Raw genomic sequence first — 408,909 nt, forward strand, 5'->3', positions numbered from 1 at the left:
GGAAATGCCGTTTACCTTCCCGCTGGAGCGGTACCTATTTATCTACTTGCACTTTGACATGCTTTTGAACTGCTAGGTTGGCAGGAGCAGGGACCGAGCAACGGGAGCTCATCCCATCGCAGTGATTCGAACCGCCAACCTTCTGACCGGCAAGTCCTAGGCTCTGTGGTTTAACCCACAGCACCACCGCGTCCCTATCACCAGCCTGCCTTACTTACAACCAATCTAGAGGGCAGCCTTTGCTGTCAACTTCCTTCTCCCCATTCTCAGTGTTGAACTCTGCAAGGAGGAAGGTCAAGGCAAATCTAGATTTAATTGGTTGTGCCTGTCATTGACTCTGGCTCCACCTACTGTTTGGGCTCCCTGACTTCCACCCTACAGGCCCCAGTGAGCACCAAGCACCTCTGGAGGTGAGGAGGGTGGGAGAGAAGCCAAGGATTTGTCCTTAGTTTAATCTGAGCTTGGATGCGGATGTTAGAGTTTGCATAGCTTTTAGAGCACCTGAGACACATCTCTGAACCTGTAGGCTTCTGTACCAAATGATGCTGCGGGGAAGTTAGTTTGCTTTGGATACAGGCATGATGGGAAAGTGTCTGGCAGCCGCCTCTTCTCCTTTCCATATTTTCTTAAGATAGAACTTTCCTTCATTGGGCCAAAACCCAAAAGAAGACTCATGAGACAGCATTAGTATACAGTTATATTTATTAAAGTGTAACAACTTGGAGAAACTGCAAACCAACATTATCCCAATTAACCATAATCAAAGGATTACTGGCAGGTAAGAATTTAGCTAATTCTGGCAGAGAAGCATTCCTCTAGTCCCCTGGGCATTTGATGCAGCTGCAGGCTGTGGTTTCCAAGCTAAGGAAATAACTCCCTCATTGCGAAGAGAGCCTTGGGTATGAAGCCAGCAAGCAAAACAAAGCGTTCACCTAAAATGTGCTTGCTATACCTAACGGGATCTCTTCCAAATCCCCACCAAACATAAAGCAGCAGCAGATCCCTGAAGCCACCAGCAGATCTCTTAATCCTGATTCAACCTTTTTAAGTCCACGGCTCCCTTGGACCAACAACATTCTTTCCGTGGGGCTCAGGAGCCCAGTTACATCACCCCTTGCCTGCAGAGCTGGCAGCCCCTCACCCTCTTTCGAACACCCTTCCTTGTGGAGTGTTCTCTTAGCCTCCTCTCCCCTCTCCTTGGGAGTCCTCTGGGCAGCTGCTGCTGCCGCCCCTGGTCTCTGAGCTTTCCGCCCTGCCTCCTCACACTGCCCCACAGGGGCCTGGGACGACAGCAAAGTCAATGGACTGGCTAGCTGGGCTTCCTCACCCGCTTGCTGGCTTACTCTGAGGCCACCTCAGCTCCTGGCAACCAGCACCCCCTGACCAGCCCCAGAGACACAATTCACTTGCAGAGTTTGTAGTCAGGGCTGCTGCAACAAAGAGCTGTGCTCTTTAGTCTATTCCTTTTGAACAGGTTATACCCCTCAATTCCTACATTCCAGTTATGAATCTCATCCCACCAGATTTCAGTAATACCTACCAGATTGTATTTATCATCCTGTATTAAGAGCTCCAGTTTATCTTCTTTGTTTCCCATACTCTGTGCATTTGTGTAGTAGTAGTAGTAGTATTAATAATAATAATAATAATAATAATAATAATAAATTTTATTATTTCTATCCTACCCATCTGGCTGAGTTTCCCCAGACACTCTGAGTGGCTTACAACGTATTTAAAAACATCGAACATTTAAAAAACAGAATGTATTATACAGACTATAAATAAGCCAATAAATCAATAGAAGCTAATAATACTAATATTAATAATAACACTTTGCTGTTATACCCAAATTAAAATAGCCGCCAACCCCAACTAAACATTTAACCAACACCAACCCAACAAAAATAAAACAGAGGAACCAAAATTAAAACTGTTTAAAACATTTTAGCCAGATGCCCCAATCCAAGAGTAGTTCCAGCAATGTCCCTCCAGCCTCCCACGAGCCTCTTTTACCTGTTCAAGGTGAGTGTGGGCCCCACCCCCAAGGCCAGGTGGAAATGGACCTTTGCAAACCAGCTTCTCAATGGCATCTTCACTCAGTCAAGGCATGGCATTTTCAGAGAAAGAAAGTACATAGATGAGATTTGTTACAAAAAGACCTGGTCTCAGAACAAGCAGCAGCAGCACCTGGGCAAGAAGGGATGAAGTGGGAGGATATTCTCCTCATCTTTTGACTCCGCCAAGATTGATGTTTTGTTCTCCTGCTGCATGTTCTCATTCTGTTTCCTTGACTCACACCGAATTCCAAGGACATGTTATTTTTGTGGGTGATGCTTTCTTTTTCCTGAAGCAGTTTGTGTTTTGATTGTTTGCTGGCAATGACTCAAGGGATCAAGGGGCCAGAATCTTCCCTAATTACTAGACGTTCTTGCTGCACTGTTTTGGCATTCAGAATTGTTATTATTTCATTGTCACCAGAATGCTCTTTGTCCATACTTCTAATATTCAGCATTTATGTACAGCTCAGGAGGTGGAGAACCTCAAATGCAGCCCTCCAGGCTTCTCTACTGGCCCTCAGGCAGGCTCCAACCCCTCTTGAGACCACACCCCATAACCAAACTGCTTTCTACTCACAATTGCGTGTTTCTGCCTGGCTGGAATGGGACCTTGAACTTAGATAGTGCTTGCCGCTTGCCCAGTGTGGGAATGTTCAGGGATGCAGGAGAGGATATATTGACTGCTTATATCCTAATCCAACTTGTGCTAACAAGTTCCCAATATCAGCAGAGTAAAACATTCCCCTTTATTTTAAGTTTGCAACGGCAGCGTGTGCTCAGGCTTGCTTAAGCCTCTATAATAATCACTCTGGTAATTTCCCCTTATTCCCCCTTAAAACAGAAGACACGACACAGTACTTTACAAAAGTATAAAAAGAGTTTACTCACATTCTGTTCACATCAGATCCCAGAAGGCAGACTTAAGGCTTAATAAAGTAATATACATTTGGTATCTATCTCTTAAGAAGATAGTCCCTTTCTCCTCTCTTGGCTGGGAGCCAAGAGGGCATCTTTAGCTTAGTAGATGTTGCTTGTTCAATGGAAGAGAGGCAAGAGAGGTAAGAGAGAGATGGCTGCCCCTGCCCTGTGCTTTTATCATTACCTGCACAGGTGAGGCCACACCCACCTCTAGTCACATGCGGAGGAAGTCTGTCCCAGCCCAGAGGGAAAACAGGAAGTTTACCTGCTGGCTGGACAAACATCCCTCCCCATGTCTAAACATGTACACTCTAGGAATGTTGTAACTGACTGCTCCTGTGTTTCACATCCCACACCTAGATGCAGAACAGAGAGGACTGGGTGAGTGTTTATGTGTAAAAACTAGCCTACTGGGTAGAGGAAGAATTTGCATTTATTGTTTCACCCACTTTCAGCTCCAGACCCACCCACGAATGACATGTAGCCCATGGAAGTTTTCCTAGACATGCTGTTGGGGTGGAAGCGTGATTCCTGCCCCTGGCATAGAGCATCAGACAGACAGCAGTCCTCCCTAGATACCTCATCCCAAATATCCTATTGCATAGGGGAAGATCAAAATTGTAAGAATGGCGAATTGAGAAAGTTTATTTCATCTATTGCTTTATGAGCCAAGCGTGTAGCATTTTATCATGGTGTGGAATTAGTTTTATATCATGAAGAGAGATAACTTGGGTTCACAGTGTTTGAGATTAAACTTGATGATTTCTTGTCCATTATTGATTTGGCGCTCTAAATTTCAGAGAAAGCTGAGCTTTATATTTTACTTAAGGGGGTTTAAGCACACTGGAGTGTGATCTTCACTGACTTCCTCAGATAAATTAGTCAACTCGTACAGACAGAGAATCAGAAAATGGAGGGTTCTGGGAAATGTGGACTGCATCAAACAGCACAAAAGCACCACTACTGAAAACATCTTGTATCATGTCTATGTGAAACATACCTAAATCTTCTGCTACTTCTGGTATCCCTTAAAATTTCCTTTTGTGGTCAAGCCTCCCTGTTGAATTCAACTTGCATCTCAGGAAACCTTTTTTAATTTTAATTTTTGGTAGCAGATCCATTCATGTGTTCTATTTCGGGGAGGGGTGGAATTAATGCAGTGGATGGACTCAGACAAGTCATGACATCTCAGCCTAACTTGCCTCAGGGAAATCACTGTGGTGCTGCCATGGGGTTCTGACTCAAAACAGGGCCTTCTCAGTAGTAGCCCTACACTTATGGAATGTCATTCCTGGACTGGTGGAAGTTGGAGTCTGTCCAGCAACATCCAAAGGGCCACAGGTTCAAATCCCTCTATTCCGGTTATGTGAAGCTCTCTGAGTAACTTTCAGATACTTGCTCTTTCCCAGCCTAACTCACCTCAAGGGATTGTTGCAAGGATTAAAAAATGTAATACACAACAAACCCTAACCCACCTCTGCTAGTTTTAGAAACCTCTATTGACCGCTGTTCTTTTCTTGCTTGCTTTCTGAAATTAAGCTACAAGATTCCCCGCACCTGCTGATTAAAATGGAGTTAAAGCAAAAGAAATTCCAGTAGAGTGTGTGTGTGTGTGTGTGTGTGTGTGTGTGTGGATTTTGTTTTATTATATTGGCATCACAGAAGGAGTAAATAGCAGCCCCCACATGCGAGACAGATGCATTGTTTCATAAATAATCAGGAGTGTTAGGCGAGATAAATGTTAAAATTATATAAAAAGCAATTGCCCCAGGCATTCTCTTCCCTCCTTTTCTTCCCCCATCCCTTCTTTTGTGCTAATTTGGGGTTTTGTTGTTCTGTTTAGCTCTCTTGCTCAATGAACTGGTTCAGATTTCATGGGTCACTAAACCGTGACTACAGGAGAAATGACAGACCGTGTGTTTTCTCATTTGGGCAGCAAAACAAAAAGGGAGGGAAGAGGCAATGGATTCTCTGAGAGTCTTGATAGCTCACAGCTTGATGTTTACAGTGGTGATAGAGAGCAGGTGCCACTCAGTTACCTTCAGAGCCTTGTGCTTTCCTCTTTCCTCTCTATTTCCAGGAACCTCTGACCGGTGGTGTCCTCTGGGAAGAAGATTCCTATCTAAAATTAGGAGAGTGTGGCTATTCACATTGATCATATCTGTGTTTTTAGGACAGCAGTTGGGAACGTCAGGGCTCCCTCCAGGTCGAACCTTTCACCACCCCTGCTTCACGTCCTCATTGAGTGTTTTTGACCGGCTGGGAAACGTCCTTCAATTCTGTTATTGTCCTTTGTCTGGATAGAGAGTGGAATGTAGAAACTAGCCCGCTGGACAAAGGTAAATTTGTATTCATTGCTTTGTTCCCTCTTGCCTTACCCATCACTGGCTTGTGACTCCGAGAAGGGACTGTGGCCCTTGAGCTGAGAAGAGGAAGAACTTGGATGTTGTGGCAAATGGCTCAGGTACAGTGTTCTGTGCCAAATTTGGGACTCTTTTTTTAAATGAAGCAATGGGAGGGGGCAGTACATTTTTTCTGGGGGTACACAGGGGTACGCATACCCCTAAACATTTTGTGAATCTAAGTTTGGCCTCATTGAGGGGCAGTATTTCAATATGAGTAGGAAAATGAGAGTACTCCTAAACATTTTTTTTAGAAAAAAAAAAAGAACTGGGAAGGGGTTTCCCAAAATCATTGAATCCTCTTCAGAAAGCTGTGATCATTCAGAACTCCAAAATCTGAGATTATTGGAAGTATCAGTGGTCAACAGAGAAATTGGCAGATCACACTTCTTTGATCACTTCCCAATATACATACAGTGGTACCTCTGGTTACGAACTTAATTTGTTCCAGAGGTCCGTTCTTAAGCTGAAACCGTCCTTATCCTGAGGAGCACTTTCGCTAATGGGGCCTCCTGCTGCACATGCGCCTCTGGCACACGATTTCCATTTGCATCCTGGGGCAAAGTTCACAACCAGGAGCAGCTGCTTCCAGGTTAGCGGAGTTTGTAACCTGAAGCGTTCATAAACAGAGGTACCACTGTACAGGGCTGGCTGCAGGTTGGAAGGGTCCCTGAGCAAAGTTATTGATATTTAGTATTTACATATCCTAGTCTTTTGCAGTAAGTACCTAGAACAACATACAAAAAAGAATCACTAGAAATGTAGATATATAAAGTCATGGCCATGACCAAGAAATGGGTTTTAGCTGTTTTAACCAAGCAGAACATTTAACACATTCTTGTAATGTCATTTCCAAATCTCAGTTTATCACTGCAGTTTAGAGATTGGGTCATAGCCAACATTAGTCCTGCTCTGAGTAGACCCATTAAAATCAATGCACCTAAGTTAGTCATGCCCATGAATTTAAATGAGTCTACTCTGAGTAGTGCTAACTTGGGATACACAATTCATTGCATTTGCTCTAAAATTCACATATAGTTCACAAATATCCCACTTTGACCGCTTAAATCCTTCGCCAAGTCTTCATTGGCAGAGGCATCATGGTTGGCTACAATATGTTGCTAGTCCAGGAGTGCAATATCAGCTCACTCACTTTCATCTCTCATGGCAGCCTATGGCAGGTGTCTCCATTGCTCACCCAAATCAAGATGTTAAGCTAATTTCCTGCTTAGATGGAAAGGTGAGGCTTTGACTCATAGAAACACCATTTTCTCCACAGGAAGGACATGATGGGGATGCTCATGAACCCACCACTTATCTGTGTTGCTCTGGGTGTGTAGCACTCCCTATGGGACTCCTGTCTCTATCAGTGGTAGGTATGGGAGAACTAGCCAGTTTTAGTTTCTCTCAGTGTCTCATTTCTTCAGTTCTCCATATGGGAGCCAGTGTGGTCTAGTGGTTAAGAGCGGTAGTCTCGTAATCTGGGGAACCGGGTTCGCATCTCCGCTCCTCCACATGCAGCTGCTGGGTGACCTTGGGCCAGTCACACTTCTCTGAAGTCTCTCAGCCCCACTCACCTCACAGAGTGTTTGTTGTGGGGGAGGAAGGGAAAGGAGAATGTCAGCCGCTTTGAGACTCCTTTGAGTAGTGATAAAGTGGGATATCAAATCCAAACTCTTCTTCTTCTTCTCCATATTACCACATGTGATTTTTTTAAAGTCCTCATGAAAATTTACCAACATTTTAGTGTGAATGTCTCCTAATACACACATTGATGTGAATTTTTGCCTAATATCCCTCCCTCCCTTTACTGTGCTGGTTTTTGCTTGTTTGATACTAGCTGCTGGTTCATAGTTGTTATGTGTTGTGGTCTGCTGAATGTTTTAAGCCTGGTGACTGTAAGGTGAAGAGTGGGCTGGAGTTGCATTTAAAACAAAAACACACATTTATATCTCTCTTTCCAAGGAGCTCAGTGTGGGGCTGATGGTTCTCCCCCTCTCCATCCTTTCCTTAAAATCCTGTGAGGTAGGTTAGGCTGAGAGACTGTGATTGGCCCAAGGTCACCAAGTGAGCTTCATGACTGAGTGAAGTGGTTTGAACCCTGCTCTCCAAGCTCCTATTCTGACATTCTAACCATTACACTGCACTGACTTTTTAAAAGAAATACATTGGGTGGGGAGACCCTGTCTGGTTTTCCATCCATATCCCACCCTGCGTTTAAACAGCCAAGCACTAGAGCTTAATGCCAACCCAGCAGGTTTTTAGTTGGCTGCCACCTTCTATTCTATTCCAAAACCAAATTAATCTGCACTTATAAAACACTGTGTTAAGCGATCTATTGGAGATAAGATAAAGTTGGCCATCAAAATTAATGTGCTATATAGAAGGGCAGAGGGATTGACTCCAGGAAGCAGAGAGTGAGTTTTGTGAAATGTTCAATAGCATCTGGTCCCAAGATAGTGTTTATTGAAGAATTTTGTCAGTGTGCTTTAATGTTAGTCATTGACGCAACGGCTCCAGTAGAGTTATATATGGACTATATATAGTAGAATATAAGCATTAATTCATGCTTTGCTTCTGTTTCCTGCTGTGTCATTGCTAATTAGCAATATCTTGTCATATTTTGAGGGTTAGCACATTCATTCATTCCAGTTTATATCCAACCATTATCTATCTCTACTGCTCCTTGTTTAGAAGCCTACTTCTGTTCTTACTGCTAATGCTGCTGCGTGACTTTAAAGAACCCTGGCCAAGCTGGTGACCTCCAGATGTTTTGGACTACAACTCCTAACAGTCCCAGCTAGCCTGGTCAACAGTCGGGAGGATAGGAACTGTTGTTGAGGGAGGATGGCTTAAATCCTGCTCTTACCGGTACAGTTGGGGAACTGACCAACAAGTCAGGGAACACGTTTTCAGGAAAGTGACAGATATCTGTGTTAGAAAAGGTGTTGCATCAACAACAGCCAGGAAGCAATAGTGACACTTTTTTATAGTTGGCACTGTAGACTTTCCCTCTCTTGGGTCATAGTATCTAGAGAAAATCAGGTTATGGATGGCTCCTCCAGACAATGGTGGGTGGTCCCCATTGCAACTGGTAAGTTGGAAGGTAGGAAGGCCCATGGCAGGAAGAGCCGGAGGCAATAAAAGGCAGAGGAAACTAATTCTAGTTTTGCCTAAAACTGAGGAGGCAGAAGCTGCCAGGTAGTGCCACCCTAGAGACTGATTGTAAGAAGACAAGAAGATGGGCAGCCTGGTGCTGGTGTGGCACTGCCTCATCATCCTACTAGAACTGGACCACTGGCTCTAGGGGAGAGGATGTTCACAATCTGTCTCATGCAGTTGAGGAACCATTTCTCTCCATCCTCTAGGATGCCTCTTCTGATGGGTATCAGGGAACCTTGGTCATGATAAAGGTAAAGTAAAGGGACCCCTGACCGTTAGGTCCAGTGGCGGATGACTCTGGGGTTGTGGCACTCATCTCACTTTACTGGCTGAGGAAGCTGGCGTACAGCTTCTGGGTCATGTAAGCCGCTCCTGGCGCAAGGGAACACTGACACCAGAGCAGCGCATGGAAATGCCGTTTACCTTCCCGCCGGAGCACTACCTATTAATCTACTTGCACTTTGACGTGCTTTCGAACTGCTAGGTTGGCAGGAGCAGGGACTGAGCAATGGGAGCTCATCCTGTCGCGGGGATTCGAACTGCCGACCTTCCGATCGGCAAGCCCTAGGCTCTGTGGTTTAACCCACAGTGCCACCCATGTCCCTGTTGGGAGAGTACTGTTTGCTAAAATTTTGAATATCCGCCTGTAAGAGGGGAAAAATGAATTAGTTCATATAATTAATGACAGGAAACTGAAGCACATGCATAACTTAATTGGTATACAAATTACACAGGATTGTTTTGCTTTTTTTTTATTTAAAAACGTCCATTTCATTATCTTAATTTAAAGCTTTCTTTCTGTGCTGTTCCAGAATGTTACACATATGAGTTTCTCCCTTGATTACCAATAATAAGGGATGGTGGGAATGTAGCTTTTATGTGAGGTAACAGCGCAGATTTTATCCAATGTAAAATTGAAAGCAATGTCAGCAGTAAGCCTGCAGGAAAGGTTTTGTGTTAGATTCCAATGACCTGCAGAACATCTAGGGCTGAGGAACCTGTGGCCCTCCAGATGTTGTGGGGCTCCAACTCCCATTCAGTCCTAGCCAACTAGACCAATGGTCAGGGATGAAGGGAGTTGGAATCCAGCAACACCTGGAGGTTCTCCATCCCTGATCTAATAAGTTTGCAGCCAAATCCTATACTGAATCATACTGAAAAGCAAGGCCCATTGAGTTCAGTGGTGCCAAATCCCAGGAAATTGGATATACAACTGGTGCAGCGGGGGACACTGCCTGGCAGCTTCTTCCCCTTTAGTCTCCTTGATGCCTTTGTAGAACTCATCAGGGAAGAGGCTGGGGACAACCCTATAATTAGTTGGTTTTGCCTGTTGTTCGGTCTGGCTCCACCTACCCTTTGGCTTCCCTGTTTTCCACCCAACCAGTCCCAATGGACTCCAGACACTAATGGTGGTCTGCAGTGTTATGTACTGAAGTTCTCACCCTGGGCCAGCAGGGGGATATTGTAGATAGTTATGCAAATTATTAAATAAGGGATCAAAAGTGACGTTCAGTGATTGGATAGTTTTAGAAAGTTGTTACAGTAACATGGTACTGGAGCTCTATATAAGCAGGCTGACTGAACTCTTCAGTTCAGTTCTGTTCTGGCCTCTGAATAAACAAGAGCTGTTTGAAGAATCGCTGTGTCGTCTGATGTGTTCACCCACAACATAATATGCAGTTTGCTGCTAAGCAGGAGGGCACATGAATTCTTGGAGAGGAGATCATAGACACTGTCAGGGGACTGCCATCAGAACGGGGGAGGGAGGCAGGGGGACATTTGGGATACAGAGAGCAGTTCCTCTTCCAGTGAGAGGAAAAGCCACACCTCTGATGAAGAGAGGGAAGGGGCCAGCCAAGGTGGGAAAGGGCTCGAGGATGCTGCTGAGAGCCCCAGCGCCTCACCTAGCTGGACTGGCCAGGAGGGACGCACGCCACTTCTGTCACCCAGCTTGCGCAGAGGGGTGAAACCCAAGGAGGGGAGGCAGGGGCTTGGGGTGTCTAAGTTCTTATGTTGGGGGAGAAGCCGGAAGGGTCCACTCCCAGATTCTGCAAGTGACTAAGACAAACATGAACTTTGTGTATCTGCACTGTAAATAGTTTGCACAATAAAACCTGTAAAAGACAGGTCGGAGTTCTGCCTGGTTACTCATGAGCAACCACCACACAGCATCTGAAAGACACTTTGCACTTCCTCCCATTCTGCTGCTGCTGTGCAGCTGTGAACTAATCTATGGCTTGATTTGCTGTGTTGTCTGAACCTGGGTTTATGGTTTCTTTTGTTCTAGACAAACCATAAGCTGTAACCAAGATAACCATGAGTTGTAACCCTTGCATCGCACATGAGTGAGAAACGGAACCCAGGCGAGGTGAGGCAGACCAGGACAAGCTTCTCAATGACTATATGATACAAAACACTCCCCTAGTGGCAAAGCTTTTTTCAGCAGCTCTTTGTAGGGAATTATGTGTGGCTGTGGCCACCCACCCACCTTTTAACCTCCTGGTGCACCTTGTAACTGCTGTGTGCACTTTAGAGAATTCTGGATTATATCTCTCATGATTCTCACTCTACATTCTCACTTACAAGAGGTGGCAAAGTTCTGAGATGGTAGAACAGGTCACTCTTGCCAGAGGTATGAGCCGATCTTTTGCAGGTGGCTTTTAGAAGCTTCTAACGGACCTCAGTTTTTCTGCCCATACTTATCTCCCCATTGGGGGACCCCTGAAAAACTTTGAGAAATGCTAGCATTGCAGGACTCCCCAAACTCAAACCTGGCAGCAGCATCCAGCATCTTCAATTGGTTGCTGGGGCTATAACACCGTAGCAGGACTGCTGTTCCTGGTCTGCAGGCTTACAGTGGTGGTAGTTGTGACTCAGGGGCATTGCAGGGAAACTGAGATTATGGGTGGTTTCTTGAGCCCAGCCAATGCTGCCAGCCAGGTCCTGATGGGGACATGCAGGCAGCTGGGTGAATGATAGATTTATTTGAATTGTGGAAGTTTATTTTAATGATTTGATGGCATTGTTTGGTTGTGGGATTTAAGTCGGTGTTATTGTATTATGCAAGTGCTTTTATACTTGCAAACTACTTATAAGACAATAATGTGGTATATAAATTTAATAACAACCACAAAAGTTGGGGCCATTGGTGGGGAAGGCCCACCCCAGGGCACTGGCTCAGGTTTCCTCTCTAATGTTTTTGCTGTAACCAGGCCTTTGGCTGATCAACATTCTACGGCCTTTTAAATGTGTTTATGGCAGGGGGGGGGTTATTGGTTCATTTTTGTTCTTGTTTTATTATGCAATTTGTGCAGATGAAGAGTGATATACAAAATTTAATAATAATAGCAATAGCAACAACCCAGAACTGCTGGAAACACTTTTAGCAATCCACTGAGGCATGGCAGAAACTCAGTACAATGTTTCCAGGGTAAAATAGGCTGTCTCTCGTATGCATTTTCAAGCTTAAGGGATCCAGCAATTAGCATAAGCCATTTGATACACACTGCAGTGTCTTTGAATACAGTAGAGGCACCGTTTGCTTGCTTGCTTGCTTATTTATTTATTTTTGAAAGCGTCGCTACTCTGAATATTTGATTCCCCCTTCATCTCCTGTATGCATTATAGAATTCCGTTAGGTCTGAGCTCTGTCTGTGAAGCTGTGCGGAGACAGGTGTGTTTATTGTGCATGGCCCCAGCACGTACCAACCGCACAATGACATTACTATGCTGCGAGTGTGTGTGCCCGTGTATAATCCCTGTGCTTATGGCATTTTGATGCAAGCCTGGAATAGGACTTGTGGCATGGCATTGCGGTTCTACGGTGTTCAACAGAAGAACCTCAAGAAATCAAAGCCGCATTTCACAGTGCATTACGTTACACGAGGCAGTAAAAAATAATAATACCCCTGATTTCTAGGTTTTCAGCATTCTTAAAGTGGGACCATTTTAACTACTTAAAAGTGCCAAGTCTATTCAAGTCCATTCGGACACAAGCCTTGCTGAGTCCAGTGAGTTCACTGGTATGAATAGATGGCTCTGTCAATTTTGGATTTCTCCATTTCTCATTTTCCCAAGCTTTCATTTCTGCAGCAATTTGTGATTTAAAAAAATAAGCCTAAAATATAATTCACCAGGAATTCCATATGAATTTCTCCTAACAAACTTATTTTCTGTGCAGTTTGCCCTAATATACAGTTTTGAAAACCATTGTTCCCCAATACATTTTTGTATGTCATTTTCACAAATATATACATTTTATGCACTCTTTGCCTTAGCATATGAATTTCTGAACATATCACTTGGCTGGAGTACTGCGTTGCAAAATTTAGAATGTGCACATTTCAAGGGATGGCTGTGTTTTTGTTTGTCTATTGTTTTGAAAAATGTGGATTCATCTTTAATGCAGACTCAGTCACATCCCAGCCCCCAATTTCCCCTCCCAGATAACTGTGTATAGGATTGCAGCATACATAATTAGCCATTCCAAAAAAAACCCAACCTCATAAGTTTGTTCCTCAGAAAGGAGAGCAAAACACAATTTTAATTGAAGGGCATTAGGTGTCTTTTGATCTTGATAATTTCAAAGCTTCACACTTAAAATGGGAGGGGGGCTAAAATATGGATTTTTAATTGCTTACAAAGCATTCTGAAATCACACCAAATGATTCCCCACCTGTCTTGAAAATCCATAAACGAGTCCTTCAGAAAGGGACCAGGAGAGAGTGGGAAATTGTTCGGATGTTCAATTCCTTGCTTTAGTTGAACTAAATCCAATTCTGATGCGCCCAAACCAGTTTAGGAAGCTGACGTACACAAAATCAGATCACTGTTGGTCCATCTAGTTCAATATGGTCTACACGAGGGCTGGGGAAACAATTTAAGCCTCAGGGTTACTTTCCGTGAGCAACCTTTCAAGAGCCACAAAACAGTGACAAGTGGGACTGGATGCAAGAGTTGCTAGGTTGGTAGGAGCAGGGACCGAGCAACGGGAGCTCACCTGGTCGCGGGGATTCGAACCGCTGACCTTCTGATCAGCAAGCCCTAGACTCTGTAGTTTAAACCACAGTGCCACCCGCGTCCTTAAAGGTAAAGGTACCCCTGCCCGTACGGGCCAGTCTTGCCAGACTCTAGGGTTGTGCGCCCATCTCACTCAAGAGGCCGTGGGCCAGCGCTGTCCGAAGACACTTCCGGGTCACGTGGCCAGCGTGACATCGCTGCTCTGGCGAACCAGAGCCGCACACGGAAACGCCGTTTACCTTCCCGCTGGTAAGCGGTCCCTATTTATCTACTTGCACCCGGAGGTGCTTTCGAACTGCTAGGTTGGCAGGTGCTGGGACCGAACGACGGGAGCGCACCCCGCCGCAGGGATTCGAACCGCCGACCTTTCGATCGGCAAGCCCTAGGCGCTGAGGCTTTTACCCACAGCGCCACCTGCGTCCCAGGCAAGCAAGAGGCATAATCAGTATTTAAGGACACATTTCCTATCAAGGAAAAACCACTGAAGGTGGTTCCCTCTCCCCTGTTGCTGTTTCCAGCAAATGGGATTCAAAAACATTTTAGCCTCTAACAGTGGAGGTAGAGCATAGCCATCATCAGTGTTATTCTTCTAGAAAAAGAGGTGCTGGATCTCACCATGAACTTCTCCCTACTTCTCTTAGAATGGCAATGGTGCCCACCTGAGAGGTGCCAGAGATGAGCTCCTGTGAGCTCTGGCTAAAAAAAGCCCTGGCCTTCATGACTATTAGCCACTGAAACTTTTATCCTCTATAATTTCCCAGGTTGCTAGTCTCCCATCCAGACCCAGATCCAGCCTAGACCTGCTTAACTTCAGGAAGGTGGGTGCAACGTGTACCTTCAAACGACACCTGGAGATTTTGAAATCATGATATTGCAAACCTTCCAAAATGAAAACAAAAACCAGAATAGCTCTTTTCCCCCACCCCAGGGTTTTTATTATTGTATGTACATTTTCCCTGTAAGAAGACAGATCTCTATTTTCCAGTGAAAGAGATGTACGAAAGAAAGAAAGAAAGAAAGAAAGAAAGAAAGAAAGAAAGAAAGAGGATTAGGGAACAATATCAAGCAGCTACAAAACAAACCCTTTTAACACAGAAAGTAAGGCTGTCACCCGACCGAAAGAAGTTTTAGTCGATTAATCGTTTGAGTTTTAATGAATTAATAAGCGAATAATCAATTAGTCCTGTATAAATTTGCAGTTGAGTAGCTGTATTATCATCATGGTTGTTGATTTCAGATGGCGCTTGTGTATGTCATAACTTAGGAGATGCGCTCCATGGGTGAGAAAAGGGGGTTGCCCTTTCAAAATTGGCACCCATCAGCAATGTTTTCTCTAAGTACTTGTATTTAAAAATGTTACATTTTTTCTCCAGAATAATAATAATAATAATAATAATAATAATAATAATAATAATCTGCTGCCCAGTTTATTGGGGGCACTTTTTCACTGTCATCTTGTACAAGGTTTTTATTCGATTTATCGACTAAACATTGCAGCCCTAACAATGCAGTACACTTTGGTACATCTATGGGTTGGGGAGGGAATCCTGTCAAATGAAAATATGTAAATAGTTCATAAAATCAGGAAAGCTTTATAAACAATACAGCTGAACAAATTAACCACAAGGATGAATATTTGTTTTTTAAAAAACAAAAGCCTAGGAGGATATATCTGTCTGTATTTTGTATAAACAGATTACATTAGGTCAATTCATTCTGATCCTTTGAAAGGACCCTAGATTCCAGCTGAAAGCGAGGAATGTCTACTGTGCTTTTACAAAGAATATTTTCTAGAAAAATCATCAACCCACCCACCCACAAAATGGTTCCTTTTCCATAGTAACGGCTCATCGTAACATGGCACACTAACCCATCTTCTCTGAGTCTAGGTGCAATTCGATCAGCATTAGCTAGTATCAGATGATATATGAAAAATAGCTGGTTGTGCGCAATACCTCCAAGATTTGTAGGTAGCTGTTTAGGGGCTCACATCCCCTTGTACCAGATGGAACAGGGTATAACAAGCCAGCTTTTTCCTGCAGCTGATCAAAACACTGCAAAGTTAGTATTTCTGGACCTCCAAACATTTTGGAGAGCCTTCTTCTATTGCTGGCTGGGTTTGAGTGCTCCATCATCCATAAAACAGAAGGCATAAAGGTGAATACAAAGATAAAGTTTTTTAGAGAGAGAGATAATAATTATTTTTTACATATTGTCTTGCAGCCTTTCCATATAGTCTCTAAGTTCCTGGGAATCCCCTAAGTTCATATCTTGGCATACCCATTTGATATTATCGTCACTGTCAAAGAGGATGGAGTTGGTGTACGGGCCACCATCCTCTGGCAAGATGGTGGTATAGGATGTGAATTTGACTCTTTTCCGTTTGGGCCCAGGAGGGTTGATAGGTTCGTTTGTGATATCGTTCTCACAACCATAGTCAGCAGACCGAAGGATCTGGCTGTGGAGGCTCTTCTGAGAGCTCCCGTTGAGGAGGAAGTTGCTCTCCTCAAACTGCATCCCTCTGTCTATCATGGTTGTGCACTCCTCGGACGGGAGTGAAATGTCCACTGGGTTCTCCAAGAGCTCCACCTCATTCCCGAGCCACACCCAGTCATGGGAATGTGGAATGTTGCCTTGCTCACTGACGGCAAACCTTTTGTGCCTGTACTTCCAAGCAAATGCCACACAGTTAATTAAGAAGACCAATATGGCTAAACAGAAAACACACAGAAGGGCATACATGCCAATCTCAAGGTCCGTTAGGCCTCTGGAAGCCAAAGTGAGGTCACTGGGACTGTTCTGCAATGGAATGTCAACTTGTATGGGGAAGCTTGTAAAGGAGGTTGGGCCATTTTGGAGCTGACCCTGAGCAGTTTTTGGGTGAACAGGAGTCTTGGAAGTTGTGCTTTGGTTAGTAGCCTCTTCATGGTTAATGGAAGCCCCATGTTTGGGCCAATCTTGCCCTGACCTCTCCTGCTCCAATGACTTCTCTATAGAATTACTCCCATGGCTTTTAAAATCAGCCTCAACGTCTTCAATGTCATTGGTGTCCCCTTTGTGGTCCAAATCCTTCTGGCCAAACTTGACTTTGATGCTTCCTTTCCCAACAGCCAAGCTACTCTTCCTCTTGGACTTCTGACAAGGCTCGCTGATCACCATTTCTAGTTTAATGAGTGGCCCTTGACCTTCACCTTCCGCCACCACCACCGGCTGGTCTTCCTCTTGGCTTTGATGGATGGACACCACCATTTCATCCAGGGATGTGATGGCGAGAGAGAAATCTTTCGTGTCGTAGATGTCTAAGGGTGTTACGGTGCCATCGCTGAACAGAATCCAAGCACTGACCACAGCTTCCTACAACATAGAAAAATGTATCATTTTTTAAAAGAAGCCATAACTTTTTTAAGAAGCGAAATTAATGAAGCTAAGTTAGTCATTCATTTCAGTGGGTCTGTTCTGAATAGCATTGGAAACCAACCAGTAGGTGTACGCTGGGTATAACTTAGCTGAATGTGTCAGCGCTATGAGCTTTCAAAATTCAAGCTGGGAAATAATGCATCTGAAATGAGTGAACTTTTTAAAAAATGAAAGCTTAGTTTTAACAATCTCTTCCTAGCAGAATGTCTCAGAATCAATTTCACATATAACCAGTCAGATCATTTGTTTTCAGACTGCATCATGAAATCAATCTGAACTCTGGGCCTTAAATTAGCCATCAAAATATTGTTTCCTAAACTCATGCGGCTGATTTAGTGAAATCGCATGAGTTGGGCTCCTCCCCCAACCTGTTTTTGTGAAGCCTGGAAATAATTACATGAAAATGAGTAACATTTCCCTCCCTCCCCCCTTGTTCTTTAGGCTTAATGTGTCAGTAAACATGATCCAATCATTTCACTCACCCATTTTTCATATTCATATTTATGTATTTCACCTTTCCTCTATGATCTTTAGAGAGAGAGGGCCCATAACTTAGTACGGGGTGGGGAACCTTTACCGGCCTCAAGGACCATATTCCCTGGGGGAAATCTGTTGAGGGCCACATAGAAGTGTGGCCAGGGCCAGAACTGAAAGTGAGTAGGAGGCAATATCAAAGGAGGATGTCAGTGCAACAGCACTCTCACAACACAACCACCCCATTCTTCTCTAGCTTAGTTTAATTTCTCCTACTACTCATTGGATCACATCATCTATCATGGTTACAAAAGCATACGAAGAGGCCTGCTGGATTAGGCCAGAGGCCCATCTAATCCACTGGCCTTCAGTCAGTGAGTTGAGACTCATTAGTGGGCCACAGCCCATACCCTCCAACACTTCTCTGATGAAAATAGGGACGTGCAATTCTATAATGATAACTTTACTATTTATACCCCACTGGGTATAAACCCCTCTGGGTTGCCCCAGCCACTCTGGGCAGCTTCCAACATATATAAAAACTCAATAAAACTTTAAACATTTTTTTAAAAAACCTTCCCTATACAGGATTGCCTTCAGACAGCTCAAGGGTCAGATAACTCCATACCCTCCAACATTTCACCAATGAAAATAGGGACATCCAAAGGAAAAGTGGGACAGTCAAGGATCAAATCAGAAACCAGAACAGCTTCTTTAAATCAGGGATGTCCCGGGAAAGTAGGGACACTTGGAGGGTCTGACAGCCTGATCCAAGGTGGGTAACCACAAGACCACTAACACCATGCAACAATATAGCAAAAGATTAAGAAATGGGTCCCCCAAATGCGTGTTTAGATTAAGTTATGTTTAGTCCTTAGTTTGTCCTTTAGGTTACCCTCCATTTAATCTCATCTGGTTTATCTAGGTCTCCTGTTTGCTGATGAAACGATGCAAATCTGTGATGTTCATTAATTTTGTCATCACTGCATCTCCCACCTGCTTTGGTGAATGAAGAATGTCAGAAGCTGATGCCGTAGAAACAATCACCCTCTTGTTTCCTTTGCTTGTCTGGAGCGAGAGGGACAAGCCTGCCACGAGCTGAACACCGAGGTCTGTGATGGTCACCCGGTCTTCCAGAACAATCACAGTCTTCTCAGCCAAAATGGAATCCGAAAGAGGCGAGAGGACCTTTAAGGGAAACAAAAGGAAAGGAAAGATGATGACAACCCACATTAAACTATCCTGGAGTTTTTCCATCATGAGTGCCCAGGGACTGGTTGCCATACAGTGGTACCTCGTTTTGAGTCTGCCTCGTTGAGTGTTCATTTTGTCGAACGTCCGCAGCAAACCCGGAAGTACTGGCAAACTGCTCCGAGTGTGTGCGGAGAGCAGTGCTTTGTCATGTGTCCTTTTCGTCTAGCGTCCGGGGCTCCGGAATGGATCCCAGTCGCAAAACAAGGTACGACTGTATTTCAAAATGAAGACCCCTCTTAGCCACTTTTGCCTGCTTGGGTTCCAATTCTAGCCACACATAACTGGGAATAAGCCCAACTGAACTTAATAGGGGTTACGTTTGAGTATTATTATTAGTAGAAGTATTTTTAAAATTTCTATACTGCCCTTCAGCTGAGGATCACAGGGCAGTTTGCAATATAAAAAGACATAGACATGCATAGGATTGCTCTGTTAGCCAAATACAGTGGATTCCTGTGAAAGCAGCCAAGCGGTTGAAGGGGGCATAGTTATTTATTTCATTTTAAGCCTACCCTTCACTGAGCAAGTGATCTCAAGGAAGGGTACATCAAATATGTGTTTAACTCTTAATACTATTAGAGCACAGCTACACATGCACCGAGTGCCAAGGCGCAGTCTCCAGCACCCCCCATCTGAAAGGCAACTGGATAACAGAGTTGGAAAAGAAGTTGGGGAACTCATACTAACAGAACCCAATGATCACTTGATTCACTGTAAAGCAGTGTAAAGCACTGTAAAAAGCACTGTAGGCACTGTAAAAAGAACTGTAAAACTGTAAATTCACTGTATAGCTTCATACATTTGAAAAAAAAAATGGTTTAGGATAGGCATCCCCAACCTGTGGCCTTCCATATGTTTTGGCCTACAACTCCCATGATCCCTAGCTAAAAGGACCAGTGGTCAGGGATGATGGGAATTGTAGTCCAAAACATCTGGAGGGCCGAAGGTTGGGGATGCCTGGTTTAGAACAAGCATATGCACATTTTAAAAATGTTAAAAATGGGCCCATTGTGGTGCCTTCTGAATGTTCAACTCCCATCAGCCCCAGACAGCATGGTCCAAGGTTAGTGATGATATGGGGGGCTGCCTCTTTATAAAATCCAACAACTTCAACTCTCTGCAAATATGTGAGACTGAGGCCCTCGTTGTGGGGACTGGTGCATGAAAACACCACTATATCATAGGGCATGAGAATTAACTTGCTGAAATAGAATCAAGATCCCACCTCACCTGTCTTCCACTTTCCAACAGTAGGCAACCAACTATGACCATGGCTTTTGCTAGACCAATTTGGTCTATGCTCAATATTAAGTACCATTATGCCTAGACTGATCCTCTGCTTTGGTGTCTCCTCAAGATAAAGCAGCTTTCTTATTAATCATAGAATTTTATGGGTTGGAAGGGACCCTGAGGGTCATTTGGTCCAACCACTTGCAATGCTAGAATTTCAAGGATAGCACTCATGATAGATGGTCACCCAACCTCTGCTTAAAACTTCCAACAAAGGAGAGTCCACACCTCCCGAGGAAGTCCGTTCCAGTGTCAAACAGTTCCTACTGTCAGAAAGTTATTCCAGATGTTTAGCCGGAATCTCCTTCCTTGTAACCTGAAACCATTGGTTCAGGTTACAGCCTCTGGAGTAGGAAAAAACAAGCTTGTTCCATCTTCCATGTGATGGCTCTTTAGATGTTTGAAGAGACTATCATATATCATCTCAGTCTTCTGTTACCCAAAATAAACATATGCAACTCCTTCAGCCTTTCCTCATAAGGCTTGGTTTCCAGATCCTTGATCATCTTGGTTGCCCTCCTCTGCACATCTTCTAGCCTATCAACACCTTTCTTAAAATTTGGCATTCAGAAGTGGACACAGTGTGGTCTGACCAAGGCAGAATAGGGCAGTACTACTGCGTCCCTTGATCTGGACACTATACTTCTGTTGATGCCGCCTATAATAGCATTAGCTGCTTTTGCTACCACATCACACTGTTGACTCAAGTTAAGCTTGTGGTCTACTAAAACCCTGCCTAAGTGTAGAATTTGACATTTGTCCCTATTGAGATTCATTTTGTTAGTTTGGACCCAGTTCTCCAGTCTCTTAAGGTCACCTTGAACCCCATTTCTGTCTTCTGTGGCATTAGCCATCCCTCCCAGTTTGGTGTCATCTGCAAATTGGTTGAGCATCCCCTCAATTCCTTCATCCAAGTCATCTATAAAGAAATTGAACAACAATGGGCCCAGGACAGAACCCTGCGGCAACCCTCTTGTCACTTTTTTCCCTCCAGGATGATGAGGATCCATTAGTGAGTACTCTTTGGGTTCTGTCTACCTACCAGTAACCTTGTGCAGCCCACATTAATGTTTCCCTTGACACTCAGCCTTACTTTGTACCTGAACTGTTGTGATTCCTTGCTCACGACCAATCAGAACCCGGCCATCTTGTAACTTGGCTACTTTGGATTCTTCCACCTTCATGAAGTCAGCCACAAGGTCCGTAATGTCAAACTGCCATTCGGAGCCAAGCATGTAGGTCAGCTGGCCTCCCAAATCGGATGATTCTGTCACAAACTGGGTGAGGACTCGTACCATGGCATGCTGGTACTGCAGGGTGCAGCCTCTGCCTTTCTTCTCGTCATCTTCATCCTCATCGCTGTCACGTGTGGGCCTGTAGGACACACACAGAAACACACACAAGAAGGTACTAAGTTGCAGTTGTTCTTGCAATACAACTGTACTCTGTTCATTTTGAATATTGCAAATTCTAAAGGCTGTAACCAGGGTAGACCCATTGAAATGAATGGGAGTGCCTAATGTAGGTTCACTAACTTCAGTGCACTTTCTCCGGGTATAACTTAGATAGATACAACCCTGATTTTTCCATCTGAGGCTTTAATTTGTCCGTGTTGGGTTTTATCTGTGCAGGATTTCATCTTCTGCTGGGTTGGTTTTACTGATTCGTTAAGGTTCCACCGAGTTCCTGCACCGTTTATTTAAATCACTTTGTTGTACTGTGCACTTTGTCTAAAGAATAGTTCTTATTAGAAAACTCAGCAACTGAATAAAATAAATAAACAAAATTTATGAAATGCCTATATTATCAGCATTGGGCATCATTTGGCCCCTCTAACACATAGACCTCACAGGGTTCACCCGAGTTAGTCTCCTCTCGTCCTTGTTTATTATTTATTCTCACTTTGCAGCTGATATAAAAAAATTCCTTCCAGTAGCACCTTAAAGACCAACTAAGTTAGTTCTTGGTATGAGCTTTCGTGTGCATGCACACTTCTTCAGATACACATCTGAAGAAGTGTGCATGCACACGAAAGCTCATACCAAGAACTAACTTAGTTGGTCTTTAAGGTGCTACTGGAAGGAATTTTTTTATTTTGACTATGGCAGACCAACACGGCTACCTATCTGTATTTGCAGCTGATGTACATCTCCACTTGCCCCTTTCTCCCTGACTGGCAGGTATCATTTTGTGGTTCTCCACAGGTGTCACCTCAGGTGCCAAAATGTCTTGAGCTGGCTCTGGATCTGTGGGTACATAGCCTTACACTAATGTAAGATACCCCAGGCGTGTGAACTTAATGTGGGCCCCCTACACCTATCTTTTGGGGGTTTGGCACTTTCTCAGGCCATGCCTCCTCTCTAAGCCTTACTCTTCACTGGACCTGCTCTTCCTTCTCCTCAAGTGTTCTTCTCTACTGTACACAGTAAGAGATCCATTACTGGCTTTGCTCATTGTTCTCTGAGGGCCTGCCCACTTTTTTGCCTCTCACCTGGCCCACCAATGATGTGTGGTCCCATAAGGTTTCCCAGGAAGGAGTTAGGTCCTGATGCTGAAAGAGGTTTTCCACCCCTTCCTCACACTGCAATTGTGTAGAATTTGCACCAATTGGACTCAGACAATGTATTTACAAAGGCTCTGCCTCTGTGAGTAAACCTTTCTGTGTCTCTAAGCCTGGGACTAGGGTGTTTTTAGGCCTCTTGGGGGAAAGACTACAATGCGGGAACTGATTAATAAGTGACAAGGGTGCTAGGCTCCAGGCCAGAGGACAACCATGTTAAAATTCACCATCCATTGGGAAGTAGGCAGCACAAGAAATCAAACCCCTCCACTGAGTTCCATATCTTGTTGGAGCAAGTTGTTTTCTTAGAGCTACCTAAGGTCCTGTGGCTCCAGCCCATGCCTGCCTTCTGCATGACTTAGCCACCCTCGGGGATTTATTTTGCTCCACAGAGCATGGTCCTCATGGTCAGGAGAGGACATGGTTAGAAATTCTTCTCAGCCCATGTTATCCCTCATTTTTGGAGCCCTTCCACCACCAATTGCCCCACCCTCATTTTCAACATCCACTGACTCATTCTGTCTTTGAGTGGCTGCAGAATGTTTGCAGGCATTCCATTATGTTTCAGCAGTTCAGTTGATGGTTAGGAGGGCTTGCAGGTGACAAGAGAAAGGCGTACAGGCATTCTTTAGCCCTGTTACATACAAGAGATCCAAAGGGCATCATTTCAACATACGTCAATAGACTCACTAAGCGGCCCTTAGAAGAAATGAACAAAAATCACTTCCTCCCACCCAACGCTCTACCCGCAGAGGTAATGCATGAACTTCAACAAGGGGATAATTATTTTCCAGCTGCATAATGAATCAAAATAAATGTTCTTGTTAAGAACATCGGTCTCTGCCTGCCTGGACTTTCCTCCCCTTCTCCCCACTCTTATTTGACTTTAATTTATATTTATTCCTTTCATTTGCTGTGATTGTGGGCTTTTCGACTGCTCATTTCAGAAGCCGGTTTTTCTATTAACCGAGTGCCGCTCAAGGGTTCCATGCAGTACATTAGTCATGAGAGCACACCTATCTGGAGAGCAGATTTCCATCTGGAAGAGTGGGCCGCTCATATTGATAGTGGCACATACCCAGATTAAATTATGATTCTCCCATCTACTGCAAATAAGGATAAAAGTCTCTCTCCCCCTTCCTGCTGCCCATCTATCTATGGATCAGTATGATGAGCCATATTTCTCCAGATGGGTTTTTATTATCTCCCCAGATATATTCACAAGGGATCCAGATCCTCACTTCCTTATTACATTTTTATTAATTTCCCATTCAAGGAAGCAGCGGGCGGACCAATCAATGGGTGCTATCAATGGCACAGTGCTCAAGAATCTCAATGCTGCTTCCTGAGAGAGAACCTGGTTGGAGGCCCATTCCAACGAACACAGGAATCTGCCCTATCATACTGTTCATCCATCTAGCTCAGTGTTGTCTAAAAGAACATGGTACATTTCGCTGATGGGAATTGTAGCATAAAATATCTAGAGGGCAGCCGGTTGGAGGGGCCTGGTGTACACTGACTGCAGTTTCCCAAAGTCTTAAGCAGGGTGTTTTTTCCCCTGGAGGCGCCAGAGACTGAACCAGGGGCCTTGTACATCACAGGTAGGGAACCTCAGGACCAAGGGTCAAATGATGTCCCATAAACCTCTCTATCCAGTCCTCAGAATGGTCTCCAAGAGACCCCTTGCAATATCGGCCCTGACGTGCCCTTCCTGACACTTCACTTGGGTGGAATGTGCCCTTCAGCTGTGAGAATTAAGGCTGTGCCCCAATGCATTCTCTGTGGTGAACACACTTGCAAAGCAGACCCCTAGAGCCTTCCCACCTGACTCATCACCCCCTGAAAGCCCTGGATCTCTCAGTGGCCCTGCCCAACCTGGGGTGACTTGGGACTGTCTCCAAACAACTCAGCTCAAGCCTGGATCCACATGAATCAGCTGAATTCAGTTCAGGATTTAAACAGAGGATGGTTGGTCATCTGTCCCTGATTCTCTTCCTGTGATTCCTACAGGGGGTGGACTAGATTGTCCTTTTGGCCCCTTCCATCTCTACAGCTCGGTGCTTCTAAGGACCCAGAGACTGAGGAGGAGAGAGCCTATAGGCAGCGCCACTGCCTGGATTGATTGCAAATAAGAAGGCAGGCAGGGCATTCAGAGGTTGGTGAGGATGTGTCCCATTTGCCCTAATAAACCGGCCTCCACTGCATTCTTGCCACAAGAAGAAATGGCCGCCCCCATTCAAGTCACCCATGCGATTAAGTTGCTTAAAAACAAACTTTCGCCAGCTCTATTGGAAGCATGAGCTGTCGCACGCACTCATCCAAAAACAATGGCTGGCAGGCCATGGTGCAGGCAACCGGCTGCAAATTTTCACAGCAAACAGCTTTGCCATTCCACCCCCTTCCTAAAAAAAAGAAGAAGAAATGAATTGCTAAATAGGTGCCCAGTGGCTCTGCGGTAATCTGAATAGCTGCTGGCGAGAACGGCTTGCCAGCTTGCAAACAGCGAAGCTACTTGGGCCGTTCAATTCACTTCAGCTGGCCCAATAAATATGAACTAGACACCTGGGGGGTTAAATTTTTAGCACGCAGCATAATGAGCTGACAGGCAAAATGTTCGCACTGGGCTAATGGCTGCTGAAGGCGTGACCTGCCGCGTCTGCGATGGCAGGTTTATCCCTCAAATGGATCTATCGCCATGAACGATTCAGCAGACATTTGCGCAAGCAAACTCCCAACAATATGGTGAACAGGGAGGCAACCGGATGAGGCATTTAACTCAGCAGAAGAATGGGCTTGTTCTTTCTTTTTTTGCCAATGCCAATGATAACCATTAAAAATACTCTCAAGTTCCTGTCGCGTTTGGAACATGTTCTGTTGGTTCACTCTTTTGGCCAGCATCTCATGGAGGAGAAATCGTGGCTCGGTAGCAGAGCACACGCTTCGCATGCAGGTTCAAGCCTCAGCATCACCGGTTAAAAGAAAAGGATCAGCAGCTGGTGATGGGGAAGACTCATTCCTGTGATACTGGAGAATTATTGCAATTGGAATAGACAAGGATGCGGAACCGGTAACCCTAAAGATGTGGCTGGAATGGACCATGGGCTCCTCATCCCTGCAGGAGACAATAGTGGGCCAGATGGACAAAGATGCTCCTTGCCTGTTTTAATCTCAACACACATTTTAGGGGTGCTTCTGAAACTCCTCACATTTTTCATCTAAGATTCAAAAATGGAACTAATGCTTTAAACATCCTCCCTTGTTATCTCTTACGTTGGAAAGGGACCTGTGTACTGACTGTTCACTGCCTTTTCCAGTTCCTTCAGATCATTTGTGAGTTTCACACGCCCTGTCATTACCAATCTGCATGTCCCATTTGTGTGAACTGGTTTTTTATTTATTTATTTATTTATTTTTTAAAAGCCCTCTCTGCAATCAAGCAAGCTGGATGAGATTGCATGTTTGGTTGCATTATTTGTGTGGTGTTTTGCCACTGCAGAGTACATGTGCACAAGAGTAAAACACCACCCAAAAAGCATTGTGCTGTAATTGTAGGTTCAATGGCATCAATATTGCCTTGTTATTTTATCAGCACATACAGTTGTAGTGCTAAACAAACATGGGGCAGGGATTTTTCCTTTAAAATCTGCATGGAAACGGAATGGGACAGATTAGTTCATCCCCATGTAGAAGTGGGATGAAACAGACTATAATGAAACCATCCATCCCTACCTAGGGAGAGTCTTGAGTGCCAGACAGAGATGCCTAGAGGGTCGCATTTGTCCAGCTTACCAGTGGTCAGCCACTCCTGTCCTGGCATGCAATCCCCATTTACTTGAATGGGGATGCTGAACTACATGGCTTGTCTGTGTTGCTCTCAAGAGCCATTTTTAAGGCATGATGCTGGTACCTTTTGTTGGAGGTGACAGGGATCCTCCAGCCTTTGATCTGACTCAGTTCTGTGTCGGAGATCTCTATTTGAAGAGGAAGTCGTGGAACCCAGACGGTGACTTCTAGCTGGGTGGTAAAATGCTGGTACGTGAAGTTCACAATGGTGTCCACTTTGCTTTTCATTTCCTTCCCATTAACAAAGATGGCATCACAGTTGTCTGAAACCTTCAGAAACATCAAACAAGCAAAGTCCATTAATTACTACAAAAGGAAATAGAGCTGGCTCTGGGTTTCTAAAGACCCTTCTGCAAGATACAGCTGTGGGCTTCAACTAAGCAAGTAACCTAACATTTCCCCAACAAGGTGTACTAGCTTTTATCCTCAGTGCTTACATCATTTCCATAGTTGTTAATCTACTGTCCTTGCTAGTCTCCCCGTTACCAGGAGAGTTAACATCTAGGGCTTGGTTTGGTGGGTATATTAAAGCAGGTAGCTACTCAACTTTGCGAACTAATCTATGAAAATGGTTTCCAAACTGTGATCCAAGGAACTATGGTTTTTTTCATATCAGGGATCCTTGATGAGGCACTCGCTGATTGCAAAGAACCTCTTTGATAGGCCCCTTGTCTACCATTGATGAACTTTACCTCCAATGTGCAGCCACAGGAAAGTATAAGATAAGAGATGAGGAAGCCTATGGCTCTCCAGATGTTGTTGTAGATTCCAGTTACCATCAGCCCCAGCCAGTATGGCCAACAGTCAGGGATGATGGAAGTTACAGTCTGACAACATCTGGAGAACCACAGGTTTCCCATTCTTGGTCTAGGCCATATAATCTCCTAGGGCTGCAAACTACAGATGAAGATACTGTAAGGCTGGAGTAGCCAGTCTGGTGCCCTCCAGATGTTGTTGAATTAAAACCCGTTGTCAGTATCCCTGACCATAGGCCATGCTGGCCGAGGCTTCTGGGAGTTGCTGTCCACAAAATCTGGAGGAGACCAGATTGGCCCTGTGGAGTGTACTCCAGATTACACTCTACCCTCACGTGGGACAATGATGAGGTCCAATGGGCCTGCAGTGACTATGCACCTAAAAGTATGCCTCCAAATCATCTACATTGTGCTGGAGTCCTCTGGCAGATGGATCAATGTGGAATGAGTATCCCAGAGCTAGAACATGTTCACGTCCCTTCTATCATATCAGCACCACGATGGTGCTCAAAGTAAATTTATTGAATTTATTGCCACAAGATGTGGGGATGATCCACTACTTTAGAAGATAGTGCCCCTCCAATGTTGTTGGACCCCATTTTCCATCAGCCAACCTGGCTAATGGTCAGGGATGATGAGATCTATAGTTTCACACCACCTGGAAGGCACCATGTTGGCTACCCGTGGCCTATGCGGCTATATGAAGTTATAAATTCATGGACTTCATCTTCCATAAATACATGTAGGATGGCTACAAATCGAGCTGACTTTGTGCAGCCTCCATTTTGAGCGGTACCAAATACCAGCTGCTGATTAATTACAGAATAGGGATATTGTGCTCATGCCCTGTTTGTAGGCTTCTTAGAAGCACCTGGTGGATCACTGTGGAAAGCAGAATGCCAGACTAGATAGACTTTTGGTCTGATCCAGCAGGGCTATTCTTATGTTTTTATGCTTATTTTGAAAACCATGGCTATTGTGCAGCTTGGATCAGGGGTTCCCAATGGAGTGCCTTCCAGATGTTTTGGACTACAACTCCAGCTAGTATAGCCATCAGTAATGGTGGGGATTGTGATCCACAACATCTATAAGGACCTTGTTGGTGACCCCTGGTTTGAATTATCTTCTTAACCTAGGGGCAGTTCTGCTTTTCTCCATAGAAAATGACCAGAAAAACAGCAATCTCTTAGTGGTGTTAGGCAATCACACTGCCAGCCTTTCTAACAGAAACACAGCAATCTATAAGAATTCAAAGTTGACAAGGATCAAGTGTTGTATTTACAGCTTACTTAAAGGAAGAGACATATGCTGGAGGGGAGGAAGAAGAGCATTCTGAGAATCATAAAACAGAACCATGCATCTCTCCTTTTAAAAATGTAATGACAGTAAAAAACGTGGTGCCAGACAACGGTCCTTTAATGAGTCATAATGCATTCTCTAAACTTGGGAGTGTAAAGCGTAATTGTCTGGAATCACCAAACCATAACTCCATTCATATACGTCTAAGGAGGAAAGTAGAGCCTCCAGACCTGGTGTGTGTTTCCTTGAATTGTATTAATTAAAAGCTGGATTTGTTGTGAACCTGTTTGTTTCTTTATGCATTTCCTTATGTATTTTTATTTAATTGAAATATTTTTAACCCATCCATCATTTTATACAGATGTACAAAAGGCATGAAATAAAATTAATTGCACCAAAACAATAATAATGTGTTTTCTGTTAGGCATAACATGGTGTTTGCTTTGTATTTACAATTTTTCACTTTACGTACTAGAAAATGAATGATCAGAATCTCTTTTTGTTCTTTTAAAAATCCTCTCATTTAGCACAGGTTGGGTATAAGCAACCCTAACAGAACCCAAAAGAAAGTAAGAGGAAATACACTTTGTGGTTTCCCACTAAACATCAATGCTTTCCCCTTCCTCATGTTCATTCTCTCTCTCTTCTCCCTCTTTCTTGCATGAGGATGCCGTGAAAGTTGCTCCAGTCATATAGTGAAGAATCAAAAGCTGCCATTGTGCATATGAAGCAACCGGAAATAAAGTACCTTTTTTACTTTACCAATGGGACGCAGCTGTGTTTTATTTTTACTTTTTAAGCAATGCGAGTGATGTGCAAACGAGACAGAATGAGTGGTGCAACTGGATAACTCCAGACAGCTCCAGCTTCCAAGATGTTTAACTGATACATATACAAACTATAAGCCAATCACATTTATATATCTCTCTCTCTGTAAGTACAGAGGTAGAAAACCTCTGGACCACAGACCTGATCTCCCCACCCAATACTTGTTAGTACTGCCTGTCCAGGCTCAAGATTTTTGATAGTGGCAGCAACAAATATACAAACAACATTGGGAATTTCCATAGCAGCTTTTAGGTCCTCAGCACAAGAGATGAAGCACCGCTGCTGATACGTGGTCCACACTGGGTTGGTCAACAGGAATTATGGTCCATGAGCTAAAAAGGGGTTGGCTACCCTGATCTAGTAGTTGTCCACTCAGCAAAAGGTTTCCCATTAGCTTACTTTTGCCATTTAAAATTATGGCAGTGGCGATGGCAAAGTGCAGTTGCTTTGCTCTGAAGTAGCTAATTATCCCTTTTGCTAAGGCCACAATTAAGCAATGAAAATCTCACACAACAGCAAGTCCTAGAAGGCATTCAGAGTCCTTCTCAATGGGATGGTGTCTGACTTGATGCCTGCAGGCCAGGCAGTTAAACCTCTAGAATTATTTACAAGTTTAAGAACGGACGGGGAAATGACTTATTTGTTCTATTTTTCTGTCCACATCATCACAATGATGTGGTAATGTTGCAATGCAGAATGCAATCATTAAAATGTATGAGCCTGTTGAATTGGGCAAATGGCCCATTCTGGACCAGCAACCAGTACTCTCAGTGGCTGATCAAATTCGTATGGGAAGCCCACAAAAGGACCTGAGAGCGACAGCACTATCCCCAATTGTGATTCCCAACACCTGGGATTCTGAGGCATGAGGCCTCTGGCAACAGGTATAGAACACAGGTATTGTGGTGAGTAACCATTGCTCAGGTTCAATGTTCTAACCAGCCAGAGATGCTACTTTCTTTATACTTCATTTCACCACCTCAGTTTTCTATCTCCCTCCACCATCACCAACCCAACACTCAATGTTCTGTGGCCACACAGCATGCTCAGTCCTCAGTAGACCTGTGTGCATGCAAATCTTCAATGCATTCACCAAGAAAATGTGCATCTTGAGCACTTCTTTTGCAGTTACATAAAATGCATATTTCTATGTGCACCCTTTTTTGCATTGGAAAGCCATGGGGAAATCCAGAGAAATGTACAATTCAGCTGGGAGTTGCAGTCCAACCCAAACATCGAGTTTGGGGAACATCAGATTGGGTTGGTTCACTGTAAAATGAGGACCAAATTAATTTCTCCCCATCCTGTAGTGATATGTTCTTTAAGGTGTGAGATGAAAGAAAAGGTACTCATTCAAATATCCACTGTGGAAACTGGCAGTGTACAGAAGAGGGCAGAGACAGGCAAGAAGGTTGAATGAGGAGAGGCATTGGGGAGGGGAAAGGGGAGATTTTTGCACGGTCCATTGATGGGGGAGAGATGTGGGTTGGAACTTCCCAGCTGCAGGCTGCTAATATGCTGCAATGTTTCATTGCTTGCATGAATCATTGCCTTGTTGACCCATTGTTGTAATGGAAATGCAAGATAAGTCAGCCATGAGTTATGTTTTACGGAACCTAAGCAAAGCTACTGACAGCTTTTGAGATTTTCAGAGCTCTGAAAAATGCCTTTCCCTTTCCCAGTAATTTCTCTCCTAGCCCTGCAAAACCACTTGTGTAAATATTCATTTCTTCATTTACATTGCCTTCATTTATTCTCAGCCACGTCATCACAGAACCCATGGTGATTGACTAGGTATCTTTGTGACACCACACCATTCAGTACAGGATCCCTGATTGACAGCGATCACATAGGTGATGAACCCAGAAAGAAGAAAGACGAGGAAATAATGAGAAAGCTATAATGCTGAATAGGATCACCAAAACGAGAATATTCACACACATTTTCCCCCCACTAAAAGAATTTGCTCGCTTTTGTTTGGAAAATTTAAACTGATAATTATTCCACACAGCTCCAGCCTTTTACTGGGCTCTTAAGCTAGCGTGGCAGCAGCAGCATTAATGTTGACTGGATTTTTAATTATTTTAATTAACTGGATGTAATCATCAAAAACCTCTACAACAATCTGCACAGAATGTAAAACATTCTTTAAAGAAATACTGACAAAACCAAACATTAAAAACAAGCTAACCTAAGATTTACCACAATTTAAGTAAAATCAGCTGTTTTAAAAATATACATAATAAAAGAAAAGTACATGTCTGGGAAGGCTTATCTGAACACAAATGCTTTTAGGAGGCACAAAAAACAATACAGTGAAGATGTCTGCCTAATATCAATGAGCAGGGAGTTCCAGAGAGTAGGTGCTGCTCAATGAAGGATTGATGTAATCCTTACAAGTAGGGATGTAAGGATCTGTCAATGTTGGTTCCCTCATTTTCTCTTTCTTTCCTGTCTTAAATTCCCACATTCGTGCAGCAGTTTGCAGCAGTTTGTGTGTGTGTATATTTAAAATCTTCATGAAAGTTCTTCAGCTCCTTCGTGTATTTTTCTCCTAATAAACACATTTTTGTAAGCACTTTATTGCAATATACAGTGGTAAGGTAAAGGTAAAGGTAAAGATCAGGTCTCGACACTTATCTAGGGTTCTGCGCCCATCTCACTCAAGAGGCCGGGGGCCAGGGCTGTCTGGAGACACTTCCGGGTCACGTGGCCAGCGTGACATCGCTGCTCTGGCGAGCCAGAGCCACACACGGAACGCCGTTTACCTTCCCGCTAGTAAGCGGTCCCTATTTATCTACTTGCATCCGGGGGTGCTTTCGAACTGCTAGGTTGGCAGGCGCTGGGACCGAACAACGGGAGCGCACCCCGCCGCGGGGATTCGAACCGCTGACCTTTCGATCAGCAAGCCCTAGGCGCTGAGGCTTTTACCCACAGCGCCACCCGCGTCCAATATACAGTGGTAACTCGGGTTAAGTACTTAATTCATTCCGGAGGTCCGTACTTAACCTGAAGCTGTTCTTAACCTGAAGCACCACTTTAGCTAATGAGGCCTCCTGCTGCCGCCGCGCCGCTGGAGCACGATTTCTGTTCTCATCCTGAAGCAAAGTTCTTAACCCAAGGTATTATTTCTGGGTTAGCGGAGTCTGTAACCTGAAGCGTATGTAACCCGAGGTACCACTGTATTGCACTTTTGTATGTTATTTTCACTAATATGTTCATTTTTACACACATTTTCCACTTCTGTTAACATTGGTTAGAAAACTGCATTGCTAAAGTTGAAGAACTGCAAATTTTTAAGAATGGTTTCGGAAAACACAAATTTGACAGGTTTGATATTAAATGCAAATTGCAGTGCTTTTTTTCTTTAAAAGATGTTTAGGGATACTCTCATTTTCCTACTCATTCTGCCCCTCAATGAGGCCAAACTTAGATTCACAAAATGTTTAGGGGGGTGTGTACTCCTGCGTCCCCACAGAAAAAAGCACTGGCAAATTGAATCTAATTTCTCTCCTCATCTCATACTTATAAGCATGGAACAAATGTTAGATGGCAGTGGATGGGACTCCCCTTTTGAAACTTCTGGCTAAAAGTGATCCTGATTAACTTAAGGACTAACATGGAAACAGATACTAATGTAGAGCTTAGACCTGTTTGATATCAGCCCATCCTAGAATATCCATTTCCCTCCTTGTTGAATGGTTACTTAAGCCCTCAGATCAGGTCTCGACACTTATCTCTCCCAGTTTGAGCTTTCTTAATTATCTCAGACTCATCTGAATTTGAACAGAGCTCCCTCGGTGCAGGCTTTATGATCTGCCATATCAGCCACTCATCCTATTTATGGCCTTCATTAAGGCGATTAAAGATTCCCCAAAATGTTCGTGACACGGTACAAGCAGAAAGGGACACGGGGTTTGCTGAATCCAATCTCATTTGCAAATGTGCAACATTGGCACAGTCCGTCGTTCAGCTCCCTTCTCAAATACCCATTGCTGGAGATCATGGGAAGGGAGATGGCTCTTGTGATCAAATCCTGCTTGTGGCCTTCCCACAGCCATTGGGTTGGCCACTGTAGGAACAGGATGCTGGACTAGATGAACCATTGGCCTAATCCAACAGGCTCTTCTAATGTTCTAATAATAATAATAATAATAATAATAATAATAATAATAATAATATTTGTACCCCGCCCATCTGGCTGGGTTTCCCCAGCCACTCTGGGTGGCTTCCATAGAAACCAAAAATACACTAAAATATCATACATTAAAAACTTCCCTGAACTTAAGATGTCTTCTGAATGTCAGGTAGTTATTTATCGCTTTGACATCTGATGGGAGGGCGTTCCACAGGGCAGGTGCCACTACCGAGAAGGCCCTCTGCCTGGTTCCCTGTAACTTGGCTTCTCGCAGCGAGGGAACCACCAGAAGGCCCTCGGAGCTGGATCTCAGTGTCCGGGCAGAACGATGGAGGTGGAGATGCTCCCTCAGATATACTGGACCAAGGCCATTTAGGGCTTTAAAGGTCAGCCCCAACACTTTGAATTGTGCTCAGAAACATACTGGGAGCCAATGTAGGTCTTTCAAGACCGGTGTTATGTGTGGGAAAATGATTGCTTGTACATGAGAGCATGAGCAAAGTTCTTATTGTTGCAGGGTGATCTCATAGCTAGAAGCATCCTTGGAGCATGAATAGCGCGTGAACAGCTCGTGCTGTCCCATATGATTGGTTAACGTAGCATGGCCTGATCGCTCGCATGGTCTAGTACCAAGGTCTTTATCTGCTGGCTAGAACAAATTGCTTGACTTGTATTTTTTGTATCTTTCTATTTCACACAATAAAAGCTGTGCTGCATTAGCCCTAGAGCAGCCATATATTTCGGAACCTATCATGGTGTGAGACTGATTTTTCTTTGGATGCCGAGCTGCAACTCGACAATTGGTGCCCCGTGTGACTGCCTTCGGACTTCACGTTGTTTTTCATTATTCAGCACTCACCTACACGTCGTTCATCCACGTAGTGGATCCCTGGTGAGTGCTCCCGTGTGACTGCCTGTTTTTCATTATTCAGCACTCACCAACACGTCGTTCATCCACGTAGTGGATCCCTGGTGAGTGCTCCCGTGTGTACAACGTTCAGCTCTCACCTCGCCCCGCAAGGGCTGCAGACGCGTCGTTCATCCACGTAGTGGATCCCCGGTGAGAGCTCCCGTGTGAATGTGATTCTGGACTACGTTACGGACTTATCAGCACTTATCTCCGCCCGGACAGGGCAAAAGGCGCCTCTCTCTCATCCTCCTACGGATCCCTCCGGTAAGTGCTCCCTGCTCTTTTTGCAACTCTTGCAATCATGGGAAAGTCTCTCTCTGCACCACAGAAAAAAATTTTTAAAGACCTTAAATTCCTTTTGGCCAGTAACAACCTTGCTGTTCGGAAAGCTGACCTTAAGTCCCTTATAAAAGCCCTGAACACTCACTGCCCGTGGTTCCCCCAGGACGGAAATTGGGGGTTAGACGATTGGAAAAAAATTGGACACTTCTTTCAAAATCATCCGCAGATTGATGTAAAGGTTTTGCATGCCTGGGGTAACGTCTACAAAGCTATGTCGTGCTTAACTCCTTCAAACATTCTTCTGGCTGCTGCAACAGCTTCTTCAAACGCCCCCCCGGTTCCCGCTTTGCCTGCCTCAAACCTACCTCCTAAACCGCCGGACATTCTCTCTTCGGCTCATCCTGTCACTCCCCTGCATTCTTCAAATTCTGCAGCACCCCCTGCTCTTCCACCTCCTCCGCCCAAGGCATTTGGCACCGCTTCTACTACTCCTCTCCAAGAAGAGACTCTTTGTACCACTGCTCCGTTGTTGCCTTTTGATTCTGATACTCCAAATCTCTTTCCTGTGATTGCTCCTGCACCCCCAGCCCCCGTCATGCTGACCCAAACCGATGTTCTCGATGGGCTGACGGGAGGAGGCAATTTTCTTCCTATTGCCCAACAGTTGGCCCTTGATCCTATGTATCGGGCAGCCACCACAGCCTCAGCCCAAGAGACTCTGGCCTCTGTCCCTGATGACAAGACTGAGCACAATGGCCTATTGGGGAGCGTTAGACAGGGTCCTGCAAAGCCCTATGGACAATTTGTTGATCGCTTGTATAATACCTTCAAGCGGCAAGTTCAGGACCTGGCAGCACAAGAACTGATTGTACGCCAGCTTGCGTTTGATCATGAGGACTGTAAGCAAGTGCTGCGCCCTTTGATGGCAACATCAAATATAGCCATTGCTGATATGCTTAAAGCCTGCCAGTCAGTGGGCACTGCTAGCCACGGCCTGCTAGCCACGGCCTTGTCCTCCGCCGTGTCCCAAAATCCTGCAAAGGCTACAACCTGTTGGATTGACAGTGGCTAAAGAAAATCCAGCGGACCTTACCTATTACGTGCCTGGGACACAAGCTGACAGCATCTGCAGCCATTCCAGTCACGCCTCAACTACAGTTTCCTGATTTTAAACTGGTGGATTTACAACAAATTCTTGGACAGCTGAATTGGATAAAGAGTTATTTGGACCTGCCTACCTCCACTTTGTCTCCACTATTTTCTGCCCTTAAAGGACATAAGGATCCAGCGGACAAGATCACAATCACCTCTGCAATGGAAGAGGCTCTTCCACAGCTGTTCCAGTGTTTCCTGGCACGCTGAAAGGCCATCTTCATCCCTACTGCATTGGCCGCCCTTTTCCCTGGGAAGCCACTTCGACCACCAAACATCATTACAGTTTTGCTGCCTCCCAATAGCGACCATCCCATCTGTGTCATCACGCTTCATTGGGCTTGGACTTTTGACTCAGCAGTACAAGGAGCAATACATCAGACTTATTTACAGCAAATGGGCTCCTGTATCTGCAGAAATAGTTGTGTGACTTCTTCTGGATTGTGGTTTTTACATGCCAATAATCGAGCCATGAAATATCACACAGGTTGCTTGGAAGTGGCCATTGGACTAATTTACCATTCTCATCCTTATTGGCATCGCTTGGATTTTACCCCCCAGATCTCTTCCTTTTTTTCTCCTCCCTCAGGAGTCCTGCCTTATGATGTGTTCCCCTGAGCATGTACAGAGGGCTGTCTTGAAACTATTGTGGACTCTTGGCAAGGGAGGGGGTGAGGGATTTCAGTGTGTTCCATTTGTTTCATTTTTGTGCTTTGGCATGGTTCCCGGACAGAAAGCAACTTGCAATATGGTTCTTTAGCAAGCCCTGCGGAGACAATGGGCTCTGTTCTCGACCTTGTTGCAATCTTTTTTAGTTACAGCAAGCGGAATATGCTTGAAGCGGACTATGCTTCGCTAGTGCCTTTAAGCTGCTGAGAAAAATGATTTTAAAAAGCTTTTCAAAGCTTTGAGCTTTTTTTGGTGGTAGTATTCTAGCATTCCAGTAAATGCTTCATTTAAGATTAGCAATAATATGAAGGACAATCGTATAAGTTTATCACCTGTGTTTTGTTGCTTGCAGTAATCCCATCTGCCTTTTCTGGAACCTACACTCTAGGAATAGTGATACCCCTGATATACAAAATAGATAAGCTCCCAGAGGTCCGTTTGCGTAACAGAAGGGAAGTACAATCACCTATTTCTCAATATACAGGGACAGCCATTTCTAGGTCCCTTCTGCCTTCTTTAGGTGCAGCCATGAATTACCGTGATTTGCATAAATTGGCAAATTGGACAGAAAATTTATTTAATTCCACCATTTTGGCTTTAAAAATGATTAATAAAGAAATATCAGAAATAAGAAATGTAGTTCTTCAACATCATTATGCTTTAGATGTGATCCTTGCTTCTAAAGGTGGAATTTGTGCCTTAATTCATTCTCATTGCTGCATGTATATAACTGATCAATCGACCAATATCTCTGCTACTATTGATCATATGGAACAAATGATAGCCCATAATCCTTTGAATCCACCTGAAAGTTTTGATCCATGGGAGTGGTTGTCTTCTTGGTTACCTAATGGATTATGGTTAAGAAAAATATTATTGATTGTAATTGCATGTATTGCTGGCTTCATCATGGTGTGTTGTTGCATTCAATGCATACCCTCTTTGATTTCCCAATGCACTGCATGGTGGTACCGACCACGGCCCACCACAGGGGTTACAAGAGGAATTTATGTTGCAAAGTGTAGACGCTTAGGCAATGAAGTGTACTAATGGTCCCTCTTTTTTCCTCTAACAATATAAACAAGAAAAGAGGACATGTGGGAAAATGATTGCTTGTACATGAGAGCATGAGCAAAGTTCTTATTGTTGCAGGGTGATCTCATAGCTAGAAGCATCCTTGGAGCATGAATAGCGCGTGAACAGCTCGTGCTGTCCCATATGATTGGTTAACGTAGCATGGCCTGATCGCTCGCATGGTCTAGTACCAAGGTCTTTATCTGCTGGCTAGAACAAATTGCTTGACTTGTATTTTTTGTATCTTTCTATTTCACACAATAAAAGCTGTGCTGCATTAGCCCTAGAGCAGCCATATATTTCGGAACCTATCATGGTGTGAGACTGATTTTTCTTTGGATGCCGAGCTGCAACTCGACAGTTATGTGGTCTCGGCGGCCGCCCCCAGTCACCACTCTAGCTGCCGCATTCTGGATTAGTTGTAGTTTCCTGCTGGGCCTGAGGGTTAACACGAGCAACGCAGTCCAGGTCCGGTCCCAAATCCAAGGATTCCGCGAGGAGTCAGTCCGACAGGGTCAAGGCAGGTCACAAGGCAGGAAACCAGGCTAGGTTAAGCGCAGGATCTCAGGCAGGTTCTAGCAAACAGCAATGTTGCTCCCGCAACCTGGGGCGGGGTCCGACAGCCTTTTATCTTTGTTGGGGTAACGGCCGGTCCTGATCCCCCGGTGACTCACCTCCCTGTTTCACCCGAAGGCAAGCACTCCTCCTGCGAGTACTCAGGTCTCTCCTTCTCTCAGACCTTAATCTCTGCAGCTTGGGAGACGTCGGTGGGTTACTAGACCCAGGGGCCGCCTCAGCCTCCCCTGACCCAACTGGTAGTGGAGCAGCTGTAAGTGATTGCCCAGTTGAAGGCAATGAGCTCATCCTCCCATCTGGAGCCAGGGCAGGCTCAGGCCCCTGACTCGGCCCAGCTGGTACTTGTTGCAGGGGAACCTGTGCAGACTGGGGCACTTCAGAATCAGGCCCCACACTTGGTCCAGATGCCGCCAGAGGCAAAGGATCTGGTGCGGACTGAGACTCCTCTGGAGTCCCAGGCCATCACACACAGACACCAGGGCCAATAGTCAGGAATGGGGCCCAAGGATGGAGGTAGAGAGGGCCTTGAGATCCAGAAGGGCTTGGCCAAAGCTGCAGCCCTATTAGCATGGGGTGTGTCTGTTAAGGCTAAATTGTAGATCATGCTTGGAAATATTTATGAAAACTTACATACTTGTACCTATGTACCCATTGTTCAGTTCAGTCTTCATTCAGGCACAATGCCTCTCATGTACTAAGCAGAACTGTGTTCTTGAAAATAAAAAAAGTGCAATTTTAAGAATATATAAAGAGACCTGCTAGATCAGGCTAAAGCAGGCTTCCTCAAACTCGGCCTTCCAGATGTTATTGGCCTACAACTCCCATGATCTCTAGCTAGCAGGACCAGTGGTCAGGGATGCTGGGAATTGTAGTCTCAAAACATCTGGAGGGCCGAGGTTGAGGAAGCCTGGGCTAAAGTCTCAACTAGCCCAGCATCCTGTTCTCACATTGGCCAGCCAGATGAGACTTTTAAAAAAAATAACTAGTTCAATTCAGGAAAAACTGAACTAGTTCATTTCAGTGATTGCATAATTTGTCCCTTAGCTCTACATCTTAACTTAGAAATTCCCCATTAGTATGGTGTAAATTTATAAGTTGGGGCAGGGAGTGAATCTGGCAGCTTTGGTTTCTCTCACTTTCTCATTTGTCCAGACTTGAATTTAGTAGGCCGTATTTTGACATAAGTTTGCATTTTTTTTACAAAAACTAAGAAAATTTATCAACATTTTAGTTAAAATATACACAATTGAATGCAATTTTGCCTTAAATACACATTTTTGGCAAAGCAGTTTAAATTAATATAAGGTGCTTTTGCTAATATGAGTTATATTCACTAATATATACATTTTAATAGACACTGAAGCCCAGTATATGAATTTTTGTAAGCATTACTGGGCTGGAGAACTGCTATTGCAAAATCCAGAGAAATTTGAATTTCAAAGGATGGCTGCATTTCTGTCCATGTTTCAGAAAGTGTGAATTGGGTAAGCTTGCCTTTAAATGTGAATTTAATTGAATCCCCCCATCCCCATTTATGAATATTTAGAGTGCTCAGACATTCAAAGTCCAGCCCAAAATCTTTTTTAAAGAAGAAGAAGAAGAAAAAGAAGAAGAAGAAGAAGAAGAAGAAGAAGAAGAAGAAGAAGAAGAAGAAGAAGAAGTTGTTCAGTGTTATCAATTTGTGAATGTTCACAGTTTCAAAGAATGGGCGTTACTAATGCTGGGTCCCAAGAAATGAGTCACTAACTTCTTCCTACTTTTTTACCAGCTTTCAGGATAAAGCCTCAGAAGTCTATATTAATAGATTATGCAGTTCAAAGGAACACAGGGGTTGATCTCTTCCACCACCTGCGACCCCCAGCTGCGCCATTCCTGGTTCAACTGTACAAAAGTTGACAGGCATTCTATAGATGTAATAACCGTAATTATAAAGGTGAACAGAATGATTTTTTTTCATTGTTCCAATATTTTTAAGAAGTACTATAAAAAGGGTGGGGGAGCAATGAATAAGTTTAAGGTGACCTTGAACATTTCAATAGTGAATTCACAGCATTTTGAGAATAGATGTTGAACTGTGTTTTGTCTGTGTTTGGGAACCACAAGTCAGTATCATTACTGTTGTAATTAAGAAGGGCACTCGTTTTTATTAAGAAGAGCACTCAATCTTACTACGTCAACAGCAATCTCCTTCTGAGTTTTGGGATGTATGTTACCTACACACACCATATAATACAAGGTTTTGTGTTTAGGGGGTTATGGTTATAGACAGGGAGATGACCAACATTCAAAACGGGGCAGCTTTAATGGCAAACTTTGCCACAAACTCATTATGAACAGAGATCAAGCTCAACCAGCTCTTCCCAATGCCAGTGACCATTGGCTAGGGCTCAGGGATGGTCCAATAGATTTTGGCACCTGAAGCAAACCACAAAATGGTGTGCCCCACTCTCCACCAGGGAAGAAGGGATTATCAGGAATGAGCGGGGGATAAAGATCTCCATTGGGATGTGCTGCCACTGTGGATCCTGCTGCCTGAAGCAGTTGCCTCACCTTGCCTCATTGGTGAGCCGGCCCTATTGGGGATGATGGGAATTGGAGTCCAACAGTGTTTTGGAGGGTGCTGCGAGGCCTCAATTCTTCCCTGGCATCGGGACTGCTGAAATAGCAGAATCTCAAGGGTTGTGCCCAACTAAGTCCTATGCAGAGTGGACCCACTGAAATTAATACACACAAGTTAGCTATCTCCATTAATTTCAATGGGTCTACTTTAAGTAGAGGGACGCGGGTGGAGCTGTGGTCTAAACCACAGAGCCTAGGGCTTGCCGATCTGAAGGTAGGTGGTTTGAATCCCCGTGACGGGGTGAGCTCCCGTTGCTCGGTCCCTGCTCCTGCCAACCCAGCAGTTCGAAAGCATGTCAAGTACAAGTAGATAAATAGGTACCACTCCGGCGGGAAGGTAAATGGTATTTGTGTGCACTGCTCTGGTTTGCAAGAAGTGGCTTAGTCATGCTGGCTACATTACCTGCCAGGGTGGTACCTATTTATCTACTTGCACTTTGACGTGTTTTCAAACTGCTAGGTTGGCAGGAGCTGGGACCGAGCAACGGGAGCTCACCCCGTCGTGGGGATTCAAACCGCCGACCTTCTGATTGGCAAGTCCTAGGCTCTGTGGTTTAACCCACAGTGCCACCCGCATCCCTAGTGAGCTGGTAGAACCCAAAAAAACCAAGAACTAATGGTGAGCAAAATCATGGGGGGGGCGTGTTTCCAGCTACCCCACCCCCTGCCCTTGGAAGCTTTGCAAGTGGCTGCATGAGAGAGACTGTAAATAGCATCACCGGATGGCTGTTTCTCTTCTGCTTTGGTGATCACTCATAGCCGAGTAAGATTGTCTTCCATAAACACAGTTTTAACAATGAGTCCGTAAGTGACTGTGAAAGTCAATTCTGGATCCACACGTCCTTCCACAGTGGGGACATTGGTGGGAGTTGATAACTGTGTGGATGTGCCAATTGTGCCTTCCTCTTAGCATGTTTCTCCTTTGTGTCCTGAGTTCGAGTGTCTTCAAAGCCCATGACACCTTTGGGTCTTTCTAGGAGGGAGGTGAAAAAGTGAAGCTGCCTTGTTCTTTTTGCAATTGGATGCTGCATGGTCTTATATTCATAGTATCAGAATGTGGTTTTTTGAGGTATTATATTTGCTATTGTTTTGCTATGTTATGAAATTGTTGCTATGCTATTGTTTTGATATGCTATTACAAATTTTTTAAGTGTTTGTTAGAAATGCATCCCTGTTTCTTTATTGTAATCCACTTTGAGCATAATTTTTGTATGCGTGGAAAAGCAGCATACAAATGAATTGAGTGAATGAATGAAAGTAGTACAGTTATTAATACCTGTTTTGTAGCTGTATCTAGAAAGCTCCCTGGAGATTGAACCTGGAACTATTTGAATGCAAAAGGTGTGAGCCTTTCCCCTGGTCTGGCTCAATGTGGCGGCTTTGAAATGCCAAAGAAAAATTATGCATGAGAATGTTATCGACTAAAAGACATATAATTGATTTCCATGCTATTTTATATTTTCTGTTTTAATCTGCACAGTTTATTTTACTTGTAGTTTGGCACTGCCTAGAGCATAAATGTAAGTTCTGAACTGCTTTTTGATCCAGATTCTCTTTCTCAGAACAGCTCACAATAATATTTAAATGCACACCCACCCACCTGCTAAAACACACAAAGGAAGAATAATAATATTTTTAAAAACATTGTGACAATACTGTGACAATACTGTTAAAAATGGCAGATCCATTCCCGGAGCTCTTAAAGATAACTACAACATGGGTCACCAACGCAGTGCCCACAGACATCAGTGAGCCCACCTGCATCTCCTCTGGTTCCTATGAAAGGTCTCCATGAATATCTCCTGAGGACCCACAATGCACAATTGCTCTTCCTGCTCAGTCCCTGGCTCAGCCTCACCTCCACAGCAGCCATTTTGTGTTGTGTCATACCACAGTTATGTGTTATGCCACATTTCTTAGACTGTGAAAGGAACATTTTAAAAATAAACAAATATCTAAATAACAGGAAGCCTCCAGCATGACAAGCAATTCCTCACTGTGAAACATGTCATAAACCAGTGATGGAAACAGCCTGCCCAAATTCACCTTGAGTTTTGGAAGTCTTGTTTCATTTTAGCCCTATGAATTGTTGTCAATTAAACTTTGGCTGAAAGCCTAAAGATATACTCACCTGGAAACAAATCCCACTGAACCCAGAGGGTCATACACTAAGACAGGGGTGGGAAGACTGTGGGCCTCCAGATGCTGTGAGAGTCATCTCCCAGCTCCAGCTGCCATGGCCAAGAGCCAAGCATGACGGGAGCTGGAGTTCAGCAACGACTGATCCCTGCCACAGCCCCACCACTGCCCTGAGACTGCTGCAACACATATATCAATGAGGTACATATGGACTTGTGTTTCCCCTGCAGCACGGGTGTCAAACACAAGGCCCGCGGGCTGAATCCGGCCCGCCAGACCTCGTCATGTGGCCCATGTAGCCGCCAGCCCGGCCTGCCCGCTTCCCCCTGCAAGGCGGCGCTCTGTGGGCAGGGATGGGGGGCTGGAAGGCGGGCAGTGGAGAAAGCGAAGGCGCTCCCTTCCCGCGCCGTTACTCGGCCGGCCTGAGAGAAAATTTCTGAGGCGGCGGCGGCCTTCATCCAGGCTCGGGGGGCTATGGCAGGACTTTGCCCTCCTGGCGGCCTGGAGCATCTGGAGCTGGGGCGGCTGCGGGACCCGCCAGGCAGCAGCAGCAGCGGCGGCGGAGTCGTCATCGGCGCTTCTTCTCCTTCTCCTTCTCCTCCTCCTTCGTCTTGCTCGCCGCCGCTGCTCTCGTCTTGCTCAAGGCAGGCCTGGAGCCAGGACAACCCGGGCTTCGAGCCCAAGGAGGAGGCGGGCGAAGCGGCCAGGGCGGCTGGCGGGAGCGCGGCGGCGGGGCCCGTGCTGCAGATGGGCGTGCTGGAGTGGGGCCAAGGAGGGGCGCCTTCGCCCTTGGAGCCTGATGCCCGACGCCCGGGAGGGCCCGCCGAGAGCGGGAGGCAGCGGAGGTGCAGGCGGTGCGGTGAAAAGGAGGAAGGTGGAGGGGAAGGCGAAGGCCAGCGGCCTTGCTCCGCCGGAGGCGCCCTGACGCCGCATTTCCCTCACGAGGAGACGGGCGAGGAGGTCGCCGAGCAGCCGCCGCCGCCTCGCCGCCTCGCCTGCGCCAAAGGGATGGCGCACCGCCTGCGAGGTGAATCACCGCCCGGCCAGGCCCTTCCGTCGCCCTTCCCGGCTCGCATCTCTCCTATTTCACCTTATTACTTTTATGTTACTCGCTAGTCTTCTGCTCTGAAGACAGGTGCAAATAATCTGTTCAGCTCCTCTGCAATCTCCTTTCCCACCTTTAGCACACCTTTGATTCCCTTGTTGGCCAAAGGCTCTACCACAGACATGTCCAAAGTCTGTTTCGGGGGCCTAATCCAGCCCCTTCGGCAGTTTATGGGGTAAAATCCTCAAAAAAAACCCTCAACAACTTCAACCCTAAAAAAAAAAAAGCTCAACAATTTCAATCCTAAAAAAGGCACAACAACTTTGGTTGGCCCTCACGGCCCTTCACTTCATCAAATCTGGCCCTCCTTGAAAAAAGTTTGGGCACCACTGCCCTGCAGGAATATTATCAACTCCCTAAACAGTGGTGTTTAATCTTAACAAAAAGTGAGTGACATTGATGGCAAAGAGCAATGCTTTCCAGCCTTCTACAATGTGCTTTTCCGCTCCGCCCCCCTCCCAAGTTCTTGTTACCTTTCAACCTTGCGTTTAAAAGCACTGAACTAAAGGGAAGAACAGCATGGAAGGCATTAACATTTTGGTTTTTAACAATAAAAGACAATTGCAGAAGCTTTAAGGAGGAGGCAATGATCCATGAACGCACAAACGAGAATGTGAAAACCTGCCACTTGGAATGAAGGGAGCCCAGCTCAGAGAATCATTAAACATTGCGCCGGCTGTGGGGGGATTTCAATTTCACATGCAAGGCCTATTGTGCAGGGATGGTTCTGCCGGGAGGAAGCATGGTAGCTGTGGCAGTAGAGCCCTGATGGGAGAGGAGGGTCTGCCCTGACTTGAGGACATAGGAAGCTGCCAGGTCAGACCACTGGCCCACCTAGCTAAGTGCTATCTCCAGGATTTCAGATGAAGGGACATTCCCAGCCATACATGGAGATGGTAGGGATTGAACCTGGGACCACCTGCATGCCAGTGGTCTGGGATGAAGGGAATTGTAGTCCAAAATATCCGGAAGGCTCCCATAGTGTGTCATTTGAAGGCATTCGCTACACAACATTTCTCAACAAGCAGTGAACAACTGCTGAGAGGAAGAGAGAGAAAGCACTTGATGGCTGTTTTGGTAACTGTTGAAAATTAATTGCAAAGACCAGTTTCAACCCTAACCCAACTGAGAACTAAAGAGGATCAAGGGTATTTGCATCCCATTTAGAGTCCACTGTTTATACCAGACTAAGCATTTGATCCTTAAACTTTTTGCAGATTAAGCCTTACTGACAATCGTTAGCTTAAGCAAATATCCGTATGCCTCTTATTTAATGGCTGGCGTCCCAACTGGGATTAAGCATTGTTTATCCAGTGAATCCTCATCAGATGGTGCTGGCTCATTTCTCATTGGTCTTAATTGCAAATCCTGAACCTGTTCCAGGGAATCAGTATTTCATTAGGTGAAACTGGCACATATGTCGGGTCTCATACTACATTTTCAATCCCCTCAATCTTATTCCCCACCACCACCACCACATACAATAGCAATGCCACTGGGAATTAAAGATTCACAGGAGGATTCTAGGAGGGCTATCAATGGATCCAAGGATGTTTAGGTCAAGGGGGGGACCTGCGGCCCTCCAGATGTTCTTTGATTACAAGTCCCATCACCACTGCTCTTGGCCATTCTAGCCAGGGCTGATGGGGGCTGGGGTGCAAAAACATCTGGAGGACCATAGGCAGGGCCATCTTTACCCTTGATTGAAGGGGTGTGGGGCACCCTGGCACTGAATTCTGAGGGGTGCCAGATGGCTGGTGGGCATGCAGCTTCCCTCCCAAGCCTCTGCAGGAAATGCTCTCCTCCCGCAGCAGCTTGGGAGAGAGTTGAGCACCCGCCACCCATATGGCTGGAGGGCGCACAACTTCCCTCCCAAGCCTCTGTGGGGATCACCCTGAGCTGCCCCCCTAAAAAAAGCTCAACAACTTCTTTGGCCTGCGATGGGTGGCTTTTTGCACCCTGGCTCCACTATGCTAAAGACGGCACTGACCATAGGTTCCCCATTGCTGATTTAGATGACTCCCCATCAATCATGCCAATTGATTACTTCTTCATTAAACTATTACATATAAACCTAGGTGCATATGACAAAAGCACTGATGTCAGTTTTTCTTTAAGTTATTGAACAGATGATGAGAAGTTAATCAATGGCTGTCAGTCATGATGGCTGCACAGCAGCTCCAGATTCAGAGAAATGTGAAACTGGATAGTGGAATTATCTCCTGCTGTTTTTTTCTTTTACCCATTACCCATCACCTGAGAAAAGAATAAAGATGTGAGGGACCTAAAGAAACTGGTGTGGCTGCATAAGGAGCTTACAGATGAGCTGAGATGTAAGACGGAAATGGATAAGAAATTGAAGAAAGGAGAAATCATGAAGGAAGGGTATACATGGATAGCCAACAGATGCAGGGAGGTGGTCAGGCGGGCCGAAGCTAAGAATGAGCTCAGGCTTGCAAGAGAGCTTTAAAATAATTTTTAAAGGTTTCTTCAGCTATGTTCAAAGCCAGAGGAAGAGCAAGCCTAGAGAAGATGGAGAAATGCTATTGGTGATAGAGAGAAGGCAGAACTGCTCAACATCTACTTTGCCTCTGTCTTCACCCAAAAGGAAAGCAGTGCCCAACCTGGTGAAAGTGAGAGCTGTTCGGAAGTGGAACTGAGAGGTGATGGACTCACCTTCCTTAGAGGGTTTTAAGCAGAGGTCAGAAGCTAAAGTTGAGGTTCCTGCATTGGAGGGCATTGGACTAGATGTCCCTTGGGGTCATTTCCAACTCTACAATTCTATGATTCAATGAAACTATTCAAACACTATTGAAGGAAAGGAGTTCTGTTGTGCTTGCCTTATTTTCAATGGTGTTTGTGAAGGTCCTTTCTTGCACTCTGTAAATCATCAGTTTGATGGCCTGCATTCTGTAGCCTTCCCAGGTGCCACACCTCCTGACAACCCCATGATGTCCCATGTACAGCTTTCCTGCAAGAGCAGCAAGGCAAGGATGCTCTCTACCAATGCCTAGCAGCTGGTCATTGTTATTTTTTCAAAGCAAAAGCTGTGAAAGAAATGAGTGCATTTTTTTTAAGGAAAAAGAAAACAGCCACACTTAAAAATGTAACCAGTGACCACAATTAGTAGTCCTAGCTTCCCACGCTTCAGTTAAAAACCAGGAGGAGATATCATGAGATAACAGCCAGGGAGGCTGCAGAGTGCTGAAGAAGTGTTTAATGGAAAGCAGAACACACACTCCATGCGCAGCCACTTCACAACAATAAAGACAGCTCAACTTCAGAGGGCTGAGTGGCAGAACATCTGCTTTTCATGAAGTCCCAGATGCAATCCCCTGTAGGGCTGGGAATAGGTTCCCTGCATGCACCACTGCCGGTCAGCATAGACAATGCTAAGCTAGATGAACTGTTAGTCTGATTCCACACAAGGCAGGTTCCTGTGTTCCTCAATCCTACACCCAGGGCTTTTCTTCAGCCAGAGCTCAGCTCCAGCAGCTCTCAAGTGGGCACCATTGCCATTATAAGAGAACAAATGAAAAGTTCATGGTGAAAAATAGCACTGCCTACACCCAACAAAATTCTGAAAAGCGTCCTGTGAATGAGGCAGGGGAATGGAAACTTATTTTGCTGTAGAAAAAGACCTTCCAGAAATGGGAGGATGGTTTGGGCACAACACTACTGAGCACCAGCTGTTGGGGATCAACAGCAGGAGAGAGCTGCTGCCCTGAAGTCCTGCAGGTGGGCTTCCCAGAGGCATCTTGCTGGCTACCATGGGAAACAAGATGCTGCCATAGGTAGGCTTTTGGTCTGATCCAGCAGCCAGGATGTTCTTATGCTTCTAGCTCACTGCCAGGAGACATGGTGGCAGTCAGTGGCTTAGATGCTCTTAAAAAAGATTAAACATATTCGCAGAGGAGAAGTCTAAAAGCCACAATAAGTGATGTGATTATCTCCATGATCAGGAGTAAAATTGCTAGGGAGGAAGAGCAGAAGAGAGCTGTTGCCTTCATGTTCTAATCGAGAGCTTCCCAGAGGTATTTGGTTGGTGTTTGTAGAGATAAGGACACCAGGCTCTTCTTATTTCCTTGCTTGGAATTAAATAAATAAAATAAAATAAAATAAAATAAAATAAAATAAAATAAAATAAAATAAAATAATAAATAAATAAATAAATAAATAAATAAACAAACAAACAAACCAAAGCTAGCTCCTATTCTTCACAGCAGAGACCACATTTCATTGTTTCCTTTTTGCTCCTCTTTGTTCTGTATTATGATTAGGGAAGGCCTGGGAATTCTTATTGAGCTATAGTACCATTAACCTCTCTGCCAAATGGTTTATTATTATTTTCACCAGGTCCAGGTGAACCTTCCACAACCAGATCCCCTCCAGATGTCTTGGACTACAATTCCCATCACCCAGTGTCAAAGGTCAGGGATGATGGGAGTTGTAATCCAAAATATCTGGCGGACACCAGGTGAAGGAGGTGGATTTAGAACACAGGAGCATAGCAAGATGTGTTGGACTAAGGCCATTGCCACCCCCAACTCCAGTTCAGTGGCTGCTGACTGGCAAGGGATCTCCGGAGCTTCAGACAGGGACCTTTCCTCAATGTACTTGGAGGTGCTGGGAATTGAATCTAGCATTTTATGCATGGGAAACATGCTGTCAATTTCTCGAGTTGCACAATCATCTATTGCCTACATGGTGGTTGGCACCCATCTGTCTCGAGAGACAACGGAGTGCACCTCCGGGAGTGAAGCCCAACTGCTGGAAAATTACAGCACCTGCTGTGGCTGCAGAAACAGGTAACTAGCAACTGTTGGCTCCTGTGTTGTTTTGCTGTGTTAGCAGCACCGCCGTGACCTCTCTGGGGCACACGCCTGGGCAGTGTGCCTGGAGGTCCTGGGCTGCCCAGACAACAAGACCCCCCTCTCGGCCTCACTGATGTGGTCCAAAGGAAAGGAGAGCAATATGTTGGGCACCAGCTAGACTGTAGAAGGCGCTGGAAGGAGGCGTACAAGGCACAGTCCAACTGTTTTAGGGACTCCAGATTTGGGTAGGGTTTACTCCTCAGCTTTTTCTTCTCCTGAAGATGTCCTGCAAGGCAAGAGGTTCAGATTTCCCCCTCTACAGCACATGTCTTCTTGACTCAGTATCTATCTTGGCTTCTCAATCCACTGGGGCCTGTCTTCACATACAGGGAACGTCCCTAACTCACAGATGGTTTGAGACCCATTGGCTTCCCTCACCCAGTTTAGCTGGCCAGTCAAAGCTGTTCCCAGGGTGTGGCCGCCGTCACAGGCTGGCAGCTTCTCGGAGCCTGTGAGGTGAGACCTGAGTGCAAGGTGGGGACCAAAGGTGGACAAACTCCCCCAGAAGGAGCACAATGTGTCCCCACCAGAGGTACTAGCCCTCCCATAACACACACACCCCTAACACACACACACACTACATTGCCTCCATAGCATTGTGCTATGTCCAGGTAGATAGCTCAGTTTGTTAGAACATGCTGCTGATAACACCATGGTCACAGGTTTGATCCCTGTACTGCACAGCTGCATATCCCTGCCTTGCTGAGGACTTGAGGACTGGACTAGATAACCCTCAGGGTCCCTTCCAACTCTACAACTCTATGCATAGAAAAGACCCTATAATGCATAATGTATTATCTCACTTACTGTGTGATCCCTGACTGGGTAGGATTGCCCATGTGATCAAGCTAGGAAGCACTACTTACAGGTTCTGGCTTGGGTGGCAGGGACCTCTTTGTAGAAGTGCCAAGGGATAGCTCTAGGTTTCTTTTTAAATACAGTAGATCCATTCCGTTTGACTCCTGAAATGTTCAAAAACCAAGCCGTTGCTTCCAATTGGTGCAGGTACCCCAGCAACAATAGCTGACAGCCGCATTGGAGGCTCAGCTTCCGAAAAATGTTCGAAAACTGGAACACTTACTTCCAGGTTTTCGGTGTTTGGGAGCCGATTTGTTCATCAACTAAGCCATTCGAGAACCAGCGTTCCACTGAATAGAATTGGAAATTGAAATTGGAAATTGAAACCTTGGGGATAGAGCACAATATAAGTGTGTGTGTGTGTGTGTGTGTGTGTGTGTAAATGACTCTAAAATATGGATAGGGAACCAGTGGCCCTCTAAAAGTGGCTGGATTTCATCTCCCATCAGCCCCAGCCGGCATGAACAACTGGAGGGAACTAAGTTGTCTACCCATGCTCTAGAGCTTTAGCTATGAATCCACCCTCTCTTTTTCAGTCTAAAGGTTGCATAGACCATCCAATGAAGTATAGAACATACAGTAATTGAACTACAACTCCCAGAAGCCCCAGCCAGCTTGCCCAACAGTCACAGACAATGGGAGCTGTAGCCCAAAATATCTGGAGGGCACCAAACTGGGAGAGATATTTCCCTTCGGCTGCTACCTGATCCTTCTAACTGGAGATGCATAGGATTGAACCTGGGGCCTTCTGCATGCAAAGCATGCACACTACCACTGATCTATGGCTCTTCTGGCATATACATGTGCATTAATTCTATCTGAGTGGAAACATAACTTTGCATAAATGTTGGCATTTTTTCTCTCTCTTTTTTGCATCTTGGTGAAAATAGAAGCCACTTGGTTCAGCTATGGAAGATGGATGACACATTGCAGGGTGCTGCAGTGTGTGGCTGCGGAGGGGGAGATTCTTCCTATCCTACCCCATCCCTGCCTTTTGCAGATTTATTATGTTTTTTAATGTTATCCTCATTACATCAGTCTGAGTCTACTACATAATATGGAAAAATGAGGAGATCAATCACACCTTTTAGGAGGGTTGGGAGCTTAACTCAATTTTTAATTGCTTTTTAACTACCACAGCGGTTTATTTCGCCCCGAGGTGGTAAACCTGTGTCTTGGCTGCGCCACTTACTGTATAACTCCATCAATGGCCTGTAGTTAGGACTGCTCTATGGGGCGACCATGTTCAGAAGCAATAAGCCTCTGAATACCAATGACGGAGCAGCAACAGCAGGAGAGGTCAGTGCTTGTGGGCTTCCTGGATGCATCTGACTGGTCAGAAGCAGGATATAGACACTTGGTCCGATGCAATGAGGATCCTATAATTTCAGCAGAGGGAGAGGGCTACTACATTCATGCCCCACTTGCATGCTTCCCATTGGGGTATCTGAAAGGTCACTGTGGGAAACAGGAACCTGGGTTAGATGGCTCTTATGTTCCCCCTTCAAACTGTAAATGGCAGCTCACATAATTCAGTGCTTCTCCATATGGGAGTGGGAACCATGTACAAAAAGAAGAGGAGGAGGAGGAGGAGGAGGAGGAGGAGGAGGAGGAGGAGGAGGAGGAGGAGTTTGGATTTGATATCCTGCTTTATCACTACCCGAAGGAGTCTCAAAGCAGCTAACATTCTCCTTTCCCTTCCTCCCCCACAACAAACACTCTGTGAGGTGAGTGAGGCTAAGAGACTTCAGAGAAGTGTGACTAGCCCAAGGTCACCCAGCAGCTGCATGCGGAGGAGCGGAGAGGCAAACCCGGTTCACCAGATTACGAGTCCACTGCTCTTAACCACTACACCACACTGGGGTGTTAGGGTTGGAGGTGCAGGGGAGCTTCACTGGGCTCAGAAATTAGTTCCAGGAGCTCAACAAAGAGGCCTGTGAATTATTCTTATTGTAATGGATTATAATAATTTATTATTTATACCCCGCCCATCTGGCTGGGTTTCCCCAGCCACTCTGGGCAGCTTCCAGCAAAATATTAAAATACAATAGTCCTTCAGATATTAAAAGCTTCCTGTCATGGATTAAAATCCAACCTGGAGACATCTCCCTGCTAAATTGCTGATCTTAGAAAAACTGGGGCTGGAGGGGATTGGCAAAAGTGTACATTCACAGGGCACACTCTTAGCCCAAGAGTAGCTCATGGGAGAATTGTTCCCCTACCCTAAGAGTCTTCCTAGGAGCACTTCTTCAAAAAAAAGACTTAAGAGAGATTTCTCTCTGGTTTTACTGGGGGGATCTTTTGCAGAGTTCCCTTTGGGAAAATGTGGAGGAGACTAAAACCCAATCCCGGCAGGGGGCAGTTGGATTAAGAGTACCTCCCATGAGGAAAAGGCATTTGACTCAAACTCTCAGTTTTCCCAGCGGCAGCCCCCAAAAAGGAGAATCTTTACAGTAGTTTGCACTTGATAAGCTACCTGGATTTGGTTCAGCAGTGGCTCAAGCTATTACTGACATGGGGGCGAATGGCTCAGCCCCTTTCCAGTCTGATCCAAGGGTAGTTGTAGGATAATCTCTTCCAGAAAGCTAGCTTTCTAAGTGCAGGGATTTATTTAACATGGTTTTTTGGGTTGGGGGTTTTTTGGGTTTTTTTAGAGAGAGATGCATTCAATTGCAATCCTCCCTAAACTGTGCTCGGAGGTGGTACAGTAGAGTGCCGGTGTGTGGAGTGCCGCAGGGTGCGATACTCTCCCCAATGCCTTTCAACATCTTTATGCACCCCCTCGCCCAGCTTGCCCAGAGTTTTGGTTTGGGCTGCCATCAGTATGCTGATGACACCCAACTCTATCTGTTGATGGACGGCCATCCTGACTCGGCCCCAGACACACTGATCAGATGTTTGTGAGCCGGTTGAAGTTAAATCCTTCGAAGACAAAGGTCCTTTGGCTGGGCCGGGACAATATGGGATTGGGGGGCCAACTCCCATCTCTTGCGGCGGCACAGTTAGTGCCAGCACCGTCCGTTAAGAGTTTGCATGTAATCTTGGACACCTCCCTTTCTATGGAGGTGCAGGTTGCAGCTATAACAAAGGCAGCATTTTTTCATCTTCGCCAAGCTAAGCAGTTGGCTCCTTACCTCTCTCGCCCTGACCTAGCCACTGTGATCCACGCGACGGTCACCTCCAGGCTTGATTATTGTAACTCACTCTACATGGGGCTGCCCTTGAGACTGACCCAGAAACTCCAGCAGGTGCAGAATGCCGCAGCGAGGCTCCTTACGGGGTCCTAACCGCAGGATCACATTCACCCAGTGCTATACCAGCTGCTCTGCCTCCCGGTGGAGTACAGGATCAGGTTTAAGGTGCTGGTTTTAAAGCCCTATACGGCCTAGGACCGTCTCTCCTGGTATGTCCCACGGAGGACCTTACGGTCTTCAAATGAAAACATCTTGGAGATCCCGGGCCACAGGGAAGTTAGGCTGGCCTCGATGAGAGCCAGGGCTTTTTCGGCCGTGGCCCCAATCTGGTGGAACGCTCTGTCACAAGAGACTAGGGCCCTGTGGGACTTGACATCTTTCTGCAGGGCCTGCAAGACAGAGCTGTTCCACCAGGCCTTTGGCCAAGACACAGTCTGACTCCCTCTCTCCTTCTGTAATCCTCACAGAACTCTAGCCCAATGTTTGCCATTAATTTGATTCTGAATTGATTTTAGAATGTATTTCAATTAATTGACTGTGTGATTTTATGTACACTGTGCTTTTTTTACTGTTGTTAGCCGCTCTGAGCCTGGCTTTGGCCGGGGAGGGTGGGATATAAATAAATTATTATTATTATTATTATTATTATTATTATTATTATTATTATTACCGTATTTTTCGCCCCATAAGACGCACTTTTTCCTCTCCAAAAATGAAGAGGAAATCGGGGGTGCGTCTTATGGGGCGAATGCCTGCAAGCCTCGCGCCCTCGGCAGGAGGTCCCACCAGGTGCGCGAGGCTTGGGGCGGCAGCCTGTCGCTCGAAGCACGGGGAGCCCTCGGGAGGGCTCCCCCTGCTTCGGGCGAGTGTCTGCAAGCCTCGCGCACCCGGCAGGAGGTCCCACCGGGTGCGCGAGGCTTGGGGCGGCAGCGGACTTCTAGCTTCTAGGTGAGCGCAAGCAGTCCGCTGCCGCCCCAAGCCTGGCGCACCCGGCAGGAGGTCCCACCGGGTGCGCGAGGCTTGGGGCGGCAGCGGACTGCTTGCGCGCACCTAGAAGCTAGCAGTCCGCTGCCGCCCCAAGCCTGGCGCACCCGGCAGGAGGTCCCACCGGGTGCGCGAGGCTTGGGGCGGCAGCGGACTGCTAGCTTCTAGGTGCGCGCAAGCAGTCCGCTGCCGCCCCAAGCCTGGCGCACCCGGCAGGAGGTCCCACCGGGTGCGCGAGGCTTGGGGCGGCAGCGGACTGCTAGCTTCTAGGTGCGCGCAAGCAGTCCGCTGCCGCCCCAAGCCTGGCGCACCCGGCAGGGGGTGCGCGAGGCTTGGGGCGGCAGCGGACTGCTTGCGCGCACCTAGAAGCTAGCAGTCCGCTGCCGCCCCAAGCCTGGCGCACCCGGCAGGAGGTCCCACCGGGTGCGCCAGGCTTGGGGCGGCAGCGGACTGCTAGCTTCTAGGTGCGCGCAAGCAGTCCGCTGCCGCCCCAAGCCTGGCGCACCCAGCAGGGGGTGCGCGAGGCTTGGGGCGGCAGCGGACTGCTTGCGCGCACCTAGAAGCTAGCAGTCCGCTGCCGCCCCAAGCCTGGCGCACCCGCAGGAGGTCCCACCGGGTGCGCCAGGCTTGGGGCGGCAGCGGACTGCTTGCGCGCACCAAGAAGCTAGCAGTCCGCTGCCGCCCCAAGCCTGGCGCACCCGGCAGGAGGTCCCACCGGGTGCGCCAGGCTTGGGGCGGCAGCAGACTGCTAGCTTCTAGGTGCGCGCAAGCAGTCCGCTGCCGCCCCAAGCCTCGCGCACCCGGTGGGACCTCCTGCCGGGTGCGCGAGGCTTGGGGCGGCAGCGGACTGCTTGCGCGCACCTAGAAGCTTGGGGCGCACTGAGCTCAGCACGCCCCAAGCTCCTGGTATAGCGCAGCGATCCGCTAGCCCTGGGAGAGCCCCGCGGCTCTCCCAGGGCTAGCGGACTGCTTGCCGGCACGCAGAAGCTTGGGGCGCGCTGACCTCAGCTTGCCCCAAGCTTCTGGATTAGCGCAGGAGTCCGCTAGCCCTGGGAGAGGCGCCCTGCTCTCCCACGCTAGCGGAGACCTTGCCTGCACGTAGAAGCTTGGGGCGCGCTGAGCTCTGCACGCCCCAAGCTCCTGGTGTAGCGCAGCGCACCTGGGGGGGAAATAAATTTTTTTCCCTTTATTTCCCCCCCAAAAATCTAGGTGCGTCTTATGGGCCGGTGCGTCTTATGGGGCGAAAAATACGGTATTATTATTATTATTATTATCATCATCATCATCATCATCATTACCACCTGGGCATAACTTCACCACCTCACTGAGAACTAGGTCATAGTGTGAATGCTCTTGCCTCAAAGGAAGCTTGTGCTTACGTCCTTTCTCATCTGGAATGCTGGCTTTCCAAGTGCAGGGATTTATTTACTTTTTCTTGTATGGAAAACCTTCAGTTAGGACCCTCAAGTTTGTATGGAGAAGGATTTGATTACAACCCCGCCCCCGGCAACACAAACATATCCACACACACATAGTGCTCAGAGGTGGTACAGCCCAGCCATAATTTCCCACATCACTGAGAACTGGGTCATAGCATGAACACTCTCGTCCCAAAGGCAGATTGTACTTACACCCTTCATTGGCCTGTTGGCCACAACAGCTCTATTAAATCCTCATGTTTTATGCAAGCTGCAGACATGGTCCCATCGACTAGATTTGAAAGAGGACTAAGATGCTTGGCCTGTTACAATTTGCCACTTTCCTCCACCCAGTGCTGTTGTTTAACACCCCCGAACCGTGACGGCAATATGGATTGGGTCTTAGGTCACCAATTTTTCAATCAGATGGCATTCGATTCCCAGCACGCCTACAGCTCTATCGATTGACCGTGAAGCCTCGTATCCTTTTGGCACCAAATGCATCTTCAAAAAGAGTGATTCCCCTTGGCCTCGCTTTGATACACTTTGCTCTCACCCACAAAGCAGGTGCGGGAGGGTGATCAAATTCCTTTATCCCAGAAGAGTAAGAAACCAGATCTGCCATTAATTCCTTTTCACTGAGTGACTGAGTTTGTGTCTCCTTTTTAACAGACTGGTTGGAAGGGCAGACGGTGGCCAAATGACACCAATAGCTTCATTTAATTTCCAACAGGTATCAATTGTCATGCAAGAGTGCCATATCATTACAAACTGTCCAGACAGCTACATGGGCTTCTTGTTTGTCTTCCTGTTTTTCCAGTAGGAACAATCATAGCATTGTAGACTCAAGGGACCCCAAGGGTCATCTAGTCCAACCCCCTGCGATGCAGGAATCTAAACTATAGCATCCAGGACAAATGGCCATCCAACCTCTGCTTCAAAACTTCCAAGGAATGAGAGACTGCAAACTCCTGAGGCAGTCTGTTCCATTGTCGAACAGCAGAAAGTTCTTCCTGATGTTTAGGTGCAATCTCCTTTCTCGTAACTTGAATCCATTGGCTTGGGTTCCAGTCCCCAGAGCTTGTTCCATATTTGTTCTCTTATCTCCTCTTGGTCTCTTCATAACTAAGCTGAACATACTTAGTTTCCTCAACGGTTCCTCATAAGGCTTGATTTCTAGACCCTTGATCATCTTGGTCACCCTTCCTCTACACACGTTCCAGCTTGTTAATATGCTTCTTAAACTGTGGCAACCAGAAGTGTGGTCTGACCAAGGCAGAATAGAGTGGTATGATTACTTCCCTTAAGGAGGCGGTTTCTGCATGTGCTGTACAGAGGGAAGTGAAGGGCCAATGGGGCTCATCAACTGGGAAGGTAGCCAGTCTAGGAGAAGGAAAGCTCCGATCCTAAACTTCTGCTGCCTTGTGGGATGTCTTGTGGGATGTCTTTGGGAAGTATACTAATCCAGAGTGGATTAGTCTAAGACTGTTGGATGGTGCCTTGCATGCCTCTTTCCAGCAACTCCTGCAGCCAAGCTGGTACCAAACATATTGCTCTGTTTTCCTTTCAACCACATCAGTGAGGCTGAGAGAGGGGTCTTGTTATCCAGGCAGCCCAGGACCTCCATGCACAGACCCTCCAAATGTCCCTATTTTCCAGGGACGTCCCTGATTTAGAGAAGCCGTCCCGGTTTCTGATTTGATCCTGGGATGTCCCACTTTTCCTTAGGATGTCCTTATTTTCATTGGAGAAATGTTGGAGCCTGGTTTTCTGAACCAGGAAGGGTGGGGTATAAATAAAATTTATTATTAGTAGTAGTAGTATTAGTATTATTATTTCTAATAGCATCTGTAAGTCATGTTTAGTTTCATTTTTAAGAGACAAATAAATTGTTGTAAAATTACCACTATGAAATCAAGGAAAAACCCAACACCCTCCCATCCCTTTTCAAAGTGAAAGTGCTCTCTTGAGAACTTTTGATTCAGGCTGTGTACACACTGTACCTTTAACACACTTTTGAAACACATTATTTCCCTCAGATGATTAATAATAATTTATTATATTATAATAATTTATTTATACCCCCACCCATCTGGCTGGGTTTCACCATCCACTCTGGGCAGCTTCCAACAAAATATTAAAAATACAAAAACACAAGATAATTCTGGGCACTGTAGTATACGCCTCACAGAGTTGCAATTCCCAGCAGCTCTTAACAAACTAAAGTGTCCAGAGTTCTTTGAGGGAAAGAATGTCCTTTGGAACTCCCTGCCTAATGATATCAGGCAGGCACCTCCACTGCATTACATTTTAGCACCTGCTGAAAACATTTTTACTCATACATTGTAGGAGTTTTAGTTTGTTTTAGTCTATTTTATTGCAGGTTTAACCTTCTGTATATTTGAAATTACGATTGTAAATTTTTTTAGTGATAATTTTATTGTTTTGTCACATTTGTAAACCACTTTTGAGGCTTTTTTCAACAATCAAGCAGTATATGAATTTTATGAAATGAATAAATAAACCCTACCTAACAGGTTTTGTGCGTACTTAGCCCCTGCACTCATTTTTAGCCTGACTTGAGCTGTGTTCTCTATGGGCCTGCCTGACTGCTGGGTTTTAAGGTACTCTTTGCAGTCCTACACCTCCATACACACACCCAGAAACACACATAGCATATAGAGTGGTGCCCCGCAAGACGAATGCCTCGCAAGACGGAAAACTCGCTAGACGAAAGAGGTTTCCGTTTTGGAGGTGCTTCGCAAAACGAATCTCCTATGGGCTTGCTTTGCAAGACGACAATGTCTTGCGAGTTCCTGCTGGTTTTTTTTTCCCTTTCCCCCCCTTTTTCTAAGCCGCTAAGCCGCTTATCAGCTGATCCGATCAGCATCTAAGCCGCTAAAAGCCTCTAAAAGCCTCTAATAGCGCTAATAGCGCTAATAGCTCTAATCTGCTAATCCTTCAATGGGCTTGCTTCGCAAGACAAAAAAAACCGCTAGACGAAGAGAATCACAGAACGGATTCTTTTCGTCTTGCGAGGCACCACTGTACAAAGGAATGTACACTGCATTCTCCTATGGGCCTCTCAGCCTTGAAGAACTTGGATCCCGGCTTGTGGGGCAGATATGGCTCGTTAAGTTTCTAAGGATTTTTTTTTGACAGCTTTGTTGAAAGTCTTTTGGATAGAACTGGGAAGTTGTCTGACATAAGCCCATCGGAAATGAATGATGTACATCAGTGGGGCTTCTGCGGAAGAATTTCCAGAGACGTTCTCCGAAGAGAACTTCAATGAAGCTGTCAGAAAACTCGTGCTGCTTTGACAAAGAGCCCCTAGATTCCTTTCAGAGCATGCAAAGGTGGAAGGCTCCTTCTTGCATAAACTCGGGAGAATTTTGCTGAAATTGGCATGACTTTCCTGTATATAAAAAAAGCCAGCATCAATTGAGAAGCTTAGCTATAATCTAAGATAGAGGCTGGGAACGAGACCCATCCTCCACAATCCTTTAGGAGAAGTGGGCAGATGCAACTGGGAACTGCATTTGGTGGGACAATTCCTTCAAGCCAACATCAAAACCAATAACTAACCAAACAACCCCCTGTGTTGCAAAGAGAATGTCAGCAATGTCCAGGCAACACGATGACCATGTACATACACAATAAACAATATTTTATAGAATTCCTTCAAACCATAACAAGTCCAAAATGAAATCTTTAGTCTCAAAGTCTCTGAAAATCTTTAAATGAAGCAAGGTACCAGACTTTGTACGATGAAAGACAAGATGTGAAGCTTTGTGTATTCAGCAATTGTGATGTCCAACATCATTTTTGGGGGGCCTCCAAGAGAGTGGGGCCCTAAGCTATAGCTTGTTTATATGTAAATCTGGCACTGCTTTTGGGGGAAGAATCGTCCCTTGCACAGCATCAGCGAATACCCTTCTTCCTTCTGCTCAGACTGGAAGTGATGTGGGGATTCATGTGGGGCTGATGGGAGCTAGTTCAAAATATCTGGAGGAAAGCCAGTGTAGGAGATCCAATAAAGGACTACCCACATCCCCAAAAGACTTGGGCCTCAAATATCTGAAAGACTGACTCTTTCCCTACAGACTCTCTTTGGTGTTACTACTCTTAGTAGTAATGCCACTCTCAGAAGCTCATCTGTGGATGTGTGACCAGGGGCGAAGGAAGGCTAACCGGCACCCAGTGCGGGGTGTCGGGGGGTGGGGCAAACTACCGGTGGCGCATGCTCGTGTGCCGTACATACAGCACATGTGCAGCACTGCTACATGCCGTGCATGCGCTGACAGGCGGTTTGCCAACGCGGTGCCGTACGGATGGTGGTGGGATCCCCCGCTCATGGCTGCAGCTGTGAGAGCGCTGGAGCTGCAAAGCCATGCGCAGCCAATGTCTAGCGGGTAGGCTTGCCTTGCACATCGCTTTGCAGCTCCCCCCTTTCCCCGGGTTGCTGTAGGCTTGGGAGTCGCGGGCAGGCGGGGGGCGGAATGTCACCCCCATCAGGATGGCACCTGGAGAGCGCCACACCCGCCTTGTTTTGCCTCTGTGTGTGACCCAGGAGAGGGCATTATCTGTGGGAGCCCTTAAGCTGTGGGACTTCCTACATCTGGCATTTCCACAGTTTTCAATGATAGCTGGACACACCTCTTTACCCTGACCTTTGACCCCTGAGCTGTACAGATTTAGGATGCACCCTGCTTTGTGATTGTGGTTTGTTTTAAACTGTTTTTAATTTTGTATGTTGCATCCTGGGACCTTAGGATGAAGGGAAGGTAAATAATATTATTACTAATGCTCATCATCATCCCATCTAGTTAAGTCCTGTGACTGGTGAAGGACAAACAAGACTTAAAATCTTGAAAATTGAAAACACTGACACAAACCCATTCATTTTATCAGCAACAGCTGGATAGTTCGGCCCACCCAGATGCACTCTCGAAAATACTTGGCAGACCCTGTTTTGGCTTCACTATTTTCACACCTTGCCAAAGTTTTAGAGTGTGCCTGTCTGCTTGCTTTCCAATTTACATGCTACAAATGTGCTACAGTCCTCAGAAGTAGAAGACCAAATCCACACGTTTGAACAAACAGCTTCCCAATCTGGGAAGGGAAAAATAATAATAATCATATTTCAAATGCTCAGCAAGATGAATCATTGTCTGGGGTGGGGGGGACTGAGAAGGAGAGGTGCTTTAAGATCAGAAGCTTCAGAATGGCTGAGGGGAAGAAAAACCTGGTGCTCATGCTTTGTCAGAGGAGATGAGTGAATTAAGGGTGTGTAGGGAGGAAAGGAGAACCTGCATTCTTCCCTGAAGTGTAAAAGAAATGTAAATATGGGCTTTGTCTCTTTTCTTTAGGTACTCAGTTTACAGTCTTTCAAGCAAGCAAGCAAACAAATAAATGAAAATCAATACAATGGAAACACTAGGGAAGACAGTGGAGCAGACTTGTGGCTGGAAATATTCCTTCGATTTAATCAGGAGCGAGAGGATAAAGACAGAAGAAGAACCTGTTGCATCAGGCGCACAGTCCAGCCAGTTCAGCACCCTGTTGCGTGGCGAGGCCCCGGGCCCCGCAGTTCCCTCAGAAATAAACACACAGACATGAATATATTGGGTTAATTGAGATAAATTAGGCCACAACTTTATTGGTTGCAGATGCAAGCGGTTTGGTGTATTTGGATGAAGCCAGACTATATCCTGACTCCTGCCCGTCTGCAGGAAGTCTCTGAAGGGTCAACCACCCTATGATATACATCAATTAAGAGCACCCCCAGGGTCACCGATGGGGTTGTGGCATAGCCCTAGCCCATGCCCAGGCTTCAGACAGGATCCACACACACACCCGGATCCTTTTAACGGGATACCCTCAATGAGGAGGGGCAGGTGGAGGCAACAACCTCCCCTCCCATAAACAAGGCTTAAAGGTAAAGGGACCCCTGACCATTCGGTCCACTCATGGCCGACTCTGGGGTTGCGGCGCTCATCTCACTTTATTGGCAGAGGGAGCCGGTGTACAGCTTCAGGGTCATGAGTAAGCCACTTCTGGTGAACCAGAGCAGTGCACAGAAATGCCATTTACCTTCCCGCCATTTATCTACTTGCACTTTGACGTGCTTTCGAACTGCTAGGTTGGCAGGAGCTGGGACCGAGCAACAGGAGCTCACCCCGTTGCAGGGATTCGAACGACCGACCTTCTGATCGGCAAGTCCTAGGCTCTGTGGTTTAACCCACAGCGCCACCCGCGTCCCTATAAACAAGGCTTACCCAACGCCTAACTTTACAAAGTTGTGATGATTGCTACAAGGTTGGCAAAAACCAAATGGCTGGTGCCAATTTGCCAAGTGGAAAAATTCCTACCTGGCACCCAACAACCAGGTGATTGACATTAGTCCATAGCAAGGCTAAAGTCAAGCAATGCATAAAAAGATGGAGGGTGGGCTGGCAGATCTGACAAGAAGGCGAATGGAGGTCACCCCCAGCCACAATGCAGTTTAAACAGCCCCCCGGCTAACCCAATTGGTCAGCCAGGGCATGACATGGCTGAGAGTCCTAATGACGTGGGCAGCATCCCTCCGCCCACTGCCGGGTCACTGGGAGGTCCCAGATGCACGCCAGCAATGCTGCCCCCCAGGGAAGGGGATTGGTCTTCCCACAGTGACCAGTCAGATGTCCACATGCAGAACATAAGCCCATTAGCCCTCTCCCCACCCATGCCTTAGGGGCCAATTTGCAAGCGGAGAAGAACACACTCCCAGCTCACGTGCACTTATAGAAGACCCTTATAAAACTGAGCCGAGGCAGCACATAATAGATTGTAAGGCTCCGGAGTTACAAGCAGCCCTCCACTGCCATCAAACATGCCAGCAGGTTGTCTTGGTGAGAGTGCTGGACTAGTCCCAATCCCCACCCACCCACAAAACTTACAAGGTAATCCTGGGCCAGTCACTGCCTCTCAGCCTGACCTCCCTCACAGGGTTGTTGTGAGGATAAAATATGAGGCGGGCAGTCAAGAATGCTGCCTTGAGCTTTTGGAGAAAAGGTGAGCTATAAATCTTCTGCTGCTCCTAATAATATGAACAACAACAGTGACAAGCCTGAGAAGAAGGGGATGTGTTTTGTTTTGTTTATTTTATTATGTCAAAATTCAGCTGGGATTCCCAAGCTCAGTGGAGAGGGTATGCAAATCTCTTTGGATTCCAGCTGAAATAAATGGTCTCTGCACAGGACTCAACCTGCCTGCTGGTGCCATTCAAACAAATAGATCAATGGAACTCAAGGAAGTGAGCTTCCCCACTTCATTACAGCAGCTCATCCATTCTAGAAGCCTTGTTTCAAAACTTGAAACAGCTCTTGTATCTCTGCTCATTATCTTCCCATTCACAGGAATGATTCCGTTCTCTTTGGAGTCATTAGGGAGTGTGGATAGTTATATGTTTTTTGTCTCCTGATCATGGCTGTGTCCCCCCCTGCCTCCCCTCTCTCAAACACTCATCAGGATGTAGCAGGCCTGCAAAGCTGGGATTATACCAGGAGGAAAGAAGCAGAGCTATACATGATTGCCAGGAGCATCACCCATATTTCAGCTTCTTTGTTGGAGACTGGTGCCCATAGGCACAACTGAAGGCAGCCCTGTTTAGGGAAGCTTTTAATCTTTAATAGGTTATTGTATTTTAGTGTTCTGCTGGAAGCCGCCCAGAGTGGCTGGGGAAACCCAGCCAGATGGGCGGGGTATAAATTATTATTATTATTATTATTATTATTATTATTATTATTATTATTTAAGGCAGGGAGGCCAACAGTAGGCAAAGCTGACTGATTGGTCAGTTAGTTAAGTATTTTGATTGCTTTACTTGATGGGGGGCAGGTGCCCCCCACCCCCTTGGCTACACCCATGGGTGGAGTCAATGCATTCTGGTTTGTCCTCATCCTCATCCCTGCTGAATTCTACAAAGGCAACAAAGAAACTCAGGAAGATGAGGCCAATAGCCAGTGTCACTCGCTAGAGTGGTTGTAACCAAAGGAAGCAGGCAGATTGGGGGTGGGGGGCTGCCTGAGGGCGGACTGTGCTTGATATTACCCTAATGAACCAGCTTCCACTGAGCTCTGAAAAGTCTACTCATTTTCTACTGTTAGCAGTCTATAGGTTAACAAACCTAGACAGCATCTTAAAAAGTAGAGACATCACCTTGCCAACAAAGGTCCGTATAGTAAAAGCTATGGTTTTCCCAATAGTGATGTATGGAAGTGAGAGCTGGACCATAAAGAAGGTTGATCGCCAAAGAATTGATGCTTTTGAATTATGGTGCTGGAGGAGACTCTTGAGAGTCCCATGGACTGCAAGAAGATCAAACCTATCCATTCTTAAGGAAATCAGCCCTGAGTGCTCACTGGAAGGACAGATCATGAAGCTGAGGCTCCAATACTTTGGCCACCTCATGAGAAGAGAAGACTCCCTGGAAAAGACCCTGATGTTGGGAAAGATTGAGGGCACAAGGAGAAGGGGACGACAGAGGATGAGATGGTTGGATAGTGTCTTCGAAGCTACCAGCATAAGTTTGACCAAACTGCGGGAGGCAGTGGAAGACAGAAGTGCTTGGCATGCTCTGGTCCATGGGGTCACAAAGAGTCGGACACGACTAAACGACTAAACAACATCATACAGTTATGGACCTATCAGTCATTTTTCCAGGATGGAATGCATTCACAAACACCCTTCACCCAATATGTATGTATGAATTTATTGTTATTTTTTGCTGCTATTATTAATCATTGCATTTATGTCCCACCTTTTTCTCCAAGGAGCAAAAAGTGGTGTACATGGTTCTCCCCCTTTTAATTTAATCTGTGGGCCAATACAACAATACCCTCTGTACCTGCTTCTTGGCAGTGGCACAGTGGGGGGGGGATCACAAGGGCAGTTGCCCCAGGAGCAAAATGGTTAGGGGCGAAAAATGTCAACACCTAGTGCTGCCTCAATACAGGTGCGCACTTCCGTCTCTGGGCTCCATTGAAAATGGCTTTTCCATACAAACCAGGAAGTAACCTCTCCAGACAATGGAAGGACTCTTTTTTTCTTATCTCTGTGGCTGTGATCCCACCCCCCATGATGCAGAGACCATTAGGCAGTCAAATGTGCAGGCATACTCCATCCATTTCCCTCCCTCCCACCCCCTCCATGTGTCCCCAGGTGCTGGCAACCCACGCTATGCCACTGCTTCTTGGTGACCCTGCAGCCAGGGGAAAATACTCAAGGAGGACATGTAGCAGGGCCAGTAATGAATGTGATGTGGATATTTTCACCCCTCGCATTGCAAGAATCTCCTAACAATGTTCTCAGAGAGGAGGGGGCAGAAACTGCTCTTTGCTTCTGCCTGACTCTGTGGGAGTCTCTGTGTTATCTCTATAGTGATTAGATGGCTGAGTGAGAACTGTAATACACATGCAGTCCAGTAGTCTCTTTTAGTTTTTAGTTTGCAGTAAAAAGGTAAAGGGACCCCTGACCATTAGGTCCAGTCGTGGCCGACTCTGGAGTTGCAGCGCTCATCTCGCTTTATTGGCCGAGGAAGCTGGTGTACAGCTTCTGGGTCATGTGGCTAGCATGACTAAGCCACTTCTGGCGAACCAGAGCAGCGCACAGAAACACCGTTTACCTTCCCGCTGGAGTGGTACCTATTTATCTACTTGCACTTTGAGGTGCTTTCGAACTGCTAGGTTGGCAGGAGCTGGGACCGAGCAACAGGAGCTCACCCCGTCGCAGGGATTCGAACTGCTGACCTTCTAATCGGCAAGCCCTAGGCTCTGTGGTTTAACCCACAGCACCACCCGCGTCCCTTTAGTTTGCAGTAGCTGTTAGGAAATAAAGAAGTTATGCCTCACAGCAGTCTTCCGTGTTGTTCATACTCTGCTGAGTTTGGTGCTCACAATGGACAGTTGTGGGTCCAGTGCACTTAGACCTGCTTTCCAGGAGTGGAAGGTCTCTGGAAGTGCTCCCCAGTCGCCTAGCCCAGTCGGGGCAGAAGAGGTTGTTGAGCCCAGTCGCTGACATCGGCTCAAAGGCGTACTGACATGTGGCTGGGTAAGGAGTGTGACCTGGGAAGAGCTCTAAAGGGCAGACAGAAAGGCCTAAGGTCCTCAGGTTTGAAGGTATTCCCACCCTGGTCTACAGTGCAAGGCAGCAGCTCCCCAGTGTTTGGAAAGGGGTCTTTCAAGCTCCACTGGAGATGCTACAGACTGAACCAGTGACCTTCACATGCAGAGCATCTACTGCATTTTTCGCTCCATAAGGCGCACCAGACCATAAGGCGCACCTAGTTTTTTTTTGGGGGGGGGGAATCAAGGAAAAAAATCTTATACCCCCCCCAGCCCCAAAGAGCAAAGAAGCCAAGACAGTAAGCGGGATCCATCCCGCTGGCTGTGTTGGCTTCCTCTTTAGCAGCGCACAACCTCTCCAGCCGGCAGAAGCCAAGACAGTGAGCGGGATGGATCCCGCTCGCTGTCTTGGCTTCTTTTTTAGCTGCGCACAACCTCTCCCGGCTGGAGAGGTTGTGCGCAGCTTTGGCAGAAGCCAAGACAGCGAGCGGAATGGATCCCGCTCGCTGTCTTGGCTTCGTTTTTAGCCATGGGGCTGGGGCGGGGGAAGCCCGAGCCTCCCCCGACCCCAGCCCCCAGAACAGGTCCAGGAGCAGTGGAAAGGTTGTGAAGCCTTTGGAGCACAGTGCAAGTTCCCGCTGCACTCCAAAGGCTTCAGGGATAGCCTCCTGAAGCCTTTGGAGCGCAGCGGGACCTCGCACTGCGCTCCAAAGTCTTCGGGTTCCTTTCGCTGAAGGCAGGAGAGTCTTGCTCTCCCAGCTTCAGCAAAAGGAACCCGAAGCCTTTGGAGCGCAGCACGAGGTCCCGCTGCACTCCGAAGGCTTCAGGAGGCTACCCCTGAAGCCTGGACAGCGAGAGGGGTCGGTGCGTACCGACCCCTCTTGCTCTCCAGGCTTCAGCGAAAGCAATGTGTAGCCTCCGGAGCGCGGAGGGAGCGCTCCCTCTGCACTTTGGAGGCTTCGCGTTGATATCGCTGAAGCCAAAGAGCCTGCATTCGCTCCATAGGACGCACACACATTTCCCCTTAATTTTTGGAAGGGAAAAAGTGCATCCTATAGAGTGAAAAATACGGTATTTCTTTCTTAGGCCATCTATAGCTTCTGGTGTAAATAACATGTCACTCAGGACAGCTTCAACATATGAAGCTCAGAGGCAGGAAAGCTTTTGACTCCAAGAGGCGTTTCCCCCAATTGTGGCTACATTCCATTTTCCAGCTGGAAATTTAAAATAAAATGAAGCTAATAATAAGTTAAAGTATCCCCCACAACCCTTCCACTTGAGGGGGAAAGGAGCTGGGACCTGTCAACGGCGAGAGCCTTTTATGTCACCTAAATTAACTGCAGGTACTTCAGAACGAGGGTGGCGTGTCAGACTCATCATCTCTGTCTTCAGTGTCAATTATACGTCCCCGGGGAGTGACTCTTTGAACACGTTGCCAGAAGGCAGGTGCAGGTAAATTAAACCACAAACACATTCGCTCAAGCAATGTTTAGAGAAATCTGATTAAAGCTCACAGAGCAGAGGGAGCGCAAGGTTGATTGCAGATCTCAAGAAGAGCAAAGTAAATAATATTTGGCTGCCTCTTCCGATGACGACCAGTTTGAAGGTCTGGGGGCCAGAGTGGAAAATGCACCAGAATGATGGGGTTACTGTTTGCAAATGGCAGTTGAGGCTCAATTGACTGGATGCTTTTAGAATGAGATAAAACAAATTCCTGGAATATAAGGCTATTGGGGGCGACTAACCATCATGGCTCTGCTCTGCCTCCAATGTCAGAGGCAATATGTCTCTGAATACCAGTTTCTGGGAATTGCAAGCAGGGAGAGTCCTGTTGCACTCAGATGCTGTTTCCCATAAGCAGCGGAATTCCTATAAGCAGTGCTATTTTTCTAGAAAAAAGAGGTGCTGGAAGTCACCATGAACGCCTCCCTTGTTCCCTTATAATGCCAATGGCACCCACCTGAGAGGTGCTGGAACTGAGTCCCTGTGAGTTCAGGCTGGGGGAAAAAGACCTGTCCATAAGGCATCTCGTTCACCACAGTTCCAGCTTTGTAGCTCGACTGCCATCTCCTGAGTTGTCTCAACAGCCACCCAAGGTCCATTGTCCAGAGATGCACTGCAGTTAGTGGCGAAACTGCATGCTCCGGTTCTGGGTGTGGAAAGCAGGCGGGGCATGGATGGCATGTGCCCCGGTGTGTGTGGTGTGTGGCGCATGCCCCGGAAGCATGGCATGCCACACACAGGGCGCGGCATGCGTCCAGGGGGCATGGCACCACCTGCAGGGGCATGGCGCCTGGCACAATGGGAGGGTGCACAGCGCATGTCCAGGGTGGCGGCTGCGGTGGTACCCCCCTCCCCAATGGTGCTGGGGGTGGTGCGCTCCCCCTGCCCCTCCCTTCCTTGGCCAGTGACTGCAGTTCCAAATGTCCTCATGATATTTGACTACGCACAGCCCTCCCATATAATGGCAGACATTTTGCTAGCTTTTATTTTTCCTGCTTGGCAGGGGGTTGGACTCGATGGCCCTTGTGGTCTCTTCCAACTCTATGATTTGATTTGATTTGATTTGATTTGATTTGATTTATTTTAAACTTCTATACAGTGGTACCTTGGGTTAAGTTTCGTTCCGGAGGTCCGTTCTTAACCTGAAACTGTTCTTAACCTGAAGAACCACTTTAGCTGATGGGGCCTCCCGCTGCTGCCACATCGCTGGAGCACGATTTCTGTTCTCATCCTGAAGCAAAGTTCTTAACCCGAGGTACTATTTCTGGGTTAGCGGAGTCTGTAACCTGAAGCGTATGTAGCCTGAAGCGTCTGTAACCCGAGGAACCACTGTACTGCCCTTCATCTGAAGATCACAGGGTGGTAACAATATAATAAATGTGAGTGGCTGAATTTTGGTGCAATTGTGCTGGACACAGATAGCAGGGCTCTTCCTCAAAAGGGTGACAAAGTAGGAGAGTGGATTGTGCCAGAGTTTCCAGTCAGGGAGGCACAGCACTCCAGTTCTTTCCCAGAAAGGCCAAAGTTTGGGGAGCGGGGAGATGAACTCATGGCCCACCCAGTCAGCCCCGTCTTGCTCAATCTTCTTAATCAAAATCAACTAAGCAAAGCACCAAAGGTTAAGAATGCCATGTCGTATGCCACGGCCAATGGGACACGACACATTTCATCAATTAGAAAAGAACAACAAGGGACAGAATTAATGGGGTAAAGAAGCACAAAATTAGGCAATTACATGCACGCTGCCTGGTGAGGCTTACAACAGTGTCTCACTTGCAAAGGGCAGAAAGGGAAGGAAAGGGTGTGTGGTTTTCTCAGGATTCATATGCAAAAGACCGGAACAACTTGTACTATCAGTTAGCTCCAGATTATTTTGGCTCACGTGGCGCTGTGGGTTAAACCACAGAGCCTAGGACCTGCCGATCAGAAGGTCGGCGGTTCGAATCCCTGCAACGGGGTGAGCTCCCGTTGCTCGGTCCCTGCTCCTGCCAACCTAGCAGTTCGAAAGCACGTCAAAGAGCAGGTAGATAAATAGGTACCACTCTGGCGGGAAGGTAAATGGCGTTTCCGTGCGCTGCTCTGGTTCGCCAGAAGCGGCTTAGTCATGCTGGCCACATGACCTGGAAGCTGTATGCTGGCTCTCTCGGCCAATAAAGCGAGATGAGCGCCGCAACCCCAGAGTCAGCTACTGGATCTAATGGTCAGGGGTCCCTTTACCTTTTTTAGGTAATTGTGAAACATTATTACTTTGTTGTGACTGGACTCTTCACTCTGGACAGAATTACAGTGTCTTTGGCTGTTTGTGTAAGGCTAGCTACCAGATTTTTTTCAAAGAATCCGGGAACATTTTATTTTATTTTTTTGAAAAGAAAAAAAAAGTTATTAAAAAAGTTATTTTTTAAAAAATAAGAAATCATATCTTCTCTTCTGTGGTCTCCTCTGCCGTGCGGCCTTCTTTCTGCTCATCACTTTTCTAGTGCTGCTGGGATCAGCAGGATCCCAGGTGTGCAGCCGAAGAAGTGAGGAAATGGGACTAAAAAGGATAGAGATGGGACTGAGAAGCAGTGTCACAAGAGAAGCAATGTCTGCTGCTGCTTCTACTCCTTCAGAGGATTTGCATGTACAGTGGTACCTCTGGTTAAGTACTTAATTCATTCCGGAGGTCCATTCTTAACCTGAAACTGTTCTTATTCTGAAGCACCACTTTAGCTAATGGGGCCTCCTGCTGCTGCCGCACCACCATAGCACAATTTCTGTTCTCACCCTGAAGCAAAATTCTTAACCCGAAGCACTATTTCTGGGTTAGCGGAGTCTGTAACCTGAAGCGTATGTAACCCTGAAGCGTATGTAACTCGAGGTACCTATTATTATTATTATTATTATTATTATTATTATTAGTTAGTTATTTACGGCTATTAGCCCATAAAATATGTACAAACATAAAAGGACAGAGGCATAGAGACCGATATATTCGACACCAGAAGGTGAACACCACGATGCAAGAGTGGGTCATTGAGCAGAGCCAAATAACAGCTTGGGGCCCGGAGAGCTCCAAGGGACAGATCACAGAAAAAGGAAAACTGAAGACGAGATCCGACATGCACTCTCATCATAACTGTCCGATTAGTTTTTGATGTTGTTGTTGTTTTTTAGTGGTTTTTGTGTGTGAGATAACCGCGTTCAGGATTCTCGCCACCTGCAGAGTTACAGAAGGATCTGTATCCTGCAAAAGTAGTGCGGCGTGTGACTCAACAGGCCTGCCAACCAAGCGCAATAAAGCAGGACCCAGGAATTTAGTCCTGGCTATGCTGTGTAGGGGACAGTTGAACATTATAAGTGGAAGAGATTCAACAGTTTTCCCGTCACACACGCATAGCGGAGACACCAAACCCCTGGAAAATCTGTGAACTCGAGGTACCACTGTATCATTCAACTCTTGGTTGGGGGTATTGTTTTGGGGGGTTTTGGGGGGTGTTGTTGCTGTTATGTTATGTTTTGTTAGGTTTGTAATTATGTATTTTTTATGTGTTGTAAGCCGCATTGAGCATGGTTATAACTTTGGAAGGCAGAATTCAAATAAGATGATTGATTGATTGATTGATTGATTCATTCATTCATTCATTCATTCATTGATCCCCAAAAGAGTTCTGTGTTCTTGCTAGCTTACAAATCCAACTGGCCCAATATGAGATCTCACCTTAGCTACTTTGTGTTGTGGGATGTATCTTTTAATGGGAGAGTTTTGAAATGCAGCCCCTCCCACACACTACAGAGATATTAATGTTCCCGGGCACCTAATCCTTTTTAATGACATTTCCCCAGTCAGTGTTACTTGGTGCTCCGTAACACCTAAATACCTCAGCAAAAAAAATGTTGGAAACTCAATTAACACCAAGATAAGTCTACAAATGCTATCTTAACACATCTCTGTGTGGCGTAATGAAGTGAAGAGGGGAGGGGGAGGAAATAAGAGACGGCAAGGAACAAACGGGTGATTTATAACTTCGAGGGTTTACAAGAGTTACAATTTACCGTGGAGTGATAAATAAGAAAGTCCCTCATCAGATAAGAACTGCAGCAGAGTTATGTGGCCATGAAAAGGGAAGTTTTGGCTGTCACTCAAGTTTAAAGGAATCTTAGTCAGATTGTGGGAGTTTGAATCAGCTAATCCTCTAATCAGTCAATTAATTGATTACATCTGCACAAATTTCCATTATCAAGGAAAATAACAGTTCTAAAGTGGGGGGAAGGAAGTAGATTTTCTTTGTTTTTAGATGTCTGTGTGTGTCACAGCAGGCATCATCTTAGAACAGACATTTCTTCCTGAGAGAGAGGAGGAGAGACTGAGTCAATAGCTTCAGGTTAGGGTGCCTAAACGCAGTGTGTTTCTGAATACCAGGAGAGAGCATGGTTGCACTCAGGTCCTGCTTGTTCACATGGGCATCCGGTTGGCCACTGTGAGAGCAGGATGGACTAGATGGGTCACTGGGCCTGGTCTTGCAAGCTAGAGGCATTCTTATTTTCTTATGAGAGCAAAGTTAGTGAGAGAGGGGATGAGAAAGAGTCATCAGACTTAAAAAAAGAAGAAGCACATGGCTATATTTTTTCATGGCTCATTAGAACAGTGGTACCTCGGGTTACGTACACTTCAGGTTACAGACGCTTCAGGTTACAGACTCCGCTAACCCAGAAATAGTACCTCAAGTTAAGAACTTTGCTTCAGGATGAAAACAGAAATCATGTGGGGCGGCGCAGGAGCAGCAGCAGCGGGAGGCCCCATTAGCTAAAGTGGTACTTCAGGTTAAGAACAGTTTCAGGTTAAGAACGGATCTCCAGAACTACGTAATGAAGTACTTAACCCAAGGTACCACTGTACCTGCCAAAATTACTATTTCCTGATTAAAGCATGGAGGTGTTGGTCTGCCGTAGCTGAAACAAAATTAAAAAATTCCTTCCTGTAGCACCTTAGAGACCAACTACGTTTGTTATTGGTATGAGCTTTCGTGTGCATGCACACTTCTTCAGATACACAAAAGCTCATACCAATAACAAACTTAGTTGGTCTCTAAGGTGCTACTGGAAGGATTTTTTTTATTCTGATTAAAACAGTAAAACAAGAAATTGAGGGGATGCACTGGTGCCAACTCCAGGGGGCCCTGGGAGCCCGGGCACCCACAAAGTTTTTGCTGTGGCTGTTGGGCCTCTGACCCTGCCGCCTGCCATTTTATTTCTGGCGCTCCAGCACTGCGGCTGTGACTGGACCGGGGCTGGCGCCTCCACCGTGGGGCCTCTGTTGAGGCCTGCTGCAGCTGCAGACATGCTTCCAGGGTGCAGCCACAGCCACAGGCCTCAAGAGAGGCTCCACAGTGGAAGCACACGTCCCGGCCCAGTTGCCATCGCAGTGCCGGAGGACATGTACATACTGTGCCAACATCATGACGTGTGGAGAGGTGTGGCACATGCACACTGGGCACCCATGGTAGGGGTCCCAAGTTGGCTCACCTGAGAGGATGTAAGTATCCTGCATTTTTATACGACTTGTCCTCATTTTAGGAATGGTGTTCCCTTAACATCAAAGCCTAAGGAAATATCCAGCCGTTGAAGAAGACTTTGTCAAAACGCATTTGGCCAAATGGATATTAGGGACCACACATTTCTACATGTTCCTATGGGGATTTTGCCCTTTAAAGGTTATAAGAGTGCTGTTTTAATATTTCTGCTCTTACATTTTACGAGTGGGATGAAATGATTTCTTTATTCTTCAAGTCCACTGAAACCATCTGAACTGATTAATCTAGTTTGCTCATCAATTAAACAATGCAACTGTAGCTTTTAGGATGTTTAATGTCTAGGAAGTCATGAGAGTCACAAGAAAAGTGAGGTGTTTTTGTGCAAGCCAGAGGAGATACAAGAGTGAAGGGAAATTCCTTATGTCAAGTCAAGCAACTGGTTTGCTGAGCTCACTCTTCCTTGCGCCAGGGGTGGCTAACATTTTACCCACCAGATGTTACTGGGCTCCCAACTCCCATCTTCCCTGGCCACTGGCAGGAAGCAGAGCAACAAGGGTTATCCTCTCTTTTCATCTTTCAGTGGCAGTGATCTTACAATATTTCTTTACTCTATCTCTTCTGATCCAGGGTATTCTCAAAATCAATAACAGGGATCAGAAGCACTAGCTGACCTTTTCAATGCTCTTTGGGAAGGCAGGGCAAACGCATCACTTAATCACACCTTTATCCTGACTGTGTATACAGAAATGATGGTTTAACTGTCTCAGGAATGCACAGTCTACAGAAGGTTGGCACGCAAACACCTCCTTATGATGGGGTAGAACAGAAGAAGCTGCCATAGATATACTGAGTCAGGCTACTGGTCCATCTAGCTCAATAATATCTACTCCATAGCTCATCATCAACCAGTTGGCACCCACAGGTGGGTCGCAAGGCCATCCCAGGTGGGTCACAGGCAAAACTGTGGCCATGATGTGGGTCTCTAGCTAAGGTTCACCAGACCCTGTCTGGACTAGAACACGTTTTCTGATGAAACACCCATTTTATCCATTAGTGCTGCAATGTGGCATGGGCCTACTTCAATGAGATACCGTAGATTCTGGCGTATTAGGCGACTGGGTGTATAAGACGACCCCCCAAATTGGTAGCTGCCAATTTGGGGGGGTCGACATATGCCCAGTCTTATATGCGGCAGCTTCGCTGGGCAACGGGCTCTGCACCAGGAGGAAGCTGCCTGGTGAAGCTGCCAAGTGAGCCCACCGCCCACTGCTACTGCCCAGCGAACCCATACTCAGCGTATAAGACGACCCCCAACTTTTTAGAGGATTTTCCGGAGTTCAAAAGTCGTCTTATACGCTGGAATCTACTGTACGTTTTCTGATCAATCATTTGTCCCACTTTCCTGTAGTGAGGGAGCTCTATATGGAGTCTATTTCTATGGCTTCCTAAACTTCTCCTGGCATGGAATTTTGCTGAGGACTAGCATGTAGAAGTGTCAGTTGCAGTGGGGTAGCTTGGTTGCCATCAGAGAAGCAGTGACGGTAGGAGTCATTCATAATTTAGCACAGGTGGCATGCAAGCAGAGTTAACCCCTTGAACAGCTTGGGAGACATCTCCTAATGCCAGCAGGTGGAAACAGGTAAGGATTCTCAAGGAATTAAGCCCTTGCCAATTCCAGTACAAAGCAGAGATGAGTCAAAATTTCCAGGAAGGGACCCACCCACCCCTGCAAAATAAGTCTGATATTGTTGGACTACAACTTCAATTATCCCTGATCATTGGCCATGCTTGCTGGGATGGTGGGAGGTGAAGTTCTGCAATATCTGGAGGGCCACTGGTTCCTCTGTCTCTGCCTTAGAAGCTACAATAAGAAGAGAGGGAGACTCTCCCCCCATTTTTTGCAACAAATTTTTATTTGTTTTTAAACAAATACAAGAACCATTAAACACTTATCCAGCAGTACATCTAATTATGTTTCTTTTATCCATTGACTCTAGACATAAACTTACACATTCAACATGCTAACATATTACTTAATGCAATTTCCCCACTGTGAAGTATTGAGTGGTTGGTATAACAAGGTTTTGATTTGGGCCATTAACATTCATTATGCCTTTAATGCAATGGTAAGAAGCTTGGACATTGCTGTATCCCATATACTATATTCCCGTATTTTACTCAATAAAAGTTTAGGTCACATTCCTTAGCTGCCAAATTCAAAGCTGCAAAATGACTTGGAGAATTTGCTGAACTTTCTTCCCTCCCCCATTGTTTCATTCTACTTGAACTCATTCAAAGTCTTTAAAAGTAAGGTGAGAAGGTGAGTTTCGGGGTCTGGTATAAAAACCAGAGCTGTCTATTTGAGAATGAATAATAGGCCAGCCCTAATATTTCCCAGGCCACTTAAGATCCCCAATTAATGATTCTCTGACAAAGCCTCTGCTACCTTTGAAGCCATCACCAGTCATATGTCAACTCAAAATAAAAGGTTAGACTGATGAGCATAAAATACAAAGAGGCAAGACTTGGACTGGAGGTTCAAACAGAAATCCACAGGGGACATATATGCCAGCTTGCAAATCATTAGCAGCATGAAATCCAGAAGGAAATGTCTGCTTCCAGAAGCTGCAAGAGTATTTGAAATAATTCTAGAGGAAAGTTGGGGAACCTGTGGCCCTCCAGATGTTGCTGGACTCCAACTCCCATAATCTCTTACCATTGGCCTTGCTAGCTGAGGCTGATGGGAGTTCTGTGACATCTGGAGGGCCACAGGTTCCCCATCCATGCTCTGCAGCCCTGACTAGTTTTTCCGCACACGGTCCTGGTCTGCACATGCAAGTGAATGTGCTGTGGGTGTGATAGCAGAGTCTTGAAAATATTTCAGGTGGATGCTCACATTTTGAATGTTCTCCTGCAAGAAAAATCCCCCTGCAATTAGAAAATGAACACAGGAGGAAGAGGCTAGGTTGCAAACTTTACCTTTGATGTGCTAGCTTTTCGCACACACATCTTTTACATGATGGTGCTTTCCAAAAGCTGAATACCAGAGTCTGCATCACTACTTTCATTTTCCAATTTTCTTTTCCAACTGACAATGAACACTAAATGAAGACAGAGCATGCTCAGTCCCTGGGCTTGTAGAAAGGTCATACTTCTGCAAACATCAGGGTATGTTGATACTACCCTCTTGTTTCTCAGAGGTCCCACTGCTGTTGGCACTCACCACTTGAGTTCATTGTTAGGAGTGATGATGAACAGGTAAATTCATGGAGTAAAATACCATCAATGAATAAAGGACCTCTATTTTCAGAGGCAGTGTTATCTCTCTGAATATAAAGGAAGGTCACCTGGGTCAGGCTCTTCTTGTGACCATCTCAAAGGCATCTGTTTAGAACTGGGGTGGACTTCCTTACCTTTATGACGTCTTCATCAGCTGATCTGCATTCGGTGGAACCAGACACATCTCTCACCGATCCATCTTCTTCAACGGCAACCACCTTTACTGGGACAGACACCGGCTTCCCCGTCAGGATGGCTGTGTTCAGGACTTCCGTGTCCTGCAGACGCACACAGCACATAAAGATAGCACCGTTAAAATCAACCTGACAACTTCACCCTGCTGAAGAGTTATTGTCAGAAATTTGTCCCTAGCCTCCAGAAAGAGAAGACTTGTCTCCATCATGATCTGAGCAAGTGCCAGCAGCTCAGCACCACTCCTTTAACTCATAGTGGGAGTTGCTGCTCAGTAGGCAGATGGGACGCAGGTGGCGCTGTGGGTTAAACCACAGAGCCTAGGACTTGCCAATCAGAAGGTCGCGGTTCGAATCCCCGCGACGGGATGAGCTCCCATTGCTCGGTCCCTGCTCCTGCCCACCTAGCAGTTCGAAGGAACGTCAAAGTGCAAGTAGATAAATAGGTACCACTCCGGCGGGAAGGTAAACGGCGTTTCCGTGCACTGCTCTGGTTCACCAGAAGCGGCTTAGTCATGCTGGCCACATGACCCGGAAGCTGTACACCGGTTCCCTCGGCCAATAAAGTGAGATGAGCGCCGCAACCTCAGAGTCAGTCACAACTGGACCTAACGGTCAGGGGTCCCTTTACCTTTACCTAGAATGGTGGGATATTCAGCACAGACAAAAAGGAGGACTTTTTCACATATCCTATTCTCTGTATCAATGGTCTGACTCAGCATAAGGCAGGGTTCAATATTCTTGTGATGGAGTTCCTCAGCTGTTCCCTGTTATGCTGCAGCACCACCACTACAGGTGGCCAGTAGCGGTACTGCAGCTACCAACTCAGCAGAGATCTTGTGTCACAAGGGGGTGATATAAAAGGGTGCATTGAGCCCTATAAAACAATGATTTCATCCTGGAGCATCAGCATGAGCAAACTCACAATTGGCCTCAGACTAAAAAATAATGCTCAGGCTGCCACTCCCGCCTGCTTGCTTTTATCCAACCCTCCAGCTCTGTCATGTTAATGCAGCTTCTACCTTGATGCCTTCAAGCTATCATCCTCTTTGATTTCCAAATTTGCCTAAGCAGATAGGACTATAAAGCAATTCTCTTCTCCACAGGCATAATGGCCTAGTAAGCAAAGCCTTCATTTTCCTTGTCGGATTGCTGTGGCACCAACAGCACTGAAATGGAAAATGCTAATTTTAGCAAATATCCACACACACCCAAACCCCACCTGGAGATATCCTAGAGGCCACTGAGCCGTATACATCTCCTCTTCTTTCTCAGATGTAGAGCACTAATGAGTCCATTAATGCAAAGTTCGCCAACGAGTCACCATGGATGCTGTTTGATTAATTACTTTAGCCATGCCACAACTGCGCTGACTGAGGCTTGCAAAGTAGCAGCACAAATCGAAGGGAGAGACTCTCCAAAGGCGCTTCAAATAAGCCATGTGCCCCCAGAAAAGCAAAATTTGCAAATAAGACTGGATATTTTGACGATGCCACTGTTGGCAACTAATCTTGTGGGCCTCCCTTCTCTCATACTGTTGAGCTTCAAACATCCCCCCTCTTCAGCTAGTTACAGATAGGTAGCCGTGTTGGTCTGCCATAGTCAAAATAAAAAAATTCCTTCCAGTAGCACCTTAAAGACCAACTAAGTTAGTTCTTGATATGAGCTTTCGTGTGCATGCACACTTCTTCAGATACACACACATGTATCTGAAGAAGTGTGCATGCACACGAAAGCTCATACCAAGAACTAACTTAGTTGGTCTTTAAGGTGCTACTGGAAGGAATTTTTTTATTTCAGCTAGTTAGTTAGTCCTCACTTGCATACCTCAATACTATATTTTTTGGGGGGAAATTGGGGTGGGTAGGTTGGAGTGAGCAGGAGCATCAGCCCCTATTACTTACATAAGAACCTAAGAAGGGCCCTGCTGGTTTAAGCCAGTGGCCCATCTAGTCCAGCATTCTATTCTTGCAGTGCCCAAGCAGATGCCCAACGGAAGCCCTGAATGCAACAGCACTCTGCCCTCTTGCCATTTCCACTAACTGGTATTCAGAAGCATTCTGCTTCCAACATTATGTATGTATGTATGTATGTATGTATGTATGTGGGTTAAACCACAGAGCCTAGGACTTGCTGATCAGAAGGTCGGCGGTTCGAATCCCCACGACAGGGTGAGCTCCTGTTGCTCAGTCCCTGCTCCTGCCAACCTAACAGTTCGAAAGCACCTCAGAGTGCAAGTAGATAAATAGGTACCACTTCGGCGGGAAGGTAAATGGTGTTTCCGTGCGCTGCTCTGGTTTGCCAGAAGCGGCTTAGTCATGCTGGCCACACGACCCAGAAGCTATACACCGGCTCCCTCAGCCAATAAAGCAAGATGAGCGCCGCAACCCCTGAGTCGGCCACGACTGGACCTAATGGTCAGGGGTCCCTTTACCTTTACGTATGTATGTATGTATATATGTATGTATGTATGTATGTATGTATGTATTTGTAATCATTTTTATCCATCCTTCTCTTCAGGCAAATCATAATAATAAAGGCTCAATGTGGTGCCTTCCATGGTTCCAGTTACAGATAGGTAGCCGTGTTGGTCTGCCATAGTCAAAATAAAAAAATTCCTTCCAGTAGCACCTTAAAGACCAACTAAGTTAGTTCTTGGTATGAGCTTTCGTGTGCATGCACACTTCTTCAGATACACATCTGTATGGTGTATCTGAAGAAGTGTGCATGCACACGAAAGGTGTATCTGAAGAAGTGTGCATGCACACGAAAGCTCATACCAAGAACTAACTTAGTTGGTCTTTAAGGTGCTACTGGAAGGAATTTTTTTATTTTAATAATAATAAAGGCTCTCAGTATGACTAATATCAGGGAGAAGACCATTTTTGCTCTCAGGTTAACCATCTAGGAGACACAACACAAAAGGAAAAGAGGGAGGAGGCAAGCTCAGGTCTTAACTACAGAGAACCTGCAGTGGAAAAAGAATGGGGGGAAACTGGAGAGGAGCCAACAGGTCTTTTGGCAAAGCGCAAGGAGGCGGCTTGCAGGACACCCTTTTCTTTCACACACACAGCCTGATGTAATGGGTGCTGCAGGGTTAAGTAAGCAGTTAAGTTAGCAGTTAAGTTAGCAGTTAAGTAAGCAGCCTCACGCAGCTGGTCTTTAAGAGATTTATATCCTGCCTTTGGATTGAATGATCCTCAAATCAGATTGCAACAGATTGTAACAATCTCTGTCCACCCCCTTCTCTCTCTCTCTCTCTCTCTCTCTCTCTCTCTCTCTCTCTCTCACACACACACACACACACTGTTGTAGTGTGATGGAGACTCTTGCTTGCCTAGATGAAGAATGGAGATATGACTGCTGTTTGTAGAAACATCTGGCTTTGGTGGAACTCGAATGTAGCACTGGAAAGGAGTCACATGCCCTACTATAAGTTAGTCCAGGCATGGCCAAACTTGGCCCACCAGCTGTTTTGGGACTACAACTCCCATCATCCCTCGCTAACAGGACCAGTGGTCAGGGATGATGGGAATTGTAGTCCCAAAACAGCTGGAGATGCCTGAGTTAGTCTATTCATTGTTAAAACTCCATCTGCATGGGGGGGGGATTTCCTCTGGCTCCACCCACCAATGGCATGCAGCCCTCTGAAGGCTTGCTTGTTTATTTCATAAACTATATGCACCACTTGATCATAACAAAAACCCCTCAAAGCAGTTTGCAGGAAACCCTGGTGGCTTCCCATAAAGGAATGCAGCCCGCAGCCTGAAAAGGGTTCCCTGCCCTGTCTCCAACAGGAAACCCATGGCAGCCTACTAACAACCAGCAGAAATGTTGTAAGTTCCTCATAGCCCACAGTATAGAGTGTGAGAGAAACCGATCCATCAAACAAACAATTAAACGAGCTGAGGCACTGCTGCCATCCTCGCAGCATCAGTATCCCAAATATTTTTATGACATTGAGAAAGTAGAACGTCACATGCTTTCAAATGCCTTCAGCTTGTGGGGAAGAAAAAGAGATTGTTCTTCATTGAAAAACGAAACAAAAAACCAGCTGCCTCTCTAAGGCGTGTGGGAGGCAGAAATTCAACAGCTTTTCTCAACAAGGAGACGCAGTGATGGGCACCAATTTGCCTACCCTGTGTGCAGTTTCTTCCTGATGTGCAACTATTAAAGGCTCTGCTGGAAAGAGGGAAAGAGAGAGAGATGCTACCCAGGCTGGATCAGGAAGAGGCTATAGCGCAGCTGCAGAAAAGGCCCCAGGATCTGGACCTCTGGCTGAAACCTTGAAGGCCCACTGCCAATCAGCCTAAATGAATGGGGACGTCAGACCCAGACCAACACAGAGGACTTGGCATTTGTCCACCAAAGAGGTGCCCTCACCCCAGAAGGGCAATGTGGTTTGTGAAAGAATGGGCTATGGATTTAAGGATCTGGAAATTTCAGGGAAAGGCGTGGAGTCAAATATTTCAGGAATGAAGAACTGGAAGAGAACTTGCTGGATCATAGAATTGTAGAACTGTAGAGTTGGAAAGGGCCACGAGAGTCATCTAGTCCAACTTCCTGCAATGCAGAAATCTTTTGTCCAACGTCAGACTCAAACCCATCGCCAACCCTGACATTAAGAGTGTAATGCTTTCCCAACTGAGCTATTAAGGACCATCAAAGGCCAGCTTCCTATTCTCACAGTGGCTGACCAGATGCCAATTGGAATCCTGCAAGCCGGGCACAAGGGAAGTAGTGCTTTCCCCACTTGTGATTCTCAGAGATTGGCATCCAAAGGCACACTGCTCAGGCAGTGGAGATAGAACATAGTGATCCTGTGTCTGTGCCCAGAGGCAGTTGGAGGATGGATGGCGGCTAATGGATTGAGGCTGAATCCTGACAAGACAGAAGTACTGTTCTTGGGGGACAGGAGGCGGGCTAGTGTGGAGGACTCCCTGGTCCTGAATGCAGTAAATGTGCCCTTGAAGGGCCAGGTGCGCAGCCTGGGAGTCATTTTGGACTTGCAGCTGTCCATGGAGGCACAGGTCATTTCTGTGACCAGGGCAGCTGTCTACCAGCTCTATCTGGTACGCAGGCTGAGACCCTATCTGCCTGCAGACTGTCTTGCCAGAGTGGTGCATGCTCTAGTTATCTCCCGCTTGGACTAGTGCAATGTGCTCTACATAGGCCTGCCTTTGAAGGTGACTCAAAAACTGCAATTAGTCCAGAATGCGGCAGGTGGACTGGTGACTGGGAGCAGCCACCGAGACCACATAACACCAGTCTTGAAAGACCTACATTGGCTCCCAGTACGTTTCCGAGCACAATTCAAAGTGTTGGTGTTGACCGTTAAAGCCCTAAGGCCTCGGTCCAGTATACCTGAAGGAGCGTCTCCACCCCCATCATTCTGCCCGGACACTGAGGTCCAGCCCTGAGGGCCTTCTGGTGGTTCCCTCATTGCAAGAAGCAAAGCTACAGGGAAACAGGTAGAGGGCCTTCTCAGTAGTGGCGCCCACCCTGTGGAACGCCCTCCCACCAGATGTCAAAGAGACAAACAACTACCTAACATTTAGAATAAAAAAAATTCTTCCAGTAGCACCTTTAAGACCAACTAAGTTAGTTATTGGTATGAGCTTTCGTGTGCAAGCACACTTCTTCAGATACACTGAAACAGAAGTTGCCAGATCCTTCTATATAGTGAGAAGGTGGGGAGGGGTATTACTCAGAAGGGTGGTGGGAATGGGAGATTGGCAGATAGCTGAGATGAGCCTGTTGACGACTCTTAACGACTGTAATAGGTCTTACAGGAAAAGGCAAGGGGTGAGAAGGTGAGAAATGGCTTAGTTATGTATAATGGGATAAGAATCCAATGTCTTTGTTCAAACCAGGTCTCTCCATGGTTTTAAGTTTGGTAATGAGTTGCAATTCAGCAGCTTCTCTTTCCAGTCTATTTCTGAAATTCCTTTGTAGTAAAACAGCTACTTTGAGATCTTGTATAGAATGTCCTGGGAGATTGAAGTGTTCTCCTACTGGTTTCTCTGTTTTGTGATTCTTGATGTCAGATTTATGTCCGTTTATTCTAAATGTTTATTAACATTTAGAAGACATCTGAAGGCAGGCCTGTTCAGGGAAGTTTTTAAGGAGGGACGTTTTAATGTATTTTTAATCTTTGTTGGAAGACGCCCAGAGTAGCTGGGGAAACCCAGCCAGATGGGCAGGGTACAAATAAATTATTATTATTATTATTATTATTATTGTTGTTGTTGTTGTTGTTGTTGTTGTTGTTGTTGTTGTTGTCATGGCCAAAGCTGGCTCCCAGGCCACACCCCTCACCAGTCTTCCTTTGCATTCTCCTTGAGTTCTCCTTCTCCTTCTCCTTCTCCTTCTCCTTCTCCTTCTTCTTCTTCTTTGGTATAGCAAGTCCAAGCAAAGGCCCTACCACATCCACCTACTGGCCACAGTCTGAAGACATTTCAATTACAGCCTTTCCTGGATCCTCATAGTCTTCACAGACTGTCACAGACAGCCCACGCCAAACCCCAGAGAGTCTATTCCTGGAGTCTTATCCAGTGTGACTTGGGATGTGTCTCTGAACTCCAAACATGCATTTTGCTTGCCTGGATGCAGGTCAGCAAGGGGTGGATGAGACTGTAGCAACCACCCGCCTACACGGAGGTGAAAACTCACATTAGTTGCTCTGCCTGCTTCTGCCTCTGGCCCGGTCTGCTCCTGCTGCATATGGCCCCCGGAAGGTTGCTCAGAAGAGAATGTGGCCCTTGAAGAATGTTCCCCATCCCCCAAAAGCAGACAATACTGGCATGGATGGACAGAGTCTGTCCAGTAGTGTCCTACATTCCTGCGTCTCATGTGTCCTGTGCACCCTTTCACATATGATCCATAGCAGCTAAGTGGTTTAAGGAGCACCCCCTGTGTTCCAATTACTATTAGATTATCATGCCTAGAAGCGCTTAAAACCATGCACTCAATTCCTTTCCTTTCTCCCCCTCCCCTAAGCAGAGCCATGCGCCCTCACCCTTCTACAGAGACATGTGGCTTAGCTTTCGGTTTCCAAGGTATTTAAACATCTGGCTAAGAGCTGACAGTAAACAGGGGACAAATAAAAAGCTACAGGATGGCAACGTGTCTATATTTTACTTTATTTTTACCCTGCACTCCAGATGACATAAACCAGATGCTTTATGTCCCCCCCCCCCCAATCTGCTTTATGTTCATTGATGATTATGGGGTTTATTTCTACCCAGCTGTCATCCAGTGCAGAGGGACAGGACAAGATTGACTAAAACAGAAAATTAAAAGACGAGGAAACACAGAATGCAAAATAGGAAACACGGCTATTTATTTATTAAGGTCATGGCTCGTGGCTGACTTGAAGGATTAATCACCACAAGACAGGTGGTTTTGCATTTTCATAAAGTATTTAATACACTCCATAGAGATTCTCATTACCCACAGGGGGACATGGTATTTGTCCACCTGAGAGGTGATGAGAAGGGAAAGGAAGACTCACCCACCTAATCTGCAAAAGTCCGGGGGGCGGGTTGTGGCATTTGAACATTACGGAGGAAGGTTGGGGTGAAATCTTTTGGGCATTAAGATCAGAAAAAGAGCTTGCTGGACTGAGCAAAGGACTATCAGAGCCCAGCATCCTGTTGTGAGTGGAGAACCTGCCAACCGCTTGAGGATAAGAAAGACACAAGGACGCAGTATATTAGGTTAATGGGCTAAAAAAGGCCACAACTTTATTGATTACAGCATGTGAGTGGTATTGGCTTAGGCACTGGATAAAACAACAGAGCATGACTCCACCCCCTCAGGAAGGGGTGAGTCTAACCAGGGTTAACTACCAGTGGGAGGAGCCTGTCGATGCAAATACAACTGTAAGCTCCCCCTGATGTCACTGGGGGTCGTGCCATGGCCCTAGCCACCAGCAAGGGCGTCGGGCAGGATCCACGACCACCAGATTCCTTTAACGGAATACCCATAAAGTTGAGGGGTAGGTGATGGCCACACCCTGCCCCCCAATACACAAACATATGCCAATGCCTAACCGCCAATACCTGAAAAGTTGTGATGATTTGCTACGAGGTAGGCGAAAAACCAACTGGCCGGTGCCAATTTACCAGTTGGATAAAAATTCCTACCAGGCCCCTTGGGCAACCAAGGCAACCAACCACAGGTCCATAGCAAGGTCAAAAACAAGGGTGGGTGGGTGATCCGATGAAACCCAGCAGTGCAGTGAGGAGGAAGCTCTGCATTTGAGCAGCTAAACTCCGCCCCCTAGCCTCCGCCCGATTGGTTGGCTGCCAGGGGGCACGGCGCGGCAGCCGGGACAGCTGAGCAGGGGCCGGAACGCCCCCTGCAAACGCGGGAAACGGCTCCCGCTCACAACTCCTCCCCTCTGGAAGGAGGAGAGGCTTTCTCACAGTGGCCAACCAAATGCCCATGGGAAACCCACATGGAAGACCTGAGAACAAAAGCCCTCTCTCCTCCTGTGGTTTCAAGCAGCTGGCAATCAGAGGCACACTGACTGTGTAGAGGGATCACAGCCATCATGGCTCATAGCCATAAATAGCCTTCTCCTCCACGAATTTCTCTAACTAACCCTCCTTTAAAACCATCCAAACTGATGACAATCACTATAACTTGTGGGAGGAAATTCCGTAGCATTAACTGTCTGCTGTGTTTCAACAGTATTTTCTTTCGTCTGCCATAAGAACAGAATTCAAAACGTCTGTTGAAGGAAAGCACGGCACCAAGGTGAATCCAGAGGAGGGGGGAAGTGACAAGCAGCTCATTCTGCCTAGAGATTTGGGAGAAAATTTGCCTGGGCCACTTTTATCTTTGATTTCCGTAACGAATTGCTTTCCATGAAATTTGTTGAAGTGATTACCAATAAAAAGTATCATAAAAAATCCATAAAAAAACATTAGGAATGAAAACACATATAAAAACAAGATCAAATCCAATGCTGATGCAGATTGGGATAATGATTCCTGCTAAAATGGCTTGTTGAAAATGGAAGGTCCTTAATAGGTGCTGAAAAAACAGATGGTGCCCTGTCTGCTATACAACAGGAGAGATCAGGCATCCCCAACCTGTGGCCCTCCATATGTTTTGGGCTACAACTCCCATGATGATGGGAATTGTAGTCCAAAACATCTGGAGGGCCGAAGGTTGGGGATGCCTGGGTTAGATGCTGCCACACCAAAGGCCTGATTCTGCATTGTATGGAACAGCCCCCCCCCCTTCTGCCCCCAATGAGGTGGTGTCTGTAAGGATCTTTCTCCTGCAGAGCACAACAAACCACTGGCTATATAAGGGATGAGACAATCGTGGACCAACTTACCGTATTTTTTGCACCATAACACTCACTTTTTTCCTCCTAGAAAGTAAGGGTAAATGTCTGTGCGTATTATGGAGCGAATACCTGCGGGTGGCGGGGGGATCTGCTGCAGTCGTGAGCAGAGGATCCATGGTTCCCCTTCCTTCTCTCCTCCGTGGTTACAAAGCATGGATCCACATGGATCCTCAGGATTTTTGCATTGGGCTACTCCAAACTCACTGTCAGATCACATGTCTGTGGCCACAGCATGAACCACAAAAATCATATATCCACCATTTCGTTTAGAATATTTTTTTCTTGTTTTCCTCCTCTAAAAACTACGTGCGTGTTATGGTCTGGTGCGCGTTATAGAGCGAAAAATACGGTATACCATCAGTTCGCTCCAGACCAGTGCTGAAGTAACACTCAGATCCCTGCCTCTCTGAGAGCCTAGCCTCTTCTTGAATCTAGGCTCACAGTGAGCTATCCACGGTCCTGATCTTTGGGGTATTTCAATGTCAACCTGCCTCATTAGCACACCTTGAAGACAGCTATCCTTTGAAATGTGCACTTCTAGAAATTCTGCAATAGTTCCCCAACACCCAAACCGAAACAAAATGCATACAAAAATGGGAATATGTATTTACTTGCTGATGTTGACAAGAGCATATAAAAAGAGCCTTCTAGAATTAGGCCAGTGGCCTATCTAGTCCGGCATCCTGGACAACCAGATGTCTTTGGGAAGCCCATATAATCTAATAATCCTCTAAATACCAAAGTATATGACAGGCTTAAAAAGAAAGCAAAAATTACAAGCAATAAAATAATAATAAAGTTTTTTTAAAAAAACAACAACATCTAATCTGCACATACCAGCAGCACTGCTGTTCCCTGAAGGTTTGTCACGAACATTTGTAACATGTGTCATGAAGCGCAGATTGTTGACACATGTCACACATCCACAGTGAGTGTGTGTTCTATAACACTGGTGCCACTACAACAAACGTGTTCTTCTGAGTATGTACAGGAACATGTGGAACCACCAGGAGGACCTCTTCAGATGATCTCAAATGACCAGAAAGGTTGATTAGAGGAAAGTGTGGGCCAAAATGCATGGTGTTAGGTGAAACTGCTTTTAAAAAATGTATAATTAGGTCAAATTCTGTTTAAAAATGTGGGTTTTATTGGAAGAAATGTGCATACAAATTGTCCTGCGAGTTCTAAGGAAGAATGTCAGGTATGGGAATTACTGAGGGAGTGTTGGTGGTGGGTAGAAATGTTACGACTGTGGTGGGCCAAGTGTTCGCAATCTTTCCCTTCCCTTTTTCACAATGGGAGAAATTTGGATAGAATGTCTTTTATATGCTAGATTCTTGTGTCCTGTCACCTCAATAGGCTGTAGATTGCCTTTTTTTAAGAAATGGAAGAGAGCTTCTCAACCACCACCACAAAAAAAGGGGAGGCACTACATGAAAATGCTGTGATGCTGAAATTCAGCCAATGTAATAATAATAATAATAATAATAATAATAATAATAATAATAATAATAATAATAATATCTTTATTGTCATTGCCCCCTCTCGGGGACAACGAAATTACTTGGCTGCTCCATCCACCCAGGTAGGGCACTCCACACAAAATCAAATCAACTATAAAAACACTAATTAAAACAATACAGTATAAAACAGCAAGGAAGATTAGATGACTTTCAAAGTCCAGGCTTCCCATTCAGGGCCGAGATCACTCTGGAGAAGAAGCTGTTCTTAAGACGGCTCGTTCTTGTCTTCATCGTCCTGTATCTCCGTCCCGACGGCAGGAGCTCAAAGAGACAGTGACCAGGATGCGATGGATCTTTTACTATGTCCAGTGCCTTCCTATGGCACCTTGTGGCATAAATCTGCTCTAAGGTGGAGAGTGGGCAGCCAACAATGCTCTCTGCTGCCTTAACAACTCTGCACAACCCCAACCTGTCCCGGGTAGTACAGCTTCCGTACCACACACATAAGCCATAAGTGTGAAGACTTTACACAAAGTTGTTCTAGACAGATTATATTCAATAGACTGATCTGCACTAGAATCAATAGGGCATTCTGGAGGGTCTTGATTTGCATCTCTGCTCTTAGGAAAAATTAACAGATGAGTGAGCAGTTGTGTCCCTGTGCAAGCTTGCCATACTTGGTGGTCAAACATAAAACGACTAGAGGAGACAAAAAGTAGGGATATGCCTCCATGTATTTTGAAGTGGGGAATGATATCCTGTTCCAACATACATGGAGGAGTATGGGGCTGCAAGGATCAGGAATGGAAAACAAAGCTGGTCTGGCTCAGATACTTCAGGACCTGAGGGAGTTCCCCAAAACAGGAGTCATTGAAGCTCAAAATGGGACCCAATGACTATCGGAATTTAAACATTCCAGTGCAGGTGTAAGAGGTTTAATGGGGTGGCTTTCTCATATAGATTTGAGCACTGTGGCACCATTAAATGTTCATGAGATTGTCCCTTTTGTATTCTCCAGCAGAAAATTGCTAAAGAGAAAAAATTCTTTTGTGGCTGATCTCATCTCCTGAAAAGTCTGAGTTGGCACTTTCAGGTTGGAACTCTGATATCTCTTTTACCACTAACTCTAAGTAGTGTACAGGCGTCCAAAACCCCATGAAAAGCACCCTCTGCTCTTATTAAATGAAATTATGGGTGCAGACAAGCAGATTCTGTTCAGCTTATCCAGGATGAGAAGAAAAGACTCTGCATGTATGGAATATTCAGGAAACACTGTATGTATGGAACTCCACCCATACTTTCAGAGTGACTTCATCTTGACCCTGTAGGTTCCAGGTCCCAGAGGTGAGCCAGAAAGCAAAGTAATCTTGTTTCAACCCTCAGAAGCCATGACAATTTAAGTACAAAGTGCACTTTGAACATGAAATTCTCTCCAGTCAAGTGGGAGAAGGCAACTCAAGTTGTAGCCGCCATTCCAGAATAATAATTATCTTTGTGTTTATTCCTAATTCCTCCTCTGAACTCGACTGCATTAGCACTTCAGCTGGGCTCTTCTTAATTACAACTGTAACCTGCTAATAGTGTTTCTTTGTTGTCTGAGGGAATCTACTTCTTATTCAGCCTTGGCTAAATTAAAATTTAATACAACATCAGGTCGCAACAGAACTAGGAAGCAAATGACAGCTGTTTAATTAAAACCTAAAGCTGATTAGATGGCACCACCGAGAGGAATACTCCAGAGGAAGAGTTGAAGGCTACAGAAACTCGCGGCAGGGGATAATGGCTCTATTTAAGTCCCCATGTATGGCCAGAGACAAAACTATTATCAAATGGCTGAGATGGTCAATTGGGGGCAGAAGGTCTACCAAAAGCTTGTTGGGAATCCAGTTCAAATTGTGATTGCCTCTCCCATTCTCCATTAACAAGCTGGAAGCCTCAGCCAAGAGTTGGGATTATCGGCAACAACTAAATGGGACATTAATGAAGCTACTTTATTAAATCAGTGAGTGTGGCAGGAAGCCCAAGTAATTAGGGTTTATAGAGTGTTACCAAATGAGGTGGACTGAGCCACACTGACAAAGAGGCAGGGAGAAATAGCTCCTTCTCAAAGCAAACTTTGCCTGACACATAATATCCTAGATTGTGGAGCAGGGCCATGGCTCGGTGACAGACCACACAAGGATGGTCTCAATCCTCAGCCTCTCTAGGTAGGGCTACAAAAGGTTCCTGCCTGAAATTGTGAAGAGTGGCTGCCAGTCAGGGCACAGAGGACACAGGTTCCCCATGCCTGCTGAAGACATTACTAAGCCAAAATGACCAATGTTCTGGCTCCACAGAAGCTTGTTGTTATTTAATTCAGAACTTTTCTCAGAACCATGAGGATTAGAACCTTGCTTAATTTGGGGGAAACAGCCACAGCGGGCTCTACTTATAAGGATGTCCTCTCTGTCTGGCCCTTGGGACACTCTACAGCCCTTGTCCCTCCTGGCTGGCAATGTGTCATTGAACTGTGATTATGCCTCTTCCTTCCCCAGGTGGAGAGTGTGTGTGTAGATTGGAAACCTCTGGATTTTGCACGGCTTGAATATAACTTACTGTACAAAGGTAAGATTCACATCAGTTGCTACATGCAATTTTGTCTCTGGCCTTTCTCACCATTGGCATGCAGTCCCTGGAGGCTATGCAGCCCTCAGTTCACCACCCCTGGAGCAAGGCAGTAGAGGATGCTACAATATCTTGGTCACTCTTATTACTGGTTGTGTGCCAGCAAGGAGGACTAAGGATGACCCTGTAGGTCCCGGGGGTTAACAATCGGCCCCCTAAAGGGGTGTTGACTTTCGCTGTTGCCCAGTTAAGCCTATTTCTGACACAAGCCCCAGATACTGAACAAGGAAATCAGCAAATTGTTATCTTCACACTACCTGTCTCTGTTTCTAGTATACTTGGCTACCCCATGGACCAAATGTACTCTTGGCTTGGCCATTCATTAGTTGTTCCATCTACCAGCACATCAAAGTCTTCTGATGCAAGCACTGCTTCTGCCTGCTGAGATGGATGTCCAAGACAGGGTTTTTTACATTCCATGTTAAGAGGTTAATGCAAACACACTGTGGTCCAGTCAACCCAGCAGAAAACAATCTGCCATAAATTAGGAAGAAAAGTGAGAGGCCACCTTACGCAGCTGACAAATGCTACAGCTAAATGCCTTTTGGCATTTACTTGGAACAACTGTCTTTGCCAAAGAAGGCACTGAGCCAATCCATTTGTCTGCAGAAGAGAGTCCCTTTATTGTTATTCCTCTGCCTCACTCCTGCCCTGATGGCCCACCTTTTGAAAATAATTCTGTAAAAACAGTGATGGGGCAACCTTTAGCCTTCTAGATGTTGGTGGGCTCTGACTTCCATCAGCCCCAGCCAGCATGGTCAATAGCCAGAGGTGATGCAATGTGAAGTCCAGCTTCACCTGGAGGGCCACAGGCCACCGCTGGTGCTCACTGAGAGGCCAACCATAGGTGGAGCCTGAGCCAGTGACAGCCAAAGCCACCTAATTCTAGTTTTGTCCACACCCTCCTTCCTGCTGAGTTCTGCAATGGGCAACAACACTGAGACTAAGGAGGAAGAGAAGCTGAGAGTCAGGGCCACCTTTTAGACTCGTAAGTAAGAAGGCTGACACATGGGAGTTGGTTGAGCACAGACTAGGGTTGATGGGGCAGTACCCAACTTGCCCTAACAGGCAATCCTCCAGTGGCCACTGGTTCTGCAGTCCTGGTCTAACAGTGGGTGGGAAGGGACACTCCCAGAAGTCACAGGCCAGCCTTTCTAAAGGCAAGTCCTTAAAATGAAATTATAGTGGAAGATTGTGTTCATCCCTTCTTTTTCTGTATCAATTATTCACTGCTTTGTTCCCACCCCCACCCTGCTCTGATCAAAGGGCAAGGCAGTATACATCTGATAAGTGAGCTTAATATCTAAATTAGATGCTTTGCTACAATGATTACAAGCCCCCATAATTTCTCTAACACACTTTCTCTTCCTGCTTGGATGGACTGGTATTTCCAGGATTTCAAATACATATTAATGAATGGCAATCGCAAGGAAAGCTATGTTTATTTTCTGCCACGCAGGCCATGGTGACTCAGATGGAATTTTTCTTTTAAGGGGGTGGGGGAAACTTGCCATTTTGGCCTCTGTGCTCAAGACAATTTACTCTGGAGGGCCGCCAAGGAACAGTTTAAAGGTTGCAACTTCCATCGCCAACAACCGCGGAAATGTTTAAGTGAGATGAGGCATTTATAAAGCGTGAAGCAATGCTTCCGAAACAGCGGTGAGAGGCGGAATCATCGACTTAATTGCCGTACATTCACACTTGACATTGTCTATGGAGGGGGCGAGAAATCAACCGGGGAGGGGGCATGAGTCAGTCAATGGCAGCACATCAGTACCAAACATTAACATAAGAGCCCTGCTGGGTCAGGCCAGAGACCCACCTACTCCAACATCCTGTTCTCACTGTAGTCTACCAGATGATGATGGCAGGCCTGCAGGCAAGGTCTGAGTGCAGTTCTCCCCATTTGTGATTCCCAGCAACAGGGGTTCCGCCTGCTTCCAAAGATGGAGGTTGAACATAGGCTTCATGGGTAGTAGCCACTGAGAGCCCTATCCTCCATTCATACGTCTAATCCTCTTTTAAAGGCACCCATCTGGAAATCTAGCATTTTGGTGACGCAGTTGTCTTTACAGCACCCTGAGCTCCCTTCTAGTTGCTGTGCCATGCCAGCTCTTAAAGTACCTCCAGTCTGTTCATGGCTTACAGGTGGTAGATTATCTCTTCTTCTTCTGCACCATGTGTTTGACCAGGAGGAAGGATATGAAATCCTATTTTATCTTGGGGTCTATATTTCGCAGCATATGTTAATTGCTAATATGCCACAGCTAAATCATCTTCATTATCCAAACTTAGGCTTCCCCCTGGAATAATATTAAATGTGGCTCACAAGTTCTACTGAGGCGGAAAACTGAAGGTAGCACAATTATACCCTCTCTCTCTCTCTCTCTCTCTCTCTCTCTCTCTCTCAGTGTGTGATTTAATATTAATTTTCTCTCACAGGATAAATCCGCCCCTACCTGATATTCCCTGGGGAATCCTAATGGGAAGTAAAGCTGTTACGCAGGTAGATGCAAGGTGGGGGAAGGACTGACCTTTAACTTTGAAATGATAGCCTGCAGGATCTGGACTGTCCCATCTGTCAAAATGGATCACTGTTAATAATGAGGTACAACTCAGAACAGTTAATATGCAAAGAAACCAGCTGGAGAGGAGAAAAATAAAAGTTAGGGGGCAGAAGGGAAGGGAACTACTTTTATTTTCTTCCCAGAAATTGTGATTTCTTCCAGAAATGATCTCTTCTTTTACAGTGCACCTTACTGAATAAGCATTAATTCAAGCAATTTTTCTGGTGGCCAGATATACCCATAATCCAGCTCTCTTTGGATAAATGTCATATGGAACACAGAGGTGGTTGGACCACTTGTGTGTATATACTGGGTGTGGGGGACCTTTTGCCCCCATCAGCCCCAGCAAACATCACCAGGGATGATGGGAGCTGTAGTCCAGCAACATCTGGAGGGCCAAAGATTCCCCACAACTGGTACATACCATAATTCAGTGCAATATCAGGCAGAGAAACCAGTTTTCCTAAGAATCTCAAATCAAGCAAGCTTCTGGTCCTTATTGACATAAGCAAGTTGCACGTGAGCAACGCATGCTGAAATCTCAGCAGCCACAAGATTCCCTGTGACTGAGAGTGTTGGTTTAGTATCCTGCATTTCTCCACATCATCATTATAAGTAGTAGATGTCTAAAGGCTTTCCCATATTATGAAAACTGTGTCTCCTCTTGGTTGGAGGATGTGTAGGGAAAGTGGTTCATTCACTCATGTGTGGTAGGAATGTAAGGAAAGCCAAGAATTCTGTGCCCTCAACCCTAGATGTAAACAATGCTTATTAAAATGGACCATGCAAATTCTCTTTGTATCACACTAGTATTATTTATTAAATTTGCTGATGACTTTATCTTGCCCAAAGCAGCCCAAAGCAACTTACAAACAAGCAAGCTGCTTGTCTCAGTACAGAGCCTGTGTTCATCCACTGAAGAATTTTAATTGTGTTTTCCCCACCTTCCAAATGCAGAGTCCACATCTGGACCATCATTTTCAGTTTCCTTCTCATGACAAATTCTTCCTTCAACCATGACTTGTTTGTTTTCCCATAGAGCCTGAAGACTTTTTCCAAAACACACATGCTGAAGAGCTCTTTGCTTGTTCAGTCCTGTCTCTTCTCCTTCCCAACTTTTTTTTATATTAAGAATGACCTCAATCTTGCTTGAGTTCAAAATGAAGTCCCACTATTTTATTATTATTATTATTATATCTCCCTGCCTGTAATTCTCAGGAAAGACTTCATCTGTTTCTTTTGGAAGAGCCTCATTTTGACATCCTACTTCAGAGGACGTGCCTGTTGCTTTTGTTACCTGAGGCTATTATTTGAGCATTGATGGGATTTTGCAGCCAGGTGTTCCCTTAAATTAAAGCCACTTGCAAAATAGTGCAATCCTATGCCAATATCTGCTGGGATGAGCAGTTTAGGATGCAGACCATCTCTGGCTCAGCCGGCCATTAAGTCTCCAACCCCAGCTCAGCCAAAGATACACCGGCTTAACTTGCTTAGCCACGGCCCTGTTGGCTGAGCAGAGGCCTCTGTAAGTTCCCAAAGAGGGCATTCTGGGGCATGGTGTGGTGGGACCAGAAAGGGGGGAACTAAGGCTGGACCCTAAGTTGGTTCAGCTTGGTCATATGGCCAGGCAACCTGGCTTAAAACACTCTTTTATAGGCTTGTTACTCTCTGCCAAGTTTAGGCACAGCACCATCAGCAACCCCACTGCTGAACAGAGTTTGGATGTGGTATAACCTTAGGCTGATGTAACTTACCCCAGCTTGCTTTACATCAGCTTCTCATGCACAGGATTGAGTTTACAGGAACAGGCCTTTTGAGTTTACAGGAACAGGCCTTTTCAGTGGTGGCTCTCTGTTTCTTGAAAGCTTCACCAGGGAAGCACGCCTAGCCCCATCTTTGATATTAAGTGATAGGTAGAAACATTTTTCCTACTCAGAAATAAGTCCCATTTATTTCAGTGGGGCTTACTCCCAATAAATAGGGACAGGACTGTAACCTTGGGATCAGCATGAATACAACAGAAGTTACAGAGAAGGCGCTAGTAAGTCTTTCTTTCCTTGGGCCTCATCTGCCATGTCTCTTAAGTGGAAGATGTTAACGGGCGTTTACTTTGGTAGCACTACAGATGGCTGAATGCACCCAGGAGGAACTCCCAGAAGCCTTTACTAAATGTAACTCATGTACAAAGCTGTATTTTGAAGCGTCTTCTGATGTCATCTCAAAGGACGCATGAAATATCCAAGCTGATGAGAAGACAATGGAAAACAAGGTGGCGGCAGCTGGTTTACCTAAGACATTTAAATAGGATCCGGCTGCATCCCAGATTAAGAGCCAGAAGTGGCATTTGGCAAGGAACGGTAAAGAATCGGCCCTCTCTAACTGCCCCCATTCATTTATGAGAGGAAGAAATGGGGGAGAAATTTGATTCAGCTTGCACTTAAAGGCAAATTATCATATTCACACTTTATGAAACAATATGAGAATCAAACACAGCCATTCTTCACACCTATTCGAATTTTACAATGCAGCTCTCTAACTAAACAATGTTCACCAAAATGCATACATTAGATGTACACCCTCAATTAAAAATGTGTTTCGATTATTTTGCTCAGCAATAAAAACTCTACTATCTTTTCCCACAAACAACCTTATGAAGTTGCTTTTTGGAGTGAGCGGAGACCTATGCTCACTTAGTGGGAGTAGGAGAAATTTTCAAGGGGGCACATTTAAAAGTGAGCCTACCTAATATGCGCATCCCAAAATACTATGTGAACTGCAAAAAAGCCACCCTCTGAAATGTGAATTTCTCCTTTGCAATGCAGCTCTCCAGGCAAGAAAGACATACACGAAGTCACAGGTAACGAAATGGCAAATGCAAGCCAGTGTAAACCTGCAAAAAGTGATGCACATCAGGGAAAGGCAAGAAAGAAAGTTCTTCTTCATGCAAAACAGGGTTACACTATGGAACTCACGCCCACTGGAGACAGGGTCCCAGGGTCCCCCATACACACCATCCTTAGCTTAACTTCTCACGCATGTCTACTTGCATTGCTAAAGTCAGAAAATGGACTGGGTGAGAGAAAGAGGGAGTCAGAGTTCTTCCTTTCAATATGTCCCCACAGTGCACAAATGTATTTGACCTCAGAGACCAGGCACTTGAGAATAAAAAATCACTCTCGCTGAATTGCTTCGCCTGGAATGGCTCTTTGCAAGACGCCGCTCTCTGAGGTCATTTGCTTCTCTCTGAAGTCTTCAGTTGGTCATTGTTAAAACTGTTTTCTTTATGGGGAGCGTAAGGTGCTTTTGTTGGATAATGAAAACAAGAGCAGAGAGGCCAGGAAACTGGCCAGGAAACTGACCTCAAGAAAGATGGTTGTCCAGTGGAATGTTCTTCTTCTTCTTCTTAAACTAATATGTAAGCTCAGTAATGTCAACACAAAGAGTGTGGAACATCTGTCATTCTGAGGGCCACATTTCCTTTTGAATAACCTTCTGGAGGCCACTTGCCAGGGGTGAGCAAGGCCAGGGGCAAAAAGTGGGGCGATGAATATAAATTTATCTATTGTGCAGTACAATTCAGCTCAACAACCTGAGAAGGTAGCTCATCTAGGAGAAGGAAAACTCTGATCCTGAACATCCACTTGCCTTCTTTGGGAGAAGAAAAAGTTAAGGAGTAAATCCTACACAAATCCAGAGTGGAGTTCCTAAGATGGTTGGACAGCGCCTTGTATGCCTCCTTCCGGCCACTCCTGCAGCCAAGCTGGTGCCAAACGTTTTGCTCTGCTCTCCTTCAGACCACTTCAGAAGGGCTGAGAGGTGGGCCTTGTCATCTGGGCAGCCCAGATCATCACCTGAGGCCCATCTTTGTGTGATTCCTCCCCAGGAAATCCAGAGTGTGGCAACTCGAGAACGGGCCTTTTCTGCAGTGCCTCCCTGTTTGTGGAATGCTCTCCCCAGGGACGCTCGCCTGGCACCTTCATTACATAAGTTCAGTTACCAGGTGAAAACATTAACCTGTAACCAGGTCTTTTGCTGATCCAGTGTTTCCCAACCACTGTTCCACGGCACACTAGTGTGCCGCGAGATGTTGCCTGGTGTGCCGCGGGAAAAATTAAAAAATCCGAAAGATTTTTTTAAAAAAGTCAAATTTTCGATTGGGGCGCCGTCACTAGATGACCCCTGGGGTTCCCTCCCTCCCTCCCGCTCTGCGCCTCCCTCCTCCTCCTCCGGGGAGGCCCTTCCTGGCTCTCGGCCAAGGCTTGGCGGCTGCCACTCACTCACTCGCTCGCCCACCCGTCCCTCCATCCCTGCACCTGGCCTCTCCCCCTCCGTCCCCGGCGCGGGGGCTGCCGGGATCCGTAGTCCCCTCGCCCTTGGGCTCCGCGCCCGTGCGGGGTGCGCGAACTACGTTTCCCAGTGTGGCCTGGCGGGCCGGGCGTTTTGTTTGAAGCGCTCTTCTCCCGGCCATGGAATGAGCACAGCGGCGGCGGCCGGGCGGGCAGGGGCTCTTCCGCGCAGACCCCGCGCAGCCTGCCTGCGCCCCCGCGGAGATCGGGCGGCAGGATGGAGCCCGGGGATCCCCGCGGAGGCGGAGCGGCGGAGGCTACCCCCCCAGGTAGGGCTGCGTCGGGGGTTTTTTATTTTTGCAATGCTGCATCCGCGCCGGAGGGGACGCATCGGACCGCGGGGAGACCCCTTGGCGGGCGTGCAAGGCAATGCATGCGTGCAGGCGTTGCATGGAGTGCAGTGCAATGCAATGGCAACGCGGCGCCCTGCATGCATGCATGCAACTTCCACCGGCGCTCCGGACTTGGCAGGTGAGGGGGGTCCCCAGTGGGCGGCAGAGAGAGCCGGGAGGGCGAAGGGGAGCCGGGGGGGAGCAGTGCTGCTCCCCGAGCCGAGCCCGGGGGGAAACTTCGGCGTCGTTGCGCCGGGTGTTGGAAGCGGAGGCTGGCGGGGGCCCCTCACCTGCAAAACCTGGTCGCCTCTCATATATTTTGTGCATTGCATTCATCGCCCGCTTTCTCCTCCAAGGAGCTCCCGGGGGCGCGCGTGGTTCTCCCCGTGTTATCCTCGCAACAACAGCCCTGCGAGGTGGGTCAGGCGAGTGGCCCAAGGGAGCACCCAGGGATTGTCCTGGCCAGGTGGGGTGATTTGAACCCTGCTCTCTGCCCGGTCTTCGTCCTCATTTAGCCCCCACATGTGCATGACTGTGCATGACTGAGTTTTTCCCCCCTCGTCTTGGCTATGGTGTGAGTCTGTGCTGTTAATTAATGGGGTTCTGCCTTCGGAGAAGATGAGCCAGCCCTCAAGGAGGTGATTATGTAATTTGCTAGCAATTCATGTCCCTCCCGGCGTGACGCTGCGCGCTGACGTCACGGGGCTGTAATGGTGGTGTGCCTCGAGATTTTTTTCATGAAACAAGTGTGCCTTTGCCCAAAAAAGGTTGGGAAACACTGGATTAGACAATCTATGACCTTTTAAACTGGGGGTGTGGAGTATTGCTTTGTTTGTTATTATGTTAGGTATTTTTGAGTTTTTATATTGCAAACCTCCCTGTGATTCTCGGATGGAGGGCAGTATAGAAATTCATTTAATAAAAATCACTCCCACTGCAAGATCTGGAGAGCTACACAGGTTCTCCAGCTCAGCCACAGGCTTTTGAAAACACCCCTGTTATCTCTTGACTGGAGTCTCCTGTTTCAGCTGCTCTGTCTGTTTATTTGAGATGCTTTATTGTGCATTTTAATTATGGATGTTCATATTTTAATATTTGCTTAATTGGTTTTTTTTATTCTTTCTAAACCAATTAGCAGCCTCTGTTGACATTAAAAGGCATAGACAGGTGACTCTCAACTTACTCCGGGGTTACACATCTGGGAACAGTGGGTGAAGCCAAAACTGTGTACAGTGAAAGCACATTGGGTTCAGTGATGGTGTCAGGGACTGGACTGTGGAGGAACGGTGGAGACCGCCCCCCCCCCCTGAAACTTCCACAGAAGAGGAAGACAGTACAGTGGTACCTCAGGATGCAAACAGGATCCGTTCTGGAGCCCTGTTCGCATCCTGAACAGAACGTAAGACGTGACAGTGCGGCTGCGCGTGTGCAGGTCGTGTTTTGCCACTTCTGCACATGCGCGTGACGTCATTTTAAGCATCTCATCTGCGCATGCGTGAGTGGTGAAACCTAGAAGTAACGTGCTCCATTACTTCCGGGTTGCCGCGGAGCACAACCCGAAAGTGCTCAACCTGAAGCACATTCAACCTGAGGTAGTTTGCAGAAGATCACAGCTCTGAGACAGAAGAGGGACAATGCTGGGAGATAATGGGAGAAGAGGAGAGGGGAGGAGCTGAGCTGGAGAAGCTGGCTGACATGTTATCACTAGAAAGCATTCCAGGCCCCCCTTCTCCCAGAACCCGGCGAACAGTGAAAGTAGGAGAGCAGAGAGCTAAGAGGCAAATGACCTTAAGCAGCCACCGTAAGGGTAGTGGTGCTGTTGATGACTGTGAAGGGAATGGGGGGGGATTACTCAGAGCAACGCCATTAATCCGAGAGGCTATATTTCTAAGCTTCTCTCTGTGAACATCGAATAAAAGACCTTGATAGGAGCTTCTTGTCTATCTTTTACTAGTAGCTTGCCATGAGGGGGAGGGATCAGATACCCTGAAGCCTGACAGATGAGTGGGGTTGCCAAAGCCCTTTTTTCCTGGACATCCTCCCACTTTCCAATCACTTTTTTAAAAAAAATGCATATGTTTGCCAAGCGCATAAGTTGAAAGCATGCAAGTTAAGTGCACTTAAGTTTCGAGTTACCTGTGTAAGTTATTATTATTGTTCCTAGCCTTTCCTCATAGGATTTGGTCTTCAAGTTGTTTACACTCCAAAATCAAAGTGTTTTTCAATGAAAAAATTGAAGTGTGGCAGGAGCATATTTTATAGCAGGGATTCTGTAACCCCCATAGGATCATGAACTGTCACTTATTGCTCTTTTCAATTCTTATATGTTGTACCTTATTGCATTCAGATTGTAATATGGCAAAATGCAATACATTACAAATAAAAGGAGTGATTGAAACTACAGTTAAAAATCAATGTGAATATATAATGTAATGGATGTGGCATCTCTTGTCTTCAATGACAAATTCATGGACAGGGCATGGACCATCGGTGGTCCATAGACCACAGTTTGGGAGCTGTCACTTTAGGGGACTTGCAAAATCATATATAAAGTAAGACTGGACCTGAAAAATGGCAGAACCGGTAAAAGTGGGAAAACAACACAAAACAGCAAGACTCCTCTTTGCTTGCCCAAAGTAGCAATTTTGTTCAGCTACAAGGCAGAGGGCACACTGCCTGCCAGAGAAACAATGGACTGAGGGGAGGTAATCTGCTTCCAAAAATCTATTTTTAGCATCAATTTTATCTGCTAGCAATTTACCCTCACAGCTTCTCTCTCTCGGCACCTGTTTACTTCTATTTTAGAGGCCATTTTTATTGTGCCCAAATCTTTGCGATGAAAAATTCAATCCCAAATTTTTTATTTGTGCTAGGTTACCCCCCCCCCAAAAAAAACGTGTTATGTTGACTGGTTGTGCTGCTGCAGCAAAAAATGCTAATGCTATTCTAGGCTGCTTCCACAAAAGTATAGTGTCCCAATCAAGGGAAGTAATAGCACCACTCTATTCTGCCTTGGTCAGACCACACCTGGAATACTGTGTCCAGCTCTGGGCACCACCATTTAAGAAGTGACAAGTTGGGGCATGTGCAGAGGAGGGCAATTAAAAAGAGGTTGGGTGGTCCTATGTCATGTATGATTTAGCTGAGATACCTGCATCACAAGGGGTTGAACTAATGACCCGTGAAGTCCCTTCCAAGCCTACAATTTTATGATTCTATGATTCTCCTCTCTCCCACAGTATAACACCTAATCCCACAGTAATATCTAACATGTCAAATGTACCTGGGTTTCACCACCTGCTTCGAGCAGCAGTCAATGAAATCTCTCCACACAGTGACATCACATCGCAAGTTTCCTGGTTTGAGGTGTTACCGGAAGAGAGAGGAGCCAAAGGAGAACAAGGGCTGTGGCTCAGCAGTAGAGCATCTGCTTTGCACTCACAAGGTCCAAGGTTTGAACCCTGGCAGCATCTTCAAGCAGGGTTGGGAGAGACTTCCTGCATCAAAGCCTGGAAAGCCACTGCTGCCAGTCAGTGTAGACAACACTGAGCTACAGGACATCTTTTCTAGAAAAAGAGGTGCTGGAACTTGTTGAAGGGAGCACCCAGTTAATGCACCACTCGCCATGCCAGCCACAGCCTCCGTCACAAAACAAAGATTGTTGTGCCACACGCGGCCTCTGGCGCACAGAGTTCAGGCTGGGGGGAAAGCCCTGCTCAGCTAAATGGACAGTGGTCTGACTCAGAGTAGGGCAACTTCCTATATATGTTGCTATGATTGTTCTTTCTGTGGCTCCTGCAATGCAAAGATTCCTCACTTACTTTATGAGAAAAAGCTGGTCGACACATTACACTTAACAGAGCTACAAGCTGCCTCTAGGCATGTAAATGTGGAAGGGTGTACACTTCTTGATTTGTACAGCTCAGCTTCCATGTACACAAGTAAACATACTAGACAGTTGTTGAACATTACATGTGAATAACTGTATGAGCATAAAGTTCAATTATTTCATATACATAGGCACATAGACTGTACACCTGTTTATGGTCTGTTTATGACATTTATATCCCAGCTTTCCTCCAAGGAGCTTGAGGTAGTATATGAGGCTCTTCTCCGCTCCACTTTATCCTCATAACAACCCTGTGAGGTAGGGGTAGGTTAGACTGGGGGAGAGAGACTGGTTCCAGGTCACCCAGTGAGCTCCATGGCTGAGTGGGATTTGAACTGTGGCCACTCCAGGTCCTAGTTTGATACTCCAGTTTGATACTCCAGCCATTGGCACATGTGAACACCCCAAATTCATAGCATTCCTGTGCAGCACTGTGAGCAACCTTAGGGCGGTATTCAACTAAGATATACTCTGAATCAATCGGTTTAAATGAATGGGCCTAGCTTAGTCAAGATCATGTATTTCAATGGAAGGGGATTTCGAACAGACCCGCTGAAACGCATGAACAGGACTAAGTTAGGTCCACTCATTTCAAGTAGGGCTTAGTTTAATGCTATTCACAGTGTCTTACTTGCAGGACAAATTCAATACAGTGGTACCTCAGGTTACAGATGCTTCAGGTTACAGACTCCGCTAACCCAGAAATAGTACCTCGAGTTAAGAACTTTGCTTCAGGATGAGAACAGAAATCGCACGGCAGCAGTGCAGCAACAGCGGGAGGCCCCATTAGCTAAAGTGGTACCTCAGGTTAAGAATGGTTTCAGGTTAAGAACGGACCTCCAGAACGAATTAAGTTCTTAACCCGAGGTACCACTGTAAATATATCACTCTTTTCCCCCATAGGAAGACCAATATGGAGAAGAGAAAGAGGCTGAGAAGTCAGTGGGATGGTTGGGAAGACTGCACAGGCCAAATCTGGCCCAAGGGCTGCCGTGTGGTTCTGGTGGCATCTAATCCTATCTCCAGAGAAGCTTCTATGTGAGAACCGGACATAACGGTGGAGGGTATTCCTTCCAGATTTCACAGAGTCATAGAATTGTAGAGTTGGGACAGACCCCAATGCTCATCTAGTCCACCCCCCTGCAATGCAGGAATCTCAACTAAAGCATCCCTGACAGATGGCCATCCAACCTCTGCTTGAAAACCCCCAAGGAAGAAAAGTCCACCACCTCTCGTGGGAGCCTGTTCCACTGCCAAACAGCTCTTGCTGTTGGAAAGTTCATCCTGATTTTGAATCAGAATCTCCTTTCTTGCAACTTGAAGCCACTGGTTCAGCCCTTACCCTCCAGAGCAGCTTGCCCCATCTTCCATGAGACAGCCCTTTAGATATTTGAAGATGGCTATCATATTTCCTCTCAGCCTCCTCTTTTCCAAGCTAAACATACCCAACTCCCTCAACTGTTCCTCATAAGGATGGGTTTCCAGACCCTTAATTTTTTTTTTTAAAGAAGAAAAAAGTTTATTGCAAATAATGATGTTCACATCAGTCTGAAAATGAGTAGTGCCCGTGCCTTTGAACTAATTGTCCAAAGAAAATCTACAGTCCATATTTCTCTATCATCTCATTTGCTTTAGAAATGTAAGCCTTCATGGCATCTTCTTTTGACATACCTTTCTTCTGGTTCCATGCTTCCCATTTTGCTTTGCCTTTCAAATCCAGCATCCCAGGACACTCAATATTAATATTTCCCATGGTCGACTGCTTGTAGAGTCCATACAGTTCTTTTAGTTCATCGTCAGTTGGTTTGGTCTTTAGTTTTTTTACTTTTTCTGCCACGGTGTTGAAGTCGGCTTCCAGAGTCATGGTGCACAACCTGCTACGGCTCCTGCACTCTCAGCAAAGCCCCGCCCCCGTCCGGAATGAAGCCCTTCCAGACCCTTAATTGTCTTGGTCATTATTCTCTGCACTCATTCAAACTTATCAATATATTTCTTAAATTGTGGCGCCCAGAACTGAAAAGTATTCTAGGTGCAGGCTGACCAAGGCAGAATAGAGTGGTACTATTACTTCCCTTGAGATCCCAATTATTTGTCATTTGGAGCAATTACATAATTTCTGTCATACGCTTGGTTAATTGCATCACCATTTTGTACCAAAGCAGATGACAGGGTCAGTGTTTACCCCCAAAAAGAGAGGAAAACTCAAAAGGTGATAAATGAATAAGTAATCAGGGACATTAACCTTGGGCAGCTGTTTCAACATTCTGGATCGGAGATTGTCTGCTGGGCCAATATGTTGAAACAGCTGCTGTTATATTTTAAGATAATTTTATTCGGTGACTTGGAAGGTGACTGTTGTAGGAATTTAGCTGAAAACATTTCAAGTCTAAAACTGAGACCTTAACCTATTTCTTATCCCAAACGACACAGCAATACAGATGGGATATATTTGTGGACACACACCCCACGCCTGCCCCAATTACACTTTAATAATGCACCCTGAAGTTCAAATCTCACTGAAAGTTTGTTTCCATGGTGGTAGTCAACTAAGTTTAACTCAGAGTACATCTATTCACAGAATTAAAGAATTGTAGAGTTAGAAGGTATACCAAGAGTCATTTGGTCTAACCAGATGTGATGGAGGAATCACAGCTGAAGAATCCCTGACAGACAGCCATCCCATCTCTGCTTAAAAATGTCCGCCACCTTCCAAGGCAGTCTGTTCCAGTGTCAAACAGCTCTTAGAGTAAAAAAAGTTCTTTCTAATGTTTAGTTGGCATCTCCTTTCTTTTGATCTGAATCCATTGGTTTGTGTCTTACCCTCTAGCCCAACTTAGTAATGTTCATTAATTATAATGGGTCTACTTTGAGTAAAACTTAACAGAACACTACTCCTTGTGCTTATTATGTTTTTATACATGTTGAAAGCCACTCAGAGTGGTTGGGGCAACCAGATTTTTTGGGGTGGGGTGGTATTAAGAACCCCACCACCACCACCAAAGAGTTGGGGGACTTATTTTTATTTACCTTCATTAATTAAACTACTTATCATTAAGAGGCCATTCAGGCATTGTTATTTATTATTTATTTATGACTGTACATTTCTATATCAACTTTTCTTCCAAGGAGCTGAAGGTGGGGCGCATGGTTCTCCTTCTCCCCATTTCATCGTCACAACAACCCTATGAGGTAGGTAAGGCTGAGAGGCAGTGACTGGCCCAAGGTCACCCCGTGAGCTTCATGGCTGAGCGGAGATTCGAACCCTGCTCTCCCAGGTTACAGTCTGACACTCTAGCCACTGTATACGCTGGCTCGCTTGGTGTCCTCCAGATGTTGTTGGACTACAACTCCTATCATGCACTGGCTGGCTGCCTTGAACCACCCCCTACCTGCCCAACTTCTCACCCAGAGCCAGTCAGGGAGTGCCTCCGCCTGTGATTGGTTCCCTTCTTGGGCAACTTTCTCAGGACTTTGTAACAATGCTGGGAAGAGCCAGAGGCCAAGGTGAGCAGACCAAGAGGTAGTACAACTCTTACTATGATTCCATATGATGCATTCCATCCACAGAAGCCTGAATTTTCTACGCACGCATCTCTCCAGCCAGGTAAGAAAGAGGCTTTATCAGGGTTCAATGACACATTCCAGCAAAACAAAGAGCAACCAATGGGCTGAAAGGGGTGTGGCCTGGGAGACAAAGCAGCCTGGCAAGAATCCAGGCCTGAGATTACCCACTCATGCCGCCAATGACAACACACCCTGAAGGGCAACCCCAAAATCAACAGAAGCAGAAGTCAGGGTGAGCAACAGCATCTTACCACCCCACATTTGAGGCTGCCTTGCCAGTTTCCTGCACCCGCCATCTGCTCATTCTTTTGATGTGAAAATATTCCGCTTTCCAGAGAGGCAATTTGGAGGCATCTGACTTGGTGCTGCTAACCCCCTCCCCATTTGCTGTGCCACCCTTCAACAGGTATTCCAATGACAAATTTATTACAGCCCATTATTCCGTGCTTTGCACACAACCCGGTCCTGCTGCCGAAATTTATTACAGCATTTATGGTATTAATTATACAAGTTTCAGCACCACCTGTCAGAGGGCATTCTGAGTCTCCTAAAAAATAATAATAACAAAAAAAACAAACAAGAAGCATGCCTTTTGTTTACGTGCAGCCATGGTGAAAAGTGGCACGCATCGCAATTATTTATCTACCAGCGCACAACCCATCAAGTTTGACAAGTGGCAGGAAGGAGGGTGGAATTTTGCCAAGCATGCTTCTTTCCCAAATGCGTTGCCTCGGTTTGCAGACCTGCTCCTGCTCCTTGTTCTCCTAAACTAAGGCTGAGGGACTTATTTCAGTCCGAGGGCCGCATTTCATTCCAGACAACCTTCCGAGGGCCACATGCCTATGGTGGGTGAGGCCAGAAGGAAAGGTGAGCAGAGAAACAAGTGCAGGTTTTATCGTGGTACAGAAGGATAAAAGTAAAGGTAAAGGTACCCCTGACCATTAGGTCCAGTCATGGCAGACTCTGGGGTTGCGGCGCTCATCTCACTTTATTGGCCAAGGGAGCCGGCGTACAGCTTCTGGGTCATGTGGCCAGCATGACTAAGCTGCTTCTGGAGAACCAGAGCAGCGCACGGAAACGCCGTTTACCTTCCCGCCGGAGCAATACCTATTTATCTACTTGCACTTTAATGTGCTTTCGAACTGCTAGGTTGACAGGAGCAGGGACTGAGCAATGAGAGCTCACCCTGTCGTGGGGATTCGAACTGCCGACCTTCTGATTGGCAAATCCTAGGCTCTGTGGTTTAGACCACAGCACCACCCGCGTCCCATAAGGATAGTTTCCACCAATAATAACACATGCCTCTCTATCCAAGAGTTAAAATCATAGAATCATAGGGAACCCAAGAGTCATCTAATCCACCCCCTGCAATGCAGGAATCTCAACTACATCATCAGATGGCCATCCAACCTCTGCTTAGGAACCTCCAAGGAAGGAGAGTCCACCACCTCTTGTGGGAGTGTGTTAAACTGTCAAACGGCTCTTACTGTCAGAAAGATCATCTTGATGTTTAGTCAGAATCTCATTTCTTGCAACTTGAAAGCCAAGGTGGTTCTGCTTCCCTTTGGACCACATCAGCGAGGCCAAGATGGAGGTCCTGTCATCTGGGCACCCAGGACCTCCACACACACTGCCCAGGCTTGTGGTCTGGAGTGGTCCTTTTGGTGCTGCCAACACAGCAAAAGCAACATGAGAGGGATCAGGGAAAAAATTTGATTTGGTTCGCATTTAAAGGCGAGCCTCCCTAATTTGCACATTCTGGAACAATACAATAGCTGGAACACATCCATCCTTGGAAATTGGCACTTCTACGAATTTTGCATTGGGGTTCTCCAGCCATATAAGCCAAGTAACAAACACATATCCAAAAGTACTTTATGCATGAAGGGAAATTGTATTGCATTAGGGAAGTTTGCTTTGCAAGGATGTTTTTGTTCAGTGGGGGAAACTGCATGCAATAATTTGTATATTGGGATAAATCACACTATTTTAATTTTATTTTTGAACTACTTTCCATAAGGTATCCCAAAGCAATTAATAATATAGATGTTGAGGGTGGCCTATGTCATTCTCTGTACACACTCAGGTTATCCCCACAACAACCCTTTGAGGTAGGTTAGGCTGAGACACAATGAGTATCCTGAGGTTTCCCAGTGAATTGCACACCTGAGTGTAGAACATGAGTCCAGTAATCTTAACCATGAAGTGGTACTGGCTTAAAAGAAAGACATTAAATTTAACAAATGAATTCAATAACTAAATCATCAGTATTGAACTGCCATCCCTTGCCTACCCCACAGATAGGTTGCCCCAATGGGAGTCAAGGGCATCTGACTCGCTTCAGTCCTCCAGGCCCAGTTCTGGGCTGAGAGACTGGGCAATTCACGCACATGCAAGTCTGCACCTGAGCAGGATTTTATGCCGAAGTGCTTCCACTTGCTATCTCTCTTCCAAACCTGGGGTTGACAATTAACTCACACTAATGAGGCTTACACACTGCAGCTCCTGGAAGAATGGCAAAAAGGGCAAGATTGTCATTAAAAAAAAAGAACACTCTCGTCTCCGTTACATTCCTGACAGATTTAATTAACAAAAATGTTGCGATAGCTGAAATTTCTTCCCTGTTTTACAAATAATGCCCTTTTGATGAGGGCTTCAGTTCGAATTACTGCCCTCTCAAGCGGCGCCACACAACCAGAATGCTAAGCTGATTGGCAATAAAACTACAGTAAGTGGTCCAAAGGGAGGGAAGAGAAATATTGTAAACACAATGGAAGCCAATTGTTGGCTAATCGTTAAGAAGGACAAGTTTATGCGTCATTCCATGAGTTTTCTCCTTAGGGTGGGCCTTGCCATTCAGGGATTTGGCTAGAACTCTCATTTTTAAAGAAGATATTCAGAATGCAAGTGGGGGGGGGGTGGCGTGCCGAAATGCTCTGCCACAACAAGAAGTCCCCACACCCAAAAATCTAGCAAATGAGGGAGAAGGCTTCTTCCCTAGCTGCCCAGACATAAAATGTATGCAAGCAACGGCATTTGCAGATATTTTCCAGATTGTTTATTAAAGCCTGAAACTTAAATGTATTTATTTATTACATTTATTGTTAGGTTTCCAAGGGGTTGCTTGAGAGCAAGCAGGCAAATACTTCCCTGCTCGGCTGTGAAGCCTTGCTTTTGATGCAAAATAAACTTTATCTGTCCAGAGCGCCACTCTCCCGTGGTTGGCTCATTCACTGGCAGAGTCCGTGAGTGGGCGGGGCTTAAACTTTCCCCAGCAAAGTAATTTCTTGACGCCCAGTCTGCGCCTCCCCTCTCAGCGCGAAACCCTACTGCACAAAGAGGGTGTGGGTAACAGTGGACCTCTCCCCTCCCTGCTTTGCCCAGGCAAGGTGTCCTGGCAACGCCTCGCCTCCTCCGAACCCTGCAGCTCCTCTCCACTGTAGGTGGGGTTACTCTCCCCTGCCGAGGAGGAGCTGCTTTCCACGATCTTTGGGGGCTCTCCCTCCTGAACCGATGGCAGTTCCCTGACATTTATATATCACCTTTTTCTCCAAGTATCTCAAGGTGGTGTACATGGTTCTCCCTGTCCTCATTTAAATCCCCACAACAACCCTGCGAGGTGGGTTAGGCAGAGAGACAGTGACTTGTCCAAGATCACTCTGTGTGATTCATGGGCAAGCTTGGAAGTTGAAACTACTCCACACGTACTATTACGTTGTCGTTTTTATGAGGATATACGTTTGACTTTTATTACACCTGTTTTGCAAAAGTCCAGGAAAGTATTGGAACTCCTTCGTTTAAAACTACTGCTAGAGGACAAGAATCCCAAGACTACATTAAATGTAGCCAAATTCTGTGTGTCAGCAATCAATCGCAGGAAGCAAGTGGTATCCCATAATGACCAAACCCCTAAATGTTAACTACAGGGAGCACGCTAATAATTAATTTTAATTTTATATTTAAATCCTTGTTATATTCATATTGTCCTTTGTATTTCTGATATTTTTTTTTAAATGATCTGCGATATTGTGTGTGTTGCGGCTGGTCTGTGACCGTATTAATAAATTCATTCATTCATGGGCAAGCGGGGATCTGAAGTCGAGTCTCCCAGGTCCTAGTCTGACACACTCTAACCACCTCACCACACTGAGTTATGCTGGTACAGTGGGAAACTGTGGCAACCCATCCGTTCCCCAATTTTGCGTCACTTTTATTTCCCCTGATCCTGTTCACTGGGTTTGTTTCCCTTGGGAAATGATGCATCGATGCAATTCCTGGCTTCTTTCTCTGGCCTCAGGTATATGCACAGGTGATTCCAGCCAATCAGGAATCACCAGTTGAACTTTATGGCATCGTGCTGCTATGCAGCCAATCAGGAAATCAGTGATGATATGAGGAACTGATCTATCTGCATGGGTAGGCAAACTAAGGCCTGGGGGCCGGATCCGGCCAATCGCCTTCTAAATCCGGCCCGCGGACAGTCCGGGAATCAGCGTGTTTTTACATGAGTAGAACGTGTCCTTTTTATATAAAATGCATCTCTGGGTTATTTGTGGGGCATAGGAATTCATTCATTTTTTTTTTCAGGCAGCCCTGTTCAGGGAAGTTTTTAATGTGTGATATTTTAGTGTATTTTTGGTTTCTATGGAAGCCGCCCAGAGTGGCTGGGGAAATCCAGCCAGATGGGCGCGGTACAAATAATAAATTATTATTATTATTATTATTATTATTATTATTATTATTATTATTATTATTAGTCTAGCCCACCACAAGGTCTGAGGGACAGTGGACCAGCCCCCTGCTGAAAAAGTTTGCTGACCCCTGATCTAGAGAGACAGATATGCAGTTTTACTTTGCAAGTCAGAACTCACTACAGCAAATCACCCAGAGATTCACAAGTAGATGTGAATCTACCCCCCCCACACACACACACATTACACAGCACCAGGTATTCTAATGGTACTGTAATAAGTAATAAGTAACAACAGTAACATGTCTTTGCCGTTTCATTTGTGGTGGCTTGTTCCCCCATTTGTGTTGCCACTTAACGCTGCCATCCTGGAGACTGACCTGCACATGTGCAGTGGAGGATGAACCACTAGGGCCAAGGGGACACGGCCCCACCAACCTCAGCCCCCTCACCACCAACATGCCTTCATACAATCAGTTTCCTTCTCCTTAGCCTCAGTGTTGCCCTTAGCAGGGAGGAGGATGGAAACAAAACAAGAATTGCTTGACTCTGGCTATCATTGGCTCAACCTCTACCTGCTGTTAAGTCTCCCTGACCTTTGACCCACTGGTTCCAGAGGGCACCAGTCACTACTGCAATACTCAGATGCACACCTAGAGAATACTTGGCTTGACAGTAGTACTTGTGAAATGCATCTAGTGAGCTTAGTAGACCACAAGTTAAGCATGAGTCAACAGTATGATGCAGCAGCAGAAAAAAGGCTAACACAGAAGTATAGTGTCCAGATCACTCTATTCTACACCTGGAGTCCTGTGTCCAATTCTGGGCACCACAATTTAAGAAGGGTGTGGACAAGCTGGAATGTATGCAGAGGAGGGCAACCAGGATGATAAAGGGTCTGGAAACTAAGCCTTACGAGGAACGGTTGAAGGAGCTGGGTATGCTTAGCTAGCCTGGAAAAAAGGAGACTGAGAAGAGATAGGATAGACTGAGAGGAGATATATTAAGGCCTGTCACATGGAAGAGGAAGCATGCTTGTTTTCTCCTGTTCTGGAGGGTAAGACTTGAGGCAATGGCTTCAAGTTACAAGAAAGGAGATTCCAACTAAACAGTAAGAGTTGTTTGGCAGTGGAACAGACTCCCAAGAGAGGTGGTGGACTCTCCTTCCTTGGAGGTTTTAAAGCAGAGGTTAAATGGTCATGTCATTGATGCTTTAGCTGAGATTCCTGCATCGCAGGGGGTTGGACTAGATGACCCTTGGGACCCCTTCCAACTCTAAGATTCTATTCTTCTATGACCAAGATGATCAAGGGTCTGGAAACCGAGCCTTATGAGGAATGGCTGAGGGAGCTAGGTATGTTTAGCTTGAAAAGGAGGAGACTGGGAGATGCAACAATAGGGCAGGAACCTTTCTACATATGTGGTGGGAATGCAAAGAGATAGTGGGATTCTGGGAAAATATGTATAATGAACTGGAAAAGATGTTTAGATTTTCATTTGGGGGAAAACCAGAATCCTTTCTCCTAGGTATCATGTCACAGGAAATAAAAAGAATGGTCAGACCAATATTTATGTATGCAACTACGGTGGCAAGGTTATTGATTGCCAAAAATTGGAAAAGCAGCAGCGTCCCAACTAAAACAGACTGGTTATCTAAAATGATGGAATACTTCCATCTTGCCAAACTAACAGGGAGGATAAGAGGAGATATGGTACAAAAAGTGAATAAGGATGGGCTATCTTTAAGGAATACATCAAAATTTATGTGGGAAAAGTAGAATTTCTGACAGATATTGAGTGACTCCAGAAAATGATAAGAGTGAAAGGGGAGTAAAGTTAAGACAGAAGAAGAGATTAAAGAAATAATGAAATGCGTTTAAGCTAGTTGAAAAAATAAAGTAGCGTAACAAGAACGGCTGGAAGCCAAGTCACTTGGTGGGTGTCTGTGTGGGGTAGGTGTGTAGGTATGTTGATATGTATAGTATAGGTAGATATTATATAGAGTAATGTAGGTATGTTTTACGTTATGGAAATAAAGTAGTGTGTTGTGTACGTGTATTGTGTAAATGTCTATGTATGTGTTTTATATGTTAATAAATTAAAATTAAAATTAAAAAAGAAAAAAAAAAGAAAAAGAGGAGACTGGGTGGAAATATGATAGCTCTCTGAAGGGCTATCACATGGAAAAGAGAACAAGCTAGTTCTTTTGCTGTTCCAGAAGGTAGGACCTGAACCAATGGATTGAAATGACAAGAAAGCAGATTCTGGCTAAACATTAGGAACAGCTTTCTGATGGTAAGGTCTGTTTGAGAGTGGAATGGGCTATCTTGGAAGCTGGTGGGTTGTCCTTTGTTAGAGGCTTCTAAACAGAGGTTGGGTGGTCATCTGCAATTGATTCCTTAGCTGTGATTCCTGCATTGCAGGAGATTGGACTAGATGACTCTTGGGTTAACTCTTCCAACTGCACAATGATACATGTGTGAACCCAACTTTCAGGTGCACTTCTGTCCAAGACACTCCTTCTCCTGCCTTGTAAACAAGTCGCCTGAGCTCCCTGCTCCCATCAAGAGCCAAAAAAGAAAAGCTGTACATTTGGAATGAGGAGTGTGACAGCAGAGTGCCAGCTTTGCGGAGACAAAGATGCCACGGGGCTCCATCGCTCCAGCATCCCATTGCCCTCCCTGCTAATTTCTCTCTAAAGACATGGGAAGCATGGATGGAAGGGCGTCATTAGCCTGCTTGGTGATGAGTAACAGCTTTTTACTTGGGAGATCTTCTTGCTGTGAAATTAGTGTCACAGATAAGTGGTTGCTCTGCGGCAGAGATGGAAACGTCTGCATTTCTGATCTTCATACACAACATGCCCCCCACACACATCCCAGCACTTTGGCTAGGAAATTTACACAGATAGCACAGCCAGATGTCATGGGCTCACAAAGGCACTGTGAAATACAACCTGCCCAGCAGTACAGCTATTATAAGTGCCAATTTTTATTGCACTTTATGGAAACCTTGGCTTACTTCCTTCCATTTTTCTGTGTTCAGTTTGCACATGGCTCCAAAGTCGTGCATTTCTATCCTGACACACTATACCAAGTGTGGTCCAGACACCAAATATGGCCAGGCCTCTCTATATGGCCCCCAGGACTGCCCTAGGGCAAAACCGGCTACTCAGACACATCCCGTCTCCCCAGTCTGAAATCCTTACCAGCCCTATTCTGCATCCCTCTTTGTGTGTGTTTTGATTGGCCAGGATGTTTCCTTGAATGTTGATAATCCCTCTTGCTGGCCTGGGTGTAGGGTGGAGAGGGGTGTGTGAGAGTTTGTAACTGTCGTGGCTCCCACCCTAAAACCCTCACACAAAGGCTCTCTTTTGCAAGTTAGAAACAGACCTTTATGCAGGCTCAGTAGAGGCTCAGCAGCACAAACCATGCTCAGGAGTCATGACTCAGGAGTTTAGGAGCAGAGAAAGGAGTTCAGAGCTGGACAAAAGCAACTGAGATGTCCCAAGGAGTTTCCATACCCCACCCACCAAGCTTTTAAAGGTGAGGTGTGGCATTCCCACTCGTAAGACTCTCTCGCCTTGTGAAAATTTTGGGACTTTGAACATGCACTCCTTGGGGGAGCGGTCTGTTCCCATCTTAAAAAGTGGCACCTGGTTCTAGGCAACAAGGCTGCACCCTGCTGTTCAGGCCCCTGTTCAGTCACTTCTGCCTCTGGTTCTCCCTCCAAACTCAGTTCCAAACTCTCCAAAGCTTTTACTGAGGGTATCCACTTGGCAGGAAAGGAGGGTGGGGTGGGGAGAGAACAGACATCCCTGCTCCTTCTCCCCAAGAGATGGAAGTCAAGGTGGAAAGCAAAGGTTCCTCCCACTCCACCAACTCTGGTTCCCACCATTCAGGTGGGAAAAATGCATTGTTTCACCCACTTTTGCATTTGGCCCCACACACAGCCAGGGACCCTGAAATATACTCGAGTGTTTATTTCATGCTCTTTATTTCAGCTCATGGTAAACAGTGAGTGAGCACTTTCCCCCAAAACCTCTGGCTATATATACATTATTTACACAATGGATCCCTTGTGATTGGCTGATTCAACTCCCCTCCTGGAGCCTGATTGGATTGTTCCTGCAGGCCAATCAGCTTGCTGATTCACTTCCTTCTGGAGCCTGATTGGGCTGCTCCTGCACTTTCTCCTGGAGCTGCTGATTCACCCCCTCCTGGAGCCGGATTGGGCGGTTCCTGCAAACCAATCAGGTTGCTGTCTTCTAGAATCCTACCTGCCTATTGTTCTAGGATCCAAGCTCAGTACATAACAGACCCTCTTTCAGCTGTCATCCACAGAAGACATTCCACTAGGGTGAGGGTGGGTGGGAGAGAGAGAGAGAGAGAGAGAGAGAGAGAGATAAGAAAGAGATGGGGTAGAAGGGCCTCTCCATGAGCACAGAGGAAAGACCTTTGTCTCCTCTCCAAATTTTCCATCCCTAACTTTCACTAGTTTCTCTGTAAATAGGAATCAGGGCCCAAGCTTGCATTTTCCTCCTTCCTCCCAAACCCTTTTCCTTTTGTGTTGTATCTTTTAAATTGTGAGCCTGAGGACAGAGACTGTCTTCTCCCTAATACCTGTAATCCTGTTTGGGAGGGGTTTGCTTCCAATTGAAAAGTGGAATAAAAATGCTGAACCACCACCACCACAACAGCTACTACTACTTCATGGCAAAGGTGGCATTCAAACTGGGTAATTGCTGATTCACAGCCTGGTCTTGTTGAGATGGTGTTGAGAGAATATTGGCTTGGAACTCCAGCAAGCATGTTGCCAGCCCAATTGTTTGCTGACAGTAGAAAACACACCCACACCCCCTTTCACACATTACAAAACTGCTGGGGGGGGGGCAGGGGCACTGAGTGAGATGACAGGATGAGTGACCCAAGCCGGCCCAAAAATGGCACAGAAAATCCATCCTTTGTTGATCAGGCAACACAGTACAGTTCTGCCAAAACAAGCCCTGATGGATGCGCGCTGGCTGATTTCTCAAGCACTTTATAAATATTAATGGCAATGATAGAGCCTCTCAAAATTTGTCATGTCACATCGCTCTTAGAAAAACGCTCCGTGTGCAACTTCGATCAGGTGGTGGTTGTTTTTCCCACCAAACAACTGCAAACTCTACTTTGTAAGGTTATCCTCGCCCAAGATTCTCCCCACCCACCCACCCTCACCACCCCAAAAGAAAAGAAATGCAAGGTATGGGGTGGTCATAGGCTAGCTTTTCATAAATGTAAAGGTGCTGTAATAGAACCACTGGGGCTGGCTCTACCATGAGGTTTGCTGAGCCATTGACTCAGGTGGCAGATCAGGAAGGGCAGCAGACAGAGGCCTGAGACCAGAGGAGGCTGGTCACTAGGGCAAGGTGGGTACCCTGACTTGGTTGGCTGGTTGGAGGATAGAGAGGGGCCATAGAAACTAACCCATATTACAAAGGTAACATTTACATTTGTTTTTCAGGTGCCCACCAAATGTATAAAGGCCCTCAAGCTGGAAAAGGTGCCCCACCCTGATTTAACAGAATGCCAGTATTGCCAATCAACAAAAGTTCAAAAGGTGCCATACTACAGTGGCTTACAAATATAAACTTCTTCTTGTGCTACAGAATTTGCCAAGACAAATACACATGGGTTGAGAAATATGAACTTCAAGGGCTCATAATGGTTGCTTCAAATAGAAGGTGAGCATTATAAACTCTGCTTTAAATGCCTAGGAAACTGGCAAGTTGCTTCTTTCCCAGCTGGTGGATGGATGGTCCTCCCATCTGGAAAGGGGAGGTTGCACAGAGCAGGGATGGAGATCCTGTTGTCCTCCAGATGTTGCTGGACTGCAACTTGAATCATCCCTGACCCTATGCCATGCGGGCCGAAACTGATGATAGCTGGAGTCCGATTAAGATCTGGAGGGCCACAGGTTCCCAGCTTCTGCATCTATCCGTCTGATGGGAGTGGTATCTACCCCCAGCTGTCAATCATCTGCCATCACAATGGCATCAGGTGAAAGGTGCTTTGAAGTCCCAAAGTCAGGACTGCAAAGCACCTTGAAAGGCATCACTAAAATGAAGGGTTTTCCTTCACTTTAGCAGACAATCTCAGTGAGCGCATACACTAATCGTGAATCAGGAATGGGTTTCCATCAAAAGCCCTGCTCAGACAGTGGGGTCGGGGGACTTTGCCTTAGCAGGAAATATCAAAGCAACCCACACCCTAAATCCTGAACTGAGGGAAATGGTTTCATGGGCCAACTTGGATCCCCTTGGCAGGGCAGGTTCCCCACCCCTGATGCAGCTCTATAGTTCAAAACATCTCTGGCATGTCTTGCAGGAGTAGGCTTCAGGATTCTTGAACTGTGGGCACGGAACAAGGCTCACATTCCTATAGGAGTTGCCCCTGCTTCTAAAACTGAGGCTTGCATTCTGATTCCCCAATATGCCTCGAGTTGGCAGTACCTGAAAGTGCTTTGTCCAATCCTGTCCAAATATGCTTAAAGTGATGCGCTCAGCAATTTCCTCCTCTCAAGCTTGAGTTAAAGGACTCAGTGCTTTTTAAAGGCCATTTTTCCTGGGTGTTCCTTGTCAGCATTTCAGCCATCAGGCAACTGGGGACGCCATTATTCAATCCCCCATTTAAAAGAAACCTTATTGGAATACACACACACCTGTGGTTCTAAGTGATTCACAACATTAGTCAACTGTTAATCAATGGAAATGTTGTTCTCTTAGGGTGAAAGCATGGTTTTTAAAGGCAGAGATTAAATGTGGCCACATATACAAAAAGAAAGAAAAAATAGCACATGAACACACATCAATCTCAGGGGCTGACTAGGTTGGTGAGATACTGATGGATAGCTTTTGAGAAACACTTTAAAGATGATGACAGACTGAAAATTACAGTCCTATTGTCATACAAGGAAGAATTGTGGAGAGGAAGGGATGGAATCCCACCATGCGCTGCAATTTAAGAACAAAGTGCTTTCAATTCTCCTGATAAAGCAAAGGTGGGAAATCTGTGGCCCTTCAAATGCTGCTAGACTCCAACTCCCACCATCCCTGATCACTGCCATCTGGGCAGCTGGGAGTTGGAGTCCAACATCACCTGGAGGGCCACAGGTTCTACACTCCAAGAAAGAAGGTGATCCGCTGGACCATGGGATGGATTGGTTCCCCTAGGGGATTTTTCTCGTAAGATAAAGGTGGGAAACTGGTGGCCATCCAGATGTTTGCTGGATTGCAACTGCCATCACCCCTGACAATTGCCTCTGTTGGCTGGGGCTGATGGGATTCAGAGTCCAGCATCACATTGAGGACCACAGCTTCCACTTCCCTGAGAAAGGGGATGGCCAGCTGGAACATAAACCAATGGTAATTAGAGTCCAGCAACACCAAGCTCCCCCTGCCGCCACCACATTCCCCCCATCTCGCCACGGAGTGCCCTTACCTGCTGCCCACCACCACACACACGTCTTTGTGCATGCACATACACAAACATACACCCCACACACAAACATGTTCTTCCCAAAGTGATGCCAGAGGAACAGGAGAGGGCAGCATCTTTTGGTTCCACATTATTTTGGTTCCCAGGCAAGTGCGGCGCTAGCTTCCGGAAGTACATTGGCAGCCGTGGCAGAGGCAGCAGAGGCAGTAGAAGGCAGCAGTGAAGGCAGAGGAGATGGACGCGGAGGCAGATGGAGCCGAAATGGGACACCCGTGATTGGCATCAGAAGCCTGGGTGGCTTCTGTAAATCTTTGAGGGTGTCCCACTCAAAGCAGGGCAGTTGCGTGATATGGTGTATGTTGTCATCTGTCTGTCTCAGGAGACAATAGAGGAGTGTACCTTGGCTAGTGAAGTCAAACGGTTGGAAGGTTACAGTACCTGCTGTGACTGTAGAGACCAATATGGAAGAGACATGTTTTGTTGCAGCTGGGGCAGATGAAGGTGTCTGGCTGTGCTGCGGCAGGTGCCAAGGAAGGTGGTGGCCTCTCCTTCATTTGAATTTTTTAAACAGAAACCTGATGGCCAACCTATTAGGGATGCCAAAGCAGCAGATTCCCTATATTGGCTTGGGATTGGACCAGATGCCCTTTGAGGTCCCATCCAAACCTATGGTTCTAGTTCGGCTACATTTCCACCAAGTTCAGCTAGCCTTCCCAATCCCCACCACGGCCACCTTACCCCTGAAGTTAAAAAAAAGGAAGAAGATTTTCCACCTTTAGCATTCCGCACTTGAAAACGCTCCATGTGTGCTGGAAACTCTGACAACTCACTAATCTGTCCTGAACACATCTTGTTTGGCAATTATATGGTAATGAACCCTTTCTCCTCGGTTCTTTCCATTCCTGAATGATTCATGCTCCGCTTTTCGGTTCTAAAAGCGCCGTTTTGAAGCTTTCCCCCAAATTCCACAATAATGTATCTGTTAAGCCAGAAAAAAAACTCATGAAGATTTGCAGCTTTTTGAGTTCACCTAACTCCCCCACCCCAACACAGCAGTTCCCTGTGTGAGTTGTTTGGGATCGATTTAACAACTTCAAAACAAAAAAAGGTACACAGAGAGTGACTACTAGCATAGGAGACAGATTATCATTGTAGTCAATGGGATAATTGCTAGGCCACAAAATTAGGATTCCCATTGGAATTGATCACACACAAGGCCACACACTAAAGAATATACAGGAAGCACTTCATGCATGAAATGATGGGTGATTGTGTGCATTCCGTAGCTGGCAGCTAACATGCTGTTGTTAACACTTCGGTGGCTAACTTTATTGTTATGGTTGTTCCGTTGAGTTCCTTGTTAGGACTCAAAGTTACAAAAGGCCTTGAATCAAGGGATAGTGTTATGCCAAGAACTCCTCCCACATTTATTTATTTATCCTCTTACCATTCTCCATTAATTACTAGGGGGTGGGGTGGAACTGAATTCTAGGGAGAGAGAATTTTAGAGAAATTTCCCAGGATCAGGTGCAGGGTTTTGTTGTGGTGTTTTGCTTCTTTTCAAGCTGGCAAAGTTTCTTCCCTTTCATTCCACAAATTATCGCTGATGGACTGTACTCTGCACACCTCTCTCGGCCTGCACTTTCTGAAAACCTCCTGACATCCTCTCCTGGGCTTACATGCAAACGCAGAATTAACTAATTTAGGAGCAGCAAAATAAGCAGGGCCTAGAATCTCTCCGACCTCTTCATAGATCACTGCCTTGTTGTGGCGAAGGGGCTTGAATAAGGAGCTATGAGCTATGCCATGCAGGGCCACCCAAGACAGACAGGTCACAGCCGAGAATTTAGACTAAATGTGATCCACCTGGAGAAATACGACTAAGACGACTAAACAACAAACAGAATCTTTCTGAAGCAAGGTCAAGAAGCAAACACAAGGGTGTTCACTGACCAGCCAGGTAGGCAGGGATTCAAAAATCAGGGAGCTGGTGCAAAAGAATCAGTCTGCATTCTGTGCCTGGAAATAAAGGCTTTGAAACCTGAGACCCACCTAGAGGACTGTTACCTACAGAGCTGATCCAGAATGCAGCAGTCTGATTGGTCCACAGGAGCCACCCAATCCAGCTCCAGGTGGAAGTGAATCAGCGACCTAATTGGCCTGATTGGGGGGGCTCAGTTAAGCCCCCACCCCGCTTAATCGATTACATGACACAGTGCTTGCACACCACCTGATTGGCATCAATGCCCATCAACTTTGGGGGCCCCCAACCCCCTCAAATATTTTATTGGGAGGATGAAGCCCCCTCAGCCCCCAGAAGTTGGCTCCTATGCCTTGGGGAGCTCCAGATGGTTTTCTGAAGAGGATTCCTCCTGTGGGGCATGGCACCGGGTATGCAACCTGCTTTCCTGCAAGCTGTTGGTTTTCTTGAAAGCCCTTCTGAAGCTGTGCCTGACTGTTACGAGCACGTTGGTTGTGCTCATTTAGACAGCAAGGGCCATTGGGTGCCAACTGTTTAGGGGACAATTTCCTGGCACAACATCCCAAGCGCCAGATGAAAATGTCAGTTGCCACACGCCCAGGGAACTTTTTTTTCCTTGGCAGCAAAATGTCTCTCATAATTGATTCTTTTCAACATCTGGTGTGCAGATCAACATGGGCGGCTAACAGTCCAAGAATGGAAGGGCGATTCATTTTCATTGCAACTTAATAAAACAAGCAAGTGAGGCGGGGGACGCGGGGTGTCAGAAACACTTTAAAAAATAGTTATTCCTCCACTCATCTTAATGGGAAAGGGAGCAGTTGGGTGCAGTATGGATTATTACTTAGCCAAAGGACTTGTCTTTCAGCATCACAGGGAAGATAATTAAATGTGTAGATAATAAGCCCAATTTCCAGTCCTAGGAACTCATAAAGGATGCCAGGTTCTCTCTCTCCCATTGATATCCGTGCTCAGAATGTGTCGTCCTATTGCTCGTTTTGTGAATAGAAACCCAGCGGAACAAATGTCTCATTGCATGGGTCAGTGGACCTGCAGGACACCAACACAGCACTGTTCATAAGGCACTGTTGCACATGCTTTCCCTTTTAACAATCTTGGCACAAACTTCATTCTGCAGTGCATTCTGGGAAACTAAAGACCCATGCGTCTTGGTGGCTGTCCAACGAGACGCATTTTCCATAATGTGCTCCTTCTGGGGTAGTTTGTCCTCCTTTGGTCCTCACCCTTCACTCAGCTCCTGGCGCTCCTAGAAGTTGTCAGCATGTGACAGTGGCCACACCCTGGGAATGGCTTCGGCTGGGCAACTAAAGCAGGAGAGGGCAGCCGATGGATCTCAAACCCTCAGTGAGTTAAGGGACTTCCCTTGCATGTGAAGACAGGCTTCAATGGGTTGAGAAGAAGAGACCAAGAGTGGGTCCAATGGTCAAAAAGACGGTTTCTGTATGTGCTGCAGAGAAAGTGAGGGGCAAATGGAGCTCGTTCACCTGGAAGGTAGTCCATCTCAGAGAAGGAAAACTCTGATCCTTAACCTTCACTGCTTTATGAGATACCTTTGGGAGAAGAAAGGGCTCCGGAGTAAACAATACACTAATCTGGAGTGGAGTCCCAAGGCAGTTGGATGGCGTCTTGTACACCTCCTTCCAGCAACTCCTGCAGCCAAGCTGGTGACAAACATATTGCTCTGCTTTCCTTTGGACCTCATCAGTGTGGCCGAGAGGGGAGTCTTGACATCTGGGCAGCCCAGACACATTGCCCAGGCTTGCGCCCTGGAGAGGTCAATTCCATGCTTCTAATGCAGCAGTTTGACTTCATCCCCAGATGCTCACTCCATTGTCTCTCAAGACAGATGGATACCAACAATTAATTCAGTGGAAGCTGGTCCATAAGGACAAAGCAGGCTCTTCCCCACCAAACTCTGCTGCCTTCTTACTTATGACTAACCGGGGGTTTAGCTTTGTCTGTACCTGGCTTTGGCTCCACCTGCTTTTGGCTCTGACTCTACCTACTGTTGGCCTCCCTGCCTTCCTCCTCACCAGTCCCAATGGACACTGGTATCCACTGTATAGGAGCCTGCAAGCTTGCCTTTAAGGCAGAGGCAGAAAACCCAAGGCCCTCCTTGCCCCACACTCAAAAACTTCTGTTATTATTTATTTAAACTCTTTGTGGCGCCTCAAAAAAATTGCAGATGTTGCCACTGAAGGAGAATGTGGCAATCCCATTCTAAGTTTGCTTGATGCAAAAGCCAGGGTCCAATGAGAGATGCAGTTCATCCCTCTGCTAAGGCACTTACCAAAGACACTTACCAAAACCACTTGCCATTCTTACCAAATCCATTTTGTCTTCCCTCGGAATTCCTCAGGTGTTCTGCCTGAGGGTGAATAGCAAGAGTCACTTTGAATTTTGCTTGAGGCAAAAGCAGAGCAGTAGACAATTGGCAGTAGACCAGGTTACCAGTCCTTCTTGTTTAACAATAGGGACAACAAAAGCTTTTTCTTCACACCTCCACCCACCCTGGCCTCCAAATTGCAGGCCCAATACAAGCATATAAAGCCCTAAACAGCTTGGGGTCTCCCAAGTAACTAAATGAGTGCCTTTCCCAGCATCCACCATCTCAAACTCTGATCAGCTGGTGAGGCCTTCTTGGTGGTGTCACTGCTGGAAGCTCCCTGGTTTGCATTGATCCATGACAAGGTCTTTTCAGTGGCAGTTCCCCATTTGTGGAATACCCTTGCTGGTGAGGTGTGTCTGCCTCCATCATTATGAACTTTCAGGAGGAATTCGGAAACATTCCTGTTTGCCCAGGCATCTGATAGTTGAAAGACACTGTTTCTGGCAACCCTGAGATCAATGAATGAGAGAATGTTTTAAACTGTTTTTAGAAGGGTTTGTTTAAAGGAAAAAAAGGTTTTATTATGGATATATTCGCTGCCCTGAGCTCCTTTGGGAGAAAGAGTGGAATCTAAAAATTGAAAGAGGAGGAGGATGGAAAAGAAGAAGAGGGAGGGAGAGAGGGATGGAGACATTAGTTATCTACAGTAACTGTGCATTTATATATGAAGGCTATTCCAGAGTATGGTTCACAGGATGCAACAGGTAAATGGTTCCACCCTCCAAAACATCTGGTTCTACCACCACTCAGCCACTATTTTGCATCTGTTACAATCATCTCCTTCCCTGATTTCCCTTTAGATGCTGTACAGAAGAAGGGCTGAGTTTGCAGCTTATGTGTTGAAGCCCAGAGGCTAAACGTTGCTTGCAAAGGATTAGTGGCCTAAGATGTATGTCTTTCAAATGTTGCGATGGAAAGATCCCACGGGCTTGTAGGCGAGTTTGGTTCCTCAATGCTAGTTGGGGGTGGGGCGGAATTGGTGAAGCAAAGGAGAGTCCTCTTGTAACGGGGGAAAGAGGACAGCAATCTCACCAAGGACAGATGAACAGTCTGAACATTTAAAAGCGATTTAAGGTTCGTCTTGGCCTGTGTGATGGGTGGCTATCGGGGTTCCAATAAATAAACAAAAATAGACCCAAGAAGTCTGTTCACAACTGCTCTACATCACACATGTTTAGCAACACAACTGTGTCATATTCACACTTTACATTTCTAGGTGTCCACACTCTTCTGAAAAGACTCCAGTTTGCAGTCCAGGCTTCTTCTTTAAGTTTATGTTATGTAAGACGCAGCGTCCCCCCGGCAATAGCAGCAACAGAATAGAACCGGCTGAAACAATCTTACCCATATTCACCATGAGAATGAAACCCTCGGTGACCCAGATTGTATCCAAGCAACCAGGAACTTTGCCAGTATGATGAACATTTCCCCCTTATTCTTTTTGGGAGGACTGTTTTCATAAGAAGGCTAACGCACAGGGGAAACCATTATTGAAAAGAAGAATGTTTATCTTTCTGCTGCTGTTGTCTAGAGTTGGAACGGACAACTTTTGGAAGAAACACAATCATAATCCTTCTCCTCATTTGACCCTTAACCTTTTACTTCTCAACTTACCCATATTGAACCTTTATATATAGTATAGAAAATTTATTGACCACTGTCATTGCCCTATGCCTGTGAGAGCAAGTTTCATAGCTTAACTATATGCTGCACAATGAAGGACTTTCTTCTTTCTCTCCTGAATCTCCTAACATTCAGATTCAGCAGGTTGTGAGAGGCTGGAACAGACCAATATCATGCTAATCTGACTCACCAGAAGACACACACTTATTTAATTCAGCTCTTTATTCAGAACCATGAGGACTAGAATTTACTTCATCTTTGGGAGAAGGTTCATAACACAGGGATGGAGTACATGCTTTGCATGTAAAAGGCCCCAGGCTGAATTTCTGGCATCTCCACTAAACACCAAAGCAAAATAGGTAATTTGCTGCATGTGTGGGATGAAGTGGGAGTCGGAATTCAGGCAACATGCAGGACTTGCACATCTCTAGACTGAATGCACTGAACTATGGAATTCTGGGAGGGTACCTGCCAAATCTTTTCTGAGAAAGGATTTCACAGCATGGATCTGCTGGCACCAAATCAGGCATCCCCAAACGCAGACCTCCAGCTGTTTTGGGACTACAACTCCCATCATCCCTAGCTAACAGGACCAGTGGTCAGGGATGATGGGAATTGTAGTCCCAAAACAGTTGGAGGGATGAGTTTGGGGATGCCTGTACTAAATGCTCACCTTCTAGTTGAAGGTAGTCTTCTGAAATGCAGAGGACCGGGGGGGGGGGGGGACAACTAGCAGCACTCCTCCAGATGATCCCAGTGACTGAGCTGGGATTTAAGGGCTCAGGTGGTCCTGAAGGTATCCGGACTCCAAGTTGTTTAGGACTTTGTATAGTAATACAAGAACCTTGAACCTAGCTCAGTAGTAGACGGGCAACCCGTGTAGGAATAAGGCTGCTAGACATTTTCTAGAGCTTTCAGGGTCTATGAAAGATTACAGAGCCACCCAGAGCTTATCGTGCAAGAGAAGAAGATGTGATGTTCTCCCAATTGCTTTTCTCTCACCCTTCCTCTTGTCCCTTTTGCTGGAGATAAGCTACACTCCACAGAACATGACGTGATTTACAGCTACAAACAAAACTATCCTCATTGTCACCATCTGATATAAGGGGCCAATTTCGAACTCAGTTAATGTGAGCATTTGGCAGACTGCCAATGGGGGGAGGATCTTGGATTGAAACCAAAATTAGCCCTACTCAGAGTAGACACATTGAAAATAATGGACATGATGAACTCAGGCCCATTAATTTTAATGGGTTTACTGTAGTCTACCTTAGACCACATTCACACCATACATTTAAAGCATTAAGATACCACTTTAAACAGCCACGGTTTCCCCCAGAGGATTCTGGGAACTGTAGTTTGCTTAGGGTGCTGAGAGTTGTTAGGAGATCTCTATAGCCTTCACTGAGCTACAGTTCCCAAATTGGTTTAACAATCAATCCTTCCTCTCAGGGAACTCTGAAAATTGTATCTCTGTGAAGGTAGTAATAATAATAATAATAATAATAATAACAAGAAGAAGAAGAAGAAGAAGAAGAAGAAGAAGAAGAAGAAGCAGCAGCAGCAGCAGCAACAACAACAACAACAACATTTTGAACTGAGCTTAGAAACATAATAGGAGCCAATGTAGGTCTTTCAGGACCGGTGTTATGTGGTCCTGGTAGCCACTCCCAGTCACCAGTCTAGCTGCCACATTCTGGATTAATTGTAGTTTCTGAGTCGCCTTCAAAGATAGCCCCACATAGAGCACATTGCAGTAGTCCAAGCAAGAGATAAACAGCACATGTACCACTCTGGTGAGACAGTGCCCAGGCAGGTAAGGTCTCAGCCTGCGTACCAGATGGAGCTGGTAGACAGCTGCCCTGGACACAGAATTCACCTGTGACTCCATGGACAGCTGTGAGTCCAAAATGACTCCCAGGCTGCGCACCTGGTCCTTCAGGGGCACAGTTGCCCCATTCAGGACCGGGCGTCCCCCATACCTGCCCACCCTCTGTCCCCCCAAAACAGTACTTCTGCCTTGTCAGGATTCAGTCTCAATTCATTAGCCGCCATCCATCCTCCAACCACCTCCAGACCCTCTCACGGGACATTCACCACTGTCACTGGTTCTGATTTAGATGAGAGGTAGAGTTGGGGACATCTCTTAACAACTCCCAGCATCTTCAACAAACTACAGCTCCCAGCGTGGTCATCTGCCTCTGAATGCAAGTTGCTGAGAATCACAATTGGGAAGAGTGCTGGTGCACTCAGGTCCTAATTGCAGGCTTCCAACAGGCACCTGGCTGGCCAGGGTCGGAGAACAGAGTTCTGGACTGGGGGGCATTTGGTCTGATCCAGCAGGGCTCTTATGTTCTCATGGTGCAGTGATATTCTCTTCCTGCTCTGGTGGGCTGCAGCCCAGGCTCCATGCCTGCTATGCTAACGAACACTCCAGGTTGGCAAACATGAGGAAAGCTATGCAAACACAAGATGTTGCTCCTCTCCAGGGCTGTCTCGCTCAACTTCTCATGGCCTAAGGCTACCGACTCAAGCAGGCTTGTGAGCAGAAGGAACTGAGCCATATCTAGGATGCAGCAATTTGTCAAGAAACACTAGAACTAATTGAGAAGTGAAGCCTTATTCAGGTGTAGCAAATTTCAGGCTTGGGGGCCAGTGGCAGCCCCCAGAGTGAATGGGGGCACTGCACAGCCAACCTTGGCCTGTTCTCAGCCAGTCTCCATCTGCCAGTCTTCTTGCCTAGCAACTGGTCCAGAGGGTAGCACTGGCTGTCTTCTTCCTTAGACCCAAAGTTGTCTTCATCAAACTCAACAGGAAGGAGGATAGAGATAAAATTAGTTGACTGTCTGGCATTGGCTTTTGCTCCACCTACTGTTGGCCTCCTGGCCTTCTTCCTTACCATTGCCAATGGGCACTGGTCACCACTGCTGGAGGCTGGATGCGGCCCTCCAAGCCCCTAGTTCTTGAGACCTGCTCCAGCTACACACCCTCTCCCCAGTCCATCCACCCCCCAACTGCATCAGCCTTGCTTTGCACCATCTTTGACTCTATTTGCTTAGCTGGGATGTTTCCTTGAACTTAGATAATGCCTCTCATTTGCCTGAATGGGAACTTTCAGCCTAAACTACCTCTCAAGGTTGTTGTGAGAATGTTAGGGAGAGAGGGAGAGTCATGTATGCCACCTTGAGCTCCTTCAGGAAAAGGAGGGATACTTTTGATAATGATAGTGAATTAATTAGCTGATGTGGCAAATGAATCCTGTGTGTTATCATCCCTCCCCAAGGACGTGCTCTATGGGGAGCTGGCTTCAGGCACCACACCCATTGGCAGACCAACTCTGCGTTACAAAGATGACTGCAAACATGACATGAAGGCTGGCGACATGAAGGCTGGCGACACCAACCCTGCTATGTGGGATGACCACAGTGCCTGGAGACAGGCAGTCAGGTTGTGCATCCATAACAGTGATCAGAGGAGGAATGAATGCTGGGCCTGGGAGGAGCACAGAGAGAAGAAACGCCCGGGTGCATCTGCAGCAGCACAACTAGATGCCTTCATCTGCCCCAGCTGCAACAAAACATGTCTTTCCTGCGTCGGTGTCTACAGCCACGGCGGGCGCTGCAACCTTCCAGCAGTTTGAATTCACTCCCAGAAGTGCACTCATCTCCATTGTCTCCCAAGACAGATGGATGCCAACAGCAGCAGCAAAATCATTCTTCTTCCTCCCAATGGTTTCATTGAATTCTGGGGCTGTCTGACTTTTAAAAGAGATGATCCCAGCTCAAAGATCCTTAACAAAGCTATCGCCATCAGAGGGGTCCATCACAGCATCAGGGCTTACTGGGACTTACTCTGAATTGTAACTGAGCCCAACACCGACAATGACGCAAGTTCCCTAGCTGTGTCGAGAGGACCAGAGACATTTTAAAAGGAACACTGAAAAATAGCTGTAGATTTTCTGGTTTGGGAGCCCAGAAACTTTGAGCAAAAGCCAACGTCAAAGAGAGAAGCCAGGCTCTCCCATATCATATATTGGCTTGAGATAAGAATGTCTGTGAACATGTGCATTTTGCCCCCTCTTGGCACAAAGAAAATACAAAGCCAGACATTAGCTCTGGCTCCACCTCCTTTTTGGGCTCCCTGCCTTCTACCTTACCAGTCCCAATGGGCATCATAGAATCATAGGGTTGGAAGGGACCATAAGGATCATCTAGTCCACCCCCTGCAACGCAGGATCTTTTGCCCAACATGGGGCTCGGACCCATGACCCTGAGATTAGAAGGTCCCATGCCCTACTGACTGAGCTATGACTCATATTAGTGGGTGAACAATCCAAAACTGGGTGAATTCTGCTTCACAGCATCAGTCACCACAACTTGAGTCCGGCCCCCATGAAGAACTGAGATGGGTCTGTCCATCCTTAAAAATAGGGTAAAGGACCCCTGACAGTTAAGTCCAGTCACGAACAACTCTGGTTGCGGTGCTCATCTTGCTTTACAGCCCGAGGGAGCCAGCGTTTGTCCGCAGACAGTTTTTCCAGGTCGTGTGGCCAGCATGACTAAGTCGCTTCTGGCAAAACCAGAGCAGCACATGGAAACGCCGTTTACCTTCCCGCCGGAGTGATACCTATTTATCTACTTGCACTTTGACATGCTTTCAAACTGCTAGGTTGGCAGGAGCTGGGACTGAGCAACGGGAGCTCACTCCGTCAAGAGGATTCGAACCGCTGACCTTCAGATCGGCAAGTCCTAGGCTCAGTGGTTTAGACCACAGCGCCACCTGTGTCCCTCTGCCCATCCTTGCTTCAGAGTAATAAATACCTGGGGAACAAACTGCAGGCACCCTGCTTATGGAAGCATCCAGCTGACTATTCTGGATAACAGGATGTTGGTCTGATCCCATGGCCTCTTTTTTACATGTACATATGGGACAGGGGCTAAAATGGAAGTCCACTTTGGGTCCACCAAGACCTTTGAAATTACTTCTTTTATTAAAAACACCACAAGACTGTGATGGAAGACTAGCAAATGCAAAGGTCTGGGAAGTGGAGAGAATTCAGGCCTTCCCCACTATTGGTTCACTTCGTTTGGTTTAGATATAAAGTTTCCAGCATGAGCCAGCTAATTAATTTAAATGAAAATGCCACAGCTAATTGTAGCCTATCACCAATGTGTGGATGCATGGAGATTCCAGTGACACAGTGGAAGGCAACAGCTCCAGAGGCGCGATTATCATGTACTGGGCCCATAATCCCCCCCCCCAAAAAAGGGGGGGGTGGAATCACACAATAGACTCTAATGGTTTCCAAGGAGCTGTTACTAAACATCAGGTAAATAAAAAATCTTATTGAAACGTAGTTTATGCATTGAGACCTTTCTACTGCAGATGCAAATTAGCAGATCCAGTTGCCTTGAACAAACATTAAGGATTCATAAGGCTGAACCCAAAGACTGCTGCTTTTCAGAAGCATTTTTGGTTTTGTCTGTCAAAACCCCCGCAATCTTTTCAACCAACTATAGGAACACCTCCAAAAATGTCACCTATTCACACCATTTTCTCTTCCCCTTTCTCTCAGATGGGCTTGGGTTCCTCACTTGGCTAAATCTGATTGCCTATGTATCATTGTGATGTCATCCCATTCAGCTGTGCGATTGCTGATTGGCTGGGATCATCCATGAAAGAAGGAGATGCAAATACCAGGAGGCAAAGAATGATGCCAAATAAAAAATAGATGACAATAAATGGGACTGGGAAAGGTGAGCATTCTAACAATCAAAGCATTTTTCAGGAAATATTTCTCTCCTTCCCCAATTCCCACATCTACAGAAACAGAATGAAACATGAAACAGAATAATTTAACAAAGGAGGAGGTAGATTCTTACCATCGCAAGTGGAACAATTCCTGCAAAAGTCGCTTGGCTGACAAAGATCTCGGAGACCACCAGCTCGCTCACAGACTCATCTCGGGGGTATTCCACCTGCCAGGTGATTTGCTGGGCCCCCACCAGGCCACTACTGTTGTCTATCTCAAAATCCATCTGAAAGATCTCGTAAGAAGAGACATTTGCCCTGAAAAATTAAAAGGTGGTGTTACTTGGAATTTGAAATTGGATCATTTTTTTAACATATTACATAAACGTTTCATATTTGGACAGAAAAAGAAAAGACAGAGATTTCTTAAATTTCCACAGTAGGAAAACAGTGGAAGCTCCTTGCAGCCACCAGTGCTGGCCATCATCCCCACCCCAACCAAGCTTTCTCCGTGCAACATTACACAATGATGCAACACAGTCTCCCTAAAAACCCCATCTTCCCTGACAATTGCCCAGAGAGAGGCTGCGGCTGATAGGAGCTGGAAATCCAACATATGTTCCCTGTCAGGGTCCAAGGCCAATAAACTTGCCATATTACGCCCAGTGAAAATGCCCAGGGTAGAATTCTGAGCACCAGAATCCCTAGGAAACACAGTTTTCCAGAGCTCCTGAGGCTTTGGAAGGTATGATATGATAGCATAACTAAAAAACAGTACTGGGTGATCAATACCTCCATATCATAACCTTGGGGTCCTAGATTTCAGTGGTGCCCCTGCGGTGTCTCTGAGGCTCTGGGCCCAATTGTACAGAGGATGTTGAGAGCTTCAGACCCATAACACCTAAAGAGCCACAGGCTGTGCTCCAGTAGTTCAACCTATACACCCTGGAGTAATCTTTGCAAGAGTTGGCATCCATATGCATCCTTATAGACCTACACTGGCTCCCAGTACGTTTCCGAGCACAATTCAAAGTGTTGGTGCTGACCTTTAAAGCCCTAAACAGCCTAGGTCCAGTATACCTGAAGGAGCATCTCCACCCCCATCATTCTGCCCAGACACTGAGGTCCAGCACCAAGGGCCTTCTGGCAGTTCCCTCGCTGCGAGAAGCCAAGTTACAGTGAACCAGGCAGAGGGTCTTCTTGGTAGTGGCACCCGCCCTGTGGAACGTCCTCCCACCAGATGTCAAAGAGTAAAACAACTATCAGACTTTTAGAATACATCTGAAGGCAGCCCTGTTTAGGGAAACTTTTTATATTTAATCAATCATTGTATTTTAATATTCTGCTGGAAGCCACCCAGAGTGGCTGGAGAAACCCAGACAGATGGTTGGGGTATAAATATATTAGTAGTAGTAGTAGTAGTAGTAGTAGTAATATTGCACTTATGGGGGATGCCTAGCTGTGCCAGTGTTATGTATCTTTCTCCAAACTGGATTCCCTCCAAATGTTCTTAGAGTTCACCAGGGATGATGGGAGTTGGGGGGGGGCACCACAATGGGAAAGGCGTGGAATAGCTAGGGTGTGTAATAGGCAGGAAACTGTGGTCCTCGAAGTGCTGTCGGACCACAACTCCCATCATCCCCAGCCAGCGTAGCCAATGGTCAAGGATGATGGGAATTGGGGTCCAGCAAAATCTGGAGGGTGCCACCTTATCTTTCCCTACCATAGGATACTAAAGGGAGCGGGACGTGACAATGTTTTAGAAGGAAAGCTTTTCGTATAATCCTCATGCTGGGGGCAGGTCTGACTCTGGTTGAGTAAAAGGGTGAAGGTTGCAAAATTCCAATGACGGCAGCTTTAAAGTTAAGGACTGGTGATGCCCTTCTTTCCTTTCACCTGCAGACAATTTGCATACACCAAGCAGGGCAGGCATTTGCAAAAAATAAAATGAAACCAACAGAAGGTGCTTGTGTTGTCTTAATCTCCTTTTTTAGTGGCACTGCAGAAACAGCTGTACTCACCTGTCAGAGCAGTTCTGTTCTAATTAGGTTTCATGTCTCAGACTGTCATTCATATATATATATATATATATATATATATATATATATATATATATATATGCTTTCGTAGATTTTCACGGGTACAGGAATGCAGGTTTTGGTGTCTTCGGGTGTCTTCCCGTGTAAGAGTTGGGATGTCTAGGCGACGTTTCGACGAGGTCTCACTCGTCATCTTCAGGCACACAGAACGCCATCACCAATCAACCACACCAGACCCAAACCCAGACCCTCTCCACAGATAAATTACAGACACCATCCAGTAGCCAAACCATAGTGGCACCTCCGGATGCTGCACCCCCCTGCAATCCCTACACAGATCTGGCTGGCACAGGGCACAAAACCACAGCTCGCCCCTATACACGAAGCCAAGCCAGAGCACAACTAAGTGCAGTACAGCCATCTTCTCAGAAAAACTCTTCACAAGCTCAAGAGGTCAAGACACGAAAGCTTTAGCAACTAATCCACACTTAATGACCCTCCTAAGTGGTACTCAGAATATCACTCAAGAAATCACTCAAGATATCCCTCAAGTAATTAAGGAACAAAAGAAGAAAAGGCACACTAACCTGGGAACTTCCTCTCTGCCCAGAACGTTGGAGGCTATACACCACACCCCCTCAACAGTATTTATAGGAACTCAAACACTGAGATCCTGCTCTGTTCCAGTAACAAGAAGCCGAAAGCACCAGCCTGAAGATGACGAGTGAGACCTCGTCGAAACGTCGCCTAGACACCCCAACTCTTACACGGGAAGACACCCGAAGACACCAAAACCTGCATATATATATATAATATATATATAATATATATATATATATATCCCCCAGAGGAAACTTCTTACAAAGTGAGCTTACCAGCCACTGAAAATGCTTTACACGTTGGCAGGCATTGAGCCCTCTGAAAAGATTGTGACACTTCTGCCACTCCTTGAACGTTTGATTTTTATCCCTCCATCTCACAGTCAGATCATTTGGCCCAAGCCTGGCAGTATCTGGGACACAGAATCCCCCACGGAGAAGACTGCAATCAACCTGTGGCCCTTGTTCTGTGCCTTTTCCCAGGTCGTAGTTATAATGAGCCACAGCACGAAAACTTTCCAAAGTGGATTTATTTTATTTTATTTCACCTCTCGCAGCCCTTTTGCCGTCCCGGGGGTCTTTGTTCTAAGACTCACCCCATTGACCCCGAGCCTTTCCTAGAGTATGAAGACTGATCGGTACTTCGTTCCCTGGCTCGAAAGGTTATTAACTGTCAGTTCCAAGTTGTGTCTGTCATCAGCACATTCAGGAACTCAGCAAAATCCACAAGTTTGCAAGGGACCTTCAGAAAAGGCTGGGGGAACTTGTCCAAATCACAGAGTATTAGAACTGTAGAGTTGGAAGAGACCCCAATGGCCATCCAGTCCAACCCCCTGCAATGCAGGAATCTCAACACATGGTTCCCCCATCCAATTTGAAACCAGACCAGGCCCTCCTTAGCTTTGCAAATGGGTGAGCAGTTCTATTGCAGCTCCCTTCAGCTTAGTTCCACTCTTCAGGGCAGACAAGTAATGGCACAGAAACCAGCAGGGTCCCAGTACAGCGCATGCAATGCAGAAAGTGAACATGAGTGCCCAACCTGGAAGGTGTGGGGAAGCAGGAGCCTGATACAGGGATAGGGAGAGATTCAGTTCACTTGGCAGTTGAACGCAAACCTTCCTGATTTGCACTTCTCAAAATGTAAACACACCATCACCATCACCATCATCATCTTATTTGTATGCTGCCTTTCCATAGTGGGGGGTGGGGGGACATGTTCAAGGCAGCTTACAACATGAAAAAAAAGGTAAAGGTAAAGGACCCCTGACAATTAAGTCCAGTCACAGACGACTCTGGGGTTGTGGAGCTCATTTCGCTTTACAGGACGAGGGAGCCGGCGTTTATCCGCAGACAGTTTCCGGGTCATGTGGCCAGCATGACTAAGCCGCTTCTGGCACAACAGAACACCAAAACCAGAGCAGAGCATGGAAACACCATTTACCTTCCCACCAGAGTGGTACCTATTTATCTACTTCCACTTTTGGGGGCATGCTTTCTAACTGCTAGGTTGGCAGGAGCTGGGACAGAGCAACAGGAGCTCACCCCGTCGTGGGGATTCGAACAGCCAACCTTGTGATCAACAAGACCAAGAGGCTCAGTGGTTTAGACCACAGCGCCACCCGTGTCCCCTACAACATGAAAAGATTTACATAATTATGAACATAACCAAAGTAGCCATAAACAATAAATAATACACATCAACAGGTGTACAACCAAACTGAACAGTCTTCCCATAACTCATAATATCTAAAAGTAAAGATAAAAAATAATAATATCAATAGCAGCAACAAAAAACCCAAGAGAAACCTCTAAACAATACCCCAACCCAAGAGTCTGTTGAGCAGCCTCAGCTTTCGTAGCTGGAGTCAGTCAGTCAGAGCCCCTCCCTCCCAGGCCAGGTGGGGAAAAGTCCAGCAAGGCAAGGACCACGTCTTCCAGCAATCACAGCCAAGGTGGTCTCTGGTCTCTTCAGCAGCCTCAGCTTTTGTAGTTGGAGTCAATCAGGTCCTTGCCCTGCCAGGTCAGGTGCAAAGGCAAGCAAGGCAGGGAGCGAGTCTTATGTGGGTATCTGTCCATTCCTTTTGGGGGGCGGTGCAGCCACTGGATGCAGACCTGGAACATGCTCTGACCCAGAGCCTCCATTCCCCTTTAGTACCTCAATCTCCATAACTAAAGAGAAGTCACGAATATACAGCCACGATAAGAGAATAAGATGAGTCTGCTAGATCTGGCCAGCAGCAAGTCTAGTCCTTTTCCCCCAGTGGCAAATCAGAGGGCTGCAGGGCTGCAGCTGATCCCTGGCCTGAATTTACCATTTCAAACAGTGGCTTTAATTATGTTATTTCAAGATTCAGTGAAGGAATTGCCAAAGAATGGCCTATAAATATTCTTAATAAACCAACAGAAAGGAAAGGCATTGGCTCTCCTCGACAAGAAGAACTCCAAAGGCTTCCTCTTCAGGCTGGAACTTGACTACAGATTAGCTGTCATAAGAAATGATAAGAACATGACAGTCCTCAATCCTGTTAGATTCTGCACCTCACACCACATTCCTTCTGAAGGAAGACGAAACTTCAAACTTGCATAAACTCCTCCTCTCTTTCTGGTACTTCCTTCTTCCACCATTTTATTTTCAATTTGCCCAATAACAGAGATAATCCCTACCTTCTGCAAACTTAGCAAAATTCAAGTTTCAATGGAATTTTGAAAGAAGGAGAGAAAATATTTGATTTGGTTTAAAAAAAAAAAAGAAAAAAACAACCACACAGTTATTTCCTGCAAGCAGAAGGAAAAGACCTTATAATTTTAGGCAGCTGGCAAGCTTGCTAATAAGTCCATTTCTATGGAAATGAGTTCGTAACTATTAATTTTGCCTGCTCCTGATCTATTCTTGATGTGCTTTTCAAATTTAGAAAAGCAATTCATGATTCTCTCAATTTGGTAATTACTGACTCCCTTTGATGAATCCAGCCCAGTGTTTCAGACATGAGACATTCATTAGACATATTTCTTTCTGGTGAAGGGGGTGGGGGGCAGAAATAATAAAAAGCACCACTTAGTTTTATTGCTTCCCTGCAGTCTTAAGTGAGTAGGTCCACTGAACAAAGCCTAGTCATGGAATCCTATTTTTTGCTGTAATGGCACTTTCTTTTTTTGGGGGGGGGGGGGATTTCTGCAGAGTTTTTTAGCCTTTGACATGACTCTGAACTGTGTCACAAATTTAAATTACTCCAGTGTCATCAAAGATGGATGTGGAAACTACTCGGGTGGCCTTTAATTCCCATGGGAGTTTTTCTGTCGTAATGTTTCCATTTCAATGGGGGCTCTGGCTTTGGGCCCCGTGGCCCAATTATTTGCAATTTTTGCTTACACCACCATAGGAGAGTAAGTTGCAGGGATGTTGCCAAGCAAGGAATGGAGGGTTTGAGAAGAAGATCTGCAGGCTCAGAGCATGGCAGGAGACAGGGCATTTCCGTTTGACACAGGGTGTCATTTCCAATCAAACTTTGTGTACACCATCACCATAGTAGCCAGGAGAGCAATTTGTAGAGAAGGTGCTCACCAAGAAGCAGAGGGTTGAGAAGAAGACTTCCAGGTTCATACCATAATGGGAGATTTGGCACAAGGCACCATTTACAGACGGGTGTCATCATTGCACCCTTTCTGGCACCAGGTTGAGACTCCTGTTTGCCTATGCCAGATGTCACTAACCCACTGGGGCCAATTGGCACCCTTGGAATTTTGAGAGTGCCATGTGGATGCCAGTCACATCTTGGCTGTGAATCCTGGAAGTCCTGCTCCCTGCCTTGCAGGCCTGGGAGGGTGAAGCCCAGACTGACTCCAGCTACAAAAGCTGAGGCTGCTGAACAGACTCTTGGGCTGGGATGTTGTTTAGGAGATTTTGTTTGGTAAGGGGTTGTTGGAGTTTTTGATATTAATTTGCAGCTTTATTTTTAGATATTATAATTTATGTGGAGATTGTTCAATTTGGATGTGTATTTTTTGATGTTTTATTTATTGTTTATGAGTACCTTTGTTAGGTCTGTAATTACGTTAAACAATTTAAGTTGTAAACTACCTTGAGCATGCAAGGGCCAAACTAGGCTTTTTTCACCCAAGTCAAAACTCAGTTTGGCACACACACCCTACACACATTTTTGCACACACACACACACACACACACACACAGAGGATGGGAGCCTCAATGGTTCAAACCGCAACTGAACCGAAAGAGCAAACTTTTTTTTTATTCATTTCAGATTTTTGAAGGGACCCTTCACAAGCACCATATGAGATACTGACAAGCTGATCGGTTGCATCACATTGGTGACCCCAGGTCTAGGCATTTAAAATTGTTGGGCTGATTTAGTTCTACTCTGTCAATTGTTTTGGATTTTTGACAGTTTTGGTTTGCTGTGCTTGTTATGGAGGTTGCTTTTTATTGTACATACTTGGGGTTCCGCTCCTGCTTGCATTGCTCACCAGCTCTGCTTATCTCTCTTAGACCTCACCAGCACCCACCTCCCTCCCCTTAACAGCTCACCCCAAACCCACCCAGACAAACCATTCTCTGAAGCACCATCCCGCCCCATAACATTGCTTTGTGGTGTCTTAAGAAGGTGTTCATTGCCTCAGAAAGAAGTTGGGCTTTCCAAGTTCTCTGCCTCACCACTGTCTTACCATTCTTGGCTCCACACTTTGCCACTCTCTCACTGGCCACTGTGGTCTGTGCAAGCCAGTCCTTTGCAAGCTTCTGCCACCTGCTCTCTCACTGGCCTCTGCCATCTAGCCACCCACTTGTTTTCTCACTGGCCTCCTGATAAATTTGTCCTCACACTAGTTTGCAGTACCACCTATTGGCAGCCATGCAAACTGTAGTGTGACAACATACTTACAATATTATATATTATCTATTAGATACGGTGTATGAACAATGTTATTCATGCTTATTTGTACACTCCCCTGGTATCCTTAGAAATATTTTCAAATAAAAAGGCTGAAAGTCCTCATGGAAAGAGTACTGCCAGACTGGAGAACATATAGCCCTGGAGATGTTGCTGGACTATAACAACTGCCCTCCTCCTGGACCTTTGTGTCTGCATATGAGAGTTGCCTGGAGGGCTGCATATTCCCCACCACAGCAACACTGGATAGAGTAGAATAGTTCAGGACCGTGAACAGCTCACTATAGTGTTTGCTGCAAGGTAAAATCTAGATCAGTGTTTCCCAAGGGTGGGGTATTCCAAGTGGGGCACAAGTGAAAAATGTGTAAATGAGGGGGCACAGCAAGAGGCTTGGGGGGCACAGAGGGAAGTGAGAAGTAAAGAAAAAAATCATTCTTTAAAATAATAAAAATCCTGATTGGCTGGCTATAGGCCGAGGGAGCCAACGTTTGTCCGCAGACTGTTTTTCTGGGTCATGTGGCCAGCTGACTAAGCCGCTTCTGGTGAACCAGAGCAGTGCACGGAAACGCCATTTACCTTCCCGCCGGAGCGGTACCTGTTTATCTACTTGCACTTTGACGTGCTTTCAAACTGCTAGGTGGGCAGAATCTGGGACCAGTAGAGCCCGCAATTCAGAACCCTCAGAAGAAAGCTGCACTGAGTTCAATGGGCCTTACTCCAAGGTAAGGATGTGTGGGGCTATAGGTTATCTAGGCAGCCAGGGCTCCTCCGGATGACAAGAGCTTTTTGCACCAGGTGAGTAAGGACCATGTGCTTTTAAAATTCTCCCATATATACAGTACTCCCTGTTCGCCTTTTGGACTGTATCTGCAGGTTTCCCCCTCTATGTCAAATAACTGGGGTCAAATAAGTGTTGTTTACTTTTTATAATACATGGATCTCCCCCAGGAGGTTGTGGTCTCTCCTTCCTTGGGAGTTTTCTAAGCAAAGGTTGGATGGCCATCTGTCATGGATGATTTAGCTGAGTTTCCTACATTGCAGGGGGTTGTACTAGAAACATGACCCTTGGGGAAGCGTCCCTTCCAACTCCATGATTCTATGTTTTTCTGCTTCAACAATATTTCATTATGTTCCTATCATTTTATGTAATGGTATTTTGTATAAATTATAATAATTATGAATAAAGTATGTTCTATTTACAAAAAAAACAACAACATTTAAATACCTACCTTTCTACCAGTGGGACTGGGGGGGCACGGGCTTTTGTTAGGGGTCAGAACCTCAAATTTGTAATAATTTGTATTGATTTTTACTTATTGGAGGGCAGCTGCCTCCCTTGTCCCCCTTGGCTATGCCCATAGGGGAGCCACAGGAAGGAAGCAAAGTCGAAAGGGGGTCACAGTCAAAAAAAGGTTGGGAAACACTGATCTAGATGAGAGGCAAATCCACATGCAGAGAGCTTGGGATGTTGCTCCAGCAATGATCTGAAGGCCACTGCAAGGTCATGCAGTCCAAAGGCAAAGTGGGTGTCTGAAACTCTGCATCCTCAGAGGAAAACTACTTGTTCCCCTTGGCTTTAAAAGAGGTTGAAGATCTTTTCGGGACTAGGTGAATGCCTGAGACAAAAACAGTAGCCCTTCCTTCAGAATTAAGAACTGGGAAGAGAGGGTAGAAAGGGGTAGCCAACTTGGTGGTCTCCAGATATGATTGGGCTACAACCCCCATCATCCCTGACTAATGGCTGGAGCTAATAGTATTGCTCCAATATCCCCTGCTGGGCACTGTCCTCTTTTGTGGGGCAGATGCTTTTCAAATGCTCTAGGGTGAACAAAGAGTAGAGCTTGAAACTTCCAGAGGAGACTAAAACAGGAGCAGAGAAGTCGAAGATGTGAGATTGCTTTTTAAAAAAACACAAAAACCAATAATTTGCTCAGAGAAAATTAAGACAAACTATAAGAAACTAGCACTTCAGGAAAAGGTTGAGCTGGATAGTGACAATACCTTTCTCCCCTTAAATTCTGGTTGTCTAAGCTATGGGAGTTTTTAAATGGAAGAGCATTCATATATGCAACCCTCTGTAGCGGTTCAGTCCCATCAGAACTGCACCCCTTGCATGTTTATTCCGAGTGTAGGACTCTGCTTTTAATTTGACCAGCCTCTAATTTACCCACAATAATCTTGCACAGTTCTAAGGCACTGAAGGGGAAAAACAACTATCAGGTATCACTGCACCATGTATGTCAGCAAGCTACTTTTGTTTCAGAGGCAATATTGGTTTTAAATTGTTATGATGATTAACACCAAAGGAGTGTTATTTTACAAGCATTATGCTGAACGTGAGCAAGACCTGCCTCGTTAATATTTACCTTTAATAAACAAAAGAAGTGAGAGGCATGGAGAGGTATCTGACAAAGACGTCAATTGCAAATCTGCCAAACAGCAGTTGGCAGTTTATGAAAAGAACAGCAAATCTACAAGGCTGTATATTCAAGAGCTGAAGGTCACAAAGGCTCTGAAACACCAGCAAAAGAAATGAATATGTTACAGGGAGCTGGAGGCATTCAAGGTTTCTGATTGTGCTAGTTGCTAGTACTGCATTCTCAAAGGAGAACCTCTGACCAAATCCAGGAAAGGTCCAAAGCACACCAATTTTCCTCTGTCCAGTTTCAGGGTGCAGAACTCAGCTGGGGGCAAAATGCAGTTTCACCGTCAATATGCCCAACAATGTGCTCATCTCAGTGCCTGGAGGCTGCCACTTCCTCCCCAAATAATGATCTGATGCAGGCTTTTGGCGGGGGGGGGGGAATCAGCCACCAACCAACATGCAAAGGGCACCCTGTCAGCAGCTGGTGATCCACTGGATCGTTACTTATAGTTTTATGAAAAGAATAGGCAGCATTCATAAGCACTTGAGGCTCCTAGGGGAAAACACAAAGTATAGTGGTACCTTGGAAATCGAACAGAATCCATTCCAGAAGTCCATTCAACTTCCAAGGATTTGCTGAACCAACAAACTGAACTGGAATACAAAGAAGGGAAGTATGGGGAGGTCGGAGGAAATAAGGATATGTAAGTTATGTTACTGAAAATTAATGTGTGTTTTTAACTGTTTATTATTTTGTATGTTTATTTTTCATTTTTTCTTATATTCAAAAAATTTTTCAATAAATATCTTTTAAAAAAACAAAACAGAAGTCCATTCGACTTCCAAAACGTTCAGAAACCAAGGCACAGCTTCCGATTGGCTGTAGGAAGCTCCTGCAGTCATTCGGAAGCTGCAGAAGCCACGTCAGATGTTCGAGCTCCAAAGAACATTCACAAACCGGAATACTCACTTCCAGGTTTGCTGCGTTCAGGAGCCAAAACATTTGAGTCACAAGGTGTTCAAGAACCAAGATACAACTGTAGTGTTCAGAAAAGAATAGGACCTTAAAAACAGCACCAAGAAGGCCTCGCTGGCTTCTTTGCAGGAAGGTATTGTCTCAGTAGGGACGCGGGTAGCGCTGTGGTCTAAACCACAGAGCTTAGGGCTTGCCGATCAGAAGGTTGGCAGTTTGAATCCCCCTGACAAGGTGAGCTCCCGTTGCTCGGTCCCTGCTCCTGCCAACCTAGCAGTTCAAAAGCACGTCAAAGTGCAAGTAGATAAATAGGTACCACTCTGGCGGGAAGGTAAATGGCGTTTCCGTGCGCTGCTCTGGTTTGCCAAATGCTGGCCACATGACCCGGAAGCTGTCTGCAGACAAATGCCAGCTCCCTCGGCCTATAGAGCGAGATGAGCACGCAACCCTAGAGTCATCTGCAACTGGACCAAACAGTCAGGGGTACCTTTACCTTTACCTTTATTGTCTCAGTAGGGAGCAAGAGACATCTGAAACCTTGGAGTGTGGTAGACTCCACCCCCTTGTAGAAACTGGGAAGGTGGCTAAGTGGCCCTCCCCTTATTTTTCAGCCTTTGACTTCTGTGCAGTTATGGAGATGTTAAGTTATGGAGTTAAGGGGATGGATGCTCTGAGTCCGAGCATGTGCCGGCAATGCGTCTACTGGCTGAGGGCCCCTCACAAAAGGTAATGACAGATAATCACAAGGAATCAGCCTGGACTTTCAAACTACCACCACACACTGCAAGGTTCCTTAGTTGTGGGTCATGACAGATGGAAGGAACAGAGGTTACCAACAGGGAGTTTTTGAAGGGTTTTTGAAAATACATGGATGGTTCGTACTTTTATCTTCTTCATCATGTTATGTCCCTTCCATGGCACTTCCAGTGCTGAGTGCTCAACGTTGTTTATGCGGCAGCATAATCCACCACAGCTAAGAGGCAAAGTGACGCCACAATTCCCAGCTGTACCACAGCAAAAACACACACTAAAATTGGTATTTTTGTTCCAAACTAAACATCCCCCAGACCAGGCATTATTCACCTTATTTTTGCTTAGCCAACTTTTTTCCCCCCTTCCTCTGCTCCTGAAAACAATAAATCCGGATAATGAGAAAACATCTTAAGCGCCTGGGTTGGTTTGCTCTGCCAATTCACAACTGTTTCTCCTGCTAACAACTCACAATAACTTCCCGTTTATTTGATTTTATCCACATCATTGTGACAACCCGGGAGACAACTAAGACAATTGCTTCAATTATTTTTATTTCCTTCTTCCAGCACAGGGAAGTCTGTTCCTGGTGCCAAAGAGGCCTTGGATACTGTTTGAGCAAGCGTTTCTCTTAAGAAGGATACACAGGGACCAGAGTCATCCTGGGGTAGCTCCCGGGGCTGTGATTGATGATGCTTGGGAGGGAGAACATTTGTCGCTGATGATGGGAGGTGGGGAAACCCATGTTGCCAAATATTTCCTATGCGTTGTATCCAATGCTAGACCTATTCAGAGTAGAGAAGAATAACGTAGGTCTATTGATTTCTGTGGGTCTACTCTGACTAGAATTTATCTGGATGAAATCCCTTCTTTTGACCCTGCTGGGTGTCCTTTCATTATCCTTCATTTCAATAGTACATTCTTCCATCTTCACGCTCACTGCCTTCAGCCCTATCCTTTTAAAAATTGCATATGTACCCACTTATTTTTCCAAGGAGCTCTGGATTGGCATACGTGGTTCTCCCCATCTTCGTTTAATCCCCACAAGTCATGTGGGGTAGGTTAGGCTGGGAGGCAGTGACTGGTCCAAGGTCACCCACTGAGCTTCACCAAACCACACTGGCTCTTGATTTGCCCACGTAGCTCATTTTAGCCCAATTGGCTGTGGTGAGCCATATGATCACGACTGACCATCGCAAGATTCTGTCACATATAGTGCAGTGACGCCATGGACAAATGTCATGTAGGGAGCCGCAGCCAATAGGATTACAAGACAGGGTGGGGAAAGAGAGCCAAGGACTACAAAGGTGAAGGAGTTGGTGGGTGTCAAAAACAGCCACCCAATTATGCAAATGTGTTCAGGAATGCCAAAAATAGTGCCAAACGAGAGACACTTAATGCCATTGGTGGGGAACATGTTATTGGACTCCAACTTGCATCAGCCCCAGGCAGCCCGAGCAATAACCAGGAATTATGGGAGTTGTAGTCCAACTACATCTGGAGGATCACAGGCTCCCTACCTTGCTTTACACAACCTCAAAAATATAGTCTGATAGCCAACAAACTGTGTCTACTCAGAAGGCAATCCCACTGAATTCAGTGGAGGTTACTTCCAGGAAGAGGGGTAAGGACTGCAGTCTTAGTCATTTTTGGGTTAGACCCATGAACTCGAGTTATTTAACACTATTGAACTCAAAGTGTCTAACTATGAATATTACTAACATTGTATATGCTTGGGTGGAACATCAGATATCACCCACAAAATGTGGCAAGTGGTTTCTGCTCAGCGATAATAAATGGATTAATTTGTTCCTATTAACAAAAGACTTTTCACAGTAGAATTTTTTGGAATCCAAATCTCCCTCCCCCACCCACCCCACCCCCGGTCTACTTTTACACAGAAATGCTGCTTCTAAGAACATTTAAATGAAAGCAGGCTTTTCTGTTTCCTTGCTACAATTTAGGACTTTTTTTTAAGAGAGAGAAAGTCCTGAATAGGAGCTTGCTTGGGAAATCTAATAAATGATCCAATTAGAAAGAAAGCATGAGGTCAGGGACAGCCAACAGTGAGAGAGAAATCATATCAATGGCTTTCTTTTACTAAAAGGAAGTTTAAAAAAAAAAGAGTTTGGCATTAAAAATTGTGGCCGAATTTTAAATGGTTAATAAAGTTTAAGGTTTTTTTAACAGTACTAGCAACTCACAATGTTAAGTATATCTTGTTAGCAGATACAGTACAGTAGGTGTCGTGCTGGAGCAGAAAGCTTAAGTGAGGAACTCCTCAGATAACAAAAAAGAAGAAGAATATAAACAACAATAGGCAACTGTATAGCATTTCTGAACATCCTAAGAGCCTCAAGGGTCCCCCTAGCTCCACATTACATACACTGGCTGGCAGCTACTCCTGAGGTTTGAGACAGGAGCTTTTCCCAGCCCTACACAGAGATGCCAAGGATTGAACCTCAGACATTCTGCATGCAAAGCAGATCCTTTGCCATCAGCTACAGCTCCTCCCCAAATAAATACCCAAGTTAAAATATAATAAATAGGAGCACTGGAAGGTACTTATAAGGAATCAGACAATTGCTCCATCTAATGCAGTATTATCCTTCCCAGCCCTATCTAGAGATGCCTGGGATCAAAGCTGGACTCCTCTGCATTTAAAGTAGGTGCTCAACCATTGAGTTATCATGCTTTTCCTTAATAAAAGATTAGAGTAGGGCTAGGGAACCTCAGGCCTAGGAGGCAAAACAGAGCACTCCAGATATCTCTATCTGGCCTTGCTATTTTATTGCTGTACTGATGCTTTGAGACCTACATGGCCTCGCCCACCACTGGCATGTGACCCCACAAGGCTCCCCCACAGGGGAATGGGGCTCTCAGGCGGAAAGAAAGCTCCTCTGGAGTAGAGCGGCTGATTTGCCCCTGCTCTAGGTACACGTGATGACATGTACAGCAGAGAAGAGGGAGTAGATTGGAGCTGCCTCAGTGGTGTAAGGAAGAAAATGCCTATTGCCTATAGATGTTGTCTGACTGCCCCCAGCGTTTCTCAGACTTGGGTCCCTGGCTGTTGTTGGACTACAACTCCCACCATCCCTAGCTAGCAGGACCAGTGGTCAGGGATGGTGGGAGTTGTAGTCCAACAACAGCAGGGGACCTAATTTTGAGAAACACTGTGTCTAACCAAACCCATTTAACCCCACCCTTTTTAGCCCCACAAACCAAGTCCTAGAATCATAGAATCATAGAATCATAGAGTTGGAATAGACCACAAGGGCCATCGAGTCCAACCCCCTGCCAAGCAGGAAACACCATCAGAGCACTCCTGACATATGGTTGTCAAGCCTCTCCTTAAAGACCTCCAAAGAAGGAGGTCCTTTTTGTTGTTGTTTAGTTGTTTAGTCGTGTCCGACTCTTCGTGACCCCATGGGTGGGAGAGCTATTTCTCATTCATACCACTTCAGGCTGAGATGGAACAAAAAACCCTTGTGTGTAGAAGCTGAGCATGAACATGAACAAGGCTAGGCTAGACTATGGTTACCAGACATCCCCGTTTCCCAGGGACAGTCCCCGGATTTACAAACCTGTCCCTGTACAAAATCTGTCCCCGGAATGTCCCCGGATTTAGTTTTTAAGTGTTGTAGATTTATTTAGTAGGGAATGAATGTTGCGTGATTGGTTCAACGGCACAAGACACATCATATGGGGACTTCCAGTGAGGCAAAATGGCAGGCGCCACAGCAGCAAGCAGCTCCTGAAACCAGCCAGAGCCAACTGCGCTATCAAGCTGGCTCTGGGCTGTTGAGACTGCTGCTGCTGCTGCCGCCGCCACTGCTAAGGGGGAAACGGGGACGCCCAGCATGTCAACTGGGGGAACCGGTGACACACACCCTGCGAGCCAAATCGAGCAGGGAGTGAGAGCGCCCAGCCACCCAGCCAGCTGCCCAGCAGCACTCCAGGGCCAGAAAACCCCGTAGCTGATGCAGGGAAAAGGAGGAGAGGAGAAGGAAGAAATAGAAAGAGGAAGGAGAAAAAAGAGGGGAGCCCCAACCTTGCCACGCCACTACCGCCACCACTGTGAAGGAGAGGTAGGAGAGCACCGGGAAGGCAAGGACACATGGCCGAGCCCAGGCCCGACCTGAGCCTACTCCACGGCGGCTAGTGCTCCAAGCGAGCAGGCCAGGGCCCAGAGGAAGGCCACATGACAGAGGAGACCACAGAAGTGAAGATACAGTGGTGCCTCGCAAGACGAAAAGAATCCGTTCTGTGATTCTCTTCGTCTAGCGGGTTTTTTTGTCTTGCGAAGCAAGCCCATTGAAGGATTAGAGGATTAGCGCTATAAGTGGCTTTTAGAGGCTTTTAGAGGCTTTTAGCAGCTTATCTGCTGATCGGATCAGCTGATAAGCGGCTTAGCGCTATTAGCGGCTTTTAGCTGCTTTTAGCGGCTTATCTGCTGATTGGATCAGCTGATATGCGGCTTAGCAGCTTAGAAAAAAGGGGGGAAGGAAAAAAAAACCAGCAGGAACTCGCAAGACATTGTCGTCTTGCGAAGCAAGCCCATAGGAGATTCGTTTTGCGAAGCACCTCCAAAACGGAAAACTCTTTCATCTAGCGAGTTTTCCGTCTTGCGAGGCATTCATCTTGCAGGGCACCACTGTATTATTTCTTATTTTTTAAAAAAATATAACTTTTTTAAATAACTTTTTTTCTCTTTTCAAAAAAAAAGCGTCCCCGGATTCTTTGAAAATAAATCTGGTAGCCTTAGGCTAGACCCTTCCCCCAGGCCCCTAGTTTTCTATGTGTGTGCATTTTTTCACAAGTTTGTTTTGTACAGAGGAGCCAACTGAAGCAGGCCAGGGCAGCCTTGCCACCACACCTGCTCTTTGGACCAAGCAAGCCCCCAAACTCAGCCCAAACACAGACTCCAAAGACAAGCACAGGAAGCTGCCTCATGCTGAGACCCTTGGGTCCATCTAGCTCAGTATGGTCTCCTCTGATTGGCAATGACTCCAGAGGGTTTCAGATAGGAGACATTCCCAGACCTTCCTGGAGGTGCCAGGATTGAACCTGGGGACCACCCCCCCCCCTGTAAGCAGATCCTCTACCACTGATCTGCAGCTCTTCCACATTAATGGAAGCACAGCGATTTAGTTGGTAGCAGAGAAATCCTGCAATGTCAGCAGCAGGCATGGATTTAGAATGCCTTATTGTCAGGAGCTGGAGTCAGAAGCAGGTCAGCAATAAAACACCTGGTGTCAGTGAAGTTAAACCTTTATTCAAAGAAACCAAAGCAGCTCAGGCCTAGTGACCACGGCAACCCTTGAACTAATGAGGCAGTTACGAGGACTGAAGATCTCCACCTTTCCACCGCTCTATAAGACTCCTCTCCTGGGTCCTTCCTGAGCAGCCTAAGGCTCCTTCATCTTGTCTCTCTTTGCTCCGCCCTCTTCACTTTGCTGCGTGTTCTAGGAGACCAGGGGGCGGTGAACTGGTCACAGCAGGAGGGGAAGACACCCTGGCTTCTTCAGCGGCCTGCTTCCCATCCTCTCCAGAGGCTCCTCCTCTCAGTCTGCTCCCTCTTCTCCCTCTGCCCAGGCATCGTCATCCCAGCACACACACCTCTGGCTCTGAGCCTTCTTCCCCTGGGGGTCCCATTGGGGGTTTCTCAGCTGGTGCCTCTGTGGCGTTTGCCCTCCTAGGTGTGTGACATCATACTGGGTTCATAAGGAAAGGGTTAACTAATTGTAAAATGACTAACCGATAGGAACCCAAGGGGAGGAGTTATGAGTTGTTAAGAAATCAGTCTAGAGTTAGAGAAGAGAGAGAGAGGATAAGTCTGTGGGTTGGGCTAGTCTGATGTGAGAGAATCTGTTAAGAGAAGTCAGGCAAACAGTTGATATAATCAGTCAGAAGGTATTAGGAAAGTATAGGCTGATAAAGAAACTAAAGTTAAGAAACTGACACGAATACAGTGGTATCTCAGGTTAAGTACTTAATTCGTTCTGGAGGTCCGTACTTAACCTGAAACTGTTCTTAACCTGAAGCACCATTTTAGCTAATGGGGCCTCCCACTGCTGCTGTGCCACTGGTGCACGATTTCTGTTCTCATCCTGAAGCAAAGTTCTTAACCTGAAGCACTATTTCTGGATTAGCAGAGTCTGTAACCTGAAGCGTTTGTAACCCGAGGTACCACTGTATTATCTGAGAAACCACAAACTTGTTAACGCTTATAAAATAAACTTGTTTATTTGGTTCAATTTTAATAACTGTCTGGACTCAGTGTGTACCCGAGAGTAACGGGTTGGTGGCAGCGGGGAAGTGAGCACAGTGGTGGCACAGGGTTCAATAGACCCTCAAACGTCCGGGGACCCTGTGTGATCACCACAGCCTCCCACCACTCTTCTGCATCAAGCAAGTCCATGACCCTTATACAAAACCAGAGGTCTTTCCTAGTTTCTATTGCAGGTGATACCAGGGATTGAACCAGCGACCCCTAGAATGCAAAGCAGGTTCTCTGCCACTGAGCCATGGCTCCTCCCACCCAGCCGGTCCTTTCTGCCAGCCATGAAGAGTCCTGCCCTTCCGATGTGCACTCCTGCCCTCTGTTTAACCAAACTCAGCCCATGCCCTCCCCAACCCAGCCCTGCTGTCCGAAGTCCCCACAGGAAGGTCAGCAATTTCATTGTGCTAACAGGCATTGTGGAGAGTTCCCCTTCCTATTTAAATTCTTTGTGTGCAGGGTTCGGTCCCCCCCCCTTCCTTTTTCTAAGGGCTGAAAAACCACCACCACAGCATGATAAGACAATAGCTAAATGTACCCTGATTGCAGTAATTGCATCCATCCCTGTGTCGGAAAGTCTTGTATTGTATTTCTAATACGCACTGATAAGTGCATTCACAACATGATTAACGGCCTCGAGACAAGAATGGCTATTATGTTTAACAGAGTGATTAACGAGTGACAGAGCCGCAAACTGTATGCCGGGGTAAATTGGCTCCTTTTAAAATTACATGCAGCCCTTTTTTCCCTCCCCTTTAATATATTGTTCTGTTGGGGGGGGGGGAGAAAGACAGACATGTAATCATTTGCTATGCATATGCATTGCAGAGCTTGGTTGATGAGGAACATGGTGTTTTCTGTCTTTTTAATCGCCTAATCGCAATTAAGCCAGCACTCATTTTCCTCTTAATTACGCTGGAATCGGTACAAGAGACCATCCTGATTCTTTCTTTTTTTTTCCCAATTGCTAAGAAGTAACCCTTAACATAGTGTTCCCCTACATTTGATATCCGCCCCCTTCATGAAATTAGAGACAATGTCCCACCCCGACTGTGAAAATAAGGACTATATATTTTCAGGTGGGGCAACCCTGTAAGTATGGCTCCTGGACGCTCTGTCCTCCCCTTTGGCCAGTTAGGTAAGGCTCAGAGATGGGAGCATGATTTCTAGGGGATGGTGAAAAGAGCATAAGAAGAGCCATGTTGGATTTGTTTATTTATTTTATATATCACCCGTCATCTGAAGATCACAGAACGATTCACAGCAGGCCTCTTTTTTCTCACTTCTGGCCCCTTCAGTGGGCACCAATGCCATTCTAAGAGATGTTCATGGTAAGTTCCAGCAGAAGAGCAGCATCTTGCAGCACAGGTGGTGCTAACAATTAGGCTGCACCTGCTGCTGTTGCTGCTATTACTATGTAAGAACTTGGTTTCCGCTTTTTCCTTGCCAGAGCAATTTCAGAGCTCTGTGTTCCACAGAGCATAGCCCAGATGTCAGCAACCTGTCTTTCTCCCATGAGGGTTGCTTAACAGGCCCATGAGCCACCCCTGAACCGAGCAGCCTGTTAGGTGAGTCCCTGCGCATAGCGCTAAACTGGTACGGCACAGCGACTCTTTTCCACAGTTCCGTAAATCGCTACTGAGCATGCCCAGATGCTGGAAATCGCTTCTGGGCAGGTGTGATTTTCAGCATCTGGGTATGCGCAGTAGCGATTTCCAGTGCCGCAGACATGCGCAGATGCAATATCCGGCGTCGCGCTGAACCGGTCCGGCCCATGGAGGATCTCCATGGGAGTGATCTGGCCCATGCCCTGTAAGCCTTCCTGACCTTTGGCATAGCCTGGCCCCTGTCCTCCACCCATCCTAAGCCTTTCCTTGTCTTTTACCCTGGTTGGGCCCAGCCTTGCTGCACAAAAATATTGCTTCCTTAGTGAGGGACCGATGCTCTCCAAAGTGGTGGGAGCAACAAGTTGCGATGAAGATCATGGACTCATTGTCTATATCAGGTCTGAGATTGTGTTTCTTAAGACGATTAAGAGAGATCAAGATTAATTATGCAACTGCTTTTCTCTTCCACAATGGAAGGGGAGAGTAATGAGATGGAATGATGAGAAGAATGTCTTCCAGGAAGGTTGCATTAAAAATGTCCCAGAATCTGGGCACATAGTGTATATTGATAAAGTGATGGAAAGACCTACGGTACTTGTTTCTCCTAATACAGGTCCAGATGTGTTAGTATACACACACTCACATATACACTATATTTCACACCTTCTACCATTGCATAGATGAAAACAGGGAAACTGGGTTGTATCCAATGTAATGCTATGTTAAAGGCACTTAGTAGTATATTTGTTCTGGTGGCAAAATGTTTTGCACCAACGGAACATTGTCAGATGAGAGAATGCACAAGCAAGTTGCTGGCAACTTCCTTGCACAACAGACTGTGGATTCTGTTGCACAATGAGTTTCAGCTAGTGCAACTGTTGTGTTGGATTCCTCTGTTGTGCAACGTTAAAACTCACCCATTACTAGCACGAGGCAGAAAATGCTCACTACTACTCACTGAGCAGCCGAATAACGGAGCTTGCTCACTACTCACCCCAAGCCATGAGATGTTAAATGTGAGAGCTCATCACAGCTGTTTACCCCTGAATCAGAGCAAACATCAATTGGGTTTTCTCTGACTTAGCGCTAAAAAGCAGTGGTTTGGGGGGGGGGGCAAAGGCAAAACTGCTTTGATCCATGCCCAGGAAGAATGGGACAGGCAGAAAACTGCTCAGACCCCTGCTTTCTAGGCAAGTGGGACAAGTGGAAGTGGGAAAAGACAAATAGAAAGAAGAGTGAACTGGTGTACCTGAGCCTAGTTACCCAGGGGAAGGCATGACTGGTTAGCTGAAGCCCTGACCAGGAGCCACTTTTATGCCTATTCCTAACCTAAGGTTTGCTGCTTGCAATACCTTTGCAAGAGAATTATTTACACCTGCCATCCCCTGCATTCATTTCTTCTACAATAACAAAGTCCTGTACTAGCTTCTGAAGCAAGATAACAAACCTTATCCAAGGATGGAAGAGAATTTTGATTGGCCCGTGTTGCAAATTGAACCAACTTAACACACAGCTCCCAGAGTGACGTACAGATCAGAATACTGTTAACAGATTGCCTGCTTCTCTGAATTTTGCCATCTGTACAAACATTGGATGATTGACAGGTGGGTCACCCCGCCCACCTGCCAAAGTTTCCATTGAAACCACAGCTAGAGCAATGGTCTAAATGCAAACGGTTTTCTGATCCTGGAGCAAAAGGGTGTTCCTTTTAAGCTCCTGATTGTTCCTTTGTAGTTGTGTGGGTGACTACACGCCTGGCATCTCATATGGTGTGAGGTGTGAGTGTGGTTTCTAAGAAATGCCCCCCCCAGGCCTAAGTGGGAGCCTTGCTGGCCAAATTTGGCCCACGGGCTAGCAGTTCCCAACCCCTGAGCTAACAGAAACAGCAGCACACAGAACAAAAAGGGGGGGAGAGACCTCTAATTGCAGAGGGAAAATACTCACAGACGTAAACAAATTGCATAATCTACGAAGCAAGTAAGTAAGAACAGTAATTCCCTAATATTCCCTTCAAATTTAAACTAAGCTTTTACGAGCCCATTTGCTGATGACAATTTCCAAGGCAGGCGCCGCTGCGCAAATTCCCTGCATGCCAGTTTGCATACAAATTGATTATTATTAGCAATAACAATTAATCCAAATGTATACAGAATGTAGCATTCAAATTGGCACCCTGGCTTTATAATAACATTCACCGTACTGAAAACCACACTCTGGGGGTGAGGGAGGGATTTAAAAGTCTACATCAGCATTACATGATTGCCTCGGCTGTATCATTTGTTTTTGCTTTGTTTCGTTTTCGTCGTGTTAGTTTATACATCTCATTTGCAATGCCGTTGCCCATTCATTGTGCGCTTACCTCTCCTTCCCCACACAGCTCCATGCGGCCAGATTTAGGTGCAGCTGAGATGACGCACTCAACGTCAGCATTCAATCTGGCTCTCAGAGCTGAACTGGGGGACAAGAGGCAGCGTTGGCCACCAGCGTGGATGGCTTCACAAGATTATTGGACAAAACCATGAAGGATAAAGGCCTATCAGTAGCTACTAGACCTGAGGGCTATGTTCTGGGGCCAGAGGCTGCATGCATCTCAGTACCATTTCCTGGAAACCACAGGAAGGGAGAGTGCTGTTGGTTTCCCATGGGCATCTGGTTACAGTGGTACCTCGGGTTAAGTACTTAATTCGTTCCGGAGGTCCGTAATTAACCTGAAACTGTTCTTAACCTGAAGCACCACTTTAGCTAATGGGGCCTCCCGCTGCCGCCGCGCTGCCGGAGCACGATTTCTGTTTTCATCCTGAAGCAAAGTTCTTAACCTGAAGCACTATTTCTGGGTTAGCAGAGTCTGTAACCTGAAGCGTATGTAACCTGAAGTGTATGTAACCTGAAGCTTTTGTAACCTGAGGTACCACTGTATTATAATTGTTATTTAACAATTATAATTAGCAAGGAGCTCAGGGTGGTAAGTAAAAATGTAGAATAAACACAGACAACTGGGAAACACTGGGCTGCAAGTGCTCCACTTGGAGAACAGCCTTTACCAAAGGTGCCATGGGCTTTGAAGATGCTCGAACTCAGGACAAAAGGGAGAAATGTGCTAAGAGGAAGGCACACTTGGCAAATGCTCACTGTGATCAACCCCCACCTGGAAACCTATGTCCCCATTGTGTGGCAAGGTCCCCAATCCCCCCCCCCCCGGGAAGTGGAATAAAGACACATGAAACAGTATTTTAGGTAAATGGGCAAAAATGGCCACAGATTTATTGGTTACAGAATGTGAGTGGTATTGGCATTGGAAACCACATGACTATACAGTGGTACTTCGGGTTACATACACTTCAGGTTACATACGCTTCAGGTTACAGACTCCGCTAACCCAGAAATAGTACCTTGGGTTAAGAACTTTGCTTCAGGATGAGAACAGAAATTGTGCTCAGGCGGCGCTGTGGCAGCGGGAGGCCCCATTAGCTAAAGTGGTGCTTCAGGTTAAGAACAGTTTCAGGTTAAGAACAGACCTCTGGAACAAATTAAGTACGTAACCAGAGGTACCACTGTATCTGACTCCTGCCTGTCTGTAGGAAGTCTTGGAAGGGTTAACCACCAGTAGGGGGGGTCCTGCTGATGCACATCAACTAGGAACTCCCCCAGGGTCGCCGCTAGGGGTCATGCCATGGCTCTAGCCCCCCCCCCCTGCCTGGGGCTTCAGACAGAGACCACACCCTCCGGGTTCCTTTAAAGGAATACCCTTGAATTAGGAAGGGCAGGTGATGGCTTCTATCTCCCCTCACCTCCAACCAAATACTCCCAATGTCTAACCACCAAACCTTACAAAGTTGGGACGATTTGCTACGAGGTAGGCGAAAAACCAAATAGCCAGTGCCAATTTGCCAAGTGGGAAAAAAATCCTACCAGGCCCCTTCAACAGGCGACCAACTGAGGTCCATAGTAAGGTCAAGAGATAAAGAGCCTAACCCTAAGGGAGGAGGGCAGGAGAACTGACCGAGCAGGGAGGAGAAGGGAGGAGTCCTCAGCTGCGGGCAGTTTAAACAGCCCACACCATGCCCCTGGACTGTCCAGATTGGGCGGCCTAGGGATGATGTGGCCGAGGACCCTCCAATGGCGCTGGGGCTACGCCCCATGCACATGGGGAGGGCTTGCTCCCAACCCACAACGTCATTTCCCCAGGAACGGGAAATGGCTCTGTGGAAGAACATGTGGATCCAGAATTGGCCTCCACAGTCACTTACGGACTCACTGTTAAAGCCATGTTTATGGAAGACAATCTTACTCGGCTATAAGTGATCACCAAAGAAAAAGAAAAGAAGAAAGAAGAAGAAGGTATGCATAGACCATTTTGTCCTCACAAGGCAGAATTGTTGTTGGCAATGGGAGACAAAGAGACAATGGAGTTCGCCTCTGAGGTGAAGTCAAACCACTGGAGAATCACAGTGCCTTCTGTGGCTGCAGAGACCAGTAATCCATAACTGCTGCCTCCTATGTTGTTTTTGCTGTGTTAGCAGCACCGAAGTGCCTGGGCAGTGTGTCCTGGGCTACCCAGACGACAGGAACCCCATCTCTGACTCACTGAGGTGGTCCAAAGGAAAGCAGAGCAATACATTTGGCACGAGCTTGGCTGCAGGAGTTGCCAGAAGGAGGCATAACAAGGCATGATCCAACTGTCTTAGAAACTCCACTCTGGATTTGTGTAGGGTTTACAAAGCAGAATAGAGAAGTACTATTACTTCCACCTAGAATTGCATTAGCTTTTTTGTTTTTTTGTTTTGTTCTGTTTTGTTTTTGCTGCTGCTGTTGCTACATCTCACTGCTAAGTTTAGCTCACAGAAATGCTATTAGAAAAGTTTGCTTCTTTACTTACAAGTAAATGCACGCATCAGTGGATTTGGGTGGGAGCCAGGGCAGATAGGGGTTGGATTCCAACAAGATATGGAGGGCTACTGGCGTCTCACCCCTGATATAAATTCATTCTCAGAGTGTGCATTCTTATGTAACCAATATGACAGCATGCGCACACAAGAAGGATGTATTGGCAGACATGGAGGAAATCCAAATTTTGCAGACATATATAACCCTAAAGGGGAGGGAAACAGATCGACGAGGGTTGAGCATTGTCAGTAGTTACAGGATGTTGGCTGACTGCTGCAGAGGTGCAGCACAAAAGAGGGAAAGTTATATAATGTCCCGAAAGAGGAAATGGCCGGCTGGCTGGCTGGCTGGCACCCTGAGCAGCAGCACTCACGCTGCAACATTTTGTTGCAGGTGTCACTTGTGATTGATGACTCAATCTCTCCCTGAGAAAGGATTAAAGCTGCCAACCCTCCTCCGGATTTTCTCCACTGGCCCCGAACAGGAAAGCACAAAGTGACTGCAGTTGTACAGTTTATGATCGTGTTGGGGCGGAAAGAGGGAAGGAGGCCAGCTTTATGCTCTCGCCTAGCAAAGGCAGGCTCTGGAGGAAGTAGCAGAGAGGGCTTCAGACAGAGCAACAGCTGCCCCCTTGCTTGAGGTAGTGTGGTGTAGTGGTTAAGAGCGGTAGACTCGTAAATCTGGTGAACCGGGTTCGCTTACCCGCTCCTCCACATACAGCTGCTGGGTGACCTTGGGTTGTCACACTTCTCTGAAGTCTCTCAGCCCCACTCACCTCACAGAGTGTTTGTTGTGGGGGAGGAAGGGAAAGGAGATTGTTAGCAGCTTTGAGACTCCTTCGGGTAGTGATAAAGCAGAATATCAAATCCAAACTCCTCCTCCTCTTCTTCTTCTTCTTCTTCTTCTTCTTCTTCTTCTTCTTCTTCTTCTTCTTCTCAGGATTTCCGGGGTCTCAGCAGAGGAAGGTTTCTCCTATTGCCTGCTACTGCATCCTTTTAACTGGAGATGACAGAGACCAGGGGAGCCAACTTGAATAAAACATTGTGGGGAGCGCAGATAAGACACGGTGCACAAGACACAACACGCTAACACAACCATTTGAATAGCAATGACCATCAACTGGGGGGGACAGCCCCCTCAAATATTTTATGGGGAGGAGAGAAAGGCGCTCAACCCCAGAAGTGAACTCAGAGCCATCAGTAAGAAAAGCAGGCACTTCACCGCTAGGGCAGCAGTGAGGAACTTCTGCCTAAATAGACCCATCAGGGATCCTAATTTGGGTTGTGGGGCCATTGTTCCCAAACCACGCCCAGTGGCCCAACAGCTGAGGCCATATGTGGGGCAGGTAAAATGGTGGCTGGGATCACCTGCGCCAGGTAGTTCCCCATTGGGGTTGAGAGGAGCTGCTTTGAAGTCATCGCCTGATGCCATGATGACATCAAGTAATTGACAGGTGGGCAGCCGTACCCACCTGTCAAAGTTGGTTCAGTGGGGAAGGAAAGGATCCGGCCCTTGCATTCAGCTGTGGTCCCTCTGCCTTTTGGTACCAGCCAGGCCTGCTCAGAAAGGGGCTGTTCAGAAGGGGAGAAGCAAACAGGAACAGAAGCTTTGAAGGGATGCCAAAATGCTGAGGCCAAAAATAGACACACCAACTTCTCTCCATAGCAGTCGCTAACTCAGGAGGGAGTTGACAAGTAGGCTCTCTTCCCACGCTTCTTAACGAACTGCCCTGAGCTTTGATGCCTTTTGTTTCTCAAACACAGAGGCAGTGTGGCATGGGATGCTGGAGAGCTTTAGACTTGACTTGGGGGCGCTTGCATTTGAAAGGCCTGCTTAGAACATGAAGCCCGTTGAGTGACTTTGGAGACCTCCTTCTCAGCCTAAGCTGCCCCATAAGAGCAGAAGAACAAAGGAAGACACCTGCAGGATCAGGCCAAAGGCCCATCTACTCCAGCATCCTGTTCTCACACCGGCCAGGCAAATGCCTCTGGCAAGCCCCAAAGGAGGACCCAGGTACCACAGTTATCCCTTCTTGCAACCTTCCTGGTATCTAAGATCAGAACTGGAGGCCTTCCAAGGTGAGGTAAGTGGCCACCATCACACAGGATACCAAGTGCTTCTGAGAGGTTCCAACTCCCTGCCTCCTAGGAAGAACATCACAGTGGGGTGGGGTTTGTGTATGTGCATATGAACTAGTATGTCCCATTCAACAGCTACAGAAGTAACAGCTTCAGGGAGCTTCTTTCTTACTCCCCGGGCAGACTTCTCACTTCTAAATATCAATTGCTGAGACTCCAAAGCAGAAAAGAAGCACACTTTGGCTGTCATGAACTGTGTGATGGCCTGGGAGTCTGATTCAGAAGCTGAACCTGAGGAGTCCCAGCCTGCACAGGAGTCCCTGCCTCCAGGGCCGGCTGAGCCGGGGCAGGGGCTTGAATCTGAAGGGCCTGCACCTGTGCCGGATCCTCAGGAGCAGACACCAGATGTATCCACTCTGGTTCCGGAGGTGATTGAGGACCCATCGCCATCAGGTGCGCCTCTCCCAGCCCTGTCAGGGGAAGGTGAAGCTGCTCCTGGGCCCAGTAACCCTCCAGCCTCTCCTGAGCTGCAGAGGCTCAGGGCAGAGAGGCGGAGGGAACTGGTTTCTCCCAGGAGGAGTGCTCACCTTAAGGCCAGGAGAGGCAGGTCACCTGTGGGCCAGGACCGCCCCTGGCCTCAGAGGAGATAAAGGCCAGTCAGCCCAGTCCAAGGTTGCAGGAGCAATGACGTTGGAAACCTGTTTCTGCCAGCACCCAGACCTGTTCTTCTGGAGTTCCCAACCACGCCCGGCTTCTTGCTTTGGACCCCGCTTCCCCCTTGGTGGACAGTCTCCAGACCCTCAACCCAGGACCGGACTCTGACCATGCCTCACGATAACCTCCCCCCGGGACCAGCACAGACTATCTGAATCAGATACAGAGGATTGGTGGGAGGTACCAGCTGGGGACGCTCCAAGGGAAGAAGACTCAGAGCCAGGGGATTGGGGGTGGGACAACAATGAGCGGTCACAGGGAGAAGAGGGAAAAGGCTGGGAAGAGGAGGTGTCGAAAGAGGCAACAGGGTTTAATGAGCCGGGTGAATTTGAAGCAGAGAGAAGTCCAGAAGCAGAAGCAGGAGAGGAGGAAGGCCAAGGGGCAGAAAGAGGCTGCTGAAGAAGCCAGGGTGTCTCCCCCTCCTGCTGCACAAGCTCCTCTCCTCCGTGGTCTCCCAGGACCAAGAGAGGTATGAAGTGGGAGGAGCAAAGGGAGGCACATCAGTGTAGTCTCAGAGTACTTGGGAAGAACCCGGGAGAGAAGGAGACTTAGACAGCTGTGGGAAAGTGGGGGTCTTCAGTCTCCACAACTGCCTCATAGGGGCAATACCTACCGAAAAAGAGTTGCTGTGCCCATTAGGCCTCTCCCTCAGAGAATTCTGGGCACTGTCGTTTCCCCTTCACAGAGCTAAAATTCCCAGCAAACTACAGTGCCCAGAATCCTTTGAGTGAAAGAATGTGCCCCAAATCTGCCTTGACAACACAGTGTGCACACAGCCTAAGCTGCCTTGAGTTCTGTATTGATAGGCAAGCCGAAACAAGTGAATAATTGAAGCCCAAGCATTGGAGCTGGCATTATACCAGAAGAGGTGTGAGGATCTTAATAGCATTTCCATGCGGTTGCAATTCCCTGAGCACCAGTCCTTATGTAGCCAAAACAGTAACACCCACCCACGAGGGAGCTATCAGCAGATTCAGGGGGAAACTCGAAGTTTTGCAGAAATGCAATCTGTCTTTAGGAGGGGGAAACCTCGACTAGTGAGGACAGAGCAGGTTAACTGGCTTTGAGGAAACAGAATGGAGTATCCCTGGTTAAGGCTGGCATGTTGACGTGGCACTGCAACACTTGGTCTGATTTAATTTTATTCTCTTGGGCCGCATTTTCATGAGACATATTTTCATACATGCCACATCCACATGCATGAACCACCGACCTTATGACCTTATGATCAGCAAGCCCTAGGCTCTGTGGTTTAACCCACAGCGCCACCCACGTCCCTGCTATTATTATTACAATGGCCTCAACTGCATAAAGACAATTCTATGCAATAAAAACCACAAAAACTGATTATTTAAAAACGGCAGATACATCTAAGGCAAAACTAAAACCCTACAGAACGGGTGCTTGTGGCAAGAACCCATTTATCCAGCTGGGGAAACTTGTCTGAACAAAAACGTCTTCAATTGTTTCCAGAAAGTGCTGACTGTGGGCACCTGTCACCTCTCAAAAGAAATGTTATTCCATAACTCTTGATGTCGAATCCACTGCTAATATAAACCGATGAGAGTTGACTCTTTTTCAATATAAAAATAATACAGCAATTCACCAGTCAGCTTGAATGTGTGTTTTTCTTTCTTCCCTATTTTTATTATGATCTTTTCCTCCTCCCCACCCCCTTCTCCCAGCTCAGCCAATCTGCCGGATGCCCTGGAGGAACATTCAGCAAAGAAATTCCCACTAGCAGAAACGCAACACACACAAACAAAATGAAAACGAAATGTAAACAAAAGAAAAACAAATGTGAGGCACACATTCTCTTTGTTGATGTAAACAGCATTTAAATTGTCGTGTTCTTGACACAATATGTATCCAAGGTACTGAATGTTCAATCTCCAGTCTTTCCTGTTGTATTTAAAGTGGCTAAATCAGCTTTCACCAACCTAGTATTATCCAGATCTTTTGGACCACAATTCCCATCAGTCCCATGAAGACAATACTGAGATAGATGGACTGGTGCTTGGATTAGATATAGGGCAGCTTCCTGGCATCCTGGGTCTAAAGACCATAGCCCTGTGGTACAGCATTTGCTTTTTATGCAGAAGGTCCCAGGGTCAATTCTCAGCGCCTTCAAATAGGGCTGGAAATGTCCTTTCTCTGAAATCTTGAAAAGGCATTGCCAGTCAGTGCAGACAATACTAAGCTAAGTCGATGGATGCCCTGATTCAGTATAAGGCAGCTTCTCAGGTTCTGAGTAATTTACTAACCATTCATCCAAAAAGAACTTTCTGAGACAGTGGCCACCTCATTCTGTCTAACAGTAGGGCTGGTCCCTGGCCTCAGTTAGCAAAATGTCTTGGACTGGCCCTGAATAAGTGTTAAGCTCTGTTCCATGGAGGGTGGATTATATCAGCTATGACTCCTTGGTCACTTCACATTTTTTACAAACTGTTCCTACCGTTACAGGTCCTTCTGCTGCTAACCAATTGCCATCCATTAAAGCCAAGGTGAGCTTTGTTTCTCCAAACGAGTACAAACGATGGCATTTCAAACTCCTTGACAAAAATGCCCAGTGCCCAGGAGGCATCAGAATTGCCGCAGGCACAAATCTCTCCTCTGTGTGATGGAGTGGGAGGGGAGGCACTTATTTCAGGTTCCTGTTTCAAGCTGATACTTCACACATAGTCTGAGCAAAGGGGGAAATGTACAGTCTTCCATCAAGAATAGAATGCGCTTTGCAAGACTTCTGAGGCAGAAACAATGCAATCATCCCACAGCAGATGTCCATTCAGTTTCCTGAAAAGACCTTCTCTGACACCCTCCCAAAAAAGGGGGCGAATTTTCATGCAATGTCAACAGCATCCAAGGTATTGAGGACACTCAAATGTGCCATGGCATGCACACCTGAGGGGAAGGTGTTCAATGCTAGGCCTACTCAGAGTAGACTTACTGAAATCATAAACATGACTACCTTAACTCTGAGCAGGACTAGCTGAATACAACCCACAGTTGCCAATCATAGCAAAATGTGGCTGTAGAAACCTGAGTAGGGATAAGCAAATTTGTCATTTTTTGTTTCTCTCTGTTTCTCATCCCCCTCCCCCCAAGCTTAAGGTCAATCCTCAATATTTCTGCATCACTTTTGATTTTTATATTAAAAAATACTCTTCAAAATTCATCGGATAATTTATCCTAATATAAACATTTTATACACGTTAAACCACAGAGCCTAGGACTTGCTGATCAGAAGGTTGGCAGTTCGAATCCCCGCAACGGGGTGAGCTCCTGTTGCTCGGTCCCAGCTCCTGCCCACCTAGCAGTTCGAAAGAACGTCAAAGTGCAAGTAGATAAATAGGCGGGAAGGTAAGCGGCGTTTCCGTGTGCTGCTCTGGTTCGCCAGAGGTGGCTCAGTCATGCTGGCCACATGACCCGGAAGCTGTACACCGGCTCCCTCGGCCAATAAAGTGAGATGAGCACCACAACCCCAGAGTCGGTGACAACTGGACCTAATGGTCAGGGGTCCCTTTACCTTTACCTTTACCTTTACTTTCCCCCTAATATAATGCATTTTAATGTTGCTTTCACCAATATATGCATTTTAGAGAAAGTAGGAATTCAATTCACTAGTTGTGAACAGGTTCTACTGAAAAGGATTGCCATTAGAATAATTCAAAGAAATATCGAAGATCCATCTATGGCAGAGTAGGGATGGGTGAACCTGTCAATTCCAGCTTCTCATTTCCAGTCTTAAGTTCAGTTCTCCACATTTCCACATCAATTTGCAATTTATGTACTTTGAAAGTTCTCATGAAAATTCATCAGTCTGTTTCTCCTAATATATACATGCTTGTATACAGTTTTTACTAATGTAACACATTTTAATGCACACACACACACACACACACACATGCCATTCTGTACACATGACCTGGCTGGAGAATTGCAATGCAAAATTCTGAGAAGTGTGGTTTTTGAAGGATGGCTGTGTTTTGATTTGTGTATTGTTTGGGGCAGTGTAAAATAGATAACTTTGCATTAAGTGCAAACTGAACTGAATTTCCGTCCCACTCCTATAGAGGGTGACGTCTAAACCTCCAGATGTTGTTGACTCCAGCTCCCATCAGCTGTGCAACTAACACAAAAATGAGCACGAAACTTGTAATATATTCTGCTATATTTCTGGAAGCAGCGCATATGCCATGCAAAAGCTCAAATATAATGTGGAAATTAACCGGGAAACATTGGGAAAACAGAATAAACTGCAGTGTGAATGCAGCCCAAGGGTGGATCTAGACACAGGAAAAAACACTATAAAACGTCAGAAATCAGATCGTTATAACAAAAGAAAAGAATCTCTATGGAAAAGCGCATTTAAAAAATTCCTGCTCTCTGGCGCCATCTGGTGTTGCATGTTTATAGCACATACAGATTGCTGTTTCTTTTCTAATGCAACTGAATCCCAAGTCACTGAATGAGGAGGAGGTTTGCTTGTGTGCCAGCCTGATTGAACTGTATTCATCCTAGTAGACCTACTGAAATTAATGAACCTAAGTCAGTCATGTCCATTAACTTCAGTGGGTCTACTCTGAGTAGCGCTTAGCTGAATAATGCCCATTGATTTTATCAGAGCTCAACTCCAGCTACGAAGACTTCAGATTGCCTCCAAACACATCCATAAAGATTGACATTTTTACCCATGACTGCTTCTCTTCCATGTTGTGAGCTGCTTGAAGCCCTCTTACAGTTAGTAACAGAATATAGAAGAAATATTAACTCTCCCAGGTGGAAGGTCTTATATGCCGAGTTTTAATCTAGAGCGAAATTTTACAGCCACTTTTACAAAGAGGGTTTATAGTGGAAACGTTGACGGAAACTTAATTAATAACACAAACAACAAGATTAGATTCTCGCCAAATGTAACCCTAGGCAGTTGTTATGTATACTGGGTGAAGCACAGTAAAGGATATATATCCAGAATCTTTGCTGCTCATCTCCCAAGCATAATGGTTACTACAGCAAGAATAAAGGTTACTAGCTAAGCTGCCATAAGCCATCACGCGTGGTAGGCACATATACCAGTGTTTCCCAAACTTGGCTCTCCAGCTGTTTTTGGACTACAACTCCTATCATCCCTAGCTATCAAAAACAGTGGTCAGGGGTGATGGGATAAAGGGTCTGGAAACCAAGCCTTATGAGGAACAGTTGAAGGAGCTGGGCTACCTTTGAAGGTTACCCGAAAACTTCAACTAATCCAGAATGCAGCAGCTAGACTGGTGACTGGGAGACCATATAACCCCAGTCTTGAAAGACCTACACTGGCTCCCAGTACGTTTCCGAGCACAATTCAAAGTGCTGGTGTTGACCTTTAAAGCCCTAAACAGCCTCGGTCCAGTATACCTGAAGGAGTGTCTCCACCTCTATTGTTCTGCCCAGACACTGAGGTCCAGCACCGAGGGCCTTCTGGTGGTTCCCTCGCTGCGAGAAGCCAAGTTACAGGCAACCAGGCAGAGGGCCTTCTCAGTAGTGGCACCCGCCCTGTGGAACACCCTCCCATCAGAAGTCAAAGAGAAAAATAACTACCAAACTTTTAGAAGACATTTGAAGTCAACCCTGTTTAGGGAAGCTTTTAATGTTTAATAGGTTATTGTCGTTTAGTGTTTTGTTGGAAGCCGCCCAGAGTGGCTAGGGAAACCCAGCCAGATGGGCAGGGTATAAATAATAAATTATTATTATTATATGTATAGTATGGAGAAGACAAGACAGAAGGGTGGTAAGATAGCCGTCTCCAAGTATCTGAAGGCCTGTCACTTGGAAGATGGAGCAAGCGTGTTTTCTGCCGCTCCGAAGGGTAAGATCCAAACCCATGGATTCAAATGACAAGAAAGAAAACACCTAAACTAGGCTAAACTAGGGTTGCCATATTTCAAAAAGTGGAAATACGGACACAAAATATGTTGAGCTTTATTATTAGCTTTGTCCAAAGTTGCTGAGCTTTTCTTTCACCAAAATCTACACTTCCGACATCTGTTTTCCCAAATATTTCAGCTATTTCTGCCCGGACACTGCTTCTGTCTGCTGTATTCCAGCTAGGAAGAACTTTCTGACTGTAAGAGCTGTTTGGCAGTGACAAACAGACTCTCTCAGGAGGTGGTGGACTCTCCTTCTTTCAAGGTTTCTAAACAGTGGCTGGGTGGCCATCTCTCAGAGATTCTTGACTGTGATTGAAGCAGCTTGGAGTAGACGACCCTTGGGGTCGATTCAGTGATCTTAGGACTCTCTTTTTCACAGCCTCCTTCTCTCTCATGCCTCTCTCTGCTTCCTGCCTGATGCCCTGGAAGGCTATGGACCCTCGACCTGACCTAGAGCAATCCTGGGCAGTCTCATCCCAAAGCAAATGAGTCCTGGATCCTTCAGAATAGGCTGGGGTTTTTTCCTGAGATTTGGGCCGTAGTCAAATATTCATTATTTAGTTATTCGCTATTTAGTTATTTCATAAATAAATAAATAAAAACCCGAAAGCTGTTTACAAAAAGATAAAACAAGGAAATCAAGGGAAAAAATTACAACAGCACATACAAAAGTTAAAATACTATAACAGATTAAAATGATCTCAATTTCCTAAGCATCTGGGTAAAGGTAAAGGTAAAGGTAAAGGGACCTCTGACTGATAAGTCCAGTCATGAACGACTCTGGGGTTGCAGTGCTCATCTCGGTTTACTGGCCGAGGGAGCCAGCGTACAGCTTCCAAGTCATGTGGCCAGCATGACTAAGCCGCTTCTGGCGAACCAGAGCAGTGCACTGAAATGCCATTTACCTTCCCGCCAGAGCGGTACCTATTTATTTACTTGCACTCTGACATGCTTTCAAACTGCTAGGTTGGCAGGAGCTGGGACTGAGCAACAGGAGGTCACCCCATTGTGGGGATTTGAACTGCCACTCTTCTGATCAGCAAGCCCTAGGCTCTGTGGTTTAGACCACAGCGCCACCCGCGTCCCTTAAGCATCTGGGTAGGCTTGTCTAAATATGGAATTTTTTAGCATGCAGTGAAAAGCATACAGTGAAGGCGTCTCTTTGATTTCAATAGGCAGGGAGTTCCAAAAACGTTGGTGCTGCCACACTAAATGGTCAAGTTCTTACAAATACAGAACAGGCACCTGTAGCAGTGCCAGTCCCTCCAGTCAAAGCAGTTCAGTGAGCACATGTGGGGTAAGGTTGCCCTGTAGGTAAACTGGCCCCAAGTTGTTAAGGCTTTATATATTAATAGTAACACCTTGAACCTGGCCCAGTAGCAAACTGCCAACCAGTGCAGATCTCTGAGCACAGGTGTCACTCCTGTCAGCAATTGTGCTGCAGCACTCGGCACTATCTGCAGCTTCCGGATCAAGCATAGAGCGCATTGCTGTAATCCAGTCTTGAAGCGACCAGGGCATGGACTGCTGTGGCCAGGCTCTCATAGAATCATAGAATCATAGAGTTGGAAGAGACCACAAGGGCCATCGAGTCCAACCCCCTGCCAAGCAGGAAACACCATCAGAGCACTCCTGACATATGGTTGTCAAGCCTCTGCTTAAAGACCTCCAAAGTAGGAGACTCCACCACACTCCTTGGCAGCAAATTCCACTGTCGAACAGCTCTTACTGTCAGGAAGTTCTTCCTAATGTTTAGGTGGAATCTTCTTTCTTGTAGTTTGGATCCATTGCTCCATGTCCGCTTCTCTGGAGCAGCAGAAAACAACCTTTCTCCCTCCTCTATGTGACATCCTTTTATATATTTGAACATGGCTATCATATCACCCCTTAACCTCCTCTTCTCCAGGCTAAACATGCCCAGCTCCCTTAGCCGTTCCTCATAAGGCATCGTTTCCAGGCCTTTGACCATTTTGGTTGCCCTCCTCTGAACACGTTCCAGTTTGTCAGTGTCCTTCTTGAACTGTGGTGCCCAGAACTGGACACAGTACTCCAGGTGAGGTCTGACCAGAGCAGAATACAGTGGCACTATTACTTCCCTTGATCTAGATGCTATACTCCTATTGATGCAGCCCAGAATTGCATTGGCTTTTTTAGCTGCCGCGTCACACTGTTGGCTCATGTCAAGTTTGTGGTCAACCAAGACTCCTAGATCCTTTTCACATGTACTGCTCTCAAGCCAGGTGTCACCCATCTTGTATTTGTGCCTCTCATTTTTTTTGCCCAAGTGCAATACTTTACATTTCTCCCTGTTAAAATTCATCTTGTTTGTTTTTGCCCAGTCTCCCGGTCCAGGAATGGCCCCAGCTGAAAACTAGTCACAGTTGGTACAAGGCACTTCTATCCACAGAGGCTACCTGAGCCTTCTGTGACAGCGCTGGGTCCAGAGGCAGCCCAAACTGTGAACCTGCTCCTTCAGGGCCAGCACAACCCCATCCAGGTCAGGCAACGGGCCAATTTCTTGGCCATGGGAGCTGTTCTATATGCCTCTGTCTTGCCAGGATCCAAGCTCAGTTTATTCTCCCTCATCCATCTCACCACTGCGTCTGGGGAACATTTGAGAGCTACAGTTCTGCTCCATCAACATGCTGGAGATGGAATATAACCTCGTGCACCAGATAACGACAAGAATTTCTTCCTAGATATTATATCGAAACTATTAATTGTCTGGGAAGCATCAGCCCATCTTTTTAAAAAACAGAGAGCCAAGGTCACAACAGGGAAAGCAGATAACAACCCTGAGCCTCCGCCTCTGCTATTTCATTTCCCTTAAGAAGATCCCCGTGAAAGCAAACTCACCGAGCCAAGACCATTTCAAAGTTCTAATAGCTTCGAGAGACCTGAACGCCCAAACCTATTTGCCACTTGCAAATAAATCAGTACATTTAGATGAAGCTCCTATTTACCAGTAATATGACCCTTTGTCTCCTAAATTTGCACTTCTCCCCAGCCGCTCATTTCTTAAGCGACACAAACTCACAACCTCTTTATTTATCGCCTGGCTCCCCTTCCCTCCCCGCCCTGCGCCTTGCTCTCCCATCTAAAATAAGGGCTTTAAAAGAAGCTATTGAGATATAAGCTCATAAAGAATCCCTGGCTACCAGCTCATGTCAAGAAAGTGTTGTCAGTGACACAAAGAAAGATTACACTTGGGTTCCATTTATATAATCTGCAACGCATGCTTCCTGCGCGCCAGTGTATGTCCCTGGGCATTACTGAGAAAATAGGATTCCTGACCTGGATATACATTTTGAAAACAGTGATTGAAAGCTAAAATAAATGGAATGTCAATGTTTAGGAACCAAGAAACTGTTCCAATTGCTGCAGTGAACAACGGTGGGAGATGGGGTGGGAGCAGGGAATGGATTAGATTTTGTGCTTTTTCTCTCTGCAATAACTCATAACTACTACTCGGCTGAAAACTGTTCACCTTGGGGGGTTTTTTTGTTCCAAACCACTTCTGGTCGCTATAATTTCAACACGTGCTGCTACTGTACACTGATCAATAGTGATGGATGTGACCCACCGCCCTGACTAAAACCATATAACTAGCTTGATTCCCAACCCCCCAACCCCCCAAAAAAGCGTATAACAAGCCTATAAGGTAGACCGGCACACTTCTGTCCAGAAATTCTTGTCATTAGCTGGGCACAAGGTTATATTCCATCTCCAGCACCTTTAACCAGTTCTGTCAAGGGTGCCCACCCTCCACATCCATGTGGTGTATGGTTAGCCTTCAGCACGAAGCACCAGGGGCAGGGATTTCTCAGAAAAAGCCAAGTTTTTCCAAAAGAGCTCAAGCAAACCAAGCCCTGGGGTTGCACTCAGGTACCAGCTCTCCATCCCCACTTTACAAGGTTAAGACCTCTGGGGACATAAGGGGCCTTACAAGTCCCATATTTAACCAGTGTCTCCCACTGGGGTGCATGGGAGTTGCAGTTTCCTATGCTTTCCCGGGATGCGGGTGGTGCTTTGGGTTAAACCACAGAGCCTAGGACTTGCCGATCAGAAGGTCAGCGGTTTGAATCCCCACGACGGGGTGAGCTCCCATTGCTCCTGCCAACCTAGCAGTTCGAGAGCACATCAAAGTGCAAGTACAGTGGTGCCCCGCAAGACGAATGCCTCGCAAGACGGAAAACCCGCTAGACGAAAGGGTTTTTCCGTTTTGGAGCTGCTTCGCAAGACGATTTCCCCTATGGGCTTGCTTTGCAAGATGAAAACGTCTTGCAAGTGTTCTGATTTTTTTTCGCTCCCCCCCCCTTTTTCTAAGCCGCTAAGCCGCTAATAGCCTTTTAGCTGCTAATCCGCTAATCCTTTAATAGCCGCTAAGCCTTTAATAGCCACTAAACCGCTAATAGCGCTAATCCGCTAAGCCGAAAAAACCGCTAGACGAAGAGACTCGCGGAACGGATTAATTTCGTCTTGCGAGGCACCACTGTAGATAAATCCAGCAGGAAGGTAAATGGCCTTTCCGTGCGCTGCTCTGGTTTGCCAGAAGTGGCTTAGTCCTGCTGGCCACATGACCCGGAAGCTGTACACCGGCTCCCTCAGCCAATAAAGCGAGATGAGCGCCACAACCCCAGAGTCGGCCATGACTGGACCTAATGGTCAGGGGTCCCTTTACCTTTACCTATGCTTTCCAGCTGAATGAATTGGACTGGGAAGCTTGAGAAGTGACAGATTTGCCTAGGAAAGTTGCCCGTGAGGATGCGAGGCAAGGACTGGCAGGGAGAGAGGTTTTGATGGTAACAGCAGTAAACCTGTTATGATCTGGGCCTGAACTTTAGAGAGGTTTAGTTCATGAGATGTGGGATTCCGAACTGGAGAAGTTCATCTTCTGACAATCATTCCCAAAGTTGGTATCAACTGTGTTCAGGGCTATGAACATGGGAAGGAGGAATAGTGGTCTATGGTTCAAGGAGTAAACAAAGGAACAGAAGACCCTGGATTCCTCTTCCATTTCATTTATCCAGCTTCACACTCCAGCTGTCTTGAATGCTACTTTATGGCTCCATTTGCTGTACCTGCTGCAAAGGAATGCTTTCCCCACTGCCCACAAGACCCAGAAGAGGTATAGCATCCAGCCCTATTCCTCTGCTATTGCCTCTGTTTTGTGGAGATTGCAGCCATGGCTGGGTCTCAAACTCAATAATAATAATAACAACAACAACAACAACAACAACAATAATAATAATTTATTATTTATACCCCGCGCATCTGGCTGGGTTTCCCCAGCCACTCTGGGCGGCTTCCATAGAAACCAAAAATACACTAAAATATCACACATTAAAAACTTCCCTAAACAGGGCTGCCTTAAGATGTCTTCTGAATGTCAGGTAGTTATTTATCGCTTTGACATCTGATGGGAGGGCGTTCCACAGGGTGGGCGCCACTACCGAGAAGGCCCTCTGCCTGGTTCCCTGTAGCTTTGCTTCTCGCAATGAGGGAACCGCCAGAAGGCCCTCGGAGCTGGACCTCAGCGTCCGGGCAGAACGATAGGGGTGGAGACGCTCCTTCAGGTATACTGGGCTGAGGCCGTTTAGGGCTTTAAAGGTCAACACCAGCACTTTGAATTGTGCTCGGAAACGTACTCTATCTCTCGTCTCCCTGTTTTGCTAAGTGGTAGAACTGGTTGGTGGGTTCACAACCATCCTTTTCTCACCTTAGTGGCCGCTGTTCATTGGCCTCACTTTCCCTTTCCCACTTTGCACAGTGATTGGCTGCAGAGACTCATGTGATTTGGCCAGCCGTGTGATAATGTTACATAGGGCATGATGTCACAGATGAACCAGACAGAGGGCCTTCTCGGTAGTGGCACCCACCCTGTGGAACACCCTCCCTTCAGATGTGAAGGAGATAAGCAGCTATCCTATCTTTAAAAGACATTTGAAGGCAGCCCTGTTTAGGGAAGTTTTTAATATTTAACGCTGTACTGTTTTTAACACTTGATTGGGAGCCGCCCAGAGTGGCTGGGGAGACTTAGCCAGATGGGCGGGGTATAAATAATAAATTGTTGTTGTTGTTGTTGTTGTTGTTGTTGTTGTTATTTATCACCTAGTGGTTCAACAATAAAACAGCTGGCGCATTTGCAATGCTAAGTATGTTGAGATTCCTGCTGCATTGCATGGGGTTGGACTAGATGGCCCTTGGGGTCCTTTTCAATTCTATGATTCTACCACAACCAACCAGATTTAGTAGCAGTGGGGAAACCTGCAGCAAGGGAAATCAGAGAGGTTCACAACCATGCAAAAGTTCAGCCACAACTATATATATTTTATCAGGATGCTTAGAGGGTTGGAGCAGGGTATTGGGAGAGCAGGGTTCAAAACCCCACTAAATATTGAAACTCACTGGGTGACCTTGAAACTCTCAGTCTAACCTACCTCACTGAGGATAACACGTGGAGGGCTAGAAGTAGGCATACCACCTTGATTTCCTTGGACAAAATGTGGGATATAAACGAAATAAATATATACTACTAATTTGGCCACGTCAGATTTGCCCATTTCAAAGCAAATATTTTAAAAAATATCCAGTTCAGCCATGGACACACACACACACACACAATGCTGGAAATTAGGGACAGATGAATGTTGGAATATTCAGGACTGACAAAAGAAAGTACGTACTTCTTTTGCATACAGTGCATAGTGAAACTATGGGGTTTGCTTCTGCAAGAAGCAGTGACGAACCCCAATTAGGATAGCCTTAAAAATGGATTCTTACTTTCTTATGTCCATAGTTCTGAGCATTGTTCATCACTTGGCTAAAAGTAAAAGAAGACTTAGCTGGGGCAACAAAGGTGGTGTCCCGACTATGTGGTAATGCAGATTACATTGGATTTATTTTCTTTTGCTTAGGCTAAACAAAACAATCACCTGTTCCCCATTAGGCAGAAAGTGGAAAATCGGCCCCCCAAATTGGATAGGCAGGGCCTCGCGACACGCAACGCAAGCCGGCTGTGTTTTCTGGCGATCTAAATTAAGCTGCGGTGAAATTGGGCCACGGCTCCCGTGGCGCCCTGAGCTCCATGATGCTGGTTTTTATTTATTGCCAAAGACACATCAAGTGCAGAGCGTAAGGGGGGGAAGAGAAAAGAAAATAAACTACACAGCAGTTTACTTAAGCAAAGCCGCGAGTTTATCAAGGAGCCCTTCAGAGCTAAATGTGGAAAGAAATGGTTGAGTAAACCAAATGAATGAGAGGAAGGAGTGGTGAAGAATGTATAAATGTCACAAGGGAATGGGGAGGGAGCAGGCAAATTACCCTACTTTTACAAATTGAAGCATCTTATCTACAGAATTTCACGGGGCTGACAGGGAAGCGCTTCTGAAAGTGTGTGTGCCGGGGCAAACTCATGTTCCAGGAGGGGAACTGAAATGTTTTTGTTTTTGTTCCCCCCCTTAAATCAAGCCACCAATCTAGAAACACCTACATTGCTATGGTCCCGAGGGTATGGTCCAAAGGCACACGACAGAGCATTTTTGCTGGACCTAGGAATATCTGTTGCCTTTGTCCATGGAGTATCTGTGGTGCTGGAGAAGAATTCTGAGACTCTTGAGAGTCCCATGGACTGCAAGAAGATCAAACCTCTCCATTCTTAAGGAAATCAGCCCTGAGTGCTCACTGGAAGGACAGATCCTGAAGCTGAGGCTCCAATACTTTGGCCACCTCATGAGAAGACTCACTGGAAAAGACCCTGATGTTGGGAAAGATGGAGGGTACAAGGAGAAGAGGATGTGATGGTTGGACAGTGTTCTCGAAGCTACTAACATGAGTTTGACCAAACTGCGAGAGGCAGTGGAAGACAGGAGTGCCTGGCATGCTCTGGTCCATGGGGTCATGAAGAGTCAGACACGACTAAACGACTAAACAGCAACAACAAGAATATATGACTGGGGCGGAGGACCTTTTTTCCTGTTGAGAGGCACATTCCCCTTGGCACAATCTGTCAGGAGGCACATCCAGGTGAGGGGCAGTGCCAGAGCAAAAAAAAAGTGATTCCGTCCCTGCCATGACTTTCTTTCTCTTTCTCTCTCTGCTACCCTCCTCTCTGCAGCAGCAGCAACAGCAACAGCAACAGCAACAGCACCGCCTCTCTCTGCCACCACTCTCCATCTCTTCTTTCTTTCTTTCTTTCTTTCTTTCTTTCTTTCTTTCTTTCTTTCTTTCTTTCTTTCTTCTCTCTCTCTCCTGGACACCCCCTTTCCCTCTTTGCCACCTGAATGAAATGAGGCCAAGGGCATTGTCAGGGAACTGCCATCAGCTCAGAGGCGAGAGATAGAAGAGCAGTTGCGTTACAGGGAGCCTCTGAAAATTTTGCAAAGCAGTTCCTCTTCCGGTGAGGATGAAAGAGGTGTAAGGACCAGAGGAGGCTAATAAGAGCTGTAACACTGCTCCTGAGCAAGCCGGGTGGAGGGAAGCACTCCCTTGCCATCGCCCATCCTGCGCAGTAGTCTGAGGCGCAGGGAGGGGCAGAAACGGCTGGAGGTAACAAAACATTTATGTTGGGGGAGGTACAAAAACAGACCACTCTCGGATTCTGCTAGCGATTGAGCCAGACGTGAACTTATGAAGCTCTTCACTGTAAATAGTTTGCCCCAAAATAAAGCCTGTAAAAGACAGGTCGGACTCTTGAGCAACCGCAACAACCATCTGACAGGCATCGTGAAATTACACTGGTGGCTGCTTTGTCTACCTCACTCAACACTGACCACTTCCGTAGGTAGCAGACTATCAGGGTCTCCGACAGAGGACCTTTTAACTAGTCTTGTCATGCCAGGGATAACACCTGGGACCTTAGTCAAAATAAAAAAAAATCCTTCCAGTAGCACCTTAAAGACCAACTAAGTTAGTTCTTGGTATGAGCTTTCGTGTGCATGCACACTACTTCAGATACACTGAAACAGAAGTTGCCAGATCCTTCTATATAGTGAGAAGGTGGGGAGGGGTGTTACTCAGAAGGGTGGTGGGAATGGGAGATTGGCAGATAGCTGAGATGAGCCTGTTGACGACTCTTAACGACTGTAATAGGTCTTACAGGAAAAGGCAAGGGGTGAGAAATGGCTTAGTCATGTATAATGAGATAAGAATCCAATGTCTTTGTTCAGACCAGGTCTCTCCATGGTTTTAAGTTTGGTAATGAGTTGCAATTCAGCAACTGGAACCTGGGACCTTAAAAACACAAAAAGGGCCCTGCTGGATCAGGCCAAGAGCCCATATTCTCCAGTATGCTTTTCTCACAAACATGCCTTATGGGAAACCGTCAAGCAGAACCTGAGAACAGGAGCACTCTCTGTCCCCTTAGTTTCCAGCAATACCAGGATACCACCTTCATCCGAGGATCACAGGGCGGTTTACAATATAAAAACACAAAACTACATTCTTTAAAAAACCAGAAGCATTTTTACTTGGTATTATAGGCCAAGACATTAATAGACCAGATGTCAAACTGTTCTTATGCGCAACAACAGTGGCAAGAGTATTGTTAGCCCAGAAATGGAAGCAAGAAGAAATTCTGATGAAAGAAGAATGGCAGACGAAATTAATGGACTATGCAGAATTGGACAAAATGACAGGAACGATTTGAAACCTGCAGGACCAGCGATTTACAGAAGATTGGAAGAAGTAAGGAGAAATATATGACGTGTTACAAAGTAGTAAAAGATAGAGATATTGGTTATGAGTTTGAAATGTAATAGGGAAAATAAGAAATGCATACTAAGAGATTAGATTGGAAAATTTTCAGACAGGACTGATGGAAGTCAAAAAAACTGAATAAGTTTACTGTTGAAAATAATATGTAAAAAAACTAATTAAAAATTATATTTAAAAAACCTACATAGCATCGTAACAAACAATAACAATAACCTCTCCATTCACACTTTGAAAAGCCATCAGTTGTTTAATTAGCCAAAGGCCTAGATGAATGTTTTCATCTGGCATCTACAGATATGTCATGAAGACACCAAGCAAGCCTCCTTGGGGAGGGCATTCTACAAGTGGGGAGCCCTCTGTGCTGAGTCCTCCAGTGAGAACCTTGAGATGAAGGAGAAAGAAGCCGACAGGATGCAAGTAGAAGAAGAAGAAGAAGAGTTTGGATTTGATATCCCGCCTTTCACTCCCCTTCAGGAGTCTCAAAGCGGCGAGCATTCTCCTTTCCCTTCCTCCCCCACAACAAACACTCTGTGAGGTGAGTGGGGCTGAGAGACTTCAGAGAAGTGTGACTGGCCCAAGGTCACCCAGCAGCTGCATGTGGAGGAGCAGGGAAGCGAACCCAGTTCACCAGATTACAAGACTACCGCTCTTAACCACTGCACCACACTGGTAAAAAAAAGAAGGAAAGTGAGGGTTGGCTCAGGGCAGGTTGAGGCCTGATTATTTCCATCTTGCAGTTGGAAAGACTGAGGCTGACAGAACGGCAACTAATTTGAGGCCACCAAGCGAGCAGTAGTGGCTGAAATGCAGCTTGAGTCAGGGATGTTGTGGCTCACAGCTCATGCTCTTGACTCCCCCCGCACACACGTGCACAAACACATTAGCAGGTGGACAGACATAAACATGTCACCTCAAACGACATTGAGCTAGCAGACTTCAGATACAGTTTGATTTTTAAAAGACCAGGCATCCTGCAGCGGTCCACCATATTTTCCTGGACTTCATAAATAATGAATTCAGACTGCGGGAATAACAGCGGCGTTAAATTTTATCATGTTCCAAAAGGGCACAAACAATGCCTTCAGCCTTGTCATTATTTCTCTACCATTAACTTGAACTAAATGCTCCATAAAACTTTATGGCAAGGGTTGAATTCTGGGTTTTAAAAAGCAACATATATGCCACTGTTCGTTTATAGAGTTCTTACCTCGCTTTCATTTCTTTCCTTTTAATTTATTATTTATTATTATTAAGATTCAGCAACATCATTTGCTCTTGTTTGAAGAACTCAAGTACTGGTGCAAACGGCCATACCATGGACACACAAAAATCTGCAGCTGGTGCCCAGCATCATCATCATCATCATCATCATCATTTCATAATTTATTATTTATACCCCGCCCATCTGGCTGGGTTTCCCCAGGCACTCTGGGCGGCTTCCAACAAAAGATTAAAAATACATTAAAACATATTTAAAATACATTAAAACATCTATTTTTTTCTTTCTTTTTTTAACTTTTATTGATAAATGCAATACTTACAAACACAAACCAGAACACTAAACAAACTTATTATACATAGATGCATACACCTCTCAACTTAGATTACAAAAAAGAAAACAAACATACAATCATGCAGACATAAATTTTGACTTCCCTCCACCTATATGTGACTTCCTTTGTTTCTTTTATTCTTTTTGCTGTGTTATCAATATTATTTTTGACTATCTCATCTTATACCCATACCAGCGCTGAGGGCCTTCTGGCGGTTCCCTAGCTGCAAGACAAGAAGTGAGGTTACAGGTAGTGGTGCCTGCCCTGTGGAACGCCCTCCCATCAGATGTCAAGTACAGTGGTACCCCACAAGACGAACGCCTCGCGAGACGAAAAACTCGCAAAACGAAAGGTTTTTTCGTTTTCGAGTTGCCTCGCAAGACGAATTTCCCTTTGGGCTTGCTTCGCAAAACGAAGCTTGCCCCGGGGACAGCGGGTCTTCTCTTTTGAAGCAAGGGGCGGCGGGGAGAAGCGATCTTCTCCCCGCAGCCCCAGGTCCGGGGGCAGCGGGAAGCGCAGCGCTTCTTCCCCGCTGCCCCCGGACCTCTTTTGAAGCAAGGGGCTGCGGGGAGATCGCTTCTCCCGGTGCTCCGAAGCCGGGCGGGGGGGAGGGAACACCTTCTGAAGGCAGGCGGGGGGCGAAAGTCTTTGCTCCCCCCTGCCTGCCTGTCCCGGAGGGCTTTTGAAGGCAGGCGGGGGGGGGAGCAAAGACTTTCGCCCCCCGCCCGCCTTCAGAAGAGGTCCAGGACCTCTTCTGAAGGCTGGCGGGGGGCAAAAGTCTTTGTCCCCCCTGCCTGCCTTCCCAGGGGCTTTTAAATCGCCCCGGACAGCGGAGAAGTCCTCCGCTGTCCCGGGGCGATTTTAAAATGCCGCCCGCCAGCATTTTAAGATCACCCGGACAGCGGAGAAGTCCTCCGCTGTCCCGGGGTTTTTTAAAATGCTGGGGGTGGGAAGAAAAGCCCTTGTCCCCCCCCCCCCAGCCTTCAGAAGAGGTCCGGGGACAGACTGTCCCCGGACCTGGTCTGAAGGCGGTTTCTCTAGGAACGCATTAATTGATTTTCAATGCATTCCTATGGGAAACCATGCATCGCAAGACGAAAAAACCGCAAGACGAAGAGACTTGCGGAACGAATTAATTTCGTCTTGCGAGGCACCACTGTAGATAAACAACTACCTGACTTTTAGAAGGCATCTGAAGGCAGCCCTTTTTAGGGAAATTTTTAATGCTTGAAGCTTTATTGTATTTTTAATATTCTGTTGGGAGCCACCCAGAGTGGCTGGGGAAATGGGAAGTGCCAGATGGGCAGGGTATAAATAATAAGTTGTTGTTGTTGTTAAACCATGCTGGGAAGCGTAGCTCCTGGAGGGGAACAGGAGTCTCCTAACAACTCTCAGCACTCTTACCAAACTACAACTCCCAGGATTCTCTGAGGGAAGCCAGGACAGTTCAGAGCAGTGTGATAATGGGTTTAAATGCATTATCTGAATGTGGCCAATGTGAGCAGCAGCAGAGAGTCAGGGGGCAGAGACAAGTTTTGTGTCCCACCCTCTAAAATTCAATCCCATCCCCCAAAATGCAATGGAGGGGATGCAACAGTCCTCTTCTCTTCTGCAAGAGAACACCCTATTAAAAAAAAACAAACAGGGCAAACTTTGGGGATTCCAAACACTGGCTGAATTTTAAACATTTGATTGTCCCTGCCTCCTTGCAGTCTGATCCTGCGCCGGCTTCCTCAGAAGTAGCTCCCATGTCACCACGTTCAATAGGATTTCTCCCAAGTTAAGAGGATTTCAGCCTCGAAGGTTCCCATAAGCACCAAGGCACACTCATTCCCTTAAGTGAGCCCTCATTCCTAGTGCAATAAAGTAACACAGATGTTTACTCTAAATTAAAACTATATCTATCAAATCTGATACTTATGATAATAAAAAGCTTATTCCGCAACTTTAATTATTATGAAGAAGGGGCCCCCTGTGGCTTGTTCATTTCACAGAAATGGGGGAGGGGGGCTTGGAGAGAGAGAAGAAAGGAAACATTATCTGCTTTCTAATTATATCAGTTTTTCTAAAGCAAAGGGAGGGGGAGCACATTTATTATACTCTGTCTAGGGAAGCTATGAATCATTTTGCTGTTCACTTAATGCATTTAATTTACATATCAGAACTACAAATAAGGGCAACGTGATTAGATCGCATTGCCTTTGGTTTTTTCCTAACTGGGGAAAATAGGCCATTTTGTTTAGCCATGGCAATTAAATTAATTTATTTTGCTATGACAGGGCTTTTGATAAGGTCATTTATCAACAAAGTGACTGTAGGAAACCTAATGGGACGTCTGCTTCCATCGGGAAACATGAAAACAAAACAAGACAGATAATTTCATTTCCATCAAATTCTTGGTTTTGTTGTCCATGTGCCTACTCTAGTGAAGAGAGTGCTGTCTTGGATATGAACCCATTTTTGAAAGTTGTGTTTTGGAAGGAAGGAAGGAAGGAAGGAAGGAAGGAAGGAAGGAAGGAAGGAAGGGCAACTATTTTAATATAAATTGTACATACACAATGCAGGCCTTTCCCTGTAGTCATGAGATCTAGAAACCTGACTCTTTAAAATAAATTGCAGCAGGTTTCAGAACTGTCTGGATTCCAGAACTGCCTGGCACATCCTCCAAGTGCCCCTATTTTCCAGGGACATTCCTGGATTTACAGAAGCTATCCCGGTTTCTGATTCAATTCCAGAATGTCCCACTTTCAATTAGGGTGTCCCTATTTTCATCAGGAGGGGCGCGGGTGGTGCTGTGGTGTAAATCACTGAGCCTTGGGCTTGCCAATCGGAAGGTCAGCGGTTTGAATCCCCACAACGGGGTGAGCTCCCGTTGTTTGGTCCTAGCTCCTGCCAACCTAGCAGTTCAAAAGTATGCCAAAAAGTGCAAGTAGATAAATAGGTACCACTCCGGTGGGAAGGTAAAGGGCGTTTCCATGTGCTGCTCTGGTTTCACCAGAAGCAACTTAGTCATGCTGGCCATATGACCTGGGAAAACTGTATGTGGACAAATGTTGGCTCCCTCGGCCAGTAAAGCGAGATGAGCACCGCAACCCAAGTCGTTCACAACTGGACTTACCGTATTTTTCGCCCTATAGGACGCACTTTTCCCCCTCCAAAAATGAAGGGGAAATGTGTGTGCATCCTATGGGGCGAATGCAGGCTTTCGCTGAAGCCTGGAGAGCAACCGCTCTCCAGGCTTCAGGAAGCTATCCGCAAGTCTTGCAAGCCCGGCAGGATGTCCCGCGGGCTCACAAGGCTTGCGGGCAGCAGCCTGCAGCCCAAAAGCTCGGGGGACAGCGGGGAGGTGCAGCGCCGCCACCCCGCTATTCCCCAACCTGATCTGGAGGCTGGCTCCCTCTTCTAGCTTGGGGATGGCTGTGCAAACCTAGAGGGGAAATAAAAAAATTTCCCTTGATTTCCCCCCCAAAAAACTAGGTGCATCCTATGGGCTGGTGCGTCCTATAGGGCGAAAAATACGGTAACTATCAGGGGTCCTTTACCTTCACCTTATTTTCATCAGAGAAATATTGCAAGATATGGAATAGGACATCTCCAGGGCTTTTTTTCAGCCAAAACTCACTAGAACTCAGTTCCAGCACCACTCAGGTGGGCACCATTGCTTGAACAAGAGAGGTGTTCATGGTGAGTTCTAGCAACTTTTTCCAGAAAAGCAGAATTGTGCCTATTTTCATCAGAGAACTATTGTAGGGCATGGCCTGGTTCCAGATTCAGCACACACAGAGGCACGTCACACAACTTTGCCCATAACCTTTGTTACTGAGCTGTACACCCTAACTTACCATATTTTTCCATGTATAAGACTATAATTTTCCCCTATTTTTTCAAGTTTAAAATTGGGGGTTGTCTTATACACGGATAGTGCATATAGGAGATTTATTTGGAGCCCCCCAAAATAGGGGTCGTGTTATACACGGGGGCATGTTATACACAGAAAAATATGGTAACTCAGGGCCATCTTACCCATAGGCACTAGGAGTGTGGGGTACCCGGGCACCGGGCTCTCAGGGGTGACAGGCCAAGAGTCCGGGGCCTGAGAGTTGAGTCCGGGGAAGAGCCCGTCCGCCCGTCAGAGCACCACGGTGGGCTCTTCTGCTGCGGGCAGCTCTGATCCACGAGTTCGGGGGCGACCGAGCCAGCGAGAGGCTGAGGCAGCCGGCTGGCTCTGCCCTCCTACGCGCCTGGGACTGGGCAACCTGGGGGGGGGCGCCAGGTGGATCTTTGCACCTTGGCGCTGTATATGCTTAAGACAGCCCTGCGGTAACTCATATGGCTGTTGTAAGGGAAAGGCAGTTACTCAACCCTGACAACTTCAGAGACATATACAGTTTTCAGGTTACGCTCCGCGGTGACCCAGAAGCAACGGAAAGCGTTACTTCCGGGTTTCACCGCTCACGCATGCGCAGATGCTCAAAATGACATCACGTGCATGCACAGAAACGGCGAATCACGACCTGTGCAGACGCACAGAAGCGGGTTGCGTTCACTTCAGGATGCAAACAGGGCTCTGGAACAGATCCTGTTCGCATCCAAAGGTGCCACTTTACTGGGTTGTATACAGTGCTGGTCAAAGTAGACCCCACTGACATCAATGACCATGGCTAACTTAGGTCCCTTGATTTCAATGGATCTATTCTGGGTAGGCCTTAGTTAGATACAACCCATCTGAATAAGAAAAGCACTTCTGAATCAGGCCAAAGGCAGATCTTATCCAACATCCAACATGAGCTTTCGTGTGCATGCACACTTCTTATGTTTCAGTGTATTTGAAGAAGTGTGCATGCACACGAAAGCTCATACCAATAACAAACTTAAGTTGGTCTCGAAGGATTTTTTAAAATTTTGTTTAGTCTACAGAATGGTTTAACAATCCTGGAGAACGGTAGCTCTGCGAGGGGAATATGGGTCGCTTATCAACTCTCAGCATCCTTTAAAAACTACAGCTCCTAGAATTCTTTGGGGGGAATCGATGCCTGTTTAAAGCGGTATGATACTGCTTTAAATGTGTGGCATGAATGTGGCCTGTAGGTGAGCCAGGCAAGTATAAAGAAGAGCTCTGCAAATGGTAGGAGAGGGTGAAGTTCACAGTGTCCACAGGTCTTCCACTCTCTCTGCAACTTGCGTCATCAATAAAGCCACAGCATGTCCCAACAAATGAGTCCGTCTTCCTTTGACCACGTGCTGGCCTCAGTCTATGTGTCAGCTCTTCCACAAATACAAGCTGTCAAACACGGCAAGCTGCCATCTGTCTAGAGATAGGCCCTCAAGATTTTTCTATTCCCTGGCAATTAATGCCAGTATAGCAGTCAGCAAGCGCTGAAGCAGCTCTTTAGATTTAAGAACCCCATTTTTCTCCACAAACAGGCCCCAAAGGGCTTATTGGGGGGTCCTTCCCAGAGCCTGATTAGTAATGGCCTCTATTTCATTCATATATATATATATATATATATATATATATATAAAGCCCCCCCACTTTGCCACTTTGCCACTTTGCTTTTTCCTGTGCCCTATATATGTTCATCTGTTGCCACCACCAGCTAAGAAACGATCGCAACATAGGGAAAATAGGCTGAATCAGCCTTCAAGACCAGACAAGCTGAAACAGCCCTGTCTGGCTTGTTATAGTACATTTTCACTATTTAATGCCTTGTTGATTTGCATCTTTTAGAGAAAAAAGGCAGAGGCTGGAGAGAGAGAAGGCTTCATGTAGACTTTCCCAACTGTTTCAGCCATGCTGTTTCATGTTCGACGTCCTTGGTGCCCCAGCAAATTCCGAAAAGATGATTTAAAAACAAAAGGCGCATTAGCTAATATTGTAAAAGTGAGTGTTTGCAAAGGCTCATTAAAAGCTAGGCGCTGACGCTAACATCGTAGCAGCAATTCTATTTCATTGCTAAACTACAGTAATTAAACCATAGCCACTCTGTGTTATTTAGCAAAGTAAATAATTACACTGTGCCCTAGAGGTTTATTCTTATATTTGCAGCGTCAATGAGAGCCCTGCTGCCGTCATGTCTACAAACCACCTTTTGTGAGTTGTTCACACCTCTTCAAATTTTTAACTGTTTAATTTTTTTTATTAATGTTTTTATTATTGTAATATCACAATCCAAAGGTGCAGTACAGTGGTGCCCCGCAAGACGAATGCCTCGCGAGACGAAAAAATCCCAAAACGAAAGGTTTTTTCGTTTTCAAGTTGCCTCGCAAGACGAATTTCCCTATGGGCTTGCTTCGCAAAACGAAGCTTGCCCCGCAAGCTCCGGGGACAGCGGGAAGAACAGCGCGTCTTCCCCGCTGTCCCCGGACCTCTTTTGAAGCAAGGGGCGGCGGGGAGAAGCGATCTTCTCCCCGCAGCAGCCCCTTGCGTCAAAAGAGGGGACAGAGCGGCGCTTCCCCTCTGTCCCCGGACGGTCTCCATAGGAACGCATTGATTGATTTTCAATGCATTCCTATGGGAAACCGTGCTTCGCAAGACGAAAAACTCGCAAGAAGAAAAAACTTGCAGAACGAATTAATTTCGTCTTGCGAGGCACCACTGTAGTAGGGTATGGCACGGAAAGCCAGTGTAGTGGTTAGGGAGCCAGACTAGGACCTGGGAGACGAGGGTTCAAATTCCCATTCAGCCATGAAACTCACTGGGTGACCTTGGGCCAGTGACTCACTCTCTGCCTAACCTACCTCTCAGGGTTGCTGTGAGGATAAAATATGTCAGCCACCTTGAGCTCCTTGGAGCAAAGGTGGGATATAAATAAATATAAATAAAGACATTCCACATCATGCCATATACAAAACAAAGAATACCAAAATGGCACAAAATACATAATAAAATAAAGAACAAAGTCTAAAGCATAAGAAGTAAAATCCCACATGACATAAAAGCAAACAATTTATTTGTGTTAATCTTTCCTGCAGTAGCCAAAGTCCGTAAGTTCTTACACGACAAAGACAAGTGTAGATTGCTCAAGCTTTTGTGGCAATTAGAGACCTCCAACGAATCTTGCAACAAAGAGTTGCCCCATTGTATCATTGGATGTTAATCCACTGAGTCCGTCTGTCTGTCCAGCAAAGACAATAAACGTTCCTTTGTTCTTCTCATGCAACAGTGTGGTATTTTCCTTTCAGCCTGCTAATTTGCAACAGTTTCAGCAACTTTTAATAAGTACAGTGGTACCTCAGGTTAAGTACTTAATTCGTTCCGGAGGTCCGTTCTTAACCTGAAACTGTTCTTAACCTGAAGCACCACTTTAGCTAATGGAGCCTCCTGCTGCCGCCGCACCACCAGAGCATGATTTCTGTTCTTATCCTGAAGCAAAATTCTTAACCTGAAGCACTATTTCTGGGTTAGCGGAGTCTGTAACCTGAAGCGTATGTAACCCGAGGTACCACTGTACAGGGAATTATCTTATACCCACCAAGTTAGACCATTGAAAAAGCTCAGTATGGTCAATACAGTTTGGCGGCAGCTGTCCAGGGTTTCAGACAGGAGACATTCCCAGCCCTCCCTGGAGATTCTGGGACCTTCTACATGCCAATCAGCTGCTCTGCTACTGAGCTACAGCCCTTCCCAAGCAGCCCACTCTTCTTGGGACGGAAACCAGAGCAGCTTCCACGGCATCCATTAAAGTCAAACGACAACAATCAAATCAAATGACAGAACGTGATAAAAACAGAAGAGCAGCATTTAAACAGCAGGCATTTAAAAGAAGTACCATAAAAAAAACAAGACAGCTGCAAATCACAACAGGGGAAAGAGGCACCCAAGCACAAAAACAGGAGAGGAGAAAGAAAGAAAATGTTAAGCACACCTTGGCCCTGTCAAAAACACCCTCGAAAAGGCCAGGCCTGGACTTTGCATCTAAGAGCATGCAGCTCTTCACCCTCCCATACCAAATACACATCCATATAAAAAGGTTACTCTGAATCTCAGGACTTCCCCCCATCCCCTCCATAGGTCCTGCACATTATTTCGTAATCTATATTTTATATCTATCCATATTGTCCATTCTGAAGGAAATCAGCTCTGAGTGCTCACTGGAAGGACAGATCGTGAAGCTGAGGCTCACTCCAATACTTTAGCCACCTCATGAGAAGAGAAGACTCCCTGGAAAAGACCCTGATGTTGGAAAAGATGGAGGGCACAAGGAGAAGAGGAAGAGATGGTTGGACAGTGTTCTTGAAGCTACTAACATGAGTTTGACCAAACTGCGGGAGGCAGTGGAAGAAAAGAGTGCCTGGCGTTCTCTGGTCCATGGGGTCACAAAGAGTCGGACACAACTAAATGACTAAACAACAACATATTGTCCACAGTATTTGTTACATTACAAGTGAGATTAAAATCCTGTTAACGTTTTCATCTGCTTACAGCGGTTGAATGCACATTTTTCTCATTGATGATGGAGAGGGCTGAAGTTGGGGGCTTGTCTCCTTTCCTGCTCTTCTAGATGTGGCAGCCTTTATGTCAAAACCCACAGTAGCCATTTTGTATTATGCCACACCCACACGGCAGCCATCTTCTGAAACACTTTCTCAACACCTCAAATACGCCTGATCCAAAAAGGTTGGCCACCCCTGATCTAGAACTTCACCTCAGGCAGCAAAACGTCTTGGAATGACCAAGCTCCTTCAGAGTAGACTTCCACATATCACTTTTCACCGCCTGTGTTCTTTTTCGCTCCTTACTTCCCTCCCTCCCTCCCTCCCCACGGGCATTTAATTTACTCCAGCACAGCAGATGATTAGGTTATGCTTTATAGTGTGATGGCCATTGCAGAATGTCCACCACTGGGCTCTTTCGCAAGAGGCATTTAATTTTCCTGCCGTAAATCGCTGTAGATGAAAAGAAACGAAAAAGGGAGGGAGGGCGAATCTTTCTTCAGTGCTATTGTGAGCGGAGAAGTAAATATTGTCACTCTTTCGACATGGCTAATTAGTTACTTCCCAAATCATTTGACTGCTTGCGACACTTTAAATTGCTTTTTGGACCTCCTGCATCTATATATAATAGACACAATGGCTTGGAGCGCTGGAGCCACATTGGAAAATTGACAACGTTGCAACTTGATAAATCAGGCAACTGAAAGGGGGAAGAAAAAAGAGCAACCCTTAGTTTAGTTAATGGGAAAGTGTGGGGCGGCCAGCTCTTTTGGTACCAACCACCTTATTTATTCAAGTGGAAATATTTCAGCCAGGATGAACAATTCATTCTTCCCATCCCTCGCGGCTAATTTATTTAGTGCAGTGGTGGAGAACCTCCAGCCCACAGGTCTAATTTGACCTGCAATACCATTTCCCATAAGCAATGCCAATGCCAGGGCTCACGGTCCGCTGAGGGGCCCACGGCTGACCCCTGGAGCCTCCCAGCCCTGCTCTCCCTCCCTCCTTGCTGTTTCGGCCTGTTCACCTGCCCAGACTGAACAGGCAAGCAGTGACAAGAGCGAGGGAGTAGATAATCACCCTCAACTTGCCTTGTATGCTGGATTGGGGCCAGAGACGGAGAAAGGAGGGGCACGTAAATGAGCAGTGGGAATGGAAGTAGGGAGATGGCAGGTCCACTCAGGGATGGGACCCACAAAAGGCATCTTGCGCAGGAGTTTTCCAAAGTGTGGAGCCAGGACTAGTTGTTCCTTTGTGTGCCTTAAGCAGGTGCCAAGGCCTGACCACACACACTCTCCTGGATGAGCCCCAGTCTGTGACATTCCCTGCTTAAAACTCTGGAATATTTTAAAAGTAGCAAACAATGAGTTTGCACTCTTAGCCAGCCAGGCCAGTGTTGGAGGGAGGTGCGAGTAGCTGTTCCAATCCTGCCAGCCCTAATAATAAAGAAATGTTCCCTAGCCAGTACCTGCTACCCAGGAAATACAGACTTCTCCTTTGTTTCTGCACCCAGGTCCCTGTGCAAGACGGCTGTGCAAATCCATTACATTGATGGCACTGTGGATCACCGTAACAGCAGGAGTCAGGCCAGTCCCGTAATGAGAATAGGCTTCCATCGATTGGCCTGGGGCTCCCTCTTAGACAATGTCATTTCAGCAGGTGCGTCTTTTAAATCTTGTGGCTTTTCTAGCAACGCTGTTCTGCTGGCAGCTAACCAGACCAAAACCTAGGATAGTTCTTATTTTATTTTTAAGACTAAAAGGTGATGAAATGTGACGATGGTGCCAACACGGGGTGTGGGGATAGGCACCGCTGTGCCCTCTAGATATTGTCAAACTGCAGCACCCACAAATCTGTTAGCCATCCCGGCTGCCATAGTCCCACGATATCTAGAGGGTACCACATTGGCTAGCTCTGAGTTAAGGGTATTGCCTTAGGTCTGTGGAGACCCAGGTTCAAATTCAGAAGGCTAGTGTCAATAGAGTACGATCTGATCCAGCAGGGCTCTTCTTCTTTACCCTCCCCATCCCATCATTTTATTCTGTTGGCCTCAGTGTTCTATTGTACAGTGGTGCCTTGGTTTACAGGGACGCGGGTGGAGCCTAGGGCTTGCCGATCAGAAGGTCAGTGGTTCGAATCCCAATGGGGAGCTCCCATTGCTCGGTTCCAGCTCCTGCCCACCTAGCAGTTCGAAAGCACGTCAAGTGCAAGTAGATAAATAGGTACCGCTCCGGCAGGAAGCGTTTCCATGCGCTGCTCTGGTTCACCAGAAGCAGCTTAGTCATGCTGGCCACATGACCTGGAAGCTGTCTGCGGACAAACGGCGGCTCCCTCGGCCTGTAAAGCGAGATGAGCGCCGCAACCCCAGAGTCGTCCGCGAATAGACCTAATGGTCAGGGGTACCTTTACCTTTACCTTTACCTCGGTTTACAAACCGAGTCCGTACTTACACCAAAGCATTCTTAAACCAAGGCGTGCTTTCCCATAGCAGTGGGGGACTCAATTTACAAATGGAACACACCCAACAGGAAGCACAACATGTTCTGCTTCCAATTCAAAGTTCACAAACCAAAACACCTACTTCCGGATTTGCAGCGTTCTTCATCCAAGTTGTTCATAAACTAAGCTGTTCTTAAACCAAGGTACCACTGTACTAGCATAGAACATTATTGCAGAAATGTAGAGTTAGAAGGGACCCCCCAAAGTCATCTAGTCCAACCCCTTGCACTGCTGGAATCTCAACTAGATCATCCCTGACAAATGGCCATCCAACCTCTGCTTAAAAACCTCAAAAGTAAGGAGAGTCCTCCACCTTCCAAGGGAGTCTATCAAACTGTCAAACAGCTCTTACTGCTGGAAAGTTCTTCCTGATGTTTAGCTGGAATCTCCCTTCTTGATGCATGTGTAATATCTGAAAGATTGCCCCCTTCTCTACAGATGCTCTCAGATGTTAAGCTCAGCAGAGGAGGCCTTCTTGGTAGTTCCTCCAGCCCTCAGAATTTTTTTTTTGGGGGGGGGGTTGGCCCAGGGGAGGGCATTCTCTGTGGCAGCTCCTAGATGATGGATGTAGTGGTTGGGAGTTACTCGTGCGTAATCCTGCTCCGTTTGAGCATCGGATTGCCTGGTTAAACCCTCCGGACTGCACAGCCCATCTCAGCGTGGCTGCCCTTAGTCACTCGTAGAATCTGTCTGTGGGCGTTTCTTAAAGCGCTGCCAACATAAGAGTTGTTTGACGCCCAATCGTCTCCGCCTCTCACTGTGCGGGAGTCTCCTGCGCAGGGTGGGCATGGGCAGCGGGGTGCCTGGGCTCTCCTCACTAACTTCCAACGAAGAGTCCTGGAGCCCCTGCACCTCCCTGTCCCGTTGCTCTCCTGGATCCCTGGTGTTACACTTATTCCCTTCCCCTTCTTCCCAGCTGAGTCTCCCCCTAGCGCTGGGACCTTCTCCTGCAGAATCAGAGACCCTCTCCTTCTCCCGTGCCTCTGATGTCAGTTCCCTGACAATGGACTTCCCTTCCCACAGAGGAGTGTCCAACACAGTTTCCATCACAGAATAAAGACGAACACCTCTTTACAGTGGTCTTTGGCACCTGAGATATATGCTTTCAGGACCCAACCTGTTCTTGTGACTGAAATTTGTTTTAAACTGTTTTTAATACTGAATTTCAGATGGTTGTAACCCACCCTGGGATCTGATGGCAAAGGGCAAATAATGAACTGAAATAACAGTAACAATATCAATGATGGTGATGATGATCAATCTTCAATGGGCCCAATTCAGAAGACACCTGCAAGCACAAGGCAGCTTCTCCCCCTTCCCCACATCTCCCCAAAATCTGCTCTGGAAGGTAAGGAGAAGCCCCCTCCCCAAAAAGCACACAGGAAAGGGAGAGGGGAAATTGTTTTGTCTGAAAGGCAAAATGTCTTGCACCTACAAAATAACTGAATTAGTGTGATGTTGTAATTCCACCCAATATCACCATGGTCAGGCTTTGGAATAGTAAGGACCATAAGCCCTGAGCACAAGGCAAGACATGAACCTGGAACAAAAGAGTAAGGCTGTCCAACTTGAGAGTCCAGAAGAGAAATTATGTTTCTGGCTGACCCTCAAGACAGCAAGAATGGGCAACCTCTGACCCTTTAGGAGTTGGCCTCCTTCTCCTGTCAGCCCCAAGCCAAACCAGCATGGCTGGTGGTCAGGAATGATGGGAGTTGTAGTCCAATGACATCTGGAAGGCCACAGAGCCTTCCATCCCTGGGGCAGAGCCAATATGGAGCAAATTAAGCCACTATTCCTGACCCTTAAAGGGCCTTGGCAATTATCAGCCACTGATATACACCAGCATTCCCGGAAAGCCAACCTTTTTTTTTAATGAACAGAAATAAAAAGCTCTCATTAAGAAGAATCTGGCAGGGTTTTCAGCTAAGCACTGTAGAAGACCAGAGAGTTGAGTCAGCTGTGCCAACAAGGCAAGTAAAGGTGCTTTGCTCACCTGCTGGAGTTCTTTGATAAAGGTTAACCAACCTGTAAGACTGAGGTGGAGCATACATTTTCATAACCCTTTTTAGTATCATCACCATTTCCCACGGCAGAGCAAAGGGGTGACGACTGGGTCAGCAATGCAGCAATTTGAAAGGGTGGCAGTGGAAACGGCAATGAAAATGAAAGCTTCCTTTGCCTTCTTAACTTGACCTTCCAGTTTTCCCGGGAACAATTTGCCAGCTGGTAGTTAAGAGAAGTACAGTCATCATAGATGATCTCTCTCCTTATAAAATATCAGATAGTATATAGATATGAAGATTCACAATATATGTGCTGGAATCCAGAACAACCTAGGAAGGGACCCTCCACCAGGTCAGATTTTCCTCCAAGATACATGCATGGCCGTCCACATGTGAAGGTTTCCACATTTCAAACATCTGGATAGCAGGGGCAAGATGGGAGGAGCTGAGCATCATTGGGGGCTGGTCCAATGACAACAGCCCCATGGCCATTTCATGAACACTTTGCCCCTTCTTGCAAGTAACTCGCAAAAGGAGCTTAAGAAGCACTGCTGTTGAGCAGGGATGGGAACCTGTGGCCCTCCAGATGTGGTTGAACTACCAGATGTGGTCCTCTTCATTGGCTATTCTGACTGGGGCTGATGGGAGTTGGAGTCCAGTGACATTTGGGGGCCACAGGTTTCCCCATCTTTGCTGGAGAGTTACTAGGAGATCTAAAATTATCACCCAGGCAAGTGTTGGCAGGGACAATGTCATGGGCCAGGAGTCAGCTTCACCTGCTGAGCAGCAGCCTGAAAGAGCAGAAGGCGCAGAGACTCCACCGGCTGCTGACCAGCCTTCTTGCTCCTGATGAGAACCAGCTGGCTCCAGCTTTCTTAAGCAGGGTTTCCAGTCTCGGTCAGTTGCTGGAAACAACATTTGTCCTTCTTGACCAGACCTTGCTGCTTCTTGAGCCCTTGGACCCTCGGCTTTCTTGACCCCTGATTTGTCTGACTGTGTGAACTGAGATACTCCTGACCTTGGGACTGGACTGGACCTTGTATACAGACTAGTTTTCAAATGTTTGTAAAAGATTCTGACTCAAAGGGAAGGTTTTCCCACACTCCGGATCTTTTGAAAAGCAGCAGCTTCCCAGCCCTGCAAATTTGTCCCCTCCTCCCTCTCCTGCAATGTGTCATCTTCATTTGCATCTGTCACATTATTCACTAGGACACACTTGTTTACCACCTAAGTGATGGAATCGAAGGAGTCGGTACAGCCAGGTGTGCTGAAAACAAAAATCAACATAATCAGGAGGCTTGGAAAATTGCTTTTAATTGTGTGTTTACACAGGCAATTCTCCAAAATTATTTGGGCCGGGAGGCTACAGATTCCATACTGTCAGATAACCCATATAAAAACCCTCATTTACCCAGAGATGGGGAATGGGTGAATATTTAACCACACTTTAAACCTAAATGTAATATTGTACTGGATAGCTTATTTAGGTAGGGAATGGATCCAGCTGGAAATTAAACATTTAGAACACCTCTAGAGGCATAGCTCTTGCAGCACCTGGAAGACCTAACAGAATAAATTTATGAGTCTGCAAGTTGCCACAAGACCCCTTGTTGTTGCAACATCTCAACTGTCTTGTAGGGCTGTGTACAGTCCCCTATCCCCCGAACTGACATGTGCCAACCCAAGGAAAATGTCCCAGCCCTGACCCAGCCCCAAAGCTACTTGGAGGCAGGGCTAATGTGTAATTAGGTTTTCCTCAACCTGACTCTGTCCCAGCCAGGATCTGCCATATAGGCTTGATTCAGCTCAGTTATTCAGGCTTTGCCCAAATCCAGGGCACTGACCTATGTCTCCACCTGCATGTCTTCTTCCATGACTCGACAGCAAGGAGAAGGTGGAGTTTTTCAACCTGAAAGCCACATTCCCTCTGGGCACATGCCAGGGGTGGATGAGGCCGGGAGCGCAGCAGTGAATGTAAATTATACCTTTGTAAAAGGCTGGTTGCTACATACACTCTTCCCTGTCTTTCACCCAAACAGGCAAGGATCATCACCGGAGGGCAGGGATGCATTCCAGTGGCATAATGGGTGTGAAACAAGACAGGTAAGGGGTGTGGCCTGTGTAGAGGAGGTGTGGCTTGGGGGGGCAAGGGCCAGACATAAAGTCCTGGAGGTCCACATTTGGCACCCGGGCCTGAGGTTCCCCATTGCTGCATTATAGTTCAGGGTCATCCAGTCAGCAGAGAATTTCAGTACAAACGAAGAAGAAGAAGAAGAAGAAGAAGAAGAAGAAGAAGAAGAAGAAGAAGAAGAAGAAGAAGAAGAAGAATTTATTATTTATACCCCGCCCATCTGGCTGAGTTTCCCCAGCCACTCTGGGTGGCTCCCAATCGAGTGTTAAAAACAATGCAGCATTAAATATTAAAAACTTCCCTAAACAGGTCTGCCTTCAGATGTCTTTTAAAAATAGGATAGCTGTTTAATTCCTTGACATCTAGTGGGAGGGCATTCCACAGGGCGGGCGCCACTACCGAGAAGGCCCTCTGCCTGGTTCCCTGTAACCTGGCTTCTCGCAATGAGGGAACCGCCAGAAGGCCCTCGTTCTGCTTCATGAAGGATTTGTAGGATTTGCTGCCACAAGATGCAGTGACAGCTGCTAGCTTAGAAGGGTTTAGAATGGTATTTGACAAAAGCTGTTTATGGTTGCTAGTCCTCATGGCTACAGATAATCTCCAGGCTCACTCAGCAGTAGCTTCTGGGAGCAACATCAGAAGTTGGCAATTACCTTCCTGCACTGCTTGTGGGCTTCACAGAGACATCTGCCTGACCATCATTGGGATATACCCTTCTCTCCCCCTTCCTCTTCTGTTTTGGAAGTCTCCCTCTCTGTGTGCCTGCCCTCAACCTGTTATGCTGCAGTCCTATACAGAAGTAAGCTCCATTGGGTTCAATGGGCTTTGCTCCCAGGTAGGCAATCATAGCTGCCTTCTCTAACATGGTGCCTTCAAAATGCTTTGGACTAACAGCTCCCATCAACCCCAGCCAGCATGGCCTCTGGTCAGGAATGATGGGAGTTGCAGCCCCACAACTAGAGGACATCAGGTTGGGAGAAGGCTGGAGTATACAATTGCAGCATTAATCACTTTCCCCTTACCTACCCATGGCCAACTGAAGGCCTTTGATGAAAAAAGAATTGCTAATAAGAAATTTCATTTAATGGTCATCAGCCAAGAGCCAGCAGAGGTCTTGGGTCAGCATGAGACTCATTATGAGCAGAGTGAGATTCTGTATCCTGTGTGGAATGAGTTATTGATTTTATCCAACCCATAAAGGGCATCTCATTCAGGAATACATATCACCACGCCTGGCATCCTATAGCCGAAAACCACAACCAGGCCTTGCATTGCTGAATCCTTGTTCTCCACCCAACCCCCAGCTTCTAGATATAATTTGCTAAAATTTTAAACTTGTCCCAGCACACATTTTGTCACGCTTGAATGGCATAAATATGAAATGATGGTGCAGGAACAGTAGTCAGCCTGGTCATCTGTGTCCAAGAAATGCTGTTTCCAATGGCCAAGAATGGAGCTTTCCCAAGGAGATATTCCCACACATCCTGGAAGACTACTGACATCATCCAGCCTCACTTGGGGTCTGTTACTGGTGACTATGGCTGATTTTAAAGAGATGCACCCAGAGGCAGAGCAGAAGAAATGGTCTAATTTGCAACAAGTCCACAAAACTCTTAACTGCAATTCTAATGGGTCAGTCATAATCAGCAAGGAATCCATGAGTTGTGAGTTCAATCTTAGTCCTTCTCAGTGTAGACCCACTGAAATTTATGGAGATGACCAGCTTAGCTCTATCCATTTCAGTGGGTCTACTCTGAGCATAACTAGTTGGACAAAAAAGACCCACATGTCTTGACCTCTAGGCAGAGCTAGAGGCAAAAGCTGGCAGAGCAATGAATTTGACCTTTGTATAGCAATCTAAGTTTCAGTGCACACATGCACCCCTCCAGGGAAACAAGAAGCGTGACTAGGGTGCAAGGACCTATTTCAAACAGGCAAAATTAACTGAAAGGGGGTGTAAATTGGGGTGGGTGAAGGGTGTGGCCTAGGAAAGGGATGCAGTCCAAGGAAAGTCCCAAGGGCTAAACAGAAAGGGCCAGAGGGCTAAGTGTGAGCTCTGGGCCTGTGGTTCCCTGTGCCTTCTTTAAGAATTCATGCTTCACATCTGGAAGGGTAAGACAGTCTCCAACTTGGTTGTGGCAAGCTGGGCACTTGTAGCTATCCAAGGTTCTGAGCTGTGCTTTGTGGCTTCATGCTGAGGACAGATCACAAGAGGCTTGATGTTCTGGTTTTCACAACGCAGCATGCTGCTTTGCACACACACACACTCTTGCTCTCTCTCATACATACACACACTGCTTGGGCTACTTTAAAGTGTGGTTGCAGAGCTTTCCAAATTGTGTGTCGCGACACATTCATGTGTCGGCTGCAGTGTGTAGGTGTGTCACGTGAACGCTCCCCTTGCTCTTCCCAGGGTTGGAAAGGGGTTAGTTTGATCTCTGGCTTGCTAGTAAAACAGAATTACTGTGTCGCGAAATTATGCATGTCTAAAAAGTGTGTCCCCAACGTGAAAAGTTTGGAACGTTCTAAGTGGCTGAGAGGAGAAACCACATACATTGCCCTGAGCTCCTGGGACCAAAGTGTGGGATAAGAGCATCGTAGAATCGTAGCGTTGGAAGGGACCCCAAGAGTCATCTAGTCCACTCCCAGCAATGCAGGAATCGTAAATAATAAAATCTTGTAAAACAAGGAAGGGGAGCCTATGGCCCTCTGAGCAAGAACCCTGCTAGATTAGGTCAGTAGCCAATCTAGTTACTGTATTTTTTGCTCCATAAAACACACTTTTTTCCTCCTAAAAAGTAAGGGGAAATGTCTGTGCGTCTTATGGAGTGAATGTGTGGTCAATCAATGGCTCCCTTTCCGGCCTCGGCCCCTTGCCCAGGCCTCCATTGTTCAATGTTCTGCAGACGGAGGCTGATTGTTTCCCCAGCGACATGTGACTGGCTGATTAAATTATCTGTCTGGAAACTGTAGAAACGGCTCCCTTTCCTTTCCTAAAGAAGCTACAGAACTGTGAGTTGAACCACAAAAAACAGGATTTTTTCCCTTTGCAAAGTAAGCTCAACAACTTTGAGCTGATCCTCAAAAAAGGGGGCTTTTCCCCTTTCCTAAAGAAGCTGCAGAACTGTGAGCTGATCCCCCCAAAAACGGGGCTTTCCCCCTTTCCTCCTCTAAAAACTAGGTGTGTCTTATGGAGCGAAAAATACGGTAAGTATCCTGTGCTCACAGAATCCAACCAAATGCCTACAGAAGCACCCAAGCAGGACCTGAGCTTCACAACCCCCCTCCCCTCCTGTGGCCTTCAGCAACTGCCATTTAGAACCACACTGCCTCCAACAAAGGAAGCAGACCATAGCCTTCAGGGTGAGCCTCCATAAACGTGCCTAATCCTCTTTTACAACCATGCAAATTGGTGGCCGTTACTGCCTGTTTTGGGTGCTAATTTCATACCTCAACTAAGGGTTGTGTGAAGAAGTCCCTTCCTTTGTCTGTCCCCAATATTCAGCATCACTGGATGTCTCTGATCTCTAATGTTGTGGGGGAGACAAACTTTTCTCCATACTACATACACTGGCCATTGCCCTAGGGGTGATTGGGTCGGAATCCAGCAATGTCTGTAGAAGGGCCACAGATTCTCCACCTGTGCTCTAAACCATGAAACCCCTCAAATTTCCCATGGCTCAGAGAAAGCCACAAACCAGTTGATTAAATTGGTCTGTGATATTTATGCTCTCTTCCCCCCTCCCCATACTGCTTGCACCTTAACTTCATTCAGAACAGGAAATCTCCTATTAATAATAATAATAATAATAATAATAATAATAATAATAATTTATTATTTATACCCCGCCCATCTGGCTGGGTGTCCCCAGCCACTCTGGGCGGCTTCCATAAAAACCAAAAATACAGTAAAATATCACACGTTAAAAACTTCCCTGAACAGGGCTGCCTTAAGATGTATTCTGAATGTCAGGTAGTTGTTTATCGTTTTGACATCTGCTGGAAGGGCGTTCCACAGGGCGGGCGCCACTACCGAGAAGGCCCTCTGCCTGGTTCCCTGTAGCTTTGCTTCTCGCAATGAGGGAACCGCCAGAACGCCCTCGGCGCTGGACCTCAGCGTCCGGGCAGAATGATGGGGGTGGAGACGCTCCTTCAGGTATACTGGACCGAGGCCGTTTAGGGCTTTAAAGGTCAGCACCAACACTTTGAATTGTGCTCGGAAACGTACTGGGAGCCAATGTAGGTCTTTCAAGACCGGTGTTATATGGTCTCGGCGGCCGCCCCCAGTCACCAGTCTAGTTGCCGCATTCTGGATTAGTTGTAGTTTCCGAGTCACCTTCAAAGGCAGCCCCACGTAGAGTGCATTGCAGTAGTCCAAGCGGGAGATAACCAGAGCATGCACCACTCTGGCGAGACAGTCCGCAGGCAGATAGGGTCTCAGCCTACGTACCAGATGGAGCTGGTAAACAGCTGCCCTGGATACAGATTTAACCTGTGCCTCCATGGACAGCTGTGAGTCCAAAATGACTCCCAGGCTGCGCACCTGGTCCTTCAGGGGCACAGTTACCCCATTCAGGACCAGGGAATCCTCCACACCTGCCCGCCTCCTGTCCCCCAAAAACAGTACTTCTGTCTTGTCAGGATTCAACCTCAATCTGTTAGCCGCCATCCATCTTCCAACCGCCTCCAGACACTCACGCAGGACCTTCACCGCCTTCACTGGTTCTGATTTAAAAGAGAGGTAGAGCTGGGTATCATCCGCATACTGATGAACACCCAGCCCAAATCCCCTGATGATCTCTCCCAGCGGCTGCATGTAAATGTTGAAAAGCATGGGGGAGAGGACAGAACCCTGAGGCACCCCACAAGTGAGAGCCCAGGGGTCTGAACACTCATCCCCCACCACCACTTTCTGAACACGGCCCAGGAGGAAGGAGCGGAACCACTGTATAACAGTGCCCCCAGCTCCCAGCCCCTCAAGACGGTCCAGAAGGATGCTATGGTCGATGGTATCAAACGCCGCTGAGAGATCCAGCAGAACTAGGAAACAGCTCTCACCTTTGTCCCTAGCCCGCCGGAGATCATCAACCAGTGCGACCAAGGCAGTTTCAGTCCCATGATGAGGCCTGAATCCCGACTGGAAGGGATCCAAATGGTCCGCTTCTTCCAGGCGTGCCTGGAGTTGTTCGGCAACCGCTCGCTCAATCACCTTGCCCAGGAATGGAAGATTTGAGACTGGGCGATAGTTGGCCATCGTGGCCGCATCTAAAGATGGTTTTTTAAGAAGCGGTTTAATAACCGCCTCTTTCAGCGGGTCTGGGAAGGCTCCCTCACGGAGGGAAGCATTCACCACCCCACGAAGCCCATCGCCCAGTCCTTCCCGGCTAGCTTTTATAAGCCAGGATGGGCAAGGATCCAGGAGACAGGTGGTTGGTTTCACTCGTCCAAGCAGCCTGTCCACATTATTTGAATAATTTATATCCCTGAGGAAGAAGGGGGGGATTTGAAATTTTATTCTAGCTGTGGCTACCAGGTTCACAGAGGGGTGAAGTAAAAGCAGTGTGCGCGCGCACACACACACGCACACACACACAACATTTATTGTACTGGAAGCCTCTACTGTTCACATTGGCTTGGCTCCCAGTTCTGAGTGATTAGAATAAACCATAGAAATATTAATTAACGGTGCCAGGATTGCAGGGCTAATAGTGTTTGTGTTAATGGGGTGTTAACAAATTGAAAGCTGCGGCATCACACTCAGCTCGGGAGAAGCAGCCTCTCCACAGTACCTTGGATTGATGGAGGAAATCAAACATATGCTTTTACAGGGCGGGGAGAATAGGGCTGTTTTGGAAGAGGGCTAAAGCAAGCCAAACAAAACTACAAAGAAGCAACTTCCTGGCTCTCAAAGTATACAAAGGGCCTGCAGTTGCTCTTTCAAGAGCTTCCCTGTCAAAACATTTGCCTGCTATTTCCATTTTGTGAGGATTCAGATGAAACTATTCACCATTTGAGGGTGCCAACCTAGCAGTTCGAAAGAACGAAGTGCATGTAGTTAAATAGGTAGAGAAATACTTCTCTGGCGGGAAGGCAAACAGCATTTCCGTGTGCTGCTCTGGTTCACCAGAAGCGGCTTAGTCATGCTGGCCACAGGACCCGGAAGCTGTATGCTGGCTCCCTCGAACAATAAAGCAAGATGAGCACTGCAACCCCAGAGTCGGTCACGACTGGACCTAATGGTCAGGGGTCCCTTTACCTTTACCGTTTGCATCAGCACTGCAGAAAGAAAACCTTCCCTTTCTCAGCAATTGTTTTGGCACTGCTTGCAAAAATCACCAGTTTGTCCACATTGACCTCTTTCTCTCTAGATTACTTCTTTATTCAGCCTTCATCCTGACTTGCTCACATGGTGGTTATAGACTGCGAGCCCCTCCATATGGGTGTTTTTTTGGGGGGGATATTCTGTAACATGTCATTGATGCAATAATAATGATGCATTTATTCTGAACCATTTGCAAAACAAGCTAAGCAAATCCATATTCTGACCATCGCTACTTGGAACAGCCTAGTATGCCTTTGCAGCTGGAATCTTACTATGGGGAGAGATGCGCTTGACCGGTGGGGGATGTTATAGAATATTGAGTCCTGGTTCCTGTAATTCTTAGAATTCGACTCAGCGGTTTTGGTCTACCATACCAGAGTCAGGAGCAGTTCAGACCAAGGACACAAGGTCTCTCTCTACACAAGGTAGGCATGGTCAGGCAGCCATGAAAAGATTTTGCTAAGCCTTACTCCAAGTCACAAGTGGAGAACCAGTGCCCCTCCAGATGTTGCTGGACTCCAGCTCCAATCAGAATTGGCCAGGATGACAAATTGTTCAGGTATCATAGGAGAGCTGCAATCTAGCAGTATCTGGAGGTCTGTTTTCGCATTGCTGTTATAAGTACTTGTTGACACTAGAGTAAAAGGTAAAGGGACCCCTGACCATTAGGCCCAGTTGTGGCCGACTGTGGGGTTGCTGTGCTCATCTCGCTTTATTGGCCGAGGGAGCCGGCGTACAGCTTCTGGGTCATGTGGCCAGCATGACTAAGCCACTTCTGATGAACCAGAGCAGCGCACGGAAACGGTGTTTACCTTCCCGCCGGAGTGGTACCTATTTATCTACTTGCACTTTGATGTGCTTTTGAACTGCTAGGTTGGCAGGAGCAGGGACCGAGCAATGGAAGCTCACCCCGTCACGGGGATTCGAACCGCCGACCTTCTGATTAGCAAGTCTTAGGTTCTATGGTTTAACCCACAGCGCCACCCACGTCCCTCCATACTCTGCACCTTCAACTACATGAATAATCCTGCAGTTCCTCATTGAAAGAGTCTGATCCTTCAGCCTCGGGGCAGAGTCAGTGGCTAACCTTCTCCAGATGGCAGCCTGCAGAATCTTCTTCCTGTGACCAGATCCCGTGCCGGCTTCAGGATCCCTAAGGCACTGAGCAGCAACCTTAGAGACCACCCCCTCCCTCTTGTCCTGGAATCCCTTTCCATGGAGTCTAAGGGTCCAACGCATGGCACCGGCTTAGCTTTCTGCTTCCTGTTTGCCCCTCCATTCTGATGGTACTCCAGAAGAGATATGCCCACATCCTGGCCTCAGCTACCTGCCCATTCCTCCAAGGTCGGAAACAGCCTGAAGCCCTGGAACCTGAGCTGGTGCAATTAAGATTTGCTGAGCCCTGCAAGTCGAAGCAGGTAGTTGAGAAGAGAGAAAGTGCACACGGGAGAAGGCGAGAAACTGACTGAATACAGGCAGCAGCATGAGCAGCAGAAAAAGAGCCGTTTTCTTTCATTTGGTCCAAAAGATATGTGGAGAAAGTGGCTCATGCTGACATTGAGAAATGAAAGACGTGCGCTAAAAATACACTTGCGGTGCCGTCGCTTTCTTGCAAGGAGAGCCAATTGGATCCTTCTTTCAATGCAGGCTATTTTTTATTTTCTTTATTCACCTTTTCCTTTCTTTCCTTAACCTGAAGCCTCCAAGGGTGTGACTACACTTAGAAACAATTAGCGGACAAAGGAGATGGAAATGCACAAAGTGGCTCCTCTATGGCAAAAAATTAAAGACGGGGTGAGGGACCAGTGGCCCTCAACATATTCTTGGTCTCCAACTCCCATCATTCCTGGACAGACTGTCAGGAACAGAGAGTGGAATTTGTGTTTTTATTATGCACTGGAATAATAAAGTACAAGATAATGCTGAAACATATACTTTAGTAAGAACTTTGTGGTGATTTAGAAAAGCATGGTGATGAGTCTTGATTCCCAGTCATAATATATTTATTTACTCTTTGGTAAAGTTGGTTGTGTAGAATTTCTTTTCCTAGTAAGTAACAGATAGTATTATAATTATGATATCTTGTTTTCTGTGTTTATATATCCATGGTTATCTATCAAGTTACGGTATATTTCTGCTTGAGACTTATGTACTCACGTCTATGTTAATAAAATACATTTTTTTAAAATAAATCGGAGGTTTCAAAATTTAGCAAATAATCCTGAGGCAAGAAATCCCTGTATAAATGATAACTGAGTCTGCTAAGTGGCTACAAAATGAAGACTGGGTTATTTATGGGGGGGAGTGGAATGGGGTACTTGGACCCCTGAACACTGTAACTCTTTGATGCAGCTCACATTTCTTCCTTCAGACTGTCTGTCCCAGGGTGGTTATGCCTGTCTCTGGGAGTTTTTGCGAGTGCCCAAAGGCAGTGTGTTCTGTTTCCATTGAGAAGTTAAACAGAGGAAAGAAATAACACTGTTAAGTTGCTTGGGCAAGGGGGAGAATGTCTCTAACGCAGACGATCCAAGCCCCACCAGAATCTAATCAACCACTCTCAGCAGGAAGAAAGAAGTACCACTTAAATGATATGACAGGCTGACGTATAATCATGGCTGAAGGAGAATTACAGTTCAGTGCTGCCACATAAGGCTGGTTCATCGCTGCTGGAGTTTCCAGCAGAAGGGGGGGAAAGAAGAATAACCACGTAGCCAAAACACAAGAGTCAAATGATTTAAGTAGCTAAACCAGGGGTCAGCAACCTTTTTCAGCAGGGGGGCGGTCCACTGTCCCTCAGACCTTGTGGGGGGGGCCAGACTGTATGAGGGAGGGATGAACGATTTTCTCCCGCCTGCAAAGAGGTCTGAAGATGCTTTGCTTTACCTGTCCCAGTTGTCGTCCCAATAGCTGCAGTTGGGCTTCTCCAGCCAGCCAGGTGCCATGGTGGGGTAGGAGACTGCATTGGCCAGTGAAGACAGAAGCAGCAGCCCCGGTGGAGGAGCCACGGATGGAGGCAGGTGAACTGGGGCGTCGCCAGAGCTTTTGTCCACCACCTGCTGCTGCTTCCCAAGAAGCACCACGAAGAAGAAGACAGACCCGCCCACCAACCCACAAGCAGTAGCCGCGGGCACCACAATGACCCTCCTGAATGCCGTGGGAGGAACAAAGGAGGGAGGAAGGCAGGCAACGCAAAGAAAGCGCGAGAGGAAGTGGCACGGAAAAGAGGCGCAGAGAAGGAAGGAAGGGCAGACTGAGGGAGAGGGAGGAGGAGCAGGAGGAAAACGCAGCAACAGCCGGCAGCCAGCGTCACACGTGCCGCCCTGCTGAGGCAGGCAGGCAGCTGAGCCAACTCCCACCATCGACGGCACCCAGCATGGGACAAGATTGCTCTGTCCCTGAGGAGAAAAGCGCCGCCATGTGAGGGAGAGGGAAAGAACGCACGCTCTGGTGATCCATGCGCTGGCGATCCACATAGCGATTCCCAGACTGTCCACAGGCCGGATCTAGAAGGCAATTGGGCCTGATCCGGCCTGCGGACCTTAGTTTGCCGACCCATGAGTTAAACCTTTGGTGGGTGTGTATGGGCTGTGCAATGGGTTCAGCCAAGACCCAAGCCAGATGGGGCCTATTCAGAGGCACCAGTCAACTCGGGTTGAGACTCCAATTGCTACTGGTTAAGTTTGATGGTGTAGAGTCATCTGGACTGTCAAGGAGATGGGCATCAGGCAGGATAACCTATGAAAAGGCCAAGGCCTCCCTAACCAGTGGCTGAATTTTCCCAGGAGCAGGTAGGAGCCCAACACTGCCTGACTCTCTTTCCTGCAGAGAGGCCACTTTCAAAGGAGCACCCTGCAGAATTGAACCCCCTGCTGTCAGTTGGTGGGCAGGGCTAAGGGACGCAGCGCCTGATTAAACATTGGCCACTACACCTGAGCTAAATTTAAGGCTGGATCTGAGGCACTGTGGCAGTTCCCAAGCTGGCCCAGGGTGGATCAGCCTGGCTGAGCTATTAGGCTGGAATCATGAGGCAGATTGGGGGATAGATAGAGAGATGATAGAGCTGGACCTTTAATTCTATACACGTAGAGTTAGATTAAATTTCAAGAAATTACTATGGTGGTTGTTATTTTAATTTACTACCTGCCCTTCATTGTAAGGTCCCAGGGTAGCTTACAACAATTTAAAATAAAACTTTTAAAAAAAACAGCTTGAGACAAATCGCAATTGCAAGAATGGGGTGTCTTCTAAAATATATATCTCTTTGGTGTCAAAGGCAGGTGCATCTTCAACATACTATGGCAGCAACATAAGGAAGATACCCCATGACTCAAAGATTCCACGACTCAAAGAAATATTTAGAATAAAAATAAATATTTTAAACCTCTTATAAGAACTGTATAAATAGAATAGAAAATTAATATTAATCATTTATTATCTCAGCAGCAAAAAATCAAATTGACCTTTTTTTTTTCTTTTTTTTTTTTGCTTCGTATAACTGACAAAGGGGAAGTGTGTCTTTTCAAACTGCTCTTTTCCATCTCTTAATTTCGCTAACTCTGGACGTTCAGTCTCCACAACAAACTACACACTGTGCCGAACTGTTCTCTTTCAGTTGCCCCTCTTTTTTGGCAGGAATAGAAGGAAATGAGTTGGTTTTTTTTTTTTAATAAAACAAAACGAAAACGAAAACTAATCTGAAACAATTTAGAACCTTGGAATCAACCAGAAACATATCCTGCAATTTCAGCTCCTGTTAACCTGCTCCTCCTGCAGCTTCTCTGAGACAAGTGCATGTGTGCGCCTGGCCTCAGGGCAGCAAAACAACGCAAAAGAGTAATTAAGAATGAAAACTGCTGGTAATTGTGCATCAGCCACACAGAGCAGGAACATGCAAACATAAAAACATGTAGTGTTGTTTACAAGGGCTCCAAATGACAACGATCTACACCACTCACGCAAGGCTTCACAATCAAGCTGTGCCGACATACAGTGAAATTTTGGAACAAGAAGGAGACAAACTGAGATTGCAGAGTTTTGAAAAATTAAAAAACAAAGTGGGAGATTGGCTTCATTATTATCAGATAATGGAGACATATAATTTGGATAAGAAAATTGGCTTCCAGGTGGAAAAGTCAAAATTAGAAACGGAACTGTTAGAACCCAAAACTAAGAACTTGTCAAGAATGTATAATTTGCTGTTGAAATGGAATACTCAGGATGAAACGGTGAAATCTGTTATGATTAAATGGGCACAGGATGTTGGACATAATATTATGTTTGCTGACTGGGAACAGTTATGGACCACAGGTATGAAGTTTACGGCATGTAATGCCTTAAGAGAGAATATTATGAAAATGATATACAGGTGGTACATGCCCCCAGTCAAGCTTCCAAAAATCTATCATTTGCCCGATAATAAATGTTGGAAATGTAAAGAAACTGAAGGTACATTTTTTCACCTTTGGTGGACGTGCCCAAGGATTAAGGCTTTCTGGGAAATGATATATAATGAATTGAAAAAGGTATTTAAATATACCTTCTTGAAGAAACCAGAGGCCTTTCTCCTGGGCATTGTCGGCCAATTGGTGCCAAAGAAGGATAGAACTTTTTTTATGTATGCAACAACAGCAGCAAGAATACTCATTGCAAAGTACTGGAAGACACAAGAACTACCCACCCTGGAAGAATGGCAGATGAAGGTGATTGACTACATGGAATTGGCAGAAATGACTGGCAGAATCCGAGATCAGGGAGAAGAGTCGGTGAAAGAAGACTGGAAGAAATTTAAAGGCTATTTACAGAAATATTGTAAAATTAATGAATGTTAGAAGGATGTTGGTAAGAAACTAAGCGGTTTCCAGCTGTAATGCTTTAAGAGTTATGGGGGGGAAAGGGGGGTTTTACAAATGGGTAAAGTTTAATGGTAAGGATTTGCTGAACTAACAAATTGAACTGGAATACAAAGAAGGGAGGTATGAGGAGGTCCGGGGAAATAAGTGTAAGGAAGTTATGTTATGGAAAATTAATGTGATTTTAACTATTTTTATTTTGTATGTTTCTTTTTATTTTTCACTTTTTTTGTTATACCTTAAAAACTCTTAATAAATATCTTCTTTAAAAAAAACACACAATCAAGCTGTGATCAGGAGGGGCTTTATTTTCCCCCAGGCCTTTCATTTACCTCCAGAAAAGAGGCATTGCAAAACAGAGCCCCTGCCTCCCCGGGGAACAACTCCCACAGCCAGAGACACCCTGGCCTTGATCTAGCCCAGGTTTGTCATGAGTAAACCGTAATGAAAAACCATGAAACAGTTATAGACACGGCTGGCCGAGCTCCCATGACTTCCAATGGGGTCTTTGATCAAAACTAAACCTGATAAATGTGCTCAGAGTCTGCACCTCGAAATGGGGCTCACTCCCTAACTGTACACATGGGACCAGCGGCAAAATGTGGCAGTGCATCTTAATTTCCCTGCAGGAGTGTTCCTGTCCAGGGTTATAGCCGGCCAGCTGCCCATACCCTCCTCTAGGATACTGTTACTGGTAAGGAGTTCACGTGAAGCATTCCACTCTCCTGGCTCTCAGTTTTCTTTCTTTTTTTTCCCATCTGTCAATCTACAGTCTGTGACTCCTGAAAATGCTCAGTCTCTATTGACATATTGAAGAGGATGCCCTTGCTCCCTTACACTTTTAAGCAATTGCACCTCTGCAAACCCCAGGACTCTCCCAACCTTGCTGACACTGTCCTCTTCTTTCTCAGAGGCCAAGTTTTGATTTCATTGCCACTTGCACTCACTGCTTGAATTTGCTATTAGAGGGAATGGGTTTCCCATGTTATCAATTCTGAATATACCACTTAATCAGAAGGGGAAGAAGTGGAGGCAGTGAGATATTTTACTTTCTTGGGCTCCATGATCATTGCAGATGGTGATAGCAGTCACAAAATTCTAAGACACCTGCTTCTTGGGAGAAAAGCAATGACAAACCTAGACAGCATCTTAAAAAGCAGAGACATCACCTTGCCAACAAAGGTCCGTATAGTTAAAGCTATGGTTTTCCCAGTAGTAATGTATGGAAGTGAGAGCTGGACCATCAAGAAGGCTGATCGCCGAAGAATTGATGCTTTTGAATTCTGGTGCTGGAGGAGACTCTTGAGAGTCCCATGGACTGGAAGAAGATAAAACCTCTCCATTCTTGAGGAAATCAGCCCCGAGTGCTCACTGGAAGGACAGATCCTGAAGCTGAAGCTCCAATACTTTGGCCACCTCATGGGAAGAGAAGACTCCCTGGAAAAGACCCTGATGTTGGGAAAGATGGAGGGCACAAGGAGAAGGGGATGACAGACGAGATGGTGGGACAGTGTTCTTGAAGCTACCAGCATGAGTTTGATCAAACTGCGGGAGGCAGTGGAAGACAGGAGTGCCTGGTGTGCTCTGGTCCATGGGGTCACGAAGAGTCGGACACGACTAAACAACAACAAAATTTATACAAAAATATTTTAAAAAATTGTTGCAAAGCCATAAAAACAATATATAAAATTCAGCTTGCAAATATATAAAAATCATTAAACATATCAAAACACCACAAGCACACAATGCTTTCAGAATACGTAGGAAAGTTTATGCTGTGGAAGATACTTACAGGCATAATACGATGTTTGTTTTTAACCTGACTTAAGTGGGATTGAAGTCCATGTGCAGGAAATAATACAGTCAAAATTCTAACTATATCATCGGGATGATCAGCAAAACAGAACCGAGAAAGAAATTGTGCATTTCATGAAAATTGTGCAAAACTGCTCAATTTGCATGATTTATACAGGTTGCAAAATTCAGCTCCTCTTGGTCCAGAATTTGGACTCCCTTGGTGCCAAGTGAACAACTGTGATTCTCTTAAAAATGCAGGATATAAATGGCCAGTGTCTCCATGTTCTCCTAATAGCCAAAGCTTAAGGGTGACAGACAGACAAACAATCAGCTAATATGCAGACCTTTAAAAACCTCCAATGTTTTACAACTATTATCTCCTACTCAAAAACTTTTACCTGCTCTGGACAGCAACAGGTTTTTATTTAAATATTTTTTTAAAGAGAGGGATTGCAGGGAAGAGTGCACCATCTCTGTCACCCTTCATGGGGCAGTGGGGGGCTCCTGAACTCCTGGAGGCTCCCCACACAATGCAGAGCACCTTGAATGAATGCCTTCTCCACCAGTACCAACCAGCCCATGTTGCATGCATCCAACCCACCAGATGTTCCCAGTGAATACAGCCAGGGTGGGTACTACACAAAGAAGAGCCTTCTCAGTGGTGGCATCCCACCACCGAAACCCCCTCCCTGTTTAGATCAGACTGCCCTTCACATTACTTTCATCCAGGCGACACCATCAGACTTGACCCGTTTCTTCCAACAGGCCTTTGAAACATAGAAGAGTTTGGATTTGATATCCCGCCTTTCACTCCCCTTCAGGAGTCTCAAAGCAGCTAACATTCTCCTTTCCCTTCCTCCCCCACAACAAACACTCTGTGAGGTGAGTGGGGCTGAGAGACTTCAAAGAAGTGTGACTGGCCCAAACATAGCAGGAAAGGCACCATATGTATTATTATTATTATTATTATTATTATTATTATTATTATTATTACCCAACCCATCTGACTGAGTTTCCCCAGCCACTCTGGGTGGCTCCCAATTGAGTGTTAAAAACAATGCAGAATTAAATATTTAAAACTTCCCTAAACAGGGCTGCCTTCAGATGTCTTTTAAAAATAGGATAGCTGCTTATTTCCTTGACATCTGGTGGGAGGGCGTTCCACAGGGCGGGCGCCACTACCAAGAAGGCCCTCTGTCTGGTTCCTTGTAACCACACTTCTCACAATGAGGGAACCGCCGGAAGGCCCTCGGCGCTGGATCTCCGTGTCCGGGCTGAATAATTGGGGTGGAGACGCTCCTTCAGGTATACAGGACCGAGGCCGTTTAGGGCTTTCAAGGTCAGCACCAACACTTTGAATTGCGCTCGGAAACGTACTGGGAGCCAATGCAGCTCTCTCAGGACCGGTGTTATATGGTCCCGGCGGCCACTCCCAGTCACCAGTCTAGCTGCCGCATTCTGGATTAATCGCAGTTCCCGGGTCACCTTCAAAGGTAGCCGCTTTGTGCCACACACATACACACACACACACAATCCAAGTTGGTATCCATATTGGATTCAAATTTATTTTTAAAATATGTTTAAATTGTGTGTGAGTGCAAAGCCCCCTAAAACGAGACAGGGACAGTTGAGGGGAAAGGAATTGGGGAGGGCAGTCCTCCAAACATATCTCAGCACCCTTAACAAACTACAACTCCCAGGATTCTTTGGGGGAAACCGTGTCTGTTTAAAGTGGTAAGATCCTGCTTAAAATGTGCAGAGCAGAAATCATTTTCATTGGGTGCAATGGGGCTTGCTCCCAAGTAAGTCTCTACAGGATTGCAGCCAAAGGCAAAATGGAATTGCACTGCAAATGAAGTTGCTTTTGTTGACAGGAACAAAGCCTCATTTTATCCATCAACAGCTAATTTTGATTATCCATTTCTTTTATTTATTTTTTGCAGTTAATGAGCACTTTCATGATCGCTTTCAAATCAAACCTTTAAAACTAAGACATAAGGGGTATTGTCAGGACAATGCCAAAAGGCCAACATTAATTTAGGCAGAGTTAATGCTGAGCTGTTTTAGAAAAATATTTGGCATCAAGGGAACCCAAATAAATCAAAGCAACAGCTTTTAAATGCCTGCCAATCTTGATGGCAGCATCTTGCGACAATCAAGTGGGTTTTAATTCTGGCTAAAGGCCTAATAAACTGGCTGTTAGCTTTTATACATTAATGCATTGATTGTTAAGTAAGCATATCAACATATCCATAATGGAAGTCAAAACGGGAGTCAACTGCTTCCAACTGGCTGGATTACAAAATTATAAATCAATAAACAAAGCATCAGAGCTGCCATAGAACTCTGACTCCACCATTTTTAATCTCATAGTAATTGAGAAACTCCCACTCCATTTTCAAGACCAGAATTAATAAATATAGAAGAAAGGGGCATAATTTAGACTGTAAGCTGCTTGGGGCAGGAGTCTGCCTTTTCCGTTCCTGTTACCTTGTAATACTGAGATTGGAAAACTGGGCCAAAATGAACAAAATGAATTTCAATAGGAGCAAATATAAGATTCTACACTTAGAGAGGACTAATCAGATGCACAAATACTGTATGGAGGGCATCTGGCTTGACAGCAGTACATGTGAAAAAGATCTGGGGATTTTAGCTCATAGGGTAATGTGGCCCTTGAACAGAAAGACGTTCACCATTCTTGGAGTCAGGGGCGATCCTACTCTCTGCCAGAGTCCCAGACGGAATGGGGTGGTTGGCAAGTCTAATACCACTTCAGAAGAATTGTGTCCAAATTCAAGCAGGATTTGTCTGCCAGGAACATTTCAAGGTGATCCTTCACCCAAGAACCTGCCACATCCATCTCATGATCACAATTGCAACATTTATGCCAAGGGAGGAAATACTAAACCCCCCTCATTTTCATTTTGTCTCATTTCTTGAGTCAGAACACCTGTTATTAAGAACTCCTTCTGCAGTAATTTCAGCACTCACTTATTACTCGGAATAGATTACTCATTTGCAAGATATCAATTAAACCCAACTGAAGTGTGCAGCCCTATCACGGCACCAGCTAACAGAGTGGAGCATTTGCATTCCCCCCCCCTCTCTGTGTGTGTGTGTGTGTCTTTCAGAAGTGACTCCTCTTTCAGTGGTACTGATGCAAAATCTCATTGCAAGTGATCAAAATAAAAAAATTCCTTCCAGTAGCACCTTAAAGACCAACTAAGTTAGTTCTTGGTATGAGCTTTCGTGTGCATGCACACTTCTTTAAGGTGCTACTGGAAGGAATTTTTTTATTTTGACTATGGCAGACCAACACGGCTACCTGCAACTGTAACTGCAAGTGATCAGTTCAGACTTCTGCCAAGGGCAACCTCTCTCTTACCCCAGCAGGGGAATGCCAAAGAAGAGGAAGATGGAAAGAGAGAAGGAGGTGTCAGAAAGAGAGAGAAAAGAAAGGAGGCCTCACTCACTTTGGGGTCTGGCCTCACCCACTGCTGGCTTTCCACACACTGTGATTACCCCTAAGGGAATGTAGTAATTGACAGAAGAAAGGTTAACCACACATGCAGTTGTGGTTAGTGCATCAGACTAAGACTATGGAAATCCGGCAGGATCAAATCCCTGTTCCACCATGAATCTTGCAGGGTGAATTGAGGCAAGCTGGTACCAGGCACAGGATATTTGTAGCCCAGCACAACAGACCTGGTAGCTGTTCCCCTTAGGCCACCCTGTGGCATTAGCTTTGAACTATAGCAACAGCTGAAAGATGCTCTCCCTTCCGCAAAATTATGTTGCTGAAAAAGAAAGCTTGGGGGGAAATCAGGAGTGGGTCATGGTGTGGAAGGCTTGAACCTGGTACTGATCACCATCCCCTGGGCTGAGCATGTGCTCAGCAGCATCTCATTCCTTAACTCTTAGTCCTTGGTGCCAAGCCATTAATTTGCACCTGAGCATTGTTCCTGGATCAAAAGTGGGCTCCCCATTTGATGTTTGCTCACATCTGGTGCACAAGGCTCTCCCTCCACCTTACCCTCAGAACACCTCTGTCCCTTCCCCCACCTCCCACAAAAGCCAGCAAGAGCCACGCTCCCTTTCACAAGCCACATAGTCACTGATGGGCTGCCCTTCTCCCTCCTTGGGGGAAAAGCCCCCAAGCGCCGCACACATGCTCCACGCGGTTCGTGAAAGGGAGCGCTGAGCAGAGCCTGGGATGCATACAGCCTCTGCTAAGCACTCCCTTTAAAGAATTTTTTTTCTCTTGCATTCCCCCTCTAAAAACTAGGTGCGTCTTATGGTCAGGTACGTCTTATGGAGCGAAAAATACGGTATGTTAGGCTGAGAAAGCAAGACTGGCTTGAAGTTAACTGGTGAGCTTCTTGGCAGAGAGGAGAACCTGAGACTCCCTGCTCCTTGCCAGGCACTCTAACCTAAGAGTAGCCAACACAACGCCTCCAGAGGTTAATGGATTCCCACTCCCATCATCCCTAGCCAACAGAGCCAAAAGTCAAGGGTGATAGGAATTGTAGTCAAGCAACTCATGGAAAGCACCATATTAGTTACCCTTGCTCAAACCCAGATTTTCCCAACTTGGTGCCCTCCAGAGGTTTTGGGCTACAACTCCCAGGTGCTGACCGTGGCAGATGGGAGTTGCAGCCTGGTTGGGAAGGCTGCTCAAACCACTATGCCAAGCTCTGTAGAGATGGATCAGGGCTGTGAGTCAGCTCCATGCGCCTATTACACATGAAAAAAATCCCCCTCGCATTCTGCAACTCTGGTAAAGCAACAACTCACAAAAAGCAAATCTCTTTAAACCAAGATATAAAAGAACTGTTGAGTTCCCTGCGGAGACGTGTAGTTAGTGACACATTAATGTTCCGGTGGAATGTTTCAAATTATTTCCCACCTCCATCTTCCCTGCCGAGTTTGTGTGTGTGTGTGTGTGTGTGTGTGTGTGAATGTGAGTGTGCATAATACACACAAACACACATACATACATATATGCACACATACATATTTTTAAAAGGCCTTAATTACACAAACTATCCTACCTTGAAATTAAGAAGCCTTGCTGCTGTTACACCAGCGCTGCTATTTGCATATGAAACTTCCAGCAGCCCCTCTTCTCAAACCTTCGCCCTTCCAACCCCATGTTGCATGGAGCTAATTAAAAAGTCAAATGGTAAACGCAAATCTTTTAGCAAATAATTAGGCCCCACACTTCCAAAACAAAACAGCAAAAAGAAAGCCCCCATTCGCAGCCCAATTCGAGCCTGGTGGAATGCAACTGGGGGTTGTTCCCAATGATATGTTTTTTTATTGTTATTTTCAAAAGGAGAGGAGGGGGAATTTGGTATAATGGATATCTATCACGTCCAGTACTCAGCTGCAAATTTCCCCCTGATTGTAGGAAGGACTTTTCTTAAGAAGAGTAGGGGTGGCTCAGAAACCTAAAAACAGGGAGAAGGTTTTGTCCAAACAGTTTCCCATGCAACCACAGTCCAAGTTAATCTGCTTTACTTGAACCCCTCCAACCTGGAGCAAGGCCACATCTGGACCTCACATTTAAAGCATTATCATGCCACTTTAAACAGTCACAGTTTCCCCCCAAAGAATCCTGGGTACTATAGTTTCTTAAGGGTGCTGAGAGTTTTTAGGAAACCCCTACTCTACTCCCAGAGCTACAGTTCCCAAGGTGGTTTAACAGTCTATCCCTCTTCCCAGAGAACTCTGGGAACTGTAGCCATGGGAGGGGTCTCCTAGCACTCAGTACCCTTAACCAACTGCAATTCCAGGATCCTTTGGGCATGTTGTCTGGTTGTGACACATGCTGTGGGCACTTCAGCAGTGTGGTTTCGCCAAGGATGTCTAGTGCTCCTATCTGCCATAACTGCAGGTAAAGTGGAGACTTGATTACTGAACAAACTTCATGTGGGACTGCCCTTGTATCTGGTCTGGGAGCTGAAACTATTGCAGAATTCAGTGGCCAGAATGCTCACAGGATCAGGCTACTGACAACATCTCACTCCTCTGCTGAGAGAGTTGCACTGGTTGACCATTTCCTTCCAGGCCAGGTTTAAGGTTCTTGGGTTAATTCACAAAACCTTAAGCAACTTGAGTTCCACATACCCAGCAGCTTTCTGTTCTCACAGTGGTCAATCAGAGGCTTCTGTGAGGCCTACAAGCAGAACATGAGCTCAAGCGCACTTGCCCACACGAGAAGCCCTCTTCCCATAGACTGAAGGGGTCACCAGGCTCAGTGTGTGGTTTCCCACACTGGCTATCTGGACGCTTCTACAAAACCCACAAGTGGAGCACAGAGGCTAACAAACGGCAACAGATTCTGGCGTTTGATGACACTATCGCACCAGTTTCAACTAGCATTTCCACTGGAATCATTTAGCTTTCCGATTGACAAGTGTGCTGTAATATGTTTTGCTTCACGCAAGCACTGCAGAAAGCCTTTGGGGGAACTGTGTGCCTGAAGACAAGGAATCAAGCGCTCTCATCCAAATTTCCAAGCAGGCTGTTGAGTACCCTTGACTTTCTAAGCATCTTTCTCCTCTCCTTATGCACGTAACCACTATTATCTCTTCTGGATTTGCCAACCATAAAAGCTGTATTATACCCCGAAGTCAAGCAAACAACAGTATTAGGTGGTAGCCCATTAATAAATCCAGTCTCCTAGCGCTGGCACCAGATGCCTTTAGCTGCACAACTGGCAGGAGCACCATCCTAGGTTTTGACTCCAGTGAGAGGATGGGTGCCATTTTGCCACCATTTTGCATGCCCAGAATGATGATACATCCAAGGTGTTCTGTGGGTGGGGAGGGATGGAATTGTGGGGAGGGGGTGTTGCCAAGGGGCACTGAATTGGGGGGGGCATGCTCCGTTCAACTCTTGTTAGGACAAAGCTACATGGAAAGAAATCACCACAGGACTGGTGAAGGGTGTGGCCTAGGAAGCGAAGGGCTGTGGCTGAGGGGGGATGGAGTCTGTGGAGAGTCCTGAGGGCTAGATGGAGAAGGCTGGAGGACTGCATTTGGCCCCCAGGCCTGAGATTCCCTACCCTTCCCTTGGAGTGCCCAAACATTTTTCAAAGAGGGCCAGATTTGATTAGGTGAACATCAAAGGTGTTGAACTTTTGGGGGGATTTTACCCCAGGACATATACTGCCACGGGGGACGGATTAAATCGACTCGGTTAGGCCCCCAAGATGGACTTTGGACATGCCTGAACATGATGGCAAAGTAAGGTCTTACATTCAGTCCTACAGAGGAAGAAGTGCCCTCTGTAGGCAGATGAAGGTGATGGACTACATGGAATTGGCAGAAATGACTGGCAGAATCTGAGATCAGGGAGAAGAGGTGGTGGAAGAAGACTGGAAGAAATTTAAAGACTACTTGCAGAAATACTGTAAAATTAATGAATGTTAAAGGGATGTTGGATTGAAAATAAGCGGTATTGGTAAAAAGATTAATAAGAATATGTAAATACGGATTGACAATGATTGGAAATATATAGTTATAATAGGTTAAGATATTAAGTAAAGATAAATGATAGAGGGTAAGGATTTGCTGAACTAACTATGTGAACTGGAATACAAAAAGGGGGGTGTGAGGAGGTCAGGAAACAAGTAAATGAAATATAAGACATGAAAATATTGATTTCTTTTTAACTTTTTTATTTTTTATGTATTTTGTCTTTGTATTTTTGTATTTCCTTTTTTTATTATTGCTACTCTTTTCTTATTTCCTATTTTTAATTTTGTAACTTTTTATTGTTTGTAAAATCTCAATAAATATCATTTTAAAAAAAAGAAGAAGAAGAAGTGCCCTCTGTATAGCCAAGAGGAGAAGCAAAAGCTCACTTCCACCACGTCAAGCAACAGCAGAGCAGCACATCATCAGCCTTTACCCAAATGAGCTGGAGGGATTCCTCTCATCTCCTTCTGCCCCTGCAACCAACCAACACGCTCTTGCAACCTTAATTTTACAGACTATCCTACCCTGAAATTAAACTGTGTCCACCAGCAAAACCGACATTGCACCTGTCAAATCACAACAGATTGAAACAGTGTGCAGACTGCCAGCTCTGCCCACCCAGGACTTCACAGAGACATTTAACTCTCTCCTTGTCTACCTGCAAACTCTTTTAAGGAGTCAAGCATCATTCCAGTATTATTGCAGTAATCCAAGTCAACAAACCACATTTTGACAGCAATCTATCAGATGCAGAACACTCCTTACCATGGCTAAGGGCAGATGAATCTATCTGTTTTAGTTTCCCTCACTTCCTCATTTTTCCAATCTTAAGTTTCTGCATCAGTTTTCAAATTTCTTTTTTAAAAATGTCCTCCCAAAGATTTTCAATACACATTTCTCCCAATAGACACATCTTTGTATGGTGCTTTGTCTAATGTAATGCACCCTTGAATGTTATTTTCACTAATATACGCATCTGCCTGCAAACATTCTCCTAAAATATGTAATTTTGTGCACTTCCTTGGGTGGGAGACTGCATCACAAAATTCAGAGGAATGCAGATTTTGAAAGCGAGCTACAACCCAGTTTGCTTCTTGTTTCAGGAAGTGTGAATTACGTAGGCTCGCATCAAAATGCAATCAAACCAAATTTCTCCCACCTCTTTCCATGGCCTGAACCCATGATAGCCATCTTCAAATCTCTCAAGGGCTGTCAAATGGAAGACGTAGGAAACTTGTTTTCTCCTGCTCTGGAGGGTAAGACTCGAAGCAATGGCTTTAAGTTACAAGAAAGGAGATTCTGACTAAACATCAGGAAGAACTTTCTGACAGTTCAGAGCTGTTGGACAGTGGAATGGTCTTCCTCGGGAGCTTGTGGACTCTCCTTCGTTGGAGGTTTTTAAACAGAGGTTGGATGGCCATCTGTCATGGATGCTTTAGCTGAGATTCCTGCATTGCAAGGCACTGGGTTAAATTATTCTTGGGGTTCCGTTCCAACTCTACAATTCTATAATCCCAACAGTAAGAAATAGTAAGAGAACAGGTCCTGGTGCCAGTTGTGAATCCACTTCCTGACCATGTGACTAGTCCCTCTTTCCAGTGGAATATCCTGCTGTCCTCCATGTTTTACTAATGACATCTGACTGTATAATAATAATTTATTCTTTATACACCGCCCATCTGGCATCCCCAGCCACTCTGGGCGGCTTCCAACACAATATTAAAATACAGTAATACATCAAGCATTAAAAGCTTCCCTTAACAGGGCCACCTTCAGATGTCATCTAAAAGTCTGGTAGTTGTTGTTCTCTTTGACATCTGGTGGGACCATGTTCCACAGGGCAGGCGCCACTACCGAGAAGGCCCTCTGCCTGGTTCCCTGTAACTCCTCTTCTCACAGTGAGGGAACTGCCAGAAGGCCCTCAGCGCGGGACCTCAGTGTCTGGGTAGAATGATGGGGGTGGAGATGCTCCTTCAGGTATACTGGACCGAGGCCATTTAGGGCTTTAAAGGTCAGGACCAACGCTTTGAATTGTGCTTGGAAACGTACTGGGAGCCAATGTAGGTCTTTCAAGACCGGTGTTATGTGGTCTCGGTGGCCACTCCTGGATTAGTTGTAGTTTCTGGGTCACCTTCAATGGTAACTCCACATAAAGCACATTGCACTAGTCCAAGGGGGGGGGTAACCAAAGCATACACCACTCGGGCAAGGCAGTCTGTTAAGTTGTTAAGCTAAGGGATTCAGCTCTGCTCAGAGGGTGGCTGCATCTGGCTGTGCTCTGTTGTCCATCCATCCCATCCTCGTCGCCAGTGTTAAGTTGTGGGTGAACATATCAGACGATACAGCGATTCTTCAGCAGCTCTTGTTTATTCATAGGCCAGGACAGAACTGAACTGAAGGGTTCAGTCAGCCTGCTTATATAGAGCTCCAGTACAACGTTACTGTAACAACTTTCTAAAACTATCCAATCACTGAACATCACTTTCGATCCTTTATTTGCATAACTATCTACAGTATCCCCCTGCTGGCCCTGGGTGAGAACATAACACAGTCCGTGTATGTCTTTATCTGTCCACTCATGAACATTATCTGGGTGCGCATTTCAGTTTGGGCGCACCAGGGAACACCAGTGTGTCTCTGTGTGTGCGAGCTTTGCATTGCTTGAGAGTGGCAAGTCCTCCGTTTCCAGTCACAAAGGCTTCATTACTTCTTCCAAGCACTCCTTCTCATTGTAACACAACAGCTGTGCAGGAGCAAAGCTAAACAAAAACGTTATAAACCTCCATGGGGGAGGAGGGGAATGGTACTGACTCAACTTGGAGTGTGTGTTTGCACAAGGAGCAGGTTGGTCTTATGGAAGTCGAGCTGCCTTGTAATTATTCAGACACCACCACTCAATAATCACAATGACCTGTCTCCACTGGAGATTTTATTGAATCGGCAGTCAGTCTGCTGAAATAGGAGCACAGAAAGGGGAAGGTCTATGAGCTTGCTGGTCAGTAGAAGCTTCCTGTGGTTACCTGTCTATGAGATTCCCAGCAGGAGACAGCCATATAATTTCATTGTTCCTAACCCAGAATGAATACGATTCTCAAGGCTGTTGAGATCTCGTCACCCTTCAGCTCCAAAACTCTATTTCTCAGCCTTCAACACTTCACAGGCAAAAGCAGGGCTCCTTCTGACACCCCGTCCTCAAACCATAGGCCCCTTCAGGGCCAGCCTCAGGTGAGGTGCATCTTCATCACTCTCCCTTGTTAGTTCGGCCCTTAAAATGCCTTGTTTCAACAGTGCAGCCCATTCCAAACACAGACAAATAATTTGCAGGTGTCATGAGCCCTGTGGAGACTTCTTTGCAGGAGAGAAATAGGATGAGAGTCTGGAGACCAATTCGGGAGAGGAGCCTTGTGGTTTGGGAGGTGCTGATTTAGATGCCAGAGCGGGGTTAGAGAAAAGCTCCGTGTCATAGAATCAATGAATCATAGGGTTGGAAGGGACCCCAAGGGTCATCTAGCTCAACCTCCTGCAATGCAGGAATTTCAGCTAAAGAATCCCTTGCAAATGGCCACCCAACCCCACTTTAAAAACCTTCAGTGCAAGGGAGTCCACAACCCAATGGGCACACCATGTGTTGAACGACCACTGACGTTGTGCCTTTTGCCATGAATACCAAAATGTGTCAGTGTTGCCTGGTTTGATCTGCGGCACTGGCACTTTTACAAGTGCCACGTAATTTGCTCCACACATGCAAGGAATTGATCCTTTAGTGTGGCAGCACCTCTGCAAGCCCCTGTGCATTGATAATGGATAGAGGCCTTCGCGGTGCTGTTTTCGGTGCCTATTAAAAAGCTTTACAGTGGTACCTCAGGTTAAGTACTTAATTCGTTCCGTAGGTCCGTACTTAACCTGAAACTGTTCTTAACCTGAAGCACCACTTTAGCTAATGGGGCCTCCTGCTGCTGCCACGCTGCCAGAGCACAATTTCTGTTCTCATCCTGAAGCAAAGTTCTTAACCTGAAGCAATATTTCTGGGTTAGCGGAGTCTGTAACCTGAAGCGTATGTAACCTGAAACGTATGTAACCTGATGTACCACTGTACTTAGGCAAGCCAACTCAGACATACAATTGACTGCGTGGATTTGCCTTTAAAACTGCAGATTTTATCTATCTTTTGATAAATTTCATGTCTACTTGTGTTGGGGTTTTTTCAAAGTTAGATTTTATCAGTACTTTTTCTTATGTATATCTTAATGTTTTGTGTAAATGACAGGTTTTTGCTGATTAAGCAGTCTATACATCTTGCTAATTAGTTAAGAAACATAATCCAACTCCTTTAACCTTACCTCAAAGACTTGGGTTCCCAGGTTCTTTCACCCTCCTCTAAGACAAGTTCCCGCTTCTCAAAGTTTTTTTTATTTGCTTACATGCCAAAATGCTTTCGAAGCAGTTTATGGCTACAAAATCAATTATAAAAAAGCCACACATAATTAAAACACACAATTCCATCGAAACATTAAAAACAACCATAATCAAAATATACAATAAAACAAGCTTGTTTAAAAGCATAACCATTAAAGCAGTTAAAAGAGCAATTAAACTGATTAGAGCAGGAAGTTCATATGTATCTTCAAGAGCCAGTAGGATGCCAATACTGATGGGGTCTCTCATATTATTTCTTTTTTTAAAAAAATAATTTTTATTGAATTATTTTATGTTACAAAAAACATTACAACCTGCAGAGTTTTGAAAAACTAAAAAACAAAGTGTGAGATTGACTTCATTATTATCAGATAAGGAGGCATATAATTTGGACAAGAAAATTGGCTTCCAGGTGGAAAAATCAAAATTGGAAACAGAACTGTTAGAACCCAAAAATAAGATTTTGTCAAAGATGTATAACTTGCTGTTGAAATGGAATACTCAGGATGAAACGGTGAAATGTGCTATGATTAAATGGGCACAAGATGTTGGACATAACATAATGATGGCTGACTGGGAACAGTTATGGACCACAGGTATGAAGTTTACGGCATGTAATGCCTTAAGAGAGAATATTATGAAAATGATTTACAGGTGATACATGACACCAGTCAAGCTTGCAAAAATCTATCATTTGCCCGATAATAAATGTTGGAAATGCAAAGAAAATGAAGGTACATTCTTTCACCTTTGGTGGACGTGCCCAAGGATTAAGGCTTTCTGGGAGATGATTTATAATGAAATGAAAAAGGTATTTAAATATACCTTCCTGAAGAAACCAGAGGCCTTTCTCCTGGGCATGGTTGGCCAATTGGTACTAAAGAAGGATAGAACTTTCTTTATGTATGCTACAACAGCAGCAAGAATACTTATTGCAAAGTATTGGAAGACACAAGATTTACCCACTCTGGAAGAATGGCAGATGAAGGTGATGGACTATATGGAACTGGCGGAAATGACCAGCAGAATCTGAGACCAGGGAGAAGAGTCGGTGGAAGAAGATTGGAAGAAATTTAAAGACTATTTACAGAAACACTGCTAAATTAATGAATGTTAGAATGATGTTGGACTGAAGTTAAGTGGTTTTAAGCAGCAATGTTAAAAGGAATATGTAAAAATGGATTGTTAACAGGTGAAAATTTAAAGTTATTATATTTTAAGATAAGAGATTAAGATAAAATTAAAGAGGGAAAGGATTTGCTGAACTAACTAATTTGAACTGGAATACAAAAAGGGAGGTGTGAGGAGGTCGGGGAAACAAGCAAATGAAAGATAAGACATGGAAAGACCAATCTGTTTTTTAAATTGTTTTTTATCTTGTATTTATCTTTTTTCTTTTATTTTTTTTCTTTAATTCTTTTTTCGTTGTTTTGTTTGCATATTTTGTAATATGTTGAAACCTTAATAAATATCTTATTAAAAAAAAAAACATTACAACCATACTACCACAAAATATAATTGAGAAATAAAAATTACATACATCAATATTTTGTTTGTTATTTACCGTCTTATTTCGTCCCAAACATTCCATACAAAACACACACCTGCACAAACACACAAATAATAATAATAATAATAATAATAATAATAATAATAATAATAATAATGAAAATAATGAAAATAAATATTTTTCCCCTTTTATCTTACAAAATCTTTTCTTCAATTTTGACTTTGCATATGTTTTATCTTACAATTGAATGGTCACAAAACAATAAACCTTTCTATATAGATTTTCCAATACATTCAGAAAACATAATAAATCCTTAATTGTTGTCCACCTCCTTTTACTTCCATTATCACTCGAACGCTAGCACTGAGTCAAAACTATTATTGTATTTTTGAACATATCTTCTATAACCATCCCATTTTTCTGCAAATTTTTGCTTTGAGTTTCCTCTGAGTTTGCTAGTCAATTGAGCCATCTCCACAAATTCCTGTAATTTAATTTGCCAATCTATTATTTTGGGAGGGGGTCTCTCGTATTATTTCAGTGGCGTGGGCATTCCACAGCACTGGAAACCTTCTTAATAATGTACTGCCTGTAACTGGACTCTAACCATTACACCACACAGCTCATGATGTCTCTTGCTTGCTTTCTCTCTCACACACACTGCAAGGCTGTCAATTTCCATGAACCTTCAACACAGCCCCCCAAAAAACATTATTACATTTTAAAAATTAATAATGAAGGAAGTTTTCCTGCGATTGGGACAGCTTTCATAGAGAGAATTACGTGGAATGAATGCCAACCTGAACCAGGTTCGCTTCTCTTAAGCAACCTGCTCCCCTCTCAGTCTGAAAAAGACCTCGGCAACCTGCATGCAGCAGACATACAGATTCAAACAAGCACTTGGGAGATGTGGGGTTTGCCCAGAGCTGCCAGACACAGCAATTTATTTCCCCTTCAAAATATCAGAGGCTTTTATGAGTCAAGAGAGCCTACGTCTGACGTCTCCAAGCAGGAGGAAGGCCACAAAACTTCCCCACACAAATCCTTCACTGAAGAGGGAACTTCTGTGATTCAAATCCCCTCTCCTCCTTCCAGCCGCATTGCTAGAAACGCAGACGTGTCGTTTTCATAGATGAGACACTTTTAATGCCAGATGTATAAACTGAACCCATAAATTCAGCCAATCCTTACAAAAACTTTCAGCTTGAAATTGAGAGGAGGGGGGCAGCCTGAAGAAGCTGAAAGCGTGATAATTTCAGAGAGGCGTTAAATCATTTGAAGGTTTCTAGGAGGGGCTTGGTGGGGCTGTGATGGCAGAAGTGCGAGGGTGGGCAACTGGATCCAGCTGGTGGGGAATATCCTCATCCCACCCCTACAGGGCAGCTTTGATGGGTGGGAGGGGCTGCCCACCTGTCGATCACCTGATGTCACCATGACCATAGCTGAACTGTTTCCTTTGCCTGCAGGCCAAATTTGACATGCAGGCAAAAGCACAGTGCTTTGCGGGCACCAACCATCAGCTGATGGTAAGGGCTTGCAAAGCACCAATGGTTCCTCTGGAGCTGTCCTTACTTGCCATGTGGCATCAGGCATGGGGCAGTTGAGGACAGTATGAGGAAACTGGCCACATGGGCCAGAAGTTCCCCACTCCGGCCATAGCTGTTGGCATCCATCTGTCTCAGGAGACAATGGAAGAGTCAAACTCTTGGGGCTTTTGAGTTGATTTTAATAGCAACAAGGGTGATTAATTGCTTTCCCACCCTTGTGGGATTGGCTGGGTGGGCTGTTGCTGCTGGTATAGAGACATAAACAGGTATGTTCATGTCATAGGCTTTTTGCTCAAAAAGCACAAGAGCTGGGAGTGGCAGCCACTAACTAGGATTAGACCAGGAGTAGGGAATCTGGAAGGACAGATCGTGAAGCTGAGGCTCCAATACTTTGGTCACCTCATGAGAAGAGAAGACTCCCTGGAAAAGACCCTGATGTTGGGAAAGATGGAGGGCACAAGGAGAAGGGGACGACAGAGGACGAGATGGTTGGACAGTGTTCTTGAAGCGGCAAACATGAGTCTGACCAAGCTGTGGGAGGCAGTGGGAGACAGGAGGGCCTGGCGTGCTCTGGTCCAGGGGGTCACGAAGAGTCGGACACGACTAAACGACTAAACAACAAAGGCAATCTGCAACTCTCCAGATGTCCAGGGGTTCCAAATCTCATTATATCTGCCCTTGTTTCCTGGGGCTGTTGGCATTGGAGGGCAACAGCATCTGAGAGAGCCACCGCTGGTCCATCACTGAATTAGATAAAGAGATGGAGGGCAGGTGTACCAATGCCTGCTAGCCATAATAGCCACATGGTGCCTCCATACATAGGGGCAGTATACATCCAATAAGCAGGTGCTGAGGGGAAGCAAGAGGAGAAGGCCATGACCTCCATGACTTGTTTGTCAGTTTCCAGAATGTCTTGCTGTCCTCTGTTGGAAACAGAATACTGAGTTGGACGAGCCCTCAAATGATTATATTGATAACATTCTTACGATTCCAGCATCATGCCTCTTCTAGGCACCCACTGGTCCTCTCTACACTGGCCAGACTCCCTTTCTAAGAACACACAAAGTCTTAAACCACAGTGGATCGAAGTGACTTAACTATTTGATTTGATTTTCAAAATTCAACAAAGAGGACTCTGATATAATCTCCTTATGCTCAGCACTGTGTTTTCGAGAACAGGCCTCGATGTTTCTCTTGCATTTTCATCCTGAAAATTGCCTCTCTCTCTTGCTTCTCCTTAAGTGGCCCCCAGGAACAAAAGGTTTCCATTCTGCTACTATAGCAATCTTTTATGTACTTTAAGTTGCTGGGCAACAGAGGCTGTGCCACCCACAGGTACTTGCCTTCAGATGGTCTCAGAAACAAAACAGGGACAAAGAAACGAGGAGGAAACAATAGCAGAATTTGCAATGGCTCCCTGTGACGCTATTAATGCAAGCAGGCTTCCAGCTAGCTACACATTCCAGTCCCAGATGCCACTTATCTAGAGTCTCACCTGTTCATCTGCACTTATTTAAATTTGTTTTGCACCTAATCCTTGGGATCCCAGTCCTGAATAATTCAGAGTGGGGTCTGCATTAGGGGGGCGACTGTCAGGAGCCACAGTGTGGAAGGGAGGTACCCCATAGAATCACAAAATTTCAAAAAGGATGTGCTTTCCCAAACCCACATTCCCAGACTGTTTGCACTCCTGTCTCAGCGATGTCTATGCTGACTTGGTCATGCCCACAGAATGAAAGGTGGCAGGATGCCCAAGGGCATACTTTACGGGGCACTGGCTTTGGGCACCACATCCATTGACAGACCATCTCTGCATTGATGCCTACAGCCCTGACCCCACTGTGTCGGGATCTCTTGCAGTGCCTGAAGATAAGCAGTCAGGTCGTGCATCATAGCAGTGACCAGAGGAGGAATGACACTTGGAGGAGCACAGAGAGAAGAAACGCCATGGAGCCAACAGTGTGACGCGGCAGCTAAAAAAGCCAATGCAATTCTGGGCCTCATCAATAGGAGTATAGCATCTAGATCAAGGGAAGTAATAGTGCCACTGTATTCTGCTCTGGTCAGACCTCACCTGGAGTACTGTGTCCAGTTCTGGGCACCACAGTTCAAGAAGGACACTGACAAACTGGAACGTGTCCAGAGGAGGGCAACCAAAATGGTCAAAGGCCTGGAAACGATGCCTTATGAGGAACGGCTAAGGGAGCTGGGCATGTTTAGCCTGGAGAAGAGGAGGTTAAGGGGTGATATGATAGCCATGTTCAAATATATAAAAGGATGTCACATAGAGGAGGGAGAAAGGTTGTTTTCTGCTGCTCCAGAGAAGCGGACACGGAGCAATGGAGCCAAACTACAAGAAAGAAGATTCCACCTAAACATTAGGAAGAACTTCCTGACAGTAAGAGCTGTTCGACAGTGGAATTTGCTGCCAAGGAGTGTGGTGGAGTCTCCTACTTTGGAGGTCTTTAAGCAGAGGCTTGACAACCATATGTCAGGAGTGCTCTGATGGTGTTTCCTGCTTGGCAGGGGGTTGGACTCGATGGCCCTTGTGGTCTCTTCCAACTCTATGATTCTATGATTCTATCTACAGCAGCACAACCAGATGCCTTCATCCGCCCCGGCTGCAACAATACATGTCTCTCCCATGTCGGTCTCTACAGCCACAGCAGGGACTGCAACCTTACAACAGTTTGAATTCACTCCCAAAGGTGCACTCATCTCCATTGTCACCCGAGACAGATGGATGGCGGCAACAGCAGCAGCAAAATCATCTGAGTTTCCACTAGTGCTTTTGCCAGACACATTTAGCTTTGCAACAGACAAGTGCGCCATAATAAGTTTTGCTTCAATCAAGCACTTTGGAGGAACTGTGTGCATGAAGACAGGGAATCAAGCGCTCTCATCCAGATCTCCAAGTTGACTGTGGAGTACCCTTAACTTCCTAAGCACCTTTCTCCTCTCCTTATGATCGTAACCACAGATACTTTCTTTGGTTCTTGCTGGCCATAAAAGTCACAATATACTGTACCCCAAAGTCAGGCGAACAACAGTGCGCAATGGGAGTGAGTTAATAAATCCAGTCTCTGTCTCTGCTCTGCTCTTGCTATCTTTTTCAAACCGCTTTCAAATATGCTTACTTTTCTAATCTTTCCCCTCCTCTCATCCACAGTATTATCCCTTATCACCGGGTTTTCATCTCAAGTTCTCCAATTTGCTCACGCAAATTGAGTGCTCATTAAGATATTTTAAATTAAGACCTTTCATGCAAAGCGTGTCACATATTTCTCTCCCCCCATTTTTTAAAAAAAACTGAATTCCTTATCACAATGTCTCAGGCGGTTTACATTATATTCTATTAGAAATCCATTTTGTCCAAGGTTGTTGCAATTCATAGATTAAAGCCTTTTCCTGGCTTTTTGTATTGTTCAGAATACGTTTATGAATTCACCTCTTTAGTAGTCAGACACATACTACATATGCTGGTATCCCAGTCTTTGATAATGTTGGTCGGCACAGTGTGCTTTTCCTTTCAAATGTGCATATAATTTCAAGGCTCCCTTGATAAGTGTGTGTTGTGGTTTGCAAACAGGGACGATTTAGGGTTCTGAAATCCCCATTGCAAGGTCAAAACTGAGAAAGCAAGAGCACATTCAGAGCCATAGTAGCCGTTCTTTGACTAGGGGAAGAGCTGTAGATCAGTGGCAGAACATATGCTTTGCATACATAAGGTTCCAAGTTCAATCCCCAACATCTCCAGGTCAGGCTGGGAGTGTTCCCTGTCTGAAACCCTGGAAAGCTGCTTGCAGTCAGTTGGACCAGGGATCTGACTCAGTACAAAGCAGCTTCCTGTCTTCCTATTGCATTTGATTCAGCCTGGCACTATATAAGGAGGCAGCAATTTCTGTCCCATTCTATGCACATTGCAGCCAGCCGTGTTTCTGTTCCACTGCAGTTCAGCTCGCACTAAAACTGACATTATCCATCTTACTATGTGCTGTGGCCAGAACTAATGGAATTAAATATGTCCTCAATTACGACATTAACGTCAGGGCATAGCAGAGGAAACACCTAAGACAACATGGGAAAACAATGCAATTATTTATGAATGTTCACAGACTAAGAAAACATCGACTTGCAATATTCACATACATGATCATCATTTCTGACCTCAGGCAGACATGCAAATTGCAGCAAATTGCTCTCATTTCCATTCCTGGTGAAATTCTCTGAAATCCCTAGGTGGTAAAGAAGGAGAGGGGAAGTGGGCAGGGAGACTCTTCCAGCCACCACCCTCTTTGGCATGACTTGCCCTCAGATATAGCTCCATGCCCATCTCAGCTGTAACCTGAGGGTTGGGGGTTAGGCTTAGGAGTTAGGGGTTAGGAGGTTAGTGTTAGGGGCTTAGGGTTTCGGGTTAGTTTGGGTTTGGGGGTTAGGGGTGCCCCAGTCACTCTGGGTGGCTCTGAACAAAATATTTAAAACACAGTAAAAACAACATCAGACATTAAAAACTTCTGTATAGAGGGCTGCCTTCAGGTGTCTTCTAAAAGTTGTAGAGTTGTTTATCTCCTTGATATCTGATGGGAGGGCGTTCCACAGGGCAGGTGCCACTACCAAGAAGGCCCTCTGCCTGGTTCACTGTAACTTCACTCCTTGCAGTGAGGGAACCACCAGAAGACCCTCAGAACTGGACCTCAGTGTCCAGGCTGAACGATTAGGGTGGAGACGCTCCTTCAGGTATACAGGACCAAGGCTGTTTAGGGCTTTAAAGGTCAGCAACAACACCTTGAATTGTGCTTGGAAACGTACCGGGAGTCAATGTAGATGATCCCGGCAGCCGCGCCCGATCACCAGTCTAGCTGCCACATTCTGGATTAGTTGTAGTTCCCAAGTCACCTTCAAAGGCAGCCCCACAAAAAGTGCATTGCAATAGTCCAAGCGGGAGATAACCAGAACATACACCACTCTGGTGAGACGGTGCACAGGCAGGTAAGGTGTCAGCCATCACACCTATTGGAGCTCATAGACAGCCTTGGACACAGAACTAACCTGCGCTTCCATGGATAGCTGTGAGTCCAAAATGGCTCCATTTTGGTAAATAAATAAGATTATAGTATAACAATAAATTATAAAATAAAAAATGTGTTTGTGCAGACCAGGGCCTGCCCTAAACTCTCCGAAGGAATGGTCACAGCCTGCTTACAAATATAGGCTTCTCTCTCATACACACACACACACACACACACACACACTCCCCGCCCCAGGAGGCAATCCATCTCTGTCACATTGTCTCTTCTTCCAAGCCAATTAGTTATCCTGACATGCTCAGAGGCTTACCAGAAGTAGGGTGCTGGTACCTGGCTTTTTCAGCAGTAATTTTAGAAAGCTATGGGGTCAAGAACTTAAAAGCAGGTTCTTACATTGCAAAGAGGAGTAGCAGATTCACAGACTATACTGACCTACTATGAAGGCTTTGAGGAGATGGGAGAATACCTTTCATTTTGTTATGGGGTAACTAAATCTTATGAACCAGGGGTGGGCAACCTTTTTCCAGCCACATTCCCTTCCGGGCAACCCTCTGTCACCAGTCTGGGCAGTAACAGCCATTATCCAAGTTCAAGGGTGCATTGCAGTCAAGGAAGGTGTGAAGCAGGGTTGGTGAGGGCTGTGCCCTGGGGGGGGGGGGCTAGCGAGATTCCCAAAGGCCGGGCAGAGAAGCCTGGAAGGCTACATATGGCCCTAGACTTGTGGTTTCCCATCGCAGTACTAAACTAACAGCAAGGAAAGGTGGAACACCAAATGAAAAGGAAGATCAAAATTAAATATTTACTTGTAGAGCAACAATATTTGCAAATCTGGAATGGATCTTCTGGAGTTTTCTATTTGCATACTTTAATTAATCTAAAAAAAATATTAAAACTAATCTCACAAAGGAAAGGGTCAGGGTATTAATTAACTTGAGATTCATTGCTTTTGTATAATTTAGAAGTTCGACATGGAGCAGAAAATGGTGTTAATAAAAACTAAGTTACTGTGACAGGTATAATTTCACGGATTAGCCCAAACTTCCAACATTCTCACCAAGTTTAAGGCTAACCTCTCTGTTTTACACAGCCCTGCTTCAATTAAAATACTTTTTTTTTCTCCTCCAGATGAAAATTACATTTCATTCTCCCTTTAACCTCAATATTTCTCTATTAATGTGATTTTTCTACCATGCAGTTCTTAAACGGAATGCAAGTCACAACCACAGTAATGGGGAAATCTAAACCTGTCGCTTAATGTTGAGTAATCCTTCTGACTGTCCAGCTCAGGGACAAATTAACAACTCTTTTTGGACAGGCTTTCCCCGTCTTCCATGTGACAGCCCTTCAGATATTTGAATAGGGCTGTCCTATCACTGCTCAGTCTTCTCCATTTAGCCTCAACCGTTCCTCACAAGGCTTGCTTTCCATAGGGCTGCTGTTTTTAAAACATTATTCCATCCCATAGCTGTGGTTGGCAAATGACAAAGCAGAGGGGCAGAAGAATGATTTGAGAGGGATCAGAAATGGTGCCTTATATAGGTTTCCAGTCAAAGTCCATACTTCAGGCAAGGGACAGCTAAATTTTGCCTTCCAGATGGTGTTGGATGCCAACTCCATCATCCCCAGAGTTGCAGCCCTCCAGCATCAGGGAGGAAGGGTTGGGGAAGATATTCAGTGCAATGCCACAGAAGACAGAATCAGGATTCAAAATGACCTTTCGTCCAACAGGTAGGGATGGGGGCAGAAATTTGATTCTCCTTCCATTTAAAGGTGCATCTTTCCAAAACAGTGTGTGAATCGAAACACAACCATCACTCGAAACTCACGCTTTTCTGGATTTTGCAATGCAGTTCTCCAGCCGAATAATATGAAGAAAAATGCAGATACCAAGATGAGAGTGTGTGTAATGATGCTTATCTCACGAAACATACAACCACGGATTATGTCAGGGGGGATGCAAAAACGCAAAATACATACAAAGATGTGTATATTAGTACAGTGGTACCTCTAGATACGAACGGGATCCGTTCTGGAGCCCTGTTCGCATCTAGAGGTAAACGTAACTAGTGATGGCACGTCTGCGCATGCGCGCGTCGCTTTTCGCCGCTTCTGCACATGTGCGTGATGTCATTTTGAGCGTCTGTGCATGTGCAAGCGGCAAAACCCGGAAGTAACGTGCTCCGTTACTTCCGGGTTGCCGCGGAGCGCAACTTGAACACACTCAACTCGAAGCGTATTCAACCCAAGGTATGACTGTATAAATTTGTAGATGAATTTTCATGAGGACTTTTTAAGTTATTTTTAAAAAATGATGCAAACTGATGTGGAAATGTAGAGAACTCAGCTTAAAGTGGGAAAAATGAGGGAAAGCAAGACTGAAGGAGTCATCTATCCCTACCCAGGGGATGCTATTAAAGAGTTAACGCCACCTTGAATGGTGTGATTTACTGCTGGCTGACTTTTGGAGAAGCAGCCAGGCCAGCTATTACATCCTGATCTTGTTGCTGGTGCAACATCTCCTTGTGCCCAGCTCCTAGGCAGAACACCTTCTCTGCATATTTCAGCAGTCTTGTCTCGGTCAGCTCCTTGCCCTGCTGGACAGCTCCATGGGCAAGAAAAGGGAATCTAAGCCATGCTGCTGTGCTTCTATGACTGGGACAAACTACCCAGGCACTAGTCCATGAACATCTATGCCATAAGACATTTGTTAGCCTTTAAGACATCACCACAAGACTCTTTGTTGCCCCCAGTCCTGGAACATTTTTCCAACGCTCAAAAGCTGTGCTCATGTTGGAAATACAAAAAGAAATTGATTCCTATTCAAGGGTAAAGATCAATAAAAGCATCTGAATTTTCCCCCGCTGTCTTTTAACTAGAAATGGCAGCTGCATGCAGCTCAGCGTGGATTTCTTACCTGCTCTCTGCATTTGGATTGATGTGCTCACATACAATGGTGGCGGTGGTCTGTGTCCTCCCATTGTCCACGTCTTGTTGAACTCCCCACTGGTCCGGATCACTGACTCGGATGTCTATTATCTTCACTCCTGAAGCAGCCTTAATTCTACCAAGAAAAGAACAGGCACAGCGTTAGTTCTACATGACGCCTTTTGGGGGTAGGAGAAATCTCACAGGAGACCCCAGTGGATGGTCCAGGAGCATATGTTCTTAATTTACGCACCCAGGAACAGCGACTGGCCTGCAGCTTCACAAGACGTGAACATAAGTGTTGTAAGAATGCGCACACATTGTGTCTCTCAGTCTGACCTACCTCATGGGGCTGTTGTGAGCATAATTTGGAGAACGAAATGAAGACTATGTACGCCACCTTGAGCTCCTTGGAGGGACGTTGGGACATAAATGTAATTAATAAATAAATAACTGGAAAATGCACCCTGCAGGCACTAAGCAACTGAAACTAGGCCCATTCACTATGCGCATTCAGGAAGGCAGGTACAGCCCGTGGCTTACAGGAGAGTCTTGCTCTGATCTTCTTAGGCCCTTAACTGGAACCAGTTAAGAACATGTGTGTGTTAATTTATGACCTCCAAAACTGAAAGAACCACATCTAAAAGAGAATGAATATTTGTTTCCTTCTGGAAGGAGCCCTCTCACAATGCTGATCTCCTCTCTGGTTGGATTTAGCTTATCAAGGAAGCTTTCATTCATTTCTCATAGAAAGCTCCCCTTCCCCCAGTCCTTACCCTGCTGCCTCAATCGACACCTCGCCCTTCTTGTTACTCCACTGGCTCCATGGAAGCTTAGACTAGCATTCAGCGAGATGCAAATCAGACCCTTGGTGGCTGTCCCTGGTTCCCTGGTTGGGCAAACTGCCAAGGAAGACAAACCGCTCATTGAGTCAAGGAGCAGGTTGTTTAAATATTTAATCAGAATTAAAATGGAGCAAGCTGTGCAATCCACAAGGAACTACAGATGCAACCACTTTGAAGGAGAATAGATAGACACCCTGGTTCATAGATTTGCCTCTTAATGAGGCTTCATATGACAGAGGGAGGGAGAAGCCTCCTGGTGACTGTAGTGGCTGCTGGTCCCCAAAACACTTACATAGTTGTCCTTAGGGTTGACTGAGCAGAAGATTGGTTGTCCCCAGAATGAATCAGATCCCCTTCTATGTTTCAGGCAAACATGGAAAATGCCTCAAATGGTGGGATAATTTCAACCTTCGAAAGAACATTCCTACATTGGCATCATCTTTTTATCCCTTGGATCATAGGGAGGGATCAACTCCCATGCTCTTAAGCACAAACTGACCCAGTGGGCCTCTCTACCTTCTTTCAAAATGGGGGGTCACCAACTTTTTTGAGCCGGTGGGCACATCTGGAATTCTGAGAAAATACTGAGGGCACCAGTCACAAAATGGCTGCTGTAGGGGTGTGGCACAGCACAAAATGGCTACCGTGGGAGGTATGTAGGAGAGGCCAAGCAAATGCAGATAGGAACTAAGCAGGAAAAGCTAACAGTCTCTCATGCATTGTGGGTTTTTGATGGGATATTTACTTTCACAGGCACCATAGAAGGTACTGGCAGGCACACCAATACCCATGAGAGCTTTGGAATTCCCTGCTCTAAAATGAAGTTGTTTCTAATGTCATTTGCTATGCTGGTCCTGCCCTGCTCCAAGGGGGGGTGGGCTCCAGTTCATTTTGGGGGTGAGCACTCTTCTGCTCATCCCTCCCTAAAGTAGATATAGGCTGGCAGGGTGCCTGAGAGTAGAATCAAGGTGGGTAGCCACTTAAGGCGGGCTATGGTATTTGTCCCAGTTCTGCTCGCATCCGCTTGGGACTTCACAGCATTCTGAACTGCATCTGCTGCTGTAAGGCTGAAGTTACTTCATATGAAAAGGCATAAAGACTAAGGAATCAAGCAAACAATATTTTATGGTTTGTATTGTATGATAAGGGTTGTAAACCACTTATTATTAAATAATACAAATAAATAAGACCTGGGTGCTTTACTGCCTATCATAGAGGTGCTTATGTCACTATATGCCAATTTGGAATAGGGGTTTAATTTCTTTCAAACATTCTTGTGGGGTCACCTCCAAATTCTCCTTTCTTTCTGATCATCTATTCTACCCAACTTAGTATTCATTACTCCATCAAAAATTATTTCAGGTTTGGTTCAAGTTCAGTTTCAGCTCTAAGTATATGAAATGGATTGGACTGATCTGTTCTTCTCCACAAGCCAGACTACCCTCTTATCTATTTAATCTATATATTTTTTATTGGCACAACCCGTAATAAGCAGCGCTCCCAGTTTTCTACAGCACCACAGCACTGCTGCCACAAATGGCCAGTGGGTGGTACTGATGCTTCCCAGTACCACGGGCATTCAAGTAGAATTCAACTTGCTCCTCTAAAGCTGCCAACTGCGGCCTAGATACTCAATGTGAGGAACGTGCCACACAGCCTATATTGAACTTTCAGACCATTCACCTGTCTCTGTTTCCCTGCCTACAGGTACCAGCCCTCCCAGGCTGTCCACCCATTAGGTCATAGGGAGAGCGAAGATCTCGAAAGAATTTGTTAAAACGCACAATTTGCAGCAAAGTGCATAAGTCACATTGATTAGGTGGAAGCTAAGCATGTTTACATATTTCCCATTGCCACCCATTGTGTGATTTCAGAGCCCAGTCCTTCGTCCCTAACAGGCCGGATCCGATAAATGCTGACACTCCCATCTGCTCAAGCCAACTGCCGCGTTTCCCAGCCCTTCAGCCAGGATGCAATGCAACACATGTCTTGTCCATCCAAGGACACTCGGTGATGCTATTTTTACTCAACTGGGCTTCTGAAGAGATTTGCTGACAACGCATCTCCTGTCAACTGGCTATTTGCTTCTGGCCTGCAGGGGTGCCGTTTCCTTATAGAAAACCTCCTGGGTTTTCAGCAGACATGCTTGGTTGTCTGCTACAGACGCCGATTTCATTCACTGTCTTCCCAGGTTAGCATTATGCCAGTCCAGTAGTGGCTGGTGCCTTTTGGGACCGGGAGGGTGGAAGACAGGGAGCCCAACAGCAGGTGGCACCAGAGCCAATAACGGGAAGACAACTTGTTCTAGTTTTGCCTTCTTTCCCTCCCTGCTGAGTTCTGAAAATGGCAACCCTGAGACTAAGGAGGAAGAAGATGACAGACAGTGCCACCCCCTTGGCTCAGCTGGACGTAAGATGCCAGGGGCGGGAGCTAGGAGTGAGTTAGTAATAACTCACACATTGCCAGTGAAGATGACTCTTTATTCAAAATGCCATGTCTATTGAGCACAGCAACTCTTCCCGGTAGCTCTTGCCCCAATGACACAATGTGTTCTCACAGTTCTCTAAGTCTCCTCCTCCCTCAGTCCTTTCCCAAGCAATCTGAGGCTCCTTCATCTTGTCTGTCTTTGCTCTGCCCTCTTCATACCTTCACTTCTGCCTCTGATTCTGGAATGCTCCCTACCGCAGCCTCTTCCTGCTCACTAAACTCTGTTACCTCTTCAGCTTCCGACACCTCTTCCTCCTAGTCTTCTCCTTCGTCTCCCTCTGACCACTCATTGTCATCCCACTATCCCATCCCTGGCCTCTGTGCCTTCTTCCCTCGGGGGTTCCCCCACTGGTGCCTCCCACCACTCCTCTGAATCCAGCCAGCCCATGACAGAAGACAGACAGGTGGGGCAGGAAACCCTTTGCTCTTATGGACAAGCCTCCACTGGATAGTTCTCCACTGGGTAGTCCCCTCACTTCCCAAAGCGCATGAACACACACATTGCAATCTTTCTGGACACCAGAATTTAAGCACTGGATCTGATACATTATCAAACTGGGAGGCTCCTCCTTTGTGCCACACCTGTGTTTTAGTCAAAGCAGAGTAATGCAGGGGAGAATCAGTGGAATTCAGAGAGCGCCATCCAAACCTGTGATCAGGAACTGTTGGGCATAAGGACAACCCCCCTCAGGCAGCACAATCAGAAGGATTTGTGGACCCGCACCAAGCCACCCCCAACCTACCACTATTTATTGCTCTATGGGTGCTCATGTGCCTTTGTATCAATGCAGATAATTTGCAAGTGCAAATCTTCTGCAAATCAGTGTCCCCCCCCCCCTCTTTTATGATGGCCTTTCCTATCTTTTGGTGATGGTGATTTGCAAGTGGCTTTCCACGATAAGGTCACTCCTTCACAGGAAACTGTCTGGGGAGCCTTGTGAAAGAGACCATGTCTCAGTGTAAGGCATTTGGGGGGGGGAGGCATGGGGAAAGTGGGGGGAAATTGGCAGGGAGGGTTGTGGGGAAGGAAGAAGAAGAAGAAGAAGAAGAAGAAGAAGAAGAAGAAGAAGAAGAAGAAGAAGAGTAGTAGTAGTAGTAGTAGTAGTTTGGATTTGATATCCCGCCTTTCACTCCCCTTCAGGAGTCTCAAAGCGGCTAACATTCTCCTTTCCCTTCCTCCCCCACAACAAACACTCTGTGAGGTGAGTGGGGCTGAGAGACTTCAAAGAAGTGTGACTGGCCCAAGGTCACCCAGCAGCTGCATGTGGAGGAGCGGAGACTCGAACCCGGTTTCCCAGATTACGTGACTACCGCTCTTAACCACTACACCACACTGGTAATGGGTAATGTCTGATCCAGCTCAAACAGGGGCGGATCTGATGTGAAATGGGCCAGACCTTCGGAACTAGAGATAGTTCACATTTTGGACCTGCTAACTTGCAACATCACTATCAAAAATTGCAGTGATAACACGGAGGGGTCCTCTTTTCATACCTGCAACAAGGAGATCAGAAGCTTCCATTTATGGTTTTAAACAAGCCACAGTTCTACCTGATGCCCAAACTTGGAAAACTGTAGCTTCTTCAAACTCTAGTTCAGTCTTCCCCATTTTGGTTCCCTCGAGATCTTTGAAATTACAACCCCCACCAGCCCCAGCCATCATGGCCAATGCTCAAGGATGCAGAAAGTTGTGCTCTAACCAGGTTGGAGATCAGAAGGATTAGAATTGGCTGCTTCATTTGCTCTTCCTAACTAGAGTTTCATCAAACCACAGTTCCCTGTGTTTGTATGTCACACGTAACTCTGTTTTGTTTAAAATCAGGTACAGAAGCTTCCAGTTTTCCCTCCATATGCATGAAAGAGGATAGAGGAGAATATGCAAGCCAAAGACTCACCACAGCTCACTCACATTGTAGGGGAAAAACAGGCTCCCCTTTTGTCTGAACTGGGCTTGAGAGCATTTTGTGCTCTCCCCCTCCCTTCCCGTCCAACACCTCCACAAAACTTTCCTTTTAAAACTGTACCTGAATCACACATCATCGCTCCTGTGAGCTTTTTTAATTTTTCCACTGCTGCTATTTTTATATAACCTTTTCCAGTTGCATTGTCTAACCCCCTCCCTTCCTCCTTGTCAGCCATGCCAGGATGCAGCAGGTATGAAATAGCTTATTAGAGCATTGCACTCCGCACAAACAGCATGGCTTTGGCAAACAAAAGGAAAGGGAAACCAGAACGCTTGGCAGGAAAGGCAAGAGGTGGAAATTATGAAGCCAAAAGGGGACTTGAGCCCTCCTCTGAGGGCTTGAGCGAATTCCCCTGCAGACCATAGAAGGTTCATAGAATTGTAGAATGCAGGGATCTTTTGTCCTAGGTGGGGCTCGAACCCATCATCATGAGAGTAAGAGTCTCATGCTCTGCTGACTGAGCTATCCCAGATATTCAAGAAGCATTGTTGTCTCCAGCTTAGCCCCTTTACTTGCAACCTGAGGTGAAGGGCAAGATGCCCCCTGCCCACTTTCACATCTAACAACCTGACCAGGCTGGCTGCTGAATCTCCTTTCAACCACTGGCAATGGGGCATCGCCCTCTACTGTACCTGAGGAAGAAGACTACCTTAGGAGGTGCAGAGCAAACAGTCTGTGAGCACCTAGAAAGGAATGCTGTGATCACCAATAGTCAGCATGGATTTCTGAAAAATAAGTCATGTCAGACTAACCTGATCTCATTTTTTGACAGAATTACAAGCCTGGTAGATGAAGGGAACGCAGTGGATGTAGCCTACCTTGATTTCAGCAAGGCATTCGACAAGGTGCCCCATGATATTCTTGTAAAGAAGCTGGTAAAATGCGGTCTTGACTATGCTACCACTCAGTGGATTTGTAACTGGCTGACTGACCGAACCCAAAGGGTGCTCATCAATGGTTCCTCTTCATCCTGGAGAAGAGTGACTAGTGGGGTGCCACAGGGTTCTGTCTTGGGCCTGGTCTTATTCAACATCTTTATCAACGACTTGGATTATGGACTCAAGGGCATCCTGATCAAATTTGCAGATGACACCAAACTGGGAGGGGTGGCTAACACCCCAGAGGACAGGATCACACTTCAAAACGACCTTGACAGGTTAGAGAACTGGGCCAAAACAAACAAGATGAATTTTAACAGGGAGAAATGTAAAGTATTGCACTTGGGCAAAAAAAATGAGAGGCACAAATACAAGATGGGTGACACCTGGCTTGAGAGCAGTACATGTGAAAAGGATCTAGGAGTCTTGGTTGACCACAAACTTGACATGAGCCAACAGTGTGACGCGGCAGCTAAAAAAGCCAATGCAATTCTGGGCTGCATCAATAGGAGTATAGCATCTAGATCAAGGGAAGTAATAGTGCCACTGTATTCTGCTCTGGTCAGACCTCACCTGGAGTACTGTGTCCAGTTCTGGGCACCACAGTTCAAGAAGGACACTGACAAACTGGAACGTGTCCAGAGGAGGGCAACCAAAATGGTCAAAGGCCTGGAAACGATGCCTTATGAGGAACGGCTAAGGGAGCTGGGCATGTTTAGCCTGGAGAAGAGGAGGTTAAGGGGTGATATGATAGCCATGTTCAAATATATAAAAGGATGTCACATAGAGGAGGGAGAAAGGTTGTTTTCTGCTGCTCCAGAGAAGCGGACACGGAGCAATGGATCCAAACTACAAGAAAGAAGATTCCACCTAAACATTAGGAAGAACTTCCTGACAGTAAGAGCTGTTTGACAGTGGAATTTGCTGCCAAGGAGTGTGGTGGAGTCTCCTCCTTTGGAGGTCTTTAAGCAGAGGCTTGACAACCATATGTCAGGAGTACTCTGATGTTGTTTCCTGCTTGGCAGGGGGTTGGACTCAATGGCCCTTGTGGTCTCTTCCAACTCTATGATTCTATGATTCTAGAGCAGCCTCATTTAAAGGCAATCGGCGGGATGCCGACATCTCCTAGTATCTACCGCCTAAGGCAGCTGTATCATTCTGCCTCATGGGAGGGCTGGCCCTGTAACCTGGGAGCAAACCCTGCCCTGGAGCCTAAGTTTTGCCCCTCCCAAGCCAGCCTCACGTACCCACAGCTTGGCACCGAGAGAGTGAAAAGGATTGGTCTGCACCTCCATGCACACCTGTGCTCCCCCATCTTCCTGCAGAATGGCACACAAAGACAAAGGACTCAGGATGGATCTACACACAGGGGAAAAACCGCTATAAATAAGTCAGAAATTAGATCATTATAATAAAAGAAAAGAAACGCTATGTAAAAAATGCATTATTTTTTTTTGCTCTCTGTCAGCATCTGGTGTTGCATGTTTATAATGCATCCAAAGCATTGGGGTTTTTTCTTTACTAATGTAGCTGAGTCCTGAGTTGCGGCTTACACAGCAATAGGGCTTTTTTCAGCCAGAACTCACCGGAACGGAGTTCCCGTACCTCTTTGGGGTGTCCCAGCACGTATTCCGTCACTTGGCACAGCACTCTGTGTTGAGTGATGCAGGCTGCGGCGGAGGGATGGTTTGGTGCAGTGCAATGGTGGGACGAGTGGGCAAAAAGAAGCTTTTTTAGGGGCAAGGTCCCTTAAAAAAACTCAACAAGTTCCGGCACCATTTTTTCTAGGAAAAAAAAGTCTTGCATAGCAACATTCTAACATGCCATGCCCATCCCCAGGGCAAATACACTGACAAAGTAGGGAAGAATGGGCAACAAAAATTACAGGCCATTCTTGGTAAATAAGGACAGTTGGGCCATATGCAATGAATCTCTTATAAACTCAAATTTGGGGGATTTCCCAGGAGCCAGCCCATTGCTTCAGTCTAGAATTCTAAATTCTACTTGCAAAAATTTTATAATGCTGAAGTTATGCTAAATCCCATTTTGAACTATCTTCAGACTACACAAATTCATGGAGGACGTAACTGTGAATGGCTACTAACAATGATGGTGACTTTACTAGCTCCAAGATCAATGGCAGAATGCCCTGACTATTAGTTGTTGTGGGTGGCGCTGTGGGTTAAACCACAGAGCCTAGGACTTGCCGATCAGAAGGTTGGTGGTTCAAATCCCAGTGACGGAGTGAGCTCCCGTTGCTAGGTCCCTGCTCCTGCCAACCTAGCAGTTCGAAGCATGTCAAAGTGCAAGGAGATAAATAGGTACCGCTCCAGCGGGAAGGTAAACGGCATTTCGGTGTGCTGCTCTGGTTCGCCAGAAGCAGCTTAGTCCTGCTGGCCACATGACCCAGAAGCTGTACGTCGGCTCCCTCGGCTAATAATAATAATAATAATAATAATAATAATAATAATAATAATAATTTATTATTTATACCCCGCCCATCTGGCTGGGCCTCCCCAGCCACTCTGGGCGGCTTCCATAAAACCAAAAATACAGTAAAATCACACATTAAAAACTTCCCTGAACAGGGCTGCCTTAAGATGTCTTCTGAATGTCAGGTAGTTGTTTATCGCTTTGACATCTGCTGGAAGGGCGTTCCACAAGGCTGGCGCCACTACCGAGAAGGCCCTCTGCCTGGTTCCCTGTAGCTTTGCTTCTCGCAATGAGGGAACCGCCAGAAGGCCCTCGGCGCTGGACCTCAGCGAGATGAGCGCCGCAACTCCAGAAGTCGGTCACGACTGGACCTAATGGTCAGTGGTCCCTTCACCTTAACCTTTACTGTGAGAACAGACTGCTGGGCTAGGTAGATCCTTGATCTGATCTAGCAAGGCTCTTTGGTCCTTAGAATCAGAAGAAAATGTTAAAAACTATTCTGCCAAGCTTTGGGGATATGCTGATATAATTAAGAACCAAAACTGGAACATCTCCAGTGGAAATGAAAGTATTCTGGAGTTCATTTAACCTTTCTTGAAACTGCTCCAGAGCTCCCCAACTCAAGGGACTCCTGTACTATCTGGAGAGCATCAGATTGTGAGGAGGCTAATCACAACTATCACATTTCAGAAGATTCTTCAAGATGCCTTTCCAAGCACAACAGTGACATTCTCCTAAGGGACCCTCTTGGGCCCAGAATTGACAGGCAAGTTTATTGCACATATAATATTCAGAGTCGAGAAAATCTGTAGCTAAATTATAATTTAAACAAGGTTGAGAGATATCCTCATTCAGAATGATTTAGTCTTAATTGCTAATACAACAGAACCCTGGTGCTCAATGAAAAAGTTTCATCACATCCTGAAACACAATTTAACTGCTCTGCCCAGGTATGAGAAAAGCTGTCACGCTGCTGAGACTTCGAGAGAGAAAAACGTCTTCTGCATTATTAGACAGGCAATACCATCATGCGTCTTCTTGTGTCAAGCACTATCTCTGCTGTGAGGAAGTTACAGAAGAAAATCCGCACTCTGTATTCCGGTGTTGCATTTGTGAAAATGTATGCAAAAAAGGTTTCTTTTTTGGACAGTCTTTTTCCCCATCAGAGCCACTTTTCCTCAGGGATAATCCACTGAGGGCTACATTCCATCAGTGGGCAGGACAAAGACAGCGGTGGGTGGAGTCACATCCAAAAGTGGGTGGGGTCTCTCTCTGTCTCTCTCTCTCTCTCATCCCCTTCTCACACACATTATTTCTCTTACACCCATTCCCTTTTCTTTCACTCTTCCTCCCCACCCAGCAAACTGCCAAAAGTGAATTGCTCTCGCCAGAAGTCTGAACTGGTTGCTTGTGGAGAGCTTTGGAAATTACGCTGAGGGCCACAGGCTGTCCATGCCTGCTTGATCCTTTCTTAATCACTGATTGTTTGGGGAAAAGAGGACATTCTATATATTTTTCCTGACTACAGCAGCAGGAGCAAGAAGGGTTCTAAATCAGGCATAGGCAAACTGGACCCTCCAGATGTTTTGGGACTACAACTCCCATCATCCCTGGCCACTGGTCCCATTAGCTAGGGATGATGGGAGTTGTAGTCCCAAAACATCTGGAGGGCCGAGTTTGCCTATGCCTGCTCTAAATCATACAGAGGGCAAGGGAGCTGCGGATGCAGTGAAGGCTCCTGCCAATCCATCCATCCATCTCTTCCAATCCATTGAGGGTGACGAGGCTAGGCAAAGAGGAAGTGTTAAGGGGGTGTAGCCACCAAACAGAGGCCCACTCTCTCTGGGGTTTCTCATCCAGAGGTAGGGAGCATTGTTCAGCTTGAGAGCCAGACTTGGTTCTGAGAAACCCCTCCAGGGGTCACGTGTCAATGGTGGGCAGGAACAGAGGCAAAAGTAGGAGCAACTTCTTAACATAGATATTGCTTTCATACAGCAGGCTAGCTTCTACACAGCCTCCTCCATCCAGGCAAGTGATAGCAGGACTTGGGACGAACTAATTCAGATTAATGAATTCACTGAATTAATTCAAAAATCTCTGAATCACACCTGGAAATGGTTCCTAGAAATTCTAGGTGAACAGAATTGGGGGGGGGGGGTTATGGCAGAACTTTGGGGAAATTTTAATTCAGTTCAATTTATGTTTTTATTCCACCATACATACACACACAAACACACGGTTTTCATCAAACTTAACTGTGTTTGATAGTGGCCACTGCAGTCACCATAATTAGCTTTTTGAAAAAAATATGATGCTTTTTAATAATCACAACTCTTTTGGAGAAATAAATACAGCAATTGTTCACATTCCGCTGTGGAGCAGGGTTAGCAGACCAGCTTGTAAAATCCCTGAAGGCTGAGGGCATTTGGAATGCTGAGGACCAAATTCAACTGGAATGGAATTATTTTTCCTTTTTTTTGGAGGGGGTGAACTGGGACTAATTCCTTTTTAAGATGAACTTCCCAAGCACTGAGCAAGAGTCTTTAGCAGAGTTCAATAACACATTCCAGCCCAGAACAGCCATTTAATGAGTGCATTAAGCATAGCTAGTGATGAATGTGAGTTGGGAAGAGCCCCAGGGTCCAAGCAGAAGTCCTGGAGGGCCCCATTTGGCCCCATGTCCTGAGACTCTCCACCCCTGCACTAACTGCTTGAGGGCAGTAATGAGTTCGAGTGGTGCTCCACCAATCTCAGTCCCCAGCTCCCACCTGCCTGCTTTCTTATTTATAAACAGCAGAGGGCTGCCTCTCCCTTAATCTCAGTGATCCCCTTGCAGAACTCAGCGGGGAGGAGGATGGCATGGGTAGGCAAACGAAGACATGGGGGCCAGATCTGGCTCAATCACCGGCCCGTGGATTTTACATGAGTAGAATGAGTCCTTTTATTTAAAATGCACCTCTGGGTTATTTGTGGGGCCTGCCTGGTGTTTTTACATGAGTAGAACGTGTGCTTTTATTTAAAATGCACCTCTGGGTTATTTGTGTGGCATAGGAATTCATTCCTGCTTCTTGGGAGAAAAGCAATGACAAACTTAGATAGCATCTTCAAAAGTAGAGACATCGCCTTGCCAACAAAGGTCCGTATAGTAAAAGCTATGGTTTTCCCAGTGGTGATGTATGGAAGTGAAAGCTGGACCACAAAGAAGGCTGATCACCGAAGAATGGATGCTTTTGAATTATGGTGCTGGAGGAGACTCTTGAGAGTCCCATGGGCTGCAAGAAGATCAAACCTTTCCATTCTTAAGGAAATCAGCCCTGAGTGCTCACTGCAAGGACAGATCGTGAAGCTGAGGCTCCAATACTTTGGCCACCTCATGAGAAGAGAAGACTCCCTGGAAAAGACCCTGATGTTGGGAAAGATTGAGGGCACAAGGAGAAGGGGACGACAGAGGACAAGATGGTGGGACAGTGTTCTCGAAGCTACCAGCATGAGTCTGACCAAACTGCGGGAGGCAGTGGAAGACAGGAGTGCCTGGCGTGCTCTGGTCCATGGGGTCCAGAGTCGGACACGACTAAACAACAGCCAAGGAATTCATTCATCTTCTTTCTTTCTTTTTCAAAATATAGTCCCACCCCCCACAAGGTCTGAGGGACAGTGGACCGGCCCCCTGTTGAAAAAGTTTGCTGACCCCTGGAGGATGGGCTCTGCCTGTCACTGGCTCTGGCACCACCTACTGTTGGTCTTCCTGCCTCCCCCCCCCCCCCGCCAGTCCCAAAGGGCACCACCAGCCACTTCTTGAGGTTTGAACCCAGATATGGCTAAAGTGGTCATCTTCCCAGTGGCTCCTCCAGCTGCTGTGAGTCATCATCAAGGACATTATGAACGTGAATGTAGTCAAGTAGAACTACATTCTAGTTCCAGTGTGATAGGTTGTTAGCCAAGGCTGTTACGTTTCTGCTGACAGCTTGCATTTGGTTGCAAAGTCTTGTTTTTAAATTGGATTTGATACCATTGTGTTTCCTTCAGTTGCAATTATATATATTAATTATTCGTGGCCTAGGGCTGAAGGAGAGAAACAGAAGCAGAAACTAGAGAGTTTAATCAACTGGTTAACGCTAATGGGATTACAGCAGAATCCTATGTGAGTTTGCTTAAAAGTAAGTCATGGGGAACTAGGTAGCTGCCTCATACTGAGTCTGACACCATTGCTCCAGCTAGCTCAGTACTACCGACACTGGCTGGCAGCAGCTCACCAGGATTTCAGACCGGAGGCTCTCCCAACCTTCCCTGGATATACAAACGACTGAACCTGGGACTTTCTGCACAGAAAGTACAAACTTCTTAAGGCATTGTAGCCGTTCCCCACTGTGTACATCTCAGTATGTTCAATGGGGCTTACTCCCAAGAAAGCACACGTAAGGCTGTGGCCCAAACCAACTAAATCTGGGTACATTTTGACACCGAGGTGTGGGGGGGTGATTCAGTTGAAAAAGCATACTCTTTGTTTATATTATCACAGAGCTGAAGGAGGCCTTGGAAGTCATCTAGTTAAGCCCATGATTGATGAAGGGAACTTCTGCACTGGCTGCCCGTTGACTGCTGAGTCCTTGTATTAATTTGCACAGCGCTTAACAACATAGGTCCAGGGTACCTTAAAGAGCACCTCAACTCTCCTGTCCCATCTTGATCACCAAGATCATCTGCAGGAGCATTCTTGGTCATCCCCCAAGATGATGAGACTCATTTGACATAGAAACAAAACCGAGCCTTGAGTGTCACCTACCAGTCCTTCCCTGCTAACAGGGATTCAGCAAGCATGTTCTAGCTTAACCTTTAAACTACTGTATGTGCTAAAACAAACAAACAAACAAACAAACAAACAAACAAACAAACACTATGCTGCCAGGTTAATGCAGGCAATTAAGAAAGCAACACCTGTAACAGTTAGCTAGTGATCTGTGATTCAACATTTTTACGTCTTTTATTGTATATGTCTATAGATAGACAATTGGGGCGTGGGTGGCGCTGTGGTCTAAACCACTGAGCCTTGGGCTTGCTGATCAAAAGATTGGTGGTTTGAATCCCTGCGACAGGGGTGAGCTCCTGTTGCTCGGTCCCAGCTCCTGCCAACCTAGCAGTTCGAAAGCACGCCAAAAAGTGCAAGCAGATTAATAGGTACCACTCCAGCGGGAAGGTAAACAGCATTTCCGTGCGCTGCTGTGGTTTTGGTGTTCCGCTGCACCAGAAGCGGCCTAGTCACGCTGGCCACATGACCTGGAAAAACTGTCTGTGGAGCAGACAAATGCTGGCTCCCTTGGCCTGTAAAGCGAGATGATCGCCGCAACCCCAGAGTCGTTCACTACTGGACTTAACTGTTAGGGGTCCCTTTACCTTTACCTTTATAGATAAGACAAATTTGCAGATAATAAATAGATAGATGATAGCTAGCTAGAGAGAGAGAGAGAGAGAGAGAGAGAGATGATAGATGATAGATAGATAGATAGATAGATAGATAATAGATAGATAGATAGATGATAGATAGATAGATAGATAGATAGATAGATAGATAGATAGATAGATAGATAGATAGATATAGATAGATGATAGATAGAAAGATAGATAGATAGATTGATAGATAGATGATAGATAGATAGATAGATGATAGATACATAGATAGATAGATAGATAGATAGATAGATAGAGATAGATAGATAGATAGATAGATAGATAGATAGATAGATAGATAGATAGATAGATAGATGATAGATAGATGATAGATAGATGATAGATAGATAGATAGATAGATAGATGATAGATAGATGATAGATAGATAGATAGATGATAGATAGAGATAGATAGATGATAGATAGATATAGATAGATAGATGATAGATAGATAGATAGATAGATAGATGATAGATAGATAGATAGATAGATAGATAGATAGATAGATAGATGATAGATAGATAGATGATAGATAGATGATAGATAGATAGATAGATAGATAGATAGATAGATAGATAGATGATAGATAGATGATAGATAGATAGATGATAGATAGATAGATAGATAGATAGATAGATGATAGATAGATAGATAGATGATAGATAGAGATAGATAGATGATAGACAGATAGATGATAGATAGATTTGGAGGTATTGGGTGTAAGGGGAGGGATAATACCTCTGTTGGGGGACACAGTATGCTCCTTTGGGGGTAGCTTATCCACCTTTGGTCTCCACCCTGCACTCCCCTCTCAACTCACACATTCCTAGAAAATGTCAGCATGCAACAGTGGCCACCCCCCAGGAAACAACTTTGACTGGCCAGCTAAACCAGATGAGGGAAGCCAATGGGTCTCAAACCCTCGGTGATTTGGGGACATCCCCTGCAGGTGAATTGAGCAGACCAGACCAATACTGGCTCCAACGGTCAAGAAGGCAGTTTCTGCACATGCTGTAGAGGGAAGTGAGGGGCAGATGAGAACCCGGGAAAGTAGCCCATTTAGGAGATGGAAAGACCTGGTCCTAAACCTCTGCTGCCTTGCAGGATATCATCAGGAGAAGAAAAGGCTCAGGAGTAAACGGAGTAATCTCTACACAAATCTGGAGTGGAGTCCCTAAGACGACTGGATGGCACCTTGTAAGCCTCCTTCTGGCAACTCCTGCAGCCACGCTCTACTTTCCCTTGGACCACATCAGCCAAGCCAAGAAGAGGGTCTTGTTCTCTGGGCAGTCCAGGACCTCCAGACACTGCCCAGACCTGTATCCTGAGGAGGTCACTTCAGTGCTGATAACACATCGGTTTGACTTCACCCTCAGAGGCACGCTACATTGTCTCTCAAGACAGACAAATGCCAACAACAGATCCACTTTCATCTTTTTTATGAAATAATGGTACAGAGGTATTTTTAGAAAAGAAGGAAGGAAGTGCTCCAAAAGTTCATCCAAAACCTGGCCTCCAGTACCTTCAGCACTTTAGATCTGAATCTTCCCGCTGGGGCTGCAGAGAACAAATCTTTGCCCTCCTTTACGTGGCAGCCCTCCAGATATTTGTAAAGTGTAGAAATTACCAAGCTAGGCACTCTTCTGCACGGCACAGCAAAACTACAGGCCATAATCATCCTAAAAAGCTGAGGCCCAGGTTTTCCCCATCCAGTTAAGCAGGTGAGCTATGTTCTTACCGGAGCGGGGTGAAATTGCAACAGTGGAAGCGGCAGCTTCAGAAGGCAGTATAAAATAGAAATGCAGATTGTTCCGCCTCGGATTTATTACACTTTTAACATCTAAATCAGGAGGATTCTGTCCTATAGATTGAGACGGATCTGAAGTAATTTAATGGGAAGTTGGTCGTTGAAACACATAATCACATTTCTAGAACAATGTAATTACATTGAGTGTAATGTGATTTCCTGCCAGCGAGTTTTAAAAAGTGCGGCATCCACCATATCCTTTGCTCTTGCATCGAACATGACAACCCCAGCAAAATTAGCTCTAGGAAGCCCGATGCAGCATTCAATTAAAGAAAGAGACATTAGGACTTCGGGAGAGGCAGGGTAAAATGGGCGACATATCAGGAAACACGTCGGCTGTGTGCTGACAATGCAGCGGCATTCGCAACAAGAGAGGGAGCCAAGAAATTACGGCTGAGATATTTTATACATTTAAGGGTGATCAGTCAAGGGCTAGCATTAAGCCTTTGCACCAAAGGCATCGCTATGACCTTCAGCCATTCTGCATCTGGGGTAGGCAACCTAAGGCCCATGGGCCACAAGCAGCCCACGGAGGTCATTTAGCTGGCCCACGAGCCGGCCCTGAACCGAGTCACCCACTCAGTGAGTCCCCGCGCACTGCGCTAAACTAAAAAAAAAAACTCCTTAATAAATTTTCCACTTTAACAATCCAATCAAACCATATTAAATATTCCAAATTGTACATATTATTGAATAATCAAACAGTCCAAATATTATGCCAAATTATTTTCAAAAATTGAAGGTATCTTCCCATGTTCTGAGGTTGGGGGGCTCTGATCATCTCATACTTCTACTGCTTTCATAATTTTCACGATAGTTCCCGTAAATCATTCCGATGTTAATCCTCATTACTTTGCACAGCCTCTGTGTTTATCAAACTGGCGCAGTGCGGCATGACTCGCTTCCGTGGTGCCAGAAATCACGTCTGCACATGCTCAGACGCCGAAAATTACATCTGCGTAGATGCAGACGCCAGAAATTGCGGCTGCGCACACTCATGCGCTCACGTGATCCAGCCCACGGAGGGATCTCCGCTGGAGTGAACCGGCCCAGGCGAGGTAAATCTTGTTGACTCCTGTTCTGCATGGTGCAAACAAAGCGTTATCTCCAATCAACTGAGTGCAAAGAAAATGCTATCTTCTACCATTACTCAGCAAGATTAAAACAAACTCCCTCTGGCAGCAGCGAAACAAAATCCCACAATTTAGAAATCAATATAGTTAAAACCCCTCTGACCCAACAGAAAACCTTGAAAATGATTCCCAACAGCCATCAAAATCTGAGATTTAGGAGGTCACCAGGAAAGAAAAGTAAACCTGAAAGGAGGATCCTATGAAGATTATGCCCCATCTGTAGGTTAAGAACATGTAAGGAGTCTCTCTCTATCAAACCAAAGGACCACCCATTCAAGCATTCTGTTTCCCACAGTGGTTAACCAAATGCCTAGAGGAGCCCACAAACAGAACATAAGCACAAAGACTCTCCCTTGCTGTTGCTTTCCAGTGACTGGCATTCAGAGCTGCTTCAAAGCTATAACTTCCAAAGTGGTTCATCAATCACCCTTCCCAGAGATCTCTGGAAAATTTAGCTCTGAGGGAAACAGGGGTCTCCTAACCAGGGCTTTTTTCAGCAGGAACGTGCCAGAACTCAGTTCCGGCACCTCTCAGGTGGGCGCCATTGCCATTATAGGCGAACAAGGGAGGCATTCATGGCAAGTTCCAGCACCTCCATTTCTAGAAAAACAGCGCTGATCCCAACAACTCCAGCACCCTTAACAAACTAAAGCTCCCAGGATTCTTCAGGGGGACAGCCATGACTGCGTAAATTGGTATGATACACGTTATGTACTGAAGTTCTCACCCTGGGCCAGTAGAGGGATACTGTAGATAGTTCAGGTCCACATATGCAAATAAGGGATTGAAAGTGACGTTCAGTGATTGGACAGTTACAGGAAGTTGTTACAGTTATGTTGTACCAGAGCTCTATATAAGCAGGCTGGCTGAACCCTTCAGTTCAGTTCTGTTCTGGCCTCTGAATAAACAAGAGCTGTTTAGAGAATCGCTGTGTCGTCTGATATGTTTACCCACAACTTAACATACAGATTTAAATATATAGTGCGGATGTCGCCTGAAAGAGGAGGAGCTTGTGAACGGAAGGAGATGGAGAAGAAAGGCCCGAAGGGTATTCCTGATCTCCCAGGCTCTGTCAGGCAATGAGGCAGCAGTTGAGTCGGCACTGCCTTTTTTGTTCATTTTAATTGGAATAGAGCTGTAATCGGCTTTCTGAATAATTTCAGTGTCTCATGAAGCTAAGCATGTCAGAAACTTAAAGCGGTTTTGCAGGTAATCCACCTGCAGAACAAACCCACCAAATTCATCTGTCAAATCATTCCCCTGCCTATGAGTTCATTCATATCTCCTGCAGAATGCAAGAGGTCTCAGGCGGCACATATCACTATGCTTTCGTTAGAAGGCAGAAAGTAATGAGGTGAGATGGGGCAGTGAAATACAGTCAAGCCAGGTGTCCCCCGTCTTATATTTGTGCATCTGGTTCTTCCGGCCTACATGTAGAACCTTACAATTGTCCCTATTGAAATTCATATTGTTAGTCTGGGCCCAGTTCTCCAATCTGTCAAGATAATCTTGAATCTCAATTCTGTCTTCTGCGGCATTAGCTACCCCTCACAGTTCGGTATCACCTGCAAATTGGATGAACATCCCCTCAATTCCTTCATCCAAAATGTTTATAAAACCCTTGAACAACAACAGGCCCAGAAGACAACCCTGCGACCCCCCCCCCCCGCTTGTCCCCTTTTCCCACAATGATGAGGAAATAAATAAATAAATAAATAAATAAATAAATAAATAAATAAATAAAATAATAATAATTTTATTATTTATACCCTGCCCATCTGACTGAGTTGCCCCAGCCACTCTGGGTGGTTCTTTAGTAAGCACTTTTTGGGTTTGGCCAGTAAACCAGAGACAAATTCACCCAAGAGTTACTTCGTTCAACCCACATTTTATCAGCTTCTCTGCAAGAATATAATGGGGGGGGGCTTTGTCAAAAGCCTTACTGAAATCAAGACACACTATATCCACAGCATTCCTCTGATTCACCAAGCTTGTAACTCTATTTTTTAAAAATCAGATTTGTCTGGAATGATTTGTTTTTTAGAAATCCATGCTGGGTGTTAGTAATCACATCATCCTTTCCTAAGTGCTCATAAACTGACCATTTAATTATCAACATCAAGCTGGCAGTCAGTAGTTACCTGGGTCTTCTTTTCCCCCTTTTTGAAGATGGGGACCATATTGGAGGTGCCAGGGATTGGACCTGGGACCTTCTGCACACAAAACAAGTCCACAGAACTATGGCCCTTCCCCAGCCCACTTCTAAGCAACTGCTCAAAGAGGCAGGAGTGTTGCTCACCTCCATTGCACCTGCTCATCCCAGGAACCTTCCCCTTTGCAGGCCAGAGCTGAAAAACCCTCTCTCTCTCTCTCTCTCTGATACATCATTAATCACAACTTGGCAATCAGAAGTTGCAGAGTGAGAACAAAAGAGGTGTCATCTGTCAAACGGAAGGCATCAGATATTTTGATCTGGGATCATTCCTCCTGAGACACAACAACTGACACTTCGGTGACTGAGGGCTCTGCAAGAGCATGGCAGTGGTGAATCGCTGTGTCGTGTTAGAGAAGCAGTGAATGGGCCAGTGCCAGTAAGGCAAAGCTGGAACAGTCTGGGGGCCACATTCCCTTCTAGCTCGGTTTCAGAGGCCACAGCCTGGGTTGGGCAGGACCAGAGGCAAAAGGGGCAGAGCAGCAAATATGAGTTTTACACCTTTGTACAGTAGGCTGGTTTCTACACATACAGACACTATTCTGCATCCAGCCACTCAATAGGCATTTCAACTAAGTTTTACTCAAGAGTATCATAGCTTCCAAGCAGACCGGAAAAAACAAGACATCCCTTTTTCCACACAGGATCTTGTGCACAGCTTTGCCCTAGCCAGAAGCATTTATTGCGTGGGAGCGCATCAGTGTGCAACAGTCAGAACTCACTTATGCACACAGCTTTTACCTGAAGCCCAGGTTAAAGCACTGCTTCCCATTTTTCTGTCAATGCAACTCTTTTACAGGAAGACGCCAACTCCCCCACCCAAAAAGGACTATTGTGATTTGCTCTCTGTGCTCCTATTATTCAGCTGCAAGAATTCCTCTTAAACCAAGAGCAGTGTGGAAGTGGAGGGGAGGAAATCACCTCAACAGAATATTTACAATGTGAACAGAAAAGCACAGTGGGAGGAATCAGTTTAAATGGTCCTCCAGTCAACTGCTTGTTAACTCACTTTAGAAACTCGCGTGTGTGTGTGTGTACAGACACATACATGCATACGTGCACACACACTTTTTAACCTGCTGCTAAAAAAGTGCTCAGAGTCCTGTTGGATGCCACACTTTTGGCAAGTCCGCACAATGTAATAAGTGAACAAGCTGCATGTAAAATGTTGGAAGGCCACCTTGATGGAATGCACAACAGAGACAAGCTGCCTTGGTGCACCTTGCTGGGAAGGTTGAAACTTCACCTTCAAATCAGATTACTCCCAACCAAGGCAGATTGCACCATCAGGTGGGAGTAAATAGAAAACAACAATGCAAGTTCTTGGGTTTCATTTTTATTTCATTATTCCTGCCCTCCCAGGGACAACAACATCCTGACAAGGGGGAAAGCCAACCTGGCCGCACAACTCCATCTGCTCCAGCGCTTGCTTTCCTCTACCCTCACCTTTCCATTTTTCCTTTTGCAATGTGCTTATGAGATTTCAAACCTGCAAGCAGGGTCTGTCTTATATTTGAATATCTGCCCAGTGCTTAAAATTTAGGTGCTTTGTAGGTGTTGAGTAATAAATACTATTAATTTTAAGCTCACATGCCACTGCATCAGAAACATCTTTAACACTGCAGTTGTGTTTAGGATGGCAGCATGGAGACCTCTAGATGTTCTTTAGAAACAATTTAGAAACCTCCTCCCCCATCTCGCATACAAACACACACAAAATCCAAGCCTGTACAACAAGGAACACTTTACACATAACCTCAGCTCCCAAATGATTGCACATTATCTTCGATTGATTTCCTTAGGCACGCCACAGTGTTTAGCTCCTGGTCTCTAAGTCACTGGCTGCCATCTCTTATCTCAGAGCTCTATTGTTAAGCTAAACTAATCTATGCCTCCAAGCTCTTAAAGAAGTTTTATCTCAGCTCTCCTAAATGCAAGAGATGGCTTACAGCGTTGTTCAATATAACCATTTGCTTTCCACTTCTCTTTCCTGCACCACAGGTGCACCTTGGAGTTGTCTTTGGACCTGTCACATTGACAGCAAGCCTGAATTTTTCTCCCGTTCGAGGCCTGAGCCCAAGACACAGCCGCTACCCTAGGCTGGGCTTGACCAACCAGGATAGCATCCCCCAACCTGGTGGATTTGACCTCTATCCTATTTTGCACTTTACGGTAAGGAGTTATGCATGGCCACATTCTAAAGAGACAGAAGAACTGACCAACAACAGGAAAGAACCATCTAGGGACCTGCTGGAACATTTGAGTCATAGACAGCACATGTGAAAGATTTCAGAGGGGTAGACATGCAAGAGACACTTTCTTTACCTAGTCGTTTGATTCTATCCCACCTTTTCCCCCAGATCAGGACAGAAAAGCAGATTACAGAAATTAAAACAACACAGATAAATGTGTTGAAAAATATAGAAAAGACAATCGTTAAAAAGTCTAATAGATTCAAAACAATAAAGACAGCAAATCTGTTTCAAAATCAGATAATAATAAAAATTACCACGCTATTAAAGCCTTTTCCTGGGTGGTGGTGGGGGAACAGTCAGTTCCCAAAGGTCTATCAGAATAAAACAAGTCTTCACCTGCCACGAGAAGGACAACAAGGAGGGAGCCAGCTAACTTCTCTAAGAAGGGATTTCCCAAGTCTGGGAGCAGCCACCAAGAAGACCCTTTCCTGCATCCCCACCTGAGAGGGTGGCAGGACTGAGAGAAGGGCCTCTCCCAAGGATTTCAGAGCCTAGCCAGGTTTATACGGGAGAATATGGTCTTTCAGAAAGCCTAAGGCCCTCCCTAAGGAAAAAGGGTAGAGGTAGGGACAGGGCCGGATTTAGGTTTGATGAAGCCCTAAGCTACTGAAGGTAACGGGGCCCTTTATACATCCAGCTGTCCTTTGTCAACAACAAATTGTTGCTGTTTTTTGTGTTGAATATATGCTATATGGTAATTTATGGACCTAATAGGTATCTAAAGCCATTTGCACATGCAGAATGTAGGCACCCTATATAGAGAAATGAGCAAACCAGTGATATTTTAGGGAGCAGGTTAGCAGGCGGGGCCCATTACTTACATCATAGGAGCCTACACAACACAAAACACTGTTGCTGTGTGTAGGTTTTATTTTATTTGTTTTTTATCTTATATTTTGGAATATAAGATTATAAGTTTATTTTTCCTTTGGAAAAAATTTGGGCCCCCAAGAGAGTTATAGCTTGTTTAGCTTATACATAAATCCAGCAGTGGGTGGGGAGACCAACAGCAGTAGAAAAAGGAACAATGAGGTTTGCTTGGGATGCATGTGTGAATTCTCTTGGACTGCGCCAGTGCTCCTATAGGCTATGAGCTAAAGAGTGTCTGATTAATTGATTTGCTTTATTATATTGCTATACACTTTTCATTCAAATGAATCCCAAAGCATAGAACATAACAGGACATCGCAAATACTGCTGGGTATGCTTGCACAGGATTGCAGCTTGAGCCACTTTACCATCAAAGACCCTTAATTAGCTATCTAAGTACTCATCCAAAACAAAAGTCTCTTTGACTGCGGCCAGGTTTCTTTGGGCATGTCACCCACATGCTGACAATAGTCTTGCTTACCTCAATTTATCAAGAAGCTTCAAAAGCTTCGCGTTATTGTGACATCATCTTATTTTTAAAAAAACTATAGCTTTCTAACAAGGTTGAGTCACCATTATCGAACTCCCGTTTCCTGACAGTAAATAGCTGTGTGTCATCTAAATGACTTCAAAAGGAGGAGGCCTAAATATTCACCCAGATACATTTGCCTCCAGAAATGAATTTGGTGACTTTTTAAATGTCTTGTCTATATATTTTTTGTATTTTCTAGGTAAGCCACTTAGATGCATTTTTTTAATGGAACAGGGCATTAGTACTTTAAAAAGAAAAGAATTAAAACTCTTGACTCTTTTGGCTACTCACAGAACCGCATAAATCTGGTAGAAAAGATGGAAATTCAATAAAGTGGAGCATATCATTGCAATCTTACTGCTCAGTTATGCTGCAAGATCAAACTGACTTTGCTACATTTCTCAACTTTATGCAGCCCTAAAGTTCAGCCTAGGGAAAGAGCACGCCAGTGAGTGAGTCAGAGTTCTTTTTGTTGCATTAAGGCAGCTGTCTAGTTCAGCCTGATGCCCACCAGGTGTGTGGGGCATTTCCCATCAGCCCCAGCCAGTCATCATCATCATCATCATCTGTATACCCTGCCTTTTTCCTGACAGGGACTCAAGGCAACTTACAGAAAAAAATAAGAACAGCTAAACCACTTAAAAATAGAGAGAGAAAAAACAATCATTCAATAATAATAATAATAATAATAATAATAATAATAATAATAATAATAATAATAATTTTATTTATACCCCGCCACTCTGGGCGGCTCCCAATCAAATGTTAAAAACAGTACAGCTTTAAATATTAAAAACTTCCCTGAACAGGGCTGCCTTCAGATGTCTTTTAAAGATAGGATAGCTGCTTATTTCCTTCACATCTGAAGGGAGGGCGTTCCACAATTAAACACTGACAGAAATAAAACTTGTGTGTGTGTGTAATAACTCTGGGTGGCTTCCAACAAAATATTAAAATACAATAACCTATTAAATAGCTTCCCTAAACAGGGCTGCCTTCAGATGTCTTCTAAAAGTCTGGTAGTTGTTTTTCTCTGTGACATCTGCTGGAAGGACGTTCCACAGGGCAGGTGTCACTACCGAGAAGGCCCTCTGCCTGGTTCCCTGTAACTTGGTTTCTCGTAGTGAGGGAACTGCCAGAAGGCCCTCAATGCTGGACCTCAGTGTCCGGGCAGAACAATGGGGGTGGAGACGCTCCTTCAGGTATACTGGACCAAGGCTGTTTAGAGCTTTAAAGGTCAGCACCAACACTTTGAATTGTGCTTGGAAACGTACTGGGAGCCAGTGTAGGTCTTTCAAGACAGGCGTTATGTGGTCTCGGCGGCCGCTCCCGGTCACCAGTCTAGCTGCCACATTCTGGATTAGTTGTAGTTTCCAGGTCACCTTCAAAGGTAGCCCCACATAGAGCACATTGCAGTAGTCCAAGAGAGAGATAACTAGAGCATGCACCACTCTGGCAAAACAGTCTGCAGGCAGATAGGGAGCTGATAAACAGCTGCCCTGGACACAGAATTGACCTGCGCCCACATGGACAGCTGTGAGTCCAGAATGACTCCCAGGCTGTGCACCTGGTCCTTCAGGGGCACAGTTACCCCATTCAGGACCAGGGAGTCCTCCACACCTGCCCATACACACCCCCATACACCTGCACACACACACCCATAGCTACGGCACTGTAAATACAATCCAATGCATTTTCACTATTCCTGGCAAGCACATCCAGGACTGCAGCCCGTAAGATTCATCCACTAATGAGAAAAGAGGAAGTAACAGCCAATCAGGGACATGTCGGTGAGATTTATAGTCTAAGGACCACGGCTGTGATGTTGTCGGCATCTCCCGGGGGGACAATGTCGACGTGGCATCCTTCCCCTCATACCTGGTGGTCTTAATGTATCATGGCAGCCTTGAATTCTCAGCCCTCCATCAAGATAGCGAGAGACGTCTCCAGAGGGAGGTGGAAATATCTGCCGCATCTCCCTAGCCGCACACTACAGCAAGTTTCCATGACAGATTGTGTCCGTTGCTTAGTCTCGCCGGTCCAGTGTCAGTCATGCTCAATAAGAGCGTGGAAATTGGATTTGTCAACCGGTGATCCCTCAGTGATCAATAATTACCTGCAATTAAGCTCCAGTTTAAGTGCTGCGACGAGGAGGAGGAGGGGATGTCTGGAATGAGGAACGGAGAATGGAACAGATTCAACATGTGAGAGTCTTGTGAGTTTGAAAATAATGAGATTTGTAAAAGGGGGGAGGACAAATCTGTGCCTCTCCCAGTCAAGAAACGACAAGAAGAAGTCCTTCTGGGAGTCAGCGTAGTGTAGTGGTCAGAGTGCAGGACTAGGACCTCGGAGACCAGGGTTCAAATCCCCGCTCAGCCATGAAGTTCACTGGGTAACCTTGGGCCAGTCACTGCCTCTCAGCCAAAATGGTAGCCGACAGCACAATCTTAAATATATTTAATCAGAAGTAAGTACAGTGGTACCTCGGGTTAAGTACTTACTTCGTTCCGGAGGTCCGTTCTTAACCTGAAACTGTTCTTAACCTGAAGCACCACTTTAGCTAATGTGGCCTCCTGCTGCTGCCGCACCGCCGGAGCACGATTTCTGTTCTCATCCTGAAGCAAAGTTCTTAACCTGAAGCACTATTTCTGGTTACAGATAGGTAGCCGTGTTGGTCTGCCATAGTCAAAATAAAAAAATTCCTTCCAGTAGCACCTTAAAGACCAACTAAGTTAGTTCTTGGTATGAGCTTTCGTGTGCATGCACACTTCTTCAGATACACAGTATCTGTGTATCTGTGTATCTGAAGAAGTGTGCATGCACACAAAAGCTCATACCAAGAACGAACTTAGTTGGTCTTTAAGGTGCAACTGGAAGGAATTTTTTTATTTTCACTATTTCTGGGTTAGCGGAGTCTGTAACCTGAAGCGTATGTAGCCTGAAGCATATGTAACACGAGGTACCACTGAATTTAGGATTGTAGCTATGCAGTGACAACTTATTCATATACAGTGGTGCCTCGCAAGACGAAATTAATCCGTTCCGCGAGTCTCTTCGTCTTGCGGTTTTTTCGTCTTGCGAAGCATGGCTATTAGCGGCTTAGCGGCTATTAACGGCTTAGCGGCTTTAAGGAAAAGGAAACAAACTCGCAAGAACTCGCAAGACGTTTCGTCTTGCGAAGCAAGCCCATAGGGAAATTCGTCTTGTGGAACGACTCAAAAAACGGAAAACTCTTTCGTCTTGCGCGTTTTTCGTCTTGCGAGGCATTCGTCTTGCGAGGTACCACTGTATACTCATAAGTAGGCCCCATGGAGTTAAATGGAGCTTACTCCTGGGTAGGGGTGAACAGATTTATTTTTAAGTCAATTTTGCATTCTGCCTTTTTCCCACACTCAGGGTGGTCTCCAACTAAGTGCTACTTAAAGTAGATCCATTGAAATTGATGAATCTATCTTAGTCATGCCCAGTGCTTTTTTTCTTGAAAAATGGGTGCTGGTACTCACTGTGAATTTGTTACAGTATGTGCCACACTTTTTAACAACAAAAAAGAAGTGCCAGTACTGCGTACCCTTGAGTGCCCCCTGGAAGAAGAAGAAAGCACTGGCCATGTCCACCACAGAGTAGACCCAGTGAAGTTAATGAATTTGCAGGGGGTGAACTAGATGACCCTCGTGGTCATCTAGTCCCTTCTAATTCCATGATTCTATGAATGCAGGCCCAATAATTTCAGTAGGTCTACTCTGAGTAAGACTAGCATGGGATACAACCCTAAGCTGCAATTTGCACTTAAGTATGATTTATTTTTATCAGAATATACACATTTAAATTTGACTATTTCATTTTTTCACACTTCTGTCCAAAAATGTGCACATTTTTTTCTAACATAAGCCTGGTTTATGCAAAGTTTGGAGGAGGGTGAAATCTGAAAAATTACATTCCGATATATGTAGCAGTCTAAGATATGTGAAACAGGGCCCATTAAATTCTGCACCACCCTCAGTCCCAACTGAGTGAACGTTATTGCAGCCTGTCTGTCTTCTGCCCTATGCAAAACATTCAAACACTTATTCCACTCCCATATTCCACACACGCACCTCAGAAATGTTTGCTTTATTCTGTGGCAAAATCTGCTTTCCTCGTTGCACATTGTAAAACATAAAAAGGCATTTCAATTAATTAAACATATTAATGTGTAGGAAGAAATCCTTGAGGGTGTTGAATAGCTTGCCAGTGCACGCTCTCTGTCTCTCTCTCTCTCTCTCTCATACATACACACACACACACAGAAATATTTCTGCATCAGCTGTGCCCTTCATTGTCTTCTCCCTGCATTTCTTGTTGAAGAGGCAAATTCAACAATCTCACTCAAAGCCTATTATAAAAACAGCCTTCCGTGCTCAATAATGTCTCTTTAAATAATAAAAAGGCTCTACAGTGTGTGTAAACTTACCTATGGGCTATATTGTAAATCCATATGCAAACAGAAATGAGATACTGAAACCGAAGCAGAGAAAGAAGAAACTGAGCAAGGAAGGGTTTGACGCTGAGCAAAAAGGCTTCTGTTCCCTTGCCGGAAAAGTTTTGTGGCCTTCGGCTATTGTCAGGGGCACGGGGCAAACTTTGAGGATGGGGCATGGAAAGCAATATCATGGGAGGGGTGTCTCCAGCTATCCCACCTCTGGGCCTTCAGAACTCTTGCAAATTGCTGCAGGAAAGGGATTACAGTGGTACCTTGGGTTACATACACTTCAGGTTACACACTCCACTAAGCCAAAAATAGTGCTTCAGGTTAAGAACTTTGCTTCAGGATGAGAACAGAAATTGGGCTCCGGCAGCGCGGCAGCAGCAGGAGGCCCCATTAGCTAAAGTGGTGCTTCGGGTTAAGAACAGTTTCAGGTTAAGTACAGACCTCCGGAACGAATTAAGTACTTAACCCGAGGTACCACTGTATAGACAATATCTTGGAAGCCGTGTTTCCACCTACCCTCCCTCTTCCTCTGGAACCTTAAAAGTTGCTATTGTGTTGTTCTTTTAATTATATTACTGTGAAATTGTTTTTGCAGTGCTTGATGTCAAGAGGCATTCCTGTTTTTTTTGCTGCTTTGGGAATGATTCATTTTATGGGAAAGCACAGCATGCAAATAAAATTCCGAATGAATGAATGGTGACCCAGAACAAAGCTATGTCATAACGCAGGACTGTATCCAATGCTCTCCAACGACTAGCACAATCGCTCTTGCACTAGCGGGAGGCTGGGTTTTAACTTTGTGCAAGAGAGAGATCCAACACAAAAGCTGCAGTGGCAGAAACTTGTCGCACAACAGATTAAGCAATCCATCCAGCAACAAAGTGACCAGCCATCTGGTTATGCATTCTCTCACACAACAACGTTCCCCTTGGCACAGCAACATTTCCCTAGCAGAACGGGTCTATGTACTGCAAAGTGACTTTAACCTAAAGCTACAACTCAAAGTGTTGTTCTGAGAGGTACTGCTGGGAAAGGTATTATCATGTTCAGGGAAGTTTTTAATATGTGATATTTTACTGTATTTTTTGTTTCTATGGAAGCCGCCCAGAGTGGCTGGGGAAACCCAGCCAGATGGGCGGGATACAAATAAATTATTATTATTATTATTATTATTATTATTATTATTATTATTATTATTATCAAATTTATATAGCACCCTTCATCAGGAGATCACAGGGTGTTTTACAGTACAAAAAAAACAAAAACACCAAACAGTTGGTGACTTGTAGAAGCAAGTTGGTAGTTCACCACACCTCAACCAGTGTGATGTATCAGCAGAGTGTATGGAGTCCCATAGACTTCCTGCTCCCGCAGAACAGCTTATTTCAGAGTCCCCGGTTAAGGGGGAAACTCCTCTGCCACACAGCTCAAAGCAACAAAGTGTTTATGGTCTCCAGACACAAGACCAAAGCTGAACACTGCTATGAACTATATACAGATCTTCTGGTCTCTGCAGCAAAGATACATAGACACAGAGAGAACCACCAACACTATCACCATGCTAGCTAACTCTGCTGTGTAAAACCCACAGCCTCTTCCCTGGAGATTATTACGCCAGTCTCTACAAGTAGCCATATTTTCTGAACCAATGGGAGGGTGAAGGACTCAGCAAGTCATACACTCGATCTCCCTGTTGTTGCCAAAGTAGCCCAGTGCCCCTGGCACCCTTATCTCAGAACATCCAGATGTGGGAGATGTGCTCCTCAAGACACAAGACCAAGCACTGTGTAAGTCAACCCATTGTCCACATTACACCAACACAAACTACATAACACAACAATAAGAAGTGCCGATTAAACTGCTCAGGAGCGTAATACCCGAAAGACCTAGCTCTCCATATGAACCTAGCTTGATCCTGAGATCATCTTCTGATGACCTTAATGTGCCTCCTCCACAAGAGGTCCAGAGGGTGGCAACACGACAACAGGCCTTTTCTGCAGTGGCTCCCCGTTTGTGGAATGCTCCCCCTAGGGAGGTTTGCCGGATGCCTTCATCATACACCTTTAGGCACCAGGCAAAAACATTTCTCTTTGGCTGATTGACATCCAATACCCTTTTAACATGTGTTGGGGAGTACGTGGTTATTGGGTGGTTCTTGCTTTTATTCTTGTTATGTATTTTGTGTTTTTATATTGTGAATTTATCTTGTGGTATACAAATTTAATAAACTACAAAAACTGCAGCAAAAGGCTATCGAAATGGTCAGAGCGATGGAACTACTGCCCTTTTAGGAGGAATGCTTGCAACATTTGGGGCATTTTATTAACTTTCAAAAAAGAAGACAAGTTAAAAATGGGTGTATGTAGAAGATTATGTGTGGGGCAGAGAAAGTGCTCAGAGGTGCCTGTGAAATTGAGGCTCCCTATCCCTTGTGTACCAGAGAGCCAAGGCAGTTTAGTGACTTGTTCTTTAACTATTCAGCCCCTAGATGCCTCTGGAATACTAACTCCCATCATCCCCAGCCAGCTTAGCCAATGGCCAGAGATGATGGGAGTTACAGTCCAGCGACATCTGAGGACTAAGGATGAAGTCCTTAGGCTTTGGTGGTTAGGTTAGGACCAAGAAGATCTGGGTTTAAGCCACTGCTTGACCTTGCTAGTTGACCCAGGGCTAGTCATGATCTCTCAGCTTAAGCCACCTCACAGGACTTGGAGGAGCATCAGGAGCCCCACCCTGAGGTCCTGAGAGGAAGGGTGGCATAAAAGTTTAAATGGTGATCTTAATATTCTTAAGAGTTTGGAAGAATTTGCATTTCAGAGGTGGGAAACCTTTTTCAGGCTGAGGTCTACATTCTGTTTCCAACAGACTTCTAGAAGGCATAGTCTTATTCTTATTGTTATTTTCCCTTCATCCATAGATGGTGGATGGGTTGAGAGGCACATCACTGAATGCACATATCACCTTTGCACTAGGCTAGTTTCTAAACACACACACACAAACACACCTCTGTATCCTTCATCCAAACAAGCAAGAGACCTTCTCAAAGTTCAAAGACCCAACCAGGCAAAAACAGACAAGGAGGGTGCGAAGCCGGGCCACTGAGAGGTGCAGCCTGGGGAGAGGGGCTGTGACTCAGGAGGAGGTAAGGCCTGGCGACAGCCCCAGGGCCACATAGAGAGGGCAGGCGGGCCCCATTTGGCCCCTGGTCCTGAGGCTCTCCCACCCATGCTATAGCTAAATTAGTCTGTCGCTCCGTCCCCTCTAGACAGAATATTATTTGAAAAGAAGAAAAGAGTCCAACATTCATTAGCTTCAGTAAATAAGGTCATTTTGCACAAAGTGGATCTGTGCATTTTAATTTCCTCCTCTTAAAAAAAAAAAAAGACAAATAACCCTGGGAATAGATGTCTCATCTCCTGGCAATTTTAAACTTTTAATAAGTGTGGTTAAGCTTCGAACTGAACTAGCTGGAGACAGAAGTTGTGTGTGTGTGTGTGTGTGAGAGAGAGAGAGAGAGACAGAGAGAGAGAGAGAGAGAGAGAGAGAGAACGTACGTGGCTTGAAATATAGAGATGGTGCGATGATGCTCCTGCAGATACTAGATTACTACTGCACATTTTATGGAGCGCCATAAAACATTTTACGATGTCTTGCAGAGACCATAAGGCAACATCCTTGTCATAAAAAGCACTTTCAGACCAATTCAGATATACCGAGTAAACAGGGGGGTCATTGCTGAGCTTTGATGGAAAGTCCAAGATCAGCTTCGCTCTGACTTCTCCAGAAAGGGCAGAGGTTGTGTGCTGTCTCTCTCTGTGCAGGAGACTAACGCAGGAGTTGTACGGTGCCTTGCGGGAAATGGAGGTGGGACAATATCTAAACCAGGAGCAGCAAACTGTTTTCAGACCGAGGGCCACATTCCCTTCCAGATGACCTTCTGAGGGCCATGTGCCAGTGATAGGCGGGGGCAGGGGCACGAGTGGGCGGGGGCGCCCAGCAAACTTCACAGCCAGCTGGAAATTTGAACCTCGTCTCCCAGTGGTCAGCAAACATTTTCAGCAGGGGGCCGGTCCACTGTCCCTCAGACCTTGTGGGGGGCTGGACTATATTTTTTGGGGGGGGTAATGAACAAATTCCTATGCCCCACAAATAACCCAGGGATGCATTTTAAATAAAAGGACACATTCTACTCATGTAAAAACACACTGATTCTCGGTCTGTCCACGGGCCGGATTGAGAAGGCGATTGGGCTGGATCCGGCCCTGGGGCCTTAGTTTGCCTACCCATGTCCTAGTCTGACCCTTTAACCTTGACACCACACTGGCTTAGTAGCAGTAGTATTCAAAGATATTAAAAAAAAACAACCACTAAAAAGCCTTCAAATGCGTTAGCTTTTTCTTGCAGGGAAGGAGCACGTAACCCTCAATCATTTCGCTCTCCCTTTCCCAGTTCATTTTCCAACTCCCCGTCCATCTCCTTTGCTAGATGGGGGAGAACAAGAACATCTGTTGCCACCTCTTGAGTTTGGGTGACAGTCCTCTAAACCTGCAGTAGACCCTCAACTTGCACGTGATTTTCACTTACGCCATTGCAGCTTTGCACAGAAAATAAATAAATAAAATGGAGAGCTGGGCGGGAGGGACAGTCGGAAGAGGCCAGGTGAGATCCCAAGAAGGCCCCAGGTGAGATCTTGCGCAACCTTCCCAGAGCCCAGTAAAGCAGGGATACTCATGCAGGGGGAGTTCCAGTGGTCTTCCTGGTGTTTCACGAATTCCCCTTTTCACATGAAGTCCCACGGAAGTTGTAGGGCTACCGTATACTTGCTTCTGCGGAAGTAAAACTCCCTTGAAATCCATGATGAGGTAAATAACCTGGACTGCTGAGTTTGACTGGCGGGGGGGGTGGTGGCGGGGGGGAGAGGGAGGGGTAGCTCAGCCTGACACAGTTTGAGACTTCCCTGAGACTGCTGCACACAGCACTAGACTCCCTCGGCTCTTCTGATTTGTTTAAACAGGGAGTGTGACTTACAACCTGCCTGGGCTAATGAAGACCCGTAGAGGGAATTAGTCAATGCAATCGCAAGCAAGGAACACACACAGGAAAGGAAAAACTCAATAGGACTGTCAGGTGGGAAATCGCCCCAGGTGAAGAATCTATTAAAAGTTCCAAAGCAGGCCTCCTGCGAGGTGGTGCGATGGCCCAGCAGCCTTGGCTGGGAGGTTTTTGCCATCTATTCTCATTTACCACATTTGTCAAGGCAAGAGAGACTTTTCAGGTTTGTGGTACCCAACCCCCCCCCACACACACACACAGACACCCCTCTTCAGAACTTTGCGCTTTCCGATTTGTCTGCCGAGGACTTGCAAGAACGTAAGATGAGCCTTGATGCAGCCTAATTAGGCTCATCGGGCAATCCTGCTTGGACCACGTAGCTATTTTTTGCCATGGCAAGCCCAGCTGGCGTTATATATGACATCAAGTATGGTGCAGGTAAAGACATGTGGCAGGACCAAAGGGAGCTGGTGTCATAGTCCTGTGCTGCACAGCCATGAGCAGAGCTCACTGGAGTGAGAGGCCAGCCAACCAGCAGGGTCTCACAGGGTGGTTGCCTGCAGGCAGAGTCCGTAAGCAAAGTCAGGTCCAGTCCTAAGGTCAGGCGTATAGCAGTTCACGTGGCCAGATGGTCCAGGGGTCATCAAATCCAATGATCCAAGTTCAAGAGGAGCAAGAAGCAGCAAGGTCGGGCCAGGAATGACAAACTTTGTTTCCAGCAACTGACTGGGGTGGGAAGCCCTGCTTAAGAAGGCTGGAGCCAGCTGGTATTCATCAGTACCTCCTCCTCTGAGTCCTTGATCCAGTGCTTTACCAACTGCACTGGCTCCTGGTAGAGTACAGGGTCAGGGTTAAGATGCTGGTTTTGACCTTTAAAGCCCTATGTGGCCTAGGACCCTCGTACCTATGGGACCGCCTCTCCTGGTATGTCCCATGGAGGACCTTAAGGTCCACAAATGACAACACTTTGGAGGTTCCAAGTCACAAGGTGGTTAGATTGGTCTCAACTAGGGCCAGGGCCTTCTCAGTACTAGCCCTGACTTGGTGGAACGCTCTGTCACATGAGACCAGTGGCGTAGTGTGGGTTGTCAGCACCCGGGGCAAGGCAAGTAATTTGCGCCCCCTAACCCGTGGATTTTAGAGCTGCGAGTGCGAGCGTGCCCCCCCAGATGTTGCGCCCGGTGCGCCCGGCCCCCCCCTGCACCCCCACGCTACACCACTGCATGAGACCAGGGCCCTGCAGGACTTGACATCTTTCTGCAGGGCCTGAAAGACAGAGCTGTTCCACCTGTCCTTTGGTTTGGACTCAGTCTGACCCTTATGTATAGGGCCAGATGGAACCCCATTGGCTCTTTTGAAAAAATTGCATGACCTCTGCTGGAACAGTAACTGCAGCATCGTCCTCTGTCCATCGGGGACACCAAAATGCAGCAGTCCCACAGATCGCTCCTGAAAGACCTCTGCCATCTCCCTGGTCTGAGACTCCCGTACAGGCACATTGTAGGAACTTAAGAGCATACATGCAAGTATCACACTAAGAGCAGAAGGTTCATAATGGAAATGCCAACAGCTTCTACTGTAATTATTGCAATACTCTAATTGGAAAACAAGAGGGGAGGGGTGTGCAAGGATGTGTGAAATGTTCACAGCCTTTGGAAGGAGGCTCAGGCAGTCTGTGACTTGACATGAACTCCTCTCTGGCAACAACGGAACAAGATCTTCCATGATTATTATTTTTTTAATTTTTCAAAGTAGTTTTACAAGCTGGTGCTCAGTTCAGCATCTTCCTCTCACAAAGTTTCGATGCTTAACACACCGTCTTGTTCCGAGACTGAAGCTTTTTCAGGCAGATGCTACACAGGGCAGGTTCTGGGCAGCATCCTAAGAGGTGTGAGGGATGGGAAATCCACCCAGGCCATGAGCTTTTGCACGGCAATGTGGGGTTAAAGGGCTCTTGCTTTCCAGAGCAGTTAGTCCCATGGTGACACATGCCTCTGTTACATCCCATTCGGACATCTGTAACACACGGTATGTGGGGCTACCTCTGAAAAGCTGCAGCCAGATTGTTGGCCTGGGGTGGTTACAGAAAGCAGAAGTCTCCACAGCTTCACTGGCTACCAGTCTGTTTCTGGGTACAATTCAAAGTTCTGGTAATGACCTCTAAAGCCCTACATGGTTTAGGTCCAGGCCAGGGAAGTCCTCTCCGCCTTCATTTTTTCTCTTCCACTGCCTTCAACACACCAGGCCTTCTGAGAAATGTCTCCATTCACCTCAGCGGGGGGGGGGGGGGAGGGGGGGACGACTGGCGTGGGTCACTATTTTCTGTTTTGTCTCAAAACAGCCCAAAATGTCTTGGGCTGACCTAGAGAGAGAACCTGACTGAAGGTGAGCTTCATGGCTAAGTGACAAAAATCTATTCAAAAAATAATAGTTAATACGTGTAAATAATAATAATAATAATAATAATAATAATAATAATAATAATAATACAGTACTTTTCTCCGAGAACAGGGCATCTCTGAAGAATTCCTTTTCCTGCAGCCCAGTTAACAGTGTATTTGTTCTTTGTTTTAAAAACCCTGCAACACATTCAATAAAGAATTAATTTCTACAGGGGGAAAAAAATCCCCACCATGCCATCCATGTCTCTAAAGACCTCTGGTTATTAAAGGAAAACCTAAAGAGAGAGAGTCAACATTTTATGTTCTCTGTAATACATTCTGCGCTCCTTCGCTACAAATGCATTTATCCTTTCGGCGCATGGGTACATGTTTGTGGATATTGATTCCTAATCTTCTCTGGCGATCACTCGTGGCTGAGTAAGATTGCCTTCCATGAGCACAGTCTTAACAGAGAGTCCGTAAGTGACTGTGGAGGCCAATTATCACTCCTCCCGCCGGCCAGAGTGATTATTGCAAGGCAACACCACTGTCGTATGGCACACCTCATAATAATTCAGAGTAATCTGCAATACCGAAGAGGAGAATGCAGAGATAACACTATTTTGTGATCTGATGCCAGAGGGTTAATTGCCTATTTCCGCACAGAGAGAACGGTGCTAATTAGATTGCGGAGGTAAATGCAGAGATGTAACAGATAGGATAGGCTTGCACAACTTTTGACCCAGCAAAGTTGAAGGCTCCCTGCCAAGTGTGGACAGGAAGCCCAAGAGAAGCCTTGCAACAGGGGATACACTCTGCCCTTCAAGTCTCTCTGCCTGGCCCTCAAAACTCTCCACAAATAGGCACCCTTTCCCTAGTCACACCCCATGCCGGCCCTGCGTCACACACTTCTTGAGAGTTTCTGCCTGGCTGGAATGTGTCTTCAGCTCTGAGAAAGCCTCTTTGCTGCCTTGGATGGAGGATAGAGAAGGCTGTGTATAAACCATCCTACCATACGAAGGTAAATTTTGCATTTGCTGTTCTGCTCACTCTTGCCTCTGGTCATGCCTGCCACTGATGTGTGGCCCAGGCAGGTTGCCCAAAAAGGGAATGGAGCCCTTGAGCTGAAGAAGGTTCCCTAGTCCTTGTGTTGCTGCCTGCCTGCCTGCCTGCCTGCCTGCCTGCCTGGGATTACAAAAATAGGGGGGTCTCCCAGCGTTTCACAGGTGACACTTGGAAAACCAGAGATCACTACCCAGGTCCCCTTTAGCTGTTTCTTATTTCTGAACCTTGGCGTTTTCTCAACACATATTTAACAGAGAGTGGAAAGCTACAGTCAAGGACGCTACAGTTTGGTGTTGGAGCACTTCCAGCCCACAGGCCAGATCTGGCCTCCAGGTCTGCCCATTTGGCCCGGGAGGCCATTTCAGACAAGCCACATCTATTTGCTCTGCACCTGGCATCAGATGTGTGGCAAGTAAAGGTGGGGCTTAGCCAAAAGAGGCCTTGTAGTGAAAAATAAAATTAATAAAAGGGGTAGCAGAACCAACAGTAACCACCCACACCCCCAAATCTGCTAAAGCCACTTGGGGAAGGGTTGTGGCTCAATGGTGGAGTGTGTGCTTGGTGTGTAGAAGGTCCCAGGTACAATCCTCAGGATCACTAGGTAGGACTGGGAATGTCTTCTGTCTGAAACCCCGGAGAGCCACTGCCAAGTCAGTGTGGACAATATGGAGCTAGATGTGGCAATGCCCTGACTCACCATGAAGTAGCTTCCGGTGTTCTTAAGAAGGGCTGTAGCTCAGCTGTAGAGCAGAAAGCCCTCGGGTTCCATCTCTGGCATCTCCAGGTAAGGCTAGGAAGGATGCCTTTTCTGAAATCCTGGAAAGCTGTTGCTGGTCAGTGTAGACAACACAGCACTAGAAGAAGTGTTGTTTCTATGTTCCCCCCTGCCCCACAAATAAGTTTTTATTTAGAAAACTGCCCCTCCATTTTTGCTACGGGAAAATGGAATGGTGAATGTGGAGGAGGTGTTTTGTCCCGGCCTTGTGCACACCCAGAAAACCCTCTCTTTAGCACTAGGTAAAGGTAAAGGGACCCCTGACCATTAGGTCCAGTTGTGGCCGACTCTGGGGTTGCGGCACTCATCTTGCTTTATTGGCCGAGGGAGCCGGCATACAGCTTCAGAGTCATGTGGCCAGCAGGACTAAGCTGCTTCTGGCAAACTACAGCAGCGCACAGAAATGCCGTTTACCTTCCCGCCGGAGCAGTACCTATTTATCTATTTGCACTTTGACATGCTTTCGAACTGCTAGGTTGGCAGGAGCAGGGACCGAGCAACGGGAGCTCACCCCGTCGTGGGGATTCGAACCGCCAACCTTCTGATCGTCAAGTCCTAGGCTCTGTGGTTTAACCCACAGTGTTGGAACAAATGCCAATCCATGGAAAACCCAACTGCCTTTTGTTCTAATTCAGCGCTGAACCCAGGAAAAAGCAGCAGGGCAAACAGAAGTGTGGATGAGCCCTCTGTCTGTTCTAAAATATTTCCTTTCCTTTCCTTTTTTTGCCTCCTAAAACCCACAATATTCATTAAGAATCCCTTTAGTCGCACAACAGCGAACCTCTCCCCTTCTCCCTCCCCCTTTCAGAGTTGGTCCCTTCCATCTCCTAATGGAGTTAAACACTCTTTGCACATCCCAGGCAAGATAATAAATTATCCTCTAAGCACATAAAGCCATTATTCAGATGGTTTTATGCAACTCTGCCAGCCAATACAAAAAGGAACAATCCCCGCATAACAGTCTCCTGGAAAATAACCCTGTTACACCCCCCACAACATCACCGTGGACCCCGCCCCAAAAGACCCCATTTGCATTTTTATAGTTTCCATTTTTCCCTCTCATACTGTATGCATGTCACATTATATATTTATAACTGCTGAATGGACCCGGCAAAGGAGAGTTCACAAACCATGTCTGCCTGTTCATTAACATTACAAATATTTGACTATTATTCCCTACACTTTGGAACAGTCTAATGGCCTTCGTGTATCATAACGTACTCACAGCCTTGCCTGCTTGGGTTTGCTGGTTTTCTCTTGCCTGTATTTTTCTTCTGTGGGTGGGTTTATTAATTCTATGGATTAAAAAAATAATAATACACAACCCTTACAACCAAACATTAATGTCCTGTTTTGAGTGGCAGCCTCAGTGGTGGCGAATCTACCACCATGGATAGCTCGATCAATGGAGCATGAGATTCTTAATCTCAGAGTCATGGGTTTGAGCCACACATCAGGCAAAAGTTTCCTGCTTTGCAGGGGGTTCAACTAGATGACCCTCGTGGTCCCTTCCAATTCTATGATTCCATGAGGCACGACTTCAATGGACAGCTCTTTGCTTGGCCCAGGCTGGAGCCTGTAAGGTAAAGGGACCCCTGACCATTAGGTCCAGTCGTGACTGACTCTGGGGTTGCAGTGCTCATCTCGCTTTATTGGCCGAGGGAGCCGGTGTAGAGCTTCCGGGTCATGTGGCCAGCATGACTAAGCCGCTTCTGGCGAACCAGAGCAGCGCACGGAAACGCCGTTTACCTTCCCACCAGAGTGGTACCTATTTATCTACTTGCACTTTGATGCGCTTTCAAACTGCTAGGTTGGCAGGAGCAGGGACCGAGCAACGGGAGCTCACCCCGTCGTGGGGATTCGAACCACCGACCTTCTGATCGGCAAGTCCTAGGCTCAGTGGTTTAACCCACAGCGCCACCCACGTCCCTTGGAGCCTGTAAGAGCAGGACCCAAATGGCATCAGCACCAGTCATCCTCAAGCTGAGCTGAACAGAGGAGCAACACCTTTCTCTCATTGGTCTTATGAACTTAAGAACATGAGAGTTTGCGGGATCAGGCCCATGGCCCATCTGCTCCAGCATCCACAGGCAGGACCCAAACACAAGAGTCCTCTGCCCTTCTGCACTTTTCCAGCAACTGGCATTCGAAAACATTGCAGCCTCCAACTATGCAGAGCATACCAGAGAATTAGTAACCATCAATAGCCCTCTCCTCTTCCGTGGATTTGCCTAATCCTCTGTTAAAGGCATCTAGGTTGGTGCCAACACTGCTTCCTGTGGGAACAAGTTGCCTTCTTTAACTAAGCCACTTCCGCCCTTCAAAGGAGGTGGTTGCGGGCTTCACAGCCCAGCCCTGCGCGATTGGGGGGATTCCTGGCTGTGTCATTCCCTGGCCATCCAATCAGCTGGCTCTGGGGGCATGGCCTGCCCTATTTAAGGCAGGACGTGGCTGGGGATCTCCCTCTTTTCCTGCCTGCCAGCTGTTCCTGCTTTTCCTGCCCTCTCGCCCTATAAGGTTTTCGTTCCTTGACCTTGCTATGGACCTTGGCTGGTCGCCCTTGAGGGGCCTGGTAGGAATTTTTGGCAAACTGGCACCAGCCACTTGGTTTTTCACCTACCTCGTAGCAAATCATCACAACTTTCTGGGTACTGACGGTTAGGCATTGGTATTGTTCTGTAGATCTAAGAGGGGAGGAAGCGCCATCACCTGCCCCGCAAATTGAAGGGTAGTCTGATAAAGGATTCCAGGGGCGTGGCCCTGTCCGAAGCCTAGGGAGGTGAGGGCCTAAGGAACTCCCCCTATCGGTCACCCTGGGGGAGTTCCTAGTTGATGTGCATCAGCAGGACTCACCCAATGGTGGTTAACCCTTCCCAAACTTCAAGCGGATGGGCTGAAGTCGGATATAGTCAGTTAGGACCAATGCCTAAGCCAATACCGCTCATCACCTGCAACCAATAAAGTTGTGGCCTTATTTAGCCCATTAACTTTAATAATTGTGTCATGTGTCATTATTTCCACTGGGGGGCCGGGAACTCACCACGTAATGAGACTGAGTGGGGAAGTAATTTATTTTATCTGTCTTAAATCTTCCAAGAGTGGTCAGCTCTGCCTTCAGTGGGAGGAGTCTCTTCATTGAAAGCAGGCATAAGCAAACTTAGCCCTCCAGATGTTTGGGGACTACAACTCCCATCACCCCTAGCTAACAGGAGCACTGGTCAGGGATGATGGGAGTTGTAGTCCCAAAACATCTGGAGGGCCGAGTTTGCCTATGCCTGATTTAAAGGGACCCAACCTTACTCAGGCACAGCAGCAGTGACTGAGGTTCCATGTGGGGTTCTGGGGTGAAGCTCTTTGATTCAGGTGAGGCATCCTGGCACCTGAAGACCAGAGAGGTCCAAGTACCACTGGCTCCTCCAGCAGAAGTGCTTCCTGGTTAAGTGCTTCTGAGGGCAATTCTGCCTCCCACTCTGAATCCACAATCCTTCCCCCTTATTGAGACCCCAGCAACAGGGTTTCAGAGGTACACTGCCCTGAACATGGAGGTTCAAGCTAATATCCATGGAACTCTCGCAGAGCTACAATTCTCAGTTAACGATCAATCTGTCTTGCTGGGGAACTCTGAGAATCACCACTCTGTGATGGGAATAAGGGTTCCCTAACTACTCATGACACCCTTAATAACTACAGTTCCCTACATAAGGAAAACTGAGCAGCTGGAATCTGAAACAGGGGGCATTCCATGCTGCAACATTTTGTTGCAGACATTGATAGTTTATAGAGATAGAGGAGGGGAGGTTGAAATTGGGTTTAGCACTTCCTAGCTAACTTTGGGACTGAATTTCTTTCCCCCTCCCCACCCCACCCATCTTGCACAATGGTGCACGTCTGCACTGGTGAATTAAGACATAATTCTTGCTGCCCACTTTGTAGCATACAAAAGCAATAAACGTCTGCTGAGATTGATTAAGGGCCTCTGCTTTGCTTTGGCCATTAATCAATCTTAAAAGCCATTTATCGAGAAACTGCTACAAAGCCATAGACGATTCCTATTATACAAAAAGGGAGAGGGGTGGAATCACTAGAAAAGAGAGAAATGAATGCCCAAAAATATTTTTTGTAAAAAATTAAAAAGCTTTTATAGCTAGAGAATGATTGAACGTTTCAAGTTACCTCCTTACAGTACATACAAAGCACCAAAAAGTTCCATCTGAAATGGTTTGCTGGGATTATAACAGACAAATGCATTTAGTTTTATTCCCCTTTCTTGAAGCACTTGCATGAGTTTCCAAGGCCATCCTGCAGGACAACAGCATCATAAATGAGTTTCCTACTTCCAGGAGAAGAGCATGGATGCCTAGACCCTGACTCCACCCCCCACAGGTTTCAACAACTGGAAGATCCACATTCTTTCAATTCTGTCCTATGAATTAAAAACTTTTCTCATTGGCTGTTTGGCAGAGCAATCCTATACACAAGACGCTGGCATAAAGCAAACCAGAGTAAACTAAACCAACGTAATATTGCACCAGACCCAAATCCCTTTGCTAGGCCATAGGACCAAACTAAATGGGCTTAGGATGCAGTCTAAGTCCAATGCAACTTGCATATGTTGGAGCCAGTATGGTATAGTGGTTAAGAGCAGTGGACTCGTAATCTGCTGAACCAGGTTTGATTCCCTGCTCCTCCACGTACAGCTGCTGGGTGACCTTGGGCCAGTCACACTTCTCTGAAGTCTCTCAGCCTCACTCACCTCACAGAGTGTTTGTTGTGGGGAAGGAAGGAAAATGGAGATTGTTAGCCGCTTTGGGACTCCTCAGGGTAGTGATAAAGCAGGATATCAAATCCACCACCCCCCGCTGCCACACCCACAAAATGGCCCTTTTTTCAGCTCAGCTGAGATGCTTGGCATCAAAACTAGGACCTTCTGCATGCTCTGTCACTGGACTATGGGCCTTCCCCTACTAGGAAACTGCCTATTGGTCTATCTAGTTCTTTACTGGCTACACCAGGCATGTCCAGAGTCCATTTCAGGGCCTAATCCAGCCTACCGGTCAGTTTATTCTGGCCCCTGTGGCAGTTTATTTCCTGGGGTAAAATAGACTTCTCAGTGACTTCAATCTTTAAAAAAGCTCAACAACTTCAGTCCTTAAGTAAAGGTAAAGGGACACCTGACCATTAGGTCCAGTCATGACCGACTCTGGGGCTGCAGTGCTCATCTCACTCTATAGGCCAAGGGAGCTGGCGTACAGCTTCCGGGTCATGTGGCCAACATGACTAAGCCGCTTCTGGCGAACCAGAGCGGTGCACGGAAACGCCATTTACTTTCCCGCCAGAGCGGTACCTATTTATCTACTTGCACTTTTTGACGTGCTTTCGAACTGCTAGGTTGGCAGGAGCTGGGATCGAGGAACGGGAGCTCACCATGTCGCGGGGATTCGAACCTCTGACCTTCTGATCAGCAAATCCTAGGTTCAGTGGTTTAACCCACAGCGCCACCCGTGTCCCAGCCTTCAGTCCTTAAAAAAGGTCAACTCACACATGTTCACTTCATCAAATCTGGCCCTCTTTGAAAAAAGTTTGGACACCTCAGGGCTACACTCTCCGGCATTTCAGGCAGAGGTCTTTCCCACCTTTACACGCAGGTGCTGGAGCGTGGGACCCTTGGCACGGAAAGTCAGAGCCCTACCACTGAGCTACAGCCCTTCCCCTAAGTGCATGAGGGTGGGTCAGGATTGTTCCTGTTGGTCCCCTCCTGAGTGCATTCAGCAGAAGACGTGAAAAGGGCTGCGAGTCAGCCAAAGAATGTCGTTATTTATTTTTCTTCTGCCCGCTTTCCATTGTACTTGCAGCGGCTTACAGCAAAAACACATAGAAATACATCAAACACTCATAAAGGCACAGTTTAAAACAACACCATTAAAAGCTAAAACACAGCAGTGAAAAACATAGCCTGTTTAAAGTGGGCGGGGGGGGGGGAGAAAGAAAACTAAAACAAACCTGCAGTACCGGAAAAAAGGCTTCAGTCACTGAAACGCTGAAAGGCTGCAGAAACAAATACCGTATTTTTCGCTCTATAACACGCACCTGACCATAACACGCACATCGTTTTTAGAGGAGGAAAACAAGGGAAAAACATTCTGAATGAAACAGTGGACGTATCATTTTTGTGCTTCATGCTGTGGCCACAGACATGTGATCTGATGGTGAATTTGGGGTGACCCAATGCAAAAATCCTGAGAATCCCTGTGGATTCATGCTTTGTAACCACGTTTTTGCACCATTGCAGCCCCAGGCAACAGTGGGTGCGTGATTTTTGGGGGGCAGGCTGTAGCCATGGACATGCTATGTGATCTGATGGTGAATTTTGGCTGACCCAATGCAAAGATCCTGAGGATCCATGTGGATCCATGCTTTGTAACCACGTTTTTGCACCATTGCAGCCCCAGGCAACAGTGGGTGGGTGATTTTTGGGGGGCAGGCTGTAGCCATGGACATGCTATGTGATCTGATGGTGAATTTGGGGTGACCCAATGCAAAGATCCTGAGGATCCATGTGGATCCATGCTTTGTAACCACGTTTTTGCACCATTGCAGCCCCAGGCAACAGTGGGTGCGTGATTTGGGGGGGGGGGCAGGCTGTAGCCATGGACATGCTATGTGCTCTGATGGTGGATTTGGGGTGACCCAATGCAAAGATCCTGAGGATCCATGTGGATCCATGCTTTGTAACCACATTTTAAGTGGGAAGGGAAGGAAAAACACAGAAGGGACAAGGAGAGGGGTGTGCAGAGAAGCAGCTGGCTAAGAATGCAGGAGATGGCTATAACGTGAGGAAAGGAAGGCAAAAGTTTCCACCCACCCACCCACACAAGCCAGCCAGCGCGCGCTCTCTCTCTCACTCTCTCCCTCCCACCTGCATGTTTTCCGGCTGCCTGATATTTATTTATTTTTAATTGCCTTGACAGAAGAAAGCATTTTAACTGCATTAAGAACTATTTAGCAGCGAAACCTAAGCTTTGCCATCCCTTAAGAGGTACAGACACTGTAATCTTCCAGATCGCATGAATTTACAGGCAAAACACTGTTTAAGGATTTCATCCTTTTAAATGGAAGAAAGCATATTTGAATGCTGTGTGTCCTCAAAAATAAAAAGCAGGAAGTCAAATCAGAATTTTAAGCTGAACCTGTAATCTCTCTTCCCTTCACAAACATTGTTCCCTCCGGAGCATGGAGAGGAGTTAGAAGGACGCTCTGCTTTCCTCTCTACTTGCCTGGAGGGGAGGGGCTTTCCCTGCTCTTTGTTCCGTTTGAGCAAACACAGCAACGAAACAGAGGAGGGTGGGCAGTAAGACCCTGAGGCAGAATGCAGGAAAGCAGCCGCTTCCTCTTTTCAGGTTTCCCTTCTCCGAGACACGATTTGATTTTTGCCTGATTTTTGCCTCCACTCGCGCCATTTGGCTCCAGGGACCACACATTCACTCAATAACACGCACAGACATTTCCCCTTCCTTTTTAGGAGAAAAAATCTGCGTGTTATAGAGAGAAAAATACGGTAGGTTCGAGGGGAGGCCTCACAGTTCTCAAATTAGGAAGAACGTTTCAAAGCAGCAACACCACCACTGGCAGTGCCCAGACCCTTATGGCCAAGGATGCCAACACGACACTCGCAGGTGCCAGTATGGCATCCATGGCACCTGAGAAGATCCCAGTAAGTATCCCCTGAAAAATCCACAATGCACAGGGAAATATTTCCTCTTCTTACTCAGTTCCCACTTGCACTCGCTCGGCCTCTCCTACACTGAAACCATTGTGTGGCAGCCATTTTGTGACGGGCACCCACAGCAGTTTCTCAGAACTCTAGATGAGGTTGAAATTCTCTCCCGTAGTCACCAACTGGGATGGCTTTAAAAGAATAATAAACAGATTCATGGAAGATGGGCCATTGGTGGCCATGTTGGCTCCATTCTCCCTTCACTGTTGGAGGCAGTAGGCCTCTGAATGCCAGGTGCTAGAAGCCACCTGTGGGGAGAGTGCTGTTGTGCTCCTGTCTTGCTTTCAAGTTCCCCGTAGGCATCTGCTTGGCCACAGTGAAAACAGGATGCTGAGCTAAATGGATCTTTCGCCTAATCTAGCCAGTGCTTCTTGGAACCGGCAGAAATGACTGGCGGAATCCGAGACCAGGGGGAGGAGTCGGTGGAAGAAGATTGGAAAAAGTTTAAAGAATATATACAGAAATACTGTAAAATTTATGACTGTTAAACGGACGTGGGATGGAAAATAAGCGGTGTTGGTAAAAAGATTAATAAGAATATGTAAATATAGACTGATAATGAGGGAAAATGTATTGTTAATATAGGTTAAGACGTTGAGTAAGGCTAAGTGATAGAGGGTAAGGATTTGCTGAACTAAATATCTGAACTGGAATACAAAAAGGAAGGTGTGAGGAGGTCAAGAAACTAGTGAATGAAGTACAGGATATGAAAATATTAATCTTTTTTCTGTTATGTTTGTTGGAGTTTTTTCTTCCTTTTCTTCTATTCTGTTAACTGTTTTTTATTGTGTACCTTTATGTGTTTTGCTTTGTATTTTCTCATTTTTTTTAGTTTTTTTTCTCTCTTTTTTGGCTTTTGTATTTTATGTTTAAATTTTGAAGCTATTAATTGTTCAATAAATATTATTTTTAAAAAATCTAGCCAGTGCTTCTTATGGCACCTGCTTGCTGAATGTCTAAGAATGAGATCTAAGAAGCTGGTGTCTAAGGCAGGCCAATACAGTGGTATCTTGGGTTAAGAACTTAATTCATTCCGGAGGTCCGTTCTTAACCTGAAACTGTTCTTAACCTGAGGTACGACTTTAGGTAACGGGGGCTCCCACTGCTGCCGCACGATTTCTGTTCCCATCCTGAAGCAAAGTTCTTAACCCGAGGTACTATTTCTGGGTTAGCAGAGTCTGTAACCTGAAGCATATGTAACCTGAGGTACCACTGTAAAGGTAAAGGTAAAGGGACCCCTGACCATTAGGTCCAGTCGTGGCCGACTCTGGGGTTGCAGCGCTCATCTCGCTTTACTGGCCGAGGGAGCTGGTGTACAGCTTCTGGTCATGTGGCCAGCAGGACTAAGCCGCTTCTGGAGAACCCGAGCAGCACACGGAAACACTGTTTACCTCCGCCCCGAGTGGTACCTATTTATCTACTTGCACTTTGATGTGCTTTCAAACTGCTAGGTTGGCAGGAGCTGGGACCGAGCAATGGGAGCTCACCCCGTCGCGGGGATTCGAACTGCCAACCTTCTGATCAGCAAGTCCTAGGCTCTGTGGTTTAACCCACAGTGCTACTCGCATCCCTTCGAGGTACCACTGTACAGAGTTCTAATTACAAAGCTGGGCATTGTAAGCGTGATTGGGTCTCCTCTTGCGCTGTTCGGGGGTCCATGTTGGTGCTCTGGCAGAAGTGTGCTTTCCCATGTTCCTCCCTCCGTTACAGCCAGAGGTTCTGCAGTGCCCTTTGGAACTGGCATGGTAGTTCCCCTAGAAGGTAGGGAGGCCAGAGCCAATGACAGACAGAGCAAAAGGCTTCTCGCTTTGTCTCTCTCTTCCTCCCTTGTGAGTTCTACAAGGGCAACATTGGCACTAAGGAGGAGGAAGCTGTCAGGCTATCAGTACCAGCCCTGGATTTCTTGTAAGAAGGGAGGCAGGTGGGTGCTTGGAAATGGCGCTGAAAAACCAGGAGGCAAGTCAGGAAAAGAGGGCAGTGCCAGGTTGTGGGGGAGTTGGCCGCCCAAGGGAAGGAGGGAGGGAAGAACGTGCCAACTTGAATAAAGTACAGTGGTACCTCGGGTTACAGATGCTTCAGGTTACAGACTCCGCTAACCCAGAAATAGTACCTTAAGAACTTTGCTTCAGGATGAGAACAGAAATCGCACCGCCGCAGCGCAGCAGCAGCGGGATGCCCCATTAGCTAAAGTGGTACCTCAGGTTAAGAAAAGTTTCAGGTGAAGAACGGACCTCCAGAACAAATTAAGTTCTTAACCCGAGGTACCACTGTATGGGGGTAACCCCCTCAATGTTTGAGGGGGGGCAAAGGGACCATGGCCCCATAGATTTGGGTCCTATGCACTGACTACAGCCCTGACCTTCAAGGCAACGCTGCAAAATGGGGCAAAATGAGCCCCTATACAAATATGTAGATTGTGGCTATTTGCACCAGAGTGAGAGAGAAAACTGAATGCCATTTTGATCTATAACCCCGTGTTGCCTGAAATGGAACACATTACACTCTGCTGACACACAGACATGATTAAAAGCAATCAGTTATACTTGGGAAAATAGGGAAAAAAGAATACCCTATCTCCCAAGGCAAACATACTCCTGCATATATATCTGACTGAAAGACAGAAAAATTCTATATATAAAACACCTCCTGGGTCTTCATGGACATTACTAATCGACTGAAAAAATAAGGAGAGCCCAGGAGGAAACTTGTATAAATTAGATGTCGAAGTTGCCATGATCTTTATTTCCTGTTGTGTAATTCTGTGCTAAATGTGTAAACTGCGCGGTGAATAAATTCTCCCTATAAGACTAGATGACATTTAAAAACCTTGTGGAAGATGCTTAGTTATCCAGAGCTGTAGCCCACCCAGTCCAAAGGCCTCTTGGCAAAGGGAAGAAATCTCATCCGCCTTCGGGGCAATTTTGGTTGTGCACAAGACAAGCAAGTTTGGGTGAGCACACAAATGCCGATTTTTATTTTTATAACCTCAAATACGGGACAAATTGGGGACCAAATGAGACAGGGGACTCTGTGCCCCCAAAAGCCCTCTTATACTCCTTCCTGGCCAGGAGAGCCAGAGGCACAGAAGTTTTTCCCCTGAGAAGCTGTAATGCCGCAGGCTCACCACACGGGGCAGTGGACAGCACTGACTCTTTAATGAGGAGCTGCAGTAACATGGCTCACCACATGGGGTCAGTGGTCAGCAGTTCCAAACACACTGTCCTCACTACTCATTCGTTTGCCTTCTCCAGGCCCAAACACGCAGCTGGCCATAGCAGGGAGGCACAAGGCAAGCAGAGGACACTGCTCTGTCTCCTCACTCTTGCCACACTGCTTGCCTGCTTGGAGAGTGGAAGTGAAGAGAGAGTGTCAGCAAAGTACAGGAGTAGGAAGCCCCGGGGATGAGCAGTGGGCTCCTTGCAGGATGTGAACCTTGACTAGTGGTTGTCCAGTGCCTGACACAAGCCCTAGGCTCCCTTTCCTTGGAGGGGGTAGAGCAGAGAGCAGAGGATAAAATGGATGGCAATGAAGCTGTATGGGAACAGTAAAATAAGAAGAAGAAGAGAAGAGTTTGGATTTGATATCCCGCTTTATCACTACCCGAAGGAGTCTCAAAGCGGCTCACATTCTCCTTTCCCTTCCTCCCCCACAACAAACACTCTGTGAGGTGAGTGGGGCTGAGAGACTTCAGAGAAGTATGACTAGCCCAAGGTCACCCAGCAGCTGCATGTGGAGGAGCGAGGAAGCGAACCCGGTTCCCCAGATTACGAGACTATTGCTCTTAACCACTATACCACACTGGCAGGTGGTAGCATAAGGAAAGGGCTCCCATAACGTCTTGGCTGCAAGCCTTACTAGACAGAGAACATCATCATGAAATCTTACTTGGAGATGAGCATTGGCTGCTGTCACACAGGACCCTGGTCTCCTGCCCCCCCCCCCCCCATTTCTCTAATCCAGTCTGTCACATTATGTTAGGCGATATTTGGAGACCCCTATTCCCATAGCAGAGCTACAATTCCATGGGAAGAGAGATTGGTTACTAAACCCCTCCAATAACTGCAGCTCTGTGAAGGGAGCAGTGGAGGGTCTCCCAAGAACTCTCCACACCCTTTACAAACCACAGTTCCCAGGATTCCTTGGGGGAAGCCATGATTGTTTCAGTGGTGCAAGAGTGCTTTAAATGTGGATGCGCTGAGAGTTGTTAGGAGACTATTCTTCATAAAGAGCTACGATTTCAAGAGTGGTTTAAGAATAAATTCTCCTTCTCAGGAAACTCTGGGAAGTGTAGCTCTGGGAGGGGAATTCTTTAGGGGAAGCCATGACTCTTTTGAGTTATATGATACAGCTTTAAAGGTATTGTTCAGATGAGCCTGAATTAGGACTGATGGATGTGGTGGACGTACCCCAAGGTAAAAGACTTCTGGGAAAGGATTTATAATGAACTGAAAAAAGTGTTGGAAAACACATTTATTAAGAAACCAGAAGCATTTTTACTTGGTATAGTGGGGGGGTGAAATCCCCAAAAAGGATGTTACTTTTTTCTGTATGCCACAACAGCTGTGAGAATATTACTAGCGAAGAATTGGAAGAAAAAAGATTTACCAACGATCAAAGAATGGCAGATGAAGATGATGGAACTTGCTGAACTGACGGGGAGACTCTGAGATCAGAGAGAAGAGACAGTTGAATAAGATTGGAAGAAATTTAAGGAATATTTGAAAAAATATGTTAATATTTAAATCTTAGAATAGCTTTGGAAGTGGATATAAGCTGTAGGGTTAGAAGTAGAAGATAGTGAATTTTAAAATAGCATTATTTGTAAGTGATAAAATGTGAAGATTCTTATGGTTAATGTAGGCATGAATTTAAAAAAATGGTTAGAAATTATGATATATGTAAACTGCTAAAGATGAGGTAAAACGAAAATCAGATAGGGGGGACTTGGGGAAGCCCACCCAACAATGTTTAGGAAAAAATAAGGACAAGACAAGAAATTGTTTGTATTGTTTGTTTTTTTTTTGTTTGTGTTGTTTATTTGTGTTATAAAATGAATAAAATTTTTGGAAGAAAAAAAGAATTAGGACTGATGGAGTATTATTGTTCATATGACTGTTATTGTTTCATTCTTTATTCTTTCTTACCTTTGCAAAATAATAATAATAATGCTTAACATAGTAACAATAATAATCACAGCCATACCCAGGGTCTCTTGCACCCTTGGCAGGGAGGTATATCAGCACACACCCCTGAAAAACACACTTCTCACTGCAGTAGTGCCAGTGTGTCACCATACACACATACGTCATGCATCCATAGTCTCCAGCAGTCTACCACCATCCCACTTTGCCATTTCTCCAACTGGCCAGCTCCCAACTCTTGTCTAAACTTAGGACCTCACACAGATAACTAGAGACAGATTTCTAGGGGGGGGGGTTGCATCCCTCTGGGCCTGCGCCCCCAGCAAGGGTTGGGTGCACCTCTGATAGCAATATATTCTTTTGTAGGGGGGTGTTTAACTGTACATTCCCTTGGTCTCCTCTTTCAGTGGAGAGGCGATCCAAGGATGAAATAAATAAAATTCCATCGCTCTTGCTGCCTTTTGAGATCCATGTTAAAAGTAGGCACAGCATGTCTCTCTTGAAGTTGCCAGTTATAACTCCTTCCTTTTCTGGTGTCTTAACGCTCTTCTCAGCATGCAACACTTTCCAATTACCTCTCGGCCTTTTATTCCCCAGAAGTTGAGCGCCAGCTTCTTTCTGAGATTACACAGCTCTGATCTGAGATGCTGACAGTTAAGGGTACAGCAAAAAAAAAGAAGACGATGTAAATGATACAGGCTGGATTTTCTTTCAGAAAATTAAAATGTTCTCAGGTTCGGAATGCTTGGCACATTCCTTGATGAGCAAGTAAAGATATCTGGCCTGAATCACAATAGTGGTTCCCTGTCTCGTTAGTGCAGGTGTTAATTAACTTAGCCATAGGAGAGTATCCACATTACTATCCACACTGCTGTTGTGGCTGGTCTCTGGGCTTTATTTGTTCATTAGATTCCATTTATGAATCACTTCCCATAAAATATCTCAGAAGGGATTTCACAGTAAAAGACACCGACCATAAAAACAAGTAAGATGATTCCATATATAAAAACAATTGTGCTTGGGGCAGCCCAGTCAGATGGGTGGGGTACAAATAATTAATTGTTATTATAAAATTATATTATTATATACAAAAAAAAAACCAATTTCAAGTACAATGTAGATACAGACTGGGGTAAAGATCTCAAACAAACAAAAGAAGTCCTGCTGGACTTGACCCATCTCAACCAGCTTCCTGTGGCCAATCAGATGCCTCAGAGGGGAGGCCACAAAAAGAGCACAAGAGAAGGTCTCTCCCCTCCTTCAGTTTCCAGCAAAGGTGGTCAGAAGCATTGCAGCCTCCAACTGTGGAAGCAGAGCATAGCCCTCAGGGCTAGTATCTCAACTTAAAAGGCTTGTTGGAAGAGAGACGCCTTTGAGAGGTTCTGAAAAGATAACAGAGGCAGCATCTATCTGATGTGGAATGGGAGGGGCTTCCAAATGGCCAGCGCCACCACACTTAAAAGCCCAATTCCTGTATCAGAAGGGCAGACCTCCAAGAAGCTGGTACCTGCAGGAGGCCCTCTTCTGCAGAGTGCAGTGATCAACAGTCTACACAAGGGGTGAGACAACATTTCAAGACATCTTGGTCCCAAGCTGTGTAGGGCTTTGTGCACCAGAACCAACACCTTGAAGTTAGCTCGGTAAATAATTAGCAGCTTTAAAACTGGGGTGCAGAACCTGCAAGAGCATAAGAACAGCCTGCTGGACCAAGCTTCCTGCTCTCACAGACGCCTGTGAGTGGGAAACCCACAAGGTAGGACCTGAGAACTGTGGCCCTCTCCCCTCCAGTGTCTTCCTTCCAGGAACTGGTATTCAGAAGCATCAGTGCCTCCAACTGTGGAGGCAGATCACAGCTGCCATGGTCAGTAACCCTCAGCAGTCCTCTCCTCCATGAATTTGGCATACAGTCTATCTATGTGGACCCCTGTGTGCATACACATTACACATCCACAGTTAGCTTTCAGGAAGATGACGAAGACACTGTGCTAAAAACCTACAGCAGAAGCAGAGTCTTCTCCATCCAGCATGTAATACACCTGGATTTTGCTGCAGAAATGAATTAGGGCTCAACAGCCTACCTTCTGACCAGCTCTGTGTTTGATGATACAAAGGATGAGCCAGCCAACCCAAGTGGGTTCTGCTCTGTTGATTTATGACAGCACATACATATCTTTTGAGGGGAGAAAAACATTTTTAAAAACCACAACACTTACCTTAGTGTAAACTGATCTGCTAGAGACCCGCTGGCAAGGGATACATGAAACATGACAAGGTCACCTTCCTTGACAGGACTGAGTGGTAAAGAGAGCACAAGGTTATCGTCAAGATTCAGCAGGGACTTCTTCAGCCGGTCTTGCGTTGGGTAAAGAATAACACTGCCAATCCTCTCCATTGATGCCAAAGGCATCTGTGCTTCCTCTTGCCCTTCCAGATGATGAAAGCTTTCAAGTTTCTGGTCCTCTGAAGAGCATTCGCCTTCCTCTGCATACACCCAATAGAAAAGCTCCACGGTGATCCCTTCCAAAGAGTCCGCCATCGGTTGATACTCTGGGGCCAATGGTGGCGGCAGAGATGTAAATGCAGAGTTGAACCAGCTCGGCGAGAACTCCAGCTCTGCAACGCACAATCCCAGCTGACCTTTCAACCGACAACTGCCAACAGCTACTCTATCCTCCTGGAAGGCCATCATCCTCACGCAGGGCAGGATCTCTGATGGTTCATAGTCTTCCCAGTCTCTGCCAGCGATGTAGAACAAAGCCTGGACTTTGGGCCTAATGGGATAGATGGAGCTGTCAATAACACGTGATCTTAGCTTCCAGTTAAAAGCGACCTCGTTGGCAAAACTGAACAGAGTGGATGTCAGCAGGAGGTTCGGAGGCACCGTTTGCTCCACAGTAAATGGGCCGTATGTCACATTTAACACCGGCAAGCTGGTGGCTTTGTAGACAAGGAAAGACTCCACTCGAGACTGCAAGCTAGCATTCCTCATGATATCCTGGTTGGTTTCTTTTAGGAAAAAGGAAACATCGGTGTTGGAGATGTGGTAACTCACAGGGAGGTACACCGGCAAGCTCGTGAATCGTTGCATGCTGTCTACCACACCTCCTCGGCATTCCACCACTGCAAGCAACAGAAAATAAATTGCAGAAAATGTAACTTAGAGGCCCTGTTCATTGTTCCCATTCAGCCCCTGTTCAAAGCAAATTATCTGCCATGCATTATAGAGCTTTTAAAGAACACCGGGGAAGGTTGCTTCTTATGGCCAAATATCATTTTATGACTCAATGAAGGCCTATAGGTCAAAATGGTGGCCCTGTGTTGATTTCTCACTCATTTGCATTTCTCCACCCCCCCCAACCCCAGAACCAACCAGAGTACTAGGCAGAAGAGGGCTCTGAAGGGGGAGTGTCCTTTTGGAGATGATCTTGTCCTAAAGCAGTTACTCTTACAGAAGGCCCCGAGAGAAAGCTGGGCTCCAGATCTCTGCCCGAAAGGAGGAGCCTCCAGGCCTCCTGTGAAGGAAGAGGTAACACTGGGGCTCTATATCGGGGCAGGTGACTGGATCCTGCTGCTGACCCTCCTTGGATCAACTTTGAGAGGAAGGTGGAACCACTCACCTGCCAATCCCCTGATATCGCAATGATGGCAGGTGATGGTTTGGTAGTATGCCACCAATCAGCTAATTCGTAGTGCCGACAAACTCTGCTTTCAGCAGGGAGTCAGGTCTTACCTGCCCCACACTTGGCAGGGTGGAGTCTAAACCAAGTCTACCCAACCCAACCACATATAGGTTTAGACAGCCTTGAGGAGCAAATGTCAAGACGTGGAGAGCCAGCTAACATATCGATTCTGTATGTAAGTAGACTTCTTTCTGATGTCCATTGAACGAGTGAACATCAGAGGAGCATGGTGGGAGGCAAGAGATGACTGCATGGTCCTGGGGCCTCATCAGCACATGGAGAGGTTTCTGTAACATCTCCACCCCCTTAGGATTCAACACACACACACACACACACACACACACACACACACAGGTTCCTATTGAGAAAGTTAATGGTAGCTCTTAAACACAAAGGAAACAAAACTCCCAGTGGAGTAAAAAAATCTGCCTTGGATAGTGAAACACCAATTGATGCTAAACCGGGACGATTTGAACCAGAAATGTTAAGAAGCCAGCTAGATGGAGGGAGGGAGGGAGGGAGGGTGCATATTGTGGAGAAACAACAGAGGCCCACCAACAGATTAAGATCAAACATGGTACTGTCTGCCTCAAAACCTCAAGGTACCAATTTAATACTCATCATTATTGGGGAGAGTAGACATGCAATACTGTGACACCACCCCAAAACAATTAAGACTTTGATGGCACCTGTTACTAGCAAGGATGACTCAGACAATGCCAGCAGACTTTGCAGTGAAAAAAGAAAAAGTGAAATTTGCAGGCTCCTTTCAAAAAGGCTTTCATTTTTATGTCATTAAAACTGCATTCCTCAACTTCCCGTGCCAAATCACTCATGAGATCTGTCATCCTGGCTCCGATCTCATCCTCTCTATTTATAAAAAGCTGTTCTGTTTATTTTCAGCCACTTGACATTACCTACATCTTAATTAAACCCTTCTGCATTTTGATCAAAGCCTACTCACACCTATCCTCTGTATCTCGGTTTCTACACTTCTGGGAACAAATACATCATTTTCTTGAAGGGTTGGCCCCTAACAATAGGCAGAGTGGGGCAGCTGCCTCAGGCAGCAGATGTTATGGGCCTTAAAGCAGTTCCCCCTCTCATTTTCCCCAAGTCCCCTGAATTAGCCAGTTCGCTGCACCTCCTCAGCTAGCCTGCTGCCCTCAGCAGCGGTGGTGGTGGTTGACTCATCACCAGTGGTGGAAAGAAGATTCAACTGCTAGTTCAGATGAATTCTGCATATGGAAGAGGGACTGCCATCTTCACAAGCCCTAATCCCCAGGATAGTTCAGTTGGTAGAGCATGAGACTCTTAATCTCAGAGTTGTGCGTTCAAGCCCAATATTAGGCAAAAGACCCCTGCACTGCAGGGGGTTGGACTAGATGACTCCCTAGGTCCCTTCCAACTTTACAATTCTATGATCTAAACTTGGGTCCAACGTACCTTAAGTGCCGCCTGACTAAGCTCCACCTCAATCACTGGGGTCCTCTAAGGAAGCCTTTCTGGATGTTCCCCGTGTGGCCCCTGAGGTTCGGTCACACTTTACTAGGAATCTGCCCTTCAGTGTGACAGGCAAGAAAGAAAGAAGGGTCCAGTGGAGATTGAGTGTGCCATGAAATGCTGGATGACTGGCTGTTGTGAATAAAAGTGAAAACCAGGGTCCCATCTGTGCATTAATTTGCAAAGCCCTGAATAATTTAAGCCCAGGGTATATTAGGGACCACCTACACCTTTATAACTCCTGCCAACCTAGCAGCTCGAAGTGCAAGTAGATAAATAGGTACTGCTCCGGCGGGAAGGTAAACAGTGTTTCTGTGCGCTGCTCTGGTTCGCCAGAAGCAGCTTAGTCATGCTGGCCACATGACCAAGCTGTACGCCGGCTCCCTCGGCCAGTAAAGTGAGATGAGCGCTGCAACCCCAAAGTCGGCCACGACTGGACCTAATGGTCAGGGGTACCTTTACCTTTACACCTTTATAAGGGACGCAGGTGGCGCTGGGGTCTAAACCACAGAGCCTAGGACTTGCCGATCAGAAGGTGGGCAGTTCAAATCCCCACGACGGGGTGAGCTCCCATTCTTCGGTCCCAGCTCCTGCCAACCTAGCAGTTCGAAAGCACGTCAAAGTGCAAGTAGATAAATAGGTACAACTCTGGCATGAAGGTAAATTGTGTTTCCATGCGCTGCTCTGGTTTAGCCAGAAGCGGCTTAGTCATGCTGGCCATATGACCCGGAAGCTGTACGCTGGCTCCCTCGGCCAATAAAGCGAGATGAGCTCCATAACCCCAGAGTCGTCCGCGACTGGACCTAACGGTCAGGGGTCCCTTTACCTTTACCTTACACCTTTATATCTCAGCTCAGTTGCTGAGCTGCAGAAGCGTGTCACTGGTCATTCCCCAAATTGATGAGGCTCGTTTGACAACAAGAAATGGAGACTTTGGTGTCATTGGCTAAACCTTGGGGGACACTCTGCCAGGAGAGATTCAGCGGGCACCTTCTGCACCAACTTTTAAACACCTGCTGAAAACTTTTCTATTCCTCCAGACCTATGCAGGCAATTAGGAATTCATCTTCCCACAATGGTTAAATTGGTGTCTTAACTTGTTATCTGGTTTTTATTGTATGGTTTTATGTGCTTTTGTTGTAAACCGCTTTGATATTTTTTATGAAACAGCGGTATAGAAAAGGTTTTTTTAAAATAATAATAATAATAAATAAATAACCATTTAGAACAGTATCATACCACTTCTGGAAATGCAGTTTGCTAATACAGTATTGCTGAGCGTTGTTAGGAGACCTCTACTCCCCTCATGGAGCTACAATTCCCAGCATGGTTTAGCAATCAACCCCTCTTCCCAGGGAATTCTGGGAATTGTGGCTTTGTGGGGGAGCGGGGAATAGTGGTCTCCTATAACTTTCAGCACCCTTAACAAACTACAGTTCCCAGATGTTTCAGAGGAAGCCATGGCTGTTTAAACTGGCATGATACTGCTTTAAATGTATAGTGCAGATGAGCTGTTGTTGGGAGGGAGGGAGGCATGGAGTGGCTGAAATGGTGAACTCCACGCTACAACATTTTGCCACGGGTCTCTCTTGTACCTTCACCTCCCTGCTGATCTCCTTCCCAACTGGCTCAAATGCATCTTAGTTACAGAAAGCAGCCTGGATGTGCCTGCAAAGTCCCTCTGCCAGACGAGAGGGCCATTTCAGCAGACTCCATTACCAGGTGGCTATTTATAGAGGCCCTTGACAAGGAACGACACACCACAGCAGAATCTGAAAAATGGAAGTTTCCACCAGCTGAAGCTGAACTTGATGCCTAGGTAAGCTGAGAAGAATCAAAGGACAGCGAGAAGGAGGTAAAAGGAAGTGCTTTTGTCTGCCACTTAGGAAATGAAAGAGCTTATCACATCTGGCAGGTTCCCTATTATATTATAATTGAGGTGTAGAAATCAGCCTAAAATTTGGTCTAGCTGACTCCCATCTTCACTGCTACAGCCTTTTCCTCTTGAACCTGTTGAGATTTCTATTCCACCTTAAGGAGCAGACATGGAACTGTTGTGTGTCACATGTTTGTTTACATACCAGCACAGCTTGCTGGGAACTTCTGTTGTGTGTATAGCTTTTGCTTTTCTCTCTGTGTCTCTGAGAAGACAAACAGAGTGACAACATGTTTCTTTGTCCTGATTTATGATTAATAAATCCGTAGTTGTAGTATGCTTCCACAAGCCTCACGCCTATCCTGTGTGCGCAGTTCTCTCTGCTGAAATAGTATGCCCTGGCTTTGAAGCCCAGGTTGCTGATTTACACTGGACCAGAGGCCGATGGGTCTTCGCAGCGAGATGGCTGGAATGAGATAGCCCAGCTGGGCCTAGCCAGCTGGCCTTGCGGCCCCCTGCATACCTACAGAACCTTCCCTTGTCACACCTCAGCATTCCTTCTTTAGGTTGCTCAGATCCCTTCGCTAGTTCTGCATCCCCTTTCATATCCCGCACAAACACCTGAAATGCTCAGGGTCAGGTAATTAAAACTAATCTGAAGGAGATTCAAGACAGACCTAAGCAAGGAGACTGTTGCCTGCAAAACACCAACTTTGCATTATCTTCAGTTATCTGATGTCTAGTGGTTCAGACATTTTAGTTGATCAAAAGATTGTTATTTTTTAAAAAAAATCAAAACCAAATCATCTACTAAACCAGCTTTCCACAAACTGGAGCCCTCCAAATGTTGGTGGACTGCAATTCCCGTCATTTCTTACCTTTGCCCATCCTGGCTAGGCTTAGACTCATAGAATTTACAACTAAAGCATCCATGACAGATGGCCATCCAACTTCTGCTTAAAAACCTCCAAGGAAGGAGAGTCCACAACCTCCAGAGGGAGACCATTCCACTGTCGAACAGATCTTACTGTCAGAAAGTTCTACCTAACTTTTAGTTGGAATGTTAATCCTACACTCCAAAGTAAGAGAAAACAGGCTTGCTCCATCTTCCATGGGATAGCCCTTGAGATATTTAAAGATAGCTATCATATCTCATCTCAGTCACCTCTTTTCCAGGCTTAACATACCCAGCTTCCTCAACCGTTCCTCCTAAGGCTCGGTTTTCAGACCCTTGATCATCTTGGTCACCCTCCTCTGCACACATTCCAGCTTGGCCACATGCTTCTTAAGTTGTGGTGCCCAGAACTGAACACAGTATTCCAGGTGGGGTCTGACCAAGGCAGAATAGTAGTCCTATTATTTCCCTTGATCTGCATACTAGACTTCTGTTGATGCAGTCTAGAATAGCATTACTTTTTATGCTGCTGAATCACACTGTTAACGCATGTTAAGCTTGTGGCCTACTATAACCCTCTAGATCAGGCACAGACAAACTCTGGCCCTCCAGATGTTTGGGACTACAATTCCCATCATCCCTAGCAAACAGGACCAGTGGTCAGGGATGATGGGAACTGTAGTCTCAAACATCTGGAGGGCCAGAGTTTGCCTATGCCTGCTCTAGATCCTTTTCGCATGCAATGCTGGCAAGCCAAATGTCTCCCATCTTATATTTGTGCTTGATGAGAGCTGGAGTCCAAGAACACCTGGAAGATATCAGTTTTGAGAAGCCTGCACTAAACATTGCAGCCCTACTGACACATGATTATTTAAATGTCCAAGAACATACATGGGAAATAGAAAACTTGTCTTATACCACGTCAGATTGTTGATAAATCCCACTCAGTATTGTCTACATTGACTATGCAAGGAGACTCTCCAGGGTTCCAGACAGGGCTCTTTTGTCAGCCCTATGTGGGGAAGCTGGGGATTGAACCTGGGACCTCTTGCATGCAAAGCGGATGCTCGACCACTGAGCCATGGCCCTTCCACAATAAAGCCACATTCCAATTTCCACACAGAGACGGGGTCAGCAGAGTTTTGACAGCTTCTGTTCATTAAAAGGTGCAGATAAGAAATAAGAGCTGACTTTCACTGAAACTTTAAGAATTCACTTCCTAGAACAGAAGCTTGATTTGCACATCTTTTCCTTGATGTGAGACAAGCCTCCCACAGGACTCTACCACCTTAGACCTCACACTAGGAAGAGATGGTATCTTGCCAGAAAGCATGCTCCACTCAAAATTACGTCGTGTGTATTCATGTCAAGAGAGGAGGCTTCTAGCTCCCCCCCCCAAAAAAAAATTGTCCCTCCAGTCATGATATCTGAGGTGGTTTGACAGTGTGATAAGACTGTACCACCATAGAGGCCAAATCCAGATGTCCCCTCCAATTATCAAAAACATAGACTCTGCCCTGCTGGGTCAGTCAAAAAGGTCCAAACAGCTACAATCCAAGAAACCCATGGAGAGGATGTAAAAGACAACTGTTCTCCTAGGTCATTTCTTGCGTGCAACTTGAACATGGAGGCTCTACATAACTGTCATGGCTTGAAGGCTACTTCAAAGGGCTTCGATAAAATTAAACAAATATCAGTGGCACGCAGACAGCTAATTGGCGCACCACGGTCCTTGCTCAAATCTTGGTGGAACTTCTGCTGAAGAATAAGAGGATTCACCTTTCTGCATCCAGACTGTAGCCCAGTGGTGGAACACCTGTTTGCACACAGGTGTGCCAGGTTCAATCCCTGACATTGCCAAGTGTTTTTAAAAAGAGGAGGAATGACAAGGAAGTCTTTGCTTGCCAGGCCTCTCCATCTGGTGCCTGGAGTCCTCCCCAAGCCATACCCCTCGCTGGTCTTGCTTCGCTGGCCCCAAATGTTTGGGGCCTGTCTGGAAAGTGTCCTTGAACATGCCTCTTGCTTCCCTGAATGGAGGACTGTGGGGGGGGTGGCTGGTTTAGAAACCAATAAACACACAGGACGTAACCGGCTGTACTTTTGAATAAATAAGGTTCATTGTATCAAACTGAAGATTTCAACGGAAGTCTCATAAAGTTCAATGAAAAAAGCAGAAGACCCAATGGATCAGTTCATTCTCTAGTCAGTTCATGCATAAGGTCCATACATGTAAAAGTGTCTATTCCACCTGTCTGTTCATAGAGTCCAATAATCCACATGAAGGGTTGTTACAGTTCCACAGAGTCTAAGACAAGGATTTCCGGAATATTAGCCTTGTTTCGCCATCCTAGGCTTCATCTCAGATCCACTATCCTGTAATATTACATATGAGCCTGTACTACTGAAGACGCATGGATGGCGAAACAAGGCTAATATTCCAGAAATCCTTGTCTTAGAGACTGTGAAAGGAACTGGAATAGACACTTTTACATGTATGGACCTTATGCATGAACTGAAATCTTCAATTTGATACAATGAACAGTATACCTTATTTATTCAAAAGTACAGCCAGTTACGTCCTGTGTGTTTATTGAGTATGTTTCACGTAACCATAGGTTTGTTGTTGTTTTGTGTTTAGAAACCAGCCTGGAACACAAAGGCAAATTGTGCAGTTGTTGCCCCACCCACTTTTATCTCTAGCTCCACCCACCAGCAGCATGTGGCCCCTGGAAGGTCATGCAGAAGGATGTTCAACCCTCAGGCTGAAAAAAGGTTACGTACGCACACACACACCCAAGGGATCCACTGCCACTTTCCACAGCAGAGACAAAACTAAGCTAGAAGAAGAAGAAGAAGAGGAGGAGGAGGAGGAGGAGGAGGAGTTTGGATTTGATATCCCACTTTATCACTCCCCTTCAGGAGTCTCAAAGCGGCTAACATTCTCCTTTCCCTTCCTCCCCCACAACAAACACTCTGTGAGGTGAGTGAGGCTGAGAGACTTCAGAGAAGTGTGACTGGCCCAAGGTCACCCAGCAGCTGCATGTGGAGGAGCAGGGAAGCGAACCCGGTTCCCCAGATTACGAGTCCACCGCTCTTAACCACTACACCACCCTGGCTCCCTATCTAAGCTAGATAGACAGGTGGTCCTATCCAGTACAAGGCAGCATCTAATATTGCTAGAATTCCATCCCTCCTCTGAAAAATATGCAAGTGTTGATACTGTGCTGTACATTGCCTTTGCCTTCTCACACTACTCAGGAACTTCACCTCTTTTGAGTGCAGATTTAAAATATTGTATACAAAACATATCTTCCTCTCCCAGTTTCATTTCTCCCCCCCCCCCCGTAACTGCAGTTCAGAGCAACCTTTGGGCACAGGGTGCAAGGTGGAAGAACCCAGTCATGGGGAACACAATTTACCCTGAGAGCTTATATGGCAAGCCATAAAGCTCAAGTGATAGGCTGCACTTGACCCCAGTCTCTGCCTGCAACTCAATGCAAGATCTGCATTTAGCGGCATTTTCATGAGGCCACAGGGACATCTAAAAAAGCCATCATTCTTCCCAGAAAGAGATAAGCACTTCCTCGCTACCACCTCTCTGTCCCTTCCAAGATTCAGGACCACTGGCGTGAATCTGAGTGTGGAAGTGGTGAAAAATGAGGTGCGGATCCAGCTCTGGGAGCCTGACGCAACGCGTAGCAAATTACCTGCTGCGCTAATGGCGCTTGCGTTGAGATCCAGAGTGAAGATGAAGAGTCATCAGCTGGCTCCATTGAAATGCAATCAAACAAAAGACCAGCAGTGGAAAAGGGAGCAGGGAGAATATGTAACACAGCACAGAAAGGGCTGTTTTGCAGAGGGACATTATCTTATTTTTATCATTTATTAAATTTCTATACCACCCTTCATCCGAGGATCGCAGGGCGGCTTACAATATAAAAACACTTAAATACATAACAACAACAAAGAAAAACAATACCATCACCACCCCACAGTTTAAAAGGTTGCAGATTGTTTAATTAGCCAAAGTATAAAGGTAAGGTAAAGGGACCCCTGACCATTAGGTCCAGTCATGACTGACTCTGGGGTTGTGGCGCTCATCTCACTTTACTGGCCGAGGGAGCCGGTGTACAGCTTCCGCGTCATGTGGCCAGCATGACTAAGCCGCTTCTGGCGAGCCAGAGCAGCGCACGGAAGCGCCGTTCACCTTCCCGCCGAAGCAGTTCCTATTTATCTACTTGCACTTTTGACATGCTTTCGAACTGCTAGGTTGGCAGGAGCAGGGATGGAGCAACGGGAGCTCACCCCGTCATGGGGATTCGAACCACCGACCTTCTGATCGGCAAGTCCTAGGCTCTGTGGTTTAACCCACAGCGCCACCCACATCCCTAGCCAAAGTATAGAAGTGTATAAAATCATGCATGGCATGCAGAAAGCAGGCAGAGAAATATTTTTTCTCCCTCTCTCTTAACACGAGAAATCCTAGGAAGCTGAATGTTGGAAGATTCGGGACAGATAAAGCAAAGGACTTTTTCTCGCAGTGTGTAGTTAAAACTGGGGAACTCCCTCCAGCAGCAGGCAGCGATAACCACAAACCTGGATGGCTTTAAAAGAAGATTACCGTATTTTTCGCTCCATAAGACGCACTTTTTTCTTCCTAAAAAGTAAAGGGAAATGTCTGTGCGTCTTATGGAGAGAATGCGTGGTGCCTGGAGCCGAATTGCCCGGGGTAAAAAGCAGGTCATGCTTTTTTTTTTTTTAGAAAGAGGGAAGTGGGTGTTGAAACAAAGCCGCTGATCGTTTGCCAATTGGGGGAGAGAGATAAGGGACGCTAGAGATAAAGGAGGCTGCCTGGGAGGGGGGAGGTAAAGACATCAAAGGGGGGAAACAGGAAGACGAAAACAATAAGGAGAGAAATTAGAAGAAAAGGAGGAGCAAATAACTGTTCCAGCTAAGGAAAAGACAGGAAGGCAAACAAGAGGGAAGGGAGTGTTAAAAGGAAACAGCTGCTTGGTGGGATCAGAAGAGAGATAAGGGATGCTAGAGGAGGCTGCCTGGGAGGGGGGAGGTAAAAGCCCATGGATCCTCAGGATTTTTACATTGGGTCACCCCAAATTCACCATCAGATCACATAGCATGTCCATGGCTACAGCCTGCACACACAAAAATCACGCACCCACTGTTTCCTGGGGCTGCAATGGTGCAAAAATGTGGTTACAAAGCACGGATCCACATGGATCCTCAGGATTTTTGCATTGGGTCACCCCAAATTCACCATCAGATCACATGTCTGTGGCCACAGCATGAACCACAAAAATCATACATCCACTGTTTCGTTCAGAATATTTTTTTTTCTTGTTTTCCTCCTCTAAAAACTAGGTACATCTTATGCTCAGGTGCATCTTATGGAGCGAAAAATACGGTAATTCATAGTAGATAAGGCTATCCAGTGGCTATGTTCTGCCTTCACTGTCAGAGGCAGTATGCTGACAGTTGCTGGAAACTGCTGGAGGGAAGAGGGGAGAACTCAGGTCCTGCTTAATAGCTTTCCACAAGCATCAAGCTGGCCACTGTGAGAACAGGATGTTGGACTAGAGGGACTACTGGCCAGATCCAGCAGGTCTTTCTTATGTCCTTATGCAGTGCATAAGGAACAGAGAGTGTGGCAGAGTCAAGCCACAGATGTGGGCAACCACACCCAAATCCAGAGGTGGGGCAGGAGCTTTCAGAACATGCATTGGAGCAGGAACAGGCAACCTGTTGGGCTCAGTGGGGCCCATCATTATCCCCCTCCACCCCATGAGCCAACTTTCTCCCAGTCCTGCCACACTCACAGGCACATTTGGTGGGGATGTGAGAAAGAGCCTTTTCGGTGGTGGCTCCTAGACTTTGCAACTCCCTTCCCAGAGAGGCTGGACAGGCTCCCTCCTTGCTGTCCTTCCACCAGCAAGTGAAGGCTGTCTTATTCCAGCAGGCTTGGGGGAACTGACTGCTGTCAAGGAAGGGCCTTTTAATAGTGCTGTGCTATATTTACTATGTGTATTTTGATAGATTTGGAGTTTAAATTGTTTTCATTCCATTGTATTTTAATTACTTTTTAACTATTATCTTTCATGTTTTTAGCTTCCTGTGTTTTATCCGTGTTTGTTTCAATTTTTGTAAGCTACCTTGAGTCCTGGCTCTGCGAGAAAGACGGGATATTAATAATAATAATAATAATAATAATAATAATAATAATTGTAGTAATGATAGTAATGATAATAAAAGCATCACCAGCAACTTATCTGTGAAATAGCTTAAACAAAGGATCCGCTGTGCTCCACGGCATACAGCTTGAAAACATGGTTTCTGCTACCGTGGGGGGTACAGAGTCTCCCCTTCCGTTTGCTGAAGTTTTGTTCTCAGTTCTGCCTGCTTATCTTTGCTGATGCTCAAGTGGTGATGAAAAATGCATGAAAGCCCCATCCGTGCCCTTAGATATTTTGTCGGAATCTTCCACACACACACCACATCACAGCAGTAGCAGTAAAAGCATACAGATGGAACCAGAGAAGAAATCTAGTCTTCATGTGTTGTAGCAAGTTAATGGCTGTGGGGTTTTTTTCACCCCCTGGAAGCAGGGTGATGCTTGGTGCTACCATCCCTCTCTTGCAAGGGGGTGGGGACCGTGTGGCTCTGAAGATGTCCTGGACTACAACTCCCATCATTCCAAACTATTCTGGCAAGGGCTAGTGGGAGTCGATCAATGTGAGGAGGGCCACAGGTTTCCCCATCCCTGTTATTTATTGATGCTTTTGAATTATGGCGTTGGAGGAGACTCCTGAGACTCCCATGGACTGCAAGAAGATCAAACCTATCCATTCTGAAGGAAATCAGCCCTGAGTGCTCACTGGAAGGACAGATCCTGAAGCTGAGGCTCCAATACTTTGGCCACCTTATGGGAAGAGAAGACTCCCTGGAAAAGACCCTGATGTTGGGGAAGATGGAGGGCACAAGGAGAAGGAGACAACAGAGGATGAGATGGTGGGACAGTGTTCTCGAAGCGACCAGCATGAGTTTGACCAAACTGCGGGAGGCAGTGGAAGACAGGAGTGCCTGGCGTGCTCTGGTCCAGGGGGTCACAAAGAGTCGGACACGACTAAACAACTAAACAACAACATTTATTATGTGTCCCTATAGCCTGCCCCCATTCACCAAATGAGAGTAACTTACAAAAATATTCCAATAGAAAACAAGTTCAAGTTCCCTTTAAATCATAAAATGAAACCATGAAACAGGAATGATCAAAAAAAAGGGTGGCACACAGCAATGCAGGAGGAGAAAGCACCAAGCAAAGGTCTGGGGTAAAAGAATGTATGGCTTGACAAATTATCACAAAGTATACAGTGTCAGTGCAAGGTATACCTCCGAGGGGAGGTGATTCTACACAAACCAGGAGCCACCACAGAGAAGGCCCTGTCACGTGCCAATACCCTTAGAACCACAAAGGGAAGCAGCACTGCCAACCAGATCTCTTGCTGGTACGCTCTTCTTCTATAGCCAGGACCAGGAGGAGGAGGAGGAGGAGGAAGAAGAAGAAGAAGAAGAAGAAGAAGAAGAAGAAGAAGAAGAAGAAGACAGCCTAGCTTGGTTTTGCTTGCTTGCCCAATTGCTGGGCATTCTCCAACTGAACTCAGCAGCAAACTTTTTAAACCTTTCCACATATTGGTCAAACCATGGGCGTAGCCAAGAGGGGTAGAGAGGCAGCTCCCCCCCCCCCCAATCAATCCATATCAATACAAATCTGAGGTTCTCCCCCCCCCCCCAACAATCCTGGCTACACCCATGTTTCAAACTATGCAGCCCATACATGCACAGCACAATGCCAGGTCACTGAGCTCCGTGTGCATTTTGGTTTTCACCTGACAAGGGAGGGGGGGTGGAGAGAGATAAAGAATATGGACCTTTCATCTCTAATGGCTCTGTTTGCCCAATTATCTGTTTTAATAATCATGTATTTATTCATATCAACTTATTTCTAGATGACATTTTCATTAGGAGTGTGCAGCGGGTTTGGATGAATCCCAAGCTTCCGGCAATTCTGGGTTGGTCTGAAGTGAAGCAGAAACTGAACAGAGCACCCTGGATCAAAATCAGAATGTCCTTCCATAAGCATCCCGTAACACCTCAGTGATTCAGACGCTCCCCACCCCCACCCCCAAACAAAACCCACTACAAACATCTATCCGCTAAAATCAAAGGTATTGTCTCAAAACATATAAGTAAAACACTTGGGATCAGATCAAACCCCAGGGCAGGGAGGGAAAAGAGGAAGGGCTCCGTTGTGACTGATAGGTCTAGCTTGGAATCAGGGAGGATAATTTTATCTGGACTCTTCATTCCCAGTGTTTTGGGTAAAGCCAACAAACGCACCTTTTAGTTTCCCCCTGCTGCAGCAAAATCAACTTGCACAAAAATGCTGGACTGATTTGCCTGCAGTGTGAACCTTTCCCAACTCTACAATATCCTTTTGCGGTAAGGCAACCAGAACTTTACACAGCACTCCAAATGTGGTCACACGATAGATCTCTATAACGGCATTATGATATGGGCAGTTTTATTTGCAATTCCTTTCCTAGTGATTCCCATCATGGAATCTGCTTCTTCACGGCTGCCTCACACTGAGCCGATGTCTTCATCAAACTATCTACTTTGATCCCAAGGTCTCACTCCTGTTCAGTCACTGCCAGTTCAAATCCCATGAGAAACACAATTTTACTGTTTATTTAAGGAGGAGGCTGTTCACCACCACAATAATTTATCTCCTAACATGGGTGGGGTGGATTTTGTTTTAATGCAAATAAACAAATTCACATTCTTCATACATGTCATCTGCAGACCACAGAAATCCTCACCATTCTTGCAACAGTGTCCCTAAGGGATGGGAACAGCGATGCTATGTCCACCAGTCTTGTTGTTGCTGGCATCCATCCATTTCAAGAGACAATGGAGTGCACCTCGGGGGGTGAAGGCAAACCACTGGAGAATCACAGCACCTGCAGCGGCTGCAGAGACTGGTAACTTGTTACTACTGCCACTTGTACTGCTGTTGTTGCATTAGCAGTGCCAAAATGACATATCCTGAATGGCTCAGATGACAAGACTTGTTGGCATGGTTCAAAGGAAAGCAGAGCAATAGCTTAGCTAGTGATGTATGGAAGTGAGAGCTGGACCATAAAGAAGGCTGATTGCCAAAGAATTGATGCTTTTGAATTATGGTGCTGGAGGAGACTCTTGAGAGTCCCATGGACTTCAAACCTCTCCATTCTGAAGGAAATCAGTCCTGGAAGGACAGATCATGAAGCTGAGGCTCCAATACTTTGGCCACCTCATGAGAAGAGAAGACTTCCTGGAAAAGACCCTGATGTTGGGAAAGATGGAGGGCACAAGGAGAGGGGGCGACAGAGGACGAGATGGTTGGACAGTGTTCTTGAAGTGACAAACATGAGTCTGACCAAACTGTGGGAGGCAGTGGAAGACAGGGGTGCCTCGTGTGCTCTGGTCCATGGGGTCATGAAGAGTCGGACACAACTAAACAACTTAACAACAAGCTTAGCTGCAGGAGCTGCTGGAAGGAGGTATACAAGAAGCCATCCAACTGTCTTAGGGACACCTACCTTCCGAGGTGGACAAGCCCCACCTGCCACTCAGTGTCCACCAATGGCATCTACAGAGTCAGACAGGTCTCTTCATGCTGGCCAGTCATCCATACAAGTAGGCATTTAAGCATGGCCACCTTTAGATAGCAAGAAAGCCTTCCTGCTTTAAAATACCGCTTGTAAATCTTATTAAAGTAATCCCTTCCCTGAACTCAGATTATTGCCTTCACCTTTATGGTGGAATAAAAAATTAATTTCCCCCACCATAATAAGTGCACGATAAGAAGGCATCACTCGAAACTTAACTAGAAGATTATAATTAACTCTCTTTGAATAAAGCTAAATTTAAACTCGGGCCAACCATTTGTTTCCTTACACCCCTCTTCCGCAAGTCAATGAACAGGCAAGGCTGGATTAGCAGTCCCTTGCCAGCTCTGCCATTGTTAGCGGAAATGCGCTTCCCGCTCAGAGAAGCGGAGCAGAGCTGTAATCCAACACCCAGAAGGATTCAGGATTAACGTCTTCTTTTTGCGTCTGCCGCTCACCGAGGTATAAGACCCAGAAGGTAAGGCAGATACATAGCTAATATTAGGCCACATTTGCAGATGCTGAGCACGTTGAATTCTCCAAACATAAATGGTCTCCACGGATAATTGGCACCGAGTCTTAAGTCACCACAGCGTGACTTTATGCCTATGTGCACCGATGCCTAGGGAGAAACTTTCACAGCCAGGAGCCATTGCTCAAGGGTAGAGGCTGCTCTGTGTGCAGAAGGTCCTAGGTTCAGTCCCTGGCAATCTCCCAGCAGGGCTGGGAAACCCCTTACTGAAACTCTGGAGAGACATTGTCAGTCAGTGCACAAAGCAGATGGACCAATGATATGAGGCAGGGTCTTATTTTTCCACAAGCACCCTAAAACTTATGACTGTGATGTGCCCATGTTCTCAACCCGGAGGTGGCCAAACCCAGGTCCCTTGTTCTCTGTGTCAATCTGCCAACTGGCCACAAGAAGCAGCTACTAGCCTGCTCTCCACTGCACCACATAGAGGAGTACTGTGGATGCTGGCAAAGCAGGGACAGGTGATCATAAGGAGCCAATTGGTTTTGATCCAGCCCAATATGTAGCATGTCAGCCTGGCTCCTCAGCCCGAGCAATTTCTCTTTGGGGTAAAGGCCCAGCCAGTACCCATGCCTAGTATTAATAGTAGGGAGAGTAAAAGGTAAAGGGACCCCTGACAGTTAAGTCCAGTTGCAAATGACTCTGGGGTTGCAGCGCTCATCTCGCTTTATAGGCTGAGGGAGGTGGCGTTTGTCTGCAGACAGTTTTTCCGGGTCATGTAGCCAGCATGACTAAGCTGCTTCTGGTGAACCAGAGCAGTGCACAGAAACGCCATTTACCTTCCCACCAGAGTGGTACCTATTTATCTACTTGCATTTTTTGGTGTGTTTTCGAACTGCTAGGTTGGCGGGAGCAGGGACCGAGCAACGGGAGCTCACCCCATCGTGGGGATTTGAACAGCCAACCTTTTGATCGGCAAGCCCAAGAGGCTCAGTGGTTTAGACCACGGCACCACTCGTGTCCCTAGTAGGGAGAGTACCCAACTAAATTTTTGCTCAGAGGAAACCTATTGAAATCAATAAAGTTAGGTAAGTCAAAACCTCAAACTACACCTCCACGCGAATGAGGCAGGACTCAATTTATCAAGCTATCTCTGCTTGCCTGGCTCTTCTTCTGGCTCCCCAACACAGGCCAAGAGTTCAAGAGAACAAATAGGAGCTTTGCTGCTGCTAAGGCAAGCCAATATTTGTTGGGCCCTGTTAATAAATAAAATAAAATTTATGGAGTTCCGAAATGGAATTTTCAGAAAATATTGATGCCAAGTTTCCCTGTGTGATTTGCTTCTAATTTCCATTTTGCTCCTTAATCTCAAAGAGAATTAAGCTTTTTTTTTTTTCTCTTTCCAGCTTTGCTAAAATAAAATAAGGAGATGGGAAACCCACATTTTATACTATTTTTATAAACATTCCAGGTTTCCTAAAGAAACCAACACATAAACAGACCTATATAAGAGTGCATAAAACTATATAAAATATGTATCTGTGGACATGCATATAAAATTATACTGCAGAAATATAGTCAGCATGGGACTTGGCTCTTTTTATGTGTATTATATATATAAGTAAAAAAAAATCTTTGAATACTTTGCACATAATTAGTGTAAAAAAATGACAATGTAGATGTGTCTCAGGCAAAAGCAGGCGCTCAGCACGAAGGGCCGCTGATGGAAGCCAAGCTTGATCAGGTCAGGCCTGCCAGAATCCATTTAAAAGAGATTCCTCCTCCATCCCTAATGAACATATGGAGCTGCCTTATAATGGAGGCAAGCCACTGGTCCACGTAATCCATGGCAGGCAACATGCAGCCCTTGTCTTAATTGTAGCATCCTTGGCCTGACTTCAAAAGCCCCCTCCAAGTGGTCTGTCTGGCTATTGGCTCCAAACTCACCTATGGTCAGCATGCAGTCCCAAATAGCTTACCCCTCAAGGGAGTGCAGCTCTCAGCAGAAATAAGGGCTCCTACCTGTAATCTAGCCCATTGGTATCCGTGGGTCTCAGACAAAACACTCTCATCACTCACTTGCTGAAGTTGGGTAGCCGTGTTGGTCTGCCATAGTCAAAATAAAAAAATTCCTTCCAGTAGCACCTTAAAGACCAACTAAGTTAGTTCTTGGTATGAGCTTTCGTGTGCATGCACACTTCTTCAGATACACTGAAACAGAAGTTGCCAGATCCTTCTATATAGTGAGAAGGTGGGGAGGGGTATTACTCAGAAGGGTGGTGGGAATGGGAGATTGGCAGATAGCTGAGATGAGCCTGTTGACGACTCTTAACGACTGTAATAGGTCTATAGGAAAAGGCAAGGGGTGAGAAGGTGAGAAATGGCTTAGTCATGTATAATGAGATAAGAATCCAATGTCTTTGTTCAGACCAGGTCTCTCCATGGTTTTAAGTTTGGTAATGAGTTGCAATTCAGCAGCTTCTCTTTCCAGTCTATTTCTGAAATTCCTTTGTAGTAAAACAGCTACTTTGAGATCTTGTATAGAATGTCCTGGGAGATTGAAGTGTTCTCCTACTGGTTTCTCTGTTTTGTGATTCTTGATGTCAGATTCACTTGCTGAAGTTCTTTTACTTGGAGACCTTAAGATCGAGCACAGGGATTTCTGCATGCAGAGCAAGTGCTTTGCCACCAAGATCTGGTTCCACATACAGCAAGAGCAGGGTTATCTTTTATAGTGTGCAGATCTGAGAGGTAAGTGGGATAAAGAGCTCCTTGGTAGTCCAACTAGATGGTGAATATCTCAAGGTAGGCAGCAATAGGATGCAGCCTAGCCCAGCCTGGAATTCCTTGTCTAAGCCAAATAAATGGTTTCTGGGAAATAGTAACAATGTTGTGAAGCCAGACTCCTCCGAGATCTCCGATCATGCAAGCCACCAGGAGAAACTTCATAATAGTGGGATGCCCTAAGAAAAACAGTATTATTTGGGATGATTATGGGGGCAACTTTGGCGACGGTGGTTCCTTGCCTCCTCAACTTTCTAATGATTGTAAGCACATTACGTCACAGCAAGCTATACTGTATTGCGTTTCCGGTGGTGAAATCTCTGACACTGGTTGGTTGAGCTGTGGGAATAACACAGAATCCCAAACTTAGAGGGAATCCAACTGTCAGAATGTCTGCAGTTTGGTTTCTGTGAGGAAAGATAAAGTTGTCAGTGTGGCTGGATTGAAAACTTCACACAGACTCCTAGCGTCAAGGGAAACTTTGTGAGGGCTAGAAAGAGATCCAATGGAACAGATATGCTAAGGGGCAGGGAACCTAGCAAAGAAGTTGCTGACAAAGGGGTGCAGAGCTGGCAGTAGATTCCAGGAAAGTACCTGAGAGGAAGTAGATGTGAGATATAAGACAGGGAACTGGGGCCCGAAAGGTCCAAGAGAAAGTGGAAGCTGCCGGATTTCATAGATTAATTTAGCAAATCAAGTTTCTGGCTTTAGGCTTCTAGGGGTTTTTTGTTGTTGTTTTAAAGCAACAACACCAAAGTAATCATTCTGGTTAGTTCTTCTAGCCTTGAACAATAGCAAGCAGGAAAACGCTCTGCCAATCACACTTAAGCAATGTTAGTAGAACAGCCCAAAAGGTCACAAAATCATCGGCTAAACAAACTATTACAAGTTCATTTACAAAGGAAATATTGAAAGCTTAAGTAGCTCATCCTATTAACTTACAGTCATACCTCAGGTTGAAGTAGCTTCGGGATGAATATTTTCGAGTTGCGCTCCGTGGCGACCCAAAAGTAATGGAGTGTGTTACTTCCAGGTTACACCGCTCACGCATGCACAGGCGCTCAAAATGACATCACGCACATGTGCAGAAGCTGTGAAACACAACCCGCGCACGCACAGTCGTTCAGCCGCATGTTACGTTCGCTTCAGGATGCGAATAGGGCTCCGGAATGGATCCCGTTCGCATCCAGAGGTACCACTGTATTTAAGAACCAAGATCGTACCAGTTTGCACACAGAAAAAAAACGGCCAAGCCCCCATAAAAGGCACAGCCTTTTGATCCTTATACAGTACCTCGGGTTAAGTACTTAATTCATTCCGGAGGTCCGTTCTTAACCTGAAACTGTGCTTAACCTGAAGCACCACTTTAGCTAATGGGGCCTCCTGCTGCCACCGCACTGCCAGAGCATGATTTCTGTTCTTATCCTGAAGCAAATTTCTTAACCTGAAGCAGTGTTTCTGGGTTAGTGGAGTGTGTACTCTGAAGCGTATGTAACCCGAGGTACCCCTGTACAGCTGTGCTGGGCAAAACTCAGGAGCAGGGTGTGATCAGTGGGTGAGCAACCAGGAAGGACCCCCACCCCCTTTATCTTGATGGATGATGGAAGAAAGGCAGGATATAAATGGAACAAAATAAGCTGGTATCTAACCAATCACTTAACCAGCAGCCCAACTTGTGATGCTGGTTGTCTTCAGGGCCTGTTGTTGTTCAAGGATTTTATAAATAACTTGGATGAAGGAATTGAGGGGATGCTCATCCAATCTGCAGATGAAACCAAACTGGGAGGGGTAGCCAATGCCACAAAAAGACAGAATCAGAATTCAGAATGGCCTTAACACATTGGAGAACTGGGCTCAAACTAAGAGAACGAATTTTAAGAGGGACAAATGTCAGGTACTACACGTAGGCAGGAATAGCTAGCTGCACCAATACAAGATGGGAGATAGTAGGCTTGCCAGTAGTACCTGTGAACAGGATCCCAAAGTCTTAGTAGACCACGAGCTTGGCATCAGTAAACAGTTTGATGCAGCAGCAAAAAAGCTAATGCTATTCTAGACTGCATCAACAGAAGTATAGTGTCCAGATCTAGGGAAATAACAGTCCCGCTCTAGTCTGCCTTGGTCAAACCATACCTGGAATAATGTGTTCCAGTTCTGGGCGCCACAATTTAATAAAAATACTGAAAATCTGGAACGTATGCAGAGCAGGGCAACCAAGGTTATCAAGGGTCTGGACTAAACATCAGGAAGAACTCTCTGACAGTAAGAGCTGTCTGGCAGTGAAATGTAATGTTCGATTAAACCCCGTGGAGGCCCCTAGGCAGTCAAAATCTCGGGGGGGACCCTTGCAAATTATCTCCTAATACGTTTTTGTAATTGTCTTTCAAGATCAAATTAATATTATTTTGATCCGTTGTCACATGGTGCCCTAAAAGGCATTGGGCCCATAGGCTGGTGCCTGCTCTGCCTATTAGGTAATCCAGCACCAGTGGAATGGTGTCACTTGGAAGGTTGTGAACTCTCCTTCCTTGGAGTTTTTCAAGCAGAAGTTAGATGGTCATCTGTCATGGATGCTTTAGTTGAGATTAGCGCATTGCAGGGGGTTGGACTAGATGGCGTTTGAGATCCCTTCCGACTCTACATTTCTATGATTCTATAATTCTAGGAACACTAGGGTGCTGTCTTTGAAAAACATAATAATAGAGGAAGCTTATACCAAGTCAGACCAGTGGTCCATGTAGTTCAGTAATATCTACACTGACTGCTAGAAGCTCTGCAGGGAGTCATTTTGGACTCACAGCTGTCCATGGAGGCACAGGTAAATTCTGTGTCCAGGGCAGCTGTTTATCAGCTCCATCTGGCAGGCTGAGACCCCGTCTGCCTACAGACTGCCTCACCAGAGTGGTGCATGCTCTGGTTATCTCCCGCTTGGACTACTGCAATGCGCTCTATGTGGGGCTACCTTTGAAGGTGACCTGGAAACTGCAACTAATCCAGAATGCGGCAGCTAGACTGGTGACTGGGAGTGGCCGCCGAGACCACATAACACCAGTCTTGAAAGACCTACACTGGCTCCCAGTATGTTTCCAAGCACAATTCAAAATGTTAGTGCTGACCTTTAAAGCACTAAACGGCCTCGGTCCACTATACCCGAAGGAGCGTCTCCACCCCCATTGTTCAGCCCGGACACTGAGGTCCAGCTCCAAGGGCCTTCTGGCAGTTCCTTCGCTGCGAGAAGCCAAGTTACAGGGAACCAGGCCGAGGGCCTTCTTGATAGTGGCACCTGCCCTGTGGAACATCCTCCCAGCAGATGTCAAAGAGAAAAATAACTACCAGACTTTTAGAAGACATCTGAAGGCAGCTCTGTTTAGGGAAGCTTTTAATGTTGCTTAATAGGTTATTGTATTTTAATATTCTGTTGGAAGCCGCCCATTGGCTGGGGAAACCCAGCCAGATAGGTGGGGTATAAATAATAAATTATTGTTATTGTTATTATTTCAGGCAGGTGTCTATCTCAGGGGTCTACCTAGAGATGCCAGGGATTGAACCTGGGACTATCAGGTGTGCAAAGCAGATGCTCTACCGCACAGTAACATTGGAAACCCCTTTATACCAGATCAGATCATTGGTCCTCCTACCTCAGTAACACAACTATATATGAGCACCAGGAAGTCTCATTTTTATTTTATTTTATAAAAGCATCACCTTTCTAACTTTTGCAGACTGAGTTGCAGAGCTGATCTCCTAAGCTCTGCCCAGTGAGCTACTCTGGCAGTCAGGGGTCCTCAAGATTTCAGAGACGGCTAAAATCTCCCAACTACATGCACAGAACCGTTAACCAACTTTTGGAATACTTTGTATTCAGTGTTGTAAACGTGGAAGCTACGCTAAGCAAGGAGAGTGACAGGAGAAAAGCAAGGATTTATGTTAGCCGGGGCCTATCTGTCACAGAGATAGGAATGCCGAGAGAGTCCTTTTATTAAAATCAGTCTCCTGCTACAGATATTGATCTAAGCAGCTAAGGTTGAATAGCACAGCATGCCACCATCTCTCAAAAAGTTAGTCACTGGCGCAACTGTAAGACATCGGATGCAACAAGCCAACTCTATGATGCCCATCAGAAAGTAGCACCCCAAACTCCCAGTTATTCAGCAAGTAGTCTGGAGTTTCAACAAAGGAAGACAGGTGAGATGGAGGTCCTTCAGCACCATGGACAGAGACTTAAAAAGTAGTCCTGATGGATCAGATTAGGATTTGGGGATTAGTGAGTTTAATTTGCTTCACGATTTAATGCAAGCACACCTTTTTCCACTTCCAATGCCACTAGGCAAAGCAAAGCAAAGCTATCATGGAATTTACAGTTCCCTGAATTCTGCAACTCAGCTGTCCAACCAAAAGATGCAATAAAATAAAATAAAAAGTATGAATTAGGAATCATTTACCTTGGGCCTGCTCATAAAAAGCAAGTCTGGAAGGAGAGACCAGGGTGATGCTTGCTTGTTTCCAGGAACTCTCTTTTTTATGAGACTTGTGAGTGAGCTGAGAGTCAGTTTGGACCCTGGGTGAGAACCTTGAGGCTGACAGGGAGTGTGTGTCAGAAGGAAAATGAACTGAGATAGATAGATAGATAGATGATAGATGATAGATAGATAGATAGATAGATAGATAGATAGATAGATAGATAGATAGATAGATATAGATAGATAGATGATAGATAGATAGATAGATGATAGATGATAGATGATAGATGATAGATGATAGATGATAGATGATAGATGATAGATGATAGATGATAGATGATAGATAGATAGATGATAGATAGATAATGAATAATAATAATAATAATAATAATAATAATAATAATAATAATTTATTATTTGTACACTGCCCATCGGGCTGGGTTTCCCCAGACACTCTGGGTGGCTTCCACAAAGACCAAAAATACACTAAGATGTCACACATTAAAAACTTCCCTAAACAGGGCTGCCTTAAGATGTCTTCTGAATGTCAGGTAGTTGTTTATCGCTTTGACATCTGATGGGAGGGCATTCCACAGGGCGGGTGCCACTACCGAGAAGGCCCTCTGCCTGGTTCCCTGTAGCTTTGCTTCTCGCAATTAGGGAACCGCCAGAAGGCCCTCAGGGCTGGACCTCAGCGTCCGGGCAGAACGATGGGGGTGGAGACGCTCCTTCAGGTATACTGGGCAGAGGCCGTTAGATAGATAGATGATAGATAGATAAATAGATAGATAGATAGATAGATAGATAGATAGATAGATAGATAGAGATAGATAGATTTGTAGATTTCTTATTAATGTAACATTTTTATATGTAACTGTGTGTTTGTGTAACGTTTTGTTTAAGTTGTCTGTTGCTGCTTCGGGTTTTTAGTACACCACTTAAGAGTGTTGTTTTTAATGTATTAAACAGTATATGAATTAAATAATCCATCAAATAATCTGTCCATGTCCAGAAGCCAGGATAAAGTGCTGTCTGAATGAAGCCCCAGCAAATTCCATCTACAAAACCTGTTCAGACCTTTTCCAGGATGGTCCTCTCAACCATTCAGTGAAAACTGGAAGCTGAGAATGGCATTGGACTATCATTCCACACACACCCAAACAACAACCCTGCAAAGTAAGTTAGGCTGGGAGAGCACAAGTGAACCATTTAGCAAGTTTCATGGCTGAGGAAGGATTTGAACCCGAGTCTGGGGACTTTAAACATCTAGCATTAAAGGCAGCATCAGAACCACTGTTCCATTATCATCCTTGGTTTGTGTCCAGCAGCATTCCTCCTCAGAACAGACCCACTGAAATGTATGAACATGACTAACGTTGGCCCATTACTTTCTATGAGTCTCCTCTGAGTAGGACTAGCATTGAATATAAGGCATCAGGTATAATAGTGCTTAAAATGTATGGAGCAGATTGGGGTGGAGCAGAAGGAATCAGGTGGTCCTGACTGTGCAAAAACTCCAATACATGTGTGCTTGCTTTAGAACCCGCCTGCTCCCTGTGTCAACCACCACACGCCTGCCTCTGAGCTGCTGGGGCTGATCCACGAGAGGGGTCTCTTCCCTGGATCCCACAGGTGTGCAGAGTGAGGAAAAAGGTCGGAGCCAATCCCTACCTGCCACAATTAACATTCAAAATCCATATTGGTTTCACCAGTCAAAAAGGGGGAAGGAATCATCATACTTCCCCATCCTCCACGAAAAAGAAAAGAAAAACCTTGTGCACAATATTCTGATACTGCATATCTGGGTCTCCTGAGCCTCATTCCAATGAAAGAGAAATTTGAAAGCTACATCAGTTCCTTCCAAAGGACAACTCCATGTGCCTAGTTTTGTGGACAGCCTCCCCTGGCTGGCACCTGAGCGCCTCCATTACATTGAAGTACCTCCAGCTTCATTTTGAAACAAAAACAGCCTCCGGCCATTTCATGCAAGAGTTGCTGCATAAACCATCTTTGCTTGCCTAGGGTGTCGCTCAGCACTCCCCACCGCAAAGCCAAACAGAAAAACCACACGCACACACACTTCCCAAATCCCTTGCTTACTTAAATACACTGCATTATCTGGACACCCCAGCCTAATGTTTCCTCCCCAATCCCCGAAACCAATGGGGTACTTTTTTTCAGCATTCCTCACATGTGTTTGACATCTTTTCCAAATGCATGGCAGATGCTGTCGGAAAAGGACCAGTCATCTTCCCCAGCGATGATCAAAGGCTGAGACATGCCATTCAGATACGCCACAAACAGCTCCCCTCCAGTTAGGAAGCAGCTATTTCTCTGCTTGGCGTTACACTTCTCTGGAGGGGGTTCAGGTTTGTTTGGTTGTTTTTTCCCCTTTTCCTTTTTAAAAAGCAGGGCTCCAATACTTCTTTGCTGTTTTGAAACCCTTGGAGCACCCAGCAACCTCCCCTGCTGCTGCTCCAACAAGACTGATCCTGGAGAAATTTGTCAAAAATGCTGGCGTATGCAGAAGTGAAACTTTGCAAGTGTCTGTCACGGGACTGATGCAGGATGACAGTTACGTTACTGGCAGATGATTACTCACTTACGATGGAAGAGAGAGAAAAGGGCTCTGACTTGTGAACTAGCACTCTGCCTTTGTTGATGAAGTCATATTAGAGATGGAGGGGGTTGTGTTTTCGTGGAAAACAGAACAGGGCTGGTTCATGCATTCAGACTTAATAAGTGGCACCTGAATGTGTGAGACTTTATTCCATTTTTTTAAAAAATGCCCTCAATGCAACCTGGAAATTCTGTTTCTGGCAGGAGTGAGAAAGCTGTGGAACTCCAAGAGAAGTTGGACTCCAACTCCCATCAGCCCCAGCCAGCTTGGCCAATGGACAGGGACGATGGGAGTTGGAATTCTACAAAGAAGGCTCAAGCAGTATGTGGACCGAGAACTCCCAGAAGTGCAAGCTGGATTTAGAAGAGGCAGAGGAACCAGAGACCAAATTGCAAACATGCGCTGGATAATGGAGAAAGCTAGAGAGTCCCAGAAAGACATCTACTTCTGCTTCATTGACTATGCAAAAGTCTTTGACTGTGTCAACCACAGCAAACTATGGCAAGTTCTTAAAGAAATGGGAGTACCTGATCACCTCATCTGTCTCCTGAGAAATCTCTATGTGGGACAAGAAGCTACAGTTAGAACTGGATATGGAACAACTGATTGGTTCAAAATTGGGAAAGGAGTACGGCAAGGCTGTATGTTGTCTCCCTGCTTATTTAACTTATATGCAGAATTCATCATGCGAAAGGCTGGGCTGGATGAATCCCTAGCCGGAATTAAGATTGCCGGAAGAAATATCAACAACCTCAGATATGCAGATGACACAACCTTGACGGCAGAAAGTGATGAGGAATTAAAGAACCTTTTATTGAGGGTGAAAGAGGAGAGCGCAAAATATGGCCTGAAGCTCAACATCAAAAAAACGAAGATCATGGCCCCTGGGCCCATCACCTCCTGGCAAATAGAAGGGGAAGAAATGGAAGCAGTAAGAGATTTTACTTTCTTGGGCTCCATGATCACTGCAGATGGTGACAGCAGCCACAAAATTAAAAGATGCCTGTTTCTTGGGAGAAAAGCAATGACAAACCTAGACAGCATCTTAAAAAGTAGAGACATCACCTTGCCAACAAAGGTCCGTATAGTAAAAGCTATGGTTTTCCCAGTAGTGATATATGGAAGTGAAAGCTGGACCATATAGAAAGCTGATCGCTGAAGAATTGATGCTTTTGAATTACAGTGCTGGAGGAGACTCTTGAGAGTCCCATGGACTGCAAGAAGATCAAACCTCTCCATTCTTAAGGAAATCAGCCCTGAGTGCTCACTGGAAGGACAGATCGTGAAGCTGAGGCTCCAATACTTTGGCCACCTCATGAGAAGAGAAGACTCCCTGGAAAAGACCCTGATGTTGGGAAAGATGGAGGGCACAAGGAGAAGGGGACGACAGAGGACGAGATGGTTGGACAGTGTTCTCGAAGCTACCAGCATAAGTTTGACCAAACTGCGGGAGGCTGTGGAAGATAGGAGTGCCTGGCATGTTCTGGTCCAGGGGGTCACGAAGAGTGAGACACAACTAAACGACTAAACAACAACATCTGGAAGGCCCTTATTTCTGGAAAGACTCAGGGATGGTGCACCACATGAATGGGGCTGAATGTAGCCCCCCAGGCCTCTCTATCTGGCCCTCAGGACTCTCCCAAGGCCACATCCCCATACCAACTCTGCTCCACACACGCCTCATGTTTCCCTGCCTAGAAAGTGTCCATGAACTCTGAAAAATGACACTTGCTTGCCTAGATCTAGAGGAGCATGTGCACATGTGTAGAAACTAGCCTGCTGCACAGAGGTAGTTTCCATCCGCTTCTCTGGCCATTTGCACCTCTGGCCCTGCCCACCACCAGCATGTGCCCCCCACCCCCAGAAGGTTGCTTAGAGAGGAGTGTAGCACCTGGGGGATGAAAGGAGTTTCCACCCTGGGTGTTAAGGGGAGGGACAACAGTTCAGAGATGGAACACCTGCTTTGAATGCAGAAGGTCCCAGGTTCAATCCCAGCACGGTGCAGTGGTTAAGAACGGTGGACTCATAATCTGGTGAACGGGGTTTGATTCCCCGCTCCTCCACCTGCAGCTGCTGGGTGACCTTGGGCTAGTCACACTTCTCTGAAGTCTCTCAGCCTCACTCACCTCACAGAGTATTTGTTGTGGGGGAGGAAGGGAAAGGAGATTGTTGGCCACTTTGAGACTTCTGGAAGGAAAGCTGGAATATAAATGTAGCAAAAAAACCCAAAACACTCCCAATTCTCTTTTTAAATGCTCTCCAGGGTAAATAAGCATAAAGACCCTAAAGATGCCATCTGCCAAGTCAGGGCTGGCAGGTTTTGCTTTCAGGAGGTTGGACTAGATGACCCTTATAGTCCCTTCCAATTCTACAGCCCTATATTCTATGATTCAGTCAAGGGATGTGTGGCTTCATTGTGAAAGCATGCAAAACGAAGTCTGTTCTGTTCCATTTGCTACAGAGTTGCTGCAGCTTAAGAAGCAATGATGCCACATTTAAATTATACAGATATTTGTACCCACTCTTCTCAATATATGCATCTTGTCTACATGCATGAAACAGACATTTCCCCTGTATATTTCCCCCTAAAATACAAGGGCCCAGTGTGGTGTAGCATGTCAGACTAGGACCAGAGAGACCCAAGATCAAATTCCTATTGAGGTAAGTAGCTAGGGGCAGCCACCATATCTCAACTTAACCTACTTTGCAGGGTTGTTCTGGAAACAAAAGGGGGAATGGAGGAGCCTTGTATACTACCTTGACCTCTTTGAAGGAAAGGTAAAGGGACCCCTGACCATTAGGTCCAGTCGTGGCCGACTCTGGGGTTGCGGCGCTCATCTCGCTTTATTGGCCGAGGGAGCCGGCATACAGCTTCTGGGTCATGTGGCCAGAGCAGCGCATGGAAATGCCATTTACCTTCCCACTGGAGTGGTACCTATTTATCTACTTGCACTTTTGACATGCTTTCGAACTGCAAGGTTGGCAGGAGTAGGGACTGAGCAACAGGAGCTCACCCCATCACGGGGATTCGAACCTCCGACCTTCTGATCAGCAAGTCCTAGGCTCTGTGGTTTAGACCACAGCGCCACCCGTGTCCCTTTTGAAGGAAAGGAGGGGTATAATTGCATAGCGCGCGCACACGCACACACACACACACACACACACACACACACACAATGTGCATTGCAAAATTCAGAGCAGTTTGCAATCTGCCTGTCAATTGCATTTTGATCCGCTTATAAATCCTGGAGCTACATGTTTGTCTGGTGTGCTTTGAAACATGGACAAAACCAAATTCTCCTCCATCCCTTCTTTCAGCCCCTTCACAGACCTCCTCTGAACCCTTTCAGCCAAGGTGTCCAAGTCGATACTGTTACGATGCAAGATAACTGTGTCCCCCCTCTCTCCATCCCAAGCGTTACGGAGTTGTCTTTGCCATTGCAAAGAACACACATTTCTATTATCCTTTCCACATTAGCCAAATGAAGATCAATGTACCTATAAAGCTCAATGACATGTTAATGCAAACCTTAAAAAAGATAAAATGCCTTTTATCTCAGTCTTAGGAAAACCTAATAAAGAATTAACAGTCCATGAAGCCATGGAATTTCACTCAAGGCTTTGCTTTATGTTAGGATTCCCACCCCATTAATTTCTGACAGACAGGTTTTTCCTCAGACTTTGGAAGAGGCCAGCTACTGTCTCGCATGCTCAGAAGGCCAATAAGTCATCAGTAACAGCAATATCGGTGCTGGTCAGAGGTAAGTCCAGGCACAGTCTTCCAATAACCTCACAGCAGGTCAACAACAGGAAAAAGATGCTTCAGAAATCCTCCCCATCCAGCCTAAGGATGCTGGAAGAAATGGATGCTTGTGAATTCCTGCATGAACAGACCTGATCCACATCACTCAAACGAAGGTGCAAATTGGAATTTTGCTTAAAAGTAAGTCTATCAAAATATGCATTAAAATATGCATATTAAAAGCACATCTTTTATTGATGCTTCATTTGTCTTGGATATTTTGTTAATTTCATCCTTTTTTGTTGTAGTGCGCCTTGCTAAATTTTTATGAAAGTGCAGGTTATAAATTCATAAATAAAGAAACACATATTATGAAAATAAATTCTAAAATACACATTTGAGGTATTATTGTTATTTAATTGCAGATTAAATGTGGAAACAGGATGGGTTGCATCCAAGTAGATTCCACGCAGAGAAAAACGATGGAAATGGATTAGGCATTTCCAGACATTTCAGTGGGCCTGCCCTCATAGAATCATAGAATTACAGTGGTGCCCCGCAAGACGAATGCCTCGCAAGACGGAAAACTCGCTAGACGAAAGAGTTTTCCGTTTTGGAGGTGCTTCGCAAAACAAATCTCCTATGGGCTTGCTTCGCAAGACGAAAATGTCTTGCGAGTTCCTGCGGGTTTTTTTCCTCCCCCCCCCCCCTTTTTCTAAGCCGCTAAGCCGCTTATCAGCTGATCCGATAAGCCGATAAGATGCTAAAAGCCGCTAATCCGTCAATGGGCTTGCTTCGCAAGACGAAAAAACCGCTAGACGAAGAGAATCACAGAACGGATTCTTTTCGTCTTGTGAGGCACCACTGTACAGAGTTGGAAGGGACCCTAAGGGTCCGGCATGGCTGTGATCATGCCCGGCCAGGATTTTGTCACACACCCCTTCAGAGATGACACCTAGGGCAGACCACCCCCACTGCCCCACCCTTACTATGCCCCTGTGTTGGATAGACTGCACTGGGGGAGGGGGGAGAGCAAATCCAAAACAGACTAAAGGCAGACTGATTTACCTATCCCTAATTTAAAACTTCTGCCTAGATTTGGGTATTCCAGATTACTGGAATCCAAAAGGAAATGAATGCATTAGGAACAGGGGTCAGCAAACTTTTTCAGAAGGGGGCAGGTCCACTGTCCCTCAGACCTTGTAGGGGGCCAGACCCACCGCCTCCCAACCCCCCCTCCCAAAAGGCCTCCCCGCCTATGCCACGCACACAGCAGCTGCCCACACTGCGTCGTCTTCGGCAGTGTTGGCATCCTCTGTCTCGGTGGGGCACAGAGCCCATGCCACTGGCTTGGGTGGCAGAGGCAGCCCTCGCGCCACTGCCGCTTCCTCTTGCTCGGCCGCCTCAGTGGGAAGGAAGGGACGACGCCCAAAGGCATCCGTGGCTTCTGATTGGCTGCAGGAGCTTCCTGCCAGCGTCACTGCCTGCCCAGAGGCATCCGTGGCTTTTGATCAGAAGCTGTGCCATGCTGCGGAAGTCAGTCTCCGTGCGGCGAGACCTCTGCATCGCGCCTGTTTAGCGCGGGGACTGACCGAGCGGGCGGCAGGGTCTGCCAGGTTCGCGGGCCGGATTAATGAGCCCGGTGGGCCGTATCCGGCCTGTGGGCCTTAGTTTGACGACCTCTGCATTAGGAATCGTCCATCATTTAATATGGTATTGTTTGGAATTACTGTATTTTTCCATGTATAAGACTAGGTTTTTTAAACAAAAAATTAGGTTTGAAATTGGGGCTCGTCTTATACACAGGTAGTGCTGAGGGGGTGTTTTCTTAATTTGGAGTCCCTCAAAATAGGGGGCGTCTTATACATGCTGGAGTCTTATACACTGAAAAATACGGTATATACAGTGTGTTGTTTATCCGCAGGCACCTCCATCAATTGAAACAAGCAGGCAACCTGGGAAGAACCGGGGAGGGGGGGATTGCTCTGGAGCAACCAGTGTGGGTCGCTAGATTGGGGAAAGAGATGGCTGAGAAATTGGGTGGCCGGAAATTGGGTGGCCGGATGGCTGAGAAATTCATAGCCGCAAATCAATCAATTAATCAATTTCTACTCCACCCTTCCACCACAGCAGCAAATGCATCAATAATATATATATATATATGCATTTGCTGCTGTGGAGGAAGGGTGGAGTAGAAATTGATTAACTGATTGATTTGCTGCTATGAATATTTTATATATTTTATATATACCGTATTTTTCACCCTATAGGACGCACTTTTCCCCCTCCAAAAATGAAGGGGAAATGTGTGTGCGTCCTATGGGGTGAATGCAGGCTTTCGCTGAAGCCTGGAGAGCGAGAGCGGTCGGTGCACACCGACCCCTCTCGCTCTCCAGGCTTCGCGGACCTCTCCGCAAGCAACGGGAACGCTCCCGCTGCTTGGGGAGAGTTGCCAGCATCCCGAAGCCTGCGGGCGCTGATCTCAGCGCGTCCAGGCTTCGCGGACCTCTCCGCAAGCAGCGGGAGCCAGCGCTGGGCTCCCACGGCTTGCAGAGAGCTGCCTGCTTGGGGGCTGGGGTCGGGGGAAGCTCAGGCAGTCCCAGCCCCACGCCTGGGGGAAAAATAATTTTTCACCCTTCATTTCCCCCCAAAAAAACTAGGTGCACCTTATGGGACGGTGCGTCCTATAGGGCGAAAAATACGGTATATCAAATATTTTATATATATATCAAATTTTATATATATATATCAAATATTTTATATATATATCAAAAATTAAAAGTCATTCTAAAAGCAGTTAAAAACATTCCAAAAACACTTTAAAATATTCTCCCCACCAGTGATCTCAGAGTTGCCTGGAACAGTGTGTTTGAGCCACCAAATGCCTGGGTGAAACATATTTTTTAAAAAAACAAAAGAAAGTCAATATTGGGGGAGACAGATACACATCTTGGGGGTGGGCATTCCAGAAATGTGGAACCCCCACTGAAAATGCCCCATCGGGATGGTCCCACAGCAACTGGTCAGCCCCCAGTGGCAGCACCCCAAACAAGGTCAAGGTGACCGATAGTGGGGAAGGTGCTCTTGTAGGTCTATAGCAGGCTACATGAACTTTGGCCCCCCAGATGTTTTGAGACTACAATTCCCATCATCCCTGACCACTGGTCCTGCTAGCTAGGGATCATGGGAGTTGTAGGCCAAAAACATCTGGAGGGCCGAGGTTGAGGAAGCCTGGTCTATAGACTTGCTGTCCCTTAATGGTAATTCAGACTCTGCCAGCAGGGCAGGTGAGAACCTTTGCTCTCACTAATGGTGGGGCAGGGGAATATTTTAAGGATTAGCTGAATCTTTTGAGGACCAGACTTTCTGAAAAGCTACAGCACAGCACACGGGATTGTTCGAAATCAATGCAAGGAGCGCCAAGCCACATCAATCCCTGGTAATTGCTTCAGTGCATAAATTTGCAGAAAAAGTGATGTGTAGGGCGAGAAGAGAAAACATATTGATTTTATCATATCTTTCCTCAGCGTGCAATATATAAAAAAAATCCAATGCTTCCATGGATTCCCCCCTCCCCCCCCAAAAAAATGCACACCTTATGAACAATTTGGTACAGAAGGGAATGATGGATTAACATTTATAATTGGTGTTACACTAGCACTGTTAAGAGATCCACAAACCATGCATAGAATCTACTTTTCACAGGGATGCAGTCAAATATTACTGTGGGAGGACTCAATTCCAGAGTTTACTGACAGTGTTTTTCTTACATATATAAATCCCCTAGCAACCCAGGCGCTAGCAGACAGTGGAAGCTGGGATTTTTTAAGGTTTCTAACAAGGTCAGATACTCTAATCCCATGGAAATAACACACGGAATGCAGTCTCAGTAAGGAGGACGAAAATCAGTCTGCAGCTTGCCCATTTATTCTTCTGCAAAGTACGAGGCACAGGAAGTGGTTAGAGTGCTGGACTAGGAGCTGAGAGACCAAGGTTCAAATCTTCCACTTGGCCGTGAAGCTCCCTGGGTGGCCTTGCTCTCTCTCAGCCTAGCCCACCTTGCAAGGTGATTGCAAGGATAAAATGGGAAGAGGGGAGAACCATGCATGACACATTGAGCTGCTTGGAGGAAAGGTGAGATTTATTTATTTTTATTTATTTTTATTAAATTTTTCAAGAAATAGAAATTAAACACAGAGAAACAAAGAACAGTACATAACACTGTAAACACATATTTTCCAAAATGAAAACTAATAAAAAAGGAGAAATAAAAGATATTACCAAATTCTTGCTTCAAATACTGCAATATAAAAATCTTAGTTAAAATATTATAAAAGACCGATCGCATTCGCCACATGTCTCTTAGTTGTCTTGCTCGCATTTAAATCTGTTCTTCAATCATTTCCTTTAGATTCTTTCATAATCAATCAAATCTTTATGTTCTCTGTATTCTTCACAAGGTTAGACTAGACACAACCAAACTTTCGTATTTGAGCCCTGCTTGTATAAATAATCATTTAAACATTTCCATTGTTTCTGAATTAAATTTTTTGACTTATGCCTTATTAAATCCGTCAGTTTTGCTAACTCCAGGTGAGTTTTAAATGTAACAATAAATACATAAAACTCTCACTATCTTCTTGTATCTGAGCAACTGAAATCAGGCATCCCAAGAACACATCTTTGAAACCTACATCCACTGTGTTCCACCTAAAATAAAATAAACAGAATCAAACTACTACTTTCTATCTGTATTCAGGATCCCAGTCTTTGGACCCCTCTTTTGATGTGTGGGGTTGTATTTTCAGGGTCCTGGGGGCAACTGGAGTCAGCAAAGATCACTCTGCTAAAGACCCCCAACAGGGGAGCCTCATGAGACAGTGATACCTCCATTCGCTACTCCCAAGAAGTAGCTTTGCCACCATTTCCTGACTCCCAAAGTCTCCTAGCCCAGGGGCATCCAACTCCCAAGAGACTGTGATCTACTCCCAGAAGAAGAAACTGGCAATGATCTATCCTTTGGGGGGGGGGACACACACCAGGTTGTTGAGCATTTTTTAGGGGGGAGGTCAAAGTTGTGGAGCTTTTTTTGGAGGGGGAGGCAAAAGTCACTCACCAAACGATCACTCAGCAAACAAATAAATAAATATAGTTTTTTTTATACCCCACCCTTCCCGGTTCAGAAAACTGGGCTCAGAGCGGCTAACAACAAATTTAAAACACTTAATTGATGCAACAACAAAACAGCATAAAATACAGTATAAAACATGAATAACAATAAATTCAGAATTCAGAAATCAATTTAGGGGGAAATCCATCCAATAAACATTAGATGATCACCAGGGATAGCTGGCTAAATTAGTCCTATTTGGGCCAGCGAAGAAACCAGGGGAGAATTAGCTGTGGGATCCCAGAGCGGGTAATCTTCATAAAAAGGGGAGAGGGAGGGAAGGAAGGGGAATAAAAGATCAGGCTAAGTTCAAATTGAAAGCCAGGTGGAATAGCTCTGTTTTACAGGTCCTGCAGAAGGAAGTTAAATCCTGCAGGGCCCTCCGTCTTCCATTTTTGCAATCGTGCACCAATGAAGGAGGTGGGGCCGGGTGTTCTTTTTCCCCCACGGAGAAAAAAGAGACCGTGATCGGCCGCTAGCACCTGGGGATCGACCTGTCGATCGTGGACGACCGGTTAGACATCCCTGTCCTAGCCAATTCCTCCCATAGGCTTCAGGAGGCATTCTGGCTTTGCCAGAGTGCTCACCTGCATAATGGGATATGGACACTCCACCATAGGTTCCATGATGAAAGGAAAGCACTATATCAATGTAATAAAACATAGCTTACAAATTTAAGTCTTGGTTACAGCTTGAGCAATATCATACAAGTCCCTGCTCCTCGTGGAGCCTAACATCTGGCCTAATTTTGCAGCCCCATTTGTCCTGGCTCTCACTCGTAGACTCAGCATTGAAACTTTCAGCTCAGTTGTTCTGTTCTTGTGGGAAGATCTGCAGCCAAATCACAAAAGCATGATTGGTATAGAGTCATAAACAGAACACTATGATGTCATATTCTTCAATTTTTTCTGGTGGGAGGAGGAATAATAGAAATTCACTCCTCTTCTTCCTGTCACAGCACACTCTTCTTCTGACCTACAATGGGGTAGGGTGTCTGTAAGCTCTCCTCCAGAGAACACACTCCATTCTGGACTGTGGACTTTTTAACTTTTAAGAATTATTGCCTGACTGATTTTCATCACTGTATTTGTTGAATCCTGGCAAGATTTTGATGTGAGTTAACCTTATATTTTCTTGTTTACTTAAACAGCCTGAGAGTGATTTGTTTGTTAAAAGTGAAACATTAAAAATGAGATGATACAAGTCAGACTAAGCAACCATGGATATCATAATTGTTCTAGAAGGTTATGCAACTTTGTCCTAAAAGCGTCTAAAGATAGGTTGTGCATGGAGGGTGATTTTTTTACCTCTGCTGAAATAGTATTTGCATACTTACACAAGTGAGGAAAAAAGAATAATTAATAAATAAAACATCCTCTCCTACTCATCTAAATCTATCCAACAGTTGTGAAAGGCTTTGTTCCAGAATCCACCATAGGGCCCCATAGTCTACAATTCATAGCACAGGTCTGGGATATGTGATTAATCGTAAGCTAAGACATGGTCCCAATGCTTGCTCCCCTGACCTCCCCTTTCAAAGAGTGGGGCAGGCACGATCATTTTCACTGTTGTCTTCCCAAGCCACAGAGCTGGACTTGCAAGTGGGCACTTCTGCAAATAAGTTGGGTCTGCTTGCACCCATCAGACTGTCACCAAGTCCTTGGTGTGGGAGATGGATTGAGGATTAAATCTGCAGATTTAGATCTAAACCTCCTTTCTGGTATGTGTGGGGAAAATATATAAGTATTCTGGTTGTGAAGCCTTTTTAGCAAAAATAAAACTTGTAAGTTTTGCAGCTTAGGAATTAGGCAATTACATCTTTCTATCCCTTTCGTGGTCTGCTGAACTTCCCCTTCTTCGTCTCCATTGCAGAGAATAAGCCACATGTTTTTAGTAAAACAAATGAAAAAAGGTTTTACTTACATTTCAATGCAGACAGCATATACAGCAAAAGTAATATGCAGAAAAATACTAAGCTACGGTAAAATAAAAACTGGTAGACTTAGCTAACATGGTAGAAAGCACATCTGGTCAGCTTGGAGGCATGGTGGAAAGAGAGTGTCTCCTCACAGACAGAAGGAAGTATAAAGTATTTTTCCCCTTTGTTACAGAGTTCTTGCCCAGAGGAGGAAAAAGAAGTGACAGTACACAAAAGGTCCTCTCTAGGAAATTCAAGAAGTCTCTGTGTACTCAGCCTGTGCTTATCTAGCAAAACATGCATTTCTGATTTGGCTGCAACTCCCACACTTGGTGATTGCAGCAGAGTCAACGCAGTCAATTCACTGTCCATCCTAGCACTTAGGCACCTCCCTGGCAGTGAGAAGCACTTCAGTGACAGGGATTCAATGGATTTAAATGGGGCTCACTCTTTAGAAAGCACTCCAACAGGCATGAGGAGCCTTCTTCAGCCTGAGGGCCACATTCCCTAATAATAATAATAATAATAAATATTTTTTATTTATACCCCACCCTCCCCAGCCAAGGCCGGGCTCAGGGCGGCTAACAAGCAATAATAAAAACAAGTTGAATGATTAACAACTTAAAAACAAAATTAAAATACAACATTAAAATATTGAAACATTAAAATATTAAAATGTAGCCTCATCGCAGGAGGAGAAAGGAAAAGAAAAAAGAGAGAGAGGGAGGGAGGGAATCAAATTGGCTCCAAGCCAAAGGCCAGGCGGAACAACTCTGTCTTACAGGCCCTGCGGAAAGAAATCAGATCCTGCAGGGCCCTGGTCTCATGTGGCAGAGCGTTCCACCAGGCAATAATAAAAGTGTTGAAAAGGCCCTGGCTCTGGTTGAAGCTAATCTGACTTCTTTAGGGCCCGGGACCTCTAGGGTGTTGCTATTTATGGTCCTTAAGGTCCTCCGTGGGGCATACCGGGAAAGGCGGTAATAGGTAACCGCACAAGGGGTGCATGCCAGTGGTGGGCGGGGCCAGGGGCAAAAGTGGGTGCAAGTCACCTTTGTGCAGTAGTCTGTAATCCACCCAAGCAAACATTTCTGACATCCACCCACATTTTTCCAACCAGTGAAACAAGCAGCATCGTCACCGTTCCAAGGATACATTCCAGCCAGGCAAGGGCACTTGAAGACCGTAGGGCAAGGAAGGCTGTCACCCAGGGAGAGTCTCAAGGGCCATATACAGAGGACTGAGAGGCCACGCATGGTTTCTCCACCCTCAGGTGTGTGGGGCTGTAACTATGCGAAAGGGCCTGCCACGTTCCAACAGCTCGCGCTTCCTGCCAAGCCGATGCCCTCAGCCCACCCTTGGTTACAGAAAGCAGCTTCTTCTCTGTGGAATACATGGCTGTCAGAATTTCTATCTGACTGAGGTCAAAGCAGCCAAAGGTCTTCAAGCTTTTCACACCTCACTGCATCTGGACCACCCTTCTTCTGCCATCTGTTCATTTTTAGATTTCTTTAAAAGAGTCCCCACCCCCACCCTCTGGTTTGGCAAGAAGAAACCCTGTCTTGTTAGGGTCACTGAACAGAAAACAGCATATCTGAACTTGCTACTCTCATACGCTCTTTTTCCCCTTTGACACATGTTGCATTTCCCAAACGGAAGCTCCTTGGGGGAAAGGGCTGTCTTTTTCATGCATATATGATCTATGTATATATAAACATATATACTTTCGTAGATTTTCACGGGTACAGGAATGCAGGTTTTGGTGTCTTCGGGTGTCTTCCCGTGTAAGAGTTGGGGTGTCTAGGCGACGTTTCGACGAGGTCTCACTCGTCATCTTCAGGCTGGTGCTTTCCTCAGAAACCCCAAAGATAAAATCCAGTTGGAAAACCAAGGGGTCTATGAAATACCCTGCAAAGTCTGCCCAGCCACGTACATTGGACAAACCAACAGACGAATAAATGCACGTATCGCAGAACACAAGAATGCCGTCAAAAAAGAAGAAAAAACTTCCTCTCTTTTCCAACACATGAAAGAAACAGGACACGAAATTAATTTTGCAGATTCCAAATTGCTCTTTAACATGGAACATCACCACAAGAGAATAATCATGGAAGCCATCGAGATAGAGAAACACCCTCACAACATGAACAAGCGTGACGACACGTCCCGCCTGCCAGACATCTGGAAATTAGCCCTCCCCACAAAAACCGACACCAGAACCAGAGGCACACAGAACGCCATCACCAATCAACCACACCAGACCCAAACCCAGACCCTCTCCACAGATAAATTACAGACACCATCCAGTAGCCAAACCATAGTGGCACCTCCGGATGCTGCACCCCCCCGCAATCCCTACACAGATCTGGCTGGCACAGGGCACAAAACCACAGCTCGCCCCTATACACGAAGCCAAGCCAGAGCACAACTAAGTGCAGTACAGCCATCTTCTCAGAAAAACTCTTCACAAGCTCAAGAGGTCAAGACACGAAAGCTTTAGCAACTAATCCACACTTAATGACCCACCTAAGTGGTACTCAGAATATCACTCAAGAAATCACTCAAGATATCCCTCAAGTAATCAAGGAACAAAAGAAGAAAAGGCACATTAACCTGGGAACTTCCTCTTGCCCAGAACGTTGGAGGCTATACACCACACCCCCTCAACAGTATTTATAGGAACTCAAACACTGAGACCCTGCTCTGTTCCAGTAACAAGAAGCCGAAAGCACCAGCCTGAAGATGACGAGTGAGACCTCGTCGAAACGTCGCCTAGACACCCCAACTCTTACACGGGAAGACACCCGAAGACACCAAAACCTGCAAACATATATACATATACATATGTGTGTGTGTGTGCATAAATCATGCATACATACACACACAGAGAGGGAGAGAGTCAGGGATGGGAACTGGAGTCCAGAAACATCTGGGGAGTCACATATTCCACAGTCTGCTTTATGTAATTCTATGGAGCAGCTGCATTTAGAAGACTGGGCACTGTTCTGGTCACGAAACAAGACATTTGCAGGAAAAGTATGAAAGGAGAAACCAAAAGGATTGAGGGATTGGGGGCACCTTCTTGTGAAAAGAAAGGCAAAAGGATGTAGGGGTTTTTAGATGGGGGAAGAGATGACTTAAGTCAGGAGTGTGGAACCTTTGGCCCTCCAGGTGTTGCTACTACAACTCCCATCATCTCTGATCATTGGTCATGCTTTATGGAGCTCCGGGGAGTTGTAACTAAATGGGATATCCATGTGCAATGGCAGTCTACCCAAGTACCAGAGGAATGGAGGTAGAGCATAGCCTTATACAGTGGTACCAGGGGTTAAGAACTTAATTCGTTCCGGAGGTCCATTCTTAACCTCAAATTGTTCTTAACCTGAAGCACCACTTTAGCTAATGGGGCCTCCTGCTGCCTCTGCGCCACTGCCACACAATTTCTGTTCTGATCCTGAGGTAAAGTTCTTAACCTGAGGTACTACTTCCAGGTTAGCAGAGTCTGTAACTTGAAGTGTTTGTAACCTAAAGCGTTTCTAACCTGAGGTACCATTGTACTATATGAGCTTGTCTAATCCTCTTCTAAAGTCAGCTAAGCTGGTGACTATCACTGCCTCTTATGGGAACAAGTTTAACTATAAAGGTAAAGGGTAAAGGGACCCCTGACCATTAGGTCCAGTCGTGGCCGACTCTGGGGTTGTGGCGCTCATCTCGCTTTATTGGCCAAGGGAGCCGGCGTACAGCTTCCAGGTCATGTGGCCAGCATGACTGAGCCGCTTCTGGCGAACCAGAGCAGCGCACAGAAACACCGTTTACCTTCCCACCAGAGCGGTATCTATTTATCTACTTGCACTTTGACGTGCTTTCGAACTGCTGGGTTGACTGGAGCAGGGACCGAGCAACGGGAGCTCACCCGTGGGGATTCGAAACGCCGACCTTCTGATTGGCAAGCCCTAGGCTCTGTGGTTTAACCCACAGCACCACCCGCATCCCTAAGTTTAACTATACACTGTGCAAATGAGTACTTCTTTCATTTTTGTTCTGCTTTAAGTCATGATCTATGTATGATCCAAATCAGTTCAGTTCCCTTTCAATTCCCCCCACACACAATCCCCCACTCCAAATCATCTCTAGATAGTCATTTTTAATTACCCCCAGGAAATTAGCCAAAATCTCATGTCCTTCCCCAATTCAGTTTCCCTCAAATTCACTGCTCAACAAGAAACATCACCATGCCTTAAATACCCACGCTGGTGGCCATTGATACGTCTAGTGGGAGCAAATGCCATAGTTTTACTATTTGCTGTGTGGAGGAAGAGGACCTTCTAGCTACCAGTTTGGAAACGTTCAGAGGCCTGTTCTCACTTCTAAAAGAATAAGAAGAAAGGCATGTGTGTCCATGCATGCGCATACACATTGGTGGTGGTAGAAAAGAAGAAAGAGATGACTGCATCCATTGAAAATGCATTTTCCACACCATCTCCAGGGAATTTTAGACAAACACCCAGGAGCAAATATTTATCTGCACAAGTGTACAAATGAATCCTCTTTCTCTCTTCCAAAAAGGGAAGAAGAAGAAGAAAACCCTCTTTCTCCAAACACAGCCTTCAGCGACAGATGTGCGAGACAGGGGCTCATACACAGAAGGGCAAACGAAACAAAGGACTGGAAACCTGTCAATCAAAACTGCTAAAGCAAGACCACAGGTGTGCTGCTTTGACCTTGGCAGTGACCCCCAGTCATAACACGGGACTTGATTGGCTGTCATCAAGCCACTTTGAAGGACAAGGACATGGCCACCAAGATCCTCGCAGCTCAGGCAGAAGAGACAAGCCTGTCGACTAAGGTCTGGCCATTCGCTCCCAAGTTCATGGAGAAAATCCAGACTAGGAACATCTGATGCAGAAGCTGAAGGCAAAGAAAAAAATGACTTCTCAAAGCTAAGTTGTAAGATCCATGTTTTTCTCCTTTGCTGAAAATGCCTCCTTAGGACAATGTAAAAGTAGCTCTCCAATTTATTAAATCTAATACATCCAAACAGCCAACATTTTTTTTAAAAAAGTGGTTTCTAATGTTCACAATGGGACGCGGGTGGCGCTGTGGGTTAAACCACAGAGCCTAGGACTTGCCGATCAGAAGGTCAGCGGTTCAAATCCCTGTGACGGGGTGAGCTCCCGCTGCCCGGTCCCAGCTCCTGCTCACCTAGCAGTTCGAAAGCACGTCAAAGTGCAAGTAGAGAAATAGGTACCACTCCGGCGGGAAGGTAAACAGTGTTTCCATGTGCTGCTCTGGTTTGCCAGAAGCGGCTTAGTCATGCTGGCCACATGACCTGGAAGCTGTACACCGGCTCCCTAGGCCAATAAAGCGAGATGAGCGCCGCAACCCCAAAGTCAGCCACGACTGGACCTAATGGTCAGGGGTCCCCCTAACATTTGCAATGTAATCATTTTCTTTTCTGATCTTTCTATTTGCCAGAGCTGAAACAATCTGTTGTGGAGAACTGCAGAAGAAAAAGACAATGCTATTGACTAGCCATATTCTGGAAAATTAAAATAAAAAAATAAAAATTGGTACCATACTATACTATACTGAAATGTTTAAATGTTTCTTTGATTGTCCTTGAATCTTCCTGCCACACTTGCCATCCATTCCTGCCACACCCTTTCAGAACCACTGCTTTAGAATAAGGAAGACATCTTCACTGAGGCAGAAAAGAGATACGGGACTCAGCAACAGGTGATGGGTCCCCGGCAGCTGCTACGCTCAGGCTAGATGATGGGAAAGGCGAGGGCAGCCAGGCGAGAAGCAGGGCTCCAAGCTGAACGAGTCCAAAATCAGGGCAATATGTTCAGCAAAGCATGGAAGCAACGGAGTTGCCCCCAACAGGTTGGCAGGCCCACCCTCCAAGCATTTAAAGATGGACAAGGCATGCTTGCTCATGAGACTCCCGTGCCTTGTGACACTGTTGAGTGCACAGGAGCTCACTGAGTCAGGGCTGATGGGTGTTTTCCTAGTGATGGAAGCTCCACTGGGTCCTGGATAACCGGGCTGTGCATTCCCCTTCCATAGCTAGTTCTCCTCAGAAGTTGGTTGATGCCCTCCCCAGATTCCTTTGCTGTACTCTTCTCCCTGGGAGAATAAAGGGGAGCTGAAAGTTTGGCTTCTTCAGCTGGAGCAAGGGAATCCTGAAAGGGGAGGAAGAGCGGTAGACTCGTAATCTGGTGAACCGGGTTCGCGTCTCCGCTCCTCCACATGCAGCTGCTGGGTGACCTTGGACTAGTCACACTTCTTGCCCCACTCACCTCACAGAGTGTTTGTTGTGGGGGAAGAAGGGAAAGGAGAAAGTTAGCCGATTTGAGACTCCTTTGGATAGTGATAAAATGGGATATCAAATCCAAACTCCTCCTCCTCCTCTTCTTCTTCTTCTTCTTCTTCTTCTTCTTCTTCTTCTTCTTCTTCTGTTTCCCCCATGCCATCATCTTCTTCCCCCTTCTCATTCATCTCAGCCTGCCATGGAATGCCTTGGGACTCAAAGGAGTCCCTGTATAGTCTTGCAAAAATCACTTAGCTCATCTGGGGGAACTTTACTCAAGGTACCACACCATACAAAATATCACAGGGCATTACAGAGTTGTGTGTGTCTGTGTGTTTTGCATTTGTACTGTAATACAAACAGCACCTTTAAAAAATGGAAGATCCCTGCCTCAAGGAGCTTGCAATCTACATTTTGATGATGTCTGAAAACAAGAGAGTAGGGCGTGGGAGGGATAACATTCAATACAATGGTACCTGTGGATGTGAACAGGATCCGTTCTGGAGCCCCGTTCACATCCTGAGTAGAACGTAAGACGCGACGGCATGTCTACGCGTGCACAGGTCGCGTTTCGCCGCTTCCGTGCATGTGCGTGACGTCATTTTGATTGTCTGTGCATGCATGAGTGGTGAAACCCGGAAGTAACGCATTCCTGTACAACTCGGTCGCCGCAGAGCGTAACCTGAAAACGCTCAACCTGAAGCATATTCAACCCGAGGTATGACTGTACACATGAGCAAAAGATAACCAGCCTTCCCCCCTCTTTTTGTTGTTTTGTCGTTTAGTTGTGTCCGACTCTTCATGGACCAGAGCACGCCAGGCACTCCTCCTCTTTTACCATCAGATTATTCCAGCTTTCCTCAAGTTGGTCTGAAAGGAGGTGAATTGTAATCCGTTACATTTAAAGCTCTCTGGAGCATGGCCCCAAGCTATTCTGCAGCAGCTGCCAACATCCCAAGTGCTTTTAGTTACCCTCAGGGAAACTTCTCTGAGACTTTCTGATGCACTACCAACACAAGATTTTTTTTGCCATTTCTCTGCCAGAGAGCAAGGATGTGCCCTGTGGCACTCAGATTGCATGCAAATAGGCTCCTTTGCAGGTTTAATTGAAGGCATTGTCAATGCGAAGAGGACATGATTATGGGCCAGTTAGGATCCATTTCGAGCACACCTGTCAGCCAATCAAAGCAGTTCCAATCAACTGACAAGCCTGATCCTTAATCTAGTGCAACATCTCACCTCAACCTATGCTCTAAGTGTATTGAAAGGAGGGAAGTCTCAACTAGCAGGAAAAGAGTGAGAGATTTAAAGGTGCCTTGAACTTTTGTTGGAAACTATTTTCACTACACACAAAAAGGGGGCTCTCAATATCTCTCAAGATCCTCACTATTTTATGCTGGTCGTACCACTTCACTTCTGTTTGGCACCCATTTTTATTTTTCTTGTGTAACCCATCTTGGTTACATAATGGCATCATGATGCCAAACCCAAGTGAGGGCAAGAAGTGCTGCCCTCACTCCAAACTGACTTCCCGGTGCCACACTTCCACACAAGCATATGGCTTTTAATGTACCCCATTGCATATGTCAGTCCATTCAAGGATTCCAGTCAAAGGGCAGGATACATGATGTGCAATTTCACATCCATTAAATTGGCCAATGTGCATTGCCTCTTCCTGTATCACCCTGCGGCACTCACAGGCACTTTACACAGTTTAGGTCAGGGGTCTGCAACCTTTAAGACAAAAAGAGCCACTTGGACCCGTTTCCAAAGGAAAAAAAACTGGGAGCCGCAAAACCATTGCATGCGCGCCGCTGCCCTCCGATCTGACAGCGGGCGGGAAGGTGACGTCGGGACGGTGCGTGACTAACGCACGCACCACCCCATGTGACGTCACAGCCAGTACAGCGCCCGCCACAGTGGGGAGTGTCGGGGCGCACAATGCGCCTCCTCCCCTCGCTAGTATCCGCCCCGGAGCCGCGGCAAAGGTGTAAAAGAGCCACATGCGGCTCCGGAGCCGCGGGTTGCAGACCCCTGGTTTAGGTCTTATCAAACTTGCTACTTTGTAGTCACATACACCTTGCTTTACATTTTAAGCCAAAGGATGTCTTTAATAATACAGTACGATTCAGGGTCGCGTGCTGGATGATCGTATAGCCCATCTCTGAATTCATTTTTCTAACTCCACTGTCAGAGGAGCTGGATGGTTTTAAGATGAGTAAGAGGGGATATTTTATTTATCAATTAGCCGTCCTCGTCTTACATTTGTAAGAATGCAAATACCTATTCCAGCAGAGTTAAAAAATCACTATCCATGCGCAGCTTATCTTTATAATCTTTTAGAGACAATGTTTTATAACAATTATGATATCCAAGGATGCGTAGATAGATTTGGATCGCTTTTCACCCTTCTGTGATTCCCTCTTAGCAAAGAAATCACTCTTATACTGTTTAACAAGAAAAATATATGGTTTACTCGCATCAAAAGACTTGCCAGGATTCAACAAAGGCAGCGATGCAAATCAGGCAGGCAATAATCCTTAAAAGTTACAAAGGTCCATAGTCCAGTTCAAAATGGAGTGCGCTCTCTGAAAGAGAGCTTACAAACAACCTACTCCATTGTGTGTAAGAAGCAGAGTTTGCTGTGACAGGAAGAAGATTAAGTTTCCTATTGTTCCCCCTCCTACCTCAAAAGTTTAGAGGATATGACATCATACAGTCCCCGGCTTGTGATTTTGGCAATCATGCATTTGTGATTTGGCTGCAGGTTTTCGCACAAGAGGCATTATGCTTCTGAAGGACAGCTGTTGGAAATGGCAGGAAGGAAGGCTGCTGTGGCGCTCAAGTCCTGATTGGGGGAGTCTAGTGGGCATCCGGTTGGCCACTGTGTGAACGAGATGCTGGCCTGATCCATCAGGGCTCTTCTTGTGCAAACTGAAACTGACAAATTCACCCATCCCTAGAGGAGAGGGTAAGGAAGGGTAGGAGAGGGTGCATGTTGTCCCCATCCCTAATGTTGCATCTGATCTCCCACCTGGAGATCAGGGCACTTTCTCAAAAGCTCAAATGTGCCCACTGGCCCCCAAAGACTGGCGACCCCCTACTCCGCACACTGTTAGCCTCACATATCGGGGCTCAGCACCGTACGAGGACTTGGGTGATGTAATAATAAATTTTAAGGTCTTATATATATAATAAATGTACCAACCAAGCACATACATAGATCAGCACAGGAAGACCGACCTGAAACCATTTTGACTCCCAAACTGACCAAATGTTTTCTCTGCAAGGAGGGAGGGAGGGAGGTAACCGTCCCATTGTCTCAGGAATTGGGTAACCACCATCTCAAAGGAATGGCCAGACTACCAGGAAAGGCAATCAGATAAGGCATTATCAGATAACCTAGCAGACAGGAAAAACAATTTCTGTTGTAGACCGCCTTTTCTGCGATGTAGGTATGGTGTTTGTGGGGGGTGGTCTTGGGTTACACCCCTTCTGTGATGTATGTATGGAGGGGTGGTCTTGAGCTCCAGGGCAGGGAATTTAAAATGTCTATATGAGGGCAGGCACACCTTGGTTCTGGGTCCTCCTCCGTCCTCCTGTGCGTGAGGGGAGCACCCTGTTGCAACAGCTTTAATAAAGATCAGGCTTACGAGCTGCTTTGCTTCTCAATATTCTCTGGTTGGCCTCTGTTATTTTCTCCTACCGATAGGGAACCTATGCAAGGACTCTATACGGGCTCTTGGATACCCCATAAGGGAAAAGGGGCAGATTTTGTTTACAACAGTGGCAGAAGAAAGAGTTATACAGCCTCTAAACATCGCCATCCTCGTTCCTCTACACAAACTGGCAGCCTTTCCCAGCTGCCTTTCTTCCTTCTTTTAACGCCCATGTAACAACTTATTTGGCCTTAAATCTGTGGATGTGGGTTTGAAAAAGCTGGCAGGTACAGGGAGGGGAGGCAGAAACGCTAGGTTCCCATTATCTCCATAGCAACAACACAACAACAACAACAAGAGCTAACCTTCTCCAAACAAAGCTGAAGTGAACCTCTTCAGATCAAATCCTGATTTGACTCTGTGTCCTGCCAAGAGGATTTGAAATCTATCTCCTTCACTAGGTTGATTATTGCCAGTTTCTGCTCTGCAGCTGTCTCCATCCTTTACGGGCAGCATTAAATCGGACTCATTACCTGAGTGCTGTGCGACGCACCAGCAGCACTTTACCTGCGTGAGAGAGAGCAGGCCTGGCAGGATTAGCCCTCCATGGGCTTTCTGTTGAGCCCCATTATTACCTTCAAAATGGTTCCTGGGTAATTTGAGGCTTTTAACAATAGCAAAAGAAAAGCAAACAACTGGAAGCAAACTGCTAGAATCCAACTGCAGCACTTAGCAAAAGTAAGTTCCTATTTTAAAAAGAAGTGGCTGCTTCTCTGAATATTACCCTCAACAACTTCCTTACGCTCCCTTAGAAACATTACACTTAACTGGGCCATGAAGTCATCTCCTCTATGGCTTCTTCTGCATTACAGTGGTGCCTCGCAAGACGAAAAGAATCCGTTCTGTGATTCTCTTCGTCTAGCGGTTTTTTTCGTCTTGCGAAGCAAGCCCATTGAAGGATTAGCGGATTAGCGCTATTAGCGCTATTAGCGGCTTTTAGAGGCTTTTAGAGGTTTATCTGCTGATCGGATCAGCTAATAAGCAGCTTAGCGGCTTAGAAAAAGGGGGGGAAAGGGGAAAAAACCAGCAGGAACTCGCAAGGCATTGTCGTCTTGCGAAGCAAGCCCATAGGAGATTTGTTTTGCAAAGCACCTCCAAAACGGAAAACTCTTTTCGTCTAGCGAGTTTTCCGTCTTGCGAGGCATTCGTCTTGCGGGGCACCACTGTATACATTTAAAGCACTGTTATACCACTTTAAAGAGCCCTGGCTTTCATAAAAAAAAAATCCTGGGGAGTTTAGTTTGTGATGTGTACCAAGCTTTGTTAGGAGATCCCCTGTTCCTCTCACAGAACTACAATTCTCAGAGTAGCTTAACAGTCAATCCATAGCTGTCAACTTACAGATTTGAAAATAAGGGACCAGCAGCCTCGAAAATAAGGGATCAGCAGCCAAAATAAGGGATTTTGCTTAGCTTATACATAAATCTGCCACTGATGGAGCCAGGCTGCATTTGCTGCCCCTGACTGTGTTTTGCAGGGGTTGGACTGGGTGATCCTAAGGGTCTACAACTCCGACCAAAGAAGAGTGGCAGACAAAACTGATGAACGACGTCGAGATGGCAAAGCTTACAGGCAGAATTAGAAACCAGGAAGAGGACCTCTTTAATAAAGAATGGGGAAAGTTTATGATACGGAAGGGGGGGGCATGTCTTCTTCACCTCCTTCTTCGCTACAATATATCCATTTATTTCCAATTGTCGATGTCAAAAGGGACTAAAATCTATAAAATTCATAGAAAATCAACGTGCCAATTTGCTCAATTTCTCTAGGACCCCATGACACCTCCCCTGTCCTCCATAATCCCTCAAGCAAGGTGTCAAGACCCTAATCCGGTCAAATCGCTCTGCCAAGCCCTTCCTCCGGGCAATGCCAGGTGGCAGACCATGCATACATGGACCATTGTCTTCTCAGGATGTGCTTATCTGCGCATATCTCCAGCTCTGCATATTCCCCCCTCCCTCCTCCATATATTAATCCGGTGTAACCCAACCTCTTCCTAATGTATTCGTGATGTAATCTGTGTAACCCAACCTCTTCTTAATGTATTCATGATGTAACTGGGATGTATTTTGCACTGTATTCTGGGACATGGAGGGAAATTTCAAAAGTTCATGTCACCCCTTTCTCGCTGTTCAATCTCGCCTTGAACCTGTTACGCAATAAACTTGGATCTTCTGCAGTTTGCTCCTGTCCGGCTGAGCTCATTTTCTTCCGCAGGGACCCGCAGACCTAGTCCGACGAGCTGGGTGGCAGAGTAGCCCTGCACCCAGATTTTTCCGTAACAGTTTATAATTTAATTGAAAACCTATTGTAAAGAGTTACATACATTGGTAGGATTGACAGAAAACTTGTAGTAAAAATTTGAGCTATGGATGGACCAATGATTTATAAAAATAGAGTTATGAAAGGGATGCAGAGGGGGAAATCACTACATTAAGATGCTGCACTGGTTGGAGGGGATGCTAAGCAGCACATCGGGGCTGCTGTCGTCCTGGCGCAAAGAGTTCCATCGGCCCTTCCCTGCCTGAGAGAGGGAGGGAAGGAGAGAGACTCTCACCCACGCCACCGGCAAGCCCGGCATGAGGCGGTTGCGGCGCCACGGCGGCCGCTGAAGCGCCGCCCTTCTGTGTCCCTCCCCATCCCCTCCTCTTCCTCCTCCCTCAGGCCACCTCCTCAGCTGCTGCCGCCGCTGCCGCCTCCGGCTTCCCCTGGCAGCGTGGTGGAAGTCTCACAAGAGAGGGGCTGCCTGCCTGCCTGCCTGCCGCCACCAATCTCCTCATGACACACCCCTGAGGGGGAAAAGGGAGAGACGGAGACGTGGCAGCTCGTGCACATGCTCTCTCTCACTCTCTTGAGGTGGAGGACCCTGAGCCACTGCTTCCCTCCCGAGCCGGGCAAGCATGAAACCCGGGAAATTTAAGGGACATCATCAATCCAGGACAGCTGCAGGAAACGGCGCTGGGATAAGGGAGTTTCCCGCCAAACAAGGGACAGTTGACAGTTATGAGTCAATCCCTCTTCCCAGGGAACTCTGGGAACTGTAGCTCAATGGGCAAACTAGCAGCCACCCACCAACTCTCAGCACCCTTAGGAAACTACGTTTCCCATACAGTGGTACCTCGGGTCACAAACGCTTCAGGTTACAGACGCTTCAGTTTACAGGCTCCGCTAACCCAGAAATAGTACCTCAGGTTAAGAACTTCGCTTCAGGATGAGAAGAAAAATTGTGCGGTGGCAGCGGGAGGCCCCATTAGCTAAAGTGGTACCTCAGGTTAAGAACAGTTTCATGTTAAGAACAGAACTCCAGAACGAATTATGTTCTTAACCAGAGGTACCACTGTAATTCTTTAGAAGAAGTCATGACTCTTTGAAGAGGTATGATAATGCAGATAAGGCCTGATAAGAGATCACCTCATCTATTGGAACACAGAAGTGTCAAGCCAGATAAAAAGATAATACAAAACTTCATAAAACCATTGCTCTATGGATCTCCATTCTTTGGATAAATAGTTGATTTATCCTTTCTGCAATAGAGCCAACAGATACAGTATAAATATAGAATCATAGAATAGTAAAGTTGGAAGGTAGCCCAAAGGTCATTTGGTCCAAGCCCCTGCAATGCAGGAATCTCAACTAAAGCAACCATGACAGATGGCCACCCAACCTCTGCTTTAAAATCTCCAAGGAAGGAGAGTCTACCACCTCCCAAAGGAGACTGTTCCACTGTCAAACAGCACTTACTAGAAAGTTCTTCCTGATGTTTAGGTGGGATCTCCTTTCTTGTAACTTGAATCCATTGGTTTTTCCCTTGGTTGTTCTAATAATTATGTAAATTTCCTCCAATTGATTGCAGCTATGCGGCCTAGGACCCACGTACCTACGGGACCGCCTTTCCTGGTATGTCCCACGGAGGACCTTAAAGTCCACAAATGACAACACTTTGAAGGTCCCAGGTCGCAAGGTGCTTAGATTGGTCTCAACTAGGGCCAGGGCCTTTTCAGTACTGGCCCTGACTTGGTGGAATGCTCTGTCACAAGAGACTAGGGCCCTGAGGGACTTGACATCTTTCCACAGGACCTGCAAGACAGAGCTGTTCTGCCTGGCCTTTGGTTTGGACTCAGTCTGACCCTTATGTTTCCCTCCCCTTATGGTCTTGATTTATCGGCTACTTTTAAAATGAGGCTGCATTTTAAATTCCATTTTAACCTGTATTTTAAATTGGTTTAAATTGGTTTTCTTTCCCCCTTATCATGTTTTGTTTTGTACTGTGATTTTATTGGTGTTAGCTGCCCCGAACCCGGCTCTGGCCAGGGAGGGCAGGGTATAAATAAAAAAAATTATTATTATTATTATTATTATTATTATTATTATTATTTAAACAATTCATTGTCATTGGTGGGGGCAACTTTGCTTTATTGTCCTGTTCTGAGCTGATATTTTGTCAACTGGTACCACTATATACAAAAGGGGTTCTTCAATTTTGTTAATTGTTCATTTTAAAGTTTTTAACTTTCAGTTGTCATAGGGAAGAGGGATTTATCATTAAGCCAATCCGGGAATTCCTAGGGGAGTTTGGGTATTCTAGCAAGTCTCAGCGCCCTTAGCAAACTACAGTTCCCGGGGTTCTTGCAGGTGGAGCCATGGCTGTTTAAAGTAGTATGATATTGCTTTAAATGTATGGTACAGATGGAGCCAAAGGAAGCATAAATCTGACTGTTGTTATCAAGAAGCGGCAGAGCTCACGACTGGCGTTTCTTCTTGAGTGTCTTTCTTCCTGCAGAAAGGTGAGGGGATTTCCATGACAACTATTCAATTAAATGTGGAAAATGAAGGTTATTCACACAGCCTACCCAAAGAGAAGGCGTCACACACAGAGATATGAACCAAAAAGGGGAGGAGTGAGAGGCTAAACGGAGCCAGTTAATAATAAATGTAAAAGCTAAATTATTACACATGAACTGTCCGCTTTGGAGGCAAGTTTCAAACAGTGGGAAGAGCAGGCTGAAGTAAGACAAAGCGTACACAGCAAAGAGTGAGAAATTAATAAAAATGTTGCGTCCTTTGGGCTTCTGAGCTTTTCAAATGTAGGGCCCACTGCTGGTCTAAACGTGCATTTAGGAAGACTCCATTACAGTGGTACCTCGGGTTAAGAACTTAATTCGTTCTGGAGTTCCATTCTTAACCTGAAACTATTCTTAACCTGAGGTACCACTTTAGCTAATGGGGCCTCCTGCTGCCGCTGCCAGAGCACCAACATGGGCCCCCAAACACCGCAAGGGGAGCACCAAATCACACTTACAATGTCCAGCTTTGTAATTGGGACTCTGTACAGTGGTACCTCAAAGGGACCCGGGTGGCGCTGTGGGTTAAACCACAGAGCCAAGGACTTGCCGGTCAGAAGGTCGGCAGTTCAAATCCCCGCGACGGGATGAGCTCCCATTACAGGTTAGGCTAAGCAGACTGAGGGGAAAATCTGGTCTGCCAGATGTTAGAATCATAGAATTATAGAGTTGGAAGAGACCACAAGGGCCATCAAGTTCAACCCCCTGCCAAGCAGGAAACACCATCTAGGTGGACTAGAACACGTTCTACGGACAAGATGCCTGTTTTATAAATTTCCACAAGTGCTTCAATGTGGCCGGAGAAAGGCAAGAGACATTTTCCAGTAAGAGACAGAGTTCCTGGCCAACCACACGCTCGTGCCTTGCTTCTGCTAGAATGCAGGACTGGTTTTTGTTTAGTAGTAATGCTGAGGTAACAACAACACTATGCATATTGCTCTTTGAATTTCCATTTTAGGATTAATTAATGTGTGATTCCCACATTGCAGCTTGGGAGTTATGTGTTGGGTCTCGGAGCTGGACCAGCTGAAGACCGCTGTACACCACCTCAAGCTCCTTGGAGGAAATGTGATATATAAATAAATGTTAAAATTATTTTTTTAAAAAAGGTTATTCATGAGCATTTGCCTTCTCCACTCCATCCACAGTGTTATAAAATTGTGTCATGCCATTGCCCTCCCCCTTAGTAGCTTTTTCTCAAAACAAAAAGTTTGGACTCCAACTCCCATGAACCCCAGCTAGCATGGCCAATGGTCAAGGATCATGGAAGTTGTAGTCCAGCTGTATCATGCTCTGAATCCTGAGCCAGTCCTAGAGACATATGTGACACAGACTATTTCTGAGCCCACTCCACTCACCCCAGTCATTCTTGTTGCCCCCTTCTACACCTTTTTCCAGCTCTGCCATAAGCACTTCAGGTTTAAATGCTTTCATTAATTTTTTGAATATAAAGTGCCTTTGCCAACAAAAACAAAACAAAACCTGCCTGCAAAGTTTCAGCCTGCCTCACATCAACAAGATAAAGATATTAGCAAATTGCATTTGAAGTAAGGGAAAATAACTAACGAATCCTTAACACTATTGCAAATAGCTTGGCGGGCAGCTCTCGCGCTGTTAAATTAATCCTTCTTGTCCTTGTTCTCTTTCTTTCTCTCTTTTCTCCTTACTGGAGTCATTTAATAAGGCAAGAACTCATTTCTTTCCTCCGCCTTCGTGTGCCCCATTGCCATGGCGACATTTGTGAATCAGATATCAATAAAAATACCCTTCCAGTGTGGCACCACATGCCTCACTGTTCCGTCGCCAACACAGCTTTAAAAAAATTACAGGAATCCACAAGAGCTCAGCAATTAGCAATTCCTTTGCTATAAAAGTTTCTTCTCCTTTATCTGATAAAAAGGTGATGGATCTCAGGAAGTTTCCACCATGCGGTCCCAAACTTTAACACAATAATGGCACCACTATTCCCCTGCCCCCACCCTGCACATCTGGCTTAGAGGAGACAACTGGCAAGAGAATCAAGACCTGGGAGACCTCAGCCTTCCTCTCCCCTGGCATCCATAATGTAAGTGTCACAGGCAGGTTCCCTGGGAAATACCATTCCTCCCATGGCACCGAAGTAGGATTCCAACATCTCCAGGGAGCAGTGGCCAAACTGCTAGGGAAAGGTTCTTCTCCAGCTCAGATGACAATCTGAGCCTTCCAAAGAAAAGCTTCATTGCCAGCTATTGAATGCCTCCAAAACGCCTGTAATTCTTTGTTTTCACTCTTCATCCTCCTCCAAAAGATGCAATGCAAGATGGGCTAATGAGTCTTCTTCAGCAAATAACTCCATGCATAAGGTGCCACAGTAGATGAGACCTTGCGCCACCTAGACATCCACATCTAACCACAGATGGAATTAGTCAGGATGATGTAGGGTCAATCTACCATTGCGGATACCACCCCCTGGTTAAAATCCCCCACTGAGCCTTAAAGCGCAATGAGTGACCTTGGTCCAGTCACTTTATCTCACATTGGCCTACCCTGGAGGACTGCTGTTTCTGTGAGGACAACAGGTAGTAGGGTGGTTGGAGAACCATGCACATCACTCTGACCTCCTTGGAAGAACGGTGGGATGCAAAATGCAATTTACAACAAAAGTCTTCACATAGTTCATTGCATGCCTTAGCTTCTCTTGGTGTCAGTTGTCCAGCAGCCGTGAATCAAAGAACTGGAGGGTTGGAAGGGATCCAAAGGGTCATCTAGTCCAACCCCCTGCAATACAGGAATCACAGCTAAATAATCTCTGGGAAAGGAAGCAAGAAGAGACTGCTGGCAGCTAATTAAGAGCTCCTGCTTGGGTGCTCTCTCCCTAGGCCTCAAACTTACCTGCTGATGCTTTTAATTATTGGAGGGGTGGGAAACCTTTTGGGCCCTGCAAGCCAGATCTTTCTCAGACATAGTTTGGCAGGTGTGCAAGGCCACCCAGCTGTCCATTCTGTCAGGTGACTGGGTACTGAAGTCCCAAAGTCAGGACTTCAAAGCATCGCACAGGTTTCGTGAAGAGCCCATCACCATGCTTTAAAGTGCCAGAGGCTCCAGGGAACTTGCTAGCACAGCTGATCCAGCAGGCGTTGGCTCTACTGGAGGGCTAGAGCTGCTTTCTGTGTGAGTGAGTTCCCCACAGATGGTGGTAGAGTCAAGTCTGCTTTCTCTTTCCAACAAGCAATCAAGAGCACTCTTTAAGGCTCCCATTTCAACACTGGAAGCCACATCTCTACCTGCCCCACCCATGACATCAGATGTAGGGAAGGTGAGCATAATGTAGAGACATGGCCTTCTCAATCATGGCACCAGCAATGTAGGACAGCCTCCCAAGGGAGGCCCGCCAGAGTCCACGTTTGCTCAATGACAGATGGCCATCCAACCTCCATTGAAAAACTTCCAATGAAGGAGAATCTGCCACACTCTGTGGTAGCTTTCTCCATTGATGAAAAAGTGTTACCACACACAAGTTATTGCTAATGTCTAGTCCAGAATCCCCTTTTTTGTCATTTGGATCCATTGCTTTGGGTCCTGCCCTCTGAAGCAGCAGATAACAAGCTTGTTCCAACTTCCATGTGAAGATATTTGAAGATGTCTATCTTCTCACCTCTCAGTTTTCTCTTCTCCAGGCTCTAAGATATAACAGTCCCTTTGGCTTCCTTCCTCCATATAAAGAAGAAAGATTTATGCATTCCTGGGGTTATTATTGAGACCACTTTGTCTTTATTTCCATTTGTTCAGTACTAGAGGTGCCACTAAGGCCAGTGACTCTCTCAGGATTAATAAATTAAGCAATTACAGATGGAAGGTGGGGAGAGACATAGAAGCACAACAAACTCTGCTTCTATTGAATGGAAATGAGCATTTTTTAAAAAAAAAACAACCTCAAGGTAAAGCTCCCCCAAGGGAACCAATGGCCCATATGATCACCATGATTAGCAGGCATGCAACTGAGGCACAAATTATATACTCCTCAAAGGTTGACAGTTCACTTAGAGTAGGAGTTGTTGTTTAACGGTAAGTGACTTCACTGCACATTAATGGGCCTGGCTCCTCTTGTGAAGGTTGGGCTTGTTGTGGACAACAGCTGGGAAATGGGAGTTGGGTGCAAAGCATAGCATCAGTGCTATGCTATGCTATGCTATGCTATGCTATGCTATGCTATGCTAGCACTGACATCATCCGAGTTCAGATGCTGCATCAGCAACAGCCAGACAGCTCTGTCTTGGCTGAAAGCTATGCCTTTACGGACTTCCGGAGGCGGCGCCATCGGTAATGGCGGATTCCCTCTAGTTTAGAGGGAGAAGCTCCGCGGAAATCGGGTCTTACCGCTGCGGCGAAGCGGGGACCCTATCGAAAATCACAGGCGGACGAAGCCTGTGACCGTGGGACTCGGCGGGCACATAAAGCGCCCCCCCAAACAGCAAGGGAATCCCGCGAGGGGCTCCGGAGCGGAACGGGGGATGGTGCGGTGCTGAGAGTCGATCGCTACTTCCGTGGAGTGAAGCCGCGCAGCTGTTGCCGGAGAGCGCTGACCTTTTTTCCTGTGATAACTCGGTTACTAAACAACAATCCGTGAGTAGGTCAAGATTAAAGACTGGAAACTAAAGAGAAAATAAGGCTAAATTTGGCACTGAAACGGAAAGGTGTAAACAGGAAGTCCACCTTCCGTTCTGTATAAAGATCAAAGCAAAGGCTGTTTAAGCTAAGACCGGGTGAGGTGTGTTTAAAAGACTCAAAATCCAAACGTCAAGCTAAAGGCATTCCCTCCCTGAACTGAAGGAGAGGGAGGGAAGTAGGGAAAAGTATTTTCTGCTTATTTAAAAATTGAAGGGAGAAAGAAGAGAAGGGTAAAGAGATATAAGATCACCACATTAAGGAATGTTAAAGGGATGTTGGATTGAAAAGAAGCGGTATTGGTAAAAAGATTAACAAGAATATGTAAATATGGATTGATAATGGTGGAAAATATATATTTATAATAGGTTAAGATGCTGAGCAAGGACAAATGATAGAGGGTAAGGACTTGCTGAATTAAATATCTGAAGTGGAATACAAAAAGGGAGGTGTGAGGAGATCAGGAAACTAGTAAATGAAGTATAAGATATGAAAATATTGATTTCTTTTTTTTCTTCTTGTTAACTATTTTCTATTTTGCATTTTTCATGTTTTGTTTTTGTATTTTTGTAGTTCTTTTTTCTTTTATTAGGGTTATTCTTTGTTCTTATTTTTTATGTTTAAACTTTGAAACTTTTTATTGTTTGTAAAATTTCAATAAATATTACTTTTTTAAAAAAAAATGAAAGCTATGCCTTTATGGAAAGGTGTGTGGAAAGGCTCAAATAGAGTGCAGGACAGGGTCGGGGTCGGGGTCAGGATGGTCACAAGGCAAGGAGATGCAAGGCAGTGCTTAGGTTGTGCTTTGGGGAACATAGCTCTGCTCCAGCAAGGAACAGGCTTAAACTTTCATAGCAGTTGCACCAAGAGGAACCTAATTGCCAGCACCACCCATGCTGCAAGATGCTGCTTCACTTAAAGGGGCCTCTAGAGTGGTCCTTTCAGGGTCTTCTACAGTGGAGTCCTTGGAGTCAGAGAATGGCCATGCCACATCCTTTACTCAGAGGTAGGGAGCAGGCACTGGCCCCACAGGTTCACCTGGAAGCAGAACCTCTGGGGCTGGTCCCACACACCCTTCCCCTTCAGGTTCAGAGTACACACCCCCACCCTCTGATGAAGACAAATATGACTCCTTCTGGTGCTTCTTCAGTTCAAGGGACACAGCCTGTGTGGCACAGAGGATCAGTGTGTCTGGCTACTAACCAGAAGGTTGAAGCCCACCCAGGGATGTCAGGGAGTAGGATTTCAGCATTGCAGAGGGGTGAACTAGATGACTCCTTTCCAACTCAACAATTCTCTGATTCTATACTCTGCCAGAGCAGGGGAGACTCTGGCTGTACTGGGACAACGGTCATGAAGTCCACTAAGTCAGAGAGTGGCAATGCAACATCCTTGGTCCAGAAAGACACTGGTAGCACAAACTCAGGTTGAAGGCCACTTCTGGGTGTGATCCTGCATGGAATCCCCCCCCGGGAGGTCCTGGGCTGCCCAGACACCAAGACCCCCCTCTCACTGGTGTGGTCCAAAGAGCAATATGCTTGGCACCAGCTTGGCTGCAGGAGTTGCCAGAAGGAGGCGTACAATGAGCCATGCAACCATCTTAGGGACTCCACTCCTTAACCTTTTCTTCTCCCAAAGATGGAGGCAGCAGAGGTTTAGGATCAGAGTCTTCCTTCTAGATGGGCTACGTTCCCAGGTTGATGAGCCCCATTTGTCCCTCATTTCACTCTACAGCACGTGTAGAAACCACCTTCTTAACTGCTGGACCCACTATGGGTCTCCATCCGCTGGAGCCTGTCTTTGCATGCAGGGCAAGTCCCTAATTCACTGAGGGCTTGAGACCCATAGGCTACCCTCATCTGGTTTTTGCCAGCCAGTTGAAGCCACTTCCCAGGTTGTGGCTGCTGTTGCATGCTCACAGCTTCTACGAGCCACAGGTGAGCATGACCTAATCCTACTATTGTGGTGTCTGCATTTACTTTAGAGCAGGGAAGAGGAGGCCCATTCCCTTCTGGGCAACCTTCCAGAGGCCACATGGCAGCGTTGGGTGGGGCCAGAGGCAAAAGTGAGTAGGGTAATGAAGGTGAATTTCACATATGCACAGAAGCCTCGTTCCTGCACACGCTCTCCTCCGTCCAGAGGCCCAGGTTGCCCCAAGCCTGAGATACCCCCCCCCCACCTCCATCCCTGCTTGAGAGCAAACAAACACTGCAAATGTTATTATGAGAGAGGGTGGATATTTTTTTCTCTCTTTGCCCGAGGGATTAAGAAACCACGGGCCCGTGCCAAGACCCTTCCAAACGAATGGGGTGAAATAAAGATCGGGAAGACAAAACGTGGGGAATATGCTGGTTTTGAAACCAGCTGCATGAAAAGAAAAGAACCTTTTAGAATCACATGGCTGATCCTAAGGGGGACAATTACTAGGAGATAAAAAGGAACGGCTGCTGAGCCCGGGGAAGATAGCTTTACAAGCTTTTTACAATTCATTAAGAAAAGCCTTCTGTGGCTTTGACAGTCACCTTGAATAGTGTTTGCGAAAGACAAGGGGAGGAAAAGTCCGTTAAGAGAGGAGGAGGGACATCAGCAAGTACTGAGGAACCGCTTTACAAACTGCCCTCTGGTAACTCTTTTTTTTCTTGTTAAGGCTGCTGAGATAACTCTGATCTAATAAGAAGGCCTCCCGGCATGTGCGACATGAAAACCACCCAATAATCAATGAAGCTGAGGAAAAGAGGATTACAAGACCTTCTGTTGCCACTATCAGCCACCAAGCCTAGTTTCCTGTGATCAGATTGATCATTGCTCAAACATGCGGTTGTGCGCCAGCAAGCAAGTACAAGCTCTTGACAACTTAAGAAGAGACCTAGGCTATATCAGGCCAAGGGCCACTTCCACCGCCTTCTCCACCCAGGTTCCCACTGTGGGCAGTCAGAAGACACCAGGAAGCCCACCACCGCCTCAAAGGCTTTCCCTGTCTTTTCTCCAACCTACCCCAACCGGGCAAATGGTATTCGGTGGCACACTTTGCTTCAAGAGCTGAAGGCTCCAATTTTGGACTCACAGCTGTCCATGGAGGCGCAGGTTAATTCTGTGTCCAGGGCAGCTGTTTACCAGCTCCATCTGGTACGCAGGCTGAGACCCCACCTGCCTGCAGACTGTCTTGTCAGAGTGGTGCATGCTCTAGTTATCTCCCGCTTGGACAACTGTAATGCGCTCTATGTGGGGCTACCTTTGAAGGTGACTCGGAAACTGCAATTAATCCAGAATGCGGCAGCCAGACTCGTGACTGGGAACGGCCGCCAAAACCATATAACACCGGTCCTGGAAGATCTTCATTGGCTCCTAGTACATTTCCGAGCACAATTCAAAGTGTTGGTGCTGACCTTTAAAGCTCTAAACAGCCTCGGTCCTGAAGGAGCATCTCCACCCCCATCATCCAGCCTGGACACTGAGGTCCAGCGCGGAGGGCCTTCTGGCGGTTACCTCATTGTGAGAAGTGAGGTTACAGGGAACCACGCAGAGGGCCTTCTCAGTAGTGGTGCCTGCCCTGTGGAATGCCCTTCCAGCAGATGTCAAGGCAATAAACAACTATTTTACTTTTAAAAGACAATTGAAGGCAGCCCTCTTTAGGGAAGTTTTCAATGTCTGATGCTGTATTGTTTTTAATATTCAGTTGGAAGCCGCCCAGAGTGGCTGGGGAAACCCAGCCAGATGGGCGGGGTATAAATAATAAATTATTATTATCATATCTAAAAGACACCAATATGCCAGTTCCCCATGGAAGGATCCACCGGTTTAGTATCTCAGCCAAAAGGACCAGAACAGTTGGGTGTACAAGAAGGAACTGAGTAGTAAATGTGCGGCACCTGAGAAGTTCATTCACAAAGTCCTACAAAATGACAAGGAGGATGAGCTTATGAGGGGATGTGGAGATGGAGGTACGGCAAGGGACTCATTCTCTGTGGCAGGGTTGCATTCTCCAGTTTGGACCCTGAATAAAGTACTCATAGCTGTCAAGTGTCCCTTATTTGAAGGGATAGTCCCTTATTCCAGCGCCATGTCCCGCTGTTGTCCCTTATTGATGGATGTCCCTTAGATGTCCCTTAAATGATGTCCCTTAAATTTCAAAGGAAGCAGCTCCTCTCCCTCCCTCCCTGCCAGCCAGGAAGGAGGGAGGCTCCAACTGTGTTGCTTGGCTGTGTTGCTCACCCAATAAGAAGTCTAAGAACGACTGGGAGCTTGCATGCCTTGTGCCGATCAAATTGGCCGCGTTCCCTGGGGACTCGCCTTTGCTCAGCGCTTCCCAGTGGAGAGGTGACAGTGGTTTTCCCTGAGGCTTCGTTTGGCTGCTGGCTGGGCTTTCTGCCTTTGGCTCAGAGGGGCTCAGAAGTTGAAGATACCTGTACTGAGTGCTCGGGTCAGAATCGGATGGATACGTCATCGACCGCCCACTCACCCTTGCCGGCGAAAAGGTCTGTCTGGAGCGGGGGCACATGGTGGGGGAAAAGGAAAGGAGATCTCATGGGAGGGAGGGCTTTTGAATTTGTTTTGGAGGCTCCTTTGATTGACTTATGGGGGAAAGAAAGGAGCTGGTTGACTAAAATGGTGGGTGATTGGCGATCTCGTGGCGAGGGGGGTAGGTTCTGTGTGTGTGGCTAGTTAAGGCAAGCTGAGGGGGTTTGTGAATGCTGGACACCATTTTGTTGCATGTGCTGCTGCAAACTTTGCAGTGCAAAGCCAGGCCGGGAAGCCATCTTAAGTTGAGGCTGCATAGGCCTTGTGGTGCATGTGATTCAGATTCTATTCAGTTGAACCTCTGGTTACAAAGTTGGTTGGACAGTGTTCTCGAAGTTACCAGCATGAGTTTGACCAGACTGCAGGAGGACAGGAAGACTGGAGTGCCTGGAACAGGTGAGGTTGCAGGTCCCTTATTTTGGCTGCTGATCCCTTATTTTCAAGGCTGCTGGTCCCTTATTTTCAAATCTGTAAGTTGACAGCTATGAAAGTACTACTGGCTGCCCTCCCTTCAAGGAAGTAGCCTGGACCTCATCCTCAGAGTCCCACCACCACCAACCACTGAACGGTCCCTGCACCATGGCACAACGGGAACCCTGCAGAGCAGCTGCTCCCCCACTGAGCATGGGCTCTTCCCTTATTTACATGAACGCAGACCCCACAGGTGAGCGTTGGCTGTTTCCTTAGCTTTGTTTCTCATCCAGACCATCGAATGCCGTTCCCCCTCCCTGCAGCTCTTGCATTCAAACAAAGGGCTAAGAGAACTTTAAAGTGTTGTATCCCGCACCCAAACTGAGCATTAAGCTACTCCATGCTAAACAGCCATGGGGAGTTACACAGCATCCACAGCAGAGACGTTTTCCCAACAGAACCAATAATAAAGCCAAAAGGCTTTTAGGATATATCAATATGAAAAGACGACTCTTTGTGAAAGGCTGAAATCACACAGAAAAGGAAACACTAAAGGGTGTCTTTCAAATGCCGCTCATCCTCAAATGCAGAAAGAATTGTACCACTGCGGGAGATGACGCTTCAGATCTGTGTATGTTTACATCAGTTTTTACAGAGTTCTTCTTTTACTAAAGTACAATGAAGGATATATATATATATATATATATATATAGCTGGATCATGTATAATGCTTGAGTAAAAGAGACAGCAATACAATGAGGCAGGAATCTGACTCGCAGGCTCACACACTTGGAAGCGTGACTTGAATGTTTCCGAGTCTTCTCTCATACGAGGGGAAATTATATAAAGATGCTTTTATTGTATGAACATATGCAGCTGCTTTGCACTGAGTCGGGCTGTTGTTCTGCCTTATCCAGGACAGTGTAATCTGAGCAGCAGTGGCAGCAGTGAGCTGTTTGAATCTGTGAGCCTTAATTTTAAGAGCCTTTTAACTGGAGGTGCTGAGGGGGCAAAACCAGGGACCCTCTGGGTGCAAAGTGTGTGGTCCACCGCTAAGCTACAGCCCTTGTTCTCGTAAAGAAAAAGCAAAGACCAGCTGGCCAAGACATTGCCACAACCTGGACTTTCAGCAGCAACTTTGATGCCAACAGCGGAAGAGGGATCTGCAGAATCAAGAAATACCAGTAGCACAACCTATAGGGGTGCTGGATCTTGACCCGAAGCCACTGAGCTCAACTCTAGCAAGCAGTCAGGAGGGACTGTGCCTCAGTAGAACAGCACCTCCTTCGCAAGCTGCGCCCCATATTCAATCTGCATCTCCTGGTAGGGCTCGGAGTGTCCCCTGGAGAGCTGGTGTCAGTCAGCATATAGACAATATGAATGGATGTTTTAGTTGAGATTCCTGCATTGCAAGGAGTTGGGCTAGATGACCCTCAGGGTCCCTTTCAACTGTATAGTTCTATGATTCTATGAATTTAGGTGGACTCTTAGCCTGACTTGGGATGAGGCAGCTTCCTGTGTAGGAATCCTCAAGTCAACCAAGTTCAAACCCATTGATATACATACACATCTATGCTTTCATGCTGCAATGTTTGGTTCTTTCAGAATCCACATGATCCATTCTGGAGAGAGGATCAGAAATGGGATAGGGTAGATTCCAAGTCCCACCTGACCAGCAGCTCAGTAATGGATCGCAGATCCCTTCGCAGCTTAGAAAAGGAAAGCTAAGATGCTTCACCCAGTGCCGTATAACAGGAGCCATGCCAAGCATTAAATCTTATCGTTCCAGATTAATATTATTAGAGAGCAGTGTATGTTACATTTGTATGTTACAAGCTAAAATATTACAGATGCCATGACTTTCCAAATATGGCTAAGCACAAAAAGGTTAACAGTGCAAACCCAGAGACGGAGCTATCTACTCTGGCACCCAGAGCAGCGCACATGCTGTGCACCCGGGGGCGGGGCTAGCTGCCCACGGCAAGCAGCAAGTGTCCCGAGGGGGCGGAGCAGCGATGTCACCCCATCTCAGGGATGACACCCAGGGTGGACCGCACCCACCGCACCCCCCTTCTTCCAACTTATGCATGTCTACTCAGAAGTAAGACTCATCATGTTCAGTGGAACTCCCTGGAAGGCGTTTCAGATGCAGCCTAAAACCCTTGCATCAAGGACAGTTGTGTGTGTTGCAGGAGGAGATATTTGTCTATATCTAGATTTACAGAACCCTAACCCAGACTAGCAGTAGGAAGGCTGTCCCCCCCCTCCTTTTGACAGCCCCAGATTTCTCCTGGTGGTCCCACCCTTGGGTGATCCAAGACTGCCTGGACCCAGTCTGTTCAAATCTCAGTACAGCCCAGAACAGAAAGGAGGAAGAGAAAGCAAGTCTTATGTGGATGCTCACCCAGAAGTTCCACTGAGTTCAGTGAGACTAACTGCTAGGGATGTGGGAGAGATACAATTCAGTTTGCATTTAAAGGCAATATGCAAACAATATGCCCAGTAACGTGTACAAAAATAGATATGCTAAGCTAACCCTCAGGTATAAATGCACATGTTAGTGGGTGGAAAACTTCCCAAGATAAATCATATTAAGAGGAAATAGTTTGCTTTAAGAAATGTCTATCTTAAGGAATATGGCATTCAAAAGTGTGCATGTGGAATTCCATGAGGACCTTTGCTTAAGTATGTATCACAAACAGATGTGGAAATATGGGGAACTGAATTTAAGATTGGAAAAATGATAAACTGAGAGAAAGCAAAGCTGGCAGATTCCCTCAACCTCTGTCTTGCCACTGAGCTATGAGCCGTCAGCTTGGAAATTCCACACCAAATCAGGCAATTTGGGGGGCAGACAAAAAGTTGTTTTCTCCCTTGCCATAGCCAATACAGCTTAAAGCCAATCGGATTGCCATGGAAGAAGGAGCGAAGGCAAGTGAGCTTCACTCTGCCCTGTGTATTAGCTCTCTAATTGCTATCTACCTTTTGACTGCAAACTGCAAAATCTTTATTACTGATGTTGGTGGCAAACTCAGAGCAGTCAGCTGGAAATCTGGTTCCCAGAGGGAGACCGAGGAACTGCCAGTTAAAGGGAGGGAGGGAGTGGGGGGACCTTTTTCCTCTTTTCTCGTTCTTTTTTTCCCTTCTTCACTTGTAACAAATCTGATCTGAACATCTCTGAGAGACAAACAAACAGTGACCTCCATCGCGCTATTTTTAGACAGGCTCAGGGAACAGCTACACTTCTTTGAATCGTTTTGTTTGGCTCAAGCAAGTTCTTTGTGAAGTGCTTTTCAATGCCAAAACCAAGAAGAGATGACCTGTGAAAGGCGAGAGAGTGAGAATTTCTACGTCTCCGATGCCATGGGAAGAGGATGGGGGAAACGTGGACCGGGCACATGGCGGAATTGGGACTGGAGGGCAGGAATCAAAGCATAAGAAATAGGACAAAGCACAGCCGCCACCTGTATGGACTGAGTCAATTATCCTGTTGAAGCTTTGTAGCATTTTGCACCCTCCAACCACCCACAGGCTCAATTTGAACCAAGAAAGAAGGTTGTTCACACCTGTGTGATTCACCTGTTGACTGCTGCATCAAGCCTCAGCAGAAGCACATAAGAAGAGTCTGCTGGATCAAGTCAGTGACCCACGTAGTCCAGCATCCGGCTCTCACAGTGACCAACTAGATAGATGTAGGAAACAGTCAAGTGGGACCTGAACACACCCGCGCTCTCCCAATTGCAATTCGCAGCAACTGGCATTCAGAACCATTTCTGCCTCCATCCATCCAACTGCAGAGGCAGTGCATAGCCATCCTGGCTAACAGCCATTGGCAGCCCTCTCCTCCTCCATGAATTTGCCTAATCCTCTTTCAAAGCCACCCAGGTTGGTGGCCATCACTGCCACATGGGTGCTGTAGTCCAAATTGCATGCCTGAGCAAGGCCAAAGGGCGTCAAATTTGTTAATGAAATTCAATACAGTGGTACCTCTGGTTAAGAACTTAATTCATTCTGGAGGTCCGTTCTTAACCTGAAACTGTTCTTAACCTGAGGTACCACTTTAGCTAATGGGGCCTCCCACTGCCGCCGTGCAGCTGCCATGCAATTTCTGTTCTCATCCTGAAGCAAAGTTCTTAAATTGAGGTACTATTTCTGGGTTAGCAGAGTCTGTAACCTGAAGCATCTGTAACCTGAAGCGTCTGTAACCCGAGGTACACAGGAACACAAGACACGGATGCACTCAGTCAGGCGACTCAGCATTGTCTACACTGACTGGTTTTATCAACTGAATAAAGATTACCTTTGCATATGAGCAAACAATAGTCCAGAAAACAAAACAAAAAAGCATTTTTCTTTTATTATTTTTTGAGTCACCCATGTGGATTGTGGCAGGCATTTAGAACATACTGGGTCATACCACTAGCCCACGTAGCTCAGTGTGGCCTACACTGACGGGCAGCAGCTCTTCAAAGTTTCAGCAGCAATCAGGCACTCACTAACTTGGTTAAGCAAACAGACATGGGTGGTGGGTGAAAGACACGCAGAGCAGGCGAGAGCACCCCATTCCTTGTGGGATGAAGCACCTTGGTGACTGCAGCAGGGAAGCCTCACGGACTTGTGGAGATCCACATGTCCATGAGGTTTTCTTGAAGCAGTCACCAGGGCGCTCCATCGCACAAGGAGCTCCACAAGTACGCGAGGCTTCCCTGTCGCACAGTCCTCAAGGTCCTCCATCATGCAAGGAGATCCACAAGTATGTGAGATTTCACTGCTACAGAGTACCAGGGTGCATCTATCCCACGAAGAGCTCCACGAGCACATGAGGCTTCCAAGCTGCAGAGTCACCCTTGAACTCACAGAGGGGGACAGGGGCAGAGCTAGCACACTCAAGTCAGTTCTTCACCAAAACCACCCTACCTGTTTGCTGAGTCAAGGGAGCGAGCATCTGAACAGAGCCCGTGTACACCAAATTCCATGCCGATATCGCTCTTTTCATCTGAGTTAGCATTCTCCAAACAAGCTTAATGCAAAGCCAAACAGAGCAGCTGACCCAGACCCTCATTTCACTCAGCCAAAAGAGACTGACAGCCTCACGTCAGTCAAAAGAAGTCTTTTACCTGCTTCTGCCTGCCTGGAACAAGATTGATGGTGGGTGCCCTTAGCCACAGTCCGAGTCTCCAGCTGGGAAAAAAGAATATTTTTGCAGACAGTAATAAAAAAGAACGAGAGAGAGCCTGAAGAGTTTGTGATGGGGTTACTCACCCCCAGAGCCCCCTAATGTGTTAATTGCTATGCCATTCGCCACAGCAGCTGCTGCAATGCCAAATTGAAACATCCACCCACGAAAGGGAACAATTTGACAAACAGGAGCTGTCCTGGGGAAGGAAGGAAAGAGACCGCCTGAGGAAAGCTGAACACAAGACTAGGCCTCCTAGCGGGTAAATGCAGAGAGAAAGTCTCAGAAACAAGTGAAGTTGAGATTCAGGTAGGTAGCTGTATTGGTCTGACGCAGTCAAAATATATATAAAAAATTGTCCAGTAGCACCTTAGAGACCAACTAAGTTTGTTCTTGGTATGAGCTTTCGTGTGCATGCATAGTTGGTCTCTAAGGTGCTACTGGACAATTTTTTTATTTTTACATATATTTCGAAGTGAAGTTTGGTCAATGATTTGAGACAGGCCTCATGTGCTTTTGTTGTTCTTTAGTCATTTAGTCATGTCCGACTCTTTGTGACCCCCTGGACCAGAGCACGCCAGGCACTCCTGTCTTCCACTGCCTCCCGCAGTTTCGTCAAATTCATGTTGGTAGCTTCGAGAACACTGTCCAACCATCTCGTCCTCTGTCATCCCCTTCTCCTTGTGCCCTCAATCTTTCCCAACATCAGGGTCTTTTCCAGGGAATCTTCTCTTCTCATGAGGTGGCCAAAGTATTGGAGCCTCAGCTTCAGGATCTGTCCTTCCAGTGAGCTCTCAGGGCTGATTTCCTTAAGGATGGATAGGCTTGATCTTCTTGCAGTCCATGGGATCTCAAGAGTCTCCTCCAGCACCATAATTCAAAAGCATCAATTCTTCAGCGATCAGCCTTCTTTATGGTCCAGCTCTCACTTCCATACATCACTGCTGGGAAAACTATAGCTTTAACTATACGGACTTTTTTGGCAAGGTGATGTCTCTGCTTTTTAAGGTGCTGTCTAGATTTCTCATTGCTTTTCTCCCAAGAAGCAGGCGTCTTTTAATTTCGTTACTGCTGTCACCATCTGTAGTGATCATGGAGCCCAAGAAAGTAAAATCTCTCACTGCCTCCATTTCTTCCCCTTCTATTTGCTAGGAGGCCTCATCTGCACTGTGCATCAAAAACAGTATCCTGCCACTTTGAACAGTCATGGCTTCCCCCAAAGACTCCTGGGAAGGCTAGTTTGTTAAGGGTGCCAAGAGCTGTTAGGAGGCCCCTATTCCCATGGGAGTGCTACAACTCCCAGAGGGGCTTGACAATCAATTCCTCTTCCCAGGGAACTATGGAAATTGTTGCTCCATGAGGGGAATAGGATCCCAATAACAACTCTTAGAAAAGTGCCTTGAGCCCTGTGGAGAAATCTTGGCAGGACTGGTGGGAGGGGGGATGGGAAGAGAGCAGATATCTGGAGAGTCTGGGTCCTGGGGAGGGGCCCAGCAGGTTGGGGGAGCCCAGTCGAAACCCTGGGGAAGACACAAGACCTACCCACTCTGGAAGAATGGCAGATGAAGGTGATGGACTATATGGAATTGGCAGAAATGACTGGCAAAATCCAAGACCAGGGAGAAGAAATGGTGGAGGAAGATTGGAAGAAATTTAAAGACTATCTGCAGAAATACTGTAAAATTAATGAATGCTAAAATGATGTTGGACTGAAAAGAAGTGGTTTTGGTAATAAGGTTAATAAGAATAGGTAAATATAGATAGTTATATGGATGAAAATATATAGTTATAATAGGTTAAGTTATAGAGCTAAGATAAATGAAAGAGGGTAAGGATTTGCTGAAAAGACTTGGAAAACGGGAATACAAAAGGGGAGGTGTGAGGAGGTCGATGAAACAAGGGAATGAAAGAGAGGATATTGAGATGGTATGATGTGCGTTTTTTGAATTGTTTTTGCTTTTGTTTGGTTTAATGTGTTAATGTTGTGTTGTGTATTGTTTATATATTGTACTGTATTGTTTTTTCTTTTGCTTTTTCTTCTTTTTTCTTCTTTTTTCTTTTCTTTTTTGTAAGGTTTAAAAGCAATAAATATTATTTTTTTAAAAAAAGAAACCCTGGGGAAGAAAGCAGCTCACCTCAGTGCTGCCCTGGGTGACAGGTTTTCTCCAGAGCTGCCTGCCTCCAACCAAGAGCCATCCCTCCCCAGGGGGGTGTCTGGGGCTAGAGGAGACTTGAATCTGGCTCCATCAATGCCACCTCCATTGCCAAAGAATAGGGGTGAGTCGACTGCATCTGCATGAACAGGCTTAGCATACCTGACTTCCTTGGAGGAGAAGGAGGAGAATCAGGTATGCTGCTTTCAGCTCCTTGGAGGATAGAAAGACAGAAACAGCGGCAACATTAGAGGGACACAAAAGTGTCTCCATTTTCATCCATGGAATTTTACTGGAAATTTTCCATTTGAAATACCTCATGCACACCCCTCACATAACTACAGACCTACAATTCCCAGAATCCCTTGGGGAAAGGGACTGGGCTATATTTAAACCAGTCTATTTCTGTACTGTAGATGTGCTTGGAAACAAAACAAAACAAAAACCATATTCCTGTTGAATGCAGGCAAGCAGTGATCAGGCACTTATCCAGTTCCACATACCAGCAAACTGTCTCGATCAGAGCAGTCGAGCACGCGGCACAAGGGACTGCATGCGGCCCTCCATACCTTTTGTGCGGCCCTCAGCAACATTTGACACACACCCCAGTCCTCATGCTGCCTTTCCAAAGCCAGGTAAGCAAGGTGCCAGTCTTTGGTAAGGTGGTGCAAGGCTCTGGCAGGGTCCTAGAGCCCTTCTCCCTCCTTTCCAAAGCCTAGCTAGTGCTTCCCCAACTCTGGAAAGGAGGTGGGAGGCTCAAGGACCCTGCCAGAGCTTTGCACCTCCTTCCCAAAATCTGGATTTGCTGGCTTGGGGAAGACAGTATGAGAGCTGGAGTATGGGTCTCGCTCTCCCCACCCCACGCCCACACACATGAAGACGGTGTGTGACCCACGGGTCCTATGTTGAAGTACTCTCGCGACCCACTTGGTATGAAAGGTTGGGCGACCCTGGTCTAGATCAGAGGCAATCAACAGAGGCACAACCTTCAGAGATTTTGGGACTCCAGCTCCCATCAGTCCCTGTCAACCTGGTCAGGGGCCAAAGGTGATGGGTTTCTGGGCCCCACATCAGCCACCTTTTGGTAGATCTGCTCTGCTGAAGGCACAGGGGAAAGAGCAGGATTCAGACAGTGAAGGTGTAGAGCAAAAATTTAAAAATTGCCCAGAAGGTCTGAGCAGATGGGAGAGACGTCCAGCTCTTGAGCATGGGGCGGGTTTGGGGGAGGAGGGTTTCACAAGTCACGGACAATCCTGTCACAAGGAGAAATGAGTTAAGATACATCAGAGGGAATAAATAAAACCCAAATGACACATCATCATGTCTTTTCATTTTCATTGAGGCTTGCAAAAGCAACAATAGAAATATTTAACAAAATTCCTCCATACGTATCATGGACTGAAGACAGCCTTCAAAATAATAACAATAATAATAATAATAATAAAATAATAACAAGTGGAAAATGTTTAAAAATCATTATTTTGAGATGCCTTTGAAGTGCATAGCTTGGTGTCACAGCAGAAAAGGGTAAGAGGCGATCGCCTCACATAATAATGGGACCTCTGTGTTAATTATCCAGCTTAACTAGAGAGCCGCTATATATCTTCATAGCAGAGTGGTACATGACAGAAGAGATTTTTAAATTAAGAAAATTTTATGAGATCTTTCAGGAAAACTTCAGAGCTCTCTTTGTCCTCTACGGTGGTCCGCAATCACCTGTGCAACTACCTTGTAAAGTAGACAGGAACATATCGCAGAGAGCAGTCCTAACCCCTGTTCCACTGCATTGAAAGGTGTTAGGATGTGGCAAGAGTCTCCATTTGCCAGGCTCCGTTGGTCTGTGCCAGCGCAGACCCCATCTCTGCTCTTGCCAAAAGGCGGTCCGTTTAGTTGGTAGGCAAATATCCCCAGGCATGATTCTCCCACTTAAGGCCTGAACGGGAACAAGGGTAGGAAAACATTTGTGCGCCAAATGCCACTGAACTACAACTCCCATCCTCTCTAGCCATTGGCTGTGCTTGCTGGGACTGATGGGGGGGGTGTAGCTCAACAACCTTTGGATGATGGCCATAGCTCAATGGTAGATAGATGGATGGATGGATGGATGGATGGATGGATGGATGATAGATGATAGATAGATGATAGATGACAGATGATAGATAGATAGATAGATAGATAGATAGATAGATAGATGATAGATAGATAGATAGATAGATAGATAGATAGATAGATGATAGATAGAGATGATAGATAGATAGATAGATAGATAGATAGATAGATAGATAGATATAGATAGATAGATGATAGATGATAGATAGATGATAGATGATAGATAGATGATAGATAGATAGATATAGATGATTGATATAGATAGATGATAGAGATAGATAGATAGATAGATGATAGATAGATAGATAGATAGATAGATAGATAGATAGATAGATAGATATAGAGTATACAGTGGTGCCCCACAAGACGAATGCCTCGCAAGACGGAAAACTCACTAGACGAAAGAGTTTTCCGTTTTGGAGGTGCTTTGCAAAATGAATTTCCTATGGGCTTGCTTCGCAAGACGACAATGTCTTGCGAGTTCCTGCTGGGTTTTTTTTTCTTCCCCCCCTTTTTCTAAGCCGCTAAGCCGCTTATCAGCTGATCCGATCAGCAGATAAGTCGCTAAAAGCCGCTAAAAGCCGCTAATAGTGCTACTCCGCTAATCCTTCAATGGGCTTGCTTCGCAAGACGAAAAAACCGCTAGACGAAGAGAATCACAGAACGGATTCTTTTCGTCTTGCAAGGCACCACTGTATATATAACAACTTGGGACCAGTCTACCTCAGAGGTCACCTTACTCTGTATGTGCCCACTTGACCACTTCAATCAGCAGAATGGGCACTTTTTACATAATACCCACTCCACATTTGATCATTTAGTGTAGCATCACCAACACTTTGGAACTCCCTGCCTATTTATATTAGCCAGACACCTTTACTGTATTCTTTACAGCAGCAGCAGCAGCTGAAGACATTCTTATCTAGACAAGCCTACCCAAATGTTTAGAAAGTTTGCAACTTGTCCTAATTTGTTTTGGTCTATTCTATTGTGGTTTCAAACTTCTGTATGTTTTAAATTATGGTTGTAAATTTTTAGTGATAATTTTATTGTTTTACCTTTTTTGTAAAACCACTATGATTTCTTTTTCTACAATCAAGTGGTATAGAAATTTCATTAACTAACTAAATAAATAATGCACTTGAAACAAATTAAAATGGAATGGAATTAAAAATTGCCCAAAGTTCCATCATAAAAAGTACCTGGATATTAAAGGAACAGCTTGCAGATATGATTTAGTGATTTTTGAATTAATTCAGTGAATTTGCTAAGCTGTCATTTCAAACACGCTTTCTGTGTGTGTGTGTGTGTGTGTGTGTGTGTGTGTCTGTGTCTGTGTCTGTGTGTGTAGTTCCAGCATGAAGTAAGACAGTCCAGGAACGGTTCTACCTCCCCATCATCTGCTCTGCAGACAAGCTGCCTTCGTCTCACAGCCTGTCATTTTGTCATAGGAAAGACAGCACAAGGGTCTCTGAGCAGTACAACATGCCATATCGGAGTGCGTGCCGATAGCTGGAAGCACACAGAGAAAAAACGCCTTGTGTGCCCATCGAACAGGTACAAGCTGGAAGGAAGGGAGACAAGGGAGAGGCCAAAAGGAAATCAATGCAGTAAACCTAGAATCTAGGCTTCCCACTGGCTCCAAAAGGAGACATTTTTCAAGCCTGATTGTGGCAGCAGGATGCCTAAAGAGGGAGAGGGGGAAAGAGAGAGAGAGAGAATGAAAGAGTGTATGTACTCACAGTGCATGAGCGCATACATACAGGTGTGTTTGACTGTGCATGTGTGTTCACAATCGTGTGTGTGTGTGTGTGTGTGGATCAGGTATCTAGAACCTTTGCTCCTCCAGATGTTGCTGGATTCAGCAACCCCAGCAAGCAAGGTTAATGGTCAAGGGTGATGGGAGTTGTCACCCAGTAACATCTGGAGGGCCGAAGCAGAGGCGGTTTTAGGGCAATGTGGCCAGTTCCCCCACACTGGGCTCCAAGCCTGGCTTCAAGAAGATGGCATGAGGGCTCTGACAGGGTCCTGGAGTCCTCCCATCTCCTCCCCAGTGCCTCCCCAGTGCTTGTCCAGCTTTGGGAAGGTGGTGGGAGGGCTCTAGGACCCTGCCAGGGCCCTCTTACCTCCTTCCCAAAGCCTGGCATGGCATGAGGGCTGGGGAAAGGGGTACCAAATCTTGGCCTAGCTCAGGGCATCATAGTACCAAAGTCCTCCCCTCACCTGGTATAGATATACATGCATACACATATACATGTGGACATGGGGGTGTGAACTATTTGTATTTGTGATGTGGGGTAGTACATGAGGGAGGGATGCTAGAATAGCCCCACCTACCACTGAAGCTGGGACATGGGTGGCGCTGTGGGTTAAACCACTGAGCCTAGGGCTTGCCAATCAGAAGGTCTGCGGTTCGAATCCCCACGATGGGGTGAGCTCCCGTTGCTCAGTCCCAGCTCCTGCCAACCTAGCAGTTCGAAAGCACATCAAAGTGCAAGTAGATAAATGGGTACTACTCCGGCAGGAAGGTAAACGGCGTTTCCATGCGCTGCTCTGGTTCGCCAGAAGCGGCTTAGTCATGCTGGCCACATGACCCGGAAGCTGTCTGCGGACAAACACCGGCTCCCTTGGCCAGTAAAGTGAGATGAGCGCTACAACTCCAGAGTGGTCCATGACTGGACCTAATGGTCAGGGGTCCCTTTACCACTGAAGCCCACTTAGGTCCCACCCACTTTCATTTCGGCCCCGCCCACTGCCAGCAGTGGAGAATTAGCCCTAAGGGAATGCAAGCTTCAGGTTTCAAAGCAAGTTCCCCCCTCCCTGACCTAGATCTATTGACAGATAAAAGCACAGCTGGAACCTGCATCCAAATGAAGGGACTTGAGCGTTGTACAAACTATTGCCTCTTGCCTGTTGTTTTCCACAGGTAAAAACCAGGGCACAGCTGAGAGAGAGAGTCGCCCAGTTGTAATAACCTTCCCTGCATTTCAAACTGCGCATTGACCTCTGCTCCTGATTAGCTTCAGGTGTGTCAAGTCACTCTTGCTAAACTACCGGAAGTTTTCATGCTATTTTTGACTATGCAACTGCAAAGGTGCACGCAGAGAAGAGCATAAAACTATTTGTGTTCATTATGAAAAGGACCCTTTTCGATAAGGACAGCGAGCACTGATCTAAGCCGTTCCATGTTTATTAGCACGATGACTCAGAACAATGCTTTAAAAAAGAAGATTTGAGGCAGCCGGGGGGGGGGGGAGCGAGCAGGGAAGCTGGCAAACAAGTTCCGCTTTGCATTTGCCAACCTCTTGGATTTCAGCTAGCAGATTATTACTCATTTTGATTTAACAAAAATTTATATACTGCATAATTATAAAGGGGAAAAAAGAAAAACCTTTCTAAGCAATTTTTACAAAAACTAAAGCATTATCCATTCAAAAAAACAGTTAAAGATGGGTACTTTAAAATATTCAAAACACAATCAATGGCAGCTAAAAAGAAATAAAACACATGTAACTAGCTCCATGTGTCTGGATAGCCTGACCTAAACAAAGGCATGTTTTATGCAGGCATTGAAAAGAATAGAGAAGGAGTCTGTCTGGTGTCAATAGGCAGGGACTTCCAAAGTGTAAGTGAAGCCCATTCCACAGGCATGGCCAAACTTGGCCCTCCAGATGTTTGGGGACTACAATTCCCATCATCCCTGACCACTGGTCCTGTTAGCTAATGATGATGGGAGTTGTAGTCCCAAAACTTCTAGAGGGCCAAGTTTGGCCATGCCTGCAAGCAAAAGCAGCACCGAAACAGCAGATTCCCACCAAATGCTGATCTCCCTAATACACAATATGAAAAAATGCTAAACACTCCCAAGGTTTAGCTAGTGTTTTAAAATATGTTGCTGAACTCCACCTCTCTTAATCCCTGGCCATTGTCACACTGGCTGGGTGTAATGGGAGATGCAGTTCAGAAGCAGCTGGGAGGCCATCGATACCCTAACACTGCTTCAGTCTTTCCTTGTGGCACTCAATCCTTGTGGTTGCACTTTTCTGCACAATACCCTTCTTAAGACTGGACCAGGAGTGGGGAACCTCAGAACCGAGCGAGGGCAATGCAGCCCTCCACACGCTTCTATCTGGGCCTTTGGGACTCGGCACAGGCCACACCCCTTTCTCCACAGGCCACATCCCTTCTCCACAGGGCACACCCCCTTCTCCACAGGGCACACCTTCTCCACAGGCCACACCCCTTTCTCCACAGGCCACACACCCCTTCTCCACAGGCCACACCCCCTTCTCCACAGGCCACACCCTCCCAACTGGAATGCAACCTTGAGCTCTCATAACATCTCCTGCTTGCCCTGAGGGAGGAGAGAGGAGGATCTTGTAACGCGCAGAAACTATTGTCCAAAGGTAAAATTGGCAGCCATTGATCTGCCCAATCCTGCCCCACCAGTGCCATGTGGACCCTGGAAGGTTGCCCAGCAGGGAGAACAGCCCTCCGTCTGAATACAGCTCTCCATTCGTGCTGCACACTGTGTTTCCAAATGAGACCGCAGCACAGAGTTGCCTGCGGAGGAAACCAAGGTGTTACTGGACTCAAAAACCCAGCCAGCATGGCCAGTGGTCAGGAATCACAGAACTGTAGAATGATGGAAGTTGTGGTCCAGCAACCTCTGGAGGGCAGCACACAGGCTGCCGGTGGTACTAAGGCCTTATTATCCCACCTCTTAGAATAGCAGAGTTTGAAAGGAACCCTGAGGCTCACCTACAGTAGTCCAAACCCCTGAGATGCAGGAATCCTGCCCACAGCTGTCCCTGGGTGGGCTTGAACCACCAACCTTCTGGTTAACAGGCAGATGCACTGAGCTATTGTACCACCTGACTCTATACTACTTTCAGACCCCTGCTTGATCTATCTCCCTGAACATGAAATCGGCTTTTTCTCAGGTACCCAGTTCTTGGCCATGCCAGATCCCAGCAAAATCAGCAAGGCTGGGTTTTATATATATCATCTTCCGGGGGGGGGGGCATGGAAGAGAACAGGAGCAAGATTTTGAGCAAGTCCTCCCACCTGATGAGTCTCATGGGGGGAGAGGGTGATAGAGAGAGTGGGTAGAGAAAGGGATTGTGCCATGTCTCACAGACTGAATAACCAGAGGAGGCCGAGGACTCCATGGAGATGAATATGATGCGTGCACACACACACACACACACACACACACACACACACACACACCAGGCCACAGTGCTCTCCAAATGATAACGTGTAATAGAAGCTCACACGAGGCCCTGTCAGCTGTTCTGAGGGTGCTAAACTATGTGGGTGGTACACACTGAATGTTCCAGAGAAAGAGAGAGAAACATTTCCAGGGGGAGATAAATTTAATATGGATCATTATGATGGCTTTGTATTGTCTGTGACATTCAAGAGGAACTAAACTGCCCAAGTGGAATTATCCCAAATAGCTGACTGAAAAAACACTAAAAAAAAAACCCAAACTCATCCCTTTGTAATTCTGTCTCTTCAGGCGAAGGGGAGGGAGGAAGTAAAGATGGTATTGACCTTCTCCCCATTTCACTCTCACACATCCATGTCCACACACACACACACACACCAGTCATGTTAAGAAAGTGTGGTCGGAATACAGGTACCCACCTATTTTCCCCTTTCACAGCTGGCGGCTGGGTAGGGAAGGTAGCAATGTAAGCTGAGGAGGACGGGAACAGCGTTGAGGGAAAGGGTTAAATAAGCTTCCCTCAGCACCAGCACCAAGGTCCAAATCATGCCTGCACACACATGCGCACACACACACCATGGCAACCACTTTTGTCTGATACGGCCAACAGAAGCTGCCTGCAGAACAGGTATGGATTCACTGACAAATAAGAACACCTGTGTGGAATGGGAAGAGGAGCCTACATCATGCTAATTGGGCTCCTCTTCCTCTTCTCTGCCTCCCACTTTCTGCAGCTCCACTTCAACAGACCCTCATCTGCAAGCAGGGAAGACAGTCAGCTGCACAACAAGGACCCAACACCTACCACCAAGAGGGACGTGGCCCCAGCAGAGGCACCCAGGCCAGTGAGTGTGCTAAGCAGCTGCCCACCACACCCCACCCAGCAGGGGCAGGGGCACAGCAGCTCCACCAGAAGTGCCAGCTCAGCCTGCCCACATTTTGGTGCAACCAGAAGTAGGGCCCGTCAAGCCTGCTCAGTGGGGAAGCCTCATGGAGCCCCAAAGGTGGCTGCTTTCTATCCCAGGAGTGCCCACAGACTCGTCAGCTGTGTCGTCTGATATGTTCACCCACAACTTAACAATTATGATATTGGAAGGTGGTGGACTCTCCTTCCTTGAAGGCTTTTAAGCAGAAGCTGGATGGCCATCTGTCATGGCATCTCAAACAGGCAGCTTTTAAAATGCCTCCCTGTCCAGGAACATCACTTCAGACCACAGGGCAGGGCGGGATGCGTGTATGGAGAGACCCATTGTTAGATAATGGCAATGATGGTCTCACCACTTTCCTCTTCCCCACCTCCTCACTGTTGCCACTGCCTGTTTGCTCACCTCTCCCCTGGGCCCCAATCAATCCATGCAATCTCAGAGAGAAAGAGACAGAGGGAGAAAACAAGGCACATGGGGAATCCTGCCCCATCTTGCTCCTCTGCCTGTGTCAAGCCCAAATTGCAGGAGGCTTGTGAATACTACAAGTGGAGAAGAAGGGGAGACAAGAAGGAGATCAGTGCCATGCTGTCCACATGGAACCAGAGAAATGCCCCTTGGGCGCCCAATCACATCCACACCATCTGCTGATGAGTCTGTGTGCAGTCTTGGGATTGCCGATTGGAAGGTCGGCGGTTCGAATCCCCACAACAGGGTGAGCTCCTGGTGTTTGGTCCCAGCTCCTGCCAACCTAGCAGTTCAAAAGCACGTCAAAGTGCAAGTAGATAAATAGGTTCCACTCCGGCAGGAAGGTAAACACCGTTTCTGTGCGCTGCTCTGGTTTTGCCAGAAGCAGCTTAGTCATGCTGGCAACATGACCCAGAAAAACTGTCTGTGGACAAACACCGGCTCCCTCGGCCAGTAAAGCAAGATGAGCACCACAACCCCAGAGTCGTTCCCGACTGGACCTAACGATCAGGGGTCCTTTACCTTTACCTTTTGTTCCACACTGAGAGAAAAGACGAGAGAAAGAAAACAGAGATCTAGTCAAAAGAGCTAAAGGCTTCCTGTAGGAAAAGCCAAAAGAAACAGAAGGATTTGCTCAAAAGGAAATCACAATTCATGAAAGGCGGCAGACAGTTCAGGAGACATCTAATCTCTAGCCTGAAGAGGCCACCTCCTGGTGTAAGAAGATAATCCAGTTCAGACCCTTAACTTCCCTGATTAGAGCTACCAGACTGTTAGAGGGATTTAGGTAGCAAAAAGATACCTGTGCATTAATACCACCAACTCATTTCTAATAGGCGTCCAAGGAGGCAGTTGGACCATCTTGCCCATGGTGGATTTCTAAAACAAAGCAGCCTTTCCTTTTGCAGAAGTGAGCGGAGAATTATAGCACGCAAGGCTTCCGGCAAGCCAGCAGCAATCCTCAAGCAACAGAAACCTTGCTGCAGAAGCCTGGTGCTCCGGTCGAAACTGGTAAGCAATTAAACAAATACACAAAAATAATAATCCAGTTGTTTTCATCAACCTCTTATTTAAAAAAGCAAAACAGATTGCTTAAGGAAGGCCATTATTAATGGTGTCACCTATCAAGAGAGCCGAGAATATGACCTGGATCCCACAGCTATGTAGCAGGGACAGATGGGAAAGAGGTGCTGCTGCCACTTCCCAAAAAATCTAAGCTTTCATTTTTTAAAAAGAAGCAAATTTCTGGACCTCATGGCAATGTATGAGCAATGTCCAGCAAAATCTTAGAAGCCAAAGGGGATGAATAAATGGTGTTCAGTTTATATGAGCACATAAAGCCCTAAACAAAAACTAAATATCTGAAGGAGTGCCTCCTTCCTTAGCTGCCAATCTGAGTATGGAGATGGGAGGATGAAGTCCTGCTGGCAGTATGGCTGTCCTCAAAGGTTTGGGGGACATTGGCTCATGCAATAACTTTCTCTGTGGCACCCCCCAAAACACGGAATTCCCTCCCTATAGAGGTGCATCTGACACCAACACTTTTAAACCTTTCACCTGTTGACTTGAGATAAAGCCATGTACCTTGGCCTTTGGAAAGAAGTATGGGTTGTCTTCTCTGCAAATGTAATTGCTAGTTGCTATATCTCCCTATATAAAGAACACTGTAAGAATGTCATCATGCTGCAGTTTACATGGCTGCCAATAAGCAGCCACACGAACTGTAGCTGGGTGGTGGAAGAGCAGGCAGACAGGTGAGTGGGCAGGCAACCCAGGTGGACAGTGTGGGTTGTGGGTGGCTGAGGTGACAGACTGAGCCAGCTCCCTAGCAGCTGTCCTGGTTTGCTGCTGCTGAACATCTCACACCCACACCTCCCCACTGGCCTAAGTAGCACTACAATTTCACATCCAAGAGTCATTTTGTACCGTACTTTTCCGTGTATAAGACCAATTTGTTTCAAGTGGGGCTCATCTTATACATGGATAGTGCATGGGGTGGACATTTGATTGGTTGCTGCTGCGGCTGTCAGTGGCTATTGGGCGTGTTATTGGTAGCTGCGTCAAGGGTTGGTGTTGATTGGCTGTCGCTGTGGCAATTGGGTGGGTGATTGGTAGCTCATGCCGGCGAGGGGGACAGACGAGTGGCAGATTTCGCGATGCGTGTCTGCAATCTTCCCTAAAAAAAGCTCAACAACCCTGTGCAACCCCCCCCAAAAAAACCCTCAATCCTCCCCCCCAAAAGCTCAACAACTCTGTGCCATCTCCCTCTATTTTCTTAAATTAGAGTCACCAAAAATAGCGGGCGTCTCATACACAGAGGCGTCTTATACACGAAAAAATACGGTACATGATTTTCTCCAGAAGCCTGGAGAGAGACCTGTGCTTGACCCCCACCAAGACCAATCTCGCTTAAATGCCCCTTCCCAAGATTTGTTTTAAAAAACAGAGCAAAAGATCAGCTTGAGCCAGATGTGTATCTTTACGTTCTCCCCTCATTGGCTCAGTGCCCAGGTCAAATTAATTTACAATAAGCCTTAATTAAATCTGCACTTGTTTAAGAAAATTACTAAAGCAAAAAAAAAGTGCCAATTGCATTGTCTCCTAATGCTGTTCATCTTTTGAGGGCAGGAGGAAGAGAGTAACCACTACCTTCTCCGGGGGTCCATTCCACCCTTGAACATCTCTTACCATCAGAAAGTTCCTCCTGATGTTTAGTTGGAATCCTCCTCTATTGCAACTTGGTTTGAGTCCTGCCCTCCAGAGCAGGAGAAAGGCTCGCCAGGTACAGTGGTACCTCGGGTTAAGAACTTAATTCATTCTGGAGGTCCATTCTTAACCTGAAACCAATCTTAACCTGAGGTACCACTTTAGCTAATGGGGCCTCCCGCTGCTGCTGCACCGCCGCCATGCGATTTCTGTTCTCATCCTGAAGCAAAGTTCTTAACCCAAGGTACTATTTCTGGGTTAGCAGAGTTCTCATCCTGAAGCAAAGTTCTTAACCCAAGGTACTATTTCTGGGTTAGCAGAGTCTGTAACCTGAAGCCTCTGTAACCTGAAGTGTCTGTAACCCGAGATACCACTGTACACCTCACTAGATCAAATGTTAAATCTCATCCTAGGCTACCTCACAGGGTTGATGTGAAGGTGAAATCCGGGGGGAGGGGACAAAGGCATGCTGCCCTGTCCTTGGAGGAGGGGGGAAGGATAAATACTGAAATGACAGAGAATTGTTCCTGAAGCAGCATTTATGCATTGGGCTGGGAATGATTGGGAAACCTCTGTTATTAAAAGGAAGAAAAACTCTGGGCATCCAGAATGCCTGGATATCCTGCAGGCCTCTTCCACTTATGCAAGCTTTTTCTTCATTTTGCATATAGAGTTCAGAGCCATCAAACAAAGCAATTATCTGGTCCAAGCTGACACATGATGAGAGACAGAGGGAGGGACGTATATTCCACGTCTTGAGTCTCACAACATTGCAAGCCAGAAAGTGAAGGATACTTGTAAAAATATGAGCAAGCCAGGGCTGAACTGATACTACCCTTGCTGGTACCTTTTCCAGGAAAATCAGAGGCTCACTATATCAGGTTCCTATTGGAAGACCGGACAAATGCTAGAACACTAGCAGTGGCAAAGTTTTTATCAGTGGTTGCAAGAACAAATGATCCTTATATTCCGAACCAAATGCTTGTTTAACCTGGAGGTAGGCTGTATGAATTCTGTATTGCTTTGTAATGATTTGGTGGGTCTCTGGACCGTAATAAATATTGATGATGGTGGTGATGATGATGATGCAAAGCTGAACTCAAGAATGGCTGAGGAAAGAGCAGCAAAGGGGGAAAGCAGACCAGGAGGACATTCCTGAAGTTGAAGTAAAGGGGAGGCCGGAAAACAGAGGGCCAAGAGAAGCACGTGTCACTAGAACAGGTGGCATCTCCCAGGGCGCTGGATCAAAAATCCCTCAAGGAAGGACCACAGTTCAGTGGTGGAGCATCTGATTTGCATGCAGAAGGTCCCAGGTTCAACCCCAAATGGCATCTCCAGGTAGGGCTGGGAAAAACTCCCCACCAGAAACCCCAGAAAGCTGCTGCCAGCCAGTGCAAGCAGTGCTGAGCTTGATGAAGCGATGACTCAGCGTAAGGCAGCTTCCTAAGTCCCTAAAACTCAAAGCAGCAGGAACAGCAAACTTGGTAAATCTATGCTAAATCTATGGTGGGACTCCAGTTCCCATCTGCCCCTGCCAGCATGGTCAGTGGTCAGGGATGATGAGAGTTGTAGTCCAAAAAGAAATGGAGGGCACCAGCTGCCCCAGCAAATCATAAATGCCACTGGCAACAAAACTTCCAACCGGGGGAAATTAAATATTAAATATTTTAATATTAAATATTTTCAAGCAGTTTGGATGGATTTCAGGGATGTTGTTAACAGCAGGTTTCCAGCATCACCTGGATGACCTTTGAAGTACCTCCCCACTCTATGTTTTTAAATTTAAAAAAGTCTGAATATCTTTGTCAGCCCTGTCAGCGTAAGAGTGTGTGTGTGTAAGACAGGCAGACAGACAGACAGACACCTTCACAACCAGCCATCAAGTCACAAACACCCACGCTGCGTTTAGCATCAAGTGCACAAGAAACACGGTTAAGAAACACCAGCGCACCCTTTCCAGAATTCCACTCACAAGCAGCTAACAGATATTTAAGGAAAGGGGGGAGACACAGGAAATGAACATTTATGGCTATGCAGAAACTGCAGTTCCACAGAAGCTGCAGCTAGAACTCACCTAGCAACGAAGGACAGTCACCTGGGCAGCTATAAATGGGCAGTACGTTTCCGAGCACAATTCAGACTGGTGGTGCTGACCTTTAAAGCCCTAAACGGCCTCGGCCCAGTATACCTGAAGTAGCGTCTCCACCCCCATCGTTCTGCCCGGACACTGAGGTCTAGCGCCAAGGGCCTTCTGGCAGTTCCCTCACTGAGACGAGCCAAGTTACAGGGAACCAGGCAGAGGGCCTTCTTGGTAGTGGCACCCACCCTGTGGGACACCCTCCCACCAGATGTCAAAGAGAACAACAACGACCAGACTTTTAGAAGACATCTGAAAGCAGCCCTGTTTAGGGAAGCTTTTAATGTTTAACAGACCACTGTATTTTAATACTTTGTTGGAAGCTGCCCAGAGTGTCTGGGGAAACCCAGCCAGGTGGGTGGGGTACAAATAACAACAACAACAACAACAACAACAACAACAGACCTGGGTGCCCAATCTATTGCAGGGATGAGGAAGCTGCAAGGTGTCACCAGACTACAATTCCCATCATCCTGGACTACTGGCCATACTGGCAGGGTGGGGAGCAAATCTGACCATTTCAGTGCCTTCTCTTTTCAACCATTAAGTTCAGCTCTTCACATTCCCATGAGTTTCTGGATTGATTGATTGATTGATTGATTGATTGATTGATTGACTGATTGACTGATTGGTTGGTTTGTCTCCCATGAAAGTTGTGCCCATTTCTATACAGGCTGGGTTAAATACCTCCACTTAAAAGGCTTGTTGAGAAAAAAGAAACGTCTTCAATAGGTGTCCTAAGGACAATAGAGATGGCCCCTGTCTGATAAATAACGGGGGATCCACAGAGGAAGTGCCACCACCCTAAAGGCCCCGTTCCTAAATCACATGGAACAAGACCTCCTGATGAAATGGCACATGGAGGAGGCCCATTCTTGCAGAGCACAGCAATTGGTTGGGTATATAAAAGGTGAGCAGGTGTTTTGGGTGTCCTGATCCCAAGTTGTATACATCTTTCTATACCTGTACGAGCATCTTGAACTTAGCCCGGTAGCTAATTGGAAGCCAGTGAATGATGGGAGTTGTAGTCCCACAACATCTGAAGGACACGAAGCAAGCAAGTGGTTTAGTGGTTAAGAGTGTTGGACTAGGATCTGAGAGGTCTGGGTTCAAATCCCCACTCAGCCATGAAGCTCACCTTGGGCCAGTCGCTGCCTCTTAGCCTACCTCATAAGGTTGCTGTGGGGATTAAATGAGGGGGGAGAACTGTATACGCAACCTTGAGCTGCGAAAAAGGTGGGGTGTTCTTGTTATTGGCACCCATCTACCACAAAAGACAATGGGCAGAGGAGGAGGAAGAAAACCAGCAGAGGGGGCCCTCCACAGAGACTGGATTTGCTGGCCCTCCCAAATTTGGGGGGCCTCTGAGGCAACTGCCTTGCCTCAGCTGAGTTGTAGGCTGTCCAGGATTCTGGTTCATAGCACTGGCAATTGCATGATTGTACTGCCTCACAGTACATGTGAGGAGTTTGCGTTATTACACACACACACACACACACACACACACCAACACTCAGATGATCCTGACCTGGTTTCACTACACTTTTTTCTATATTTTATCCATTTCACTTCAGCACAGCATTGCACAGCTATTTTCTTCGGTACTGATATATACTCAGAGTCGCAAAGTGATTTCATGCTCTTTATTCAGCTCATAGTGGTGAGGAGAAATGAATGAAAGTCCCCTCAAAGTATCTGCTTTATATACATTATTTACACAATGGGCTGCACATGATTGGTTAATTCTGGAATTCTACTGTAAGCCAATCAGGTTGTGGATTCACTTATATCTAGAGCATGATTGGGTGGTTCCTGCCAACCAATCATACTGCTGCATTGTTCTTGGACCAATCCGACTGCTGCATTCTGAATCCTATTGTTCTAGGACCAATCAGACTGCTGCAATTTGGATCCTATTCAACTCAGTACATAACAGGTACGTTCAGAGACAACGTGTGCATGCAAGTTCCCCCAGGCGTGGAAAGTTAACCATCAGTTTCAAAGGTCTCTTAGCTGACCACATCTGCTAAAAAGTTCTGTCCTTGAGATGACCCTCAGCACAGGGCCAGCACCCTAGCAAAGCAGTCAGGCTACATTAAGGTAGTTCTGTAAGTGGAACATCTGGCATCTTTTTCTTCACAAAATACTGTATATAGGAGAGGGGGCAATCTGGATCGCGCTTTGGGAGAGGCAGGCTTAACCACACGCCCACAACATCTTTTCCAAGGCCATCACTCTGCCCTGCCAGGTGCAATCTGTTCCCATTAGTGACCCCTAAGGGCATTGGCTGGTGCACCAAGTCACTGTCTACTTTGACCCTTAGCTGAGCAGAAGGATGGGGGGGTGGAAATGTTGTTGGTGGCACAGCGGTACACCCTGGGAGCGAGTCCCCCCTCCCCTCGTTACCAGTTAACAGCAGATGCTCCGCTATTGTAAACAATCATTTGTAATTAAAGCAACTTGCCAGCAACCTGATTAGATTAACTAGTTTGAAATTAGTTTGCAATACCTTTCTTTCTTCCTTCCCCGTGCAACCCACACCCGGGGGGGGGGGGGCTCCTGTACCGTAAGCATTATAAGCATACGATGCTTACATTGGCATGGCTTCTTCAAAAAAAAAGTTTATAAGGATTAATTTGCATTCAAAGAGGGTTTCAATGAATCGACGGCTACAGCAAGCTGGAACTGGTTCAATTCCATTATAACACTTAGTGAGCAGCCCACACAGAATCAGTTTGGTGGGGGAAATGTACATGGAATAGGGAACATTCAGCTCCAGAGAGGACGGGGCCTGTGCATCTTCACTAGGAAGGCGCTTGGCATTTCACGCTGGAGCAGGGCGGGTGAGCGCTCAGAGCTGATGATGGCACAGAGTCCAGCTGCCACACCTTGTGGACTCCCAGAGTGGGGCGCCTCACACCCAGGATCCAAATACAGTCCTCCAAGGCTCTCTGCCTGGCCTTTGGGAGCCTCCGCAGGGCTCACCCTTCTTCATCAGCTCAGCTTCACACCTTCCTTGAGCATTTCCACCTGGATGCAGAACCGCCTTTTTAAACTCAGACCAGGCCTTTTACTTCATGGGATGGAGAGGGCTGTAGGAACGGGCTTCCTGTGCAAGAATTGGCATCTATTGCTCCGCTCACTTTTGGTTTTGGCCCCACTGGCCAAAGGACTGGACACCATATAGTCTGGGCCCGAAGAACTTTCCACATTTTGTATCACCTCTCTTCTCCAAAGGTATGACCAGCAGACGGGTGGGGAACCTCTCTCCTCACTGACCCTGCTTAAAACTCCAAGTGTTTTTGCCTGTTGGAAAAAAACGTATTTTTCGCTCTATAAGACACACCAGACCACAAGACACACCTAGTTTTTGGAGGAGGAAAACAAGAAAAAAAATATTCTGAATCTCAGAAGCCAGAACAGCAAGAGGAATCGCTGCGCAGTGAAAGCAGCAATCCCTCTTGCTATTCTGGCTTCTAGGATAGCTGCGCAGCCTGCATTCACTCCATAAAACGCACACACATTTCCCCTTACTTTTTAGGGGGGGGAAGTAAGTCTTATAGAGCAAAAAATATGGTATGTCCTTGATAATGTCCCTTTCCTTCCTAGCTAGTGAATAGAGAAGGGTGTATGAGTGTGTATAAAAAACTAGCCTCCTGTAGAAAGGGTGAAAATTGTGTTAACTGTTCCGTATACCTTTGCCTCTGGCATGTGGCCCTTGGAAGGTTACTTAGAAGAGAGTGCGGCCCTCAAGCTGAAAGAATTTCCCCACTCCTGGCCTACAGCCTCTGGGAGACTCTGCCCCTGTTTCCCAGTTATGCAGTTCAATAAAGGTTCTTGCTGTATCGCTGTGTCTTGCCTTGTGGGAACCCAACTACACTTCAGCATCCGTCTGTATTGGGAGACAATGGAGTGTGCTTCTGCAGGTGAAATCAACTCCAAACCACTACGCTAACAGCACTGAAGTGACCTCTCCAGGTTGCAAGCCTGGGCAGTGTGCCTGGAGGGCCTGGGCTGCCCAGACAACAAGACCCCCCTCTTGCCCTCACTGATGTGGTCCAAAGGAAAGCAGAGCAATATGTTTGGCAGCAACTTGGCTGCAGGAATTGGTGGAAGGAGGCATACAAGGTGCCACCCAACCACCTTAGGGACTCCACCCCAGATCTGTGTAGGGCTTACTCCTTATCCTTTTCTTTTTCTGAATATATCCGGCAAGGCAGCGGAGGTTTAGGATCAGAGTTTTCTTTCTCCTAGATGGGCTCTCTTTCTGGGTTGATGAGGCCCATCTACCCCTCACTTCCACAGAGTGTGCAGAAACCACATTCTTGACCATTGGGCCCACTCTTGGCCTTGTCTGCTCAATCCACTGGAGCCTGCCTTCACAAGCAGGGGAAGTCTCAAACTCACTGAGGGTTTGAGACCCATCAGCTTCCCACACCTGGTTTAGCCAGCCAGTCAAAGCTGTTCCTATGGTGCAGCCGCTGTCACAGGGTGAGGGCTTCTAGGAGCCTGTGAGGTGAGAACTGAGTTCAGGGTGGGGACCAAAGGTGGACAAACTACCCCAGAAGGGGCACGACGTGTCCCCCCCAGAGGTACTAGCCCTCCCCTAAGACCCCTTTGTGATGGCCTGAGACTTGGGCTCAGAACCAGAGGAGTCTCAGTCCGCACCGGACCCTTTGCCTCAGGCGACGTCTGAACCTAGCCTGGGGCCTGATTCTGAAGAGCCCCAGTCTGCACAGGTCCCCTGCAACAAGCACCAGCTGGGCCGAGTCAGGTGCCTAAGCCTGCCCTGGTTCCATATGTGAGGATTACCTCGTTGCCTTCAGCTGGGCCATCACTTACAGCTGCTCCACTACCAGTTGGGTCAGGAGAGGCTGAGGTGGCCTCTGGGTCTAGTAACCCACTGAAATCTCCCGAGCTGCAGAGACTAAGGTCTGAGAGATGGAGGGACCTGAGTACTCGGAGGAGGAGTGCTCGCCTTCGAGCGAGACAGGGAGGTGAGTCACCAGGGGATCAGGACCGGCCATTACCCCGACAAAGATAAAAGGCTGCCAGACCCCACCCCAGGTTGCAGGAGCAACATTGCTGTTTGCTGGAACCTGACTGACCTTGCCTGGTTTCCTGCCTTGGCCCTGTAGAACTGACTCCTCGTAGAACCCTTGGATTCGGGACCGGACCTGGACCGCATTGCTTGGATTAACCTCTGGGCCCAGCACACCCATACATTCCCAGGAGACTCTTGTTGTTGTTGTTGTTTAGTCGTTTAGTTGTGTCCGACTCTTCGTGACCCCATGGACCAGAGCACGCCAGGCACTCCTGTCTTCCACTGCCCCCCGCAGTTTGGTCAAACTCATGCTGGTAGCTTCGAGAACACTGTCCAACCATCTCGTCCTCTGTCGTCCCCTTCTCCTTGGGTTCTCCATCTTTCCCAACGTCAGGGTCTTTTCCAGGGAGTCTTCTCTTCTCATGAGGTGGCCAAAGTATTGGAGCCTCAGCTTCAGGATCTGTCCTTCCAGTGAGCACTCAGGGCTGATTTCCTTCAGAATGGATACATTTGATCTTCTTGCAGTCCATGGGACTCTCAAGAGTCTCCTCCAGCACCATAATTCAAAAGCATCAATTCTTCGGCAAAGCCTTCTTTATGGTCCAGCTCTCACTTCCATACATCACTACTGGGAAAACCATAGCTTTTACTATACGGGCCTTTGTTGGCAAGGTGATATCTCTACTTTTTAAGACTCTACTCAACTACATATGTAACTAATAAAATTCCTTCCTGGGTTATTGTCATCTCTACCACATTTTAAATCTGGTGGCAGCAACTGTTAAGAGCTTTTTAAAAAGTGGGCCAGACAGACTCACACACACACAGCACCAGGGCTGAATTCTGAGGCTGCCAACAAAGGAACAATCTCCACTCCGCCCACCAAATGGACAGATGGATCAGTAGGTGTGTGAGCTCTTTTTTTACAAGCTTCTTTACGGCATGGCATTTTGGCAGCCAGGCGGGGTCGTGGGGTTGGCAAGTTTCTCCTGCTTTGCATCTTTCTTTCAAGTCGCCACCTGGCTCCCTCCCTCTCTGTCTGTCTCAGGGGGAGCCAGTCCCTGATACACTCAAACGGAAGAGGCTCTGGCAAGCCAGACGGTCCCAGGTACTGCAGCTGAGACACTGAGGCAGGTGAACATGCAATTACTAGGAGGGGGGGAGAGAGAAAAGGACCAACTTTAGCTAAGGAGAACTGGGGGGGGGGGGACCCAACTCTGTACCATTCAAATCCTTCTCAACAGCATTTATCCTCCTGAGCCAACCAATCATTTTTAGTCGATCTAAGAAGCAAGCCAGAAATTCTGACTGCTCTAGAGAATAACTATGAGAAGTATGTCAGTCCAATAATTGGGCAGAGAGGAACCATTTTTCCCATCTAATTGTTCAGTTCTGCATATCCATTTGCAATTTCATTGTATTTTTTTTAAGTCTTCGTGAAAATCCATCAGCATTTTAGTGCTAATTTCTCCTAAGCTGCAAAACTGTGCATGCAATTTCCCCTATTGAATACATTTGTGCATCCAATTTCCCCTGATGAAAACGTTTTGGCAAGCTCTAATACAATGTGTTTTTTGCATGCTGATTTCATTGATACATGCATCTGTATGCATGCTTTACCCTAGCATATGCATTTTGCGCACACTGGAGAACTGCAGAGCAAAAGCTCAGAGAAGTTCAGATTTCAAAGGGTGATGCATTTCAATTCATATATTGTTTCAGGAAGTGCAGCTGGAATAAAATTTCTTACCCACCCACTAAGTCGAGGTAATGAGATCTATGGTGCCGTGGTCCTGAATAAGAAACCTCAGAAACCTGAATAAGGTTTTCCAGACAGGTAACTGTGTTAGCCTCTTGCAGCAAAAATGACACAATCACGTGGCATATTAAAAGACTTACTATGCTATATTATGACATTTATTATGACATTATAGCATTAGCTTTCACCCTGCAGCTGCTGTTGAACTACAACTCTGGTGAATCCTAGCAAGCATAACCAGGGTTGATGGGAGTTGTAGTTCAGCAGCAACTGAGGGTCATAAATCCCCCCACACCTGAGTTAGATCAACATCAGCCCAGGTTTCCCACCAATTTATTTAACAGATGTAGCAAATACACAAAAGTGAGCTTCTCTTGGCACAGCATTGGCGTTCTTTTTTATAAGACTAAAGAGCTCATAATGCAGATTAGCTTTCTGGTCAAAAAAACAGTTGCACTAACATTTTTTAAAAACACACACGACCTAGGGACAGTAACTGAAAAAACACAGAGCATTCTTTTCAAAAGGGAGGGTTCTTTATATTAAATCCCAGTGACTATTCAAATGGGAGAATTTAAATACAGCTGGGAACTATGCACTCTGTTAATGCAAACACATTACAGCTGGGGAAAGACTTCACACACACACACACACAAACACACACACATAGTGATACCTCTGGTTATGTACTTAATTCATTCCGGAGGTCTGTTCTTAACCTGAAACTGTTCTTAACCTGTAGCCTTTAGCTAATGGGGCCTCCCGCTGCTGCCGCACTGCCGGAGCACGATTTCTGTTCTCATCCTGAAGCAAAGTTCTTAACCCGACGTACTATTTCTGGGTTAGCGGAGTCTGTAACCTGGAGCAAATGTAACCTGAAGCGTATGTAACCCGAGGTACCACTCTCTCTCTGTGTGTGTGTGTGTGTGTGTGTGTGTGTGTGTGTGTGTGTACACACACACACACACACACACACACACACACACACACATACATTTTTATATAGTACAGATTAGGAGAATACAGCTTGGTGCTCTCCAACTGCTTTGGGACTGCAACTCCCATCATCACTGCTCACTGGTCATGTAGGCTGGGCTGATAGAGGCTGAATTTCAACACCCCCTGAAGGTATCACATTGGCCACCCCGGTAAGGCAACCCAATGGGTTTAGAAAAACAACTCAGCAGCTGAAAGTGCACTCATTTTACAGTTTTCTCTTGAATAGATACAAACATTTGACACTTCCTTATACCTAGGAATGAAGATCACTTACGGAGCATCGCTGTTCCAATTCCTCATTATTTTTTCCAACTTAAAATTCACTTCTCTACATTTCCCACATCAGTTTACAATTTTTCACAAAAAAGTCCTCACGAAAATTCACCTGCATTTCAGTGCAACGTTCTCCCCATGTACACATTTATGTGCAATTCTGTCTATAATGTTTTCCTTTTCTTTATGTTCTTAACTCCAAAACACATTTTTTAAATGCACACTTGACCCTAGTATATGCAGTTTTGTACACATAACTTGAGAATTGCACATTTTGGAACATGGCCATGTTTAGGTCCTCATGCTGTTTTGGAAACTGCAAATTAGGGAGATCCACTTTTAAATGTGAATTTAATTTCTGCCCCATCCCTATTTCTGGGTTCTCTCTTCATGTGCTTCTTTCACCCTCTGCTCCCCAATGTTGGATCTTTCTGAGGTAGAGAGCAAAAGAGCCCTTTCCAATCCTCAACCTTCCATTCTGGCTAATAACCTTTCTCTCTTCCTGAAGCTTGTGGGGGGGAGGTAAGCAAGGGGTTCCAGCCCCTAAACCTCGGTTGCCTAAATTGACAGCAGTTCTCAAGATGAATGACGGATGCCAAGCTCCGCAAAAAGCAAACTGCCGGCTACAAATCCCCCCTTGCTTATGTTGTCCTTTTTGCAACTCTGGGAGATAATCTCTTTGGGAAAGATGTCACCGCAGACTCAACTCCCCCCCCCAAAAAAAGTGGCGCCTTAACATCTTAGCATCGCTGTACATTCCTATCATAAATAACATCAACTCCCTTCTTTCCAATCAGGGGGAAAGGAAGCTTAAATCACCCACTGATGGGTTTATTACCAAACCCGCAAGGCGATAAGGACCTGAGACCAGCCCCTTGCACTTAAAATGGGGCATAAATCTCAGCTCCGCAGTCTGTTTTGAAACTAGCAGGGGGCTGGGAGGTGGGGAGGTGCTTTTGTTGACAGAGCTTCCCTCCCCCACCCCACCCAAAAAGGGGGAAGGGAGCCAAATGGCAGCACTGCCTGATCCCAATCCAGTGCTTTAGCCTCTGTCTGCCTTTCTCAGCCTGCCCTCAGCTGGTCCTCATCTACCTACCTTCTTAAGAACATAAGAAGAGCCCTGTAGGATCAAGTCAATAGCCCACCTAGTCTAGCATCCTGTGCTCCCAGTGGGAAACCTGCAAGCGTGACCCAAACACAAGAGCGCTCTGCAGTTTCCAGCACCAGAGTCCAGTCCAGTGCAGTCCAGGTGGCTGTCAGGTTCCTCCTTCTTGGTCTCAGGGTTGTCCTTGTAGAACTCAACAGGGAGGAGGAGAACGGGGACCAAACTAGCATTAGTTGGCTCTGTCTGTCATTGGCTCCGGTGCCAGTTACTGTTAGGTCTCCCTGCCTTGCCCCCTACCAGTCTCAGCGGACAGCAGCCCCCACTGTTCAGAACCTTCCTAGAAATTCAGGAGATATCATTCTGCCAACCCCATAGAAAGGTAATGTGCCAAGTTCTAGTCCAGGCATGGGTGATTAGGGGGCTCTCTAAGCCGGAAAAGGATGTGCAAAAAGTACCGCCCTATTCTGCCTTGTTCAGACCACACCCAGTATACTGTGTCTAGTTTTGGGCACCACAATTTAAGAATGATATTGCAAGCTGGAACATGGGCAGAGGAGGGCAACCAAGATGATCACTGTCTGGAAACCATGCCTTATGCTTGAGAGAGCTGGGTATGTTTAGCCTGGGAAAGAGGAGACTGAGAGGAGATATGATAGTTATCTTCAAATATCTAAAGGGCTGTCCCATGGAAAAGCAAGCAAGCTTCTGCTCTGGAGGGAAGGACCCAAACAAATAGCTTCAGGTTACAAGAAAGAAGATTCCGACTAAGCATCAGGAAGAACTTTCTGACAAGAAAGGCAATGTTTACAGTCATTACTCCACCTACTTTTGCTTCTGGCCCCTCCCATCGGTGGCATATGGCCCCTGGAAAGCTGGCCAGAACAGAATGTGGCCCTCTGCTGCACAGCAACAGAAAACAAACAAATCTTCTCTGCCATCTTTGCCAAAGCTGCTACTATTTCTCCTCTTAAGCTTTCCTTTTCCAGGCTGGATATAAACTTCATGAAGCCCTTTAGACACTTGAGAAACACTAGATATAAAACAAGCAGAAAGTGCCCAACTTTGCTTGGAAACTCAGAGAGAGAGAGAGAAAGGTTTTTAATTTCATTTTTTAAAAATGCTGTTGGGTAAACAATAATATACAACCCTGCCCAATCTGGTAATAGCAGGGCAGTTTTTAAAAGCAAGCCTGCCATTTGGATCCACAGTGGTGCTTGATTGTATACAAACAGAGGCAAAAGCCTGCTCTCTCCAGCTCTAGGAACCGCTAGGCCAAATTCGGTCACTGTACCTTTAAGAGGCATTTGAATGCAGAGCAAACAGGCAAACAAACAACTTTCCAAAATATATAGTAGCAGTCTAGATAGAAGGTGGATAGATAATGATATGGTATCATCATCATCAGGTTGCTGACCACAGAGGGCTGATGGGGACCAGGTGCAAGAAGCAAAATGGGGGAAAAAGACCTTGAGCAAAACCAGCCAAGCCAAGAATATTTTGAGAGTTGGAAGCAAAGAGAAAACAGAGCAAAAACCGGACAGCTTTGTGACACTCTTCTCTTCACCTGAGGTGGTGAGAGACGTAGGATTAATCAACACTTTTTAAGTGACAGGCAAACTGAAGGTGCAGTGAGTAATCTGGGTTGATGCTGGATTTAACATTGTGCTTTTAATATAAAAAAATCATAATATTCTGCAACGCACGCAGTATAATTATATTATGCTTGAAACAGCCCAGCCACTGAAACAAGAATAGCTCCCAATATTTTTCCATCAGTCAGATTTGGAAGAGAAGCCTTTAAAAAGGGAATATGAGATCTGCAGCAGAACTGCAAACAAATCATCTCTTGCAGGAAAAAGCTCTCTTCTCCCTCTGCAGAAATAGAGGAGGAAATATATTTAGCTAAACGTGACGTGCACTAGGATCAGATCCAACAACAAGCAGGTGATCTCCTGAATGTACAAAACAGCAACACGCTTCCATGGGTGTTTAGAGAGACTTATTCAGTCCAAGAGCATCAAATGTATCTCAAAGTTCTTTCTCCAGGGAAAAAGGTCAACACAGCGAAAGAAAAGTCATGGGATGTATAGCTTCTGTCTGAAGATGCAAGAACCCTGTTCAAAATGCATTGGAAGCCTTTTTTGACTGAATAAACCTGAATATATAGTTTTGCCTCAACCAGAGAGATCAGTGATACCCTGCTAGAGACCAAGGAAGCTGTTTATCCTATTGTCCATCTAGCTCAGTGTCGTCTGCTTGACTGGTAGCATCTCTTCCCCATCACCAGCTATCTAGACAAGACCATTAAAAAAACACAGAGAGACTGAACCTGGGACCTGCATGCAAAGCAGCTGCTCTACCACCGAGCTATTTCACTTCCTGTGGTCCCCAATTGCACTTCTCATGGTCTCCAATTACAGGCATGCACTTCCCATGGTCTCAGATTACAGCCACTCATTAAACAAGGGCTATGAAGTTGGGAACGTATCGTTTCAAGTTGGCTTGAGCCCCAGAGTCCCCAGAGGGATCACTGTGCAGTGAAAGCAGCAATCCCTCGTGCTGTTCTGGCTTCTGGGATAGCTGCGCAGCCTGCATTCGCTCCATAAGACGCACACACATTTCCCCTTACTTTTTAGGAGGGGAAAAGTGAGTCTTATAGAGCAAAAAATACAGTATCCCCTTCCTGACCTACCTCTCTCCACCTGGTTCCATCACTTTACAAGGGGGGGGGGCAGATTTGCATGCCTGTCGATACAATAATACGTCATTGGTTTTTTAAAAAACATGCTAAATAGCAGAGCTAGAGATATGAAACACAGGCAATTAGCCCCTTCATCCATTATTATCCTATAATTAATTCTGCAAAGTCCCCAGCAGAAGATGCAGTAAAGGCCACATGCTTACATGTTCTTGACTATCACTGGGCTGCACCTTGGAGTGACATCATGTCCAGATGTTGGGAATTAGGGCCAATTCAGAAGGGGACCAGGGTGCTTTGATGGAGAGCAGGGTGAGGCGTTGCCGGGGTAAGTATCCAGTCCACAAAGGCACCACCCTCATTGCATAAGCAGCAGGATTCTCAGAGAGAACGAGAGAAAGGTCTCTTCAAAGCCGTATCATCCCCAATCATAAAATGCACCAAATCCAATTTGGAGACCATCGATTTTTTTATGTAACTATTTCAGAGCCCCAAGACCTGGAGAAGGGAATATTGATCAGCTAAAGAGTCAGATCTTGGCAAACAGCACTCCAAGACCAAGCCTGACAAATTGAAGATGATAATTAAAAATTGAAACACCATGGCAATGTGGACTTTTTCTACTATTTCTAGAGACCTTCAGCCAAAGACCTATCAGCTCAGCTTAAAAAAAAGGGGGGTAGGCAAAAGTCTCCCCCAGTTCTACCACCTCTCCTGGCTCTCTGTCCCCCTGGGTTGCAGACTCCAAAGTGGAGTTAAAGAAATGCAGGCCTGGGGGCTGAATGCTAGGGCTATGCATCCCCCAACCCCTGATCAGGTTTGGGGCCTGATCCAACCCAGGACTCTCCAGTGCCTACCAACCCGGGTCCAGGTTCTGAACCAAAGGAGATGCCTTGCCCAGTATTTAACTGTGCAATAAACATGAAATCAGAAGGAGAGGGGCAAGATGCACAGAGGCTACAGGTCGGAGCCAAACAGTACAAATTGAAAGCTTTTGCAGATGATTTAGTATTGACGTTACAAGAGCCAGAATCTAGTAGTAAAAGAGTATTAGAATTGATTCAGGAATTTGGTCATGTGGCAGGATTTAAGTTGAACAAGTTAAAAACTAAGGTGCTTGAGAAAAATTTAACACCGATTGAGAAAGAGAGGTTTCAGAAGGAGACAGGTTTAACATTGGTTAAGAAAGTAAAATACCTGGGGGTTAATATGACCGCTAAGAACTTAAACCTATTTAAAGACAATTATGAGAAATGTTGGTCAGAAGTGAAAAAGGACCTAGAGATACGGTCAAACTTGAAGCTTTCCTTGTTAGGTCGAATTGCTGTTATAAAGATGAATGTATGGCCAAGAATGTTATTTTTGTTTCAATCATTGCAAATCTTGGACAAAATGGACTGTTTCAAGAAGTGGCAGAGAGACATTTCTAGATTTGTCTGGCAGGGCAAGAAGCCCAGAATAAAATTTAAAATATTAACTTATGCAAAGGACAGAGGTGGATTTGCCCTGCCAGACCTTAAACTTTATTATGAATCAGCAGCATTCTGCTGGCTGAAAGAATGGCTGCTTCTTGAGAACACAGACATTTTGGATTTTTTGGGTGGCATGCATATTTGTGGTATGACAAGGTTAAAGCACATAAAGCATTTAAAAACCATATTGTTAGGAAAGAATTGTTAAATGTCTGGATAAGATATAAGGACTTACTTGAAAATAAAACCCCAAGGTGGTTGTCACCGATGGAAGCAAAGGCTCAGAAAAAGCTCAATATGGAGGCCAAATGGCCGAAATATCGGGAAATTTTGGAACAAGAAGGAGACAAATTGAAACTGCAGAGTTTTGAGAAATTAAAAGATAAAGTGCGAGACTGGCTTCATTATTATCAGATAATGGAGGCATACAATCTGGACAAGAAAATTACTTCCAGCTAGAAAAATCAAAATTAGAAACAGAACTGTTAGAACCTAAAACTAAGATTTTGTCAGAGATGTATAACTTGCTGTTGAAATGGAATACTCATGATGAAACGGTGAAATCTGCTATGATTTAATGGGCACAAGATGTTGGACATAACATTATGTTTGCTGACTGGGAACAGTTGTGGACTACAGGTATGAAATTTACGACATGTAATGCCCTAAGAGTGAATATTATGAAAATGATATACAGGTGGTACATGACACCAGTCAAGCTTGCAAAAATCTATCATTTGCCCGATAATAAATGTTGGAAATGTAAAGAAAACGAAGGTACATTCTTTCACCTTTGGTGGACATGCCCAAAGATTAAGGCTTTCTGGGAAATGATATCTAATGAACTGAAAAAGGTATTTAAATATACCTTTCTAAAGAAACCAGAGGCCTTCCTGCTGGGCATAGTCGGCCAATTGGTGCCAAAGAAGGATTGAACTTTCTTTATGTATGCCACAATAGCAGCAAGAATACTTATCGCAAAGTACTGGAAGACACAAGATCTACCCACCTTGGAAGAATGGCAGATGAAGTTGATGGACTATATGGAACTGGCAGAAATGACTGGCAGAATCCGAGACCAGGGAGAAGAGTTGGTGGAAGAAGATTGGAAAAAGTTTAAAGACTATTTACAGAAATATTGTAAAATTAATGAATGTTAGAATGATGTTGGATAGAAACTAAGTGGTTTCTAGCTGTAATGTTATAAGGGAATACGAAAAAATGGACTATTAATAGGTAAAACTCTAATGTTACAATACTTTAAGATTGAAGATTAGGATAAACAAAGAGGGGAGGGATTTGCTGAACTAACAAACTGAATTGGAATACAGAAAAGGGAGGCGTGAGGAGGTCCGGGAAATAAGCAAATGAAAGATAAGTGATTGAAAGACTGAATTGTTTTTAACTATTTTTATTTTGTATTTTGTATTTTTCTTTTTTTTGTAATATTTTGAAAACCTTAATAAATATCTTTTTTAAAAAAAAAAAAAGATGCACAGAGGCTACCTGCAAGCATTATCTTCTTGTCCTTGCCTCTCCTTGCTGCCTGGGTCACCCTGTGTGGACCCAATTTGTGCTGCAGCGATCTGGGGCTGCCTCCTGGATGGAGCACAGTGTGTGTGTATATACAAATATAAAGGAACACAGGAAGCCGATTTATACCAAGTCAGAGCATTGGTCCCTCGATCTCAGTATCGTTTGACTGGCAGTGGCTCTCCAGGATTTCAGACAGGTTCTTGCCCAGTCCTAGCTGTGTGTGGCGAGGGCAGAACCTGGGACCTTCCACATGCAAGGCAGATGTTCCACCACTGAGCTACAGCCCTTTCCCTTAGAACCCTCCTAATTTTGTGTGCTAAAATATCGCTGATGGAAGTTAGCATTCAGTGCTTCACCCACTTTTCCCTCTGGCTAAGCATAACTTAGACTACAGGTAAAGGTAAAGGGACTCCTGACTGTTAAGTCTAGTCATGGCCGACTCTGGGGCTGCGGCGCTCATCTCGCTTTATTGGCTGAGGGAGCCGGCGTACAGCTTCCGGGTCATGTGGCCAGCATGACTAAGCTGCTTCTGGCAAACCAGAGCAGCGCATGGAAACGCCGTTTACCTTCCCGCCGGAGCAGTACCTATTTATCTACTTGCACTTTGACGTGCTTTCGAACTGCTAGGTTGGCAGGAGCAGGGACCGAGCAACGGGAGCTCACCCCGTCGCGGGGATTCGAACCGCCGACCTTCTCATCGGCAAGTCCTAGGCTCTGTGGTTTAACCCACAGCGCCACCCGCGTCCCTCAGACTACAGGTATAAGGGACAAAAAGTGGCCTTGCAGGCTTCTCTACATGGCTCTCAGAGCTCTCCCCAGGCCACAAGCTACCTGAACTACCCCTCTCACAGGCCTAAGGCATAAGGAAGAGCAGTGCATAAGTCAGGTTGCAGGGCACAGGTTCAACAGGTATGTCAGAGCTAGGAGAGAATGTGATACCCTCCAACATTTCTCCAATGAAAATAGAGATGTCCCACTCCATCATCATCATCATCATCATCATTATTATTATTATTATTATTATTATTATTATTATTATCATCACCATCATCATCCCACCCATCTGACTGAGTTGCCCCAGACTGGATCCAAACACATCTACAAAGCGTTTCAGGAAAACGAGTTGTAAATCTCAAAATGGGAAATCACGTTGTCGAAAGATGGAACTACACAGCGCCATCTGGTGTCACAGTATTATAATGTGTATAAAACATGGCTTCCATCCTATCCAAAAACATAACAAAACATTAAAAACTTCCCCATACAGGGCTGCCTTTGGGTATCTTCTAAAGGTTGTATAGTTACTTATCTCCTTGACATCTGGTGGGAGGGTGTTCCACAGGATGTGTGCAACTACTCAGAAGGTCCTCTGCCTGTGTGAGTGAAGATGTTGATCCAACAAGCAACACCCATCCTGAATATTCATTTTGAAGTGCAAGGGGCAGGCAGCTCTTTTCACAAGCCAGCGGCCTCTCCTTTGAATCATCTGTCTTTGAAAGGCTTGTTCACACTGCCACTGATGTCATGCGTCCTCAGATCAGGATCAGACTTATTCTTGCTCAGGATCAGACTTATTCAAAGTCACCTCCCTAGGAGGGAGGGATTGCTCCCTGGTAGGAGGCGGAGCAGGAGTCAGCTTCACTGCATGTGGTTTTAGGTTTGGGACACCCAAGGGTGGGGTGCTCTTCTGACAGCCTGATCAGCCCCTTCCCGGGATCTGAACCTCCACCCCCAAGCCTCAGGGTCCAGGGGTCCTGATCTGCCCTCCAGCGACATGCCAGGACCTGACCCCAGGGTCAGCCAGCTCCAACTCTCTGATCGCCTCCCAGCCCCCTTCCAAATCCAGCCAACTTCTCCAAGACATCTCCACAGGACTCATGGCTCCCAAAAGGAAATGCAGCCCTCTGGCTGAAAAGCAGTCCCCACCCCTGGTGTCGGTAAAAGAACAGTCACACAACCCATCCAGCTTAGGTTTAGGGAATAGTCCTGTAAAGTCTGATAGAACAGTCATGTGCCCGTGTGTAAATGGTCTGTGAGATTAACCAGCAATGCCTTAAACAGCACAGGATCGCAATACTGCCTCTCCTCATTTGAACCTACCCAGACCCTGTGATCATCAATTGAGGGCCATCTTCATGAGCTTTCTCCACAAGAGGTCTGGAGAGTGGTAACATGAGAACGGGACTTTTCTGCAGTGGCTCCCAGTTTGTGGAATGCACTCCCCAGGGAGGCTCGCCTGGTGCCTTCATTGTACACCTTTAGGCAAAAAAAAAATTCTCTTCAACCAGGCCTTTGGCTGATAAAACAATCTATGACTATTTAAACGTATTTGTGGGAGGGGGTTTATTGGGATTTTTTTTGTTTTGTTATTACGTTGTGTATTTTGTGTTTTCATTTTGCATTTTTATGTTGCAAACCGCCCTGTGATCTTCGGATGAAGGGCAGTAAGTAAATTTATAAATAAAATAAACAAACAAACAAACCTCATTGTCAATGTGCAACACACACTCCATTTTTCTGGCACTCCCTAGCAACAGTTTCCACTAGAGCAGAATTCCTGGTCCATATATGCTCATCCATGGGGCACTGCTACAAACCGTTTTGCCCCTCTGCAGGCTCGGGAATCTCCCACCAGGTCTACCCCACTGCTGCAACAAGCCTCTTCCGAAACCAGTTGGAAAGCTAGTGAGCAAACAGACTCCATTAAAACATCACCACCACCTGGCATGGCAACCAGAGTGCTGGTTTTCCAGAGCCCCAAGGGAATAGCCAAACAGAAAAGCAGCAGGAAAATGTCCTTTTTGTTGAGCTAAATCTGCAGCACAAAACCATTTTGAAAGTACATTTCCATAAGCATAGCTGCTCAGAGATGTACACCCACAAGCTATCTTCACCATGGTAGCTACCCACACCAGAGAAGACGGGGATGTCAGAGAAAAGATTGCTATAATGAGCTGGCAGGTGGTATGCGTGTGTGTAGTATAGCTTGAAATGAAGTGGATCTGTTTGCTTTCAAACTGGGGAACTCAGCAAAGGTATGGAAGTGAACTGGGTTTGCCCATTCATTGACAGCTTAGCCTACCTCACAGGGTGGCTGTGAGGACAAAGAGGCATGGTCCTTGTTTGTAGCTCTGTTCTCCTTGGAAAAAAGTCTCTCTGTCTCAGATACTGTTTTATTTTATTTGTTTATTACATTGCTAGCTCACCTTTCCTCCAAGGTGTCATATTAGTTTCTCTCTCTCTCTCTCTCTCTCTCTCTCTCTCTCTCACACACACACACACACACACACACACACTTTATCCTCACAACAACCCTGAGAGGTAGGTCAGGCTGAGGGTGAGTCACTGGCCCAAGGTCACCCAGTGAGCTTCATGGCAGAGTGGGGATTTGAACCCTGGTGTCCTAGGTCCTACTCTGACCACCACACCACACTGTTAGAGGGAGAACACAGAGTCCCTTTCTTCAAGGACAACAGAGATGCACCCAGGGGCTGCCCTTCTCCATCCTCACAACCACCTTGTGAGGTCTGCTAGCTCAGACCCAAAGCTCCTTCTGGCCAGGTATCCTGCTTTTCACAACAGCCAAATCAAAGCCCGCTTGGGGCTATCCTTGGCAGTCTCCTCTCTGAGACCCCCTGGTAGCAACAAGCAGTCACCATGCATTGGTCGGCACGTATCATGGCCACAAACTGAGAACTTTCAGTGTCATTGTTCTCTAGAAGCAGCACCTCAGAGGAGGAGTCTGCCCACTCCCAAGTAGGGCAACCCACCTCAGATTATGTACTAGAATTCAGGGACAAGCAGCTGCCCTTAAGTCTCCATGCACCTTGATTTCCATCCCTCAACCAGGCCAACACTGCTCCAACATTCACCCCTGGGAAGAAGCCAGCAACTGAAGCTCAAGATCCCAGGCCCTTTATAATACAGCACTTGAAGCATGACGGAGACATTTCCAGGAAGTTCTCCTGGACAACGCTAAACTCCTGACAATCTCTCCAAACGGATTTTGAGGCGTTAGGTCTCTTCTCATTGCTTATGATCACTAGCCATGGTCCAAAACTCACACCAAGAACCTCTGGGCCAAAACCTTCAGGGTCCTGAACCAGCACTCCTCCAAATCAGGACCTCCTAACTGCCTTACTTGGTGTCCTCTCAGCTGAGCAGCCAACTACCTAGGACAGCAACATCCCTGATGGGTCAGGACCCTAGAACAGCCTCTCAAACTTGGGTTCCCTAGATGCTGTTGGACTACAACTCCCATCATTCCTAGCCACCACAGCCAGTGGTCAGGGATTATGGGAGCTGTAGTTCAAGAACATCTGGGGACCCAAGGTTGAGAAAGGCTGGTCTAGAGCAATGCTATTTTTGAGGAACTGTGGGGGGTTAAAATTGTACTAGCTCACAGACGAAGACATTCAGCGTTCATGTGGGAAGAGGCAGACTCAGAAGGGTCACCCATTTACAGTAGATGATGCCAGGGCACTGAACTTTGGCAACATGCCAACTCCTGGCCTGAACCAACTAGATGCCTCCTGGGAATAATACCTTTGTCATTTGCTCACAGCCTCAGTAAAGACCAACAATGGGGACCTCGGGACCTCCAGACCAGCTCCCTTCGTCTCTGAAATCTGGAAGGCTTCCCCAACCCAGAGGCTGACCTCCACTTCATACATTTGCCTCGTTTTCCTTTCAACTCTTGGGACAAAATAGTTTGATGCCCCCTAAGACTTTGTGGGGAAATTGAGTCCTTGTGTGTGTTTCCCTGCTTCAGTCTTCTTGCAATCCCCTCCCTTCTCCCATCATCCCCAGTCACATCTATTTGGTTGGCCTGTGTCTCAACAAGGACCAGGCTACTATGGGTTTTGTTTCACTACGTTTCCCAGCAAGAGCTGATAAAACACCAGCCCAAGCACTCCACTGGGAGGAAGAAAAATGTAATTTGCGACTCGGGACCTGTGAATTTGCCAGGAGGATTTGTGATTAGAAAAAGTTTCCCCATGTGACGCTCTCATTCTCACTCATTCACTCTTTTCACACACAGGGAGATACATGGTTGGTTTTGTCAGATAAGCAGAAATTGATATTTTTTATAAGCTGGGGGATGAAAATGGGAAGAAATTGCTGAAAGTTCCTTTTCCCAGAAGTAGGAAATCTGACCTCTTCCTTTGAGGAAGGGCCATAGCTCAGGGGTAAGAGCTTCTGTCCTGCATGCAGAACATCCCAGGTTCAATCCCAGTTTGGGCTGGGAAAGACTCACTGGCTGAATTCCTGAAGAGCTACTGCCAGTTAGTATTTCCTTGTGGATCAAAACTGGGTCACTGTCTTATCACACAATTATGGTTAACCCAGTAAATTTTGCTAGGTAAGTTCATCTAAAATTGTTGGCAGAGGGGAGGAACATGCTGAACTAGTTTCAAGCACATACTAAGCCATAGATGAAAAAATGGATTACCAGCAAATGGTGTAAATCTATATCCCCATCTGCCCATAAAGAGAGTGCAACTGACAAGGCTGTTGAAAGTGCTAGACTTTATTGCCTTTGTACAGATCTGGCAAGGCTGACAGGATACAGAGGTTTTCCTGGTCACCATTTGCAGATTTCTTTAACATCATGCAGTATCATCATAGCTTTCTTCTACAATACCAACAAGCACTTGTCAACAAGAGGCTTCGTATCTCTAAAAGTTAGCTGCAGTCAAGTCCCATTGATTTCAAATGTTAGTTCACACGTGATTCTTCTGATGACCTGCATGTGTGAAGGAATGGTCACAGTTAGCATGTTCACCGACACATTGCGTTGGATCCAAGTTAAGTCAGGCCCCATCTGCACTATACACATTAAAGCAGTAATGTACTGCTTTAAACAGTCGTGGGGAAGAATCCTGTGAACTGCAGCTCGTCAAGGGTCCTGACAGTAGTTAAAGAAGGTAAAGGGACACCTGACCATTAGGTCCAGTCGTGACCGACTCGGGGTTGCGGCGCTCACCTCGCTTTATTGGCCGAGGGAGCCGGCGTACAGCTTCCGGGTCATGTGGCCAGCATGACTAAGCCTCTTCTGGCGAACCAGAGCAGTGCACGGAAATGCCATTTACCTTCCCGCCGGAGCGGTACCTATTTATCTACTTGCACTTTTGATGTACTTTCAAACTGCTAGGTTGGCAGGAGCAGGGACCAAGCAATGGGAGCTCACCACATCGTGGGGATTTGAACCACCAACCTTCTAGCAAGTCCTAGGCTCTGTGATTTAACCCACAGCGCCACCGGCGCCCTCTGACAGTAGTTAGGAGACCCCTATTCACCTCACAGAGTTGCAATTCCCAGTCATTGACAGTGGCAGACTTTGGCAATCTTCGGTAATATGGCGCCCTGAGCAAAGCCAAAATTTGGCACCCCAAAAGTGGATCTTCTCCATTATGGATCTTCTCAATTTTGTGCCCCCTCAACTCGGTGCCCTGTACTGAGGAACCACCTGCACTGCCCTAAATCCAGCAACAGTCCTTGGGAAGAGGGATTGATCACTGAGCACTGTAGCTCTTTGAAGGCAACCAGGGCTTCCTAACTACACTCCAAACCCTTAACAAACCACAGATCTCAGCATTCTTTGGGGGAAGCCATGATTAACATTTCCTGTTGGTTCCACTGCATCCTAACTAAGCTGAACTTAGTATTTACGTGAGAAGAGGTTTAGTGCACATATTTAGATGTCAGTCAGGAAGTGTGCAGTAAGCAATGTGTGTACACGTGTGAGCACTCTGCACGTACATCCTGTGAACATATGTAAACCAATCATTGCTGTGACTCATGTGGGCTGGATTGTGCTCTCAGCCACTCTGCTTTAGCAATACATAGCTTCTGGAACCGCAAACAGGTACCACTTGCTTCTTAAAGAAAGAAAAATCTTCAGTGACCACGATGGCTAGATGCTTCCTTCAATTCAACAATGTTTGATCCATTCCAAAACAGAAGGAAACCACTGAAGAGGGGAAGAGATTACTTAGGTTTGTCCAGGAGGCATGTGCACAAAAACTGGTGCAACACTTTCAGAACAAGCAAGCATGGATCTGTGCCTTTACTGAGGAGTCTGACAGGAGGCATGCAGCTTGCTAATAGAAAGCCTGCAGGTTTCTTTAAAAAGAGGGGCAGAGAGTCCCAAACTCAGTGTGAAGCAACACAGAAATAAATCACAGTCGCACCAAGATCCGAAGGGGAGGAAAAAGATGAGGCAAGACTCAGTCTCCTCAAAAGGCTGCCAGCTAAGTTCGGCTCTCCCATCTTTTCTTTAGTGTCAGCTGTGTGTTTTTTTAACAATGCTGTTTAGGAAGCCGAGAAGCCCATTAGGCCTCAAACAACTTGATTGTGTTCAAGGAAGGCAGAAGGATGGCTCTCTCGCCACCCAACTTGGCTTCCGAGATTTTCGTCACGTTAAAGAGATGGGGGGGGGGGACTGTCAACATAGATCAGCAAACGTTTCGCCTCAGTAATTCTTTACAGGGAAAAAAGCAGCAACAACCACCTCCCGGCCAGCGCACTCTGCTCAGGAAGGCGACGCAATTCCACAGAGATATTAGGAAAGCAGGCTGAAAAGGCAAGGAATTGGGTGGGGGAAGATATACCCAGTATCAGGCACAAAACACAGCCTCTTGATCAACTTTGTCCTTTGCCACAGAAAAAGGAGAGGAGGAGAGAGAAGAGGGGAAGCAGCATTCATTAACTTTTTCTTACAAATGCTTCGATCCAGAGTTACTGCACTGGAGAGAGAGAGTACAAAACTGAAGTAACAGGAAGGGGGGGTGCAATACTATAATATCCCCTAAATCCCTTAATTTAATAAGGGGGGTTCCAGTCTGAGGAGGTTTCCCACTGCATCTCTGATTGAGTTACCAGCTCTGTTTTCTTTTCCTTGATCACACGTATACAGTGATGCCTCGCAAGACGAAATTAATTCGTTCCGCGAATTTTTTCGTCTAGCGAATTTTTTCGTCTAGCGAAGCATGGTTTCCCATAGGAATGCATTGAAAATCAATTAATGTGTTCCTATGGTCAAAAAAAGTCCAAACAAAGCCAAATTTGGTACAACAAGAGTTTATTAAGTGCTCTTTAAAGTCACACATACTGTAAAGAGCATTTCAAAATTCAAACCCAGAATTTTTTTAAAAAAACAGCAGAGTGGCCCAATGGTCACAGAAAATCATAAAAATGCAGAAAAAAACCCACAAGCTTCCAGATTCTTGCAAACCCCTCCCCAACTGTTCCCCCAGCCACCCAGCACACAGAAATTCAAATCCAGAATTTTTTAAAAAAAACAGCAGAGTGGCCCAATGGTCACAGAAAATCATAAAAATGCAGAAAAAAACACACAAGCTTCCAGATTCTTGCAAACCCCTTCCCAACACCAAGTCCTTGAATTCCAAACACCCCAACCCAAAATCCAAAACCCCCCAAAAAAAGTTTTAATAGCTTAACTTACCAAATGGCTGCAAAAGAAGTTTTGGAAAAGCTTCAAAAATCACCAAAGTCTTTAAAAACCTCAAAAAAAGGTTACTATGTACACTGCGTTCTATGAGTTGCTCCTCAAAGTCAAGTCGCAACTGTATTAACGGTGTTAAGAAAAAGGAAACAAACTTGCAAGACGTTTTCGTCTTGCAAAGCAAGCCCATAGGGAAATTCGTCTTGCGAAGCAGCTCAAAAACGGAAAACCCTTTCGTCTAGCGAGTTTTCCGTCTTGCGAGGCATTCGTCTTGCGGGGCACCACTGTATTTTATTTATTGTAATTAAAAGAATTCACATGCATCTCAAAGTGACTTGCAAACCTTTGAAGTATAGTGGTACCTTGGGTTACTTACGCTTCAGGTTACATACACTTCAGGTTAACCCAGAAATAGTACCTCCAGTTAAGAACTTTGCTTCAGGATGAGAACAGAAATCGTGCTCCGGTGGCGCGGCGGCAGCTGGAGGCCCCATTAGCTAAAGTGGTCTTCAGGTTAAGAACAGTTTCAGATTAAGAACGGACCTCCAGAACGAATTACCGTATTTTTTGCACCATAACACTCACTTTTTTCCTCCTAAAAAGTAAGGGGAAATGTCTGTGCGTGTTATGGAGGGAATGCCTATGGGTGGCATGCCTACGGATTTTCCTCCTCTAAAAACTATGTGCGTGTTATGGTCGGGTGCGTGTTATAGAGCGAAAAATACGGTAAATACTTAACCTGAGGTACCACTGTACACATTTTATTTTCAAACACAGATGGAAACGCTGGGAAACAAAAACCTTGGAGCAGTGGTTCTCACACTTTTTTCCTTGGGCCACACTTTCAGAATAAATATTTGCTCGCGCCACACTGAATATTTTATTGATAAGAAATACATTGGGACACAAAAAGAAGCAACTCCTAGGAGTGCTTGATTTATAACATAGAACATAACTACTTTGTAATATGATCACAGGACATCCAGAAAGTTTTTTTTAAAAAAATGAAGCTACATAAGACCAAGAATCATTCCAAAAATATAATTATGAATGAGCCCCTTACCTATGTACCTTAAGTCTGTATACAAACTCAATGAGAGGCATGAGCTTGCTTTTGCCAGGTAATCTCCTTTATTTTAGGTCTAATTTGAGACAAACTCTCATCTCCTCATCAACACAAAGAATCCTTTCCCTTTTCTGACCTTTTGTATTTGTCAGAGTTTAAAATCCCTGTTCACAACAATATGTGGTGGAGAACTGTAGATGACCAGGCAATGCTCTTGAAGAAAAGCACGGATACTGGTTCTGTCTGTATACCCAAAAGAAATTGTTTTGATCCTATACTACACTACCTTGAAATGTTTACATGTTTCCTTGGTGGTCCTTGAATCTTCCTGCCACACTTGCCCTGCCCTCCTGCCACGCCAGTGTAGCGCACCGCACCCTTTGAGAACCACTGCCTTAGAGCCATGCTCACAGGGCAAAGGCCTCACAACCATCTTCCCCCCAAAAGCTCAGGGTGACATCCATGGTTCTCCCACACTTACTCACATTGGCCCTGCAAGGTGAGCTTCGAAGAGAGAGTGGCCCAGCGCCAGGCAATGAGCTTCACACCTGTGTCCAGGTGGGAGCCTGGCTCTCCCTCCCGCATTCTTAACTGCTACCCCAAGTCAGAAGCACACCTGGAAGCAGCACACCTACAGGAGCCTCCTTTGAAGACCAGCTTCCTTATGTTTGTTTATTCAACAAAATCTATATATGCTTGATTGGTCTGACTCACTCTAAGGCAGCTTCCTATGTTCTCTGCCCAGGTGCTGATTACACAAAGATGTGCAAGGCATCACTACTTTTTTTGAGAGAGGAAAGGGCCGTAGCTCAGCTGCAGGGGCTTTCTGCATGCTAGGCAATCTCCAAGTTAGGAAGGAATCGTGTCTGCTGCCAGTCAGTGTGGACAGTACTGAACTAGATGAACCAAATGGCCTAACTCAAAAAAAGGCAGAGTCCAATGTTCCTATAGAGCAGGGTCCGGGGGCAGGCTTTCTCTCTGGTAGCTTCCCGCCAACAGAACTACCTCCCCTCTGAGGTGTGCCTCACGACAACTTTGCTTTTCTTCCACCAACCGGTGGAGATGGGCCTCTTTGTCCAGGATTTCATGGCGAATTGACACAGACACTCTCATTTTCCTACTCATATTGAAATACAGGCATACCTCGGGTTGAAGTAGCTTCAAGTTAAGCATTTTCGGGTTGTGCCCCACGGCAACCCGGAAGTAACGGAACGCATTACTTCCAGGTTTCACCACTCGTGCATGCACAGATGGTTAAAACGACATCACACGCAGGCGCAGAAGTGGAGAATCACGACCCACGCAGATGCAGGTTGCGTTCGCTTCAAGATGCGAACGGGGCTCTGGAATAGATCTCGTTCACATCCAGAGGTACCACTGTACTGCCCCTCAATGAGGCCAAACTTAGATTCACAAAATGTTTAGGGGTATGCGTACCCCTGCATCCCCCCAGAAAAAAGCACTGATATTTTGATCAAAATAAATGATAATAATAAAATGTCCAGTAGCACCTTAGAGACCAACTAAGGGAGATATTTTGATGTGTGTTTTGGGGTTGTTTGCTTTCCGTCCAGGAACCTTTGGGTAAAGAGTAGATTATGCAGAGAGGGAGAGAGGGAAAGAGAAGGGAGATGAACTTATCTGGAAGATGTTTCAGACACAGAGTGCCTTGTGGTTCCCAGAGATTTTGTGAACCTTTACAATAAATGCAATGGAAGTCCTCCTTCCATTGCCACAGGCTCGCTATCATCTTTGCCCTCAATGCATACACACACAAAATACTCACACGGCATCAAAGTCACAGGCATGCACACACATCCCCTCCCAAGGACCAAAACCACAATGATCAAAGCCTGCACACAAGCAACACTAAAAGCCATTCATCTCTCTTGGACCCCAGGATGAAAAGATACAAACAGGTGCAGCCCTGAAGCTACAGAAGAGCAAAACAAGGTTTCGCCTCCCTGGTGGGCAAGATCAATGGTCTATCAAGCTGAGAGTTTTCCAGGCTTCTGATAGTGGCTCAGTGTGGGCTGGGGGGTTCCTAAATTCTTTTTTTTAAAAAAGGATGTGCAATGCTTTTACACTCTCTCAGAATTTGGCTGCAAGAGGCAATAAGTCATTGCTCTCAGAGGTACCCGTTGCCCTATTTTTTGTTAACGACAAAGGTGTGCTTCTGTTGTAAGAACACTTCTCCAGAAGATAAAAGTGCCTTATACTAACTACTCTGACTAGCAGAAGCTCTCCATGGTGCCAGGCAGATGGCCTTCCCCGTCACCTGATATTCAAGCCTTTATTTTTTTAAAAAAAAATATTACATGACAGGGATTGAACCCGTGACCTTCTGCATGCAAAGCACATGCTCAGCCGTTGAGCTATCTGCCTGCTGCATCATGTAATGTTGTGGCAAAGCAGGGAGACAAGGACACACTAATCCCCAATTAAATCAAACCAATAATCCCAGATCCCTTGCAGACAACCAGCTTATTGAGCAATTGTTTGCATGTTTGCAGGGAGGTTAGGCAATGTCGCCTATTTATTGAACATTCATTTTGATTTGTTAGCAGGGAGGTTAGCTCGGTGTTGCATCAAGCTAAAGTTATCCCACACTGTTCCTTCACCGCTTCGTTTATTGCTAAAAAAGCTGTTGGGGAGCAGGTTCCAAACCAACTATGATTCTGGTTTCTGGAGCCTGATTTTGCCACACTGTGGCTGAATCCCACCAAAAGATAGCTGTAGTCTTCAAGCGCCCCTTGCGTAGACAAAGCCAGCGCAATTTCTATATCAAAATCCATGCAGCTCCAATCCTCTCTTTTAGAAATATCCTTCACTAATCAAATCAGGGTGTAAAAACTGTTGGTATCTGTTTGACTATACAAAGTAAAGGAAAAGCAATAATGATATGTCAATATCAGATTCCCTGAATTTCTTTTATTTTCTAATTTTCAGTTCAGTTCTTCACATTTTCTATGTCAGTTTGCAATCTCTTTTTCTTTCAAGTCCTCATTAAAAACTTGATTGATTAGTGCAAATTCATCCTAATATATGCATTTTTGTATGCAGATTTGTATACACATTTTTGCAAAGAAATTACCCCTAATAAATCCACATTTCCATTATTTTCAATAATATACACATTTATAGGCACACTTTTATGGATTTTGTACACATTACTTAGCTGGAGAAGTGTGCTGAAAAAGTCAGAGAAGGGTGAGTTTTTATTGTTTCAGAAAGTGCAAATTAAATTTTTCTTCTTCTAGACACAAACTAAATCAGATTTCTCCTCTATTCTTGCTTGAAAAGACCAAAACAAAACCCAAAAATAGCCTCCCTGCTCTGTAAAGAAACTCAGCAAAACGCAAAAACTCTCGGATGCCAAACTCAAATAACAGTCATTGCGTTGAAAGATCTCATTGTAAACTCCAGTCCTCTGGGAATCATCACCAACAACCTACTGAACACAGTGGTGAAACTGTGCATTACAACTGAGAGGGACTTAGAGACGCGTATACACAAGCAAACCTGAACCATCACTTTGTGGATGGAGGGGTTTGCAGAGAAAGAGTTGTGAACAGGGAATGCACACTTGTGCCCTGCCATTCCTGTTGGAAATTTGCAAGCCTAGAGAGGGCCCAGTTCAGAGAAAGCAGCAGCAGAGGTGGCCCACCATGCTGCCTTGGGGTAAAGAGAAAGGAGACAGTATATTTTCCTTGCTGGGAAGTCTTCATATTTCTTTACCCCGACCCCAGAGAAGTTCCCAGACAGCAGCGCATTCTAGCCATTCTGCAGCACAGTTCAGAGACCTTACACTTAGGATTGTGGGTTACTAATCTGAGCCTTTGGCTTAACCCATCCCCACACCAAGCAGACATCTGAGTCCAGTTGCAGCTTGGATGTGCATTTACTAAGAAGCCATCTCTGCTCCGATCCACAGGACACACAGCCAAGGAAATGGGCACAGGATTCCCGCTGTAACGGAACAGAAGCATTGAAAGAATAAACCTGCAGCTGCACTGTGGGCTGCAGCTCAGTGGTACAGCATCTAGGTCCCACATAGGGGTGGGAATGGCCCCTGCCTGAAACCCCAGAGTATTGTCCAGAACAAGACTGGACTGGATGGCCAATGGTCTGACTCCATATAAGGTAACTTCCTGTCATCAGAAAAAAACTTTTGGGCAGTAAGAACTGTTCAACCTTGGAAGGTGGTGGACCTTCATTGGAGGTCTTTAAGCAGAGGTTGGGTGGATCTCTCATAGATGCTTTAGTTGAGATTCCAGCATAGCAAGGGGTTGGACTAGAGGACCCTATGATTCTATGATTATTTCATATTCACCTCTGGTTGCTTCTCACTTCCTTCCTTTAAATTTGGATTGCAAAGCCAAGAGACTGTCATCGGCCTTTGGTTATGTCACCCCGAGTGGCTGGGGCAATCCAGCCAGATGGTTGGGGTACAAATAATAAAATTGTTGCTGCTGTTACTTTGTGAACATTCATGTTCATAATATCAGAGAATCACAGAACTGGAGAGTTGGGTATATCTACATGCACACATGCACAAATAAAGATGGATGGACGTGTGCCTCTGCAGACATTCTTCATGGGTAAGAAAAGGTAACACGTCTCCAAGACCTGCCAATAAGACTGCACTCCTGACTAGGAAACGAGTCCTACTGAACTCAACGGAGTTTACTTCTGAGTAAACATGTTTGGGATAAGGCTGTCAATCAGGCATGTAGACCCTTAAGGCCAGAGTCAGCTTGCATAGTTCAGGATATTGTCTCCCAGGGTCAGCTGTCCCCAGCTGCAAAATGGGAACAGGCATTGCAAATCAAGACCTGCAAGGGTTACTCCACTGAAACCAGGAGAGGTTTGCTTCTGAGCAAACAGGGTTACCAAGCGCCTTATAAAAAAATGTCACTGGAAAAGATGGTGAGCATCAAAAGAGTCTGACTATTCCTTCTTTGCCCTCACTCTATTCTCGGTGTGGTTTTTTCTTCTTCTTCTTTAATCAAATCAATGTGATTTCAAGGGGGAAATTTATAACAAGGTTGCCACCTTACACAGGAAGTCACCTAATGCCAAGTCAGAATCCTGGTCCATCTAGTTTAGCCTCGTCTACACTAGCTGGCAGCAGCTCTCCCCGGGGTTTTGGACAGGGTCTCTCACAGCCCTGTCTGGAGACTCCATTGACTGAACCTGGGACCTTCCATCATGCAAAGCCACAAACCCTAGACCAGAGCATTTCTCGAAACCCAGGCTCGAACCAGGAACCTTTAGATCTTCAGTCTAATCCTCTCCCAGCTGAGCTATTTTGGCGGATGACACCTTATCCCCTGCACTTTTAAGAGCAGCCTGTCAGGGAGGACAAAACTCTAGTCTGAAGCAGAAATCAGTGCACCTAGGCTAGCTTTATTTCCAAGAACAGTAGCCAGATGGGGAGAGCTTCACCTGTTGAATTTCGGCTTCGCCATGTACGGGGGAGGTGGGAGTGGCACCATTAATTGCCGGAGATATGAGATGATGCTAAGGCAGCAATTTTCACACGTGTGGGTGGGAAGGAAGAGACAGACAGACATGACAACTGGGGAGCTAGCTAAGCAGTGGCATAGCGTGGGGGGCAGGGGGGGCCGGCCGCACCGGGCGCAACATCTGGGGGTTAGGGTTAGGGGGCGCAAATCCACGGGTTAGGGGGCACAAATTACTTGCCTTGCCCTGGGTGCTGACAACCCACGCTACGCCACTGTAGCTAAGCATGGAAGCGATGGAGGTTCTACATTCACCTTTCCGCTCTGCCCACTGCAGAGCTTCTCATGGCCTCAGTCCACCATGTGTGATAGGGGGATAATAAAATTGACCCAACTTACAGGGGTTGTAAGCAAGATAAGCATCAACAACTAAGGCTCTTGCAATCTAGCTGAGATTTCTGCATCACTGGGGGCTGGACTAGATGACACCCAGGATCCCTTCCAACTCTACAATCCTAGCATTCTATTATAGTGGCATCGCATTCTGTAGAGAGCGGGGTGTATCCAAGGCTAGTCATACTAAATCCATAGAAATTAATGGACATGACTAACTTGGGTCCATTCATTTCACTGGGTCTACTGTGAGCAGAACTTAATTGGCTGGGGCCCCACTGTCTATTTCTGTATCACAAGGCTCTGACCTAGTCGCGACATTCAGACCTATCCTACGTGAGAGAAAAAGAGCGTCTTTAGCATGTGCAGAGTGCATGCCCTCCTCTCACCAAAGGCAGCCTATTATATACCCAAGGACTTAGTTTGCTGGTTTGTGGGGAGTTTTTGGCACGCATCTCGCCTTTAAAAAGAAAAACGCATACACATCGTCCAGTTCACTCCAAGGCATCATAAAATAGAACTTTGAAAGCCACACACAATTACTCCGGAAGGCAAAAAAAATACACTCCATATTTGCAAAAGTGCATTTTGCAGGTGGGGAGAAGATGAGTAATGACTCCAAAAGGCAGGCAGACACACAGGCACACACGCGCGCGCGCGCGCCCATCAACACACCCCTTTCTCTTGCGTTCAGCTTTGCCCGCAAATGGAAAAAAGACTTCTGGGAAAAAGGAATTTAAAAAGAACTTTCAGGTTAAGAGTCAAACTTTTTGCGTCTTACCTGCGCCGAGAAGTGCCCCGAGCGCCAACAGCAGGAAAAGGCCTTTGGAAAGCGTCGCTCCATGCCCAGGAGAAGTCATGGTGAGGGCTTCGAAAAGGCAGGCAAGCAGTTGAGAGAAAAAGCTGCGCGAAGGCAAAACTCCTCCCAAAAAAACCCCACCGCCACACACCGGCAGGTCTTCCTGGTTGCGGGGCGGGGTGGGGACCAATAAATATTTTATTTTATTTAAACCGCATTTCAGATTTGGGCTCTTTTTCAACCGGCAGGCATTTCTGGAGTCCGCCTTCCAACCTGCTTGCAGTCCATATAGTAATCCAAAAACTACCTGTGCTTTTTTTAAAAGGGGGGGGGGGAATGAGGGATTTGCTCAGCGGCTCCGAATCGAAGCCAAGAAAGCGATTCGAGAGAGCGCTTTCCCCCCTTCACTCCTCGCTAGAAGAAGAAAAGTGGGGGGGGGAGGAGACGTGGAAGGTGAAATTAAATCCCAAATGAAGCTTTCCCTTTAAAGAAATAAATAAAACCGTGAAAGCAGCAGCAGCAGCAAAAAGAGAGAGATAAAAATAGACTTCGATCTTTTGCTTCGAAGAATCGGGGTCCCGGTCAGGTGCGCTCCTCCGCTTGCACCCCTAAAATTCAAGCTGTGCCCCCTCCAGATCGCCTCCAAACATCTGGGGTTTCTTCTGCTGCCGCCGCCGCCGCCTCCTCTTCCTCCGCCCTCCCCACCCCTCCAAAAAAACACAACACCACCCGGGCAGAGCTTCTCCTTACGACTCCGGAGCAGCTCCTTCTCGGCTGCAGCAGCGGCGGCGGCGGCGATCCGGATTGCCAGGCGCGCCGGGTCTTTAGCGCAGCTCGGCGCCGGCTGCCTTGAGGGGACTTTGCCCGATGCAACTGGTCGGCTGGCTCCTCCATGCCTCTCCCATTTTCCACGCACAGGCGCCCCCACTCCACCCCCAATTCCTCACCCCCTTTAAAAATGCAATTAAATTAGATTTAGGGGGGTGGGAATAAATGCCGGGGAGAGGCGCTCACAGCTTGGCTGCTGACTGATTCAAACTCCTCTCTCTCTCTCTCTCTTTTTCTCTCTCTCCTAAAAAGCCAGAGATGAGTGGGATGGCATGGAAAGGGGGTGGAGGGAGGGGAAAGAGCTGCGATTGACAAACTATCTTAGCCAATCTCCTTGCCTGGGGGAGGACAGCCTGGAGGGATGGGGGGGGAGAGAGAGAGAGAGAGATGAAGGTTTCCCCTCCCCCCCCTTCCCTAAACCGGTCTCACATTTATTTTATTTTGTTTCGGGGGGGGCGCCTTTCTGGATGACAGAGATGAAAACAAAACGGAGTCGGAGAGGAAATCGCAGGCAGAGAAGGGCTGCCGCTCCGGGTTTGCTCTGCGTCGTGTGAACGCGTGACGCGGTTCGTTCGTTGGCAAGTAGAGCGAGCGCCGGCTGCTTGACTTCCAGAGAACGAAACAGGCGGCCGCGGCTGATCGGCGCTGCAGGAGGCGGCAGGGTCAGGCCTGCTCCGCTGGAATCGGTAGGAGAAAGTCTGGCTGAGCTCCATTCGCTTCAGCGGGTCTACTCTGAGTAGAATTTGGGTGCAAACTTGAAAGAAAAGAGCGGGAGCTTTGCAAAGGACAGCTCTGAGCCCTTGCGCTGTTTTGCTCAGGAGTGAGCTTGCAGTGGGCGCAGTGAGACAAAGTAAAGCCTTCAGATGGGAGCAGCATGGGTGTGGGGTTGTGTGTATGGGAAGCTGGAGAGCAGGCCATAAAGGAGGCAGGCTGGAGATGGAGGGAAAGCGCTGAGCCTGAGTATCAGAGTCTGCAAAAGCCCTCTGTTGGATCCCCACCATCTCCCATCTCCCTTGAGGCCCAGGTCCCTGGCTCAGTCCCAGTGTGTTGCAGGCTTATTCCCAGGGAAGGGTGCAGCTTCAGATCAGAGTCAAAGCTCCTTCTCTATGCACACTTTGGGAATAAATAAAAAAAATTCCTTCCAGTAGCACCTTAAAGACCAACTAAGTTAGTTCTTGGTATGAGCTTTCGTGTGCATGCACACATGCACACTTGGTATGAGCTTTCGTGTGCATGCACACATGCACACTGAAGAAGTGTGCATGCACACGAAAGCTCATACCAAGAACTAACTTAGTTGGTCTTTAAGGTGCTACTGGAAGGAATTTTTTAATTTTGACTATGGCAGACCAACACGGCTACCTATCTGTAACTACACTTTGGGAATGTAAGTCTCATTGAACACAGTGGGATTTACTCCCAAGTAAGCAGGCATGGAAGTGTAACAGCAATTCTGCATCTTTAGATTGTGCCGCACAGGTGTCATCCCCTACAAAAAGCCTTGCAAGCTGAGCAGTTTGCAGCTCCTGACCCAAGCGGCTCTACCATTAGACAGAGTGAGGCAACTGCTTCAGGTAAAAGATGATTGGGACCAGCCACCCCAGCTATTTGCCTCTGCTGGACGGCACAGCTGTGCGTCCCCCAGGAGGCCTCATTCCCATGAGAGTTCCTGTTCATTTCCTATTTATTTTGCATGCATTTTGTACCCTTTATCCACTGCCTAGGGCTTGCTGATCAGAAGGTCGGCGGTTCAAATCCCTGCGACGGGGTGAGCTCCCATTACTCTGTCCCAGCTCCTGCCAACCTAGCAGTTTGAAAGCACGTCAAAGTGCAAGTAGATAAATAGGTACCCCTCTGGCGGGAAGGTAAACGGCGTTTCCATGCGCTGCTCTGGTTCGCCAGAAGCGGCTTAGTCATGCTGGCCACATGACCCAGAAGCTGTCTGCAGACAAACGCCGGCTCCCTTGGCCAGTAAAGCGAGATGAGCGCCACAACCCCAGAGTTGTCCGTGACTGGACCTAATGGTCAGGGGTCCCTTTACCTTTACCTTTTTACTCACCATGAAGTTGTTACAGTAAGTGCCACATTTTAAACCAGTACTTTTCTTCTAGAAAAAAATGGTGCCGGTACTGCGTACCCTTGTGTACCTCCAGAAAAAAAGTACTACTCTTAGCTAAGTGATTTGGACCACCTCAAGGACCACCTCTCCCCACAGGAACCTACCAAGACCCTGAAATCATCCTCCAAGGCCTTTTCTGCAGTGGCCCCGCGTTTGTGGAACATCAGGCAAAAACCTCCCTGTAGAACCAGGCGTTTGGCTATTAAACAAACAATGGAAACCAGTTTGTAGGAGGGGGCTATTGGCTTTTTTTGTTTGTTAGTTGGTTGTTGTTTTATTTCATTGTGTATTTTGTGTTTCCATTTTGTATTTCTATGCTGTAAACAGGGCGGCATATAAATTTAATAAATAAATAAATGTGTATGTGTTACACTCCCAACTACATGTGTATGAGATCACAGCCTTAGTCACGTTTTGGAGTGGAGGGGGTGGAATTTAGGGTGGGGGCTAAGGCATCTATCAGCAATGGGCCCTGCTATGTCCCTAGCAGCTGCCCTGGCCCTGAGCAAAGGTCCCAGGCAGGGATGTTATATAGAGAGATGCGGTGCAAGGCCCTAGCAGAGAGGCTTGGAAGTACAGCTTTTGTCCAGGGTCCAGGAGTCGACAGGAAGCCAGTGTCAGGATTTAAGTTGGGGCATTGCATGACTGGAATTGCACGAGAGGTGAATGATCTTGGCTGCATAATGCTGGAGAGAGGGTAGGCAGGCAGGTGTAATTATTGCATCCGCCGTGCTGCTTTTAAAGAGAGATGGCCAAGCAACAGCCGTGGTTTTCCTTTTCTTTCTTTCCCTGATACTGCTATTCCCGGAAATGCACAAAGCGTCTTTGTGTACGAACCCTGTTAGGTAAAACCCATCTGTTTCAAAGCCTGTTTCTTGGGGCTACCTGAGTGAGAGCTCCATCCACCAGCCACTCTCCCCTTCATGTATCTTTAATATGATCAGCAGCCTGTCGCTTTGCTGTGCCCCCCACCCACCCCACCCCCCAGGTCTCAAAGGCCTGGGTAGCGCACAGGACATTGGATGCAGTTCAGAACCCCAAGACTGTTTGACACAGGATGCGCAGTGAAGTCGTATCCCATGGCAGATGGTTATCTCTACATTTTTAAATAAATAACATGTCTACTTCTCCTGTCACAATTACATTTCCAGACCATAAAAGACAATGCAGTACAAAATGAAAATGTGCAGTAGTTGTTCTTGTTTTTTAATTTGCAAATATAACAAGCAAAAATGTTTTATAAAACATTTGCAGATGACATTAATAAGAATATTGAATCAATCCCATTAATACAGGCACTCTGGTGGCCCAAATAGGTACCTAAACGAGATCAACAATTATAAGTCATTAGCGGCGAGTGCCCAGGAATTTGTGGAAACCAAAAAATATTGTGAGTTTTAAGTGGATAACGTAATTCGCGTTTTTGGACCTGTCAACGCCAAAAGTCGGGTGAAGTCACAACAAAATCACACTTTGGTCCAACAAGTTGAGTTTATATAAACAGAAATACAGCTAAAAATCCAAACACACCCGAAGTAATGAGTAGTCAAAATAAACTTTCAGAAACCTTTAAAATGTGCATCACACCACAGCATACGCCAAGGTGAATGGAAAGATTTTTGAAAGGGTAATTTAGTGGCAAATTCAGAAGTGCTGGACCTCAGCGTGTCAGCTTTCATCAATACAGACAGGTATTATATACCCAGAAAGAGTAGCAGCCCCTACCACAATCCCAATTTATTAGGTTCAACAGACAGTATGTTGAATACTGAGATGGCGAAGGGCTGTGCAGCAGTCGGCGTGTTGGAGTTTGGCTTCACATTCCTGATCATCCATGTGGCAGGACGACTGCTGCAGCTGCTGCCATTGGTGTAGAACTTTTTTAGGTCCAGCAGCCACATTTCCTTCTGGGGGGACCACATGCCAATGTGGGGTGGGGGCCTGTGGCAAAAGTGGGTGGGTCAACAAATATACCGGTAAATGTTACCTTTGCACGCAGAGTCCCAAAGAAAGACGTGCTCTCCCACACTCTCCTTCCCAGCATGTTTGCACTCATGTCTCAGTGACGTCTATTCTGGCTTGGTCATGTCCACAGAATTGAAGGCAGCAGGATCCCCAAGGACGTGGTCTATGGGGAAGTGGCTTCAGGCACCAAGCTTGTTGGTAGACCAACTCTGTGTTACAAAGATGACTGCAAATGTGACATGAAGGCTGACAGCATCAACGCTGCCGTGTGGGAATCCCTTGAAACGACTGCAGTGCCTGGAGACAGACGTTCTGGTTGTGTATCCACAGCAGTGACCAGAGGAGGAATGACCACCGGGAGGAGCACAGAGAGAAGAAACATCTGCAGCAGCACAACTTTCATCTGCTCCAGCTCCAATGAAACATGTCTCTCCCATATCGGTCTCTACAGCCACATCAGGCTCTACAACCTTCTAACAGTTTGACTTCACCCGCAAAGGCACACTCCTCCACTGTCTCTCAAGACAGAGGGATGCCAAGCAGACAAGGTGTGAACAGGGAACCAGGGAAGTATGGTTAGTATGGGAGGCAGGCAGTTCCTTGGCACTAGGATGAGATGCCCACAAGGGCCCTGGCTCAGGTTGCACCGGTGCTGTGGTATCTAACAGCGGTCCAGCATTGGGGTTGCTAGTCCCCTAGTCACCAGCACCAGGCTTAGAACCGGGGAACTGGCTCAGTCTGTGACACTGTAGCCTCCAGCTCGGTGGGCTGCTGCTTGCTGGACTTCAAGCTCAGACCAGCTCTGTTGAACTCAGTGGGTTCAGCTTGGGAAACATACAGTGGTACCTTGGTTTACAGATGCTTCAGGTTACAGACTCCGTTAACCCAGAAATAGTACCTCGGGTTAAGAACTTTGCTTCAGGATGAGAACAGAAATCACGCGGCGACAGCGGGAGGCCCCATTAGCTAAAGTGGTACCACAGGTTAAGAACAGTTTCAGGTTAAGAACAGACCTACAGAACAAATTAAGTTATTAACCTGAGGTACCACTGTATTGCACTTTAACGAAGCATTTTCAGCCCGCTGAAATGTAACCACTCCTTACAAATTCAAATGATTTTGTCAAAAAAAAAATCCCAACAATTTACTATTCAAAGTGCTGCATAAAGTATGAAGCCCATCAAAGAAGAAAGAGGTATCCAATCTCTCTGATTGTTTTCCTGATTCTCTGACTTCTTCTGTGCTAATCTGTCATAATCCGTGGTTAAACCTGAGAGCCTTGTTATCACCTCATACTATTGGTAACCGAGCAAGGAAGGTCCATCAGTTACTCTGGTGCTCCAGCAGAAGACATCATTGTTCCTGCTAAAAAAAAAACTCCTCCTCCACAATACCATTGGTGGTAGCAGCCTATGGGATTGTGTCCCTTCAGTTTACAAAGGCTCATTGGAGGCTCATATTCTTTTGGTGCTCCTCCATGTAAAACATGGAACTAAACTAAGACAACAGGGAAAGGGCTTTCTTCCTTTCTCCACTATGTGAGACTTTTCTTTATGCAGGTGGCTTTTATTGTGGATTCAAAAACTACAACGGGTGGATATATATAGGCACACATACACTCCTGCTTCCAAAGTAAATACCATTTTGAAATTCCAGTTTCAGGAAAACAAGACACAGCAGCAGCAAGTATAAAATCAAAACAAATCACTTCAAAGCAGAGACCAATAGATTGAAACGCTATTATAATGACCCAGTTAGGGAAGGGGGGTCTTTTACAGAGCTAAATGACTTCAAGAAAACCACTGCATAGTACAAAGTTTAAAGGACCTGGGAAAATAGGAAGGGTCTTGAAAAGGGGTTAAGGAAGGTGCCAGGTGAACTGATGTGGCGAGAACCTCTCTTTCCTAGCTCAGTTGGGCCACTTCACCATCTTTGTCTTAAGAGACATAAAGGCCCCAATCGCTCCCTGGCCCACTTTGGATCACAAATGTTTTTTCTGGCCCTGTTTGGATCACAAACGTTTTTTCAGTGACTCGAAGATGTCGCTGAACTCTGAAAACGCCTCTTGAATGTCTGGAGAGAGGATATTAGGTGGGGGAATGTGTGTGTACGGGTAAAATCTGCAGCCATTGCTCCACCCGATTTTGCCTCTGGCACAACCCACCACTGGTTATGTGGCCCCCACAAAGTGACCCAAAGGGGAATGTGGCCCTCAAACAGAAAAAGGCTTCCCCCTTCTCCCCATGGCCTAAGTTCATATATCACGACAGTCACAGTTTTCTGTATCATTGTCATCCTAGCAAAAGTGCCCCCAGCAGGCCTAATGGGACCAAGCCTTCTGTGTGAGCCCTCTGCTGCCACTCCCAACCTCCCATTTCTACAACCCATCTCTGCCTCTTCCCAGGATTGCCCTCATGCCAATCTAGGCTGCAGGCACCGGGTGTGGTCCTGACTCAGTCCCACATATCTCCTTCCTTTCTCAGTTGCCCTTGGCAACAGGACCTGGGCAGTCCTGCTGTCCGGATGAAGGCCTGGCCCACACCTTCAGCAGGATAAGGCAGCTGCTGCATCCTGAGGGGAATTAAACTTCATCAGAGAGGAGGGTGGGGTGTTTTGTAGTGCTCCCCTCATTTAAACAAAACACAGTCTCCATGCAAGTAAGAAAAATGGCTGCAATGTCAGGAAGGAGTGTCCTGAAGCAGTCTGCTCCATGATGTACTACTTTCTATTTGCAAGGGGATGCGGGTGGTGCTGTGGTCTAAACCACTGAGCCTCTTGGACTTGCTGATCGGAAGGTTGGCAGTTCAAATCCCCAAGATGGAGTGAGCTCCCGCTGCTCTGTCCCAGCTCCTGCCAACCTAGCAGTTCGAAAGCAGGCCAGTGCAAGTAGATAAATAGGTACCACTGTGGCGGGAAGGTAAACAGTGTTTCCATGCGCTCTGGTTTCCATCACGGTGTTCCGTTGTGCCAGAAGCGGTTTAGTCATGCTGGCCACATGACCCGGAAAGCTGTCTGTGGACAAACGCCGGTTCCCTTGGTCTGAAAGCGAGATGAGCACCGTAACCCCATAGTCACCTTTGACTGGACTTAACTGTCCTGGGGTCCTTTACCTTTATACTTTCTATTTGCAGGGGGCTTGGTTGTTTTCATAGAACTGGGCTGCATACACACCATGCACATGGAAAGCACAAAGGGTTTCCCTCTCCTTCTACATTTTAGCAGGTAATACCCTTGCTGCTGCTGTTGCTGTTGCTGCTGCTGCTGCTGCTGCTGCTGCGTAAAGGAAGGTATTTTTTTTTTACTTTGTCTGGAATTTCCTGTCCTATTATTGCTAACAAGAATGCTTCTGGTTTCTTGGGAAAGGTGCATTTGAGCATCTTCTTTAATCCTTCATAAATCATTCCCCATAATTTTTTTGAGATTGCCACCACACATGGATTAACGAGCCCTCATTGTCTAAACATTTTCAGCATAAGTAGGATCCTCTTTTGTACATTTTAACCAGTTTACTGGGCGTTAAATACCGTCTGAAAATCATCTTTGGATGCTTTCTCTAATTGTACAACATGCTGAAAAATTTATTGTGTTGTTCCAGTTTTTCCCATGCTGATAGTTCTATACTGTATCTGAAATCAGACACCCAGCGAATAATTGCCTCCTTCACCAACTCATCCTTTGTCTCCCATTCCAATAAAATGCTGTAGATTTTAGATAACAATTTGTTGTTCTTCCCACAAATTAGTTTCCCAAATTCTGATTATTCTTCCACAAACCCTTTCTCTTTGTCTTTCCTGAATCACTCATTTATTTGAAAATGCTGGAACCAATTTGTCACAAATTCTGTAGTTTCTTCCCTTTTTTTAGCCTTATCAAATCGCCTTGGAATTCCAGAAGACCTTTGTAGGTTCCCCACTTGGGAACGGCAAACTTTTTACCACATCTAAACTTTTGTTTGATGGTCTCAGGGGAGGGGAACAAATCTGCCATCTTCACCTCTCAGTCAACAGCCTTCAAAATGCCAGCAGGGTCTACTGTTCCTGATTCCCAGTCTAATCTCTTCATTCATAAAACCCCCAATTATGTCCAACTGGGACAAATGGGAGGGGTGGCAAAACAGACAAAATAATGGTTAGATTTAGAGATTATGCAGAGAGAGACCACCGCTTACAGCCCAGTTGGGATACAGCTCCAGACGTCGGGCATTAAAAGATTTTATTTTTATTTCTGTATGTGTGCGCTGTTAGGCCTCTCAGGCCTCCAGACCACCTGCTCACCCAAGAAATTAAAAATTGGGACAGACCCTGTATTTGGAGACACAATGGATTAGATCCTTGGTCTAATCTCCAGCAAGGCTGGGACCCAGAAGTAGAAAACTCAGCTGTAATCAGACATCCTTCGAAGAAAGCAAATGACCTCTTTGGCATGTCTCTGATCGCTTGGTAAACAATTCCTCATGCCCCCATTTTACAAAAGAGAAGGAAGGAAGGAACTTTGTTAATTAAAGATGTCAGGGATCTTTTGCTGGAGTGGTAATGCCTGCAAAATACTAGATATATTATTCATTCATCCATTTGTTATTTGATTCCATTTAAGAATTGCTTCCCATGATATCTCTCAAAACGATTTCACAGCAAAAACACTGACAATAAGAACAATTTCAAAACAACTCCATATGCAAAACAGCTCCAAATGTAAAAACAATTAAAATTGTGTATGTCAAAAAGATTGCAAACCATTTCACATGTCAAAATGATTACAAATCCAGTAGAGATATAGGCTGGGATAATGAACTCTACTTAAAAGCTTGTTGAAAAAGGAGCGTCCTGAGCAGGCTGCAAAAAAAGAGAAAAGAAATAGAGACAGTTACCTTACATTATGGGAGGGAATTCCAAAGTTGTGTGTTGTGAATGTGTTTCTTTGCAACCCAGTGGTAGTTGCCTATGAGAAACTGGAAACAGAGGATGAGGTGGGTGTGTTTCAGTTCATCTATAAAGAAGGCTGATCGCCGAAGAATTGGTGCTTTTGAATTCTGGTGCTGGAGGAGACTCTTGAGAGTCCCATGGACTGCAAGAAGATCCAACCTCTCCATTCTGAAGGAAATCAGCCCTGAGTGCTCACTGGAAGGACAAATCCTGAAGCTGAGACTCCAATACTTTGGCCACCTCATGAGAAGAGAAGACTCCCTGGAAAAGACCCTGATGTTGGGAAAGATGGAGGCCACAAGGAGAAGGGGACGACAGAGGACAAGATGGTTGGATAGTGTTCTCGAAGCTACCAGCATGAGTTTGACCAAACTGGGGAGGCAGTGGAAGACAGGAGTGCCTGGCGTGCTCTGGTCCATGGAGTCACAAAGAGTCGGACACAACTAAATGACTAAACAACAACATTCTGTTCATTGCACAACAGAGAGGAGCTTTTGAAACATGTTCTTGCCTACAGGAGACAAGAGCCAAGCTGTGTCCCCTATGGAGGCAAAATCCAGCACCTTTGTGTTTTGTCTCATGGGTCAAAGACTGAATAAATCCTGGTGAGGAAGAGGGAGAGAAATCACTTGCAGCAATTGGAGAAGGGAGATGGCATGTTTATGACCGGGTAAAATGACTCCCACACCTACCCTTTCGATCTGCCCCAGGCCTCTCAGCAGCCTGCACAATGGCACTAATGCTAGGGGCATGGGCAGGAGTGCCATCTCACCCTCAGGATTGTGGGTACCCACCACCACAACACAGACGTGCAACGTCACACGCACATACCTGCACATGGTACGTGTTACATCACACCCACTACATGCAGGCATGTGCGTGTGACATCGCTTGTCCGTGTTGCAGTGGCCACTGGCAGCTCCTCTTCCTCCTCTCAGCAGCCAGCGAGGGCCCCTTTTCCGTGGGGAGGGGCTTGCACTTGGAGGCAGAGAAACTCTGCCTCAATGCCCGAGCCCCCCTGGAGAAGGTTGCCTCACTTGCTGGCTGCAGAGGGCGGAGCTGAACTGCTTCTGTCTCGGAGGCACCACCACTGCCGCCGGCCGGCTTTTCTCATTGACTTTGTGGGTGCCCAGGCTGTCTCCTGTGGGCCTGGGTGGGCACTCCTGGAGCAAAGAGGTTCTGTGGAGGATGTGAGCACCTGTGGTCAAATAATGAAGGTCAGCAAGACTCAGTGGTTTGTAGTAGCTTCCTTCTGAGAAATCACCATGATGGGTAAAGTTGGGCTTGTACAGGATTATCCTGCTAGCTTTCCCATCGTCACAGGTGAGCCCCACCTTCCATCATGCTTTGGATGTTTTGGACCAAACTTCATTTTTTTTATATTATTTTATTTTATTAGGTTTTATCAATAAAAAAGTTTAGAAAGATACAAAGCAAAAAAGATACAAAATTACAAAATACAAAAATACAGACATTAAACACAAAGAAAAAAGAAAAAGAAAAAAACACATATAAAAGAAAAACAAAATCTCCCTCTTTCTTAATTTCTCATCTTTGGTTAACTTATTTTCTTGACTTCCTCACGTCTCCTATTTTTGTATCCCTTTTTAAAAAATTGGTTCAGCAAGTTCATGTCCTATTAGTTTATCTATTATTAATCCCCTCTTACATTTTACCTTGTTGCTAGAACCCCTTCAATTCATTTCAATGTCATCAGCATTTAAATTTTTTTACAATATTTCTGCAAATAAATTTTAAATTTCCTCCAATCTTCTTCCACCGACTCTTCTCCCTGGTCTCGGATTCTGCCAGTGTTTTGGACCACAACTTCAGCCACCTTGGACCACTGGCCATACCGACAAAGGCTGATAGGAGCTTGTAATCCAAATCCTCTTTTCTGTTGGGAAAGGCAGGCTCAGCGTGTCAGGCTAGGATTCTGGAGGCCAAGAATTGCTGTGTCATCTGATATCTTCACCCACAACTTAGCACACAGGAAGCTGCCTTATACCAGGGTTTCAGGCAGGGGCACTCCCAGCCCTACCCGAAGGGGTCAGAGTTTGAACCTGGGATCAAATGCTTTGCCATTGAGTGACAACCCCTTTCCACTCAGGCCATGCAGCACTGTGGGTGAAATTGGGACAGTGGTTATTCTTCAGCTGAACTCTATCTCACAGGGTTCCTGTGAGGAGAAAATAAGTGTGAAGCAATCAAAGGTGGCACCTTACAAGGGCGCCAACTTCAGCCCCAGTTTATGGGTGCCCAATGGCGCCTGTGATGTAACGTGATGTTAGTGCGCCATAGCAGCACTTCCAAGGCCTTGTGGGGCCTCGGAGGTCACGCCAGAGGTGTAGTGGGAGAGCCAATGTGGTGTAGTGGTTAAGAGCAGTAGTCTCGTAATCTGGGGAACCGGGTTCGCGTCTCCGCTCCTCCACATGCAGCTGCTGGCTGACCTTGGGCCAGTCACGCTTCTTTGAAGTCTCTCAGCCTCACTCACCTCACAGAGTGTTTGTTGTGGGGGAGGAAGGGAAAGGAGAATGTTAGCCGCTTTGAGACTCCCTAGGGTAGTGATAAAGCGGATATCAAATCCAAACTCCTCCTCCTCTTCTTCATCTTGTGAGGCCTCTAACGCAACTTCCGGTTTCTACCGGAACTCATGTTGGACGTCTGGCAGGGCCTTGGGCATCGCTTCCAAGGCAGTGCAGGGCCTCGGAGGTCACGTCCAAGCAGTGGCGGAGCTTCATGCTCCGGCACCAGGAGGCAGAGAGCGCATCCCGGGGGCATGGCACCCCACCACCACAGCGGCACCCCACCGGGATCGTGCTGCCGGGGACAGTGCACTCCCCCCGCACTCCTCTTCCTCCACCACTGCTTCCAAGGCCCCGCAAGATCTCTGACGTGACTTCTGGTAGAAACTGGAAGTTGTGTTGGAGGCTTTGCAGGGCCTTGGACATCGCCTGGGAGGTCGTGTCAGAGCCCCACAGTGTGTGTGCTAAGCCCCCACCCCAAAAAATGGGGGGGCTGGGTGTCTGGGGTTGGCACCAGTGGTGCCTTAAGATCCCTGGAGGAAAGGAAGGAAGGAATGAGAACAGTGTGTCCCAAGAACATTCCATTTAGTTTCAAGATGAGCAGGTGACAGCAAAGGCTGCAAGGTTTTTAGCTGGAGCAATTAGAATAAGATCCACTATTTGACTATTGATTCAAAACCCAAAGTGTATTCTATATAATTGACTTTTTATTTTTATTTTTGTATATCATATTGTTGTTTTATTGCTATGGCCAATGGCTGATGCAAATAATGATTCATTCATTCATTCTCCATTTAGTTCAGCGGGACTTATGCTGCTAGAGATGCAGGATAAATTCAATTCAGTTCTCGTTTAAAGCAGAATAGATCAAATTTTCACTTTCCAAGACAACTGGAAAACTGAAAATCCATACTTATCCAATGCATCTCTCTAGCCAAGCAATGTTTACAAGAAATGCATGTATTAGTTGAAAGTGTGCATAAAGATGCATATATTTGTGAAAGTAGCATACAAAAAATAAATTATATTAGGAAAGGTTGCATGCAAAAAGGTGTACTTTAGTCAAAACCTCATGCAAAAATGTGCTTATTAGGGGGAATTCACACTAAAATGCTTAAGAGTTTTCACAAAGTATTTTAAAATAAAAAAAAATCACAAATGTGGAGAACTTTGTTTGGGACCGAAAAAATGAGAACATAATGTAGGTCCCTAAAAAGAGCCTGATGGACCAGGCCAATTGCCAATCTAGTCCAGCATCCCCTTCTCACCTGAGGGCAACAGCACTGTGCCAACCTGCGATTCCTAGCAAGTGGCACTCATAGAATCATAGAATCATAGAGTTGGAAGAGACCACAAGGGCCATCGAGTCCAACCCCCTGCCAAGCAGGAAACACCATCAGAGCACTCCTGACATATGGTTGTCAAGCCTCTGCTTAAAGACCTCCCAAGAAGGAGACTCCACCACACTCCTTGGCAGCAAATTCCACTGTCAAACAGCTCTTACTGTCAGGAAGTTCTTCCTAATGTTTAGGTGGAATCTTCTTTCTTGTAGTTTGGATCCATTGCTCCGTGTCCGCTTCTCTGGAGCAGCAGAAAACAACCTTTCTCCCTCCTCTATGTGACATCCTTTTATATATTTGAACATGGCTATCATATCACCCCTTAACCTCCTCTTCTCCAGGCTAAACATGCCCACTCAGAGGCCTCCTGCCCTTGCCAGAGCACTGAGAAATGGAGAGAACAGAAAAGGATGGGTCTTAGCATCTCTGCTAACGGCCTGGTAAGTGGGTTTAGGAGTTCAGCCAGGCAGCCTGTTCCAAGGCTTCATAAGGCAGATGACATTCAACATACCCTGGTTTGCATTCAAGTGTTTATGCCATTCACACATTACGTTTTTAAATCTTACGTGCACATTAAGAAGTAAAAATCATGTGTGAATAAGCCTGCAGCAAACGTCAGCGAATGTGATCACTGAAGCCCATTTCTTCATTGACAATATTTCCCATGTCACAAGAGTGGGGAAATCATCCTTGCCAACTGCCAAAAGGTAAACCAATATATGTGCTTTTTCTGCACGTATTGTTACGATCATTTTATCAAATTAGTTAGACTTTTCTTTATAAGGTTCTCTGCATGAGAAAAAAGGCAATTCTTCTTTTTTGCAAAATCCATCACCTGCATTTCCGTTATATTGGCATTTGTTTTAGCCGTCTCCCCAAAAAGTGCAACTTGTTGACAAAACAATAACAAGACTGCCCCCTAGTGTCCATTATTTCAACTACGCCAGGAAAAACAAATCCCCACTGAGGCAAGAAAACTGGTCAGAAGAAACACATAATTTATGGGTGAACCAATGTTGAACGACAGCCGCTTGTCAGAACGCTGACATGGGTGAGGTGAATAACGTCCCCTGTCTTGACCGCTCACTTAAATGAATTTTAATTTCAATGAAAAACAACAACAAATCATAGCGTTCGAGGGAATGAGGATTTAACAGGCCAGCTGACAACAAGGACACGCAAGAAGAACAGATACTCCGAGGGTGCTCTGTTATCATGGCTAAGCAAAACAACTCGCCATTTTTCATCAGAGCTGTTGGCAGTGCTGGAGAAGAGAAACCTCTCCCATTTTCAGCACTCCTTCCCAAAAACGCTTGCCTGCTGCCCTCACTTGCCTTCAGCGGCCGAATCATGGAGACACCTCCAGCTCATAGTTTTACCATTGCCCTCACTGACCGTGTTGCAGCCCAGCAATAGGGAATTTGTGGCTTGCAGGTCTAATGAGGCTTCCCAGGCCTCTGTTATCAGAGATGAATTTAGGGGGATGCAGCCAGTTCAGTCTCATTGGACAGAGTACCTCCGGGATGCTGCAAATGATGATGATGATGATGATTTTTTAATTATTTATACCCCACCATCTGTCTGTGTCTATAGCTGGACCATAAAGAAGGCTGATCGCTGAAGAATTGATGCTTTTGAATTATGGGGCTGGAGGAGACTCTTGAGAGTCCCATGGACTGCAAGAAGATCAAACCTCTCCATTCTTAAGGAAATCAGCCCTGAGTGCTCACTGGAAGGACAGATCCTGAAGCTGAGGCTCCAAGACTTTGGCCATGTCATGAGAAGAGAAGACTCCCTGGAAAAGACCCTGATGTTGGGAAAGATTGAGGGCACAAGGAGAAGGGGATGACAGAGGACGAGATGGTTGGACAGTGTTCTCGAAGCTACCAACATGAGTTTGACCAAACTGCGGGAGGCAGTGGAAGACAGGAGTGCTTGGTGTGCTCTGGTCCAGGGGGTCACAAAGAGTCGGACACGACTAAACAACAACAACAACATCTCTGTGTGTTTCCCTAGCCACTCTGGGCTGCTTACAGCACATATAAAACATAGTGAAAGCACAAACAGAGTTCAGGGTACGTGGGCCAGGCAAGAGGTTCATAACCGAATGCAAGCTCCAAGATGTCCAGACAGCTGACACGCTGCCTCCTCCCAACCTTTTGAAGACTCTCTGCTTTATACCAAGTCAGACCATTGGTTCAAGACTGTCAACAGAATCCCACCCCAGCAAGGGCAAGGAGAGCACTGGAAGGTGTGCTGGCATCATTGGCACTCCTGGATGTTGTCAATGACACCATTGCCTGACTTGCTTCAAACGTCTGAAAGGCTGTTGTATGGAAGATGGAACAAACCTCTCTCCCTGCTGGTCCTGAGAGCAGGACTAGAACCAATGGGATAAAACTGCCAAGAGCCAGATTTCAACTAAAGCTTAGGAAGAACTTCCAAAGAAGGGTAAGAAGCATTCCACAGTAGAACAGGCTGCCTCAGGAGGTGGCTGGCTCTCCTTCACTGGCAGGGTTTAAGCAGAGGCTGGCATATTCTCAGGGATGCTGTCGATTCCTGCATTGAGTAGAGGCGTTGGGCTCAATGACCTCTACAGATCTCCCAACTCTTAAATACTATGGTTTGACAGAGCCAGCCGTCACAAATGGCGCAGTTTAGCATAAAATAAAGGCACAGAGAGCCAGCAATATTTTCAGGATGGTATGAGCAGCTCCTTTCGAACTTCTCTTCTCTCCCGTAACTTTTATTATCCTTTGTTCTCTCCTGTCGCATGGCCGTTTGCCAATGCCTCAAATCACCTACATCCGGTCATGGCTTAAACCCACCCATCGCCATATAGGGTCATGCTGCCCAGAGGGGGAACATAACTCCATATAAGGCTATGCACTTAATACACTGCAAGGCACGGACATGCAGGTCACCGAGGTCAGTGAGGCACCAGGTGGCGCTACAAGCCTTTTTCCATGACTTCCTGGCTCCCACAATGGTTCCTTTTTTCAAGGGCCATGTCAGGGATGCCCAACATGGCCCACACACACCCCAAGTGTCATGGATTATGCAGTCTCAGCCAACCTGGCTAATGGTCATGGGAGCTGTGGTCCAACACATCTGGAAGGCACTGCATTGGCTACCGCTGTGTATGACTGGAGTCAGGGGGGAGAATCCCACATTTTTTGTGCACAGTTTCCTGTCCATCTACATACGTCCATGCACCTAAATTTGCTTCTTTGTGTGCGTAGACCCTGCATCTCGTTGCAACGCTCTCTGCAATATCCTAAATCCACAGCTTCAACTGTTCTGATTGTCACTTGATTCGTTATTAGCCTCAACCCTTTTTATTTTATTTTACTTTGCAAAAGAAATGGGCTGTTGAACGATGTGTATCATAGCTAATTAAACTTACTTTTTGCTCATTAAAGCTGAGTTAGCTGCTAAATGCGCCGTGACGTTATTCTAGTACAGTGAGTACAAAAGATGAAAAAGCACAAGGTGATTTTGATTATTATCGCAGCGAGTTCTCTTTAATTAATCTTACGTTTCCTTACGGAAATGTAAAAACCTCGGAGTCTGCCCCCCCCCCCACGTTTCCTATCATTCGTCTCATTCCCCCTGAACAAGTTTCACTTGAAATACATCACCCGCAATTGGATAACATTACATCTTCCCCCTTAAGAAAAGTGAAATCAGCATTCGTGTGTCTCAAAAGCAGTGGTGGGATGTAAAGGCTTAAAAAATTTATGGCAATCGCAGGAGCAGTTAACCAGGCAAAAGTGATTACCCCCACAGCTACACACACACACAAAAATTGACTTAGAAGAATGGGATGGCAGCAGTGGCAAGCGTGTATACAGGAGGGAGAAATTTGAGAAACACATTCACAATAAGCCATGTAGAGATCCCATGAGGACTGGGGTACAATCAAGCTTTTCTCTCTCTTTTCCTTTTCTACTCCAGCAGTTTTCTCATAATCACATTAGCAGCCAAGCAAAAAAAAAATACTTTTAAAAACCTGGTTTTATTTTTAGATGAGTCCTGAAGAGTCTTGCAACAGTATGTATGTATGTATGTATGTATGTATGTATGTATGTATGTATAAAATCGTTTTGGTTCATGTTTCTGGATTTCATACCTACAGGACTGCCTCTCCTGGTATGTCCCACGGAGAACCTTACAGTCTTCAAATAAAAACATCTTGGAGATCCCGGGCCACAGGGAGGTTAGGCTGGCCTCAACCAGAGCCAGGGCTTTTTCGGCCGTGGCTCCGATCTGGTGGAACACTCTGTCACAAGAGACTAGGGCCTTGCAGGACTTGACATCTTTCTGCAGGGCCTGCAAGACGGAGCTGTTCCACCAGGCCTTTGATGATGATGATGATGATGACGACAACAACAACAATTTATTATTTCTACCCCGCCTATCTGGCTGGGATTCCCCAGCCTCTCTGGGTCTTCCAACAGAAGGTTAAAAATACATTAAAACATCAGTCATTAAAAACTTCCCTAAACACTCGGATTAAGAGTGGCTCTCTAGATCTCAGGCAGAATCCTTTCAATACCTGATATCAGACATCCTTTTTAATTGGAGGTGTTGGAAACTGACTGTATCAGAGGCAATGAGAAAAGGGTTCTCCAGTATCAATGAGGGTGAGGCAGGTGGAGAAGCTGGAAACCCTAAAGCAGGGGTCAGCAAACTTTTTCAGCAGGGGTCCAGTCCACTGTCCCTCAGACCTTGTCGGGGGCCGGACTATATTGGGGGGGGTTAACGAATTCTTATGCCCCACAAATAACCCAGAGATGCACTTTAAATAAAAGGACACATTCTACTCATGTAAAAACATGCTGATTCCTGGACCGTCCGCAGGCCGGATTGAGAAGGCAATTGGGTCGGATCCAGCCCCCGGGCCTTAGTTTGCCAACCCATGCCCTAAAGCAACTGCAGCCTCACAGTGAAAGGCAGGAGGGATCTAACTTAACAGGCAGCCGACAAGTTGTGTTGATGTCACATACGATGTGAAGAGGGAGGCAAGTGGAAGTGGTTTAGAGAAACCAGCCTGCTAGGCTGAACGGTGAGGTGTGACAGGCCAGGGCTGGTGGTTCCTCACCCCCGACCCCTAGCTTCGCTGCCCCATTTGCTCTGTGGGCGATTTGATGCCTTGCCAGAGCATTTGCTGTGTGTATATACTGAGAGCGCCTATAACTTTATATTGATTGCATTTGCCTCCCATGTCATTTAACGCCCACAACAACCTTGTGAGGTAAGAGAGGCTGAGAGGAAGGGACTGGTGCAAAGTCACCCAGTGAGTCTCATGACCAAGTGGGGATTTGAACCCTGATCTCTCAGGTCCTAGTCCTGCACTCTAACCACTAGACCACACTGGCCAAAAAAGCACCATCCATTCCGCCGTCACCCCAACAGTCACTCAGTGTTCCCTGCCTGTTGAGTATGCACTGTCCTTTACTGAGGTGTTTGGGGTTTCCTCCCTACCTTAGGATCCCACCCCCCAAGTTTCCCGTACTTCTCCAACTCTTGAAGTTCCTTCAAACCTCCTGTTGCCTTTTGGACCCTCTCCTTTGCTTCTTTTGAAAATGGCAGCCATTTTGTGTTATGCTGCATTCATTTTGTGACTGGAGGTCCCCAGAAGTTGGCGATTTGTGCACAATACCCTACTGGCATCTCCATCAAGAAGACAAATGACCCAGTTCATTGGGCTGGATGCACCTTGAAGGTGAGCAGGTATGGACTGCAGTTCTAATGGCACTTACCTGTAAGTAAGTCCTATTGCCCTTACTCTTTGGTTCCCTTTGGTCTAGTTTGCTGTGCACTCCTGATGGGACAACCTGGAGTCAACTGTACCATGTAGAGAACCAGCAAAACTGGCAGTCCTTATCACTTCCGTATGTTTTTACCCATAATTCTGTTCCTGCATTATTTGGCTGGGACGCGGGTGGCGCTGTGGGTTAAACGACAGAGCCTAGGGCTTGCCGATCAGAAGGTCAGTGGTTCGAATCCCTGCGATGGGATGAGCTCCTGTTGCTCAGTCCCAGCTCCTGCCAACCTAGCAGTTCGAAAGCACGTCAAAGTGCAAGTAGATAAATAGGTACCGCTCCGGCGGGAAGGTAAACGGCATTTCCG

At 46.1% G+C, this 408,909-nt stretch overlaps 2 protein-coding genes and 1 long non-coding RNA gene across 4 annotated transcripts; 1 reads left to right on the forward strand and 2 right to left on the reverse strand.

Annotated features, from left to right (window-relative positions):
- Positions 1–14,946: 14,946 nt before the first annotated feature.
- On the reverse strand, positions 14,947–390,140 carry TMEM132B (transmembrane protein 132B). 2 transcript variants are annotated; one of them, XM_083476418.1, is made up of 9 exons: positions 389,058–390,140; positions 276,020–276,926; positions 224,280–224,426; positions 128,110–128,296; positions 75,800–75,943; positions 26,461–26,666; positions 21,094–21,367; positions 18,446–18,637; positions 14,947–16,912 (listed from the first exon to the last, which is right to left on the reverse strand). In XM_083476418.1, the coding sequence occupies exons 1-9, from the start codon at positions 389,134–389,136 to the stop codon at positions 15,764–15,766; spliced, it is 3,285 nt and encodes a 1,094-aa protein (XP_083332544.1). In that variant the 5' UTR covers positions 389,137–390,140; the 3' UTR covers positions 14,947–15,763. The 2 variants fall into 2 exon arrangements, with proteins under 2 accessions (XP_083332544.1, XP_083332545.1); XM_083476419.1 differs by lacking the exon at positions 276,020–276,926 and having other exon boundaries at positions 389,058–390,139.
- Positions 101,975–102,403, reverse strand: LOC310693978 (acyl-CoA-binding protein homolog). The gene has a single exon (XM_083476565.1). It carries the CDS (start codon positions 102,343–102,345, stop codon positions 102,079–102,081), a length of 267 nt encoding a protein of 88 aa, XP_083332691.1. The 5' UTR covers positions 102,346–102,403; the 3' UTR covers positions 101,975–102,078.
- On the forward strand, positions 311,572–317,686 carry LOC310695070. The gene is made up of 3 exons (XR_014519913.1): positions 311,572–311,846; positions 313,769–313,923; positions 317,220–317,686. It is a non-coding gene; the product is annotated as an uncharacterized lncRNA (long non-coding RNA).
- Positions 390,141–408,909: the final 18,769 nt, after the last annotated feature.

Source organism: Podarcis liolepis (assembly GCF_965112155.1).
Source record: "Podarcis liolepis genome assembly, chromosome: 15".
NCBI classification, from domain to species: domain Eukaryota; kingdom Metazoa; phylum Chordata; class Lepidosauria; order Squamata; family Lacertidae; genus Podarcis; species Podarcis liolepis.

What these genes read in the sequence shown, in the direction of transcription:
- TMEM132B (XM_083476418.1), bottom strand. Translation starts at nt 389,136, where the DNA reads ATGACTTCTCCTGGGCATGGAGCGACGCTTTCCAAAGGCCTTTTCCTG. An exon ending in AATCCAAATGCAGAGAGCAG is followed by an intron (nt 128,297 to 224,279) that starts GTAAGAAATCCA and finishes TTAATTTTTCAG; the next exon opens with GGCAAATGTCTCTTCTTACG. An exon ending in GAATTGTTCCACTTGCGATG is followed by an intron (nt 75,944 to 128,109) that starts GTAAGAATCTAC and finishes GTGCGTCTGCAG; the next exon opens with GACACGGAAGTCCTGAACAC.
- LOC310693978 (XM_083476565.1), bottom strand. Translation starts at nt 102,345, where the DNA reads ATGACTCTGGAAGCCGACTTCAACACCGTGGCAGAAAAAGTAAAAAAA.